This window comes from Pipistrellus kuhlii, unplaced genomic scaffold (assembly GCF_014108245.1).
Source record: "Pipistrellus kuhlii isolate mPipKuh1 unplaced genomic scaffold, mPipKuh1.p scaffold_m20_p_1, whole genome shotgun sequence".
Lineage (NCBI taxonomy): Eukaryota > Metazoa > Chordata > Mammalia > Chiroptera > Vespertilionidae > Pipistrellus > Pipistrellus kuhlii.
In genome coordinates, this window is record NW_023425404.1 from 19,451,769 (window position 1) to 20,028,484 (window position 576,716).

At 42.8% G+C, this 576,716-nt stretch overlaps 8 protein-coding genes, 2 long non-coding RNA genes, 3 other non-coding genes and 2 pseudogenes across 16 annotated transcripts in view; 8 read left to right on the forward strand and 7 right to left on the reverse strand.

Moving 5' to 3' along the window:
* Positions 1-855: 855 nt before the first annotated feature.
* Positions 856-3,276, reverse strand: LOC123652110. Its single transcript, XR_006741215.1, has 2 exons — positions 3,109-3,276; positions 856-2,860 (listed from the first exon to the last, which is right to left on the reverse strand). It is a non-coding gene; the product is annotated as an uncharacterized LOC123652110 (long non-coding RNA).
* Positions 3,277-4,017: 741 nt separating this feature from the next.
* On the reverse strand, positions 4,018-11,976 carry AKAP5 (A-kinase anchoring protein 5). Its single transcript, XM_036434431.2, has 2 exons — positions 11,833-11,976; positions 4,018-7,323 (listed from the first exon to the last, which is right to left on the reverse strand). The coding sequence occupies exon 2, from the start codon at positions 7,067-7,069 to the stop codon at positions 5,798-5,800; it is 1,272 nt and encodes a 423-aa protein (XP_036290324.1). The 5' UTR covers positions 7,070-7,323; positions 11,833-11,976; the 3' UTR covers positions 4,018-5,797.
* LOC118716955 lies at positions 7,987-8,650 on the forward strand (annotated as a pseudogene).
* Positions 11,977-17,225: 5,249 nt separating the features above from the next.
* On the reverse strand, positions 17,226-68,708 carry MTHFD1 (methylenetetrahydrofolate dehydrogenase, cyclohydrolase and formyltetrahydrofolate synthetase 1). Its single transcript, XM_036434297.2, has 28 exons — positions 68,581-68,708; positions 59,846-59,930; positions 52,316-52,375; positions 51,786-51,839; positions 50,558-50,694; positions 50,337-50,437; positions 48,531-48,667; positions 46,948-47,059; positions 41,926-42,053; positions 41,370-41,467; positions 41,025-41,198; positions 40,272-40,408; positions 38,689-38,735; positions 37,968-38,075; positions 37,754-37,828; positions 36,106-36,208; positions 34,068-34,144; positions 33,343-33,483; positions 31,570-31,638; positions 31,202-31,313; positions 30,943-31,082; positions 28,307-28,348; positions 25,919-26,019; positions 24,922-25,099; positions 22,409-22,516; positions 21,687-21,839; positions 18,739-18,832; positions 17,226-17,508 (listed from the first exon to the last, which is right to left on the reverse strand). The coding sequence occupies exons 1-27, from the start codon at positions 68,619-68,621 to the stop codon at positions 18,743-18,745; spliced, it is 2,808 nt and encodes a 935-aa protein (XP_036290190.1). The 5' UTR covers positions 68,622-68,708; the 3' UTR covers positions 17,226-17,508; positions 18,739-18,742.
* On the forward strand, positions 68,574-97,581 carry LOC118716910 (coiled-coil domain-containing protein 170). 2 transcript variants are annotated; one of them, XM_036434422.2, is made up of 8 exons: positions 68,574-68,707; positions 74,587-74,715; positions 80,420-80,676; positions 86,069-86,204; positions 89,346-89,534; positions 93,501-93,728; positions 94,956-95,174; positions 97,310-97,581. In XM_036434422.2, exons 2-8 carry the CDS (start codon positions 74,623-74,625, stop codon positions 97,469-97,471), a joined length of 1,284 nt encoding a protein of 427 aa, XP_036290315.1. In that variant the 5' UTR covers positions 68,574-68,707; positions 74,587-74,622; the 3' UTR covers positions 97,472-97,581. The 2 variants fall into 2 exon arrangements, with proteins under 2 accessions (XP_036290315.1, XP_045435832.1); XM_045579876.1 differs by lacking the exon at positions 93,501-93,728.
* Positions 97,582-117,721: 20,140 nt separating this feature from the next.
* On the forward strand, positions 117,722-139,995 carry ESR2 (estrogen receptor 2). Its single transcript, XM_036434368.2, has 8 exons — positions 117,722-118,191; positions 118,634-118,806; positions 121,726-121,842; positions 124,598-124,894; positions 127,918-128,056; positions 131,205-131,338; positions 137,035-137,215; positions 138,592-139,995. Exons 1-8 carry the CDS (start codon positions 117,773-117,775, stop codon positions 138,773-138,775), a joined length of 1,644 nt encoding a protein of 547 aa, XP_036290261.1. The 5' UTR covers positions 117,722-117,772; the 3' UTR covers positions 138,776-139,995.
* A 2,411-nt stretch (positions 139,996-142,406) lies between these two features.
* Positions 142,407-143,995, reverse strand: LOC123652115. Its single transcript, XR_006741217.1, has 2 exons — positions 143,214-143,995; positions 142,407-142,741 (listed from the first exon to the last, which is right to left on the reverse strand). It is a non-coding gene; the product is annotated as an uncharacterized LOC123652115 (long non-coding RNA).
* A 2,182-nt stretch (positions 143,996-146,177) lies between these two features.
* Positions 146,178-450,777, reverse strand: SYNE2 (spectrin repeat containing nuclear envelope protein 2). 2 transcript variants are annotated; one of them, XM_045579886.1, is made up of 116 exons: positions 450,578-450,777; positions 402,864-402,993; positions 377,334-377,395; positions 375,389-375,484; positions 375,224-375,301; positions 375,043-375,135; positions 372,542-372,723; positions 368,061-368,257; positions 364,289-364,389; positions 360,438-360,539; positions 356,804-356,941; positions 351,881-352,045; positions 351,153-351,265; positions 349,964-350,126; positions 348,097-348,175; positions 347,138-347,325; positions 343,022-343,186; positions 341,825-341,974; positions 340,302-340,475; positions 338,366-338,524; positions 337,634-337,807; positions 336,617-336,751; positions 334,138-334,296; positions 331,173-331,384; positions 330,903-331,011; positions 329,817-329,914; positions 329,468-329,594; positions 327,450-327,607; positions 326,501-326,651; positions 325,258-325,868; positions 322,044-322,223; positions 320,408-320,558; positions 314,822-314,980; positions 313,672-313,833; positions 313,002-313,103; positions 311,408-311,608; positions 310,885-311,056; positions 310,560-310,672; positions 308,787-308,989; positions 308,211-308,330; positions 307,831-308,113; positions 305,742-305,893; positions 304,525-304,834; positions 302,613-302,777; positions 300,986-301,327; positions 293,232-293,387; positions 292,125-292,390; positions 288,696-290,805; positions 285,027-285,349; positions 283,019-283,163; positions 282,025-282,243; positions 280,244-280,515; positions 277,976-278,144; positions 274,322-274,477; positions 271,759-271,899; positions 269,379-269,561; positions 268,366-268,503; positions 261,317-261,502; positions 259,219-259,341; positions 257,834-258,016; positions 254,770-254,895; positions 253,041-253,244; positions 252,163-252,237; positions 250,667-250,774; positions 248,154-248,270; positions 244,013-244,243; positions 240,539-240,721; positions 238,855-238,983; positions 237,419-237,540; positions 237,137-237,278; positions 234,187-234,318; positions 230,461-230,628; positions 230,131-230,340; positions 228,917-229,018; positions 227,644-227,763; positions 227,278-227,478; positions 225,290-225,463; positions 223,935-224,066; positions 220,287-220,483; positions 219,230-219,362; positions 217,393-217,575; positions 216,822-216,968; positions 214,547-214,723; positions 213,019-213,174; positions 210,884-211,036; positions 209,007-209,177; positions 206,017-206,147; positions 204,566-204,770; positions 203,094-203,273; positions 202,004-202,132; positions 200,263-200,417; positions 200,003-200,147; positions 198,706-198,800; positions 197,267-197,501; positions 195,158-195,352; positions 192,015-192,140; positions 186,666-186,821; positions 184,460-184,618; positions 183,260-183,426; positions 169,302-169,464; positions 165,793-165,980; positions 164,814-164,964; positions 163,863-164,045; positions 159,779-159,916; positions 158,516-158,710; positions 157,148-157,430; positions 156,519-156,587; positions 155,513-155,652; positions 153,282-153,390; positions 152,374-152,576; positions 151,279-151,461; positions 150,005-150,133; positions 148,752-148,943; positions 147,916-148,002; positions 147,422-147,471; positions 146,178-147,178 (listed from the first exon to the last, which is right to left on the reverse strand). In XM_045579886.1, the coding sequence occupies exons 2-116, from the start codon at positions 402,940-402,942 to the stop codon at positions 146,956-146,958; spliced, it is 20,760 nt and encodes a 6,919-aa protein (XP_045435842.1). In that variant the 5' UTR covers positions 402,943-402,993; positions 450,578-450,777; the 3' UTR covers positions 146,178-146,955. The 2 variants fall into 2 exon arrangements, with proteins under 2 accessions (XP_045435842.1, XP_045435844.1); XM_045579888.1 differs by lacking the exons at positions 248,154-248,270; positions 250,667-250,774; positions 252,163-252,237; ... (60 more) ...; positions 402,864-402,993; positions 450,578-450,777 and adding an exon at positions 244,419-244,540 and having other exon boundaries at positions 153,282-153,392; positions 155,509-155,652.
* On the forward strand, positions 443,537-444,066 carry LOC118716968 (NHP2-like protein 1). The gene has a single exon (XM_036434494.2). The coding sequence runs from the start codon at positions 443,604-443,606 to the stop codon at positions 443,988-443,990; it is 387 nt and encodes a 128-aa protein (XP_036290387.1). The 5' UTR covers positions 443,537-443,603; the 3' UTR covers positions 443,991-444,066.
* Positions 450,778-479,289: 28,512 nt separating the features above from the next.
* Positions 479,290-479,429, forward strand: LOC118710750. The gene has a single exon (XR_004985514.1). It is a non-coding gene; the product is annotated as a small nucleolar RNA SNORA12 (small nucleolar RNA).
* Positions 479,430-486,841: 7,412 nt separating this feature from the next.
* Positions 486,842-487,889, reverse strand: LOC118731144 (annotated as a pseudogene).
* An 11,758-nt stretch (positions 487,890-499,647) lies between these two features.
* On the forward strand, positions 499,648-499,756 carry LOC118709973. The gene has a single exon (XR_004985223.1). It is a non-coding gene; the product is annotated as a U6 spliceosomal RNA (small nuclear RNA).
* Positions 499,757-515,189: 15,433 nt separating this feature from the next.
* Positions 515,190-549,181, forward strand: SGPP1 (sphingosine-1-phosphate phosphatase 1). The gene is made up of 3 exons (XM_036434523.2): positions 515,190-516,038; positions 536,586-536,675; positions 546,783-549,181. The coding sequence occupies exons 1-3, from the start codon at positions 515,325-515,327 to the stop codon at positions 547,332-547,334; spliced, it is 1,356 nt and encodes a 451-aa protein (XP_036290416.1). The 5' UTR covers positions 515,190-515,324; the 3' UTR covers positions 547,335-549,181.
* A 560-nt stretch (positions 549,182-549,741) lies between these two features.
* On the reverse strand, positions 549,742-549,867 carry LOC118710431. The gene has a single exon (XR_004985412.1). It is a non-coding gene; the product is annotated as a small nucleolar RNA SNORA24 (small nucleolar RNA).
* Positions 549,868-573,172: 23,305 nt separating this feature from the next.
* WDR89 (WD repeat domain 89) overlaps positions 573,173-576,716 on the forward strand; it is a 30,354-nt gene continuing 26,810 nt past the window's right edge. The window contains exons 1-2 of one of the 2 annotated variants that reach the window (XR_004987317.2): positions 573,173-573,498; positions 574,412-574,514. The gene's annotated coding sequence lies outside the window, so the exon portion shown is untranslated. Of the gene's footprint in view, positions 573,499-574,411; positions 574,515-576,716 lie in introns of those variants that run through there. The other variant, XM_036434588.1, reaches the window with a different exon arrangement.

Genomic DNA, 576,716 nt, shown 5'->3' on the forward strand with positions numbered 1-576,716 from the left:
TTCTACAAAATGTGAAATGTTAAATACCCAATGTACAGTATTTGTACATTAATGAAATATTTTGCTTTGGTGCAAGATTTAGTTTTAGGACTTTTAAGACACGATCAACTTTAAATTGGTCCAGAGATTGGAAATACTCTATCTCATAGAGTCCAATTATTACTATTGGGTTGTGTTTAAGAAAAAACAGGATTGTCAACATGAGGGGAATAAAATCAGTGTCTTAATAAACTCTTGAAACACTCAGAACTTTTATTTTGTTTTTTTATTAATCCTTACCCAAGGATATTTTTCTCATTGATTTTTAGAGAGGGTGGGAAAGAGGGAAAGGGAGGAAGGGTGGGGGGGAGGAGAGAGAGAGAGAGAGAGAGAGAGAGGAAGAAAGGAAGAGAGGAAGAGAGGAAGAGAGAGAGAGAGAGAGAGAGAGAGAGAGAGAGAGAGAGAGAGAGAGAGAGAGAGATCAATTGCCTCTTGCACGAACCCAGGGATCAAACCTGCAACCTACATACATTACCTTGACCTGGAATGAAGCTGAGGCCAGGGCAACACTCAGAACTTTTTAAACACTCCGCCTTAGCAGGCATCATCTGAATAATTGAAGCATGTTCGTGTCAAGATTGCTTAGCTATTTAGAAAGCCATAAAGATTATTAACAACTTGTAGTTTAAAATAAAGCAGGAACAATGAATATAGCAAGAGGTGATGAAAACAAGTACACCTCTGTCAAATTCGTAGGAGACACCAGTCAGAATCGCCCTTTCCATGGAATCGGGTCAATGAAACTGAATGCAAGGTTTGCTGGCGGTGGGCTCTTCTTAGGCATGTCTGTCCCACACCCAGTCAGCAGAGAACTCGTTGTAGTGTAAACTCAGTATTTTCATCAGTGTGATTGATCCTCACAGTTTCAGGAAATGAAAGTCAGATACCATGCTTCTCTTCAAAGATTTGAATAAGTAAAATAAACATGAGCCATTATGACATTTATTCTATATTAACAGTCAGTTCACGTATTAATTCAGGTCGAAACCTTTTTACTAGAGGATTATTTCTTGAATATTAGCATCTGATCCACAGTAATAATAGTACTAATTTTAATGAGAAATACAATATGGAACTTTTTATAACAGCTCACCCACTTAACATTTTACAGACAAAGAACTACTATAAATATGTAACATTATGCAGGCATTTTTCTGCACCTGCTCACAAACCAGAAGGAATATACCGTTTAACTAGTTAGAAACGGAATGCTTTCAAGCTGCCCCTGTATTTCTATGGCCACTTCCCACACCAGATAAAATTGTTTTTCTCTTTGTTCTCCCCTCCAAGGCCCTGGTAATGCAGCCTTCATTGCCTGGGGCTCTCTGCCTTCACTCCTGTCCCGGGGCTGTATGGACTGCTCCCTTGGTTGACAATGCTCTTGGAGGGCAGGCAGCCTGTCCCCTTTATCAAAGTGTTTGGTGTATGTTATACCCAACTCAGGTTGCATCAAGTTGAATTTAATTGGGACATCTAAATTTGATGTCGTTTCCTTCTGTTACATTTTTATAACTAAATAGAGATCACTACAAAAATTCTTTTAAGAAATGTACCATAAAGTCTATGCATTGAAATTGTGAATTCTGTAAAATAAGAAACGTCATGTCATACAATAAAACACAGGAATTTGTAAAGAATTCTCTAAATCTTAAATGATCGGCAGGAAAGTCAACTGATGTATTAAGTGTCAGATAAAATTAGAAAGACTTTTACAAGGTTGAGTAAAGTTGACATTTAAAGGATCTTTTCAATGGGATTCTAAAGTTTAACAATTTTTTTTTTAAAAAAAAATTCTGCTATTAACCCTGAAAAACATATTTCTTAACTGCAAAAAATAAGGCAACTTGAAGTTAGAAATTGATGAAATTAACTCAGAGTTGCATGCCCTGTTATGACCCCTATCGTTAAAAGTCTTTAGCGGGAAAGCTATTCACACATAATGATGAAAAAAAGTCTCTCAGAAATAAATCCGTTTCTAAGACTCTACTAAATAGAAGGCCAATTAAGATCATCACAGACTCCGAGCTGTCAAATAGTTTACCTTGGAAGAAAATGATGCAGTTTTTCTGAAGAACTCCATGTGTGCCACGTGTTTGTTATTCTTTGAAGTGGAGGAGGTGGCAAGGAACATAATTTCTGTTTGGAAGTTCTTTTGTTTTCTGCTACCTTTACCTAAGTGCTACCAGATGCTATTTTTATGTCCTATAAAGTTCTGTAAGGAAATATTAAGTGAAAAATGCTACATAAACTAGAGGAGAGTTTCATATTCTCTGGGTTGAAAAGCAAATTGAATAAACACTTGATTCTTAAAAGGGGGGAAGATGATGCTGAAAACTTAACAAGCATCCAGTAAGCCAACCAGCTTGAAAACTTCTGAGTTCAAAGAGAAACTGAATCCCACTAATTAATAAATGTTCACTAAAGACAACACTTCAACCACAGCAAATTTAAATGAAAATGTGCTATAAATTGCCTTTTAAATGATCATGTTACTGTTGTTAAAGGATTGTGAATGAATAAGAACCTATTTATATTCATTTAATGCCATACATATACAGTCCAATTGCTTAAAATACCATTATAATAAAAAGTTTTGAGAGATTTCTAAGTCATCTGATTCCAAATTATTTCTATAACAACAAAACAATTTGGATCACCTTAGAATTCACTGTAGTAGGATTTTGCACGTCAAAGATATAATCAGGTTGAAACCAACTAATATCTTGATTTCTTTTTCAAACTGGAATCCTACTTATTAATTCACCAGATATTTTCAGTAGCAAAGATTGAGGAGAAACCACTTAAGAATGAGTGCAAGTAGCTCTCGCTGGTTTGGCTCAGTGGATAGAGCGTCAGCCTTAGGACTGAAGGGTCCCAGGTTCGATTCCAGCCAAGGGCACATGCCAGGTTGCAGGCTTGATCCCCAGTAGGGGGCGTTCAGGAGGCAGGCAATCAATGATTCTCTCTCATCATTGATGTTTCTATCTACCTCTCCCTCTCCTTTCCTCTCTAAAATCAATAAAAATAGATTGAAGAAAAAAAAAAAAAGAATGAGTGCAGGTAGAGTACACTTGTCATAAAAACAATCTATTATAATATTCTAATAAAATATATATATCAAACTATTGATACAATGTGGGGTGGGGGCGGGGGCAGAAACACAGCACTAGATAAAAGGTTAATTTCTTAACAAAAAGTTCATTACACATATTTACCTAGTATCCAGTTTTAAAACTCCTAAATAGCCGAAACCAGTTTGGCTCAGTGGTAGAGCGTCGGTCTGCGGACTGAAAGGTCCAGGGTTCGATTCCGGTCAAGGGCATGTACCTTGGTTGCGGGCACATCCATTGTAGGGGTTGTGCAAGAGGCAACTGGTCGATGTTTCTCTCTCATCGACGTTTCTAGCTCTTTAGCTCTCTCCCTTCCTCTCTGTAAAAAAAAAATCAATAAAATATATTTTAAAAAATAATAAAACTCCCAAATAAATACACCTAAACCTTTCAAATATTTTCAAACTATTTCAATAAGTGGTGTACTTTTTGCTCAATTATGAGAGATTAAAAACTTACAATGCAAGGTATTGGCTTGAGGCATCTTGCAGTAAATGAAGGCAGGATTCTTCAAAACACTGTAAAATGTACCAACCTCAGTCAGGTTTTCTAAATTGTTCACTTTTAACTATATGGATATTTGCTGGGAGCTGTCCACATCCATTAGCACCACAGATAGTAAACTAAAAAGAAATACGTTTAGGGAGGATGACTCAGCCATCTTTTAAAATAGGGGTGTCGAACTCAATCAGAGAAGGGGCCAAAATCTAAAATCCAGCCTAAATCGCGGGCCGAATGGTTTACTGAACAGTCATTGTGATGGAAACGCAGCGGAGTGCAGTGATGACAGCGCGGTGTGGGCCACATTGCAAGGCCTGGTGGGACGGATTTGGCCCGCGGGCCTTGTGTTTGACACGTGTTTTAAAAGAATGTTTAAAAGTTAAACAAGTAAAAGAAACTGGTGTTCTGGGTCATGTGTTTTGGAAGATCCACTTTTCGTCTTGTTGGCAGAAGGATTTGGGTGGGTTGCCCCGAAGTTTACAAGCATGAAGGCAGGAAAATCTTCATGCTTCTCAGCAAAGAATCTCACTGATAATAGTTCAGTTCCAAAGGCAGATTAGGTTCCTCTGCCAGAGGTCTCAACACGTACTTACAGGAGGGAAGAAAGAGGATTATACAGGACAAATTAGCACATACTTCCTATATGCAATCCATAAATAATTCACGAAGTCACAAGATCATTTAAAATCATCTCCTGTACATCCTTCCCCCCCCCCCCCAGGAATGTACAAATGCTCTTTGGCAAACACTGTACAACTCCAGTGAAAGCTCTTCCTTACCTACTTTTAGAATAACACTGTCACTCAACCTGAACAGTGGGGGACTGTACAGTCGGAAGCCCAACCTGAGAGGTAAGGAAGTACATTATAGTAGTATGGCCACAAGAAAAGATTAAAATAAAACCCCTTTTTCAAAAAGGATGGCAATCACTGATTAGATGGATGAGTTCAGTAACTGAATAAAATGCAAATAAGCCCTTCTCATTGTTATAAGTTCATTTTTTTTGTAAGGAATTAGCTGTACTGTAAAAAAATGATGAAGAATGTAATTTCCAATGTCCATGTGAAATGTTTTTTCCTAGTGTCTCAACACACAGGCACAATGAAAGAATACGGATGTTTAAAATATACTGTGCTTTAGCAATGTTTTACTTTCTATTCAATCTTGTACTTGGCTCATTCTTGATCAGGAGTAATATTTTTACTGATTATGACTTTCTGAGGAGAGTTGAGGACTGAGGTCTCGGGAGCAGTCAGCCTGCAAAGGAATCCTTGTTCTGTGGTGACTTGGTACCTGGGAAGTTTTTCTCTCTCGGATGGAAAGGAACATTCCACTCTTTTCCTGTTTGCTCTTGCTGTTGTTTAGTTTTTGATTGTTTGTTTTGTTTTGAACCTTCTCAGCGGAGGATCCCCTGCAGACATGGATTTATACAAGTCTGTTTGGGGCAGAAGGAAGTTGGCGAGGGAGAATGCTCTCCGTGTTGTGTTCCCACATCGTGGCACTTGGTAATGATTTGCCTGTTGGATACATTCGTGAATGGCTTTTGTGAGGGACTTGAGCAAGACTAGAGACCATCCACGTTTCAAGTTTGACTATGCATATTCTGCACATTCCGCTGAAATTGGGAAAATGCAATGTTTTTGAAGGTAAGACTACTGCCTAGAGTCTAACAATATAAATAACACATTCACACCAAAAAAAGAGCTCACCTTACTCACCATTTTAAACAAGATAAATGTGCACTGTAACAAAAAGGTTCTGAAAACGGAATGTCATGTTAACCTGTACACAGAGTTGAACTATCAGAAGGAAACCAGGCTCTGTGACATGAGAGGACCAAAAAGAGATGATGCCATCTTATAAGTGCTCAGTGAATACATCTTCACCTGCCATCTCAGCAACTCCTTTTATGCCACTTGGCTATTGTGGTCTGCACTGACATCCTCCATCCAGAAGTAGCTAGCTGCGTTTTAGTGGTAGGCGGAGTTTCATAGACTGGATTCATTCTTCAACACTTCTGGGCTGACGTTGTGCCTTTAGAGTCCCCAGATGAAAATCTCTCATTGGTTAACGAAGAAGAAATGCCACGATTACGTAAAATAACTCATTGTGAAATGTTTCCCCCCTCCCATGATCTGGGAATGGAGTCACTGTAGAAGACTGTTGATTGTGTTATCCCCAGAGGCCATTTCATTAACCAGCTGTTCTATGGACAACTGGATAGCGTGCTTGACAAGAGAGGAGGCTGTTTCCATTAAGAGTGACTCATATTGTTCTGAAGTTCTCCCCTCAAAACCCCCTACTTCCTCATTTTCAATCGAAATTAAGAATTGCTTGGGGACATTTTTCGATTTCTTCACATCAAATTCACTAATCTCAGTGTCTGTAATAATAATAGCAATGGGCTCCATTCTTTTGTTTTCTTCCGGCTTGGGTTTCTCTGCACTGACCTCGGTTTCTTTAACATCGGGTTCCTGGCTCAACGCATCATCTTTTGGCTTCATCTCCTCAGCTACAATCTCTCCACTTTCCTGGTCTTTCCCGTTTGGCTCACTTTCCAGGACACGGTTTCTGGCTTCTTCCGCGATTTGCTGATCTGGGGATGCAGGTGAGAGGGGAGCATCAGAAACCACCGGTGGCTGATGTTCTGTTTCTGAAGTTTCCGGTGGGCTTGTCTGCTGGGGCTGGATACTCGGCTTTTCCTCCGTTGTTTCAATGTCTTGTTCAAGGATTAGAGTTCCTGTGTGAATAGCAGAATGCCCCTTTTCTAACCCAAGTTCTACCGAAATCACATTCTCTCCAGGAGAAGTTCCGCTGTTGCTCACATTTGACTCGCAGACCTCATCACCCCCGACCTGTGAGACCGCTCCACTCACTTCCTGGGTCAGCTGGGTCTTTGTTGCCTGGTCTTCATCCGATTGGGTTGGGGTTTTTGTATCCATCCTTTCTGCCTCTACCTGAACTTGGACGCTGCAGTCTGCATCTTCTATGATTTCGGAATGATGTCTTTTCTCCCCCTTGGAGAATTTTATGCAGGGAATCCTCAGTCTGGATTTTGCCTTTTTCTTAGGAAGATCAGCATCCTCGGCGCTGACTTCAGGTTGCACGTTGGCCTCGGAGGGCTTCTGCAGCTTGGAAGAGCCTGACCTTTTCCTGCGCGTCACTAGACGTTTTATTGAGGCCCAGGCCCCCGCCGGGGGCTGTGGCTGCTCAGAAGCTCCAGCTCCTGAACCGTACTCCCTGGCCGCGTCCACGGCTCCAGGGCCGGCTTTGGGCTTCGTGGCTTTGGCAGATTTCTTTCTTCTCTTGAAGCAAAGCATCGATGCCTTTTCCTCCTGCCTCTCATCCCGAGCTCTCACTTCTGCTGATCCCGTCTCATCCTTGCTCTCTACTTGAATGTCAGAAACTGGGGTCTCCATTTTTACAACACACTCTCTCGAAAAGGATAGTCTCTCTTCCTTAGCAGCCGATTACGACAAGAAGCTGGGCAAAAGGGTCACACTCAGCAGAATTTCTCCCAGGTGTGTTCACTCCTTTCTTCCAATTCCACACAGTTGTTTGAGGTGGTTTCTCCAGTAGGCAAATGCTTAGTTTCTCTAGTTCTTGTAATTTCTCTTTCATTTCTTCGTGAAAGCCCTTTACTTGACAGACTTGGTTTTAGTTAAAGATTAACCTGGTGAGAGAAAAGAAGATATTTTATTTCACCATCAGCCTGTTGTTTTCTATAGACAATTTCCATGGAATGTGTATGATTCTACCAGGCATGTTTCCCATATTATAACTTACTGAAAATGACTGGAGAATAAAAATCGGTGTTAACTTTTTAAATTGATTTTAGAGAGAGAGATAAAATCCATAGGTTGCCTCCTACTCACCTATACTCACCCCAACTGGAGATCGAACCTGCAACCCAGGTATGTACCCTGACTAGGAATCAAATCTGGGACACTTTGGTGCATGGGACAGTGCTCCAACCAACTGAACTATATCAGCCAGGTCTGGGGCTTAACTTTTACCTTGTAAAAAAAAAATGCAGTGTAAATACATTTTGCTCTAGTTTCTGTTAACACTTCATTTTTGGATTGTTTCTACAAATCTGATGTTATTATTTAAAAAAAATATTTTTATTGATTTTAGAGAGAGAGGAAGGGGGAGAGAGATCAATGAGAAACATCCAGGAGAGAGACATGAACTGGCTGCCTTCTGTATGTACCCTGTCCGGGGTTCAAACCTGCAACCTGGGTATGTGTCCTGACCAAGGAATTAAACTGGTGACCTTGGAGAGAAACAGAGGAGGAGAGACACAGAGAAACGTCGAACTATCTCACACCCATATCCGGCGTGCACCGTGATGCAACCGCAGAAAAATACGGCTCAGGAGACTAACCAGACCCCAGGGCCCATGCTTGCAGTACAGGATGTGGCTTTTATGGGAATCCTAGGACAAATGGAATGTGTTCTGTTTGCTACAAAGAGCATCTTCAGAGGCACAGAATAGTGGCAGAATGAGCCCAATGGGGGCAGCTAGTGGTTCCAACAGCCCTACCTCAGATTCTGCATCTGTGCAAAGAGCAGACGCTGGTTTAAACAACTGTGAAGGTGCTGCTGGCAGCATATCTGAAAAACCAAGAAATGTGCCTGTGGCTGCCTTGCCTGTAACTCAGCAAAGGACAGAAATGAGCGTTTCAAGAGAGGACAAAATGACTACCCCGAAGACAGAGGTGTCAGAGCCGGTTGTCACTCAGCCCAGTTCATCAGTTTCTCAACCCTGTACTTTTCAAAGCGAAGAAAAAACTCCCGAGTTATCCAAACCGAAGAAGAATAGATGTTTCATGTGCAGAAAGAAAGCTGGCCTTACTGGGTTTGACTGCCGATGTGGAAATTAGTTTTGTGGACTTCACCGTTACTTTGACAAGCACAACTGTCCATCTGATTACAAAGCAGAAGCTGCAGCAAAAATCAGAAAAGAGAATCCAGAGAATATAAATTTCTACTTGTGAAGAGACTGAAACTTTGTTTTTATTTTAATATATGGTAGGAAACATTATGCATGGCCATTTTCCAAAAGTAAATAAATAAATAAACTGGTGACCTTTTGATGCGTGAGTGGATGCTCAACCGACTGAGCTACGCAGGCCAGGGCTAGTTGTGCTGTCTTTATGGCTCTGAATTGCAAGTTAAACAGACAAAGAATGATGGTGATAAGGAAGCTAGTGTAATTTTTATTGCATGCAATCAGAAATTCGGAAGCTGAAAAGGATTTTAGAGATTATTTGAGATTAATCAAGTCCAGTCTGATGAAGAAATTGAGCATCGTAATGGACAGTTAGCCTGGAAAGCCATATAGTTGGGCAAGGTCATGACCATAGTTAGCACTGAAGACTCTGACTCTCCAATGCTCTTTCTGTTATACCATAAGGTTTCTGTTCTAAAAATGTAAGTTCCGCCAAGGAAGTGCTGCTTTTCATACATACTCTGGGGAAACGTAACATCGCTATGACTCGCCACCCTTAAATTTAGTTGTATACATTTTTTCTAAGTATTTGCTGTTCAAACATTTTCCATAATGAGCTCATAGTTGAAGGTCAGTAAGAGCAAACGATAGTAATCGCTGACACTTACTGAGGAACTTCTGTGTCTTAGGAAGTGCTAAGCACTTTTGTATACATATCTAATCCTCCCATTACAAAGTGAGTAGGTGGTGGTATCGCCGTCTACAAAGAAACAGGCTTAGAGGGGTTATGCAACGTGGCCGAGATTACACAGCTAGGAGGTATCAGAGCTCAGATTCCACCCCAGATTTTTTCTGAAACCCATGCTCTGAAATTGGGCTTTAAGTTTCATCAGAAAAATGAATTGTTTAGCCGAAACCGGTTTGGCTCAGTGGTAGAGCGTTGGTCTGCGGACTGAAAGGTCCCAGGTTCGATTCCAGTCAGGGGCATGTACATTGGTTGCAGGCACATCCCCGGTAGGGGGTGTGCAAGAGGCAGCTGGTTGGTGTTTCTCTCTCATCAACGTTTCTAGCTCTCTATCTCTCTCCCTTCCTTTCTGTAAAAAATCAATAAAAATATATTTAAAAAAAAGAAAAATGGAATTGTTTAAAGATGCTAATCTGTACTACATTCATTAGTCAAAAAAATTTAAAAATGTTTAATGGTTATTTAACCACTAGAGGCCTGGTGCACGAATTCGTGCACCGGTGGGGTCCCTCAGCCTGGCCTGCGAGGATTGGGCCAAAACTGGCTCTCCAACATCCTCCGAGGGGTCCCAAATTGCGAGAGGGTGCAGGCCAGGCTGAGGGACCCCACCAGTGCACAATCGGGGCCAGGGAGGGGAGGGAGAGGGCTCCAGAGTGTGTCTGGCCCATCTTGCCCAGTCCTGATCAGCCCAACCCCAGCAGCAAGCTAACCTACTGGTCAGAGCACCTGCCTCCTGGTGGTCAGAGTGCGGCATAGCTACCGGTTGAACAGTTGCTTAGGCTTTTATATATATAGACTATGTAGCCCATCAACTCATAATTGAATCAAGATTAGACTGAGTTCTTGCTATTTTAAAAATTAAGCTTTTGAAATTCTTAGATTTTATTTTCTTGGTTCTGGAACTATCATAATTCGAAAGCCAAATGTAAATAATAAACTTTACAACTGGCAAACTGGTTAGTTAGATTTAAATATAAAGATATATTTAAAAATTAACCCACAGAATGGTATGATGGTACCAACAAACAGAGGTCCGGGGTGACCATCTAACAAAAACTCCATGAATTCCAGTTGATGGATGTCCTGAAATAAGCAAAGGGACTCATCCCTTGGGCTGTTTTCATGCAAATCTTTCACTGTTGAAGGTTCCCTTGGGTAGTTCTTGCTTCTGTGAGCCACATAAGGAACTGGAACTCTGAAAATCAGTTTATGATCTAAGTGTTTCCTAAAGTTGGGTGTTACATACTACATGCTTCTGACAGCAAGACAGTCCTCTAGATAGCAAAAATGGAGCTTAAATAGGAACATGTAAAAGTGTCCCTCCTCATTGAATGCTTCTATCGGTACTAGAACCACAGCTGATTGGAGCTTTCTTTAAGTGGTCTCATCTCTTGTAAGTTCTTGGCTCCTGAAAACTTCTATTAACCAGAGGATGTATAACTAACAGAAATATTGAAATGAGAGCCGAAACAGGTTTGGCTCAGTGGTAGAGCATCGGTCTGCGGACTGAAAGGTCCCAGGTTTGATTCCGGTCAAGGACATGTACGTTGGTTGCGGGCACATTCCCGGTAGGGGCTGTGCAAGAGGCAGCTGATTGATGTTTCTCTCTCATCTACGTTTCTAGCTCTCTATCTCCCTTCCTCTCTGTAAAAAATCAATGAAATATATTTTAAAAAAATAAAAAAAAGAAATATTGAAATGAGAGGTCACGTCTGGGAATGTATCATTTGAACCTAACAGGGACAGCTGCTCGAGAAGCTCATGTGAATGACTCCCTCTCACTGTAGAAACAAGACAAATACCCAAACAAAAACCTAACTGCAATGGGGGACACGCAGTCTGTAGACATTAAAACTTTGCAGAATGTTAGGCTGCAAGCGATTCCTCCTTCAGCTTAAAGTTACCGGTTATTATCGTTTCCGCATAGAATCGAAAGAGTAAAGCCCCAGGGAACACCCCTGCCCCCTTCCCCTGGAAGCGGAGCAGCGCGGAGGGAAGAGCGAGCGCTCCCCGGGAAAGCGGTGACTCCCCGGCGGCAGCTGCGGGCCGCGGAGCTCCCTCGGAGGAAGGCGCCTCGTTCAGCGGGGGGAGCCTTTTGGCAGGAGCTCCGCTCGGGATAAACTCAAAAAGGAAAGTGCCGGGGGCGTGCGACGGATAACCCAGCTTCCAGCTCTCTGCACAACCAGGAACCCCAGTCCCTTCCCCTCCGACATAGGGCGAAGGAGGAAAAATCCACCGCAACCCCTGCGTCCAGGGCGAGCTGTCAGGCAGCGGGCAGGCTGCGCACAGCCCGGGAGGGTCGCGCTGGCTGGAGATCCGTGCGGACCAGTGACCTCCCCGCCTCTCACCCCGGCCGTCTCCGGAGGCGCAGATCCGGGGTGCGGGGGCTCCTCCCGCCCACCTCGCCGCCCGCAGGGTCAGCGGGGACCGGACACCGGCCCGCACCTTCTCCTCCCGCCACCTCCTCGCCCTCCTCCACTTACCGATGGCGCCGGGTCCGAGACCAGGGGTCCCCGCCGCTCCGTGCGGGGGAGAGGGCGGGCGCCGGCGGGCCGGCCACCCAGGCAGCGGGGGAGCCGCGGGCGCACCGGAGCAGCAGCCGCCGCAGAGGGACCGCAGCCCGCGGCGCCCCCTCCCCAGGGCGCGGACTGACAGCGGCGGCGCCAATGCGCGCGGAGCGGCGGCGCGGGGCGGGGCCAGGGCTGGGGGCTGCGGCGGGCGGGGGGCGGAGGAGGGCAGGGAGGAAGGGGGCAGAGGGGAGGGCGGGGATCCGCGGGGCCACCTGCGGGAGGTCTACCCGGGTGGGAGCAGACCTCCAGGCAAGGGCAGGGGGACCGTGGAGAGAGCCGAGGATCGGGAGGGGACCCGGGTAGGGAGCCCCATATTTTCTGAGATGCAAAGTATCAAAATCTGGTTTTCAGTGATAGGCATTTCTCCTTAGAAGCCCCACACCATCCCAAACCGAATGTTTAAAGACACGGCAGATGCAGCATTGTAAAAGCAGGCTTTAAAAGTGCAGCGCGGGCTCTGGCCTTGTGGCTTAGTTGGTTGGGCATCGAGTCGTGCACCGAAAGGTGGCCGGTTTGATTCCCGGCCAGGGCACATGCCCAGGCGGCGGGCTCAATGCTCCATAGGGGCATGCAGGAGGCAGCTGACCCATGTTTCACATCCATGGTTCTTGCTCCCTTTCTCTTCTTCTCTCTCTAAAATTCAATTTTAAAAATGTATATATTTTTAAAGTGCCTGGTGGGCTCTGGCCGGCAGCTCAGTTGGTTAGAGCGTCGTCCCAATGTGGCCAGGGTACAGGTTCAGTCCCAGATGAGGGCACAGACAGGAAGCAACCAATGAATGCATAACGAAGTGAAACAATACATGGATGGTTCTCTCTCCTCTCAAATCGGTAAGTAAAAACAAAAACCTGTGCTGCGTGTTTGGATCTCGTTCGTTTGGAGAGAAAATCACATAAACGAACTGAAACAATAACAACAAAACTCTTTCCTAGGAGTGGGTTTGGGTGTAATGACGTTATTGTGGCTCATGGCCAAACGGGCTGTCAGAGGCCAAAGCCCAGGCCCGGGGGAGAGAGGACCGCTCTATGTGCACAAGGTGAGAAGCGCACAGGAACCCAGCCCCGCCCGACTTTTATGCCTTGAATATTTATTTCCAAGAATAAGTTGAGGTAGCTTACACCCATATTTCCCTTCAGGGCATTCCTATCAGCTGGTTTAACCTTGTCCCTCTCAGCTGAGCCGAGTGGGGGTGGGGCAGGTGGAGAGGCTTTCCTTACAGTTCCAGTCCCTTCAGAGCCCAGGGCTCTGCCTGGCTGGCTAGGTTGTGTATTTTCATGCATTTTTCTGAATCTTAAATAAGTATTTTAGGGAGAGAGAGTTAGAGGAAGAAATATAGAGGATGCCCCCTCTCCCGGCCCCCAGAATCCAGCCTGTAACCCAGGCATGTGCCCTGACCAGGTACAGAACCAGTAACCTTTGGTGCTTGGGAGGACACCCTACCAACTGGCCCACACCGGCCAGGGCCGTTTTCTGAATCCTTAAACAAGCTGCTGGCCACAGTGAAAAGCACCACAAGCCTGTATCTGTACACAGAACACACCGTTTTCACGAACACCTAGGAGAGGTGTTGCTAGGGGAGCTCAGGGTGACTTGCTCTGGGTGTAATATTGCCTACAAGGGCACTCCTGGGAGCTCCTGCTGTGATCCCGCAGGATGCTCACTTCCTGCCTCCTCCTCCAGCCCCTCCCAAGGGCACCATCCAGAGGAAGAACCTGTTACTGTGGAGGGAAAACTACTGAACCGCAGCTGTCCTCACACCCTTTCTTCAATAGGATCATGATTAAGGAAAGAACTATGAGGACACAATAGCAAAGCTGCATCCAAGTTGTCAAGATCTTAAATCCATAGAAGAGACAACAATTGTAAGACAAGAAAACCCAGATGCATCTAGTTTAGTTGTGATTAAGAATTCAATTTATCTGTTCACTCAGGGAACCGCAGTCTGTGGATATGACCTTTACAGCCTCAGGGGGCTGCTAACCCTGCTCACTGCGTTTTGAACTTTAGCCCCACGAAACCCATACCCGCATGACCAATTGAGTTGCTATTACCCACTGAGATCAAGTTTTCTCAAATCCAGATCTGGGAGTTCGCAACACTCCAGGCAAAAATAAGATGAGCTTATTTATTGAAGACAAGGTAGCATAGCTGTGTTATTAGGAAATAGTTGAAAGTAAAATAAGGGACAGGTTAAAACAATAAAGTCCACCTTAATAACTTGTAGATCTTATTCCACTTGCTTTTCTTTTTTTAAAAATTATCTTTATAGATGATCCAGTTTCCCCAATTACCCACCCCACTGTCCCCCGCTCCCCCCGCCAACACACACACACCACAGCCCCACTTGCGTTTCTTTCTTTTTTAAATCCTCAACTGAGGACATATTTTTTTAATTATTATTATTATTTTTTTAGAGAAAGAGTGGAGGGGAGGGAGGTGTGGGAGTGAAGAAAGATCAATGTGAGAGAGACACATCAATTAGTTGCCTCCCCCATGCACCCTAACTAGGGCTGGGATTGAGCCCGCAACTGAGGTACAAAATATTGATGGGGCCTAAACCGGTTTGGCTCAGTGGTGGAGCGTCGGTCTGTGGACTGGGGGGTCCCGGGTTCGATTCCAGTCAAGGGCATGTACACTGGTTGCGGGCACATCCCCGGTGGAGGGTGTGCAGGAGGCCAGCTGGTCGATGTTTCTCTCTCGACATTTCTGGCTCTCTGACCCTCTCTCCTCCTCTCTGTAAAAAAATCAATAAAATATATTTAAAAAAAAATATTGATGGGAAGTCGAACCCTTTGGTCCATGGGCTGATGCTCTAACCACTGAGCTTCCAACCAGGGCCCATTTGCTTTTCTTAAAAGAAAAAGAGATTAGTGAAAGGGAACTGAAGGGTGGCTTGAGGTAAGAGATGAATTGATTTTGTATTTTAGAGGGCAGATTTCTTTAAGGTCTATTACACATAATTCATCCCTGATCTCTACCACACACACACACACACACACACACACACACTGACAGCTATACTATAAATAAAATACTGCACTGTGGTTTTTCTTTGCGATGTAAGAATTCAATGCCATACTTTAGTTTTTTAAAAAATGCACCCAGTATCTCACGCACGAAAGAAATCTGTCATCCCTGAACTCACTTAAGTGACAGGAAGCTGTTCCCCTTATCATTGTCAGCTATTCCCCCAGTAGCTTTTCATTATATAATGAGAAACAGGCTATAAATATATCTATCCCCTCTGATGAGAAATTATCCTACCTACAGATTATCTTGTTAGCATCACCAGATCCAGTGCGCCAATAAAACAGAGCTTACATATTTATCTGATCTCTACTCACCATACCATTTCTCCCATCCTCGTTCCTATCCACCCACAGCCTGGGCCTGACACTACCAAAAATGGTCTATAACTCTTTGGTAACACTTCCTACATTTCAGAGATCTGGGAATAAGCCTCCACCCCTTCTTTCCCGGCACCCCACTAAGTGAACCGGTGACTCCAGCTCTCTGCTGGTTGGATCTGTGCCGAGGCACCATGAGGGCTGCACCAGCCAACACAAGCTCAACAGCGATTCTGTTGTCGTCTGCCTCACTTGACAGCACATACACGCTGTCTCTCTTTGGAATGAAGAGTGTATATACATCTCCAGTGCATAGCAACAGCCTCTGAGGTACAGATCAGAGAAGCTGCAATCTGTCAGTGATATTACGAGTACAGGGAGGGAAGGCATTCCTAGGAGCCCAGAGGATAGAAATGGGGAAGGGAGGCCAGTGATCTGGAAGGACTCGGCCCCAAAGTAAATGCTCTGGACTGTCTCTGGCAACAATTCTCCTGTCGGTTTTGAATCCAGGTCTCCAATTAGCCAGCAGTGTTTTTGTTCTGTGTGCCTCCTCTTTATTATACCTCTACTCTTATCAGATTAAAGAATCAATTCCATAAAACCCAAGGCATCAATAATTGCTTGACAGCCTTCTTAACCTCTTTATTTCTTCCACCTTGTATTGTCCCTTCCTTCTGAACAGATGTGAAAGGGGCACAGCTTTCCACCTGCCACAAGTGGGACGTCCATTTCTGGGCAACCTGGCAGGAGGAGCTCTGAACGGCAGAATGATGGTAAAGAGCAGAGGCTTTGGAGTCACATGACCTTAGCAAGTTCATCTGGTGGGCAGCAGCAGTGCAATTCAAAGTGCTGATGAAGTAAGAGCTCTAAGATTTATCACCAATTGAAAAAAGCAATTTGTAACATTTGAATTTAACCAGACCCTCAAGGATATGAAAAAGGACCAACTACAATAGAAATTAAACATACACTGACTGAAATAAAAAATATTATACAGAGACCCAACAGCATACTAGAGGAACGCAAGATTAAAGTCAAATATTCGAAATACAAAGAAGCAAAAGACACTCAACTGGAAAAGCAAAAAGAAAAAAAAAAATCCAAATATATGAAGACAGTATAAGGAGCCTCTGGGACAACCTCAAACATACCAATATCCGAATTATGGGGGTGCCAGAAGAAGTGAGAGAGCAAGATACTGAAAACATATTTGAAGAAATAATGTCTGAAAACTTCCCCCACCTGGTGAAAGAAATAGACTTACTTACAAGTCCAGGAAGTGCAGAGAACCCCAAACAAAAGGAATCCAAAGAGGACCACTTCAAGACATAATCTTTTAAAAACATCATAATTAAAATGCCAAGAGCAAAAGACAAAGAGAAAAAAAGCAGTAAGAGAATAACAATAAGCTACAAGGAAGCACCCAAATGACTGTCAGCTGATTTCTCAACAGAAACTATGCAAGACAGATAGGACTGGCAAGAAATATTCAAAGTGATGAATAGCAAGAACCTACAATCAAGATTACTCTACCCAGCAAAGCTATCATTCAGAATTGAAGGTCAGATAAAAAGCTTCACAGACAAGGAAAAGCTAAAGGAGTTCACCACCGCCAAACCAGTATTATATGAAATGGTTTTTTAAGAAGAGGAAGAAGAAAAAGCTAAAGATAAAAATTATGAACAACAAATACATATCTATCAACAAGTGAATCTAAAAATCAAGTGAATAAAGAAAATCTGATGAACAGAATAAACTGGGGAGTATAACAGAATCAGGGGCATAGAAAAGGAGTGGACTGACAATTCTCGGAGGAAAAGGGGTGTGGGGAGTGCGGGAAGAGATTGGACTAAAATCGCACACCTATGGATGAGGACAGTGGGGGGAGGTAAGGGCAGAGGGTGGGGTGGGAACCGGGTAGAGGGGAGCTATGGGGGGGAAAAAGATGAACAATTGTAATAATCTGAACAATAAAGATTTATTTAAATTAAAAAAGATAACAAAATCATTTTCTTTTATTCTGTGAAATTTCAGTAAATAGAAATGTGCATCCTTTATGGTAATTTAGACATGATGATAGGAATTAAGACCAAAGAAGGGCTTCGGGGGAAACTCCCACTATTTCTCTTAGAAGATCTTCGAGGCAGGAGCTGACGTCTCTCAGCTTCCCCACACTCCTGCCTGTAGGCCTGAATACACACACTGGCCTAACTTGCAAAGTAGCTTCTTGAAGATGGACAATCTGGAAGAAAAACAAACGAACAAAAAAAACAGGAATATTTTCTCCAACTGCTGAAATGTTTCCTCTTCCATTCCACACTACACCATCACCCTCTCGCCATCACCTAAGCTGTTATCAGGAACATCTTCACCCACAGCTCCTGGAGGGCCAGCCCAAAGGCCTGAAAACAATGCACGGCATTTCCATTACGGCTACGTGAGCAGTGCCGGGCCAGACCAGGCAGGAGCCCGGATGACCTTTCCACATCACCCCTGCCTCCTGAGGAATGTGTCCCCGGCCTCAAGCACTGCCCCTCCTCTATGGCAGCAGCTGTTCGGAAAGGAACCATCCGTAGGGCTGCTCAGGTGAGGACTATGGTTCGCATGAGCCCTTGATACCTTGTCTTTTCTAGCTCTTCCTAGTCTTTCTCAGGCCTCTCTCATCCTGCTTCACATTAGACTTGTAACTCAAGGTCACTTGCATTTCATTACTGTCTAGATCAGGATTCAGTTTCCTGAGAGCCAAGTCTTCTTTTTTCTTGGTTTATTCCTCATTTTGCTGGAGTACAAGGTTAAATCCCTTCCTAAGAGGACATTCAGGTGGGGAACTTGTATGTGTGTGAAATATCTGGATAGATTTGGTAGGGTGTCTTTCCGTGTGAACTTGGACAGTATTCCTCCACTGCCCAACAGCCTCTTACTGCTGCTAAGACAGACTGGTTCAGTCTAATTCTCGCTTTTTCATAGGCAAGCCTTTCTCTGGAGGATTATCATCATTGATGTTTTTCACATTAAATTGGATGTGTCTAGGGATGGCTCATGGGTCCTTTCACATGGTTATTTCCTTCTCTTTTCTACTCAAGTGATGAGTACTTGGGCCCTTTCACGTAAGACAAAAGAACCACATGGTTATTTCCTTCTCTTTTCTACTTCCGAGGACATTTACTCAACGCTTAGCTGCTCTATTCAGAGTACAGACCTCAGCTGCTCCTGTCCCATCCACACGGAGCCCAGAGGGGGCCCAACTGCAGTCCCTCCTTAGTTCAAGAGGCGGCGGCTTTCCCCCTCACTGCCAACCTGATATCCATGCTCTTCCTCCAAAAATGTGTTGAAATATAAATGCTTCACTCATTGGTTACTGCCCCCTCTCCCTTCAGCAATGTCTGAAGTGACATCACTTTAGCTGGAGTCCTATAATTCATATGTATGCCTCGTAAAGAAAATGGCAACACTCTCACCAGAAACGACTTACCTGTTTAGAAAAGCCCGTTCACCTGCTCGGTTTCAGGGTCCAAATCAATGTCATAGAAACAGGGCCGGGTAGGGAGTCCAGGCATGGTGCTCATCTAGGAGTGAAACAGCATTCCAAATATACTTGGTGATTCCCCCCCGTGTTTCCCTCGGATAGAAAACCCAAGGCACAAAGATAGAATATGATTTTGTAGTTGTCAACAAAGTGGTACTCCTCTTGTTAGCACATTAAAAATAAAGACACTGCTCCTGTGTAACCTCAGAGAGAAACCCTCAGATCCTTCAGCAAACCAAATGTCAGGCCTCCCTCTCCTCCCCACACTGACAGTTGCAATGAGAAGTAGCAGGTGCTGCGGAGGCTAAGGACTCAGTTACTCACCTCCTCCGTCCTCAATTCACAAGACCAAAAGGGGTACAGGCTTGTCCACTTTTACATTTTTGTTTTAATTAAATTTGCATAGATACCCATATTAATTTTGCTACCGCAACACATCACTAGACATTAGTATCCTTTAACTTGGGCCAAGACATTTTTCTACATAATGTACATGGTTTTAAAACTACTATTCTAAAAAAAAAAAAAAGAAAGAAAGAAAAGGAGAGGAATGGAGAGAGAGAGAAATAGAAGCATCAATGAGGAGAGAAAATTATGGATCTGCCTACTGCACGCCTCCCACTGGGGATTGAGCCCGCAATCCAGGCATAAGCCCCACCTGGGAATCGAACCATGACCTCCTGGTTCATAGGTTGATGCTCAACTGCTGAGCCACACCAGCTGGGCTACAACCACTATTCTTACTTGTTCAAATCGGCCTTTTAAGACTGAACCTGTAATGCTTATGGCTTATATTTGTACTGGCTTCTTTTCTAAAGATGTGGCTTTGACAAACAAATGCTTATATGCAAATTCATAAGGCTTATAAGTGAAAACTCAATATATTTTATCTATAACAATGTTCTATATAATGAATACACACAGGTTCCAAATAAGATCCAGACAGGAAATAGGTTAAGTTGAACTTCTATGACTTAACTATAAAAATGTCACAGAATAGGATGAGTCACCTTCTGTGACACAGAACATCTGCACGGTAGAAAACTTAATTCTGGCATGCGAATGCCAATCAATGCTCCCCAGGACAGCGGTCACCAACTGGTGGTCCGTGAGGTCTGTAAGGTAGGTGACTGCTGCCCTCGAATATACTATAGGGATCTGGTGTCAGTCTCTATTCTCAAATTCTGTAAGAGGTAAGCCACGGCTGGGTGTGGGGGAAGAAGAGGAAGGGAGGGATGGGTCCTGAGACCTGGAAGAAAAGCCTGAAGATGGCATTATAAAGAGAAAGGATTTGTGCCATTGATGCAGACATAGATGAGCAGAAGATGCTAAAGATGGTCTCCAAACAGTGATAAAGATCCTCAGTATTTTTACTCTTATCCAAAGAAGATTTTGGCCCCCTACACACTGGTCATATGGAAAATAAGAAAATTTAAAAAAAATTATATGAACTTAGACATAAAATTCTGAAAAGAAACCACTACACCTTGAATTAAAACATAGCTTACTCAAATTATGAGTCCTGTTTAGGCTGCAACAGCAATTGGGAGGCATTAAGAATAGTGCTCATCTAGGTTATAACCTATCTAGGTTATGCCACTTAGGTTATGTGCAGAAATGTCTTGGTCCAAGCTGGCTTTTAATGCGAGAGCTTGTTCTAGGTGACAGAGTCTTGAGCTGGGCAGGATGTGTTTCTCTCTGAAACTCACTGGCCTGACCACTTCCAGTGCTGCTTTCCCGGTTCGTCACCCATTGCTCGCACACATCATCGTGACAATACAGACTGCAGTTACTGCTCTCTCAGCCGGCGGCTGCTGACAATTTCTCTGGAAAGGACATGTTTCTGCAATATTCAAGGTGCTGGGCAAACAAGTTACCATTCCTATGAAAAAGGAATTTCTACAAACCCCAAGGATCGATGAAGATGAACATCAGGACACAGCCAAGCCTCCTGCTCTCTGCGAGACTGAGGGAGCACTGGGGTGCAGGCACTTGCCCGACCCACACTGAGAGCGGAGAGGAGCAGGGTCACATTTTTAATAACAAGCCCACAGCCAAAACCAGCAGAGCTCAAAACAGAATTCGGCTTTAATGTTACATACTTTCGACTCTATAATGCCACCTCCTAACACTTTCTCACTGTATGAAAAAAATAATATAGTTACAGAGGAGTCTACTGATTTCCTTTTCATTGTGTACAAAGTGAGTTTAATATTTTAATCCTGTGTGCAGGTAAGCACGATCTGCTGATACAGGATCTAAGGGGGAAACCTGGGCACTGGATCAGTGCTAACCCTGGGACAAAGTTAGTTCAAGCTGTGACTATGCCCTTAAGCATGTTTCCTCCTTTAATATGCATAAAACCCACAGGAAGGCATCTGATAATTCATCTTGAAGTGTAAATAAGTGACCTCACCTTTCACATCTACAGGGTGCATTCACATTTTAAGGAGGAAATTCTTTACTTAAAAACTATGAACTGCCCAAATTTCAGGCATAAGATCGAGGCCTGTCAAGAAGACCCAGCAGGTGCAGAGCCTCTGTTCCTGCCTCAGAGCTGTTGGGAGCACCCAGTTAACCTGTGAAAGGTTAAACTCCCAATGAGTGTCAGTTGTGCTTATAAACAAGCTCTATCACAGCCCATCCACGAGGCCCATCCTGGATTCAGTCAAGGTCACACTGCCACTGGGAAACAGAATTGTTATTCAGCACAAGTACCCATGCGCCATCCTTGAACTGACACCAGAGAGTCCACAGCAAAAGGATTAATCCTTAACAGGCCCAGCTCCGACTATCTCCTCAGCAACGAACTCTGCTCCTCTGGCATCTGCCTGATGGCTTCACACCTGGTTTAAGACGAGAAGCACCCCTCTCTGCCTGCAGCACTCACTCACCGTTCCGACCAGGGGGTACAGAAAGCCAGCCCCGACGCTGGCACGGATGTCACGGATGGGCAGGACGAAGCCGGTAGGCACACCTTTTTGCTCTGGGTTATGAGACAAGGACAGGTGTGTTTTGGCCATGCAGATAGGCAGATGCCCAAAGCCCTGCGGAGACAAGGGGACAGAAGCGGGGCAAATGAAAAGCTGACACCGCGAGACAGAGCATTTGGGCGTGCTGGTGTGGATGCTTCAATTTATTTGGAACATTTCATTTCAACTCGCCTTAAATCCATCTCCACCTCACTGCCCTCTAGTTTAGTAAAAAAAAAAAAAAAAAAAAAAGTTGCTGGGGGGCGGGGGAGGGCGGTGGGGAGAGAGAGAGAGAAAATGTGTTGGGTGAGGGGAGCAAGTACTCAAAATACTCCAAAAGTGAGTATTTTATTTTCATCTATATAGCCAATACAACTCAAGGCCAGCTTCCAATATTTTAGTGAGACATTCCACAATGCCTCATGGCTCCACCACACACTTATGTACCGCCTGTGGTAATAAAGAACTCGGGGCTGGCTCCCCTAATGTAAACTCACTATTTCAGAGGGGCAAAGGCTGCTGCCATGCCCAGAGGAAGGAAAGCAGTGGGTGCCTGGCGGGCTGGGAGGACTCTGGGATTCATTCTTGACTGCAAGGCCTGCTTTATAAACAGTTAAAAGAACAAAACAATTGGGCATCTCTACCTGCTTCGTGTAGACCTGTGCCTTGTGCTGAGCCTCAGGGAGCAATTCAATGTCATCTGCCCCGTAGATCTTCTGTGCGATGATCCTGATTTTATCCGCAATGGGGAGCTAATAGACAGAACAGAGGGGGAGAGCATCCCTGGAACCCGGAACCATTCCAGGTCAGAGTTCCCACCAGGGCCAGGTGTTTTCATACATACAGATACAGATAGGCAAGTAGTTTGACGTTTATTGGGTTGAAACATTTTCTTTTAATGCCAAGCCCCAGATTTTATAAGTGGAAAATGTCCCACAGAGGTAGTTTCTCTCTCTTTAGGATCTCACTAAGTACGTCACAAATATTGATGAGGACCCAAGAATAATGACTTCTTCGTAAGTGAAAAATAATGTTCTGTGACTGGAAAGCAGTCTCCTGTCAAAGCTGACCTGGGATACTGTTTATGAAATAAAACAACCGATATCCATCCATATAACTCCCCGTTTGCATATGTGAAGTAGATGCTATTCTTCATATAACATATTGACTGATAATTGCTGGTACTTAGAAATAGTTTAAAAAACCAATCTGGTGACTTCTAGGATGAATATCAAGTGGGAACAGTGTGGAAGGCTATGCCCGCGGTGGCACCAAGCAGAGGGCAGTGGTCAGAGGCCAGGGGTCTGACCAGTGAGGGCCTGGCCCGCTGGTTACCCACAACAGGGCGCCTGGCTCCTCACACGCTGCCCAGTGGAGGAATCACAGCAAACAGCACAGGAACTGGGAAGGAAAGCTACTCAGAGGTAACTTGGATGAGCAAATTACTAAAATTAGCCAATTTATCTGACTCTACTCCCTAGCAACTGAAGCTAAAAGAATGCATTGGGTGAATTTTGTTTTTTTTTAAAGGAATAATAATCTATAAAAAAAAAAGTTCCCTATTGAACTAAACAGTGATAATTTATGAAGGGCTTTACATAATGGATAGGAATAAAGTAATTCATTTATGGCTTATAAAGATACAACAGTGCCCTAATCAGTTTGGCTAAGGGGATAGAGTATTGGCCTGTGGACTGAAGGATCCCAGGTTCGATTCTGATCAAGGGCATGTACCTTGGGTGTGGGCACATCCCCAGTAGGGGGTGTGCAGGAGGCAGCTGATGGATGTTTCTCTCTCATCAATGTTTCTAACTCTCTATCCCTCTCCCTTCCTTTCTGTTTAAAAAAAAAAAAATCAATAGAAAATATATTATTTTAAAAATAAAAACATTAAGATGCAACAGAGATTAATTTCATGTGTGTCTTATGATTGGGCTCTATGTGCCAAGGCAAATTCAGAACTTCTGAAGCAAGGGTGATTTAAGACCCGCAGATGCGGGATAAGACAAAAAGTGGCAGCCTCAGGTTCTTCAGAGCCAAGTTCCAAGCAGAAATGGGTTATAAGGAAGGAGGTCTCCTGCTCACCTTCAAGGCCTGGGGTTCCTAACAGCAGGCACTGCGGATGAGGCTTAGAGAGGACGCCTAGAAAGGCTTTGCATGTGTGTTCATTGGTTGAATAGATTTTTCAACCTGTCTGTGAAACTAAAGCTCCATAGGAAAATGTCTGCATCCAAAGGGCATTGTTAATTAACTGCCAGTGTATTATTATCTATGCAAGAGGCACAGAGAAACAAAAGAATGTTAAAATTCAAGAGTAATAGGGCTTCTTCCTTCTACCTTTGGAAATAACCTTTTATGGCTTTTTTTTAATGTCAATTTTTGAAAGTCTATGATTATCTTTTAAAAACCAAGCCAAGAACATGCTTAAGAGAATTTGCTACCACACCCATCCCAAGTTCCTAATGAAGTTCCTAGTTGTGGGCATACCACTTACTGTCCAATCACAACCTGAAATACATGGACAAAGAAAGGAAAATACAAACTCTCTAACATAAACCACCTTTCTCTGAACTAGCTTTACACTTTATTGGACACAGAATAAGCAGTGCTTCTGCTTGGGCCAGACACCGTATAGTTTACTCATTGATGGGAAAAAATGCTAAAGCCTTCTGGGGTGCGTGGTTTTGCACCTGAGGGCTTCTCTGAACTCGAGGCAGCTCTGTACCAGGAAGTGAGCTTAGCAACATGCGGCTTGCCCCAATTACTGGGAAGCGGTTGGCAAACTTATCTGAGCCCGGCCGTAGCCCCGTGTCAACTTGCCCTCATGTGGGTGGTGCCTTGGGTTAAAGGCTGTTGTGAATTACGCTCTTATACAGGACCCTTCCTCCTGCAGGAGAGAATCTGCGCTGTAAGCCTCTCCAAAAGCTAGGACGTTAGCCAACCTCCCCGGTCTTCTCGCCTGGACCCTGACTCGGTGTGTGTGCAGCAATATGGTCGGTAAGAAAGCTGTCTAGAGTTGAGGGTCCAGGCTGTGTAACTCATCTACATGGGAATCAGACCCACAGAGCTGAAGCTGTTAAACACAGGCTCTGACAGAGGCAGCCACACAGAAACCTCATTGTGCTTTTTGGTTTTTTGCACAGAGCAAGTAACCCACCTCGAGGTCATACAGGAGCCGGAAGTTGCTGGGTGCCTGAGCTGCTTTCTGGACGGCCTGAGCCAGGGCTAGGGCACCCTTGCCCCCTTGTGCCCAGTGGGTACACTTCACGGCGTCGAAAGCCCCGTGTTCTTTGGCGAGGCGGCTGACGAGGTCCAGCTCGGTCTCTGTATCTGTCCTGAAAAGGCAGCGCTTCATGTTAGAGAATTGACAATATCCAAGGAGGACAGAATCTCTCCTGTTTTTGCCACTAAAACCCAAGTGAATTACCTGCTGATAAAGTGACATTAATCAAGTAACGTTGCTTAGGTCTGAATCCCAGCTTCCACGATTTACTAGGTGACTTCCGGCCAGCCACTTAGCTTTATGTGCCTGGATCCCACGTGGGTAAAGTGGGAATGATCACAGCACTTATTTCATTTGGGATGTCATGAGGTTGAGCTGTCGGAGTACCCAGGCCACTCCAGGTGTATCATAGGAATTGATATGTACATGCTTTAAAAATACTTTGCTTCCCATTCTGCTGTGATTAGGCCGTTATAATAAGACCAAAAGCAGCATTACGATATTTACACAGCCCACGCGAGTCCTCTCTCACAGGAACACTTCCAGCTCAATACGTTCGACTCTTTGTCATTACAACATCCCGCCGGGCTCAGAGAAATAATGCAGCTCTGCGGGGCCGTGACCTCCTGCTGGCTCACAAGGCCTATGGACACCAAACGGAACATTTAACGGCAGGCCTACGTGTTACCCGCTTCACCTGGTGGGAAGGAGGGGACACCCGGGAGCCAAATCTGAGCCTGAACCCTCAGTGGGCGAGGTGACGGGTTCACAGTGCTGCGTGCGGGCCCGCCAGAGCGCAGGCTCCTTTAAGGGCCCCTGAAGCACAGCGGTAACAACCAAGAGGAGTAACCGAATCAAAAGAGAGCTGAAAGCGCCAGGAGACCTTTTCTGACCAGTTTCCGCCGTCCCCGGGCCCTGCCACCGCACTTACTTGAATGCATTCACAGCCACCACTACGGGGACGCCAAACATCCTGGCATTTTCAATTTGTTTCTTCAAGTTACTGAAGCCCTTTTCAAGCAGCTCCAGGTTCTGTAAGAACAACAGTGAAGGTGTTGGTCCGTCCGTGAGGCCAGAGAGAGCACAGCTGAAGATGGCTCCAGGCTTTTCTTAAAGGGGGACCTGTCTCCTCAAGCCGGAGCCACTCACTGTGGGGACAAGCTGGGGGCGCAGGTCAGCTGACGCACCTCCCACCACGGCGAGTGCGCGCTGAGGAGCCGCCAACGTTAGCATGGAGTGGGGTGGTGCCTGTGCCCTGGCTGTCCTGGCAACACGAGAGCTGCTCTGTCTGCCCTCATCACACCGCATCCCAACAGCACACGTGCTGTTTGAAGGGGGTCAGATGCCCTTAAAGAAATCATGTTTCTAACCCCTGTTTCTAGATTTCATGTACTCCTATGAAATAATGGCACTAACTCTACCCAGGGTTGCACAGACCCTTCCGTCACAAGACAGGGCCTAGCTCAGTGCCTGGCATTTATTGTACAGCTGCTTTGAGTACTGCAGGTAATCAGGGATGCTATCACAGAGATCTTAATGAATTTAACCATGAAACTTTACTGGGGGCAACAGAAAATAAGAACCAAATAACATGTAATTTAAAGGAAAGAAACTAAGGAAACATATGTTTAAATATGTTTCCTGCAGCACTGAAAAACTGCAAGTAACACAAACTTTTTTCATAGGGGATTTATAATATACACACTCAATAAATGTTTATCATGGAGAAGCTAAGAGAAATGAGATAATCTATATTACACGGAACCTGTCAAAAGTGTATTTAGTTGCAAAAAAATGTACTAAGTTGCAAAGCAATGGAGAACTTAATTCCATTTTTGTACAAATATAAAAATTTATGTATATATCATGAAGTTTGTTGTAATGTTGAGAATTATACAGAAAACCGTTAAAAAGATTCAAGTTACATGTTATATTCTTATACTGTTTAATTTTTAGACAAAGGGTATGATACTAACATAAGCTTAAAAATACATTAAATATTTTAAAAATATATAATAGTCATATATAAAGCAATATACACTGGATCATGAGCAAAACCAGCAGTAATAGCTCTGGGTTTGGGGATTCCATGAAACAGCAGGAAAAAAAATAAGTAAGGTAAAAGTATAAAACATCTGAGATCCTTATAATCATGGTTGGTGTTTTTCTTTTAATAAATAAAAACCAAGATTAGGATTACTTGATATTCTAAAAAGCACTGTTAATTCTTTACCTCCAGTCACATGAAAACCAATTAAAAATGTAAGGCTGATTGAGAACAGTTTTAAATAAGAGGAATTTCTTAAATGAAGATACCAGCTGGGCCAGTTAGGGGCAGTCGTCCTAATCAGACACAGGGAAGGCGGTGGGGTGGCAGTAGGGCCAGAACCGCGAATTGCACTCCCACGCGTGAGTCAGACAAATGACCATAAAAGGCAAATCACAGCTCAGAAGACAGGCAGACTCAAGGCACTGACAAATCTTTTCTAGCTGCTTCTGAAATACTTCATTTGGAGCCTAAACAGTGACCTGTATTGCTTGATAATTTAAGTTTCCAAAAAAGACAGAAAATTTGAATTAGTGACAGTGGCTGACCTTACCATCTTGTTAGAGGGCCTCTCTCAAACACCCCACACAGGCTCTGGAGATTTTTTTTTATGGCAAATGACACAAATATGAAAAAGTTCAAGCTCACAATTGTTTGAGCTCCTGCTGGATGCTACAAACCAGAGCAGCTTATGGAAATTTTGCCTAGAAAAATAACCAGGACGCCGCAGGAGAAAAGACATCCCGGAAAAGGTCCCTGTGTTTGCTTCTGATTGGAATGGCATTTGGGAATCCACCTGCCAGTCCAGGGAAGACAAAGAAACTTCCATTAGTCTAGAGCAGGATTTCTCAACCTCAGCACTTAACATTTTGGGCCAAATCATTCTTTGTAGTTGGGGCTGCCCCGTGCATCCCTGAAGGATGTTTCACAGCATCCCTGGCCTCTACCCACTGAATTTCAGTAGCACTCCCCACAAGTTATAATAAAAAATGTCTCTCAACATTGTCAAACATCCCTGGAAATAAAACTCCCAGTTTGAGAACCACCGCTAATCAAGGGCAGTGGTTTTACTGGTATCCTCTGTGGGACAATTCTGTCTTATGAGGCACTTCTTCCCTACTTCATTTAACCCAATTCTTGGGCACCCTGCAGGCTGAGAGCATTCCTGGGTCAGAGGGATACCTCCACTCGACTCCAAATGAGCCGGTTGAGATATGCTGATTCAGCCTGTGGTGCGTTCTAGGTCAAATAATTAGAAATGATTGGAGTTACCTCCTCTATGTAAGCCTTGGGAAGTGGCACTCCGGCAGTAACCTGGAAGGAAAGGAAGCAAAGTCAGAGGCATTTTCTATTTACAGTTAAATATCAGCTTAAACTGGTGTGTGCCATGTGTTAAGGCCAGGAGCTGCTGTTTGGGGCTATAGGACAGTTTAAGGTTGTTTCCTGGCCTAAGGATTTAGGACACACAACCAATCCTACAGCACAGAACAAAGATGGCTGCTTTGAGAAGAGTGGACCTTGGTGGAGAGAAAGGATGCATCTATGGGGGTGAGCGGGGAAGGAGGATGTAGTCTAGTCAGGGGCAATAACATCTGAGGGACACCCACAGCAGAGGGGTGGAAGTGAAGGTTAGTACAGGGAAAAAGGCAGCTGTCAGTCCGCCAAAGGCCACCTTGACATGCCACCAAGGGAGTCTGTGTAAGCCCTGTGCTGGGGCCATGAGCGGGTCTGCAGAGCCAAGCCACGCCCTTGGGGATCTGAACTGGGATGCAGGAGCAATACCAACGGCAGGGAAACCACACACACGGGTTCTCTTCCTTGATCACAGCGTACTTAACGGTCTCAGGATGCGTAAGCCGTAAGTCAGTCCACTGTTAGAGAGGCATCTGGTGGCCTGGCCCTGCTGCACCCACAGGGATGAGCATGGGGGTGAAGGTGCTGACCCAGGAACCCCACTGGGGCCAGGGACAGTGATTAAGAAGCCTTCGGTTTTTCAGCTTGGTCTGCTCCCATTCCTCCAACTCCACCAGGGGCCACGGAGAGGTGGGGCTGGAAGCAGGGACCCGAGTTACCTCGTTTAGCCCCACAAGGTAATGTGAGCAGGTCTGGCTCCTTAGCAGAGGAGTGTGTGTAAAACCCTCCTCAGTGCTGCCCAGGTTAAGGGCCGGCATATGTTTTAGACCAGGAGATCAGGAGAAAGGAAATGAAGGTGCAAAGTTGTGAGGATGAGTGAAGGGGTGCAAGAGAGAAATGTTGGTTATACTTAAGAAGGAAAGAGAGTGAGGCCATCTGCACTGCTAGCAGAAAGGGGCATCCTGGGTTAGGGGTGCTTTGTACCTCAGAGACAAGCAAAACTGGAGGTGGGGGCTGTGTTATGGCAGCGGTTCTCACAGCGAGGCCTGAGACCGAATCCTTCCATAGGGTCCACAAGGTCAAGACTATTTCCACAATAATTCTAAGATATTATAACTCTTTTCTCTCATTCTCTCTCTCATTATATAATGGACTTTTCCAAAGACTATGGGACATGGGATATCACAAAAGATCAAATGCAGAAGAGAATCCAGTGGCCTTCAACAAAACCAGATACTGAAGAGATCTGAAAAATGTACAATGCCTGAATTTTGTTTTGGAAAATACATTAACTTTTCATTAAAAAAAAAAATTATGTTAATATTAACTCAGCTTTAATTCCCCATATAGTAAGTATCAATAGATATAACCCCCTAAATAAAAGTTCCTTCAGGCCCTCATTAATTTTTAGGGGTAGAAATAAGTTCTGAGACCAAAGGGCTTGAGAACTGCTGGAGTGGCCGCTACACTAAGAAACACTGCTTTTGTTCTGCGGGGGAGGGAGGTCTTCTTTCCCAAGTCAGAGGACCAGCTCCTAGGACAGGAACTGAATTCTTCAAGGACTTTCTGAACACCAGCACCCCGTCTTCACATGCAGGCGCTGAGGAAAGGTGCTACAGTATCGGAATGTAAAGTGAAATTTCCAGCCAACAGGGACTCGAGAAAACTCCAAGTTCAGGTTGGAGTTGAAATAACCCAGTCCTAACCTGTTTGTATTACCCATGGGCAGTCCCGAGCGAGCAAGCATCTCTCCCCTTCTCCCTCTCCCCCGCCCACTCAGGACGCTGGCGGTCCCGTCCAGCATGCACCTCTCTCCAGAAGGGTGGACCTTTCCGCTAAATCGTTTTGTTGGTTGGCTGCCAGTGTCACTCTTTGGAGGAAAAATGGGACCTAGGTTTTAAAAGAACAGTCTGACCATACAGGAATTTTTTGAAGGAATAGCAAGCACATGTCCTTGGAGGCATTTAGATATGATCAGACGTTTTCCTCAGAAAGGTAGGCCATGATGCTATTTCAGCCCTCGGAAAATGCCGCGAGCTGGTGGTGTCTACAAGTGATAAGAGGCTAGCACAAGAGCTGCCTGAACATCCCTTGCTTTTGACACCCTATTAGTCATGAGAATAAGAGCTGCTTAATGAAGAAACAGGCAGAGCCATGCAGCTTCCCTTCAGCCTTCAGATTATTCCTGACAATCAGACTCTTCCTACTATTTTTTTTGGTTATTCCTCACTCAAGGATATTTTTTCCATTGACTTTCAGAGAGAGTGGAAGAGAGGAAGGGAGGGGATTGGGAGAGGCAAAGAGAGACAGAAAGAGAGAGAGAGAGAGAGAGAGAGAGAGAGAGAGAGAGAGAGAGAGAGAGAGAGAGAGAGAGAGAGATATTGGTTGCCTGGTTGCCTCCCACACGAGTTTCAACTGGGGCCAGGGATCAAACCTGCAGCTCAGGTATGTGCCCTTGACTGGGAACTGAACTCGAGACTCTTCAGTTTGCAGGCTGATGCTCTAACCACTGAGAAAACCGACCAGGGTGGACTCTTCCTACTCATGGTCCTCACCGTGGGGCCACCTCCGTGCATTTTAAGAGCCCTGACAGTGGCAACAAGCACCACCACGTGAGGGCGGAGACCGGAATACCGGCATTTGATGTTAAAAAACTTTTCCATTCCAATGTCTGCTCCAAATCCTGCTTCCGTCACTGTAAGTAAGGAGAAAAGCAACAGTAAAAATGCTATCCCAACTCCCTTGATGCTAAAAAAACCCCAAAAAACAAAAACAAAAAAAATATCTATTCACTGACTATGCAAAAATACTCACCTACAAATCCTTCAGGACCCACAAGCTTGAGTGCAATGCGGTCTGCAATGATAGAGGAATTCCCGTGTGCGATGTTGGCAAACGGTCCAGCATGAACAAACACCGGAGTGCCCTGTGGAAACCACGACAATGAATCTGCCAATCCTGCTTCAAAACGGATCCCGTAGCGAAAAGGAAAGTTAGCTGGAATCCCAAAGAAAGAGACATCCCAAAAAGTTAAGATGAAGCTGCCTCTTTTATGACAGCAATGTCCCAACTGCAACCTCGAGGAAGAATGGAGAGAGATGAGCAGGCAGGAAAGTCTTGACTCCCCTATGGAAGCGCGGACACAGAAAACCGATTCCAAAAGGCTGAGCCGCTCTGCTCACCTCCAGTGTCTGCATGAGGTTGGGTTTGATGGCGTCCTTCATGAGCACGGCCAGCGCTCCACTCACCCCCTGGAAAACAAAGGTACAGTGTGTCGACTCCGACCAGCAAAATACCAGTCTTCTCCAGTGTTTCCCAAACTTTTGACACATGTGTACCCCTTCTATAATTTTCGTAATGCTGAGTACCCCTCGTACTCATGAGAACATAGAATTAGGCGCAGCTAAGCACGGTGCAGTTGCACCAAACTCTGGTGCAATGCGTACCCCCACCAATCTCTTCCGGTACCCCCACCAATCTCTTCCTGTACCTCTGGGGGTACGCGTACCACACTTTGGGAAACACTGTTAAAACCAAAACTCAGCACTCGTAGGTCTTCCTTTTTTAGCTGTCTTAGACCAATTAGTAGTTCTATCTGAACTAGACCATTCATTTATTCAGTTATTTAATTTTTTCTGGATATACTCTGAATTTGCCAGTTATTTTAAGCAGAGAGAACAGCTAGAATAAAAATGACATTCACGTGTAATTCTTGGAAAAAGCGTCACTCTGGAAACAGCATGTCAATCAAGTTCTGCTGCTGATGGACGAGGGGAATCCATTTTAGACTAGTTTACACAAGCAGATGCTAGTCCTTTGGGTACTGAATTATTTGTAACTTTGGTGTCTGGGGAGAAGTGGCCACAAGCCAAAGCAAAAACTAAGAATTTACCCAGGAATTCAACACCAACTCTTAAACTCCAGGCCACTCTTCTAGGCCCTCCATCCACAGCTGAAAAACTGGAGACAAAGTAAAATAAAACTATAAACCCCATTTATATTTAGTTTTATGAGTTTCTGCTTTGGATGTAAAAAATTTAAATAATTTTTTTTTTTACACATATTAACTGTAAAAAGAGGATGTTAATGTCCTCTCCCCCACTCCCTCCCCAAGGATCTGGTTCATTGGAATGAGTTCATCTGACATACTGCTTGCTTAATGATAGGCCATCCATACTTGGGGCGTGTCAAACAAACGGACCTTTAAAGAGTTAATCCAGCCCTGGCCCGTGTGGCTCAGTTTGTTGGAGCACTGTGCCATGCCCTGAAGGGTCCCTGTTTGGATTCCTGATCAGGGCATATGCCTGGGTTATAGGTTTGGTCCCTGGTTGGGACATTTACAACAGGCAACCAATTGATGTTTCTCTCTTACGTTGATGTTTTTCTCTCTCCATCCTCTCTCTAAAGTCAAGTTAAGAAATTTAATCTGTAAAATCATCTCATTTCAAACCTCATATATTATCTTGTTGACAGTTCAGAAATAAATCTGTAAAGAACCAACCTTGTAGGATCATCAGATAACTGGGTAATAAATTATTCCCAGTGTGTTTATCAGCATGGATACAGTGATGGCCAACAGACTCATGACAAGTGGCCTCTGCATAGGGAGGCGTCATGGGGAGAGGCCAGGGTATGATCCCAAGCTCAGCAACTAAGGGCCTCACTCGGACTCTGGTGCCCTCTGCAAACTGAAGCCATATAGCCACTTCTGTGAATACTCTCAGGCTCAACATGTTGCTCAAACCATCTGAAACCTGTGGTATGTAACTGGAGCATACTACTGGAGTATTTACTCACCATGAAGTACATTTTATAAATTTCCTAATGACCTTGTCAGCAACAAAATTATCTTAAATGTATTGGTTAATTGCAGCATAATTTTTGTTACTTAGAACCGCCATGACCCTGGGACAAAGGACACAGGTGCATCACTGGCCCAAAGGTGGGGTACACACCAGATCCTCAGTGCTGATGGGCTCCCCTTTCTTGCTGGATGCCACCACCATTTTGCCCAGTCTCTCTCTCATGTCTTCCAGGGAACTGGTGAGGGCCAGGACAGCCATGATTTCACTGGCCACAGAGATATCAAACTGGGTCTGTTGGAAGGAAAGAGACACAATAGGGAAAACTACGTTAAACCACAACAGTGAATTGCAAAAGTAATCCTTGTTTGCATCCACAGCTTAAACAAAAGCTTAAATGAGTAGAATAACAGTTAACACAGAAAGAACTTAATGAAACCAGTTCTGCTCAACAGAAAAAACTTGCAATTATTCCAAGACTTTGATTAGTCAAATCTTCAAAATAAATATTCTAGTAGGACAATCCTGTGAAAGCAGCTCGTAGTATGATTTCCCTAAAACACAACACAGAAGCTCTTACACCAAGGAGATATACTGCAAAGAGGCCACAATTTTAATCAACTTGTGTGCACTGACATTCACTTGGGTCTCCACCTCCAGGAAATAATGCCGGGGGGAGAACACACAGGTGACACATGGATTTACTGCAAAAGCTGTCAGGAGTGCTCAATCCCACACGCCTATTCACTTCCATTTTACAAGGAACAGGCAGAAAAGCACCCGGCAGTACCAGTCGGTGGGAGCGGATGGAGGAGGAGGAAAGAGACAAGGATATGGCTCACTGGAACTAATTTACTGAGAAAGGAACAAATAGTTACCGTCCGTGTGTAACCCTTCTCCGTTGGAGCCTGTCCAACTGTGATCTTCCTCAGGAATCTATCATTGGTATCCAGCACTACATTGGAAAGGGAAGACACAGGACAGTGTTAGGAAAAGGACCATAAAGTTAAAGGAATCAGCCAATTGTAGAGCAACAAGTCCAACTTAATGCCTGTCTATTAACATTTTATTTTAAAACCAATAGCAAAGCTAGAATACGGGTTCAAATTAAGACATGATGTACATATATATTACGTGTACAGGAGTTATTTTTAAAGAAAAAACAATGTGAACTGGCTTGGTTTTATTCTGTCTAGATAACTCAATCTGGAACCTGTTTTAAAGCATATTTGAGCTTACAAGAAAACCAGCAGGCCCACTGTTTTTCAAAAGGCAAAGGTCTATGCTGTGCTGCCAGATGACTCACTGACCTTACACCAATCCCGAGAAACACGCAGGGCCATACACGCAGGGCCAGGCAAATGCCTTTGGAAGCATGCTAGATAACATACCTGCTCTTCCCTTCAGCTTGCTGAGGAGAAGAATCTCCATTCAGATGACAGAGTATCTATCCAAACATGACAAGGATCAACCAGCTAACTAGTCTTACTTCCATCTCCCAGGACAAATTACTGGTAACATTTTAGTGTGTTTCCAATTTCGTGGGGTTTTTTTTTGTATGATGTGTCAAACAATAACAAAACACAAAACAGAGACCTGACTTGGAGTGGTGAACATACAATACAGTGTACAGATGATGTGTTGTGGAACCGTGTACCTGAAACCCGTATAATTTTGTTAACCAGTGTCACCCCAATAAATTCAATAAAAAGAAAAGAAAAGAACAACAATGCGCTAATTATACTCTGAGTCAAAGAGGAGAGGCATTTTTAAGACACTTGATAACATGCCACATTATTTTCTATAAAAACTGTAAACATCCAGAGCAGTTTTGTACAGTATGCAGAGGGACACACACTCAAACACACCCCCAACACACTTGATAAATGAAGATATAATGTGTTGTTAAAGCATATCCTTATTCTAAAAAATATATATAGTGTCAAGTTCTTTGTGTCTAATTTCTCTGTATAAAATAATAACCAGTAAATAGGTACAATCCATTTCCTCCCCCTGGTCTGCTTTTGAAATAAATTGACATTAAAGTAAAGGAAAAGTGAATGAGATACTAATTTTCAAAGAGAACTTTAGCTTATTCCTCATAAAATGTTATACTATTTGTCTAAAGCTGTTGAAGCAAAAAACTGAAACATCAGTGTGTTTTTATATGATGAGAGTCATCTTAAAAATGCCATTAGCTAGCAACAGTTACTGAGCCAGTGAAAATCACAAAACAGTCAATAAATTGGCTGTCAGTTGCATTCCGCATGATGATGAAAATTCCTTCCCAGCAGGGATACAGGATAGATGGATGCCCTCTTGGTACAAAATAAAACTCGAAGCTGGGCTAGTTGTATATAGAGAAAAGTAACATATGGCAGTGATGCCAGGCAGCTCACTCACTAAATTGCATGCCTGAACCTTGAAGGCTACCTACTTTGTTAGAACAGAGTCTACTAAAATGAGGTGAAACTGAGCAGGCAAGCTAGAGAGCTACAAGGAAAATCAAGTCGCTTATGCCAGACAAGGGTTCTGAGAATAAAGAGCAACTTGATTCAAGAAGTGACGGAACGTAATTTTTCTACTTCATGACACTAAAATTTTTTTCATAAAATAAAACTTGCAAAATGTTATTTTTGGTTTATGCATGAACTTCTTTGAAACTACCCTTACCCCAGTCAACAATGAATAGCCAGCAAACGTCCAACTTATCCAAGAAAAGGAGGTTTGAATACAGCTAATAAGGAGAGGGATGGAAGTGGGCAGAGAAATGAGTAAGTCACCATCTTGGTCATGTCTTAACCATAAAAATATCAATACACAAGCTTCCAGACTTCACATTTTAACAACCCTTACAAAGGGTGTGGCATGTGCAGTGAAACCAAAGCAGATGGGGTGTGTATATGGCTCTTGTACCTCTTTGCCAAGTTATGGTTTCCGGATCAATATCCAATCTTGCAAATCTGCTTATCTCTTCATCTGTCAGTGTGGTAGGGTCGGTCTTTTCAATGCCTAGTCTCTGAAGAGGCAGTAAAATGAAAACATAACGTAAGACAAACAAAACAAAAGCATAATAAATTTAAAAAAATTTTTAATTCCCCCTCTAGGAAACAGAAACCAACTAAATTCAGAAGGGAAAACTATGATCCCTTTTGCTAAGCCTTGATTTATTAGTCACATGTGCACAAAATATTATTAAAATGTTTGGCCCTGGCTGGTTTGGCAGAGCATCAGCCCTCGGACTGAAGGGTCTCAGGTTAAAGTCCATTCAAGGGCATGTACCTCTATTGCAGACAAGATCACGGTCGGAGGACCTGTGGGAGGCAACCAATCAATGTCTCCCTCTCTCACACCGATGTCTCTCTGGCTCACACCCTTCCCATTCTCTCTAAAAATCAATGGAAAAATATCCTGCTTCCATGGGGAGCTTCATGGGTTATTCTTACAGCATCAAAATATCAAGTTGTAAAAATTAAAAATAAAGTGAGAATATAAATACTGTTGATAACACATACAAGGAATTTAATGGTTCATTCCCTTTTACTGTAAGACTAGAGGCTAGGTGCACAGGTGGGGTTCGTTGGCCTGCACGGTTATCAGGGCCCAATCGGGCCATCAGGGCCAATCAGCCAGCTGCGGGGGAGGAACCACCAGAGGTTGGCTGTGGGAGCACACTGACCACCAGGGGGCAGCTCCTGCATTGAGCGACTGCCCCCTGGTGGTCTGTGTGCACCATAGCTACTGGTCGGTCATCTAGTTGTAATGGTCACTTAGGCTTTTATACTGTATGTATATATATTAGAGGCCCAGTGCAAGAATTAATGGATGGGTGAAGTCTGGCCAGCTTGGCCAAGGGAAGGGGACATGGGCAGTTGGCCGACCTGCCTGTAGAACTCCTGGTCAAGGGGACTATTTGCATATTAGCCTTTTATTATATAGGATATACACTGAGTGGCCAGATTATTATTATGTTCAGAGATCATAATAATCTGGCCACTCAGTGTATATATAGCTGTGCCAGTTTGTTTATCCAATCACCCACTGAAGGACCTTTGGGCTGTTTTTTCAATTTTGGAGATTTTTTTTTAATAGAGCTACTAAAAACATTCATGTTTTTGTATGAACACAAGTTTTATTTCTCTTGGATAAATATCTAGGAGTGAGATTTCTGGCTATGTGGTTGGTATAGTGAATATTTAATGACTACTTATTTTTCATAGAAACTCAAGATAAATAGAGAAATAACCATCCATGCTTAAAGTCCCGATACTGGGAAAAACAGAGATTCAAATTTCAGAAGCGCTATGCTGCCATGCTGTAAAGGAGGTGTCAGTCTTTGTAGCTGAGGGCAGGTGGTCAGTGCTTTATTTATTTCATGATAACCAATTATAACTTCTAGGTAAATGAGAAATAACATCTACTGCCAAGCTTTGTATGTTGATTATGATCTTGACTATGGTTATGGAGGTAACTTTACCCAAAATAGGCCACTCCAAGGAGATTTCTACCTCTTACCATTTACCCAGTGTCATACAAATATCAAAAATGAAAAGGGAAAGCTTACCCGTAACCTTCGGATTTGGATATCAGAAAACTTTCTCACTCCATTTACTGATGGTACCAAACGATTATAGAGAGCCTGGAAGAGGAGGAGGAAAAGGGCTTTTAAATGAAAGGAACCTCACTGCAGTGCTTCCTGTATCACTAGTACCAAAGGGACCAACATTAATTCAGGTGCTTGAACCCTTTCAAAAGTGCCCAGGGGCCTCTGTGCCCACCTTGTCCGTCTGAGTCTGTTCATGGAACATCCGGGCATCGATGGCCGCGGCAACGAGGTTATTAGCTGCAGTGATGGCGTGGATGTCACCAGTGAGGTGCAGATTAAACTGTGAAAGAGCAGAAGCCACATTAGTCTTCTAACCTCCCAACATCCATTCTATTCCAATCAAATCAATCCCCATGTCAAAGCCAATGGACAGATGATGCCAGCACAGCTAGTGGACAAACCCCCTATACGGGCAGATCTTGAATACATAAATTACTGTCTTCAGAAGAAACTGTGGTTTTCCCTAAGAGACATGTCCAGAAACAACAAACACATTCCACCAAAATCAACAGCAACACTGAGTTACTGAAGACACTATCGTGTCCTTTAAACAGTAAGCAAGGAGTACAGTGGAGCAACCCAACTCTCTGCCTATACACTGTTCCTGTTTCTGCAATTATTGCTCTGAATTTACTCCATGTTGGTTCTTGTCAATATCATGCTTCATTTGATCCCTTGCTTAAAATTATTAATTCCCCTTGAAAGCCAGACTTTGAAGTCCTTGTGAAAAAAACGAAGCTGCCTCACAACTTTGCAAATTAAGATTTTTTCCCCTTGTCATTCTGCTGAGAAATAAGTCATTTGTCCACTAAGACCTAAACAATAAAGCTTAATTTCTAGAAGGAAAAACCATAATAAAGGGTCTGAGGCAACCAAATCCCAGAACACTTTACCTCTTCCATAGGAATGACCTGAGAGTAGCCACCTCCTGCAGCGCCACCTAGAGGATAGGTCAAGGGTGAAGCTCAAGTTAGGCATGTTTCTCCACAGAGGAAATGAAATCGGTTTTGCAACTGCTACACATATTATTTATTTACTTTCTACAATTTGGACAGATTTGACCAGTGTCTTTAATTTTTTTTCTACAAGCTGAAACACTCGGGTCTTTCTTGTGCTGAACAGCCTCTCAACTGAAATCCGAGTCTAACAAAAATATGAACACATACATACCGACTTACCATCTTTAGAAACAGGTTCCCCGTGATTCCTAACATCTGTTAAAAGCCCCAGCCTACAGTTACATAAAGGCAAACCTGTTTAATTTTCCACTTTCATAAACATTATTCTGGCATTTTAAAAAGAGGAATATTTAAAATACATACTAAACCCAGAGACTGCAATTCTTCCTAAGTAGGATACACATTAGGAAACAGGTTAACTGCTAGATTTTTGTTGGCATCTCTGAAATAATAATCAAAGGCCAGTCAAAAAAATATCCAGGTTTCAAGTTATCAGTGAGATAAATGTCAGCTTGAGATGGATTTTTAAATTTTATTTCTTTGGTGTGGCAGAGACCATGCCATAAAAAGTGGGCAATTTGTGATATGAGGAAAAGGAGGATATCGGGTTCAGTAAGTAGAACAAAGAAAAAGGCTCATTCATATGTAAGAGAGTTAAGACAATCTCAAAAGCAGAGCTAAGTCAGCACATTTATGAAACAGAACAAACCAACAGGCAAAGGAGCAAAGATGGTACCCCGAATTAACATTAGTGAAAGCATTAGAACAAGCAAATGTGTGATGCCCTATCTCCAAGCAAATAGGGTTGTATTTAATTATAATTGATAAAAATAACTTTAATTAAAAGAACATGTCTACAGCACTGCAGCTATAAAAAACTGAAGGTGAAGTATGATTACTGACATCGTGTTTTCATGCAATCAGATGAAAAAAACATTGTGGATAGTGTTGCTTTAGAGCTCGAAATAGACATGGGGGCCTACTCTAGTACTTAAGAATTGTGCCTTTGACCCAGTTGCCTCTGAAGTCCCAGTTACTGCTATTGCAAAATGGAGATAATACTATCTTATATTAGAAAATAAAATAATACGCATAAACTGCTTAGCACAAAAGGTAGTATTATATAAAGCACATACTCAACTAGGGTAGGCTTTTCTTATCCCCACAGGGTGAAACATCTGTAGGGTTTGTCTATGTCTCTAGAAAGTCAGCATGGTGACTGATTACCTTGACTGTTACCATGACAATTGACTATTAGTCATACAAAAGCACCTCTGCCTACATAGTACTCATGCTAGGAATCCCTGTGCAGTGTCATATAGCGACAGCAGGAGCAGGAGCTGGGGTGATCTGATGAAAGCCTTCAGCAAAAGCAGCACGACAGGTGGGCGTGAGGAAGACATTGCTAACGTCTAAAAAGCTGAGGACTCCTGAGCATTCATGGGTCAAGGGGGCCAGAGAAGACCGAGGGAGCGGCAGGTGTCCTCTGGCCATCCACAGTCTCGTCCCACTGATACCTTTTATCCCAAAGGTGGGGCCCTGGGAGGGCTGCCGCACACACGCGAAGACGTTCTGGTGGAGGTGGGCGCCGAGGGCTTGCACCAGCCCAATTGTGGTCGTGCTCTTCCCTTCTCCCAGGGGCGTTGGAGTTATTCTTCAAGAGGAAAGCAAAAGAGGAAAATTACATTGAGGGAGATTAAATTGATGTGAATCACTAAAGCCAGATCTAACAGATTCTAGGGAACGATTCTTAACCTGAATAATAAGACGAAAGATCTGAAAACGGTCTTAGGAGTCTTGGTTGTACCTTCCCCCTAATTTTAAATTAAAAAAACACTGCTGTGCTTTAGCTGTTCTCACTGTAAGGAGAAATACACGTTACCTTGTAGAAAGACACTACTCTGATTTAAATTCCTCAACCTAAGTTTCAAAAATTAGCTTTTATATGCAACTCAGCCAAGCAATAAAAATGAATGCTCAACAGAGCTAACAAATTAATGAATTTGGGGATAAGAAAAAGCAATTCCATATAAAGACCGGGTTTGAAGATCCAATTCTTTTAACAAAACTTTCTCATCTCTGAAGGTTATAATCTACTCTGACCTCACAGGGTAGCTGTAAGGATCCAAGTTAGATAAAAACTCCCGTGAAAATGCTAAGACCAAAGTAAAGGAACTTCCACACATACATGCTAAGTGCAAACACAACCCCTGGTAATAATAATCAGGATTAACATTAAAATTTGATTGGCAAATGAATAAAAGTCGCACCCAGTCACCACCACGTATTTGCCATCGGGCTGATGCCTCAGGCGGTCCAGCACCGACAGCAGGACTTTGGCCTTGGTTTCACCGTACAATTCCACCTCCTGGGAGAACAGACCAACCTCTCGAGCCAGCTTACTGATGAGCTTTGGCTTGCAGGATCGGGATATGTCAATGTCACTTAAAAGAAATATAGGAAGTCAATCCATCTTTATTCATGGAAGGAATTAACCCCAGCCTACTAATGACCCACCCCAACCACGGATGGCACTTTCAGAAGGGAGATACGCATAGCCATGGCTACAAATCAACAACCCACAAAGTTTTAAAACTGTAAAATTTCATTTTTACCTTGGAACAGGTGTCTTGAGGTTAAGCGTGTTATGCTCAATCAGCCACTTTCCTGACTTAGATTTCTCCAGAAAACGCTTTGCACTCTCTACTGTGCTCTTAAAAAAAAAACACACACACAAAAAAACCCAAAATATAAATGGAACCTAAGAGAGGTGATTTCCACCTCTTAATTCTGGATAACTCAAGTGCAATCAAAATGAACACCTTCATGGTCAGTCTATTCACATTCTGGGCTGCTTGCCTCTTTCCAAATCCGCTGGTGTGTGTTAAAAAGGGCGAGAAAGCCAAACCCTACTTAGCAAAGTCAGTGTTTGCACTTTCTTTTTCTTAAGTTATCCCACAGTAAAGAACTGTGCCTTCCCTACGTTCCTCTACTCAGAAGACCGATTCTATTGCTCTGTTCTTCCATTCCCCCCTTTTTTTTCTTCCACAGATTCATATCCTTCCTTAGCTTCGGAGCAGGTTTTATGATATTTCTACTTGGAAAGAAGAGTGGTAACTTGAATGCTACCCGTGTCCTAGAACTATTACAGAAACCTTTGTCCAAACGCACCTGCATTAGCATTGCCACTGTCATGGGCCCGACGCCGCCAGGAACAGGAGTGATGAAACTTGCCCTCTCCTTGGCCTCACTGAATGCCACATCGCCCACAAGTTTTCTCCCACTCTGCTTTGTATTATCTGGTCATGGGGGGGAGGAGAAACATCCAGGCAAAGTGTCACCATCGTAATCCTTAATTTCTTTTTTTTTTTTTAATATATTTTATTGATTTTTTTTGTACAGAGTGGAAGGGAGAGAGATAGAGTTCGAAACATCAATGAGAGAGAGTCATCGATCATCCGCCCCCTGCACACCCCCTACTGGGGATATGCCCACAACCAAGGTACATGCCCTTGACCGGAATCGAGCCCGGGACCCTTCAGTCCCCAAGCCGACACTCCATCCATTGAGCCAAACCGGTCCCGGCCGTAATCCTTAATTTCTAAATTAAGTGATCAACAAGGACCGCTTGTTTCAAAAACAAAGTAAAGTTTAGGGTGTGTAGTCCCATCTTTACCTAAAAGCTATGGGATGGCAGGGTGTTTGCTATTTCCTAGGGAAAAAACTTACTTTATCTGCAAAAATTCACAGGATACATAAATGGTTTTTCAGAACCAAGAGAATCCTTTTGTAGTCTGTCAGGTGACAAATAAAACACCAACTGTTTTTTACTCTTAGAGCCAACTATCCAATTTATAATGAGCTCTTTCCTTTTAAAATGTTAATTTGCCAAGGCCTACAGAGGAATCTTTTGGGTGCACAAACCTCCAACTATGCCACAGCTGCCAGATACCGTTTCTACAGCAACTGTCAGCATTTTGTAAGCTCCATGCAAGAGATGGAGGAACAATTCAACATCCAATTCCAAAGATGAGCAGCTACTTAAATGTATGCAAGAGGCAAATATAATTACACTTCCCTTAAAAGGATACAAGAATAACTACAATTCTTACCAGCAAAGAATAGCTAGCTATTCAAGGGAATAAAGCCCAGTGATACATCATTGTTCGCATACAGAAAGCACCCCAACTTGGCTGCAGTGACTTGGGGAGGGGCTGGCGGACAGGGCCGGGCCCCCCAGCGCTGAGGCTCCCAGGCAAGTTCTGGTAGGAGCGTAGTCCTTTCACGACCCCTTTTTGATCAGATCACCACAATGAGCAAGGATGTTTCAGAGAACAGCAGGTCCTCAAATAATGTCATTTCATTCAACGTCAATGAGGAAAGGACTTGCCCCACTGAGCGAGGGTGAGGTGCCCAGCGATGGGAGGGGTCCTGTCCAGGGCTGGTTCTCTCCGTGCACCCTGAGCTGTATGGCTTAGGCTCCAGCCACCCGTGACCCTGAACTGGAAGAAGTGGGCTGGAAAAAAATGATCTTTCTTGTTTTCATTCGTCTTTCTTAAATGTATGCATAGCTCACATTTATCTCGATGTTTAATATTAGAAGTGTTTCAGTCTTTATTTAGAAGTTAGGTGGGCCAAAAATCCGCAACAGAAACTTAACTCTTATTTGTATCCATTAGCCTATGGTAAAACTGGTTTCGTTACACAGTGCTTCACTTAAAATCACAGTTCCCAAGAACCTACAGACCATACTATTGGAGGGCTTACCTGTACAGCCAAAAGGCCAGAATCCCGAGACCTAGGCTGTGGGATCGGCTCTTCCACTAACTGCTAGTCCTCAACCCTGTGGGCTCCTTACTGATCAGAAGTCCAAAGATGCAAGGAAGGATAATGCTACATACTTCACAAGCTTGCTGAGAATCAAGTGAAAAATGTGCATAGTCTTGAAATTAAAAAAGCATTCCGCAAACCTAAGAGTTTCTCTTCCCATCTTAGCCACATAAGAGATTTCCATATGTACTATAAGGAGCTGATAAATAAAAACTCTTCAGACAGTTTCTAGAAGACTATAAAGCAGCAGCTCTGGCAGAACATTTCCTCTCATAACCACTAATGTGGTTTCAAAAGGCCAACCAAATATTGTCAAGGTTGTGTCCTTTGTGCAGGCTTCAATAGCCTAATGCTGACGTTAGCTTCAAACCCCAACAACTCTTTCTATTAATTATTATTAATTATTATCAATGTGAGTCACTTTCTTCATGTTTCTCAATATATAGAAGACATATCATGTACTGCACTACCAAATGCTGTACTGGAAGAGCTCAGTTTTGCTACATAGTTATCCAAACAGGGTTAACTTGAGTACTCTTTGATGTCTGTATAGTATTTCGTGGATAGTCTGATGTGGTCGGTGGAAAAAGCAACCACTTCTCAATCTAAGTGAGTGAATGTATTTAGTAACCAAGGTTAATTAAATACCCCGGAGCCTAGACCTTCTCTTTCATTGGGAATTATAGATGCAAAATTCAACTGAAGATCCAGCTGAGACTTGACTCCTTCACATTTAATTTGGGGACCTCCAATCATAGAGTCCAGTATAGAAGCCACTGTGCTGGGTGAGTTCAGATTGGACTGGGTCAGGGTGGGGAATCTGTTCCCTCTTTTTATAATTCCTCCAAATAAAACCTATGATTAATCTAGTCCTTCTCAAATTATCTTTACTAAGCCAAGAAGGAAGAACACTTTGATGTGTTTCTCTGGCCAATTCTTTCTGCTCTGCACTTTAAACTTTAAAAATATTCCTCTTTTTTGGAGGGTAGGGGGAACACACACCTTAATTCATTCTTTTTTTATTTTATTTTATTTTATTTATTTACTTATTTACAGAGAGGAAGGGAGAGGGATAGAGAGTTAGAAACATCGATCAGCTGACTTTTAAACACCCCCTACATAACCACATGCCCTTGACTGGAATCGAACCTGGGACCCTTCAGTCCGCAGGTTGGCGCTCTATCCACTGACCCAAACTGGTCAGGGCCTTAATTCATTCTTATTTGGCAAGTGACTTATAATGTTATCCACATAAATGATTTAAATAATCAAAATATGAACCAAGAAGTGGCCCGGCTATGCTTTTAAAATGAAGACCCATGGTCTGCAACTCCATTATTCTGCCAGCTTGTGGGAACATTAAAATCCCGCCTTACTGATATTTATTCACCTATAGGATCAGTAAAGACAGTGCATTGATTTTATTCACATTTTACCATCTACGTGAGGAATAAAGGTGAGCAGGAAGTTAAGTTTCATGTTTAAATCACGTTTCATACTTACCTGCAAATTTCTTACTTATCTACAAGACTTAAGATCCCCACCCAGAGGTTTCTTCATATCCCTCAAATCCAGTCTCCCCCACGCCTCCCTCCCCCCCACCCCCCAAAAAAATGCCCAACGCAGAAATATGACACAGAAGATGCAAGGTTTTTAAGAGAATGAGTGTGAATGTCGTGTCGCAAATGCTCAACGTGAGGAGTTGCAGGTAAGTACTTTCTAGATCACTCATTAGATAATTATGCTACAAGAAAATTAGTGCTCAGTTATGAGCTACTGTCTTAAAAGCATGGTAGGGAGAGTGGGAGGCAGGTTAAAAACAGCGAAGGCTTGACAGTGACTAATATTCCTGGCAGCTTAGTGTCTGTATTTCAAACTTGAGATGGCAAGGGAGAGAAATGATTATCCTTGCTATAACTCCCTTCAACAATTCAACAGACACAATAGTGTACAAGCAGTTAGAAGGCATACGCTGGACAGGGCACCGCAGAGACCCCTGCCCCGGAGAAGCTGACTGACTTGTGGAGGAGCCCACAGGGCACCACGTATGAGACACATATGATAAAAGAAGCACAAGTCTTATGAGGAGGAAGGGAATGCAGGACGGGAGGAAGGACAGAGAGGATTGTCAAAAGAGGACACCATCCCTTGTTGAAGGGAAATCAGGCAAGGCTTGGAAGGAAGAAGGGGCATTTCAGACAGAGACGAGGTGGGGAGGAAGTTGGTTGAAAGTGAAGATCACAGCTGTTTTGTGTAGCCCAAGGCCTGAGGTGGTGCCTGCTGCAGAGAAACAGTCTCTCGATTAAAGATTGTTCCTTCTTGAATCTATGAGGTATGTATGCAGGTACACACGGTATTGCACTTTCAAATTTTATGTCTGAAGACTCCATGAAGAAAGAACAGCCTGCTCCACTGCAGATGCTGTAAAGGACAAGGCATGTGCGGACGGGCATGCGGTCCGTTTACAACAACGTAAGGCAGGTTTCCACAAAGCGATGTGAGAGGAGGCCGCAGAGGCGGCTGCGACTAGTACGGGTCAAGGAGTCTGACAGGCGACATGGACAGGAGGCTCATGGGCCCGTGTCAAGGTGAATATGGCAAAAGCACAGATGGGTCTGAATGGGCATCAGGCCAGCAAGAAATTCCAGCAGTCCACCCAAGTTGAGAGGGTTACCCTCAACGGTGACTCTGAGGACAGAGGGGAGAAGGGGAAAATCTAATATTTAAAAATAAATCCAATAAGGGGAATAATTGGGAGGGAAACGAAAAGGCTCCAGACCCATGGGAAGGAAGAATGGTGACAACATAAACGAAAACAGGGGTGAGGCATGAATTAGGGAGAAGGATGCCAAGTACAGCTGTGGGGGTGGCTATAAGGGTTTACCCTCTCTTCCTAGAAAAAGGAGGTCAAACGCCTTTTTCATGGAAAGCTCGCTAGAGGACTCCTGGCAGAAGGAGCCCCTCTCCTGAAGTCTCACAGCACTTTGCAAAGATGACACTGAATTTTAAATCCATCCACCCATTGCTGCAAGAGTAACCTGTATATAGAGTGAGACCTCCCCTCTTGTCCCTCTCCAGTTCTCTCCCTGGACAAAGTCATCTCGGGAGCTGCACAGCAGTGGCTAAAATCATGGGTTGTGCCGTCGAGCTGGCTGCCTGCCTGCCAATAGCGAAGTCCCATCTACCGATGGATGGCAAGCACCCACGGGCAGGTCAATCACACTGAACCTCAGCACTTCAGCCTAAAACAGGATCCGGGATTCTCACTCAGGCTTCATCTCACTCAGGCTTCACCTGATGGCCCAGACATCTTCCTCAGCCCAGCCATTCCCTGGGCCCACTTCCTCCCCCAGCAACACTCACCGGGGATGTAGTTGATTCCACAGTCGATGACTACTGCCCCGGGCTTGATCCACTCCCCTTTCACCATTTCAGGCTGACCCACGGCAACCACCAGGATGTCACCTTTATTTACCTAAGGAAAGACGATTCTGACTTCAGAAACTAAACGCGAAATATAAAAAAATTAAGACATTCCTTTCATCCCTGCAGGAGATTTTCACCATCATCCACTATTTTCTGCAGGCCACTCACTGACAGCGCTCTGGATGCTTTACTCATTCCTATACATGCCAAAAGCTCCCCTTTCACAAGGTATTTTACCAAGTGGGGAAATTGATAAGAACCCAAAGGAGCCACAGGCCTCGGATGATGTCCTGAATGAAAAACATCCAAAAGACTGCTCCCTGTGAAATGCGGGAACTTCCACCTCCCGCAGGATGCTGCGTGGCGACAATTATAAAAGCACGTGCTGGGCCTCTCTCCTGCTCTCTCAGCATTTAAGAGACTGCACTGTGAAAAATAAAAAAATTAAAAAAAAGAGACTGCACTGTGAACAGGATGTGTACATATGAGAATCCCTGGGCTCAGAAATCTGAAGCAGGAGTCAAGAACAAGCTGTGACAGATGTCATAGAACCTCTGTCCACACATTTCCCCCCAAAGCACCTTTATCTCCGAGGCCATCCTTCTTATCACTTTGGGAGTCCATCCCACTTCTTATTCTGCCAATCCCCATCTACCATAGAGGAGACTGGTACAGAAAGAATACAGTCAGAACAAAACCTGTGTAACCTTGGGCAAGTGCTCCATGTGAATTCGTTTTGTTTTTTTTTAATATATTTTATTGACTTTGTACAGAGAGGAAGGGAGAGAGATAGAGAGTTAGAAACATCAATGAGAGAGAGTCATCGATCAGCTGCCTCTTGCACACCCCCTACTGGGGATATGCCCGCAACCAAGGTACCGTATTTTTCGGACCATAAGACGCACTTTTTTCCCCCCAGAAGTGGGGGGAAAAAGTCCCTGCGTCTTATGGTCCAAATATAGCCTACACATATACTTTTAAAAAAAAGTTTTTTTACTTGCCCGGCTCTGTGTGGTCTCTGTGTGCTTGCCCGGCTCTAAAATGGTTCTAAATGCTGCTGTTTACTTTACAGGGTTGATTACATGTGTTTATGACTGTGATGTTGGGTTTTAATGCACATAAAATATTTTAGGACACTATTTGTTTCAGAATCTTTTTTTCTTCATTTCCCTTCTCTAAAAACTGGTGCGTCTTATGGTCCGGAGCGTCTTATGGTCCGAAAAATACGGTACATGCCCTTGACCGGAATCAAACCCGGGTCCCTTCAGTCCCCAAGCCGACGCTCTATCCATTGAGCCAAACCGGTTTTGGCGTGAATTCGTTTTTTTCATCTTACAAAATGAAACAAGAATCATAGAATTGTTATAGAAGAATCACAGACTTGTTAGGATAAATGAGATAACGAATTAAAGTACACAACAGTTTCTGGCACTTAAATGTTATTCCCATTAAGTGATAACATGCCCCCTCACCACCCCCCACCCCCCCCGCCACCTCCCACTCCATGCTGGACCTCCTACCTCCTTGTCTAGATTGGCAGTCTTGGAGTGGCAGGTGGTCACTGTGGCGTGGTTCCACAGAAGCAAGTCATGCATGGGGGCACCGACTATTTTGCTGCGCCCGATCACCACAGCGTGCCTTCCGGCAATCTGCATCCCTGCAAGAAAAGCGAGCGTGCATCAGAGAACTGGGGGGGGGGGGGCTGCCCTCCTTCGTGTGTCGCCTGTGTGGGAAAATTCAGAACAAGTGCACAAAAACAGACTGAGAGCGCCAACAAGGAATCTTCCAAAAACACACTTTCTTAGGAAATAATATTCTCAACTCTAGGGTTTTAGCTACAAATTGATTCTGTACATGTGTCTTTCTTGCTGTGGGTTTTTGACAGCAGCTTAAGCCAAGATACATTCATTCAGTCACTGGAGAGTGGGAAGAAAACCTACACTTAAAGAAAAAATAAAAGGAAACCATGACATTCAGCTAATAAACAGCCATATGGAAGAAGACATCAGACTCAATTCCATGGAAAAAATAGGGATGACAAATAGGGTGGGGGGAAGTGAGGGAAATTAGATTAATACTTATTGGTGATTCTTTCCACCTTGGGTAAGCTTATTTATGCAGTTCCTCGTCGAGCTTTCTTTTGGCTTAGGGCCTGATCCATAGGGTTATTTGCTGGAAAGTGAAAAGCGGCAATTTAACTGTGGTAGAAAGCTTTCCTTTTGCCTATTCAGCATCCATTCTTCTGGCACTGTACCAAGGTCCTTTTCTCAACTGACATACTCTACCTAATAGAAATGTGGTCTGGGCGAGCACCCAACAGGGGCAAGTGACTGTATTTCATCCCCCAGCCAATGAGATCCAATCCCATGACTGTTAGGCACAAGGATGGAACAAGGCTGGAGCTACTTGGGGCCACCAAACGGAGTCTGAGAATGAGCTAGAAAAAGAGCAGAAATAAAGTATCGAAGACTACCTGAGCTCCCCTACCTAAGCTGTGGCTGAAGTGGTTAAGGCAGTTGGTGCTTAAATCGTGCTTCTTGCAAAACATTAATTTTATCCAAAAAAGTAAGCTTCTACATAACACCACAAACATCTAGAAGTAAAGCCCTCAAAGTCTGAAGTGTTTGAATTAATGGCAGCTTCACTAGCCATTAGATGAAGTGGACACCTGTAGCTGCTGTGGCTCATGGAATTTGTTTTTATCAAGTTGCAACAAACTGCTAAACAGGCTGTTAATATAAACTTAGTTGTGGGACTGAACAGTGATAGCTGTCACAAGGCTTAGAGTCTTTTCTCACTGACCACAGAAAATTTTCTTGTACATAGGTCAACATTTTCCACTTCAAACTTCTGATCCACTTCCTCTACACAGGACACACTTCCTTCTAAAAAATAAGCTCTGCTAAAGGATTTGTGATAAAATAAAAATACTGAGATGCTGATTAGGTGATGAGGTAATACAGCCAATTGTTCAGAGATGGGTTTCCAGACATCTGTCTAGGTGCCCACTGGGGAGGTGGGGACTTTTTACATTGCACCCCTACATACTATCTTAATTCTAACTACCATATAGGCTTAATTGCTTTGAACTTGGATCTGCTGCCTCTTGGACAAATTACTCAATCTTTCCGAGCCTGTTTTCTCAGCTTTTGAATGACAGCACCTATTTCATAGGCTTGTTGAGAACTTAGGTAAAGGCCCTAGTAGATACAATAGGTCCTCGTGCCAATCAAGTCCATTTATGTAGGGCCCACAATGAACCTCCTCTGTACCTGTGCATGTCAGGACCAAGCTCTAAGACATGGGGCTTTGCTTTTGGTTTTTACCTGTTTCTTTGATGAGTTCCAAGCATCCTTTAGGTGTACAAGGGATGAAGCAGTCATTTAGGTCACCTCTAGCAAGCTTTCCAGCGCTGATGTTAGTCAATCTAAAACAATGTAAGCAATGAAGGGGAGATAAAGGAATTTAGGTGTTTTTACTCTTTAGATGCAAATAATTTTATATTTGGGCTCCTACAATGTGATGTAGAGAGTTAAGCCACACTCACCCATCTACATCCTTTTCAGGAACAATAGCATTGACCACTGCTTCAGTGTTAATGGGATTCTCTGAATCTAAAGGCAGCTGCACTATGAACCCATGTATGGTGCGGTCTTCATTCAAAGATGTAATGTACTTTAATACCTAAAAATAATACCACACACAATTGGTATGTCACATAGAAATGCAGGGTGGAGAAATACTTTCCAAGTCAAAAGGAAGGTTGTCCCCTAAGAGTTTAACTGTAATCATCTCAAAATGCACCTCCTCTTGAATCGTAAGAGAATTCTACTTTACCTCAGAATATAATCACCAGGGGTCTGGTAAGAATTCCATCAACGAACTACAAACTTCAACAATAATACCCAGTCACCATGGTCTACATCAAGTTTTCAGGGATAATAGAAATGTTCTATATTTTACAATTTACAATACAATAGTGGTTACGGAATACTTGAAATGTGGCTCATACAACTGAAAGAACTGAATTTTTAAATTTTCTTTCATTTTAATTAAATGGCCACATGGGGCTGGTGGCTACCCTATTGGACACTGCAGAGGCAGAACATTTCCATGACTTCAGAGAGTTCTCTCCTGCCCCTTCAGTTAACCCACTATCTATTGATACAAGCAACCACATTTCTGATTTTACCGTAATCATTTATTTATTCTATTCTTTAAAAATAAAAATACTTTTATTGATTTCAGGGAGGGAGAGGAAGAGAGAAATAGAAACATCAATGATGAGAATCATTGATCGGTTGCCTCCTGCATGTCCCCCACTGGGGATCAAGCCAGGAACCCAGGCATGTGCCCTTACCAGGGAATTAAACCATGACTTCCTGGTTCATAGGTCAATGCTCAACCACTGATCCACACCGGCTGGGGTATTCTGCCTAATCTTGAGCATCATATAAATGAAATAAATACACATTTGGTTTTTAAGATGCATATAACTACAGGCAAGGGGTCATTTTTTAATCAACACGGCAGGTATGATTTGGAAACAAATGTTGCTGCAATCATACTCTGAGTATCAAACATTCACACCCTATCACTGCACCATTTACTCCATAGGTATTTTCAAAGATCTCCTGGAGGCAGGGTCTGTGAAGAAAGAATTACCTGGAGGTCTTCTGTATGCTGAATATATCAGTCCCTAAAGTCCTATTAAACCAAAACCAGAGATGAAAGCCTTCAGCTGCCCTCTTAACACTCAGGTCCTAAAAGCTCACCTCAGCTTCTGTGGCCGATCTTGGTAACTTAATGTGAGTGGCTTTGATCCCAATCTGCGAAAACGAACATTTAAAACAGGTGTTCAGCGAGAGAACTGAGACAGGGGCCCGTTTCTTTTACAGATGTGACTAAAACAAACCATGCGGTGTTTTAATCACTTCAGGGTGAAGTCTCCCGTTTTGACCCGCTCATCATTAATTTAATTGTCATCACTGCACATAAGCAATTTCGTGCCCACTGTTCCTGCTCGTTGGGAAGCCCACTGTTCCTGCTCGTTGGGAAGCCCACTGTTCCTGCTCGTTGGGAAGCCCACTGTTCCTGCTCGTTGGGAAGTAGGCAGATCATTGATTAGAAAACATTCCATGGCTGAACCAGAGGCTGTAGCTCTAAATCACCCATTTCTGACTTACAACATAGATAAACGGAAGTCCACTGTGGGTGAAAAACATTTTTATGGGGAGTGGAATAGAGGGCAAGGGTGGCGGGCAGGGGTGGGGTGGGGATGACAACACTGCTGTTCTCGCTTTACCTCTTCTGCAGCCTTCAGCTTCACGTTTATATAAAGATTGGAATCATCTCTGTTGCCAACCTGGAATAATAAATACAGGCAAATCAGATGATCTGGAAAGTCAAGGTGTACAGAAAAGCTTCCTTGACTCTTGTTGCAGAGAACTTCAATAGGAGAATCAGGAGAGTGTCAGGGTGGGATGGAGATGTGAACACAGGTGGGATGAGGGACCCCTCCCCTAACAAGGCTCACCTGATTCCCACTGAAAGAGGAAAAGAAAAAGCAGGGGTGCCTGGATCTACCTTGGAAATTAGGCCAGGTGCTGCAGGCCTGCCGAAAACGAGGAATTTCTGCTGACATTGAGAGAGATGGGGCTGGGGGACTGTCATCAGGAGGAGAAACAACACAGCTGACACAGGAACACCCAGAGGGCACACCTGCTTCCTCTCCCTCACCACCAGGGGCAGTGGAGAGCTCCCATGCCCACACCAAAGAAAAACTAGCTAGGGTGGACTCAGAGCAGACACCTGAGCGAGAGGTAAAGGGCAGGCTGCTGGCCCCAAGACAAAGAAGCCAAGTCCTTTGAACCACTGTGCGAGGTCTCAGTATGTTCCTTCTATTTACTTTATCACCATCATATTTATAGTTTTTCACTGTAACCACTTATCTGTAAAATTTTGTTTTACAAATATTTTTACATGTTCCAGTGGTTGACAGTTGTCCTTTTCAAGGTTGAAATAGACTCTCTGGGTGAAATGCTATGAATTTGGCTTCTGTCAAAATTGTAGAGGGAAAAATGGTAGGTCCATCAATATCAGCGCTGAGAAGGATAACCCCTATTTTGTAAAACTACTGTTTGGAATTCTCTATTTTTTTAGACAGCCTCTTATTCTAAAAAAATAATAACTTTGCTTTCTAGCCTGCTTGAATAATGAGGAAGATAAACTTAGCTGTCTGACCTTGTAGGCCAGAGACTAGATATGCCCATACTCTCAATGCCATGCCAGGTGCATTTTTTAATTGGATAGAACTGTGTTGTTTTAAAGGCCAGCAGCAAGATAACCACTAAGCACACATAGGGCTGGCTCCTTAATAAAAGGGGAAATTCTACTTGTAGCTTTGCTTAGAATTTGAATTCATTTTCTCTAAGCCCATCGTGGTAAATAAAGTGTGACTCCAAGCTCTCTGAGCACTGCCTGGTTCACTCCGGCTCTCGGTAACAACACAAGGCTCCTTTTAACAGGACGACCGCAGAGAAAGAAGCTGGCCTTAGTAACAGTGTATTTCCAGTCCCTGTCATGTTGATGCTACTGTGGGAAGCTCCCCCAGGCCCACAGATCATTGCCCCACTCTTAGCTTGTGCTGTCCTTTGCACATATCTGTTTGCCAATGCCACTTTGAATTTCTTCTCTTAAAAGGTAAGTCTGTTGCGGAAATGTGATTTTTTTTTTTTAGTGGCTCATTTGAATGTAAGCTGCTTCCTGTGGGGGCTTCCCTAGAATTTTAGTGCCTCATATATTTTTTCTTTGGCTATTTTCTATACATTCTTTACCCCTCGCATTCAACCTTCATTGATTGAGTTATCAGATTTAATGCACTGACTTTTAGATCAAAGTAGGAAAGATCTTTCTAAATACAGAGTATTTTTAAAATTTTCATTAATATTTATAACTACAATTCATTATTTAGACTTACCTCTGAGTTTAAATGGTTTTATCACCCTCTGCCCGTCCTTTAAAAATTATAATTTCTCTCTACTGCAATTTACTTTCACTTATCTCCCAGGTAGCTGACATGCAACTGTAAGTCACTTCTCCATAAAAGGTATGTAGGCATTTCTCCGAGTCTCTCTGTATCTGAAAATACCTTTTGATATCTTTGCACTTGAAGGATCCACTTGGCTGAATTTGCTGTCACATCATTTTCCTTCAGAGACGTAGTGACTTTTGCTGTTGTTCCTTTATAGGAACTCATTTCTGTCTGAACATCTCAGAAAGAATTTTTCTAAACCTCCATTTTATTTTATTTTTAAAATTTTATTTTTACTGATTTCAGAGAGAAAGGGAGAGGGAGACCGAGGAACCTCACTGATGAGAGAGAATTATTGATGGGCTGCCTCCTGCACACCCCTACTGGGGATCAAGCCTGTAACCCAGATGTATGCCCTTAACTGGAATCAAACCCACGATCCTTCAGTCCACAGGCTGACGCTCTACCCACTGAGCCAACCAAGCTAGTGCAAAACTGCCACTCATTTAAAAAAGAAAGCTTACAGTTATGAGCATATGTCAAAGTTTCATTATAATCCCAATGCAAACCAAAAGACCTCTTAGCAGCCAATTCAAAGACTCACTCTCAGGACAGGCATTCTACAGAGGAAAATGGCTGTACAATCATCCTAGTCTTGATGCAAAAAGAAGGTTTATGAAGAACAGTAGATTCGTGACTGTCAATCAAGTGGGTGGGTGGAAGACTGGTTCCCCAGAACAAATCTTAAATCTATTAGTTTATCAAGAAAATCACAGAATGCTAATTTCTTTCCAAAAGGAGGTGAACTACATTATTGAAAAAAAAATCCTTGTACAGAAAAAGTTAGGAACATTTTTTTTTAAACAACAGGAGTCTGCAAACTGTTTCTATAAGAAGCCAGACGGTATATATTTTGGGGTTTTCAGGCCATATATTGTCACACATTTTGCTTCTTTTTTTTTAACACTTTACACCTGAACAGCATTTGGACTTGGGCTCCTATTTTATAACATAAAATAACTTGGGTACCAGTCTGCTCACTAATTTTTCTTTCTGCTTCAAGAGATATTCAGGTCAGGTGAGTTTATTAATTTTATTGTTTTGTCCGTATCCTTTGTGAGGACTGAATAAGTTGCCATGAGCAAAGCACCCTGAATAGTCCTGGTAAGAAGCAAGTGTCCATTTTTATAGTATTAATGACTAGAGGCCCGACGCAAGAAATTCGTGCAAGGGGCTCAGCCCTTCAGCCCAGGCTTTTCCCGGAAAGTCGTTTGGCCTTCCGGTCTAATTAGCATATTATGCTTTTATTATTATAGATTAGAGTATTTTATATGCTAAGGGAATGGAAATACAGCCTCCTTTGTATCTCTGAGAATGAAAAGTCAAGTCTTAATTCCTTTTAAATATTCAGTTATTTGGGAAGTTAACAGTCCATTATGTTTTTTTAAAATTTCAACTTTTAGGTATATATACCCCAGCCAGATCATGACTATTCTTGACTGCAATGCTGAGAAATTAGAAAAGCAAAGGGGGAAAGCAAATTGCTTTTGGAGATCTGGGTTCACATCCCAAACTCGGTCCCTTGCAGACCGTGGCTTCAGAAAAACTTCCCAAGATCCCTGGCATCAGTTACTGTGACGATAAGGAGGCAGTGCCCAACCTGCAGGGCTAGTGCCAGAATACACAAATCACTGAATGTCAGCAGACACTATAAAAGCAGTACTGTCTCTCCTTCTGGAGGGATGGGAGTGGGTGTGGATGGATGGGTAGTGATCAGGTTTGCATTTTGACAAGGGCAGCAAAGGACTGGAACCATCCAGATCAGACGCTTAAAACCTGTAAGCGCCAGACTGCAGTGGCCCCAGGGGGTGGAGAGGCACAAATCAAAACGAGGAACAGCTTCCAAGAGCTTAGGAGAGGCAGGCTCAATAGCACCATAATCCTAAAGGGAATGTGTGGAGAGTGAGAGAGACCTATAGGTGATCTCAGGTTTCTGGTTTGCAGGTGTGGGAAGATGGTGGTGCCAGGTCACCAGGATGGGGGGAAAAATGAGAGGTCAAGATGTGATTATGTAAAAATAAACAGAAACCTCACTGAAAGTGGAGGCTGGAAGAGAGAACGCTCACACGCATCACTTAAAGCACACAACTGACCCCAGCAGGAAGAGATGGACCTTCCACTTCTCATGGGAAGTGATACCACTTGACCACCTCAGCAGGAAGAAAGGTTTCCGCCTTAACAGCTCAGCCAATGGGAGACTGCCGCAGCTCAGCCAGTGAAAAGTCACAGGCCCCAGTCTCCTCCAGTGGATTCTCCCTTTACAGCAGCCCCTCCCAAGTCCCCAAAAGAGCTTCTGCTCTCCTTTGTTTTTCTGGACTTGTACCTTTAGACCACATTTCCTGAATTACAACTGTTTGTTGTTCTGAATAAACCCATTTTGCTAGAGAAATATTGGCTATTTAAGGTTAACAATTACAACATAGTTTGTGTAAGCCTTGCATCATGGAAAGATGCTGACTCTGGTGCTAAAGTGCAAGATTAAAATACTCTACCACTGTTTTACTGGTGAGGACATAGAAGACAAAGCTGTAGAAAACTATTCGTGTAAACAAAAACACTTGCAATCAATAAATTTAAAGTATGAGTTTATAAACCAATCTTTAAAACAGGAGGGGAAAAACCAATATTGCTAAAGGAAAGGGGTAAAGAAACAGATTTCTAGTTTGACATTTACTCTTTCTAAAACAAACAACTCACAAGCATGAGCCAAGAAATAATCTGATCCCCCACGTGTACCGAGTGTACACCCACAACATATACCTTTAATTCTTAGTAATTTGAAAAAAAAAAAAAAATCCACCACAGGAGAGAACACACCAGGCAGAACAGGCCTTCTGTTTTTCTTCTCAGCTAAGGCCTCTTAAGACAATTAACAGAAATGGGGGAAATATTTAAGTACTATTCACTCTGAAATTCTTGATGAACATTGGACAGAAACTTAGCAAGGGATTAAGTAATGTAAGTGGAGACATACATACAGAAAGAAATGTGAAGTGATGAAGCAGGTTTTTCAAAAAAATATTTTTATTTTATTTTATAAAATATATTTTTATTTCAGAGAGGAAGGAAGATGGAGAGGAAGATAGAAACATCAAAGATGAGAGAGAATCACAGATCGGCTGCCTCCTGTATGCCCCACACTGGGGTCGAGCCTGCAACTCAGGAATGTGCCTTGACCAAGAATCCAACTGTGATCTCCTCGTTCAGAGGTCAATGCTCAACCACTGAGCCACGCTGGCTGGGCTTAATTGATATTTTTGAGAGAGAGAGAGAGAGAGAGAGAGAGAGAGAGAGAGAGAGAGAGAGAGAGAGAGAGAGAGGAGAGAGAGAGATCAATTCGTTGTTCCATTTATTTAAGCATTCATTGATTGATTCTTGTTATGTGCCCTGACTGGGGATCAAACCCTCAACCTTGGCATATCAGAACGATGCTCTAACCAACTGAGTTACCTGGAAGCAGCTATTTCTGAAGGGAATTTCAAATGAAAGCTATCAGTTTCCTGTCACCTAAATCAACCCTTCAAAACATTCTTTGTACATTTGTCTATGTAACAAATATGTATTAAAGGCCTCCTACTGGGTGAATCTGGAGCTGAGGGAAGAAAATGTGGACAGAGGCCTAAATTAGGATGTACTCTCCCATGTAACCGTGAGACTGAGTGAGCTCCCTCAGAGAAAGAACAAGATGAAAACGTGGTTGAGGGCTATGCCTTGAGGTATTCAAATGTTCTAGATGAGATGAGGAAGAAACAGATCTCAATTCCTCAGAGAGATGAGAAACAAGCAAAAAAGATGAGAAGGAAGGGAAATAAGGGATGTCCCAGACAGCCAGAGTCCAGCACTCAGAAGAGATCCAGGGTGTGTAAGTTACTGGCCCTCAGCTGATATTCAACCTGTGTCGCAGTTAATTTTTAAAACATGCAATTCCTGACTATTTAGTCAAAGGCACTGACCTCCTTTCTCTTAGATTGCCCAAAACCAACAAAAACCAACAGCCAACACAACAATAGCTGTCTGGTGTGAATGAGTTAAAGTTATATCTTTTTTCTTTTTTTGTCAGGTCAACAAAAAATACAATTTTTGGCGTGCCACAGGATTTTAGTGATTACTTTGTTTGCCATGGGGTGCAAAAGGTTTGGAAAGCGCTGGCCTGGGGCAATGGTCCACACATTCCTGTGACAATCCCAAGGCCCTTTCAGAAGACCTGGTGAGTGCCAAGTTATTTTCATAACGACACTACACTGTCACTTGCTTTTCCCCCCAAACTGTATTGACATTTACAGTGAGGCTGCACAAGTAGTGGCAAATGAGTAAGATGGCTGCTGACATCATGACAATGGTACCAAACTATACTCTCCATGAGGGTACCCTTCACTGCCATACATGCTCAGGAAAAACAGATGCCAGTTCCACTTACAGGTGCCCGGGTGAAGCAATTATATTAAACCTGGACCCCTGAGAACGGACCTTTTTAATACTCTGTGTAGGGAACTGGAAACACTCATCGCACGCTTCGCTGCATACCAAAGTACACTGGCTGACGGCAGGAAAGGCACTGAAGCTGAGCCAGCTGCATTTTTAAATGGAACACCATCTTAACTGGAAGAGGAACTGACAGACAGTATTATTCAGCTTTGAATATTTGGCAATATTTTCTCAACAGTGGACAAAGTTAGCCTGCTACTTCAAGGAAAATAACAAACTGTATTTGTTGGCCAATGATAAAATTTGAGTTTTCAAGCAAAAATCGAAATTTTTTTATCCACTCCTGTGAGCTTGACGACTTCTCAATACTTAAAAGTCCTTTCTGATGAGTTTGTTGGTGATATTTATGATCATGATTTTTTTATACCAGATCATGAAATGTGTTGTTAACATTTGGAAGATCTGATAAGCTGGTGAACTATTGTTTTCCAAATGAGGAATGAAGGACATAACAAAACTATGCATGGGGTACATTTTCTTTCAAACTGCAACACAGATCTCAATGCAACCAAGTATGAAAGTTCAAAGATAAGTTTCAGATTACACATTGTAACTAACCTTTAAAAACTTTGCTTATTCAGTCCCTGGTGAATTCACAATTATCTGGAAAGACTATTTTCAAAAGCCTTCCCTTTCATGACTGTATAAGGCCAGCTTTTCTTTTCATACATTTCAATCACACTAGCATATAGCAAGAGACTGAATGCAGATGCGATGGGAATTCCACTGTCTTCCATTAGGCCAGACTGTAAAAGGCTTTGCAAAAATGTAAAATACTGCCCCTCTTCTCACTAAATTTTGTTTTCTGCAAGTTTTCTCATTAAAATGTTACTTATGCTAACATATAATGATCTTCCTATGGGGCATTTTTACATGTGTAAATATTTTCTAAGCCTCTCATTTTTAATTTCTAATACAGTAAATATCAATGGATAAATCAATATAAAAGAAAAGCTCCTTTAAAAAAAAGTTCCTAAAGGTCTTCAATTTTTCAAAACATAAAGGGATCCTAAGGACACTGAACTAGGGGAAGAGTGCCCACAGAGAAAAGCAGAGGGCCGGGGTATGCCAACATTTAGAAGTTGAGCTGAAGAGGAACCTGCAAGGAAAACTGCAAAGGTCTAAGGTTTCACAGAAGCCACTCCCCCCTCCCCCCAAATAAATAAAAAATGGGGAGAGACTGAAGTTCTTGTTGGCTTAAGTGCTCCTGAGAGCCTGAGTAAGGAGGGTATTAGTAGACATGCACTACCATAATACCTGCAGTATCGCCAGGCCTGGTGTGAAACCAGGGACTTGCTCCTTCATCCGAGTGACCTGCTTCTTCAGTTGCTCCCTTATTTGCCTAGAGAAAAAGGAAAGGTTGGAGTTAACGCAATGTTTCAAGCACAAAAAATTATGTGGACAATTATATGTATTTCTCTTTTAAATTAAAACAGAACAGTCATTATCTGGTATAATGTGTACTATATATTGCCCATCCATTTTCCAGGCTTCAAATAGACATGGGTCTTTTCTTCTTTTTTTGTTAGCCCTCAACTGAGGATATTTTTTCCCATTGATTTTTAGAGAGTGGAAGAGATGGAAAGAGACAGAGAGAAACATGGATGTGAGAGACACACCAGTTGGTTGCTTCCTGCATAGGCCCGACCAGGGCCAGGAATTGAGCCTGAAGCCAATGTATGTGAACTTGACTGCAGTCGAATCCAGACCCTTCAGTCTGCTTGCTGACACTCTAACCACTGAGCAACCAGCTAGGGTGACATGGATCTTTTCTAACTCCAGGTACTGATACTAACTGGGCCATGTAGTATGGGGACAGTTTAAAACATAATAGTTGATGACATTCAAGATCACACAGTGAACAAATGAAAACTTGGCCCAACACTTCTGGAAGGCTGCTAATCCTCATATTTCTTCATTGTTTCTAGTCATCAATGATATATGAAAAAATTTTGCAGGAAGAAACTTGGGCTCACACCTGCTCAACCTACCATAGTACAATAATCACAGGGTATCCACATAACGCTGACTTTACAAATTATATTCTAGCATTGGCTGGGTAGCTCAGTTGGTTAGAGCATCATCCCAATACGCCAAGGGCACATGCAAGGTTCAACCAATGCATGCATAAATAAGTGGAACAACAAATCAATGTTCCTCTCTATCAATAAAAAATTTTAAAAATTCTACTCTTATTCACAAAAGAATTTTCCTTACAAAAGAATTTAACACAAGGTTGAAAGTATAACCTGTTCTGAAACAATGATAAATTAGCTTATACAACTTCTCAACAATACAACAAAGAGGAGATCAAGTACACTCAATTACATCCATAAATAGTCTAAATAGTCCTTGCCCAGTTAGGACACAGTCATGAACATGAAACAAGATCTGTCTCTGTTGAAGGGTTAGTTTTTCACTTGCTTTCCTTCATTTTAACCATATTTGACCCACTGTGTGCAAATACTGTAAATACATGGACATTTGCAAGCATCACTTCCCTCATTCTCACTTGGTCACTCCTCCTTCTCCAATTCTCCACACTTTACTAACAACTGGCATGAAAGGGCATAGGGATCACAAGAAATAGATTATTTGTATTAGCTGGGTAAATATTAACATTGGATGATACAAGAAGTCATATCTAAGACTTCAAAATTTTATTTCTGATAAGTGACTTTTTTTCAAGTCAACATCCTATATTGTAATAGAGTTCAAAAGAAGATTTATGTAATAGACCCCAGGATTTTCTTTTTCTGGGATTTGACCAAAATTCTGCTGTGACACACAAAAAGGAAATAGTGGAGCTGCCAGGTTTCCCCCAGGCTGCCACTGAACCTCCTGCAATCCCAGCCTCAGCTGCTTCCCCTGCATGGCAATCAGACCTGGCACCAGGGTAGCTGCAGAAGGCCCCTCCCAGGCACCAAGTTTCCAGACTCCACTCTCTTTTCCCTCCAACCATTATACATTAATACAAAGCGCCTGGCAACCATTTCTACTGGTTCTCCTTAACCCTTCCCTGACCCAAATAAACCCGTTGGGGAGGAGGAGAATCCCTAGCACCATGTAAACAGTAACAAGAACCAACAGTGAAAACAGATGAACATATCTGAGGCTCTCAATAACCTTGTGAGATGGGCAAGGGAAGAGAAACTTTCTTATTCTCCTTCTCAAGTATAGACAGAGGCTCTAAGCAGTTAATGAGCTTTCCTTGGGTCTTGAGTGGCATAATGAAGTCCAAGGGGAAGAAGCAGTAACCAGATGAGGCAGACTATTTTTAAAATATATATATATTTTACTAGGCACCTGTTGCAGGAATATTCCTGCAAGACTTCCAGCGGGCTTCCCTCCCCCCACCTCCACCACTGTCTCTGCACTTACATTTAAAAAAAGGCTTATTCTAGCTGATGAATAATTATTCTGCAGACGTTAGGGAGAAAGGTGAGAATCAGGGACACCAGCAAGATGATGTTATTGCAATTACAAAAATCCAGGCCTGGCTTGGAATATGGTATCAATGTTAGGCTGGGAAGAAGTGGTTGGATTTTAGACATATTAATATGAAGCACAGAGAAAAGACCAGAGCTATAGATGACTCTGAGGTTTTGGGGTTGTGAAATGATCTGGAAAGACCGACAATCACAAACATTTTAAGGCACAGAGCAGATTTCATACCGATACGGTGCATTTATTTACCAAATCTCATAAGGATTCTAGAATAAGTGAGCACTGAGATCTGAAAAAGGAAGTCTAGAGAAAACTAAAAATAATACTTTTCCCAGCAGGAGCAAGCAATGGGAATCCAGTTCTACAAGGTGGTATAAGTGGGAAATGTGTCAGCCCAGAATGTTAAGAACAAAGAACAAAATGTTCTGTATTTTCTATTCTACCATTTAAGTGGGTCTCAGTTTGCAATTTTTTTCCCCCTAAAAAATATTATGGCTTCAGATCAGTTACAATGACTTCCTGAAACTTCCTAAGAAGCAGAACTGTTGCTCTAGCTGGTTTGGCTCAGTGGATAGAGCCCGGATTCAATTCCGGTCAAGGGCACATGCTTGGGTTGCGGGCTCAGTCCCCAACGGAGGGTATACAGGAGTCAGTTGATCATTGGTTCCTTCTCATCACTGACGTTTCTACCCTGTTTCCCTGAAAATAAGACAGTGTCTTATATTAATTTTTTCTCCCAAAGTTGCGCTAGGTCTTATTTTCAGGGGATGTCTTAGCTTTCCATGCGCTAGGTCTTATTTTCGGGGAAACATGGTATCTCTCTGTCCCTTTCCCTTCCTATCTGAAGTCAATAAAAATATATGTTTTTTTTAAAAAGCAGGATTGTTTTTGAAATTGTATTAGCAGGGATATTCTCCCCACTAGAAAGATTTATTTAAAAGCTAACATTTAGGCCTTGTTATGAAACATGATCAGAAAAGCAATAAGAGACATTTTAAAAATACACATAAACCACAACCAGCAATAAGTGAATAGCTCCAAACACTAAAGCAACAAGTAGAAAGTTTTCAGCTCTGGTGAGGAAAAAGACAAAAAAAGACAGTAGCAATTGGGTCTCCATAAGTCCCTTAAAAATATTTTCCCTGCTTTAATTTTCTGGGTAGGCCACTAACTGAAGAACCCTGAAATGAAAAGTGAAATAAAGAAAGCCAAGTGCCAAGTATGGCTGAAATTAAGAAACGAAAAAAGAGGACTCTGGAGAGGGAAGTCAACACTCCTTCTCCCTGTGTCTTTACTTTAGGGTCCCAGAGTGGTGATGAATTCAATGGTGGAAAGTGCCTTAATTTTTATAGCTCATTACTTCCAGGAACTTTAAATGGTATCCACTGAAACCTAAGTTAACAGAAACTTCCTTGAGTTGCCGATGCCCATTTTTACCATGGCCATGAGCTACAAGGTCTGGGGACAAAGTGAAGCAGAAATAGGCATTTGGAGAAATATCCCTGATCCCCAAATAGAACGACTCATGCCAAAGTTACACCATCCTCCTCCATCAACAGCTTCTAAAATCTAAGGGAAGAAATATCTCAGTCTTGATGTTGGAGAAAATACCCGAGCGTCGAGCGTCAACGTCAACGAATGTAGTAAGACAAAGTAGCAGTAAACGATTAAAATTTCTCAAGCCATGACAATAGATACTAGTAAAATAGTCATCACAGCCAATTAGTCTGAACAGACACCGATGAAGCTTTAACAAAGTTACTACTGGCATCTAGTGGGTAGATGCCAGGGATGCAACTAGATACCTTACATGGTACAGGAGATCCCCCCCTGCAACAAAGAATTTTCTAGCTCAAATGTTAATAGCGCCCAAGGGTGAGAGGCCCTGCTACTGGACCATAAAACACAATTTGGGCGTTATCTTTCCTTTCTAAGGGGCAAACATCAAAGTGGGAATCATTTATCTCAACCTGTTAATATGTGTTTGAATCTGTAAGGACAAGAGTCTGTTACTGTCAGTTTCCTCCAAGTTAACATTTCCCAAACAGTTACAAAAGAGCCTAGATAATAGAAGTCAAAGATGCACATCTGTAAGGAATCATATTACCTCCTTAGAATCCTAGTCAGAGGACCCCTAACACTCCTAAACAGTCACCCTGTTATCTTTTGCCCAAAGTCTTGTACAATTGTTCCTGAAAAAGTCCATTACAAATCCAATTCATTCTGTTTAAGATGATGGCTCATTTTCTAATTTTAGAACTTTAGGACTGAGAAAAAAGTATTCCTAAAATATGACCTAACATAAAGACATCTCAACAGAAGCTACAGGTAGACAAAGAAGGCAGTAAAGGATATTTAGCTACATGGAGAAGACAGCTACATGAAAATGAAGCTGCCTGAGTCAACAAACACTGAAGCTTAGAGTTATCCTCAAGTGATTCTTTTTTAAAAAATATATATATTTTATTGATTTTTTACAGAGAGAAAGAGAGAGGGATAGAGAGTCAGAAACATTGATGAGAGAGAATCACCAATCAGCTGCCTCTTGCACACCCCCCACCAGGGATGTGCCCGCAACCAAGTTCATGCCCTTGACTGGAATCGAACCCGGGATCTTTCAATCCGCAGGCCGACGCTCTATCCACTGAGCCAAACCGGTTTCGGCAAGAACCACATTCTTGCTCAGGTTTCCCCAAGGGTCAGCTTCAGCACAAGGCGCTGGGACTGCACCACTGGGGAGCCAGGCAGGCTGCCCCTCCTTGCAGAGCTCACCCTCTGTGAGCAACTGTGAGCACTACCAGCTCCTAGAGTCAAACTCTCCATGAAAGTCGAGGTGCCAACGTGTGGCAGTGTCTGTCTGAAAGCCATTTTAAAAGTGTGTGAGAGGAAAATCTGCAAGCACAAAGAGGCCTTAGTCTCAATGATCCTTTGTGAACAGTGTTAGCAGGAACTAACTGATTGCTCAACCCTGGGCACTGTACAGGTTAGCTATGTTAACTCTGAGCATGCTGGGGAAGAGCCTTTCAATACCCAAAACAGTCTTCTCCAGAAAAAACACTTTCAATCCTTGTGGCCACATTACTGCCATACTGTTCTTCAATGACGAGCACTGGACTTAAGGCTGTTAAGTGTTTCTCAACCTTCAAGGTGCAGGAGATTTTAAAAGATTGTTTGAATACTGAGTCCAATAGCTTACTGATAGCAATTCCAATTAGGTCAGTCTGGTGTGAGTACCAAACATTGATACTTTTTTCAAAAGCTCCTTATAAGCGTAAGTTAGTAAAACCACACTGAAAAAGATTGGCAATTTCTACTAAAGCTGATCACACTTTATATGTCCTATTACTCTGCCATTCTACTCTTAGATAAATAACCTTCAGAAATGTATTTTATGTTCCACCAAAAGACACAGAAAAGAATGCTCATAGCAGCACTATTCGTTCATATCTGCCAAAAACCAGGAGCCCAAATGTCCATGGATAAATAAAATAGTGGCATACTCATACTCATATAGTAGAATACAATAGAGTAAGTGAACTACAACTACATGCAATGTAGAATCATCTCATTGATCAGAAGAAGCCGCACAGAAGACTTTATCCTGTATGATATCATTTATATCAAGTTCAAAAGCAGGTGACACTAAAAGTCAGTGTTAGAGGACAGGATGGTGTTTCTCTCAGGCACTGAGAGATGACCTTTGTGGGGTGGTGACTGGATGAGAATGAGAGGAATATCAATGATACTTCTCATCTGGGTGCTAGTTACTCAGGTAAATTCAGTTGTGAAAAATTCATGGAGCTGCACACTTATGATAGGTGCACTTATAATACATATTCACATTTAAATAAAAAGAATTAACAAAAAAATAGCTCCCTGCGATTTTAATGTGTAGCTAATGTTGAGAGCCATTGAAATAGATCTTAAGGCAGTTGTCTAAAAGATAATGAGCCCTGGCCGGCTTGGCTCAGTGGATAGAGCGTCAGCCTATGGACTGAAGGGTCGATTTCGGCCAAGGGCACATGCCTGGGTTTCAGGCTCCATCCCCAGTAGGGGGCGTGCAGGAGGCAGCTGATCAATGATTTCCTCTCATCATTGATTTTACTCTCTATTCTTCTCTGAAATCAATAAAGAAATATATTTAAAAGATAATGAATCAGTCATCCGTGTATACTTGAACCACAAGGATTTGGAGCACTGCCCCACACTGTCAAAAATCTGAGTATAATTTTTTATTCCCCCAAAACTTAATACTGACAGTAGTCTCTCAGTATCTGGGGGGAATGGGTTCTAGGACCCCTTCCTCCCCAGGAGGCTTTCAAAATCTGAGGATGCTCAAGTCCCTTATATAAAATAGCCTAGAAGAATGCATAGTATTGGCCCTCCGAATCTGCGATTTCCAACTGCAGATTGAAAATACTGTTTTCAATCTGTGGTTGATTGAATTCAGGGATGTGAAACCCAGGGAATATGGATAGCTGACTATATCTTTATTTTAAAAAAAATCTGTATGAAAATGGACCTGCACAGTTCAAGTCCGTGTTCCAAGGTCAAAAGTAATTACTAATTATTAACACTGCTCATGTGTACTGAACACTTACTTTGTGCAATTCTAAATGGTCTTTAGTTAATAACTTGTTTAATTCTCCAAACACCTCAGTGTCCTTGATACTATGTTTACTTTACATTTGAGGAAATTTTGGCACGGTGAGGTAAGCTAATTTGCTTAAAGCCACAAAACTAGTTTGTTCTAAATGAAGGTTCATAGGTGTTTATAGATATAGACATAAACAAAACAATGCATGTGTTTGCCTTTATGGAGCTTACAAACATACTTAATTTGCTCTTCACTCAAAACATATCCAGTGAGCACCTATTCTCAGCCTGCCAGGAAGCAAACCTAAATTACCTCCACAAACCAGTCTTTCTAGCTTTCATCACGAAAAAGTCACAGGTAAAGGGAGTAGATTCAAATATAAACAAACAACAAATGAAGGTCAAACAGAAACAATGCAATTCAACAAACCACATGATGAAAAGCAATCTGATAAAAGTATTGTGATTTCTAGTCTAAAAGCCTGGGGTTTCTCATCATCAGGGGGAGTCGCCACAATTTAATTTACACTTCACTTTCTTTCTCCAGGAAACAATCACTTTGCTTCAAGGTGGGTTTCACCACCAACGACTCTGTAATTCACTCAAAAATCTCTACTCACAAAGTTAGGAGTTCATAGGTGTTACTGTTGCCAACTACAGCAGTTACAAAATAACTGGTGAGGTTCAAGGTCTCAAGACCAACCTGCTGCCCTAACCAGTTTGGCTGAAGGGTCCCAAATTCAGTTCTGGTCAAGGGCATGCACCAGTAGGGGGTGTGCAGGAGGCAGCTGATGGTTGTTTCTCTCTCATCGATGTTTCTAACTCTCTATCCCTCTCTCTTCCCCTCTGTAAAAAAAAAAATCAAAAAAAAATCAACAATATATATATATTTTTTAAAAAGTGCAACCTGCAAGAGAATGTGGCAAAAATAGGTTTACAGTTGTGACTACGTCAAACTGGTTATTCTTGCATTACTATTGTATTATTTTCCATTGGAACTACTGTAAACCTATTTTTGCAACACCCTGTATGTCTTTCTCTCTTCTAGTCTCATCTTTCCCCACTAGTCACCTCCTAAACAAAAAGTAGAGGGGTATTACTTCCTGGGAGTAAGTCTGGCAATCATATCCACTAGGTATTCCAGTAGGGGTAACACAGGAAGAAGTCAAATGGAATATGGAATATTGTCAAAATTCAAGAGCCAAACTAGAATATAACTCAAGGACCAGGACACGGAGATGGCTGACAGTGGTGCATTAAATTGAAGGGGAAATTAAGCCCCTGCCCGGCAGGCATGCATGGCTCAGTTGCTCGACCTATGAACCAGGAGGTCAAGGTTAAATTCCCCCTCAGGGTACACGCCTGGGTTGTGGGCTCGATCCTCAGGGTGCAGGAGGCAGCCGATCAATGATTCTCTCTCATCATTGATGTTTCTCTCTTTCTCCCCCTTCCTCTCTGAAATTAATTTTTTAAAAATATTTTTAAAAATTGAGCCCCTCAGCAAATGATGACTCTGGTGTAGTGGGTAAAGAGACCCTATGTTACCTCCAAATTATAGGAGAAGGAGGTAAACTGGATATCTGAGTTCTGACTGTGGTGCTGCGGGAAGTACGGTAAAGTTGCCAGCAGCTGCACCTTTGGGCGCGGGGCTGGCCAGGTAAGAGAGCTCGTCCCAGATGCACCGTAGCCGCGGGCACAGCCACAGGCAGCCAATCTGCACACGCAGGCTGTGCCCGGAGCTGAGCGCCTTTCCTCAGCCACAAGAGACCAGTCTTCCGACGTGAAGAGCTCAGGACAACGTCCTTCCTCCCCACCGGGCTGGTCTGATTTTGCGCTCCAGGACTCCCTCCCGCAAAGAATATTAAAAAAATGGGTCCATTGCTGCTGACCTGCCCACCCTGCTCAGAACCCTTGCCTGCAGCCCCACGCGCCCTCCTCACGATGCTTACGAGGAGACCGCGCTCCCGTTCAAGATTTCCGCCGGTGCCATGACCTTTAACAGCCCGCTGCCCACGACGAACACCGCCAAAGCGAGGACCGACTCGCCTCTCCGCTGCGGACAGCACAGCCCACGTGGTGAGCGGCCGCCGGGGAGGAGTTTGCTTCTGCGCCTGCGCCCCCCGCTCCCGGGCTTAGGGGCGTGCCTGCGCCTGCGCACTCCGGAAGCGCGCGGATGGGGAGCGGGAGGGCCTGGAAGGCGGCGGGAGTTTCAACTCCGTGATGCCCCCTCCGGCTGGTGGAAGGAGTCTTTGCAGACGGCGCCTTCGTGTGGGGCGGGAGCCGCGGAGGCGGGGTGGGGTCTCTATCGGGTGCGGAGGCGGAGGGGCGGTCTCCCGGGACGTCGGTTTCGCGGGCGCGGGAGCCGCAGGGTCTCCCAGACCCGCCCGGAGGCCGGGCCCACGTCCCCGGGGTCCGAAGCGCCGGGCGGGCCTCTGGCGCGGATTCTGCGGCGGCGTATCCGCCCCACCACGTTATCAAACTGGTGCCCCCACCCCCATGCCGGTCGGAGGGCCTGGGAGGTGCGCATAATTATTATCTTTACAAAAATCGGGACTTTTGCCGAGACCGGTTTGGCTCAGTGGATAGAGCTTCGGTCTGCGGACTGAAGGGTCCCAGGTTCGATTCCGGTCAAGGGCATGTACCTTGGTTGCGGGCACATCCCCAGTAGGGGTGTGCAGGAGGCAGCTGATCGATGTTTCTCTCCCATTGATGTTTCTAACTATCCCTCTCCCTTCCTCTCTGTAAAAAATCAATAAAAAATTTTTTTCAAACAAAAAATCGGGACTTTTTTTAAAATGCCGCGGGACAAATTGTTAAAAATCGGAATTGTCCCGTCTGGTCACCTTACCATAATAAGGTCTCAGGTGACTGAGGCTCGGCCAAGGCGAAGCTCTGCGAGCTGCAGCGCCTCTGCCTGAGCTGGTCGTCAGCTTTGCCAGCGGGGCTCCACTGTGTCAGGTCCCCGTGCAGATCTGGGGGTAGAGGGTTGGAGGCCTAAGGTAAACTAGATCCCTAGTGAGCAACCAGGGCGGGCTGGGCCTCCCTGTAGGCGTTCACGCTGGGGCATAGAGGTGTGGACGAAAGGAGCCACATGCTAACCTGACAAGCTCATGGGAGGCCTGCGCGGCAGTCTTGCAAACTCAGAGACCTTAAAATAACAACAGATGGTTTGAAAATTAAATGTTTAAACTACAAACACGCCTAAGCCGGTGTGGGTCAGTGAATAGAGCGTCAGCCTGCAACTGAAAGGTGAGAGATGTGCAGGAAGCAGCTGATTGATGGTTCTCTCTTATCGATGTTTCTCTCTGTCCCTATCACTTTCTCTATAAAAAAATAAATAAGATATATAAAAATAAATAAAATAAATAAAATGTTTTAAAAAAAATAAACTACAAACAGTTTATAGTGGGTAGTCATGTCCAAGGCCGATATTTTTCCCTGACAAAGATCAACTTAGATCTTCTTTACTGAGCCCATTTGCCTTTTTTTCCCCTCTAAGATAACCAATCTGTGAGATGTCTGGGTAACTTGTAACTTCCCTTTTTCTGGAGCCCCTGAGGCACACCAGGACTGATGCCTCAAATTCCTTCTTTATCATGTTAATTGTTCCTGCATTCACCGAAGTACACGTCCATCATTTTACTTTTTATCCAATGCTAGGGGTTTTCCATCACTTTGCTTTAGCCCACCTCTTTAATCTGTCACCAATAAATTTCATGCAACCCACCTATGTCCCTCCTTTGATTGCAGCGTATAAATAGAAATGTAACCCGCCATTCTTCGGAGCATTATCTCAATTTATTGAGGTTCTGCTTCCCGGCATATGGCGACAGTTTGGCTCAAATAAATTCACTAAAATTATTTACAGGTTTCAATGGTTTTTTGTTTTTGTTTTTGTCGTTAACAGGGGAGATTAGGGAGAAGAACTGGAGGACCCCAGGCAGCTTGGTTATTGGTGAGGACTGGTTTTGCAAAGTCCTGAGTCCTATGAATTAGGTTACAGTCATCCAACACAGTTCAGAGATAAATAGTTCCAATCTCCTAAGTCCCTCCCTTCCCCTGCCCCCCCCCCCGCCTTTTTGAGGTAGTATGGACATGAATGTAAGTTTAAGGTGTACACCGTGATGGTTTTAATACACGTATTTATTACAAAATTCTTACCACAATTAGGTAGCTAAGATTTCCATCCCCTCACATAATTATCTTTTTTGTGTGCATGGTGATGATATTTAAAATTTACTCTCTTAAAAAATTTTTAAAAATAGATTCTATAGAAGAAAGGAGAGGGAGAGAGAGCTAAACATCAATGAGGAGAGAATCATCATCCATCTGCACCTCCCGGGTTTGATTCCGGTCAAGGGCATGTACGTTGGTTGCAGGCACATCCCTGGTGAGGGGTGTGCAGGAGGCGACTGGTCGATGTTTCTCATCGATGTTTCTGGCTCTCTATCTCTCTCCCTTCCTCTCTGTAAAAAATCAATAAAAATATATTTAAAATAAAATAAAATAAAAAATAAACTGGCCAGGGTTTTATTTTTATTTTTAATTGATTTTAGAGAGAAAGGGAGAGGTACAGAGAATTAGAAACATCAATGATGAGAGAGAATCATTGATCAGCTGCCTCTTGCAAGCCCCACACTGGGGATTGAGCCCTAACCAAATCGAAACACAACCTCCTGTTTCATAGGTTGACACTCAACCAGAGAGCCACACCAGCTGGGCTTATTTATTTCTTAATCCTTACCCAAGAAGATGTTTTCGCAATCTAGGTATGTGCCCTGATTGGGAATCAAACCTGTAGCCTTTTGGTACGCAGAACGATGCTTCAACCAACTGAGCTACCTGGCTTAGTTGCTTTTATAAACCATTTCTTAGGGTGGCATGTTTCAAGTAATGGCAGAACTCATCTATGGAACTTGTTTCTTTTTTGAAATTTCTGGGCTTTTGTTGAAAGATAGTTTTTTCCTTATTCCTATATTCTGAAGATATTTTACAGTTGCCCTGTATATGGAATTAGAGACTCTTTTTGTTTGTTTGTTTTGTTTTATAAATAGTGTTATTGAGGTACAATTTACATACTATAAAATTCAACCTGATTTTAAGTGTGATTTTTAGTATATTAGTGCAATGTCTGTCTCTCTCTGTCTCTTTCTCTTTCTACCCCTCCCTCCCTTTCTTTCACTCCCTCTAAAAAGCAATGGAAAAAATGTCCTCAAGTGAGAATTAACAAACAAAAAAGTATTCTTTGCGCAGAAACTCTATTTTTACAAGCTTTTTGAGGGTAATTTGATAATATCTTGCAAAATCTTGAATTGTAATTGACCTTGTTATTTCACTTCTAGGAATTAATTCTAGAGTAATATTTACACATATATACAAAGATAAGTGCATGAAAGTGTTTCTCACAGCCTTGATATCAATAGTAAAAAAAACACAAATTTCCATCGGGATGGTTGCAGTTGTTAAAGGAACAATAGATACATATCTATAGATATACTGTAAGATAGCTTTCAAACATTGCTAAATGATAAAGGCAGGTTATTCAATAAAGTCTATGATTTAATTTTTATTAATATACTAGAGGCCTGATGCACAAATTTCATGCAGTGGGGGAGGGTTCCCTCAGCCTGGCCTGCACCCTCTCCTATCTGGGACCCCTCGGGCGATGTCCTACTACGGGATTGGGCCTAAACCAGCAGTCAGATATCCCTCTCGTAATTCGGGACTGCTGGCTCCTAAGTGCTTCCCTGTCTGCCTGCCTGATTGCCCCTAACCACCTCTGCCTGCCTGATCGCCCTAACTGCTTCCCTGCCTGCCTGATCATCCTAACCACCTCTGCCTGCCACCCTGATGGCCCCTAACTGCCCTCCCCTGCTGGCCTGATCACCCCTTATTGCACTCCCTTGCCAACCTGATCGCCCCTATCCACTCTGCCTCTGCCCCCACCACTGTGGCTTTATCTGGAAGATGTATGGCCTAATTAGCATATTACCCTTTTATTAATATAGATTCCAAACTGGCCCTCTGATTACATCATCAGAAGTTGCCTCCTCATTATTGTCACATTAGTCTATTTTATTCACAGCAGTTATTACTATGTAAAATGTTTATATTTATTTATATGGGTTTTTTTGCTGTTTTCTCATTTTTTCACCACAATGTAAGCTATATAAGAAATTTCCTGTTTTGTTTATGCTTACATTTCTTCTGCTTGTGGGTGCAATTTTAAAAGCTAGTTTGAGAGGGAAAAATATTTATTTTCCTGGTTTAATTAGTAAACATTACTTTCATTCCCATGAAACTCAATTTCTCCCTGCTTCGTTTTAATCATATATAAATGAATGTAATGGAACCGACATTCTCAACCCTAAAGTCACATTAGAATTATATGTGTAGCCTTAAAAAATATTTATGCTCTTAGGCTCCATTGTAGTCCAGTTAAGTCAGAACATGTGATAGGGTCATGTTATCAGTATATATTGAGGTGTATTGTTTGTTTTTTGTTTTTTTTAAATATATTTTATTGATTTTTTACAGAGAGGAAGAGAGAAGGATAGAGAGTTAGAAACATTGATGAGAGAGAATCATTGATCAGCTTGCCTCTTGCACACCCCCCACTGGGGATGTGCCCGCAACCAAGGTACATGCCCTTGACTGGATTCAAACCTGGGACCTCTCAGTCCGCAGACTGACGCTCTATCCACAGAGCCAAACCGGTTTTGGCAGAGGTGTTTTCTTTTGTGGGTTTTTTGTTTTTTTTTTTTTTAATCTGGGTGTACGGGCAAAGTTAAGAACTCTTAGATGATATTTGAAATATAATCCTAGTGATTCTAATATCAAGAATATATAATAGAGATATACTTCCTCTGGCATAAAAGTACATCCCTGGAATAAGATATCAGCATTTCAGACAAATCATCTTTTTAAGAATAGTAGATGGAATCATCATTTTTCTCTTCTCAAAGCACTTCTCCCTTGATGAGGTGTAGGTATTGGAATATAAAATTTGACTTATTCTAAGAATTTCTCAAAAGAAAGACCCAAAATGTGAGTTTCACATTTGCCAGAACGGTTACTTTCAGTGGGGTCACTTTCTTAAGATTTCTGAAGTTCACTAATGCTTGATGAAACCACTTTGTGTTTTCACTTCATTAACTAGGGAAATAAAGACCCACGGGTCTTACTAGTAGTACCACTTTTAGAGATCCCCCTTTCCCTCCCTGGACCTCTGTGATGCATTCCCCTAGCAACAGCTTCTTTGACATGCAGACATTCTACTGGTAGATTCTGCAGGGAACCACTCATATTGGGCAATTCATGTTTCTTCTAAAAACCAATCTTGGAGTTGGAATTTTCTCTGTGCCTGATATGGTCAAAATTTATGGCTTTTACTTTCTACTATTTGAAGCATAGATGACTATTCTAATTTGAAGTATTGATAAATCCTATGAGTGCATAAAAATAGTCATGTACAACCTAAAGTCATAGAGTAATTATGCCATATTTCTATGTTTATTTTGCTTTAGTCTCCTTATACATTTAAAAAAATACTTTTATAAAATTAATTTGGGAGAAAAGTTCTATCATCTATATAAGTTAACTTTCTATTTAGAGTTTCTGTCCTGTTGGGTTCTTTATTCAATCTGTAGTTTTGGCACCTAGTATGGGATGATAGTGATACATCAGAAATATATCCTTCTCTTAGGTACCTTTAATGTAGTAGGAGAGATAAGATTTTTACATAGTGAATGAGATAATAATCAAAATAAAAGTATAGGTCATGTTACTTTTTTTTTTTTTCTGAGACATATTGTCATTGTTAGGGTGACACCTTAAAATGAATGTTTTAAAGTTGTATTCTATTTAGAGCTACTTATTTGAATTTGTGTAGGCTAGAAAATTGTGAGTTGACCTACAGAGAACATGTATAGTTAATTTGCTATTTCTCTGTGTAGGCTTGTTTTGATCCACCTCTTAAAGAAGTTTCCACCATGAACCAAATCATATACAACAAAACGACTGCTGACCCAAACCATCCTGACCTTGTTGGTTTGTTGGTGAAAAACAAGAATCTTTTAGCTGAGGTATATGGATGATCTGAAAATAAAACTCTGTGGGAAAGTACATCCTCTGTAAAAGTAGGTGGCAAGCCGAGACCAGTTTGGCTCAATGGATAGAGTGTCGACTTGGGGACTGAAGGGTCCTGAGTTCGATTCTGGTCGAGGCCATGTACCTTGGTTGCGGGCATATCCCCAGTAGGGGTGTGCAAGAGGCAGCTGATCAATGACTCTCTCTCATTGATGTTTCTAACTCTCTTATCTCTCTCCCTCCCTCTCTGTACAAAATCAATAAAATATGTTAAAAAAATAATAATGAAATAAAAATAATTCCTTTAAAAAAAAAGTAGGTGGCAAAACACATTCTGATAAAGGGCTCAAAGTATTATCTCAATTCAGTTTTGCTTTTTTCTCAATATTCTCTCATCATGGAGGAGCATTAATTTAGATATTAATTTGTCTCTTGCCAGAGAAATCCCTTTGAAAATGGTACATAATTAAGTGCTTTTAAGTTGACTGCCAAGTGCTAGGATATTAGAAATTTGCTTATAAATTGCCACACTTAAGATTTGTCTAATAAGTTATGTATATTAAGCATTTTTATTTATTTTTTGTTTTTTAATATTCTTATTGGTTTTTAGAGAGAGGGGAAGGGAGAGGGGGAGAGAGAGAAACACCTATGTGAGAGCAGAACATTGATCAGCTGTCTCCTGCACAACATCACTAATATCCTTCCTATTGCCATTTTCTATCCTTCCCTCACCCTCAAACCCTGGCAACCATTAATCTCTCCTCCATTCCTAAAATGTTATCATTCAGATGTTTTACATTCTAAAAGCTAAATATAGTGTTACCATGTGAGCCAGCAATCTCACTCATAGGTAGATACTTAAGAGAATTGAAATACATATTCACATAGAACTTGTAAATAAATGTTCATAGTAGCATTATTCATACTAGACATAATTCAAATGTCCACCAACTAAAGAGTGGCTAAACAAATGTATATTCATACAATAGCATTTTATTCAAGCATAAAAAGGAACGAAGTATTGATTCATGCTGTAACATGGATGAACATATTTGGGTCGGCAACTAAGTAATTGCGGATTTTTTAAAGAAAATCAAAGACAATTTTTTCATGGAACTAAATAACTTTATTCTGTAATGTATTGCCCATTTTGATCAATGACCTTTTGCCTTCTTTCAGGCAGCATCATAATCCCACGTTCAAAAAACTTCTGGTTTTTATTAGCAAAAAACTGAATCAGGTACGATTTGACATCATCATCATTATTGAAATTTTTACCATTCAAGGAGTTTTGTAAAGATCGAAACAAAAAGTAATCAGATGGTGCAAGGTCAGGACTATATGGTGGATGTGGCAAAACATCCCAACCAAGCTCCATTAATTTTTGCCGAGTGACCAAAGATGTGTGTGGCCTTGCATTGTCATGATGGAATACAACACCTTTTCGATTTGTCAATTCGGGCCGCTCTTCTTCAACTGCATTGTTTAATTTCGTTAGTTGTTCAATGTAGACATCAGAATTGATCGTTCGGTTGGGTGGTAAGAGTTCAAAGTAGACAATTCCTTTGTAATCCCACCAAACTGATAACAAAACCTTCTTTTGATGAATATCAGCTTTTGATGTTGTTTGAGTTGGTTCACCTGGCCTGCTCCACGATCTTTTCCGCTTGATATTGTAGTAAACAACCCATTTTTCATCGCCAGTTATCAGTCGTTTTAAAAATGGATCATTTTCATTACGTTTCTTTAGCAAATCGCAGCTGCTAATGCGTTGCATTAACTGTGATTCTTTCAGTTCGTGAGGAACCCATGTATCGAGTTTTTGAACATAGCCAAGTTGTTTTAAGTGATTTTCAATGCATGTATGTGATACATGAAGCTTCTCTGCAATCTCACGTGTTGTACTGTGACAGTCCGAATTGATTATTGCTTTGATTAGGGCGTCATCAACTTCAACTGGACGACCAGAGCGTTTTTCATCTTTGAGTGAAAAATCACCAGAACGAAATTTGGCAAACCAATTTTGACACTGCCGTTCTTTTAAGGCTTCGTCACCATAAACAGCACATAACTTTTTATGAGCTTGCGATGCATTTTTCCCTTTGCGGAAATAAAAAAGCAAAATATGACGAAAATGTTCCTTTTGATTTTCCATTTTTCAACGAACGCCAAACGAAAACTACAAAACAGATCAAAAAACTTTTTTTACTGATTAACAGCTGAATAGCCAACTATCAAATAACAAAATGTGTTTTACATTTGTACTACGTCTGCAAACCTAAAAATTCAACTGAAGCCATATATGTGTGAAACCCGCAATTACGTAGTTGCCTACTCCGTAAAAATCAATTACAAGAAGCTACATATTGTATAATTTCATTCACATGAAATGTCTAAAATTAGGTCGAGGCCGGTTTGGCTCAATGGATAGAGCATCGGCTTGGGGACTGAAAGGTCCCGGGTTCGATTCCGGTCAAGGGCATGTACCTTGGTTGCGGGCATATCCCCAGTAGGGGGTGTACAAGAGGCAGCTGATCGATGACTCTCTCTCATCGATGTTTCTGACTATCTCTCTCCCTTCCTCTCTGTACAAAATCAATAAAATATATATTAAAAAAAAAGAAATGTCTAAAATTAGAAAATTCTCAGAGAGAGAGAGAGAGTAGATGAGTGGTTGCCAGAGGCTGAGAGGGAAAAGAATAATAGGGAGTAATGGGTCTAGGGTTTCTTTAGAGCAGTGTTCTAAGATAGAGTTCTTCATACAAAAAAAAAAAAAATTCTAGACAGAGCACTAAGTTAAGTATACAGTTTTACCTATATGTTCCCCAAAATTCTAGTTTAGCACTTCTTAGTTGGGATTCAGGAATCTGTAGTTTAACAACTCCACCAGGTGATTCTCATCATGAGAGAAGTTTGGGAAACACTGCTTTAGAGGGTAATGAAAATGTTCTGGAATTAGATCTTGGCAATGGTTGTGAATATAGTAAAAACTATCGACTTTTATGCTTTAAAGCACATGTGTCAAACACAAGGCCCGCGGGCCAAATCCGTCCCGCCAGGCCTTGCAATGTGGCCCGCACCACGCTGTCATCACTGCACTCCGCTGCGTTTCCATCACAATGACAGTTTATGACTGTTCAGTAAACCATTCGGCCCGCGATTTAGGCTGGATTTTAGATTTTGGCCCCTTCTCTGATTGAGTTCGACACCCCTACTAAAGGGTCAATTTTTATGGTATGTGAATCATATCTCAATTTTTTTAAAATGAAAAAACAGTTCAATATGGCTGCACAATTATGAATATAATAAAAACCTTGCAACTATATAGTTTAAATGGGTGAATTTATAAATTATATCTCAATAAAACTGTTGTTAAAATGTTATATAAATAGAATCATATATGTAATCCTTTGGGATTGGCTTTTTCCCCTCAGCATAATTTCCTGGAGATTTATTCAAGTTGTTGCATGTATCAGTAATTTGGTCCTTTGTATTGCTGAGTCCATGGCATTTATGCACCAGTTTGTTTTACAATTTATTTGTTGACAACTATTGGGTTACTTCCAGTTTTTTGTTTTTTGTTTTTACTATTATAGATAAAGTTTCTAAGGATCTTCATATATAGGTTTTTGTGTGAACATAACTTTTATTTCTCTGGAATAAATCCCTAAAAGTGCAATAGCTGGGTTTTATAAGAAACTACCAAAATATTTTCCATAGTATGATACCATTTTACATTCTTATCAGAAATGTATGAGTGATCCAGTTTCTTCTCATCCTTTCCAGAATTTGGTATTGTCACTATTTTGTAGCTTAGATATTCCAATACACATGTAGGGATATCTCATTGTAGCTGTAATTTGGGTATCCTTAATGACTGATGATATTGTATATGTTTTTATGGGTTTACTAGTGGCCTAGTGCACGGATTCATGCATAAGGAAAGGAAATTAATTAGAAAGTGGCTGGCAGGGTAGGACTGGGTGAGATGAGTCGGACATACCCTGGAGCCTACCTGCCATGGTCCTCCTTGGCTGGCTGCATCTGGAGTGGAGCCATGGCTCAAAGGGCATCTGTGGAGTGAGTGAGATCCCTCTGGCAGTTTGGGTACATTGGTCTGGCCTTCAGGGCCTGCAGGAATTAGGCTGAAACCAGCTCTCCAACATCCCCCCAAGAGGTCCCAGAGTGCGAGAGTTGCTGTCCCTGGGCGGCTCCTGTGTTGAGCATCTGCCCCCTGGTGGTCAGCGCACATCATATCTACCGGCCAGTCAGCTAGTTGCTTAGCCTTTTATATTAATATATATAGATTTGCCATCTATATATTCTTTCTGATAAAAATTTTTTTCAAGTCTTTACCCATTTTCTAATTGGATTGTTTTCTGAGAAATTAGAATTCTTTTCTATAGATATGAGTACTTTGTTGATAATTCTATCAACAGGCTATATCTCAATTTTGGTGATACATACATTTAGCTTTGTTGATAATTCTATCAACAGGCTATATCTCAATTTTGGTGATACATACATTTAGCTAAGTCCTGAACATATTTCAATTCATTATGTTCAAATCCAATCAAACAATTCAAAATTTGTGGGTTTTCTTGACATAAAAAATAATGCAGCCGTGTTTTAAAATCTTAGATTTTGCAAATCACTGTTCCTATGGAGGAAGTGAAAGAAAGAAAGAAAGAAAGAAAGAAAGAAAGAAAGAAAGAAAGAGGAAGGAACCGGCAAGTGCTCTGGAAAATTAATTGACAGCTTGGTCATTAGAACAAAATTAAACTAGACCTAGAAATCAGTATTGTGTGAGTCTGAGACTCATATTGCCTTATTTTTCACAAAACATATCTTAACAGTATCCTAACAATAGCATAACTGAAAATTAGATCTTAAAACACAGTTCTTATATCATAGTACAAGGAAATGGGATCACTACATTGCACAGTTCCAGGGGATATTCATTATTTTTACAGTATCTTAGGAGAATGGTAACCACTGAAGTGCAGAGAACCCCTCACTTAACTGGTTAAAATAATAAAGGTAATGCTACAGGATTTTAACAATTATTGTGATTACCAGAAGTTGGGATATATTCAATAGAAATAGAGTTACAATTCAACATTTGTTGAGATCTGGCATGTGAAGAGTTCTAAAAATAACTCAATTTTTTTTTCATCTAGTGAACTTCCTTCACTTACCAGATAGAAGAGCAGAGATTTTTAAAATGTTACCCAAAGATAATAAAATCACTTACCTCATTCTTCAAATCGTTTTTATTTTTTCTTCCAATAGCAGCCTGTGGTGGCTCTCTTGTTTTGCTTCCCCTTTAATTTTGATGAGAATAAATTCACTTATTCAAATCATATGTGTCAATTTGATATAATTTTTAAAATGTATTTAATATTGGAATAGATTGTTAGATTTGAAAGCTTGTATTTTGTTATATTACTAGAGGCCTGATGCATGAAATTTGTGCAAGGGGCTCAGCCCTCGCAGCCCCAGCTTCGTCTGGAAGGTCATCCAGAAGGACATCCAGAAGGTTGTTCAGAAGGTTGTTCAGCTGTCCAGTCTAATTAGCATATTACACTTTTATTGTTATAGATAGCATATAATTTAAATACCCATATTGATTGAAAATCATGAATTTTCTAAAACCAAAATTATAAATGATTTTAAATAATGCTTTTCCCTTCTCATTAGCTAAGAAATCTTCAAAACAAACTTCTCATAAAAGAAAGTTCGTTGCAAGATATGAAGAATGAGCTAGAAAGTTACAAAGAAGATAACTCGAAACAGTCGTTCCAGATAATCTCCCTGAAAAGTGATATCAAGGAGTTGGAGGATCTTATTGCTTCTCTAACTAGAGATAAATCTTTGAAAAGCATCAATAATCAGACTCTTAAAAGAGGCAACTTGGATCTAAATGAAAGAATTATTGAGCTAGAAAACCGTCTAAGGTAGGGAATTATCTCCCCCTGCAACATTACTTTGTTTTTAATTTGCAATGTCTGTAAGTCATAAAGATCTTTTTAAAGACCTAAAATAAAAATGTGAAAATTTAAAATAAAAATGTGAAAATTAAAAAAAAGTAAGGTCTGCAAAAATCACTTTTCAGTTACATTTTAATAAATCATTAATTATAAAAAAAAGACCTAAAATAACGCATTTAAAAATATTTTTATTGATTTCAGAGAGAAAGGAAGAGGGAGAAAGAGAGAGAAACATAAATGATGAGAGAGAATTATTCATTTACTGCCTCCTGCATGCCCCACTCACTCCCTACCAGGGACAAGCCCACAACCCAGGCATGTGCCCTTGACTGGAATTGAATCCGGGACCCTTCAGTCCCCAGGCAGATGTTCTATCCACTGAGTCAAACTGGTTAGGGCTAAAACAAAGTATTTTTAAAGTACAACCAGAACTATAGAGTAGAGGAAAATAATAAGACAAAGATAAAATCTGCTTTATAACACATTAATCTTTTCAAACAAGTTTGCCAAGAAACAGCTCCCATGTCTAATGTTAAAAATTAAACAATCTTCTCATTTAGAAAAAGAAAGATATCATTTTATTAACAAAACCTATTCTTCCCCCCAATTTTACATTGGCTTATCTTTATTTAGAAACTAGGGGCCCGGTGAATGAAATTTGTGCACTCAGGGGGCAGGGGAGTGTCCCTCAGCCCGACATGCAATCTGGGAGCCTTCAAGGGATGTATGACTAAGGGGCCTAAGTTGTCAGTTGGACGTCCTTAGCACTGCTGCGGAGGCAGGAGAGGCTCCCACCACCGCCCCTGCTTGCCAACTGTGAGCCCAGCTCAGGGTTTCTGGCTGAGTGGCACTCCCCCTGTGGGAGTGCATTGACCAGCAGGAGGCAGCTTCTGCATTGAGTGTCTGCCTCCTTGTGGTCAGTTTGCATCATAGTGAACAGTCGTTCTGCAGTTCAGTTGATTTGCATATTGGCCTTTTATTATATACTTGAGTCCTGGTGCACAAAATCCCTGTACTGGAGGGGAGGGGGGAGGATCCCTCAGCCCAGATTGTGAAAGGGCACAGGCCAGGCCTAGAGACCCCACTACTGGGGATGCAGTAGGTTGGCCACTTGGGGAGGGACTATGAGAGGGCTCCAGAGCATGTCTGGCCCATCTCGTTCAGTCCTATTTGGCCAGACCCCAGCAGCAAGCTAACCTACCAGTTGGAGCATCTGTCCCCTGGTGATCAGTACACATCATAGCATATCATCACCATATTATGCTTTGATTGGTTGAAAGGCCAATCAGACGACTGGACACTTAGCATATTAGGCTTTTGTTATATAGAAGGATTGTAAATTTGTGAAAAAAGAACAAATTGTGTTATCATGTAAAAAAAAATCTTAGGAACAACAAATTACAAATATAAATTTTTTAATAAATGTTTTCCTTTCAAAATGTAAATATCCAGTAAATAAAACACCTACAATATTTCAGGCATAGAAACAATAGTAATTTGTTTATGATGGAGCTGCATTTTGGTATATTTGGTGGTAAGATTTTTATTTTTCTTAAGTTCAAACCATTTCAAACAAACCTGGCCATTATTATTTAAAAGTCTACTCCTTTACCCAGTTTCCTTAGTTGAGTAGAAACTCTACAATTTTTATAGAATTTTGGATATAGGACCAGGCCATAGGAAAGGTGTGAAATATCTAAAATTTATTTGGTTAGAAGAAAAATCTTTTCTTGAGACTTGGAGGTAGTCATTCATCACTCTTGGCCTGAAGGTGGTCCTCAGCAAACTTCTTTGCTACAAGCTTCAGAGTAAAGCACAGGATCTGGCCTCCCCAAAGGTGTTGCTTCCCAATAGGCAACTGACTGGTAGGGCATGCTTGCATGTTTTCTGCATGCAGCACTGTTGATCATCTCCACGATGCACTACAGGGCATTCACGTTTGCCCCAGAAGACTTGGCAGAGGCACTGGGCTCTGAGGGCCAGGAATTTTCTAGTTTGTTTTCACAAGTTGTTTGTCATAAGCTTGCAAATAGTAGAAATTTGTGCATGAGGGGGATGTCCCTTAACCCAGCCTGCACCCTCTCCAATCTGGGACATCCCTTTCACAATCTGGACTGCTGGCTCCTATATGCTTGCCTGCCTACCTGCCTGATTGTCCCTAACTACTTCTGCCTGCTAGCCTGATTGTTCCCTAACTGCTCCTCTGCTGGCCTGATTGATGCCTAACTGCTCCCCTGCCAGCTCAGTCACCCCCAACAGTCCTCTCCTGCCAGCCCAGTCACCCCAGCTGACCTCCCCTGCAGGACTGGTTGCCCCCAGCTGTCTTCTCCTTCCAACCTTATCTTACTCCCAACTGCCCTCCCCTGCCAGCATGATGGCTCCCAGCTACCCTCTCCTGCCAGCCTGGTTGCTCCAACAGCCCTCCTCTGCCGGCCTGGTCACCCCCAACTGCCCTCCCCTGCCATCCTGGTCACCCCCAACTGCCTTCCCTTGCAGGCCATCTTATGGCACCCAACTTGTTGGCATCCATCTTGTGGCAGCCATCTGGTGGAGGCCTTCTTGTGACGGCATGGGATAACCATCATGTGACAACATGGGGGTGGCCATCTTGAGAGGATGTCAGGAGGTTGTGTGAGGGCACAAGGGCCACCAAAGCTTTTATTAGTATAGATATGTTTCATTTCACTTAGGTATATGCCTTAGAACAGTGTTTCCCAAACTTTTGACATATATGTACTCCTTCTATAATTTTCGTAATGCTGAGTACCCCTCATACTCATGAGAACGTAGAATTAAGCGCAGCTAAGCACAGTGCAGTGCATATCCCCACCAAACTCCCGTGCAACGCGTACCCCCACCAAACTCTTCCCGTACCCCTCGGGGTACGCGTACCACACTTTGGGAAACACTGCCTTAGAACAGTTGCTGGATCATAAAGTAACTCTGTGTTTAACTTTTTAAACTTACTTTAAAGGAACTCCCAGGCTCTTTTCCAAGGCAGCCATATAATTTTAAATTACTATCTGCAATATATGAAGATTCCAATTTTTCAACAGTATAGCCATTCTGGTAGATATGAAGTTGAATCTCATTGTAATTTTAATTTACGTGTACTGTATATAACGACTAAAGACTTTGAACATCTTTTCATGTGCTTACTGGCCATCTGTATATCTTCTTTATAGAAATATCTATTCAGATCCTTTGCCTATTTTTTTTCCTTTGCCTATTTTTATTTATTTTTATTTTTAATTTTTTAATTTTTATTTTTAATATATATTTTATTGATTTTTTACAGAGAGGAAGAGAGAGGGATAGAGAGTTAGAAACATCGACGAGAATCATCGATCAGCTGCCTCTTGCACACCTCACTGGGGATGTGCCTGCAACCAATGTACATGCCCCTGACCAGAATCAAACCTGGGACCTTTCAGTCCGCAGGCCGACGCTCTATCCACTGAACCAAACTGGTTTCGGCTTTTTTCACTTCTTAACATTTCCATTTGAAGAGATTTTTTAAAAAATTGGATTTATTGGGGTGATGACACTGATCAATAAAACCATACAGGCTTAGCCCTGGCTGGTTTGGCTCAGTGGGTAGTGTTGGCCTGTGAAATGAAGGGTCCTGATATTATTTTTTAAATACATTTTATTGATTTTTTACAAAGAAGAAGGGAGAGGGATAGAGAGTTAGAAACATTGATGAGAGAGAAACATTGATCAGCTGCTTCTTGCATGCCCCCTACTGGAGATGTGCCCACAACCAAGGTAATTGTCCTTGACTGGAATAGAACCTGGGACCCTTCAGTTCGCAGGCCAACACTCTATCCACTGAGCCAAACTGGTTAGAAATATTCTTTTCTACAGTTCTCTGCACACTAGGGATCATTTTTGTTCATCCTGAGAAATTGCCTGTAGCTTTTTTATAATGCAGTTCTTCTGACAATTTTTCCATTTTTTCTTCTGAAATTACATTTATTTCGTCTTTATTTCTTTTAAAGAGTGGTGTTTTCTTTCTTTTTTTATTTTTATTGTGTATAGAATTCTGGGATTTCATTATTTTTACTTTCAGCCCTCTAAGATGTCTTTTGGTTATCTTCTGACTTCTATAGCTTCTGTTGGAAACTCAGTCATCAATCTTATTGTTGTACTTTTGAGGTAATATGTGCTTTTTCTCTGCTTTTAATTGATAACAATTTGACTATATGTCTTAGCAAAGCTTAGGATTTGCAGAACTTATTGAATCTATAAGTTGATGTCTTTCACCAGGTTTGGAAAATTCTTGGAAATTATTTTTTCCAATATTGTTTCTATCCCATTCTGTCTATACTCTCATTGTAGAGCTATAATATGTTAGACCTACAGGTATATTAGACTTGTTGAGTGTGTCCTACCTATCTCTAACATAATTTTTGAATTAAACTTTTTTTTTATAGATTATTCAGATAATATCTGTTTACCTAACTCAAATTCATTAATTCTGTAGGATGCAATTCTTAGAAAAAGACATAAAAATCATGGAGGATGAATCAAAACTTTAACCTAAGTACAGGATAGAAAATATTACCAATACCTTGCAAATAGTAATCAAATAAGAAACAAATAATTAGCTGTTTGCATATTTGATAATAAAATTTTAGATATGCTGTTCTCTATTGCTGTATCATTATTTCTAGTTCCTTTCCCCTCATCAAATCCCTGTAAAAGAGCCATTCAGGTGTTATTAAAATAAGAGTATTTGTATTCATGTGGAACCTCCTGATCATCACACTATTACCAGTAGTGGCAAGCAAATATTCATACTCAAATTTCTCCTTGAAAAGGATGGTTTCAAAATTGATCTCCCCTAGGGTAACTACTACAGGATTTAACACTGGATTGTATTTCTCTCCATTTCTCGTCTCTCATTAGAAATAGTTACATTTTTACTTAATACACATACTTACTATATTTTAAATGGGGAATATTTGTTTTCATTGTTAGTATCATTTTAACCTGTATCCAAGGAGTGAGGACATTTTTTCCCATACAGGCTTAGCCCTAGCTGGCTTGGTTCAGTGGATAGTGTTGGCCTGCAAAATGAAAGGTCTCGGTTTGATTCCAATCAAAGGCATATGGAGAGAGAGTGAAAGGTAGAGGGGTAGAGAGGGAAACATTGATGTGAGAGAGAGATATTGATTGGTTGTCTCCCACACATGCCTCAACAGGGGCTGGAGATCAAACCTGTAACCCAGGTACTTGTCCTTGGTGCCCAGGCTGACACTCTAAGCACCAAGCCACACCAGCCAGGGCTTATTTCATTATTTTTAATTGAAGTTTGAATATTGACCTGGTTTCATGACATTGTTACCTTACACAGAGTACATCTGGTTGAAAGAGAAAGGGCAGAGCAAAAAGCAGACCTTTTGGAGAAAAAATTAGCAGGTGCTAATGGATTCACTCCTTACATGAATGTGAAAGGACAAGAAGATACCTTGGGTAGTTTCATGATAAAGGTAAGAATAAATTTTGATTGATCTTTTAACTTTTTTCAGTTACATTTGATTACAATATTATATTAATTTCAGGTGTATACCCCAGGGATTAAACATTATAAAACTTAGTTAGTGATCGTTCCGAAAAATCTCATACCCATCTGACACCATACATAGTTATTAGAATATTATTGACTATATTCCCTATGCTGTACTTTACACCCTCATGACCACACTATAACTACTGATTTGTACTTCTAAATCCCTTCACCTCTTTACTCATCCCTCCATACCCTCTCCCATCAGGCAACCATTGAAATGTTCCCTGTATCTATGAGTCTGTTCTGTTTCTGTTCTGCTTGTTCATTTATTTTTATTTTTTAGATTCAGTTGTTGATACATATGTATTTATTGCCATTTTATTTATATTTTTAATCTTTCCTCTTTTCTAAGAAGACCCTTTAACATTTCATGTAATACAGGTGGTTCTGAATGATCATTGTTCTATATTTTAGTTGTAAATTTTGATGTGGTTGCAGGAGGCAGTGAGTATCACATTTACCTATACCGCTATCTGATCAGAAGAAGCCCCAGAAAATCTTTTTTAAAAAATATATTTTTATTGATTTCAGAGAGGAAGGAAGGGAGAGAGAGAAACGTCAATGATGAGAGAGAATCATTGCTTGGCTGCCTCCTGCACACCCCCTATGGGGTATTGAGCCCCAGCATGTGCCCTGACTGGGAATAGAACCATGACCTCCCAGTTCATAGATGGATGCTCAACCCTGAGCCAGACTAGCCAGGCCCCAGAAAAATCCTGATGGATCTTTGAGGAAACAGGATTTTTTATTACTTTGTGTTACTCTGGGAGATAAATGGCAATGTTGAGCACTTTGTTGGTCCTTTTCTTATGGAGGATAAAAGAAATCAGTACAGCATGGCTGACTGGAAGGCTTTCTGAAGTATGGAGAGAAAGTGCAAGGAGAAGTTGAAGATTTCCGGGATTTTGAAGAAAAGCTTAGAGGGTATAGATAAAGTTTATAGAGAGCTGGGAGAAAGTGTCTACTAGATATTAAAATATTGAAGTTTTAAAATTCTATTGTGTTTTACTTTTTGGTGCTGATAAGTCCGGGTTTTTAGATCTGGGTTTAAGGATTGAAGAGAGGTATAGGTGAAAGTTATTGAAACAGAAGCAATGAACTTTAAAGCTAAATTAGTTGGATTATCTACATTGAACATTGGAGTCAGAAGTTATGGCATGAATTCATTTTAGAAGGAAGAAATGAATCTGGTCGTTCATAGATGGCAACAGGATTGGTAGAAGATCTTATAGAAGAATGCTGGAGAATGATAGGAGACAGACACTGGTCAAAGAACTGGTGAAAGTTTATTTTGAAATTCTTAGACTACAACAGTTTTATTATATAATCTGAATATAAAACAAGGCCCATAATCCAATTAAAGTGAGGTATTCCATTAAAAAATTTCAGAAATGCCCGGCTGGCATGGATCAGTGGTTGATCGTTGACCTGTGAACCAGGAGATCATGGTTCAATTCCTGGTCAGGGCATATGCTCAGGTTGCAGGCTCAATCCCCAGTAGGGGGTGTGCAGGAGGCAGCCAATCAATGATTCTCTTCAGTGATGTTTGTATCTCGCTCTCCCTCTCTTTTCCTCTCTGAAATCAATAAAACTTTATTTTGAAAAATTAGAACTGCTTTCAAAGTATTTTAAAGTAATATTATTTTTTTGTCTTTTAAAAATATGTGTTTTTTATTGATTTCATAGTGGAAGGGAGAGGGAGATAAAAACATCAATAATGTGGTAGTATAGTGAGCTCCTATATGAATCGCAGCTCTACCATTGCCAACTCTGCTATTAGGCAAGTTACTTATCCACTCTTTGCCTTAGTTTCATTTGTAAAATTTGGTGGGAGTGGGGGCTGGTGAAAAGGGATTGGGGAGGGGGGCATAGTTCCAATCTCAGAGTGGTTGCAAGGATTAAATGGGTAAATATAATGTAAGCCCAATAAATGCTAGCTTAAAAATAGTGGTATGATGTAGATAATGTTTCCATCGTGAGCACAAAGTTCAGTCAGCGCAGTAAAATAAATAGTTAAATCAGTTATTTGACTTTATTGGTCAAGTCTATCAAGAGATTGAACCTGCAGGTTTAAATGAAATTTCCCTGTTGTGTTCAATCACTTTGCAAAATTTCATGCCTCTTCACCCTACAATTCAAAGGAAGATGGGTGTTGCTTTAATTCAATGTGTTAGTAAAACCTGCTACACAGTAGCCTGTTTATTATAGAGTTCCAAATGTCTTTACACTGTCCTCTTAAATTCATCATACAAGTTTATTATTGAGTACTAACTATAAAACAAGCATGTCAAACTCCTGGCCCGTGGGCCACATGCAGCCCACAACAAATATTATTGCAGCCCAGCCAATATAACAGTATGTAAGAAATGTTTTAATAAAAATTTTGTAACTTAATTTTTACAATATCCTGTTGCATGTAATTATTAATAACAAACTACAGCGTTCGCTAATAACTGGTTACTATAATTGGGTTGCATTCATTTCCCTTATACGCCTTATGCGCAGGCACACCATTCCTCTCCACTAATACTAGCAGTGAATATTTTAGCAGCCAATTGCCGTGTCATTAGTCTTGGACTGACTTGTTCAGTGTGTGCAACAGAAAATATTTTGCTTTCAGAGAATAAGAAAAATAGGTTTATTTGTGTTACCCTTATTAATTTATGCAGTTACTCTGGTAAGTTAATGTTCAAGAAAAAAATATTAATTTTTATTAAAATATTCTATTTTATGTTAACGATGACTCATTTATCTCAGCCCTTTGAATTCAGTATGTCTCTATTGAAATAAGCCTACATTTCTGTGAAAATTAAAGCTTTTGTGTGTGTTTTTTTTGTGACCCACATAAACTTAAACCTTGTCTATTTGGCCCGTGTTAGTCTTTGAGTTTGACATGCTTGAACTAAAATGTTAAACCTTCCTATTTTTGAAACCAGCATCTATTTACTAGTAGTAACTTAATGTTGCTACAATATCAGTACAGTAGAACTTGCACAGTATTGAAATGAAATAGAAATCATGGACCATCAGGAAGTTTAATTAATTTATTTTTTCTTTACAGGGAGCAGAAGGCTGTAAGCAGGAAATTCAGTTGCTCACCAAGCGACTGGAACAGCTGCAATATCACCAGGAAGAATTATCCCAAACTGAAAAAAAGTGTAGAGAACAAAAAAAAACCTTGAAACGTCTGGAGGGAAAAATTGCTGTTAATGACTGTTTTCAATCGAGATTAGACTTGGGCAGAAATAAAGTAAGAATTTTGTGATGTATAAGGCATTTCGTTGACAGTGAAAATTATATTTTGTTATATTATCTAATGTTTAAAGCTGTTAATACTACTTATACTTTTTAAATATTTTAATTTAATAGCCTGCTACAAACCCTTCTGATTTTATAAAAAAAAAAAATGCTCCTCACTTCAGACATTCCCTTTCTCATTTTATACATATTTGATATTTATTGTGAGAGCTTTTATTAATGTATTTCTTTTTAAAAAATATATTTTTATTGATTTCAGAGAGGAAGGAAAAGGGAGAGAGAAATAGAAACAGCAATGATGAGAGAGAATCATTGACCGTCTGCCTCCTGCATGTGCCCTGATTGGGAATCTAACTGGAACTTCCTAGTTGACACTCAACCACTTAGCCACACCAGCAGGGCTGAACTTTTTAATCTAAGTCTTTCATCTGCCAATTTAATCATTTATTTCAACATTTTACACCCTCTATTTTTTTTCTTTTTATTTATTTATTTTTAACTCTTCTATATTCTCTCCTTCTGTGACTAGTATCTGAAGGTTGGATCCTAAAATTTTTTTATTGTGATGAAAATTATATACAACTTTCCATCTTTTTTTTCAATTATAGTTTACATTCAGCATTATTCTGTATTAGTTTCAGGTGTACAGCATAGTGGTTAGACAATCATATACTTTACAGAGCAGTCTTCCTGATATTTAAGTACACCCCCTTCCCCTCCCTGGCCTGTACATAGCTATTACAATAATATTTTCCCCCACTGTCCTCTCCCCAGCCACTCCCATCCCCCAGTACATGCCCGCACCACTTAGTGTCTGTGTCCATTGGTAATGCTTGTATGCATGCATACAAGTCCTTTGGTTGATCTCTTACCTGCCCATCTCTGCATTCCCTCTGAGTTTTGACAGTCAGTTGGATGCTTCTCTGTCTCTGGATCTATTTTTTGTTCATCAGTGTATGTTGTTCGCTATATCCCATAAATTAGTGAGATCATGTGGTATCTATCTTCCTCCAGCTGGCTTATTTTGCTTAGCATAATGCTCTCCAAGTCCATCCATGCTGTTGCAAATTGTAAGAGTTTCTTATTTTTTATAGCAGCCTAGTATTCCATTAGGTGGCTGTACCACGGTTTTTAATCCATTCATCTGCTGATGGGCACTTAGGCTGTTTCCAAATCTTAGCTATGGTAAATTGTGCTGCTATGAACATAGGGGTGCATATATCTTTTCTGGTTGATGTTTCTGGTTCCTTGGGATATATTCCTAGAAGTGGGATTACTGGGTCAAATGGGAGTTCCATTTTTATTTTTTGAGAAAATTCTATATTGTTTTCTACAGTGGTTGCACCAGTCTGCATTCCCACCAGCAGTGCATGAGGGTTCATTTTTCTTCACATCTCACCAGCACTTGTCCTTTCTTGATAATAGCCATTCTGATAGGTGTGAGATGGTACTTCATTATCATTTTGATTTGCATCTGTCAGATATTAGTGACTTTGAACATGTTTTCATATGTCTCTTGGCCTTCTGTACGTCCTCTTTCAAAAAGTGTCTATTTAGGCCCTTTACCTATTTTTTAATTGGATTTTTTTTACCTTTGTTTTGTTAAGTTGTATGGGTTCCCTATAAACTTTGGAGATTAAACCCGTATCGGAGATAATATTGGCATATATGTTCTCCCATGCAATGGGTTTTCTTGTTATTTTGTTGATAGTTTCTTTTGCTGTGCAAAGCTTTTTATTATGATACTAGTGGTCCAGTGCATGAAATTCATGCACATTAAAAAGGGATTAATTAGAAGAAATATTTTAATATTGCTCTATAATAGAAGTGTTAGAGATGAAAGAAAATTAGTAAAATGTATATGAAAATCCTCCTGTCAGAGTCTGGGGTGCACCACGGGACCCAGAGTTAAGTTCCCGCCTACCCTCGTGTGCCTCAAAATTGTGCAAGACCCAGACCAGGCTACCCCCCTCCCCCTTCCCCGCCATCCCTCCCTTCCCAATTGGGCTAGATCCAGACCCAGCCAGTCACACCCTTGTAAGCCCTATTGGGCAGGAAGTGCAGCCTGAGGTCACCCAGCTTGGTCCGTGGCAGAGGGCGTGACTTGAGGTCCCCCATCAAGCCCCACCCCAGGTGAGGGATATGGCCTAAGATCCGGTCAAGCCCCACTGAGCAGGGGGTATGGTCTGATGTCCCCCAGCCTGGGGCGAGGGGAGCAGCCTGAGGTACCAGCACTGGGGTAGGAGCTAGAAACATCAATAATCATCGATCAGCTGCCTCTTGCACACCCCCTACTGGGGATGTGCCTGCAACCAAGGTATGTGCCCTTGACCGGAATTGAACCCAGGACCCTTCAGTCCACAGGCTGACGCTCTATCCACTGAACCAAACCAGTTTTGGCTGATAATTTTTGATAATTTGGTACATGACCTCTTTCCCTTTAGTAGATCTTATTTTCTCTATTCCAATAGGATTTTATAATGTTCTTCATATAATTCCTGTAAGTCCCTCATATGTCTTTGTGAAATTTGTTCTTTTATAGATTTTTCTGCTCATTGTGAACAGCATATTATCCCATTTCTAGTTGAAATTCTTATTACTAATATAGATTTAAAAAATCTTCAATATATTTATATTTTTTGTTTATTTTATTTTTTAAAATAAATATTGTTCAGATTATTACAATTGTTCCTCTTCTCCTGCCCCCCCCCCCCCCAATAGCTCCCCATCCACCTGGTTCCCACCCCATCCTCTGCCCTTTCACCCCCCCCCCACTGTCCTCATCCATAGGTGTATGATTTTTGTCCAGTCTCTTCCCATACTCCCCACACCCCTTTCCTTTTCTATGTCCCTGATTCTATTATATTTAGCAGTTTATTCTGTTTATGATTTTTTATTCACTTGATTTTTAGATTCACTTGTTGATAGATATGTATTTGTTGTTCATAATTTTTATCTTTACCTTTTTCTTCTTCCTGTTCTTTTTAAAAAAATATATTTTATTGATATTTTACAGAGAGGTAGAGAGAGAGATAGAAAGCTAGAAACATCAATCAGCTGCCTCTTGCACACCCCCTACAGGGGATGTGCCCGCAACCAAGGTACATGCCCTTGCCCAGAATCGAACCCGGGACCTCTCAATCTCCAGAGAGATGCTCTTCCACTGAGCCAAACTGGTTTCGGCTTCTTCCTGTTCTTAAAGAATACCTTTCAGCATTTCATATAATACTGGTTTGGCGGTGATAAACTCCTTTAGCTTTTTCTTATCTGTGAAGCTCTTTAACTGCTCTTCAATTCTTTTTTTTCTTTAAAAAAATATATATATTTTATTGATTTCTTTAACAGAGAGGAAGGGAGAGGGAGAGAGAGTTAGAAACATTGATGAGAAAGAAACATTGAACAGCTGCCTCCTGCACACCCCCCAATGGGGATGTGCCCGCAACCAAGGTACATGCCCTTGACAGGAATTGAACCTGGGGACCTTTCAGTCTGCAGGCCAACACTCTATCCACTGAGCCAAACCTGTTTTGGCTGCTCTTCAATTCTGAATGATAGCTTTGCTGGTAGAGTAATCTAGGTTGTAGGTTCTTGCTATTCATCACTTTTGTTTTTCATGTTATGAATAATATTGTAAATAATATCTTGGTGCATGAATTGTTATATAAATATTGGGTTTTTCCTATAATACATCCCTAGAAAAGTTGAGGTACTCTGCTACCACCTGATGTTAATAAAATTGTCTACTAATTGTACCCTTGATAGCACTGAGCCATCACTTTTATTGTCATATTTTACTTTCTGGATTATTTTAATAATGCATATTTATGGTGAAAAAATATTTACTTACGTAAATAGTTTAGTCTCCAGGTTATCAGTGTAGAGTAGATCTGGTTTGCTAGTGTAGAACAGCATCATAAAGCACAACTTCTTTATTTCAATATTATTGATTTCTTCAAAGGAAAACTCCAGGACTAAAAACTCCAGAATAGATGAGAACAGCAAGAGGTTTAAACAGCCAGAGAAAGACAACAAACAAAAAACATTACTGAGTATTAAGCAGAATTTGCAGATTGCAACAACTCAAAGATTAGAGGACGAAATTCAGCAACTTCAGAAAAAGCTCAGTGAGTTGAAATTGTTAAATAAAAATATGAAAGCCCAACTGACAAGAGTAACTGTCCTTAAAGTAAGTAATGGAAGTAAGGCTTTCAAAAATATATTTAAGCTTTGATTGTTACTATTTTAGCTGCATATTTCTCATCAAACTTTTAGAAATTAATGTTAAAATTATTTTACATGCATACAAAATATATAACATTAAAACATATTAATAATAAAAGTTGATGCCTACAAATCTACTAATCTTAAAAAAAAAAGACTAATATCAATCCCATGAAAGCCATTAAGCATTCCTCTCCCTTCTCCTCAAAAGTAACTTCTAGATCCCTTGCTTTTTTGTTTTAGTCTTACTTTTGTCTTTTTTATTGAGGTAATAAACGTTTTCGTCATTTAGGGCTCCTCTTCAGACCTTCTCTATTTCAAGCTTCAGTTGTAGTATTTCAAATATTATATATATATATATATATATATATATATATATATATATATATATATTTTTTTTTTTTTTTAAATTGATTTTTTACAGAGAGGAAGGGAGAGAGATAGAGAGTTTGAAACATCATGAGAGAGAGTCATCGATCAGCTGCCTCTTGCACACCCCCTACTGGGGATGTGCCCACAACCAAGGTACATGCCCTTGAAGGGAATCAAACCCTGGATCTTTCAGTTTGCAGGCCGACGCTCTATCCACTGAGCCAAACCGGTTTCGGCTCAAATATCACTTTAAAAATATATATATTTTATTGATTTTGTACAGAGAGGAAGGGAGAGAGATAGAGAGTTAGAATCATCGATGAGAGAGAGTCATCGATCAGCTGCCTCTTGCACATCCCCTACTGAGGATATGCCCGCAACCAAGGCACTAAATACTTACTGATCAACTTTTTTATCAGCATTATTTCTCTTACTACAGAGCCACTTATTGTCTCTATTTCTGTATTTAATTAGCACAGGCTGCACTATAAGACTTTTGAGGACCTGGAACACTTGTTCACCCTCTTTAAACCCAAGTACCTAGTTTACAAAAGTGTTCAGTGATTGTTGGTTATTGATGAGTATGATGGTGGAGAAATGTCCTCTTAATTCACAAGTTGTGGGATTTTCTTTCTTTTCCATGTATCTACCTCTCTCTCTCTCTCTCTCTCTCTCTCTCTCTCTCTCTCTCTCTCTCTCTCTCTCTTTTTAAGAAAGAATATAAACATGAGTTATCATTCATCATGCCTACCTATTATTTAAAAGAGATCTAATCACAGTCGTCTTCCTTTCCCCCAACCTTAACTTTATTCCCTCACAGGACAAAACAATTCAGAAGCTCAGGCAATCTTCAATAAAAGTTGAAGCAATAAAAGGGAAGGCAGCTATGAAAACAAATAACTTGAAAACTACATTAGACCCTACCAAGCAAGAGGCAAGATGGGACAAAGATGGGACCCATCACATGTTACATGCTGTCACTCCTGAGCTCTGCACAGCAAAGAGCACGCTTGAAGAAGTATCAGGACGACCACAAGAGGTTTTTGTTTTTTTTAAATTATCATTACTATATTAAGATTTTTTAAGTTGAAGTGATAAACACTCACCTCAACTTAGACTCTGCCTAACTTAGACAAAAGGGAATTTATTGGCTTATGGAATCAAAAGGAGTTAAACAACCAGAGCTGGGGGCGGGGAAGGGGGCAGAGATGCACCTGGGCCCTAGGATGAGCACCTGGAGACTTGTAAGGCCTTCCTCAGCATCTCTTCTTGGCAGCTCTGTGTGTCAGCTTGTCTATCTGACTGAAAACCACAGCGTTTTATAGTTGAAGAGTTTCTGGGACAATCTCAAGAAAGGGTCTTTATAAGCCGGGCTCAGATCAAATGCCTATCCTTGGTGAATTTACAGTGGTGATGGTGGGATAGATGATTATCTTAGCTTAAGTTTGTGCACACATCCTTGGACTAACCAAAGACAGGGAGGGCAGAGATGATGGAATAGAAATTCAGGGGAGCCCTAACTCATTTGGCTCAGAGGATAGAGTGTCGGCCACGGACTGAAGGGTCCCCTGTTCGATTCCTGTCAAGGGCATGTACCTTGGTTGCGGGCACATCCCCAGTAGGGAGTGTGCAAGAGACAGCTGTTGATGTTTCTCTTTTATTGATGTTTCTAACTCTTTATCCCTCTCCGTTCCTCTCTGTAAAAAATTAAATATATATATATATATGAAGTTCAGGAGAAACCATGTTTGGGGCTGGGTCACTTTCTAGGACAAGAGGGCAGTGCTTCTAACCTTGCCTAGATTTCCATTGTTTTTATAAAACAGGTATTTTAAGAATTCTTAAAAACCTGATAATTTTAGGCTATTGTGGGATTATATGTCATACCTTCATATATTAGTTGCTTAAGAAATATGCAACTTTAATTTTAAGAGTCTTAAAAAATCAAGGGATGATATTATTTTCTTTTTCTCTTTTTTAACTTGTGCCTCTTCACATCCTTGATTGTTTTTATTCTTTTTAGTGTTCCTTGTTATATTTTCAGTCAATCTCTTCTCCTTTGGGCATTCTGTAGTTTAGTCTTCATTTCTGAGAAGATTTTTGTCTTATTCTTGTTTGAATTCCATTAACACTTCTTTATCCACAGAGTATCTTACACATAGTATATTGTTTCTATTCTGAAATAATACGTTTAGAAAGGTGTTTTTATCCCATGTCTGCAAATCCTTATCCAATATTTAATTCATATCAGGCATTTTGAGGAGAGTATTTTCATCACCTGAACAGTCTGAGTGATATTGCCTTTTTTCTTTTTTTCCAGCTCCCTTTCTTGCCCTTCCCCACTTACCAGGGTTCTGATCCACCAGATCTCAGACTTTTTTTTATTTTAATTTTATTGATTTTTACACAGAGATTGAGAGGAATGGAGAGTTAGAAATGTCGATGAGAGAGAATCATCGACCAGCTGCCTCTTGCACACCCCCCACTGGGGATGTGCCTGCAACCAAGGTACATGCCCTTGACTGGAATTGAACCTGGGACCTTTCAGTCCGCAGACTGACGCTTTATCCACTGAGCCAAACCGGTTTCAGCTCAGACTTGTTCTTAATATTAGTATTTCCTCATTTATGCATTCTCCTGTTTCTGGGTCACCAGTAGAAACTAGATGCCTCCTCCAGCGTGGACTCTGGAGCTACCTCTGCTGGTTTAGGGTATTTATTCCCTCTCTTACACGCAAACTGAAGTCTGTGGTATTCTCTAGTTGTTTTAGGCATGACTTATGGATGTTATCTGCTTTCCTTGTTGATCATTATGGTTTTAGAAGGATGGGTGGAGAGATATGTATTTAGAGATATGTATTTGCTGCTCTTACCCTATAGCAAAACAGAAGTTCAAAAAGAAGTTACCTTACGGATGAAACATAAGCAGCAATAAAATTAAGTTTAGTCTATAAAGTGTAAAAATAAGAAAAAATATTAAAAGAAAATTTTATATAAAGGTTACTTGTAACAGAGGAGACCATTTTTCTAGGTTGAAAATATTTGAATATAGAATGTTATATTTCACAAAGAAATGTTAAATAAGACTAAATTTCTCATACCAATTTCATCATATACAGTAAGTAGGTGACCAAAACTAATGACATGTCTCAAATTTTGTGGTGGTTCTTTGAAGGAAGTCAACTTTCGAGAAACTATCATGAAGATGTTGGGATTTAACATGAAAACAGCAGACAAGGAAATCATTACTCACCTAAGACTTATTATCCAAACTTATGAAGCATCTAACAAATCAAAGATTGCTTCTGATGGTGAGATTGGACAGAAAAAGGCATAAAAAAGTTCTGCCTTCTCATTGCTGCCAACAAGAACCTGGCAGATACAGACATTTCCTTCAACATCTTGAGTGTGGCTACATGATGAATTAAAGGCTTCGGAAATTGTTTACTTCAGTCTGTTCTCTCCTTTGATGTTTGGCATTCAACTTTTGTCATAATCATAAGTGTTCTATACATTTATTTATGGTCTAGTCTGGATTGTTACTTGTACTATGGTAATATCCAGTTATCTTTATTATTAACTGTATTTTAAGCAGGATATCAATCAGAATTTTTGTTTAGAATATTTATATCTATAGCTAACAGTCTGTTTCTAGAATGAAAAATTGGTTGGTTATGTCCACTTATGAATCCAGGTATAGTTGTATTTTGTAATTTGAATCTATTTTATCTCTTTGGTAATTGTGAAAATCAGTATGAAATACTGCAGGGTAGGAAAAGTCACCAAGAATTCTTGTAAGTGTTCAATCGACTGTATTAGGTTTTTTATTTTCTTAGCATTTAATATTGTCTAGTAGTGTTTGCCTAATAGTAGGCCAATTTCTAAATTAATGGGCTACTTTCTAAATAGTATCATTTCTAATTTATTTTATTTAAAATAGTTAATTGCTCCTCTTCCAAGGGAATTTTAAATTTATCTAAGTTGTCCTCTGTAGGAATGTCAGAATCTAGACAAGCCTGTGGAGACTCAGTGCCTGCTGTGGTCATTTAAAAGAATCTCCTGTGGGCTTCGTTTTAGGGGGTCTTCAGGGTGGAAGGAGTCAGGTTACATTGGACCTTACTGTAGTAGCACTTTGGAAGAAATGATCATCTTGAATACTCATTCTAAGAAAAAATGAGAATCGCTCTTTTTCAAAAATAATTTTTATTGATTTCAGGGAAAGGAAGGAAGAGGGATATAAAAACAATGATATGAGAGAATTATTAATTGGATGCCTCCTGCACACTCCCTACTGGGGATGGAGCATTCAACCTGGGCATGTTGTCCTCACCAGGAATCTAACCAGTGACCTCCTGGTCCATGGGTTAGCACTCAATCACTGAGCCACAAAGGCTGGGTGAGAATCACTCATTTTTAAACCCTCATAGCCATGGCGCTCAAACTGAATGCCAAGGCACTCTCGTGCACTGCAGGGATCAGCATGCCAGGGAGTATTTTAAATTTTAAAGGCAAACAGAGATATCTGACATTTGTCAGGAAAATATTCCAAGTATTAGCCCCAAGTAGTTTACAGTTTCAACACTGGATTGCTCTTCATTCATTTTGATGACATAGTTTTGTGATGGAAACTGCACAGGGCTTCTCAGGACTTTTAAATTGGTCATCAAGTAGAGGCCCAGCAGTTGGTGGTATCACTACTAAGGAATCCCAAGATCCTTGGCTGCAAGTAAGAAGCTCACTTACCTTTCAAGAATATCCTTGGGTTAGCATGAGGGGACCCTGCCCAGAACCTCCACCTGTAGCCCAACTTGCTCAACTACTTTCTTGTTCAGGACTCCCCAAGGGTCAGCTGCCTGCTGCAGCCTCAGCACAAGGATTGCAAAGTCTGCACGATCCCATGAGCCAGGCAGACTGTCGCCCACGTTCCAGAGCTGCTCTTCTCTGAGGAACCAGGAGTCCTGCCAGCTCCTAGGAGCAAGATCTCCATGAAGGTCAAGAAGCCAAGATGTGGCAGTTTCTGAAAGCCATTTTAGTAGCATATTAAAGAAAAATATTCTATAAATAGAGAGAGGCTTCAGCCTTAATGGTTCTTTGTGAACTGTGTTAGTATAAACTGATTCTTCAATCACAGCAGAATAAAAGGTTGGTTATGTTAGCTCTGAACAGAGGAGGGAGAGGGACCCTTCCGGTACCTGGAACAATCTTTACCAGAACTGCTTTCAGTGCTGTGGCCAAATCACGGCCACACTGTTCTTCCATGATGGGATCTGGATCTAGATTTACTAGTGGGCAAGGTGGTTCTCAGCCTCCAGGATGTGTCAGACTCACCTAATGAACTCCTTTTTCTGAGCCTATCCAGAGGTTACAGTTCAGTTAGTGTGGTGTGAGGCTGAAGTCTGCATACTTTTTTCAAAGCTCCATTTGTGTGTATATTGGTAAATTTACTTTGGAAAACAGACAATGTATTCGTTTCCTGCTCCTTCGGTAACGAAGTATCACAAACTTTGTGGCTGACAAAATAAATATTCCTACATTTATGGAGGTGTCCACTTCGGCGAGGGAGGGGCCATTCGAGCATGACAGGTGCAGGTGCTTCCTGTGCCCGACTCCCACTCGGGATTTCACAGTCAACGCAGCCCAACTGTAGACGCGACTCCTCCCACAGCAGCGAGTCAGCCCGTCCCACATCCCTCGCTTACCCGGTCCGGGGAGGGAAGTCCGCGCTCCTGCGCATGCGCGTTCCTGACCTAGCTGCGCCTGCGCGGACGGGGCCAGCGCGGCTCCGGCCTGGGGGCGTGGCCGGGCGGCTCCAGAGGCGGAAGTGGGCGAAGACGACGCCGAGTAGCGCTCCATGACTGGCTGGCGGCGATGACTGGCTGGTGGGAGGAGTCGTTTCAGGTCGGGTCTCCGTGCGGGGCGGGAACCCGCTGAGGAGGAGGTCGGGCCTCCATTCTAGCCTATCGGGGGCGGGAGCGAAGCCGAAGAGGTGGTCTCACCGGGAAACAACGGAAAGTGAGGCGGGCGCAGGGTTTCTTGGGAGAGCGTGGCGCGGCGCCGGGCTTGCCCTCGAGGTTAAGCCTGTGGAGTGGGGTCGGCTTCCGGCGTCCTCGCTCCTCGGCCCGGCAAACGGGTTGGGGCCCCCACCCCAAGGCGGAGTCGGAGGGTCTGGGTGGCGCCCGCAACTTTAAGGTCTCAGGGGACTGAGGCTGGACCAAGGCGAAGCCCCACCCGCTGTTTTAGGTCCCTGCAGCGTCCCTGCCTCTGTGTCCGGGCAGCCGCGGGGTCGGCCGGCCTGGAAGGAGGGCCGTCAGCTTTGCCAGCGGGGCTCCACGGTGTCAGGTCCCCCCGCAGATCTGGGGAGGAGAGGGGGGTGAGAATGGACGCGAAGGGGTGCTAGGCCTCCCGTAGGCGTCCGCTCTGGAGAACGCGGGAGATTGGGGAGCAGGACTCGGAGGACCCCAGGTAGCTGGGCTATTGGTGAAGATAGTCCAAATTTCCCAGCGAATGAATTTGCTTTCTCTGGTGGAGAAACCTGACGAGTTTCTTACTCCGCTCAGAATACAAGCGGCCATCCCACTGTAGTTCTTAAGATATTCAGGATCATTTGAACTTGACCAGATATCTAGATTTCTTTTATAAACTGTTCCTTAGGGGGTCCAATTGATGGCCATCATTCAGAATTGAAGGGCAGATGAAGAGCTTCACAGATAAGAAAAAGCTAAAGGAGCCAAGACCGGTTTGGCTCAATGGATAGAGCGTGGGCTTGGGGACTTAAGGGACTGAAGGGTCTCAGGTTCGATTCCGGTCAAGGGCATGTGCATTGGTTGTGGGCACATCCCCAGCAGGGGGTGTGCAGGAGGCAGCTGGTCGATGTTTCTCTCTCATCGATGTTTCTAGCTCTCTATCTCTCTCCCTTCCTCTCTGTAAAAAAATCAATAAAATATATTAAAAAAAATAAAAGTTTTAAAAAGGGACGCTATTGTGCTTAATCCCTTATTGTGGTGCTGTTCTCAGAATATCCACAAGGGGCACTATCACAAGTCCCTGCAAGGGTGAGAACCCTCAATGATTGTAACTTGGGTTTTATATTCAGACTGCTAGAAATTTCTAGGGCGCTATTCTCAAAATGCTCACAAGAGGGCGCTATTGCAGGGCGATAGAACTGTCAATTGAGGTTTCTTTCCAGACTCCTAGAATTTATTCCTGGGTGCTGTTTTCAGAATGTCCACAAGATGGCTGCATTGTACCTAAACCCTTATGAGGATACTGTTCTCTATTTCTAGAGCACATGTGTCAAACACAAGGCCCGCGGGCCAAATCCGTCCCGCCAGGCCTTGCAATGTGGCCCGCACCGTGCTGTCATCACTGCACTCCGCTGCGTTTCCATCACAATGACAGTTTATGACTTCAGTAAACCATTCGGCCCGCGATTTAGGCTGGATTTTAGATTTTGGCCCCTTCTCTGATTGAGTTCGACACCCCTATTCTAGAGAGAGAGAAACAATGTGAGAGAGAAAAGTCAATCGGTTGCCTCTCATACAAACCCCAATCAAGATATGTGCCCTGAGCAGGATTTGAACCCACAACCTTTTGTGGAAATGGGAAGATGCTCCAACCAACTGAGGCACTTGACCAGGCAGCACTTTGAACACTTAAAGCAATATTTCCCAAACTTCCCTGATCATGAAATCACCCAGTGTCTTGTGGAAAACGTACATTTTTTGGACCTACCCCAGAGCTCCTGGCTCAGAGCCTGCTAAGGAGGAGAATCCTTTTAATCTGTATTTTAAACAGTGACCAAGGTGATTCTTATTATCCAGGGATGTGGGGAAACACTGCTCTAAATTAGTCTTATAATTGGACCATGTGTCAGTGGGTCTTTCTCTAACTCCCAGTTGGGTCTGCCTGAAGAGATGTATACAGAGTTCTAGGACTAACTCGAGGTAGGCCTAATTTCCCTACTACCTCCTCCACCCTCGGAGGAAACCCCAAACATCCTATATAATAAAAAGCTAATATGCAAATCAGCTGAATGGCAGAACGACTGGTTGCTATGATGTGCACTGACCACCAGGGGGCAGATGCTCAACTTAAGAGCTGCCTCCTGGTGGTCAGTGTGCTCCCACAGGGGGAGTGCCGCTCAGCTTGAAGCCCTGAGCCAGAAGCCCTCCGTGGCAGCGCTAAGGACATCTGACTCCCATCAGTAGGACACCCCTGAGGTCTCCTGGACTGTGAGAGGGTGCAGGCTGGGCTGAGAGACCCCTCTCCTCAGTCTCTCCACCCCCGCCCCCACAGTGCACAAATTTTGTGCACCGGGCCTCTAGGTTTTAAATAAGAAATCTGCTCCTTGCCCTCCTAGGCCAAGTCCTCCTTGCATTTGTGAAGACTTTTGTTCCAAGGACTTCTGGGTTGTTGTTTTTTTTTTTAAATATATATTTTTATTGATTTTAGCAAGGAAGGGAGAGGGAGAGAGAGATAGAAATCAATGGTGAGAGAGAATCATTGATTGGCTGCCTCCTGCACGTTCCCCACTGGGAATTGAGCCTATAACCCGGGCATGTGCCCTCCATCAGAATCAAATCCAGGACCTTTCAGTTTGCAGGCTGATGCTCCATACACTGAGCCAAACTGGCCAGAGCTTCTGGATTGTTTTAAAGCTACTTTATTGAGAATTTACCAGGTGTCAGGCATTTTACAACTCATCCTTTCTTTTCATTCTCACAATCATCATATAAATTAGATTTTTATGTTCTTCCTGTTCTACAGAGGAAGATCAAAGAGGCTAGGAAAGTGTTCAAGGATACAAAGCTGGTAAGTAACTGGGCTCCATTGACTCCAAGCCTTGGCTCCATTCTGCCGTGGGTGCTTCTGGCCTCCTTACCCTGGTGCATTCCTGTTCTCTGTCCCATCTGTAGAAGTCCAGTGCCCTGAATGCAGCTTCCAGAGGCCAGAGTGGAAGAATGAGGGACTCTGGGGGAAGGATGCAAGGCAGGCCTGGGCACTATCGGATTCAGAGGAGACCCCAGGGGAGATCAGCACCCTCCTGTCTGAAGTGCGGTCAGCTCAGGTAAGGAGCTCTGGGTTAATGTAAGTCGCTAAAAGGAATCCAAACCAGTAGGGAAGCGACTTCTCTTCCTCTGAATGTCCACAAACCTCCCCATCTCCACCGTTCATTTCTCACTTATCATTTGTGGCAGGTATTTAGGTCATTTCTCTTTTTAAAAAGTTTTTATTTACTGACTTTTAGAAAAAGAGATAAAGGGAGAGGGAGGTGAGAGAGAGACTTGTTGCTCCACTTATTGATGCATCCATTGGTTGCTTCTTATATGTGCCCTGACAGAGATTGAACCCACTACCTTTGTAGATAATTTCTTAGGTGTTTGTCTTTTCTCCTCAACTAGAGTATAAAGCCTTAGGGAGATCAGCAGTTCAGAGAGAATGGCCTTAGGGTGAAACAGGTCTGGTTTGAACCTTTTGCTACGTACTAGCTATGTGATGTTGAGCAACTAGTTGTGTGATGAGGACATAAATAGTACCTACCCCGAGAGATTCTTTTGAGGATGAAATGAAACATTGCAGAGAAAGGATTTATAAGCAATTGCTGAGTAAGTGTGGCTACCTCCCCCCCCCTCGCCCCCCACCCCCACCCCCGTCATCACCTGAGAGTGAGTGCCTTCCTATTCTCTTGTCTCAGGTAGGGATGTAAAGCAGTAAGGTGGCACCCTCAAGAAGAGATAAATGCACGAGGGCAAGAATTGTTGTCAAAGAAGAGTTTTCTATGGAAGAACTAATGTGATGTCACGTGAAAATTATTTGTGTGTGTGTGTATGTGTGTGTGAGAGAATAATTTTAGGGTAAAAAAAACTAAAGTGCTGTCAATAATTTGCTTCCTTGAATGGTATTTTAAACCAAGACAGGGTGAGAAAGGCAGAGGGAGGGATGGAGTCAAACCTACAGATACTAGCAGTAGCAATATGGCAGGCAATTAGAGACCCCAGTGCTCCCTAGAAGCACAGGGAAGGAATCTTTCTCAGGAGGTACGTATGTATCTACATGAATCAGGTGACCGGACCTGGGTTCCTCTCAGTGTACATCTGAAGCACTCACTCACGTTTCCTTACCTGTAAAACAGGGATAAAATGGTCACAGAGCGGGTATGGAAATGAATCATGACCTAGCCATGTAAGTGCTTTGTTAACTATAAACCAATGTCCTCCTAGGGTGGCAGTCCTCTTTGTAAGGCACTATGGAGAGATCAGTGAGCAAAACTGCCTGGACAGAGATGTAAAGAGAAAAAAAGGGGAGGGTGCAGGGAGCCTGTGTATTGGACAACATTGGCAATCCCTCAGAAGCGGTCTGAACTACTTGCAGTTTATTTTCTGGCTGTAATTCCCAATAAAGGAGGGGATTCAATAATGGAGAATACCATTCCTTTCTTTGGTTAAGCTCATCAGGTTAAGTGAAAATATATGTGAAAGAAGCGCCTTCTCTTTGTACACAAAAGCTAGGGTCTGTATTTTCCCAAGAACCATTAAATGCAATCAATACGCATTATAACATGTTAGTTGATTTGGGTCTAAAGTAGGGGTGTCGAACTCAATCAGAGAAGGGGCCAAAATCTAAAATCCAGCCTAAATCGCAGGCCGAATGGTTTACTGAACAGTCATAAACTGTCATTGTGATGGAAACGCAGCGGAGTGCAGTGATGACAGCGCGGTGCGGGCCACATTGCAAGGCCTGGCGGGACGGATTTGGCCCGAGGGCCTTGTGTTTGACACATGTGGTCTAAAGAGACATTTCTAGTAACCTTCCATGATAGGAACAAAGAAGCTGAAAATGTTAAATATATTTATAAGAAGTAGAAAAAGTTTAGTCAGTTTTAAGTTCTAAACTCCATGGAATCAGACGATATGATTAGAATCTGTGGCCTCATAAGCCATGTCTGTCTATATGCTATTTTCTTTTGATCTAATTTCTGGGAATGTTACACTGCCTGATCTGTTATTAATATTATCTTATTCTGTGCCAGAACAGTAAGGATGCTGCATTTCCAGTATTGCATTTGAGTTATTTGTGAAATTGCATGTTACAATTTGCGACCATTTCTAACAGTTTTTAAAAACATTTTCTTTCTCAACTGGTGTTCACATTCATGCCAGTGCCCTCCAGGGGCTATTTTCTTTTCTAGCTTAAGAGAGAATTGCTTCTGTTAGAGTTGGATAAAGCCAACTGAAGACAGGAACTTATATTCTTCATGTTGTTTGGTTTAAAATAGATAGAAAATTAGAAACTCAAAGGTGTGAAGAGATCCGGGTAGAATTTTAGTAACTTCAGGGAGCACTAGGAAGGACTAAGCGTTTACATGAATGCTTGCAAATGTCAGAGACCAAGGACTGAGACAAAGGAGGGGACTTACAAGGAGTTGGCTGCCCACTCTGGCTGCCAGGTGGTTCATTTCAGCTGCAGGTCAGAGTAACCTTGTCCTGTGGTCTGGGTGCCCAGGTATCAGGTTAGGTCTACCTTGTTGCTTATGCCCTTGGTCACCTTACTAAGGGCTCCAATCAAACATATGTCAATGAAGAATAAAGTTATGTAAATATGCTCACAGGTGGTCATGGCTAGGCAAGGGTTTCCCACAATTTCATTCAGCAAGACCAGGGCCCTTCAGGACAAACATGCTCAGTTTAACACAACAAATAACAAAAGCATCACAGGGTAACAGTGGAGAAAGCAAGAACTCTTTTAGAATTTTCACTTTGCCACATCCATAACGGTGACCTTACAAAATAAATGTCATCATTATGAGCCTCAGTTTCCCTATCTATAAAGCAGGGACAGCCATATAGGGAAGTTATGAGGATTAAATGAAATAAAAATGAACCAACCTGTGCAAGCCCGCCTACTGTGATGCTTGGGCTGTAAAGATGCATAAATATTAGGTCCATTTTTAATTCCACAAAACACATGATCCTGAAGAGCCCTACCCAAATTCAACTTTCAAATGTCAAATTCTATTTTATGAACCCTAATTTATGAGCAGCTAGGATAACCTGACATATCACATTAGTAATCTCACCTTTCTCATTCATCGTCACAAAATAAAGATGATGTTATTGAAGGTTCAACAAGTCTTTCCCTTCTCTTTTATTAATTCCATAAATTTAGGGTTTCATCTCTAGATTTTATTTAAAACAGACTAATTTATAGCCACATCATATGAAGAACGAGCCTGGTGCTGCTATACTCTAGAGTGGGTAAGAGCACCCCAGGACCTAGATCTTCTCAGTAATCCTCAGAAGAGAGAGCGTGCCAACCCAAAGCCATTCTATAGCATTGCATTCCTCTAGTCGTTTGTTGCAGGGCTGTTGTTTTTTAATCCTCACCAATACTGTGTGTGTGTGTGTGTGTGTGTGTGTGTGTTTAAATAGATTTTTCTTTTTTTTTAGAGGGAGAGGGAGAAAGACCTTTTAAACAATTATTTAAGATTTTTCTCCTTAAGGTGGAAAGAAGGAAGGAGCATATGGGTACCGGGTACCTGGAGAGACACCCAGGAGAGGGAGCAGGGAGGCTGAGACTGGCAAAGGTAAGCATCTTGTCATCTACAGTTCTTCCCAGCGTGGATCTGGTTGGCTAACTCTACTTCATGTCCAAACTAATTCATCTGCCTCACGGATCAGGAAACTCTGCCTTACAACTTGAGAGTCCAGGAGTCCTGGCTTTAATGAAAATCGGAGTTGGGCGAAGTAGAGACTTTTGTTACCTTGTTTATAAAGTGGGTGGCTTGCCTCAGTGGATAGAGCATCAGGCTGTGGAGTGAAAGGTCCCGGTTCGAATCTGGTATCTGATCAATGTTTCTCTCTTATCGATGTTTGTAACTCTCTATCCCTCACCCTTCCTCTCTGTAAAAAGTCAATAAAAATGTATTTTGAAAAAAAAATAAAGTGGGTGGCTCTCCACATTTGGAGCCTGTTTCCACCACCTGTGGACTACTCCTGGAAACTGAAAGCTCACTAGAGGTGGCCTATGGGACATCTGCTACTTTCCTCTTCATTTTTGCCATCAACAGCTGTGCTCAAGCCAGTTGCTTCTCGGTAGCGATAGCGCAGTCCTCGCCTACACACTGCGGACGGATGGAGGGACAACTGGCCAGCAGAAGAGGAGCGTCTGGGAACCGCGCAGTTGGGGGAACTGGAGCTGCCACCAGGGGACGCTCGCCTGGAAGTGAGCTTGACAGAGGCGCAGCCAGAGAAGAGGGGCGTCGTCGCAGAGCGGGCACAGATTATTCGCGGGCGCTTCCTTACAGGAGGTGAGTTTGAGGATGTTCCTGGGATCTTTGATCTAAGGCAAAAGGCCCCTCAGTCCCTGAGAGCTGAGAACCCATACACCCCCCCCCCCCCCGCCACACACACACACACACACACACACACACACACACACACACGTCCCCTCCCGACCGTGGCCGAGCGGCTTTGCCTCTCAGGGGCACGCGGCGGCTCGTGCTGCTGGGGGCTGGGCTAGCCCAAAGCCTCTCAGGGTCAACCAGACTAGATCCTTAGTCAGACTTCCGTAGTTAATGAGATCGGAGCATCCTATCTCCCAGGCCACGTGGGTCAGGGTCTAGATCCTCCAAGTGTGGTCCCCAGACCCGCAGCATCAGTTTCAGCATCACCCGGGACCTGGTTAGAAATGCACTTTTCCAGGCCCCGCCTCAGACTCCCTAAATGCGAGACAGGGCGAGGGCCGCCATCTGGGCGTTGCTACCCCTGCAGGTGACCCCGAGCCTTCTCCCGCCCCCCACCCCCCACCCCCCAAGTCGCCCAGGTGCGCGTGGGTCCTGAGCCGGGGAGTCCGGGTCCTCCGGAGATCTCCCGGCCACCCGCTTGGCGGTCACGTGGGCTCCTGGAGTCCCCTCCGCCCACCTCTCCGTGGTCTTTAAAAGGAGGAGGCGGCTCCGGTTAGGTTGTTCGTGTTCCTAGCAGCGTCTCCGGCTGCTGGACCCTTTGATACCCGACCCCCGCTCCTGCCGCGGGAGCCGCCTACGGAAACTTGCTGGGCGGAGTGGAGGCGGCGGGAGCAGGACCCCCTGGGCTGTGACCGGCTTCCCAAGGTTCGGGGTCTGCACTGCGCGAGGTGTGCTCACTCTGCAGCTGGCGGCTGCCTGCCAGGTGCGGGGACAAGAACTCGCGGAAAGCAGGTGTCCGCATTTTAGAGATGGCTAGGCCGGTAAGGTAGGTGCCCCTTCGCTGAAGGTGTGATTTAAATGTCTGATTTTCTGCTTGAAATCCTGCAGTGGGAAACCTGTACTATTGAGATTAGAAGATACCTTCCCTTCCCATTCCAACTATCTTGAAAACTGGGAACAGAAATTTCATGCTCTGGCTAAATATTTCTTCCAGACGTCGGCGAGTTAACTTATTTAATTAGCTTGTGCCTGTAAGCTCTGGGTTGATTGTGCAGATAATACATGTCTTTTTAAAAAAGAAAACATTCGTCTTTTCTCGTGGATTTCCCGCGAGTGGTGAACTGTTGGCGCCAGGAAAGTTGAACGGGGCCCTTCAGCTGGAGTTTTGTGGGCCTGGGAAGATTACGTGCATCGGTCAGGTGACCGGTGTTGTAAATGCACTAACTGGCATTCCTTTTGTCTTATGGGAAAGTAGATTTGATTTCTGGGCTGACTGAGGGAGGTTAAATTCTGGGATGTTTTATCTGCTGAAGAACCCAACCGTTGCTTCTTAATCTTTTGTGTTACTATTCGTGCCTAATTCATATTGGAAGTATAAAAGTAAGTCAAGGGACTATTAATTTTATGGAAGACAGAATTTTGGATTTGAGAGGGTTTTTACTTCGGAAAATAAATTTGATTAAGTTTTATCTGCTTTGTGACATACAACCTTTGGAAGAAGGGTTTTGTCTTATTTTGTTAGATTTCTAATATTTATATGGGCATTCCATTAGGAATTTTCACTTTTGTTATAAGTTTCTAGACTCACTGGCTATATTCCTTTGTGTGTGTGTAGGGATGTTTGTTTAAATAGTGAACATGTGAAGAGAAATGCTTGTGCTAAGAGCATTTGTAGAAAGTAAATATACTATGATTATGAAAATAATATTGCACACATTCTTTGACTTGTGTTTTCCTGCAGAAAATCAGTATGTTTCTGCATACATTCTAGGAGAGGGAAAATGTAAGAATCTGTTTATTAATGGGTGGTAAAGCAGAAACTTCAGGATTCCATTTTATGTTAAAGCATTTTTATTGGTGAATTACTGTAAATGCGTGCTTTAAAAGCAGCCAGCTTTACTGTAATATTTAAGATACATAGTCTCTGCAACCAATTAAAAACGTATTTAGGACAAATATAATGGTTTTTAGGAGCTTCAATGAATCTAATCACCTTTTACACTTCTCAAAATTTATATACAATATGGAAAAAGTAAAATTTAGAGTAAATTTAACCCTTAAAATATAATTAGCATTTAATAGATATTGATATGTCTGTCCATTTTAAAGAACAAGACTGCAATTTTCTATAAATGTGTATCCAACAGGTAATGATTCAAAATACATATTGTGATAATTTTAGTTCATGTTCTAAGTCATTTTATGTATCTATAAATAGATAATAAAATAATTGTATAGAATACTGAAGGCTGAAAATGAGTCATTTACTGGTAACTTTTGGTAATTACATTTAGAAGCCTTAGGAATATGTATGCATTTGAATATTAGACTTCATAATTCAGTGCCTAGCACATTGTTTTAGACATAATAACATTTTTAAAAGGCAGGTTCATTGCAGTATAATTTACATACAGTAAAATCTAGCCTCTCTAGCTATCCCATTCTGTGAATTCTGACAGTTGCATGCAGTCATATAATCACTTCTTTCATCCAGACAGAGAACAGTTCCATCACCCCCGTCCTCCAAAAGTTGCCTCTGAGTCTTTGTAACCAACCCTTGCCACCCACCCTTAGCCCCCCGGAACTCACTGATGTTCGCTGATTTTATAGTTTTGCACTTCAATATGTTTTCACTTAGAAGTAATAGTCTTCCTCCCTCCCCCCTTTTTTTGTGTGTGTGGGGGGGCAGGAGGGATGAGTCAGATTGCGGTATTTTGTTTTACTCCTGTGTAAATTGAGGCAAAGACAAAACCTTTATAAATAGGAAACTGGAGTCTTGGACTAAGTGTTAGCTTCATATTGAGCTAATAGATTGAATTCTTTTAAAAATATTTTTATTGATTTCAGAGAGGAAGGAAGAGAGAGAGATAGAAACATCAATGATGTGGGAGAATCTGATTGGCTGTCTCCTGTATGTACCCCACGGGGAACCGAGCCCACAGCCTGGGCTGTACCCTTGACCAGGATTGAACCTGGGGCCTTTCAGCCCACTGAGCCAAACTGGCTAGGGCTACATTGAATTCTTAACAAGTTTAGATTCCATTGTGGTTAAAGTCTTTGATTATGGTGTATATCATTAGTTATTCCAAACTAAAATACAAACCATTTAACATTTACTTATTATTTATGTAATATTAATGTAATATATTGTTCCTTTATAGTTGTGGCATCTAAGAGATGCTTTTATTATACTTGAGACTAAATGTTACCTGAAATTAGATATTATCAAATAGTGAAGAACAACAAAGTTATTGAAAAATGAAAATTTGTAGACATTTAAAATAAAAGGTAGAGTGATTGTGCCTGCTTAAATTAAAATACTCTCCTTTACAGGAGCTATTGTCTGTGTCCAATTTACTTGTAGATGTCAGGATTTCTTCATTTCTGTGTTCATGCTTTGAAATCTATATTTTTCTGCAGGACATAGATGCAAAATCTTTTTCAGACTAATATTTTTTACCGTTTAATACATTATTCAGTTCAGTAAACAGGAGCCCACTATTGCTAGTAACTCCCTATAAAGATTTGTTAGATGATGTCTTTTTTTTTTCTTTTTCCCTTTATGCTATGAAAAACAAGAGCTGCATTTAAAATACCTTTCAGAGAACTACAGAGGCAGTAACGAGGATATGCAGAGAGGCAAGTTTATGAGACACCAGCAAACTGGATAGCTGCGATTTGTAACTGGAACTGTTACAGCTCTTGATCATTAAGAGCCTTTAGAGTAGGGAATCTTTGTGTGGGTGTGCTTTTCAATGGACAGGAGAGTGAGGGTCACCTGGGAAAGACAGATTACTGGATTATCTGTGTTTTCTGAAAGCAGGACTATAACCTTTTGTTGGTGAATGTTTTTCGTTCTGTCTCACCGGGATGGGAGGGGAGTTGGATGTTTTCAGATTAGCTTCTGCTTTGGTTATGTCCTCTGAATTTCTTCACCCACAGCTCTTTCCCATCCTGCTTCAAGTGAATATTTGAATAAGGTTTAGTTTTCTCAGAGTAGAGCATTTTCTGTGACTATAAGTATCAGGAAGACTCGCTGAAGAGAGAAGATTGATGGGCTCTTTCTCAATACTCCTGTCGTAGCATGTGATAACCCTGAGGCAGAGCTCTTCCCCTGTGCAAAGTCTGTTTCCCATCCCACTAGGGGAGGGCCAGTGAGCTACTAAGGGAATTATATTTTTCTCATTTTGGAAGATATATGTTCTTAAGAGTTGCATGTGAATCAGTTATTAACAATCAGTTCTATGGGATTTTGGAGTGTTGTTTTTTCCTAATTAATATTAAATTGATTGAGAGCATTAATATTGTATTTTGCTTTGGGAAAGAGATACTTCCAGCATGGTTGGCAGACAAGCCCATAATATACAAATCAAGGATGCTTGACAAGAAATATTTTGTATCTTTTCCATGAAACTCTTTCTAGTGTCTGCTTTGTTGAGTGTGAATTTATGACTTCTGTGGGATGCACAGATATGGGGTGTTTGAACTGAATGCTTGGGCAGGTGTGATAGATGGGCTTGAGAATATAGCATAAGCAGAATGTGGCATTTGATGCTCCACACAGTGCTGACAGGCTGCCACTGGCCCAGCTTTTTGGACTGGTGGTGATGGATTGTAAAGTAGAAGTTAAGAAAAATAGGAGGCAAAAATGTTCAAGGTGGCCATAAAGGCATTTTAACCTAAATTATCTAGACATTCTGCCTAAGACTCAGGCCTATCCAGTGGTATGGCAGTAGATTGACTTCATCCTCTTGGATATGTAACGATACCTTATACCTTATGGAATGCATTCACATCCATCACTTCATTTCCTCTGCAAGCACTGTGGCAAGGTGCAGCCCCGAGTTGGTCCCGTTGCTGCTGAGGAAGACAAGGGAATGGAAGTTCAGGAGTTTCCATGATTCGTCTGAGATCACCTGGCTTTCAGGCAGAGCTGGGACCCCACATATTGCTCTGTCCATTGAGCCAAAAAACAGGCCTGGTGGTGATTGCCTCTTTAGTCTTTAACTAGATTTGATAGGTACTTTGACAAAACCACTCTAGTCTTTCTGACTAAAGGCCTGAGTTTTTCTTCAAGGAATCACTGTCAGTAGTTGGAATTTTAAAAGATTTCATTTAAAGAGCTATAATGTGTTTCCCAGTCAGTATATTAATAGAACACTATATATATAATCCCATGTATACAAAAAAATTTGCCACTGAATGCAGCTATGACCCAAGGGGGTTCAACACAGGTGTGTGTGCTGGGCCAGTGGAGAGGGAATTCTGGACAGAAGACAGGTCACAAAGGATATGGGCCAACTATTTTAGGCTATGATGACTAATTTAAGAAAACTGATATGCAAAGAAATGGCTAATTCATAGAATTGGGATGTTCTGGTTCTTGTTCCTTTGTTGCCCAGGAGAAATTCCATGCCTGCCAGGCCCAACAGTGAAACTGTTTCGAGACTATTTCCCCTGTTGTACCAGGTATTGTAGTCCCCGAGGCAATGCTTGGATGTTCAAACAAGTGGGAGGGGGGGAAATCCTGTCCTATAATGTTGAAGAAATTTGATTTTTTGGCAGTTTTTTTCTTCAGGCAGTCTATATCTCTGTTTTAGATTAGGACTACTTACTCATAAATGACTACACAGGTTTTAAAAAAATTCACTTTCACTTGTATAGACCTTCAGTGGGGAAGATTTCTCTTTTGCTATCCTCCTGTCTCCCAAGTCTACTGCACTGATTTCAGTTCATCACCCCTTACTGAGTCTTTGTTTAAGAAGAAAATCTTTTTTTCACTGGCTACCAAGTTACTAATTACCCAAGATTCCACTGAATTGTCACATAAATCTGGGTACATCTAAAATATGTCCAACTAAAAAACAGCATACAGTTTTTTAATTACTGTCCAGCAAACAGTTCTCTCAGATTAATTATCATGGAACAGGGCTGTGTGGAAATTCTAGAGAGGTTGATTGGAGTACTTATATAAAATCCAAATTTTCTAAGCAATGTCACTGTGGCACGTAATTGATTGCGTGGATGAATCTTGGCATTTACCATTTGGTGGTGTGTGTCTCACAGGTCATTTCAGCATTTCTGGGCCGAGAATGAAAATTTCACTAATAGGTGAAAATGAGTGATGAGATTGATTCTCTGCTTCTGAGAGAGATGTCATATTCATTTTAAATTGTGTGATCATTTTCCAGCTAGGTAAAGGGAGGTGTTATTTCAAGTTCGTGAATTTCCATGCTACTATTTATCACTTTGTGTCAGTAGAAGCTTAATGTTTTAAGTGGCCTCATGAAAGGAAAATATAGAAGTTGTTTGTAGTCTTTGTCTTTGCTGAAATACTTATGCTAAAATGATCCATATGTTTCTTTGGGCAATGTAAAGTTGAGACAACATCAAATTCAGTAATACCATCATTGACCAAATTCTGTTTTGTTTAATCTGTTTAATTTATTTTTCATTAATTATTAATTTCTTTAATTCTCACCTGAGGATATGTTAATTGATTTGAGAGAGTGAGAAATAGAGAGAGAGAGAGATTGATTGATTGATTAGTTGCCTCTTATATGCCCTGACTGGGGATTGAACCTGCAACCTAGATATGTGCTATTAGGGGCTCTGACTGGGAATTGAAACCCCAACTTTTTGGTGAATAGGACAATGCTCCAACCAACTGAGCCACAGTCCAGGGCTAATTGAGTATTAATTTGAAGTCTCCTGTTGAAATTGTTATTCTAAAATTCACTGCTTTCCTGCTTCATAATTTCCTGAATATAATTTAGTCTTAAAAAAAAATCTCTCTCTATATATATCTATATCTATATCTATATCTATATCTATCTATCTATATATTTTTTTTACAGAGAGGAAGGGAGAGGGATAGAGAGCTAGAAACATCAATGAGAGAGAAACATTGATCAGCTGCCTCTTACACACCTCCTACTGGGGATGGGCCCAAAACCAAGGTACATGCCCTTGACCGGAATCAAACCTGGGATCTTTTAGTCCATAGGCCGTTGCTCTATCCACTGAGCCAAATCAATTAGGGCTATAATTTAGTCTTCATTTGATTATTGAGAGTGTTGACTTTATTCATATATAAGTTTACCCTGAGTAGTAGTTTGTATAAGAAAGTTAGTATACTCAAAATTATGATCACACTAACTTTTGGATATACTTTTTATTTATGTAATTGGGTATGCCAGTCTGTTTAATATACCTTTTAAAAAATAGTTTAAGAAATACAAATTTTAAATATTACCTTCATTTTATTATCCATAGATAAAATTTGCTACACCTGTTACTTTAAATATATTGCTTTCAACTGTTAAAATTGTATATGGTTTAAATTGTGCTGTTAATGTGCTTTAAATGCTTTTTGGTGAAATATTTGCTTATATAAGATATGCTGAGATCATGTAGCAAAAACAATGCACTAAAATGAAGTTGTCAAGATACAATATTGAAAACATAAGTACAGTGAGCAGATGTATGTGTAGGTGGATTGAAATAAGAGAAGTTTTTGTAGTGCTGTCAGTCCTGGATCTGCCATCTATAAGGTTACCAATGACCTTGGTTTTTCCTGTGTCAACCCATAGAAAAGGTCACTATAACCTAGGTCATTTCTATGCATCTATTAAAAACCTTTCATTGATAAACAAAATGTAGTGCATAAATACAAAGGAATTTAGCCATAAAAAGGAAGGAAATTCTGACACATGCAACAGCATGGGTGAACCTTGCGGACATTATGCTAAGTGAAGGAAGTCAGTCACAAAAGAGCAAATACTGTATTATCTCATTTATATGTCAAATCCAGAGAGACAGAAAGTAAGGGGGTTGCTGGGCTGGGGGAGGGAGGAATGGGGAAGCTGTTGTTAACAGGTGTAGAGTTTTAATTTTACAAGATGAAAAGAGTTCTAGAGATTAGTTGCATAACAGTATGAGTGTACTTAACACTACTGAATTGAACACTTAGAAATGGTTAAGATGGTAAATTTTATGTTATATGTTTTTACCACAATTAAAAAAAAAAGGTTTGTAAACTTTTGGCAGTAGTTTTATCCTGCATATTTTCTATTAGGAATCAGGGATTGTATATTTTGATTGGGAATCTAAGTAATTGAAACATGAAATTACTCCTGATTAATAAAATGCACATAGATTTAAAAAACAAAATAGACTTCCTCCATCCTACATTCTCCAGCTATCATTCTCTTTCCTGTCCCTTGTGGTCAATCAATGTTAATTAGAAATGGTAACACCTTTTGTATTAATTCATTATCACTTACCTGGTCCATCCTGCCTCCTTTACCTGGTACAGGGTTCCCTGAAGGCAGGGTGCTTGTTTTGGGACTCCTTCAAATCCCCTCTCTCAGCACAGTACCAAACTTGCCCATCTTCAATTAATACCCTTTCTTGGTGAAATCTTATATTTTTAACACATTTCCTCATTCTTTCCTTATCTATACTAATAAAAGGGTAATATGCTAATTAGACTGGTTCAACTGGCCATTTTTCAGATATCCTACTTTTTTCCAGACAAAGCCATGGTGGTGGGGTCTGAGGCAGAGCCAATTAGGGTCGATCAGGCTGGCAGGGGAGAGCAGTTAGAGGCAAGGTCAGCCTGGCAGAGGGTTAGGGGCAAGATCAGGCTGGTAGGGGGGTTTAGGGGCGATCAGGCTGGCAGGGGAGAGCATTTTGGGACAACCATGCCTGCAGGGGAGGGCAGTTGGGGGCACAACCAGGCCAGCAGTGGAGGGCAGTTGGGGGCATTAGGAAGGCAGGCAGGTGAGTGGTTAGGAGCCAGTGGTCCTAGATTGCAAGAGGGATGTCAGACTGCCAGTTTAGGACTGATCCCACATCTCCCGAGGGGGTTCCTAGATTGGAGAGGGTGCAGGCTAGGCTGAAGGACCCTCCTGCCCCTGTGCATGAATTTCATGCACTGGGCCTCTAGCAACACATAATTATTGAGTTGTGGTGGAAGATGAATAAAATATAGTGAGTGCCTTCAAGGAGTTTAAAAATCTGATTGTAATTCCACCCCACCTCTACCACTTTCAAGAAGGATTCTATATAGTTGTAATCTGATAAAAAGGGTTAAATTTGTATATTAACTATAGGAGTGTCAAGAATGAAAAAAACTGTTAAGGCACACAATGCCAACCACTTCACAATGGACTTTGCATATTTCTTATGGACATGGCAGGTTTCCTGTATGAAAATAGCAGATCAGAGAGGAATAATAGGATGGAACAATAGTGGAAGGCTTTGAATGTTAGAAGACTGTGACTTACTACAGGGGCTGGTGGGAAGCAGAGGGGGTTAGGGGTGATCAGAGCTGGGTATGAAGAATGTTAATCTGGCTGCTCTTTGGATGAGGAGTAAGGATCCTACTGCAGATGCTCAGATAAGAGAGCTTGCTCAGATGGTGGCAAAAGACAGCATGGGAAAAGGCACGGTGGAGGAAATAACCAGTGTGTCTTGGTGATTAAAGGGAATTGGATGAAGGGGACAATTAAAGATAATTGGAATGGGCTTTGTCATGAACACAAATAGGAAATAAGGAGTGGGCCAGAAATCACAGCACCCTCTTCCTCCTGCGGTGTCCCTGCAGTGCCCTCGGCCAAGGAAGTTTAGCAGAGGGTCATTTTAAATGCTATGGGAACTCGATTGTTGTCATGGAGCATGTATAGAAGTTGAATAAACTGATAACTGACAGTTACATTGGTCTGGTGATTCCTTGTTTTTTATTATTAGCCCTGCTCATTAATGTGCTCATTCTGGGGTTCCCTGATTTTTCTTGATTAATTTTCTGTAACAACTTTATCTTGTTCCAGATTAAAACACACACACACACACACACACACACACACACACACACAAACACACACACACACACACACAGTAATTTTTATATAATTTAAATTTTTATTTTTTTAAAGTTAAAAAAATTAATTTTTACCATTCCCATGGTAAAAATTCTTCTGGTTATCAATAAGAATAATAAAGAAGTGAGTGAAGTGGAAAATGAGAGTCCCTTGCTTCACATTTCCATCCTTTTGAGATTAATATTTTTATGTTTATCTTTCAGGATGTATTTCTAAACTCATACCAGTGTGTGTGTGTGTGTTTAATAAAAATGCTTAAAGATTTTAAATAGTTATGCCTGTATCTCTGACAAAGAAATGTCTTTTGTTTCTCTTTACAGCCAGTATACCTGCCCACGAGACTGAGACCATTATGTCCCTATGTGGCTCTTCTCACAAGGAATTTTCTCAGATGTTACCTATTCAAGACATGGATATCAAAAACTCCCCATCTAGCCTTAACTCTCCTGCCTCCTACAACTGCAGTCAATCCATCCTTCCCCTGGAGCACAGCCCCATATACATACCTTCCTCCTATGTAGAAAGCCACCATGAATACTCAGCCATGACATTCTACAGCCCAGCTGTGATGAATTACAGTATTCCCAGCAGTGTCAATAACTTGGAGGGCAGTCTGGGTCGACAGACCACAAGCCCAAACATGTTGTGGCCAACTCCTGGACACCTCTCTCCTTTAGCCATCCACTGCCAGTCTTCAGTTCTGTACGCAGAACCTCAAAAGAGTCCTTGGTGTGAAGCAAGATCACTAGAACACACCTTACCTTTAAACAGGTAAATCTAGTCTTTACTGTAGTTAATGGGCATTATTCAAATTGCTTTATGATGTTGTGAGAAGAAAGATATACATTATATGAGGTTTTTATTAGTCACATTGATTACTTAGAGCATCTAGAACATGATATTCTAGAATATCCATTTTAATATTTGAGTTCTCATTAAAAGTTGAGTTTGTAGATCTGTGTTGTGGAGAGAACTCACAATCATGACCATTTACATCACTTTTCTTCAGATGAAGTGATTTGTGTTTGAAAAAGAAATTTTTACTTAACTTTCAATTTGGATCCTCCTTATCTTGTAAGTGAAATCACAGTTTAGTGTTTATGAACTCCGGAGAGCAAGAAGATAAATGCTGCATGCTATATTTTTGTGTTTTCTTACAAAGTCTCTCTTTTCCCTTTAAGACTTTTTACAAGAATATTTTCTTTGCCTCCAGAGAGACATTGAAAAGGAAGGTTAGTGGGAGCAGTTGTGCCAGCCCTGTTACGAGTCCAAGTTCAAAGAGGGATGCCCATGTCTGTGCTGTCTGCAGTGACTACGCATCAGGATATCACTATGGAGTCTGGTCATGTGAAGGATGTAAGGCCTTTTTTAAAAGAAGCATTCAAGGTACAAGAGTATTGTTAGTTGTTTTTTGAGTTTTCCACTTTTGCTTTTAGTTTGGCAGATGACCTGGTAAAAATTTCACCACTGGCCTCTTGTACACAAAGTACTTGATGATCGGTTTAGAGGCTCATGTGTGTTTGGGGGTGGTGTGGATTGTTTCAACTTTAAAGCCCTTAATAAGTTGTGTATCTCCACCTCAGAACCCCAGAACTCAAATGGGTTTTGCCTTACAATTATCCATCACCATCTTCTTGGGAGAAGACATCTAGTTGCAACTCTTATCAAGCTAAAGGTTGGGAAAAAACGGTGTTCATTAGGAATTGCAATGCAATTAGGAAATGCAAAGATTGTTTCTTCCTTTGACTTATGTTAAATATCTAGCATGAGTAACAGACATGATCATGGGCTGGCTCCGGAGGAAGAGAGAATAAATACATCTATGGAAATGGTCAGAAATCAGGAATTCAACTTCAGTGGGCTTTGAGAATTGATCTAGAGGCCTGTCTTGTTCTGAACGAGTGGAGCCTCCATCCATAATCCTCTTGTTTTCTTTGTCTTGGTTTATACCATTTTCCTACAGCCTCTTAAATTTCTGTTGGGCTGAGTAGTTTTTTTTTAAATCACCTTTTAAAAATCCATTTCAAATTATGCATACCTGCTTTCTAGGCCAGTTGGGCCATCACCTCACCTGTCCTTGCCATGCTGTTCCTCCCTGGCCAGCCCAAATTTTGCTGAAGTCGCTTTCTTTTTTTATTGAATTAAATTTATTGGGGTGACATTGGTTAATATATTTTATAAATTTTAAGTATACAATTCTATGATACATTATCTTTATATTGCATTGTGTACTCACCACCCAAAGTCTAGTCTCTTTCCATCACCATATAGTTAGACCCCCTTTACTCTCTTTATTCCTCCTACCCCTGGTAACCACATTGCTGTTGTCTGTGTCTATGAGCTTGTTTGCTTTACTTTGTGTGTGTGTGTGTGTGTGTGTGTGTGTGTGTGTGTGTGTGAGTGATGTACCCATAATTCTTGGGCACTTAAAAAAAATCTTTATTGTTGAAAGTATTACAAATATCCCCCATCTTACCCTCATTAACTCTTGGGCCCTTCTTTACTTCCCAGCACAACAAGCTGTTTCAGGTTCATCTTGAACTATCTCTGCCCCAGTCCTGAAATAAACTTTCTCCAAAGAGCCCCATTTCTTCTTAAAAGAGAATGATATTTACATACCAAGATCTTGGTGCTGGTTTGCTCATTGTTCTTGGATGTCCCTACTTCCAGGCTCTCTCAGAGGATAGAGTTAAGGAATGTATTTATTCCAGGATTTATTTATAGCCTGTGTAAAGAATACAAACTCCTGTGTAACTAGTGCTCAGGTCATGAAATACCAGTAGGATATCTTCAGAGTCCTCTGGGCGGTCCTTCTAGTTACAGCTTCTTCCCTTCCTACAGAGGTAAGATAGTGCTAACTTCTGCCTTCCTTGCCTTGCTTGGATTTACCACCTACGCATACATCCCTAAACAATGCAGTTTCGTTTTCTCTATTTTTGAACTTTACAAAATGGAATCTTCTCCTTTATTTTTTGCTTGTGATTTGTTTCTTTTATGACTTGCCCATTTAATTTATTATTGAGACTCATCCATTTCCCATGTTGAAATTCTGGCCCATTGTAGCTTGAATGTAAGAAGTTCAGGCCATATTGTTTATTAGAAAGACACAATTAAGAAATAGCCCATTGAAGCTTGAATATAAGAAGTTCAGGCCATATTGTTTATTAGAAAAACACAATTAAGAAATAAGGTACCAAAGTATCCTATGCACTTTTATTTTACATCTTTTTAATTATAATTCTATTCTCTCCTATTACATTCCCTAAATCTCTCAGATTCCGTTAGCTCTCTTCATTCTCTGTACCATTATGCAGTCTAGGCAGCCTCATCTCTGGTTTGCACAGCTATAGCTGTGCCTCCATCAGTTTGCTGCCTCTAATCCATCCTCCATGTTGCATCTGAAACAATTTCTGAAATGGAATTTTTCTTCTCTCTTTCTTAAAAGAATTAAAAGAAGTATCATTGTCTTTAGTCAGAGATTGCCATATAACTAGCATCTTACCACAATGAGCATTACTTTTCTTAGTTGTAGGTCTGTGGCTCTCTTCATAAAGCTTGGATTGAGTGCACATCTGCTCCATTTCTCTCCATATTGTCCTTGGGCTAGTGGCTACCCAAGGCATTTTCTCATGAGGACTTGAGGCTAAGCCATCTTGTTGGAATAGCACATCTAGAAACATGCCATTGGCTAAAGCAAGTCCCATGGCCAAGCCCATCATCAGTTGGTGAAGAAGTATGTTCTGCTCACTCTAGCACACTACAAGGTCACAAGGCTGAGGGAAGGAGGGAGGGAAAAATTGAGAATAATAATCTAATCTTCCACCATTGTTTATAGTAGTTCTTTTTGTTCTTATTAAGTTTGCAAATTTCTCTATTCCCTTATTGACTAGTTTAGTTCTTTTATTTATTTCCATAAAACTATCATGTTAAATCTCAAAGGGGGATATATGTTAAAGAATATAAGCAGTTGAATTTGTGACCTGGTATTTGAGGAGCTCTGAGATTTGGAGCAAGTCATTTACAGGTCACTGTGCCACTTTCCTTGTCCAAAGGAGAATATTTCTAAATGTATCTCTTGAGAATTCTAAGTACATGCAGAGAATAACCTATTAGTCAATAAAGTAGGGTATTAAAATATTCCTAGGTTTCCTTTACTAACAAGGCATGGACGAGGGCGAACTTGGCCTTTGTACCTGTGCCTGTCATCAAGAAGATGTTCCTTATCTCTCAGCTGGGTAGCATAACCAGTGTTGTTGACCAGGAACATATTGTAACAATAACCTTCATCGTTTTGCTTTGCTGTAGGACATAATGATTATATTTGTCCAGCTACAAATCAGTGCACAATAGATAAGAATCGGCGCAAAAGCTGCCAAGCCTGCCGACTTCGGAAGTGCTATGAAGTCGGGATGGTGAAGTGTGGTGAGTGTTTATTTCCCTTTTTATTGTAAGTGGGACATGCAGAGAGCTAAAAGGACCTGTGGTCCGGGTGAGAGGAGATTTAGGATTTGTTAGTTATCTTCAAGTATTTGTATGCTGTCACATTGGAGGGGGTGTTGACATATTCCTTGTTCCTGCAGAATACAGAGCTGGAGTGAGTGGGAGCAAGATACAGGAGGCAGATTTTGGCCCAATATAGGGAAGAACTTTCTGTGATTCAAGTGGTCTAACAGCAGAATAGGCTGCCACATGAATTAGGGAACTCGAGCCACTGAAGTGCTCACACAGGGGCTAGATGACCATCTGCCTGAAGCCTTGAAAAGTCTAAGGTTGAAGGTCTGGCAAATGCTCATGTTAAAGCTGACAAGAAAGTAGCATATTTTGTGTTACTTGGGTGGCATAGATAGGTTCACGAGTATTTCTCTGATAGCTTCCTAGAACTGGAGAAGAAATGCATAGGAATCAGAAATATAATAGAACTATGGAAAGCACATAGAGCATAGATTTTGTGCTATGACAATATGTATATGTGCATATACCTGTGTAAATATATATATATATATATATATATATATATATATATATATATATATGTGTGTGTGTGTGTGTGTGTGTGTATCTTCATACACACACACACACACATACACATACATGAAAATTTCTTTATTCCCTAATTAACTAGTGAAAAAACACACAAAGGAAAATGAGCACATTAGTATAACAACTGGAAGTAATGCCTACATTCTGTTCTTTCCACCAGGCTAACTTTTGACTCACTTGTCTGTACACACTTGCTTATTTCTATATACTCATACAACTCTGCTTGTACTTTCTTACTCTTCCGCTAGCCAAAATTTTGCCTGTGGTTGTGTGTAATTTCTTTCTTTGTAACTATTTAAAAGTTTTAAAACAAATCTCTCTTTTTCTTATATGAAAATCTTTTTTTAAAATTTTATTTTTATTGATTTCAGAGAGTAAGGGAAAAGGTGAGGGAGAGAGAGAAACATCAATGATGAGAATCATTGATTGGATGCCTCCCCCCCTGCTGGGGATTGAGCCAACAACCCTGGCATGTGCCCTTGACCAGAATCGAACCCAGAACCCTTGAATCTACAGACTGACGGTCTATCCACTGAGCCAAACTGGCTAGGGCTGAAAATCTTTTAGTAACTTTGTCTCTATCCACAGAGCAAAACCGGTTAGGGAGGAAAGGTACTTTCTTAAACCAAACACTTTGTTCCATTTTACTTGGGGGCAATACTTTATCTTAACTGTCTGTAGCACTCTATCTGATTACTAATAAAATGAATGTTTTAGGCTTTTAATAATTCTTTTAGTAATAAGTTTGATTCAAATATCTCTGAATGGATGGAGTCCTTCCTTCTACTACAACTAGCCAAGGATAAGGGGAAAATCATATAAATTTTCTTGGGAGCAAATAATTAAAATATTTTTATACTTGCTAATGAACATATTTTTAAAAATGGACAATTGAATTTAGTGAACAAATATAATGGTAATATAGAAACGACATTTTGCAGATTTGAATTTTTAGATTTTTTTCTTTTAGGGAAAATTCATATAAAATTATACCTATGCTAATGACATCCTGACTTATATCTTTCTTTATTTTAATTCACATAGGTCTGTAATCAATGTATCTTTATAAATACTTTTGTGTTCAAATTTATAGGCATTTGGAATTTGTTGATTTCTATTTTTGTTATATTTTAGAGAATATGCTCTATATGAGAACATTTTTAATTAAGATTTTATTCATGACATAGTATGTGATAATTTATGCAAATGTTCATGGGGTTTTATAGATGAACTTTGTTCACTGAGCTGATTTATGAACATTTTCTCCTATATATCAGTGCTGAGAGAGATATTAAAATATTTCATTATAATAGTGTATTTGTCAATTTCTATTTTTTCTTTCAGTCCCTTTTTGGTGTTATATTTGTAGACTAAGTTTTGTTGCTGCTGTTTTGACATATATATATATATATATATATATATATATGTTTGAATTATTTATCTTTTATTATAAAAAGCAGGTTATAAAATAGGATATACATTATGATTTTCATAGTATATACATTATGGTTATAATTTTATATATTAAAATATGGAAAAGTAAAAAAGCATTAAAAGAACATGCCAAAATTTGTGTTCCTCTATATTTTCCAAATTTTTTTCAATTAATTGAAATATACTTTTTTTGTGTGCCTAAAAAGAATATATACACATACATATAGATACACAACACATGCATGTAAATATTTTAAGAATGTATTATAAAAGTGTACTGTTTGATAATTGTTTGGAAATATCAGTGTTCATTTTCTAACTTTCTCCCATCTTTTGCTTGAAGAAAATTCCTAATTTCATGGTTTGGAAACTGAGATATGTCATCACTCCTTAAAAGAGAAACGGATTTAGTATCCATAGATAACCTTGAAATGGAGACCTTAAGATCATCTGGGCTATTGTCTGTAGAAATTCATGTTACTGATTTTGAAAATACAGTTACAAATATAAAAATCTTTGGTACATGCCCTGCAGGCTCCAGAAAAATAAGTCGGGTTTCTGTTTATGACACATTCTGAGAATAGACTCAGGTCTTACAATGATGTTACTGACTCATTTTTACCTTGATTACTCGGGGAACTTGAATGCCGGGTTGGGGGAGGGGCAGGGGAAAGCAAGCACTGTTATCTGCTCTCTACTTTAGGCTCCCGGAGGGAAAGGTGTGGGTACCGCCTAGTGCGGAGGCAGAAGAGTTCCGATGAGCAGCTGCACTGTCTGAACAAAGCCAAGAAGAATGGACAGGTGAGCCGAGTGAAGGAGCTACTGTTGAGCGCCCTGAGCCCGGAACAGCTGGTGCTCACGCTCCTGGAGGCGGAGCCGCCCAAAGTGCTGGTGAGCCGCCCCAGCGCGCCCTTCACCGAGGCTTCCATGATGATGTCCCTGACCAAGCTGGCCGACAAGGAACTGGTGCACATGATCGGCTGGGCCAAGAAAATTCCGGGTAGGGCTCTCTGGGTCTTGGCTTTCTGTGTGTTTGTAGAAAGGCCTGCCCCTAACATTTCCGGGGCGAGAGTACAAAGTGGAGGTCCACAAAAGAGGCCTCTGTATTTAACAGTTTGACAGCTTGATTTATAACCTGTAAATGAAAGAGGTTCTTTCTTCCTAGCTTGACATTTACACCTTCAACATGGCCTAGGTGACAGGTTCCAGTTTAGAATTCTTGGGCTCCTCTGGGTTCTGTACCAGACATGGCAGAGCAGGAAGGCTTGCATAGAGAGGGCCTATTCTGTTCTATTCTATTCTATTCTATTCTATTCTATTCTATTCTATTCTATTCTATTCTATTCTATTCTCAGCTCTTTTTTACTCATCCCCAGCTGCATCCCACCTAGCCATGCGCACACCCAACCCTGCATGTCCACCTGTCCTATGAACACTAGCCTTTGGTCACCTCTCATGCCTTGTCTGGGAGAATAGACCAAGGCAGAGACCAGTCAGACTCTGGAAATTGGCTTGGGGCCATTTGGGCAGGAAACTTGAGGGCTTTGGGACCTGGCACATGGTCTAAAAGGGAGGGATCTGGGCCCCACACTGGGCTCCTGGCTGTGGACTCCTCACATTGAGAGGACGGTGTAGGCAGGTGAGGTGGAGTGGGTGCAGTATAACCAGTATGCAAGTAAAAGGTTTGCCAGATGCTAAGTAGGGATGTGTAAGCTATTGTTCCAGTAGAGAATTAGTAGTATGTACATGAATAAATATATATGGACAAAGAGAGTAAATTTGCAGCTGAAATAACGTGAATCGTCAGTAAACCTGAAATACCATCAAGTTAAAAATGGGTTTGATGATTCACTACTGGTCATTTAGAGCCTGTATTTTCCAACTTGAAATGTGATTTCTTCCCCGGGCCTTTGGTACTACATACCTGCAGTACTGCATTGTACTAAACTACCATCTAATTAGTACTTGAATGAATGAATCTAGACCGGCAGCAACCCATCACCCTCTGAAAGGGCTTCTCCTTATACATCTTTACAGACATCTAAAAATGAGATCTCTCCAAGTTCTAAGCAACTAGGGACAATTCCCATGGTCTTGGGGGCAGCAACCACATTGGGTGAATTGGAAAGATCGGAAGTGTTAAGAAGCTGGGTGAAGAGCATTTGGGGGTAAAGAGCTGTGGGACCCAGGCCTCGGGTAACAGTATCTCTTGGGATCATTTGTTGGCATTTGAGTTCCCTGAGGATTTCCTAGTTTCCAGTTCTGTTTGATAGTTTAGCATCACCTTTGCCAGAATTATATTATTTTCTCTTCTCTTTCCCATAGGAGACAATGCTGATGCACTTTCCTCTAGCTTTTGCTCTATATGTTTTCCAAACACTATTTCTCAGAACCCCAAGTAGAGAGCAGTGGTGAAATTAATTATTACTGAGACTCGTGCAGCTTCTTGGTGCCATAACACAACTTAACTTTAATGCTGCATCAGACCCTCTTCAAGCCTTTTGAAAAGTTTTATAGGCATAGTCTGAAGATGTGATCCCTCTCTCTCCCGGCCTCTCAGCTAATATAGTCATTGTCCAAACAAAAAATAAAAAAATTAAAAAATAAATTAAAATATCACCTAGCCTTGATCTTGTTGAATATCTACAAGTATAAAAAGCTTGGTCTCCCTTGGTAGGCTTATTGTCTATAACTGTCGGTGAGATCAGAATGTGTACACATCAGAGGAACCTAAATTGTGACTTTGGAAAGGATATATCCATCTTTCCACTTAGATTTGCTTTATAATTGTCAAAGATTTGAACCATAGGGGCTCCCTATGCCATAGCTTCCTCATCTGTAAAGTGAGGATAATGAGATTGTACCTGTAGGAAATTCTCAGAGACAGGCATTGCTACCTTTGATGGGTTTATAAGAAAACAAAGACTTAAAAGGAGATTAAGTAATTATTTAGGGAGAAGCTGAGGTGGGATTTTTAACTGGAGCCCATTGCACTCCAAGGCAATTTGGGACTGTATTTATATTACACCATCAGCTCCTTTTATTTTTATTTTAAAATATATTTTATTGATTTTTTACAGAAAGGAAGGGAGAGACATAGAGAGTTAGAAACATCAATGAGAGAGAAACATCGATCAGCCGCCTCCTGCTCCCATCCCACTGGAGACGTGCCTGCCCTTGACCGGAATCGAACCCGGGATCCTTCAGTCCACAGGCTGCCACTCTATCCACTGAGCCAAACCAGTTTTGGCACCATTGGCTCCTTTTATCATGGCTAGTGGAGAAGGCAGCAGTGACCTCTGCTTTACTTTTGAAGTGCTCAGCTCCCTAGAGATACCTGTTTACTTTCTAGGTCTTTGACTAAAGCATGCTATCAGGCTATCAGGCTGTTAGGACCTGCTTTAGTTGTTATATTTACTCTTCAGGAGAGAATAGCCTAGAGTCAGTGTTCCTACGCAGAGAAGAGTGATTCTAACACTGGAAGGGAAATCTTAAGCACTCGGAAAAATTCTTTCAGTTGAAGCCTTAACTTTCTACAGGGTTGGGCCTGCTCTCTTTGCATGCCCCTCACACCCCCAGCCCCAGCCCCAATCATGGGCTGGGCCAGACAGGCAGCCCTTCTGGCTGGTAGCCCGAGTTATCTTTGTCAGCAGTGCAGGGCAGTTATTGGGATATAACCAACAAAGATTGGTCCCAGCTTTCTGGGTTTTTTTTTTTTTTTTTTTTTTTTTTTTTTTACTAGCATCTGTCTGGGGAGCTGTATACACCCAGCTAACAGTCCATTATAAATTCTAAATGAAGTATATGTATCCCTAGAAGGGGTTCTGGACTGAAAATTGTGAGTTGCACACCTTAAGTTCAAAACTTTTTTCTTAGGTCAGCATTTAACCACATCTTTAAAATATAGATTGTTTCCTTATATTGGTGTTTTCAAAGCTTTTGAAAAGCTGCTCTTCTGTTCTTAGAGAAATAGGGAGCCATGGAGGAGGGCAGGTGTGTCTCACGGCTTCTCGCTTTCCCCAGGCTTTGTGGAGCTCAGCCTGTACGACCAAGTGCGGCTCTTGGAGAACTGCTGGATGGAGGTGCTAATGGTGGGGCTGATGTGGCGCTCCATCGACCACCCTGGCAAGCTCATCTTTGCTCCAGACCTTGTCCTAGACAGGTGAGAAAAAATGCATTGTTTCTTTTCTGCCTTGAGTGAAGCATTGAGTCCTGGGGCTGCAATTAAAATCTTTCACCTGAAGGGCAGTTAAGAGGATTATAATGTCATGAGCTCCTTCACTGGGTCAAGAACCAGAAAAGGAGAGAATGGGTACAAAGATTCGGTGTCCTATAACTCATTCTTAGTGTGGCAGCCATAATAGGGGCCTATGTTCTACAGGGTATGTGGCCACCAAATGTATATAAATCAATTTAGATTTTTCTGCTTAAAAGTTCCATTTTCAGGTAATAATTTTAAGTTGTCCTGCTGTTCTTTCTACCTGTCAGGGCCAATTACATTGCCAGCTGTCTGGACAGGTGATAAAATTCTTACAATTTGCCAGGATCATTGTAACATTATTTAACTCATTATAATTGCTTATACTATACTAGGGGCCTGGTGCACGGAATTGGTGCATCAGGCCCCTAGTATATTGGGAGCGGACCTAAGCCGCAGTCTGGCTTCCCTCTGTGGGAGGTGACCAGGCTGATCAGGGGAAGGCGCCAGCCCCATCACCCCACTGCTCTAGCAGCCACTGCCAGTCACCACAGCCACCAAGGTGTTTTCATCAACTCAGACTCCAGTCCCTTCACCATGAAAAAAATGGGTCCCCTTGGGGGATGTCCGACTGCTGGTTTAGGGCCAATCCCAGGGGCCTAAACCGGCAGTCGGACATCCCTCTTACAATTCTGGACTGCTGGTTCCTAATTGCTCACCTGCCTGCCTACCTGGTTGCCCCTAACTGTCCCCCCCCTGCCAGCCTGATCACCCCTCACTGTCTTTGCTTGCTGATCTGATCACCCCTAACTGACCTCCTGCTGGCCTGGTCACCCCTAACTGTCCCCCACTGCCAGCCAAGTCGCCACCAACTGTCCCCTCCCTGCTAGCCTAGTTGCTCCTAATTGTCCCCCCTCCGCCAGCCTGGTCACTCCTTATTGCCCCCCTACTGGCCTGGTCACCCCCAACTGCCCCTGTCTGCCAGCCTGGTCACCCCTAACTGTCCCCTCCCCCCCCCTCCCCCGCTGGCATGGTCACCTCCAGTTGCCCCCTCCCAGCCTAGTTGCCCCTCAGTGACCCCCCTGCTAGCCTAATTGCCTCCAACTGCCCTCCCTGACAGCCTGGTCACCCCCAATTGCACCCCCCTGCCGACCTGGTCTCCCCTCCCTGCCCCCCTGCTGGCCTGGTCGTTCCACACAGCCTGCTGTTAAGTCGTTTGGTTGGCCCTCACTAATTCTCTTGCCAGCCTGGTTGACCCACACAGCCTGCTTGTTCAGTTGTTTGGTTGTCCCTCACTAACCCCCCTGATGGCCTGGTTGTAGGCAGCCATCTTGTGAGGGTGTGATGGTCAATTTGCATATTACTTCTTTATTATATAGGATGAGTGCACTTTCAGGAAGTCTCAGCTGGTTGCAGAAGTTGCCATTTTTGCTTGCCAAAGTGAGCAGTTTGCATGCTTGTAGCTTTGTGTAGGTGAGTCTGGGGGTAAGAGGTTTCGAATGCTGTGGATTGCAGGGTCCTGGTGAGCTGCTGTCCTAGCATAGCACTGTCCAGGAAGGGCTTCCCCAGGTTTGGCAGTATCCACTGGTGTCTGATTACTTGAATTCTACAGAGGCCCTTCCTCAACTACCACCATCCCTGAAAATGGCCTAGCTTGGGGTTGGGGGGAAGAAAGGGGGGAATAGCCAGTTCTTTGAAGATCTCAAATCTCCCCAGGGCTGCCTCAGAGACTGAAAATGAAACTCAAAGAAACCATGGCCATCCTCTACTGTTTACCACAGGTTTTTAGAAGCAAATGAAACTTTTGTAGCACAATCATCTAACTTAGGGGTGTCGAACTCAATCAGAGAAGGGGCCAAAATCTAAAATCCAGCCTAAATCGCGGGCCGAATGGTTTACTGAACAGTCATAAACTGTCATTGTGATGGAAACGCAGCGGAGTGCAGTGATGACAGCGTGGTGCGGGCCACATTGCAAGGCCTGGCGGGACGGATTTGGCCCGCGGGTCTTGTGTTTGACACATGTGATCTAACTGCTTGTCAAGGACTTCCAATAACTCTTACGACAAATAATGATAGAAATTTTTTGGGAGCAGTGAGGCAGAATAATATGTGTCTGGCTGGAGTTAATTGAAGCTGGTATTTTCTGGATACAGTTGAAGTAATTTACTTCAAATATATACTTAAAGAATCATTTCTTTAAGGAGTGCTCAAAAGAATTTTGATTATATGTTTCCAAGTTTGTCTAAAACTGTTGCTTAAAAATCATCTTTGGCAAGTCAGACATTTCCATGTCTCCCTCTCTGCCTTTTCTAATTGTGATTTCTTTGTATGTCATGCTAGCTTTTCTTGAATTACATTTACACGTCTCTTAGTTGCCCCTCTAGTTTCCAAATAACCAACAGAAAATGAGAGTTAATCCCTACATATGAAGGGTCATTTCTTCTTGGGATATTAGCTTCTGTAATGGTCAGTCTTCCTCATGAACATGTTAGAGCCATCTCATGGGCCATGAAATGTCTCACTTCATTAATGTGTCATATCACACAGACTGGTTGGCTGAAATGGTTTAGATTACCAACAAAAATGTTATTCCTAAGATAACATTTATGAACAGGTAGAAGAAAAATGTAGTTCCAATGCAGGTTTTTGCCTAAATAGTATTTATTCAAGTGTTTAATTTAGGGATTTATAGGAAATGCCCAGTTCTCTTTATAAGAAGATGATTCTGATAATTTTATATCACTGGGTTTGGTCTCATCGCCACCATGTTATAGTTAAAGCATGTACAAAATGAAATTTAAAAAAATATATATTTTATTGAGTTTTTACAGAGAGGAAGGGAGAGGGATAGAGAGTTACAAACATCGATGAGAGAGAAACATTGATTAGCTGCCTCCTGCACCCCCCGCACTGGGGATGTGCCCGCAACCAAGGTACATGCCTTTGACCGGAATCGAACCCGGGCCCCTTCAGTCTGCAGGCTGACACTCTATCCTCTGAGCCAAACCGGTTTCAGCAACAAAATGAAATTTAAGATTAAAAAGAAAATACTTCTTATTGCCTTTGTTGGTCGCTGTGATTTTCTTAAATTTCCAAATGAACTATTGTAGGGATGAAGGGAAATGCGTGGAAGGAATTCTGGAAATCTTTGACATGCTCCTGGCAACGACTTCAAGGTTCCGTGAGTTAAAACTCCAACACAATGAGTATCTCTGTGTCAAGGCCATGATCCTCCTGAACTCCAGTGAGTAACCTACAGCTGGGCTGTGTTTTATTGGGAAGGGGAATTGGGGGTGGGAGGGGTGGTGGTGGTGAAGAATGCTATTTTTAGACGAGTATTGAACTTCTTTTTTTATTTTATTTTTTTATTCATTTTTTCTTTCTTTTTTTTCCCTTTTCTTTTTTCCCCCTGAACTTATTTTATTTTATTTATTTATTTTTAAATATTTTTATTGATTTTTTTACAGAGAGGAAAGGAGAGAGATAGAGAGCTAGAAACGTCGATGAGAGAGAAACATTGACCAGCTGCCTCTTGCACACCCCCTACCAGGGATGTGCCCGCAACCAAGGTACATGCCCTTGACCAGAATCGAACCCGGGACCTTTCAGTCCGCAGACCAATGCTCTACCACTGAGCCAAACAGTTTTCGGCTGAACTTCTTATTTTATTTAAAAAGGGGGAAATGGCTTTCTCTCTGACTTCTCTGTTTTATTTGATAGGGATTTAAACTGTAATTAACTTGAATATAAATTGTTCATTGGGCAAATTACCAATATTAATTTAAAAACTCGCTCAAGCCACTTAGCTGGAAAAGATAAAAATGAACTTTAAAATGTTTGCCACTCAGCCTTTTTCAATATTTATGCAGACACTATAAATTGTTGACATGCATTTGTATTTTCTGTTTTGAGTTCTGCTTTTACAGATTCATTTGTTCATTCATTGGTTCACTTAGTAAAGATGTTATAAACATAGTCCTGCCTTCAGGTAGCTCATGATGGAGCGAGAGAGTGCTATAATAAAGTGTGTACAGAGCACTACAGGAAAACGAGAGATGCTGGAGTGCCTGTAGAAGGGGCTGCGGTTTGCATGAGTCTTTAGGGATGGGCAGGTGGAAGAAATAGGTGTGGAGGAATGAAAGGACCTGGGCGAGCCAGCAGCTGCAGGTCACTCAGTGGCAGAGCAGAGGGAGGTGGACAGGGCTGAAGACTAACTGCCTGCCTTGGGCTGGGAACTGCTGCCTGGGGCATCGAGCAGCTCTGGAAGAGGTTCGGACGGAAGTATCATGGACAGGGCCTTCTTGAAAGGTTACCCTGGCTTCCACGTGGAGGACTGACTAGAGACTGAGGCATGGTGCTCAGTCAGAGTGGAGAGGGACAACGATAGACTTTTTCTACCCCAACACCAAGTAATTAATCTTAACCATAGGGTTGACTTTGTACTTTCTCCCATTTTTAAATAATAATTTAAAGTAATACTTCACAGCCTTGGCTGGTGTGGCTCAGTCCAGGGCTGTGAGTATTATTCACAGTCAGGGCACATACACAGGTTGAGGGTTTGATACTCAGCTGGGGTGTGTAGAGGAGGCAACTGATTGATGTTTCTCTGGTTCTCTCCCCCGCATTTCCTCCCTCTCTAGAATCAATGAAAAAAAAACATCCTTGGGTGAGGATTAAAAATAAAAATAAATAAAATAATACCTCACTTCTTACATATACAAAGGTAGACTTTTTATTTAAAAAAATTATGAAACTATATAAAATAGTTCTCTGTGTCTTGCTTTTTTACTTGTCAAAATGCTATGAAATCCCTTCATGTCAACTAAGAGAGAGCTAAGTTAATCTTTCCAGTGAGGGCTTTGTCTAAATTAGCAGTCGCCAGCCTTTTGGACCTCACAGACCACCAGAGGTCCGTGGACCACTGGTTGGCAACCGCTGGTCTAAATTGTTCAATCACTTCTCTGGTGACAAACCTTTACTTAATATACAGTTCCTTTTTTTCACTCTATTATAAATACTGCTCCAATAGAGATATGTTATTTTGCCACTTTTCTAAGTTCGCATATCATTTTCATACTGTTCAGTTTACTGCCTGCCTGATATTTACTTGGTCCACCTGCTATACCAGGTATGGATTGCTTTGCTTAGCTATTTATTCTTATTGGGCCTTTTGTTATTATTTCTTCTTTCTCAAATGATATATATGTCCAAGTTTTAATCATCAACTAAGGACTTAAGGATCCTTTCCTTTGGGGTTTTATTACCTAGATTTTATCCAAGCTTAGTGTTTGATGTTTGAAATAAAGGAATTTGTGAGATCATATTATGCCACTTTATTTTTATGTTCAATGGTCCATGCATTCATTGTATGTATATATGTATGAATGTATGTATTTAATTGATTTTATTGGAGTGAATTGGTTTACAAAACCATACAGGTTTCAAGTGTACAACTCAACAAACATCATCTACACAGGGCATCATGCGCCCATGGTCCAAAGCAAAGTCTCTTTCATCCCCATTTATCCCCATTTTTTCCACCCCTACCCCCCTTTCCCTCTGGCTGTCACCACACTGTTACCTGTGCCTATGTGTTATGTATATGTGTCTTTTGGCTAAACCCTTCCTCTTCTTTTATCTAGTCCCACAACCCTCCCTTTTGACAGCTGTCAGTCTGTTCCATGTAACCATGCCTGTTTCTATTTTGTTCATTGGAACCAATGCAGCAGTACCTGAAGGCAAAACTGAACGAGATGCTGTTGAGATTACTGGACAGGGATGGGTGGGTTAGGTCTTGAAGAAGAGAAAAGACAAGAGTAGAGAAGGAATCTGAAAGTCATGTGAGGCTCAGAGGCCCTGAAGACAACTATTGGGTGTTTTCTCCTTGGGTAAACCTGGTCTTACCTGCCTGACAGAACATGCCCCTTGAACCTGGTACACTTCCTACCTCAGTTCTAGAAAGCAAGCAGTTTGTGAGTAGAAATGATAAATTATTGGACAAATGAAAACTGTAGAGAAAGTCAAGAAGACTCCTAAATGCTTTGGCTTCTGGCTCCTTCTTGACATTTATTGTCATCATTCACCTTTTATAAAACAATACAAAGACCCAGCTTACACCAGGAATTAAGTTGATGTGCCTATAGGAAATGTCCAGATGGGACATTTAGAATTAATCCTGGGAAAAAAACCACACTTTTTCTGGTCTCTGTCAACCCACCTATAGATACCACTTGACTGTGCTGCCACTTCTGTCTTTGTTAAAGGGAAGATTTGCTTGAGAAGTATGGTCCCACGTTGGCACAGGAGGAACAGCCACTGCCACATTCTGGGGCTTCTCTTATCTACAGGAATTGTTTAGAACTCATTTCTGCTCAGCAAAGTGCTCCTCAGAAAGCAGTTTCCTTGTTGTTACACTACTTTGCAGTATTTGAAAGCCTTCTGTTTGGCAAAGCTCCTTTCGGTCCTTCTAGCCTGTGGAACATCATATTGTGTTGTTGTGAAAGCTAAAAGCATCATCTGTGCAAATGGGAGACTAAGGCTACGGCATCCCTGCAGCATCTGACAGACTGTCACATTTGAGAGAACTACAGAGGGTGAGGCAGGCATGTGATGTAATTACCACTCGTGGCAGTAAATGACTAGCATTTGTTTATGGTAAATCCAAGTTTAAGAAATCTTCCATTAGGAAAGTTCCTTCCTTGTTTGGTAGTAGTCATAACAGTTGTCAAGATGAATTTAATCTGTTCAGCCCTTAGAAAGTGGGATTCTGTTCCTACTGGAAAGTTTCCACTGTTAGGAGAGGTGGGTCTTTCCTATGCTAGGGTTTAGACATCTGGAGGTAGAGGCTTTTTTCCTCTGGATTATTTGTAACAAATTAAAAGCATAAGCAAGGACAGAGTCTACTTTCTCTCCTTATATTTTAGAAACTCAGAATGTATGAAATAGACATTGAAGCTGGCGTCAGTTTTAAAACTATAGTTTCCATATTTTCATTTGATTACTAATTTTCTATGGCATACCTAAAATGTGCATTAGCATGCATATTTATCATGTCAATTATTATGGTGTGATCGGCTAAAAATTGCAAAAATTTGAACCTATGGGATTCATTCTAATTCTTGCATTTATGAGCATTTCTTTCACACCAGTCATTGCACTAGGTGATGGGTTTGTGCTCTTGAAGCGCTTATGTCCAATTTCTTTAAGGGTGGGGCATATATGAAGACATCCAGCTTTCAGATCAGGGGAAGCTTCCAGAAGGAAGTTCAAGCAAGCTGGTATCTGAAGGAGGAATGACTATAGAATAAGAGAAGGGAGAGAAGAGGATGGTAAGAGAGCTCCTAAGTAGAAAGTGCAGCATGTTCAGGGCATCACCTGTTCCAGGAAATGGAATTAATTTTCAAGGTGAGGTGTGGCGGGAGCTGAGGATGAGAAGAGAGGGAGAGTCTTGTGCCTTGCAGAACTGTCCCAGTTGGCCTCAACCCTGAGGGCAGATCTGATTTTGGCCATTCAAAGGGGCACGTTGGGTTGAGGTTGGGGCTTGTTTCCTCTGCAGTGGAAGGGCAGGTTATGTGCTGTGGGGCACAGTGGGAGGACTCATTCCCTGAGGAGAAGGCGGTGGGTGAGCAGGTGGTTAGAGAAGCAGTTCCAGGCAGTTTAAAAAATGGATATTTTAAATCTGCATCAGGAGACATTATGGAGGGATATGCTACAGGGATGTGGTGAAGCACTACACTTGCATAATTGTGGTTCATTATGTCCCTTGCCTTAATTGAACTAAGTTGCCTTAATTAGACTGAAAATGTCAATAAAAATAGAGAACAAAAATTGCCAAAACAGATTTGGTGGGTGATGGAATACCAACCATCCTTCATTCTCATTACAGTCAAAAGTTGGCATTTCCCCTTTTGGTTTCATCTGTTTGAAATTGAAAATCTGGAAGAAAAGCTAGTTATTTTCCTGCTTCCAGGAATTAGGGAGTCAGAGGTTGGGGATGGGGTGGAGTGGAGGGAAGGAGATCTACCTGAGTTGCTATTTTGCAACCTTTGGGAGGCCACAGTATCTCAGATCCTAACGCCAGAGGGGAATTAAACATAGAGCATCTGATGGGAAGGTTGTGGAGACCTCAGCAGACATGTGTCTGCAAGCTTTGCTCACTGAGGAGGTGAGGTTGGAGGAGTTGGGAAACTGGTTTGGGGTCAGAGCTACAGACAACAGACATAAAGTAGGTCTGTTGACTCCAGACTGGTGGTCTTCCTGTCCCCAGCAAGGTGCCACCAGAGGTTGGATGCTGATGGCTTGCACAGAGCCAGATGGTGGCAAGCTTACTGGGACTGTCTGCACATGGCACACATAGAGGGGCTGGGTGGGAGAAGCTATGTAGCAATGGTTAGCAGTCTATTTTTATTAAACTCCCCTTAATGAAGAGCTCTCCAGGGGCTAGGAGTATACTTACTCTCACTTTCTGACCATCTTTATATGTATAGTAGAGGCCCAGTGCACAAAATTTGTGCACTGGTAGGGTCCATAGCCGCTGCAGTCTGGGTAGTCCCTCCCTTCCCCCCCCCCCCCGCCCGCCCCCCCCCCCCCCCCCCCCAGCCCTGCCCCCTGGTCAAATTCCCATACGAACTCCTGGGTGAGGGGGCAATTTGCATACTATGCTTTTATTATATAGGATTTGTTCATGCAAATGACAAGACCATATAATGGTTTGATACATTTTCAAGGCAAGGCCACAATGCTGGGCCAAATTCAGCCAGGTTTACTCTTTCCATTCAGCCATGGGGCTGGCTCGTAGGACACCACTATCCATGCAGATGTCAGAACCCATTTGAGCATTGTCCTTCTTTCAGGAGAATGTTGGCATGCCTAATGCCTGAGCACACAACTTCTGTTTCCTTTTCGCAGAGCAATGAGTCATGGCCTTGATTCTTTGTCTAGGTATGTACCCTTTAGCTGCAGCAACTCAGGAGGCTGAGAGCAGCCGAAAGCTGACTCACTTGCTGAATGCTGTGACCGATGCTCTGGTCTGGGTGATCGCCAAGAGCGGCATCCCTTCCCAGCAGCAGTCCGTCCGCCTGGCTAACCTCCTGATGCTCCTCTCTCACGTCAGGCACGCCAGGTATCATCCGTAAGGGGCCCTTCCCCCTGGGTTTATGGCGGGAAGGGGGCACATGTTCAGAGGGTGAAGAGCTTTGGGTTTTCAAGTTTGAGGTGGATAAGGTAGAATTGTGGCCTTTAAAGGAAGATGAAGCCGTGAAAGGGAATGGGGGTTCTTCATCAGGGCACATCCCTGTAACCAAAGGTCAGCACGTAGTGGGCACCGAATGACTGTCACGTGGCTCCTTACAGGATCTTTATGGTATCCTGTGGTGGCTCATCTAATACTTAGTTGCTGGGGATTTTAGCTTGTTTAGGGAGTTCTAAAAGGGGCAGGTTCTTCCTTAAAGTGAACTGCCACCCATCCCTGCACCACCTAGGGCTGGAGTCCCCAGGTCATTTCCTTAAAGAGGTTAAACCCAGCTTTCCTAGAGCGACTCTTGAGATCTGTGATCTGGGGAAGTGTACAAAGCCCTCCCTGAGAGCTGTTCTTTCCTTGCGATGGCACCAGGACATAAGGATGAGGCCTAAGAGAAGTGGTGAGTCCACAGTTCTTTGCAAGGTGGTAATGCTGTGTGATGTCCCATGGTGGCTTGCCCTGGGGCTGGAAGAGGGAAGATAAGGAGGAAAGTCTAGGGGCCGTGGGGAGGAACACATGCCCCTCAAGGATGTTAACAAAGGTTAGGAAATGAGAACAGCCTCTGCTTCTGTTGAATGATCATTCTGTTCACAACCATTTGCAGAACAGATAGAGTCTATCGTAATCCCAGTTTCTATATTTGCAAATTTGCCCACTTGCTAAACTTTATTTGTAACCTCCCAAATTGATTACTCATGGCACTTGCGTGATCATTTGGGGACAGTCACAGAATGGCAAAACATTTGAGTTGCCTGTGCTTCTATTCCCAGCTGAGGTCAACCAAGGTTATGCTCTGCCTTCTTCACACTGCAGCAAGTGTTCCTCACGTGGCCTATTTAGTGCCATGTGTTTGCATTTTTGTGGTTGGAGATTTCATTGTCCACAAATGGCCTCCATGCATAATACCAAAGTGCCGTGTAGTGTTCCTTAGGCTCTCAGGACCCTAATCCTGCTTTTCCCTCAGGAGCAATGGTTCGGCATCCCGCCAACCCAATGTCTAGTGACTATAGAGTGTAACTACCATGAATAACGAGCATCGATTGCATGCTGTACCAGGCACTGCCAGGCCATTGTGGGTGGGTGGTGGGACACAGAGGTCACAGGACATTGTCCTCGCCCTTGAGTGTAGATTATTGAAGGAGCCAGATGCAAGAGCCATAGAACAGAGGGCTCAGAGTGTCTGAATGTATGTGAGATTTACGTTGAGTTCCTGGGGCTGAATCACAGAACAGAATCTCAATACCTTCTTGTCCCCATAGCAACAAGGGCATGGAACACCTGCTCAGCATGAAATGCAAAAACGTGGTGCCAGTGTATGACCTGCTGCTGGAGATGCTGAATGCCCACACGCTTCATGGATGCAAGCCCTTGGTCATGGGGTCTGAGTGCAGCCCAGTAGAGAAGAGTAAGAGCAAAGAGGGCTCTCAGAACCTGTCTCAGTGAAGCCCAGCCCTGAGGTGAACAGGCTGCAGAGGTAGCGGCTGAAGCGTGAGCTCTCGTGCGATTGTAAGCCCCATCGGGATGGGCTTCGTCTTTCTGTGTGCTCCCTCCTCGGTCACGGTGGGTTCGGTCTGTACCATCCTCTCCCGACCTCCCTACTTCCCAGGAGTTGGGTGGGAAAGCCAGTTTTCCTTGTTACCTGGGGCGCGTTGGGATGCATTTTGTCTTGCTGGGCCTCATAGGATATCAGCATGGTCCCTGTTTTACTTTCCATCTTTTCCCCACCCCTTTGGGAAGAACATCTTGGCGCTTTTGCAGTGCATGGTGGGAATCTGGCCTGGAAGGGTTGAGAGATCGTGGCATTTGTAGGAAGTAGACTAACCTTTATTGTGTGAACTAAGCTGCCTTTCAGGATAGACCTTTGTAAGCTCTCTCAGGACTACCTGATTGTAGGGCTGAAAACCACCTGCCTCCCAGGCCTGGGAGGACTGATGTCAGCGCTGCTCTGCTGAAGGACAGAGGGACTGTGACTAGGGAGCCAGTGCTCCAGCTAGGATGGGAGCCAGGTTCTTCCCCAGACCTTGCTTCCCTCTTTAGTCCCTCCTGATGTGCATTCAGAGAGCCTGCTCCTTATGTGTGCATGTGTGCGTGTGTATGTGAGATCACATTCATGGAGGACTGTGGAGATTTAAATCTCTATGCCCCTGGAGTTGCCCTTCCATAGAAGGTGCTGTTTGCAGGAATAGGGTTCTATCCTGTGGGTATTGGTGGCAGCCACAGCCACCCAGAGGCAGGGCTGCGTGTGTGCCAGGCAGCCTGTCCCAGGGAAGGGTGAACAACCAGTGTGTCAGGTTCAGGGTCAAACTGTGCCGACTTGAACAAGACCTGGTTTGTGAACTCAAAGGAGAGAATAATTGCTTAATTATAGCAAGAAGGAATTCTTTACACCCTAGGGCTCTTTTAAAATATTTTCTTATCAGAATATTTATACAGTGGACTGGGTGAAATAGAAATATCAGAGTATTTATATGGTAGACTGGGCGAAATGGAAACTTAGTAAAATATTAGTTTTTATTCCAAGCACAACATAAATAGGACATGATGATAAGGCACCTCAAATTACAATTTTAACTTACTTTTTAATAATGGAAATTTTCATACCAATTTTCAGGAACAGAGTGAATACATAAAATGAGTTACATCTATGTTTTGAAAATGAGCAATTAAATAATCATGTGTGATTTTTGTGGTTTCAAAAAATTACCTTGTGATATGAGATTAAACACATTTTCTTTTTGAAAATAGGTTTACTGTGGCTAGCATGCTCTGTGTTTACTAAGTCATTAGAATAATTCAGTGATATAAAGATTGGTTTCTGCTGGTGAGACCTTGAATACATCTTAATTTTGATATTGGTGCATCTTTTCTAAAAGTTGAGAACTGTTTCAGAAACACTGGGGCATATATCTAGAGAATACACCATTGTCTGTATTCTGAGGTGATCTGAAATTATTCTTAATGACTCAATGTTACAGCCTCAGTGAGATCCAATACAGAAAATAAGCTTGATTGTTTAGGGACAGAGAGCCAGTGTTGTCCAGGTCAATTTTACTTCTGAGTAGCTAGCTTAGAAGCCCCATGACCAATAGAGGGGGATGGGAGGCAAAGAAGATAGCCTGGCCTTGAACAATTCTTTGCCGATGAAATTCTCTTAATTATATTTATAAAAGAGATAACAGGTTAAAAGCAAAACAAAACAACAAAAAACAGAATGAGGTAATGGAATGAAGGCCTTTAGGTTGATTATTGATGCCTAAGGAAGGCCCCAGGCTGGACTCGTGTCTAATGAAGCACCTTTCAGTGCCATGCCTGTGCTGATCCAGACTCACCAGTGCCCACGGCTCCCTGTTCACAGATACTCCTGCATGCTTCTTGAGGCTGCCCCTCCCACTGCATTGGGACTCGGCGCCTCAGGGGGATGTGCCATCTTGGTAACTTCTTGGCTCAGGCCTCACTTGCGTGTGCTGGGGACACAGGTTATTTAGTCCAACCTGAGAGGCCTGCGTGGTGCTGGGTCTGGGCCAGGTAGGCTATTGAGATAACATGGTCTATAGTTTAAAGTTTTTTGTTTGTTTTAATATTCAAGGGCATTTCCCCACTTTCAAATGAAGTGTTTTGAGTCTCTATGCCATCTGCTCCAAAAATATCCTTCCGTCATTTCTAAGAAGAACCAGTGTGCAAGATCAGGATGCCATTTTTACATGTTTTGGGTAAACTCCTCAATGTCCATTTTATTTTATTTTAAAATATATTTTTATTGATTTTTTTACAGAGAGGAAGAGAGAGGGATAGTTAGAAACATCGATGAGAGAATCATCGATCAGCTGCCTCTTGCACAGCAACCAAGGTACATGCCCCTCACCAGAATCGAACCTGGGACCTTTCAGTACGCAGGCCAATGCTATGTCCACTGAGCCAAACCGGTTTTGGCTCAATGTCCATTTTATTTTTTTATTTTTTTAAAATATATTTTATTGATTTTGTACAGAGAGGAAGGGAGAGAGATAGAGAGTTAGAAACATCGATGAGAGAGAGTCATCAATCAGCTGCCTCCTGCACACCCCCTACTGGGGATATGCCCGCAACCAAGGTACATGCCCTTGACCGGAATCGAACCCGGGACCCTTCAGTCCCCAAGCCGACGCTCTATCCATTGAGCCAAACTGGTCCCGGCTCAATGTCCATTTTAAAGATTTCATTTTAATAGCACTTTCTTTTTAAATGTCTTTTTCAGGATATCCATCCCCCAAAATGGTCCATGGACAGCTTAAAATTCTCCCATAGCTATGCAAGGGTTTCAGTGTTTTCAAGTTCAGTCTTTAAAAGGAATTAACTAGGGCAGGGGTGGGGAATGTCTGGCTTGAGAGCCATATAAGACCCGTGAAATCGTTTGGTCTGGCCTTACCAAGGCATTGGGCGTGAGTTAATTAAATGTTGGGCCAAATATAGTTGGCTAATTTTTAAGCTGATAATTTTGTATGGCCCACAAATGATGTTATAAATATCCAAAATGGCCCAGAAAAAAGGTTTCCTATCTGTGAGCTAGCGAAAGTGGGAGCTGACAACTATCAACAGGAATTGAGTATTAAAAAACAAAAACCCACCCAACTACACTTAAAAAAAAAATCTTCACCTGAGAATATTTGATTTCTAGAGAGAGTGGCAAGGGAAGAAGGAGGGATAGAAACATCCACATGAGAGAGACACATCAGTTGGTTGCTTCCCACATGTCCTTTGGTTCTCGAGTTGATGCTCTAACCAGTGAGCAAAACCAGCTATGGGCCCAACTACACCTTAATGTGTGATGGAACAGTGATCCACTGTTTTGATATTTAAGTCTTTTAATACGAGAAACCAATTTTGTGGGAATGAGTGAGATTTGGGCTTATTTCCAAACATGAATGTCTAATATGGAGTCATATAGACAATTTTCAATTATGTAATTTCTATGGACTACTCTCAATACAGAGCACATTAGGACAGTGTTCACTCAGGTTCCTCGGAGAGAAGTGGCAGTGCCTGAGGGGGACTGTGTGGGCACCCAGGGGCTGCACTGTGAGTTTTCACACATTGCTCTAACTGCACTCCCTCCCAACTCATCATACCACCTCGGTCTGGCCTGTCACATGCTTGTTGTCCATCAGAACTCCCTACAAAGGATTCAACCCTAAAATAATTTTAAAGAGTTTTTTCCTGAAACATTGAAGTGGGAACAGAGGATTATCATTTGTCAGCCTAATAAGAACAGGTCTGGAGGCTAACTGTTAAAAAACAAAACTCAAAATCAAAAGCTCTGCAGTGAGATCACTTCTATTTGAATTACTTCCCTGCTTGCTCAGCTGGAAGGACAATTATTTTAGATGTCAGTAAAAAACAATCAGTTTCCAAGTCTTGGCAGAGCTATCCTATCTAATAAAGAGGTAATAATGCAAATTGACCATCACTCCAACACAAGATGGCCGTCCCCATGTGGTCAAAGATGGCTGCCACAAGATGGCTGGCAGGGGAGGGCACTTGTGGGAGATCAGGCCTGCAGGGGAGGGCAGTTAGGCGACCAGACTGGCAAGGGAGAGCAGTTGGGGCAACCAGACTGGCAAGGGAGGGCAGTTAGGAGTGACCAGGCCAACAGGGGAAGGCAGTAGGGGGCAACCAGGCCTGCAGGGGAGGGCAGTTAGGGGCAATTGGGCCAGCAGGGAACTTGTTAGGGGGTGATCAGGCTGGCAGGCAGAAGCGGGTAGGGGCAATTAGGCAGGTGAGTGGTTGGGTGCCAGCAGTCCTGGATTGGGAGAGGGATATCCCAGATTGGAAAGGATGCAGGCTGGGCTTCGGGACAGCGCCCACCCCAATGTATGAATTTTGTGCACTGGGCCTCTAGTATTACCTATTCATAGATATAAGCCATTTTCTAGCATGTGAGTTTGGTTGTATTTAAATTTGTTAAGGGACTTGCATATGTTGACACCTTTTCAAGGTAAACCTTGCATTTCTAGGTCTGTTTTGAAACAAAACATTTTTAAAAATAATATTTGATGCATTTCTCTAAGCACTAAAAATCTTTTAAAAACATAGTAAAGATTATGTGAAGGAAATTGTAAAGATACATCATTTAGTACCTTAAAATATTTGAGCAACACTTACTGGGTGCCAGACATAGTTCTCAGTGCCTCATCCATCCAGTTAATCCTCATAGCAATTACCATTGTCCTCTCTTTTTGGCCGTGGAAGCCAGAGAGAATAAGCAAACTTGCTCAATGTCATGCAGGTAATAAATGACAGAACTGAATGCAGGCTGTGTAATTTAACTAGTTAAAAGGAAAACTAAGGAAGAATATATTTAGACTGCAGAATCCACTCATTAAAAGCGATCTGACAGTCATGGCCTCTCTGGTTTGGGTGGGGCCTGCTTGTGACGAGGTGGCCCCAATTTCTGGAACACCCTTATAGATACCAAGTTCCGCCCCGTCTTTTATACATGTGTAAATTAAAGCCCAGAGGGGTAAACTGACCTGCTCAAGGTCAATAAACCTACATCTGGCAAAGCTTAGGTCAGATTTCATCTTCTGGTTAGCATGGTCCCTGCTACAGGACTTGATTCTGAAGTCTCGGTGTGTAAGGGAGACACGGCTAAGTTACAATTGCCTTTAGATTCTACGAACTTTTACAGAAGAGCACTTTTTTTTAAAAAATTTATTTCAGAGAGAAAAGGGGAGGGAGAGATAAAAACATCAATGATAACTATTGACCAGTTGTTTCCTGCACACCCCCTACTGGGGATCGAGCTCACAATTCAGGCATGTGCCCTGACTGGGAATCAAACCTGAGACCCTTCAATCTGCAGGCCGATACTCTGTCCACTGAGTCAAATTGGCTAGGGCCAGAATGACAGGTGGAAAAAATAAGATGCATTTTGTTATTCTGTTCCTCCCATCCGGGGCTCATCAGCTAGTAGGTAGTACTGCCCTCACCTCCTTTTATCTGTTACTGCTTTCCCAGGTGCAGTTTCTTGGAAATTTACCAGTTTACGCATGTAAAATTCTCACATCTTCTAGGCACTGATGCTTCCCTGTGGAGTTTGGGTTCCTGTAGTGTGCAACACATGCTTCTTCTGGAATTTGGGCTGTAGTGACAGCTCTAAAGTACGTGTTCTTTGTGATATGTGACCTTAGAACCCTTTTTCTTGCTTTGAGTGGAGGCTCCCATTCATTTGTGGGCCAGGCACTGCTGTGTGATGTGGGTTTCCTTGATGGCTTGCGATGCCGGCACAATACAGCGCCTCTGCACCTGCAGGTGTTCCTCTGTGCAGGGTCTGCTGCTGCGGCTCAGTCCTGTCACCTCCCTTAGGGGCCCTGTGTACCTGAGACTGTTGGCTGTCATTTGTCATTTTTTTCAGGTGAATGCTTTGTACCATTAGCGGGCTTTTAAATTTGGGCCTTTTTACAAATGTTTGCTGTTGTGTGAAAGAAGATTTTGAGATCTGCTTTCTGCTCCTCCAGGTACTGCTTTTTCTTTGCCGTGTCCCTTGACTGTCTATGGCACTGTTGCATAAAGAAGTTTAATGTCACATAAGCTAAATAAAATGTTTTTTTCATAATTTTGGCTTTAAAACTGTATTTGCTGGGAGTTGAGCATAAGGATTTTCAGGGATTAGGCTAAGCAGCATTCCCATTCTCTTCTGAATTCTATTTTAGGTTTGCAGAGCCTTTAAAGAATTTCATGAAAACCATTTATACTCTTCCTAGAAAAGGTACACAAACAGATGCTTGTGTACAATTTCAGGAGTTAAGAATCTTTGACTTATGCTGTTGAACGTTTTTTAGACGGTAGCAATTTAATGGTTAGCTAATCTCACACATGATTTATGACCACAGGTGCTGTGTGCTCAAGTCAAATGCAGCCCACAAATATATAAATTTGGATAGATTTTTCCGTAATTATCTCATCTGAGTCACTTAGAATTAAACCCCACTTTAGGGATAGGGAAAAAAGAATTCATTCATGCTGAAGTTATCTTAATGAAACGTCGCTTTGGGTGGGGAATGCTAAACCTTAGGACAGCGTAAAGCAGATGAGGTTTAACAAGCCTTTGGGGCTCCAATGAGTTACACACAGAAAGGCTTCCCTGGGTGAGGGTTTATCCTGAGACTTGGTGTGCATAATTAGGCTTTAAAATGCAAGCAACACTTCCTTTTCCACTTGGACTCACCAGAGTCCCTCCTTAGGGGCAGCAAAGGTCTCCAGAGTGGTTACCTCCTTTGGTCAGAGAGGTGAGTTAAAGAATTAAAAGACCCTGAAGTTACTTCCCCTCCATGCCCTCGGACGATGCCTTTCTGTAAGCTGCCACATCCTGGGGGTGTCTGATCCACAGAAGTGGGCCTCCGCGGCTTCCGGGAGGTTTGTGTTCTGGGAGGAGAGAGCGGACTGAGGTTGCTGCTGAGTCAGCGGTGTCTCCCAAGGAGCAGGTTAGGAGTGGCTAAAAGGAACTGGCTCAGAAACTTCTAACCACCCTCTTTTTATTTAGGTGGAAAATAGCAGTAGCAGGTGGCTTTGCCTATATCGTTTGCTAAACACTATTCGCTTTGGAGAGAGCTGGGAATAGAAAATCTGGGTGAGATTATGCTTCCCTACAGCTCTACAGGGTCACACACTGAGCAGCTGCCTCATATAAAGGGGTAGGTCTCTATAGATCTCATATTATTCTGTACAAAGTTAAATAATTAGAATATAAAGCATATCTCAGAACTAAAACCAACAAATCCCTCTAAATAGTTTAAAAATAATTTTTGTTCTCTGGGGAGATTACACATACTATTTAGCTGCTTTGTAACATAATCCAGCACAACAAGCGTATGGCTATTTTTTGTTTTTATGAGAAACATTGTACATACGACAAACAGCTTCAGGTATCTGTACCAACCCCCCTGTAGCCAAACAGTCAAAACCTGAAGCAGCGCTTTGAATGTGAAAAGTCTTATAAAATTAACTTATAAAAATGCCCCTATCAAGTATGTATTTTGGCATTTACTGTACATTAGTCCAAAGCTAAAATCTGATTTTCTTAAAAAAATCAAAGTTTACATTCATACAGATGCAGCATTGTTAAAAAATATGCACAACACATCCATGCAATATAATTTCTTTAAAAAATTTAAAGCAATATAAAAGAGGCAGACCTAAGCGCTGAACAGAACATTTTGGTTTATAACCTGTAGCTCAGAATTGTTAGCTGATTGGAGTAAAATTCTAAACATTTTAAAACGGGATAGTTTTGTTCCGTCAGCCAAGGGTGAAATTGAGTTTCCGAAACCATTTCTAAGGCAGAATCTGCTTGCTTGTTTTCTAGAACATACGCTACGTGATGAACACGACTGTTCATCTGACCATATCAGCTACATTTTAATAATGTTTACAAATAAGTCAGAATTCACAAAGTGCTTGGCTCCTCGGGAAACTGCGGTTCCCAGAGATCCCCAAACCAGTCCTCTCTGGCCGAGCCGGCAGGGAGGTGTCCGCAGCAGGTCCCTGGGCGGGCGGTGCCGCCGCTCAGTCATCACAGGTCGGTGTGGGGCCACGAGCTGGGCTCCCGAGGACACAGGCTGGTGGTGGCGCCGCCGCAGGCTGAGCCTCTATGTGGGGGGTGGCCCGTTGGTGTACCTCAGCATGGGGTAAAAGGACCTGGCGAAGTTGTTGGCCTGCGTGCAGCTGTAGTCCTCCTTGGAGGAGGGCAGCCGGCAGGCCAGGAGCAGCAGCAGGAGCAGCAGCAGCTGCAGGGGCAGCGCCGCCCGGAACACCCGGCACAGGAAGGAGCGCTGTGGCAGCGAGCGGCCCGGGCCGGCGGGGCCCGGCACCCTGGCAACAGAGAAGGCGGAGAGCTCAGCAGGAGGCTCGGAGGCAAAAACCCACTCTCGGTTCCTGACCCCCTGCTCATGTAAGTAAGACCCCCAGGACCTGAGGTTAAAATGGGACCAAAGGCTGGGCTTCAGGTTTGGAAGGGAAGCCGCGCCCTTTCCAGGTGAAAGAACACCGGTTTTTACAAAGACCCTGTGGCCTTGGTGAGCCTGGCGGGGGAACAGGGGCATTCAGGGCCGTTACCTGTTGTCTGTCCTGTTCTTGCCTTTGGTAGTTCTCTTTGCTCCGGTCTCCTGGATGAAAACAATCCAGTTAGTGACTTGAACATTTTTAGTTTTGTCGACAAGGAAACATCCTTCCTTAGGTGGGCTTCCTGATAAGCTTTGGCGACTAGAGAATTTGTTTGATACGAAGCTCTACAAGGTAAGTACCCTGTTTCCCCGAAAATAAGACAGTGTCTGAATATTAATTTTTTATCTCAAAGTTGCGCTAGGTCTTATTTTCGGAGGATGTCTTATTTTCAGGGAAACACGGTAGTAATTGGGTTTGTAGAGGCTCCCCTCTTTCACAACCTGGCACCGTCCCAGAGGAACCAGAGAGGCCCTTCCCCCCGAGCAGCAGGCCGGAGCAGTCTATGGCGCCATGTGTGCTCTAGGGGGGCCACGGAGTCCCCCTTTCCTGTCCTCTCAGTGGCTTTGGGAACTAACAGTGTGGTTCTCACAGTGGAAGGCTCTCACCTTTGCTGGGGAAGCTGGCACGTACACGGCTGGAGTCTTTTCTCCAGCATCCACCTCATCTGGGCCGGGCAGAGACGGGTCTGGGATCTGCAATCCATACCCCACGAGTCCATTCAATTCAGGGAAACAGGTTCTGAATAGTCTCCACAGCACAAAAACGTGCTTCATGCAGTCTTCATCACGCCACCCCCCTCACCCCTCCCAGCTCAGATCTTCCCGGAAGAGGGGCTTTTTCAAACAAAAGGGAATGTATGTAAACAAGGCCAACTTCTTGCATTAAAAACCACAGCACATGTGGGGGGAGGCTGAGGTCAGCAGGAGCAAGAGGGACAGAAGAGGAGCTGACAGTGAGTGTACGCAAGTGCTGCCGGGACCATGTGCCAGCGAGACCACATGGTCCTGCTGCATGGGAGGAAATGTGAACTCTGGAATGGAGGGGCCGCGGTTTGGGTGTTCATTTGTTCTGAGCTGGAACACATTTTAAAGGCCAGGAAGCAGACAAATGAGAACGTGGTCAGAGGAGAGTGAGCAGGATGGAGTGTGGTATGTGAGAAAAGTGAAGGCTCATGTCTTCAACATGAAGGCAAGGCAGAAATGGTGGAAGCACTGGAATTGTGTTGATTAGCCCAGCCCTGCTGATAGGAAGACACTCTTGTTATGGTATATCCCTCCTACGCTACAAACGATAAAACAGCTTCCAGAGCTTATGTAATGTTTTCCGGCCACACGGCTAGAGAGGGTCATGACTCGAGATGGCAGACCCACGGTGAGCTAGTGGCCTTCCCGCTTGCATTTGCTATGACATCTTTTTATTTGAAAGCCTCCCGGGGACTCACCTGGCTTCCCTGCAAGGACATTAGGTCATGGGACACTTGCTCCAGTAACCCTCTGAGCTTCTTCTCAACGACGTGCACCTTCTCTTTGGCCTCAATGTAGTCTTCTCCGGGCCCCTTAATGAGAAGGCTGTCTGAAATCTCTTGCAGGGAGTTCACTTGGGGTTGACGTTCCTTTAGCTCCTTTTCCAGTTGCTAAGGACAGACAAGTGTGAAACAGGGTTTATGCAAAGGGGAGCTGGTGCGGCGGGATCAGGCGCTCGTTCGTCAGCGATGAGCGCTGGCTGGTGCTCCACTCCAGAACCTCCCGCTCCTCCCCATGTCCACAAGCCCAGGGTCCCTTGGAGAGCAAGCTGGCCGCACCCTGCCCCTTTTTATTCCTTCTCGTTCTGGAGTCAACTGTGTTGCTGCAGGAGTCAGAGGGAGAAGTGAGGAAAGACAGGGCCCCTATCCACTAATGGCAGAGGGCAAAGGAAAATCCATTGAATTGAGAAAAGGCAGCGTAAGCGTACTATTTAGAAATACAGACGCAGCCGGCAAATTCGCTTATATTGTTGAGGGTGGTTATGTGGCTCTCTCGCTGTCCGATACAGTAGCCACTGGACAACACGTGGCTGTTGTTTAAATTAGTTAAAATGAAAAGTTCATTTCCAGTCCCACCACCACCTTTCAGGGGCTCAGTAGCTGCCACACTGGGTAGAGAGCAGACAGAACATTCCATCACCACAGGAAGTCAAACATTACATAAGCTCTGGCTTTACAGAGGTTTTAAACAATGACCAGCATTGTGATTAAATGTTAAATATTTAAAACTAAACTACATATAAGTATGTGGATGAAAACGTCAACTTGAGTGCAAATGAGGTCTCATGTTAACACGTTCATGAGATAAATACATGGAAACACAAGTGACCTCCACGAAGTAAGACCTTGCTATAGCGGATAAAGGCAACTCGTACATGTGGACCATGTGCATCCGACTTCCCCCCAAATGAGCCGTATTCACACGGGAGAAAAATGCTTCAAGTGGCCTTACGTGTCTCAGGATATTGCTAACACCCTTGTCCCCAACAACTTAGCCTTGAAGACTTCCTGCTCTGGGCCCTGCTCTTCATCCCTGCAGGTCATCCTGCTTCAGAATTCAGGGATGCACGGCCACCCACCGGCACTGCCGTTCCCAGAAACTCTAGGTGAGGCTTCCCAGAGAGGAGTCCTGACTGGCCAGCAGGTGCAGAGCCGCCCAGGGGAAGACTTACCAGGAGTTCCGCCCGGCGCCCCAGGAGAGCCTGGGGGTCTGCCTTTGGGTCAGTGACATGAGCCTGCTGCCTCCGGCTCTCGGCACTCTCCAACCACAGGAGCAGACTCTGACTCAGCTGGTGGAAGTCCTTAAAGAACAACACATCCAGCATTGGCCATTCATAAAACAAAGTCTAGTCCATCAGAGTCATCTGCTCTTCCTGTCCTATCCAGTGGATAAAAGGCCCAAAACAAGGAAAAGGGAGGAGGGGAGAGAAAACAGTGGCCACAGCTCCAGGAGGCAGGAGGGAATCTGCCAGTGAAAAGGGCTGACGCAACGGCGGGGCTTCAGAATGCCCCACCTGCTGCGCCAGAGGAAGACCCCACAGATGTGCTGGGTTCAGTGGCTCAAGTACACTTAGTTACACAGAAGCGCTATTCCTTAGGATGAATGTCACCCCTGATGTATAATAACCCAAGGACAGGGCTGCATGTGGGCTCAGTGATGGCTCAGGCTCCCTATGATAAGGTTAGAGGTAACATGGTCTGAGCATTTAATGTGTTGGGTGCTGGGCTAAGACTACAAGCGTACCGTCCTAGGAAGCATCGTGTGAGGGAGGCACTAACATTATTCCCATCTCTCTATAATAGTGTCCCCTCGGGAGTTCGACTGGGAGTTTGATTGCTCACTATGATGTGTGCTGGCCACTAGGGGCGGTGTGGAACGAAGGGAGGCCCTGGCCAGCAGCCAGCAGCTGGGAAAGGGCCCCAGCCAGCAGCCAGAAGGCGCTGATTGGACTTGACTGCCGGCCAGGTCTAGAGACCCTACTTGTGCATGAGTTTTGTGCACCGGGCCTCAAGTTTTTCAGATGAGAAAACTGAGGTCCAGAAGTTTCAGTGATCTGCTCAGCGTTACACAACTCCTAAGGCTGTGGAGCAGGTTAAACTGCTCCTTGTTCCAGGGCCAGGAGCCTTCATCACACTGCTATCGAGTCTTCCTGGCAAAAGGATAGAGATGGGCAATGTTGGAGTGGCATTTCTGACTCCTGGGATGCTTGCTGAAACCCTCACATGATGAGTGGCCTGGGCAGCAGAGCAGGAGACCCAGGGCAAGCGTCAGGCTGTGAGACAGCAGGTGGGCCTCTTCAGAAACAAATGGTAAAGCACATGTTTCCTAACACAAGACATTTGGCTGGGCCACAGCAGCCTGACGATAAAAATATCCGCCCCTCCCGCCCACGTGGGCCTGGCTGTGCCCGGGACTGGGCCTTGGGCTCCAGCTGTGGTGGCGTACCTGGCACTGCATGAGCGACTGCCGCAAGCCCTCTCTCCAGCTCTCCACCGTAGCCCACGCCGCGTCCCAGTGCAGCCGCAGCTGGCCCAGGCGCTCATGGAGCTCCTTGGACACGCCGCTCCCCGTCTGAGGGAACTCCTTGCTGTTCTTGTCCTTGTAGGTGTCCAAGGCGTTGAGTATCACCTACCGCAGAGGGAAAGGCTGGGTGAGACACTCTGAAGAGAGCGGTGTGGGGTTCGCCTAGAACCTCCGTGGGAGCAGATCTTCCAAACGCTCCCCCAAGCCGAGGCCACACAAACAGGGCGACCTCGCCCGTGACTGGCTGGGAAGCGTCAGGTGAAGAAGCTGCCTTACAAGGTCAGCGCACTTGGCCGCTGGGCAGACGGCAGAGGCCTGTCTCCTAGCCGGCCAACTCAACCAGAGGCCAGCTGAGCCGGGCCCGCTGAGCTCTGGCTGGCTTACCCCTGCTGGATCAGATTTAAAAAGTCTCCCAGATACAGTACACTTGGTGACACAGAAGTGCTCTTCCTGAGGTCGAAAGCTCACGCCTGACACATCAATGCACAATGAAACAACGGTACAAACACGAAGGCCGCCTGCCCTCTGCCCTGGGTCCTCTTAGGAGCAAGGGCTCATGCCCCTCCCTGGTCCCTGGCCAGCCTTCCAGTTGGGGGAAGACTGAGTGTGTGGCTGACAAATCCTAACTGTGGAGTAGAGTAACCAGGTCAGGCCGCCGAATTCAGCAGCAGATGGGCTGGTCCTCCCCCGGCCCAGCGCTCCACTACCAGCCTGGACCGCACACAGGCTGGATGGGTGTTTTTAAGCTGCCTCAGTGGCCACTAGCATCTCTGCAAGAGCCGGCAGGTGCCTCTGAAGTCGGACTTCCCAGCCCTGGGCATCTGAGCAACACCTGCCCTGGGCTTTGGGTCCATCTGTAGATGCTCTTCTGAATGAAGACAAAGATCTGCATCTACATCCCTGCCAGCTACAAATGGAAGAGAGGACGGCCAGCACCCCCCCGACAGACTTGGTCTGTTCGGCCAGCACAGCCAGCACTGGCAGGCACACTCTGCATCCTGCTTCCCTCCGCCTCACCTTCAGCCTCTTCACCCTGAGCCCCAGTTCCTGGACGTCAGAGGGAGGCTTGGCCATCTTTAGTGTTTCCAGCTCCGCTTCGGTGTTTTTCAGCCTGGTGATGGTGTCGTTGACATCAGCATTCAGCTGCTGCAAGTCTTGTTTCATTAAGAGTTTCTTCTGAAGTTCCTGTGCTTGAATCGGCTCCCATCTGTCAAAGGCACCTGGAATAAAAAGCAGCAACTAGGCAAACAGGATTCTCTGCCTCCAGCTAACTCAGGGCCAGAGGGGTAAGACCTGTAGGGGATGCTCTGTGGAGGCTCAGCACTGGGAGTCCTTCGCCCCGGAGTGGGGAAGGGCACGGTTCCCTGGCTCGGGCACGAGGCCACGGCCGCCACACTCCCACCGAGGTTGGGGAGGCAGCGCGCTGGGCAGGAGACCCCGCGTGTGGCCAGTATGTGGTCTGGCCCCAAGTTCAGCCTTTCAGTTCGTGCTGTTGTTAGGCCCTTTCTCCTTTGGTCTGTGATGACTGGGTCAAGGCTATCAGCTTGACTTTAGCCTCGGTTGAGTAATTATTTTTATAATCATTGAACTGGTCTCGTGAGGAGACACCTGACAGAACTCTTTGAAAATAACCTTCCAGTGTCTGCTCTTCACGTACAACTGAAGCCACTAAAACACACACTTCATCATGGAGGCTCATTTTGTCCATATTTACAGAATAGTTTTGGATAGTCAAGGAATGTGTTCATAAATGCAAGTCCGCTGATTCTGAAATAGCTTGGCAGGTGTGGGGGAGGGTAGCAGTTCTGCTGAGTTACGTAGCTGGGCAGCTCCTAATTAATACTCTGTGGAGCCATGACTGAAATCTCTGGTTAACCCCCAATGCAGACTCGAACCCTCTTCGCCACCACCCGCTTTAACGGTACCTGGCTGCTGCCCGCTGAGGGGAGCCAGCCCCTCGTCCTCCTGCCGGGGGCTGCCATTCAGGACGCTCGGGTCTTCCCTGCCACCATCGGTTTCCGGAGACACCAGCAGCTTTGCGTAGAGGGAGCAAACTTTATGTTATCATCTGCCCATGTAAGGCTGAGAGTACCTTGGTTCATGTTAACAGGTATAAGGTGAGGATATGGGAGCCTTTTCCTTCCAAAAGGAACCTCCTGGAAATCCAAGAGCTTCGGGGTGTGGGTAGCACTGATGAGCAAGCCCAGCTGATGGCCCGGGGAGGGGGACGCAGTGGGGGCTCCACACTGGGAACAAGGGACCGACCTCGCGTGAGGCTTCTTCACACTCTGCCCAAGGGAGCCGTGCGAAGAGTTAAAACCACCATCGAGCTCAGCACCTGTTCATCTGTGCAGTGTTTTACAAACTTCTAGTTCTCCCTCCCGGTCACTCTGCAGAGGGTAGCGTGCCTGTCTCCAGAAATAGGACCTGCGGCCTGGGAAGTTCATTTCCAAGCGTTTACTCTTCGCTGCTCTTCTGTCCTCATAGAGCTGACGGGCCTATTATCTCAGGCCTTTCAAAAAATGAATGCAGCCTTTTTTAGAAAAGCCACGGACTTTGGATTGAGTCCATATGGCCTGTTTGTGTGGAGCGGAAGTATAAAAAACCTTCAGATTTCTGGTTTCAGACACCAAAAAAAAGGGCGAGCTGTTGAAACTGGCCAGGTGAGGGACACACGAGCATAGTCACTGGGACTATGGGTGTAAAGCAAAGGTAAGGTGCTGGGGTCTCTCCCCTAGACTGTGAGCTCTGATTCTGCAGAGAGACAGGCTACAATGACCAACTGCTTGCCGAGCCAGAGTTTCTGAATTGGGCCTGGGCAGCCACTGTCGAATGACTCCGGTCTGACCACGGGCAGCCAAAAATCTAATTATCGAGCTCTCTTCACTCCTAGACACCGAAGCAAGCTGAGGACTTGTCCTGTGAGGCTGACACTGCTTCTGGTTTTTCTGAGAGACAACACTGAACATGCACCTCACTCATTGCTAATTCTCTGCACTGAGGATGAGCTGGGGCCAACGTTAAATCTTAGGCTGGCTGTCCCCCAACAGCCGCGTAGCCAGTGGGGTGCCAAGACTCATGTTCCCAGAGGGAAATGTAAGAAGGAGCAGCACTGTTATAAATAACAATAATGACGCATATACGCAGTAGTGTATAGCAGGAATATTAATAATGATGATGACCACTCCTGTGGGCCGCCTTCTTCACCCAATCCTGACAACAATTGTATAAGGTATGTGAAGGCTCACAGAGGCAAGTCGAGGGCTTATGGATACAGAGCAATTTATTGGCAGAGCTAGGAATCAAGCCCACGTCCACCACAGTACAAGGCCAAATTGTATGGATGTGAAGTTATAACTTTTGAACAGGGTGTGCCGTGTGGTCAAAAAGGAACCATAACAAAGGTCTGGGAGCTCAGGAAACTCTGCCCTTTGCTTCTCCATTATTTGCATGGATGACAGAGTCAATAGTAATAATCACTGTTACATCACGTCCACACACACACACACACACACACACACACACACACACAGGTAAATCCATTTCTGAGGGCTACTCAGGGCACGTCCCTGCCAGTCCTTCCTGAATCGGCCAGAAACCTATTTTTAACTCAGGTCAGTTTTGCCAGGGTCTAATGAAGCGTGGACAGCTTGGCAGAGATACTGTCACCGTGGGAAAACCAACTCAAAATGTTCCTGGGGCGTGAGCACACACAGAGTAGGCACTGAAGTCCCTCTCTTGAAAAAAATTTTAACTATTTACTCCTGCACCTGGGTGAAATAAGCCAGTCAGAAATAGACAAGTCCCATATGATTTCACTTACATGTAGACTCTAATGACCAAAGTAAACTAACAAACAACACAGAAGCAGGCCCACAGATTCAGAGACCAGACTGACAGCTGTCAGAAGGGACGGGGCTGGGGGTCGGGGTGAAAAAGGTAAAGGGATTAAGCAAAACCTGTGGGAAAGGAGGCGGGGGAAGGAAGAAGAGAATAAAGGGGGATAGATGGTGATGGAAGGAGACTTGACTTGGGCTGGTGAATGCACAATACAATGCACAGATGATGTATTAGAGAATTGAACGCCTGAGACATAATGTTATTAACTGATGTCCTCCAATGAATTCAATAAAAACAAAAACAAAAAACGACTTACGTAAGCTGGTTTATAAGGGGTGCTGGAATCGGAGGGGATGGGCTGTCCATTCCTATCGCCTCCCATTTGTTTGTAGCGATGCTTGGGGCTGGAAGGACTGTCAGGAACGTGCCATGCGTGGTCCTCAGAAATGGATTTGCCTGAAACAAAAAACAGCAAGTGACAGTCCATTCTCTGTTTTGTTACACAAAGGGTTCACGTTTAGTTACACAGAAAGGTCACGGCAACATGGCATCAGGTTACGGTGGAACATGAGTTCTGCAGCTCTCCTTGCAAAGCATGCACGTTTGCAAAATGTCAGTATGTCCCCGAAGGGAATGAAATGAGTCATGCAGCTGAGCAACACCGGGCCTTCACTAGATGGGTTCACCATGGAGCACAACGAACACATGATCTGCTGCGGGATGAGAGGTGTTTCGGAGCTGGGTCTCGTGGTGGGGACACTGGCAGCGAGCTGGGTCTGGGGCCATGAGGACTAGAGGCCTTTCCGGAGGGAGGGGGGACCGACGGGACCAGAGGGCCCCTGGTGGCCATGCCCAGTACTGCAGGCGGGGCGGGGCAGGGAATGAAGATTAGAGCTACAAGTTGAGGAAAGGAAGGTTTTTTTCTGCAACAGCACCTCCACCCTCACCTGCACTCACCCACCCTCTTCCCAGGAAGTCACCGGAAGCAGGGAAATAGTTCCAAACCAAGCCACCATGAAGAAAGCTTGGCTCATGCCAAGGGACTGGAGTTAGACGGCAGGAAGGTAAAAACTTAAGAAGGCACCACGAAGAATTCCCTTCTGCGCAGGCCTGGGGGGAGAGGGATGGCGGGGACTGCTCCGGCCTGGCGGGGGGTGTGGGAGGAGCGGGGACGTGTGAGTAAGGCAGCGTGAATACACCATGGCGCCAGGCCATGGTGTCCACGAAGACAGAGGCCAGACACGACGTGGGAGCGAGGTTTAGGATGCGGTGTGCGCCGAGGGTGCTGCCATGTTGAGACACATGCACGGGCAGGGGCCTACCAGAAGACGCTTTCAAAGTTTTTGTGGTCATTTTAAGATATGCCTCAGGATTTTCAGGGATTTCTACATCTGAAAAAGAACAATGTCATTTTCCTCACTGCAGGAATGCCCCCGTATCAGAATAAAACAGCAGAAACATTGTGAGCTGGAAGGAGGAAGGTAACTACCCCTTTCCTGTTTTATTAGAAAAGCTTTCAAAAAACCCAGAAGGATTTTTTTCAGCCAACTCCCAACAGTGGTGGGGGAAGGGCGGTGCAGAGAAAGAATGAAAACTCTCTGTGGGCACTCTGAGAAACTGGCCAAAAGAAAAAAACAAAACAAAACACACACACACACACACACAAAAAAAAACTGGCCAGAAAAGTTCACTGAGGAGCCAGGGCCATCCGCGAATAGCCTTAGTGGCCCCACGAGAATTCCCGTGTTTTTTCCCCCCCTCTGATCCCCTCTACCATAGGAGTGAGCCAACTCTCAGGCGAGTCGGAAGTGGGCAGGCAGAACGCAGGAAGCCACAGGAAGTCTGGGTCAGCCGTAGCTGGACTCCTGGTCATTCAGAGTCGGCTGTGTTGTGAGGAGTTAAAAAAAACCATGTGATCAATTTGAAGGTCCCTGACACCCAGGCCGCTTACCTGACAGGGCACTGTAGAACGGGCCCTCCTCGTCGTCCTCGTGCGAGGAGGAGCCCCCCACGTCCCCTGTGTGGTCCCACTCCAGGGGGATGGAGTCCACGCTGACGGGGGTCTCGCAGCCAGACCGCTCGGGCCCCGGGCCCGGGGGCACCAGATGGCAAAGGGCCTGAGGGGATGAGGGCTCCTCCATCTCCCTCCTCTTACGCCAAGAGTCAGCCTGGATCTCCCTGGGGTCTTCCATGTCTGTCTCATTCTCAGAGGCTTCCTTTTCATCTTCCAAGCCCTAAGATGGGAGGATCCGGTTTTAAGAATTAACCAAGTCACAAGGCGACTACGGTTCTGAGGAGTGTTGAGAGTGGGCCTGGCCAGCAGTTCCTGAAAATGGCCATCAGCTCCCAGGCCCTGGTCATTCCAATTTAGACTCTACATCTGGTGCAATTGTTATTTGCCAAAACTACCATTTTCTTTCCTGGGAAAAATCTTAAATTTGATAATCTACTCTCAACAACTTTATCTAAAAAAGAAAGGGAGGCCAAAGTTTCATTATAAGGCAGGTTCCTACAAAAGTCAGAAAATTAAAAAGTAAAAAATTTTTTAAGGCAATTCGTGTTCTGAATAAGATTCACATGTTCAAGGACCACACGTATGAGGGTCTTTCTTTTTATCCCCAATCTTACTGTCCAGAATACAGAATCGTATTCTCCCTGTGTTATCATGACTCTAAGGAAAATGACTATCAATTGCTACCTTTAAAAATGAGAGTGATGAAACAATTTGTATAATGCTCCAAATACCCTACATACTTAGGCAATAAAAATCTGTCCTGAAAAGAAGAAGAAGAAAAAAGAATAACGTAGGTTATTTTTGAGGCTGCATGTGATGAAGAAATTATGTTTGAAGTTGGGCAGTCGACAAAAAAAGAAAAGATAGCGAGTTGTGTTGGTTGAAGGTCATCACCAAAGCTTCAGGCACACAAAGGCAGTGAACTCTGGGGAATGGCCCGACGCCAACCTGAATTTCCCCAAAGACCCCTCTGTCAAGGGAATCATCACAGTTGCTTCCAAAAGCTGGTGATTTCGGCACTTCAACGGTGAGAACGAAGCACCAGAAAGGTACAAATATTAAGAGCTCCCAGACATTAGCACAGAGGAAAAGGCCACTAAAACCCCACGTTCGCACTGTAAGCAAAAGCAGAGCAGTTATAAAAATATCCTAGGAGCACGTGGGAGTGCGTCGAAGGGGCAGGGCTTGGCAGAAGGGATCTCCTATCCTTGGGGAGATGGGAGCCTCTCTATTAACAAGAGTGGAAATGAGATTTTCCCACGACCAGTCTGGTCGAACCCCACGCCCCCGAGGGCGCCCCCGTACCGGGCCGCGAGAGGTCAGCCGCTGGTGGAAGCGGGCCACCCGGCCGAACACCTCCTGGCAGTAGCGGTGCAGCTCCTCCAGCTCGTCCTCGATCAGCACGGCGTCCAGCGGCTCGCTCTTCTGGATCAGCTGCTCCCCGAAGACGATGAGCTGGTCGATCTTGTTGGTGTTCAATGTAATTTCCCGTTGGAAACCCTGTGAGGAACACGAGACGGGATTTCAGAGAAAGGGATTTCTCCGATGATTCCGACAATGTCTGTTTCTTATCACAAGCCACCGAAAAGGCATCGAAATGCCATGATTGTTTTGTGCCTCCACCTAGTACTCTAGCTTCATCTCTCTCTGTGTGTTTTTCTTAACGTCATCAGTTTTTAACAAGGTGACCAAGATTTAATAATTTAAAACAACTAAGTATTTCCCCCCACTCCTCTAGGCACTGACCTTTCCAATGAAAAGGATTCTAAAAGTCCGACACGGATGGCCGGCCATGCACTGTTATTGACTGTGACACTCGGCGGAAAAAGAAATTTCCCACAGTAAGCGACAAACGGGCATTTGCTTCAGCAGACACAATAAGAATGACCATTAGCCGAAACCGGTTTGGCTCAGTGGATAGAGCGTCAGTCTGAGGACTGAAAGGTCCTGGGTTCGATTCCGGTCAAGGGCATGTAGGGGGCGTGCAAGAGGCAGCTGATTGATGATTCTCTGTCATCGATGTTTCTATCCCTCTCTCTTCCTCTCCGTAAAAAAATCAATAAAATATATTAAACAAAACAAAACAAAAAAAGATCATTAGTGCCCTTCTACCAGGGATGAGAGGTTCCATTCTCAACTTCTTGTGAAACCCAGCCCAGGAGGGAGTGATGTGAGGTTCAAGTGTGATACAGAATATTGGTAACAGTGGGAGAGGAGATGGCATCTCTTCTCAGCCCCTCCCCAATACAGCTGTTCCCGTTACACTGCACATCTGGAGAAACAGCATCTCGCGCCTCCTGTTTGGATCTAAAGAGTGTTCTCTCCCTGGATGATTATAAAAGACAGAGAAAAAAAGGGGCCTCACTCGGCCGATCCCCGGGCTGCAGGGAACAGTGTCGTTGCAGGTGAGCGCCCCGAGTGCAGGCAGAGGGTGCAGGCGGGGGCAGCCGGCAGCTCTGCCAGCTCTGGAGTCCGCCGCCAGGGTATCAGGGGAAGCCTGCACTTGGCCGCTGGCCTCTGCGCAGGCAGCAGCGTTCCTCTGAGAGGCGCCGAGGGCGGAAGGCTTACGTTGAGCTGACGCATCTTGTCGTCGGCGTCGCTCTCGGAGAAGTGCTCCACGTTGGTCAGCTGCAGGTCCATCTCGGTCAGCCACACCAGGATGCTCTCCCTTGTGCCCTCGAACTCCTCCCTCTGGTTGGTGAAATGCTGCAAAAGGGGAAGACAATCACGTGTGTGCCGATGGCACCCGAGAACGGAGGCCCACAGCAGGGTTCTAGCTGAAGGGAGAGGGTGCCTGGACTCAGCAGCCCGTCTCCAGGGCCTGGGCCCACAGGGCACTCGGGCCAGTGATACGTCAACCAAGCCCCCCAATGTCTCCAAGTCTTCCCTGGCAAGCGAGGTCTGGGGATGCTGGCTGTGGTCTCGAGGTCCTCTCAGCATTTAAAACTCTCTGGCTCTCGAGTCTAGGTCGGGATTTTTCCAACCTGTCCTCTGAGCAACCCCCTCAAAATCCATGCCCGGCACCACTTTTACCCATCAGCCGACTGTGGAAGCTTTTGCTTGACAGAGGAGTTAGTAGCTTACGATGGAAAATTACTGCTCTCAGGGTTGAGCTGAGACCAGCCCCGTGTGCCTTCCCTGATGTAATTCTGGATGCGCTCCCATCACCTCCAATGAGGGGTGCCTCTCAGGTTACCATGTTCCTAGACAGAGTCCCAGACCAGCATTGCATTCAGCGCCAAATGAGGTTTAGATGGTCACAGTCAAGTCAGCAGGAGATAAATTAACGCAAGTGGGTTCTCTGAAAAGCTAGCCTGAGAGGGTTAAAAGAAAACCGGAAGCCCAAAGGTTCATTTCTGCAGAATGGCTTCCAGAGAACTCCGCCCTGAAAAAGAGGCATTTAAAACGCCTGCCTGCAGGTGCGGCACACACGGGTCCTGCCAGTTTACACCCGATGCACAAAGGCTGACTGACAGCATGTTTTCTAAATTATAGAAATCTAAGGTGCATGTTTACATTAAAAAAAAAAAAAAAAATCAAACACAACGTCCGAGGTTGGGCAGCGTGCCCTGGAATTCAGAGAATCGCTGTCCCAGCCTGTAAAGTGCAGAGGGGACTGCCATGTCCCTCACGGTGCCAGGACACAAAGGCGGGCAGAAGGGCAGCTCGGCCAAATCCAGGCTGAGGTCCAGCCCCAGTGACAGCAGTGCCTGCACTGCACAGCCTGCGAGGTAGTGTGACCGTCATGGGTCACAGACAGCAAAGAGAGAGAAGTGTGCCACACAGATCACATAAACAAGCTCTGCCCAAGAAGCCAGTCCTTAAAAAAAAAAAAGCTGGCAGGTAAGGGGAAAAGGAAGATGGCAGCATAGGTAAACTCCTGTACTCTCTGCCTCCCACAACCACATCAAAATTACAACTAAAACACAGAGCCACCATTATCCAGAACCACTGCAAAGCTGAATGGAGTCCTACAACTAGAGAAGAAGAAAGCACACCGAGACGGGTAGGAGGCGCAGAACGGGCTGGTCTGCCTTTTTAATGGGGAGGGAGATTGTCTCTGGGGAGGCCACCAAGAGGAGCGCCCCTCCCAGTGTCCCAGAGCTGGGAAAAGAAGTCCCTATGTCCTGTAAAAACCAGTGCAGATTGGGGCTCAGTGACACAGAGGCTGCAAGAGACCCAGTTGTTCCTCTTAAAAGGTTGGCATCACAAACTGAACTTACGAGGTCCTGCTTCCTCAGCTCCAGCACCAGGGTGAGGCTTTGGGGAGGACAGACACATTATCAGGAGGAACTGGATTGTCTGGCATCAGGGCAGGGACTCGGGGGGCAGATTTCTCCCAGATGGATTCCTATGCTGGGATCTCCCCTGCTGCATGGTGGACTGGCAGCCATTTCTGTTTGCTCTGCCCTGGTGATTCTCTGAGACCCTGCCTCATCCAATTATAAACCCACCCAAGCTGTGTGCGGCAGCTTTTGCATATGAATGGCCTGTCCTTGCTCAGGTTAAAATCTCTCAAATAAGCTGCAGCTGGGTCAGGGAGCCCCACATCTATCAAGACCCGACACCAGCACCAGCCTGCCTTGCTACATATTGGATAGATGGGCCTCGCCTGGGCACTTCTAAACCCAATACAAAGAGGAGGAATCTGCAGATCTCTCTATAGCTCCTGCTGGGTGGCCCCAGGCAGTGGCTGACTTTCCACCTCTCTGGGGAGCCAAGAGCTGGTGTACCCAGTGGTCAGTGTCAGATCATACCAGATTTCAACTCTACACACCCATAAGCAACACACTCAGGGGGCAGACCCAGTGAGCACCAAAGCCCCAATGAAGCAAGTCCTATTTCATAGATACGTCTCCTGCACAGCAGCTCTCCCACTGTAGTCACAGCTGGTCCTCACAGCCAATTTGTCTGGAGGTCAATTCCTCCCAGTGATGCTAACAGGAATCAAGTCTCAACTATAACAAGACTGTGATCACAGCCCACAAAGGGGTGCACATCTGGATAAACACCTAAGCTCCCAGCTTAGGTGACTGGGGAGGCTGAGCTACTGGGTCATATAGGACATGTACTACACAATACCACTCTACCAACTCGAGGAGACATATCAGCTCTACTCAATACATAGAAACAAACACATGGAAGCAGCCAAAATGCAGAGACAAAGAAACATGTCACAAATAAAAGAAATGGAAGAAAGAAAACCTACTGGATATAGAGTTCAAAACCATTGTTCTAAGATTCAAGAATCTTCTAGAAACCTCCCCCAAAATGGAAAAGGACCAGTTAGAAATTAAGCATACAAAGATTGAAATAAATAATATATAGGGATTCAACAGTGAAGGATTATGAGAATCAAATCAATGATTGGAAATATGAGGAAGCAAAAAACACCCAACCAGAAGAGAAAAAAAAAATAATCCAAAACTATAAAGATAGTGTAAGGAGCCTCTGGGACAATTTCAAGCATACCAACATTCACAATGGGGGTGCTAGAAGCAAAGGAGAGCAAGATATTGAAAACCTATTTGAAGAAATAATGACAAAAAATGTTCCCTAGCTGGTGAAAGAAATAGACTTACAAGAACAGGAAGCACAGAGAGTCCCAAACAAGAGGAACCCAAAGAGGACCACATCAAGACAAATCATAATTAAAATGACAAGAGCAAAAGACAAAGAGAATATTAAAAGCAAGAAAAAGGCAGTTACCTACAAGGGAATGCCCATACAACTGTCAGTTGATTTCTCAACAGAAACTATGCAGGCCAGAAGGGAGTGGCAAGTAATATTCAAAGTGATGAATAGCAAGGACCTACAACCAAGATTACTTTACTCAGCAAAGCTATCATTCAGAATTGAAGGTCAAATAAAGAGCTTCACAGACAAGAAAAAGCTAAAGGAGTTCATCACCACCAAACCAGTATTATATGAAATGTTGAAGGGTATTTGTTAAGAAGAAAAAGAAGAAGAAAAAGAGAAAGATAAAATATATGAACAACAAAATGGCAACAAATACATACCTATCAACAACTGAATTTAATAATCAAAATAAACGAATAAGAAATCCAATGAACAGAATAAACTGGTGAATAAAATAGAATCAGGGGCATGGAAATGGAACAGACTGATGATTTTCAGAGGGAAGGGAGGTGGGGAGGCAGGAAGAGATTAACCAAAGATCTTCTACCTGTGTTTCCCCGAAAATAAGACCTAGCGCATGGAAAGATAAGACATCCCCTGAAAATAAGACCTAGCGCAACTTTGGGAGAAAAAATTAATATAAGACACTGTCTTATTTTTGGGGAAACAGGGTATGCATATATGCACTACCTATGGACACAGACAATTGGGTGGCGAAGGCCTGGGGTGGGGTAGGAACAGATGGAGGGGAGGCAAAGGGGAGGAAAAAAACAGACATCTGTGATAATCTCAACAATAAAGATTAAGAAAAAGAGAGAGAGGGAAAAAAGAAAATAGAAGGAAACACAATACTTGATATGAAAAATAAAGAGGCAAAATTATTTTTATATAGATTAAAAAAAAAGCCGGCAGGTTTGGCTTGAAGCAAAGGGAAGAAGGTCAGACAGCCGAGGCCCGTGGCAAGCCCGCTGTCGCGCGCCACCCCGCCCGGCACCCCGGGCTGAGGAGGTACCCGGAGCCTCCGCAGGATGGCCGTGACCCGCCGCTGGAGCCCGTCCCAGCGCTGGTTGCCCTCGTGGACCATCTGCTTCAGCCGGCTGGCCGTGTCGGTGCGGTTCTCGCGGGCCAGCCGCCGGTACTGCTTGTTGACCAGCTCCAGCTGCGTGAGCCTCTCGTGCACCTGCCGCTGGAAGGCCTGCAGCACACAGAGCGGCGTCAGGGCGGGCCCCCGCCACCCCCAACCTCCTGCTGCAGGCGGGTCACCCCACACTAAGATGGCATGGGGGGGGGGCACCGTGCCTGCTCCCCTGCCCCTAGCCAGACCTCCTGCTGCAGGCGGGTCACCCCCACATTAAAATGGCATGGGGGGGGCACCCTGCCTACTCCCCTGCCCCTAGCCAGACCTCCTGCTGCAGGCGGGTCACCCCACACTAAGATGGCATGGGGGGGGGCCTCGCCCTGCCTGCTCCCCTGCCCCTAGCCAGACCTCCTGCTGCAGGCAGGTCACCCCACACTAAGATGGCACGGGGGGGGCACCCTGCCTGCTCCCCTGCCCCTAGCCAGACCTCCTGCTGCAGGCGGGTCACCCCCACACTAAGATGGCATGGGGGGGGCCTCGCCCTGCCTGCTCCCCTGCCCCTAGCCAGACCTCCTGCTGCAGGCGGGTCACCCCACACTAAGATGGCATTGGGGGGGGGCACCATGCCTGCTCCCCTGCCCCTAGCCAGACCTCCTGCTGCAGGCGGGTCACCCCACACTAAGATGGCATGGGGGGGGCGCCCTGCCTGCTCCCCTGCCCCTAGCCAGACCTCCTGCTGCAGGCGGGTCACCCCACACTAAGATGGCATGGGGGGGGCGCCCTGCCTGCTCCCCTGCCCCTAGCTGAAGGACAGGCGCTGGGCAGCGGTGGGGGCCCGAGCCATCCGCCAGCGTGTCCCCAGGACAGGGCTGGAGAGGGCCTCACCTCGAACCGCTTCAGCTCCTCCTTGGCGGCCGTGTAGAGCACCTCGGAGGAGTTCGGGGAGGCCGCCGTCCTCTCGGCGGACGTGAGCCAGTCCTCAAAGCGCGAGTAATCGTCTAGAAACCTCTGCCACAGGCGCCAGGTCTCCTCGATCCTGGCGGCAAGGAGGCCCTCAGTGCGAGCCGCCCATTTCCACCAGAGCTCGCACGCTCTCTCCTGACTGGTGCCCCCTCCCCCTGCACCGGCTCTCCTCGGTGCAGAGACCCCGTGCACCTTCCAGGAGGTACCCAGGCCCGTCGCTCCGGGTCAGGACATCTCCCTCCCGGCCGTGTCAGCCCAGAGCCCCTGCCTGAGCTGACAACGGGACAGGGCTGCACGCGGGGGACGGCGGGCCACACACACCCACGGCGCCGAGAGCTGGAGAGGCGGGACCCCGTCGTGTTTCCCCGGAATGCCTTCTCCGAAAGCACCCACACTGCCCAAACCGGTTTGGCTCAGCTGCAGAGCGTCGGTCTGCGGACTGAAGGGTCCCGGGTTCGATTCCGGTCAAGGGCATGTACCTTGGTTGCAGGCACATCCCCAGTAGGGGGTGTGCAGGAGGCAGCTGGTCAATGTTTCTCTCCCATCGACGTTTCTAGCTCTCTATCCCTCTCCCTTCCTCTCTGTAAAAAATCAATAAAATATATTAAAAAAAATAAAAAATAAAAAATAAAAAATAAAAGCACATACACTAAGGTGACCAGACGTCCCACTTTTTAACAATTTGTCCCACAGGGTTTTAAAAAAGTCCTGATTTGTCCCGCTAAAAGAGGGACATCTGGTCACCTTAACCTACACCTCCTGAGCCTTCTCTGCCAACAGCCCCGGAAGGGAATGGAACACAGTTGCTTATTTAGGTCAGGAGGGTGCACTGACTTCGGCTGAACCCCTCCCCTGCACCACCCCCCTCCCCATTTTTTTTCAGGGGCAGCTCCGCGCTCACTTCATGCGCCGCTCCATGGACATGGCGCATATGTTCCTCCAGCGCCGGTCCAGGCTGCGGGTGGTCTGCTGGATGGAGTCGCACTCCGTCTCGTTGGCGCAGGCGTCCGAGTCGTGCAGCAGGACATCGCAGATGCTGAACACAGACTCCACGCCCGCGCTGTGCTGCTCGATGTCCCGCTGCAGGTCCTGCGGTCACAGGAGAGCGAGAGGCACCCTGAGAGGGTGGCGGCGGGAGGGTCGGCACCCAAGGGTCCCCCGTGCTCCCCACCTCCCGGCCCCGGGGGCACAGCCCTGGGTGCATCTGCACCTCGGAGGCAGCAGCAGCCCAGGTGGGTCTCTCGTCTCTGCGCACCCCCCATGCCACAGCCCCTGACAGGAGACCCATCACTGGCCACACTGGGGTGGACCCGTTGGATGGACCACGTGAGGGGCGGAGAGCGGGGAGCCTGCCCTGAGGGCCCGCCACCCCACAGCCTTGGGGAGGTGTGGGGTCCACTCCAAGCCACCGACTCCAAGGGCCTCCAACGCAGACCTGACTTTGGGAGGCCATTCATAGAAAACCGAGTCTTTCCAGCAGGACCCAACACACCAGCCACACCAACGCCTCACCTTTTCTGTTCAGAGATCTTAAATCTAAGACCTCTGTCACCTTCTCACACAGCAGGCTGTGCAGGCAGCGCCCGGTGCACAGCCGCCCGGAGCCCAGCCTGGGGCGCCCCAGCCCCAGGGGAGGACTCGGGGGTACAGAGCGGCCCCACCCACTGATGGGGTCCAGCCCAGCTCGGGGAGGGGACAGGGTCTGTGAGTCTTGTCCTGTGATGGCGATAGCGACGCATTTCCCTAATTTGGGAGGAACGTTCATGAAAGAGAAAATGCATGATTGTAGGAAAAAAGAGAAACCCTGTTTAAGAATAAACATGGCCCAGGCCGGCTGGCTCAGTCATATACACCAAAAGGTTGCAGGTCCAATTCCCGGTCAGGGCACATACCCGGGTTGTGGGTTCAAGCCCCAGTCAGGGTGTATGTGGGAGGCAACTGATCTATGTTTCTCTCCTCCTCCTCTCCCCCTTCCTTCCTCTCTAAAGTAAAAAACAACCACCACCAATATCTATATAAAAAAAATGAGCATGGTATTTTCAGGTGGTACTCAGAATATTTCCCTCTGCACAGCATGGGGGGAAGGGAGGAGAGGGGAGGTGAAGGAGCTATTGATTTTGCAATTCTGGACGAGTTAGGCTTCTGAGATCCAGGTTCTGTGATGGGTGACGTGAGACACACACTACCCTTAGCATTCCAACCACACTGCCAATCAGCAGAGACAAGGCTAAATACGCCGCCGCTGCTACGGGTGCGAAAGTTCCCTGGACTCCACCAAGCTCAGCTTCCAGGAAGGATTATTCATAAACAGTGCCGGCCCGTCTGCGGGGCCGCCGAGGGGAGTTCACGCCAGGTGACCTCCATGTGTGTAACTGTGGAGTTACTACTGCTGTGTTCCTAGGCAGGACTGAAGTTTTCTTAATTTTCTTCTAATAAATGCTCACTGTGGGTCATTCTATGTTCAAGTGGATAGGAAAGAATAAGATGGTAACTCAAATACATTTTAAATCAAGCGGGTTTAATCAGTCCTGATTAAAAATGAGCGCCTCAAAGTGTATTCAGAGAGTGTTGTGGGGCAGCCAGCCTGCGTGTCGCAGAGGGGCCGGGCAGCTGAGCGGTGGGAGTCCCCGGGGTCGGTGTGAGAGGGTGACACAGTCTCACTGGTTCTCAGCATTGCCACAGCGTTTACCCACACGGAGAAAAACCCCTTTCACTGTGGTGAGATAATAAATAAGGAATCCTAACCCTGGTGCCGAATGAGAAACACTGACAATAATCCTACCACGGCCAAACCGGTTTGGCTCAGTGGATAGAGCGTCGGCCTGCGGACTGAAAGGTCCCAGGTTCGATTCCGGTCAAGGGCATGTACCGTGGTTGCGGGCACATCCCCAGTAGAGGGTGTGCAGGAGGCAGCTGATCGATGTTTCTCTCTCATCAATGTTTCTAGCTCTCTATCTCTCTCCCTCCTCTCTATAAAAAAATCAAGAAAAGAATATATATTAAAAAAAAAATAATCCTGCCACAGGTATCCACTCGGGCAGTTTGCACAATGAGACTTAGGAAACTGTTCCAAGGTAATCCGAAGAGCTGGACCTAAGAAACGGCACCAAACAACGCGGAAGACTCTGCCAACAGGTCTGGAAAGGGCTCCTGCCGGGTTCGTGTTTCTGCTCCAGAGCAGGAGACAGAGCACTGAGGCGGGGAGGGGGGCAGGGCGGGGAGATGGGGGCCATGGAACTAGAGCCGGGCAAGGCAGCCAGGAAGAGCGTGCACAAAAGGGACTGAACAGTAAGATACGGGGGCGAGAAGAAAGCCGGGCAGAGCAGCCAGAAAACCCCAAGGGAGGGCCCTGAGGTGGTCTCAGAAGGTCTCCCCGGGGGGAGTGGGGGTGGTGGGCAAGTCCGTCCATCAGGGTGGTCTGGGGAGTGGTTTAGGGGGTGGCAGGAAGCTGGGCTGGCCATGGGGGAGGAAGCTGTTGGTAATTACAGAGTGGACGACCAACAATTCCCTGACCAACAATTCCCGCAAGCCACCATCTGGCACCCCATGGGAATCATCGAACAACAAAGAAAGGGGAGGGATCCTGAAGGCCCAATACAAGTGATTCTCACTTAAAGGTGTCAAAGGTCGCACCTTCAATACAACACAACCCCCGTCACCTAAAGTAATTCTACCCACAAGAGGGGAAACAGAAGGGACTCAGAAGTTCTGATCCCGGCCACACCAGAGCCCAAGGGCATCCAGTGAGAATGCACGGACACCATGTCCCGGAACCCCTGTGGGCTGAGGGCTTGGTCCCGAGTGTTCAGGCTTTACTTCTGGAGGCAATCAAGCAATTTATTACACTTAATTAGTGGCAGAAACCTAAGGAAGGTTTTTAGAAATGGCCCACGCATAATTTTTGTGTGTGACACGTTTGTAGTGTTTTTGATGGAGCACTGAAGGCCTGGTCTTAGAAGAATAAACATACGGTAAATTAAAAACACACAGGACATGTGTGGTAGACGGACTATCCTCCCGCCTCCATCCCCCCAGATGCCCATGCCCTTATGCCCAGAAACCTGTGACTATGTTACTGTCCGTGGCAATGGAGAATTCAGGTTGCTATTCAACTGACATTACCGTAGGAAGATGATCCTAAATTATCTGGGGGGGGCCCCACAGTCCTTAAAAGTGGGAGAGGGAGGTAGAGTCAGAGGGAGCAGTGACTATGAAGAAAGGCAAGAAGACAGAGGGAGGGGCCGTGAGCCACGAGATGTGGGAGAGCCCTGGGAGCTGGAAAGGGCAAGGGTAACATAAAGAAAGCAGTTTCCAGCCCTGACCGGTTTGGCTCAGTGGACAGAGCTCAGTCGGCCTGCAGACAGAAAGGCCCGCCTGCCCCCTGGCCAGAGCCTGCCCCTCCCGGCCCACCTGCTGCTCGGCCAGCCTCTTCTGTATCTCCTGGTCGTCACAGACAGCGTACACCACGGGCTTCGAGAGCTCAGACTCGATGCGCGCCAGCCAGGTGCGCAGGTTGCTCATGTTCTTGTCCAACTGCTGGATGAAAGCAAGCGTCTCCTTCAGCTTCTTCACCCTAAACGTGCGGGCGGGAAGGAGAGGAAAGAGGTGGAACATGGAGTGCAGCGTGCGGCGGTGAGAACGCTCCCATAGGGGGTGGGGGGTGGGGGTGGAACAGACGGACGAACGGCGGGGGTGGTGGGAGGAGGGGTCCGTGGGGGGAGAAAGGGAGACATCTGTGATACCTTAAACAGCAAAGAGAAATGGGGGGAAAGGCAACCTACACGGGTCACTGACTTTACAGCGAGAACGACTCTCACCAGAGGGTTTTCACAGGGCAGGTGACACTTGACGGAACTGCTGTTGCTGTTGATTTTCAAGTGGACTCGGAGTTAATCCTCCCAAGCAAAGACGAAGTCCCATCATCCCCAGAGCGGGGTTCCTGGGACCCAGCCTGTCTTTCTCTCTAGGTTACACGGCCTCACCTGACCTCTCCCCACTCTGTCTTGGGTACCCTGAGACTGCAGCAGCCAGTGAATAAAAGCACCCTGACGGGCTGAAGAGCCACACGCCTGGTTCACTCGGTGGCACCTGGCCCATGGTGCCCCCCTGGGACTCCCCTCTTGAGCAAGCAAAGAACATGTACCAAACCTCTCCCTCCCCCCATGTCTAGTCTGAGGGGTGGGGTGTGTACACAGAACCAGCCTTTATGGGGCAACTGTGCCAGCTACAGTGGGGCAGGGGGGTGAGGGTTGGGGGGAAAGAATGGTTTCTGAGCACAGCTCTAATCTCATCCACCTCCCCAATCCGCCTGACTCAGGGGAAATGACAGCTGCTGAGGGAAAACAGTCTCCACACAGATCCTGAAATAAAATGTTTCCACTGACCACTCTCACGAAGTCCTAAAGGAGGGAGGGAGGGCTTTTTCTGGAGACCTGAGGGATTTGTAGTGAAATCCAGGGACTTGAAGTAATGGCTGCAATGGGAACATCCCACTCATCAACACTGTTGCTCGAGGTGCTGTCAGAACCCCACCCCGTGGCACCAGGAACAGGAGTTGGGGCACCGGCCCTCACTCACAGCCAGCACCACCGTCACCTCTTCCTTGCCTGCCTGCGAGCAGCTTCCTCCCGCCCCCCTCGCCTTCCTCCCCACCTTCGGTCCTGCAGCCGAAGTATGTATACATACATACATACATACATACATACATACGTTAGAGACGGCCAGTTTGATCCCCGCCCAAACCCCGTCAGTCCTTGCCCTGACAACCAGGTTAACCTCCCGACTCTTCAGGTCCTCCAGTGGCCAGCGGCCTCTGCCTCCCACCCCACACTCGGCAAAGTGGCCCTCTCCCCTTCTCCCGGAGCTTCTGCTACTGCCCTTTGCCCAAGTGCTTGGGAGCACCAGGGCCCTCCTGCCTTGTGCTGTGCCTGCACCCTCGTCACTGCGCACCACCACACAGCTGCCTCTGCACACTCAGCACCTCCCAAACGCCTGGGGGGCAGGAGGTGTCACCAAGCCCTTGTTGAATGAATGAACGTGTACAAGACTTCCACCACAAGCTATTTAAGTAGACCACAGAGTGGTGTGTGTGTGTGTGTGTGTGTGTGTGTGTGTGTGTGCGCGCGTGCACGCGCGCGTGTGCGTGTGTATTTATTTTTTTCATCCTACAACTGACGCACTCAACCATAAGACTTCTTGCTCCAGCTCTTTTACCTGTTAGTTTTATGATTTAGGGAAAATCCTTTCACCTCAAGCCCCCTGATTTCTAGTAGGCCTCTGGGGCCCCTCAAGCTTCAGGGAGGTGGTAACAAGCTTCAGGGAGATTATGGCCAGAATTCTGGAGGTGGCCAGACTCTGTTCTCTAAGTCCCACTATATCACCCATGAACTGAGCACCCCTGCAAGGCACCCAACTTTCCTGACTCCTGGATTCCTGTTAACTGCAAAGTCATCCACCTTGCAGGTGGTGGGACAAGCGAGGATGCATGGAAAGCCTTTGGTATAGAGTAAGTGCTCACCAGGATACCAGCTCTTCTCATTGCTAACTGGGATTATAAAATGCTGCGATGATGCCTCATTTATACAGCATTGGACCTCACAAAGCCCATCCATAAATATTTCATTCTCATCACTGCTATGAGGTAGGCAGGCTTAGAAGCAGGCTGTGGAGTCTGGTGGTAAAGAGCACAGACTGTGATCGGGGTCTGAGTTTGAACCCTGGCTCTGTTTAACCTCATCTACAGGACAGTGTCAGCCGGAGTCAGCACCTCCCTTCCCTGGTGGCCGAGGAGGCTGAATGAGATATAAATACACGAAAGGCATTTGACACAGTGCCAGAGAGACACATTCCCAGAAGCTATGGTCATAATGGCTTTCAAGGGGTTATGCTTTCCAAATTACATTCTAATTGGAAACACCAGGAGGAGGTCCCTTCGAAGCCACAGGTGATATTTATTAAAAAGGAAGTAACGGAATGCAGGGCCAGGCCTGGATGCAGGTGTAACCTAGACCCCTCCTTTGTTCTTGTGGCTTCAGAGGTACACCCTCCTCATCCCAATGCCTTGTCACCCCGAGGGCCCAGGGTCCAGAAAGAACATCTCATACAATGCCGAGCTGCCGGACTCCCGGGCCCATAGGACAAGGAGTCTCCCACACAGTGTGCAGGGGTCGTGACCTCCTTGGAAGGCTCTGTCTTCAAACTACGGCCCGCGGGCCACATGCGGCCCGCAGAGGAGTCTGATCCGGCCCGCCAGGTTTTTTGGGCAGTGAGCGCAGCCGAGGTGTTACAGTAGGAATTAGTAGTTCATATAGTCCGGCCCTCCAGCTCTCTGAGGGACCGTGATCTGGCCCCCACTTTAAAAAGTTTGAGGACCCCTGGTCTGGAGGAGCAGCCCAGCCCCGAGAGCTTTCCCCCAGAGAGGAGCTCAGGCCCAGCAGCCTTTGCACAGCTCTCCTGCCCCTCCTCCCAGAGCAGCAGCCCCACGGCTGCGTTCCTAAGCACCTTCCTCGAGGCCCCGTGGATAAACCTGCGTGTGCTCGTGTGCACGTGCTGGGGGTACGGGATGGTTTTGGGTCCTGTTGGCGAACATGATGAGTCTAGACTCCTGGCTCCAGGATGAAGTGGGGAAGGAGAGGGGAAGGCAGTCCACCGAGCGCTGAATGTTGGGTCCCCGTGTAAGATTCTCCATGGTTTCCTTTCAACAAACACTTAACCGCTCGCTTTGCCTTGGGGTCGTGTGCAGATCCAGAGGCTGCACAGATCACCGAAAACACGTCTTCGTCTCTAAGGGCTCATGATCGAAGGGAGCCATCCTCATACAAGACAGGAGATGCTCAATCCCTCTCTCCTGGAGGAGTAAACCACGTTCACTCCTACCTTCAAATATGTCTTATTTTCCCGCCGAAACCAGTTTGGCTCAGTGGATAGAGCATCAGCCTGCGGACTGAAAGGTCCCAGGTTTGATTCCGGTCAAGGGCATGTACCTTGGTTGCGAACACATCCCCAGTAGGGGGTGTGCAAGAGGCAGCTGACTGATGATTCTCTCTCATTGATGTTTCTAACTCTATCCCTCTCTCTTCCTCTCTGTAAAAAATCAATAAAATATATTAAAAAAAATTCTTTTTTTCGTAAGCCAGGTGGCCATGTTGTAGATGCACCTCCGAGCAAATCGGGCCACAAAACAATTTGCAGCCACACCGGGTGTCACACGCGCCCCTAAACCTTGGCTCCATTTTGGGCAGGCCAAGGGCAGAAGAGACAGGCACCCGGACCACATGCATCCTTAGGGCAGGAAGGGAAGGTGGGAGGGAAAGGAAAGAAGGTCACCAAGAAGCTACAAAACGGTCAGGACCGAACACATTTCTGTGTCCAAAGACACGTGACAGAGATAAACGTTGCTCCTAAGATACGAAGTCGCCACTTGCTCCAGGAGCCGGCACAGGTGCTGCTGAGATCGTATCCTTCCCTCTGCAGACACGGAGATCTAATTATCACCTTTCCCAGGCCAGGAAGCCGGTCCTTCGGCACCCCAGGCCCCCGACTTCCCCGTCAGGCCTCGTGATTATTGCTCTTGAATAAATTTAACTCGAATTAATACTGAGCCACAAGGAAAGCCATTCAGAAACCAGACGGTGGGCACAGGGAAGCCACCCTCAAAACTGCATTTCATCAGCCACCGAGGCCACCCAGGTAGCTCGCACCTGCGCACCTGCCATGGTTCACCCAGGTGCGCTAGGCTAACGCTGCTCACGTCTATATTTCATCAAATTTTATTTCTCCAGAAAAAAAGTAGGCATGGCTTCCTGAGCTGAATTCCAGTTCAGTGGATAAAAAAGCCAAGTGCTCCACCTATGTGGCCTGATGCAAGACATGAATAAAGATTCTTATAGGAAACCAAACAAGGTAAGAATTTTGCCTTAGCCGCTGCACATAAGCAGCTCTGCAGGGATGGTGGGTAGAAAGGCAGAAAGTCATCAAGGTGAGCAGTTTTCCTTTTATCTCAACTAGCCATGGATCAGAATATAATCCTTAAGTACCCTGCCCTCCCTCCAACACAAACAAAACCAGGCCAGGTTAGCACCATGCTATGTATCCAGCCCGCGTCTTACGATGCGATGATGGAGGATGTAAACCTTAAATTCATGTACAAGAAATCATTCACACTTTGGTCCTATTCTCTTACATGCTAAAGGGTCTACCGTTAAGTTATAAGCCCCCAGAGCAGTGTCAGTTAAAAACAATTCCATTGCCAGTGTGGGCAGCTTCCCTTAAAATATATACTAAGGAAACAGACTTAAAATACAACACAGGAAAACTGAGATGGCTGAAGGCGCTGGCGGGGTCTAGAAATAAACAGACTCTCAGGACGGTGGGCAGCTGTCCGCTGCTCAGAACCCTGCGCTAATTCTGAACAACTGCATCGTTTCCAGTGACGAAGCGTCTTCCTTGCAAGACAATCAGTTGTTCCCGGGTCCCGAAGCCCGGCCAGGGGCTCGGACACGGCCAGGCGTTTGAGCTAATTGCCTCTTTGAAGCGCCGGTCGCTGGAGGACTTCCATTTTGCACACCGCGCAGTCCCATCCCTCCCCCGCCTGTCAGAGGCTGGCTGCCGGCACACACGCATGCTGACACAGGGAAAGCACCCATCCCCCGATGGCTGGCACACACACACCCCGCTCGGCGGCCACCATCTCCTCGGTAATTTCCATTGTCATCAAAACGAGGCAGCAGCCTCCCCTCGGCCACAGGCAGAACGGATGACTGAAACGGCACTTACTGTGGATGAGAAAAAAAAGCATTCCCAATGCTTAGCGAGGGCTCCGCGCTCCTGGCTGCACCTCCACCTCTCGGCGCACGGCAGCCCCTCCCCTGGCCCGGCCCCAGGCCTCCCCATTCACTGGTTCAGCATCCTCCACCGGCCGCCCGCCCCTCACTGCCTCAAAGCTGTGCCCTCAGGAAAGGATGAGACCGGCTTCTCGGCTCACTGCAATGTTTCATCTCAGCTTTCTCCCTTCCCTTACAGTGTAAGGCTTACACGAATATCTGCGGCCTTTACACACACACACACACACACACACACACACACTCAGTCTTTGTGCTGATGCTGCAGGGTGCCCAGGCCCGGGAAGAGAGAGTCGCACTGTTATCTTGGCGATGGGTTATTTGGGAAGTGCTATACACAGAGAGAAGAAACATTTTAGATTGGAGCGCGGGCAGGAGGGTTTCTGCTCTCGTCAAATTCGATCTCTCTGTTTCAGGATGACAAGAAACGGTGAAAGCGGAAGTCCCTGACTATAACAGGGACATCTTCCTCCCTCCTCTTAAGGAAGAAATTTCCCTGGGGACAGGGGTGCTTCTGCCCTTTAAAAATAATTTGTATTTATTTCAGAGAGGAAGGGAGAGGAAGAGAGAGAGAGAGAGAAAGAGAGAAAGAAAGAAAGAGAGAGAGAGAGAGAGGGAGAGAGAGAGAAACATCAATGAGAGAGAACCATTGATGGGCTGCCTCCTGTACACCCTACCTTGGGGATCAAACCTGCAACCCGGGCACGTGCCCTGATCAGGAATCAAAGTGGTCGATCCTCAACCGCTGAGCCACACCAACCGGGCTGCCCTGCTTTTTTTACGTTCTGGACATCCTGGCTTAGGAGGGGCAGAGCCATGTAGTCCATTTCTCTGCGTTTTGCAGAAAAAGTGATTTCTTGTAGCACAAGTGGAGTTGAGGAGTTTGCAGAGGAAGAAATCCTGCCATTCCCCCTGCTAGCTCCTCTGAGGGTTTCTAAAAGCTCCTCCTCCAACGGTGGTTCTCTATGCACCGGAGGGCTCTGCGTACAGGGGCACCCGGGTTTGGGTCCAGCCCCTTTTAGGCTCAGTCCCAGCCTTCTTTTGAGACTCAACTACATCATCATTTCTCCTGAAGCCCGGCATTTGGTCGTTACTACATGCTAGGTTGGTGACATGAGAGTGTGCAGATTTGAAAACAAATGAAGCATCTCGCGGACATGTGCCCGCATGCGTGGCTGCCTCTGGGGCCTGCTGAGCATGACCCCGCACAGCTCAGGCCCTGGGCCTGCCTGATGCTGGACACAGGCCACTGTCTGGCCACTGACCCAGGGGATGGCCGCAGGAAGCTCCCCAACCCGCAGGAGGCGTTTCTGCAGAGACTGGGACAGCCGCCCACTGCTCCAGAGGTGGAAGGAGGGGGCGGCGGGGAGGAAAGGGACAGGCAGGAGGCTGACCTCGCATCTAGCTCTGCCGGTGCTGAAATCTCTCAACCCACGCTCCCACCCCTGGTCACGCACCCAGCGAGGGCCAGAGCAGGCCACGGGGATGACTAGCAGCATTGTTTGGTCTTCCAGAGTAGCCTTGAGAAAACACAGAGAGAGAGAACAACAAAAATCTTCATCAGTGTAAAAGGGCACACACCTCCCTGCCCATTTTGCAAGAAATGAAAAAGCAATCTTCACACACAGTTGCCATGGCAATCACTGCTGGCTTTAAATGACGTTTTAATTGCTGCTCCTGCAAAATAGGTGGGCTGCTCACACTGGCAGGTCAGATGCGAAAACGATGCTTTGCTAAAAAGTTTTTTCACAGGCGTTTTGGTAGCGAGAGAGCTACCGAGTCTAAACAGGAAGGAGCCATATGGTACCACGCGTAAGCCCTGCCATCCTATCTTGGCTCCAGAATGCCAAGTCTCTCTCTCTCTCTCTCTCTCTCTTTTTAAAATTATTATTATTTTAAAAAATATATTTTATTGATTTTTTTTACAGAGAGGAAGAGAGAGGTATAGAGAGTTAGAAACATCGATGAGAGAGAATCATCAATCAGCTGCCTCTTGCACACCCTGTATTGGGGATGTGCCCACAACCAAGGTACGTGCCCTTGACTGGAATCGAACCCGGGACCTTTCAGTCCGCAGGCTGACGCTCTATCCACTGAGCCAAACCGGTTTCTGCCGGATGCCAAGTCTCTTACGGACACTGCCAACAAGGAGAAATTAGGAAAAAGGTAAGAACACTTACAACATTTTTTTTTTTTAAAGGAAAGAAAAAGGTCCCAAGTCCCTTTCCCCATAACGAACATTTAGGAAATTGAGATCTGCAAAAAGAAAATTAAAATCACCCGTGATGCCAACGCCGACAGGTAACCAATGCGCACACCCTGGTTCCGTCTGCGCCTGGCTGACTCGTCTGCTCTCGGCACCGAAGCTTTGACTGGCTCATCCTGAGGCCGCTGGGAAGTCCTTACAAACAGCCCCCCGCCACCCCTAACCCCCATGTCAGAAGAGGCTCCACCAAGAACCAGCAGCACCGGCCTCCGAACGCACGGCACCCTGCCTCACAGGACGGCGAAGGGACTGGCGAGGCGGTTCTGGGAAGCGGAAGTATAATAGATGGGTTTCTAAGGCGTCCAGCTCCTGGGAGGCTGACATCCAGGCAGACAACGGTGAGGTGCGTGCGGACTGAGTCTTCCTCTGGCATCGGCCCCACGGCAGGGACAATGGACAATGGCCGGGGCCCCGTCTTCGGCGCTTTGGACTGTGGGCTGACTCTGGCCAACTTCATGTCGTTCTGTCCGCCATCCAGCTCCCTGTGCCTAACCTGTTCCATTTCCAGGTAAGCTGGCTTCCTCCACGGCGGGGGACGGCGCGTCCTGCTGGCTCCGGAAAGCGGCCTCTGTGCGGTCACCGTCTCTCCTGACCGAGGGTTAGCTGGGCCGCTTCTCAAAGACGTCACCGAAGGGGACGCGGAGAAGGGGAGGCGCTAATTCCGCTACAGTTTAAAGAAGTGTAACTCTTCCTGGAACCCGTCCCAGCAGCAGGGTGGTATATCACTGACATTTCATGTCATCCAGTCAGTCTCAGCCCTAACCGGCTCGGCTCTGTGGATAGAGCGTCCGCCTGCGGACTGAAAGGTCCCACGTTCGATTCCGGTCAAGGGCATGCACCTTGGTTGTGGGCACAAACCCAGTAGACGTACAAGAGGCAGCTGATGGATGTTTCCCTTTCATCGATGTTTCTAATTCTCTAACCCTCTCCCTCCCTCTCTGTAAAAATAAAATAAAATACATTAAAAAAAAAAAATCAGTTTCAGCTTCAGAAGAATCACACCATGCACCAAAGTGTATCTGGTGCCTCACGTGGCCTTCCTGAGGGCGAGACTAATAGGGTGATTCATGGGAGGTCAGATGTCCCCGATGTTCGGCGCTGCCCACGGGGTGGAGGGTCTCCGTGCTCCTGCAGCGGCTGAGACGGAGCCGCTCTGAGCTTTAACGCCCGCACACAACCCACGCTGCCTCAGCGGGGCCCTCGGCCTCAGCGCAGGCTCCCTCCGCCCCTCGGTGACTGGCCATTTCAGGAGACGCGTCCTCCAGCTTCTTGGCCTTAGGGTTCCACAGAAGCCGAAGAACCCTCTCTAAGCAGAGGAACAGCAGTTGTTTGGATCTAAGCCTCCTCGCCTGCCTTTATCTATATGGGGGCGGGGGCAGGGAGAGTAGGCTTACGGTACTGAGCACAGGAAACAGAGTTTATTCCTTATTTTTACTTATCGATTACTGCAGCATTTCCCCTACGAACAGCTGTGAACCGCCTTGTGCCCTGCCCTGTGCTGCCACACGGACCTTGCCAGAGGCTCCAGCACCCGCATGGGGCGACCCATGGTTGTCCTGGGACTTTTTCTTTCTTTCTTTTTTAAAAAAAATATTTTATTGATTTTTTACAGAGAGGAAGGGAGAGGGAGAGAGAGTTAGAAACACCGATCAGCTGCCTCCTGCACATTCTCTACTGGGGATGTGCCCGCAACCAAGGTACATGCCCTTGACTGGAATCGAACCTGGGACCCTTCAGTCCACAGGTTGATGTTCTATCCACTGAGCCAAACTGGTTAGGGCCCTTTTTATGAGTCTGCAGGCTGACACTCTATCCACTGAGCCAGACCGGTTAGGGCTGTCCTGGTGCTTTCTTAACCAGGATCTTGCATGTGGCTTATCAACAGGGAAACCGAGGCACACAGGCTGTTGTTAACAGACTTGCTGACGGGGGGGGGGCGGGCCCAGGATTCTGACTTGGTGCAGCCCTGCGCCCGTCCCTGCTGCTCGCTCTGTGTTCCCCGGACCAGCACCACTGGCAGCCCCCGGGGGAACCAGTTAGAACCGCAGAGTCTCAGCCCCCCTAGGACCTACAGGGTCAGAGGCTCTGGGGGTGGGGCACAGCGCCCCATGTTTGCGTGAGCCTCCAGGGATGCCAATGCACCTTTACGTTTGAGAGCCCCTGCTCTGCCATGAACGGTCAATTCTGCATTGAGCTCTCAGCTTTAGAAAAATCCTGAGAAGCGACCTTTAAGCCCTGAGGTCTCAAGGAGCCAGGTGCCCTCCGGTGCCGGGTGCAGCGGGACGGACGGTGCCCTGGCTGCCCCCGCCCCGTGCCCTGCACAGCACTGACGGGCCCGGCCAGGGACATCCTCCCTGGGCCGCAGCGCCCCCTGGGACAGCGGAGGCACTGACCGCGCAGGGCTGCTGCCAGAACGAGGTGAAATAACACATGTACGAGGAGCCTGGCGCTTCACAGTAAGCAACACCGGTTTCTCCTCCTGCTCACCCCGAAGTCTGAAAGGACCACAAGTGCGGTGTGCGTGTGAGTGACCCTGTAATTCACCTCCTCTGTGCTGAGAACGAACCGGAAGGAACAGGTTGTTTTTTCCCCCCTTTTTCCCTCTTCAGTGAAGGAGGCCTGACTTCCGGAGGCCTCGGACTTGTGAATGCCGTTTGTAACTTGGACGTTAACGACTTGTAGCTAAAGTCCTGAAGTCACGGGGCTGGGCACTGGTATAGGGTCTCCCTCCAACTCTTACTATTTGAGAGAATGTTTTAATTGATTTCAGAGAGGAAAGGAGAGGGAGAAACATCAATGATGATAGAGAATTATTAACCAGCTGCCTCCTGCTCACCCCCTACTAGGCATCAAGCCCATAACCCCGGCATGTGCCCTTGACTGGAATGGGACCCGGGACCCGCAGACCGATGCTCTATCCGCTGAGCCAAACGATCAGGGCCAACTCTTACCACCACCCCCCGCCCAGCCAAATTTTAAAATATATTTTATTGATTTATTTTTATTTTTTTTTTTTTTACAGAGAGGAAGGGAGAGGGAGAGAGTTAGAATCATCAATCAGCTGCCTCTTGCACATCCCTTACTGGTGATGTGCCTGCAACCAATGTACATGTCCTTGATTGGAATCGAACCTGGGACCCTTGAGGCTGCAGGCTGACGCTCTAGCCACTGAGCCAAACCAGTGAGGGCCAACTCTTACCATTTTTAACGAGCAGTGTTGTCCCTGCCACAGGAGAGAATCCACAGAGCACCGTGAGCAGGACCGAACGGGTAAAGTGTCCGGAATTCTCTGCCAAATGAGTGCTTCCTGCAGGATGGCCGGTCCGGTTGGCCCTGTTCAAATCTAAATTCTGCAGCCGGTGCTCCCCCACCTCCCCAGCTCCCACGTCCCCGTGACGACAGGATCAGCGTCAGAGACCAGACAGGGAGCTGACTCTGCGTGAGGCCGAATGAAGGCAGGTCCGAGCTTGCTGCCTCAATCCAGACTCACCTGGAGGGCGAGCTCAACCAAGGGTTTCCCAGCCTCTCAGCCTGGCCTTGGCTTTAGGGAACGTGAGTTCCTTAATCCTGAAGGGACTGGGTTCCTTTCTTTCTTTCTTTCTTTCTTTCTTTCTTTCTTTCTTTCTTTCTTTTTTTAAAAAATATATTTTATTGATTTTTTACAGAGAGAAAGAGAGGGACAGAGAGCCAGAAACATCGATGAGAGAGAGTCATCGATCAGCTGCCTCTTGCACACCCCCTACTGGGGATGTGCCCGCAAACAAGGTACATGCCCTTGACCGGAATCGCACCCGGGACCCTTCAGTCCGCAGGCCAACGCTTTATCCTCTGAGCCAAACCGGTTTCGGCAGGGACTGGGTTCCTTTCAGTGTCACACACCAGAAGGGTCTGGGGTAACAGGAAGACAACATAACTGTGGGCAAGTTTAACTTCAGTGCCTGTGTTGTCATCTGTAAAATTGGGGAATGGCAGCTACCTTTCAGAATTACCATGAAAATTAAGTGAAATCATGCACAAAAAGCACACTGTTAAGAACCCAGCTGGCAGGCAATATATTTGCCATTGTTTCAGCTCCTTATTTTGCCAATTGCTCCTTCCACTGAAATTCCACCTGCTGTTTTTTTTTTTTTTCTTGTTCACCAAGGAACTGGCTGCAGACAGGCAGCCAGAGCAGAGAGGAAAACAAAAACAGAAACAAAAACAAATGGCCTATTACACTCTGGAGTGACATAACCAAAACATGAATGACGGAGAGTGGACTGTCTCTCTGGTCTTTAGGGAGCACAGGCCGTGACCAGGTGCGATGCCACCATACCCTCCCCTGGTGCCAGGCGCCCAGGACGACTTAGGATATAGAGGCACTGCACACAGTTTACCCGACAGAAATGGTCTTACTCTTATGCCCTGAAATGCTCATTCTGAACAAATACCAGAAGCGCTGCTCTAAGTGCTGGAAATGAGAGTCCAAGGCGCTGGCCTCCTGGAGGACAGGCCTCTCCCTCTCCCGATGAGGCATCACGGCGGGAGCCCTCTTCTGCTCCACAAACACGCTCCGCAGTCTGTCTCCTCAGGGAGAAGCACTCACTGAACGCCGGCTCCCGGCTGGCCCCGTGCCAGACACAGGACGCATCCCTGTGCTCACGGTGGTCTCGGATGTGAGCAGTGCTGTCAGGCACGTGACGCAGATTTGGAAACCGAGGCTTGGGAAGATTAGCTCACCTAAGTGACGAAGTCAGCAGGGGCTCAAAACCTGTGCTCTTCATCCCTACCTGGTCACCGCCATGGATTTCCATAGTCTTTTTTTTTTTTTTTTTTTTTTTCCCCACTGGCAATCCAGAGAAGTTGGATTCGGCCCAGCGTAGGCTGCCAGCTAAGTCACCCCAATACTTGCCTTCGGCAGACCCTCCATTGCTAAGAGTCCATGAATGACTCACCACGTCTGAAGTTGAGATGTAAGGTCTTCCCGGACTCGGCCCCGACCTAGCTTTGTAGCGTCATCTCCCACGCCCACAGAGCCCCTAGACGCTTCCTGAGGGACCTGCACTCTCTCCACCCAGTACCTTTGTGCTCACAACACCCGTCTGTGGGTGGGCTCTGCCATCAGTAACACTCAGGGACCCCAAGCTCCGGGAACGCCACTCCTCTGTGAGGCTTCCGAACCCGGCCCTGTCGGGGAAGATGAGATTGGAGCCCTCAAACCACTTGGCTGTCCAGCCACTCAGATGTCGCTCCCATCAGCGTAACTGACTCATCTCGCTTCCTGCCTGTAGTCCTCCAGGCACGCAGCCTGGTGCCTTTGTTGCAGGTTTATAGCAAACGTCGAGGCGAAGGAAATGCTAAATTATCAAGAGGATCTTGTTTTCCTCACTCACACCCCAGTACTCCCATCACCCTGCAGGTTCTCCGGTATATCACACACACGTGTTCAAAACACAACAGACCGGCGACACACCAAGTCGCACACTTGGGCCCGAAGCCAAGGCACTGGTTTTGGTGGTCAGGTTGCAATTAACAAAACAAAACAAAACAAAACAAAAACAAAACAAAAGCATTTTAATTGGGGCCTGTCTTTGGAAAGAGAATCTGAAAACAGAAAGGTCTAATTGCTTTGAGCCACGCTATCCCCATCAGCACCCCTGTGCAAGGAGATGAGATGATCAGTCTTGTTTCTGATAAGGTTGCTCCGGAGACCAGAGCTTTGATCTGCAGCCAGGCTGAGCCTCCCACGTCCCCACCTCAGCACCAGATGCCCACCGGCACCTGGCACACCCAGCACTCTGCCTGGAGCGTGCCAAGCCCCTGCAGCGGGGGGAGCTGGGGAAACCCAGTCCAGCACCCAGAAACCAGGCCTGCGCCCGGACCCACTCTCCTGCACCCGGACCCACTCTCCTGCGCCACCCGCAGGCGGGAACCGGCGGGCGATCTCACCTGGGGACTCCAGGTCCTGAAGCAGAGTTACAATCTCTAAACAATACCTCCCCGAGGATCTCTTTTCAAAGGAAGTCTTTCTAACTCTCCTTTAAACCTAACGAATTCATGTGGCATTTCAAAGGTAAAGAAAAAAAAACAAACCACACGATTAGAGTAAGATATACCAGAATCTCTCTCTACATTGTGGAAATGAATTCCTTTCATTCTTACCCACCGCTGCCTCTGTCTGAGCATCTGTAAGCCGCCGGGTTACCTGGGGAGGGCGGGCTCGCTGCTTCGGTCGCCGAGCAGCCACGGCGCTGGGCGAGCAGGAATCATCCGGAGCTCCTTACCTGGACCCGATGACGTCGAACAGGTGCTGCCAGCGGTCGTTGACTTTACTGAGCTTGTCATCCACCTCGGCCGCTCTGGCCTGGCTGCTGGCCTTGATCAGCTGGTCACCCATGTGCTTCAGCTGTAGCTTGTTCTCGCTGAACAGGTTTATTTCCTCCATGCAGTCCTGGCAACAGCCCCAAAGCAAAGCGTCAACGACTGCCCCAACCCACTTCTTGGCCAGGCGATGCACACACAATCGCCTCTTAAAAGAAACTTTTTAATTAAGGAATTTCTCAGGCTGAAACCGGTTTGGCTCAGTGGATAGAGTGTCGGTCTGCGGACTGAGGGGTCTCAGGTTCGATTCCAATCAAGGGCATGTACATTGCTTGTGGGCACATCCCCAGTAGGGGGTGTGCAGGAGGCAGCTGGTCGATGATTCTCTCTCATCGATGTTTCTAGCTCTCTATCCCTCTCCCTTCCTCTGTGTGTGTGTGTGTGTGTGTGTGTGTGTGTGTGTGTATATATATATAAAAGAAATTTCTCAGACCTGTTAATACAACTCTTCAAGGAGCAGCCAGGGAGCCAAGCGGTGCCCACTCAGCACATGTGTGATACGTAAGGCCGTGGTTACTTTCTTAATTCCACAGCCCTGGTTCCCCCTCCAGAGTTCTCCTAATCGCACCTTCTCGGGAGCGAGAACACCTGAGTCTAAGTAAGTTAGCCTAACAGAGTAGGCGTTCTCCTGAGTGGCAAGAATGTTTCTACCTTTGTCTGTGGGTCTGAGTCATCTTCAAAATTATGAGCCCCATTACTGGCCTCTCCCCTTTGGCAGGAGGGGCGCTCTGTAATAATAACTAGAAAAGCCTTAACTCACTTGGAGTGTAAACAGATGCTTAAGGAGATGCGGGCAGGCCGGGGGTTGGGGGGGAGGGGAAAGAAGGGGGAAGAAAAGCCCTTTCCTGGCCGGACTTCCTTCCGGAGAGAGGGGAACTCCCCTCAATCCACAGCACCCTGGAGGGGTCCCACACTTCCCATCTCTCTGGAATCCCCACTTACTGCTCTTCTCTGGGAAGGAACAGAAAGAGTGAGAAGTTCCTTCACATTTCTAAAATGCTACTGGAAACAAGCCAATAGCACAGCTCTGTGAGCCGGGGGCGGGAGCCGGGACGAGGGCCCTGGGGAGGGGTCATGGCACCCACCTGGGCCCTGCTGCTCACCTTCTGTAGCTTCTCGATCATTTCCTCGATACTAACGTCCGCTGTCTGCAGGACCCTGTTCTCCATCTGCACCAGCCAGGCACACAGCTCTTTGTTTTTCTCATTGAACACAACCCACGAGTTGAGTCTGTCTTCGATCTCCTGTTTGCGAACAGCCACCTGGAAAGGAAAATGCAGTTGGCAGCTGAGCACAGGCAGGAAGGAAAGTGCTCCCCTTCCGTCCCCCCGTCCCAAGGACGATGAATTCCATTCATTTCCATCAGGACGCTATCGACTTCAATTACTGTGTTTCTGCCTCCTAAGCTCCGAGGGCTTAACAACAGCATTTGCTTACTCCTTTGATAAACTTCATAAAAAAAAGCAATGATGATTGTACCTGATCAAAAGGGTTCAATTTTATCCAATATTTCATTCAGGTTATATTAAAAATTAGAAACAGGAAAGGTTAAGGGAACAACTTAAGCAATACCTACATTTCTTCTGTTCCTGTTCTTCCTAATATACGTTCGCTGAATGCTTGCTACACGCTAACTTATAACTTTAGGACCCAAATCCTTTCCTTAAAAAAAAAAAAAAAAATTGTCTTTTTTACCTACTTAAGAACAATGTCCTGCCTATTTACTTAAGAAAGCATAATACAGCTTCAATGATAAATCTAACATTTGTAAATGCAAATGGGCCGTGAAAATTCAAGTCATTTAAACATTCTAGCGTATTTCAAAACAAAGCAAAATAAGATGAAAAAACAACAATGCACACCACTCATTGAATTCACCTTCCCACAATGCCCTACCACTCTGGATAGGAACCATGGGAATGGGATGGAATACTGATCCAAGCACCCAGGCTGCCCCCGGAAGCCCAGTACTGCCTGAGGCCCAGGCCCCTGGGCTACCACCAGCAAAGGGTCTTCCTCCTCCCAGCGTTCGAATATATGACTTCAATCAATGTGAGTCCAAAGAACGAAACGTGCCTTTCTCTAGGTAAAAAAAATCCTCTCAAGTATTACAGATCTTTTTAAGCGTAGAGTTAAAAGGGGCAATCGCTGAAGAGTTCTTCTGGGAAAGTTTTAACACCCCACTCTGCAGATGGGGAAACGAAGGCGGAACTCCCAGAGTTTCTTGCTATGCAGAGAACACCTCTGCTCTTTCCAGACTGGAGGCCAAAGTGCCTAATATTTGCACCCCCACCCCCCCCAACCAAATGTGTTAAAAAGGCCCAAAGAACTATCCCCCCAAAACCAAGTTCTGTGTTCCTGCTCCTCGGGGCATCTATTGATCTTAGTCTGAAAAGGCCCTGGTCTTTGTCACAGCGTCCCGTTGGCAGCTTCATAACGAGGAACATCTGGACCCCTGTCTCTGCTGCTTCACTTGCAGGATGCTTTCCATATTTCCTAAATATTTTCTCTTCTGTAACATTTGAATGAAAATTCTAAAAGGGCATTTAAAAATAGGATACCCATTGTGAATATTAAGCACTACAATCAAGAGAGAAAAATGCTTTTAACTTTATGAACATGCATTCAAGAGTGTCTGAATTTCAACTCTTAAAGATATATCTCCTAATTCACAAACATGAGATCTGGGAGTTTACTTTTCTTAGAATGACACGTCTGTAAAGCAAAGATCTGCTGGAACCCTTTAATGCCGTCTGGATCCCGTCACACACGCTGTCGGATACCCTGCCACAATCCCATTCTTAATGGGAGGTGAACCCCTAGTGAGCCACTGAGGAACTAGGGGCAGCAGCAGGTCGTTTCTTTCAGAGTTTTAAAAACTTGACAGAAACACCGACTGCTCGTGAATGCGGGGTTCAGGGTAAGGGGTGGCCCCTGTGGGGCTCTAAGTGGCCTCAGCCCAGGAGAGATGCTGCAGCCTCTGCTCTGGGTCCTGACGCGAACCCACGGATCAGCCTCCTCATCTGCACACGACAGAGCACACGCACAACTGCAACCCCTCCCGCGCCTCCCCTGGGTTTCCAGGAGGCTCCTTACGAACGTGCCCAGTCCCGCACAGAGCTCAGCGCCGGGAAACAAAGGGGCAGGGGCTGGTCTGCTACACCGAGCCACTGCCCGCGAAGGGAACAGCGGCCTGGGCTCCGGCTGGAAGGGCCTCCGGTCAATGAAACGAGGCTCCTCTCCACCCTGGCCCTCGGAGACGTTCCAGGCACCGGCAGAACAGCCGTGCCCTGCCGTGACCCGACTTACTCTGAGGCAGAGGTCCTCCCACTGTCTGTGCAAAAGCTCTATCTGCTCCTGCAGCACCATCGCGTCCTCCACGAGCATGTGCTGGCTCAGGTCGGTTCTCATAGTCTGAAGTTCTTTCAAGTTCTGAGCCCAGTTAGCCAAAGACTTCTCCAGCTCCTGCGGGAGACACAAGGACGGGGAGAGAGAAACAACAACAAACCTTCAACTCCAACTGCTGTTGTTTCCAAACCTGCAGCTAATCCTTTGATTGGGCTCTGGGGGAGGGGACACCCGGAAGGGGGCGGGACCTCCCGAACGAGAAACAGCCCAGGGCCAGCTTCTGCAGGGGTGGCTGGCCAGCTCTTATCCACTTTTCTCTCAAAAGAAAACTCTTTTCTATCCCTATTTTCATATTCGCAGGTAGTTCAGGTTTTTATAGAGTTAATTCTACTTTAAAGTCATGTCGGTTTTTACCTTTATTTAGAGGAAAGCAACAATCTCTCTCTCTCTCTCTCTCACACACACACACACACACACACACACTTCTAATTCTGAAACTATACCACAGAAATTAGCAAGTTGATTTCCTATTCTTAAAAACACCTAAGCAATGCACTGTTGCCACCTTGGCAATCATATAATAACAGCTTCTGTTCAAAGGGAATTATTTTGTTTAACTTTCAAAAAGAAAGTTAAATATAATGAAAGAAAAAAATAAATTGTTACTAAGTAATTGGCAGAGATTGGTGTTAGCAGAAAATTTCCTGTGGCCCTGTAAACATTTATTTTTTTCAAATAAATTGGTCAAATTTAAACCTTTTGAATTCTAGGACATAATCAACACAATTACTTTCACAACAGGGGAGATAAAAGGAAACAGCTAGAACATTTATGTGTCTTTTTGAAAAAAATACATTTTTATTGATTTTAGATAGAAACATCAATGATGAGAGAGAATCATTGATAGGCTGCCTCCTGCACACCCCACACTGGGGACCTAGCCCAGTAACAGGCTCTTGACTGGAATCAAACCTGGGACTCTTCAGTCCGCCCGCAGGCTGACACTGTATCCACTGAACCAAAGCAGCTAGGGCATGTGTCTTTTAAAAAAAAAATAGCATAGCCTGTTACTGTTTTGTGAGCACTTCCAAGTAACTCTGTAAGAGCTGTAGCACAATGAGAAGATCACTAATTCCAGAGCCATTTTAACTGTGCTTACAAATGCTTCTTACTTCGGCACAAAAGTGAAAGAGCGACTATAGACAGGTCGCTGAGAATGGCAACAGTAAAAATGTGTGAATTCTGACTAATTTCCAGGGCTCTAATTTCTACACTGGTATGATCTCACAAGTTGTTGCCAATAATTTACGTTTAATAAAATGGTCTGGAGAATTCTTTTTTAAAGGTTGCATGGGGACTAGGAAATACCATCTTTATTAGAAATTATTATATAAAATTTTTGTTACCTACTTTTAGCCTCACAATTCCAGTAAAGTGGGTGAGAGCAGACACGGTAGCGGAACAGTTTTCATGAGCTACATAATATAAAATGTTACGTGGAGGTACATCACCTACTGACCTAACTACAGGAACCCCAAAGACCACTGAGCTTCATGCAGGGTCTCCCTGCTCAGAGGTGCTGACTCAGATGCCTGTGTATCAGGGAGGCAAACTCATTAGGACAGTGGTCGGCAAACTTATTAGTCCATCGAGCCAAATATTAACAGTACAATGATTGAAATTTCTTCTGGGAGCCAAATTTTTTAAACTTTAACTTCTTCTAACGCCACTTCTTCAAAACAGACTCGCCCAGGCCATGGAATTTTGTGGAAGAGTCACACTCAAGGGTCCAAAGAGCCGCATGTGGCTTGTGAGCCACAGTTTGCCGACCACGGTACTAGGAGGAAGTACAGCCCAGACTGGTCCAGGGGCTGATGTATCTCCCCAGGTGATTCAGCATGGTACACACTGCCCTAGTCAGGCTTCAGGTTACATAGGATCCTTTGGAATATGGGCATGGATTGGCTGAAATGCATGCTCTTGGCCTCTCTCCTGGATTCTTTCCCCGGAGAGAGAGGATGTGGAAGCTGTGGAAGCTGAAAGGATCTGGTGGAAACTGAGAAGAATGATACTTGGGAAAGTCATGTCCTCTTATGCGTTTACAGTTTGCATTCTGCACTGGAAATTCTGTATATCAACTCAAGAGTGACTCCACACCCTCTCATTAGGCCTGAAGTGTAGATCTAAACCTAAAGAGGATAAAAACTTGAAAATTAGGAAAAGGTAGGAACCTTCAGAACCTAACACACCACCAGCAAACATCAGGGTTAAGGGTGAAATGTCAGAATAATTCTTTTAAAAATATCAGGATTAACAGGAAGGAGACAGCCATTAATATTTCCACTCAGCATAGTTCTGGAAGCAGTGACCAGTGTAGAAAGGACAGAAAAAAATTATAATGAAAAGGAAGAAACAAAAAGGGGTCATTTTCCCACAAATGGTGATTATTGACATAGCCATCCAAAAGAATATATAGATAAATTACTAGAATTAGCAAAAAAGAGTTTAGCAAGATGGCTGAATATAATATCAATATATAAAGTTAGTCACATTTCTAGGCATCAGTGATAAACAGAAAATATAACCAGAAAAAGGCAGAAAAGATCCAAGATGGCGGTGTAGGTAAACATCTAAACTGCTGCCATGCACAACAATTTCAAAACTACAACTAAAAGACAAAACGTCTATCACCCAGAACCACAGGAAAGCTGGCTGAGTGGAAGTTCTACAACTAGACAAAAAGAGAAAAGAGCACTCAAAACACAAGCATTGAAAAATTGAGGTATGGAGTGATATGGGCTGGTGGTGGATCCCAGCTGGCAACAGGTGTGGCTTTCTTCAACCCAAAGATAGACAAACTCCTGATCTCTCTGAAATCCAGTTTCTGGGGAGAAGTTGAACTGTCTGTTGGAAAGTGAGGGTGGCTTGCTTGCAGAGCTGTGCGCAAGAATAATTGTTTGTTGTGTTGAAGCGTGAGATGTGGGGACGCGGTCAGAGAGGCAGAGCTGGCTGAATGGCAGCCATCACTGTTTGCCATGCCCTAGCTTAGTGATGCCCGGAGACTCTGCCCTGCACAATCTACAAACACACTCAAGTTCCAAGCAGCGGCTTTTGCATATGAATGGCCTTCTTTATTGCAGTTTAACCTAGAAAACTTGCAACCCAGTGTGGACAGCTCCAAAGCCTCCAAGCTCCAAGCAGGGAGGAGAGGACTGTGGCTCTCACTGTAGCTCCTGCAGGGTGGCCTCAGACAGTAGCTGAACTGTACCCCCTTGGAGATCCAGAAGCCAGTGTACCTAGTGGTCAGTGTGAGACCCCAGATTTCAACTCCTCACATCCATGAGTGACATGATCGGGAGGCGGACTCAGTGAGCACCAAAGCCCCACTGAAACAAGGCCTGCACCATAAGTGTGTCTCCAGCGCAGCAGTTCTTCCATTATAGACACAGCGGGTCCTCACAGCCAATTGGCCTGGAGGTCAATTCCTCCCAGTGTACCAACAGTAATCAAGGCTTAACTATACAAAGATTTTGAACTCAGCCCACAAAGGGGTGTACAAGGGGCGACCACCTTGGGTGATTGGGGAAGCTGAGCTACTGGCCCCTGTAGGTCACCTACTACACAAAGCCACTCCATCAACACAGGGAGGCAGCCAAAATTTGGAGACACAGAAGCACATCACGAATGGGAGAGATGAGGAAAGTAAACTACTGGACAACACAGAGTTCAGAACCACATTTATAAAGTTACTCAAGAATATTCTAAAAAGCGCTGAGAAACTTGATGAGACCTCCAAGAAGCTTAGTGAGACCTTCAAGGACCTTAATGACAAAAAATACCCCGCCCTCCCCCGCCCAGCCAGTGACCCCAAGAAAAAGTAGAAAAAGAAGTTCTTGGATGGGAGAAGACATTTGCAATGTCTATACTCAACAGACATGGCAAATGTCTAATCAACAGAGGAGAATTATCTAAAATAAGTAGCTACTTCAAATCAATAAGAAAATAGCCCAACAGAAAAATGAGTCAAGGATATAAACAGGCAATTCATAGAAGGCAAATTTGAAAAGGTGATAAACATGAAAGAAATGTTGACCTTACTAATAATTAAACTACAAAGAGATACCATCTCACCCCTATCAGACTATCAAAAGTTTTTAAAAAAAATTGATAATATCAAGTGATGGGAGAGAGAATAAATTGTTTTCTATTGATATAATGCATCAACACAGCAGTGAGAATGAATGAGTTGTGGGTATCAACACTGAGGACTCAAAATCATAATGAGGGGAAAAGGTTACACTATATGTGTTATATAATATGGTACTGTTCATGTAAAGTTTAAAAACAAAAGTAATACTTCTATATTTCATTGAGAACTATGGACACACGGTAAAATGATAAAGAAGTGCATAACCATGACAAAAGAACAAATTCAGGGTTGTAAACACTTCTGGGGAGGGAACGTACTTTGACAATCATCCTGAACACTACAACTGTATTTGTGGTGTTTTACTTTTCAGCTGAGTGATGGTTTCCTGGCAGTTTGTCATATCATTTGTTAAGTTAAAAATATTTTGCATGTCAGATATATTAAAATGAAGGGAGGAGAAAAAAAAACCCTGATTTCTAGCACAGCTGACATATAAGACTACTCATTTCTTCCTAATTATTTCAATTTGATTGAAGTCACTGAAGAAAACAAACAAACAATAAAAACAAGACAAATTGCATTCCAAAAGGCTTTTGATCTCTTTCAAACATCCAACCTGCAAAGAGGGAAGAGATCAGGAAATTCCTGACCTGGAAATTTTACGGATGCAAATTCCTGTCTGCGAAGGCCTAAAATATGCAGAGATTTTTCTAGTGTGATATTAATTAGGCAGAATACTGTTTGGGAGGTTTTACAAAAATGTTGTAACTGAGCAAAACACTCAACCCACTGGCTTTTTTAAAAAAATGAATTCTTTAGTCATAGTTTATTCTTATTTCAAAGACAAGGCCATTTGATAAGGGAACAGCTTTCCAGTCACCTCTGAGGCCACATCTTACATCTCAGTGAGCCAGCCAACAAGAGGGTCTGAGTGAAACCCCGAGGACCCCCAAGGCTCTCATTTTCACATCTGGGTCTCAAAAACCAAGGGTTCTAACTCCTTCCGAGACCAGGATGCTTTGTTGGCTAAAAGATAGGAAAAATGTTTTCCAACTCAACATGGAAACTTGGTTCCCACACAGGAACGAAAAGGCAAACAACACTGCAATTCCGAGGAAACAGCTGAGAGCCATCGCGCACACGACCTCGGCTTCCAGTACCTTCATCAGTTCTTTCTCTTTCTGGAGGTCCTCGTGAGGTTCTGGAAGAGGATCTTGACTTTGTGCCTTTAAAACGTGCAGCCGGCTTTTCAGCTCCTTGATTTTCTTTTCACACTGGTCCCAGGTCTATTTGAAAACAGTGTTAAAACTGGTCAGTACTTTGCTATTTAAGAATAAGTTACAGAACCAGAACAATTCACTTAATCCACAGAAGTGCTCTGCCTAACGCGTTTTCGTAAATCACACAGAAACCCAGTTCCTTTCTTGAACAAACCGTGGTCTAATAGAGCTGATCAACGGGACACCACTCTGGTTCAACGCCTCTTTGCAGCTTCACGTGTGGCTCATTTAACCATTGGGTTGGTTGGTTTTTGCTTCAAAATATAGCAGACCCTTGAATGATTTGGGGTGGGGAGATGGTTAGGAGATCCCCTCTAGAGGAATTAAAAATCCCAATGTGACTTAAGTTGACACTTGGTATCCACAGATTCCCAACTGAAGATCAGAAATAGTTTTCAATCTGCAGTTGGTTGAATCCAAAGATGCAAAACCCAAGGACTCCAAGGCCTTCTACATTTATTGAAAAAAAAAAAAAAAAAAAAAAAAAAGAATGAAAAAAGGATCTGAGCAGTTCAAACCCATGTTGCTAACTTTATTTCTTCCTCCCTCCCCATAACCCTGGTATATGTGATATTATTTCTATTTTGATATTGGAACAGTCCACATTTAAAAGGATGCTGTAAGAACTAATCTTGAGTATCTACAGACTTGGGCATGCATTACAATAGCATTGTAAAACCAAAAGCACTCGACCACTTTTGTCTTTTTTTTTTTTTTTTTAATATATATTTTATTGATTTTGTACAGAGAGGAAGGGAGAGAGAGAGTTAGAAACATCGATGAGAGAGAGTCATCGATCAGCTGCCTCTTGCACACCCCCTACTGGGGATATGCCTGCAACCAAGGTACATGCCCTTGACTGGAATCGAACCCGGGACCCTTCAGTCCCCAAGCCGACGCTCTATCCATTGAGCCAAACCGGTCTCGGCACTTTTCTTGTCTTCTTTCCTAACACCACCTCTCTGCTCTCTCTTTTCTAGAAGTAGTTTGGCTTGGGTGGCCCTTTCACAGTCAAGCTTCACTCGCTCTCCATCTCTCACCCGTGCACCGACAGCCACCTGCTGCTTAAAGCACTTCACCGTTTCTAAAGTAATTTCAAATTCACTGTCTTACTGTAATTGTAATAACCTTAGGAGACAGCACAAGTATTAGTATTAGCACATTTAAAATGTGAAAACTGCCCTAGCCAGTTTGGCTCAGTGGATAGAGCTTTGGCCTGAGGACGGAAGGGTCCCGATTTGATTCTGATCAGAGGCATGCAACTAGACTGCAGGCTCGATCCCCGATCCAGGCTGGGGCATGCAGAGGAGGCTATCAATTGATGAGTCTCTCTAATATCAATGTTCCTCTCTCTGTGTCTCTTCCTCTCCCTCCACTCTCTCTAAAAACCAATGGGAAAATATCCTCAGATGAAGATTAATTGGGGGGGGGGGGTAAATTTGTGAAAATGGAGGCTCAGAGAAAACTGACTGGCCAAGGCGATGAGGGTAGAAGCAGCTTAGTCAAGAGGTGCCCTAAGGCTGCAGATGCCCCCCACACCCGGTGCCATTCCCTCGCACCATCTCCCTTTCTTTTAACCTTACGTTACCGAGCAAATAGTTGCCTGCATTTTCAAGTTCAGGGTGCTTACAAGTGATTCATTGGGGTAAATTTCTACTGCTAAGGTTACTAACGGCAGACAAACATAAACTCAAACACTATGTTAATCCTCAGTACAATTGCCACCCAAACATACTTGGGTTGGCCCCATTCTATGGCGACCATACACGTAAGGGGTGGCCACTGGTCCAGCGACTTCAAGTCTCTGGAACACAACCAAGAGAGCAAAGCAAGAAACGAAACTCTTCTTCCCCACCAACCCAGTAACTGCAAAGGCCACATACTTTACAAACATGGCCAGAGCCCAGCACGTTTCTAGTTAATGAATTTTGCAGTCCGTATACAAAAGAAAAGGCAGACACTTTGTTCACAGGAGAGATACTCAGGCCCCAGCTCGGGACATATTTGCTCTTCCTTCAGGAAAACCATCTCTGATAAGCTTGGTTATCTGGTTTGGACACACACACACAATATAAAAGTTGCTCAGCAACTTTTCCTCAGCTTCCAAGTTTACTTCATAGGTGGTTTGCCATCTTTCAAAATGTATTTCTTTATTCTAAAATAGTGTAAAGAGGAGAGTGGGCTTATAAGGAGTAGGTACGCTCAGAGAAACAAAAAGTAAAAAACAGATAGCTTCATATTGTATGTAGCGAGAGGAAAACCATAAAAACCACACAAGACCTCAAAGAGCACAGCTCTGTAGGGCCTAGGTTCAAAGCAGCTCAGAGTCCTTGAGAAAAACTTGGTATTTTAGCACAACAAAATGGTTTTCCTAATAATGACAAAGGAACCTTTCAGTTCTTAAAGATATAATCTTAAATTATCTGTGAAATTTGCTTATATATAAAAATGCATTTCTGGTTATAACAGAAAGATGAAGTATCACTGTGTTTATTTTCACACACTATACCCAAGGACAGACCATATGTGGAACATTAACTTTGTATGTGGAACTTCCACTGAATATTAATAAGTTCTCTGTTTTGTCTTGGCCGGGTGGCTCAGTTGGTTGGCGTGTCATCCCGTACACCAAAAGGCTGTGGGTCTGATTCCTGGTTGGGCATATACCCAGGTTGTGTGTATGGGAGGCAACTGACCGATGTTTTTCTCTCACATGAATGTTTCTTTTTCTCCCTTCCTCTCTAAAATTAATAACATATCCTTGGGTGAGGATTAAAAAAAGTTCTCTGTTTCATAAAAGTAAATATAAAATAGAACCTCAAGTATTTACGTATTTAATATTGAGTTTTTAAAAATGCCAATATTATTACTCGACATTAAGTAACTGGCATGATTCACGGACTAGTAGGACCTTTGGAAAACTCACAATATCATCTCATAAGCATTCCCACTGTCACACAGCCAACAAACATTCTAGGTTCTGCATTTGGGGGTCACGAGTGGGAAAGTAAGTGGGAGTTTACCTCTATGATGCCCTGGAAGTGTTTAATCATCTCTCCCACTTGGGTCTTTGTGTCCTTCCAGTTCTCCTGAAGTTGACCGATTCTCTTGTTAACAGACTCCTTACTTTCCAGGTTAGTTGTGCTCAGCAACTTCTCCCCAGCTTCCAATGTTAGTTCATAGGTGGTTTGCCATCTTTCAAAATGAATTTCTTTATTCTAAAAAAAGAAAAGTGACTTGCCTAAGCCATCTCAAATTTAACTAATCAAAAGACCTGCTCCTCCTCCAGCCTTCCCGACTATTCACCATGATGCTCACACCAGGAACCTAGAGTCAGCTGGGTTTAGATTTTTATTTATGTGTCACATCTGAACCATTAGTCTTGTAAATGCTACCCACAAACATTCTTTTTTATCTTCACGGTGATCACTCTTGTCTGATTCACCCTAACAACTCTCGGAGACTACTGAAATAGCCTATCTGGATCTGGCAGAATATTTTATACAAAAAGGCCACAGCAATATTCTCTGCCCCGCGTGCTCTTCCAGAACCTGTCACTGCCCATCAAGTGACCATGCCTCTGTCCCCTCCTCTGGACCCCGTGTGGGCATGTGTGATGGCTAAAGAAGATGGTGGATGTGACACATGTGACTTCCAAGGCAAAGTCTAAAAGGCACAGAGCTTCTCCCTGGATTTCTCTTTCTTGGTACATGTGCCTTTGCAGCCATGAGCTGCCATGTAGGAAGTCTGGCTGCCAGCGCTTCCATGTGGAGTGACCACAGGGAATGATGCCCTGGAGCCCCGCAGTCCCAGTTCCTAGCTGTCTGAGTCTTTACAGCTTCAGTGCCAGACACGAGAGCGAGCGAGTCGCCAGGTGAGTCCAGCCTGAGCCATCATCTGACCGAAACTGCCTGAGACCCTACGTAAGAATCACCACGCTGAGCCCTGCCAGCCCCCGGAACTGTGGGAGATAAGCATCAGTGATGGTTGCTATGCAGCAAGAGACAGAAAATATACCGTGTTCCTGCTTCTCCTCTGGCTGCTCCACAATGCATTCTCCTCAGAGCGGCCAGAGGATCTTTAAAAGATACAAACAGAATCACGCTGCCCTCTCTTCCAACGGACACTCTTCAGCGGTCTCCTCTTACACCGTGCCCACGAACCAGCAAGACATTCCTCCCTGCCTGCGCCTCGAACTCATCTCCTGCCTCGCAGCCCCGCGGGCTGGGCTCTCGTCACACCACCTTCTTTCTGTTCCTCTGCTGCCATGAGCTTGTTCCCAGTGTGGGGACTAGGACAGCCATCCCGTCTGTCTGAAAGGCTCATTCCCCAGACTCTGCCCGGCTGGCTCCTTCTCATCACTCAGGCTCCGGAGATGTCGCATTCCCAGAGATCACCCCCTCTGAAGGAGCCACCCGGCCCCGCCATCACTGGCTCCGGCTGAATGAAGTACCCACGCCTCATTGCAATCCGATATTTCCTCATCTGTTCATGTGTCGGACCGCCCCCGCGAGCATGGGGTCCTCCCTCGTGCCCGCCATACTTCAGCACTCAGCGGTGACGGGCACGGGGGAGGCGCTCAACAGCTGACCACGGGGAGGGAAGAGGGAAGCGCAGGGCTTCGGGAGGCTGGCACTTCGCTCAGCTGCATCCCGAGGGAGTGGTTCTCGAGCTCTAGGGCACGTGCCTGGCAACGGCCAACGCGTTACTCCAGCCTTCTGCTCGTCAAGCCCCTTTCCGATGGAAGACTTCGTAGCCTGCGTGGATTAGCCCTTCACCAGTGAGCAGGAGTCCCACTGCCAACGGCCACACGGGTGGCCAGTTTATATCGCATTAGCACCTTAAAGGCTTGGGTGGGGTGCATCTGTCGCCCCAACTTCTCCCACCCGACCCACCCATCTCCACGCCTCCCCTACCCCCACAGCCCAGGAGGGCCTCACTGCTTCCGGGTGAATGGAGGAGACTGGGTTTCTGACCCCGCAAGGCTAGGGACGGTAGGGCTCTGGCCTCCCATTGCAGAGGGCACACCTGCACCATGACCTCGTCGAAAACCTATAACCTGGAGGGATGCATGTCTGCCGCGGAACGGCCCCCCCCCCCCCCGGTCCCCACACTGCTGCGGCCCGGAGTACCTTCAGCTCATGGATCAGACTTCTGGTCTGGAAGAGACCGTGGCCGTCCTGGCTCCGGAGTGCAGACAGCAGCTGGCCGGTGGCGGCGAGGAAGCGGAGCAGGTCCCCCTCGGGCGTGGAGAAACCCCGCCACTGCCTCACCCGCGCGGCCACCGCGCGCTTCCTCTCCCGCACGCCCTGCGCCGCGCGCTGCCACCGGGCTCTCAGCGCCGTGAACTTGGACACAAACGCCGGTCTGGGGAGCACAGGGGGCAGGAGGTCCAGGCGTGAACAGGTAGAAAAATGACTCTCACAGCATCCTAGAAACTCAGATCTGCTATTGATAGGTGCAATATACACACAGATAACAAGCTTCTTAAGAACTGAGCGCCACTCCACTCAAACGTGGTGGGGAACGTGGAGCAGGGGCAGCACGTGGTTGGCAGCGGTTTTTAGCGGGAGGTATTTGCACAGGACCCGGGTACGTTACACACACACACCAACCATTCCTTAAACGGGGGCTGTTTTAACCGCCATTAGGCCAAGGGCTGCACGGAAATCTGCCCACTGGATCGGTGGGAAAGAGACGAGCAGCTGGGTATCTGGTAATGATATCTGTCACCTGAGGGGTATACTTTATGCAATTTCAGCAATAAATAAAAAAAAAAATGCTTCCTGTAGCTACTCGATCAGTTCCTTTCCAGACAAGCGACACCCTTCACGTGAAAAACGAGGTCTTTTATTTGTTATGTGGAAAGTCAGGCTTTGCTGTACTGATCAAACCCAAACCAGCTGATGATCCTGGAACAGGCTTCATTACTTCCGAGCGGGGAAGAAATGGGCTATAATTCCTTAGTTCTGCTGAACGATGGGGAGGGAAAACCATCGCTACCAGGACACTGGAGAGGTATGCAACAGGCCAGGGAGCCTCTGGGCTGTGTGCCATGGGTGCCTGCTGTGCGGCAGGTTCAGCTGTTGTCGCCAAGATGGCCTAAGGGGCTCTGCTCAGCCTGAGTGGCACTGCCCAGCGGCCCCAACCCATGAACACAGCACAGAGAGAACTCCGTCTCTCACAGCTGTGACAACATACTTGCTAGGAACAGCACTTTCAGAATTATTCTTTAAATAGCAAAACATCACGAGGCTGAAGGTAGAGAGGAAAACATTCTGCAGAGAATCTTTTGAGGTAAAAACGTCAGTAAACTGTACTTGGCGAGGGGGTCTGTTCTGCTAACCCCACTCACCTACCGCAGGGGAGAGTGCCACCACGGTTTTATGGCCACAGCAAGACCCTATCGTAACACTGTCCCAAGACTGCCCCACGGTGGCCCCTCAAGTGACATGGCCACAGGGTGCGGATGGGGTCAAGATTCACGTGGTGGAAGGCCTGCTCTGACTGCACTGCCTCTCTCTCTCTCACACACCCTCACATATACACACACCCACCCCAGACAACTCACCTCTCCTCTATTTCCGTTGTGCCTAAGAGTTGTAAGGACTGGGTGACATAGCAATCAGCAATTGTCTGGTTTACAGAAACTTCAGCTTCCAACACCTGCATGTGAATTAAAATACAAAATATCAGCTTGTAGAATTCATTTCATGAACCTGGACCTAATATTTCCTATTAAAATCTAAGCTCACGGAGGACACCTGAGGTGATCAGTTTTCTAATTATTTGAGTCTAACTGCAAAAAAAAAAAAAAAAAAAAAAAAAAAATATGCCCAACCATCACATCAACAGCACCTACAAATGTAATCTTAGAAGGAAAAGATGCAACAATCACTATGGCTAATGCCCGTTTACTGGGCAGACTTCTATTTGCTAGATACTGTGTAAAACATGCATTGCCTCACTTATTCCTCAAACTTCGGATTTATGTACGATTGTAATGTCCATCGAAGAGGGGGAAGCTAAGGCATGAAGTTCAGTAATTTATTCAAGGCCACTCAGCTTTTGGGCTGGAAGGACTTCATTTTCATTGGATGACAATGTGACAATGCAGCCAAATCGGTTATGTTAGAAATTTGCGGTGAACTAATCATGCCCACTGTAAAGGGTGGGATCAACTGATAACCACCAATAATATTTCCAAAGAAACATCAGCACAAGCGTGGGAAAGCTCCCCTGTGAAATTATTAATGAGGCAATTGCAATTATGTCAAGTTCTTCCCTATTTTAGAGAATTACTCGTTGAGACTGCAGAGATGAGTTGAAGCGTTTCAACAGGCTCTTGGTAAAGTGGCATTATGTTTGCATTCTGTGGAAGCAAAGTGGTGCTAGAAGATTCCACTTACAGTAGAAAACCTAGGTGTTCTGTCGTTAATAAAACAGAGTAATAAAACAAAACGCTGAAAATATGAAATGTGTAGGACTTTTGCACGTGATCAACTGACAACTGGATTGGCTTCGACACACACTGACAGGTACTCTGTATTTCACCTAAACTCATCTTTCCCTGCCCTAGCCCGTTTGGCTCAGTGAATAGAGCACTGGCTCACGGACTGAAGGGTCCTGGTTCAATTCCGGTCAAGGACATGCATCTTGGCTGCAGGCTTGATCTCTGTGTGTGGGAGGCAACTAGTCTATCTCATATCCATGTTTCTTTCTTTCTGTTTCTCCCCCTCCCTGCTCCTCTCTCTAAAACATTTAATGGGAAAATATCCTTGGATATTTTTGTTAATGAGGATTAACAAAAAAATAAATAAATCCATCTTTCCCTGCCCCCCTGCCCTGGGGTGAGGGGCACAGGTTACCTCATATGCCTTCTGCTGCTCCAGGAGGGCGGGAAGGCTGTCAGCAATGCTCATCTTGAGCGTCTCTTCTATCCTCTCCAAGAGGCGGACCCACTTTTCACAGCAGGAGAGAAACTGTTGGTGCAATCCGATTCCCTGAAGCTTACTATAGATAGGTTTAAAAAACAAATACAACTGAGCCATGTGACAAGGACATCGCTGAGCTCAAGCTGTTCGTTTCACCAGAGCGGGAAGGGAGCGGAGGAGTGGGCTGTTCTGACCTGTAGCGCTCCAGCGCCGTGGCTGTGGCCTGATTCCACTGCCGGTTCATGTTCTTCAGCGTCTTGTCAGCCACGTCGCTGAGCGGGAGCCTGAGGCTCACTTCATTCAGGTGCTCCGCGTCAGGCGAGTGGGCTGCCAGGGCGAGCACGTGATTCTGTTAAAGAAGAACACCAATTCCAGATGTGCAGGCAATGAGGCCGCAGAGACGCTGTGGACCCTCCTTATCGAAAGAGGAGGGAAAACTGGGGCCTCCGTGGGTCATTGCCTCGCCCACAGTCAAGTGGTGTTAGGACAAGCCCTGAACCCAGGCCTCTCAATCCCGTGGCTTTTCTAGAACAACCCGCTGCACACACAGCCGGAATGTGAACAGCCCAGGAAAGAGAAAGTGGGCTCCGAATTTGTTTTTGAGGAAGATGAAAGTAAGCTTTTTCATTTTTGTTTTATTTAAAAGGAGCCCATTCTGGACCTTCAAACCCCATTTGGTCTGCCAACGACTTGACCTTCCACAGATCATGCAGTTTACCTACAAGTCACATGAAAACGTAATCCTTAAAATAACCCTAGTAAAGCATGGCACTTACACATCTGCATTTTGGTAGAATGTGAAATAAGAATTCAAACTCAAATTTTATTTTTAAAATGATATCCTAGGGACAGCCTCTAGGTGGAATGCAGGGAGCGGCTATAAGGTTAAGCCTCAGACTGACCTGCTGGCAAAGCCACAAACAAGTCCCAGCTAGAGGGCACAGCCCTCTTAGCAAAATTAAGCTTGACCTTATGAGTCTCCCTAGATCCTATCTAGGCAGCTAATAGGCCGTGGGAGGTGCAGGAAGTGCTGCCAAACCAAGTGAAACTCACAAGCACACTGTAACTATGGCGACCACTACCTTGTTTACCTCTGGCTATAAAAGAAAGGCTGGGCTTGCTGTCTGAATCTTTCTCGGTGGCTTTAGCCAGGCATAAGAGATCCACCTAGACCCAGCTTATTCTCTTAGTCTGTCTTTTCTACATCCTTCACCAGCCTCCATCAGGCTCGCCAAACCCCTGGCTGTGCTGGCACGGCACAGTAGAAATATATAAAACAAACGTCCTTTACAACAGCCACGCTATCACTACAGAACTCAGCTGTGACAGTCCAGGTCAGCGGCAGCCAGCTTCCTCTGTGCACGGCTAGATCATAAACACTGTAGCCTTTATGGGTGTATTCACCTCTGTCCCACAGCATGAAAACGCCAATGAGCAATACACAAACGGAAGGGAATGAGCGTGTGCCATGGGTTCCTGACTCCCGATCCAGGTTATTGGATTGGCACTGAGGAGTACACAGGATCCAGTATTCTTTAAATCTCCCATTCATTTATGTTAACTAAGCTAATAAATTAAAAAAAAAACAAAAAACAACCATTAACTTAACAGGGTATTTTACTTTTGATCTTTAACTAATGGGAAAAATTTAATCACCATAGCCAATTCATAGATTATTTTAGTTAACTAAAGCTCATCAGTAAAGACATCAAAAGTTAAAAATCTACTAAAATTTCTGTGGCATATTACTAATACAGATCCGTATGCTGTAGTACTATCCTAGAAGTTAGGGACAATAGGGCAAGAATGAATGACATGTAGATGGCCGTGCGTAAGAGTTAGGATACAAACAGATTTTATGGTGTGACCGTAATTAGCTTATGTTTTATCCGATGCTGAGTCTAAGCACTTAGAAATGATAAATATTGGCAATACCAGGAATGAGTCGGGATTTTCTTCTTTTTCCTCTTGGTAGAGTTTATCCAAATTCTCTTCTTCATGTGTAATACGGCCTTTCAAAGATTCCAACCGGTCCTCAAAATCCTTAAACTGTGATAGAACAAACTAGGACAAGAAAAATTTTCATTAGAGACAACTGCATATAGAACAGAACTAAGCACAGCCTTGGGAGCTGATGAAAGTTCAAATTGTTTTCAGCCCCTCCCTCACACCCCCCCCCCCTCACCCCGCCCCGCCCCACCTGAATTGCATTCTGTCTTGAATATTCAGAAGGCTCCTGACTTCCCCTTGGTGCCTTTGGCAAAGCACTGAGCCTCCAGGAATGGGTGGCTCACCTGCTTGAGGGACCATGCAGAGGAAGATCAGAGTGTACTCTGCTCCTTCAGTCCTGCTAGTTTAATATTTTTTCTCCCTGCTGCTATTGAGATGTGACACTGGAATTCCATGGCCTTCTGTGCAGCTTTTTAACAGTGCGAGCACAAAAAGTTCTTCAAAAAGTGAATGCAGCCCTAGCCAGTTTGGCTCAGTGGATAGAGCATTGGCCTGCAGACCGGAAGGTCCTTGGTAGGTTCCGGGTTTGATTCTGGTCAAGGGCACATACCTTACTTCCAAGATCTTCCCCGGCCTGGGCCCTGGTGCAGGAGGCAACCAATCAATGTGTTTCTCTCACATGGATATTTCTCTCTGTCTTTCCCTCTCTCTAAAAAAAAAATCAATGGAAAAATATTCTTGGGTGAGGATTAAAAAAAAATGTGGATACGGAATCCAACAAATGGCCTATGGCTCCATTACCCCACTTGGAGGTCCAAAGTGTGTGAAATATATGACTTCTTAAACTAACACAATTCAACAAAGAAGAAATGGGTGCTTAAGATCTGCCCACTCGCATGTGATGGAAAAATCACCTACTTGAACAATCATGTCAAATGGCAGGTACTTTCCGGGGCAGCTTTACTCTGTAGTTGCCCTAATGAGCATGGATTATTCTCTCTTCATAGGACACAAGGAATTAAGGGCAACGGGCACAGGCCCACGATTACAACTTGAATGACAAAAGAAGAGGCACCTCAAACTCATTTTCTTTCACAAGCAGCATCCTTTCCAAGGAGGAAGCCCTCTGGAGGGAGTGCCGTTGGCCAGAGAGGAGCAGGCGGGTGTCGCACTCCGCAGGCGGTGGGAGGCGGTCCAGGAGAGCGGAATTGTGGACAAAGGCTTCTTTCGTCTTCTGCACATCACGTTTCAGTTCCTGGAGGAGAAACGGGATCCTCAAACATCTCCTCCTCCTTTCGCGGCAAGAATCCCCCACTCCCTCTGCCTCCACCAACATCTGGGAGACTTGCTGCCCTGACACTGTGGGCCTGGCTTTGTCCTGTTTACCTGAAAGAGCTGAAAAGGCTAAGCTGTGCTTACATGATGCACGTCACTGGTGCTGCTCTGAAATCGGCGGGTTCGGGGAGAAAACTGACCACTGACCAATAGGGCTGGGGCTTCTTGTGTTTAGGAACTGGAGATCCTCTGGGTGAGTCCTGTGTGCTCCGTTGTTAATCGTCGGAACATTTTAGGAATCTGCTGTGATGGCATTTTAAGGATCAATGCAATCCTGACCTCTGAGACTTTGTGACATAAATGCATTTATTTGCAGAGACTGTAGAGTCTCATTAACCACGCTGATTTTAAGGTTCCTCTGGAAATACTGTGTGTGTGTATGTGTCTTTTGGTGCTTTTTTTCTTAAAGAACAGGTCAGGTAGACGCTGATCAGAAATACAGATCACATCTGTTGGATTCCTGTCATTCATTAAGTTGGTTAATACTTTTTGATTAGGAGATACAGAAGGCAGCTGGTCACCCAGTTTAAAGCTTGAAAGTCATCACTTTCTGGGCCTTTATCAACACAACAGGATAAACCACAGAAGACATTATAGAGCTCTTACACATAGTCTACATGTCACTAACTACAGAAAAGCCATAGCAACATGGAGGCCAGTCCATAATTATCGTTTTTTCCCCACGATTATTTTTAAAGCAAGAGATTGGACATCTATTATTCTTAGACAATCCTATTCAGTTGAGATACTTTTGCTTTATTTGAGACTTTGCGTGAGGCGTTGGCTTTAGAGATTTATCTGCTTAGAGTAGGGGTGTCGAACTCAATCAGAGAAGGGGCCAAAATCTAAAATCCAGCCTAAATCGCGGGCCGAATGGTTTACTGAACAGTCATAAACTGTCATTGTGATGGAAATGCAGCGGAGTGCAGTGATGACAGCGCGGTGCGGGCCACATTGCAAGGCATGGCGGGACGGATTTGGTCCGCGGGCCTTGTGTTTGACACATGTGTGCTAGAGTGACAGGGGAGACTTGGAATGAGGTGGTGTCAGGTGCCCCGACCCAGCTCCCTGCTGCCTGCTGCCCCCGAGCCCCACACACTCCACCCAGCCTCACTGTGTCCCACACCGCCTGCTCATGCACTCCTCTGTCTTTGTGCTCGGTCCAGCCCCTGGGTCTCCCTCCTTGGCTCCCCCAATGGGCTTTGCACCCACCTTTATGTCCCGCAGGGCCGGGGTCAGGATCTCTGTCAGGTTGTTTCCAGACATGTTGATGTTTGCAAGCTGGTGGTACTTGGCCTCCTGCTGGGCCAGCCTCGTCGCAGCCTCGGCGTGAGCACTGGTGTAGGCCTCCCAGAGCTGCAGCAGGCCCTGGGCCGCCTGCAACTGCTCCGTGATGTCGTGGTTCACCTGGGCCCACCTGCCAGGGCAACAGGAACAGGTCCCGGATCCCATCCTTTCCCTCGCAGCAGCAGCTCAGCGCATACCCTCTCCCGGGTCGTTAAGACCACACTGTTAAATGCCTTTTTTTTTTTTTTAAATTAATTGCACCATCAATATATAAACAGAAGTCCAAACTGGAATATTTTACTGACTTTATAATTCTTAACAAAAATGACAAAATTTGCCGAAACCGGTTTGGCTCAGTGGATAGAGCGTCGGCTTGAGGACTGAAGGGTCCCGGGTTCGATTCCAGTCAAGGGCATGTACCTTGGTTGCAGGCATATCCCCAGTGGGGGGTGTGCAGGAGGCAGCTGATCGATGACCCTCTCTCATCGATGTTTCTAGTTCTCTATCTCTCTCCCTTCCTCTCTGTGAAAAATCAATAAAATATATTAAAAAAAAAAAAAAAAGACAAAATTTGTGATTGGCAAGGACTACCTATCGTAGTATGGGTGTCCCTTAGGCAGATGTGGAGAGAGTACTGACTCTGCGCCTGCTGAAACCGCTTCAGGTAGGAGGGACTCCTATTTATAGAGTTGGGTCTTTAAGAAAGCCTGTTTAAACTGTGTTTATGACAAATTTATTCTCCAATTACAAAAGCCACACACATCCCTACCATAACAGCTGGAGTAAAGGAAACTGCTCTCATTCTCTATGCAGAATGTTGCAGCTTACCTTTTTCTCCCATCACTAAAGCAGCTTTAGCCAGCTTCCATACCGCATTCAATAAAACAGAAGACTTGCAATAACGAGGGCCACACCTCTTAAGGAGCTTCCTGCTCCACAGGCTTCATCAAGAATCCGTTCTGAGCCCATAAATCATTCCCTGAAGGTATTCTAACATCCCCTTTCTTCCATCATCTAATGTTTCCTGTGGCAAAGACCTCCCATCTGGCCCATCTCTTCTGCCTGGGTCGTTGGTGTTTCTGAGGATTACACTGGGCATGTATTCTGGCAAATAACAGCCTTCTACTCTGGGGCTGTCATCATGGTAGTTATAAATTGATTATACCAAACTTTTGAACAGGGTGGGTAATAGCCTTCGAGACATGGGAAATCAGACATGAATTAGATCCCTCAAAACAGTAGAGGCCAGAAGAATATGAAACCAATCATCGCAGATAACTAAGATTAGACTGTCCAATGCCCTCGACACTTCACTCAACACAGGTCATTACGATAACTGATCCATTATTCAGGTTGTATCTTAATGCAGTAAGTACCTGGTGTGAGTATGTTGGCGTTTCTCTTCGAGTATTTCAGCAACTGAAGGGCAGTGACCTTTGAGTTTTCCAATAACTTCCTGGAGTTTTTGCCAACATTCTTCACTGCTCTCAGCTTCGTCCTGAAGAGACTAAGAGAACAGAGCACGAGTGTCAGGTTCTGAGTGACCTCGCCAATTCCATAGAAGGCAGCAGCTTTTAACACCTTCTCTGTGTCACAGAAATAAGAACACAAACCTTGATAGGACTGGGGCAAATTATTAAAACTGTGCGTAAGAAAACAACCGAGAACATATCCTTTTATTTGAGACAAAAACTTTTAAAGTGTACTTAAAAAGGAAACCCACCCAGGCCCAAAACCTTTACGTTGCGAAATAACATGAACATTAAAAATGAAGAAAGATTCGGGATCCAAGATGGCTGCGCCCAGGTGAACACCTAGCCGCAGCCGCACACAACAATTTCAATAAAATACAACTAAAATATAAAACGGACATTGCCCAGAACTACAGGAAGGTTGACTGACTGGAAATTCTACAGCGAGAAGCAAGGAGAAAACCAGAAGGAGGTGCGGAGGAGCTGGAAAAGCCCAAGGTACGGAGACGCGGCGCGCGGAGAGGACGGAGCCGGAGAGGAGGGAGGCCGAGTGCCTGGCGGGCGTTCCCGAGCGGAAAGGAGACAAAACTCCGACTGTGCTGGGCCCCCGACTGCTCTGAACCCCAGTTTTAAGCCAGACCCCAGGGACTCAGGCTCAGCCATAGGGAGCCGGGCTGTAAGGCGGAACCCCGGGGAAGTGGCGAAAGGAGGTCCCAGCGGTGCGCACACTGCGCACAGAGAAGGGACGGTCGGCTGTGCCGCGGGATTGCCCTGACGGGAAGGAGACTGGGGCTCCAGACTGCTCTGAACGCCACCTCCAACTCCACTTCCAACTGAACTGAACCCCAATACCGTGCTCATTGGGGGAGAGCATAGACTGTTTGGCAGCAGGCGAAAATCGAGGGCACCTTTCTCTCAGAGGCGCCGGCAGCAAGCTCTGACGGACCCGCATAGGGCGGGGCTGATGGAAGCCAAAGCTGCAGGCTCCATCCTGAAACCCCGTCCCATCTGTACCTGCGAAATGCGACAACAAAATAGATCACAAACGAAAGAAATGGAGGACAAAAAGCGTCTGGATATAGAGTTCAAATCTACGCTTATAAGGTTTTTCAAGAATTTCCTAGAAAAGATGGATAAGGCCTATGAGGATATGAAAAGAGATCAACTAGAATTAATAAGGGATCAACAAGACATAAAGAATACATTGTCTGAAATAAAAAATATTTTACAGAGTCCTAAAAACAGAAGGGAAGATCACAAGAATCAAGTCAAAGATTTGGAACATAAAGAGCCAGAAGACACTCCTCCACAGAAGCTAGAAGGCAAGAGAATCCAGAAAATTGAAGATAATGTAAGAAACCTCTGGGACAACTTTAAGCGAACCAACATCAGAATTATTGGGGTCCCAGAAGATGAGAGAGAGCAAGATATCGAAAACATACTGAAAGAAATAGTGACAGAAAACTTCCCCCACCTGGGGAAAGAATTAGACTTACAAGTCCAGGAAGCGCATAGAACTCCAAACAAAAGGAATCCAAAGAGGACCACACCAAGACACATCATTATTAAAATTCCAAGAGCAAAAGACAAAGAGAGAATATTAAAAGAAGCAAGAGCAAAGAAGGTAGTAATCTATAAAGGAGCACCTATACGATTGTCAGCTGACTTCTCAACAGAAACCATGCAGGCCAGAAGGGAATGGCAAGAAATATTCAAGGTGATGAATAGTAAGAACCTACAGCCAAAAATAATCTACCCAGCAAAGCTATCACTCAGAATCGAAGGCCAGATAAAGAGCTTCACTAATAAAAAAAAGCTAAAGGAGTTCATCACCGCCAAACCAGATTTATATGAATTGCTGAAGGGGGTTCTTTCAGAAGAGAAAGTAAACAAAGATAAAAATTATGAACAACAAATACGTAACTATCAACAAGTGAATCTAAAAACCAAGGAAATTAAAAAAATCTGATGAACAATATTAACTGTTGAATATAATAGAATCAGAGGTATGGAAGGGGAGTGAACTGACAATTCTTGGGGAAAAGGGGAGAGGGGGGCGTGGGAAGAGACTGAACAAACTGTGCACATATGGATGAGGACAATGGGGAGAGGGGAAAGGGCAGAGGGTGGGGTGGGAACCTGGTGGAGGAGAGCAATGGTGGGGGGGGGGGGGGGAAAGGAACATTTGTAATAATATGAACAATAAAAACTTATAAAAAATAAAAAAAATAAAATAAATAAAAAAAAAAAATAAAATAAAATAAAATAAAATAAAATAGTACACCTATGGATGAGGACAGTGGGGTGGGGAGGTAAGGGCAGAGGGGGGAGCAGGAACCGGGTGAAAGGAAGCTAAGGGGGAGGGGGGAGAAACAATTGTAATAAACTGAGCAATAAAGATTTATTTAAAAAAATAAAACTAAAAAGTACCAACTTTCAGCTATAAGATAATTAAGGTCTGAGGATCTAATGCACTGTAGTCAGTAACACTGTATTGTATACTTGAAATTAGCTAAGAGATTAGACTTTAAGTATTCTTACTCCCAAAAAAAGTGCAGTGAAGGATATACATATATCAAATCACTACGATGTACACTTTAAATATCTTGTAATATTGTATGTATGTCAATTATACCTCAATAAAGCAGAATTAAATCAAAAAAAAAAAAAAAAAAAAATGAAGAAAGATTCGATGTGAACGTCGACAAAGTTTCACTCCTTTGGCTCACGTGATTCATTCTGGAATTTCAAGCTATACTTCTGATGCTGGTGCTTAAAGTACTGTTTTGTGTCCCTCTGTTGAGAGCACAAACGCAATTGTGTCCATGACTGTGCTGGCTTCCACTGGAGATTACTTGCCAATAAAGGGCTGTGCCAAGGCCTGGTGAGCTTACCTGGAGGTTCTGCACCTGGCACTTCAGGGCTTCCAACGACAGGACCACAGGCTTGCTGTGCTCCATGCAGTACCCGAATCGCACAGTCATTGTATTCACGTGATCAGAGAGTTTATTGTAGATCTTCCACTCCTGTAGGATGGGCTGCAAGGAGGTCTTGAGCTCATTGACCTACATGAAACGGGGAAGCATATCTAGCAATTCATTGGGAAGAGGCTCTACCATCATTTTTTTCCTTCTTCTTCCTAAGTACTCTACCAACCACGTAGGCATTTCAATCTGAAAGTATTGGAGGAGCTTTGGTGACTAACTGGAGGTGGGAAGGGTAGATCAGTGAACAAAAACTATCAGAGATGGCTACGTTTTAGAACAGGTGAATGGAAAAGACCAGAAGGATCAGCACGGAGAGCGTTCAGCTGAAGGAGGGACAGCCCCGGGAAAGAACACAGGGAGGAATCAGAATCTCTGAGAGTACTGGCTTCCACATAAAAAGTTGGCGTAATTTCTGGTGCTCTTGAGGGTAACCCCTTAGAATTATAATGATAGCTTCACAGAGCAGAAATGCCACATGTGGTCTGAGGGAGAGGGTAAGAAAACCACTGAGCAAAATCATTACACTGAAGCACGAAGTGGAACAGCCAGCAGAACAGCACTCACTGAGTGCTGCAAAGGCGTCCCTACGAAGGCAAAAAAAAGATCGTCCCCATTTTATAGACTAGAAAACTGACGCTTAGAGAGGATACGTGCCTGCTCGAGGTCACTAGGAGAGATAATGGTGCGGCTAAGATCTTTATTCGGACAGAGAATGCAAAGCTCTTGCTCTTCAACACTAGGCTATACTGACTCTGGAGAGCTTCTAGAGGGATGATTTAGGTCTTTGAACTTTGTATTATTTAAAAACAATGGCTTTAGCTCTAGCTGATTTGGCTCAGTGAATGGAGCATGGGCCTGAGGACTGAAGAGTCCCGGAATGATTTTTGTAAAGTGCACATGCCAGAGTTGTGGGCTCAGTTCCCAGGAGGGGGCATGCAGGAGGCGGCCGATCAATGATTCTCTCCCCTCCCCTCCCTTCAGTCCTCAGGCCTATGCTCTATTCACACAGGTTATTCCCAACTCCCTCTTGGGACAAATGGTTAAATGCAGACTTTAATAATTGATAGATAATCCGCTTGGACTATCTGGGAAATATGGACACCTTGTAACAGGTTAGTATTTACACTCTTCTCCTCCATTTGTGGGGGAACGTCAAGGTGGCAAGGTCTAGAGGTGCCTGTCCTTTCTCTTTTGGTGCTCTCCTCTGGGAAGGGGTAAATGCAGACTCTGACATGCCTTTCGTAGAATGACTGGATGTCTCACTGTTCCTCCCTTCTCTCTCTGCCCCACATGCCTGTGTCTCCCCACCTGTGGCTCTCCCTGTGCTGACCGTGCTTCTAGCTTAAGGGAGAATGCTCCGGACAGGACCGGTCTCTCCCTGCGGCACCTCCCTGGCTGCGGGGGATCTGAGCTGCGGCTTCGCAGCTGCTCCCCTGCCTCTGGCAGGACACACTGCCAGATGCTCTGTGTGGTTTGGGGGATGAAGACGTTTTTGTCTGCGAGCACATGAGACAAAACAAAGATAACCAAGTAGACTTCTAGATTGCCCTGATGTTGGAATTGGTGGTTTTGCCTCTAATTATCCAGTGCAAAGAGAAAAAAAAAGGGGGGTGGGTGGGTGGGTGGATCTGCAATACTTTTCTTTACTTCATTTCAGTAATTTTTTTTCTCAGCAAGTTTTCAGCTTTTGGTCTGGAGCAAGTCTCCACAATTCAATAACAACAACAAAGGATAAAAGACAGATATGTGAAGAGAAATAGCGCCCTTCAAATTAATTCTAGTACCTGGCTGATCACACTGCTCCTCTTTTGAAATAACGTGTTGATTCTGGCTGTCATGTCTTCTAACAGGGGCACTGTCCCACTCTCCGAAGTCAGGCAGCTTTGCCTCAACTCATCCAGTGCTTTGGATTTCATTGCAAGTTGGTTTTCTATATCCTGGAGGGCAAAAGGAAACCGTTTCCATATGTACACTAGCACAGAACAATAGGTGCAAGAGACCCGAGTTTGTTTTCACAAGTAAAAATGACGTGAGCGTATATAATTAATTAATACTACACCCACGACATTCACCATAACACTCTTCAGTTTTCATAATGAAGAATTACAATATAAATTTACGTGATTACAATATGAACTTTTTAAAAAATATATATTTTATTGATTTTGTACAGAGAGGAAGGGAGAGAGAGAGTTAGAAACATCGATGAGAGAGAGTCATCGATCAGCTGCCTCTTGCACACCCCCTACTGGGGATATGCCCGCAACCAAGGTACATGCCCTTGACCGGAATCGAACCCGGGACCCTTCAGTCCCCAAGCCGACGTTCTATCCATTGAACCAAAACAGTTTCGGCACAATATGAACTTTTACAATAATTCCAGTTATTAGAGGGATCTAGATTTGAGAGGAGTCCAGGCAACAAGTACATTACAATGTCCACCCTGTCCTGGCTGCCGGACCAGGCGTTTAAGTCATCAAACTCCCAGGTTGGCACTTTCCCGCAGGAAAACAGGGATGCTGTCCCCTGTTGTACGTAGCTTAGAACCCGAGTGAAGCCAGGTGGCCTCTGGGGAGTGGGGGGGAGTGGCACTGAGCTGTGAACTGGAGGCTTCCAGCCAGGAGGTATGTGGGGTCTGAGGTGGCTGCAAAAACTCTAACGTGGAAGTAGGTCATTAGAAAGGAGGGTTTGAAAAGCTCTCACATTTTGCTCTGTAACCTCCTAAGCAGACCTGGGGCCGGGCGAGCAGTGGTTGGGTTGCTGGCAGCAGGGGCAGGCGTGAGCAGCCACAGGGACAGCTGAGCGTCCTCCAGGAGGGGCACCGTCGGGCAGTGCGTACGGAGGATTAATCTACACCGGGGTGAGGGCACCTCCAAGATGAAGTGATCTGGCACATGGCAACTCAACAAACAAGGGCACCACCTCATCCCAAATGGGATTTGTGCAGCGGTTCCCAGGGACAAGCAGCCCTTTTAGAACACGTTGCACAGCAGGTAAAAGAGAGTCCTTTCCTCCGAAGAAACAGGATAAAATACTCAAAGTCGGTGAAACGTCAGTCATTCTGGGAATATTTGGTGCATTTTTAAAAAGACATAACAAATGGAAAACATCACATTCAAAATTGTCTTTGAACATTTTTTCCTTAAAAGTAATATTCAAACCTCTTAAGAATAACAATAACTACGTATTGTTATCAACCAAAGAACTTGTATGAATATATATGCCTAACCCATGGATACAGATAATAGTGTAGTGAAGGCCTGGGAAGGGGGGAGGGGGGGCTAGATAGGGCCAATGGGACGAAAAAAGGGGACATATGTAATACTTTCAACAATAAGGATTTTTTAAAAAATGTGTCCCCTTTCCCAACGAATAACAGTAACTAGGTAAATACTTGGTTCTGTTTACCATTAAAAAACCCCACCACTACCCTTTCTGGTTTGGCTCAGTGGACAGAGTGTCTGCTGTGAACTGAAGGGTCCTGGGTTCGATTCTGGTCAAGGGCACATACCTCAGCTGCAGGCTCAACCTCTGGCCCACTCGGGTCAAGGTGCATATGTGAGGCAACCAATGTGTCTCTCACATTGATGTCTCTCTCTCTCTCTCTCTCTCCCTCTCCCCCTACTCCTCCCCCTCCCCCTCTCCCTCTCCCTCTTCCTCTCTCTTAAGAAAAAAAATCTCAATGAAAAATATCCTCAAGTAAGGATTAACAACACAAAACTTTCTATCTCTCCCACCCTCTCTTAAAAAATTCAATAAAAATATATATTAAAAAAACCCCAGCACACCCTGGATAATTATCTCTTTGACATAAAAAAGTAAACACAGGGAGTTGGAGGAGAGTCCGGAGAAACCATGGCTGGCCCTACTTGTGGACCAGAGACCTGGCCCGTGCCGACAGGTGCCGTGTGGCCCTCACCTGGCAATCCAGGAGCGTCTTCTGTACCGAGACCACACTTTCCGGTTTCTGCAAGGTTTTCAGTCGCTCCTCTTGCACCTCCATCCAGTTGTTCAAATTCTGTATTTTGTTTTCATTCTCACTAATACTTTCCAAAAGCTGTTCTAAATGTTGTATCTACAAGTTAGGAATGAAAGAATTTCATATCTTAAAACATACGCTCTAAAAAATAAATGTCATGGTATGTTTTAAATAGGGTGATATATTTTCTTCTAAGATTTCTAGTAAGTACAAGATTTCCCAATAACTTTTTAAATAATAATCTGTAAATCAGGAAATAGAATTAAAATCCCCTTAAAAAAAATTCTAACATTTGAAATAAAACCTAACATGCTAAGAAAGTTGGCTGTTTTGGAGTTCCAGAATATCTAAACAAAATAAAATCATGTTGCTGACATTCAATATTATATATGTACATATACAGTATTATATATTTACATATGTGTATTTATATGGAAAATTTTGTATTCGCTTTACAATATTTCATGGGCACTTGCTTGTCATGACATATGCCTTTATTAATTTAAAAGGCTGCCCAATATTTCATTGAATGGACACAGTATAATTTGACTAATTATTCCTCTGTAGTTGGAAAATTAAGGCATTCTACTTTCACCAGTAATAATAATTGTGAATTTAATACTTTGTGAGCTTATCTTTTCCTTTTTGAAGGACTATTTACTTAAGATAAACATGTAAGAAGTGGATTGCTGGGTAAAGCAATAAGATAGATGATTATTATGATTCTTGAAATTTTCTGATTTCATTCCAAAAGGGATTTAAGCCATTATCTGAAATGTATGAAAGCGATAAAGAGAAAAGCCCAAAGCTTAATTTTTCTTAACTTAATAAGTGTATCATGTTATACTAATGTTTATTTTAAATGTGTAACTGAAGTTGTAATATTTACATATTCATTTGCTAACTATAGTTTTATCTTTTGTGAATTGCCTGTTCATGTTCTTTGTTCACTCACATACTTGAATTTTAATTGTATAAATCCATTTGTGTGCATTCCTCCACAATAAAGAAATCAATACTGACCCTATTAATTACATACAGGTTAAATATTTTCCAGGAATAAGTTCTCTTCATTTTTTCAGAGTCATAGAATAAAAATCTACAAAAATGTCACACACATTTTTCTTCTGTTTTATAATCTTTTCCAAACAAATACTTTGCCACTTTTGAACATCTCCTTTCACAGAAAATTTCAAAATCTCAGACCAGTTAGTAGCCTCACAGAATACTAGACATTTTCTTCAATAAAATTCACTTGCCTAACTGAATTTCCCACTAAGAAATCTCAAAAGAAACCTAAGAGCTATTTCATACTTTCCTACGAAGAATGCTAACACACAGGGTTATTAAGGGTTATCAATGATCAGGCTACACTGTAAATTAACTATATGAACATCTTTTAAAATCTTTCCGGTATAATATTTTGCAGAGGCCAAATCCCACATCAGACTGTGACACGTGAGCACACCTTTCTGTTCAGTGTCCCATGTACCCGCTGCCACTGGCGGTTCATCTCTCCCAGGTGCTCTGCAAATTCCGTTCTCTCGTAGCGCTTACTTTCCACGTCACAGGTGCTTAGCTGAAGTAATGACTGGTTAACGAAGTCAACTATCCATTGCTTATGGTCCATTTCCATTCGAAACTCCTACAACAAAAGGAGCAAACAAAATTAAGCCACCAAAGCCTGAAAAAGAGTAGGTTAGATGAACTGGAGTTCCCCGCCGCTGCATTCTAGGGGGCGCCAAGCTCTCGTCCATCAATCAAGGGGCACCTGTCAGGAGCTATGGTCTACCTTCTCCTACCCCACCCACGGCCAGCTTTATTTGAGTGGACAGTCCTTTTTGGGAAATTCCACATTCCTGGAACAGACTGACTGACCTCCTTCAAACAGACTGACATGTCACCGGCAGCATCAGGCATGGTGGCCACATCATCTGAACCAACACCAGGACCCAGGGATTGGCGAAGGGTGCCTGAGAGACTACCTGAGCGTTGCCCTGGAATTCAGAGCCAATCTGCCGGCTCGCGGAAGCGACAGGAGGGGAAGTCCGAAGGTAAGACTCCCAGGCCACCCAGGAACCTTAGGAATGTAGGCAGCTTCTTTTTCTCCGGGGACAGCTCAGCCACCCAGTGTACGACAAGCCCAACCCCACATAGGGCCAATCCCATTTCTGTCAAGCCTTTAACTTGTTGGGTTTATTCTGGAGACATCCTGAGGGGAGAATCAGGTGGTCCATGCCAGGTTACTAATGTTTGAGAGAATACACCCACGGCGACCCTCTAAAGATTCCACCTCTCACTCAAGTCGCATTTGTGATAGAATATGAAAATAAAACGCTTGCTAACATCCTGCTTTGTGATTAAGCCATTCGTCTTCCGCCTGTGAAGTGTTTGAAAGCAGTGACCAAGGCCGTCATCCCTGAGCTTCCAGGGGCGAATACGATGCCTGGCACACAGGAAATGTCTGTGTGGGGCTTGTTCAATATTACTGAAACCAAAGATCACTGCCGAAACCAGTTTGCCTCAGTGGATAGAGCGTCAGTCTGCAGACTGAAGGGTCCCGGGTTCGATTCCAGTCAAGGGCATGTACCTTGGTTGCAGGCACATCCCCAGTAGGAGATATGCAAGGAGGCAGCTGATCGATGTTTCTCTCTCATCAATGTTTCTAACTATCTATCCCTCTCCCTTCCTCTCTGCAAAAAATAAATAAATAAATAAATAAATAAATAAATAAAAATAAATCAATAAAATACGTTAAAAAAAAAAAGATCACAGAGAAAGCCATGTTCAAGCCTATTTGTAGGATATCAACTTTTCCTTATGTTGATGTTCCTATATCAACTTACTTTTTTATTCAAAGAACATGTACTCAAAACCAACCGGCTGCCAGGGGCGGGGCTAGGTGTGCTATTTCAGGGAGCTGAAGGACAGCTTCTGCTCTCAAACGCTAAGTCAAGGCAACCAAGCTCATAACTAATACTGCATGGCAGGAACTATTGATGGCGCCATAGAGGCAGGGGTAGATTTCCAAATGAGAAGATTCTTGAGCTGCCCCTCGAAGGATGACCAGGAGGGGTTCTCCAGGTAAGTGTGGGGCACTGGGATTCCTGGCGGAAAGTCCAAAAGCATGGGAGAGAGCTCACCAGGACAGTTGAGGGAGCACAAATCATGGGGTCCAGGCAGAGTCCAGGGTTTTCGTGGGAGAATGAAAAGAGGAGGCTGGAGAGGTGACAAGCGACCAGAATCCGTTAAAAGGTTGGTTACTGTTGCCCTGACACTTCTCAGAGGTTGGAGTGTCAGCCGAGCACCAAAGGGTCTCGTGTTTGATTCTCAGTCAAGGACACGTGCCTGGGTTACGGGTTTGATTCCCGACCCCCATCAGGGTGCATACAGAAGGCAACCAATCAGTGGGTCTCTCACATCGATGTTTCTTTCTCTCTCTCTCTCTCTCTCTCTCTCCCCCCCCCCCTTTCCCTCCCGTTCACTCTTCCTAAAAAAATCAAAGGAAAAAATATCCTCAGATGAGTATTAAAAAGAAAAAGCTGTGGTGAGAGCCACTGCAGGAATTTAAGCAGAATAAGAACAAGTTCTCTCTCTTGAGAATCACCCAGCACCCCCCCGCCCACCCACAGCATTAGTTCTTCTCCCTTCTACCCCACACGTGTCTTTTTTTCAGTATTTCCTCCTCGACGGCCTCGCCTTCCTGTTCAGCGGGAAGGCCCCTGCTCTTTCTGCATCATTACCTTGTACTTCTGAAGACGGCTTCTAACTTGAGACGCGGAACTCAGCGAAGGCCGCGCATCCCTGCCCGCCGTTTGCTGTTCCACGTCGTTCATCCAGCTGATCATCTCGGTGATGGCTTCCCGCGAAGGCAGCTTCTCCATCTGAAGCTGCAAGGACAAAACGACTTCCATGTAATTACCCACTGTGTGAACAAAAACGCATCAGGGCATCGCTGGGGATGATCCCGGGCTCCATAAAAGGTCCTGCTACCTCATTACGGAGGTTCCTCACAAAAACAAACCCCACGCCCACGCTCAGAATAAATGACCCCCGCCTCCCCGCACAATGCCGGCGACCTTCGCATACACCACCGCAGCGGTGCCGATAAAGGGGAGAAATAAAGTAATTAAGCCTGATTTCTCTTTCCGGAAAGATCCCAGTGGGGGGGAGTCCAGTCATTAAGACCTCTATTCAGCGGTGCCAGAGAAAAACAGGGAGTGTCAATGACAATTATCGAGTCCAAGGAATCATTTCAAAACAGCTGCGAGCTGACAAGCGGGCGCCGGTTGGAAGGCGGCGTGAGCTGCGTACCTGGTGCAGCTTCTCCTGCACGCCCGGCAGCTGCGTGATGAGCGCCGTCCACCGCTGCTCGCACTGCGCCAGGGCGGCCCGCAGCGCCGCCGTGTCCGCCTCCTTCAGGTGCAGGAGCTGGTTCCCCGTGCTGATCACCGCCGCCTTCAGGGAGGACTTCTCGCCCAGCTCCTTCGAAAACGCCTAGGAGACCGTTTGAAAACGGAGGAACTTTAAGCATGCTCCCGAGAGGACAGAACAGCTAAGAGCCGGAATAACTGGTGAGAGACCAAAACCACATAGCTGAATTCAATGCAGAGAGTGAATACTTGTATGTGGATGTGATGGGTATGTATGTGCATAGGCGCACGCTCACACACGGGTATGTCACAAACAAACACACTTTTCCTACTGAGAGTCAGACACTGTTCCAGGCGTTAGCTATATGGAGGGGAGCAAAAAAAAAAAAAAAAAAAAAAAAAAAGTGAATTCTTGCCCCTTGAGTGGCTTACAATCTAGGGGATTCACATTTTAAAAGACAGACAAATCATTATTTCAATGTTAAAAAAAGGAAGTGTGCACTTGGCTGGTGTGGCTCAGTGGTTGAGCATTGACCTATGAACCCGGTCATGGTTCATTTTCCCGTCAGGGCATATGCCTGGGTTGTGGGCTCGATCCTCAGTGTGGGGCAGGCAGGAGGCAGCTGATCATTGATTCTCTCCCATCACTGATGTTTCTATCTCTCTCTCCCTCTCCCTTCCTCTCTGAAATCAATAAAATATTTTAAAGAAAAAAAAGTGTGGAACACAACACAAATTTCATATAAACATAAACTAAATGGGACAAATTTTTAATATATTTGAAAATTTTCTGTGCACTTATAAGTTTATTAAAAATATCTACATTTTGTCCTGACTGGTTTGGCTCAGTGAATGGAGCATTGGTCTGCGGACTGAAGGGTCCCAGGTTCAATTACGGTCAAGGGCATGTACCTTGGTTGCGGGCACAACCCCAGTAGGAGGTATGCAAGAGGCAACTGGTCGATGAGTCTCTCTCATTGATGCTTCTAACTCTCTATCCGTCTCCCTTCCTCTCTGTAAAAAAATAAATAAAATATATATTTTAAAAAAATCTATGTTTCAATACCAAAGTAAACAATCATAACTACAAAATATGAAAAATGGAAAGAGAAAAAATTAAAAGGTTTCAAAAATGTAATTTATATTGCAAAAGTAATATTTTCCTTTAAGAAAAATCTCGAAACAATAACATTTAAAAAACTTTGTTGATTTGAGAGAGTGAGGAAAGGAGGGGGACAGAGGAGAGGAGGGAGAGAGAGAGAAAGGGGGTGGGAGGGAGGAAAACACTGGTTTGTTGTCCCACTTATTTATGTATTCATTGGCTGACTCTTATATGTTCCCTGACCAGGGACTGAACCCGAAACCTTTGGTGCAGCAGGCTGATGCTCTACCCAACTGAGCTACCCGCCCAGGGCTAGAAAAATAACATTTTAGAAGCAGCATCAGTTCTATATGATTAAAAACCATGTGTTTATTAACTTTAATAGTCATGACTTCCTAACCTTGTGAGGTTTTTGCAGGAGTGGGGTCAGGAGAGTTATTTTCTGCATTGGTAAAACGTGCCCCATGTCAGAGCAAGTTTTAAATGTGTATATATTTCATAGGGCCCATTAAAGAAATACTAAGTGCACCAATAAACAGTATAAACTATCAGTTCTCAGTCTGGAGAATGCAGCTGCTCTCAGCCCGTCTGATGCCTCCCCCACAGGTGATGGACAAGTGCCCCGGATATTGATTTCTGACCGTTTACCACCCAGGCACGTTCTATGACAACTTACAAAGAAACTGGCTATGTTGTTTCTGATCGTGTCCAGGTCCTGAGACACGTTGAGGGACTGCTCCTTCCAGTAGTTCAGAGTTTGCTGAGAAGATTCCAACCACTTGGCTAGCTGGTCCGCGTCTCTGTTGTAGCTAACAAGAGCCAAGTGACAGGGCATTAGAAACGCCTTCTGTGGGGACGTGCACCCCCCGCACAGTCCCTTCTTACTTTACTGTGCGTGTTCCTATGTGCATCAGCCCCACTGTTCAGAACACCATTGCGTTTATAAGGAATATATCCTGTTTTATCCCAAATCCGATGCTCCTGGCGTGACTATGACTCTCTCCATTATGACTCATCAAGAAGAAGAGGCATTTTAAAGCCTTAAATATTCTACCTTAAATTTCTTATCACAGCTACACAAAAATAAACCCCTTGGATAAGGACGAAGATTATTTTTATTCATCAAATGTCCTCTAACAGACGTGTTCATAATAAAAATACAACCGGCATTTGTATAAGTTATGCAACAATCAGCAAAGTGCGGCTGGCCAGCTGCCAACACAGTTAGCTGCTGTGATGCAAACACCCAAGCAAAATGCTGCCCTTCTTGTAACTTCTCATCTTCATGTTAAGACAGTTCCCCGAGAGGCAGGGGTGAGAATGAGGCTGAAAGGTTCTATGTTTTCTACTTTCCTCACCGGGTCCAAGATGATTTCGACTGAGGGGAAAAAAAGTCTCTGAAGAACTCCAAACACTTCCCCAAATTATCCTGTTAGCTATAATTATTACTTTACAAAACTTTTGGAAGAGGAAAGCTCAATCTCATGGCTCAGAGGTAGCATGCATTATCTTATGAATCCGATCTTCCTCAGGACTGATCATACATAATCCTGAGTCTAGCAAACCAGTACCAGAGACTCTAGACCCCACACAGCCCAGCAGCGGGACCTGCTGCCTCAGACTGTGAAGAGAAACCACGTGGGGGACCGCGAGTGAACACCGGGGACTGCGGGAGCCCCGGGGCCTTCCGGCACTGCAAACCTTGATGCCGATGGAGCTCTGAGAAAAGGTACCTGAGCAGATGCTTGAGGAGCGTTTGCAGTCTGAGGAGTTCATGGTCGATCTTTTTGTTCAGGGACAGCCACTGCTCCTCTAGCTTAGCGATCTGGCCCTCCACCTCAGGACAGCTCACGGAGGCCACCAGCTGCTTGCCGTCATTCAGAGTCTGGTAGAGCCGGGCATGCTTCTCATCGATGTTTCTCTTTATTTGCTAGTAAAAGTTAAGTCACAGAAATGGATGACTTCGGAATGAAGCCGACCAACCTGTTCCCAAACACTCCATAAAAGGCCTGCAGGAGAGTCTACGGAAGAAACCTTTCCTAACCCCCCCGACTCCTGCAGTCTAGTCTGGCTGGACAAACAGGACGGATGGCTTATTGATCATTTTTCCCAACACTAGTTTTTAATAATGTATTTCTACTGCACAGATTAAATCCATAGACTTAGAAGTGTGAACAGAAAACAAAAATCCACACATCCACCTAAAAACAAAAATGCTGCCCTGACCAGTGTGGCTCAGTGGACAGAGCGTCAGCCTGTGGACTGAAGGGTCCCAGGTTCGATTCCAATCAAGGGCATGTACCTTGGTTGTGGGCACATCCCCAGTAGGGGATGTGCAGGAGACAGCTAATTGATGTTTCTCTCTGATGGATGTTTCTAACACTCTATCCCTCTCCCTTCCTCTCTGTAAAAAAATCAATAAAAGATATTTAAAAATAAAACCCAAAAAGCTGGCAGCCTCGGGGGCACACGCAGCTTGCAGACAGGAGTGTGTGACCCAAAGATTATTTAAAAAATCAGGAAATTTTACAGAGAATGAGGATTTCCTGGGACTCTGGGCAAACTGGAAGATTTAGGTCCTTGGGTCTGCATTCTCGTGGGGCAAGGATGGGCTGAAACCCAGCAGTCAGCCTCTGTCGAAAAGCCTGCTCCCTCTGCTTCCCTTACCCAGTTCCTGCCGCCCCCCTCTCCTCCTTCCCACGCACTCAGCATGCCTTCTTTCTGCATGCCTGGCCCCACAAGCATTTTATATGGCAACCTAGATACGAAGGGGCTCAAGAAGAAAACATTTCTTTATTATCCTCTAGCCCTGAATAGCAGGACAAAATTCATTTCCAGAGTCTTCTCAATGTAAGGACTCAGTAGAGAGAAAGGATAAGGAATTCAGCAGAATAAATTAAAGCAGACGGCACATCATCAGTAAAACTTCACGAAAAGGAAGATAAAATTCTTCAAAATGGCGAACACAGTGACGCCCTGAAGAACTCTTGTGTGAGGCAATTCTCCTCCATGGTTTGGTTCAACTCCCGGCACTAACTCTGGATATTTAAGTTTCATCTTTAGAAATAAATTACGATCAAAATAGAACTTTGGCCACTTTCCAATTACCGTAAGCCTCTTTAAAAGCCAAAAATTCTACTCCCAGTGTCCTTTGCATCACGGCCATTTGTGTGCTACTCTAGCCTGTGGGCTAGAACAAACTGTCCAACATTAGTTTTTTTTTTTTAAAAAAAGGTTCTCATTTTCCAAGCCTTCCGTGTGAGACACTCACTATTTAGAGCATCTCTGAGAAGCTTTTTGTTGTTGTTGTTGCTAATCCTCACGCAAGGTTTTTTGTTTTTGTTTTCACCGTGAGAGACACACACAGATTGGTTGCCTTCCCACACGCCACTCAACAGGGGGCGGGGCGTGAACTACAACCCAGGTACCTGCCCTTGCCCCTGCAGTGCATAGGCTGCCGCTCTAACCACGTAGCAACACAGGCCACGGTTTGGAGAAGTTTTCATTTCCCCATTTCACACATGGAGTCAGACTGCCCTGGCCACTCGGTCCATGAGGCTCCGAGCCAGCAGCTGAACACAGGTTTGTTTTGACTCCGGAGGCCATGCAACTGACCTACATCCCGCGTCCTACGGATGATTGTATCAATCAGGACACAAACCTCTCCATGATGCGCGAGACGGAGGCCCTCAGAAATCTAGGAGAGAGGTGGTTTTACAGGATATCTGACTTCTGTTAGCTGGCGAATCCACTTAAATGTCTGAGGACTTCATTTTTAGTAGAATCCCAGGTGATGTGTGACGGGATAGAGTCCCTTTTGGGGAAACGATCAGGCTTATGCTAGTTTGGCTAAAATGAACTGTTTCTAATATAACGAGGTTTAGCATGCTGTTTTCAGCTTCATTCTCTTAGCTGTTCAGAAGGTACCTTTAATATCTAGCAAAGCATTCAAACAGCATTTTCTAACCCAGAGGACTGAGAATGGCCTTAGAGTCAGGCTCTGTAAAGTAAGACGGCAGAGAGGGTGACTGCATCTTCCTGGGTATCTAGACCAGGGGTTGGCAAACTGCAGCTTGTGAGCCACATGTGGCTCTTTGGCCCCTTCAGTTTTTAGCAAAGGCCAGCTTAGGAGTACCCTAATTAAGCTAATAGCAATGTACCTACGTATATAGCTTAAGCTTAAAAAATTGGGCTCTCAAAAGAAATTTCAATTGTTGTACTGTTGATATTTGGCTCTGTTGACTAATGAGTTTGCAGACCACTGGCCTAGACATCATGGCCACAGCGTTCCCAACCTCTGGAAAACGTTGCCTGTGGGAGCCGGAGTGCCTCTGAGGAATGGCCGGGGGTTCCAGGCTCTCACTCTGCATCCAGCCTATTCAGGCAATGAGCCTGCTTTTGAAGTTTTAAAGTTGACATGGGACAACTCCCTCTGGCTGCACACCTCAGCTTCTCATCACTCATATTCTGAAGTTAAAACGTGAGGAGATTTTATCTCGTTGGCCATATTCTCAGTGGCACTCGGAAGTCACTCTAAGGCTTTATCCTTCCTGTGGCATCGAAATCCGAGACACACAGGCTTTGATAATAGCACTAAACGTTACACGAGAAAGTGTTTACAGTGTGAAGTCCTTTAATGGTGCTTGTGGCAGATGGCAGGTTGTTGTCTGGATCACAAGCAAGGTCCTCTCAGAGCTTCCCTGTAGTAATGAAACTAAATATATGTTGCCGAAACCAGTTTGGCTCAGTGGATAGAGCGTCGGCCTGCGGACTGAAAGGTCCCAGGATCCATTCCAGTCAAGAGCATGTACCTTGGTTGTGGGCACATCCCCAGTTGTAGGGGGTGTGCATGAGGCAGCTGATCGATATTTCTCTCTCATCAATGTTTCTAACTCTCTATCTCTCTCTCTTCCTCTCTGTAAAAAATCAATAAAAAATATATATATTTTTAAAAACCTAAATATATATTTAGAGGCTCCTGGTTTACAAAGTTCTTCCCATATGTCAGTTGCGTTCCATAACCACTAACATCCGCCTCTCTGGACAGGTAGAACCAGCAGGATTGTCTGTTCTACAGATAAAGGAACTGAGGCTGGGACGGGGGAAGTGACAACAGGGAACGGGAGAGCCAGGACGCAGACCGAGCTCCTGGACCCCAAGCCAAACACGCGGTGATGCTGAGGGGCTCTCGATCCAATCTACAGTTTCCCCGAATGTGTCTGACGGGGCTTTGTGTGATGAACAGCCTGTCATTCCAATTCAATTCATTCACCCGCAAAAATCAAGCCATTTAGCACAATAAAATTTAAAAAAACCCACTCTCCCACACATACAAAGTGCTATCGGCCATGCCTCTGACAGCTTCAACGGCAGCAGCATACCTGGTACAATGCGATCCTTTCCCCTAATCGGTCCTCAGTCTCCTCCACCAAGCTCACGGAGGGCAACGAGGATGCCAGGATTTCCAGGTCCTTCTCAAGAGAGGCATAGTTCTCATCAAATTCTTCCCACTTCTAGAGAATCAAGAACATCCAACCAACAGGAGCATGTTTACTGGATCCCAGACAATGACAAAATGAATCATGAAAAAATAAAAACGGACAAAGTGAGAGCACGGATTCTAGGGGTTTCTGAGGGAACCCCCTCGGGCGGAAGCCCGGTGTCCGATGGGAAGGAACGCCCTTGCCTGTGCGGGGAAGGCTGTAACATCCGGTTGGCATTACGCTGGTCTCATCAAATGGAGCGGGACCGGAAATGGCTGCGTCCCAGCTGTCTCAGCATGTGGAGGCCTTGTGAGAGCTGCTCTCTCATGTGCAAAGGCGAAGAGCTATCTTTCCAAGCTTCTGCGCAGAAGCTCCTGTTGGGCTGCTTCCTTCCGGGGCCAAGGCCTGACTTCACTGAGGTGTGGGCTGACCCTGCATCAGGGGAATAGTCTCACCTTCGCCTACATCTTGCCTTGTCCTGGCTCCGTTTCCACAGGAGCCCACTTCTAAGGTCCCCATACGCTACAGAGCCCACGTATGCACACTTTATAGTATCACTAACTAGTGTCTGTTGGAAAAAGAACCACCTTGCTAATTTTCATATCTATTAAGATAGGGGTCACCTGGCTAGGAGGGGCACCCCTATGAAGTCTTCAATTCGATGAAAGATTACTATAAATATCCATTGGACACACTCATTAGAAAATCTTACTTATCAATATCTAGATGTAATGCCATATCCCACCACATTGATTTCAGTGGAATAATTCCTTGCTTTTTGTTCATTTTCTTCAGGTGCTGACATTTTAAATCCACGGCATTTAAAAAGTGACAGGGCAAAATTTTAAAACTGAGAGAACGCTTTATACAAGCTTTTTTTCTTTCTTTCTCGGAACTGGGACAAGATTGTCAGGAGTCCACTTCAGCGACAGAAGGAACATCTGGTTCAGGAAGTACAGTTTCTGAACTAGTGACTATTTCATCCAAATGGTCTCCTTCAAGATCTCAACGTGCTCTCAGTTTTGTTTATTTCCTCTACACAAACCCAGACGGCCGACAGATGCCGAGCTGTCCCCGATTTACACCTAAGAAGCTTCAGCTAATATTGCAACCAGGGAGTCGTCGCCAGAACTAACTCCTCATTATTAATTCCCATTTAATTACTGCCTAATGACATTTGCTTCACTGGAGGCGGTGGCTGACAATGCGGAATTCCCAGCTTTTCAAGTACAAAATGTATGTAACCCAAATACCTGCAGCAGACTCTGCTGCTTTATCCCACACTGGCGTGCCTTTTCTTCTAGCAATTTAACTTCTTTTACTTGTTCTGCCCAAGATGCCTCTTTCTTTTGCAGTAAAGAAGGAAGCATTTTGTTGGAGTATGTTTGGATTAACAGCATGTCAGCAACAAGCTTCTGGAAAAAAAGCTGTAAAATGAAGAAGGTTTTAATATTTATTTCTGCAACGTGAAAGCTTACAGAGCAAGTTACTTTAACTTTTTTGTTGCTATTGTTAATCCTCACCCAAAGATATTTTTTCCATTGATTTTTCTTTAGAGAGAGTGGAAGGGAAGGGGAGGGGAGGAGGGAGAGAGGAGAGAGAGACATCTTTGTGAGAGAGACGCATCAATTACCACATGCATCCCGACCAGGGCCAGGGATTCAACCTGCAACCCAGGTACATTCCCTTGACCAGGAATTGAACCCTCAAACCCAAAAGTTTGCTGGCTGATGCTCTCACCACTGATCCACATCGGCCAGAGCTAATTTAACGTCATAGATACTGTTACATTTGCTTTTTTAACCCACAATCCCAGGTCAGCCATGTAGACTAAAACGCACAAGAAAACAAAAAGGAAACTGACTATGTATCCCTTAGTTTTTGAACATTAATGTCACTTTAACAAATCATAAGGAAAAAAATCACCCTAGTAATGTTTTCCACAAAACAGTCCATGTTAACGGCCAAACATTATCAATTAGTTAATTCCAATTTCCAGCCAGATTTTCCTAAATCAGTTATCCTAAGGTTTAAGAAACTTTACAAGAAGGTAGGTGATAATGTGGCTGATTCATTTCAAGACAGTTAAGTTGTATGGATAGCTGTGTTAGCTCAGGGAGCCCACACAGTCAACAGTTGGGGTTCCTAAACTTGACTCTTCACTTCTACTCAGTAAGATGGCAAGAAAAGGGAGTTTGTTGACGGGGTCTTTGGGGCTCCTGGTACCCAACAGCTCCCAGGATGGCACTTTAAGAGCCTTTAAAGGGGAAGCTTCCCTTCACGTGGTCCCTCTCCAGCTGCATCGGCTGTCCTCTATGTGAACTCCTCCTCCCATTCCTTGGGAAGGATACAGGGGGCGTTCATAAAGCAGCTGGCACAGGGCCCAGCAACTGACACTCTTTTCTCCTTCCCTTCCGTCCTTCATACCTTTGACTTTCTTAGACTAAGATCTATTTATCAAAGGCCTTGACTTAAGCTTGTTGAAGGTAGGAACTACATCTTACATAGTTTTTATTACCAATATTTAAGTCACTGCATGTTTTTGGTTGGTGAGGTTTTGTTTAATGAAATGAATGGAAAACAAATGTGTGCATTGCAGCGATTTTCAACTCATTGCACATATAAACTATTGCTAAAGTTCTGCAGCACACCAAAATATGTTTTTTGCCAGTCTGACAAAAAAAAAAAAAAAAGATATAATTTTGATTCTTTCACACCAGACAGCTATTGTGTTGGCTGTTGTCATTTGTTATTTGACAATCACAGTCCAAGGGAAAAGAGGTCAGTGCCCCGGACTAAACAGTCACCTACTGCATGTCTCACGACTGCCTGAAAATCACTGGTTTGCTGTAATATTACGCTAGATATACATTTATATATTAAATAAGGTTTACTTAGATTTCAGTTCCCAGGAAGCCTTGCCTAATCTCCTGAGTTAAATTTCCTCTATTAAATGCTCTCAACGTGTGGATTCCAATTGTAACTTTAAATCTGTCTGAATGGCTCTTCAATGTTTTCTCCATCCCCGGAAAGCTCCACCAACGCCAGGAGCTGCACCTGCTTCATTCACATTGGGTGCTGCGAGGTCAGCGGGGCCCCTGGGACACAACGAGCATTCCGAGGGGCGCTCATCAAAGGAGCGAAGGAATGATACGCATTTCCCCAAGGAAGAAAGGGGTGCTCTGGGTTCCCACCCAGAAAAGCCGCGCCTGTGGAACGGTGCTCCGACTGTGAGCCTTACCTTGTGATCCTGTATCTGAGCCTGCAGGGCACCTTTACTTCTGGTTTGCCGTAAGTGGTCACGGGCAAGCTTTTCCTTCCCGATGGTCACCAGCTCCTCCAAGCCTCGCAGCAGAGCGGCCTGCTGGCTCTCTGTGACGCGAGGGCTGCCGAGTTCCGAGTACCTGGCTCTCAGCATCGCCCACATGCTGTCGAGCACGTCCTAAAAGGGAAGAGCAGGGGTGCCCATCGTTTTCATCCAACCAAGAAAATAACCAAAGGAGGGACACACCTGAACTCCCTTGGTGGGAGGGGAAAAAACCGTATAAACAATCCCTATAAATAACCCTAGTAATTCACCGCGTGGATGCTTTCTGCTCGCACACACCTCTAGTTTGTACACGTCCTGGAGGAGAGCATGGGGGAGAGGAAGCCTCTCTCCCTCGGCCCTCAGTTTTGCTACTCGGCTCTCAGAGTTCCGCAGCTCCGCTGTGTGGGCATCTGCTTTCTAGAGAGAGAAGGCAAAAAAAGAGAAAACATTTAGAATCAGTTAGAGAGGCGCACGCATTTATTTAAAAATTCAACGGTAAGGAGTGGCAGTCCCACTTTCCCTCCCTCCCCTCTCGCTCCCCCTGAAGATCCGCAGCTCAGTGTGTTTCTAACGCACGCACGGGGTGTGTGTGTGTGTGTGTGTGTGTGTGTGTGTGTGTGTGTGTCCACGTGCCCGTCCTGAAGCGCACCCAGTTGCACACGTCATCCTGTCCTGCCGTTTGCACAGCTCCCTTCCCAGATCCTCAGCATGTCCCCAGATCAGTACAAACGTGTCTGGCTCCTTTCAAAGAGGCACGTGTGCTTTTTTGCCTTTGTAAGGCTGCAGGGTCTGCTCTCAATGGACTCGCGGGCTACGTAGAGGTTTGGACTCAGGCAGTGCTGCTTGGCCCGTCCTTGCGTAGTTACACACATTGACCTTTACCCACTTATTTCCTTCAGATAGACACATCCCGGCACCCGGAGCGGTGCCTGCACACGGGAGGCCCTCGGTGAACACTGGCTGAGTAAATGAGTGGGACGGAACTGCTTCTGGTGGAAGGGCATTTACACTGAAAATTCCAATGGAGACCAGCCAACTGGTCCCCAGTCAGCACTCCTACCAGCGGGGGAGGGCGCATTCCCCAATACTGCACACACTTAACATTTGGCCCAGCTGACAGGTGACCATGGTCTGTTTTGATTTACACTCTCTAAAGCAGTGGTCGGCAAACCACGGCTCGCAAGCCACACGCGGCTCTTTGGCCCCTCGAGTGTGGCTCAGTGTTAGAACCATTTCTTCAAAGTAGACTTGCCCGGGCCGAAAACCGACTTCTGCGCATGGGCCACGAAGTTTCAATCACACCGTACATGTGTGCGCCCACACGTGGTATTTTGTGGAAGAGCCACACTCGAGGGGCCAAAGAGCCGCATGTGGTTCGTGAGCTGCCGTTTGCCTACCACCGGGCTAAAGGACTATTACGAGATGCTTCCAAAGGTATGCATAAGGATTTTCGTTTTTATTTACACAAGCCTGGCCACGGCTCACAGAGGGAAGTGGCTCAGAGCACAGCTCAGACACCAGACCCTCTGGACCGATGTGGGGTCCGTCGGAATGATTTTGCCTTGATTACCTGAAGCTGTTCATCAATACTCTGGCCGCTACTTTCATTCAAGGACTGCTGCAAAGATGTTTTATTCTTAATCAGTTGATCATATAGTCGCTTTATTTCATTCTGTACAAAAAGATAAGTGCAAGAAACAGTGAGAATTTCACTCAGGCCTTTCAATACCTTTAAAAAAAAAATGTAGCTGTCCTTTGAGTTTTGTGCCATCAGAAATTTCAAACATATACCAAAATAGAGAGCTCCCTGCATCATCATGGTCCCATGTCAACAACTGGCTGGTCCTCTCTCCTCTGTGTCTACCTCTCTGGTGCTCTCTTGACTCCACCTAACCCCTCTCCTCGGGCTATTGTGAAGCAAATCCCAGATATCGTAGTATTTTACCAGATGTGCCAGTAGGTACCTCTAAAAGAGAAAGGTTCCTCCCTTTAAAAATCCCACAAATCAATAATAATAATACTTCCTTAGTGTTATTAACAGTCTAGACAGGGTTCACACTTCTCTAACTGCCTATCACTTCTGTTTCGTGTTTCTGAATTGGGACCTAAATGAGGCCCAATAGGCTGCGATGGACTACAGGTGTCTCAAGAGTGCTGTGATTGGCAGACTCTCCCTCCTGTGTCTTGGGTTTCATTTTTCTGTGCAGCTTCCCAATGTTTGGACTTGGCCTACTGCACTCACGGTGACATGTTCTTCTTCCCTTGTGTCTTTTACTTAAATTCTAGAGGTTTTATCAGATTCCGGGTTGATTTTATGGTGGTGGTGTTTTTTTTTTGTGTGTGTGTATGCGTTTTTTTTCATTAGACAAATTCAGTAACTTCCTAACCAGGTGACCTGCCTCAAATCTCTCCTCCAATCCACATTAGACAACTGCCAGGTGAGTCTACCTGAAACATACATGAACTGTCATTTCTTTACTCAGAAATCTTCTTGGCTCCCTCTCACTGAGGAGTCCTTCCACACGACCCTCACTGAAAGTGGCCGAGTGCAATACAGGAAAGAAACAGCACGTTAGCTCAACACAAAGTCATACCCAAGACTCTGGAAAGTCCTGGCTTTTGAACGGTCTCCAACCATGAGCAGCAGAACTAAAAGACCTTCATAGTAAGACAGCCATGCCTCTTTCCTGAGCAATTCCTATTCACAACCGCCACCGGGACTAGGAATTAACCGAGTGAGGGGTCCATGCTGGAACCTAACACAGTGCCGACGCGGACCCGTACCTGGTAACTGCGATTATAGTCGAGGCCGGCTTTCAGGGACTTGCTCCTGGACGCAGCGGCAGCCTGCGTATGCTCCAGGTAAACCTGCAGCTTTTCAAAACAGTCAGGGAACAAGTTGGTGGTCCTGCCGGGCCAAGTCATAGCTTTCAAAAGATCCTTCTTCTTGTCACTCAGAGCGAAGTACAGTTTTTTCAGCTCGAGAGCCAGTGTCTGCAAAGTGGAGAGGAGGAAGGCACAGGGAGTGAGCTCAGAGCGAGGGGCTGCAGCTCTGGCTTACCTCTGGGCTGACGGCGGCAACGGCCGGCACCCGGGCTTCTGGAGGCGTCCTACCTCGAACACCTGCGGGGCACCAGCGTCCTCTCTGCAGAGCCCAGGAGTCTGCAGCAGCCCAGGAGTCTGCAGCAGCTGCTCCACGCTGCCCAGGCACTGACTGAGGGCCAGAAAGAGTTCGAATAGCTGCTTATCCAAATGTATGAAGGTTTCTTCTGTCACATTTTCCTGAATCAAGAGGAGAAAAGAAAAAATAAAATAACTCAGGAGGGTTCTTGCCTTCCTCTGCCTACTTTCCCCCTGGTTCCTGTTATAGCTTACGGTTTATGTGAATGAGGTAATAGGAAAAAAAAAAAAAAATATATATATATATATATATATACATATATATATATATATATGCCTAAGGGAACATTATTGGGTATAGTAATAATTAATGTTGTTTTTAAACATTCGTTTAAAATCTTGCTTGGCGTTGACTTGTATTGACATAACCTTCAAACACGTGGTATCTACAGAACGTGTGAAGTGCAATTAACAAGTTTTGCTTGAAAAAGTTTGTGTTTGGTTTGGTTTTTGTTGCAAAACTAGGGCTAAGAAGATGGCGGATGAAGAGCATATTCGGCACTGCATGTTTTACGAGTTCCAATTAGGAAGAAAAGCAAGTGAGGCTGCAGAAAACATCTGTAGTGCTCTTGGTCAAGATGCAGTTAGCGCCAGAAAATGCCAGCGTTGGTTTGAGAAATTTCGCGAGGGAAATTTTTCGTTAGATGACAAGAGTGGTCCAGGCTGTGTGTCCAATTTTGATCAAGAAGCTCTTCAAGCTCTTTTGGTGCAAAATCCTCAAATTACCCAACAAGAGCTTGCGACAACTTTAAATTGTTCACAAAAATCAATTTCCAATCAATTGCGTGCACTTGGCAAAGTCCAAAAGTTTGGAAATTGGGTTCCTCATGAGTTGACTGACAACAACCGTAATCAAAGAGTCACAATTTGCAGTTCGCTCCTCTCTCGTCAAAACCGTTTGCCATTTTTAGAGCAAATTGTTACCAGAGATGAAGAATGGGTGCTGTATGTTAATTTGAAAAGGCAGCCTCAATGGTTGGACAAAAATGAGGCTCTGCAGCCCACGCCAAAACCTGACTTGCATGTGAAAAAAGTGATGTGTGTTTGGAGGAATTTTAAAGGAATTCTTCATTATGAACTTTTACCATCTAACCAAACCATTACAAGTGCAGTGTATAGTGCCCAATTGGAAAGGTTAGCCCAAGCTTTAAGAGAAAAAGAACCCACGCTGATTAATCGGAAGGGCGTAATTCTTCACCACGATAACGCACGACCGCATACTGCAACAATCACTGCTGAAAAACTGCGCCAGTTGGAATGGGAAGTTCTCCCTCAACCTGCATATTCTCCTGATATTGCCCCTTCCGATTACCATTTGTTTTGTTCTTTGCAAAACTTTCTTCTTGGAAAAAAATTTAATAATGAAGAATGCCTCAAAAATGCATTGACCGAATTTTTTGCATCAAAATCACAAGAATTTTACAACAGAGGGATTAAAATGCTTCCTGAGCGTTGGGCACAAGTAGTAGAAAACAACGGCAACTATATTGTTGATTACATTTTGTTGTATTGTTTAAATAAATTCGATTTAAAAAAAGTATTAGAAAACGACATTAATTATTACTAGACCTAATACAACTGAATGACAGGTCAACCAGTCACTATGACTCACACTGACCACCAGGGGGAAGATGCTCAATGCACTGACCTTATGGTCAGTGCACTCCTACAGCCAACCTCCTGTGGCAGGCTGGCCCGACCTCCCAAGGTCCCTTTCCTCACCCAGCTGGCCAGCCTCAATTGGCCCCTACCCCACCCCCTGGCCAGCCAACCTTCCCCCCACTGGCCAACCTCCAATTGGTCCCTCCCCAAGCAGCCGGCCAGCCCCGATCGATCGGTCTGATAGAGACTGGGTGAGATGGCCCTGATTGCCAGCCAGTCTGAGGAACCCCACCCGCGCATGAATTTGTGCACTAGTAAATAAATAAAATTAAGATGTTAACTCTGAGAGAACCAAGGTTAAGAAATTAAATGTTAGGCAGGCAGTTGACTATTGAATGGAATTAAAAGGTCAATCACAAGATGAAGGACTTGGTCCCAGAGAAATCATATTACCCTTTTCCCCCTGCTCCCACCCCCCACATTTTAATGTAGGAGAAAGCAGGTAAGAGAAATCAAATATGGCATGGGGAAGGAAAAGAAGTCAGGAAAGTTAAAGGGGCTGATTAGAAAGAGGTATGGTATCTTAAAGATAAGGGTGGTACAGCATGGTGACTGCAAACAATGTTGTATTACATATTTGCAAGTTACTAAGAAGTAGATCTTAAAAGTTCTCATCACAAGGAAAAAATGTGTAAAAAATGTGTGTTGGTGGATGCTGATTAGACTTATTGTGGTCAGCATTTTGAAATATATACAAATAGTGAATCCTTATATTGTACACCTGAAACTAATGTAACATTATATGTCAACTAGAGGGCCGGTGCATGAAAATTTGTGCACTTGGCGGGGAGGAGGAGGGGTCCTTCAGCCTGGTCTGCACCCTTGCACAGTCTGGGAGCCCTCGAGGGATGTCTGACTGACGGCTTACGCCCGCTCCCTGGGGGACTGGGCCTAAGCTGTCAATTGGACATCCTTAGTGCTGCCAAGAAGGGAGAGGCTCCTACCACTGCCACTGAGCTCGCTGCTGTGAGCCAGGCTTGTGGCTGAGTGGAGCTCCCTCTGTGGGAGTGCACTGATCACCAGGGGGCAACTCCTGCATTGAGCGTCTGCCCCCTAGTGGTCAGTGCATGTCATAGCGACTGGTTGTTCCCGGTCATTCTGACATTAGGGTCAATTTGCATATTATCCTTTTATTATATAGGATTATATTTCAACTAAAAAAAAAGAAATGGCTCAGCTGGTGTGGCTCAGTGGTTGAGCATCAACCTATGAAGCAGGTGGTAACGGTTCGATTCCCAGTCAGGGCACAGGCCCAGGTTCTGGGTTCAATCCCTAGTAGGGGGTGTGTAGAAAGCAGCCGATTGATGATTCACTCTCATCATTGATGTTTCTCTCTCTCTCTCTCCTCCCTTCCTCTCTGAAATCAAGAAAAATATATTTTTTAAAAAGAGAGACAGATGGTCTGTGAAACAGGGGAGTTAGGAATGTCATTTATGGGCTGACTATAAGAATTAAGGCCACCGTTAGATGTACAATTCCCGGGAGGGGGCCCTCTAACGTTGTGCAATCATGCCCTCGTGAGTTTAAGGGCCATAGGTCTGTTTCAGCACAAGCTGCTGCCACCACCTCTTTTTCTCTGCCGAAGATCACCTTGAGTTTTTGACCACTGCAAGTGATTTAGAAGCACGCTGAAGCTAGTAACCACCCCGATCTGGGCTCTGTTTCCTATCATCTTCTCTGGTGGATATCTACATTACCCAGCATTAAGCTTCCTCAAGGCTGGAAACCTTGCGAGTCCTCCCTCTCCCCCTCCTCACTCAGAGCCCCACACAGACAGTACGAATCAATCAGAATCCTGGGACCTGCTGATGCCCGGCTCAGGTTCGGAAGCCTCTGCACTTGGTGTGCTCTAGGCAGCCACCACTAAATTTACCCAAGTGGGCAGGAGAGACAAATTCTCTCTGCAATTCCAACACCCCTTCCATTATGTGTCCCGCTATTTGTTTACATGGGAAATAGGACCGGTTTACAATATCACTTGTAACACGCAGCTCCTACCTGTGTCTGAAGGCTGTTTGCTTCCTGACGCAGGTCTTCAAGCTGGGTGGTATAGGCCTTCAGTTCCTCAGCTGTCGGGTATCGAAAGGTGTACACACTCACACTGAGTAGAATACTCATGTCTGTGGAAACCTATTTTTCAAAGGGGAAATGCCATTAGAGACCATTTGAGATCTTGCTGATATTCAGGTAAAACAGCAAAAATGCCTTAGCATTAGCATGCTATCTTCCAAGTTACCTTCTTGGTTTGTAAGAAAAAAAATAATTAAATTTTAAATATTTTGGGGTAGTTGTGAAAAGTCATGACAGGCTTTACTTAAGACACTTGAGAATCCATTTAGACAGGAAAACAAACCACAATTTGAAAAATAGAGTAAAACTCCCAATCTTTCAATTTATTAGCAATGCTACCTATGTTACCAGGGTAGTTGCTTCTCTTCCCATTTATCAGTAAACTCCTGGAATACAGACAACTCTTAGAATAAAATAGTCACCTCTGGGACAGATCCACATCTTGATTTTGTTATTGAAAAGCTAGATAAGCCGGAACCAGTTTGGCTCAGTGGACAGAGTGTCGGTCTGCAGGCTGAAAAGTCCCAAATTCGATTCTGGTCAAGGGCATGTACATTGGGTTGTGGGCACATCCCCAGTAGGGGGTGTGCAGGAGGCAGCTGGTCTATGATTCTCCCTCATCAATGTTTTTAACTCTCTATCCCTCTCCTTTCCTCTCTGTAAATAATCAACAAAATATATTTTTTAAAGAAGAAAAGCTAGATAAGTAATGAAAATGAGCTGTGTCGCCAGGACCGGTTTGGCTCAGTGGATAGAGTGTCGGCCTGCGGACTTAAAGGTGCCGGGTTCCATTCCGGTCGGGGGCATGTACCTTGGTTGCGGGCACATCCCCAGTTGGGGGTGTGCAAGAGGCAGCTGGTCGGTGTTTCTCTCTCATCGACGTTTCTGACTCTCTGTCCTCTCAATTCCTCTCTGTGTAAAATCAATAAAATATATTTAAAAAAAAAAGAAAAAAAGAAAAGAAAATGAGCTTTGACTTCAAAAGGGTGAGTGATTCAGAGTCAATGTCCTTCTCAAATGGGAGAACTGGCCTAAGAAGAAACAGGGTGGGTGACAGGGCTCTGCTTGAGGCAAGGCTGCCCATGGAGTTCTGGTCTCGGGAAGAGAGATATTCCTGTCCCCCTGTGTCTCACAGGAGAAAACACAACGAAAGCCCACCCATCAGCTGGATTCAACTTCAGTTGGTCAAATGAGGTTCTCTGCAGAAGAGAACTGCCAGCGCCCAGCAGGTGGGGAACTGGGAAGTCACGGTGACCGTGGCCCAGGCAGTGGAGTGCGATGCAGAAGGCAGAAGCTTGCCTCCTGTGAGCACCAGTTCCGATCCTGCTCATGGGAACCCCATTGGAGAGAAACCCAGCAGCAGTTGGCACAGGAGGAATAAAACCAGTAATGGCAAAGGTGTGTTGGAGGCAATACCAACTGACAGGTATCGTTGGCACCGGCGCCAGCACACTGCAGAGTCCAGATAATCTTTTGATGAATGAATGATACTCATTCATTTTTTAAAAGAAATGAATGTATCTTCTCTTAAAAAAAAAAAAAGTATTTCCTACATATATTATTCACTCCTTTTGTAGATACAAGAAACCTGCAGAAAAATTTATGAGTTTATTTGAGCCAAACCAACAATTATTGGGAGGCCAAATCTCACTAGATTGAGAAAATGCTCCAGAGAACTGCAGTTTCACAGCTTATGAGGAGATGTAAGGGGTGGGATATGTGAAATTCACTGGTGTAGCTGAGGGAAGCCAGAGATAGCAAATGGGGACATCGCTGAGCCTGCATAAAGAGTACAACAGGGAGCACACCTTTCTTTTGCCTTGCTGGGCAAAGGAGAGCTAACAGGGAACACGTCCAGCACGTGGAGATGGAATGGGGGCAACGAGACAACAGCGAGGGCTCTGGGGTCTGGTGCCCTAGGGGAAGGCTGTGCTCTGCAGGGTCTGGAAAAGGAGACTGAGGTCCCAAAGGTATGTTATCTTAGATGCAAAAAGAAATGAACAGCTCACTTCAGGTAAAGATGGACTTTTGTCAAGGAAGCTACAGGCCTAGGACACGACTGCCCGCCATGATCTGCTGTGAGTTAGGAATTTGTATGCTCATCTTAAATAGTTACTTTTGATCTCTGAGTTTGTAGGGCCCTCCGTGCTGGCCTCCCCGGAGTTTGTCAGGGTTAGGATGTGGGCCCTTTTTGTACACACTTTATCCTTTCAATATAAACTGAGTGGTCAGTTTAGGATGATCTCTGAACGGATAATAATCTGGCCACTCAGTGTACTTATGAATAAGGGAAAGCTTGCAAATCTTGATATGTCGAGGCACCAGGAGATTGTGGCCCCCAGCCTCTGGCTAGTAAGTCCTCTGCTTCTTTCTAACTACCCACAATGCAGTTCTTATACATGGAAAAACCTTATTTTAAAATCCCAACGCTGTGGTCAGTCCACACTGAGTGGCCAGATGATTATGCGTTCATAGATCATAATAATCTGGCCGCTCAGTGAATAGACCTAGATGTTGTGATGTTCCAGGTTTGCTGGCCAGGCATTCAGATGTGAGCCAGCCGACACGGAGTGTCTTCTCCCACCATCTAATGGGGAACACTGACAATGAACAGGCCCCGGAACAGTGAGACCTGTCATCAGGGAAGCCCAGGGGCTACAGAAGCACCAAGGGCAGGGAGAGGGGGGGATGTGAGGGACACTTAAGGCCGATTCCCAGGAGGGTGGGAAGGGGTCAGCCAAGGGAAACACCCACTTGGCATCCTTGCTCCCTGAAAGGAAGCTGCAACATGACGCAGAACATGTCTGTGCGCGCACTGAGTGCCTGGTGGACGCTCTCAGACAGCATGCGTACTCGCTGTGCGCAGAAACACACTGACCTGAGGCTCCACGAGCGAGGGCACAGGCGGCCGTAGTTTTGACGAGAGCTCCTGATGCAGATATCGCCACTTAGCCCCATTTCGGTCCTGGGGTGACAAGACCGAGCCAGGAGCATCCTTTTCAGGGCTAGACGCCTCACCGCTTTCAAGAAAAACAAAAGGGGCAAAGAACAATCACCCTACAGAAGTTTTATTACCTTCAAACAACGTTTTATAAGAATAAAACCCGTCATTCTCCCAACCACCCAACTACTGGATCCCCAACTCGTAAAAACGTTTTACCTCACAGGTGGTTTCTGAGTTGTATCTTTATCACGCTGGCAATCCTCCGGCCACGTTTTCTTAGCATTCAATTCTATGAATTTGACCAAATCTTTCTGTTCCACTGGTTTCAACTCCAGTACCTATAATTGAACGAGATTCAAATGGTCCAATCAATCAGGGTTGTCAATGACTAGACACGGGTTTCTTCTGCTCAGCTCATCTGATTTTGAGCCACTTCCTAAACCATTGTTTACGATTTTTCTTTTTTGCTTGCTTATGCTCATCAACGTTCTTGTTTCAAAACGCCTACAAAGATAGTTTGCACGACAACCAAGCGTTGTTTACATAGGTAGCACATACGGAACATCACCAAAAATACCCTGACATATTTTAAAACCGGGAAAGCAGTGTTGCAGGGACAGGTAAGTTCATCCTGAAGATACACACTTACTTGGATATAAGATACAAGTTAATAAAGTACCCACACTAGAGTGTCCCCCGCTGCGGAGGATGAAAGCACAGCTGATGCCACAGTACAGCTCAAAACCCTGAGTTGCTGCCTGGCCGGAGAGCTCAGTTGCTTATAGCATCGTCCTGATGTGGCCAGGGTTGCAGGTTGGATCCCCGGTCAGGGCACATACAAGAAGCAACCAACATATGAATGCATAAGTAAGTGTGCTACCCTGTTTCCCCGAAAATAAGACAGTGTCTTATATTAATTTTTTCTCCCAAAGTTGCGCTAGGTCTTATTTTCAGGGGATGTCTTATCTTTCCATGCGCTAGATCTTATTTTCGAAGGATGTCTTATTTTCGGGGAAACACGGTAGGAGCTAATTCATGCAAGTCATAATACATGCAAGAAGTTCTCAAAAGGTTGATGGTCTTCTATATGCAGCAGGGTTGAATCTTATTATTGCCTGCTGGAATGGCTGAAAGCATTGCCCCAAACCTAAAGATTTGCATATATTACTGCCTGCTACTGGAACAGCCGAAGGCAGTTCCTCTAACCTGACAATGCGTACTGTATACCAAACCTTGCCTTTGATATGTATATCTGTTTTGCCTTAGGGCAATTTGTGTTAATAAAAAGCTAGGGGTCCAAAGACTAGGGAAACTTAGCAACTATAGATAGCTAAGTCTCCTATGTCTCCCCCATGAATTCCAAATTTATATTTCCAGTCTCTTTATTAATTTACATGCAGCCCCTTCTCCAGATTCTTGAACCCTTCTAGATGCCGAGAAATATCCCGGCATAAGTGGAACAAATCCAGTGCTTCTCTCTCTCCCCCTTTCTCTCTCTCTCAAAAGTAAAACATGTTAAAAAGAACAACTCAGAGTTGCTGCACACACAGGAGCACCACACATCACACATTCCACTCAGTCAACCAGGAAAATGCTCCACAGGCAGTTCAGGATATAGTTCAAGGGGAAATTCCATATAATATTCTTATTACCTCCTGCTGCTGGAAATCTTTTTGTCTGGTGAATTGCGGCCTTTCCATGACAACAGATTCAAGTTCAGAAAGATTATCTGGTTGGAGAACTTTTTGATGCTCTGAAGGTTTCTCTAGAATGGTGGAAGGCTGCAAAAGATTTCATAATGGCAGACTACTTAAAAAGAGGACCCACTTAATTTCAATTCAGATAATGAGACTACATAGTAGAAACATCTTATATGAAGTCAATGACTGCATTCTGTTATTTACTATAATTATATTCTAGGACTTAATGAGACTGACGTGCTGCCTACTGCGCTAAGAGGGCACCCTTATTCTAGGACTTAATGTACGTATTTCCTAACAACCTCAAAAACCACTACAATGGATGGAGAGGCCATCTTATCATTTCTTCAACTTCCTTCATCCAATTAATTACTAAAAGCCAGGACACAAATAGATCCAGAGACATAGACACACTGAACAGAGCGTCAAGCCTCTGAGGGAAGGCAGGGGAGGATATGGGGATGGGGGTGGAGGTAAGCGATCAACCAAAGAACTTGTAGGCATAGAAGCATAACCAATGGACACAGGCAACAGGGGGTGAAGGCCTGGGCTGGGGGTGGGCTGAGAGAGGACAATGAGGGGAAAAGGGGGACATATTCTTCAACAATAAAGAATTAATAAATAAAATAAAATAATAAATAAAATAAAAGTTAGATCTATTTTTTTCCTTAAAAAAGAAGTAAAATAAAGAAATCAAAAAGAGAAATAGTATTATGTTTATAAATAAAAATGTCCCTAAGTCTATAACAAAAATAGATTATTCATTTATTTTTTAAATATATTTTATTGATTTCAGAGAGGAAGGGAGAGGGAGAGAAAAATAGAAACAACAATGATGAGAGAGAATCACTGATTGGCTGCCTCTTGCATGCCCCAACTAGGGACCAAGCCCAAACCCAGGCAAGTGCCCTTGACAGGAACTGAACCTGGGACCCTTCAGTCCACAGTCTGATGCTGTCTATCCACTGAGCCAAACCAGCTAGGGCATTTTTTTTTTTTTTAAAGGAATATATTAGGATGAAAGGGGAACCATATGCTTTGTCTACCCGCAGCTCATCTTATTTCTGTCAATAAAAGTCCTCCAAGTAAGAACCATCTCATAAGTACAGATGCAAATCTTATATAATAAGATCCTATCCTATGTTGTATATTTGCATTTATAAATACAGAACACTCTTAAGTCACAAGAACACTCTATTATGATACTATGATCAGTACATGTGAATATTTGTAAATGAATAACAAAAGTACCCTAGAAACGAGTTAGTGTTTCTGATGTCAAATTTTAACTTTATCTGTAAAAATGTTGTTTTCCAGTCCATTGGAGTCACAAAATTTCTTTGAAATGTGTCCTTCTTTTATGAAGAAGGCTTACACCAGACCTCATTGCCAGCTAGATCAACCCAATCAAACCAACCCAAAGCCATCACTAACCACCTCGATAGGAAAGCTGCACAGCAAAATGAAACCAATAACAACAGGCAGTGCCACTGTCCTTAAAGTGTGAAGAGGCGCAATCCTTTCTTCCTTGGGGCGATGTCTCTGTGGTTCCTTCAGCATCTCCATCGAGTTCCTTCCTGATGGGTCTACCGTAACCACACATCCGCACACCTGTCTATGCACAGCCACATCTTACCTGGTCCTTGCTGTATTTCTCCTGAAGCATCAGCTGGACTTTTTCCAAATTGCACTTCACAGTCTTCAGTTTCAAGGCCAGTGCCTCGGCCTCCTGGTGAACGGCTCCGCTGTCTGCCAAGCCCTGGTCTCTGCAGAGGTCCAACAGAGAGGCCACCTTGTGCTCAATCTCTGTGAGCATCGTCTGGGAAAGAAAACCATCGATGAATCACAGTTTTGGTCTTGAATCGGTGTTACATCCCAATATAAGTTTGATTCACGCTCTCTCCTTAAATGTATATAAGAAGTGCCAGAAACACAGGTTGGAAGGGACCTTGGGTGTGTGTGGGGGGGGGGGGGGGGGGGAGAGACAGACTTGCACATAATGCCAGTGTTTTTCAAAGAGATGCAACCAAACCAATCCAAATGGCAGCTGTCCTTCTCTAAAGTGACTCTATAATCACTTTAGAAAACACAGCCGAATGTATCCAGCATAGCACAGTGGTTAAGAACACAGACACTGGAACTAGACTACCTGGGTTCATATCCCAGCCCTGCCACTTGGTAGCTGGGTAAACTCAAGGCGCTTCACTTTGCATGCGTGTGCCTCTACTCATCTGTAAAGTGGGATTATTAACAGAACTTTCCTCCTGGGGTCACTCTGATGAATTAAGAGTTAAATCCATGCACTCTGGCCAGTGCTGGATACACAGTCTGTGAGGACTACTATTTTCTCCCACCTTTCTAAGCTTTTTCTGTTGCAATGCAAGTGTTAAGTAGTAATAAAAAATAAAAATAAAAAGAATTCCAAGAAAGTCTTTGAAAATTCTTGCCCTTGCTCCTTTTCCTTTTCTTTCTCAAGCCAAATAAGTTTCCAAAATACCAGAAGAAGGCCACGAGGAAACCTAAAACACTAAGTCATTGATAGAACTGGCCAACTTACACATGGGCCTAAAAATAACTCCATTGGATGAAGCAAGTCTCCCAGTGACCCCGTCACTGTGTTCCTCTTGGACAGATCCAGGCTGCCCTGCTCTGGGCTCAGGAGCCCAAACAACCATGCCAACTGGCTGGGCACACAGGCAGCAGGCGCATTCGGACCCACCGCCCAGCCCTGTGACCGCCTGTTCGAAAACTCAGTGCGTGACTAAGAATGAGGTCAGATCTTTGAGAGAAACATAAGGAAAAACCAGCCAAAAAAAAATAAAAAAATTTCCCCCCCCCCCCCAAATAGTACGCCTTGTAACTCCTCCATGCAAGCTAACTCCTTGTAGCCTGCGGAGACTCTTCTAAGCTGAGATAATAGGAACTCATAGATGTTCGAGTGGCTGTAAACAAAGTGTACTAGAATTTCGTGCTTTGTTTTCCCACTTAGCTACTGGATATATACTTTTTAATATGTTCACTTACCAACGGGAATACTGATAAGCTTTTTAGCTAGATCCAGTTTCTTCACTTTCGTAATTAATATTGTCAGAAACATTTTTATCCTGTTTTGGGGGGTTATTGTCAGAGGATAAACACAAAGTCATGGCCAAAAAATACTAGGTCAAAGAGGATGAGCATTATTTATGCTGACAGCTGACCCTCCCCAAACACTGAACCAACAGACAAAATTATCAGACGTCAGCGGAGCCCTTTCTCCGGGGTTTTCTGGGATGATATAATTTTTGCTAAAGTAGTGTGGGAACAAGACCGTAGCTGTTTTTGATTCACATGTTTTAAATAATCAAGGCTGAACATTTCTTCTCAAATTACCGAATATAATTTTCCACCCGACTGATCGGTTTGCACCTGTCCTACGGACATTTTCCCATGGAGAACTCAGCGTTTTCACAGACCACTGAGAGGCTTTTTATGCTGCAATATTAAACCATATGGGCCATGGTATGTAGATGAGCCAAAGGTGGCCCCTAGGTTTCATTATTCACAGCAGGCCAGGACCCTTCGCTCAAATCCCGCTGGCCCCAAACTCAAAACTGGAGCCCACACCGGCTAGCCATGGTTAAGATAAACTCGGGAGCCCTGCTGCTCCTCAGGGTTCACAGACATTACCTAGACACAGAGGACTCCTCTGGGTTCCCCATCCACCGGGAGTTTCCTGGTCCTCTTCCCCTTCCGGGTGGTGGCCCCACCCCACCCCATGCCTCTAGGCCTCCTGCCTTGGGGGACTTCCAGTCCACTAAGATCCTGCCCAAATAAAGCTCCTGTGTACTAGCGCCACCTGGTGGTGGTGTCTTTTCCTTGAGCAGCCCCCAAATCCTTGAACCCACCAGTGGTCCAAGCAGGGAATTGGGTGATGATCAAGGGATCGGGGTGGGCTCCACCCAGGCAGCAGGACAATCAATTGGCAAATTGGCCCTGGATGGCCTCCAGGGGCTGGTACTCAGCATTTGAAAGGTCACAGTTCAGCTCAGCACAGCGCTGTTCTGGGCAGCAGCACTATCTTTTCCAGACTCCGGGGCTCCATGGCTTCTGGACTTTTGGCTGAGATCAAGTCAGACTTCCCTGCCTCATCAGCCAGGCAGGGAAGAATCTGAGTGAGCCCACCCCTCAGAGCTGACTTTTAGGGTCAGAGGTGCTTAGCTGTCCAGGGAAGGGGGTCAGTCTGCCTGACGGGGGGGCGGGGAGTGGGGGGCCCGCTAGGCAGGCACTGGATATTGTACGACTGTGGGTCTGAATGAAAGAAGGAGAGGCGTGTCCGACTTGGACCTGGGGTGGGCTTCCCCGATCTAGCTCCCTGGGATCGGGCAGGTGATACGGGGGTCCTCTGAGAGGATACAAATGAGCCAATCAGACGGAGATGTGGGTCCAAGGCTGGTCTCAGCACCACAGGGGGAGGCGCACACTCAGTTATGCTGCTGCGAAACCATCACTGTAGTCCCTCCCGGGAGGGTTACAGTCAGGGATCCCCCACGTGCAGGCTGAGCCTGCACAGGTTACTCAAGCGGCTCCAGGCAAGCATGTGTATGAGCCCGCCCCTCGCAGGGAGCCGCAGGAGGGGTCACCACGAAGGGCAGCAAAGCCCTTGGATGCTGGGTCTGCAACCTTGAGAATCAGGGTTTTCAGTTTCGTTTCCGATGAATGAAATTTCAAAGAACTTTACTAATCCGAATAAAAAAATGATGGCATTTATGAAACACTCCTTTATCTCCTTGACGCTCCAGAGGCTGGATTTTACATCTGATCTCACTGAATCCTGGCAACGTCCTAAGAAGATAACCTGCTTAGGAAGAAAACGAGGTGACACGTTCACTTCCTCAAAAAAACGTGGACTCTAGATCCTGCGCTCTCCTCTGCTACCACCGTTTCCCCAAACGCGCTCTTTATGTGAATCGTTTCAAACGATGACCCCCGAGAACAGAAAGCTGAGGCCAAGAGAAATGCAGTGGTCGGAGTCACAGGAAGAAACACGCCGTCGCTTTAAGAGAAACTGGCAAAGACACTAGGTGACTGGTGAGGAGGCAAGCCCTGAACTCCAACCCATCAGCCTTACCTGGCACCCTACCAGCTGCTGCTCCACCACCTGCTGCACGTCTGCGTTTAAGGTTTCCGGCTCGAACGCCACGCTGGCTTGGTGCAGCCATAGCTCCAGCTCGGCCACCTGGGTCTTGCAGGCATGGAGGACTTCCGCGGGCTCGGGTCTAAGGTTCTCCGCCAGGGAGTGAAAAGCGCCTTGCTCGACAGAAAAGCCCAGGGCTGCAGCCTTGATCGGAGGTGTGGCACCCTAAGATAAAGCCACAGATAATCCAGCAGTGAAAAGCCAGGAGTCCAAAGTTTTCAGACTTGGGCTTGCAAAGACCTGTCGACTCACAGCATTTCCCCAGTTGAGAGGAAACACACACACACACACACACACGCACACGCACACACACACAAGAGCAGAAGAAAGAAAACTGCACCTCCACACTCATAGCAACTATCATGTGACCTGGCGCCCAGGTCTCCAAGCAACCAATCGGCAGGTACACAGGTACAGCGTTCCCGGACACAGAGGACGCAAACAGGCTCCCAGGGCATGCGACATGGGCCCCGGGAGACAGGTGAGTGTCGTGAGAGAGCGTGCGTGTGGGTGTGTGCTGAAACAAGCTGGCCGGTGTTTACAGACGCGTGGCACACAGTGATTGAGCAACGCTTGCATTGCTGTACGCTCTGTTCAAACAACAAGGAGATCTGTACACACTGGTGGGGAACAGGGAAACATACACACACACACACACACATACATACACACACACACACACACTCTTAACATCTCCTCAGATAGTTCACTAGTTCACTAGATTATACAGGATGTTAGCTTTCCCTTTCCCCCGACATACATGCCGTTACTCATCTATACTTGTAGCTTGCGTCTAGTCATGAGCTCCAGTGAGGTAATCTGGAAACTTTCCCCCTGCTCTCCAGAGAGAATTCCTAACACTAACTTTCACCTTCCGGATGCTCCAATAGTATGGAGTTAAGGACCACATGATGAGAGTAGAGCATAAAAAAAGTGTGATGTGTTTTTCTCATATGGAAACAACAAGGTTGCTTAATGATCCAGTAGGAAAATTTCTAGATAACAGATGAAAATATTCTAATAATTCTACCACAGATATTTTCCATTTGGAGGTAAGAGATGATCTGATACATTGCTTCCCACATCCCTTTTCCAGAATAGTCAAAGAGTATATTAACCCTTCTAGAAAAATTTCTGTAGGACTAAGGGTTTGTGTTTTGTTCCACAAAATTATGGATCAATACATATCTTATTATGTATAGGATGAAATACAAAGTTTTGGGGTTTTTTTCCTTAATCCTCACCCGAAGGTATTTTTTCCCATTGATTTTTAGAGAGAGTTGAAGGGAGGGATGTGGGAGAGAGAGAGAGAGAGAGAGAGGGAAAAGAGAGGCATTGATGTGAGAGACGCACATTAATTTGTTGCCTCTCACATAGCCCCAATAGGGGCCAGGGAGCAAACCTACAACTCAAGTATATGCCCTTGGCCAGGAATCGAACCTGCGACCCTTCAGTGTGCGGGCTGATGCTCTAACCACTTAACACAACAGTGGCCAGAGCAAGAATCACCTTCTTAATTTAGAAGTGCTCCTTTGTCTTCTCTGCAGTTTATATACAGTCAGTTCCATTCATGGCTTGGCTGGTTTAAATTTCTTTTTAAATTCTCATTTTTTTAAAAAAAAGCAACTGTAGTGTGATTTTACTGCCAGACATCCATTTCTAGTCATCTTCTAGTTTTCTAGCATTTAGATATTGCTTTTGTCTTATTGGCAAAGATTTTGGGACCTTTTTTTGTTACCTGAGATAACAATCTGCTAATATTAACATTCTATTAATATTGTGTAACAAATGGGCCTTCCTTATTTATTTAAAAATATTATTTGAGCACCCATCATATGCCACACACATTTTTAAAAAGACAAGATTTGGTTTCTTTGCTTTCTCACTAATTCACTGAATTCATGAGGAAACAGGAAGCTCGATAACTAATCTGGGCTTTATTTGCTAGTTACTTGAACCTGAAAAAAAGAAATATAAAGGTAAATGGAAGAGAAAAAGATCATTTGCAGCCACAGAACTTCAACAGCCGACGGTGCCCTGGGGGACCTGCCAGCACTCAGCTCATAAACCTCTTTTTATTTATTTTTATTTTTAAATTATGTATGAGACCAAGCGTTCCTGGCTGCTACAGTAGTCTAGCAGACAGGTATAGTTAAGAAACAACTTTATTTTGAGCAGGGGGCATCCACCGCTTTTTAAAGTCAAAGAAGCGCAAGTGCATTTAACGTGTAGTCAGTTCACACACCTCCTACTTCAGCACGCTGCTTCTGAGCAGCTCAGGCCCAGAGGTGAGGTGCTTGCCCAAGGTCACACAGCTCTGTGATCTTTTTTAAAAACATATTTTATTGTCTTTTTACAGAGAGGAAGGGAAAAGGATAGAGAGCTAGAAACATTGATGAGAGAGAAACATCGACCAGCTGCCTCCTGCACACCTCCTACCGGGGATGTGCCTGCAACCAAGGTACATGCCCTTGACCGGAATCAAATCTGGGACTCTTCAGTCCGCAGACCGACGCTCTATCCACTGAGGCAAACAGGTTTCGGCTGATCTTTTAAGTCTGATCCCACAGTTAGTTCCCACAATAGCACTCCTGCTCCACATCAGCAGCACCCCTGAGAAAGGATAGCCTCAAACACTGAAAGCAGAGATTTAAATGAATGCTTTATGATTATACATCTTGGGGGGACTAAAAAGTACTATCACAAGCATTTCCTGTGATAGAGCCACATCATCTCTGTAGCATAGCTGTGGATGAATTAATATCGGATCCTTCATTGGCTTATGATGAGCCAGGCGGCTGTGCTCCGTGTGATGCAGAGACCGCCTCAGCATGGCGCACCACAAGCCCATTATGACTCCCAACGTACAGAGGAGGAAACTGAGGCCTCGAGGGGTCACAGAATGGCCGACGGTCACCCCGCTGGTAAGTGGAACCAGGATTCAGTCCCTGCTTTCATTATGCCTTGGAGGCCACTCGGCCACATTCCTGACATAATTTAGCCCACCCTGTGGTATCCAAGTCAGCCTCTCAGGGAAGGTCATACCGCTTGATTTCTGCGTCAACACATCACTAATCTAAGCAATAGCATTTGGTTAAAATATAAGCTCGTTTTTTTTGGCTGCAGCTATGCATATTTCATGCCCAAGTGCCAACCCTTTAAATTTCTACTTCTATTTTACAGTCAACTCTAAAAAAACATATGCTTGTCTCTCCATTACACACACACACACACACACACACACACTTAAAAAATGCAAAATTGCCTGGCTAAAGTGCAATACCTGCACTTGCACAGACACTGGACACGCTGCTGGGGCAGGGAGGTGGCGTTTTATTTGATGAGGCCAACCTTACCTTGGTTTCACGTCTGTCAGTCCTAAATATTTAAATTAGGAAAGCCAATTGGAATATTCCGGGTTTGATTCCTTATTCCCCACCTCCCAGACGTACTTTTTTTTAATTTTTAAATTTTTTTATTTTATTGATTTTTTACAGAGAGGAAGAGAGAGAGATAGAGAACTAGAAACGTCGATGAGAGAGAAACATCGACCAGCTGCCTCCTGCACACCCCCCACTGGGGATGTGTCTGCAATCAATGTACATACCCTTGACCGGAATCGAACCTGGGACCTTTCAGTCTGCAGACCGACGCTCTACCACTGAGTCAAACCGGTTTTGGCCAGACGTACTTTTAATCCCTGAATTTTGATTTCCTCATATGTAAACTTATGGTAGATATTAATCTACCTTTTAATCTGAGGATTAATCAGCAAATATAAATGCCTCTCATGTAATGGCTGTTGTTAATCAATAATAGCTTTCGTCCACATTCAGGGCCCCCATAAGGAGCGTCTACAGCAGAAAGACGTGGTTGTTGGTGGAGACGCGAGTTCACCCTGACAAAGGGCTAGCCAGGGTCATGCTCACTTCCCATGTGAACACCTGATGGCAAACCTTCCAGTTCTCTGGCGTGACCACACACACAGAGAGTAACGCCAAACACAGGAAGCCTGTCACCTCTGGGTGCGTGGCTACCTGAGCAGTTAGTTGGCTTGTGACCAACAGGGACTTACCCCTTCCGTGTGGTCAGGGCCCGGGGAAAACGCTGGGCCTAGCTCAGGGTTGAGTGAGCCTGCTGCAAGAACGGGTGCTGTGGAACTGTCACACGTGCTGATTTTCCCAGCTGCCTCCTGTGGAGAGAAGCATCAGAGGTCCGGAGAAGGTCCTGTTCCGTGGCCACGCAAGCCACTCTTCCTGCACCTGCTCATTTGACAAATCGCCCGCTTGCAGAACTGTCCGGAGAAGTCAGGTGCATTCAGGAGAAAAGCTTGTTCATTAGGAAAACAATCACCTTCCTCTAGTCTGTCTTTATTGGAAAGATCTCAATTCTGCAAAGCTCTCTGGTTTATGAGGAGCACATATGGAATCCGGAGAATCATGCACTTCAGTGGATTATTATGAGCATTGAAATGAAAGGAGGCTGTATGATAAAGGCCACATTTTAAACTTGGGAAGAACTACCCAGGCATTTCATAAAAATATCAACTAGACCCTGTCTCACCCTGAACAATGAATTCTACTATTTAATGTAAATGTTACACCATAAATTTTTTTGAAGAAAATATGAGTGATGTAAGAGTAGGGAAGGACTTTTAAAACATGACAATAAAGGAAAAGGTTAGTATTAACAAAATAGTATGAACTACAGTCTATAATATATGAAGATAAATAACAGATTGGGTAACAACTTATAACATGTTAATATCCTTAACATGTTAATAACTCTGATAAATCAATAATGAAAACATCAGCCCCTCCATAGAAAACCAGTCAAGTGCCATGAATAAACCATTCACAAAATAACACAAAAGCCCATGAGCACCTAAAGAGATATTCAAATGCTCCTAAAATATAGATTTAATTTTAACTACTAGCTAAGTTTGGCTAAGATTAAAAGTATTCAATATCGCCCTAGCTAGTTTGGCTCAGTGGATACAGTATTGGCCCAAGGACTGAAGGGTCCCAGATACATTCTGGACAAGAGCACATACTTTGGTTGCAGGCTCAATTTCTGGCCCTGGTTGGGGCACATATGGGAGACAACCAATCAGTGTGTTATCTCCCTTCCCCTCTCTCTAAAAAGTCAATGGAAAAATATCCTTGAGTGAGGATTAAAAAAAAAAAAAAATCATTATCAGCCTGGGAGCAGGAAATAGGCACTTCTGAGCACTCTGGGTAGGAATAAAATTGATATAGTCCTTCTAAAAAGAAGTTTGATAATGTGTATCACATTTTAAACGAATCCAGCACTTTCACTTATTAGGTTAACGAAGGTTGAAAAGTGGGAAAATGTCACCTACACAAATAACTAACATAATGTGGTGGAAAGAGTATGGGTATTGTCATCAACCAATCTTGGTGGCCCTACTTATAAGTTGTATGATCTTGGACAAGTTAACCTGGGCATGGAGTCTCATTTACTTCATTTTAAAAATGGGAATATAGTCTACCTCACTGATGCTTGTGAGGATTAAACAATAACACATTGTATAAAGCATCCAACAAAAACGTCACTTTTCAGTTCCTTGTACTAAAAGCAGCCACTGCCATTAAAAAGATATGAGCCAAGAGCTACAGGTAAAGCTTGGCGTCGCTGGCTTTGGTTTAACTTTTAACTAAAGGTAAAATTTGAAAGGTATGCCGAGATCGTGAAAAGTCTGGAGTGCCAGGCTAAGGAGTTTGCATTTTATTCAGGAGATAATCAGAGTCCTCACAGTTTACTGCAGGTGGTTAATGGCTTTATGAAAAGCCATCAGTACTGTATGGGACGTATTAGGAAAAATGACAAGGCTGTCGCCCAAGGAGAAGGCTACTCCCAAAGTCTACAGAGGAAGAAATAACTGCCTGGAATATGATGGCGGCAAAAATAAAGGCAGAGACTGGAGACGCAGGTACAAGTAGAGCCCGGGGCCAATGGAATGAAAGGACTGGCTGGACTTGGGGGGGTCAGCCCTGGGCAGGAGGCAGGGGTGGGCAGGTGTATGGATCCTACGGATGAAGGCACATTTCAGGAACAAGGGAAAAGCACCGTGCCTATGTCAGCTTGTGATTTTCTAAAGGGAGGGCATTCACCTTCTGTTTTGAGAGATTGGAGAAGATTTGGAAGGTCATTAGGAACAAAAATACTCACTTTATTCATTTATCTCATACACCACTTTGTTCAAGGATTAGGCAGAGACACCCTCCCCTATCTACTCCCCCAAGAGAGGGGGAACTCTGAAACACTAGAGTGAACTTCTTAGGTGCTCCTTTGAGATTTCTGTTTTGCCAGTTTGGATTGTCACATACTGAGTTTTCCTCAGAAAAATACTCTTCTTTCATCACTGAGGTTAAAGTAGAAATGCGATGATAAGCAAGGACTTGGTGGCCTTTGCATTTGTGCAGAGGTGATGGTGACAGGCTTTCGATTTCCAGCCCAAGCAGGCTCCCCCCTGAGCATCCTTCCAAACAAGCAGCTCTTTCCCTAGACTTCCTCCCCTTCCCAGCCCTGCCCCCTCTCCCCATCGTGTGCCATGCCCGCCATTACCTGAATGATCGTGCCAGCGGACGAGGATGCTGCATCTTCCTCCCTCTCCTTGTCATGCTTCCAGAGGAGAGACCAAGACCCAGAAGATGGCTTCGCGTTATCTCCGCTCTAACACAGTCATCAACTCATCAGCAGAGGAAAGTGATTTCCTAACCGTTACAACCAGCATCCTCCTCATCTCCTCCCTTTTACACAAAACATCGCTGGCCAGGCAGTGTAACTGCAGCCTTAGGTCCCCCTCTCCCCCTAGTTTTCATCTCTTTTTTTGGCACACTAAATCACATATGACTCCAAACGGGGTGGCTCTTCCTGAAGCCTAAAAAATACTTTAAGGAATTGGGAGTCAGTCCTGATAGGGTGGGCTCAGTTGGATGGAGTGTCGTCCTGTGAACCAAAAGGTTGTGGGTTCAATTCCTGGCCAGGGCACTGATCTAGATTGCGAATTCAATCCCTGGTCTTAGTGTATGTGGGAGGCAACGGACCGATGTTTCTCTTGCAGATCAATGTTTCTCTGTCTCTCCCCCTTCCTCTCTAAAAACATCAATAAAAACATATCCTTCGGTGAGGATTAAAAAAAGAAAAAAAGTTGCTTTAGAAATTTAATTCACTTTGTTAAATGTAACCTTAAAGGCTAATTTCAATACAGCAGCCTGATGAACGAGAATTTTCGCTGCTGTCGTCAGACACAAAAGGTAAAAGTAATAAACGTATTTGCTCAAAGCAAACACAGGTCGCAAATGAGAGTCACATGACGTGCACGCTTTTCTTGGCCCCTGTACCCCCTTTATTCTGAGACTGTCTGATGGTCCGAGCAGAGTACACCTGCCTTCAGCTCCACCGAGTCCTAACGGTGCTACAGGACAACAGGGTATTCTGTGTGACAACGGAGCTATTTCACCATCTATAAAATGAGCAGTGAAACGACTGTTCGTTACAAGTGAGACAAAAAATGTAATTTTTTTTCTCTTTTGGCACAAGATCCATTATAACTTCAGTTTTTAAGGTATGACATAAAAATCGGAATCAGGAAAGACAATTGTAACGGTCTCATCTAATCAGTTCAAATGCAACCATAAGGGTTATTATCAGTTGCTAACACATCTCTTCCTGTCCTTGGCGGTGCTGTTTCAGACGACAAAAGGAATTCAAGTGTGAAAAACTAAAGTTCTGAAAAGCACAGCGGGAGTAGCAACCAAACAGCACCCTCTCCACACGTCAGAGCAAGTGCCCAGCAGTCAGAATACGACAAAGAACTTCATCTCCCTTCTGCCACCAAGAGCGTCTGAATTGCATGTATCCCCCGCTGGCAGGAAGCAGGTGTAAGAGGCACTTAAACAACGTTAATAATGGAAGAGAATGACTTCAACCCCCCTTCTAAAATACGGGCATTAGTTTAAAAAATCTTTGTGTCCCTTTCATTTCCAGATCTTCCCACTGACCTTCTGCTAGAAGATCTCGGTTCTCACAAAACTTGAGGATAGAATCACCGTCCTTACCTCACTCTTCAGGGAGCTCTCTTCCGCCTCTTCCTTGACGGCTGGCAGGAACGGCAGGGAGGCCCTCCGGTTCAGCTGAAAGGCAGGAAGGGCACCAACACTTGTGGCCAAGCTCCTTCAACCCCGCCGGGACCCCGCTGACTGCATGTCTACCGAGCTCCATTCGCTTTATCCAACATGCCCACCTACAACTCCAGACCCACACCCTGCCTCGGTCAAATCTCATCTCCTTCTCATTGGCCTCGTCCTCATTGGCTCCTCACCAAACAATTCAAAAATGTGCTTCCCTGCCAAAACCGGTTTGGCTCAGTGGATCGAGCGTCGGCCTAAGGACTGAAAGGTCCCAGGTTCGATGCTGGTCAGGGGCTCGTATATTGGTTGCGGGCTTATTCCCGGTGGGGGGAGTGCAGGAGGTGGCTGGTTGATGTTTCTCTCTCATCGATGTTTCTAGCTCTCTCTCTCTCTCCCTTCCTCTAATCAATAAAATTTATATATATATATTTTAAAAATCTGCTTCCCTGGCGTGGACTCAGGGTGGGCTGGGAGAGGTGCTGGCCTTCGTTTTGGAGTCTGCAATGGGCTGTTTAGTAAGAAGATTTTCGAAGTGTGGCTCCCACCCACTGCCTGTGGAACTCCAGCAGCAGCTCAGTAAGGAACTCGGGCATAAGCATTCTGTGGAGCCCAGAACAGACGCCCCCTGAAGACAGATTCACTGGGGAACAACCTCAGGGCAGTAGCTTTCTCCAGTTTCTCCACTTTCTCCAATTCCTTTCCTATTGGCCACAGACCCAGACGCCACAGGTGTTCCCGGTGAAAACGACTGCCCACGTGACGCTCTTAGGGAACGCGGGCCCCGCATCGATGACAGTCACACCCACCTTCCGCTCAGACAAGTCCCTCTCGGCCGCGCCGTCATCTTCCGATGCTCCTGCGGACGGCGTTTCCTTGTCTTTCTCTAATTCCTGCTGTTCCTGCTGTAAGTGCCGGTGAAGGTTCAGTACGGAGGCCTTTAAGTCCACCAGCAGGTCTTCTTTTTTCTGGCTCAGACTCAGGATCTGCTTTTCAATGCCTTCGACTTCTCCCTGTGCAGAGAGAGGGCACTGCCTGAGGATGTCGGAGGCCTGGGCGTGCCGCAGGAGCGGGCTTCCCAGGGGAGAGGGATGGAGATTTGCCTGGGCCGCTGGTTTGCAGAGCCAGGAGCTGCTCTCCGGGACAGTCTAGTGCTGCATCCTGGCTGCGCTTCCCAACGGCCTGGGAAGGCTTATAGAATGCCCTAGCCCCTTGGTCAGCAAACTGCGGCTTGCGAGCCACATGCGGCTCTTTGGCCCCTTGAGTGTGGCTCTTCCACAAAATACCATGGCCTGAGTATTTTGAAGAAGTGGCGTTGAAGAAGTTTGAGTTTAAAAAATTTGGCTCTCAAAAGAAATTTCAACTGTTGTACTGTTGATATTTGGCTCTGCTGACTAATGAGTTTGCCGACCACTGGACTAGCCTCACCTTAGACCTTGTCCGTCGGTCTCTGGAGGCTCAGAGATGTGTGACAAGCTCCATGGGTGACTGTGATGTGTGCCCATGGTTGAAAGCCAGGGCTCAGTGGCCATAGGACTGACTGGCCACAATCCACAGGGTCAGGGCCCGGGAGCCTGCCCTGTCCCAAGCACTCAGGAGATCCGTGAGCAGACTAACGTTTGGCAACCACAGAGAGAAAACAAGGTTAGGAATCTCACACTTCTCCTATGGCTTTTGAAGCCTTCTTTAGTGTTCCTGAATCCACTTCCTTTTTCCTCACGGCCAAAGCTTCCTACCAAATGGGAATAAATAAATAAAGGTACCACGAAGTACAATGCACTATGGGAATGATAGGTGATTCTCTCTCCTTTTTTTTTGGGGGGGGGTGCGGGAAATGTGACATTTTTATAATATGGAGTCTTTGTTACATTGGGTCTGCCTTATTGAGTTCATTATTTAACAGCTGTGTCACCTTGGATTCCTCTGGTCCAGCTGTGAGGTTAAGGACCGTGACCTAGGTCTCATGGCTAGCAAGTGGTGCAACCTGGCTTTGGATATGACAGCAATTGCCTGGACTTGATGGCAGGAAAAAAGCAGCTCTCTACAATCCTTGCCATACAATCAGGCTTTTTTTTCTTTATAGAAGTTCTGATTCGAAAAACTAAAACGGAAAAACCCTTATCGTAGAGGGTCACCACGCAAACCCCCGTCACTGGGTCCCCCTGACACTGGCAGTTACGGCATAAGGAAATGCTGCTTAGGATATAGAGCTCTTCATTACAGCAGCGACCTGGTCTTGACCTCTAAAGGTCAGCCCAGACCACGTGACCCCTACCCTAGAAAGCTAGCCAGAAAGTCGGGTTGTCCAAACATCCTGTGTTACATGAGCTTCTTCGGTATCCGAGCGAATTCAGGTCACTTTGCAGCGAGCTGAGGACTGGGACACTGGATAATGATTTTCACCTATTTTATAAAATAGGAATGGAAAGCAAACACACTCCTAAAACACCTTCAATCGGAAGAGAATCGTAGGAAAAAAAACTGTACTGTCACAAAGGCTTCTAGGCACCAACGGCTTAGCAAATGGAAGAAACATACCTGTACCTGTGGCACAGTCTGGTCTGGTGACATATCTTCAGGGGAGAGCTCAGCTGAATAATCATTTAAGATCTCCTTCAAGTGGTCCATCTCCTCATCACATTCATTAGTCTGTTTTATGGCTATCTATAAAAATAAATCCCAAAAAGAAGAACCTTTGTCACATCTAAGGAGCAGATCAATGGTCCGCTTCCAATGTCCAGTCCCATCACAAGTTCCAACCAATTACAGCAAACATGCACCCAGACAGGTTTCAACAGGAAATGGTGGCCTTGCCCAGCGGTGTGGCTCAGTGACTGAACCAGGAGGTCATGGTTCGATTCCTGGTCAGGGTACATGCCCGGGGTGGTGAGCTCAATCCCCAGTGTGGGGCGTGCAGAAAGCAGCCGATCAGTGATCCTCTCTCGTTACTGATGTGTCTATCCCTCTTTCTCTTCCTTTATGAAATCAATAACAACATCTTTTTAAAAAGGAAAGAAATGGTAGCCTAAATATAGAGGACAACATTGGCGAAGCTAGCACATGACCTTCATGCTCTACAGTTGTGGGCACCTGGGCACTGCTTGGCGTACAGACCTAAGAAGACACAGCCTTGCTCTTAAGTATTGATATTTCCGGTCCGCTGGGATTATTCTGGAAAGCATTTTATGGCAGGCTAATAGAAATTTGCTGCGCTTTACAAAATCACTGATAGTTGCATATGCCATTTAAATCCGCTTTTCATGTGAGGCTTTCACACAAATCTACTGAGTCAGAGCAGAAAGGGCATGTAATGCGAGACATGAAAAAGTTTCCCATTCCAGCCACGCCCTTACCCGGTATCCACTGCGATCAGTAAGGCACATTCTATGAGCAAAAGGTTGAGGGTTCGAGAGCCGTCTGCGAGTTGGCAGAATAAAGCAAAACTAACCAGAACAATAGTTGGAATCTGGTGTTAAGGGGGCAGCAGAGCCTGAAGCTGATCATAAATAATGTGATCAAAGTATGATGAAGGGAAGAAATGGACTTCAAAAGCAAGTCCAGGATTTCCTCGGCAAGTTTCACAATGAAGCAACACGTCTTTTAAACTACAAAGTTTCGGGCCCACACAGAATTCTTCCTTGTATTTTCTTTAATATTTAACCATACGTGTAGCTGCCGGCTGGAAATGAATAACTATGCTCGCTGCACACACCTGTTCCCCAGCCCTCTCTAACGAGCAACATCCCATTACTCGCCCCGAAAGCGATTTGTCTCGTTTTCCACAACGAGGGCACTTCCAAATATCTAAAGCAGGAATTAAAATAAATGGACCGTATTCTAATGCTTTTCAGTCTCACAGGCTTACTGAGCTTTGAATCATGAGATGACATCTGATTTCCACCAACACAGGAAGGTGGGAAATTTTAGCAGCACAGTCTGATCCCTAATTTGACACAAAAAAATAATGTTGTCTTCTATCTCCCTCTCTTTCACCTTTTGAAGAAGCCACTTTTGAGCCTAGCGAGGACCATTATTTTCTTTTACTGACCAGGAAGCACATAAAATTGAAAGGAATAGATCAAATTTTATATATCTCCTGTCCGGGTGGCTATGTTGGTTAGAGTGACGTCCCGATACACCACGGCTGCAGGTTCAATCCCCGGTAAGGGCACATACAAGAAGCAATAAACGAATGTATAAAGAAGTGGAATAACACACTGATGTTTCTGCCTCTCTCTCAAAAGCAATAAATAAAAACATTTAAAAATCTTCTATGCTGTTCTGGTTTCTTCTATTTATATTCCTGGCCACGAGTCTTGGTTGATGGGAGCGTTTGTCCCAAGGTTGTGGGTTTGATTCACATTTAGGGCATATCCCTAGATTGCAGATTCTATCCTCCCAGCCAGGGAGCATAGAGGAGGCAACTGATCAATGTTTCTCTCTCTCATTGCCGTTTTTTTGTTTGCTTGTTTGTTTTTTCCCTCTCTCTCAAACCAGTAAGCATATCCTCAGGGAGGATTAAAAAAAAAAAAATAGTACACTGACTGCCAGAGCTTCTTCTCCCTGGGGGTTGTAGGAAATAAGGTCAGCAGATCAGTGGCCAGGCCAGAGAGACTAGAGGAGTTAAGCCTCCGTCTAGAAATGACAATTCCTTAGGGGAACACAGAGGGGCCACCTAAATGTGAATGAAAGTGAAGAGGGAGGCAGAACACAGCAGGTTTCTTCTTACAATTAGGCGGTAGTTGGGGGAAAGGGAAAATAAACCTCTCCTCCTGCCCCTGACTCATCCACAATCAGGAAACGCAGGAGAAGGCCATCCTACCAAGGGGACTGAAAAACGTGTGTGGAATTTAAGTCTCTTTAGCAACTTTCTGTTCTTGTGAGAGTGGCTGTTGAATAGAAATGCAATTTCTATCTAATGATGATGCCTGATGAGACTGGAACGCAAAACAAATGTAAGGGGGCGGGGGAGAAGGAACTTCTGGGGCGAGACTGGAAGAGGTCATCCCTTAGAAGGAAGAGACTGGAATCTAGAAACTCAAATGCTTGTCCCCATTTGTGCACAAACGAATCCCAACACAAACGAACTCGGTGTTCTTTGAGCAAGTCGTCTACCTTCTGACACTACTCTCCTTCCAGATGAACATAAGATGCATCGAATACTTGAGAATAAAACAGGCAATGAATAGGAAAGTGACTATGATGAGAGGAGATTATTATGGGGATGACTCCCGCATGTGTCTGTCGGCCTCATGAGATTGCAAGCGCTCTGCTCAAGTTGGAATGTCTTCCCACGGCATTTTATCCACGTAGGCCTTCAATAACTGGAGGATGGAATTAAATAGACCGTAACTATGCTTTAATGTCTTCAACCAGAATAAGAGTAAGAACTGAGAAAATGACCTTGGCCCCATATGAGCAAGAAGATACACACGCGTACATCAAATGGGTAATAGCATAGGAGGAGGCCCAAGAGAATTAACCCAGGCAGCACCTTCCTGTCATGGGAATTTGACCTCCCCAACCACTAAAACTGAACACAAAACCAGTTTCTGCTGAATATGCTCGTCCGATAAGCTGGCTGTCCTCAAAAACTACTCACCTTTAATAGCTCATTTTGCTCCTGAGTCACATTTTCCAACAGCTTTATGTCTTGTAAAAGCTGATTTGTTCGCTGAAATACAGGCAGGGGTTTCATTCTCGTCTGGGGCAGCCTCAGTTTCACTTGGTAAGACATTATTTCAGCAATGGTTTTCTTCATAGGGTGTATATTTTCAAGTATGACCTTAGTGATATCAGACAACATGGTTCACAAGTGAAAACGAGGCCACCGCAAAGTCTAATTACTCAAAATTATAATAGTGTATAATTTATTCTCTATAGGTCTGATTTTTAAAACATTTCCTTAGCTCACATTCAAAAGGGTTACAATACCACTTATGAACTAGTAGTTAAAGTTCTTAGGAAAGAATGCCTGAGGCAAGAGTCACCTCCTGGTTCTGAATTATGCACATGGACTACCCTTTCCTTCCTTCTCTCCCTCCTCCCCAGACACCCCCTGTAGAACTGTTGTTGTGCTCTGTGATTTGTCACCGGGCGGTGAGCTGTGTAGCAGCAGGTACTGCACGCACGCGCTGTCACAGGAGCCGCACCTAGCACGGGCCTCCCCACAGAGTGAGTTCCCCAAAAATGCTTATGAATGAGCAGCACTGTCCTGTCAAAAGTGATACATCCCAAAGGTGTCATTACTTTGCTTTAATGACACCGGACCCACAGAAACGTGGATATACTAATCAATTCATGAGAGGAGATTGTTCACTTTGCAAAGTACTGCCTAGGCATCCTTTCATTGGGTCCTCACATCTGCCCTGGGAGGCAGGTATCAGACCTGCCATTTCACAGGTGAAGAATCTGGGTCACAGAAGTTGGAAGACTGGAGCTGCGGTCAGATTGCCAAGAGCAGGGCTGGGATGAGAACCCAGTCCGCCTGACCTCAGGCACATGCTCCTAACCACTGGGCGAATCACCATCTGTGGGCTGGTTAGTGCTCGGGGCTCTATGTACATTGGAACTGCCCAATGCAATAGCTGCAATGCCAGAGTGCAGATATGAAAGACAATCCAAGAAATGCTAACTCACAGCTCGGAGTCACAGAGCCAGAAAGGAGCATAGTTGGGGCTGGAAATCAGCTCTCCAGACTTAGAGTCTCAAGCTACTTGGACTATTAAACAAGAGTTTACTTCAAAATTTCCAAACCTTGAAGTTTTTAGAAGCAATGAAATGAAAAAAATAACCTATAGGAAAAGTATCTTCATATAGGTAGTACTATATGATTTAAGATACGACTTTTATAGTCATTCATAGTATCTCTTGCAAAGTTACTGTGCTATTACTGTAGCAAGACTACATACTTTTTATTACATACTATCTAAAAATAAACATTGTAAGTGGTATGAGAAAATACTTTAAATAAGGATCCATGCTTACCTCCCCATGCTTGAGATGTTCTTCTGGTGAAAAATCAAATATTTCTTTTGATAACAGAATAGCTTTGATTTTTGAAACTCTTTTCTCCATTGATTTTAACTCAGTTTCAATAGCAACCACATCCTAGAGTTTCAGAAACAAAAACACTCATGCAGTATATGCTGTAGGTTAATAATCTATACGACACAATTTATTGCCATTCATTTTCTTCTGATATTTAACCAAAATATGTTTGCCACTTAAATAGCTCTTAAAAACTAAACAGGTGCTACTCAAATAATGTTGATTGTTTTCAATAAAAAAATGTTACTCTACTAACAGCATACTACACTACAAAGCATTGCTTACCGATTGTTGAACTCATAAAGCCAGTTTTCAATTACTTATACTGTGGGAACAAAAGTGCAGATGCTTCCTGATTTATGATGAGGTTATGCTCTGATAAACCCATTGTAAATTGAAAATGTGGTTAAGTCGAAGATGCATTTAATAAACCTAACCTACTAAACGTCAGAGCCGACTGAGCCTTAAACATGCTCAGCATACCTACATGAGCCTACAGTTGGGCAAAATATCTAACACTGTAAGAAAACTAACTGGGAGGGGCAGTCACTACCACTGCTCAGCATCACAAGAGAGTATCTTACTGCATGTTGCTAGCCGGGAAAAGATCAAAATTCAAAACCTTAAGTATGGTTTCTGTTGAATGTGTATCCCTTTCACACCATCACAAAGTCAAAAAAAATCTCACATGAAACGATTGTAAATTGGGGACCGTCTGTAGTGTACATTTGAATTAAGTTTTAAGCAAATCCTCCATGATCTATAATCTCTTTAGGTTTATCTTTGGAATGTGTTTAAACACTTGAATACAAGTGGGCCTAGCATTTTATACATTCCCACCACTTAACGTAAAACGATAAAGTCACCCTTGGGAACGGAACACACAAGGAGCTGGAAAAGGGACAGGGCTTTCCTGCAAATCCCCGAATGAGCCGTTGCCAGTCAGAGAGTCCCTAACTACTTTAAAACTTACTCCCATTAATTTAAACAATAGGTCATTTGTCCGGGGGTTATTCTCTTATCAATGTCGACCTCTAGAACTTGGCCAAGCATTTTAAAGTGAAAATGCTGAGATTTGTGCTATAAGATAAAGCCCACATTTTGAAGTCCACTCCCAGTAAGAGGGCCTTCAGATCTTTCCGCCAGATCTCAAGGCTGATACACCGCAGCAATTAAAAAGTTAAGCTAATAGTGAAGGGGACAGAAACAGCTACACAGAAATAGACAAAATATAGCAGTTTGGAGCCATTCAGTATAGGACAAAACACAACTATAAATGAGTAAAGCAGTAAGTATAGTAACTTTATAGTAATATATCCAAATTATAAGGAAAAGTTAAATCATATTGAAATTGTTATCTGCACCTTATATTGAAAAAGGTATGTAAAAGTATAGAATGCATTTTAGAATAATTCCCATAAAAAATTGTAGAAGCATTTAAAACCTTTGGAATATGCATCTCTAAGAATATTTAATGTTATTATTCCATGAGGTTACCTAAGTGTCGTGTAGGGAATGTAATTGAGAAACAAAAGATAAATAATTAAGACTGACTGTTCCTGCTTTTGCTATGGTAATTAATCCTTAAGTAAACACCGCATTATGTTTCAAGCTAAAATAAATAAAGTTATTTAAAAATCCTGGGGCTGGCATATAGCAGTCCCTCAATAAATATTTGCTATTGGTGAAGATTTGTGAGGTTATCGGTTTTAATTACCTCTTTGCTAATCTTTTACCTCAACCATATCTCCTCTTAGATAAAGAGAAAACCCTGGGCTTATTTGATCAGGATTCTTCCCTTTAAGCAGTCCGCTTCTGGACTCAGAAGGTGGATATGATTTTTTGTTGTAGTTGCATTAGAGGTTGCAAAGTCAAATGAAATATAATTTAAGAAATAAGAACACACATGAAAGATAAACAGTACCAGATCAACGTGCCTCCCTATAATTAGTGGTTGATTAGCAGAGTAACTCTAATTTACTCAATGAAACATACATTAAAAATAAGAAACCACATCTCCAGAGTGCCAACTCACATAGGCCATTCGCTGGATCTGGGGCAGGCTCTCCATGATGTTTTGCTGTAAAGCTGCCACCTGACGGCTTAACTCTTGCATGGACTGTGCTAAGTCATCAGTTTCAAAAATCACTGACAGGTCTTCTAGATCCGTGAAAATGGAATGCAAAAGATTGTGCTTCTGTTCTGAATCTTCCAAAGCCATCTACATAATGAGAAACAAACGGGGGTGGGGGAAACATTAAGACACTATTGTTGTTCATTATTTCCTCTAGATGTGTGAGATCATGTGATCCAAGAAACACCCTTGTAAGAACCAAAACTGAGTCAAGCTAGAGAAAGAGAAGCAGCGATCAGACTCTCAAACCTCAGAGGGAAGATTGGGGGGTGGGGGAGAGGGGTAATGGAGAGAGATCAACCAAAGGACTTGTGTGCATGCATAAATGCCTAACCAGTGGCCATGGACAACAGGGGGTTGTGGGCATATATTGGGAGGGGTTTGGAATGGGAATAGGGGGATGAGGACAATTATGTGATACCAATTATGTGATAATAATAACAAAAAAGACACTGAAAGTTGATTACAATTTAAATCCGAGATCTAAGGCTCATTTGCTTCCACATTAGAAACTCCTGGTCATTTCCAGTTTCGCAGTAAGACACTGAACACTACTGCTGACGGCCTTTTGAGAGTCTGCCGACCAGGCTGACCAGGCTGACAGCGGAGGCCACTTTGCACCACATAACCCTTCTCTCCAGCCGTCCTTCACCATGAGGACCAGGAAAACGCCCTGTAGGCCATCTCTCTGGAATGTGGAACTGGGGCTAATAAAGCCTTTCAGGCTCTTCCCAATGGGTGGGACTGCTAATTCTGGGAAGGTGGGTTTGAGAGGAATAGCCGAGTGGGGTGAGGGCCTGCCAGCCCTGCCCAGTGCCAGTGACCTCAGGCCTCACCACAGGTGCCGCGGCTCCCTCAGGCATCCCCAGAGCATGTGCTGACCTGAACAACTTGATGCTAAGAGACCTTTGTGCGATATAATCAAACAGGAGTGAAAAAACACCCATTTATAGAACTTCTTTGACATTCCTCCTTATAATGTTCTGTCTTTTAATGATTATTAAGGCTCAACTTTCAAACTTAAGGATTTCAAAATATCTCAGCCACCTACTGGAAATGTTCAATCTGCTAACGTAGTCTTTAGGTAATTCCATTAAAAAACAACTGATATGGGAAAGAACATTTACTTATACTAGAATTCCAATTATAAGCCTCTAAATGTAATCAACTTACGCAGAATGCTTTATTGGCCTTATTTAAAATCCTAGGAGGAGAACATTAAAAAAACACACAACAAGACTGAAAACCCCAGTGCTTTATACCAATAATACTATTTAGAAAAGCATCAAAAAGCATAAACTAGCCCTAGCCCATTTGGCTTGGTGGATAGAGCGTTGGCCTGTGTACTGAAGGGTCCCAGGTTTCTCTCTCATCGATGTTTCTAACTCTATCTATCTCCCCTCCTCTTTGTAAAAAAATCAATAAGATATATTTAAAAAAATAAACAAATAAAAAAAAAACCCATAAACTACTTAGGGATAAATTTAACAATTTATAAGCAAGACCTGTACATGAAGACTACCAAATACCACTGAGAGAAATTTTAAAGAGATAAAAGTAAATAAAAAGATATTTTATGTTCCTGGATTAGCACAGTCAATATCATTAAGAGGTCAATTCTAGCCAAATTGATTTACAGAATAAATGCAATCACACTAGAAATTGCAACAGACCTTGTAGATATTAACAAGCTGATTCGAAGATTTAAATAAAAATGCAAAAGACCAAAAACAAATTTGAAAAATAACTAAGTTGTAGAATGTACTCTACCTGATTTCAAGACTTACTGTAAAGCTATAGCAATCAAAACTATCTCCTTGGTGAAAGAATAGACACATAGATCAATAAAATATGAGAGCCCAGAAATAAACCCACATACATGAGGTCAACTGATTTTCAACAGGCATCAAAGTAATTAAATGGTGCTCTCTTCAACAAATGGTGCTAGAATAACTGGATATCAGACTAGAAAAAAAATGAACATAAATTCTTGCCTTATACAAACATTAACTTGATCGTGGATCTAAAGTATGTTAAACCATTAAATCTCTAGAAGATAGAAAGAAATCCTTGTGACCTTGGGTGAGATTTCTTAAACATAACACAAAAGAATAATCCATAAAGAAAAATACTGACAAATTGGATTTCATCAAATTAATAACATTTGTTATCTGAAAGACTATATGGAGAGAATGAAAAGAAAAGCCACCACCTGGGAGAAAATATTTTAAAATCACTTATCTATTAAAGGACTGGTTTCTAGAATATTTTATAAATAAGTCTAACAACTCAATAGTAAAATGACAGAAAAAATTTTAAAATGGGCAATAAAAAAATTGAAATAACACTTCAAAAAGAAGTGTAAAAATGTTAAAAAAAAACAAAACAAAAAACAAACACACACATGGAGAAACTCTCAAATACATAAATCATTAGTCATTAGAGAAATGCCATTTAAACTACAATGAGATACCACTATGTCACCAGAAAGGCTAGAATTTAAAAGACAGATACTATCAAATGCAAACCAGAATATGGAGCAATTAGAACTCACATTGCCAGTGGGAATGAAAGATGCTACAGCCATTTTGGAAAACCATTAGGCAGTTTCTTATCGAGTTAGATATTTACCACAAAAACCAGCAATTATACTCCTTGGTATTTATCAAATGAAATGACACAAAAGCATATGTCCACACAAAGATTTAAATATGAACGTTCACAGCATCTGTGCGCAGAAAGGCCTGAGGTAGGAAGCTTCTAAGTTGGCCCACAGTGATCACTTCCTGGTATTCATGCTCTTATCAACACTGGGCTCAGTGATTCTTTTCATTCTCTCCATATTGTCTTTCAGATAACTTCCTCTCTGAAATCAATAAATTTTTTTCTTTATTGATTTCAGAGAGGAAGAGAGAAGGAGAGAGATAAAACATCAATGACGAGAGAGAATCATTTGATAGGTTGCCTCCTGCATGCCCCTTACTGGGGATTGAGCCCACAACCACGACATGTGCCCTTGGCTGGAATCAAACCTGGGACCCTTCAGTCCGCAGGCTGATGCTCTATCCACTGAGCCAAGTCGGCTAGGGCGTTGATTTACTTCTAATAAAACACAGCAGAAGCAAGGAGATGGTGTTGTTTCCAAGATTAGAGTCTAGAAAGGCTGTTTGTCTTAGGAGATCCCTCTCACTCTCTTTAAGGTTGCTAAGCCAGCTGCCATGAGGTGAGGCAGCCTTGTGGGGAGGCCCGCACGGCTGTGCATGGAAGTGGGTCTGAGGAGGCCTATGCATGAACTTGGATGTGAGCCTTCCGACCAGCCCACAGCCATGGCCGACACCTGGGCTGCTTCTCCTGAGAGACGTTGAGTCAGGGGCACTCGGGGAAGCCATGCCTGGATTCCTGACCCACATTAACTGTGAGATACTGAGTGCTTGTTGTTTTAAGCTGCTAACTTCTGGAGTAATGTGCTACACGTCAACAGATATCGAACACATGCACCAAGACATGAAACAACTCAAACGTCCATTACCTGGTGAAGGGATAAAGACATGGCCTATTTCTCCATTACTGGAATACTGTTCAGCAATCAAAAGAATAAAGGACCACTCTAGCCAGTTGGCACAGTGGATAAAGCATCAACCTGCAGACTGAAGGGTCCCAGGTTCGATACCCATCAAGAGCACATGAATCTCCAGTGTGGAGCGTGCAGAAGGCAGCCAATCAATGATTATCACTCATCATTGATTGATGTTTCTCTCTCTCTCCCTTCCTCTCTGAAATCAATAAAAATAGGTAAACAAAAAATTAAAAAAAAAGAATAAACGACCTATAAACCTAACAAACTGCATGAGCCTCAAAAACATTATGCTAAGTCAAAGAAGTCAGGTACAAAATTCTACATACTATATGATTCTATTTACAGGATGTTGTACAAAAGGCAAAACTACAGTAGCAGGAGGCAACGAGTAAGGGGTGACACACGCTGAAGGTGGGGGAAGGGACCGCCTGCGGGGGTGCGTGAGGAAACTCCTTGGGGTGACGGGGAGGTGCTGGCATTGGTGGTAGTGGTGGTTACATAACTGCATGCCTTTATCAAAACGCATCTAAAAAATTCATCTAGCTGTGAATTAAAACAGGTGTATCTTACTAAATCTAAATTATACCTTAACTTAGTTGATTTAAAAAAAATAAGTTGTTTTCCCATTTTTACAATGAAATTTATGTTCCTCTGATTCTTCATTACAACAGCAGTCTTTGGCTATATACAGTATCTTTAGGTTATAAAAACCCATCTTAACAAATACACCCCGCCTAGAAAGTTACAGTGCAATAGAAACAGACTTTTAAAGCTTAGTTGAGAGTTTTGATACCGTTAAGAGTCATTTTAAAAATTATTCCTGGTAATGCTAGAAAAATGTAAAAGTGTACCCAAAAAGAAGAACAACTATTTTCAAAACAGGGATAACATGGGGTATTCACACCTGAGTAGTTATTTGCGACTTATTTTCCGCTGGGGGATTAATTCGGGTACATTCTTGGGAAATCAGTCTGCATCTCCCCTTCTCCCTACTTCTAAGCTCATAAACTAGAGTTCTCTCAGCTAGCTCACAAAGGCCAGCAAATGAGAGATGCTTGCACACTTTCACATTTGTGTCAGCAGGAAGCAGCAAAGCCCAAATGCTTTGGCCTGAGTTCACTTTTGTACAGTGTTTTGTTTTATTTTTAAACTTACAATAAACATTTGAGGGAAAAGGCATCATTTCTCTCTTTTGTCTTTGCAACCTCCTTAATACGTTGAAAAACACAGGTGATTTAAAATAAAGGGGTATGTGGAGGCAGAATCACAGGCAAGGGGAAGAAAAGAAGCACATGGGTGAAAATGTAGCATCTCTGTAGTTATTCCCTTAGGAGTACTTAGTGGTAAAACATGCCAACATATCTGAAACACCAGGGAGGTCTGAAGGCAGTTGTTCACTTAGGAACACAAGGTGCTATCTATCCTACAGGAGTTGGATCAACTTTGAGGTCTGATTACTCTAAAAGTTATAGAATAAACTTTTTCCTGAGAGAGTCTTACTCATGGCTAATTAGTATGAGAGAAGTGAAATATCTATCTTTATATATAAAAGGCCAATATGCAGAGTGCTCCCCTCAGTTCAACCGGGAGACCAGGAGTTTGATCACTCACTATGATGTGTGTTGACCACCAGGGGGATGGTGCAGAATGAAGAAAGGACCCTCTGGAAGCTGGCAGCTGGAAGGCCCCGATCAGCCCTAATCACTGGCCAGTTATAGGGACCTCATCTGTGCATGAAGTTCGTGAACTGGGCCTCTAGTCTACATATATATATATATATATATATATATATATATATATATATATATATATATATATATATATAACCTAAGTGACCGAACAACTGGTCGCTATGATGCGCACTGACCACCAGGCGGCAAATGCTTAATGCAGGAGCCACGCCCTGGTAATCAGTGAGCTCCTACAGCCAACCTCCCACGGTCTCGATGGGCCCTGATCACCGGCCAGGGGGAAGGACCCCACCCATGCACAAATTCGTGCACTGGGCCTCTAGTGTGTGTGTGTGTGTGTGTGTGTGTGTGTGTGTGTGTGTGCATGTGTGTGTGTGTATGGCTAATATGCAAAGTGTTCCCTCTGGGGTTCCACCAAGACACTGAGAGTTTGATCACTCGCCATGATGGGCACTGACCACCAGGGTGCGGCCCAGAATGAAAGAAGGCCCTGGCTGGCAGCTGAAAGGAAGGCCCCTGCCAGCAGCTAGAAGGCCCTGATTGGTCCTGATCACTGGCTAGGTCTAGGGACCCCACCCATGCACGAATTTCGTGCACCAAGCCACTAGTGCCTTCATAATCAAACTGAAGTCAATACTTGGCAGCTGGAAGATCTCACAGCCATTGCCCCGAATAGAAAAATACTTCCACTTGTGTTGTCTCTGTAAGCCAGCAAGGAGACAGGGCCCCTGCATAGCACCCGGACAGGAAATCTGGAACCACAGCATGCTAAAATTAGTGGGAATAAGGGACACGTTGGTTAATGCTGTGTAACTAATTACCACACACTCAGCAGCCTCAAAATTAAACAAATTTATCATCTTGCAGGTTCCATGGCTCAAGAGTCCAGAACCAGATTGGGTGGGTGTTCTGCTCAGGAGGTTACAAGGCTGCAATGGAGGTGCCATCTGGAGCACGTGTTTCTCCTTCAAGTTCATCCAGGCTGCAGGCAGAACTCTGGAGTAAAACTGAGATCCCAATTATCTTGCTGGCTGTTGACCAGGGGTCACTCTCTAAGCTGCTAGAGGCTGCTCTGGAATCCTAAGCCACGGCCCTCATCAGAAGGCAGCTTACTTCCTCAAGCCAGCAGGAGAATCTCTCTCCATTCCATTAGACCAGGGAGTCTAATGGCCATATAACCATGATTAATCATGTACACGTGAGAGTGAGTGTCCCATTACCTTAGTAATATGATAATGTAACCTATTCGAGGGAGAGGCCACCTCATCACATACTCATATTCCTGCCCACACTCAAGAGGCAGGTTTTATACGGGTCATGTCCACCAGGAGACAAGACTATCGGGAGCCATGGCAGGATTCTGCCAACCAAAACCATCATCGTGCAGAACAACAGTCTTCACAGTCGGAGGAAGCAAGGCCCATGGAGGAGACGATAAATTACCCACAAAGTCACGTGGTAATTACCAGGACAGAAAGAACAAGACCCTGGTCTCCAAAAGCCTTGTCTAGGGCCTGCCAGTCTTCCAAACTCCCTTCTGCCCTCTGGTGTGGATGAAGAGAAGGTGGTTTTTCGGGGGAAAGGCGGGTGGGGGCAGTGGGGGCAGAAGCAGCATGTAGGTTAGTGGAGCCGCTGATCCTTCTGGACGTTCTATGCACCCAGGAGACACGGAGGAACATTACCTGAAGGGTGCTGGCGTGGTGACTCAGGGTCTTTGAAGAGTCATAGTCAGCAGGGTTAGCCAGCAAACGACGATTGTTTTCTATCCAGGCCTCGGTGCTTTTCAAAAGGTCATGATATTCCTCCATCTTCATGGTGGCCTGTGAAAGAGAGGTGGTGCCAAGCTTAGTCTGACTGATGCTCTCTACCTGAGTTGAATGATTCTTTTCTTTTAATGTTGTTTTGTTTTTTTAATTGACTTCAGAGAGAGGAAGGGAGAGGAAGAAAGAGATAGAAACATCAAGGATGAGAGAGATTTATTGATGGGCTGCCACATGCACACCCCCTACTGGGGATCGAGTCCGCAGACCCTGGCATGTGCCTTGACCAGGAATTAAACTGTGACCTCCTGGTTCATAGGTCGACACTCAACCACTGAGCCACATGGGCTGGCCTGATTCTTGAATGAAGAATTTGTGGCTTTTAGTTGCAGGCCCAACCCCTCCAGTTCTGACCCTTCCAACTTTTAAGACGGATCCTGACCGTAGCTGGAAAGGACTTACGTTCTACCCCAAAGCTCCGAACCTCAGCAAGGGTTTTCCATTAGCCTTAGTCTGGTCCCCACAGTTAGTTCAGTCTGGAAATCAGACTTATATTTTGCCCTCTTGTCCTGGGCCTTGTCCTATAATAGCCCGGTACCTATGAGACTAGGACCATGCATCATACTTGTTAGATCACAGGTACTGGTCGCCTATCCACGACCCTGCTTAGAGGGGAAAGAGAAGGGTTCTGTTCTGAATGACGTTTTTTCTTGTTGCTGGCTCCTCCGATAGCATCCAGAAATGCTGGGATCCAACTTCTGGATACTTCCTCTGCCTGCCCAGTTAGACGTCCCGCCTGTGCCAGCAGTGAAACCTGTGCCCCAGTGCCCACCTGAACCTGTCGTGTGGCTGTGAGGGAAGCTGACTTTCGTTTTGTCTTACAACCATCGCGACACCACCACCTGCTCTGTGCCGCCAGCCCGTTCCCGCCGCACCTTGTTCAGCTGCGAGGTTCTGGCCTCCGCTCTCTGGGACACCTGCTGGTACTGCTGGAAAGGCACCACCAGGCGGTCCATCCACTCCTGAGCCTGCCCCGGGTCCTGCTCCACAATGTCGTGCACTTCCGAGTCCAGCTCATTGAGCTCGGAACGCCAGAGGTCTAGCTCATCCCACATTTCCTGCGGAAGGAAAGCACGAGGCCATCTGAATGCAGGCATCAAGGCTCACTGGGTTCCCACACTGCTGACACTTATAAATGCCACCAGAACAATCCCGCGGGCACGGTTACTCACGTACGCCCGGCCATCACGCATGACCTAAACTGAAAAACAAAACAAAACGCTCTTCCTGAGCTGCCTGAGTCCCAATAGCATTCACTTCAGGACAATGAGCGGTGAGGGAGCGGGAAGACCGGGGGACTCGTCCGGAGATGAATGACACCAAACAAGGTCAACACAACCCTCATCTTTCAAGAGGGAAGAGTTAACATTATGTTTGTAAAGGGCTTCAGTCAAGATTTAAACCTCTTTAGACCTGGACACACATGTTCTTCCTAGAAGACGATTTGTATTAAGTACAAAAAATAAAACTACTAGAAAGAAAGTGCCGGTTTGAACTCAGAATGAATGCAGTCTCTGCAAATCCTACCTTCAGGGATGGGCAGCAACCACGTTGGGCTCAAGAAACGGATAGGTTCCATTCCAACCTGGACCTGTCTGGCCAGAGGATGTCTCAAAGGTACTATATTTAATTCTCACTTAATGTTTGCTTTAGAACACAATTTCTAGAAATGAGGAAATCGAATTGCTTCAATGAGATTCCTCTATTTACTATGAGTCCAAGATTTTGTCCAATGGCGAGCCATATTCGGACCTATTTTTAAAAGTCTCCATTTATATTAGAAAGTTTCCTTAAAATGTAAATTGGAATAAGAATGCTCTCTATATGCAGGTTTGCTTGCGAGTTTAGAGGGGATCTATGATGTTACTGTACAGTTTTATCTAAGACTTTGTTTCTTAAGACTATTTACAGGGAAAATAAAATTGGAATTTCTATTTTCTTGTTTCCCCTTGCAGTCTAAAGAAAAGCTGCTAAAACTATTCAAATCCGACTGAAATATTTTTATGGTTATTGCATTATTATTTGCCTACCAAATAAGTGTCATAAATGTTCCATATTTTACCCTCCAGTAATATTTCACTTTAAAAAACCAAAAACCTTAAGAAATGCTCCAACATGGAAACACGTTAGCCTTTGCTTTATATATTTATGTATTTACTAGAGGCCCGGTGCACGAAGTTCGTGCACGGGAGGTGTGTCCCTCAGCCCAGCCTGAACCCTCTCCAATCTAGGACACCTCGAGGGATGTCCAACTACCCATTTAGGGCCAATCCCAGTAGAATCATCCTCTCATAATCCAGGACTGATGGCTCCCAACTGCTTGCCTGCCTGCCTTCCTGGTCGCCCTTAACTGCTTCTGCCTTCCAGCCTGATCACCCCCTAGCCACTCCCCTGCCAGCCTGATTGATGCCTAACTACTCCCCTGCCAGCCTGTTTGCCCCTAACTGCCTTTCCCTGTAGGCTTGATCGCCCCCTACTGCCCTCCCCTGCTGGCCATCTTGTGGTGACCATCTTGTGTCCACATGGGGCAGCCATCTTGTGGGTTGGAATGACGGTCAATCTGCATATTACTTTCATTAGATAGGATAGAGGCCTGGTGCACAGGTGGGGGCCCACTGGGTTTCCCTGAAGGGTGTCCCAGATCAGGATGGGGGTTCCCTTGGGGCCGTGGGGCAGCCTGGGCGAGGGGCCTATGATGGTTTGCAGGCCAGCCACGCCCCATGGCGACCCAAACAGAGGCCCTGGTATATGAGATTTATCTTTTATAATTGAAACTTTGTAGCCTTGAGTGGACGCCTGGGCCTGCCAGGGTGTGTGGATAGCTTGGCTTCCTCCATTGCTGGGGAAACCCAAGCCATTCACTTGCTCCATGGCTGCAGCCATCTTGGTTGGGTTAATTTGCATACTCACTCCTGATTGGCTGGTGGGCATGACTTGTGGGTGTAACGGAGTGATGGTTAATTTGCGTATTATTCTTTTATTAGATAGGATAAGATTTTTATATCAGTCTAACCAAGATAAGATCCTTTACTTGTGTAAAGGCCAGTTCGCAATCACAGGCTCTCAGGGGGTTAAGTACGTTCCCACCATGAAAAAACTGATAACAATTCTTCCCCACCACGCTTTTCTCAGGATGAGGGCACCCTTTGGATCTGGGTTAGGATCTCTGTAGGTCAGATTAATCCCAAAAGCACACCCCGTGTTGATGAACAGAGGGAACACCAAATACTGGAGGAAGTTAAAGGAGAATGTTACCTTTTGAATTTCTTGAGCTTTCTCAATACTTTTGCTTTTCTGCTGCAACATCTTTTCAACCTTGTGAAGCCCCTCGTTAATTTCATCTATTTTTCTACTCATTGCGTATGACGGTGAACTTTTCAAGACTTCGTTGCTAATCTGTGACGGTGGGAGACAGGCACATTTGGTTTAGTTAAAAACTGTTTTCTGTACTCTATTCCCAGGTTCAAATGATAAAAGGGTTAATCACACTGTTATATGCTTTTGCTTATAAAAAAAATCTTTTAACAGTTCCAGGGAAAATGCCAAACCATACTGGCTAATGTGTTAATGAGAGGGTTCATTAGCAGATGAGGAAATGGCAGCTGTGCCCACCCGATCTGTTAAATCCAACCAAAAAAAGAGAGAGAGAGAGAGAGAGAGAGAGAGAGAGAGAGAGAGAGAGAGAGAGAGAGAGAGAGAGAGAGAGAGAGAGGTACCACAAATACAAATTTGTTGAATGTAATCCACAGAATAACTTACAGCTATGTGTGATGTTGGCCAAAACTACTGAGTGGACTGTTTGACACATACCCCAGTGGAGCAAATGATAATGAAAGAATTCCTCAGAGATAAATCATTTATTACACAGTCTCCCTCCATTTTATGAGAAAATCCTCTGCCCAGAACTGTTTTCCATAAAATCAAACTTATTCTCAAGCTGACTTTCAAAATGTAATTCCCGCCTTCACAGTCTTGAGGGTAAAACCACCTTGAGGATGCACAAAGCTTATATCCTCTGTGTGAGCGTTTCCAGACTGTTTCCACGGGACTCAGAACTCTAGCTGAACGGTGTAATTTTCCACCTGCATGGTTTTCTTAAGAATGTTACTTGGACTAGGAAAGGTAATAAATGAATGCTGAATGTGTCATTTTTTCAAAAACCTGATTAGTTCATGTGCCTGCTTAATTTTTAGGCTATGGTGATAAGGTTTTCTTCCAGCAGCCACTCAATAAGTAAGTAATAATTTATGCTTGTACGCAGTCCTTTAACTCTTTTAAACACCGCTGTATCTGCACCACCACCGAGACTAGAACATCCCGGTAAAAATAGTATACAGACGCAGGAGCTACACTCAGGCTGGGTGACTTGTTTAAATTAAGTTCAGATATCAAAGGAGAGGCCGAACTTGTCCCTAGACGCCTCGAATTGCCAGACTCTGTAGTCCAGGCTCTTTGCACAACATCAAGCTGTTGCTTCTTTGGTAAGATAACTTATTTCACGGACCATACAGCCCAGTCAGGAATTTTAGAGGGGAGAAAATGAATCCTGCGCTGGTTTTTTCATCACTGTGTAACTTTTTATTGTTATGGGACGAATGCCCACACCATGGAGTTTTCTGATATGGCGGGCAGTTATTCCCTGGACAGTAATGGCCATCCTTTAGGAGCATTAGGAGAGACGGTGATTTAGGAAAAGGACGCTGCCATCAGAACATCACAGAATGGCCCGGCGTCTGCAGCCTGGATCCTTCAGCCACATCACACCATAAAAACCTGCTGTGTTTGCTACACACACACAGGCTACCGTGGGAATGTTCCACGTTAAAAATCAAGACAGATTTGGTTCATCCCTTCCCTTGGTTAGGGATATTTCGCAGGAGGTAGTCACAAGAACCAATCTAGTGTTCTCTCAAAACATCCTGTATTCTCTTAAGATAAAACCAATAGCACACGATTCTTGGGAAAGTACCTCATAACAGACACTATTGCATGTGAAGGCAACAAGATTTCTTGTACCTATACATTAGGAGTTTACATGATTTTTACAGAGGTCGGATTTCCCCAAGAAATCTGTGTTAGAAGTTAACTAAGTTTGAAATCTTATTTTGTGTGCCCTTAAGGTCTATTTAATTAACTAAGTTAGAAGTGTTCTTGGCTCTAAAAAGCAATACAAAAATCCTTCTGTGGATGCCAAATAGAACAGAATTTAGTTCTGCAGGATTCGACCTGCCTTTTTAGGATTCTATAACATGGCCTTGCTGGATTCCTATGCCTGGACTATGAAACAGTACCCATTCCTTCACTCTCAGGTGGAAAGAGGCGCCCAGGTACAATGTATGAGGACTGTGTGAGCACCATCGTTAGGAAGACACTGTGCGAAGTGCTATGCCTAGTGTCTTGTGAAATGTGTATCCTTACTGCCCTTGGTTGCTTATTTAAAAATATACAGGGAATATGTTTTAAAACAACGTATTTCTCATGTCTGTAATTTTAAACTGATTGTCCAGGTGTTGTTTTTTTTAAAAGACAAGTGAAAGATAACCCATACCTATTTTTAAATACAAGAGAAGAAAAACGAAGCATCTTGACAGCTACACATCAACAGATTACCTAATTCTGTGTGTGTGTTTTTATGTCACTTCTTTAGAGCGATTTCATCTTAGTAGTATTCGATACACAAAACTGTCACTTAACCAAACTCTGTAACAACAAGTATAGCTGAAATCAAGGCAAAGGAAAATATAATACTAAGTGACATCTCTTCTTCCTATTCACTCAACACCATAAACAACAACATTGGTACAAACGGTATTATTACCTTCTCCTCCAGGTCCTCCAGCGCTTTTCTGCATTCTTCCACCTGCGCGCCAACCTCTGCGGGAACTATGGTGTACATGTCGGAATACTTGATTCGGAGCTTTTCCATAATATTCTCCAAGGCTAGCTTCCCTTTCTCAAAGGTGCTCTGGAGCTCCTAAAAACATTGTGAGAAAGTTTCAATACTCACAGGCCTGGGGAGGCGTTTGCCTCTCAAAATAAAAGCGGCTTTGCAGAGCATCCCTATGATTCAATGAGAGAATTTTGCATGACAAAAACCTCGCTATGGGTACAAGCCGATTAAGCCTGGGAGATACTCCTGTTGGTCAGATGATGCTTTCTAATTTGTAAGCATTAAACTTGATATCGCGTCGCAGTGTCAAACCATTGTCCCGAGGAGACATTACAACATCTCCCGAGTCTAAAGCACCTCTCGGATTTAACGGATCGCAGTGGCAGCCTTGATCTAAAAGCTGCAAGTAGCAAAAAGTTTCAAAGAAGTTTCTCTCTCTCTCTTTTTTTTTGGTTGTTTTGCTAATAACTTGTTGCCATTTCTGCTTCTTCCTACATTATCATCACAATGACTCAAGGCCACTAAAAGCCCAAGAAGTGTCTGCTTTCATGTAATGAGACAAGCCCCGCGGAGCTCCGCTTCTTTCAGAGAGGAGGGTTCTAGTTCCACGCGAAGAATGCGGGTTTCAGGAGATAAAAAGAAACCTGAACAAACGGCCCATTGGCTGTGGCCTAGAAACAAAATCTGATCTGCGTCCTCCTGCACTAATTATAAAGGAGAAACGCATTTGTTTGGGAGAGTTTCCCAAAGATCAAGTGGAAAAACACTCCCTTACTCCTCTTTTGGGGGCGGGCTTTGTTTGGAGAGGGAGCCCTTTAGCAGCGTTATTTGTGCTAATGGACGGAGTCGCTGCACGGAAGAGTGAGTCCGATTTTGAGTGACTCCGCCATGCGTCACTGTTTTCCTTCTCTCAGTCCTCAGCGGAGAATGCATCTAGAGAGGGAAGGCTAGAGGGCAAGTCCAGGCAGGCAGAGGCGGGGATGGAGGTACAGTGGCCCCCTGTTTTAGCTCGGCCTAGTAGCACAGGTTTGCATGCAGCGCTGCCCATCGGTGAGAGAAAGCTTCCCTTCACAACACTGATAACCAACTCCGATTAACAACAGTGGGCGATTTTTGAATAAACTCCTGAATATCATTTTTGCCTGTTATCACTGGACTGGAATAAGAGATCATCAGAATTGAGTCCCTAAATGACTCCGAGGTGTATACAATATATACATTTGGTTTTCATCACTGGCTTCTTAAAATTTCCTAAATGTGGTGAGAGGAGCATCTGTTGTTATTTATGTTTCTTTCTCTTTTTTTCTTTTTTTAAATATATTTCATTGATTTTACATAGAGAGGAATTGAGAGTGTTAGAGAGTTAGAAATGTCGATGAGAGAGAAACATCGACCAGCTGCCTCTTGCACACCCCCTATTGGGGATGTGCCCGCAACCAAGGTATATGCCCTTGCCCAGAATCGAACCTGGGACCTTTCAGTCCGCAGGCCGATGCTCTATCCACTGAGCCAAACCGGTTTTGGCTGTTGTTATTTATATTTCAACCCACACCTGAGTTTATGCAAATGAGATGCCTCCTTTGGTGCCTCTAGATACTAGCAGCTACAGGACAGGGGCTAGTTGTCAGAGGAACCAACACTTGTGGCCCCACAGAAACTTCATTTCTTTCATGTGACCGCTTCTCCTTCTTCTCTTCTGGTTCAGACTGGGCTCACGCAGGCCCCTCTCCCTTGCGCCTTAATCATTAAGCCCTCAGGACACCGAGGTTCTGGTGGGCATCAAGTCATCTTAGGGACAAAGGCCCGGGTCTGTTGGCCACAGAGGCAGCACTTCAGTCAAACTGCAGACAGCAGACGGGCCTCAGTGGTGTTTCAGTTCTAGACCTAGAAAAGCCGAATGACTCCACCCACCATCCCCTCACAACACCAGACAGAGCAATGCCATGGCTGACGTCAGGACCGGATGCCACCATCGACTTCTCCCTGCCCTTGTTGACCAATCAACAAAACCAGGACCTAAACAGGACCCCAGTTCCCTGCACCACCACGATGAATGGTCTTCCCTACACAGCCCATCCCTGGAAGCCCTCAGGGAGCCAGGCCCAGCGCAATGCTCACCTGGGACCCCGGGTTTGGCTCCATTTCCTTCACTAATGAACCTTTACTTGCTTTGCTACACGCTCCTGTTGGCATTTGGGTGGCTTTGGTGCAGGCAGGAGAACGCACCCCTGTAGTTGGTAACAGCTGGAATGAAATTTCTGCTTCCCTTCCCATCCACTGGGAAAGGGGAGGGGTCAGAGGTTGAGCTAGTCACCAACATTCAATGATTGAACCAATCATGCCTACGTAACGGACCCTCCATACGGACCCCTAGACGCCCACTGGAGCTGATGACCACATCGAGGTGCTCAGACAGAGGCACACCCAGCTAGGGCGTGGGGGCTCCACACCCCTCCCCCCATACCTGGCCCTCTGCACCTCTTCCCTTTGGCTGTTCCCGAGTTGTGTCCTTCACAATAAATCAGTAATAGTAAGTAAAGTGTTTCCCTGACTTTTTAAAAAATATATATTTTCATTGATTTCAGAGAAAAAAGGAGAAGGAGAGAGAGACAGAAACATCATTGATTGGCTGCTATCTGGCACACCCCCTATTGGGGATCAAGCATATAACTTGGGCATGTGCCCTTAACCGGAATCGAACCCGGGACCTTTCAGTCTGCAGGCCAACCCTTTATCCACTGAGCCAAACCGTCGAGGGCAGTGATCTGCAAACTGCAGCTCGAGAGCCACATGCGGCTCACGAGCTGCGGTTTGCTGCTCTGTTGACGAATGAGTTTGCCAACCACCGACCTAGACTCTCGATTCCAATAATTACAGGCTGTTGTTCCTTGTGATTAAGCCCCTATCACAGTGGTCGGCAAACTCATTCGTCAACAGAGCGGCAAACCACTGCTCGTGGGCCGCAATTTGCCAATCACTGGGCTAGGGCAATGTTTCCCTGACTTCTGTGAGATATTCTAACAAGTTACTGAACCTGAGGAAGGGATATACAGCCTGCCAATCAGAGACCTGGGACTTGCCATTCAGGGTGTGAACTAACCTGTGCTGACTCCTGGCAGTTAGCGTCAGAACTGACTGAATATTAGGACACCCGGCTGGTGTGTAGGGAGTTGCAGAATAGGCTGGGGTGGGAAGGGGCCGGGGAACCGCACATGTACTGTCAGAAGCGTTGTAAATAAAAACAATTCCACCCTATCAGATGCTATTACCTCCTACAAATGAGAGTTGTCCAGCATGCTACTCAGGAGTGGTCAGAGGTGCTTGTTCAACACACACACTTAAAAAATGGTTGAAAAAGGGCTGCTTGGTCCAAACTGGCCTACTTCCCAACCTGGTCTTAACCCTCTGCTCTCCAAGCACACTGACTCTGCCCACAGCGTGCCACGGGGCCTTTGCATGTGCTTTCCTCTCTCCTGGACTGCTCCCTCCACTCTAGTCACTGAGTTACCTCTGTCCCAAGGACTCTGGATTCAAGACTGCAGACCTGTACCCACCACACTGACAAGTTCATTGCTGACTTACCTCAAACTGCTCTGTCCTTTCTGGGTGGTCTTGTAATCCCAGATTTTCCAGAGAAGATGTGGTCTGTTGAAATAAATTCTTCAACGTAATTAATTCTTTGGTGAAGGAATGTCTCTCTTGGATTTCGTTCTGCACCAATTCCTTATTCTTTTGAGCTTTCTGGAAAAGCCTAAAATATAGCATCAAAATAAAAATGTACTTCTATCCTGTTCATCTGTGAAATAGTTTTATTTCAACAATTAACACGATATCTGCATAGCTCACAAAATATATATATATTTTTTTTTTTTTGAGAGAAAAAGTGCTAGTTTCCACGATTTATATACTACTAGAGGCCCGACGCATGAAGATTTGTGCAAGAATCGGCCTTCCTTCCCCTGGCTGCCGGCACCGCCTTTGTTCTGGCCGCAGCAGCCTTTCTGCCTTCCCACCTGCGCAGAGGCCCAGAGTGGCTGGGGCGGTGGGGAGCAACTGTGTCCCTCCCCGCCCCCGGCCGCTCAGTACCTGCATAAGCAAATTAACCAGCCATCTTTGTTGGGTTCATTTGTGTACTCACTCCTGACTGGCTGGTGGGCCTCGCCAAGGTAAGGTCAATTAGCATGTTACTCTTTTATTAGGTAGATATACACAAACATATATCAAATTCTGATTCATGTATCCATCAATCAAAACCCGCTCCAAAACTTTAATCCCAAAATACCTTCTTTTCAACCTGACATAACACTTGCCATCACTAGCTTGTTTTTCTCCATGACTCAGAGGTGAGAATGGAGACATGGGTAGGTTCTGCGGGACAGACAATCCCACTGGCCTTTTTATCTCAGCTGCCCCACTAGCTGTGAATGTAACCAGAATAGCAGTAGAGGCGCTGAGGTGGGTAAAATCTTTCCTGAGAGCTATTTGGCAAGTGTCTCCAGCTGTAAATGTACTGTATCTCTCACTCACTGACTCTGCTTCTCAGCATCTTCCTTAATGAATGAATTACAGATGTAGACAGAGATTGTGGCATAAAAATATTCACCACAGAGGTTTTATGAGAGTAAAATAAATTGCATATAATTTAAAGTTTCTCTATTAGGGGGCTTGTTAAATAAATTATGGCATATCCACATGATGAAAGATTTTAGAACTATGTTTTAGACAGCATTAATGGCATACTCAAATAAACATGGTATGCTGATAAATGATTCTGCAGGATATAAAACAGTATAGTAATACATTTGCAATTTGTTTGAAAGCATAATCATAGTTTTAAAAAACGATGAGAAAGAAGTAATTGGCAGTGGTTGTTGCTGAGTGGTAAAATTAAAGGTGAGGTTTACATTAATCTTTATAATGCCCCACATTCTCTAATCTTTCTATAATAAATACATAGACTACTAACTTAGATAAACAGCAAACTGAAAAACAAAACAAAGTGTTATTTGACCTCAGTCCAAGATGAAGAACACGTGCTTGTTTTATCCTTATGATCTTTTCTATCCCTTCCTACACTTATCTGTGTTGTCTCAATTCTATCATATCACTTGTCATTATCCTATCATCTATCTATATGTATAAAAACCTAAGCGACTGTTAGACCAGTTGCTATGACATACACTGACCATCAGGGGGCAGATGCTCAATGCACAGGCATGGAAACATGGAACAGACTGATGAAGCTCAAAGGGAAAGGGGTAGAGGGGAAGGTGGGAAGAGATTAACCAAAGATCTTATATTCATACTAGTGGCCAGGTGCACAAAATTTGTGCACAGATGGTAGGGAGTCCCTCAGCCCCACCTGCACTCTTTCCAATCTGGGACCCCTGGCTCCTAACCGCTCACTTGCCTGACTGCCTGTTGGCCCCTAACCATGCTGCCTGCCAGCCTGCTTGCCACCTATTGCCCCTCCCACCAGCCTGGCCTGCTCACCCCCAACTGACCCCCCCCCCCTTGGCCTGATCACTCCCAACTGCCTCTACCGGCCTAATCACCCTCAACTGCCCTCCCCTCCTGGCCTGACCACCCCTAACCACCTCTGCCTGGAAGGTCTCCAGTCTAATTAACATATTATTAGTAGTAGTAGTATAGACTAGAGGCCTGTGGGAGGATCAGGCTGAAACCAGCAGTCTGACATCCCACGAGGGGTCCCAGATTGCAAGCAGGCAAAGGTTAGGCCGAGGGACCCCACCGGGCCTCTTGTAGTTTGTATTTTTGAACGTCAGTGTTTTCTAAACGTTAAACCTGAGCTGTCACACATGTCTCCGTAACACTGGTTCATAAACTCACTTATTGCATCGCTCCTGCATGGCGGCGATCTCCCGGCCAGCGGGGGCGGGCTCCGCGGCGCCCGCGCTCCGGGCGGCGGGGGCGCGCTGGGCGCTGCGGCAGCGCTGGAGCAGTAGCAGCAGCAGCAGCTGCTGCTTCTCTGCGGTCTCCTCGTACTGGCACAGGCCCTCCAGCAGCTCGGAGAGCTCCGCCGTGGAGGCTGCCTCTTTCGTTCTGGAGATTTCAGGGAGTTCTTCCTGAAGATTATCTAAAATAATTGCTTCGCGTTCAACCTGATTCCACAAACAAAAAGAGAGGACTAACATTAGTAAAATACAGTCTTACCACGGCAGGACTGGAAACAGAACATAGGTTCTCAGAGGGCTCCTAATGCCGTATCCTGCTTCAAAGTACCATTTGTCTGTTTGCAGGGAATATTGTCCCTGCACTGCCAGAACCCCACAGTTCCCAGCTACTGATCCTGAAGATGTGCGATGAAAGTGAAGCGCTGCCGTTCGGAGCTGAAGGAGACGCTGTTGAGTATTCTCCTAAATAATTTCTCCTGCAGATTAAAGTGGCAGAAAGCCATGGTTTCTCCTTAGACGCCCATGAGGTGGTTAGAAGGAGCTCTACCAAACTGCACCCACTAAGTCAGAAGCTGGGCAACAACCGGTTACAAATCAAAATATTAAATGAAAGTTCTTCTCTCTTATTCGTGTCAAAATTCCTGCTGAACTTACTTAGGAGAGAAATATACCAATCAGTACTTCATTAGAGGTAGAACACATGCAGACATGCTAGCCTCATTCCCATTCGGAATGACACTGTTTATTGAAGTACTCCAGTAGGCTGTGTGCAATGCTGAGAAGGCAGTTCACACATGATGTCACCGAATCCTTGCATTGCACTCAGGACTGATTCCCATTTTATTGACAGAGAAACTGAGGCACTGAAAGATTTTAAGTTGTCACAAGACCTTCCAGTGATTGATTTGTACCTTATTTATACTTGGTCCTTGGGAAAAATTAAAAGAATTAAAGAGTACCCTAAGATATTATACTATTTTAAAATTTCTTTCTAAATATATGTAATGTGTAATTCCTGAACCATAGTTAAATTAACATGTGTGACTGACAGATATTAAGGAAGTTTCTTTGAGATGGTTTTCAGAATGAATATCAGACATTTTAGGCCCATACTTAGTCAACAATTGTAGTTAATTCCCAAAGTAGTTGGTTATTATGAATAATACCTAACTCTAACCTTTAGTGCCAGGTTGAGACAGTTACTTTTAAGAGGGCTTAATTCATCTTCACATTAAAGATCTTAAAGCTCGAATGGACAAGTAGTCACTTATTTCTAAGAACCGTCCGATAACAACTACACTCCACTATTATAAAAAAATTTTGAATCATTTCTTGGAGATTATTTTAGTAGGATGCGACCTTTATAAACATTTATGTGTTAGTTACACATATGTGATAAAAACAAATGACAGAGGTTGAGGACCTATTGTATATAAAAACAAAATGAAAATAATAAAGCAATTTAAAGATGCTAGTAAGGAATACTGTATGGTTTGACTATTAAAAATGAAGCATTGCCCTGGCCAGCGATGCTCAATGGTTAATGCCTCGGCCACAACACAAAGGGTCTCGGGTTCCATTCCCGGTCAAAGGCACATACCTTGGTGGCCAGTCGGGGCACATGCGGAGGCAACCAATCGATGTCTCTCTCTCACAAATCAATGAAAAAAAATGCCTCAGGTAAGGATTAACAAAAAGAGAAAATGAAGCACTCACTTCTTCATTGACAAATTTCCACTCCTGCTTCAGTTCTTCACACCACATCTCCCATTCTTTAGCAACTTCCAGCAAACGCAGCCATTTCTCCCACAGAGCCAGCACGATTCTGAGCAAACCTATGCCATCATCGTCTGTGAGTGTGGGTCTCAGGTGTCTGAGGATCTGTCGTAGTTTCATAAACTCTTCTTTAATTGATATGAGATTTGACACCAAGGCCTTAGGAAAGAAAAGGGGTAAGAATATAACATCTATTGATCTTTCTGAACATCACGAACTTTAAAACATCTTGAATAGGAAATGACTTTACATCATCCACAAGTATTCTGTGATCAATTTTTTAATCCTTTTGAAAGCCAATTTGAGACAGATGAGAATTACCTCCGTATTACGCACAAGTAAGATATACGTTTAAAGGTTAAAGATCCTAAAAGTTCCCTCTGTTATTTTACTGTAAGTCTCTTACTAGGAAGTTAATGTGCACAGTACACTGTATCAACTACCAAGGCTTTAGTTCAGTGTTTTGTTTTTGTGTTTTGTTTTGGGATGGATAGTAAGTACAGACTCTTCAGAATGTTCTCAACCAAATCCTAATAACATAATACCAAAGACTCTAACAGATGACAGTAAGCAAAAACGGAAACTGCTGAGGATAGCATATAAGAAGTAACCGGAAGTTAGCACTTAGGACAACTGCATTAAATCTTATGTCATCCGTCCAGCGAGGCCCTACAAAACATTACGAAGGGTCAAGCGTTATAAAAGGTGAGCAGTAAGGACTCAGGAGAGGACTGTCCTGGGAACCCAACTACGGATTCAGAACCGGTGCTTCATTTCCCCCCTTGGCTTTTGGTTGGAAGAATTTTCTCGTGTTTGGAACAAGTCAGGCTGAAGCTTGCTGTGAGGCGTAATAGAGCCACGTTCCCTGCTGCCCCACCAGCTTCCTGCCGCTCTTTTGTGCCCCGTCTTCCTGGAGATTTGCAAACCCCGTTACCTTGCTCTGTTCCAAGCGCTCTAAAGCTTCTTTGTAGGACACCGGCAGCGGGGCCATGGACTGCGCAAGAGCTGTTTCCATTCGGCTGAGGTCAGCGCCAATCTTCTCTTTAAGGTTCCCGTAGCGTTTGTAATTCTCAAGACACCTAGGGGGTTAGGGGGGCGAAGTGATATCACATTTTATCTAGTGCCATATATTCTGAACATCCCAGGGTAAATGGGAACACGTAATAAATAAGCAGAATGTAATTCTCTTTTTTGTTATTCAGGAGATTTCAACAGATTTTCATCGACTACCTTCTCCTCAAGGGGACTTGTGTAAGACTTTTAAAACTGGAAACTTTAACAGGCAGGTAAAGCTGATCTTAAAACACACATGTTGGAAAACTGTATTTTTCAGCACTGCTAATGAAGTGTAACTTGAAAACCTTATAGAAAAACCATTTAGTCTTTAAAATGTTCATATCTTTTGACCATTAATTTTACTTTTGCAATTTATTTTAAGGAATTAATCCCAATACAGTATAAGAAATGTGTCCTGAACTTACTTTTTGCACAGTAAAATATTTTTACTTATCAGACTATTTATCAATACTAAAATGGCAAAATTGAAACACACGCTATGTGTAACAAAAGATAAAGCTGAGTAAATGACAACAATCTATTTTATAAAATATTATGTAGAAATTCTAATTACTTTTATAGAGCTTTTGTTACAATAAGAAAAAGAGCTCATGTTATAAAGTAAAAGGCAGCATATTTTTTATACAGCATAATGCTGTGATATATTAAAAAAAAACACTGTGAATAAGGTTATGTATACAAAATAGATACAGCCTACATTCCCCATGGAAGACAATTAAAAATTCAAGTATCAGGTATTGTTTTTTAATTCTTAAAACACAATAATAAACTGGCAAGGAATTAAGAAATATTTAGAGGCTCCTCACTAAGTATAAGTGGAAATATAGAGAAATAAAGCTAATCTGTAGGGCTGTTTTCATTTGGAGGGTATTTGCTGCAGGTTAGTTTTACTGACCTTCTCCTGAGGACAGAGGACAAAGCCTATAAAGACATTTGTAATACATACCACCATCAAAGCCCAACCTCCAAACTACAGAATAAATCCCTATAAATCAATAAGAAGATGGACAACCTTATAAAAATTGGGTGAAGGCTTGAATTAAATATTTCTCAGAAGAGGAAACATAAGTAGCCAAGAAATATTTTTTTTAAAAAGAGGCTCAAATTAGCAATACTAGAGATGCAAACTAACACCACAATAAAATATCACTTCTCACCCATCAGAATGGCAAAATTTAAATCCTACAACCTCAAGTGTTGGCAAGGATATGGGACAATTGTAACACAGGTATGCTAGTAGATAAACTAAGCAAAAAGAATTAAATCATATGGAATTAAAATGTAAAATGTGCAACCCGGCAATCACAACCCACAGGGAGATCTTGCATTTAAAAATGTTCCTGGTAGAAGTTTTGTGATTGAAAAAAATAGAAACAACCCGAATGTTTATCACAGCTGGATGACCAAATTTTACTACAGACAAGAATGTGAATAAACTTTAGGATAATACTGATGATTTTGAAGTCACAGAAGAATACACATGCATGAAAATGGAATACAAACACATAGTAAAAACATTTTAAAGGGCAAAGAAATGATAAGATATTTAGGATAAAGATTACTTCTGTTACTTCTGAGAGGAGAGGGAAGGAGCACGCAAGATAATTACAAACTCATGATGATAATCTTTGAACCTCTGGGTACGAGGCTGTTTGCTTTATCAATTATTCTTTATACCATATTCACTTTTATAAACATTCCGTTGTATGTACTCAATATTAAATATAAAATAGAGTAAAATATTTGATTTTCTTTACATAGTATTTTTTTAACTTCTCCATATTTTCCAAATTATTTCTGCGTACATGTTAATTGTAAAGAAATCTACACTTTATGTTCTTAAAGCATTGCAAAGAAGTACCCACCTTTCTATTTCCGCTTCCTTTACTTTGACTGCCTCCCTCAGGGCTGAGTTCTTAGAAACCAATTCCTGCAAAGTGCACTGAAGTTGTCCTTGGGCGTCAGGGCTGGAGATGGCCCCCAGTTTCTCACTGAGGCTCTGGATGTCTGTTATTGTGGATTCCAGTTCCTCCTGCTTCCCACGAGGCATCTCCAGCGATTCTTCTGGATGATCCAGGTCTACTCTATGGGTTGCAACAAAGGCTTCAAGGGCAGCAACCACCCCCATCGCCCTGGAGACTGCCTCGTTGTAGCGGGTCATGTTTTCATGAGCATCATTTAAGACATCCTGGTGAAAAGGAGATTAAATGCTATGACAAAACTGCCAGACATCTGGGACCTTTGTCATTGACTTTCTGTGGTGCATTCATAATATGTACCCTTAGGTCTTATAAGAGTTAGCATCTCAAACTTTTAGTTTGACAAGTATTTAAAAATCCTATATAATAAAAGTCTAATATGCAAATTGGCTGAACGGTGGAACAACTGGTCACTATGATGTGTGCTGACCACCAGGGGGCAGATGCTCACTGCAGGAGCTGTCCCCTGGTGGTCAGTGCGTTCTCACAGGGGCAGTGCCACTCAGCCGGAAGCCCGCCTCTGTGGCAGTCAGACATTCCCTGAGAGCTCTTAGACTGCGAGAGGGCACAGGCCAGGCTGAGGGATGTCCTCCCTCCCCCCTGCCACTGCTCTGTGCACAAATTTTGTGCATTGGGCCTCTAGTGTTTATAACACTGTTTCCAGTTTGCTAAGAAAACCGAATCTAAATTCAAAAATAAATCTCATGAATCGTCTAATAATATATGTTCCTGCTCTTACATTAGGCATGAGTTAACCAATGGAATATACTTATAATGTATTGAATCTTAACCAATACTTGTGAAAAAAATAGATGAAAAGAAAGTAAACAAAGAACCCCAGACCTCTTGTGTTTTTAAATTAATAGTTATGCCACTAACTTTAGTTTTTAGAATCTCACTCAGTGTCTTCTCATTAAAACAAAAAATAGTTGAAATAAATAACTTTAAAGGTCTCTTCGTGTCCAGCACTAATTTTATGATTTGGGGAATTCATGTACCTTGTTTCTGGAAAATGTTTTAAATCAAGTGGAGAAGGATACAGAGAACAGACTTGTGGTGGTCAGAGGCGTGGGGGTTGAAATGAGTGAAGCAGGGGTCAAAAGCTATAAACTTCCAGTTATAAGTTGTGGGATGTAATGTATAGCATAGCCACTCTAGTTATGTTGCATATTTGAAATTGCTGAGAGTAGAACTTATAAATTCTCATCACAAGAAAAAAATGTAACTGTGGTGATAGCTGTTAACTAGACTGTTAACAATACGTATGTACAAATACAGAATATGTTGTACACACAAAACTAATACATGTCAATTATACCTCAATAAAAACATTAAGTAGAAAAATACTCTCAATTTGCTCTACATTTGTTAAGTGCCAATTTAAAGGACATATTTGGGATCATAATATGACTTTTCATTTCTAAAGAACTTATATTTATCAAAGTAGTGCCAATATATTACCTAATAACTATTTGAATTAAAAAAGTAAATTAAGTTCCATATTCTATAAATTTAATGTGATAATTCTGAAAACACAGTAAAAGGTATTATATTAAGCACAATTCGTTCCAATGATGCCTAAGCCATCTACACTATTAATGCAGAAAAGGAGGGGGTATGGTGGAGTCACTCTGCAACAGAGGTCAGCAAACTTTTCATGCAAAGGGTTGGACTAAATATATGAAGCTTTGCCAGCCAGCTACACTAATAAAAGAGTAAAATACAAATTGACCAGACCTTCATGACGCCCACCAACCAATTAGGAGTAAATATACAAATTAACCCAACCAAGATGGTGGGTTAATTTGCATACACAGGTGCTGAGCGGCCGGGGGCATTCCACACCACCCCAGCCACTCCTGGCCTCTAGGCAGCGTGGGAAGGGGTAAAGGTGGCTCCGGGCCTGAGCGAAAAGGCAGTGCCGGCAGCCAGGGGAAGACAGGCCCATTCTTGCACAAATCTATATAATAAAGAGCTAATATGCAAATGGTCATCACACCCTCATGTCAGTCATGTCCTCATGCCATCACGCTGTACTGCTCAGTCACTCAATACTGGGGAGAGAGGAAGGGGGCCCACCAGGCACAAATGAGCTCGCGAGAGAGGAATGGGACCAGCCAGGCACAAATGAGCTCTCAAGAGAGGAATGGGGATCAGCCAGGCTTCAGCCTTGGAGAGAGGTAAAATGCCTACCCTGCAGTCCCAGGAGCCAGCGGCTGTGCTTGCACCTGCACCCCAGGATATGGACAAGCCACACACCCCATGGTCCCTATGGTCCCAGGCATCAGCACCTGCAGCTGCGGCCCAGGAGAGGGACAAGCCAGTGCCCCACAATCCCAGGCGCCTGCAGCTGCAGCCTAAGCAAAGCCACCTGCCCATGGTCTCTTGAGGCTGTGGCGAGCCTGAGCAAAGCCAGCCTGGGTCCTGGGTGCCTGCAGCTGGCCAGAGGGAGGGAAGCCTAGGTGCATGCAACCAGCCAGAGGAGGGAATCCTGGGTCTTAGGTGTGGGGCGAGGCAGAGGTGGTTAGGGATGATCAGGCCAGCAGGGGAGCAGTTAGGGGTGATCAGGCAGGCAGGCGAGCAGTTCGGAGCTAGCAGTCCTGGATTGCAAGAGGCAGTCGGACATCCCCCGAGGGGTCCTGGATTGGAGGGGGTGCAGGCTAGGCTGGAGGACTCCCCCTCCCTCCCCACCCCCGCCTCCAAGCAGGAATTTCATATACTGGGCCTCTAGTCTATAATAAGAAGAGTGTAATATGCTAATTAGACCAGATGACCTTCCTCATAAGCTGGGACTAGGAGGGAAGCCTGGGTCCTGGGTGCCAGAGGGAAGCCAGTGCCAGCAGTTGGGGGAAGGAAGGCCTACTCTTGCACGAATTCCATGCATCAGGCTTCTAGTCTGGACTATACAGCTACTCAGTCCTTTGGTTGTAGCACAGAATTAGCCACAGACAATCCATAAAGAAATGGGGCAGCGCTATGTTTCAATGAAACTTGATTTATAAATTCAGACATTGTGGGCAGATTAGGCACGTAAGCCTTAAACCCAGACAGATCTCACGTTGATTCCTGGTTCTGTTCTAAGGCCCTGAGAAAAGTCCTGATGTTTCTGAAGTTCAGTCTCCTGATTTTAAAATGGGGTCAATAATAGGGCCCACTTCACAGAGTTGCTGTGATGATTAAAGGTAAATGTTCAGTACATTGCACGTTCTAAGTAAATGTTATTATTTGTGTTTTTTTCCTCCACACCATATTTCTCCCACCCAGCCCTATCAGTTCCAGAACACAAACAAAAAACTTTGTTCTGAGCAACACAGGTTGTTAGGGCTGTAGAAATAAGGTGTCAAACTTGACTTTTCCAAATGATAAGGCATTGAATTTAGATGTAGGAGGAGTCGGGGTTACAAACTGGCTCTTAGCAAATGGCCCTTCTCCTGTGGAGAACTTGCCTGTACAATTTCTAACTTCTTGAGAAGTGCAGATATCAACTAAAGAGCAAAACATCAAATCATGAAATAAAGATGGATGCATTAACTACCCAATTTTAAAGAAACTTACCATGCGCATATCAATGCTCGTATTAAGCTGACCGCGCAGCTCCTCAATGTCACGTAATTTTGTCTCCACATCGCAAGCTTCAGAAGGTGTTTCCTCTCTTTCCTTCTCAGTGACAGTTACACCTTGAATGCCACACATTTCTGCCTGAACTTGTTCTCGAAACGCTTCGCAATTATCCATTTCCTTTTGAATATGTTCCATTTTCAAATTTACAAGTAAAGGGTGCTGCAACTGCGATTTTATCTGGTTTAAAACATGGAGGGAATTTTCTAGTTTCTCCTGAAAACTCTCTTCATCCATTTCTTTTGGGTGGGACTCTAGGATTATACTTTGGAGAGCCTTAAGCAACGTAGCATTTTCCTCTAAATACAGCTTTGTGTGGAGTAGCTCTTTCTCTTTGAAGGAGTCATCAAAGGCCTTATTTTCCCTTAACTCCTTTGCCATCTCATGATACAAGCAGATGGCGATCCCGATTCTCTGACTCAGCATCCGAGCACCAGCACTGACCAGACAGCGTTCTGGAGAAGCAGGAGGGGTTGTTAGTAACGCTTCGGCCCTTTTCTTATTCTGCAAATCCATCGCCCTCAATTTACTTAGCGATGCTTGATATTTGCCACGTTCTGCAATAAATGTGTCCAACTGCCTCATCTTTCCTTCGAGTTCTCTCTCCTTTTCAAACACTTGGGATCGCAGCGTGTCAAGCTGGGAGCCATCCCAGTGGAGCCCCAGGGAGTCAAACGCTTCTCTGAGTCTCAGTGCTTGTCGGAGGCCGGACCGAACGCCCCGGAGGTGCCCCTGGAGTCCCCGGAGCTCCCCTTCCACACCCCCATCCCCTACCTGACTCAGGAGCAGCTCATGGTGTTGTATGCTATCAAGCTCCTTCTGAAGCGCAGATGTCTGCTCGTGGAATTCTCTGGAAAACCGTATCTTGTGCTCAACCTCATTGCATTTATGCTGAACGAATCTCTGTGTCCTGCTGGCTCTGGTCTCCAGGCTTTTCAACTGGTCGTCCAGAAACAGTCTTTCGAACACACTGAGGTCCTTACAGAGGCCCGGGAGCTCCTGAAGATGCGCGGAGAGTCCACCCGCGATTTCTTGCAGTTCCTCCCGAGACGCAGTCAGCACCGCTCGCTGGTCCTGCAGTTCGGCTTCTGTGGAGGCTGTTCCCACCGGGGGAACGATCCGTGCTTCGTTTCCTTGAAGCGAGAGCTGAACTTTCCCTATTTCTGCAACAAACGTGCTTCTTCCTTCCAGTTTAAGTTCCAACAGCTGCGACCTTTGGGTGGATTTCAAAACGAGCGCTTGACACTGACCTTGCAGGTCCTGGAGGAGGTGATGCAGGTCCTCGCGCTCGGGCGCGGGCAGGTCAGGGATGCTCTCCTCCGCTTCCTCAGCCAGCGCCTCCAGCGCCCGCTGCCGACCCAGGATGCCGTCGTGCCTCACTTTGCACTTTCGGATCTGGGAAAGGATGCCGTCCGGAAGGAGGGAAATGGGGACATCGAGCTCTCCTAACTGGTTCTTCACCCACAAGGTGGTCTCTTTCACCTTGCTCCTTAGCTCACTCTTCTGGATCTCGCTGTCCACCTCCATGTGTAATGGCTCCGATGCTTCCAATTGCGTCTGCAAATTATTGATCGCATCTTCCAGAACCTTCTTTTCTTTCCCCCCCCAAATCCTCTTCATCTGAAGTTCAGCTCTCGCCTTGAGAACAGAAAACCTATGCTTGACAGCCTGGAGGTCAGTAGCCAAGGCAACCGTGCAGGTGCCCCTTCCTTCCTGTCCTTCCGGGGAGCCCAGCCTCAACCGGAGGCGCTGGTGCTGCTGCTGCAGAGAGAGGCCCAACTCTCGGATCTCACTCATGAGAGATGCCAGCTCCTCCTGCTCCAGCGCGTGCTGAGAATACTTCCTGTGGACCAGCTGTTCTGCTTGTTTCCACCCCTGTTCAAGCTGCCTGACCTGGCTTTCCAACAGCTTCTTGTCCATGTCGCTCAGCAAGTCTGATATAGTTTCCCATTCAATTTTCAACTTGCTTAAGGAATCTTTCTCTTTTTCTATTGATGCCAGCAATCTCTGAATTTTGGCCACATAGGTTGCACTGTCCTGTGATCCCCTAGAGAAAAAAAAAGAAAAATGGAGCTTGTTAACATTTCTTATAAATCAACCTGAGGTTAGATGTCATCTAAAGAAATCAGTTCTGTTTTGAACTCAGGAGAAAAGATTAGGTTGTCTAGAAGAGCACTCTGTCTTTAGAGTAAAATCAGAAACTTAGCTTTCAATTAGTCCGTGAGGGCTCGTTTACAAAATGAGCATCCTAAAGTTGTAGAACCACAGGAGAAGAGTGAAGAGTGAAGGGAACAATGCATATAAAAGTACTCTGTAAAGTCCTTGCAGAGAGTACGTTTTAATAATGAAAAAACTGTTTACACATTAAGACTAGATCTAGTACCATTTACCATCATTTTCAAAGCCAAAAGGAATGCATTTTGTTTTAAAAGAAACCAGTACAATACATATATATTAAATATGTTCCAAACAATTTACACCAATTACGCTGATACTAAATAATTAACACATTGTTTTCACCTCCACAGATTAGAATAAATTCTTGACCAAAAGAATACTGAGCCGACCAGCATGGCTCAGCAGTTGAGCATCAACCTACGTACCAGGAGGTCACGCTTCAATTCCCAGTCAGGGCACATGCCTTGCTGGCTTGATCACTAGTCGGGGGTGTGCAGGAGGCAGCCAATTAATGATTCTCTCTCATCATCGATGTTTCCATCTCTCCATGTACCTTCCTCTCTAAAATCAATTAAAAAATTTTTTTTTAAATACTGAATTCCACAGAACTTTAAACATATTTTGCAGGTATTTTCAGTGTGAATTCCATGTTAAACAAATTAAGTTATAAAGTTAATATAATTTAATTAAAAAATTAATATCCTTAATATACTTTTGTTTTGCATGAAACCAACAAAGTTTTCTTCAACAGCTTCCATGTGGAATGAATTTCCATGCGTAGTATTAAAATCATATTCTTTACAGTATAAAGTCTTAAAACCTTGGGCCGGCCCTGACTGGCGTGGGTCAGTGGTTGGTGCATCAGCCCATGTACCAAAGGGTCATGGGTTCAAGTCTCAGTTAAGGACACGCACGTTGGCCGCAGGTTCAATCCCGCATCCCAATAGGGATATAAAGGAGGCAACCAATCGGTGTGTCTCTCTCACATCAATGTTTGTCTCTCCTTCCCCTCTCCCTGCTCTCCACTTCTTTCCATTCTCTCTAAAAAAGCAACGGAAAAAATATATCCTGTGAGGATATGTTAACAAAAAATTAAAAACAAGCAAAGAAACAAAAACCACCTGGGGGCCTGTTCAGAGTAACAGAACCTGTGTTTGAATAAAATGAACTCAAGTCTTAAATTCTTACACTTTTAGACTTTCCTTCTCTGTCAACAAGACTTTCAGTGAGGATTCGATTGCGGCAAGGTGTTCCTGAAAATCTTTAAGAAGACAACATTGGCGTTCTTTGTTTTTCTTCAGAGCAGTAAGTGCCTGAAGCAGACTGTCCAAGTGCTGCGCTGAGTTCCTTGGACTGTGGAGAGCCAAGGCACTGGTCTCTGTTGTGCTGAGATATTCCGTTTGTTCCGGGGGTTCAATGGCTGCTTTCTTTGCTTCCAATTGGGCATAGAATTCCTAAAAAACAAGTCAAGGAAATCAGTAAGTACACACTTGCCTATTCACTCATTCATTTTCTTTTCTATCCTCTTTCCTTCCAATAACGCACTCTATCCCAAAATGTCCTAAAGGTTTCATTTGTACATAGAGAAAGTTAAGTCCTGATGTTTAAAAGGGCTTTTTCTCTTGAATTACGCTAAAATCTAGACTCAAATTCACCATGGGTCTAGCATTTAATAGCAATTAGATCACCCCATTGTGTTAAAAGGTTCTGCAGTGTTGAAATGCAGATTCATCTTATTATTTACATGCATTATCCCTTCTCTTGTCTTAGATACATGTTTTCTATTATAGAAACTTGGTTAAAATTGTAGGGGTCGTTTTTTAAAAACATGGCTATGTATTTCCCTATTAGATTATTTTATGTAGCTATTAGTACATAAATACATATAAAAAATTTTGTAAACAGAGCTGTAAAAACAAAGAAGCAGTACCCCATAATGTTGATAATTAGAAAAATAAAAGGAATTTACCAAAATCTGAAGAATACATAGGAATAAGAAAAGGAATGATAGCAAGTCAGAATCTCTGCATTTTGTTACTGCATTAAGTAAGTTTTTAGGAACTTTGTGAAATAGAATGAACACGAATGTTCATTAAACTCTCCCACTTTTTAAATGAGAAGATTTATAAAACTTACTGATTAGTACATAATTATAGAGTTACCAAATTGATCATCAGGCAAAGGTTAAATAAGACTTTTCACTCCGTGCAAGCAAGTTTTTAGTAATTACAATATATTGTATTGCACTGGATAAATAATGCAATCATGTTGTCAGTGTTTTTCTTGTTCCCGTACCTCTATCTCTTTTAATTGTTCATTTCTTAACACGACATCTAATTCTAAAGGTTGATTTTGCAGCTCATTGACTTTCTGCTCATCTTCAGTGTTTTTCATGCTTTCTTGAACATCGAGAGAAAGTTGTTTTGACAAAAGCATCTCCATAGCTGAATTCTGAAAACATAAAAAGATTAATTGCTGAGCAGTCTACCTTCCAAATAAATAACTTTTCTTTTTCTTGATGAAAGCATGGCAGTTTCTTCCGTTAACTCAAAGAGTTTTTACTCCTTTTTGTTTTAACTCAAAGACTTTTTACAAAAGTATACTTGAGTACTATCCAAGATAATTTTTTCATGCAATATTTAATGCTGATATCAGTATCCTGAGAAAAATTAAACTTTTTTGACAAAACAGTATGGGATTTAGCAATGCTCCATTGTTTACAGAGGTATACATACTCTAGATAGTAGTCAAAGAAAGAAGACAGATATAGAAAAAGGAAAAAATGTTCCAAAGTTTATACTTAGTATTCAAAAGGATGTGGAGGGTGGGGCAAATAATAGGCATTCAATGTTACCTATTTTTTTTAAAATATATTTTATTGATTTTTGTACAGAGAGGAAGGGAGAGAGATAGAGAGTTAGAAACATCGACGAGAGAGAGTCATCGATCAGCCGCCTCTTGCACACACCCTACTGGGGATATGCCCGCAATCAAGGTACATGCCCTTGACTGGAATTGAACCCGGGACCCTTCAGTCCCCAAGCCGATGCTCTATCCATTAAGCCAAACCGTTTTCGGCTCAATGTTACCTATTGATAGTTTAAAGTAATAACTGAATAAACAGAGGAAACACCAAGACTTCATGATATTAAGAATGAATGAATTATGCCTTATATCAATCAGAAGAATTTCACAGCCCACATAAGGCAGAACAGGACACACACACACACACACACACACACACACACTATATATGTAGTAATTTAATCTTTTCTGAAATCTCTAAGAACTTAAGATTCTCAATAGGGTAAAGGGACATCTGCATTCATTTATTCATTCTTCCAACAAATATTTGTTGAGCACTTACATGTAGTAGGCACCATATGACAGTAATTTTAAAGATTTCCAACATTTTGCTAAGGTGTTAGTTGTTATTTTCAGGTTACTTGATAAATGAAATACCACTTAATTCTGCTATATACTTTCATGTCAGTAAAATACTTGAGGTTTCAAGTCTATCAAACAAAGCCGAATGTGTTGTCTCAGAAACACTACCTACGTAGCAGTAGAAGATGTTAACACCTGGGAACTTTCTGTACTATCTTTGCAACTTTCCTGTCAATGTGAAAACTATTCTAAAATGCAAAGTTTGTTTAAATAAAACAGATACCGTCTGGAGTGTCACCAATACTAACTGGTTAAAAAAGAAAAAAATTCCCCTGACCAGTGTTACTTGTTTTGAAGTACTTAGTTACCACTTAGCACAAGTCACTTCTTTAGAGCAGCTTCAAATGATAAAAATGACCTTGGCAATTTCCTCCAGTTCAACCATTCCTTGTGGCCTATCTCAGGGGGAAAGACCTGGGAAGCTGTGGGAGGAAAGGGGAGTCGCCTCCCGCCAAGCTTAATTGGCCAATGGGGCTCTTTGCCACAAGCCACAGTCTAGGAGGTGGACAGACGCTTGCCTCTTTCTCACCTGATGGCTACTAGAAAGAGTATCCCCACACTCCACAGGTGAACAAGAGCTAAAGGCGTAGCCCTGGACTCAGGAAACTTGACTTCTAAGGATCTACTGAGAATTAACAGCCCTTGGTCTCTCTTACCTGGTGGACGAGTGATGAGAACTAGTAACACTTGTAACATGTCATGGGTAATCTGTCCTTAGTGGTCAGAGAGAGCATTCTGAAAAACCGGAAGTTACTCCAAAACAAGAATTTGTTTACCAAGCCCCAAAGCCTTGTTTCCACTTGGAAACCAACAGAGTCCCTCAAAGGATCATTTCAAACGTAAAAGGTAACATTCCTTTGCTGTGCCAGAGAGGCTGGAACACGAAGTTAAGGTGGTGATTGGCTCCTGGAAAGGTTCTTTCAAACCAGTTACCTTGGCTCATCACCCTCGGCGAGGTTCTCTTTTGGTTTTACGGGCTTACTTGAAATATATTTCACTGCGAGTTATAAGCTATTTCAAACATACTTAAAAGAACTAAATGTAACAGGTATGCATTACCCACAACACAAATATGTGATATAATTTCCCGTATTAAAAATATAACTTCAAGCCCAATCTACATTCTTGGTTCATCTCTTCTCCCCCAGAACTACTAAAGTCCACACATTTAAAAAAAAATCTTGATTGTTGAGAGTATTATAGATGTCCCCCCCACCCCATCACCACCTCCACACCTTGCCTCTCTCCACACTATTGTCTGTCCATGGGTATGCATACAAATTCTTGAGTCAATCTCTTCCCACTCCCTTCTCCTCTCTCCCTCTGAGATGTGTCCATCTGTTCCATATTTCTATGCCCCTGGTTCTATTTTATTTTTATTTTGTTCCTTAGCTTCTACATATACATAAGATCATGTGATATTTATCTCTCTCTGATTAGCTTATTTCGCTTAGCCTAAGTTTTTATACTTTCAATACATATATTAGTATTTATACAATATTGTTTTATGTATCTTTAATTCTTATAAAAGTGGAATCATGTATGGACCATTTTATGGTGTTTAATTTCCCACTCAGAAATATGTTTTGAGGTTTATCTAAATTGACATATATAAACCTAGTACAGTCATTTTAGCCTTGTGTACTATTCTGCTGTTTACATGAACGTGATTTATTCATCAGTCAGTATTTAAGCGATAGTAAGTATTTATGTGAAAATATAAGTATTTTACTCACTCTACAATGAGGGCTCAGCTGGATGTCAAAGTGTCAACTGATAACTATTTTTCTTCCAGCCACACAAAAATGCTATTACATTGTCTTCAGCTTTCAGTGTTGAGAAAACTATTGTCAACATATTATAACTGGGTTCCCTCCCCACCTGGTTGCCTCTCAGATGCTACTTCTAAGGTTTGGTGGTTTACTATTTAGCTACAATAATTTATTTTTATTTAGCCTGTTCAAGTCTCTAATTCCTGAATCTGAGGATTCATATTTCCCCTCAATTCTGAAAAATTTCCCAGCCTTGCTCTGGCTCCATTTTCTCCTCCTACAACTCATATCAGAATTGTGTTAAACCATCTCAGTTCAGACTCTGGGTCTCTTAAAATCTCTTTCCTATTCTCCATCTCTTTAAACTCCATGTTAGATTATGGGTAATTTCTCCATCACATATTCTAGCTTCAAGATATGTCAAGTTTGCTGTTAACCTGGCCATAATAATATGAATTTCAATGGCTTTTTAAAATTTATTGAAATTTCATATGGTTCTTTTTCAAATCTTCCTTTTTTTCTCAAAGTATTTTATTCTTTCCTTATGATTTCAAATCCTTCTTTTATATCACTTATCTTTCAAAGCATATTATTGCATAATATCTTCTAGACTGCTACATTATCTCATTTTCTTAAGGTTTTATTTCCTCTCCTTTGTAGTGATGCGGACTCTTCTCTGTAGTAGCAATTTGTGTTATGAATTGATTGACTGATACTAATGAATATTTATCAGAATTTTTTTTTTACTCTACTGTGGGAATCCTTTTGGCCTGATTGGTAAAAGTGACCCCTTAGTGTGGATTTGTGTTTGCTTCTTCCAAGTACCCTGTAGAGGAATGGAGATAGTTAGATACATAGATAGATAGGAAGATAGATAGATACAGGCAGTCCTCAGGTTACATCAGACTCATGCATGTTGTTTCTTGGTTACGTCACCACCTCCCATTTATTTAAAAAAAAAAAAAAGTTCTGTCATTTCAATGTATGTACATATGTGCTTTATGTTTTTATTATTTATTCACCACAAGGTCAGGAATTGTTAACTTTCTTTTAAGTTTTTTTACTGTTTCACTTCATTACTGCTGTGTGTGTGCTCCATGTGAGTGACTTAGGCGCTTATGTAGGTGGGTTCTGACTTACGGCAAAGATCGTGTTACATCGCACTGTAGGAATGGGTCTCTGACATAACCCGAGGGCCTACTGCAGATAGACAGATAGACAGACTGACTAATTTTCATTTTATTTCTTGACTTGAACTGCTCCACAATGTAAGTATCATAGATTTGGATTCTAAACCCATTTGAGATACGCATTTAGTTTGGATTTCTCATGAGAGACCCTTTCCTCCCATCTGCAGCCAGGATAAGCCAGTCCTAGCCCTTTCTCTCGCCCACCTTTCTCTAATCTCTGGTTAGAGATTTTCTAGTCCACCTTTCTCCCAGGGGGAAAAGTTCTCAAAAGGGGCCCCGTGGAGGATCCATTCCTGAGAGTGGCCGCTCATGAGCCCTCATGAACTCGGAGTCCCGGGCCGCTGATTCTTTCCCTTCCCAATGCTCCTGGAATATTTCTTTTTTAAACAGAACTACGATTAACATACACTTAAGATAAAATCTAACTTTTAAATTATGCAATAAGTATACATATTGATCCAATGATCGTAAACGGAATTTTCAAAGTTAATAATAAACGTAGAGTGGAAAATTACCATTCAAGCAAAAGACTGGTTGAGTTATATACCCAACTATGTTTAAATTTTTCATCCACCTAGCTTTCCTTAGAGTTTGGGAAAGAAAAGGATATTTGGTGAGACGAATATCATCAACTCTCCTTAAGGACAGGACCATGACATTTCATCTTTATATCCATTAAGTCACAAAGGAAACGTTTTTACTTTAACAGGTAAAATACTGAGTTTTAAACAATTGAGCACTGTCTCTGGCTTAGCAAATGTATCAGCTTCCAAAAGAGCTAAGTCCAAACAGCTTTACTCTCCCTTTTCCCATTCGGAGCAGTGGTCCCAGGACTATACTAACTCTGTGACAGTGATAAGCCCAAAGCTATCACTTGTAGCCTGCCAGCCAACAGTGGGACAGTGTCATACAAGCTCTCCAGGATGTATTTCTTCATTCTTTAGCACATGTGTCAAACACAAGGCCCGCGGGCCAAATCCGTCCCGCCAGGCCTTGCAATGTGGCCCGCACCGCGCTGTCATCACTGCACTCCACTGCGTTTCCATCACAATGACAGTTTATGACTGTTCAGTAAACCATTCGGCCCGCGATTTAGGCTGGATTTTAGATTTTGGCCCCTTCTCTGATTGAGTTCGACACCCCTACTTTACAGCATTTCAACAGAAAGCAGCGAAAACCAATTCTAAGCACAAGCATGCATCATCACCATTAGAGACAACACCTAAAGGCCGATCACCACAGTCTCAGAGGCTGCCTCTTTATCTCAGCATAATCACAATGTCTAAAATGTCCATGTGGCCGAAACCGGTTTGGCTCAGTGGTAGAGCTTCGGTCTGCGGACTGAAAGGTCCCAGGTTCGATTCCGGTCAGGGGCATGTACGTTGGTTGCAGGCACATCCCCGGTAGGGGGTGTGCAAGAGGCAGCTGGTCGGTGTTTCTCTCATCGACGTTTCTAGCTCTCTATCTCTCTCCCTTCCTCTCTGTAAAAAATCAATAAAAATATATTTTAAAAAAATAAAAAATGAATAAAATGTTCATGTGCCCTGTAAGGCACTTAGGACTCAGCCAGCCTTGCTTACTCTCCGGCCTCAAGCAGCCCTCCACCTTCCATGCAGTGGCCTTCCTTCTGTTTCTGGCTGCTCACGCTCTCTCCCACAAAAAGAGCAAATTCTACCTTTTCTGTCATGAATGGCCCACGCCCAGCCCTGAGCTCGGTTAACTCGGGCCTCAGTTCAAACGCTGTTTCCTTAGAGAAAACTCTCTCTAACAGCAGTTCAGGTCTGACTCGTTTACTAGAGACGGTCATGGAACCGTGCTCCTTCTTTAGTTCCTGTAATTAGCCTCTCATTAGTTAATTAGTTGACTAATGTATGTCTCCTCCTCTAGGCCAGAAGCCCTCTGAGAATAAAGGACATGTCTACTTTGGCTCGCCACAGAACTCTCACTGACGGCTCAATTTTAACTTAAATGATGTATAGATGGAGTCATATTAATGAAAAAATAAAAACATAGCCAAAACCGGTTTGGCTCAATGGATAGAGCGTCGGCTTGGGGACTGAAAGGTCCCAGGTTCGATTCTGGTCAAGGGCATGTACCTTGGTTGTGGGCATATCCCCAGTAGGGGGTGTGCAAGAGGCAGCTGATCGATGACTCTCTCTCATCAATGTTTCTAACTCTCTATCTCTCTCCTTTCCTCTGTGTACAAAATCAATAAAATATATTTAAAAAAAGAAAAAAGAAAAAAAAGAGATAATTTCAGCCAGTCTTTGACTGTCAAGATTAACAATCTGTGGGCTGTAAAGAAGAGTGGGAAGAAACTGAGGATCTGTCACTCTATCTGTCATTGACCAGGCATCTGCCAGGAATGCTGGGAACAGGGTTTGGTTGCGTTAAAAGAGAACAGAGGAGGTTTAAATAAAAATATATTTTAAAAAATAAAAACCATTGTTGGATTATGACCTTTATTTAGGTTTCAGTATATCCTATTGAATTTTTGGAGTGCAGAGCCCAAATGGGCCTAAGAAGCTAATTTTAAGGTTATTAAACAACTCCCTTTAGCAACATCATGTACTTGGATAGAAAGTCCTCAGTATTTTTTTATTTATTTATTTTTTTTTACTTAATTACTGCTGTTTAAATTCTGCTAAGAGTTCCTTTTACAGATACAACATCAAGAGTCTCACCTACAGGGCCCTGAATCCTTGAAGACATAATTCCTTAGCACTAACATTGGCATTTGAAAGTCTTCCGGTGGCCAAAGAGACGTTCTGTTGCCATTTAACCTTGCTGTAGACATTTCTAAAAAAACCCTCTCGGTTCCTCTAACCCGCCAGGCACCTCTGTCCTAGCGGGGGCCACAGGAGTGCGCGTTCTGTCTGGTCCTGGTGCCGAGCGCTCACAAGCGATCACACCTGAACGCTAACCTCTGCGTGTCCCCCTGGACCCGGACCGCGACATCCGCCTCCCGGGGAGACTCTTTCACACAGGTTCCTAGGCGGCTATTTGGGCCTTTTCCATTTTAATCTTTTAACTGATGAGAAAGCACTTTAAGAGCCACAGGAAAAGGTACCCATTTGTTGTTGTTTTTTTAGAACGAAAACAAAACAACATTCTTCTTTTTTCTCCCCGGGGAAAATTAGGAGCTGGATGTTGCCACGCTCACGCCCACGCCGAATGATCTGACAACATTTAAAAACGCATTTGCAGGAAAGGGTTAACGTAAGAAGAAAAAGAAAGGGATCCAGCTTTTCAAACAGTCTCTGATTTCACTAGAAAATCAACCAAAAAAGGAAAAAAATAGGACTCTTTTTCCCCCCCTAAGAAAACGGGTAAAGCACATTTTCTTTTCATTTGCCTTTTCTAATTTGCCTTTGTGCTCTTGACCCCGAGGAACCATATCTGATTACACACCAGAGAGAATAATAAACCTAAATTGATGACTAACATTTTAACGGACTGCAACAGTCATATTTCGCCACTGAAACCTTGGACAGCTTCCCAAGGGCTCTCGTTACGAGTGGGCAGCACGTGGAGGGCTTAATTACGAAATCAGAAGGCTTGATGCAGGACCTTCTTTTCAAATCCCACACCTCTTCATCCTCAGACGCGATGGCACGGAGATGCAATCACAAGCACTTACCTTGTTTGTTTCCAAGTCTTCCTCCAACTTCTCCACTGCAGCTGAGCCCTGAGTGGACTCGTGCGCGTCAGACGTGACCTGCTTCTCTCTGCCTGGCTGAGGAAACTTCTCTTTCTTTCCCGCGGAGCATTTTGATTTGAGGACGCTGTTGAGATAATTTTCCATCTCCTGCTTAGCAGACTCAAGCCTGCATTCCAAATCTTTTTGTTTACACTTAAGTGATTTTATGTCCTCTTTAATAATCTTCTGTCCCGCTGAAGATGTATTTTGCTCGATGGATTTTGCTAAGCCTAAAATCTTCTCTAATGGGCCATCTTGTAAATGGAGTCTATTCTCTAGTTCCTGTGAGTGGAGAAGAGATTGTCACAAGAAGTGTCTGCTCAATTGTCACAAGAGTTCATTGACTTTTTGTAAATCACAGCGTATTCTGTTTCACTAGTGGGAAGTATAAAAAACCCAACTCATGTCACAAAGAAGAAACTTTGGGTATAGTTTAAACCAAGGTAGCATCCTAGATCAAATTCCCTAACACATTTTATATGTAACTAAAATTGAGTAAGACATAACAAATTTTCGCAACACAGTCCCTGGAATATCAGAGGCAGTCAATACATAGTTGTTGAGCATATACTTAGTTCAAGATACAGCCCTTTGACATGATCAAAACACTAAATAATAACTGTCTACTATTTGCAAAACATTGAAAAAATCATTTAGAAGGTCTCCACGTGTATCGAGTGTTAATATTTAACATTCAGAGCAAAGCTTATTAAATCAACCTTCCTAGTACAACAACTTAGACATAGCAGGAGCTCAATCAACATTTAGTAAATGTATGCATGAGTGAAGGGGGCTAGTTTGAGAACACTAGACTCAAAAGTCATTTGAGGTTCTATATCTGGTATTGATGTTCCATTGAAACAGAATAAGGCATAAGTTCCTAGGTGAACAACGTAGGATTTATTAGTCACTACTTAATAGATCAACCAAAAAAACGTTCATTCATTCAACTAACAGCAAGTATATGGTAGGCTCTGAAGTTACATGGATGAGTAAAATCCAGTCCCTTCATGTTCCTAAAGTCCCGTCAGAGAGACACAGATGTAAATAGACAATTGTAATGGAATGCGAAAAGATCTACGTTAACAAATATGTACAGGCCACTGAGACATTCTAACATTCTAAGGAGGAGTTCCAGATTTGCATTTTAGAGAAATCCGAGAAGGTACCTTCGAGAGGGTACCATGCGGGCAGGGAGCCCATTCAGATGTTTAAGGAAGAGACCTGTGAGATGAGGACCTGTAGTAAAGCAGCAAGAATGGGGGCCACAGGGGAGCGGCAAAGTGTAGCGATAGCCCAGAGATAAAATTCTCCATAAGCTACAGACTGGTCACGGGTGGAATCATCCCCAAGGGTCCCCAGCAGGGACCGTTAGTAACACAGATTGTAAGTGGATTTATTTACCACATAAGAACATTCCCATTGGCTGGGAATAATGGCTGGTCAGAACTATACTTCATAGTCATCTGAATAGCACTTGAATTTCAAACCAAAGACATTGATTAGTAAAGTTGTCATTCAAATTGAGTTTTTTAAGTATCTATCATGTCTGGACATTGTTTAATACCTGCAGTTCCCGCAGTTTTTCCTCAGCTTCTCTTGGCTCCACAGGCTTGTCAGAAAAGCTAACACATTCTTTGGACATGTTGTCCAATTCGGTATTCAGGTCTGTTATGCAAACCTGATATGTGTGGTGTTCCTGAACGTGACCTTCCAATTTTTGCACAGAATCCTAAAAACAAAACCATTGACAATTTATGAGTTATTTCTGAGTTCTCACTCAGATAATAAAAAAATTGCTCACAGATACTTGTTTTATAAGATTTCAACTTGAAACAGGAAGATGGCCATAATTGCCCAGAGTTCTTTTAGAGTTTAGTGTTTGAGAAATTTCACTGTAAAACCTCCCTTCTTCCCCCAAAGTGACCCTTTCTGAAACCACTTTTCCCCCCATGCTTCTTTGCCTTCGTTTTATTCCTGAAGACAACTAATTTGTCAAGAGGTTCACAAAATGAAATGCCTACAAATTATATCATCAAATCACAAACATCCATAATAAAGCAGCTCCCTTAATTATCCTTCTTATCAAAACCAAGCACCCACACTTGCAAATGAGACTATCTGAGATCATCCTAACCCTTGGTTCCCTTTATAAGATTCAAACTCCAGAACTGTTAGAAAAAAGTAATCATAACTCAAATGCAAAACCATCTCCAGGTTCTCCTCCTGGAATAAGAAAATAAAGTGACCACAACTAATCAGAAAAGTAGCAACCATTAAGCTAAACCACTTACAGTCAAGCAGGTATATCTTCAACCCCTGCACAACTCCTCTAGTTGTATAAACAGGATTTCTTTGCCAGGTAATTCCCACATGGAAGCTGGCTTTCAATGTGCAAAGAATTATAAAGCACTAGAGGCCCGGTGCATGAAATTGTGCATGGGTAGAGTCCCTAGACCTGGCCAGCAATCAGAGCTGATCTGTGGGGTGACAGGCAGGGCAATCAGGGGGCCTTGCTGGCACCGGCCTTAGCCGGCTTGGCACCGCCTACTTGCCAGCCCTGTCCAGTGTCATCCCCGCCCCCGCCTCCCCCCCCCCAGCCTCACCTACTACCACTGCTGCACCTCCCTCTGCAGGACAGCCAGCGGTATGATGGGAGGCGGGGGGGAGGGAGCCCCTGCTGGCACCCGCCTTGGCTGGCCTGGGGCCTGTGGACAGCTCCTGCATAGAGCATCTGCCCCCTGGTGGTCAGTGCACATCACAGTGGCCTGGTGGTTCCAGCATTTGATCAATTTGCATATTAGGCTTTTATTTATAGGATTCTCTTAAAAGAATACACTCCCTCATGGCAAGCTGACATTTCACCTCTTAACTGCAGATCATGTAGAAAACGAAAAACACGAGGGAGGGACACTGATAAAATGGTTTATATAGAATAATAAACACAAGCTATTATGATAAGTGATGGATGGATGGATGACATGTGAATAACTGACACAACTACCTTCATAGTGATGCCTAAAAAATCTTAACTCTTCCTATTCCTGAAGAGAATTTCAATGAGAGAAATAACATCATCATCAATGAACACATGATGGATTCTTCTAGCAAAACGGACTGGTTTGATTCCTTCATCCTTGAGGAATTAACATTTTTATCTAAAAGTGACAAATTAAATTTCAAAAGCTTTCGGAGGCCTGGCCGGGTGGCTCCGTTGCTTAAAACATCATTCTGATATGCCAAGGTTGCAGATTTGATCTCTGGTCAACCAATGCATGCACAAATAAATGGAATAGCAAATCCATGTTCCCCCCCCTCTCTCTCAGAGTCTCTCTCTCTCTCTCTTTCCCTAAAATCTATTTTTTTTTTAAGATTTTTGGCTTTCCAAAAGAACAACAACAACAACAAAAAACAAGGTTCTGTATACAAATCTTACATAATTACAACAGTCCTTTAAAATTTCATTTCCCCCGCTTCACCTGTAGTTGTTGAAGAAGACTTTCGTGTAGATGCTTTATTTCCAGCCAAGACTCTTCACTGAAGTTGGGATTTTTAGTGCATTCTAAGAGGTAGTTTCCTTGAGATTTTAGCTCCTTCAGCAAGGATGTCAAATCTTGTGCTTTCTGGAGGAATTTCTTGTAATTTTTTAGCTGAGCTTTCTTCTCCTGCAAACCGTGCTGCAGAGCTAAGCCCGCTTCCTGTTTCTTCTTCAGTTCTGTGAGCACTAATCTCAGGTCCTCCTTGCTTTCCAAATACTTCTCTCCTTCCAGCAGAAGCTTTTCTTGATGGCTACATTTTTAAAAGTGTTTTACAAAGGAAATGACACTTAGCAAATGCAATGGCATTTTGCATATTATAATGCAATACACATTATAATGAAGACATTAAAATAACACTAACATGCATTATTCCTACAGACTTTTTTTTGTCAGTGTAACTATGTAAATAGCACTAAAGTTAGCTCAGGAATTACTTGCAGTATTAATGAAAAACTGTTTTTTGTTACATAACTTGAGAACAAACACTTCAGAATTTGGATTTCAAACTATTTCTTTTTATTATGTTGAAATATAACTCTATTACCCTATGGTTTTCTTTTTCATATTGGTAAAACAAAATAAGCATCCAGTATATTGGCCAACAACTAGTTTATTCTTTCTATATACTGAATTTAGCTTTGATCTGATTGTCTCTTTGAAAAATACAAAATTCACATTTCCATGAAACATTATCATTTAAGATGTGGTCTGAATTAAGAGTTTCCACCGGAATTACTAGAATGTCCAATGACTTCAGACCTTTACCAATATCTGCACATGTAAGAATCTCTCCGAAGACATGTTTAAAAGCATTGATTTTTCTACCGTAACACCATACAGACACTGAGGTTGTCTGGCGAGAGGGAATTTCAGGGCAGAAGTGGATTTAAAAGTACAATGACCGGTAATGATCATTTGTTGCCAAGAACCCCAGCAGCTGAAGCAAACACTGCCGCAGCGCTGTGACAGTGTGCTTCCTGTCTGATCCACAGAACCACTGCTCTTCGTTTCCGCCTCTCACACTGTGGCTGCCCCTGACCTACTGACTCTCTCTCCAATAGATACCACATCCAAATCCAGGAGGCAGTCAAAACATACTTGTTATGGCTTCGCTGTGCAACCAAACACCACGGGAGGGGTGAAGGCCTGTCCTTTACCTTAGATACGTGTTGGCTAGCTGGAGGGTGCTGACCCACTGGCTGTCGATATCAGCCACGGTCTCTGCATCCAGCGGAGCCTGGCTGTTGGCAGCCTGACTCCTGACCCTCTGTATTTTGGCGTCCCCTTCAGGCTTCAGCAAAATGATTTCCTGAATTAAATTAAAAAGATTTTATATTCCCATTCGCATTACTTAAGGACAGTATAGAGGATATCTTTTTCTTTATAAAAATTACATTGAAATTATATTCTAACTGCAGGTTAGATTTCAAAATTAGCCTTTCATTTCTATATATGCCCAAAAGACAAAGAACTCCTTCATGTAAAAAAGGACTAGCTCTCCATAGACATCGGTCAGGTTGATCTGATTGCAATCCCAACTTCCTCTTGATTTTCAATTGCCTTTAAATAAGTTATATGCAAAAAGACAAAACAAAAATCCAAACCCTGAAAATCCACCTTCCTGTTTGCTCCATTACTTATAGGTGGAGAGGTAGGTAACACCTGAATGAGACATTTTTAAAAATATAGATATTTTATTGTGGGTTTTTTTTTTTTTTTGGTTTTGTTTTTTTTTTTACAGAGAGGAAGGGAGAGGGATAGAGAGTTAAAAACATCGATGAGAGAGAAACATCGATCAGCTGCTCCTGCACACTTCCTACTGGGGATGTGCCCGCAACCAATGTATATGCCCTTGACCGGAATCGAACCTGGGACCTTTCAGTCTGCAGACCGACGCTCTATCCACTGAGCCAAACCAGTTTCGGCTGAATGAGACATTTTTATACACCCTGGATGAGACATGGCTTCCCACAGGACAATGCAGTGTCCCTCCTGTCTCTCCATTGCATAACTCATTCCCATTCCCTGCTCTTCTCTTTCCCTACTTTGCTCAGAGCTATGAAGTTCCTCCGTTGAAACTACTCCAGATTCATGTTCTCTGGAAAACTTTTTAGATATAATCCCAAAAGATTCCAATTACTTCATTAAGTCTCGCCAACCCTTACAGCTATTGTTAACCACTCCTTCCTCTAACCTTGCTCCGCTTAACATGATTTCAATTCTCCAGAGTTTCTTTTAAGCACACATCCTTCTGTCTCCTGCATTTTAAACTAGCAATACTTACTGAATCTCCCTTAGATAAAAAGGGAACTGGCCCAGCAGGCGTGGCTCAATGGTTGAGCATCAACCTATGAACCAGGAGGTCACGGTTCAACTTCAATTCCCAGTCAGGGCACATGCGCAGGTTTCAAGCTCAATCCCGAGGAGGGAGGCGTGCAGGGGGCAGCCAATCAATGATTCTCTCTTATCCCTGATGTTTCTATCTCTTTTTCCCTCTCCCTTCCTCTTCGAAATAAACAAAATATTTTTTTTAAATAAAAAGTGAGCTGAAGGGAGAGTGAGATTTCTTGCCCTCCACAACCTGCCCAGGATCTAATAACCTTTAAGACCTATACACATCAACTCTGAAGGAGTTCCTCTCCAGCCCTGTCCTGGAGATTGCTGGCACCCCTGCTGTACTGACGTGTCCATTTACAGCCGGCAAACTCCCACCTGCCACAGCTCCAGCCACTGTCTCCACGTCAACTCCTCTGCACAGTGAAGATGGACAAGACTTGGGCACTGCCCTCCCAAAGAGAAACTCACTTTCTCTCTTCCCTCTGCATTCAAATAATTTCAGGCCCACCACAGCCCTTCTCTGTTGTAAGGTCCGTCACCTGACTGTCTTCAACCTCCACAGCAATTCTATTTTCCATTAAGACACAAATCTTGGCCCTGGCAGGTTTGGCTCAGTGGGTGGATCATCGGCCTGCGGGCTCAAGGGTTCCGGGTTCGATTCCAGTCAAGGGCATGTACCCTGGTTTTGGGCACATCCCCAATAGGTGGTGTGCAGGAGGCAGCTGATTGGTGTTTCTTCTTCATCGATGTTTCTAGCTCTCTTTCCCTCTCCCTTCCTCTCTGTAAAAACCCAGTGAAATACATTTTAAAAAGAAAAGAAAAAAGAAACAAATCTTGGCCATTTGCCTCTAAATCTTTTCAAAATCAGAGTTCACTCTGCCCCCTGAAATTTAGTTTCCACGGGTATACCTTTATTTTTTGGATTGTTTCCTCAAGTGGCATTTGGCCTTCAGATGAATTCAAAACCATAAGGGACTCTTTAATCCCTGTTATCCAATGAATTACATCTTGTGCAAGATCATTAAAGCTCTGGTCCTCGGCAGGAGGTAGCTTATCCTCTTCCTCGATTTGTCTCAATAATGCCTGGTATCTATCAATCAAATGTGTTGATTCCAGTATTATTTCTTCTTCTTCAGTAAGCCCACATTCCTTCAGAGAGTTGCTCAGCTGGGCCACAGTTTCAAATTGTTCTCTGTAAATTCCAAATGTTACTGAAAGTTTATAGGAGCCACACACCATGTAAGAAACCATATCCCCAGGAAATATATTTTATGTAAGATCAGTTATACCTCTTTCTAGCTAGAGCTTGGCAAAACAATTCCGTTTTCTCTCCTGATTGCTCCATTTCTTTCCATTTCTCTTCTTGATTAGTTAACCAGTTACTCAGGTCTCTGTGGTCTTCCTGGAGTCTAAATGAACATGACATGTGTTAGAAATAAAATAAGCAAACCAATGCTTCTCTGAAGAGAAGGTTGACACGAATCTTGGGATCCAACCAGGTTTTAGTATATGTTTTGTTATTCTTTGGAGAAGATTTAATCTGTAACATTAAAATCTGAATAGTAACAGCCTGTATTACAATGAGATTCTATAAGGCAGTGAGCCACACAAATGTATCCTAAAGAACAGGAAACAAACAGAAAAGATTTTCAGACTCTCCCCTAAACTTTTGCCATATTAAATAACTTGAAGAATTCTCTAAACTTCCATTTTCCTAGAGCCAAACTTAGATTTGAAAGCACGCATTTTGTTTGTGAAATCTGTGTGTATTGTATTGTATATCCCAATGCAAGCTGTTCGGAGGCAGAGTACATACACAGGTGCCATAGAGAACATGCTGTTTAGGTGTCACCTCTATTTCCTACCTCAGCAGCTGCTGCAAGCAGTCATCGAGCTCCTTTGCTCGCACCTGGCATACGGACTCCATTTTTTCTAAGTCGATTTCTTGGTGTATAATCCAACTGTTGAGCTCCTTAACTCGTGCGTTGGGCAGATGCTTCCTCACACGATTCACTACCGTTTCCACCTGCTGTACTTGACTGCTTCGTCCTTCAAGAGTCAAGAAATCCTATTTAAAAAAAAGACAAAAGTCAATTATGTCCTGCTGGCAAGCCTAAGGATGGTCTCTGCCATCCCCACGACCCTTTCCAAGCCAGGACATGCACAGCCACCTTCTTGACATCCTATCCAAAGGAAGACCTGTGGAGAAACAACGAATGTCAATGGCAAATGACCGAAAGACGACTTCTATGAGTCCTACGACGTGTGTATACAGCTGACTTCCTGGTGATGGAGTCAAGCAGAACAACGAGGTGCCGCTGTGAAGGTCAGTAGGAGTTGAGACGGGAAAGGCTGCATTTTTCTTGTCTCCTAAATACTCATCCCTTTCTGGTAACCAATATGTAAAACCACACAGACTTTTTTTTTCTATTTAACTTTGTCCGAATGAGAATTTTATTTCAATGTTTGTGCTAAAAAGTTTGCTAAGGCTCACACAATGGGTGAAGTTAAAAGCAAAAGAAAAGTCAGAACTTTAAACTAAAAAAAAAATAGAAAGGAAAAAAGTATCATTGAAGAATGGTACCAAATCAATAGGTCAGAGAACATGAAATGCCATCAATAAGATGAGAGGACGGCTTATTCTCTTTTCGTTTGTTTTCTACATTTTTTACTGATTTCAGAGAGGAAGGGAGAGGGGGAGAGAGTTAGAAACATCAATGATGCGAGAGAATCATTGATCAACCACCTCCTGCAAGCCCCACGTTGGGGATAGTGCCCAAAGCCCAGGCATGTGCCCTGACCAGGAACTGAACCGTGACTTCCTGGTTCATAGGCTGACACTCAACCACTGAGCAACACTGGCTGGGCTATTCTCAAAACTAAAGCACTAGATGATTTCCCGAGGTGGTCAGAGTTAAGGGTGCCACCAGCATTTCAAATGTGCAGGCACTCTGCCATTCATTTCAGGCCACCCTCCACTATACCCTTCCCAGCAATGTATTAAAGTTCAACTGCAATTTTTAAAAGAAATATATGTTGCCGAAACCGGTTTGGCTCAGTGGTAGAACGTCGGTCTGCGGACTGAAAGGTCTCAGGTTCGATTCCGGTCAAGGGCATGTCCCTTGGTTGTGGGCACATCCCTGGTAGGGGGTGTGCAAGAGGCAGCTGGTCGATGTTTCTCTCTCATCGACGTTTCTAGCTCTCTATCCCTCTCTCCTCCTCTCTGTAAAAAAATCAATAAAATATATTTTTTTTTTAAAAGAAAGAAATATATGTTTAGAAAGACTTTAAAAAATGAAGAAATATCTTTCAGGAAAGTAAAGGAATGTCAAAATCCAAATGAGATACATTTTTTACTTTTTATCAAATATGACTTTAACACAACTGAGTTCACCAGCAAACTCTTAGATACACAGCTTCTTAGAATAGATGTGAAAACAGAACTTGTTCCAACCACTTGCACCATTACCCAGTAAACAGTTTCAAAATATTTGGGGAAAGCCAGGTTATTTGGAAATATTATCTCTATTAAGCAAATTAATAAATCAAAGTAATTATTATCCTATCTACTTAAATACAGTTCTATGCCTCTAGTATTTTACTTTTAATGAGTTTTGATTGAAATGTATATGACTTACAGAAAGCTTTTGTCGCTTTTGTTCCATACTCTTTTTTGTGTCTGATGATTCAAAACACTCTTCAAGATTCATTTTAATGTTGCTGAACCAGTCATTAAAATTCTTGCACTGATCTGCAGGGGGGAAATATTGGCACTTGAAAGAAATGAATGTTATTTATGACATGCATAGATTAATGAGTGCTTCCCCAAAAAAGATTTAACTTTTCTTTAAATATAATCTGTGCAACCATCGCTAAGGGAAGCTTAGATTAATCTTTGTGTTCACAGTACTTGTTCACACTTCAAGATTCTCAGAAACACAGTAGAGGAAACATTGCACTCACCATTCAATAACTTAGAGAAGTGATCTTGCAAAACACTTTTTTTGGTATTAAATAAGTCACTGACACTTTCATATTGCTTTTTTAATTCCGAGAGTTCAGGAGTCAGGCAACCTATTTGATTCTCAAGTGATACCATGCTTTGCTTTTGCTGCAGAATTTGCTGTTGTATCTCCTACGTACACAAACAAACAAACAACCCTTAAGTCTTAAAATGGCCTTAGTCACAACGCATGTTAAATCTCCATTTGTTTTTATAGAAATAGGTAATTTTCTATTGGGTGGATCTGCTTTCTCTTAGCCCATAAATGTATAAAAGCACTGCAATTTAATATAAAATAATTACTGTCCACAGAGCAAGTCAAAAGTGAAACTGCCAAATATACACAAATTGTTTTTCTGAGATTTTCCCCCGAGCTTGCATTTTTTATTAACTATTTTTATTAACCTCGAGAGGCCAGACTGTCAGAAAAAAGTGTGAAGGTAAATCTGAGCCGCGGAAGGGAAGCAGCTGGGAAGGAGGTACCTCCAGTTTCGTAAAGATCTCCAAGCTGTCAGATGGAGACAGGGCTTTCAAGAGGGACTCAGTCATCCCGATCTGGGTCTTGGCCTGGTCGAGGTCCTCCCTTAGCTCAGCTGTGTTCCCACTGAGGGCAGAGCAGCTGGATTCTCCTGCTAAGAGCATTTTCACATGTTCTATCTTGTTCAAAATAGAAGACTCCATGACCTGAAATCATGAAACACAGGAAGTATGGTTACAGATTTTAACTGAACTAGATTTTAAGACAAAGCACACTGCTAGGAAGCGAGTTGAGATTGCTTCATTTCGCTGTGGAATAAACACTTCTCTCCTTATAATTCTCCCTTGTCCTCCATCACTGATATGACCATTCGAATGGCGCCCTTAGAGCAGGAGTGGGGACATCCGGCCTGTGGGCCTTTTAAAGCCAGGAAATCATTTGGTCCGGCCCTGCCAAGGCAACCGCGGGCGTGACTCGAAATTCAATAAACCTAGTTTTCTTCAAAGCAATACAAATTTATATACGTGGATTATATTATATTAAGTGAATGATGTTACAAATACCCAAATGGCCCTTGGCAGAGAGAGGTTCCCCACCCCTGTTATAAAGAAAAGATTATTATGAGAACTGAACTTGAATTTCTGACTTTTTATGAGACTAGTGTGAATCCTTCCCCCAAAACCAGTTTTATCTAGCCTATCAACAGAGGGATTATTTCTTTTGAAAAACATGTAAAAACATATAGTAAAAATTACATAGCCAGCATCTGTTGAGTATTCATTGTGTACACAGCATCGTGGTAAACACGAAACGCACGCACGCACGCACAAAAATACAGGCGTGAGAAGGCAAAGTAGGTTGGTTGCTCAAGATCTGACGGCTAATGAGTGGTGGCACCTGGACCTCACCCAGAAAGTGTGACTCATGCTCAGCCATGTGAGTATTCCCACTCCGCCACCGTGCACCTCGATCTACAGAAAACTGTAACAAGTCTCTTTGCACAACAGAATTCACACTTGAGGCAAAACCCCTGATTCTCCTTCTAGAAACTTAGTCACTGGAGCCTATTTTCCTTCCTGCATCCATGACAACTCCTGAGGAAACCCATGTTACTTGACAGAGACACGCCATGATACCTCTCCCTCTACACAAGAGGCCTGTGAAATAAGGATAAGAGAACCAGCGATCAGACTCTCAAACCTCAAAGGGAAAGTAAGGGTGGATGGGGGTAAGGGGAAGAGATCAACCAAAGGACTTGTGTGCATACATATGGGCCTAGCCAATGGCCATGGACAATGGGGGTTGGGAAGGGGGCATATCTAGGGAGGGGTTTGGGATGGGAATGGAGGAATAAGGACAATTATGTGAGATCATAATCAATAAAAAATAAAAAATAAAGAATGCAACCTACAATATTATTCATAGAACAAAGGTAAACTAGGCTGACCATTAAAAATTTGGTTCGATTTAATAGAGGAATCAAATAAAGGTGAATTAAATAATGACCCTAACTTTATTTTAGGTTTAAGATTAGAACTCTGGTGTGTGAACATCGCTTTAGAGTACCCTCATTGCGACTTTTAAATAAAAATCCCTTACCTGCAATTCCAGAGGTATTTCACTGCTTTGAAGCAGAAACTGTATTTTAGCCACTCTTTTAGAAAATTCTGAAGGTTTCTGTTCGTGAACTTGTAACTCTGCCTAAAACACATAATTGCAATAAAAATATTTTTATTGTACACCTTATTTTCTGGCGCCCATGACTGCTCTTGTTAATATACAGAAAATGTACTGGATTGCCCCTAGTCACTTGGTTTTTGACAGAGTCCTGGGAGTTACAAACCCAAGTGCCTTCATGGATGAGATAATGGGAGATAATTAAAATATGTATGATTTTGTTAATAACAATGTCACATGCAAGTTCATCCTACTATGTTCTGACTATACTTACAATTGGAACAAATATTACATTTTTAGTTAGACACTCATGAAAATAAATGAATGTTTCCCATGTAAGGTCAATTTCTCCCACATAAGTTCATTTGATCCAGGAATCTGTGAACCCCAGATTAATATTATTTGCTAACATCTTCCCAGATATCATAAAGGAAACAACACAGTTCAGGTCCGACTCAAGAAATAATTAAAGAAATAAAAGATTTCTTCATGACTTTTCTACCCAGCTTAAAGAAAGCAAACTCATTATTAAAATGTCAACAGTGTAAAAAAAAAAAAAAAGAGCAGCCGTGTTCTTTCTCTGTTCAATTACCGTCAGCATATCTCTTTCCACTTCAGTGAGTTGATGTAATTCCATTTTCCGAAGAACCTTTTCAGTCCACTCATCAATGACATCTTTTAAGCTAAAAAGTTTGTCCCATAAAGCAAGAGCTCGACCCAGATTTTCATAGTAGTCTTCTGTCTTCTCATTTATCTACATTAATTATTAACGTATAGAAATAACACATTTAGTAGGAAAAAGTATGAAAACCATTGTTTCAGTCAAACACTACTTTTAAATAAAAATTTAGTTTACCTTTACTGGCTATTTTGCTTTATTAGCCAACAAAAAAAAATTAGCTTTAACATATCATGTACTTCTCTTTTCTACAAAAAAATCTCTTAGTTGATGTGCTGCAGGTTATACGCAACGAAAGCAATATTCTTCCCAATTTCTAAACCATAATAAATAAAAGTTGCTTTTAAAAACCCAGATAAAAATATAACACAAATTCTTAATTTGTAATTCGTAAAAGATATCATTAGTTCTCAACTAAAAATGTGTTAAATAAATACATAGTTGAACATCAATATCTTTCATGAACGAGGAACATAATTACTAGTTTATTTTAAATATGTTGAGCTTGGATTTTTATACTAGGTCCTCGGGATACGTCAGATATCCGTTCCTACGGTGCTAACGCAATTTTCGCCATAAGTCGGAACCCACCTACATAAGCACCTACGTCACTCACGTGGAGCACAGACACAGCAGTAATCAAGTGAAACAGTAAAAAAAAAAAAAACTTAAACGAAAGGTAAAAATTTCTAACCTTTATTTGTGGTAAATAAATAATTAAAAACATAAGGCACATATGTACATATGTCAAAATGACGGACACTTTTTTTTTTTTAAATAAATAAATGGGAGATGGCAATGTAACCACAAAACGACATTTGTCGAGTCCAACATAACCCGAGGACCACCTGTAGACAGTAACTTATAGACCCATTTGTTAGCACTGCCAAAAACTCTGGATGTTAAGATAATTCCTAAGTCACAAACTTTATATTATTTGGACATTTTTACCATGAGTATTTTTGAATTTTGTTATCAGATCAAACACAGTAAAAGATACAACAGAAAACGTCAATATAATTGCTACAGAACAGAATTTCTAGTCAATTAAATTATCACTTACATCAAGCCACCTGTCCACAATAACGTTAGCCTCTTTTTCAAAAGGAGGCTCTTCAAAGGTTCTCATTTTATTTAGATGAAATTGTAGATTTTTGCAGATCTGGTTAATCTTGTCAACAACTTCTGAATGTTCATTAAATTCTTCTTTGACAATTTCAATCTGTAAAAAATTTATAAAACATGTTTTGATCTATTGACATAGATGAACTGGTAAGAAACGTGATTTCATTATTAGTTTTTATTGTCCCACTTTTTCAATGAAAAGTGTTTACAATCCTAACCATCTGATTTAACAATAATTTTACACCCAACTTTCTTCCTACTCTGCATGATGGAATATGATCTAAAATCATATGTGTGTGTTTTTTTATCTATGAGAAATATTATTATACCAAAAAAGAAGCATATCCATGCAATGGTAAAGAAAACTGGGTATAGATTCCATCAATAGAAATCATCTTTATATGGTTGAAGAAAAAATGTTCTCATCTGAATAAAATACACAGAACTCTAAAAGATCTTTAATATAACTTCCAGTTTAATCTTTTATGATTCTAACTCCAACTTCATTTCTAACACAGAAGCTGAGACACTTTTTTATGAAAAGGTGATGATCTTTAAAATGAAATTTGAGTGTTGATTAATGTATTCTTACTGTTTCACTCAATTTACGAATCTTACACCAACATTTTTAATAACTAGATAAAATTGAGAAATAGATTTCTCATGAACAAAAATCTAAAAAGTACACACCCTATAAAGACTTCCATTTCTGGGAATATGGAGTAGACATACTTTTCCCTATTCTTCCCACTAAGTACAATTAAAACCCCTGCACATCATACACAAAACTAATTTAAGGAGACTGGGAAGTGGTGAGTTTAAGAAGGAAGGGTGGCTGTGGACATCAGCTCCTAAGGAACAACCTGGTGGCACACTCCCTGCCTTAACTGAAGGTTTGTTCAGTTAAATAAAAAAAACATACACACACACACACACACACACACACTGGCCAATGTGGCTCAGTTGGTTCAGCATCATCCCATAAATCAAAAGGTCGCCAGTTCAATTCCTGGTCAGGGCGCATGCCCAGGTTGTGTGTGGGTTTGATGCCTGGTGGTGGTGCATATCAGAGGCAACAATCAATGTGTCTCTTCCTCATGTTGATGTTTCTCTCTCTCTTTCCCCCCTCTCTCTTCCTCTCTCTTTCAAAACGTCAATAAAAACACATGTAAAGTATTAAATTAGGATGGATGTACTCATCCTAATTTTCATCACATTCAGAGAACTTTGTTGTTAAATTGACACAGGCAGGTAAAGAGAAGAGACAGCAGGAGAGGGTACTTTTGCACTGACAGGAACTGCAGGTTTTGTTCTGTGATGAATGGGAGGGGGAGAGAAAGAAAGCTAGGTCCCCTCTGACATTTCCCAAACTTTAATAGTCCCCTGACAGTTTAGCTTGCTAGTCTTACTCTCACACTCTTTCATTAAAGAGAGTAGAAACTTGGTACCACGTCCTAGATAAACATCCAGGTTTCTATAGCTTTGGAGGACAAAAGTTCTCAGTGGTATCATTTTCAGCCACTGAGCATCATGACAATGCATGCCACAGAAATGGACTGTTTCTGAAGACAGTACCCAGGTCATCACAAAACTGACCGAAAGTTGTGTTAACGATCAGTAGCACTACAATTTGCTTTTATCCGGTCATTTGAAAACGTGTCTGAGAACAAAACTAAACACCAGTGTACCAGAACTTCTATGTCTTCCATGCTAAATAATACGTTATTTCAGCAAATATACAAATTACATCTAGACACCATGTTAGATGTAAGATTCTCAGCATAACAAATTTTTTTAATGCCTGGACTTTGATATTTAAAAATTAGTTATTTTATTAATTTTATTTTTTTAAATATATTTTATTGATTTTGTACAGAGAGGAAGGGAGAGAGATAGAGAGTTAGAAACATCGATGAGAGAGAGTCATCGATCAGCTGCCTCTTGCACACCCCCTACTGGAGATGTGCCCGCAACCAAGGTACATGCCCTTGACCTGAATCGAACCCGTGACCTTTCAGTCCCCAAGCCGACGCTCTATCCATTGAGCCAAACCGGTTTTGGCTTATTTTATTAATTTTAAAACAACCTTTTGTTGAGAAGGGGTACAGATGAAGCAAAGTTAACCAATTTTTACTTCTGTCATACACATACTTCAAGTATGTTTTCGAGAAAGACACTATTGGGATGATTGAAACACGTCTTTGCAGTCAAACAGATGTGGACTTAAGTAATAATTCTACCGTTCATTAATTAGCCATATAGTTTTTATGTTATTTAATAAGAAGCTCTAAAAAGCTCTTATCCTAATCCCCAATGTAATAGTCTTAGGAGATGAAGCCTTTGGAAGTAATTAGGCCATGAGGGTGGCGTTCTCACGAAGAGGATTAGTGCCCTAATAAAAGAGACTCCAGAGAGTTATCCTGGCCACCGTGTGAAGGAAAGACAGCCACAGTGTGTGACCTCAGGCCAGGGGCGCTGAAGGTGTAGGATCCTAGCCCAGGAGAGCTGCAGAGGCTCCTGTGGAGAGCCGGTGGGAAAGGGAGGGCCGTCCGGGGGCTGATGTGGCCATCCAGTGGGCTTGGAGGCAGAGCAGCAGGCCCAAGAGGATTTCTCTGAAGCCTTTCGGTTTAATGTTGTTTGCCTTGTTAGGTTTTGGTCTTACTTCTTTCTTCTTTCCCATGTCTCCCTTTTGGAATGGATATATCTACCTGTCCCACCACTGCATTTTGAAAGTATATAATCTGTTTGGTTCATGGGTTAGCTGCTAGAGAAAAAATTTCCCTCAGGATGAAACGTGGTTAGCTGCTAGAGAAAAAATTTCCCTCAGGATGAAACGTGCCTTGAGTCTCACCCACATCTGATTTAGATGATATGCAGATGAGACTTTGGACTTAGATTTTAGAGTTGATGCTGGAGCAAATTAAGACTATGTGGGCTGATGGGATGAAATGAATATACTTTGCATGTAAGAACACAGATTTGGGGAAGGGGGTCAACAGCAAAATGTCATAAATTGTGAGAACTGTCTCCAAAACTGTAAGAAATAAATTTCCATTGTCTCTAAGCCACCCCAACTGTGGTATTTTTGTGACAGCAGCCCAAACAGACCGAGATAACAGCCATAGAGGCACTAAGGATGGCAGAAGGGCCCATACCTGGACTTAGATTCCCACTGAGCGTCATTCAGGAGAGGGGCCACCTGCCTGAAGGTGACGGAAGGAATTTTTCCTGGTGGAAATTACAGGGTTGGTTACACAGTTATGGGTTCGGGAAGAATGTTCACACAACTGAGAAACGAGAACATTTAGAGCTGCAGATAGGCCAAAGGCCAAGTTACCCCAAAATGTGCCTCTGTGGCCCATAGATTATTTGAGCTAAAGTCAACTTCAGCAGAGAGACTCAAGAAAAATTCCTGTCCATCCAATAACTGCCTATATGAACTTGAATTAAAGAGATGATCAGAGACAACCTCTTTTGACCTAGATATCTATAGGGCAGGGTAAACTTCTGGTTACTGAACATCTGCTCTGTGTATCACCCTTTGAGGCCCCCAAGGCACCTCACCCCACCCCTAGCTATGAATGTCCTATACACCCAGTTCCCTTCTTGTCTCTGAACCTCTGGTGCATATGGGGTCGCTGACTCTCTCATGTAGGCCGGGTTCCCAAACAGATGTATTACATTTGTTCTTTTCTCTTGCTCATGTGTCTCATGTCGGTTCGACTATTAGACCAGCCGAAAAAGAAACTTGAGGAGAGAAAAGAGTTTTTTTCTTCCCCCACAACCACAGACACAGTGGCATCATGACTGATGCCATTAAGAGGTTCAGTCCCAGGCATGCTGCTAGGTACTCTACTGATGCTATCATATCTCACCAAATAGGACAGACAGAGCTTTTTTGCAGGTAACAGGATCCAACGTAACAGGACAAAGGTAGGATGCGAGGACTGAGGAGGATTAGCACAAACCAAGAACAGCTGCAAGCAAGAGGGGCTAGATACGTCTGGTCAGTATACAAGACAGGGACTTAGGGGACAAGACAGTGACTAAGGCTGAGACCTTGAGTCTAAAATAAGAGCGCCCAACAGGAAACTGTTGTCAGGGGCACATAGAAGAGTCGTTACGTGAACTGGGACACACGGGTGAGGGGACCTTGCACGGCTGATTGTGCCGGATTCTCTGAGAACCGAGGAAACCACAGCAGCCTTGGGGGATAAGGACGGGAGCCTCCTAGACTCCGAGACCACCACACCCAGAAGCTGCTCTGCTGGACAGGTTGCTAGAGAGAAACTCCAACTAACTATCCACACATGGTGTTGGAGGCCTCCCTCATGGAAAACCAGTCACACCGTCACCATTGGACAACTGGTTTCCATCTAAACAAGACCCTTTCTGACTGGTCAGCCTCAAGAAACTGAGTCTGAGAAAATGGGTCCCTGACAGGGGCTACTCCTCGGGCCTGGCCCTGGCCATGTGCCTGCACCCCGAGAGCCACCGCAGCTTCAGGGACAGGGGTTCCAGATAAAGAATAAATCGTCCATGTAAGCTTCTACTGAGGTTGCTCTCAGCAAGGGGGGAAGTTTAACAGCACTGCTTTCTAACACCCAGCTGGACCGAGCAGCACGTGCTTTGGACTCTCTGATCTCACGTTAGCATCGTGCTCAAAAGCCAGCAGGAAAAGCAACGTGCTGGTGAATAAGCAAACGGGATAGTGTAATCGCCGCCTCCCTTTCTGCCACTCTGATGGATAACCACATAAAATCATAGAAGAGAATGACACCTAGTGTCCAAAAATGTTCATTCTCCTTAGAATAAGAAGTTGTGCTTGGAGAGGCTATGAACACAGGCACAACAACCGCACCTTTGTTGAAAGCAAGTAAGTAAAAAGGTAATTTTCCCCTCTGACCATTAACCTCAGGGGATTGGCCCACTGTCGTCATTCTCTCAAAACGGCAATGAAGTGTCAGGTTGCTTGAGACAGAAGGTCAGTGCTTACTCGGACTGTTACCACCCCCCAGACTCCAACACAGCCACACCGCCAGCGCCAAACCCAGACAGAGGCGGCCCAGCCTCAACCTGGGGGTGATTTTTTTTTTTAACTCTGCTGACATACTCAATAAATTCTTAGCTATTTGGTAAAAAAAAAAAAACACACCACAAAAAACAACCGAAAAAAAACAGTCACTAGGTCTAACTGGTTTGGCTCAGTGGATAGAACATCGGCCTGGACTAAAGGGTCCCAGGTTCAATTCCAATCAAGGGCATGTACCTTGGTTGTGGGCACATCCCCAGTAGGGGGTGTGCAGGAGGCAGCTGATCGATGTTTCTCTCTCATCAATGTTTCTAACTCTCTATCCCTTTCCCTTCCTCTCTGTAAAAAAATCAATAAAATATAAATTAAAAAAACAGTCACTAGTAACTTCTTTAAAACCAAGTTTTGAAAAAGACTCTGTTTATCACTGTCCTCTTTATCGCCAGGCTGGTGAGCAAGGCCTCGGGTTTTTCATTAGGCGCTTGGACTCACCTCTGCTATCCTTTTCCGCAGGTTGTCCTTCCCCATGTACGAAGCCTGGAGGGAGATGACATTCTCTTCTTTTTGAATCAAAGTTGTCAGGACGCTTTTAAAATTCTGATATTGTTTTAAGAGCTCCAAGACGCGTTCACACTGGTCCAGGCTATCAAAAAGGGAAAATGTAAAACAGCTGAGCGTCTGACCGTTCTTTCTCTCTCTCACTATCCTTATAATGACCAATAAGTTACAGAAGGATTTTTTTCTTTTTCTTTTTTTTTAGGATTTTTCTTCTTGACATGGTTTATAATAGCTTTAACAATTGAACCAAAAATGACGGCACATACGTGCCATACCAAGAGGATGGTAAAAACAGCCAGGGACTCGTATTTCCACCCGATCGATATGAAGAAGTCCCTAGATGTAAATTTAGGTTACTTCAGGAAGAAACCTAAATTCCTTGAGGAATTGGCATCTCAATTTCATCCTTAAAGAAAAATCATCTTGAGAAACTGTGCCTCCCTAGAATTATTCTTGGAGATTTCAATACTGATTCAGCAAGGCACAGGTTGTTTATGTCTACGTAACTCGTTCCAGATTTAGCCCATTTAAAAAAGTGTGGTACAGACAATGTGGCAGTTAGGACACCTGGTTTCTCGTTATGCTGGGAACTAATTAGATGTATGACCTTAGGTAAGTTACTTTAGATCTCAGAACCTCAATTCCTTCCTCTGTAAAACTGAAGGATAGACGAGATCCAGTACCACGGAGAGGCTTCATCTTGACTACTACACACTCAGTCCCGGAAGGAAAGCACAGAAAGTGCACTCGACTGGTGTCCGGTGGTGAAAGGACCACTGAGAGCAGAGTTAAGAGGAGTCAGCAGAGAGCCGAGCCACCCAGGGACTGACAGCAGCAATACCTATTTTTTTCCATTCTCATCCAAGGATATCTTTTCCATTGAGACGAGGGAGGGCCGAGGAGAGGGAGAAGAAGAGAGAGAGATACCGAGATTAGAAGATGCCAAGCTGCTGGCTTTAAAGATGGAAATAAGGATTATAGGAGGAAGCCTCCAAAAGACATAATAATAATAATAATAATAATATTTTAAAAATAAAATATAATGACCATATTAGTCATTATAAGGATTCACTCCTGAAGTTTCCAAAAGAAACAAAGCTTGATTTGGAGATTTCTGACCTTCAGAATGTAATAAAAGCTCATGACATGTTTCAGCCACTAAATCCAATATAACCGGTTACAGCAGCAACAGAAAACAAACTCAGGGGAGGGGAGGGTAATGAATAGACTGTGTGTTTGTTAGCCTTCCTTAGATAGCCTGCTCAATTCATTCAAGCCACAACCTGTGATTCCAGGGCTGCCCAGACATTGGCCCAGTGAGCGTCCAGCGCGGAACGCCTGTGTGCCCTCCGCCTTTGTGCCCTGCGCCTGTGTGCCCTGCGCCTGTGTACCCTCCGCCTGTGTGCCCTCCACTGTGTGCCCTCCACTGTGTGCCCTCCGCCTGTGTGCCCTGCGCCTGTGTGCCCTCCACTGTGTGCCCTCCGCCTGTGTGCCCTGCGCTGGGCGCTGGGAACGTGTTGTAACGGTGCCACAGAGCACCCGGCAGAGGCGGGAGGGACGCTGTCCTTACCTCTCGGTGATGGAGCCTTTGGTGCTCTCCCACAGAAGCGCTGTGTTCCGGCACTGCTGGTTCAGAGCTTTTTCTCTGCCGTCTTTGAATTGTGGGAGAGAACTCGCCATTTCCTGCAAGTGTTTCTTCTCTTTTTCATAGTCATCTAGGACCTTATCCAGTCTGATTAACGCCTTTTTTCTTGATTATGAAAGAGAAGAGATTGATAGCCAATCATCAGCCCATTTGACAGGATACAAATGAGGGTAATAGGGGGAGCACACCACCTTTGATTTATCCTCCAGAGGTTTATGAAGACAAAAATGACACATTAAAAATTGCTATTGCAGAGTTCAGAAGGCTCTCTGCATTCCCACTATGCTAATATGGGGTTTTATTAAAATAAATATAGAAAACCAAAAACAGTAACATTTTTCTGTGATGAACACACAAAGGGTGTGTATATGCATGTGAGGAAAAAGAGAAAGAGTAGATGTGCAAAATGAATGGGAAAGAGAGCCTGGTGAAGAGAGAAGCGATAAAAAGTAAAGCACTACAAGGCTGCTAAGGAAGGGGGTGGAGGGTTCGAGGAGGAAGGGAAAACTTGTATGTCCACCCTGTGTACAACAAGCTCTCCCCTATCAAGAAAAAAGAGTCATTTGAGCTAAGAGTATTAAGCTGCAAGCTGATCCTGGAGCAATTAATGCCACTCACCAGGGTCTAAATGGTTTTTATCAGATAGTCACTGTCTCTACTTGCTCTTTTCCAGTTTCTCTCGCGTCCACTCCCATAAGGCTTTCATTCCCCCCAGCTCCTCCCAAAACAGCACGACGAGACCCCCAGGATCCACCTGAACTCATGCTCCCCTCAAGTCCCCACCGGCCCTCACTCGTCAGCAGCATCTGGCACAGGTGCTTACATCCTCGTCCCTGAAAGTCCTCACGTGGCTCCCAGGCCTCTCTTGATTTTTCCTTCCACTCCCCGGACCACGCCTCAGCATCTCTGCCTTGTTCCTCCTCACCGCCCACGGTCCCCTCCCCCAATGTACAACACTGACCTCTCCTCTTGTCTATTTAAATCAAGGGTGGGAAGTGTCCAGCTCGCAGGCCATCGAAGGCCCTCGATATCACTTGGTCTGGCCCTGCCAAGGCATCAGGGGTGAGTTCATTAAATGCTTGAACAAATATAACTTAATTTTTAAGTTGATAAATTTGTATGGCCCACAAATGATGTTATAAATATCCAAACGGCCCTTGGCAGAAAAAAGGTTTCCCACCCCTAACAACTCACTCTGCTACTCATGGCTTTAAAAATAGCATTCCAAAATGCTAGTCACTCTCAACTGCATACCTGTAACCCTGACCTCTCTCCCAACTCCTGATGCCATCTATTTTCAAGAGTCTTACTGATATCCATACGTGAAAGTCAAACAAGTATTTTGAACCTATCATGTCTAAAACTGAGCACACCTGATCTTTCATTCACTACCTGACAATTTCAATCTTGGTCACTTCAGTTAATGGTACCCTCAATCTTTCTTTTACACCCCATGTTCAACAAACTGTGTAGATTCTACCTTCAAGGAATATCCAGAAATCTTAAAACTTTTCATCATTTCACCACTGGTCCACATCACCATCATCCCTCACCTGGATGGATTACTGAACCAAATCAAACTGGACTTCCTGTGTCTTCCCTTAACTTCTAGTTTATACTAAACACACCAGCCAGAGAGAATCAGTTACAACAACACCAATTCATTTCCCTCTGCTCAGCACCCTCCAATGACTCCTCAGTGCCACTCAAAGATAAAGCCAAGCCGGGCTGGTATGGTTCAGTGATTGAGTAGGAGGTCACGGTTGCTCCTGGTCAGGGTACATGCCTGGGTTGTGGACTCGATCCTCAGTAGGAGGCAGCCAATCAATTATTTTCTCATGCCATTGATGTTTCTCTTTCTCTCTCTCCCTTACCTCTTTCTGAAATCAACACACACACACACACACACACACACACACACACACAGAAGACTTTAAAAGAAAAAGGCAAAGTAATCACAGTCCTTTCATGAGGTAAGCCCCATCCCATCAAGTATCTCCCTGACACCCTTTCAAATCTCTGCACTGCACTGCTGACCTCAACTCCGAGCCTCTCCACAGACATGCCAGGCCTACTCTCATATCTGGACTTTGTACCCACTGCTCCCTCCCTCTAGAAGGTTCTTCCCTCAGGTCACTTAGCTAGCTCTCATCCCATGTTACTTACTCAAAGGTCACTTTCTAGTAAAACATCATTAATGACCTTAGTTGAATTGCAACCCTCTTGTCCTTCTTTGCTTAATTTTTCTCCACAGCTTATCTCAGCATCAATATACTGATATCTCACTCCTCCTTCTAGATAATAAGCTCTATGAGCACCCTGGACAGTGTGGCTCAGTGGATCTCGGTTTGGTTCCCAGTCAGGGCACATACCCAGGTTGAGAGTTTGATTCCCAGTCAGATATGCAGGATGCAACCAATCGATGTTTCTCTCTCTCTCTCTCATCAGCTTGCTTCCTATTTCCCTAAAATCAATAAAGGCATGTCTTAGGGCAAGGATTAAAAAATAAAATAGATAAATGAGCTCTATAGGGACAAGGTGTGGCATGTGCATCGGCTACTACTTCTTTCTTTTTCTTAATTTATTTTATTGATGTTTTACAGAGAGGAAAGGAGAGAGACAGAGCGTCAGAAACATCGATGGGAGAGAAACATCGATCAGCCGCCGCTGGCACACTCCCCACTGGGTATGTGCCTGCAACCAAGGTACATGCCCTCGACCAGAATTGAACCTGGGTCCCTTGAATCCGCAGGCCAACACTCTATCCACTGAGCCAAACTGGTCAGGGCAACTTCTTCTTTCTTTATGACCAAATGTGTAGAGTTCCAGTCTTCCCCCATCGAGAGAACACAGTGAATACACTGCACTAGAGCGACTCTGCAGCAACATGTGTACTTTATCCACTCCTTTGTCCGTGAGAATGAAAACTTCACAAAGAAAAGAATTACAGAACACTTTGTAAAGACACAATGTCAACAGGAAGAAAGTTTGCCTGGAAAGGTCTACAGAAAAGAAGGCTGAGCGCTGCCTAGAGTGGGACGGGACATAAATAGACGGGGAGTATTCGTTTCACCTAATAGTTATTTGAAAATATAGGAAAGTGTCACCTTGGGGAGAAACTGATGGCAACAACACTTACCGTTGTTTGACAGCTGGTACCGTCGGATCCTTAAGACCAATTTTACTGATTTGATTCTGCACCTCAAGAATACTTCTCAGGAGTTCGTTATTTTTGAAAATACAAGTGTCTAGTAACTTGTTTTCTTCTGTGAGTTCCTCCTGTCCGTCAGAGCCACAGGTCTCAAATAAGGGTATGGCCAGAGCACTGAGCAGTTTCTCACAGGATGTGTCTTCCCCCCGTTCAGCATCTTTAAAGCTTATATCAAGCATCTTCAAACGTTTATCCAAATGCTTGGCCTTCTCTTTTATCAGATAAATGTCTCCCTCTTTATTTTTTACTGTCAAAGTACCTTCTGGTGCTGCCTGTGCACCTGAGGCTGAAGGGTCTGTGGCCAGCCCACCGGGGAGCGCAGCTGTTTTCAGAGAAGCCAAAAAGTCCTCCAGGGCCCTGAGGGCGTCTCTGCTCCTCTGGATCCTGTGGCTCGTCTCCTCAAGCTGCGATCTGTGTTTCAGGATAATGGTCTGTGTTGCACGTAAGTCAAGCGGGTGTAAGTCCTTTAATGCAGAGTTGCCCAGCTGCTCCAAATTATTACAAATGTCTATCTGTTTTGCTATGGAATCTTGGATATCCTAGAATTAAGGTAAGAAGAGGTGAAAAGGCTGAGGTAGAAAAAAGAACGGCTGCAGGGCAGAAACCGACCTCAAATTACGTAACTAGGTTTGATCTAGAAAACTGCTTCTCAGTTTAACCATGGCTGACAGTTTCAACGTTTTTTACAAATGACCAAACGGCCCAGAGGCTTTACCATCTGATACCCTTCCTGATGTTTCTATCCCCAAAAGCAATATATATATTGCTTCAATGAAAATAATCACAGGTTAAAACTGTTGAGACATCTGTTTATATCTGAAGTCAAAACCTCTCTATTTTGTATTGATGATGGGATCTGGAATAAGTAAACTGTGGGATATGCTGATATATGCATATGAGTCTAGCATGATACTTAAGGTTTTAGTAACTGGAGAGGGCATTCATAAGGAATCCTTCATTTTGAATTCAAAGAAAATATCTTGTTACTCCATAGTACTTCCAAATTTGAAAGGAATTAAAGAGTTGAAAAATAAATAACAAGTATAAGTTATTAAAGATTTTTCTGTCATAGCTTATATTCTAAATACATATCATTGATGCATAAACATGCATAAGCAAATCTCCGAGGAACCGATTATTCTATGACTATCCTGTGAGAACCGGTGTGTACCTTCAGGTTTTGATAAATGCCATCGGCATCGGTGAAGTGAAAGTCTGCAACGGCCACATCATGCAGGAGGAGCAGGTCTGAGCCACAGAGAAGGAGTGATGCCTTCTCCACGGGCACCACGAGCTGCAGCGCAGTCTCCAGAGACTCCATTCTGGGTGCAAAAGAAACCAGGTGTGAGGGGGAGACAGAGACGAAAGATACCATATGAAATACACTGATGCCTCTGATGTCTTAACCAAGAACAGGAAGTAACTGTCCAATAACAATACATGCCATGATAGGCACAGATCATCACATCAAAACACAAACCCAGCGATCCAAAAGTGCCAAAGAATGAGTCGTTTCCTATACAAGTATTCTTACCAGCTAAAGGACACACCACACTAAACGAAAAACTGTAAAATACAAATTACTGAATGCCATTTAACGCTGCCTTGATGACAAAGAAACCTCATTATGAATAATAATTATGTTATTCATGAAAACATGCTATAGTTCCAAGAACAGGCTCTACTAATAATAAACTGGGTAGTTAACGTAGATTCTTGGTCTCAGTTTCCTCCAAGGTAAAACAGGGATATGTACTGGGGAAACACATCCTATGTGTAAGGCTAATGGTGGCACTCTCGTTTTGGAAATAAGGAAATCAAGGCAAAGAGGTTATGCAGCATGGCCAAACTCATGCACAGGGCGGGGAGTGGGAGGAGCATGATTTTAGAACTCAACAGACTTTAAATTCCACCGGAGGCTCTGGCCAGCAGAGTGGGTTGGTTAGGCTATTTAACCTCCCTATCAGTTTGCTCATCAGTAACATGGCAATCACAATGGCAGCCTCTCTTAGGGTGTTGTGACAGCTAAGTAAAAGAACAAACTAGTGCAGTACTAGCCTAGCTTAAAATGGCATTTACAAGTTTACTAAGTTCATTAGTATTAGACCTCAGAATCATACCTGGTAGTAAGAGTCATCTGGAACTCGCTTTCTTTCTTCTTTAATTTGTCTCTTGTTTTAATTATAAAAGGCTTCTTTGTGTCACTCTCAAGCTCTTCTAACTGCAATGACGTGATTTCAAACTCTTTCCAGCAAGCATCAGTTGCATTTTTTAAGAACTGGATGAAACACATAAATTTATTTATCAGCTTATGGGTTAACAGGCACAATTATTCTGTTCTTATAAAATGAGACAGCCACAAACTGTGGGCACAAAGTTTCCCATGAAAATACATTAAAACAATATTTTCTGCGCTGGCCAGTTTTCTCAGTGTTTAGGGCACCGACTCACGGACCAAAGGGTCGAGGGTTTGATTCCTGGCCAAGGGCATGTATCTTCGTCGCAGGTTCAATCCCTGGCCCCAGTCAGACAGAACAAATGCCAGAGGCAACCTATAGATGTGTCTCTGTCACATGGATTTCTCTCTCTCCCTCCTCCTGCCCTTCCACTCTCTCTAAAAATCAGTGGAAAAAAATATCCTCGGGTGAGGATTAAGAAAATATATTTTTTCCAACCATCTACAAGTAAAGGATCTGTTGGGGAACAATATTAACTATGCTATCAGAGGGCCCTTTGAATGAAGTCAAGGGAGTCAACAATATGGCTTTCACCCAGATCCAAACCCTCTTCCCCTAAGTTGGATACACAGAAAACAATTCAGAAAGACAGAGTTGTAAGAACAGACTTTCTATTTCCTCTAGAGAATGAATCTCTTTCTCCCTAAACTATAAGAAAATATGAGTGAACCAAAACTATTTATAGCAAATGAGAAGTGAATAAAGAAATTAATTTGATTTATAATTAAAAACCTAAAAATTCTATACCCTTTCAGTGCCTTCCATTGATTCTTTAAAAAAAAAAAAAAAGGCATTACTACAAAATTTTACTGCTTACTCACCAGTATAATTTGCTCTTCACTTTCCCCAAGAATTAGTATAGCTATTCTAACCAACTCATTATTCAGTCCCTTGAGTAAGGTCTCAAGACAGTTCCTTAATTGCGTTGAAAACATGCTAAATCCATCATGTGAACAAGTGAGATTTTACCATATGAATTTTGCTTATTCAGATGGAAAATAGAAAGGGGCCAGTCGGAGGAAGAAATGAGAAAATATGGCACCACACATGGCCCTTTCTCTACCTGATGGGTTTTCTGTAAGGGTTCACTCTAATGCATTTCCAAGTTTACAAGTGTCGCATTGCCATGCACAGATCATCTTCAAATTAAGGAAGATATTTATTGATAGAGCTTACGATTGATGTGCCTACCACCAGCTGCTTCTGGAGCTGTGGAATCAAATGTTCTACCCTCTTTCCCCGAAAATAAGACAGTGTCTTATATTAATTTTTTCTCCCAAAGTTGCGCTAGGTCTTATTTTCAGGGGATGTCTTATCTTTCCATGAGCTAGGTCTTATTTTCGGAGGATGTCTTATTTTCAGGGAAACACGGTACTTCCTCTGATGGTCTCCAGGAAGACCACCCAGCACTTAGGAGTGAAAACTCTCTCCACTGCCTGCCCCTTCCTTACTGTCCAACATCAGAAAGACATTGTGACAGCTTGGGTAAGACAATGAACAACTGAGAAGTATTTAGAGTCACTGGTTTTCCATGTATTGTTCATTTTAGAGCAACCTAGAAGCAATCAGTGCTGGTTAAAATTGCCTCCGACTACACTGTTTTGACCAATTTATCTGAAGCCTTCATTCCCATCCCAAGCACAACAAAAGACTCTGCAAGCCACAATATCGAGAGTACCAATAAATGAGGGCGATAAATTAGGACCCTGAGCCAAAGTCTTTCCTGGGTTTGATACTTGGATGCCAATCACTTTCTGGAATCTGATGACATTAGACATGCAATCCAAGCAAGTTCTTGGAAATAACTGGCATATGGAATCTCCACAAAAATGGTGACATCTATATTCATGGTGGCATTATTTTCTAACAAAAGATAAATTCATAATATTTTCAATAATCACCTGTAGATCTTCCAGTTTATCCTGCAGACAAGCACTGCTCCATTCCCTATCACTAGGGAAATCAGAAGTAATCCTAACTTTGTTGTTTTGCAGGTGTAGTTCAAGGGTTCCTGTGTCTGTATCATACCTGGGGAAAATTAAAGGTGACATAACTTAATTTAAAAAATAAGACAAAAAAGTTTTTCAATTACTATCAATTATGCATGAGGAAATCCCAGGAATTTCTGTTGAAGTTACTGGACCACATGCAAAAATTCTGACCCAAGCATAATAAGGACTTATTAAAATATACTATGTTTGCATTGATGAAATACTTTTGGTGGACTTTCCAGTTGTTTAAAGAGTTTACCTGTCTCGTAAGCTACTTATAGACGCATTGTGATCCTTTTCTTCCTGTTCAGCCTTCAACTCTGATGCCAGGCTCAAATTCTTCATCGATCCCACTGCCTACATAAATATGCAAAAGAGTCAACATATTCAAGATACTTAATTGTCTAGAAGAGAGAAACACTTTTTGATACAAAGGCATATTATTGACTCTATATACAGCATATCAGAAGATACTACAGTTTACCTGAGTTTTCTCAGCTCAGAGAACGGCCCTCCCATGGGATAGAGGAGATTTATTGCACCGAGTCTCACATTCTACTTGGTCTGAAGGAGCTCTCCTGGCCCCCACATGCTCTGGCTGACTGTGACCACATAGGGATGGTCAGCTGCAGACGCAAGCCTCGCATACAGGAGCTGACCTCTGAAAACTAACACACTTTGCTCTGTCCCACACCACTCACTGGCCTTCGGGGCTGTGAGATACAGTGCATGCCCATTTACTTAGGATTCTAAATGAAAATTCAGTTCCCAAGGGAAGTAAAAGACATTATGAGAAAAAGACAAATGAGAAATGAACTAGCTCATCTTAATGAGGCCGAGACATCTGTACAGATTAACCTCTTCTACCCTCCCTGATCATGTGCACAGTCAATAATGGTCAAAATGGTCTCTTTCTGCCCTGACCGGTTTGGCTCAGTGGATGGAGCATCAGCCTGTGGACTGAAGGGTCCCAGGTTTGATTCCGGTCAAGGGAATGTACTCTGGTTGCGGGCACATCTCCAGTGGGAGGTTTGCAGGAGGCAGCTGATCGATGTTTCTCTCTCATCAATGTTTCTAACTTTATCCTTCTCCCTTCCTCTCTGTAAAAAAAATCAATAAAAAAAATATAGTATATTTTTTAAAAGTCTCTTTTTAAAAAACTGTTTGTTCCCTCAACGGAGAATTAAGCCCATTCTAATTCTCTGAAAAGCAATCTTCCTTGCATGACTTCAGTGGGGCTTCTCAGCTGAAGGGGACTCTCAGGTCATTAAAACCTATCACTTCATTAACAAGAAGTGGAGTATTATGCACTTGGCCGTCTTCATTGAGTTTACTTGTAAAAGACATTATCCACATGTAACACCTTCTCGGTTGATGGCTGAGTGTCTGAGTTTGCAGATGGCGCCTCACTGTGGTCATTCCTTCCTCCGTTCTCAGATGTGTTCTCGGTCCCCCTGGGAAGGAATCAAAATGGCATATTGAAATAGAGGGAGAGTCATGAAGCCTGAAAAGAGGACTAAACTTAACCTCTTAATCATATTCAATGCCAGACCATTCTGCAAGAGGCTTTCTCTCGTTTCCCCCACTTCACACGTAGCTATTGTGAAGCACTAACTTGTTTTTCGATGTGCCTCCCACGGGGGGCTGCAGGGTTGCGTGTATCTCCGAAGCACACTTCCGAAGTTTCTCTATCTTCTGTTCATACTCTTGGAGCGCCCTCCTCAGGTCCTGTTGACCCCTCTGGGAAGTCAGCTCCTCACACAGCTCCCGCAGGACCTGCATGTGGCGATCAAGCTGGTGCAGGCTGCCTTCCTCGGAAAAGCAGGCCTAACGGAGGGAATGAAGCAGGAAATGCGTTTCAGATGAGTTTACATAATTAGCCCGTGAGGATTAGACACTAACAGATGTGTGTGACTTCAATAACAGCAATCTTTTGTCAGCCTGTCCGCCATGTGCCTGGGGTGGTGACGGGCACGGAGAAACACCGATGAGGCAGTCGGCCTTACAGGGACCTGCCGCAGCCCAGTAATGTGGAAACCATAATATGTCACTCCCAAATATGCCCCTTTGACATGAAAATGAAGAAGCAGTAAGCAGCCCTGGCTGGTATGGCTCAGTTGGTTGAGCATGGTCCCGTGCACTGAGAAAGGTCACTGGTTCAATTCCCGGTCAGGGCACATGTCCAGATTGAGTGTCTGATCCCCTGTTGGGTGCATACGAGAGGCAACTGATAGGTCTTTCTCTCTGTCTCCCTCTTCCTTCCCCTTTATTGACTTTACTTAAAAATCAATAAAAACATATTTAAAAACAAAAAAGAAGCCGTAAACACAGGAAAAGCTCCCTGTTTTCTGCCTAAAGATAGGAAATAGTCTCCTTTTACTGGAGATAAACACTTCTCAGCCCGGACCTGCACCAGAGGAGCCTGCAAACAAACCTTGTTAAATGAACCTTGATCCTCCCTCCCTGTGTTACCTCTTTGCCATGGACCACCCCAGCCCACACGCTTTTGCCTTGTCAATTCTTCACAAATGGGTTGCTTTGTTATCTTAACTTCCTGCTCTGCTCACTTTTACGGAGTCTTCAACCTCTTGTCAAAGGCTCCCACGTGCATGTAAAAAAATCAATAAAATGTGTGCCCCTTTCTCTTGTGAATCTTTGTCAGTGTGATTTTCAGACCCAGCCAGGGACCCCCAGGGGGCTGAGGGAAACGTGTGCCTCCCCTGTAGCAGTCACACAAATAATGAGCCTATAATGTGACGAGTGACAGCACAGACCCACCGCCTGCCTTAGGAGTCACGTGAGGGAACCACCCAAGCTTCATGTAGAAAGACTGAGGAGACCAGCAGGTCAAGGGGGAGAGGGGGCGTGCCCAGCAGCAGCAGCAGCCAAGGGAGAGAGGCTCCAGATGTTCTGAAAGGACAGCAGTCCAGTGTGTGGAGGGCACAGCACAGGAAAAGAGAGGCTGAGGCGTGTCCTGGGGTCAGACGGTGAAGGACTTGAACGGCCGCCTAGGGAGGCTGGAGAGGTCCTGGGAGTGATGGTGAGTCGGTGACCCAAGACCTGTGGTTCCCAGGGGTCACTGGGTGATGGGCATGGAAGATGATGCATCCCGCACCAGGCTGAGGAAAAAAGCCAGGCAACGCCGACGGGAAGGATGGAAACGCAGCTGTTTTGCAGAGAAACAGATGGGCCCTGGCAGCTGACGCCACCACGGCTGCGTGGGCAGGAAGGGGAAGGAGAGGGAGGAGACTCTGAGACAGCAAAGCCCTCCCAAACCAGGGTCCATCGAGTCAGAAACGTCTACGAGGAGCTGTCACTGGTTCATGCTGGTCGTGCTGACGGTGAGGGCTCTGACGAACACTGGTGATGTCTCAGTGAGAAACAGAACCCGGAGCTCGGGAAAGGACTCGGAGGGAGATAACGATCCAGGCGCCATCACTGTAGAGGGGCACCTGAAACCCCCTGTGCATGAAATTGCCCAGAGCAGGGTGGGGAACCTTTTTTCTGCCAAGGGCCGTTTGGATATTTATGGCATCAGTCACAGGCCACACACAATTATCAACATAAAAACTGGCCTGCGCCGAAACCGGTTTGGCTCAGTGGTAGAGCGTCGGTCTGCGGACTGAAAGGTCCCGGGTTTGATTCCTGTCAGGGGCATGTACGTTGGTTGCGGGCACATCCCCGGTGGGGGGTGTGCAAGAGGCAGCAGGTCGATGTTTCTCTCTCATCGACGTTTCTAGCTCTCTATCTCTCTCCCTTCCTCTCTGTAAAAAATCAATAAAATATATTTAAAAAAAACAAAAACTGGCCTGCTATATTGAGTCAAACATTTAATTAACTCACCCCTAATGCCTTGGCAGGGTCAGGCCAAATGATTTCAAGGGCCTTATACGACCCAAGGGCCAGATGCTCTTTACCTCTGGCCTAGAGCAATCATGTGAAATTTGCCAAAAGCAGAGACTCTCAAAGCATGAAGACGGCACAATAAAAAAGGGAAATGTGTGAAGTATACTAAAAAGAAGCCCTCCCACAGGAAAAAAAAAAAAAAAAAAAAGAAAGAAAAGAAAAGAAAAGAAGAAAAGTCAAGAGGAATTGCCGTTAAGAGAGCCACAGCAGGAGAAAGTTTTTTAAAAAGTGAAAAGAGGGGCCAGTACTGTCAAATACATGGACGCAGCCACACAGGATGGGGACCAAAGGGAGACCATGAGATTTGCCCCAGTTGGTTTACATCCTGATTTCAGATCTTTCTCTAAAGCTGCACTTTGAGGATACCGTGTCCCCACAAAAGCAACTGTGGGTACATCAGCAACAGTTTATAACCAGATTCTCAAGGACAGGGCCCCCTGAAACATGCAAGGGAAGTCAGGAACAATTACTCAACACTGAATTGTTCTCACTTCGAAAAAGCAAGAACCACCGGCTCCAGTGAGAGCTTGAACTGCATAAGGGATGATCCCCAGGGAGCGAAACAGATGAAGTCATGCTGAGAGGTGATTTAATCCCAGGCCAACGACGTCCACAGCCCTTTAAGGAAAACCTCAAAAGGAGGGCGAAATGGAAATGGAAAGCAGGTGGTTTACCTCATGCTCCTTCATGAGCCCCTTGGTCCTTCCTCGGCGAATCAGTTTCTTTTCTTTATTTACTTGCTTTTCAAGTCTGGAAATAGTGTCACTAATTTTTCCTTTTTCAAGCTCTATTTTTAGTTGTTGAATATACAAGGACAGTTCATGATGAAGAGACTGAAAACAAACACACACATATTAACCATGGGAGCCAAATCTATTGAAAAGGTTTTTATAAAAAAAACAAAAAAAAAACTTTTATTAACAAACGACAGAAAAAGAGCTTATGAAACTCTCATTCGGCCTTGTGTCTTGGAGGAGGATCCATAAACATATTCTTCTTCCTTTCTAAGAACTAAAACTGTGTTTTATTTGGGAAAGACACTGTTGAGAGAATTAAAAAGACAAGCTGCTGACTGGGAGAAAATATTCATGAAACATACATCAGAGCCTATGCAGAAACAACAAGGTACTATCATGTGCATCCTGAATGCGATTCTGGAACAGACTAAAAAGCACATTAGGGAAAACTGTGGAAATAAAATTAAAATGCAAACTTAGTTATAATAAGGTACCAATATTAGCCCATTAATTGTGACAACGGTACTCTATTAATGCAAGGTGTGAATAACAGCGAAAACTGTGCCTGGGGTATACTGAAACTCTTTATATTATCTTTGCAATAATTCTGTAAATATGAAATTGTTCTAAAATAAGGCTTACTTTAACGTGTTTTAAGAGGATCTTTAACAGTAGACATTCAATTATATTACTTGATTCTCTCCCTCTCTCCATATATTCATGCATACATGCACACATACACAAAAACCATATTCGACACTAAGGATCATTTACTGAACACAATCTCTGTGGTAGGTACATCCCATAAATCCTCACAACAATCACGCCAAGCGGGAGGAGCTGCTCCCGTTTTATCAGTGCCTCTCCTAGAAGTTGAGCAACTTCCCGGGATCATAGCTGCTGGTCCAAGACTGTCGGCCACCAAAGAATACTGGCACACATACCTGTTTCACTGAAACTCTGGGTATGTGTGTCAAGATGCTGTCTCAGCCAGGATCCAACCAGGAAACCAGAAAACACTAAATATTAAACTCAGAGGAAATTACCGTATTTTTCGGACCATAAGACGCTCCGGACCATAAGACGCACCAGTTTTTAGAGAAGGGAAATGAAGAAAAAAAGATTCTGAAACAAATAGTGTCCTAAAATATTTTATGTGCATTAAAACCCAACGTCACAGTCATAAACACATGTAATCAACCCTGTAAAGTAAACAGCAGCATTTACAACCATTTTAGAGCCGGGCAAGCACACAGAGACCACACAGAGCCGGGCAAGTAAAAAAACTTTTTTTTAAAGTATATGTGTAGGCTATATTTGGACCATAAGACGCAGGGACTTTTTCCCCCCACTTTTGGGGGGAAAAAAGTGCGTCTTATGGTCCGAAAAATACGGTACATGCTCGGGATTGATTACACAAGAGATGAAAGCCGAAGAGGGGACAGGAAAGCAGTCCAGAGATTAGCAGCAGCAGAAGGCTGCCACCACCACCCGGCTGGAAGCCTGAGGTCCCCAAGCAGAGGCCAGCACCATGGAACCTACGGCCAGGGGGTGACACGGCGAGAAACACTGGCAAGAGAGAGAGGACATGAAGGCCTTTGGACTCTGCTGCTTCCCCTCTCCAATCTCCTTTTTTTTTTTTCAGGATCCTTTTCTTTTATTCTGAGGATACATACCATAGATGTTCTTTTTTTTAAAAAAATTTTTATTGATTAAGGTATTACATGTGTCCATATCTCCCCATTGCCCCCCCCCCCCACTCCTACATATGCCCTCACCCCCTAGTGTCTTGTGTCCATAGGTTATGCTTATATGCATGCAGACAAGTCCTTCGGTTGATCCCATACCTCCCTCCCCTCTCCCTAGCCTTCCCGCTGTAATCTGACAGTCTGTTCTATGCTCCGCTGCCTCTGTATCATCAGGTTATAACGTTCTTTATCTCAGTGCTATCATTGGCTGAACTCAGAGGAGTTAGCTGCTACACGACCTGAGACTGCAGCCTGAGGGATCAGCCCTCTGTGATTTCGGGTAAACGGGGGAAATAATCAAGAATGACTCTGAGCCTGGCCAGCAGAGTTCAGGGGTTGAGTGTCGACCTTTGAACCTAGAGGTCATGGTTCGGTTCTTAGTCAGGGCACATGCCTAGGCTGCAGGTTTCATCCCGTGTGTGTGGCGTGCAGGAGGCAGTCAATGAATGATTCTCTCTCATTGATGTTTCTCTCTCTCTCCCCCTCTCTGAAATCTCTGTCTACACACACACACACACACACACACACACACACACACATACATATACATATACATATACATATACATATACATATACATATACATATATGAAGAATGACTCTGATGACAGACAGGTCCATGGCCAGATGCATTAGTATAAGCCCTGGATACATAAACATGTTCTTACCTCCCACTTGGCACAGACATCGCTACTCTTTTCTTCCAAAGACAGCTTTACATCCTCAGTGACATTATTTTTCAGTTCTTCAACAGCTTTCAAATACTTGGCCAGACTTTTAGTATTGAAAATTAATAGTGCTTCCTATTAAAAAAAAAAAAAAGATGCAAGTAAGAACATGAAAGCCTCATCCCATTGCCAAGTCCTCAAAGCTAATTTTGATAGATCTTTCACAGGTGGAGCTAAGAAAAGCACTTTATGAATACTATTTAAAGACTTTAAAGGAGACTTCTCTTAGTAATTTGAGGCTTGATAGCCCTTTTGCATCTCTTGAATTCTTTTGAAATAAATTGCAAAATATTTCTTATTTAAATGTAATTAGAGCCTGGCTGGTGTGGCTCAGTTGGTTGGAGTGCCCTCCCACACACCTAGAAGTCACCGGTTAGATTCCCAGTCAGGCACAAGCCCAGACTGCAGACTGGATTCCCATTAAGGGACATGCAGGAGGCAACCAATCTATCTTTTCTTCGCTTCCCCTCTCTCCCTCCTCTCTCTCTCTCTCTCTCTCTCTCTCTCTCTCTCTCTCTTAATAAAAAGATTTCAGAGGGGAAGGGGCAGGAAGAGAGAGATAAAAACATCAATGATGAGAGAGAATCATAGATCGGCTGCTGCCTGCATGCCCCCCACAATGGATTGAGCCCACAACCTGGGCATGTGCCCTTAACCAGAATCGAACCTGGGACCCTTCAGTCCCCAGGCTGACATTTTATCCACTGAGCCAAATCAGCTAAGGCTATAAAAACATACTTTAAATAAATAGATAAAGTAATTAGATATTTGACAGGTCTACAATAGTATATTGAATTTTTAAAAATCTTCATTTAAATTTTTAAGAGTCTCTAGAGAATTATTATATAAAACTTGAAAAAATTTTGTGTATAATCATATGATGGAACCATCTTGATTTCAAATGAGATAGTTGGTTAATAATAGATTCCAGACATTTGATAGTTGAAAGGGTCCCACCTTGTATTTTGAAATCAGTCCACTCCGGCTCTCTCTTTGGCCAAGTAACTGCTCAGCCCTTGTAATGTATGATTCCAGTTCCTTCAGGGATTCTTCCACCTTCATCCTGGCACTCAGGTCTGGTGAGGCATCAGCTGAGTTCTTCAACATCGCACCTAATTTTACCATGTTGATCTGTGAAGACAAAAAATTCTCAACACTTAGCCTGGCTTCTTAGAAAAATAACAAATAAATAAGTAATTTCTTTGTGCAGCCACTCCTATTTTCCTGTTAGACATAAGAGTATCTAATTTATTATATAATATTTTCTAATATGCTCTAAATTACAAAGAAATGATAGTTTGTTCAGTGGATAGACTGAAGGGTCCCAGGTTCAATTCTTGGTCATGGGCCCATATCTTGGTTACAGGCTCGATCTTGGCCCTGGTCAGGGCATGGTCAGGAGGCAATCAATCAATGTGTCTCTCTCACATCGATGTTTCTCTGTCTCTTCCCTTCACTTCCACTCTCTCTAAAAATCAATGGAAAAATATGCTCGGGTGAGGATTAACCTAAATAAATAAATAAATAAATAAATAAATAAATAAATAAGTAAGTAAGTAAAAGCAAAAGTTATATTTTACAAAACATTTCCAAACTACAGGGCAATCCCCGCCCCCCACTTCCCCATCCTCCCACTGACCACTTGGTTTTAAAGACTAAATTCATGAATAAGGAACTTTAAAGAGAGACCTGGACTTTCTCCTTAGCTTCTTGAATCTTTGCCTGAAGTCCAGCAGTGAGAACATGTTCGAGGGACTCCTGGCTTGAAACACTTTGCACATCCATTTGTAAAGTGTCTTCCATTCTAGACACAAGCTCCTCATACATAGAGCCTTTGGCAATAAGATGCTATTAAAACAAATTAAAGTGAGATCACAATAAACATTCTGATTACATATTAAACATTACATTAAATCTCATCAGAAATCATAAAAGGTTAATTATTAATGCAAAATGAGACAAACTTATATCTAAAGGATGTTATTTTAAATTTTAAGTTTTATATTTATACAGTCAAATTCTGAGCAACATAGTCTTTTATAGAGTCTTAAAATATACTAAGCACTTCAAGTAATATAATGTCAGTAAAGAGAAAAATAAGTTGAGAGAGTAGTAATAAACCTTAAAATTAAGTTGCTCGAAGCCAAATCAGTCACAAGGGAATCCAATAAATGTTACTGGAGAAAGTGACTATTAGAAAATAATCTTTTTAGAACCATGCTTTATACAACACTAGAGGGCCAATGCACATAATTTGTGCATGGGGAGGGATCCCCTCAGCCCAGCCTGCACCCTCTCCAATCTGGGACCCCTCAGGGGATGTCCGACTGCAGGATCAGGCCTAAACCAGCAGTCGGACATCCCTCTCACAATCCAGGACCACTGGCTCATAACTACTCACCTGCCTACCTGCCTGATTGTCCCTAACTGACCCCCTTGCTGGCCTGGTCACCCCTATCTGCTCCCCACCGCCAGCCTAGTCACCCCCAATTGGCCCCCCGGCAGCCTGGTTGCCCCTAAATACTACCTCCCCACTGACCTCACTGCCCCTTACTACCCCCCCTGCTGACCCACACAGCCTGCTGCTCAGTCGTTTGGTCACCTCTCACTGACCCCCTGTGGTTGTGATGGTCATTTAGGCTTTTATTATTATAGATATCAAAACTACTTTACAATATATCTTGATCCAATAACTATCTACTTAATTCCTTCTTAGAGAATTATATTCTAGCATGTTTGTATGTTCACTGTTATTTTTTTTAAATATTTTAAAATATTGAATTTCTTATTTCTCACTCATTTCTTTTACTTAAATTCCAGATGAAGCAAATAAATATGTTAAAAAAAAAAAAAAAGTAGAAAGCACTGGCAGATGGCACAAGTAACTTTAAATAATATTTTCAAAGCAATAAAAAGTACCATTCTTATACACAACGGAAACACAAAATGCTATCTATACACCATTTCAGAAATGTAGATTTGAAAGAATCACATAAGTATTCCTTTATTCCAGGAACTTTCCATCTTGTTGCAATTTATGACATGCTCCATAGATTTTTATAGCTGAGCTTGGAACTCAGTAAAAACCACAATTGTAACTTCATTCCCAAGAGAACTGAGTGGTATTAAAACGCAATCTTGCCTCATTGCTTTTCAATGAGTCGACTGCCTGAGAATGAAGACAGAACGAAGTTTTAACAACATCCGTCACCCTCCCTGTGTCAAGAAGGGTAAGTGGCTTATTCGATGAATGAGCTTTCAAAGCACAGACTGTCATAATCTCTTATGTTCACGCTGCACTGAGCTATGTGAGACTGAACTCACTTATCTTCTTCATCGCCCTCTCATAGAAGAACATATTTTAATCTCCATCATGTAGCTGGGAAAATTAACTCAAGAACTTAGACTCACATAAGGTATTATTAATGGCCTTCCAGTCTATCCTCTGTCTTCAAGCAAAATCACAGCAAATGATTCAGGAATGAGAATCCATGCTATTTAAAAAACTCCCAACTAAGAAAATTCAAATAGTCATATTACTCTTTACTCTCAAACTTGTTATCTTAATACAATACTTCAGTATACAACCATGAAAGCTGTCCTTTTAATGCTTTTACCCTCATACCTGCAAAGATTCTTCCATTGAAGTATCTACATCATCTTTATGTCTCAGAAGATCCGAAACAGACTTGGTTTTCGCCTCCCAGATTTCTACTTCTCCGATGAGTTTTTCAACCTCTTCAGTCACTTTTAGTTGCCCTGTGAATTCTTCATTTTCTTTTTCATGTTCTTCCCCAGCCTACAACATTCAAAATTATCACACAAAAAAATGACAACGTTTACATCATAAAATAATTTTCAATTTTAAAAGTTATCTCTTTTTTCTTCCCCCAAAGGGTGCTAATTCAGCATATTTATTAGTTTTGGACAATAATAACATTTTATGATAATATATATCACTTTAAATATTTAAAGGTTTACTCAGATATATTTTCTTTTTAAAATTTTTTCCTTACTGATTTGAGAGAGAGAGGAGAGAGAAACTTAAATTTGTTATTTCACTTATTTATGCATCCATTGGTTGATTATTGTAAGTGCCCTGACTGGAGATTGAACCCACAACCTTTGCATATCAGAATGATGCTCTGAGCAACAGATCTACCTAGTCAGGGCAACATATATTTTCCTAATGATAATATAATTCCTATCACCTAACTACTACAGTCTTCGTTTTACATATAAGATAAAAATCTTAGAAAATTAGGGTACTGATTCTATAAAAACATTTCTAAACCTCGTATACAATTTAATTAAATACGGTTGTTAGCAACAGTAGTTTCAAAACACCCTCAAGAAGAGGCAGAATCAAATTTCAACAAAATTAAGCTTTTTCCATGAATAATCTCTCAATATCCTATGGGTTGATGTTACTAGTTTTATATGACATATTCAATCTTAAAGTTGTTATTTTTACCAGATCATATTTTAAATGTATTAGAAGAATATACTATTTTATATTCTTCTAGTCTAAAAGCATCTTGCACAAATTCAGATCTTTCAAGATTTTATCTGATTAGTCTTATAAGCAGTCCATCATGGCCACCGGCCAAAGCCAGTTCATTATTACATTCTTAAGTAAAACTGTGTAAGTCATTCTGCAGAAGGCACATTTCCAAAACCACAGGTATGACACCTGTGTATGATTTTTACTTTTTGTTCCTTTATAGATAAGATATTCTTATCTATAAGCATCCTCTTAATTACCCAACAAAGCTACAAACAAAGACTACAGCTCTCCCCATTTTACGGAAAGGAAGCAAACACAGGCTGGAGGCTGGCCTAAAGCTGGACAATGTCTCAGCACCAGTCAGAAGGAAAGGGAGGAAATACCAGTTCCCTCTCCGCACTCAGCAGTCTGGCTGCTGGCGTGTCTGGGAAGCTCCTCTTCCTCAGGGAGAGACACAGCACTGACTCCGGAGAACACTTCATGAAAGGAACCACATAAGCATTTTACCGGAACATGATTACATTTTAAATATTATCGCATAATCATACCACTGTTCCAACAATATGGGTTTTTCCAAAGAAAAACGGTGCAGAAACAAAATTATTTCTGTATTAAAATGTTATCAAGTGTGACTGCTTCACCTTTAAATTCTGATCGTGACTTTCAGGACGTCCTAATGGAGTATCGGTTGAAGAGTCAACAGTTGGTTTTTCTTCTTTAGATGGCAGCATATTTTCAGAATTACCAAGAACGGGCTGTTCCTGCTTTTTTATAAGTGGCAGTTTCATTTCCTAGGAAAAATTAATGTCATAACACTTGATGCTTATATTTTTGTGCTAAGGTATATTATTACCAATAATAAATGGACATAATATATTCAATACATTTTAAAATAGGAGCATTTCCCATAAAACACCTCAATCTCAAATTGTTAATAAGAAAAAGAATAATTTAATAATTTAAACTCGAAAATTAGGTAAGGTTTGCTTCTATTAAGCGCTATACCAAATACAAAGATAAAGAAAGCCCAGTGTATGTTCCAGGAGCTTGAAATCTAGCAGGCAAAAAACATCATTCTTTAATGGTGAAAGAAACTCACTAGAGAGTTGTATGTTATATATTCACACAAAAACGTGTACATGAATGCTCACAGCAACATTATTCATAATAGTCAAAAGGGTGGAAAGGAGCCAAATCAACCAACCAATGAATAAATAAAATGTGATCTAGCCATACCATAGACCAGTGTTTCCCAAAGTGTGTTACGCATACCCCCAGGGGTACGGGAAGAATTTGGTGGGGGTAAGCATTGCACCGGAGTTTGGTGGGGATATGCACTGCACCGTGCTTAGCTGCGCCTAATTCTACGTTCTCATGAGTACGAGGGCTACTCAGCGTTACGAAAATTATAGAAGGGGTACACATATGTCAAAAGTGTGGAAAACACTGCATAGACTATTATTATTTGTCAATAAAAAGGAATAAAGAACTAATATATGCTACAACATGGATGAACCTTGAAAAAATTACACTAAAAAAGAAAAGAAACAAAGGACTATATATTATATGATCCCACTTAATGTGAAATATCCAAAATAGGCTAATCCATGCAGACATAAAGTGATTTCTCCCTTGCCTAAGGCTGAGGGTGGGAGAAAGCGGAGTGACTGCTAATGGGTACAGAGTTCCTTCATGAGGTGATGAAATTGTTCTGATTCTGCTGATGGCTGCACAGCTCTGACCATACTAAAAACCACGATTATGCACAGGAATGGGTTGTATGGTATGTGACGTTTATCTCAAGGAAGCTGTTACCAAAAAAATCCCCAAAAACTTACGAGCTGAGTTTTTGAAACAAACTTTCTCCATCTCTTATTCAGCCTTCTCAGTTCTTTAGAAACAGATGATCCAAATTCATCATTGCTGACTTGAATTAAGAAATTCCCCACTTCGTTTAACGTGGTGTGTTCAAGATTCCACTGGGATAGTGTCTCAGAAGGAACCTATGTAAACATAAGCAACATGATATTTTAACGGCAAAGTATTAGTCTTTCTATGATCTGTAAACGGGTCTTTATCCAGGTTGACAACAAGCAAACGTGAGGCTTTTGCAGAGATTCGGACCCTCCCTTTAGCGGATACTCCTGTCCGTGCTGATCTAGCTCCTCATCCCTGAGCGCTGACCAGCAGGCGGCAGCTGTCTGACACCACTCCTGGCCCTGGACTCTCAGGAAGCATCTGACCTCCCACCTTTCTAAGTGGCTGATGAGCTCAGAGCAAAGGTTCTCAAACTTTTTCAGTTGTGGCACTGTAATGTCTCAGTAACATTTCCATGGACTCAAAAAATAATCTAAAAGCTCTCATTTTTAAGTAGTCAGGTTCAAAAAGCTTAGTAGTAATTTGCATTGTGTAACAGACAAGTCTTTGTATCTCCTTCAAAATTTAAATTACCTTTAAATTTTAAAAATTTCCCTTTAATTTAATGAGATCTCTTTGGCAGCTCAGGGCACCTTAGTACAGAGTTTGGGTACTGCAAGACTTAGTGTTATTTTTCTAATTTTAATAAAAGAACTTTAAAAACACAACTGTTGAAAGGCAAAGATATGCTTTTCTAATCTCAATAGAGGTGGCAAGGAGAAGTAATGCCTCACTAACCCCCTCAAATACTCTTTTTGTGCTCACACACACACACACACACACGCACACATTTTCCTTCATGTAACAGCCTCTTTTCTCTTGAGTAATTTTAGTTTCTACCTAAAAATGTTTAGTCTGAGAGGTTCGCTATATCCATTTGCAACAGAGGAAAACAAATACTACTTCAGAGAAGAATCATAAAACTAATTACTACATCAATAGCAAATGAAACAATAATCAATTACACTGAAAGGTCTTCCACACCTCTCCACAGAATCTAAGGTACTTTGGTTTCCCTCCTCTAGAAACTCAGAAAGGGTTTAGAGCTCACAAGAGTTGAATGGAGGGGCTAAAGGAATTGATCGAAAAAAGAAAAAGGAAAAGAATTAATGGACATGGACAACAGAGAGGTGATTGCTAGGGGGAAGGGGAGGAGGATGTCGGGGGGTGAATGGTGATGAACAGAGACTTGACTTGGGGTAAACACACAGTACAGTGCACAGATGATGTGCTGTGGACTTGTGCACCTGAAATCTGTTTAATTTGGAGAACCAGTGACACCCCAATACATTTAATAAAAAGAAAATAAAAGTATTGAATTGAAAAATCATTAAGCAAATATTTATTGTGCCTTCTATTTGCCAAACCCTGTACTACATGTGTATTTGAATAGTACCGGTATGTTCTTATTTTTCGTGTGTTTTATTTGCACACTATTTTGTTTCAAGTGAAAATTTAAACTTTTTGGAGATCCAAGATGGCTGCGCCCAGGTGAACACCTAGCCGCAGCCGCACACAACAATTTCAATAAAATACAACTAAAATATAAAATGGACATTGCCCAGAACTACAGGAAGGTTGACTGACTGGAAATTCTACAGCGAGAAGCAAGGAGAAAACCAGAAGGAGGCGCGGAGGAGCTGGAAAAGCCCAAGGTACGGAGTCGCGGCGCGCGGAGAGGACGGAGCCAGAGAGGAGGGAGGCCGAGTGCCTGGCGGGCGTTCCCTAGCGGAAAGGAGATAAAACTCTGACTGTGCTGGGCCCCCAACTGCTCTGAACCCCAGTTCTAGGCCAGACCCCGGGGACTCAGGCTCAGCCATAGGGAGCTGGGCTGTAAGGCGGAACCCCGGGGAGAGGCGAAAGGAGGTCCCAGAGGCACGCACACTGCGCGCAGAGAAGGGACGGTCGGCTGTGCCGCGGGATTGCCCTGACGGGAAGGAGACTGGGGCTCCAGACTGCTCTGAACGCCACCTCCAACTCCACTTCCAACTGAACTGAACCCCAATACCGGGCTCATTGGGGGAGAGCATAGACTGTTTGGCAGCAGGTGAAAATCGAGGGCACCTTTCTCTCAGAGGCGCTGGCAGCGAGCACTGAAGGACCCGCATAGGGCGGGGCTGACGGAAGCCAAAGCTGCAGGCTCCACCCTGAAACCCCGTCCCATCTGTAACTGCGAAATGCAACAACAAAATAGATCACAAAGGAAAGAAATGGAGGACAAAAAGCGTCTGGATATAGAGTTCAAATCTACGCTTATAAGGTTTTTCAAGAATTTCCTAGAAAAGATAGATAAGGCCTATGAGGATATGAAAAGAGATCAACTAGAATTAATAAGGAGTCATCGAGAAATGATAAGGGATCAACAAGAAATAAAGAATACATTGTCTGAAATAAAAAATATTTTACAGAGTCCTAAAAACAGAAGGGAAGATCGCAAGAATCAAGTCAAAGATTTGGAACATAAAGAGCCAGAAGACACTCCTCCACATAAGCTAGAAAGCAAGAGAATCCAGAAAATTGAAGATAATGTAAGAAACCTCTGGGACAACTTCAAGCGAACCAACATCAGAATTATGGGGGTCCCAGAAGATGAGAGAGAGCAAGATATCGAAAACATACTGAAAGAAATAGTGACAGAAAACTTCCCCCACCTGGTGAAAGAATTAGACTTACAAGTCCAGGAAGCGCACAGAACTCCAAACAAAAGGAATCCAAAGAGGACCACACCGAGACACATCATTATTAAAATTCCAAGAGCAAAAGACAAAGAGAGAATATTAAAAGAAGCAAGAGCAAAGAAGGTAGTTACCTATAAAGGAGCACCTATACGATTGTCAGCTGACTTCTCAACAGAAACCATGCAGGCCAGAAGGGAATGGCAAGAAATATTCAAGGTGACGAATAGTAAGAACCTACAGCCAAAAATAATCTACCCAGCAAAGCTATCACTCAGAATCGAAGGCCAGATAAAGAGCTTCACTAATAAAAAAAAGCTAAAGGAGTTCATCACCGCCAAACCAGAATTATATGAATTGCTGAAGGGGGTTCTTTCAGAAGAGAAAGTAAACAAAGATAAAAAATTATGAACAACAAATACATAACTATCAACAAGTGACTCTAAAAACCAAGGAAATTAAAAAAATCTGATGAACAATATTAACTGTTGAATATAATAGAATCAGAGGTATGGAAGGGGAGTGAACTGACGATTCTTGGGGAAAAGGGGAGACGGGGGCGTGGGAAGAGACTGAACATAAACTGTGCACCTATGGATGAGGACAATGGGGAGAGGGGAAAGGGCAGAGGGTGGGGTGGGAACCTGGTGGAGGAGAGCAATCGTTGGGGGGAAAAAAGGAACATTTGTAATAATATGAACAATAAAAACTTATTAAAAAAAAAAAAAAAAAAAAAAGAAAATTTAAACTTTTTAAAGCATCAATTTATTTTAAATATGTCTATATGCTATCCACTACTCTAAGTCTTTTATTTTCTTTAAAAAGAAAGGGGGGGGGAGGGGAGCCCTAACTGGTTTGGCTCAGTGGATAGAGTGTCAGCCTGTGGACTGAAAGGTCTCAAGTTTGATTCCAGTCAACAGCATGTACCTTGGTTGTGGGCACATCCCCAGTGGGGTGTGTGCAGGAGGCAGCTGATGTTTCTCTTTTATCGATGTTTCTAACATTCTATTCCTCTCCCTTCCTCTGTGTGAAAAATCAGTAAAATATATTTTTTTAAAAATAAAAGAAAAAAAGTAGTAACCAATCTTTTTAAAACTATACTGTGTATGTAACTTATACCTCAATAAAACTCTGGGTGCGTGTGTGTGTGTGTGTGTGTGTGTGTGTGTGTGTAAAACCTATAATGAGGAGAAAACGTCTTTGGCAGTTTCATTAGGAAGAAACTGAACTCTTTTCGAACCTTGGAGAATTTTCCAATAGTTGTGCTTATTCTTCCTTGGCATCTAGTTTTTGGACTGAAAAGGAGGGTCTCCAAACAAAACAAAAAAGTACAATTGAGCAGATGCCATAGACTGCAAATACCTCTGTAATTTGCTCCTTCTTTGTCTCCTCAAAACAAGCCTTTAGGAAGCAGAGCTTTTCCGTGTAAGTAGTCCAGCATGCAAGAACTTTCTGCAGAGTGGACTTCACATTATCTATACTTTTTTGACACACAGAAATATTATGTTCCATCATTGTATATTGTTCACTAACATTCTGATATTCTCCACCTATAATATTAACCAAACAAAGAGTTATTTTAGAGAGCAGTTTTTTATTAAGAAAACACTGTGAAGAAAAATATTTGCCTATTTACAGTGGCAAAATAAATATGTACTCTGACAATATTAAAAGTAAATGCCAGAATTTTCCAAAGAAAACATGCATGTAAAACATTAAGATAGCCCTGGCCAGGTGACTCGGTTGGAGTGTCATTCCTTACACCAAAAGGTTTCAGGTTTGATTCCCAGTCAGGACACATACCCAGGTTGTGAGTTCGTTCCTAGGTCAGGGGCATGCACAAGAGGCAACTGATCAATGTTTCTCACATAGGTGTTTCTCTCTCTCCCTTCCTCTCTATCTAAAAATCAATTAATAAAAAAATGAAAATCTACACATATAAAAGCCTAAGCGACCAGCCGATTGGCCAACAGTTCGACCGGCCAGCCAGTAGCTATGACACGCACTGACCACCAGGGGGCAGACGCTCAATGCAGAAGCTGCCGAGCTTGGCAGCTGTGGTTCTTGGGTGATACAGGAACCAGCGGAGGAGGAACCCAATCCCGGCGTGTGTCATCCAACAATAACCCTCTCGCAATCTGGGACCCCCTCGGGGATGTCAAAGAGCCAGTTTCACTGATCCCCATAGGCCAGGCCGAGGGACCCCACCAATGTACAAATCAGTGCACCGAACCTCTAGGTAATGTATAAAGAAAGTTAAAGAGCTTAAAAATGCTATTTTAAAGTGACTATTCCATCAAAAAGTAACTGTATAACTTTACCCAAATTCTTATGAATTTCTTCACATTTCTGAAAAGAAGATTCAAGTTGAGCTAGGAAGCCTCTTTCTTCAATGAATTTCTAGGAGAAGAAAGATGGGGGAAAAAACATATCGATAGTTTACACTTTTTTAAATGTGCAAAGAAATCCAGACATAAACATATAAACATTGATGAAACACTAGGCACCAAAATTTCTTTAAGGCTTTAAACTACATATTTGGGTAGGAAAGAAGAAGAGCAGTTCATAAAGAGAGAAAACTATGGTCTAGAAACTATGAGTATGAACATTATGTAGGTATGAAACCTAAAAAAGTTTATCTCAATGTGATGCTATGGTTCCACAATGGTCTCCTTTGGTGGGAAAAGGCATGTGAAGTATTTACAGCAATCTCAAAGCCTCCTACCCGACATATTTACTAATATTGCATAACCTGTATCAGTTTCTCTTATTTCTTGTATTTTTTAATATTGAGTAATTTTATTAGATAAATTTACAGTATGTTATAAAAAGATACCGTCCATCGTGCAGAAACATTTGAGAAATTACAATTAACTAAATTATTGTGTCCTATACAAGCAAAGTATGCTAAGGAAAATTGCAATCAATCAATAATTGCTACCTTTGTACACTTACCATATATTGATTATATGATTACTTAAATGGGAAAATAATGAAAGAAATAAAATATTCAAAGTCTAGTCTAATTTAGAATGCTACTTTCTATTTGAGAATGTACAGTGTTTAAATCATACATATATATATATATATTTTTTTTTTCTTCTTCATGTTCTTCAGTTTTTGTAATTAAAATTTACAATCTTGGATTATTCTTTTGCCCCTCATTCCAAAAAGAGAGAAACAGCAAGTATGATGACAAGGAATAACTCAGTGGTTCTCAACCTTTCTAATGCCGAGACCCTTTAATACAGATCCTCATGTTGTGGTGACCCCCAACCATAAAATTACTTTCATTGCTACTTCATAACTGTAATTTTGCTCCTGTTATGAATCATAATGTAAATCTCTGTGTTTTCCGATGGTCTTAGGCTCTACAACAGCAGTTCTCAGGTTGAGAACCGCTAGCAGAGTCACCTAAGACCATCGGAAAAAAAGATATATACATTATGATTCATAACAGGAGCAAAATTATAGTTATAAAGTAGCAAGGAAAATAATTTTATGGTTGGGGGTCACCACAACATGAAGAACTGTATTAAAGGGTCACGGCATTAGAAAGGTTGAGAACCACTGAACTAACTGTAGAAATGACATTCCTAGGATGCTTTAGTTGTAATTTCCTAATGACCACACTTAATATTTAAGTTCTTTGCTATACTTTTTCCTATCAATTTCAAGATCTAAGCCCTCTCCCCACAAAAAGCCTCAGTGCAAAATGTGCTGTTTTTCCCATCCTTAAAACCAAAAGGCTAACTTGAGCAAAACAGAAAAATAAAAAATAAAAAACTAAAAACAAACAAACAAAATACATGACAAGCTAAGATTAAAATGTTCTAAGAAAAAATTTAATTTTTGGACAAAACCATTTATCTGGGTGGGAAAAAAGATGTCCAGTAAGTGAAAATAGAGTTTTTTAATGGAAATAACATTGAAACTTTCTCTGTTATGTTAACAGGTTAACTCAATCTCCCGTTATAGTAAACAATACTGTTTTTTCTTTCTCTTTCCTGATATCTGTTATTGAACTACCTGCAATTCTTTTCTCCAGGCAACATGTAAGCTAATGGAAGTTACCAAAAAACCCATCTGGAAACCTGAAAAGATGAAGGAAAATTGTGCCAAAGAAAAATGCAAACCCAGCACCCAGATACGGAGAACAGTTTCTAAGACATGAAACGAACGGCTCACCTGCCAGTCTTCCAGCAGCAATTCCACCGACTCTCTGCTCCCATACTTGATGTTCCAAGCCTTCAATTTTGATTTCACTTCATCCAGCAAACCGAGGACTGAGCACTTATAGTAATGAAATTCTAGAAGTGGAATGAATTTTTTCCCCGAAATATTGTTGATTCTGAAAAACAGTGCCGGTTTTAGAATTCAACTTAATATTATGGGCCAAATGTGAGATATGTGGCATTTTAAAAACAGTGGGGCTCTCCTTTTTTTCTTTTAAACACATGGTACTCAGATGTATCCTCAAAGCTTTTTTAAGCAAAGGAAAACAAACATTGTGGCTAGATATATGGTAATTATTTCTAAGGTGAAAACATGTAACAGAACATTTTCTCAAGAAATTGTAACCCTGCTGAGAAATTCTATAATAAAACATCAATATCCAGAGTATTTTACTAATTTTGAAAACTTCTGCATAACATAATGCAACTACTATGATTTCAACACTGACATATGAGAAACAGCTTTCATTAGTAAGGCAAATACCTTCTTATTATCATTCTAATAGGTTGCTTATAAATAATGAGAAAAGAGCCCAGCCCATGGCTCAGTGGCTGGGCATGGACCTAGGAACCAGGGGGTCCCGGTTCAATTTCAATTCCCAGTCAGGGCTCATGCCTGGGGTGCGGGCAGCCAATCAATGATTTTCTTTCATCATTGATGTTTATCTCTCTCTCTCTCTTCCTCTCTGAAAGCAATTTTAAAAATTAATAAATTAAAATAAATAATAATGAGAAAAGAGAAGGTGATGTGGAGCACCATCAGTTAAATAATCTTTATATTTGTAGTACCCGATAGACCTCCTCTTATTTCACACCTTGTGAGGCAGGAACATGGTGCCCATAGCCTATATTTACAAATGCGCATGCGTACTCAGAAAGACAGAGCAACTTGGCCAAAACGAAGATACACAGCTGTTTCTGACTGCAAGCCCAGAACTTTTCTACCACCACATCCTGCCATCCGATAGAAAGAGAATGTTTGTGAGCCTGATAGTGTGTTACTATTACATCAAACAGCAAGGTACTGTTATCAAGACTTAAAGAATACTTGTCAGGAATTTATCTACACATCTTTTCGGGTCCCTATTACACAATCTAGTGCTCAGACATGGATGGTTTAGCAGCTCAGAGGTGTCACAGACCGTCTTTTCATTTCCTCTAATGTGTAAGCTGGCACCAACGGCAACTGCTTCTCGTCTCTATTTTCAAATGCCAGGAGAGTGTTGGAGTGACCGTCGCATTTATCCATCAGACTCTGCAAAGACATTAGCATGAGAGAACTAGGTTTATTGTCAGACATTATAATTGAGGGCTCACTCATCTCATTTGCTCTCCCCATGAATTTCATCTTTTTTTTTTTTAACTTACAAGTGCTTTCTTTTTTTTATACTAAGATTTTCTGAATACATATTTTCAGAAAATGTCTTAAACTAGATGAGTTTTACAAGAGAGGCAGACTGTAGTTTCTTTGGCCAAAAGCATTATTAAAATCTTCTGTTTTCGGGTGTATTTTCCATCCCTCGCTGCAATGCTATTAATTTCATCTACCAAAGTCTTCATGACTTCTTTGTGAGAACCCAACCTCCCACATTTTAAACCAGCTTCCCCTCCTTTTCTGTCGGACGTGCGGAAGGTTTAGAACTCACTGGTTCTATTGTCATTGTTTCCACCTTAAACTAGCACAACGTTCACGAAGGACACGAAGGAACCTTTCAGGCCCCGTCTCTCCCAGAGGGACTAATTCTAAGCTACCCACACATACCCACTGCATTCCCTTCCCTTCTCGCCAGGACAAAGTCTCCCTCAAGAGCAGTCTTAACAAAGTATAGATGTTTCAATGCTTTTTTTTTTTGCTTTTTTCTTTTCCAACCTTGAATAGAGCCATTTTCTCTTCCATTAGCGCGATGGCTTCATAGTAATCGTGGGAGGTGGGCAGCTCAGCCTCTGTGAGCCCCTCTACCTCGCGGAGCCAGGCTTCGATTTGGTGGAGGGGAGAAGGCAGGTCGTCATTCAGCTTTGTTTTCCACGCGTTAATCTGAAAGGAAAAAAAAATGTTCAGCGGACATTCTTCTATTTATTTCTTCACACATATTAGGTTTAATCCTTTAACGTTTCTCCGTTAGTTAAGGAAATATTTATCAACAGATACTTCCTAGTTCTAAGATCACTGCTGATCAAGGAGATAATTTAACAGCTGCAGGAGAAGAGGGCACAAGAATAAAAACAAATGTCTTGATAAATCCATAATCAGTTGTGAGAGGGAAATTAGCAACATTTAAAGCACCTCTCAAGCATGGGTAGATTCAAATGCTGTATGCCCTGTGTTCTCTGACATTACAACTACACCTCGCCAACAGATTTATAGATTACATTTTCCGCATGTGCCCTAGTTGTATATTCACTCCAAATATCTCCGTACACCTCCTGAATATCCGTCCTTCACCGAAACCCCCACAATACAGGCGACCTTCTTCCTCGGCCTTCCCACCAGTATCTACGTGCACACAAGACACACAGCTGCCAACTACGGATTTCCCCAAACACTGACTGCACTCGCAGCTCTCGCTGTTTCTTGCTGCCCCTTCCCCCTACTAAGTACCTTGGAAACTCACATCCTCACTCATTCACACATTCACTCATTTACTCATTCATTCATTCATTCATTCACTGAACAAACAGGAATAATCTATTGTGTAAGCATTGGGGCTAAAGATACAGAAGTCTTCTGAAGTGGACAGGGGACATGTGATCACACACCAAAGAGTACGGGCAGCAGCTAGACAAAACTATCAGACTTTATAGCTGAAAGTTTGTACTTTTTTACCAGCCTCTCCCTATTCCCCCGTCCCCGTCCCTGGCAATCACTTTTCTCCTCTGTTTCTGAGGTTGACATTGTTTTTAGATACCACGTATAAGTAATACCAGGCAGTACTTTGTTTTGCTTTAATTATCTTGCAAGTTTATTTTCTTAAAGGGCGTATGGCAAAAGACAAGTCCATAATCTTAAATCACTAATGGTATATCACTAAGCCTCCGGTTAGAAAAACAATGAAAATAAGTTCCATTGTGACAAGTTCTTAATATAAACAAATTAGATGTATTTTTATTATATCTGAATTTTTTGTACATTAGCCAAAAAAATAAAGTAGAAAACTGATATATGACTGAGTTAAAGAGAGGCTATGATAATACCTCTAAGCCAGCTGTTATTCTTTTCACAATGAAAAGAGGGCTGCAGCCAGAACCGGTTTGGCTCAATGGATAGAGCATCGGCTTGGGAGCTGAAAGGCCCCGGGTTCGATTCCGGTCAAGGGCATGTACCTTGGTTGCGGGCATATTCCCAGTAGGGGGTGTGCAAGAGGCAGCTGATGGATGACTCTCTCTCATCGATGTTTCTAACTCTCTATCTCTCTCTCTTCCTCTCTGTACAAAAAAAAAAAGAAAGAAAAAGAAAAGAGGGCTGCATGTTTTGGAATAAAACCCCATGTGTGCTTTCTGACTCAGGGCTGCTCTACATGAAGTAGTCAGGAGAGGAAAGATGTTTGCCTTTCAACCCACTCCTTTCTCACTTGACATAGATAACATGGCTCCGCCCTTTCTTTCTCCCAGTTGGGAATTTTGCATTTGGCTGAAAATTTCTATAAGATCTTGGGTCAGGTCTAAATAACATAGCGTTGCTATTCTTCACAGCGGGCGTAAAATGAAACCATTTACTAGGAAGCTTTAAGATATCTGTGTTCTCAAACAGCTGAACCAGAAACTAGATGGTATTTTCTTCCATACACCTGGCAACATTAAAATTAATACGCCTCATTTTCCCACACCAAGAAAATGAGCTTCATTCTACCAAAGGGATGAATTTTCTACATACCATTAATTCGCAGCACCCAACCTTGCAAAATAGTTCTATGTTGTTTTTTTCTCATTACTTTGGGCAATTTTTCCAAATCAAATTCAGAAAACCAGGCTGGGTCTCTGTGGCCTGGGGCAGCCTGAACTGGACGGACAATGTCTGTTTTGCGAGGATTTGGAACAGGGAGCCCCTGCCCTTCACAGGACTCACCGTCAGAGCCAGGGGCCAAGCACAGCCGCTGGGGGGAAGATTTCAGGAGCTCGGACAAGGTGGCTTTTTCAAGCCGCTAGAACACTATCTGACACTCTTCATAAATGGTGTGAACAACGCACTCTAAAACAGGCTGCCACTGCTGATGGCCAAGAGCCCTGAGAGGGATCCGTAAACTTTTCCCGGGCTCAAGAGCGTTTGGACTTGCAGGTCATGCTATCTGTGTTACAACTCTGTAGATTCACTAAAAATCATTTAATTCTCTATTTAAACTGAGTGAGTTCTATGGTACATTGATTATACTGTAATAAAGATATCAAAAAAAAAAAAGAGAGAGAAAATGAAGGCCACATAAAGATATTTAGACATCAAAGAAAAGTAAGAGCAATGTCGCCCACAGGCCTGCATTATAAGTTAAAGGAAGTTTTTCAGGCTGAAAGAAAATAAGTTCAGTTGGAAACCCAAATCTCTAGGAAGAAATGAAGAAATATAGACAAATAGTAAATATCTAGATAAATATAAAAGACTAATTTTATGTCTCACTTTCTTTAACATATGACGTTTTGAACAAAAATATATAACATGGTCTTGGGGACTTTAAAACTCATGTCTGTATCATGTATACATATTTATATACAAAGCAACTATAGCATAAAATATGAAAGATAAATGAATCAATTTAATTGCAAGTTGCTACGTTTTTGTTTTTCGGTGTGCTTTTTTTTAAAATATATTTTATTGATTTTATACAGAGAGGAAGGGAGAGAGATAGAGAGTTAGAAACATCGATGAGAGAGAGTCATCGATCAGCTGTCTCTTGCACACCCCCTACTGGGGATATGCCTGCAACCAAGGTACATGCCCTTGACCGGAATCAAACCTGGGACCCTTCAGTCCCCAAGCCGACACTCTATCCATTGAGCCAAACCGGTCCCGGCTGCAAGTTGATACGTTTTAAAAAGTTATACAATAACTTATAAGTTATTTAAATAGACGGTAAAATTTTTGAATGCATATTGTAATGCCACTAAAAATATAATAGAAAGATAAAGAGCCAAAAAGCCAACAAATAAATTAAAATGGAATTCTAAAAATATTAACAATCTAAAATGAGACAGCAATCTAAAATGAGACAGGAAGAAAAAGAATAGAAATACAAATAAGAGAGGAAATAAACACACAAAAAAGGAGTAAAATGGTTTACATACATTGGACCATATCAATAATTACATGACTAAACATTTCAATTAAAAGGCAGCGATTGTCAGAGTGAATAGAAAGCAAGATCCGGCTATATGTTGCCTATATGAGATGCAATCTATATAAATAAAAGCCACACGACTGGAGCAACCGAATCACTGGAATGACTGGTCGCTATGACACTGCAGTGGCCAATTGGCCAATGTGGGCCCTGATCACCCACCCAACTTCCTGTGACTCCTTCCCCTGGCCGGCCTGGCCCCCAATCGCACCCACCCCTGTCCTCATGAGGGGTGGGGCTGGCCAGCCAACCTCCCGCAGCCCGTCCCCACCCCCCACCAGCCCAGCCCCGATCAGCCCCCATTGGGGTGGGCCCACTAGATCCAACCCATGCATGAATTCATGCACCAGGCCTCTAGTTTGAATATAAAGACTCAAATAGGTTGAAAATCAATGAAGCAATCAGCAAGAGAAGACTGGAATGATTGTACTGATATTAGATTAAGTAGTCAATAAGAAAAACAATACTGCCAGAGATAAAAAGGAATATCTCATAATGGTAAAAATGTCAATTCATCAGGAAGATATAATAATTATAAATGTATACACCTGATGACAAAGTGTAAAATATATGAAGCAAAATTTAACAGAATTAAAGAATTCAGCTGATAGAACTGACAAAATGTCACTCAAGACACAGATAATCTAAACTCTATCAACCACCTTAATTTATATTTATTGAACACTATATCTAATCACTCACAAAATGCATGACCATTTCTAGTGCAAATAATATGTGCACTAATATACGCCATATCCTGGGCCATAATACAGATTGAAATCACACAGAAATATTCAGCCACCCATGCACACATTCATCCTTACACATTCTCTCTGGGTTTGTCCCAACCCCTTCTGAGCTCCTATCGATAGTGACACATGACACTGGTCCATGGTAGAGAGGAAGCTGCAAGTGATTCAGAATATGAATAATCTATCTTGGCAAGCCAACAATTGATGGCAAACATAAGAACTTGATAAGCATGCAATTTTTTTCTAAGTAGAATATTATAAATTCCTATTTAAATATCACCTCTACCCAAATGAGACCATGGAGAAAACATTAAGAGCACTTTCCCAACTTTCTGCTGAAGTATCTATCCTGTATTTAATAGAATTCCTCATGGAAATCTGAAGCTCTCTTCCAAAAAAGTTTCCCAATGAAAATGTTCTTCTATAATAATTGACATAACATTAGAGGCCCAATTGCACAAATTCGTGCACCAGTGGCCTGCCCCAATCTGGGCCCATCAGGCTGGCCCCGGGAGAGGGGTCATGAACAGTTGGCCAGCCGCCCTGCACCTGATCAGGGATGGGAGCCTAAAGGGGGTGGGACTGACGGGGGGAGGCGGCTGTGGGCGGTTAGCAGACCGGCCCAACCCCTGGTCACACTCTCAGTTGAACTCCTGGTTGAACTCCTGGTCAATAGAACAATTTGCTTATTAGCCTTTTATTATAAAGGATAGCAACCTGGTAGTTGAGGCCATCCCAGGCTTTTCTCAACTGTTTATGATCTTCATTCAGCTCATCCAGATTCCCCTTCATCGACAGGATGTCCAAAATGGGTTTTTTTCCTTCACTGAAGGACTCCAAAAAGGACAGCAGACTCTACAATTAGAAGAATATTTTAAAGACTGAAATGTTTAAGTCAGTTTACGAAACATCAACTGCAATTGAAAGGGCCATCGCTATAAGTTATATTTAAGTTTTTACTTAGATAAGGTAAAATTCCCTCCATTCAGGGTCCTCTCGCTGGTCCAGTGTCTTTCCTCAGTACCCCCGGATAAGGCAGGTGCCGCCAGAGTGACCTAGGCCCCAGACTGGTCTCACGTCAGTGCTGTTGGATTTGTACTAGAACGGAGAAGCAAGGACCCTCAGTTCTAGAGGACAAGTCAGGCTGGCACATGGGAAATGTGAGTTTGTTTGTCCTTCCCAAATATGTGTTCACAACAAAGTAACAATGAGAGAAAGTGAGAATTATAAGACAGCAGTCACCATGTAAAAATGGCTTTTGAGCCCTGGTTGGTGTAGCTCAGTTGGGTGAGCATCATCCCATGCACCAGGCGGTCCCTGGTTCCACTCCTGGTCAGGACACATGCCTAGATTACAGGCTCAGTCCCCAGTCGGGGACATGCAAGAAGCAGCCAATCGATGTTTCTCTCTCATCAATGTTTTCCTCTCTCTCTCTCTCTCCCTCTCCCTTTCTTTCTCTCTCTCTCAAATCAATAAGAACATATCTTTAAATGGTTTTTGAGGAGTCTTTGATTAACTAAGCTTGAGTCAATTTTTCTCAAGTCATTTTATACAGACCTTAGAAAATATGTTGTCTCTAATCTCAAAATGTTAGTAAATAACATTTTTCTTGATTCATATTTGTATGAAATACTGGTGTGCAAGAGTCATCAATTCCATAGAATTTCATTTAAAACATTATCCATCATTATTGGTAGTGTTTTTAATGAAATTTTACAAGCAAACTGACGGATAACTATTTTAATTCTTTCTGATAATTATTAACTTTATAAAGTCTTTTAGTTAAAAAAAAAAAACAAACAAACAAACACCTGAATTGGTGGCACATTACTAAATCAAAAACATATGTAAGAGCAAAGCACTTCGATGGGCGCTGAGCATCTGGTCAATGAAAAACGGAGCAGGCCAGAGGAAGAGGCACAAGAAGTCTACACAGTTGAGATGGAAGGAAAGTGAGAATATCTGATCCCTTCCCTCCCCGATGGCTCCAAACCAGAGAGGATGGTGTGGTGGGCAAGCCATACAATCCACTGAATGTTACTGTGGGAAAGGCTGGGTTCATCCAACTTCCTCACTGACAGACAGGGAAATGGAGGCCAGGGCTGCCAGGCGCGGTGTAGGGACATGAGAGCATCTCCACCTCATTCGGGATGGGGAAACAGGGAGGACAGTTACACGGACAGTGGATTCTAAGAAACAGGACTGCGGACCTTTGACTTTGGCTCCAGTTAGTAATTCTGGGATGGCCCCATTCCAAATTTCCTGATTTTTCATTCATTTGATACTCACTCTGAAATTATGGTCTACTCTGGGCCAGGAATCATAAAACTTTTACTGTGGGCTTTATGGACTGATGGTCTCAGAAGCTACTATTCTACTCGGGTTGTAGTGTGAAAGCAGCGACAGACAATCCTTCAGTGGGGCACGGCGATATTCCAAAAACACTGTATTTGCAGAAACTGGGATCCGCAGACCTCAAGTTTGCCCATCTTTGCTCTAAAGCAAGCATGTCAAATCAAAGGTTGACATGGGCCAAATAAAGTTTAAGTTTATGTGGGCCTCAAAAGAACAAAAGCTTCAATTTTCATAAAAATGTAGATTTATATTTCAATAGACATGCTGAATACAAAGGGATGAAATAAATGAGTAATCGTTAATATAAAATAATAGAATGTTTTAATGAAGATTAATATATTTTCTTGAACATTAACTTACCAGACACTGAATAACTGCACAAATTAATAAGCGTAACGCAAATAAACCTATTTTTTTCCATTTTTTTAATTGATTATGGTATCACATAATTGTCCTCATCCCCCCCAATCCCATCCCAAACCCCTCCCCATGTATGCCCTCACCACCACCACCCCACCCCCCCACCCCGTTATCCATGGCCACTGGCCAGGCCCATATGCATACACACAAAAGCGAAATATTTCCTGTTGCCCACACCTAACAAGTCAGTCCAAGACTAATGACGTGGCAATCGGCCGCTGAAATACTTGCTGTTGGTATTAGCGGAGAGAAATGGTGCGCCTGTGCGTAAGGTGCTTAGGGGAAATGAATGCAACTTGATTATAGTAATCAGCCTTTTGCGACTGCTATAGTGCATTATTAATAGCCAGTGTCACATTGAAAGGGAATTAATTAGAAGAAATATTTTAATAACACTATTCGTGTCTTGCTAATGAAAAAAAAAATAGGGTTCTACTGAGTCTCCTATCTACCTACTCCAGGACTTCTGTGAGAATCAAATGGGATGAGACAGGGGAAAACACCTCATAAACATTTGGTTAAACTGGAAAATGTCTGCATCTGGTTATAAAGCAAGTTGGGTTCCTGGACTGAAGAAGCTCCAAGGAGGCTAGTTGCTAGGGAGAGGAAGCTGGGTGTAGCTACACGATGTCATTACCCGGTTCTCATAGCCATAGCCACCATTTCGGGATTGGGCTGGGCTGTGGGCCTCATTTTGCACCTTAGGGTCTTGACAGCATTGGCTGTGATTTGGTGGGGTGTTGCACTGTGGTGGTGGTGGGGCTTGGGGGAAGCGAGGATTCGTTTGTCGGCACCAGGTCCATGTTGCCATTTATTGTTAAATGACCAGTGCTCATCAGGGCAGCTCCTGCGTTGAGCGTCTGCCCCCTGGTGGTCAGTGTGTGTTATAGCTACCAGTCGGACAGCCATATATATATTTCATAACTTAATTTTTACAACATCTTGTTATACATGCCATATATATATATATGTATAACAAGATATTGTAAAAATTAAGTTATAAAATTTTTACTAAAGTATTTCTTACATAGCATTATATTGGCTGGGCCACAAAAATATTCATTGTGGGCCACATGTGGCCCTCAGGCAGTGAGTTTGACATGCTTGCTCTAAAACCCTGCTACTCAAAAGATAGAACCACCAACAGCAGCAGCAGCAGCTGGACCTGGGAGCTCCTTGGAAATGCAAATCTCAGGCCTGGTCCAAGATCTACTAAATTTGAATCTGCATTTTAACAAGATCCCTCAGGTGATTAATATGCACGTTAAAATTTGCAAGTCTTAAAATTCAGTCTTAAAAGTTGTTAACTTACAGAGAAGGTCAATGGGGGGAAAAGGAGATATATGTACTACAATACGTAATACTTTAAGCAATAAAAAAATTTTTTTAAGTTATTAACTTAGTATTTAAATAATTAATTCTAAAAGGCTTTTTCTGAAAACATTCCACTCTTCCATCAGTGTAAACTGCAGATCAACTACCCTTTAAAGTCATGCTTGGCATTAGTCATAGTCCTACTTTCTGATGAAAATGAAATGAATTAATCAAATTTTTTTTTTAAAGAAGTCATACTTACTTCATACTTTTTACAGTATGTCTCCTTTTCTGAGTCCTTTAGCATCTTCTGTAGTTTTTTCTCTTGTTGAGTTAACCAGGCCATAACATCTTCCACAGTCCCCTGAAATTCACACATGCATGCATGTAAAACTCTATCCTAAATACACTTGATTTTTCTAACAATAAAATTAACAACTTCAAATATTAGTGGAACAATGTAGTCATGACACACCAGTGTCTCATTGTGCCAAAGAGCAGTGTTGCTTGTTAACGTAACACCTTACATTTTAAAAGGGACTGAAACTAGCATCTGAAGACAATATGCTAAACACACACACACACACACACACACACACACACACACACAACACAGGGCAAGCTGGCCCACTTTTTTTTTTTTTTGCATACACACTTCTATTGTTCTTTGAGTTTAGAGAACAGAATTCTAAGTTACTTACTTAAAGCAGGCATTTCAGAATACTGGCTTCCAATTGAAGGAAACCACAGTTTTCCCACTCAAAACTGTGCCTTATGGCATAATGACTTTAAGCTGGTTATTAGGGAACAAGATTCAGAAAAAACCTTCGACTGTCCCCTTACTTGCCTAAAGGAATACAGATAGAGAAAAAATAATTGAAGGAAGGAAGCACCACCTTCATGTTGAAAGGAGGAGAGCGAAGACCAGACAGACACCTGCCAGTGAGGTCTCAGTGCCTGTCAGTCACACCTGAAAGTGACGGCGGCCAGAACAGCCATTGCCACTGCCAGGACGTGAAACCGAAATATTTAAACTTTGAAACAAAGGAGCACTCTCTCTCTCACGCCCTGGGCTCCTGACCGGTGTTGCCCAGAAACGTGCTCTCCTGCGCCCACAGGAGACACTCCACTAATGGGCTAAGGGGCTGTAATTAGCGTGAATGGTGAGCCATGCATGGCCGCGCCACGGAGTGGACACTCCGCACACTGGCCGTGCTCTTGGCTTTACGGGAACCCCAGCTGCACTGGCCTAAAGGGCGTGGGACTTTGGAAGCCAAGAAATGTAACTGCAAACAAATAAAGCCTTTTCCCACATCTCATCTCCCGTGTGAATCTCAGAAAACTTGTCTTCTAAAGCCATCACAAGCACCTCGCTCCTACCAACAACAGGGAGGAGGGGGTCGATTCTCTGGTAACAATAATATAATGCCGCCACCGACAGGAAAAATCTAGCAGAGCCTGTTTGCTAGACTCCGTCCACTCTGGATCCCATTGCTCCTGGGTGGCCCAGCAAGAATTTGTTTACCACATGTTTGCTCTTTTACATCAACCCATAAGTGGCCTTCAGAATCCCAGAGCCCTGCCTCCCTCTCCTTTGTCCAGAATGACAAATAAACCTCAGCTGTCCAGGGCAGCTTTGGGCCTCATATTCTTATGGCGCCGCCACATGCACATCGGCAGTACACGTTGGACATTTTCTCCTGTTAATCTGCCGCAGGCTATGTGAGCAGGAGCCCAGCCAGAAGAAATTAGAAGGTGGGAGGAAAAGTATTTTTTGTGCCCCGACACAATACATCTAAATATGGGTTAATTCCAGAGATGCCCACCTCCATCAAACACACGGACATCAAAAATGCCTTGACTATGTTAAAGATCCTAAAAATAACACTGCTAAAGGACTTGGATTTGCTGTCCTAAGGAAGTGAGAAACAATTATTTTTCCTCAGATTCTTGTTTAGCTGGTAAACTTGTCTACTTTGGAAGCAAATTTTACTATAAGAAGGATAAAGCAAAAGAAGGACTTGTATGCATGCATATAAGCAAAACCAATGGACGAAAAACTCTGGGGAGGGAGGGCGTGTATGGGAGTGGGGGAGTGGGCAATGGTAACATATGTACACATATAATACCTTAATAAAAAAAAAAAGAGGTTACATCTTATTTCCATTCTCTCCTTTAACCTTCATTTGCTTGTGTTTCCTATTAAGAGTATTTTCTATATGAAGTTAAAAAAAAAAAAAGAGAGAGAGTACTTTCTATATATTTTTGCATCAAATTTCATGGGTGATTGAAGTTCTAATTTTATTTTTTAATATGAAAGTTAATTAGAAAAGGATAGCTTCTCAGCAGGCCAGAAATAAGTGAACTGTATTATAAACCCGAGTCTCAGCTTGAGTCTCTCTCCCAGAATCAGCAACAAGCCGGCTTGGTGCCTCAACATAAGAGTTGGAAAAACATAGGCCTAAATTTGTCAAATAAAAAGCAATAATGTGACTACTTGTAAACGACTTGTAAACTACTGAGAAAGTAGTTGTTGTTTTTTTTTAAATAGCATAATATTCAAACATTTACTAAATTCAGAACACTTGTTTATCTTCACAGACGCAGAATAAGAATATATTTTCAGTTCAGTGATTTTTATGAAATCTCACCCACAACATTTTGTTTAAAAAAAGTCAAAGGAAAAAAGTGAATAACTGAATGGCAATCTAGCTGTAATTCAACACTATCTCAACAAGCAAGGATTAAGAGTAGAATGCAATGCTTCCATTTTTATGAATTATATAATTCCATTTTTATGAAAATAAAAAACAGGTACAATAGAAATATGGCCCTGCTCAGTCCTTAAAATGTTGGCCCACAGACCGAAGGGTCGCGGGTTCTATCCCAGTCAAGGGCATGTACCTCGGTTACAGGTTCCCAAGCCTTAGTAGGGACGTATGTGGGAGGCAACCAATTAATGTGTCTCTCTCATGTTGATGTTTCTCTCCCTCCCCTTCCCCTTTCCTCTCTCGAGAAATCAATGGAAAAAATATCCTTAGGTAAGGATTAAAAAAGAAAAAAAAATATTGTAAAATTAGACTATGGTGAGGGTTGTACAACTATGTCAATAAACTAAAAATCACTGAATTATAAACTTTACATGGTTTAATTTTATGATATGTAAATTGTATCTCAATAAAACTTAAAAATTACAATAGACAAAAATTTGATAGTGCTAGAATTTTTTAAAAGCCTGCTAACTTTAGATCTAAAGCTATTTTAGGCAATTCATCACCATTTAATAAATTACTACTTTTAACTAAAAAAAAAAAGGTAAGAGCATTTGAGAACTTACTTCCTGATATATGTCGTTAGTCTGGTTCAAATAAACTCTTTTATTTTATCACCATTTATCCCCTCTATGTCCTCTTCCACCCCCACCCACACCCTCCTCCCCCAAAATCACCACACTGTTGTCCATGTCCATGAGTTCTCTCTTTTTTTTTTTTTTTAAATATATTTTATTGATTTTTTTAGAGAGAGGAAGGAAGGGAGATAGAGAGCCAGAAACATCAATGAGAGAAACATCGATCAGCTGCCTCTTGCACAACTCCCATTGGGGATGTGCCAGCAACCAAAGTACATGCCCTTGACCAGAATCGAACCTGGGACCTCTCAGTCCGCAGGCAGACGCTCTATCCACTGAGCCAAACTGGTTTCGGCGAGTTCTCTCTTTTTTGCTCAATCCCTCTACCCGACCCTACCTCAGATCTGTCTTCATGCTCTGTCTGAGTCTGTCTCTACATAGCTTATTGTACAATTTGTTCATTCAATTCCATATATGAGTGGGGGGGGGGGGGAACTGGCAAAAATCATCTACCGTGAAAGAAATTGGAATACTGGCTGCCTGGGGTGTGGACTACAGACAGGAAAGAGACACAATGGAGCATGCTGGGTAGCAGAAATGTGTTACATTATGGTTGGAGTATGGTTTACGTAGTTATATAGATTTGTCAAAACTCAAATCTGCACATTTAAGTTCTATGTGCAAACTTTACCTCAATTTTAAAAATTAAACCATTAATAGGGAATGACAAAAAATGAGCTTGATTTGTACTTATAAGGACATACCTGAGCTTTCTCTGCAGTCCCAGGTGCATCCTTTGAATACTGGAGAAATTGCGCCACATAGGTCATGATTGACTTTTCATCCGGATCGACAACATCCACATCTGCAAGATACACCGTTTATCCTTATTAATACTCAGGAACAGGCTATGCCATCAACAGCCTTGAAATGGACCAACGTAGTCAACCAGCCATGTCAGTTCTCGTCCTTGCTCCAAGACAGCAGTGGCTACGGACTTAGTCTAGAGCCAAACAGAGCTCAGCTGACTCCTGGCAGTAGTACACACATCGCCTCAATTACTACAATGCATGTTGAATGGATGAGAGCATAAGTAGTGAGGGAGGGTGGGAAGGAGAAAAGAGAGCCTTCCACTTCCCAGAGACACAATACAGAAACTCCACCGGGAGTGTGGAAACATAAAGCAACTGGAATCCTTTCCTGACACACTAGTCTCAACACGTATTTCCCAAAAGTACATGTTTATGAAAGACGTGTTGAAAACATCCACAAGGGCCTGGCTGGTGCGGCTCACTGAGCATTGACCCGTGAATCAGGAGCTTGCAGTTCAATTCCCGGTCAGGGCACATGCCCGGGTTGCAGGCTCAATCCCCAATAAGGAATGTGAAGGATGCAGCTGATCAATGATTCTCTCTAATAATTGATGCTTCTATCCCTCACTCCCTCTCCCTTCCACTCTCTATAATCAATAAAGACATATTTTTAAAAAAGATATCCACAAGTTATTATTCATTCATTCACAGAATTAATATATTCACTGAGAGCCTTCTATGGCCAAGTTTTGTGCTTCATTGACAAAGTTCATGATTAAATAAATTTAATTTAGAAAATGCTGAATTAAACAAAGTTTATAAAAAATACTATAAATTCCTTAACTGTAGAAGTTTTCCAGACATATAATAAATTAGGTAGATCACAAAATCACAAAAAAAAGGGATTACAATATGTCAAACAAAATATTGTAATTTTGGGATGTACCCAAAACAACCAATGAAAATTATGGAAAAGGAAATCTTCTGTTTATTAATGCAGTTAAACTTAATTCAAAAAGTATTTACAGATATCCAACAAATGCCAAGTCACAAAGAGGAACTACTGTTCAGCTTAGGGACCTCATGTTTCATCCCTTTAATCATCCATCAAGCAGATGATAGACAGCTGAGTAGCTCGAGATGCCTTAAGAAAGCTTCCCCTCAAGGAGCTATGGTTGGGAGTACTGCACACTGTGCATGGACCCAACCAGTGCTTTAAGCCAGTAAAGCAGAAAGCAAATCTAATTTATACACAAATAATAAAATTCAAGGCAGTAGGCACATAAAGGTATCAATAACACTGTGGGTGGGGTTTAATAAAAGGAAGAATCCCTACGAGTTAAGCTATTCTATCTTTTAATGAAAAAAAAAAATGTAAATATAATAAAGAGATACATAAAATAATGATACTGGCTTAACTAGGATTTTTTTTTAAAAAAACTTCTCATTGGAAGAAGCTAAGCATAATGATGAAACACTTTAAAAAATTATGTCAAGAGATAATTCCCTTATACAAATATGACTATGGTATTTGGTTTGCATAAATAATCATGATGTATTTCACATTTGTGATCTGTTATTTAAGACACTTAAAATGAATTATGGGCAATCATTCATAGAGTGGAAATTTGCTTTTATTATATAATCTATTCCATTGGTTGTCTAGTTATTTTAACAACAAAGTATTTTATACTTAATAATATATATCTGGAGAATCAAAGTACATGACTTTGGGTATTGAACATGCAATACAATATACAGATGATGTATTATAGAATTGTATACCTGAAACCAACATTATTTTATTAGCCAACTAGAGGCCTGGTGTACAGTGGGGTCCCTTGGCATAGCCTATGGATTGCGAGAGGGTACAGGCCAGGCTGAGGGACTCCACCAATGCACGATCAGGGCCGGGGAGGAGCTATGGGAGGACTCCAGGGTGTGTCCAGCCCATCTGGCCCAGTCCTGATGGGTCAGACCCCAGGATCAAGCTAACTTACCAGTTGGAGCGTCTGCTCCCTGGTGGTCAGTGTGCATCATAGTGACTGGTCGAATGAATGGTCAGACACTTAGCATATTAGGCTTTTATTATATAGTATGTCACCCCAGGAAATTCAATAAAAAAATTTAAATATGCAAGAAAGCATTAAAAAAATACAGTAATAAAGCAACAAGCAGATTGTCAAATTACAGCGGGGAGGGGAGGAGGATCTGGGGGAGATAACAGATCAACCGAAGGACTTGTATACATGCATATAAGTACAACCAATGGACATAAAACTATGGGGAGGGAGGGGATATGGGGGAGGGAGGGAGGGGGCAAAAAAAATCATTAAAATATGTAAAAATAAATAAATAAATAAATTAAAAAAAAAAAAAAAAAAAAATACAGTAATAGCCGGAACCGGTTTGGCTCAGTGGTAGAGCGTTGGTCTACGGACTGAGGGGTTCCGGGTTCGATTCCGGTCAAGGGCATGTACGTTTGTTGCGGGCACATCCCCGGTGTGGGGTGTGCAGGAGGCGACTGGTTGATGTTTCTCTCTCATTGACGTTTCTGGCTCTCTATCTCTCTCCCTCCCTCTCTGTAAAAAATCAATAAAATATATTTTTTTTAAATACAGTAATAAGAAATAGGGCATAGAACAAAGTATGGAAAAATTTAAAGGATAATGAAAAGCCAAAAAGAAAAGAGAAAAGACAAAGAAAGGGGGGAAAAGGAAGCAAAGAAAAGAATTGAGAAGAAAAGTTAACATAAAAAGAATTAATAACAACAATATGGGACCAGACTAATGACAAACCTGATAAAAAGAAGAATGGAATCATTGTCGCCTAATTCAACTCCTGAAAACAAATTCAGTCCAAACAGGCTAAGTGCCCATAACAATGAGCACATATGGCACCATTCTCCAGTAAAAGGAACCGGGCTCACTGGAGAAATGGCCCCAGGACTTTGTCAAAAAGTGAGAACGTGCTCCGGAACAAACAAACAAATGACACGTTAATGGAGATTTGTCAAAAGAGTACAGCAGCCAACTGAAAGAGCTCTCACTGGCCAAAACTTTGAACTTTATAAAAAAAAAAAAAAAAAATTAATTTGACCAATAAAGTGGTATACAACCCCAAAATATCCATGAGTCCACACTGACATAAATAAAGGGTTGTTTAAGTAAACAAATGGAGACGAGACACACCTCCTGTGCAGGAGAATTCCAAATAACTCAAGTAGGTAACCTGTCCTCAGGGAAGGTGAACATAACTGTCCTAAGCGTGAGCTGCACACGGAGGCTTCCCTGTAAGGAGTGCCGGACAGCCAAAACTGGTTTGGCTCAGTGGATAGAGCATCGGCCTGCAGACTGAAGGGTCCCGGGTTCGATTCCGGTCAGGGGCATGTACCTTAGTTGCAGGCACATCCCCGGTGGGGGGTGTGCAAGAGGCAGCTGATCGATGATTCTCTCTCATTGATGTTTCTAACTCTCTATCCCTCTTTCTCTCTCTCTGTGGAAAGTCAATAAAATATATTAATAATTTAAAAAAAAAGAGTACTGTACAGAAAGAGAGGAAGCAAAGAGTAACTGAGGTTAACTAACTGGTAGAAATTTTTAGTTTCATGGAATTTAATGAAGAGTTTAAGATAATGCTGTTCTGTTTGCTTATATACAGGTATTAGCACTTTCAAATCAACGTCACACTGGACATGGTTTTAAAAAGAAAGGAGCGTCTTTACCTTCTGGTTCCAATAACTGGGGGATTTTTAATTCTCGTTCTGCAATTCTGAAGGCCTCTCTCAGATTGTCCTTGTTGGATCTCTGCTTCACACTCGTCATGTCAATGAGGTCTGGTCGCAAGGCATGAATGACGGCCAAAAACGCCATCCCGTTTCTCCAGCTTGACTTAAAGTCCGTCACACTGACAGACTCAGACCTACCACAGAAGGACAAGAAACATGACATATACTATTGAAAAGAATATGTCAAAGCACCCCTCTCTCTTCAACAGTAATTAAAAACAAATTTGAGTGACTCAAATTAATCATAAATCATCCTGGGAAAAATATTTTATTTGAATCTTGTGGTCAAATTAACATAAAATGCCAAGTGTGATGAGGCTCATGACTACAGATCATTGGTTCTTGAAGTGTGGCCCCTGGACCACCAGCAGCAGCAGCAGCACCCAGGCTGCCAGTGCTAGAAATGCTAATTCTCAGGCCCCGCCCCAGACCTCAGAACCAGCTCTGGGTGGGCCTGAAATGTGTGTCTCCCAAAGCCTTCACGCGACAATGAAACTCACTCAGTTAAATGTTCCTCATTCAACAATCTGCTGGCTCGAGACTGACTCAGAATCTCTGCATACAGTTAAGTTCCTTTCACTAGGGGAAAATTGTGTCTCTCATTGGAACAAAGTAAACAAAATACTGTGCCAGACCAATACTAGCCAGCAGCTCATCGGACACAGAGACCTTGTCACTCCTCTACGTCAAACTGGCCATCACGGGTGAAGAAGGGCTGAGCAACATGTGGAGTCTACGTGCAATGGGATGTTATTCAGCCCTAAAAAGGAAGGACTTTCTGACGCGTGCTACAGCATGAACGAACTTTGGAAGTGCTTTGCTGAGTGAAATAAGCCAGTCACAAAAGGACAAACACTCTGTGATTCTATTCATTTAAGGCATCTAGAATAGTGACATTCATGGATTAGGAAAGTAAGACCACTGGCTGCCGGTGGTTGTGGGGAGGGGAAAATGGGGAAGTTGTTCACAGACCACAGAGCTTTAGTCTAGCAAGAGGAAAGAAGTTTGGAGCTGGATAGTGGTCTTAGTTGCACAACAATATGAATGAACTTAATGCCATTAAACTAAGTCCTTAAAATGGTAAAGACTATATTATATACACTTTATCACAATAACACATTTTTTGGGGGGGGAAAACAACTTTGTAGCTTGTTAGTATATTTAAAATAACATTTCTCACTCTGGCCCACAAAGACAAGATTTTGCCCCTGCTTAATTCTCTCCGCTTTATCTCTCCTCCCTTGCAATAAAGCAGTTACACTGGCCTCATCCTGCTTCTCTATAGTCACATTCTTCTACTTTTTTAGAGGAGGGGGGGGGGGGTGACACCTGATAAATATTTATTTAAAAAAATTTTTCCTCAATTACAGTTTACATTCAATATTATGTTATATTACTTTCATGTGCACAGAACAGTGCTTAGACCATCGGATACTTCACAAAGTGTTCCCCTCTATGTTTCCAGTACCCACCTGGCACCATACACAGGTCTTACCGTGTTACTGACTATACTTCCTAGGCTGTGCTTTCCATCGCCACAATCATGTCTTTTTTTAGTCCTGCTGCTGGGCAGCCTTCTCCTGCAAGCCCGGGTCAAAGGTCTCCTCCTCAGAAAAGCTCTACACCCACCTAAGATACATGCGACCCTCTTCCTACCCGTGACCCTTCCAGTCATCATAAGTCCTTCCCAACCTTATAGCCAACGGTAATTATATTTATTCACCTGATCCCCCCACTAGGGTACAAGCCCCTTGAGAGCAAGAGCTTATCTTTTATGTCCATCATGATAGAGTCACCCCACAAACAGTAGCTGGTACAGAAAGATACTTTATATATATTTCAAATCACTCTATCAGTCACTAATGTGTATCTGACAAGGAAACCGTTATTCAGTATTTGACAAGAGATGAAGACATTATAAAGGCGTATAGTTGCCTACAAAGTATAGAGAAAATTCCAAGAATAACTATAGTTTCCTTTAATATCCTATAAAAAGACACAAGGAAATTCAATGGACTAACTTAAGGTATAAATCAAATTGTAAAAGCTACTCAAGAAACAGTCAGATGACCTGGGCTTTCCTTAAGAAACAAAGCCTAACTTATGAACATGAAACTACATACCTTGTTTCCCTGAAAATAAGACAGTGTCTTATATTAATTTTTTTTCCCAAAGTTGCGCTAGGTCTTATTTTCAGGAGATGTCTTATCTTTCCATGCGCTAGGTCTTATTTTCGGAGGATGTCTTATTTTCGGGGAAACACGGTAGTAGTAGTGATTTTTTTTCTTATTTAACAAATGCCTATGTGGTCCCCGCTGTGTCCAGAAATTGTTCCAGATGCTTTTTTAAAAAAGAATTATTATAATACACTTAATAACCCTATGAAGTGAGTTAGTATTGCCCGCATTTTATGAGGGAGGAAACTCAAACACAAAGTGTCTCAGGCCACCAGTCAGAAGTGCTGGGAGCCATCACTCAAACCCAGGTATTCGGCTTCAGAGTGTGTGCTTAGGGACTGAACTGAATTAACAGCTAAAGAGACAGGAGCCGGGCTGAGGACAGGGCCAGACCACCTTCAGGGAGCTGAGGGGCCAGAACCAGCTCTGTGCTGCCCGGCAGGCACTGTGCTTAATAAAGCACCAGGCTACGGGGTAAGCTCTGCACGGAGGAGCAGAAGCCAATGCCACAAAGAACACATTGCTGCCAGGTCTTAGCGAGGGCAGGGATCAGGCTCCACGGTGACGGACATGATTGGGTTCATTTAGAAGTCCCCAATGGGGGCCCGAGTGATCTTCGGAAGTAGGCAGATACATGTTTCTTACAGCACAGTCATACATGCAAGTCCTACAGAATCCCAGAACACTGAAATAAACGTTAGCTAATAATACCACTAGGGATGGCCAAAAGTAGGATAAACTCCTGATGAATTACTTAAGAATTAATTACCACATCTTAATAACTTTAGCATGAATTCTATAGTTGAAAAATAAGGGAGGGCACGGGGAAAGATAAACTGCGGTAAAATTCATGAACTCTGAAAGGGCTTAAAGCTTATTTATCCATAAATGAAACAAAGCTGAGTATAATGCAGTAATGCTTTCTTTCCTCACGTACTATATCTTGTATTTAAAAATTTTTAGAAAATGGAAGTAAATTGGTCTCTAGGAGGTTCAAGAAGAAGTTTGATTAATATTTATGACCCATAAGATATGCATGCTTGGGCCCCTCACAGAACAGAGGTAAAGCTGAAGGCAGAAATTAACATCTTCGTCTGCAGTAGGAAGGAGTGACTCAGAAGCCCGCATTCTCTGGAAGGGCTTATTGGCAACACACCCATGCCTCTCTTTATGCAGACAATGCTACGATGTGACAAGGAACACCTTTGAACTCCCCAGCTCTTCTCCTGGTGAGTTCTGCATCCTAATTCCTCATTTCTCTCTGACTCCATCCCAGCAGCTGGTTAAAATGAAAAAGCAAATGTCTCCCAGGAGCAAAAAACAATTTTCTTCGGCCAAGGCCGGTTTGGCTCAGTGGAAGAGCGTCGGCCTGGGGACTGAAGGGTCCCGGGTTCGATTCCAGTCAAGGGCATGTACATTGGTTGTGGGCACATCCCCAGTGGGGGGTGTGCAGGAGGCAGCTGGTCGATGTTTCTCTCTCATCGACATTTCTCTCTCTCTATCCGTCTCAATTCCTCTCTGTGTAAAATCAATAAAATATATTTTTAAAAAACAACAACAATTTTCTTCGTATGTAAACACAACAACAACAAAATTATTATGAGCACTAACTTCCCTTCATTATCCCTACTTTTTAAAAACATACACGCCAGGGACATGGTGGAGAAGCATCTTCCTCAGTGGCCCTGTCCCGTTAAGAGACCCTCCAAATGGAGGTGGCCATCTTGTGTGTTGGAGTGATGGTCAATTTGCATATTACCTCTTTATTAGATAGGATTTGTTCGTTCATCCACTCAGTGCACATTTATGGAGCATTACCATGTACTCACATTATGTGAAGTTCTAAGGAAGCACAATCAATGAAGACATAGTCTTGACTTTTAAAGAGCTCCTACTGCGGCAAAACTTTTTGAGTTTTAAGCTCACCTTCCCAATGCACAGGGGGATTTTGTGCCCAAAGACAAGGATACTGCACAACCAGGCCACCTGTGTGTGTGGATGGGAGTGAGGTAAGTTACCCAGACGATACCACCTTCTGGTCTTCAAATCCAGGCTGGCTGGGCTCCCGGACTCTCACATTTGGAACAGACACAATGAGAGGAAAGGGGTGGTGTTGTGAGAGGGAAGCGTGCGGTGGTGCTACACCCAGTTGGCCTGAATTTCAAACCTACAGGTCAGCAACTCTGTGTTGGTGGGTACAGCTGTCCTGTCTGGCTCCTCAGGCCATAGCAAACTACTTACGTGGCACACTGCTCCTGAGCCCACAAGAGAAGGGCTTTCTTTGCAGACATCTGCCACCTTTTTTGGGCTTTGGAACATTTCTTCGCAGGAGAACTTGAGGTAGGAGATGGCTCAGCCACACTCACATCGTCCAGGGAAGGTTGATTGGGATTGCAAGAAAGAGTCTGGGCAAGTTCTGCAATCTAAGGAAGACATCATGATAGTTAACAGACGCAGGAGCATAAGCTAGCAGCACTGAGGCAAACCTTCAGCCATGCCCAGCTGGTGTGGCTCAGTGGTTGAGTGTAGACCTAGGAACCAGGAGGTCATGATTCAATTCCCAGTCAGGGCACATGTCTGGGTTTGTGGGCTCGATCCCCAGTTTCTGTCTCTTATCATTGAACTCACATGTTTCTGTCTCTCCCTCTCCCTTCCTCTCTGAAATCAATAAAAATATATATTTTTTAAAAACAACAATCACAAAAAAAAAAAAGAAAAAAGAAAGAAAAAATGTTGATAAATTTGAACTACATTGAAATTATGAATGTTCATTGAAAGATTAAAAAGGCAAGTCACAGAGTCATAGATTTGCAGCTTATATATACACAACAAGGATTTGTATCCAGGATATATTTTAACACTCTCTAAATCATTACACACAACACCATAGATAAAATAAAAATTTAATCCCAAGTATTAGGATTATGGTGACTGTATAAATGAGAAGAAGTTTGAAAAAACGATTTGGCAGCACCTACTAAAGCTAAATGGGTCCAGGGCTCCATTCCTGGAATAGCATATGCAACAGAAACGAGGGCCTGTACCACTAAAGGGCATATGCAAGAATGTCCCTACAGCTTCATTCATAACAGCTAAAAACTGGCAACAAAAGATATGTCCATCAACAGTACATGCTTCAAAAGCATGAATCTCACGGCCAAGATGTCAAGTGAAAGAAGTCGCACACAAAAGAGGATCTAGTGTATGCAAGAGGAATGTTACACTTCCCTTTATATGAACTTAAAGCTGCTTTCGTTTTGCAAACCTGATTGCCCAGCAATTCCGCTTCTAGGGATTTGGCCCATGGAAATCATTAATTAAGATTGTATGCAAAAGTTTTATCGTAAGGGTTGTCTTTTTGGAATTGCTTACCACCACACACAAAAACAGGAGCATTCTGACTGCCCATTAATGAAATGCAGTACTTTAAAATAGAATACAATGCTTCCATTAAGAAATATGTAAGTTCAGAAGGATGTTAATTAGAACAGGTTGGAAAATATGAAGAGTGTGATCCTATTTTTTAAAGATTTGTTGGGTTTCCCAAAAAATGTATACACACACTTTGAGTAATTATAAAGGCAGTGTTTTTTAAAATAGACTTCATTTTCAAAATTGAGCTATCAGCTGTTAAAGTATATATACATTATTGGCATACCCTATACATATATGAATGTATATTAATTATTGCTGCATATATCATGAAGACTGTACAATAAATTACTTAGAGAGGTTATTTATGAGTAGTAGAATTAAAGATACTTTATTTCCTTTTTATTACCTATACTGGCATTTAAAATTATATTTCAAGTACGGTGGAAAGTATGAAAAATAATGTAATTGTCTGTGAATTATCAAATTTTAACATTTTATCATATTTGTCTCACATTTTTTTAAGAAATACAACACAGCTACACTTTAAGCCTTTTGACTTTCCCTCTCCACTTTCATTTCCAAGAGGGAGAAAACTACAATCCTAAATTTACTTTTCAGCATCCTCATGCATATTATTCTATAACTACAAAAGTAGGTATCCAGAAATGCTAGTCTCATTTTACATGATTTAAATGTTATAGAACTCATGTTATCTTATAAAATAAGTATTTGTTGCCCACAACAAAAATGTTAAGTTATTGTTAAAGTAATCATGGAACTTTCTAGATAGCTGCAGAAAACCTGCACTAATTCAGAGCCCCAAACCTAAAAAAGGAAGTGTCAGAAAGCCAAGCCTCTCACTGTCTTATTCACTGTTATTTTCTTGGTGTTTCCACACAAAAACTAGCACATAGTTGGTCCTCAAAAATATCATACTAGCATTTGTAGAATGAAACAAATGGATGAGTTAGGATGTTGCAGGATTATTAGTCTGGACAAGAGTCTTCAAAATCAGGGAGATTTTACAAAGGTTAGTGGGTTCATTTTCAAGCATTTGCTCCAGGAGCTTTCTACTCTCTTTCCCACGAAAGGAAATAAAGGATAATGAGCAATAATTTACCCCGACAAGTTCTATTCAGACTGGTGCTGATCTCATCGATAACGCAGCTTTCAATTTTCCACTGAGAAAGAACATAAATGGCAACAGGGCTGCTATCTGTTTCCCACCTGGCAGGGTTTCCAGGGTGTCCTAGTTCTGGAGGAAGCTCAGGACTGAACCTGGCATCAGACGACACTCATTGCATTACACTGATTTCATACCGTGTTGATTAGAACAGGAATAATTTTTGTACCGTCGAACTACTTACATGAAAGTGCAGTATTATTATCCAAATCAGACCAAGAATAATGGATGGGTTTCCCTCTATGATATCGGCAACGTGAATATTGATGAGCTTAATCTGGAAAAGAAAAAAGGCAGATGGAAAGGAGAAAATGTTCCACAGCATTAACCTCTCCAATGATTCTCCAAGTGAAATTCATACTCACCGATCGGCTTTTTAGGAATTTCAAGGCATGTTCTATGTTGAGTCTACACTGGAATGTATTAGATCCTTTATCTCGAGGCTATGAAATTCAAGCAAAATATATTACTCAGGAATGGTTTATCTTAAAAGTCAACAAAAGTTACTTAATGTCACTTTAAGAACTTACCAACTGCTCTCCTGAGAGTACTTCTAAGAGGTCCAGGAGAACATGCCCCCTTTGGATATCTGTGAATAGGTCTGATATAACGGAGGGAGGACTGTGCTGCAAAAGGTAATAAGAAAAATCATCTCACACATTGGTCCAAAAGCACAGTACCTGTAAGAATCTCATAAATAGCCGGGACCAGTTTGGCTCCATGGATAGAGCGTCGGCTTGGGGACTGAAGGTCCCGGGTTCGATTCCGGTCAACGGCATGTACCTTGGTTGCAGGCATATCCCCAGTAGGGGGTGTGCAAGAGGCAGCTGATCGATGTTTCTCTCTCATCGATGTTTCTAACTCTCTATCTCCCTTCCTCTCTGTATAAAATCAATAAAATATATATTTTTTTTAAAAAAAATCTTATAAATATGCACCGTGTCTTTGCAAACATTAGGGATGGGTAGTGATATTCTTCCTAATCCACAGAATGGCAGGGAAGTTCCCTATCAAAACATGATGAGAAGAGCAGGGAACTCGAGTTTATCTCGTGACACATTTCCAGTCACAAACACTCTTTCAGCTTTCACCAAGTGCTTAACACCTGTGTGTAGAGGTGGCATTCAAGACATTTAGTGTAGGCCAATGGTGACCCACTTACTTCGGAATCAGATTACATTTCCAGAGTAACCTGTGTATGAATTCACCCTTTTTAGAATGAGGAACATTGTGTGGGGACGGGCAGCCTGTGAGAAGAGACTCATTCATTTCTGTTTGTAGGCTATTCTAGGTGCTTAGCATCTCTGAGAGACAGAATAGCCCAGCGCTTAAGATCAAGGCCTCTGGCCCACTCTGCCTGACATCTGTATTCCCAGCACAATCACTTGAAGCTCTGGGACCTTCGTTCTCTGTACCATCGTTTCCTGGCTCTGCAAACTGGAATAACACTATCTCCTGGGGATGTTGCAAAAAATCACTGAAATGTGATGAGTAGTCAGTACAGATAGTCCCCAACTTACAATGGTTCGAGTTCGATTTTCGACTTTACAGTGCTGCAAAAGTGAGACACGTCCAGTAGAAACCACATGTCACATTTAGAATTTTTATCTTTTCCCAACTAGCCGTATGCCGGGTGAAATTCTCTCAGGATGCTGGACAGCGGCAGAGAGCCATAGCTCCCAGCCAGCTATGCGATCAGGAAGGTAAACAACTGACACTCCACAGTGCATTCCTTGTGTTAGGTGATCTGCCCAACTGAAGGTGGATGTAAGTATTCTAAGCACATTTAAAGTGGGCTAGGCGCCGTGGCCAGTGTGGCTCAGTTGCTTGGAGCATCATCCGTAACTTGAAAGGTGGCGGGTTCAATTCCCAGTCAAGGCAATTACCAAGGTTGTGAGTTTGATTACTGGCCGGGTCATGTAAGGGAGATAATCAACCAGTATTTCTCTCTCACATCAATGTTCCCTTCTCCCTCCCCCCGACTTCCTGTCTCTAAAATCAATATCTTCATGTGAGAAATAAATAAATAGATAATAAAGTGGGCTAGGCAGGCTATGATCTTTGGTAGGGTAGGTGTGTATTAATTTTTGACACAATATTTTCAAATGATAATGGGTTTGTTGGGACCGAACGCCCTAAGTCAAGGAGCACCAGTACATTTGAATAACGTAGGACAGTGTCTAACACATAACACTCAACTTATATGCATCACAATTATTCTCATTTCATTTGATAACAGATTGGTTGTTGCTTTAAATATTTTTATAGCACCTTCTCCCATGTCCTTAACGAAAGTGGCCCCTTTTTGGGTGTTAGGAAAGGATAACACATATGTGAAAACAAGACCAAGGTGACATTCAACACCGTCTTTCAGCCTTTTACATGCCACCAATGCCATTTTTGGGACCCAAACTGACGGAGTAGGGGAAGGAACTTACATAAACATACAGCTGAATTTGCTCTTTTTTCCCTCACCTTTGCCAACTGCGAGTTTATCCAGCAGGTGAAGGTCCTCTTCTGAGTGTCTTCCTGCTCAGCTGTTTCAAAAAAACAACAGCAGTTATCCAACAAGAAGCCCAGAAACCATGTGAACATGTCAGAGCTTCATTTTCCCTTACAGCTCTCCATCTAACACCAACACGGTAATCACAGACTGAGATCGTTGGTAGGAAGCTAATTGGAATTCTCAACCTTTTTTTAATCTGATGAGACTTCAGGTTGAGGACAGAAGAGAACCTGAGTAAAATGGAATGGTAGGGTGTCTGCAGTTGTTTAATAAGCATAGTGACTGATTAGACCTTAAACTGTACTTTGCCTTATCGGATCTCTTTTTTTTCTTTCTAAACCCATTTCATTGTTTCTATATTACCAGTTAGATTAGTTACAGCCCAATGACTTACACATTGTAGGCTGCTCAATACTGGTTAGCTGGACTGAAGTCAGTACTGACAAGCCCAACTGGATAAGTTTAGGCTTTTCAGAGTTATTTCTGTTCTATATAAAATTCACTTAACAAAAAGAATTACAAATACCACAATTTTGTCCTATAATTCAAAATGTTAGCGCTAGCTGGTTTGGCTCAGGGTATAGTGTCAGCCTGTGGACTGAAGGGTCCCGGGTTCAATTCCACTCAAGGGCACATGCCCAGGTTATGGGCTTGATCCCCAGTGCGGGGCGTGCAGGAGATAGCTGATCAATGATTTTCTCTCATCACTGATGTTTCTATCTTTCTCTCCCTCTCCCGTCCTCTCTGAAATCAATACAAACATTTTTTAAATAATAAATAAAAAATTTTCCAATGGAAATTTAAGTTGTTCCTGCCCTAATTTGATTAAAATCTAATAGAAACAAGGGGGGAAAACACTAAGCGGATCTGCACCCAGTACTTTCCAGTCAGCAAAGGAAAGAGAGCACTAAGGAAACCTTCAGGAAAGGATTTAGAAAGGAAACCTGGGGCTTTTAACTAACTCATTGTCCAAACTTAACACCTCGTCATCCTGGAAATGAGAACCCTTCCAATGCAACAAGGGCCCTTTGCGAATGGCAAACAAAGATGTCCCGGGTACAATTAAACACCTTTGTAGCAGCTCAATTAAATGGCCCCGAATGTGCCACTTCATTTACCCCTTGACACACTTCTCTCGTTCTCATACTAGCTTATCCCCGAAAAGCAGCATTAATCCAGCAAGAACCACAGCCAAATAGCTCGCCCTATGGCATGATAAGTAACCTTTTGTTCTTTTTCAAAGTCTGATCCATTGGGGGGGGGGGGGGGGGGGAATAGTTGAGAGCCACAGACTTTAAAGCATCTTAATTTAAATGAGAGGGTTGGATTTTATTTTTTAATTTCCAGGGTTACTTTCTAATAAAATAATAAAACTCTTCTCAAAATGGTGTGGAAAGTATAGAACCTTTTAGTCAGCAAATGTTAGGGGCAGAAAAAGGAAGGAAGGAAGGGATGGAGGAAGGGCGGGAGGGAGGCAGGAGGGGAAGGAAGGAAATCTATTATAAGGATGAGTCTCTTAAAATGCCAAGAAATAGAGAGTGAGATATTCTATATTCTCACTTTTAGACAAATGTAAAATACATATAATATAGGGAAATATACTCAATAAATTTTACTTGGGCCCATCTAAGAATCCTTTATAATCATTCTTAGAAAATAGCTGGCTGAATTTGAGAAATGAGGCGTGGAAGGCAAAGATTTTCTCTATGTGCCATTACCATAAAAATAGTTAATCCCTGACTGTTCTTATTCAATCTGCCTTTTGTGAGCTGGCAACTCCTAGTGTTCGCTGTAAGGGAACTTAAGTGAAAACTTGGAGTTAAGTGTCATTAAAGAGTATGAATTTTAAATTCATTAGGAAGCTCATTATAAAACTACCATGGTTACTGGGTCTCAGAAAGGCCCAGGTTCACAGCAGCACCTCTGAAATGTTGACGCCAGTCATCCTCCCTGGCAGCAAGCGTTCATAGGCAGTTCCCCAGGCATGAAACTCACTAGTTTACGTTGGCACTTAAACACGGAACCATGTGTTACTATGATGCGGCTTCTCCAAGAATGTTCTCTGCTGCATAGGGTCCCCGAAGAAGCTTTCCAGCCTCCTTCCACCCAGGCGTTTCTCTTCTTCCCTTCCCACTTTTGGGTTATTGATAACAGGTGCACTGCACCTGGCCCAAGTTTATGCCTTTGACCTTTCCCTCTCATTAAAGTCTGTGATCACTTCCTAATTCTTAGTGAGTAAGTTATTACTTCTTAGCCTCACATTCTAGGTCATTCGTAATTTGACTCCAACCTACTTTTTTATGACTCCTCTCCCATGACTTCTCTACCCCTATCAATATCATATTTCTCTAGCCAAACTAGAATGCCTCCTGAGGCAGCACAGGGACCTGGGCCCAGGGCCCCAAGGACGCGAGATAAACATAGCAACACTGGGCCACAGAAATGTCACCACCCCTCTGCTCGAAACGCAGAGGTGGCTGAGTCTATCTCCCTTCTAACTGCCTTCTTAAGCTGCTGACCTTCCCAGGGTGAGGTCTGCCATCTTCTCTCCCGCCCCTCCTTCTCCCCTCCCAGCCAGGCATGAACATAGTCTCCAGGCCACGCAGCTGGGAAAGAAATGCCAACTTAAGAAACATTCTAACCTGTGAAGAATTTTTGTCAGTTTATTTGAGCCACCCGTCAACAACCACTGGGAAGCAAAATCTCAGCAGATTGAGATAATGCTCCGGGAATGGCAGTTTTGCACCTTACTTTAACACTGCAACCAAAAGAGGAGATGTAAATGGGATTTATGAAATCCAATGGTGACAGATTAGGGAGGCAGGAGAAAGTGGAAACCTCTGGGGTAGAATAAAAAAGTAAAATGACAGACATACATACTTCTTTTATATAAGTCAACATCTATAGTAATAAAAGGGTAATACTCTAATTAGACCGATAGACTGGATGTCTTCCAGACAAAGCCACGGTGGTGGGGCCCAGGCAGAGGCAGTTAGGGGAAATCAGACAAGCATGAAGAGCAGTTAGGGGGGATCAGGCCAGCAAAGGAGAGTGGTTAAGGGCAATCAGGCAGGCAGGCAGAGTGGTTAGGGGCCATCAGTCAGGCAGTCAGGTGAGCAGATAGGAGCCAGTGGTCACAGATTATAAGAGGGATGTCTGACTGCCGGTTTAGACTCAATCCGAGGGAGTTGGTCATCCCCTGAGAGGTCCCGGATTGGAGAGGGTGCAGGCTGGGCTGAGGGATACCTCCTTCCCCCCATGCATGAATTTTGTATACCAGGCTTCTAAATATAATACTTGAGGGTTTGTGGTCTCTGTAGAGTGGTGCCTATGCTTTGAGGGGCCAGTAAAAAGAATATTACTTTGACATTCCAAAGATATGTTAACGTAGATATAAAAAGGCAATAGACAGGCCCAGTTAAGATAAAGATAAAGATTGATCTTTGTCAGAGAAGATACCGGCCTAGGACATGACTATCCACCATAAACGGCTTTTATCGAATAGTTTAAAAGCATTAATTTCGGACTCTCCTTTGTGGTTATTTTAGGTCTCTGGGTTTGTAAGGCCACCACATAGGTCTCCCTGAGCTTGTCAGGCTGGGTATGTGGTCCCTTTTCGTCCTCAGGAAGTCACCCAGACCCTAAAGTTGGAAAATCTTGCAAGCCCACCTTTTAATAAACTGGCCTTTTCACGGAAGCCTGCTTTGTCTCCAACTTATAAAAGCAGTCAAGCAGAGCCTTCCCCGAGCCAGTTCAGGACCTTCCTTTCCTCTGTGCTGCCTCCCTAGTGCTCCAGCATGAACTTAATAAAATCTGGAAATGTCTCTGGGGTTTCTTCTTGATTTTTATTTTTGGGGAATCCAAGAACCTTACCATCAGTAACACTACAATGCCCCAAGTAAGCTTCCCTTTTTTCTGCATTGCCATGTTACGAAGCCTCTGGAATGGCCAATCCTCCTATTTCCCTCTGCATCCACATAAACCCCAGCAGAGTGCACTTGATGGGCAATCAATTTTGTCAAAATAAGACATATCCTGTTCAAATGGCCCCTTTCAAGTGAAGTAGAAATAATCTCTTCTGGCTCTGACTTCCCACAATACTTTGCTGGATTTTTATCTATTACCCAGAGGCCCACAGGTGAGGTCCCGTGACCTGGCTGGCGATAGGGCCGACTGGGGCCAATCAGGGCCGACCAGCCAGGGGAAGGGACCATGGGAGGTTGGCTGAGGGAGAGCACTGACCAGCAGAGGGCAGCTCCTGCATTGAGCATCTGCCCTATGGTGGTTAGTGAGTCGTCAGAGCAACCGGTCCTAACAGTCACTAAGGCTTTTATATTATATATATAGACTAGTGGGCCGGTGTATAAAATTAGTGCACATTAAAAGGGAATTAGAGAAAATATTTTAATATTGCTATTTGCCCTTTCTCTATAATAGAAGTGTCAGAGATGAAAGAAAATTAGTAAAATGTATATAAAAATCTTCCTCCTGTCAGAGTCTGGGGCACACCACAGAACCCAGGGTCAAGTCCCAGCCCACCCGCATGCGCCTCAAAATCGTGCAAGAGCCAGCCCCGGCCAGCCCCATCCCCTGTAAAGCCCCTCTGGGCGGGGGCACAGCCTCAGGTCCCCTGGCCTGGTGTCAGGGTGGGGGCGTGGCCTGAGGTCCCCAGGCTGGCCCCAGGGTGGGGGGTGCAGCCTCAAGTTCCCCGTCACGACCAACTGGGCACAGGACACAGCCTCAGGTCCCCAGCCCCAGCCTGGCGCCACGCAGCCTCAGGTCCCTGCTGATCGCTCATTATGGCTTGTTACGGGAACCCCGCCTCCGCTGTGGGTGCAGCCATCTTGTGATGGCATGACGGAGTGAGGGTCAATTTTCATATTGCCTCTTTATTATATAGGATTATTATTATTAGAAAATAATACATAATGCTTATAAAACATTCTTTCAAACAGTAAGAGAAATTAAAAGTTAATCTTAACAGCCATCCCAAAGAAGCTAAAGAAGAAAGGGAACTAAAGTAAAAAGGTCACCTCTTTTATTGTTTCTCATGGAGATGATAAGAAATAAATGGAAAAAAAAAATAAGGGAATAAAATCATGCACACACGCACACACATACACATACACACACACATGCCTAAAATATTTGAAGAATAAACAGGAAAATGCCTGTTATTTAACTACAGGAGACTATTAACTAACTGAGAAAGTAGGGGGGACAATTTATGATACAACTTTTTGCAACCAACCCTGAGCAAACAAGCAAGAAAGAAAAATAAATACTGTTATACCAAGACTGAGATCCAGTTTACTGAACCAGAAAAGTGATTTTAGAAGGTAACTCCTAGCTAAAATAATTTGAAAAACTCAGTACGTAACCTCTAAATCCTTTTATTTTACATATTTCCCCCAGAGAATCCATATTGCCAAACTCAGCATTCCAGGGCTAAAATCAAACTTCACTTCCCTACCACTCCCTACCATCCTCTCTCATGGTTCCATCTCAAGGATTCCACACCACCACCAGTTTGGCTCAGTGGATAGAGCGTTGGCCTGTGGGTTCGATTCCAGTCAAGCACATGTATCTTGGTTGTGGGCACATCTCCAGTAGGGAGTGTGCAGGAGGCAGCTGATCGATATTTCTAACTCTATCCCTCTCCCTTCCTCTCGGTAAAAAATCAATAAAATATATTTTAAGTAAATAAATACAATAAAAAATAAAGTGCATGAGCTTTCTTTAGGGGGTGATAAAAATGACCCATAATTAAGTGTGATGGTTGCACAACTCTATAAATATACTAAAAACTACTGAATTCTACACTTCAAATGGATGAATTGTATGATTTATAAATTACATCTCAAATTGTATCAACAAAGCACTTACCCCCCCACCCCACCCCAAAAAAAATTAACTATTATCTGTGAGATTCTCTGCTTAACCTGTTTCCCCATTAGCAAGAGGCTCCATGAGAACAAGAGCCAAGTCTGATGTTGTTCCTCATATTGCCTGCAGCACCTACCACTGTGCATTTCGTGTTGTGCACATTCAGACAGTATCTGTTGAATGAATGGTTAAACGTCCGGGAGGGGAGGGTGTGGGACTTGGTTGCTATTTTCCCCTAATCAATGTAGAGCTTTGAGTGCTTGGTTTGTTAGGAAAATACATAACATACACCAACTGATTTCCACTCTGGGCCTTAGCCGGTGACTCCAGCCTCTTCGTGTTGCCACACGAGTGCACCACACCCTCGTGCGAACACCTGAGATTTTCACACTGAGGCTTTTGTTTCCACCACTGGCCGGCATATCTCCTGGCTCTCTGAGTAAGCAGATCTTGTATTTCTAGCGCATGAAAATGAGCTCACAAGACAGATAAAATGCCTGGAATATGGGGTGCTATGTGTCTCTCCGTTTTCTCACCTTCTTCTGACTCATCGGAGTTGCTCAATAAGTAGCTGTGGAATGCGTAAACTAAAACAACTACATTTCTTTTAACACATACATCAGCCCGATAACTTTAAAGAGGTATTTCTCAAACTAAACTTTGTGAACTCCCGAATCAGAATCTCTGGGAGTTGGGACCCAGAACACCGCACTGAATGTCCCTGAGTACTTTGCTGGCGTGCAGAGTAAGAGTCCTAGACTTGTAATCACAGCCCAATCACTTCTTCTTGAGACAACATAAGGAAGGGCCTGACAAAAATAGTAATGAAATAATGAACTCAAATATTCATATAATGTAACTCAATATATATCTATTACATGTGGGTATCCTAAGACACACTTAGAGGGGCTCAGAAGCTTATTGAAACAAGACTAGTCCGGGAATAAATGGGAACTCAGGGGTAAAAAAATAATAATGATTCTATTTCATTAATGCCTTTCAATCAAGTAGTCAGGTGAGCATTTTATAAATGACAAAGTTGTAGCTCCCTGAGGATGAATGAGTTTTGTTGACTCTCTCAATAAACATTTATTGAAAGCCTACTACTATGTCGCAACCACTGTACTCCAGATCTCCCATCTGGCAGAGGAGAAATTCAAATCCATATGTGCCTAATATCAAAATCTATGTTGTTCTTATTTCAATTAAAAAAAACAAAACAAAACAAAAAAACAGCTGAGCTGCTTTGGCTCAGTGGATAGAGCACCAGTCTGCAGATTGAAGGGTCCCAGGTTCGATTCCAGTGAAGGGTACAAGCCTGGTTGCGGGCTCAATCCCCAGTAGGGGGCGTGCAGGAAGCCGCTAATCAAAGATTCTCTCTCATAACGGATGTTTCTATTTCTCCCTCCCACTCCCTTCCTCTCTGAAATATTAAAAACAACAATAACAACAGCTGAAATGTCAGATCCATGGCCTCTCCAGCGGGCACCCTATCTCTCTCCTCCCCTTCAAACCCAAACTTCTTGAAACAATTGTCTACACTGGCTGTCCTTACTTCCTTACCTACCACTCACTTCTCAACCCACTAAAAGCTTGACTTCCACCCAAGCTGCTCTACTTAGTAATTAATCACCCAGGTGACCTACAATACTCCCCATAGTAAACCCCATGGGTACTTCTCAGGACTCACTGGGTATCTTTTTTTTTTTTTTTTTAAGTTTTGTTTTGTGTTTTGTTTTTTTTTAATATATTTTATTGATTTTTGTACAGAGAGGAAGGGAGAGAGATAGAGTTAGAAACATCGATGAAAGAGAGTCATCGATCAGCTGGCTCTTGCACACCCCCCACTGGGGATATGCCCGCAACCAAGGTACATGCCCTTGACCGAATCGAACCCGGGACCTTTCAGTCCCCAAGCCGATGCTCTATCCATTGAGCCAAACCGGTTTCGGCCTCACTGGGTATCTTAAGCCTTCTAAGACTGCTCACCGCGCTTTCCTTCTTCGGATTCCACGACACCACACTCCCCTGGCCTTTTCCTATCTGTCTGCACACTCCTCCTCAGGCTCTGCTCTGACCTGTTTTTTCGTTTTTTCTGTCTCTCCAGCGTTCTATCAAGGCTCTTCTTCTCTTTTTCCAGGTATTTTCATCTACTCTAAGGGAATAAATTACCATTTATATTTTAATGAATTCCATTTATATTTTAAATCTTTACCTTCAGCCCAGGTGACAGTTTCTCCTGGGCTTCATGTCCATATATCCCAATATCTTCAGGGTATCTCCACTTAGCTATTCCACACACACTTCACGTTCAACATTTCCAGAACTGAGTCATCATCCCTAACCAGCTCTTTCCCAACCAAAGTTGTTCTCTTACATTTGCATTTATTTTCAGTGAATGGTCCCACCATCCACGCATTTGCTCAAGGGCAAACCTGAGTGAGTCACCCTGGATGCTTCCCTCTCCCTCACTATGCCAAGCCCAGTTGGTCAAACAGCCCTGATAACTACCTCAATAAAGCTGGAAATAAACTAAAACAATAATTGTTTGAAGTCCTGAGAATTGTATCTTTTAGATATGTCTCAATACCCGTTTCTCTCCATTCCCACTGACACCATTATCTCTCAGATGAACCACTGTAACACACTTTAGTCTTTCTGTCTTCACTCTCACTCCCATAAGGCCACACCTCACACAGCAGCCTGCGGGACTTCTAAAACCAGTTCTGAACAGGGCTCTTCAGAATCCTTCCGTTGCTTCTCCTCGGCCTTAGGAAAAATTTCAAGCCCCCATATGCAGGTGTGGGCAAAAGGAGATTTACAGGTATAATACAAATACATAATTCAATACTTAATAAATAGTAATACAAGAATAAACTGATTCCCTATCACTAGTATAAACCTATTTTAGCCTACTGTTGTATTTGCATGAGCCTTTACAGCCTCATCTCTTAACATTTTTCAAACTCTAATCCTCAGTCCCAATGGCCATCCACTTCATTGACTATGCAATGTTCAACTTGCTCGGCTTCGTCTGAACTATTCTATTACCTCTACCCAGAGCACTCTTCCAGCCTCAACCAGCTCATCTGCTAACAAACTTTAGGTCTTAGCTTAGAAATCACTTCCTCTGGGAAGCCTTCCCTGACCTCCAAGTCTGGGTGAGGTACCCCTAACTCTGATCTTCTATAGTGCCATGTCTCCTCTCTCCTGAAGCACACATCGTATGATATTGTATTAGTCTGTATGTTTCTTAAAAGCGTGATTGAGCCAGTGCCTCCACTTCCTCACCTCCATCCTCTCCTCAACCCATCCACATAGGCCACTATCTCTACTACGGAAGTCTGGCTAACGGTATCAGGGCCACCAACTAACTCTATGAGCCAATCCATGGAGCACTTCTCCCTATTCAACACAGTTGACCATACCACCTTCTTCAAACACTTTCATCAAGAGGTTCCCATGCCATCCTGCTCATCTGGTTTTCCTTCTTTGTCCCTGGCTACTCTTCAGTGTCCTCTGCTTGCTCCTCATTTTTATGCTTGACCTCTAAACACAGAAAGACCCCAAAAGTGCACACTCTATAGGTGATCTCATCCAGCCCATGGCCTTAAATTTAAACATACCAGCCATATGCTGATGGATCCCCAATCTATACCTCTTCCTAGAACTCTGGATCCTGACATCCAACTGTATACCTCACATCTCCATTTGGATTAACAAATAAGCATTTTACCTCAATCATGGCAATATAAACTCCTGATTTTTCCCAAACTTTTTTTATCTATCAGACTTCTTTGCTCAACTACTCAGTTACTCAAGGCAAAATTTAGAAATTATTCTTGATTTATGAACATCCCCAGTGTTCACAAATATTTTTTTTAATCCATAGCTCTTATCCCATAGCTACCATAATGGTCCAAATCACCATGAGATATCAAACCTAGACTATAATAAATGCATTCTACCTGGCTTTCTGACTTCACTCTTGCTCCCAGATAATTCCCTCACCACCCAGCAACCAAAGTGATCTTTGGAAAACATAAATCAAATCATGTTATTCCTCTGATTGATATCTGCCAGTGGTTCCCATCCACACGCCTTAGCTTCGAGCTAACGAATTCCTGCCTGATCCAGCCCTGCCTTGCCTTGCCCAGATCATGCCCTGCCCCCGCCCCCCCCTTGCCCACTGCAATCCAGCCACCAGGCTTCTTTTGCTTTATGAATTCACCAAGTTTGTTTCTATCTTTGAGCTCTGCCTTGAGCTATGACCTCAGACTGGAATGCTCTTTCTTGGTCTTTGCAAGGCAGCTCCTTTGCAAAGGTTCCTTAAATGTTGCTCCTCAGAGAGGCCATCTCTGACCAGCCAATCTACAGACACCACCACATCAATCCATTTTTAAACCTCTATATAGTTTACCATGCGCTGATTTTTTTATATATATAATTTATTCTTTGTCTCTTTAACTTAAATGCAAGCACCATGGGCCGAAACTGGTTTGGTTCAGTGGTAGAGCGTCGGTCTGAGGACTGAAAGGTCCCAGGTTCGACTCCGGTTAAGGGCATGTACATTGGTTGTGGGCACATCCCTGGTAGGGAGTGTGCAGGAGGCGGCTGGTCGATGTTTGTCTCTCATCAACGTTTCTAGCTCTCTCTCTCTCTCCCTTCCTCTCTGTAAAAAATCAATAAAATATATTTTTTAAAAAGTGCAAGCACCATGGATATAAGCAGCTTACTGGAGTTGCTAGCTTCAGTATCTCTTAATCTAAAATAATGCTCGATACAGGGAAGGGCCTCAGAAACACATGTTGCCTGCATGAATCCATGACCTGTACTCACGCAAACCAAACTCTGTGATGAAGCAGTATGAATTAGAAATGTTTTGTTTCGAAGATATCAGACCCCTCGGAAGTTGTACCAAGAACATTCAGACAGAGACACACAGAACTGGTTCCCACTTAACTGAAGACAAAGCCAACCATGTCAATGTTCTGGAAAGATCCTAAACGTTTCTCGTACTGGAGGAGGGCTTTCTGTTCTGTGTTTGAGCCAGGTACCCTTCCTCTCGTAACCTTTTGCTGCGGCTGTCATTGGTGGCCCCTCTGCAGTGAGGACTGAGAAGACCCAGGCGTGACCAGGGAGTGCAGCTCTACCCACGAGAACTGTGTGTTGCTCCTCTCCTGCCGTTTGCTGCCTGTGCTCAGTCACCATGCATCCCTGCACAGACCCTCAGTGACAGGAGAGATCACCGCCCAGAATGCCAGGTCTCTCCAACAATGATACACACATCTAGAGCTTGGAACATTTCATCTCCGATAAATCATTCATGTTCTTTTACGCACCACTTCTAAGTGACTTTAAAATACCGGGTGATGATAAACTCCAGTTCTCATATTAAGAACAACAAGTGCAGTTTATCTTTTACTAAAATTTCCCTGAATGCTTTAGAAAACCGAAGCCATTCAGAGAAATTGTAATCCCCTAATGTTGAAATCAGATGAGGAAAGTAATCTCTGGAAGAAGCATTTAGAATGACCTCCAATATTTAGAATGTACTAGTAAATCACACACTAAGCCCACCAAATGTGTATAAGTTAATCTATTATACTGACTTTTTTCCCCCTTTTAAGGGGAAGTTATTTTGAGTTTTATTTTTCCTAATATACTACTTCAAGCTTTGAACAATTACATCCCCTCTCAACACGCATGCATACACAAAAGCTGAGAAAAATCTCGTATCTCCCAAGGGGCTAATTAAAAAGGATTCTGATTTCTATAAGGAATGAATGAGATCTTTGTTAACCTACTTTACCAGGACTCTACATGACCCTGGGTTTATCTTGCCCTAGTTTTCAAAATGTAACTGACCCAGAATAAACTAAGCTTATCCCCACTGCTTGGGGGAAAAAAGAAGAAAAAAAAAATACACCAGTGAGAATTCCCATGAAGCTAAAGCTGCATGTACAACCTAAGAAGAAGAAAAAAAATTCCCTGAAAAAACTATACAGTGCACACACCACTGTTCAAAGAGCTCTGATTTTATTTTTCAATCAATCAAGCTCTGATTTTATTTGTGACATTATAAAGCTTCACGATATCAAGGCAAATAATCTTCCAAGAAAACACAAGCGAATACATTAATTGCTACTGTGGTATCAGGAACTTTCTAAAAGCTTTTGTGTTGGTACAGGACAGCATTGGTAGCCAGTGAAGGACTACAACTTTTTTTCTCTGGGTGAAATAATCTTCTAATTAGCCAAAAAGAAAAGAAGGGAAAAAAGAAAAAAAAGAAAGAAAAAAAAAACACCAGAGATGATTTGCTGTTATTCATAACTAGAGGCCCGATGCACGAAATCTGTGCACGGGGCTCAGCCCCTGTCACTGCTACTTCATCAGGCAGGTCATCTAGTCTAATTAGCATATTATGCTTTTATTATTATAGATAACTAAGCAATCTAAATTGGTTAGGGAAACCAAAATACTGCCTGCTAAAACAAGTCCTTTCCTTACTCTTCATTCATCATTTCCGTCAAAATTCCAAACTAGGAATTGGCTGCAAAAGGGTAGAAATTCTGCCCAGAAGCCTTTTATTAATCCTGATCCTCTTTCTCAGACTTTACATGGTTTTGCTCACTCACTGTCATACAGTAATGCTGGGGGGTGTTTCTCGGCATCTGGAAGGGTTCAGGAATCTGGAGAAGGTGCTGTGGCATAAATTAATAAACTAGAAATACAATATAAATTTGTAATCCATGGGGGAGCCAGAGGAGCTTAGCTATAGGAACCAAGTTCTCTGAATCTCTGGACTTCTTGCTCTTTATTAACACAAATTGTCCTAAGGCAAAGCTGATATACATATCAAAGGTTAAGGTTTAGTATACAGTAGGCATTGTTTTTTGGGGAACTGCCTTCTGCTGTTCAGGTGTTTGGCCAGCAGGAGGCAATAACATGTAGATTAAAATGCCCTCAGCTGTCTGGCAACAGGCAATAATATGTACAAACCTTTAAGTGTGGGAAAATGCCCTTAGCCATTCCAGCAGCAGGTAATATGTATTCAGCCCTGCTGAATCCCCAAATTCCAGCTAATTCCAGCATGTCATAAATGCAAGAAATTTCATCAAAAGGTTGATGGAACTTCTTGCGTTTATGACATGCTGGAATCAGCTTCTGGCAATAAGGCAAACAGAATTTCCTCAGGAACATGATACTAATGCACTACTGAGCTCCCAAACATCACATGCACACCTCACTGGCCTAAGTTGAAAGAAATCTGTTTCCATTCTGACTAATTTTCCTGAACATCGAACAGTTCTTCGCATTTGGGCACTTTCCATATCTTTTAAAATTGGAATGGCCACTGATTTATTCATTATACAGGTGTTTATTGAAAGCCTAACATCTGTCTGAAAGTTCAATGGCAATAAAGAAGTGCCCTGCTCAGGGACACCGGGAGGAACGCAGAGTGCCCGTTAAAGCAGATGATGTCCAAACAAGAGCAAAAACTCAAGGTTAAGGAACAATTACAGGGAGTTCAGCAAGAAGAAGAACTCCAGAAAGTTCTTACCAAATGTTTGGGTTTTTTACGTTGAAAAGAATATATAACTCGCCTTGCAAATAATGTGTTATACAGATACATTCTTATCCTTCATCCCCCTCAAATTGGAATATAAAAATACATTTCAGTCATATTTTTATTTGAACATTAGATACCAAAAATAAGGAATATGACCCTGAATAGTTAAAAAACATCAATGTGTTTCACAAGAATTATTACATTTGCATCCCAGGTCATTTTCTTGCTTTCACACAACATCCAAAGTACAGCCAGACTACGTGTTTCTTTTTGTTGTTGTTGTTACTCCTCACCCAAATATATATTTTTTTCACTGATTTTTAGAGAGAGTGGAAGGGAGGGATAGAGAGAAATATCGATGTGAGAGAGAGATATATCAATCAGTTGCCTCCCACGTGCACCCCGACCAGAGGCAGGCATCGAGGCTGCAACCGAGGTACGTGCCCTTAATCGGAATTGAACCCAGGACCCCTCAGTCCACAGTCCGAGGCTCTATCCATTGAGCCAAACCAGTTTCAGCTGGACTACAGGCTTCTTGAAGGTGCTCAACCTATTCCTTGTTGTGCCTTTAACATCCAGCTCACAGCACATACTGAAAAACCGAATAAAATTAAACACGGCATTGCGTTATGATGTTTGTAATCTAACCCACTGAACACAAACAATTGCTAATGTAACTAAAAATAGTATATAAATTGAAAGCCTCTTTTCAGAGGGGTGGCCATGAATAATGAATAAATTTAAATAGTGTAATAACCTAACCACAGAGACTCGCATTTCACTACAGAGCCCTTCTCAGTAATGACATCCACCCAGGAGACATAGGAGGGTTTTTTAATCTTTTAAAATATGTCATCTAGATGACAACAGCACTAAATAAAACATACGAGCATTGTTTGAGATGACACAGGGACTGGGCGGAGCACAGCTCCATGCAGGTCTGTGCAGGCAGGTGCCCATTCGCCAGCCTCCTGGCAGGGCTGCGTGAAAGTGGACCCCACATGTGGAGGCAAAGGTAACAGGATCCACGCTCCTTCCTCGGCTGTGCCTACCGAATGGTAACATTCAATACTTAGACGCTGTTTTTCTGAAGCACTGGCCTACCTCAGTTTTTAAAACAAACTGACTTGCCCCTGCTGTGTGAATTTATTGTGTCCTTTAGTTGCCAACAAATTTATAGCCAATGTTTACTGTGAAAAAGAAATAACTTAAATCTGAAATATATAAAATGTCCAAAAAAGTTCAAAATGTCCGTTGCACTCATTTAAAATATCACAAGATGAGCCGAAACCGGTTTGGCTCAATGGGTAGAGCGTCGGCTTGGGGACTGAAGGGTCCCGGGTTCGATTCCGGTCAGGGGCATGTACCTTGGTTGAGGGCATATCCCCAGTAGAGGGTGTGCAAGAGGCAGCTGATCAATGACTCTCTCTCATTGATGTTTCTAATTCTGTATCTCTCTCCCTTCCTCTCTGTACAAAAATCAATAAAATATATTTTTTTAAATAAAATAAAATATCACAAGATGAGCCAACCAATCAGTGAATATAACTTATTATGATGATCAATTATTATGAATGTGACTTTCACGTGGGCCCTCCACCTGTATCATGCCTTTATTCTTTCCATGACGTAGGACATTCTTACGACTTTCTTGGTAAATAGTATCTTTTATCTACAACAATTTATCTTAAGCACATCGATGTAAACTAATATTTAATGGCATTATTCTTTTTTATTTCAAGAAACCTTTATACACTTAAAATTTATTGAGGCACATGAAGAACTTTTGTTTATATGGGTTATATCTGTAGATATTTACTGCATTGGAAATTAAAACCAAGGAATTAAAAATATGGACTTATTCTCATTTATAAAATGAGAATAATCTCATTTCATGTTAACATGTATAATATTTTTATGAAAGACAATTTTAAAAATAACTTAATGAGGAGAGTGACATTATTGTACAATCTCTTTAATGTCTGGTTTAATAAAAGGTAACCAGATTCCCACATCTGCTGCTGCATTCAATCCATTGTGTTATGACATGTGATATAGCTTATGAGCAGCTCCATTGTGCAGCAAAAAAAGGATGTTTTAGCAGAAACCAGTTTGGCTCAGTGGTAGAGCGTCGGTCTGCGGACTGAAGGGTCCCAGGTTTGATTCTGGTCAGGGGCATGTACGTTGGTTGCGGGCACATCTTCGGTAGGAGGCAGCTGGTCGGTGTTTCTCTCTCATCAACGTTTCTAGCTCTCTATCTCTCTCCCTTCCTCTCTGTAAAAAATCAATAAAAATATATTTTTTAAAACAAGGATGTTTTAATTAGGATAGCTATTGGAGGCCTTTATGAGAGGGTGACATTTAAGTACCGACATGAAGGAGAAGAGGGAGCTAATCATATGATTAGCTGAGGCAAGAACACTCTCAAAGCAAGTGCCAATGACTGTGGCACAAGCAAGCAGCAAGCTTTAGTCAAAGGCTGTTTTAGTAATTGTAGTTATCAAGGTGAGAGAAGATGAGGATACCGCCGAAACTGGTTTGGCTCAGTGGTAGAGCGTCGGTCTGCGGACTGAAAGGTCCAGGTTCGATTCAGGTCAAGGGCATGTACATTGGTTGCGGGCACATCCCCAGTAGAGGGTGTGCAAGAGGCAGCTGGTTGATGTTTCTCTCTCATCAACGTTTCTAACTCTCTCTCCCTCTCCTTACCTCTCTGTAAAAAATCAATAAAATATATTTAAAAAAAATTAAAAAGATGATACCATCAGAGGTCTTCCAGTCTACCTTGCCTAAAACATTATGTCATTCTCTTAACTCAACAATTGATTTATTTCCTTTTTATCACAGTTAGTAATTATTTTATTTATTTGCTTGCTTACTCATCTCCCAGGAAGCTTCTGAAGGAGTCTCTGTCTGCTTATGCACTGACGCATACCCATTTCCTAGCAATTAGTAGGCACTCAGTAAAAATCACATTACATCTTGGTATTCATGGCACCAGTAATTGTATCTGATTCATAGAAAGCGTTGAATGCATTTTTGTTAAATAAAATCCTATTCCTATGGCAAGCCATTATAACAAATAGGATGTGGGCTTAAACCATTAGAACAAAGTAAGACCTACTGACAAAGAAAGCTGGAACTATACTTGTATATTCATCTGTAACTTTGAGTCTAAAAAAACTGTTGAGTCTAAGTCTGGTAAACTATTCAAGGAGAATGCAGTCCTTTTTAAAAAAAAAATATTTTTATCGATTTCAGAGAGGAAGGGAGGAGAGAGAGAGAAACATCAATGATGAGAGAGAATCATTAGTTGGCTGCCTTCTACATGCTCCACACTGAAATCGAGCCCGCAACCCAGGCATGTGCCATTGACCAGAATCAAACCCTTGGGTCTGCAGGCTGACGCTCCATCCACTGAGTCAAACAGGCCAGGGCAGTAGTTGGCTAACTCTTTAGTCAACAGAGCAGCAACCTGCGGCTCGGCTAGCAAGGTGCATGTGGCTCGCGAGCTGCGGTTTGTCGACCACTGGGCTAGGCCAAGGAGAGTGCACTCCTTTTTGGAAGGTCACCAGCTATAACAAGGGAACTAGGAGCCTTCAGCAACAAGCCTAAGATCAGAGTGGAGCAAACTATTCCACTTCCAAGACATATCAGTAAAGGTCAATGAGCAAGAATAGGGCCTGGCTCTTCTTTTTTTTTTTAAATCCTCATCCAAGGACATTCTTTTATTGATTTCAGAGAAAGAGGAAGGGAGAGAAAGAGAGAGAGAAACATCCGTGTGAGAGAGGGCCTGGCTCTTTGTCACTCCTGAGAGATGTTTAAGGGCTGGTCTACAAAGGCAGCTGTGGCCCTATGCATTGCACTGAGAGCTGTGGGTGTTCCGTCTGGATTGTTGGCCAAGTTTAATTGGCATTATTCTTTGATGCTAGTAAAAAGCTAAGTGAAAACACACTTAATAAAAAGGAAGCTAATGCCGAGACCGGTTTGGCTCAATGGATAGAGCGTCAGCTTGGGGACTGAAGGGTCCTGGGTTCGATTCCGGTCAAGGGCATGTCCCCAGTGGGGGGTGTGCAAAAGGCAGCTGATCGATGACTCTCTCTCATCGATGTTTCTAACTCTCTATCTCTCTCCCTTCCTCTCTGTACAAAATCAATAAAATATATTTTAAAAAAAACAGCTAATAATTTGGACATTATATATGCTACCACTAGTATCCTAAGCACTTTGACTACTAAACCTTAGAGCTGCTCTACCCCAGTGGTTGGCAAACTCATTAGTCAACAGAGCCAAATATCAACAGTACAATGATTGAAATTTCTTTTGAGAGCCAAATTTTTAAACTTCAACTTCTTCTAACACCACTTTTTTCAAAATAGACTCACCCAGGCCGTGGTGTTTTGTGGAAGAGCCACACTCAAGGGGCCAAAGAGCTGAATGCGGCTCGCAAGCCGCAGTTTGTCGACCACGGCTCTATCCTATTACCATATTCAGTAGTTGCAAAGTCCTATTGAGTCTTACATCTTAAGGTTTTCTTATCTGTCCCATACTTTTCATTCTCATTGCTCTAACTCTAATCCAGAATAATATGGTCCCACATACAGATATCTGCAAAGCTTTCATACTAGTTTCTCCAAATCCGTTATCTTAGCCTTTTCAAGTCTTCCTTTAAGGTAAATCTTACCTTAAAACTGGATTAATCTCCTTAACGCACAACCCCGACCTCTAACCATGCATTATACTCTCATCTTCAAGACCCAATAGCTACCTACTACCTAAAAGCAAAATCCCCTAACTTTATGGGTTTGATTTCAATTCCCTTAAGGATTTTAATCTGAAAAATAGTTCTGAAGGATTCCTATACTGGTCTCCCATTAAACTGGTGACAAAGAAAGTCCCTTTCAAATTGAAAATTCTGTGATACTTATCCATCTTGTCCCCTTACTATTTTCATAATCATATCAACCCAGTATTTCAAAGGACTGTTCCCTGAACATACCTTCCCCACCTGAAGACCTTAAGAGAAATGTTATTTCAGATAAAATATGCATTTACTATTTTTCTTAGGATAAAGGAGAAGGAAGCACCTATTATTATGCCAGGTAAGAAATTCAATGGAAAGATTTTTTTTTAATTCTATAATAGATATCTTGGTAAAGCAAATAACTTTTAAAGATAGCCAATCATTTTAATAGCTTGAACTTTCATATATCAAATTTATTGAAAATATGGACCATCCAGCCCAGCTGGTGTAGCTCAGTGGTTAAGCATCCACCCATGAACCAGAAGGTCACAGTTCAATTCCTGGTCAGTGCACATGCCCAGGTGGTGGGCTCAATCCCCAGGAGGGGGTTTGCAGGAGGCCGCTAATCAATGATTCTCTGGCATCATTGATGTGTCTATCCCTCTCTTTCTCTCCCTCCCTCTCTCTAAAGTCAATTAAAAAAAACACACCATATATTTTAGAAAAATAAAAGATGGACCATCCACAGTAGTACAAAATATACTAAATTCTATTTTTCATTATCTACTCAAATTCACAAATGCCATTTCTTTCTTTTCTCAACAACCTAACCATTTCAAGGCTGTTCTCACAAAACTGAGAGAACACAAATATCTTCCTACAAAATGGGCCCTCATAAGTCCCTTCACGAAGACATTCTCCCAAGATCACACAAAAGATGAGCAAAAAGAAAGGTGAAGTCACTTGTTTATTGTCTCGCTCTATGAATTTCAGCAAAGCACTTCCTGATTCCTTAGGCCTGATTCTGCGTAGGCCCAGCACTGTGGGATGTGTTTTCACAGCATATCAGCAATGAATCACCACATTTCAATGCAATCATGTTAATCTTTTCTTGAGCATGTTATTCCGAGTCAGGGTATGGCCATAATTATCTCACCTTGGATAAGTTTTGGCTAAAATAAAGTAGGCATTATAAATTAAATAGGCCTGTATTTGCCTCTAAAAATATATTCTAAAATGAGGGGGAAAGCAAACCTTTCTTATGAGCAATGATCCTTGGCCTCTCATATTACCTAAAATCTCTATTCTCATATTACTCCAAGGATCATTAAGCATAGGCGAGTTTTGTTGAATGCAACTCTGATTACACAGTAAACAAAGCCAAATGCTTTTTATTTCTCCTTTAAAATCGAATTTATTGGGGTGACATTGGTTAATAAGATTATATAAGTTTCAGGTGCACAATTCTATGATATATTAGGTCTAGTAATAATTAATGTCGTTTTCTAATACTTTTAAATCCAATTTATTTAAACAATACAACAAAATGTAATCAACAATATAGTTGCCGTTATTTTCTACTACTTGTGCCCAACGCTCAGGAAGCATTTTAATCCCTCTGTTGTAAAATTCTTGTGATTTGATGCAAAAAATTCGGTCAATGCATTTTTTAGGCATTCTTCATTATTAAATTTTTTTCCAAGAAGAAAGTTTTGCAAAGAACGAAACAAATGGTAATCGGAAGGGGCAATATCAGGAGAATATGAGGGAGAACTTCCCATTCCAACTGGTGCAGTTTTTCAGCAGTGATTCTTGCAGTATGCGGTCATGCGTTGTCGTGGTGAAGAATTACGCCCTTCCGATTAATCAGCGCGGGTTCTTTTTCTCTTAAAGCTTGGGCTAACCTTTCCAATTGGGCACTATACACTGCACTTGTAATGGTTTGGTTAGATGGTAAAAGTTCATAATGAAGAATTCCTTTAAAATTCCACCAAACACACACATCACTTTTTTCGCATGCAAGTCAGGTTTTGGCGTGGGCTGCGGAGCCTCATTTTTGTCCAACCATTGAGGCCGCCTTTTCAAATTAACATACAGCACCCATTCTTCATCTCCGGTAACAATTTGCTCTAAAAATGGCAAACGGTTTTGACGAGAGAGGAGCGAACTGCAAATTGTGACTCTTTGATTACGGTTGTTGTCGGTCAACTCATGAGGAACCCATTTTCCAAACTTTTGGACTTTGCCAAGTGCACGCAATTGATTGGAAATTGTTTTTTGTGAACAATTTAAAGTTGTCGCAAGGTCTTGTTGGGTAATTTGAGGATTTTGCACCAAAAGAGCTTGAAGAGCTTCTTGATCAAAATTGGACACACGGCCTAGACCACTCTTGTCATCTAACGAAAAATTTCCCTCGCGAAATTTCTCAAACCAACGCTGGCATTTTCTGGCGCTAACTGCATCTTGACCAAGAGCACTACAGATGTTTTTTGCAGCCTCACTTGCTTTTCTTCCTAACTGGAACTCGTAAAGCATGCAGTGCCGAATATGTTCTTCATCCGCCATCTTCTTAGCCCTAGTTTTGCAACAAAAACCAAACCAAACACAAACTTTTTCAAGCAAAACTTGTTAATTGCACTTCACACGTTCTGTAGATACCACGTGTTTGAAGGTTATGTCAATACAAGTCAACGCCAAGCAAGATTTTAAACGAATGTTTTAAAACTACATTAATTATTACTAGACCCTACCATTTGTATATTATATCATATGTTCACCACCCCAAGCCAAGTCTACTTCCATCATTATTTATCTCCCCTTTACCCTCTTCTGGCTCCCCCTCACCTCTCCTCTCTGGTAATCACCATGCTATTGTCTGAGTCTATGAGTAGAAGATGTGGTTTTCTTTTTTTGCTTAATCCCTTCACCTTTTTCACCTACAACCCCAACCCCCCTCTCTTTTAACAGCTGTCTGTCCTCTGTATTTATCAGTGTGTTCCTATTTTATTTGTTTGTTATTTTTTTATATATTTTATTGATTTTTTTACAGAGAAGAAGAGAGAAGGATAGAGAGTCAGAAACATCGATGAGAGAGAATCATCGATCAGCTGCTTCCTGCACCCCCCCCCACTGGGGATGTGCCCGCAACCAAGGCACATGCCCTTGACCGGAATCGAACCTGGGACCCTTCAGTACGCAGACCGACGCTCTATCCACTGAGCCAAACCGGTTTCAGCTTGTTTGTTATTTTTGTTCATTATTAGATTTCACATATGAGTGAAATCATACAGCCTTACAGGATCTATCTTTCTCTGTCTTATTTCACTTAGCATTATACTCCCCAAGTCCATCCATGCTGTCAAAAAGATTTCCTTCTTTTTGGGGGGTTGAAAAGAATCATTATAAATCTGCTGATAATAATATAGAACTTAAGGAAATCTATTTGTCTCTCAGTTAAGCTTTCATTGTATAGTCATGAGAACTTCTTGATTGATATCCCAAAGGGTACCTGCCAGTGTCAACTTCACCACGTCATAGCATTAGCTCTCCACCTCTCCTCACAGAGCAATGCACCCAGCACCACGGTCCTTGAAATAAATACAACATGAAGGAAAACCCTTCCCATTGGCAGTGAATGTACATCACCTTTCCATTGCAAACATCCCAAACTCATCTCCTCTTGCAAAGCAGACTGTATAACTTTGTGTAATTCAAAACACAGTATGAGAAACTCCTCATTCCTTAGCAGTTTGCTAATTATTTTGAACTACTTGAACCTGAGATCATTAATATTTCTTGAAAATGACCATCTATACTTTGACTATGAAAATTTGCTATGAATTAACTGGAGTAAGGCTATTGGAGTGAATTTTCCAGAGAAAGTTGTTAGGGAAAATCCCTCTTTCAAATTGTTCTTTGAAATGTGTCAGAGGGGGTGTGGTGCAGTGGAAAGAAAACCCAGCTCTGTTTCTCTCTAACTGTGACTCTGGGAAAGTAATTCCAATCTTCCTGAGTGACGGCTTCTTTCACTGTGCCTTAAAGATTAAAAAAAATCCATCTTCTGCTCTGGCCAGTGTGGTTAAGTTGGTTGTGCACTGTCCAGTGTATCAAAAGAACGCCAGTTCAATTCCCAGTCAAGCACCCATGCAGGCTCAATCCCCAGTGGGAAGTGTGCAGGAAGCAGTCGATAGATGTTGTGTTCTCATTGAGGTTTCTCTTTCTCTTTCCCCCTCTGCCTTCTTCCCTCTTTAAACATCAATTTATAAGCTATATATATAAAAACCTAAGTAACTGTCTGACCATTCAACCATTCAACCAGTAGCTATGACCACCAGGGGGCAGACGCTCAATGCACAGGCATGGAAACATGGAACAGACTGGTGAATCTCAGAGGGAAGGGGGAGGGAGGAGAGGGGAAGGGCGGGAAGAGATTAACCAAAGATCTTACATGCATACTAGAGGCCCAGTGCACACGGGTGGGGTCCCTCTGCCTGGCCTGCAGGGATTGGGCCTAAACTGGCAGTCGAACATCCCTCGAGGGGTCCCAGATTGCAAGAGGGCACCAGGCCTCTAGTTTTTTTTAAAATACCCACCTCATAATGTGACTGTGAGGATGAAATGAGATACTGTATGTAAGGGTGCTGGAGTGTGTATACAGCAGTCTAAGAAGAAACACTAAATATAACAACACTGTACGTGCTATGGGAGAAGAGAGGAGGCGGCGCAGAGCTCAGCAGAAGGGAGCCTAAGGCCCAGGAGGAGCTGAGTCTGGCTGACTGTGGGATTGGTAAGGGGCAGAGGAGGAACAGAAGAGCTGCACTTTGTCCAGTGGGAAGCGGAGGCAGAGGAGCTGCAGGGGGACAACCTGAACCAAGCACACGGGCAGGGGGAGTCTGGCCCCTTAGGGAGCTGCAGGGCTGGAGCAGTGATGAGGGGTGAGGAGGAGATGAGGGCAGAGAGAAAGGCAAGCACCTTCCCCACCAGAGAGTCTGGGAGCCACACCAGGAAGTCTAGACTTTACCCCCCATGTGATGGGAAGCCACTGAATAGAAATATCGAAACAAAACAAAACAGTAAATAACAGATGTATCTGCCCTGGCGGGTTTGGCTCAGAGGACAGAGCTTCTGCCTGTGGACTGAAGAGTCCCGGGTTTGATTCCGGTCAAGGGCACATGCCCTGGTGTGGGCTCGATCCCTAATGGGGGGTGTGCGCGAGGTAGCCAATCGACGATTCTCAATTGATGTTTCCATCTCTATCTCACTCTCCCCTCCTCTCTGAAATCAATAAAAATATATATTTTTTTAAAAAACAGATTTCTCTTTTATAACTTTTTCCTCTCAACCAAGCATTTCTACTCTAGGTTATGTGCTCCTGGATAAGAAATCCTTAGAGGCAAAGATTTTGACTGTAAATATATATTTAAATAATTATAACACAGGAAGTCCTAAAATAGGGGCTATGGGAGAGCAGAGGAGGCAGTGAAAATCTCAGCGGTGTATTGAGCTCCTACTCTGTGCCAGGCACTGCTCAGGCCCTTCGCATGCATTACTGTTCATCTTCAAAACACAGCTGCCCTATAGCCGTTATCACCCACATTTCAAGAATGAGGAAACTGAGTCAAGACAGATAAAATCGCTTATGCAAGTTCACAGAACTAGAAAGTGGCAGAGCCAGCATTAGAAATTAGATGTACCTATTTACTGTTGCATTGCCTTTCTGGTACAGTTTAGGTTCATGACTTACTACTTGCATGCTACTTAAAACTTCAGAGAAAAACAAGAACATTGATTTTTTTTCTCGTTAAATGAAAATTTGATTACAGCTGCTTATAAATATTATGACACTATAATAAATGGACTTACTTAGAATTTTTAAAATTCTTACCTTTCACAAATACTTTTCTTAGTCTATACAAATGACATAATTATTTTTTAAAGTCTGATACAAATATAGTCTATTGTAATAGCTATTGACCCCAAAGTCAAGAATATAATCATTCAAACACCTGTAATTAAAAATAAAATATCAGAAAGTCATTTTGGGATCTTATCATAAATGTCTCAAATAAATGTAATGTACAGCATGGGAACTGTAGTTAACAATACTATATTGCATATTTGAAAGTTGCTATAAAAGAATAGATCTTAAAAGTTCTCATCACATAAAAAAAAATTCTGCAACTATGTGTGGCAGTGTATATTAACTAGACTTACTCTAGTGATCATTTCATAATATATTCAAATATCAAATCACTATATTATACACCTGAAACTAATACAACATTGTATGTCAATTATGCCTCAATTAAAAATTAATAAATAAATACCAGTAAGAAATAAATCAGAATGGCTTCTAAATAACATGCCAAGAGTGCTGCATAACACTAGCCATAACCTAAAATTTGTGTTAAAAGATATTGCTACATAAATATTTGCAAAAACTTGCCGAAGCCTTATTTCTTCTACACTAGCTAACTACTCAGCTCCAAGATTTGCTTTATCATCTAAGGTGGAAAGTCTAGCGGCTAATGAATTTTCAAAATACAAAACAAATATTGCCGAACTCCAGGAGAAGCACTTACGTATAAGGTTCACCTGATTAAAACATCATCATTCATTTATATTACCACTATTCCTTTCTGTTGGTGCAAAATAGGATGTACATTTAAAAGAGGCTATGCACAGAGGGGTTGGGGGGACTGGGTGAAAACGGTGAAGGGACTGAGAGCTACAGATAGGGGATATAAAGTACAGCATAGGGAAGATGGTCAATAATATTGTAATAATTATGTGTGGTGTCAGGTGGGTACTGAAAATAGTGGGGGAACACTTTGCAAAGTATATGGTTGTCTAACTGCTATGCTGTACACCTGAAACTAATATAATAACAGCAAATGTAAACTATAATTGAAAAAAAATGTTTTAAATAATGAGTGAATAAATAGACAAATAAACAACAGAGGCTGTGTGCAAAGATGCAAAAACAAGTGTAAACAACGCCAAGCAAACTGTGGCAACCATTTAATTTTACTGCAAAGACAACAGAAAAACGGAAAGAAAGAATATTCATACACCCAGAGTGAAGAACTAAGATACCAAATTCCTTCCGAGTATTCCTTACTTCCTAGTGAGCTGAGCGAGCAGTAAACCATTTAGGCAGCCTACGGAAAGGTCCTACAATGGGAAAAGTGTGTAAGAGAGGCAGAAAGCGATGTGATCTGTGGAGAGATGGTGAGGGCATGGTTTCCACAGCTGGCGGGACACACACACACACACACACACACACACAATCTTAATTACCTTGCAGTGAGATGTGGAGATCATCGATGCCCCAGGAAACCTGCTCATCCTCGGCGGGAGGCACAGGACCGGATGCCATCCTTCGACCCGGCGGAGATTAGACCATGTCCATCTCAGGGAAAGACGAGAACTAAAAGTACAAGGGGTGCGTGCTCATTAGCAGCTGCAGCTCCGCATTTCCCATAAACACACACCACCAGAGAACAACAGAAACCAAAAACTGCCTCCCAAAGAGGCCGCCTTCTGGCAACCGTTTCCTCAGCTCACGCGGGGCACAGCGGAGACGCCTTCTTTTCTGAATCATAATCAAGATTTTGCCCTGTGACCTATTCATGCTTTTCTGGAGCTGCTGGCAGAACTCCAGGAGAGCCAAGCCAGCATTGTGGATTCAGAACTCGTGGTGGAAAGAAAAGCCATGCAGCTCAACCCCATATCTGGTCTAGAGGAGGCCAAGCTGGACACACGCTGGTGTCTGGGGAGTTTTTGTTGTACTTTATTGTCAGCCTTCGCCCTGCAAGAATGTTCGTGAAAACTTTAATTTCTTCTCTTCTCCATAAATGTTGCCATTTACTGGAAACAGTGAGAGCTGACCCTGCATAGCTTACAAAGTGAAACTAAAAAAAAAGGCTGTATCAAAAAGAATGTTTTGGTTAGGTTACCTATTAGATTGAATTATTTTCCCACCTACACATGTCTTCTTTCTTTATCCCCACTTTGACTCTTAAAGAATCCTTCCAGTAAGAGTGATTCTTACTCTGGGACCCTTTAATAGTATTGCTTCATATATCTTTTTGCCACTACGAGTGTCCTGGGGTCTAGGAATAAAATGTTGACTTCTCCCATCCAGACTTTCCTACCAAAACAAAGCTAACCAAACATATAAAAGCATAAAATGTGTTAGAGAATGAAGGGATGGATAAATGTACAGATATGTGGTCAAGCAAATAGAGCAAAACATTAATGGTAGAATCCACATGTTGAGTATATAGGTGCTCATTGTAAATTTTTTTTACTTTGTTATATATTGGAAATTCTTCATAATAAAATGTTGAGATGGGGGGAGACTAGAAATATTTTAAGCTGAGGCCAACAGCTAGATACAATCATGTTAAATATCCAATAGGCCACTTTTTAAAAATGCAAAGAATAAAAATCATTTAACAGTTAGTTAATGGTACCCTGACCTGAAAAATCTTTTCAATTCTGTCTTTCCTACTGTTTATTATCATTCCAAACCTTTTTATTATCTCTCTCACAGATCACTCTTGTTAAAGATTTTTACCTACCAAACGAACTGTTTTTTAATTAATAATTAATTGTTTTAGCCCCTGGATTAAAAGGAGTCAGGGCCCGCCTGAGGTAACAGCGTTACGATGCTGCGTTGATAAGATTCTATCCAAAATAAAAGCTGCTTGTTCGTTCCAGTGAGCCTGTGTGCCGCCTGAAGACTGATAAAGGCACAAATGTCCTTAACTGCTGATGTACCGAGGCCCTCCGCTCCCCCTTCCCACACCACGGGCTTCCGAACACAAAGTGAGACAAAGCATGTCTTCATCAGGCCGGCAGAAAAACTGAATTCCAGCGTGAACTTCCTGTGGGCACCCCCTACTCCACACCGGCGCTAATCACCAATGAACAAAAAAGGATGATAGTCACCAATGAACAGAAAAGGATGATAATCACCAAGAACAAAACAGCAGCAAACTTTCATAGCACTTACTGTGTACAGTCACTGTTCTAAGTACTTTGCAAACAGAATCTCATGTAATCTTTATAATAACTCTACGAGTTAAGGACTGTAATTATTCCCATGTATGAAAACTAAGGTGGCCAGATGTCCCGCTTTTGGCGGGACAGTCCCGATTTTCAACAATTTGTCCCGTGGCGTTTTTAAAAAGTCCAGATTTTAAAAATCAGGACTGTCCCGCCAAAAGCGGGACGTCTGGTCACCTTAATGAAAACACAAAAAGGAGCCGAGACCGGTTTGGCTCAATGGATAGAGCGTCGGCTTGGGGACTGAAGGGCCCGGGTTCGATTCCGGTCAAGGGCATGTACCTTGGTTGCGGGCATATCCCCGGTGGGGGGTGTGCAAGAGGCAGCTGATCGATGACTCTCTCTCATCGGTGTTTCTAACTCTCTATCTCTCTCCCTTCCTCTCTGTACAAAATCAATAAAATATATATATATTTAAAAAAAAAAAAAAAAAAAAAAAAAAAAAAAAAGAAAACACAAAAAGGAGAGGCACAAATGTCACACTCAGTTGTCTGAGGACACAGAGCTAATCAGTGATGAGCTAAATATTGGAACCCAGGCGGTTTTGGTTCAAGACTTCATGCTCTTGACCAATATAGTTTGGTACCTCCTAAAGCCAGCTACAACTCTGTCAGATTTCATTTACTCATTTGTTCTTCACTTACTCAACAAGCATTTTACATGTGCTAGACACTGCTTTCAAGGAATTCAATCGTCTGCGAATGACAAATGAATGAAGAGTGAAATCATCTCAGAAATGTGCATAGAAGTTACTATAGAAGCAAAGGAGGAGTACCCATCACTTGATGCTGGAAATAGATGTGACTGTCAGGAGTGCATTTATTATAAATCAGCATTTCACCCCAAAGAGTCCCATTAGCATTATTCAGATATCTTTAATCTAATAAGCATATCCCTAAAAGCCACTCACTGCCATTCGGTATTCATCAAAGACAAGGCAACAAATGTATTTCTATTAAAAACAGAACAATAAACAATAAATTGATAACCAGAAAATCAAGATATATTCCTGTGCAAGAATGGTATGTGAGATTCACTATCTTACCTAATAATAGACAAACATGTAAATTGACCACACCTCCGCTATGTCCACAGCCAATCAGAGTGAGTAGGCAAATTAGGCCAAAGATGCTGGCCACCCAGCTGCTCCAGGCTGTGTGGCCAGGCTGAATAGGGCACCTACTATGAGAGGGAGGGAAGGGGGAGAAAGGGATCTACTGGAGCAGAGGTGCAGAGGTGCTGCAGCAAAGATAAGACTGCAGATTCCAGAGTTTGCAATGAAGACAAAGATGGCAGGCTCCAGCTGGAGTCTGCAGCAAAGATGAAGAAGGCAGACTCTGGCCAGAGGGAAGGCCTGGGTCCCAGGTGCTGGAGGAAAACCAGTGCGGAAAACCAAGGGAAGGGAGGCCTATTGCATGAATCTCTTTATGCAACGGGCCTCTAGTATTATATATTAAAGCAGGGGAAAAAAGTTTAGACTTTAAAACTATTTGAGAGTTTTCTGTCTTTAACAATGAAAATTTATTAGCAAACAAGTCAACAAATACAATAACTTTTTATTTACTAAAGAATATCCTAGCCGAAACTGGTTTGGCTCAGTGGATAGAGCGTCAGTCTGCGGACTGAAGGGTCCCAGGTTTGATTCCGGTCAAGGGCATGTACATTGGTTGCGGGCACATCTCCAGTGGGGGGGTGTGCAGGAGGCAGCTGATCAATGTTTCTCTCTCATTGACATTTCTAGCTCTCTATCCCTCTCCCTTTCTCTCCGTGGAAAATCAATTTAAAAAAATATATATATATATATACACATATATATACATATATATACATACATATATGTATATATGTATATATGTATATAATATATATATGAATATCCTAGGGATTCTAAAAAAATATCCACCAAATGTCCTTCAAATCGAACTTTGAAGACTGAATGAACAATTGGAAGTGTTAGATTACTGACCCAAATACTTTCTTGGTACAATTATTTATCAAAACACACTACAGAAGGCAACTTATGGCGACACTTCCAACACAACTGTTTTGGGGGAGTAATCTCTAGAGAGGAATTTACTTACCAAGTAGGGCCCATGAAAAATTAAAACAGAGTAGAGAAGAAAAAGGTTTGAGAGATTTGCCCAGGATCTGAATTGAGAAGCTAGAAAGAGTATGAAAACAGAAGGCAGAAAGAGGGTGTGGTCAAAACCAAAAGGTTTATCAACCAAAATCTCTGAGGTCATCCTACCATTGGTATCCCGAGCACAAAAGCTGCTTTCTCGGGTGGAATCACAGCACAGAAGAGCCCTACATCCAGCTTTATTCTTCCTTTTCAAATGAAAGGTACACACAATTATGTAACAAAAGATATTTATTTTTAGAACGGAAATAAGTGAGACTATGCTTAAAGTTGAATAAAAGACCATCTTCAGGCATATAACCAAAGACTGGGTAAAGAGTGAATGAAGCAGCATTAAAGATTCTAAGACCTGACAAAACCGGTTTGGCTCAGTGGCTAAAGCGTCGGCCTGTGGACTGAAGGATCCCAGGTTCGATTCTGGTCAAGGGCATGTACCTTGGTTGTGGGCACATCCCCAATAGGGGGTGTGCCAGAGGTAGCTGGTTGATGTTTCTCTCTCATCGATGTTTCTAACTCTCTATCCCTCTCCCTTCCTCTCAGTAAAAAGTCAATAAAATATATTATAAAAAAAAAAAAAAAAGATTCTAAGATCAAGTGAAATCTGGGGAATTACATTTTTCCAAATCCCTGGGAACTAACATACACATATTTACAAATGGCATAAGCTATTTTGAAAGAACAGTGGTTTGCTTATGCAATACATCTTAATATGCCTCTGGTATCTCTAAAACTTCAAAACATTACAGAATTTCCCCTTTTTTAGAGAAATCTTGCCATTTACTTTGAATTATTATTATTAGAATTTTTTAACTCAAAATGAGATTACCTCTAGAGAATGGAATTATGGGTCGTTTTCATTTTCATGATTTTGCTTATCTACATTTAAAATTTTTTCAGATGGATGCATATTTCTGCTGTAATAAGAAAAATGTTTTTGCCTTTATCTAATATAGTGACAACAAAATGGGGACTAAGGTATTATTTGGGTTCAAGGTCAGTTCTCTAACCAATATGTTATGGAACCCATTCTATCTGTATCTTCATCAGAAGAAAAATTCTCTCTTGACCAAATAAAATATTAGAAAAATTCCGAAGTTGTCAAAAATTTCTGGTAAAGACTCCTAGAAGTCATTGGTAGCACATCAAGTCTCTTATTTTTTCTCATTATTGAACAGTTTACTAGTGAGCCCTACCAGTCCAATAACACAGAAAAAAATCAACAGAGAGAAAGGGCCACCTGTCCTATCTTCAAAGGCTGGTCAGAAGGTGTAGCACAGCGGGATACAGTGAGTACAGGCAGGTTATTCTTGAACAGAGTAATTTCAATGGTAGCTTTTCCTCTGGGGGCCTCCCTCATTCTTTTTCCCCCCTACAGTTCTGCTGCACCGTGTTATTTATGATCCTCCCAGGAAATCTGAAGGACCCCCCTTCTGCCAGTTGAGTTATAGAGCTATTCCAAGCAATGGACGATTATTAACACTGATCTGCTCACAAGCTCACAGAAGCAAGTCGGTGCCACGTTCACAGTAAGTTTCTTTATCTTTTTCCCATTAACTTTTCCTAACTCCGTTACTACTCCTTTTTCATCATCATTTAACCAGAAGCAATTGGTACAAATTCCCAGACCCGGTGGCTTTTAAAGTCTACTCCATTGTCTCCTTTCAGGCGTTTTATTTCTCTAAGGACCACCACCACCAAATGCCAGAACCATCAATCCTATCTACTCCCTGCACTTTGGAAAACAAACATGTAGCAATTCTCTGAATACAGACGCGCTGTGCTTGCTCCCTCACAACGAAGCAGTGTCACTCACCAGCCAATGCCAACAGTGCCGCTAAGCTAAGCCGCCCACTCCGACCTTGATAAAGGCTTTCTGAGTGAATGTAGCCACTTCCCTAAAAGAGCCTTCTGTTGGCCTTGACCAAGTCCCAAACGTTCTGAGCTGCAGTGTCCACTGCAGTAGAATGGGAATGATAATACTTACAGGGTGATGGTTGGAATTCAACAAAAAAGCGCATGAAGCGGGAGGTGGGTGAGTGGAGAGAGATTAACCAAAGATTTTATATGCAAATATGCATAACCCATGGACACAGACAATTGTATGGAAAGGCCTAGGGTGGGGGAAGACAGGCAAGGAAGTGATCAATGGAGACAAAAGGGGGTCATCTTTAATATTTTCAACAACAAATATATATATTTTTTTAAAGCACATGAAACTAAAACACTGTGGTAACAACTAACATGTGCTGAGTACTTTCTTGGAGAGATGTGTTACAGTACATAAATAGCATTTATTATCATCTAGGAAATAACTTGTCAGGATTATTTATTCTATTTCTTCATCAGCAGTAAAACTGAAAGCTCACCAAAATTCTAAAATGAAGAGTAAAAAAACTTAAAGATGAACATTTCCAATGCTACAAAATTGGGTGTTAAATCCGTGTAGGTCTATAAAGCTTATATTTTTTAATTTACATCAGCACATTTTAACCTAGAAATTCTGCCTTTGCTCCGCACTCAAATATTCTACAGTTCACAATTCTCCCAGCAAAAGTCCCCTGCCCTTGATACCACCATGTCACCAGTCTCCTAAAAAGCTTAACGACACCTTTACGTTATAAGTTTATGAACAATGGTTTGGGGATTTCCCCCCATATATAGCTCTTTATTTCTTTTGTTATCACCTCTCCCCCTGACTCCATTACTTTGTTCCTAAATTGCTACCAAAGATTTCAATTAACTACAGCTTCCCCACTCCTTCCTTTGAAGAAACCCTGAGATACTTGGGACATGAAAGCAGGAGATACTGCAGAAGCAGAGGATGAGACATGGGTTCAAAAACAAATGGAACAGAGTGTGCTGAAGATAAGCGCTGAGAGCAAGATTTTAGACAAGTCTCCGCAGGAACAATAGTAGGACCCCAGCCCTCACCTACTCCACCTACTCCAAGAGCCTGGCAACCAGACCTACTCTCCTACCCCAGCTCCGCCCACAGGCCAGATTTCAAAGGATCAGTTGTTTTTTCCTTGGGGGGGGGGGGGGGGGGGGAAGCAGACGACATCCCAGAAAAGACCTCCAAATACTGATATCTAGGTTCCTCAATAGCAAGGCTAGTTCCCTATTATACTAACCTACTGTGAAATTCCACTAAGGCTTTTCCATTCCTCACTCTTAAATATGAGTGGACAGCCAAAGATTGTTAGACATTATGGAGAGCCTCCAAAGATGAAAGAAAGAACTCAAAACAAACACAAAAGAGAAACCTTGACAAACTGTCAAATGTAGGAAGCAAAAGAAAAATTAATAACAACTGATTTTTTTAGAAGTGACACCATAAAATGACCTTGATTTTAAACCCATAAAGTGTTTCACAGTATCAGTTACATACAGAATCAACAGTTCTTCTGCTTATACCTTCAATGACAATGTATAATGAGAGTAGTTTTATAGAGATATTAGAAGCCCAGTGCATAGATTCGTGCACAGGGAGGGGGTGGGGGGGAATCCCTCAGCCTGGCCTACGTACTCTCACAATTCAGAACGCCTCAGGACCCCAAGGATTGGGCCTAAACCAGCAGTTGAACATCCCCCGAGGTATGTATAATAGCAGCGCACAAAGCAGCAGACGACCAGAGAGGAGCCCGAGCCAGCACCACTCACACGCATCCTGGCCAGCTGTGCATGCCACCACCTCTCAGTAACACTGCTATGGAGTCGGGAGAGGCTCCCACTCACCAGCCATGAGCCCAGCTTGTGGCTGAGCAGCACTCCCCCTGTGGGAGTGCAATGACCACCAGAGGGCAGCTCCTGTGTTGAGCGTCTGCTGCCTGGTGGTCAGTGTGCATCATAGCAACTGGTCGACTGGTCATTTCGCTCGGTCGTAACAGTCACTTAGACTTTTATATATATAGATATTTTAAAGTTTTTGTTCTGCATGCTACTAACATACTTCACTAGCTTTTCCTTTACTCATTTGATTTTTAATAATATCAAAGCAAAAACTCATATTCTAGTGGACAGAATTAATTTTAGAAAGCCATCATGAAATCAGACTTAGTGTCATTTATAAATACCCATGGTCATACACAAGCTCAAATGGAGAGCAAAATGCAAGGAACTACCTCAGCAGGAACAAATGCTTCAAGATTTTAGCCACAGACCTCCTAAGCAAGCAGTACAGTTTATTTCCTCCAAAAGACAAGTCAGATTCATCCCCATTGATGCAAACAACATATCACTACACGGAAACTCGGTGTGAATTCACAATTCCACAGGAATCCGAACATTACCAAGGCAATTTTCCCTTTTAGGGTCATAAAGACTACAGACTTAGTAGAAGTGAAACAAGTAGACCTATCCGAGTTTTCAGGGAAGGGAGATATAATTTGACTTATGTTTCAAAAATGATCACCCTCAAAATAGGTGTTGAGAACAAAGAATGGATGGGACAAGGACTGAAGCAAGGAGACTAGTTAGGAGGTAATTACAGAATAATGGACATGGGGCTGGATAATCAATAAATGAGAAAGCAAGTACGGTAAAATATTAAAGCTGGAATCTAGGTGTTAAGAATATGAGTAACCAGTTTGGCTCAGTGGATAGAGCGTCGACCTGTGGACTGAAGGGTCCCAGGGTCCATACCGATCAAGGGCATGTACCTTGGTTGTGAGCACATACCCAGTAGGGAGTATGCAGAAGGCAGCTGATTGATGTTTCTCTCTCATCGATATTTCTAACTCTCTCTCCTTCTCCCTTCCTCCCTATAAAAAAATAAATAAAATATATTTAAAAAATAAAAGAATATGAGTACTTGTGTAACGTTATTTCAACTCTGTTGGATAATTGAGAATTTTCATAGTAAAACGCTGGGAGGAAGAAGTTCTTACAGAAATCCAGATGATGATGACAGGGACTAGGGCTGTATAAGCAGAAGTAGTGAACACTGGTCAGATTCTGAAAATATTCTAAAGATGGTGCCAACAGGTTTCCTGACTGATTTGATACAGCAAGCTGTACCTTTAAAAATGGTTAAATTGGTAAATTTTGGTATGTATATTTTACTGTTTTTTTTTAATTAGATATAAAATTATTTTCAACCTGTCATCTATACCTATTAGCTAAAGTAAATAACCAAGTGTTAGGGTAGAATAAAAGTCATTTCCTGACATACAAGGCTTCAAAAGAGTTATGTCCCATGCACTCGCTCTCAGGAAGCTACTGGAAGAGTTACCCCAATAAAATAAGGAAGTAAAATGAGGAAGAGGGAAGAAAACAGAAAACTAGCCCAGCCATTGTGGCTCGGTGGTTGAGTGCTGACCTATGAACCAGGAGGTCACAGTTCAATTCCTAATCAGGGCACACGCCTGAGTTGCGGGCTCAACCCCAGGTGTGGCGCATGCAGGAGGCAGTCGATTAATGATTCCCTCTCCTCACTGATGTTTGTATCTCTCTCTCCTTCCTCCTTCCTCTCTGAAATCAATAAATATATTTTTTTTAAAGAAAAAAAATAGGAAGCTAAATTAAATATGAAAAAAACAAACAAACCAGAGACTGGATATTGAACCCAGGAGAAAGTGTTTAAAAATTCCCGGGTTGGCCGCCATGCAGCAGATCAGAGCAGGGAAAAACTGGGCTGTGGGAGAGACGTCTGGAGTGGGAGCTGGAGACGGGATGAAGAGGGAAGAGAGGCTGTGAAGACAGGAAGGGGTGAAGACACAGAAGAAGGGCACACACAGACTGACGTCTCGGTGAGCCGTTACAACGCCCAGCTGGCACGGCTCAGTGGCTGAGCATCGACCTATGAACCCAGGAGGTCACGGTTCAATTCCCAGTCAGGGCACATGCCTGGGTTGCAGGCCCAATCCCCAGGGTGGGGCATGCAGGAGGCAGCCTATCCGTGATTCTCTCTCATCACTGATGTTTCCCTTCCTCTCTGAAGTCAATAAAAATACTTAAAAAAAACACACAGCAGGACAACGAGAATAGGAATTAAGCTAGAAGAAGGGTTTTTCCATCAGTGATTTTGAAGATGCTGCAGCGCCCGATAACGCAGTTCCACATGGGGCCTGAAAAACTTGAAAAATGTATACCTCCATTCATTCCATAGAGAATCTGTGGTCTGCAAAACACAGTTCTTCTGAGTGGGAAATGCTGAGGAGTTTGGGAGAGAGAATTTAGGGAGGTCTCATTAGATAATCTCATTTTTCTCAGGAAAATAAAAGGTGAGGTCATCTCTTGGGAGCAGGGGGAGCCAGGATATGATAGGACCCTGAAGAAATTAACAGTACTTTGAACGGTAAGAACCTGAACCAACTAACTAGAAAGACATAGGCATGGGGGAGGGGGGCCAGTAAAGGCATACCGAGGCCCTGCAGAACTAGCTACAAAGGGGCCCAGTCAGCATTCTGGGTGCAGAGTTCTCCCAGGAGGCCTCGGCATCTGAAGGATACTCAGAGAGGATCAGCAACTGTTGGTGAGTTGATAAAATTCTGCCAATTAAAAAAAAAATGCCCTAAAATTGCACATGAACACAAGGCGACATGTTTAAGAATGTTCACACCAGTACTGTTTATAACAGAAAAAAAGAAGTGGAAATATTCTAATCCCTTTGGCAGAAGAAAGGATAAACTGTGGGTGGTTGATGCAAACAAGGAAAGCCTATTCCATTGCTAAAATGAATGAATAACTAGTACCAGCAAGGTTATATATCAGAACTATAAGGTGGGGGTGAGAGGTAGTGCAAAAGTACTGCTATACTACGACATTATGTATGTGCTTTATGATAATTTTAAACTCAAACATGCCTATGTTGTAAACAGACATACACACACATACACACACACACACCAGAAATGCACTCAGGAATGGAACCCACCAAGTCCAGAGGGAATGAGACTTCAGCTCAGTAATGAATGTTTTCTTTCTTCTAAGAATTTAACATCTAAGTAGGAAGTACATTATGGATGTTTAAAATATTCGTTTTTCACACTTTAAAACTGCAACAGAATTCTACTTCAATTAGAGGAAAAGAGATGAAATGGCTCAGTCAGAAGAACTGGCTTTGGTCCCAGCTCCACCGCTGACTGACCCCCAACCCCCCACCCCCACCTCCGGCCTTGGATAATCATCAGCTTGGCCAAGGTCTTATTTCTTCATCTATGAAACGGGGATAATGATTTCCTCTCAGCCAACTAATAGCCGTTCAGGTTCCTGGCAAAGCATCTACCTCTTCTACACACTTAGAGACACTGGATCACAAGGAATGATATTCACAGAGAAACACCTGAGAGACTGAGTCCACCGGTTCCTGGATGTTGTCTTTGGGACCTGTCCAGCCGTCGGGGAGCTGTAACCCTGCACTGCACTGCGTTATGCCCTCAGCAATGGCTCTTATTCAAATGCATCCTGGTATAATCCCGTGGGCCTCACCGAGCAGGTTATTCTAGGAAGCGGTCTCCCAGGTACTTCTTCCAGGGAGCTCGGGAGCACAGAGCACAAGCCACAGTGCTCCTCTGAAGAGCACACACTGTGGACAATTCTGTCTCATGACCAAGAAACACTGTGACCTGAGCTTTCTCCTTTTCATCTAATGACCGCGTTACTTTTATAAACCAACTTTCCCTCTCCTTTTTTTGGCTTTAGACCTGCTCTAGCAACTACATATGACTTTATGGGAAACAAGTTGCTTTCCTAGTGGGTGTATTCATCGAGCCTTATTTTTCCTTCACTGCAATGTCCTTGTCTGGTTTTTTTGTTTTGTTTTGTTTTATGTTTTTATTGATTTTTAGAGAGAGAGGAAGGGAGGGGGGTAGAGAGACAGAAACTTCTATGAGAGAGGAATATCATGGATTGGATGCATCCTGCAAGCCCCTTGCTAGGGACCAAGCCAACAACCAGGGCATGTGCCCTGACTGGGAATTGAACCAGGATTTCTTGGTTCGTGGGTCAACACTCAACTACTGAGCAACACTGGCTGGGCCTCATCTATTTTTTTATTTCATTAAATTTTATGTTTCTCTGTAAACTACTTCAAACTTTCTCTGGAATATGAAAAAAGTGCAAATAAGTGACTTAAATTAACTCGGACTTTCTGAATGAACAAGATGAGATAACATTGTAACATGTTGAAAATTGCAAAATAAGATGCAAATGAAAATTGCTCATTGGTGAGAAAGAAAAACTTACTATTGGAAAATGAAAGTTGATGTACTTTCAGTAAATGAGATTTTTAAAAATAGTTCTCAATGCCACGTCACCTGAAGACATCTAGATTCCAGTTCTAAGCTCCAGGAAGAGACGTAATTTGTACACGGCAAGAGGAGGCTCCCCTAAAACATGAAGAATAAGTTTAGTACTAGCTGGTTTGGATCAATGGATAGAGCGTCGGCCTGCAGACTGAAGGGTTCCTGGTTCGATTCCAGCCAAGGGCACATGCCCAGATTGTGGGTTCCATTCCCAGTAGGGGGCGTGCAGGAGACAGCAGGTCAATGATTCTCTCATCATTGATGTTTCTATCTCACCCTCTCCCTTCCTTTCTGAAATCAATAAAAATAGGTATTTTTTAAAAAGTTATTTTTAAAAAAGCGTAACTTTACAACCAACTCTATCACTTCTGCCAGCTTCTGTTTGCCCTTGTCCCATCTTCTGATACTAAGTGCATGTCACCTGCAGCCTAATTCCCAGGGGGACCTTGCATCCGTGGAGTCTTGCCATGAAGCAGTGGATTAGCAATGCTTCTAGTGGAGTGTGGAACAGTGAGAGAGAGAGTGAGGAGGTACCGACAAGCATAATAAATTTCCTAATTATTATTCATAAGAAAAACAGATTCCTGCCCGGCCAGCATGGCTCAGTGATTGAGCATGGGCCTATGAACCAGGAGGTTGTGGTTAGATTCCCCGTCAGGGCACATGCCCAGGCTGCAGGCTGGATCCACAGTGTGGGATGTGCAGGAGACAATCAATCAATGATTCTCTCTCATCACTGATGTTTCTCTCTCCCTCTCCCTTCTTCTCTGAAATCAATAAAAATATACATATATTTGCCCTCGCCAGTTTGGCTCAGTAGAGAAAGCATCGGCCTATGGACCAAAGGGTCCCAGGTTCAATTCTGGTCAAGGGCATGTACCTCGGTTGCAGGCTCCTCCCCAGCCCAGGCCCTGGTCAGGGCTTGTGCAGGAGGCAACCAATCGATGTGTTTCTATCGCATTGATATTTCCCTCTCACTTCCACTCTCTGTAAAACCAATGAGAAAATATCCTTGAGTTAGGATTTTAAAAAAGAAAATACATTCCTAAGGACTCTTCGCACTCAAGAATATTAATTTGGAGGGGGAGGGGCAGGGGCTAGAAGGAGTCAATGGGAGATAGGAGGCTATCTGGAATACTTTCAAAAATAAAGATTTAAGAATGAAAAATTAAGAAGATTATACATTTTAATGATTACTCAACTCATGGATATATTCTGCCTCTGCCTCTTCCTGTGTCCCTACCCCTCGCCCCTCAAACTCCTCTCTTGTAGATTCACAGTCCAGGCTCTGCGGGTGTTTTTCTCTCTCTCTGCCCAGCCTCCCTCCCATTACAGCAAGGCAACTACAAATTGAATAGTCCATAAAATGCCAGCACACTAGAGCGAAAAGAAGCCACCCTAAAATCACACACATCTTCCAACAGCTGTTATAATCCTTGTATCTTAGACAAAGTGCTAAACTTTCCCAGAAATAAATAGAAATAACTAAGTCAGCTTGCCATTCAGCAAATTGGCTTTAGGGGAATTGGCCTTCTTCCCCAAAGAAGCAGCCATGTGACTAACCAATCCCTTACCTCTGGCCCCCACTCCAGGAATAACCTGAGCCCCGTGCCCCAGCCAAGGTGACGAGGGGCCCTGACTCCCCTCCCCCAGGATCCTGTCAGCTCCTTCCTGAAAGTTCACACTGGAATACACGGAATACATCCTGGAATCCATTTAGAGGCTGTAGGTCCTGAATGCCAACTTGAAATGCCAGCAAATATGGAGAAAGCCATCCTTTAGAACCCCCCTCCATTCCCCACAAAGCCCACCTGCCCCTTTGGAGCGGACCCCTTGGCTCTGGATCTTCAGATTCCAGATAGCAAACTGACTGTCTTGTTCGCTGTTGTATCCTTATCATCAGCAGAGTGTATGGCACATGGTTAGTACATACTAAATGCTTGAGGAAAGGTGAAAAGAGTGAATAAATAAATGAAAAAACAAGCAATGTTGTTGAGGACACATTCTACAACTCTCAGCTCCCCTCTTGAGGGTAGCTCCCTGGTTATTTTGTTATTTTATTTTTTTAGAATTTAGTGCTAGGAAATAGTTCATTTCCTTGGAAAAACGGAACGGGTTTTTGTTGTTGTTTTCTTTCTGTAAGTAAGAGCCACATAATTAATTTTCATCTTTCGCTCTGCCTGTGTAGAAATACAGAGCTAACTTTGAGGTCAAATTGTAGCAGTTATTTAGGTCCTCGTTAGGTTTGTTTTTCCTGGCTTTTGTCTTTTTTTTTTTTTTTTTACTTCTTATACTATCTAATAAAAGGATGATTTGCAAATTAACCATCACTCCGTCACAAAGATGGCGGCGCTTACAGCCACAAGATGGTGGTGCCAGTCCTCCTGCCCCACCAAAACCCCCAGTCCCTGGGGGGCGGTCGCTGGGAGTGGGAAGCGTGAGCAGCCTGGCATCCACAATGGGCCTCTGGGCCGCGGAGAGCCTCTGGGCAGCAGGCAGGGGCAGCCAGGCCCCGCAGAGAGCTACTGGCGCAGATTGGTGCGCAGGGCTACTAGGTGACATATAATATCTGGCCTTATACATATTTGTTGTGGTCATATTAAATCTTTTGTGAATAATGTAGGATATGAATAAGTTTAAACACCTAAATGAATAAATAAGCAAGCAAGCCAAAACTCAGAAAGTATACTTTGTAAGGACCTTTTTATATACACACACAAATAAAAACAATTTTGAAATTCAGGCCTTCTCAAGCACAGGATTTTTTTTTTTTTTTTTAAGTGGGCATCTTCATTATATATCTCCACTTGAATTGTTCCCTTTTCTCCCATTTTTTATAAGATTTTCTTCCTCTCCAATGGCCAGTATTCTTGGCTATGGGAGACTAAACTGGCCTCAAATTGTCTTCCTGTATATATTTACGATTTTAAAAAGAAAATGCCTGTTTTTAAAATAAAAATGCCTGTTTCTACTTGTACTGCTTTTTTTTCTTGGGTTTTCAAGGTCTCAGAGGAACTTTAGTCCTAGACTATTCTGGGGGGTGAGCAGGAACGGGACTGAAGAGATGGAGAAATTCTGTTAAATTTACAAAGCTGAACATACTAAGCTGTGGTCATGAACATGGGCAACATTCTTAGAATGAAAATGACTGAAATGTTTGGAAAATATTTGCAGAATCTTGCTGTGATTATAACAGCTATTCTGTCAAGTGTTTCAAGTAACATAACGGTGCAAGCATTTCTACACATGTTTCTTGTTGGGTAGCATTTCCCCATTGATGGAGGATTAGTTAAAATTCCAAACACTGGTCTCTCCAAGATATTTAAAAAGAAATATTTCTGTATTTTGAAATGTCTGCCAACAAATACAACAGCCAAAAAAAACATGTTGGCTGTTAAGATAAGAACTTTATTTCTGAAATGTGCTATTCCTTTGGAATAATATTTGCCAATTTCAATGGCAGCTGCAGAAATGCTTTCACACTCAACTTAATTTACCATTAAAAATGGGCAAAGGCAGCGTGATCTGCTTTTTCGTTTGGCCTGCACTCCTATAATCGGCCAAATTACACATGCCTTTATCAACGGAGGCACCAGCTACTGCTTGGCCAGGCACCCTTTCTCTTTAACTGTGCTCACGTACAGAGGAAAGCAGCAAAAGCAACCTTTTCCAGATAAGAGTCCATTTTGTCCTATAATGACCATAGTCCTCAATCACATGTACATGATTGCTAAGTTTCTTGCTTAATTATGAAGCTTTCTGCCCCAGTTTTATTCGAATATTCAGTCTTAAATGTAAAACAGGAACCAAATTCAAAGAGAGTTGAGAGTCCTAGATGACACCATATTCATTCATTCACTTAACAAATAATGGCTGAGTGCTTACTACTTGCCAGGCAATGTACCAGCACTGGGGATATGCAAAGTGTCCCCTCAGGAGTTCGACCGGGAGGCCAGAAGTTCGATCACTCACTATGACATGCACTGACCACCAGGGGGCAGCATGAAACATGGTGGGCGACCAGCAGCTGTGGTGGGGCACTGTAAGGAGCAAGGGAAGGAAGAGGCAGGGAGGCAGGGAGGCAGGGAGCCTGATCGGCCCTGAGTGCTGGCCAGGCCTAGGGACCCTAACTGTGCACGAATTTTGTGCACCAGGCCTCTAGTGATGAGTAAGTAGGAAAGGCTTTCCAGAGGCAGAAGAGTGCTTGGGAAGCTTAAACAACAACACTAAAATCTAGCAAACATAAACTGATGAATGAGAAGGCTTCCCAGGACATGTAGATCTTGTCAAACGTTAAACCATGAATAAATGCAAAAATAAGTTTGTTCCTCCAAGCCACCACCACATCAGACCTCCACCCATAACAGATCTAGGTATTTTTAAAGGGTGAAAAAAAATCCTTTAAATCAAAATTCCCTTTCTGTAAAGATAAAAGACTGAACTATAGTTCAAATGTATTTTTCTATAGAAGGAATATACAATACATTTCACTTACTTTTAAGAGGCTTTTGTACTTTAAAATAATGTTTATTAAAGTAATTTTTAATGTTACAGAAATCTTAAAAAATTAATAAAAGCTACCCAATGGCCCACCATCCAAATATCATCATTCCTAATATTACCACTATGGTGAATTTTTAGACTATTGTTTATCTCTAACATAGATTTTTTATTTTATTTGTAGAGTTGTAATTATGCCACAGATAATTTTTTATTCTGATAAATATTAAGCATCAGCATTTCCTTGTTATTAGTCTCCATAAACTACATTTTAATATCTGTACTATAGGTTGATAATCATAAAAATTTGAATTGGTCTCTCCCAAAATTTGTCCAAAAAGAAAAGAAACCCCTCAAAAACAGGGGGGGAAGGTGTCCTGTTATTGCTTAGCCTTCGTTCATGTATCATTAGTCAGTAATTTATCCAAAGAATATTCTTGTACATACAGCTTGTCTACTTCAGGGGCCATGCAGGGTGGTCAGCAAGATAATCAATCCTGGAAATAATGGTCTCCAAAACAAGAAGGAGACATAGTAGTAGTCCCTCACTTTATTTTATTGATGGCCATTGTTACCTCTGTGCTTCAGGTCTGTTCTGTGTAGATTAAATCAAATAATTAAGTTATATGAGACTAATTTCTCATATAACTGAATGAACAGCAGTAACAAGAAACCAGACTTGCCTGGCTGATATGGCTCAGTGGTTGAGCGTTAATCTATGAATCAGAAAATCATGGTTCAATTCCCGGTCAGGGCACATGCCTGGGTTGTGGGCTCCATCCCCAATGTGGAGCATGCAGGAGGCAGCTAATCAATGTCTCTCTCATCATTCATGTTTCTATCTCTTTCTCTCCCTTTCTCTCTGAAATCTATAAAAATATTTTTTTATATAAAAAAAGAATCCAGCCCTAGCCAGTCTTGGCTCAGAGGATAGAGCATCGGCCTATGGACTAAAAAGTCCTGGGTTCAATTTTGGTCAAGGGCATATGCCCGGGTTGTGGGCTCGTACCCCAGTAGGGGGCATGCAGGAGGCAGCCAATCAATGATTTGCTCTCATCACTGATGTTTCCATCTCTCTCCCTTCCTCTCTTCAAAATCAATAAAAATAAATAAATTTTAAAAAGAAAAAACAAAACAAAACTCATCTGAGCTGGAACATAACCGAATCTCACCTCAACATCCCTGCCCACGGTGAGGGAAGCAAGGACCAGCACACGTCAGCTGCTCACTGGCTATCAAGCACCGCCAGTGCCTCCCACGCAGGCCTGGGTTACCCAAGCCACACTAAGTCTAGTCTGGGAAGCTGAATGGCCTTTTGAGGAGGCAATGTCATGTCACAGATCACTCCTGGACTAGTGGTTTAGTAGATCTGAGTTCCTGTCTTTGTTCAGGTCCAAGCAAAGAGAATGCATTTCACGTATCTAAACCCTAACATAAGGGTGGAGCTAGACGTTCTCTAAGAGTGCTTCTGGCCAAATAAATCTGTGGTTTTATGTTGCTATCAAAAACAGGGCTCACAGTCCACAAAAATACCAAACCCAACCCTCGTAGGACTTCCTAAGCATTATTTCAAACACCAGGAATGAAGAAAAAACAGGTCCTTGCTGTTCTAGAAGTTATGTATATCCCAGGCCAGTTACTGAGCTATTCTGAGTTATGATCAATCTCCAGGCTGGCTGGGAGTTGAGCTCAGAACCCTCCAGAAGGACAATCAGCTGTGTCCTCTTCCATGGAGGTTATCTGGCCAGATCGAATCTGCCTTCTAACAGAAAAGCTCAAAGTATGGCTTTAAATGTCTGTAGGTCACACTCTTGTTATACAACATTCTCTGACAATATGGAAACTAGAGGATAAAGTATCTTTATTATTGAAACATTATTTTCATTTTTTTTTCTAAATGATTATTTCCGTGCAGTCAGGATTTTCTTTGTAAATTCTTTAATAATGAGACTAGCCCATACCATTTAAAAAACACAACACACAAACTACCTCAATAAGTACAAGATATTCTGTCAAACAATTTAGATACCTACTGACAAAATGTAAAATTGATATACACTCAATAGGGAAACTATGCACTTAATAATTGACTTCACATCTAATAATCATACAACGTATTATTTTTTTTTACTAATTTTTATTATAGTTTACATTCAATACTATTTTGGATTAGTTCCAGGTGTACAGCATAGTATAATAGTTAGACAGCCACATACTTTACAAAGTGTTCCCCACCCCTTATTCCCAGTACCCATCTGGCCCCATATGTCACAACGCACTGGGTATTCTTAAAATCACCTCTATCCTATCTACCTCCTGAAATCAAAGTCTATGACTTTCTTTTTTATAAAAGGAAGAGAGCATGCATTCCACACTGCCTTACAGAATTAATCTTATGAAAATAAAAAATAAATCCTTATCTGAAGATCATGAAGCCAAAGTACATACACACACACACATACACACACACACACACACACACACACACCACCAGCTCTCAATTACCCAAGCACACACATTCCTTCTGTGTGTTAGTCATAGCCCCTCCCTCAGCCAAGGGCATTAGACAGAGGTGATGAGTTCGTGTGTCTGCCTGTTCACATGCCTTTGAGTGCGGTGAGCCCAGCAGTGCATTTGGAGTCCTGTTCGAGATAGAGGCAGTGGGAGTGTTAAGGCTACTTTTGTCCTGTGAAACATGTCCACGCTAGCACAACGCAGGTGGCTGTGGGGCTCCACCATTTAACCATAAACCAACAGGGATCCATGTGGGCACAGAAGTGAGGGATGGTCAGGACATAACTAGGAAAATTAGCATCCATTCAACTTGCTTATTCTGGGAACTCATCCCTCAGCTTCCATTAAGTGTTCAAACTATGTACCGTATTTTCCGGCGTATAAGACGAATTTTGAAACGAAAAAAAGCCTGCTCAGATTGGCCAGAGTCAGAGAGACGATCTATTAAAAAAAGAACTGGTGTTGCTTCGGAAGTGGGGGGGTGGGGGGTGGTAGTCTTATACAGCGAATATAGGCCTAAACCTATTTTTAACTGTAAAATTAGGGGGTCGTCTTATACGCCGGAAAATACGGTAAGCTGACTATCTCAAATGGACACATAGCTGACTGCATAACACACAGCTCTACCTCAACACCCCATAGCGCACGGGTTCAAAACAGAAAGGTGGCTTCACTTCAGGACAAGAGGAGTTACTGGGTCTGGAGCTTCTCCCGCCTCCATGGCAGAGCTAAGGATCCCTCAGGGGATGTCTGGCTGCCAGCTTAGGCCTAAGCCTAGGGGTTCTAGGCTGTGAGAGGATGCAATCCTGGCTGAGGGACCCCCACACTCCAGTGCACAAATGTCATGCACTGGGTCCCTAGTATATAATAAAAGACTAATATGCTAAGTGTCTGGTAGGCCCGTCATTCAATTGTCCGGTTGGTCATTCAATCAATCAAAGCGTAATATGCTAATGATATGCAACTGCTTGGTATGACATGCACTGACCACCAGGGGGCAGAGAGTCAACCAGTCAACCAGTCACTATGACAAGCAATGATCACCAGGGGGCAGACGCTCCAAATGGTAGGTTAGCCGAAACCAGTTTGGCTCAGTGGTAGAGCGTTGGTCTGCGGACTGAAGGGTCTCAGGTTCGATTCTGGTCAAGGGCATGTACATTGGTTGTGGGCACATCCCCGGTGGTGGGGATGCAAGAGGCAGCTGGTCGATGTTTCTCTCTCATCGACGTTTCTAGCTCTCTATCTCTCTCTCCCTCCTCCTCTCTGTAAAAATATCAATTTAAAAAAAATGTGTGTGTATATATATATATATATATATATATATATATATACACATACATACATACATACATATACATATACATACACACATTTTTTTTTTAAATGGTAGGTTAGCTTGCTGCTAGAGTCCAGCCCATTGGGACTGAGTGAGATGGGCTACACCATGGAACCCTCCTGCAGTCCCTCTCTGACTGGCCAACCTCCCACATAACTCCTCAGCCCCAATTGTGCACTGGTGAGGTCCCTCAGCCTGGCCTGCACTCTCTCACAATTGGGGAACCCTGGGGGGATGTCGGAGAGCTGGTTTTGGCCCAATCCCGCAGGCCAGGCTGAAGGACCCCACTGGTGCACAAATTCGTGCACTGGGCCTCAAGTAAGTAAATAAAGAAAAACTGAAGCATATTTACCAATAAATAACACCTAACTCAGGACAAAATAGAGTGCTTACTATGCACTAAGCACTTTGCATACATATGCATTCTCTGCCTCAGAAAACATCTCTGACAGGAACACTACTCTCACCAGATTACAGATGAAACCAAGGCTGGGGCGGGGTAAGGAGAGCACTGTATGCAAGCAGTTCAGCCCGGGAGCTGGGTCTCAGAGCTGCATCCATCTCATGCCTTCATCCACAGTCTCAACCCCCATTTCATATAATCCCCAAATAAAACAGTAAACTTTTCAAGGAATGCTATAATTTACTCTTTTAATAGCATCAACCTTTGTTTTTAATCAGGAGTGGTGGAAACACGCTGACCCACAAAACACCTTGATTTGTGTTCTTTGGTGACTGAAAGTCATCCTTTTTAATATTAATTATGTACTCCTCTCTAATTAAGACCGTGTATAAAACTTCATCTAGCGCCTCACTCGGTTCATCCGAAGGAGTACATCATTCAGGTTGACGCTGCTCGGGATGCTCAAAGAAACGCCTCTGGCCTTGGCTCTGCCACGGTCATCCCAGGAGCACGAGCAGGCCCTGCCACTCCCTGAGCTCCACTTCCCTGCTCCCCCTGCTCACAGCGCTTGCCAAAGCCTCAAATGAAATAATCAATACAAACATGATCAGGGAACTATAAACTATCAACTGCAACCGGACAGCAGGCTTTATCATGTGCCTCCAATGAAATGCTTACACTTTAATCTCTTCTTCTCACGTATTATCTTAAAGAAAAGTAAAATTCACATATGGCTAAATGGTCTCCACAATTCAATAGTAATTTGTCTGGCGGGCAGGTTAGAAGTCTGCTACAGTTTCCAGTGGCATCATCTTTGTACCAAATGAAAATTGTGTATTCACATGAGTACAGTACTTAAAATAAACTTTTAAAAGGAAGAAACTGGTATACCTCCTAGGGGTGTCGAACTCAATCAGAGAAGGGGCCAAAATCTAAAATCCAGCCTAAATAGCGGGCCGAATGGTTTACTGAACAGTCATAAACTGTCATTGTGATGGAAACGCAGCGGAGTGCAGTGATGACAGCGCGGTGCGGGCCACATTGCAAGGCCTGGCGGGACAGATTTGGCTCTCGGGCCTTGTGTTTGACACATGTGCTACACTATCTAGACAATCACCATTTTGGAAACAGTATGGTGATATGTAACTTGTTTTATAAAAATGCACATATAATTTGCTTCGGTAATCTCCCTCCGGGGAATTTATCCCAAAAAGTAATTTGCTAGAAACAAAAAGGTATACAGGGTGTCCCCCCAAAAATGTATACACACACTCTGAGTAATTATTAAGGCAGTGCTTATTAAAATACATTTCATTTTCAAAGTTGAGCTATCAACTGTTAAAGTGAGTATACATTTTGCATATACTGGAATGCTTTGCAAAATCTGGTACAACAGTGTAAAAAAAAAGTTTTTAATCAAAACAAAACCAATCATCATAAAGTTTATGGAAAATTTTAAATAAGAAAATACTAAAATAAACAGAATACAAATGTTTATGTTGAATAGGAATATAACCACATCAATACATACACATACGCACAAAGATTCAAGGGTAAAGTGCAAAAATAAAATTATGTTAGAGCAGCAATTTTCAACCTTTTTCATCTCATGACACACATCAACTAATTACTGCGGCATGCAAAAAAAATATGTTTTTGCTGATCTGATGAAGAAAATATATAATTTTGATTCACTCATACCAGACAGCTATTGGTGTGTTGACTGTCATTTTTTTTTTAATAATCTAAGGCAGTGTTTCCCAAACTTCTCTCATATTTACCAGAGCACTAGTTAAGTATACAATTTTATATGTTCCCAAAAATTCTAGTTTAGCACTTCTTAGTTGGGATTCAGGAATCTATAGTTTAACAACTCCACCAGGTGATTCTCATCATGAGAGAAGTTTGGGACACTGATCAAAGGGAAAAGAGGTCAGAGTTCCTGACTAAATAGTCAGATGCGGCATGTTTTCAAAATTTTTGTGGCACCCCAGCTGAAAACCGCTGTGTTAGAGTGGTGTAACTTAAGGAATTTTCATTCAAAACCTTTAAGGATTATCGCTACCGAATCTTCTAAATTAGGGGTGTCGAACTCAATCAGAGAAGGGGCCAAAATCTAAAATCCAGCCTAAATTGCGGGCCGAATGGTTTACTGAACAGTCATAAACTGTCATTGTGATGGAAACGCAGCGGAGTGCAGTGATGACAGCGCGGTGCGGACCACATTGCAAGGCCTGGCGGGACGGATTTGGCCCGCAGGCCTTGTGTTTGACACATGTGTTCTAAATAAACAATATGTAAACCACACTATTTTTTAAAAACCACTTAGTGTCAACCTTTGCCACCTTCCTTCCACCAATTGAAATAAAATACATACACTGTAGAAACTGTTACCTAAAAATATAATAACCAGAAAAGAAAATACTCCCTTAAGAATGTGATTTGTAATTAATAAAAATACCAGTAACAAACCTAAGTCTTTCCAATGCCGCAGGATGTCATCCACTGATTGGTACTCCCGACCCTAAGAATTCTCACAACCTCCTCACCTAGCCTGTCGAATTCCCCTGCGCTCTTTATGCACAATAAACTTCATCTTACAATACCTGCAAAACGTGTTATCTGTGGAGTCCTAAAGGGACAACACAGAAACATTGTGGTCTTCTGTTGTTCATTTATCTGAATACATTTAGCTTTCCTCCTGTCTCAGACCTTGGGAGGTGAACTTTGGACGCCCTCGTTGCTTAGTCGGGTTACATATTATCACTCTCCCTTTTCTCTCTGCGCACAACCAACCATCTATGTCAGATTGGCTTTTCCACCTTCCCCGCTTCCTGTCTAGAACACACCAGCCCCCCTGGGGAGTCTTTCCGGGAAGAAAGGAAAGCCCACAGGCTCTGGGATTCCGGGGGTGGAGGCCCCTCTGCAGGCTCCTCACCCAGATGTGTGGCCTGGATCTCTGGGGCTCTGAAGTGTCGGGTCTCCTTTCCCTGCCCAACAGGGGAGACGCAGTTGCAACAAAAGACGTTTAAATTAATCTTCTGATAAAACCGGAATGAAGGGAGGCTTCTCCGTATCTTTTGTTATTGGGACAAATTAATCTAACTCAGTTTTTCCGAGTAGAATCTTGATTTATGAGGCTTACACTCCTTAGCACCGTTTCGGTACAGAACAGGCTTCTCCTACATACGTTCCTTCCCCTGGTGGAAAGCAGGTCATTGTTTCTCTCATTTCCCTGCTTCTCTGTGAGCACAAGGCACAGAGGTTCTGGGGAAGGCTCTCTAGCTCTCTGGTCTGAAATCGGGGACGGCCATTCCTCCTGATGCAACAGAATCCTCCGTGCCCCACAACCCGAGCTACAGACCAGAGGCCTTTTCCCCCTTGGGTTTATTATCCCCAAAATGCAGGGGCTCCTTTACCACCTGCCATTGCGATTCTCACATCCCTCGGTTCCTCTGTCCCTAACGTAAAAGGAGGCTCCTCCAGGATTTGGGGTCCTTCACATGGGAAAAGAACCAAGTGAGAAAAGGAAGCCAACTGCGTTTTTCAACGGGTTGGGTCAGATACTTAAGGGCTGTGCCTACATTTTCTTCTTTAAAAAAAAAAAAAAATTATATATATATATATATATATATATATATATATATATATATATATATATATATTATTGATTTTTTTACAGAGAAGAAGGGAGAGAGCTAGAGAGCTAGATGAAAGAGAATCATCAATCAGCTGCCTCCTGCACACCCCCTACTTGGGATGTGCCCACAATCAATGCACATGCCCTTGACCAGAATTGAACCTGGGACCTTTCAGTCCGCAGGCCGATGCTCTATCCACTGAGCCAAACTGGTTTCGGCCGCACATTTTCTTGATTGCTGCTTTAAGAAGGGTCTTCCACAGCGGAAACAGAAAGGCCAAAAACCCAGGAGGAATCAGTGTCAGCCAATCACTATCTTGTTTCCAGTGTAGCTCTAAACATGGTGATGTTAACAGACTCGTCTAGACGACCAGCCAATCTTCCCACCCCTTACCTCCCACTCTCACCACACGGCTGTGCACTGCCCCACGGCAGAGCTGTTCCTGGGTTGTAGGCCCTCGGGTAGTGTGGGGGTGCACCAGGTACAGACCAGTGAGCTCTAGACATGCAGGCCCCACAGGGTAGAGTCACATTCATGTTCCCACATGTGCCATTTCAAATTCACCCACCACTCCTCCTCCAAGGAAGACCGTGGGTGCCAACTCCATGGCCCATCCCGTACAGCGCTGAATGCCACGCCTCGAGACAGTCACCAAGTGGCATGGCTGGGGAAACTCGGGGAAAGAGGCGGACACAGAGGCTAAAAAAGCAAAGGAACACACACAAAGGAAAACACAGGCACACTCATTATGAAACATAAAACATGCCTCTTTGCCTTTGCCGGTTTGGCTCAGTGGATAAGAGTGTCGGCCTGCAGACTGAAAGGTCCTGGGTTCGATCCCCATCAAGGGCACATGCCTGGGTTGCAGGACTGATCCCCAGTAAGGGGTGTGCAAGAGGCAGCCGATCCGTGATTCTCTCTCATCGTTGATGTTTCTATCTCTCTCTCCCTCTTCCCTTCTCCTCTGAAATCAATAAAAATATATTTTTAAAAATAAAAATAAGCCTAGCCAAGTGGCTTACTAGTTGAGCATCAACCTATGAACCAGAAGGCCATGGTCTGATTCCCGATCAGGGCACATGGCTGGGTTGCAGGCTTGATCTCCCGTTTGGGGCATGTAGGAGGCAGCTGATCCATGATTCTCTCTCATCATTGATGTTTCTATTTCTCTCTCCCTCTCCCTCCCTCTCTGAAATCAATAAGAATATTTTTTAATATATTTTATTGATTTTTTTTTTTTACAGAGAGGAAGGAAGAGGGAGAGTTAGAAACATCGATGAGAGAGAAACATCGATCAGCAGCCTCTTGCACATCTCCTATTGGGGATGTGCCTGCAATAGGGGACGGCCATATACCAAGGTATATGCCCTTGACCAGAATCGAACCTGGGGCCTTTCAGTCCAAAGGCTGGCGCTCTACCCATTGAATCAAACTAGTTTCAGCAATAAAAATATTTTTTAAATAATAATAATAAAATAAAATAAATAATAAAATAAAAATAATACTTACCAATGATGTTTAATCCCAAACATCATTGGTAAGGATCAAACTCCAATCACTGGCTGTTAATAATAATACCATGATTAGCCCAGAAAATCAGAGCTGTGAGTTTATACCAGTGTAGATCTTCCGAAGCATTCTGTAATTCTACTCCGATCACAACAGCGAAATGCAGAGCGAGTTCTTCCTAATTCCATGGTTTCCTTAATCTCTATTAAGGCAAAGTACGAAGGTGGGTAACCAAACCAACCAGAAAAAAAAAAAAAAAGGGAACGCTCAGAAACCCACTTGTCCAAATCCTTCCCCAAAATCCTACTGCCAAACTTCTGACCTACTGGCTTACCAATCCTTGGCTGTGAATGGCAACAAAAGTCCATAGTTCTGTCATGAATCATAGTCCCTATTTTGACTAAAGTTCTAAACCTTCCATGTTTCTCTTCAAGTTGCTTGGGGCCTCTGCTTTTATACTATATCGAAACAGCCACCGGGCACCTTTTCTCTCTCCCCGAGGGCTTCCCATAATCTATTTATAGGACTGGACGTTTTCCAAACTCAGACATAATTTACCGAGCTGTTTCCGTGGCTGACGGTTTTGGTTTTGTTTTCTCTTCCCCTGAGGGAAAATCAATCGCCCAGCAAATTAATGTGGCCTTCATCCTCTCCTCCTGAGAGACCAACGATCAAAACCGATTTAGGTCTCCACTGGTCTATTTCTGGCTCTGAGTGGAGTTAATCCTCGGTAACAGGTTTACTGGGCTGAGTAACAGACTGGGCACCCAGGGGCAGTGGGTCTGATCCCCTTTGCTTTCACGGCCTCCCTGGGAGGCCTTCAACAGGCCGCTCACCATGTTATCTACGTTCCTCTGCCCACCAGAGATCGTTATTACCAAAGCAATCAAAGGGATATATGTTGTGGGTTTCTTAAATTAGGAAATAATGAACATATAATGGTATCCACTACTGCGGTTATATAAGCTGTCAGCGGTCAGCTCCATCCACGGCCACCCAGTCCACACCTGTAGCTTCATGAAGCACAGCCCAGCGCACGCTGGACAGGAACCAAGAAAACAGCAGGCTGCGGTGGCGCTCACAAGGAGACGCAGCTTCCTGGCGCCCTGGAATCAGTACACAAGCCCGGGCTGCTGCGCCACTGGGCACCTGCAGCAGCACAGGATGGAGGGGGCGGCGGGGGGACTCTCATTGGACGGTGCCCCACAGGAGCATCAGGGTCTGCGGGCCCCCTGTGGACTCCAGCCCATCAAGGAAACACTGGAAACACCCCCGAGATTTGAGTGAGATCAGGCCTTACCGGCTCAGGAGCTACCCAAGAGGCATCCACACTGGGAATATTTAGAGAATCCAGGCCCCTACATGTGAGCCCCCTTATGAAATCCTATTTGAGAGAAGGAAGACGGAACACTCAAAAAAATGAGGCGTTTTCGATGTCTAAGGTCAACCCCAAAGCAAATTTGTGGAACTGGCTTAGGGGCGGGGGAAAGGTAAGACCCTCAAGTCCACCGTCGTTTAGGGAATTGCTAGGATCCTCCTGGTGCACAGGCGAGTCCAGCAGAGGAGTCCCCTGAAATACACTTTCCCAGCCGGCCCTCTGGCCTCGCCCTGAGGTCTTGGGTCCTGGAGAGGGCCATATGCCTGCACTTCTACCTCAGCAGCCAAGCATCACCCCGGTAACACACTGGTAGTGCCTCAAATGCACCTGCTTAAAGATTGGTGCCAAAAAGCAAACAAACAGCCGAGACTGGTTTGGCTCAAATGGATAGAGCATCGGCTTGGGGACTGAATGGTCCCGGGTTCGATTCCGGTCAAGGGCATGTATCTTGGTTGCAGGCATATCCCCAGTAGGGGGTGTGCAAGAGGCAGCTGATTGATGACTCTCTCATTGATGTTTCTAACTCTCTATCCCTCTCCCTTCCTCTCTGTACAAAATCAATAAAATATATATATATATTTTTAAAAGCAAACAAACCAACCAACTAACGGGGGGGGGGGGGGGGGGGGAAGGGAGAGGGCATTTCTTGTGCAGAGAAACATTTTGACAGTTTTACTCGTTATTCAGATATGAGGGTTTTCCCCATGCTCTGGGTGCTGTGTGTATTTCCTAACCCCATTTTCTTTCTATTCCGTTTATCTAAATCAGAGGACTTTCACTTCACCAACCCCATTGTGCCACGTCCCTCAGGGTCTGCGACTCCACAAAAGCAGGCGGCAGCTTGAGCGGCTGGGCCAGTGACATCACTGCTCCTCCCCCGCCCCGCGCTCCGCTCCCCAGCAGCAGGAGGAAGGCCGGGGCTGGAAGGCCGCCCTCCGTGGCTGTTGTGGTTCCTGCGGGCCTTCAAATAGACTTCTGCATCTAGGGAGGGCGTGGGGTCCTGCTCACAAAGAGCCTGTGGGATGGTCAGTGTCGCTGGCCCTTGTCTGATAGTTAGCTGCGTCCTCATAAAGGGAAAACTCTACCCCCAAAAAATGAAATGAGGATTTTTTTCAAAACCAAAAACTTTAAAGGATTCCTTTTTTCTTCCTACTGAATTTATTGAGATAACACAGATTAACCAAATTATATAGGTTTCAGGCCCACAGTTCTATTATACGGTATGTCACCTGTACTATTCATTGTGTGTTCACCACCCCGATTGAAAAGATTCTCTTCATTCGTGTGACTATGAAGATCAAAGACAGTTTGGGTGAGCCCTGACTATGCTCAGTGGGTTGAGCAGTGGTCAGCAAACTTATCAGTCAACAGAGCCAAATACCAACAGAACAACTATTGAAATTTATTTTGAGAGCCAAATTTTTTAAACTTAAGCTTCTTTTAATGCCACTTTTTCAAAACAAACTTGCCCAGGCCATGGTATTTTGTGGAAGAGCCGTACTTCAGGGGCCAAAGAGCTGCATGTGGCTCACAAGCCGCGGTTTGCTGACCACTGGGTTAGAGTTGTCCTGATACACCAAGGTTGCTGGTTGGATCCCTGGTCGGGGCCCATGCAAGAATCAACCAATGGGGGAAAAAAAAAAAAAAAAGAATCAACCAATGAAGGCATAAATCAACCAAAGAACCACAAATAGTTGTTGCCCCTCTCTCACCCCTCACCCCCCCCTCCTTGATCTCCCTAAACTCAATCAATAAAGAAGTAATTTCATTTGGATGAGCTATCTCTAAGGACTGTCTGCTAGCGTGTTAACTCATGCCCTTTGCACTGACAAAATTTCTTTAGACACTTTTCCCCTTTGGCATTTTTTATCTCCTATGTCACTAAATCAATTTCCCACGCCAAGACGTGCAAGGAAAAGGAGAATTTCAGAACCACTGTGGTAATGTGAATTGTGACTCAGCAAATACAGAAAGCCAAAATAAAAATCAGCTTGTTTCCAAAACGCTAACATGTTGCTAATTCTTCCAGGAAGATGTTTGTTTTCGCTTTGAGATTAAAGTCCGGTCGTTTTTGTTTCTTAAAAAAGAAAAAGCAGTTATGGCAGGCGGGCTCAAAATATTTTCTGCCTCTAAAAATAAACATCTTTCCTTTTTGGACAACAATCTTAACTTAAAAGTTCTAATTATTCCCAAGACAGAACAGACTAGGTAAACAGCAATTTGCAAGAGAGGAGAGCTCAGACAGGTTACAAACATTCTGCCAGGAGCTCCCTGGCCTGGCCTCCACCCACAACATCCAGCCAATTACAGTACTTTGTTCACTAACAACAGCAAAAGGGCCTACCGCGCGGGGAGGTTCGGGGTGAGGCCTGGAAGGGTGGAGGGCAGGGTTGGGGGGTGATCTACCCGCCATTGTGGGATCAGTTCTACTCATGGGGGGGATGAGAGGGGGAGTTGAAAGAGACGCTCAGGAAAAGGCCATCCCTAGAGCTAAAGCATTTTTACAACAACAAAAGGGGTTTAAACAACTACACGGAACAAAACGCTGGATGCTCTGAAGGATGGCTAGCCAATAGGTGCAAGCGATCTGTAAGTAAAAAGAAGCAAGGCCGGCAGGGAAGGAAGTAAACCAGGAAAGCAGAATGAATAGGAAGATTACATTTTCCCAGCCCAGGAAAGATTTAACTGTCCTAATCCTGGTGCTTAAGGCCCCTGAAACAATAACCTGCCAGAAAGAGATACAAGTAGCCAACAAAGGAACAAAGAGCCCAGCACTATCTCTGTCAGGTCACTGCTCACTGGAGGAAAAGGGGGGAGAGCGCCAAAACCGTGCACACACAGATACAGATAGTTTAATAAATAAAGTTCTGGAAAGGGACTTCCTGAGCCAGGGCCTGAGTCCTCCCCTTCACTGTGCCATTTCTGTGACATCCCGTGGCCCAATGGCTCCCTGAGGAAGCCAGGGGCTGCCCATCGTCCAGCTTTATTAGTGACGGGGGATGAGGGGGGGAAGAAAGAGAATGTTATGATTGCTCGTACAGGCTTTCCTCCCACATCTTAGAGCACAATGAAGTCAATCCCCCTTCACCTGCGTAATCATGGAAATACAAGAAAATTAAACCCATCTTTATAATGGAGAATGGAAAGACCCATATGCATCTTAAATCCATCCATATCTACAGTGACAGGCCTATTAACACTCAGACAATCCCACTGGTGTGCTTCACACCCATCTGATTACAGGATGTTGAAATTCTCTTTTCAAATATGAATAGATGGAGGTAGCTCCAATAACATTGGAAAGGTCAAGCTATGATAGGTTTTTTTAAAAAAGATATATATATGTATATATATTTTATTGATTTCAGCAAGAAAGGAAGAGGGAGGGAGAGAGAAAGGGAAATATCAATGATGAGAGAAAATCATTGATCAGCTGCCTCCTACACACTCCCTTTTGGGGATTGAGCCTGAAACCCGGGCATGTACCTTAACTATAATAGAAATCAAACTGTGACCTCCTGGTTTATAGGTCAGTGCCCAACCACTGAACCACACTGATTGGGCTACAATAGGTTTTATGTGACTTCTTAAGTGCAAATATTAATATTTGTTTATTAAACAACCAGAGACCCGGTGCATGAAATTCATGTGGGGGAGGGGGGTCCCCTCAGTCCAGCCTGTACCCTCTCCAATCTGGGATCCCTCTCACAATCCAGGACTGCTGGCTCCCAACTGCTAGCCTGCCTGCCTTCCTGATTGCCCCTAACCACTTCTGCCTGCCAGCCTAGGTAAACCTCCTAACCATTCCTCTGCCAGCCTGACTGATGTCTAACTGCTCCCCTGCCAGCCTCTTTGACCTTAACTACCTTCCCCTGCAGGCCTGTTCCCCCACAACTGCCCTCCCCTGCAGTCCCAGTCACCCCCAACTTCCCTCCTCTGCCACCCTGGTCATCCCTAACTGCCCTCCCCTGCAGGCTTGATCACCCCCAACTGCCCTCCCTTGCAGGCCTGGTCCCTCCCAAATGCCCTCCCCTACTGGTCATCTTGTGATAGCAATCTTGTGTCCACATGGGGGCAGGATCTTTGACCACATGGAGGCAGCCATGTTGTGTGTTGGAGTGATGGTCAATTTCCATATTACTATTTTATTAGATAGGATAGTTTCTAAGAAAATACAGAAATAATATATGTAAAAGTCAATAAAGAAAAGACTAACATCCTGATAGGGGAAAAAGAAATGAACAGGCAAGTCCTAGAAGAGGACATAAAAAATAACTAAATATCCACCCTAGCTGGTTTGGCTCAGTGGATAGAGCATTGGCCTGCAGACTGTAGGGTCCTCAAATTGACTCCAGTCAAGGGCACAAGCCCAGGTTGCGGGCTCAATAGCCTGTAGGGGGCGTGCAGGAGGCAGCCAATCAATGATTCTCATCACTGATGTGTCTGTCTCTCTCCCTCTCCCTTCCTCTATGCAATCAATAAAAATATGTATTTAAAAAAAAACTAAAACTAAATATCCAAAAATAAGTGAATGGATAAACTGTGGCATAGTCACACAATAGAATATTAAACAAAGCAAATAAATAATCAGTGTTATATGTAACCGATATGGACGCATCTCACAAATAAAAGTTGAAGGGAGTAGCAGCTTGCAGAAGAATGCATACTGAATGATATGAATTATACACAATCTTAAAAATATTGCTTAGGGACCCCAATGGGCCTGATACCCCGCCAGCGCACCATGGCCTGGCTGGATGCATTGGTCATGGTCAGCATCCATTCTGTGTGGCAGTACCCAGGCACTATCTGTTGTTCAAGACTCTGAAAACCGACCTTAACCAATTCAGACTCCACAAAATTGTAAAGAAATGCCTGAGAACAATAAACACCGGATTGAACTACCTCTGAGGCAGAAGAGAGGGTCACACCTTGCTATAAATATTCTGTTTCTTAAGCAAGATGCTAAACACATAAATGCTTACTGTATGATGACATAGTTTCCCACAGGTCTGAGATAACTCGCAACCATTTACATATCTCGCTCACACACAGCACCAAGAGTGCTGAGCCAGCAATCTGGAGATGGCAGTTTTACTCCCGGTTCTGCCAGTTAGCTGTGGGACCTAGCCAGCCCTGGATCCTGATTCCTCTTCTGTGAAGGAAGAGGAATGGGCATCCTTCAGTCCTATAATTCTGAACTGAACTCAACAGGATGGGTGCTGAACTCTGGACTCGAATAGCAACCCGTCGCTACTGTCACTGTCACTGTCCAAGGTATAAAGCATCCATGGGCCCAGGCTTACCGACTCACTATGGAGAGCACAGACACAACTCAAAAGTGATTCTGTGCTGTCCTCGCCTTTGCTGTCCTTGGTGAGGATGGCAGACCTGTGAGAGTGGGCTGGCTAGGTTTAAGAGGAAAACCAATGGATACCAGTAAAAGGGGGGCAGTTTAACTGACCCAAGACAACGCATACTTGTATGCAGTTGTGCTTATAAGTTAGTTCATCTAATCACGATACTCCTACAGTGTGGAAACTGAGACCATGAACATTAGTGATTTATTCAAGAGCATAAAACCACCTGGGATACATCCAGAATTAGAGTTTATAACGGGTATCTTACCAATGATACTATACTTATTCCATTTTTTATCCCTCCTGTGAATGACCATTATTGATTACACCCTCAAGAACTCACCTTAAAATGTGCTGTTCCAGCCTGGCCAGTGGGCCTCAGTGACTGAGCGTCCACCCACGAACCAAGAGGTTACGCCTGGGCTGGGGGCTCGATCCTTAGTAGGGGCGTGCAGAAGGCAGCCAATAAATCCCTCTCCCTTCCTCACTCTCTAAAAATAAAAAATAAACAAAAAATAAATAAATAAAATTTTCTAAAAAAAGTGTGTTGCTCTATTTCCTACAATCCAACTTCATTTAATTATTGACCAAGACTTACTTGCACAGAGCACAAAGCAAACAAACAAAAAAAACATTAGATCACTCGCTAAGTCATGGTAGACTTTAATCCATAGAGGTCTAAACAAATTTAGTTTTTAAAAGTGCAGTGATTTAAAATAAAAAATAACATTGCAATAACTATGTATGGTGTCAGATGGGTGCTACAAGCATGGTGATCACCTGATAAGGTATATAAATGTCTAATTTCTATGTTGTACACCTAAAGCTAATGCTAATATAGGTAATACTGTATTTGAAAACTAAGTTTTAAAAATTAAAACAAAAGCACAAATTAAAGTAAAATAAAAAATAAATGACACTTCCTCTAATCACTTCTGATTATTATTTTCATAGTAGAAATTTTAAGGGATTTGTTCTAAAAGAATTCTTTAAAAATTCAAATCTTCCCAGATTACAGTGCTTTTCTGTCCTTTCTGAGTTTGTGTTTCTCTTTCACTCTTGACTTCCAAAGAGCCATCCACCCGTGTACAGCTGTACTGATAAATGGGGAGTTCTAACTAAATGCTTGACGCCCAATCTTACCTAATCATTCAGTCTTAGCGTGCTGGCTGGTGAGTGGGAAAGCAGATGAGAGGGAAAGAAAGTAACTGTGATGCAATGAGGAAGCTGTTTTTTTCTTTTTTAGGGAACCAGCCCTCTGACTCCAGCAGGCACTCGGCTGTTCAAAGGCTGCCGAGTCAGGCTGTGGAAAGAGCGGTGTCTCTGAAACACAGATTTGATTTCTGAAACCAGGGCTTTGTGAAACCAGCCCCTCCCCTGGGCTTCCCTTGTGGCTTGCTAGAGAGCTTGCAGAGCAGCTCCCATTACCTTCCTAAACGCGGCAGACATTCCTCACCTGAAGAGAGACAACCAGAATGATTGGTTTCTGAGTTCTCCCTAAAGATACATATTTGCCATTTCCATGAGCAGCATTTTAAGGTCTGACACGAGATAACATCATCCCAGGGAAAGAACAGAATGCACGTCTGTGTATACTCAGCTATCTCTGCTGTTGCAACATGTACAGTGACTCCATTCGAAATCTGTCTGGGGTTTTCGTTTTTTTTTAAACTATTTTTATCGACTTATGAAATTACTTTTGCCTTAATGTATCTTCTAGTTCATTAACATGCTTAGAAATTATGTACCTTCCTGTAAAGATAAACTTCCCAAAACACAGATAATCCTTCCGACCCACAACCTCCAGTAACTCGGGATACAAAATTCTCCAGTTTTCTTTCCATGGGATTTCAGACTACAGCTTTGAGATTTCTAAGAAATATTTTTTGCTTCTCTCAAAGCCCTTCCCCCCGGAAATATCCCAGTCCCCAAAACACATGAACATAAAACCCTCAAAAAAGAAACACCACCTAAACTGATTTCTCCCCATTCGTGAACATTCAACATTCCCCAAGGAACATCTCCCGGAGGCCACAACATTTTCCCCAGGAGAAGCAAAACCAGAACCACGGACGGGTCTCAAGAAGCAGGACCACTGAGGCAAACAAAATCTCTGTGTAATCCTTTCGCTGAAGGGCCTCCAAATTACTTAGTGACGAAGCCAACTGACTCGGTCCAGTGCTGAGATTTGTATCTGATTAGAGAGCGTTATCTCAATATTTGCACATTCCTTCAGTGCAATAAAAGTGAAATATCCCTGACATATCCTCCGTTAGCTTGGCAGTAAGAACAGGTAAATTCTCCTTCCATAGGTGACTAAATCTGTTGGTTCTCTGTTTGATAACAATGATAAAACAGGAACAAGAAGAGTTAATGTTTGTTGAGTACCTCATTTGTGCCAGGCATTTTGCATGCACCATCTCTTTCATCCTCACAAGTCCACAAGATGGACACTCGCTACCCCATGTAGGGAAACAGAGAAGGTAAGTAACATGCCCAAGGCCAAACTGTAAGTTACTGGCAAGAAGTGCTTGAACAGCCCTGACCAGTGTGGCTCAGTGGACAGAGCATCAGCCTGTGGACTGAAGGGTCCCAGATTCGATTCCGGTCAAGGGCATGTACCTTTGTTGCGAGCACATCTCCAGTAGGGGGTGTGCAGGAGGCAGCTGATCGATGTTTCTAACTCTCTATCCATCTCCCTTCCTCTCTGTAAAAAAATCAATAACATATATATTTTTTTTAAATAAAAGAACTGCTTGAACAGAAGCATGTGGGCTCCATATCCCACATCCTTAAAAGAAACTTCCTAACAGGCAAGATCGATCTAATTTCCTCACACAGCCCAGGACTCTAGAGAAATTTTACATTATCACATGATCAGTCCACACAGGAAGTGGTTAAAAGATTAATATTCTGACCAAACCAAAATGTGCCTATGTTAACGTAAACGCTCCTCAGAACATCAGATGAAACGTGCTTCCTGCCCAGTGTTGCAGGGGCAGTTAACTGGCAAACCTGTGTAATAAATTAACCACCAGAACTGGTTCAGCAACAGGCAAGCAGCTCAGGTATCCAAACGCTAACCCCAGCTATGTCACTGATTGGAAAGGCGATCCAGAGCACGGAACTCAAATCCCACTTCATGTGGACGGGACTCGGGATACAGGCTAAAAGAAGAACCATATTTAGGAAACCTCAATAACGTACCCTAATACCGAATGTCCGGGTAAAAAGGAAAAAGCACAAATGGTAACTACAGTTGTGTAATGACTGCTTTGTCAGGGTTCCGAGTGTTCAAACAGGATAAACATACCGCCCTCCATAAAGATGATCTCTAGGGACAGGCAGAGCCTGCAGAAATGGAAAGTGAAAATAATACGAAGAAGGCTTTTGCTTTTGAAATGTGTGTGCTGTTGGATCTGTGTAATAATAAAAATAAACTTGTAAAAAAAAAAAAGGCTGAAAGTCTAGCCACATTTAATTTTTTTTAATATATTTTATTGATTTTGTACAGAGAGGAAGGGAGAGAGATAGAAAGCTAGAAACATCAATGAGAGAGTCATCGATCAGCTGCCTCTTGCACACCCCCTACTGGGGATGTGCCCGCAACCAAGGTACATGCCCCTTGACCGGAATCGAACCCGGGTCCTTTCAGTCCCCAAGCCGACGCTCTATCCATTGAGCCAAACCGGTCTCGGCCACATTTAATTTTTAATCTGCATCCGTGAGCTTGACCTCAGATCCCACATCCCATCGTCTAGTGAAGGGGTAACAGTGAGGAGAAAAGCTTTATCCACTCTGCCTCCCTCATCCCCTCCAGTTCGACTAAAAAAAGGCTCGTCTTAGAAAGGTTTAATCCACTCCCACCCAAATGTTTCCATTTCATCAGAAGCAAAAGGGGGAAAAAATCTTGAAGGATTTGACTTTTCAAGTATTTTAAAAGGAAAGTAACCTTGGAACTTGAGAATTAACAGTGAGACACTCCCTGGCATTCCTCAGGTAACAGATTCACACGGGCCAGTGCCAGGGTTATTCTCTCTCCTCCTGAGGGTGGCACCTGATGGGAAAGGCCGGAGAGCGGCCTCGGCCTTCAGGGCTCACTCACTCTTCCTAGCCTGGCTCTCCTCTGGCTCCAAAGAGCTTGAAGAGAAAGATAAAAGGGAGAGGTGCCCTGAGATTAAGGTAGATGTTTAAATAATATCGGGCCCCTGCTGAGCCTCTATTTCTCCATCGGTAAAAATACTATTTGCACCCAACCGGAGTGTGTCAGTGGTTGAGAGCGGGCCCATGACAGGAGGAGGTCACGGTTCGATTCCCGGTCAGGGCACATGCAGGGCTCAATCCCCAGTAGGGAGTGTGCAGGAGGCAGCCGATGAATGATTCTCTCACTCCCTCTCCCTTCCTCTCTGAAATCAATAAAAATCTTTTTTAAAAGAAAAAAAAATAAGCTATATTCTTTTTTCTTCTTTTTTTTTTAATATATTTTATTGATTTTTTACAGAGAGAAAGGGAGAGAGATAGAGAGTTAGAAACATCGATGAGAGAGAGTCATCAATCAGCTGCCTCTTGCACACCCCCTACCAGGGATGTGCCCGCAACCAAGGTACATGCCCTTGACCGGAATCGAACCCGGGACCTTCAGTCCGCAGGATGACGCCCTATCCACCGAGCCAAACCGGTTTCAGTAGAAGCTATATTCTTAACCATTCCACAACACACACACATTTCCAAAATTCACGTGTTCCTTTAATAGTGATACACACAGGAGTATTACTCAAGACCAAGGCCCTAGTAAATTATACTTATCCCATCAGCCAGAGAGGCCAAGTGGTTCTGCTCTGGGCCAGGGGCATAAACCAGCAAGTTCACAGTCTCCCGGACTCACTTCTGTTTCTCCTTACCCCACCCGCAGCCCACTGAGACACAGATCAGAAGAAAAACTATTTGCAATTAAATCTTCCCTTTTTGTGGGACACACGACATTCACAGTAAACTTACAGGGTTTCACAGGCACATATAACCTGAAAGAATAGGTGGGATCGTTTTTAAAACACACTCTCCCAGCTCAAACCTCAAATCAGCGGCGGTTGCTAAGCAAACACATGGCCAACTGCAAGGCAACAGGATGACTCACACAGGAGCGTATGCACCTTCCGGGGCTCAGAAACCATCACCGACACAGGCTTGTAATCAAATCATCAGCCTGTGGTTACAAGCGTTTGGGAGTTTCCTTTCGTTGGGCTCAGGAGGATATAAAGCCAGGTATGGACTAAACACTATTTATAAAAGTAATCATTACCCAACTGAGTTGCAGCTTGTTATAACGAAAAAGTTACAAAGACTACAAAGGTAACAGACTTTCTTTTAAACACAAGTCCATTAACAGAGAAAAAATTCTTACTCGGTGTCATCAAATGAGCAACCCACAAAGGCTATTCAAGCAAGAGAATGCTAGTAATCTCTTTCTGCTAACACACAAGTGTGAACACACCCTTAACTCTTTTATAAACAGAATTTATGATAGTCGTTCCTTTTTGAAAAAATTTTATTCTGAATAGCTAGCTCCAATTTTAGAACTAAAAGCTCTAGCATGCATTATCCTATCAAACAATCTCATCATGTACTATCACAGTACTAAGAGCTTAGATGCATTTGAGCTGTGGGTTGTTTAATTATTTCTTTTGGAGGCATGTGGAACAGTCTTGAACAGCTTTATTTATTTTTAATTTTCAACTACAGCTGAGATGCAATATTATATTAGTTTCAGGTATACAGCACAGTGGTTAGACATTTAGATAAATCATGAAGTGGCGTGCCCCTCCCCCCTAAGTCTAGTACCCACCTGGCACCATACATGGTTATTACAGTATTACTGACTATAGTCCCTACGCTGTACTTCACATCCCCGGGCCTGTTTTAGTAACTGCCAATTTGTACTTCTTAATCCCATCACCTTTTCACCCAGCCTCCCTCCGCCTCCCATCTGGCCACCATCAGTTTGTTAGCTCCAACTATGAGTGTCTTCTACTTTGTTTATTTTGGTTTTTAGATTCCACATATAAGTGAAATTATAGGGTATTTATCTTTCTCTGTCTAACTTATTTCACTTTACTTCTTTTTTAAAATATTTATTAACGCCAAAACTGGTTTGGCTCAGTGGATAGAGCGTCGGCCTGCGGACTGAAAGGTCCCAGGTTCGATTCCGGTCAAGGGCATGTACCTTGGTTGCAGGCACATCCCCAGTGGGGGGTGTGCAAGAGGCAGCTGATTGATGATTCTCTCTCACTGATGTCTCTAACTCTCTATCCCTCTCTCTTCCTCTCCGTAAAAAAAAAAACACAAAAATATAGTTTAAAAAATATTTGTTAACATTTGAAGCTTCGTGTACACCTATTTTTCTTAGAGAGAGAGTGAGGAGGAGAGAAGGAAAGAGGGAGGAAGGGGGAGAGAAACATCAATGTGAGAGAGAAACATCAAGTTTGCTCCCTTACGCTCCCTGACTGGTGAGCAAAACCTGGCTATGTGCCTTGACCAGGAATTGAACCTATGACCTTTTGGTATACTGGACAACTCTCCAAACAGTTGGGCCAAGCCAGTCAGGGTTCAGCTTTACTTCTCTTGTTGCAATTTACACTTAAGGTAAAAATTACTTCTAAGTAATCAGCATTTTTAAAATGGAAATTATCTAACACCTGTGGTATGACCTATTAATGGGTCAGACAGTCACAGCCGAAAGTGAACATTTTAGTCGTAACACCACCAGTTTTTCTCAGGCTCTCCTAACGTGTACTCCAAAGACAGCATGGGTGAAGACATGTCTGTGTAAATTAACTCTGCCCCTTCCTCCAAACATGATGAACTCTCGGACAGCCGGAGTCCTAACAAAACAGGCCATCCCTAATCTTGATGAAAAGTCTGTGCAGAATGCTGAGATTTTTTTTAAAGATGTATTGTTCCTCCCTACATGTTAAATACCTTTCCTTTCCAAATGAGGCAACATAACTGCTGAAATGAATGAGAATTGGTAATGTATTATTATAATGTACATTTTTAATGCATTAAAATTTGCCCAGAAACTGCAAAAACTTCTTATAACATCTCCCTTCCCAAAAACTTGCCTTTCTAATTTAAGTTTCTCCTTCCGGCATAGTATTCCAATTTTGGCAGTGTATGGGTGTATATTCTTTCTTTCTAGCCTAGAATATTATCTATAAGTATAATGTCTATTGCTATCGTGATGATGGTACATAAAATGTTTTGATAAAATGTTTTCACTGTTATAACCAGTATATTTATTTTTAATGAATTTTACTGTTTTGTTTCACTCATCTTTTGTGTAAATAAACTCCAGCTAAGCTTTATAATTTGTTATGAGCAATAAAAAAAGCTATGTGATTCAGTTTCAAATTCATCTTTAGCACCTTAATAGATCAATTTAAAATCTAATTATTGATTAATGAAATTATATGATGTATGAAATTTGCTTCAGAATAATCCAGCATGCAGCCCTAGCTGGTTTGGCTAAATGGATACAGCGTAGGCCTGCAGAATGAAGGGTCCCGGGTTCGATTCCAGTCAAGGGTGCATGCCCAGGTTGCAGGCTCGATCCCCAGTGGGGGGTATGCAGGAAGCAGCCAATCAATGATTCTCTCCCATCACTGATGTTTCTAGCTCTCTCTGCCTCTCTGAAATCAATAAAAATATTTTTAATTAAAAAAATAATAATAATCCAGCATGCAGGGATAGGTGAGGGTTTAGGTAAAACCAAATCAGCAGGATTTGATCATTATTAATACTAGGTAATGTTTACACAGAAGTTCATTTCACTATTCTATCTGCCTTTGAATATATTAACATTTTTCATAATAAAAGAATTATAGCGCCCCCTCTCTGACGCACGTCGGCCGCGCGTCTTAGGAAGAGGGGAGCGCCGGCCCGCAGCCATGACCCAGGCTGATGCAAATCCGAAGGCCTACCCTCTCGCCGATGCCCACCTCACCAAAAAGCTATTGGACCTCGTCCAGCAGTCCTGTAACTACAAGCAGCTTCGGAAAGGAGCCAACGAGGCCACCAAAACCCTGAGCAGAGGCATCTCGGAGTTCACTGTGATGGCGGCGGACGCAGAGCCCCTGGAGATCATCTTGCACCTCCCGCTGCTGTGCGAGGACAAGAACGTGCCCTACGTGTTTGTGCGCTCCAAGCAGGCTCTGGGCCGGGCCTGCGGGGTCTCCAGGCCTGTCATCGCCTGCTCCGGCACCATCAAAGAGGGCTCCCAGCTGAAGCAGCAGATCCAGTCCATTCAGCAGTCCATTGAAAGGCTCCTAGTCTAACCCACAGCCTCTGCCACCCTCTCTTGCTCCTCCCCTCAGGTTGTGTGTCCTATCGTCTGTGTGCCATGTAGGTGTCCAGCTATCTTCTATTGTTTAAAATATTATTGCAGTAAATCTTTTTATATTTTTTTTTTGGGGGGGGGGGGAAGAATTATAAATCTAACTTACTATTTCTCCAGGGTCAAGTGTAACTTCACCCATGTCTGTTTTACCCACATAGTAATTCATGTTTTACATGACACTGCATTAGTGCCAACACTGCTCTTAAAGCACGGCGGGATGGAGTAAATGGAGTCACTATAGTCAAGTTGCTAAATTATTAAAATCAGGTAGGTGGAGGTGTGAGGAAAGCATTCTATTCTTGCTTTAACTAGCCTGGGAACTTGAACTTTTGAACTCTCCAGTCCTGCCTCAGTACCTGGATATATAATATACCAAACCTCCAGATAACTCTCTGACTCCCCCCCTGAAAGACTCAGGAAAGTGTCCAGGTATCCAGACCCGCTGGCATCACTCTCCACACCTGTGATGATCTGAGCTATCGTCCTGGACCAATCCGGAGCCTGAGAACACAGAGCTGATTCTTCTCACAGATGTCTTTCTTACTGTGAGGACGCTTAGCTTCTCTTTCTTCTTGAGAATACATCGGGGGTTTTGCCTAGTTGTGTTCCTAGGGTTTGCAAACCCTAAGGCCCTTGAATAAATGGTTATCATTTATTTCTAGCCAAAGCCTCCAGACTCTTTCTGAATTTGTTCCACAGCACGACAGAGCACATTTCCTGCCGATACTCATAGCATTTAGGAGCTGGGGATGACCTAATCCTCCGTGCTGGTGGTTTCACAGCTTGAGTGAGCATCAGCATCACTCGGGAAGCGTGTTAAACACGGGCTGCTGGGCCCCACCCTCCAGGTTCCGGTGTGATGCTGCCGGCCTCGGCGGGCACTTTTTGAGAACCCCCACGCTAAGCTTTCTCCCCGCCCTATTCCTGTCTCCATTGTGGTGATCACCAATTACCATACAGAGTGCCCTTTCCTCTGCTTGTGGGCTTTCTCTTTCCAGACAGCTAGCTTTCTAGAGGCAAGGGACGTACATTTTCCATGTGCGAGTGCCCAGGTTCCATAAACATCTATAAAGTAAATTAACTTGTGGAGTGCACTGAGTTTTTCTACTTGTTTACAGTTGAATATTGGTCCATGTTCTGTGTTAACATTCAGGATAGAGGCACATTTACACACCCAGACGCAGAGTAGCTACTCACTGATGACCAACAGCAAGCCCTGGCAGTACCTAGAGCACATGTGTCAAACACAAGGCCCGCGGGCCAAATCCGTCCCGCCAGGCCTTGCAATGTGGCCCGCACCGCGCTGTCATCACTGCACTCCGCTGCGTTTCCATCACAATGACTGTTTATGACTATTCAGTAAACCATTCGGCCCGTGATTTAGGCTGGATTTTAGATTTTGGCCCCTTCTCTGATTGAGTTCGACACCCCTAACCTAGAGGAAGATGAAGCGTCAGCAGGAACCAGAGTAACAAGGAGAAGGCAGATTCTAGAGAGACAAGAGCCGCATCGCAGACCACAACTTTCAGTCAATGAACAGGGACGAGCAGAAGCCTGTGGCTCACTCTTCTCAAATGTGTTACTTGGACCTGCAGAGCCATCACGGAGTGATTTTTTTTTAATATATTTTATTGATTTTTTACAGAGAGGAAGAGAGAGGGATAGAGTTAGAAACATCGATGAGAGAGAATCATCGATCAGCTACCTCTTGCACAGCCCCTACTGGGGATGTGCCCGCAACCCAGGTACATGCCCTTGACCGGAATCAAACCCGGGACCTTTCAGTCCGCACGCTGACGCTCTATCCACTGAGCCAAACCGGTTTTGGCAAGTGATTTTCATCTCAGACACTATCAAAAGGAAAGAAATGCTTTCAAAGTCATCTTTCAAAGTTTCTCAGGGCCTGGAAATTGTCAGCACGGGCAGAGGATTCCTTCTCTCCCTCCCCCTCCCCCTCCTAGCGCTGCTGAGAGGGAGGACAGGAAGCAGCAGTGCCTGCCCGGGGCTCCCCACGCCCAGGTGCCTGAGTGCTGCCGAGCCCCCCAGGATCCTGGGACATCTTCCTGACACAGCAATGAGCTCCTCAGGGACAGCGCCGTGGATTTCATTTAAGATGAATGAGGCTCTGGTTTCTGAATTTCACTTTTCTTTAGAATGTATTCTAACTTGTGACATATGAATCCAATTACCTCAGCATGTGATTATTTGTTCTTTTTATTTAACAACAGTAAAACTAAATTACAACCTGTATAACTGCATGGGTAAAAACATATGGCTCTATTATATTATTTAGATTCCCCTTAAAAAATGATTGCTCAAACAAAAACAGTAATGTAGCGTGGGGTTTGTAACAGACAAAAAAAAATGTATAACAATAGCACAAAAGTCAGAGGAAGAGAAATGAAAATATACTATTGCAAGGTTTTCATACTGTACATGAAATAACATACTTGAAGGTAAACTATGATGTATGCTAAAAACCCTAATGCAACCACTAAATAACAAAATAAAGGATACCTAATTAGCCAAAAAGAGATAAAACAGAATAATCAAAATTATCCCATATATCCAAATGAAGAAAGAAAAATATGAGCAAAAGAAACTGAGAACAGTGAGAAAGACAGAATACAAATAGCAGGATTTATACCTGACTATATAAATAATCATTATAGCCTGGCCAGCATGGCTCAGTGGTTGAGCATCGACCCACGGACTTAAGGGACCCGGGTTCGATTCCTGGTCAGGGCACATGTCCTGGATGCAGGCTTGATCCCCAGGAGGGGGTGTGCAGGAGGCAGCCTATCCATGATTCTCTCTCATGGATATTTCTCTCACTCTTTCCCTCTCCCTTCCTCTCTCTTGGATGAAAAAGCAACACCCTTCAAGGGGATGGAGCATAATTCTCCACTCCTTTCAGTGTGAGCTGCATGGTGACTTCTTTCCCAAAACTGTTTGTTACATAGCAGTTAGCCTACGCTACCTAATACATGCAGACATTTAAGTTATCTGTCAGAGAATAGATGGTCATTTTCATCATGGGGGGAGGGAGAGAATATAACCTGCAATTTATGAAGGATTACAGGCTTTAAGCATTCGTGATTCTATACCATCCCAGACACAATCCTTTATTTGCTAAAAGGAGGAAAAGGGGCATATGACACAGGTATGAAATCAAGCAAGGGGGTAAAAATGAACACAGGGAAGTCTTGAAGACTAGGCATTTAACATTAACAAGACTTCTTAATGAAAATGCAGCCAATCTGAAGTATCTCATAGTAACAATTATTAATATCATTTTGTTTTTCCAACTTGGCCTGTCCCATTCCCAGGTGGAATTAGATGCTTCCCACATACCATAACTCCCCCACCCGCTGCCCCAGAATACATCTATCTAGCGTGCCTCGATGGCTTAGCTTCCTTCCCACTAGAATACTAGATGAACAGCCCCATCAGAATGGGGGCTAAGTCTGCTGATGTTACAGAATGTGGCCAAATGTAAGTGCTTTGAAGTCTGAGAGCCTAGCTTAAGCTGTTTCTATTCACCTACTGTGTAACCTCAGAAAGTTACTTAATCACCTTGATGTCCAGCTTTGTAAACTACAACATAGCTGTTAATAGGGTCTGTATGAGGACTCAACGTGATTTCATCCGAACCCTAGCCTACGAGACGCTGCATCTTTCACCTGATTACCCCTCTGCCTTCATCCTGCCTTCATTGTGTCCTCTCCTTCCAGCTGTCACATTCAGCCACAAGGACCATTCCTTGGTTCCAAGAAAGCCACACACCTCCACAGAGTAGCCTTCTTACCACTAACTTAGGGACCTCTGGTTACTCTGCCAGAAATTGCCCCTTTCTTTCCACCAAACAAAATTCATTCAACCAACAGTTCTTCAGGACCTGTACACCAGGCCCTGTTCCAGAATGAGGATACAGCAGGGATACTACCACTGAGCTGGAGTAGGCACTCTAGTGGGGTACACAGGCCACAAACAAAGGAGTAAATTACGGAGTGCATTAGTGAGATTGTCATAAATGCTGAGGAGGAAAAAAAAAAAAAAAAAACAAACCTTGTGAAACAGGGGATGGGAGTTGCAAAAGTGTGGGGGGAGGGGTGATTTTAAATCCTGGGTTTAGTGAAGTCTCACTGAGAATAAAATTTGAGTGAAGAAGTGAAGGGGGTCAGAGAGAACTATACAGATACGAGGACTTGCAGGGGGTACTGCAGGCAGGGGAAACAGCCAGTCCAAAGGTCCCCAAACAGCAAAGAAGCCAGTTTGGCTGTGGAAGTACGAGTAAGAAGAGCAGCAGATGAGATTAAAAAGGTGTCAGGATGGGGGACTGAGGAGGACCAGATGGGGTAAACACTGGGGCCACTTTCACTCAGGAAGCCATTGAGATCTGATTTACATTCCAAAACCTGTGACTAGCCTGGTAATGCTTTTGAATGTCCTGCCCGGCTACCCACTAGAGAAGCACAGGAAGCACAGCCCTCTGTGCCTGCTAACTCCAGCAGCTAGCACATTGCAGGCACTCAACAAATATTTATTAGATGAATGTAACGTGTGTACTGGTACAAAATGAGCATTCCATAAATGGTATTATTATTATTTGGCACTCCAGAGTCCAGCACAGTGGAAGGCCTATGGTAAAAGCTTGTTTGAGTAAATGAACAAATAATGTGGTGAAGTTATTGAAAATCTGTCTTTAAAACATGTAATGACAAGTGAATCAATTGCTTCCACCCTGTCCCTTACTTATTAAGACACAACGGACTCCACTTCTGAGCTCTGCATTAAACTTTCACCCCATGCCACTGAAAACTTGTAACTCAGTTCTCTCAACAGACTGCAATATCCTCCGAACACAATTAATACAAATGCAGTGACGCGCTTGTAAAATGTTTAACTGGGTAAACTTATCCACCTGGCTTTTTAATAAAACTATCTTAACTGTACAAGACCAAGTGGACTCAAAAGTGGTTTGATTTTGACTTCTGTTGAATCCCAACAAGGGTCCTTAATTCAAACATGTGGATAAAGAACGAAGGATTTCCTTTTTCTTCTTTCTTTTTCTTTTTTAACTTATTTTGGCTTATCCAGTCTTCACTATGAGGGGAAAAAAAATAATCAAGATTAGTTACACCTTTCCCTTCACCGTAGGTGTGACTGGGTGGGCGGGTGGGACTAAGGCCCTTGGGAGTCTCAGCAGAGTTTTCCAGAAAGAAAACTCAAGGAGTTATGCATTCAAGTTTAAAAAAAAAAAAAATCACATCGAATGTTCCATCTCATCCACGTGGACTCGATCTCCCCTGATGTTTCCACCGACTCAAAGGCAGCGACCCCGGAGGGAACCAAAAGGAATCCCCGCCCCTGAAGGCTGTCCAGTCTGCCTTTCCCGGCACAACCACTGAGCATCTGCAAGGGAGGCTCCGGAGCTCAGGAAACGCTTAGAAAGGCGTGTGAAAGCTGCCTGCAATCAAACAAACTTTTTTTAAAAAGAAAAGAATGACGCAAACGTGTTGAGCGGCCAGAAGGAACCTGCTCGGTGTGGCCGGGACCTGCCGGAGCCTGTGCACCGCCGAGCCCGCCGGCAGCGCGCTCCCCGCCGCTAGGGGAGGGGCGGGCCACAACTTTGGGAAATAACAGGCGCGCACAAAGGCAGATGCTACCCCGGACCCCGCACCCGCCATCCAACGAGGGGGCTGCTGTGGTTTGGAGCAGTCCTGCCCGCTTTTTTCTTTTCTTTTTTTTCCCCAAGATTAGAAAAATAACCCAAGGAGGAGAAGGTGCTGCCGTCAGACTCTCCAGGCAATTTCAGACAACAAAGACCCCGAGCCATCAAAACGGAATTAGCACCGGAGCCGCCCCGGCCGTCCGTCCGAGCGCTCGGCAGCCGCGGGTCCCCGCGCCCCCGCGCCCCCGCGCCCTCTCCAGCCGCGCGCCCCGCCCGCCGCTCCCCGGGTCCCCGGGGCGCGCCTCCCGCCGCCCACGATTTGGCAAAAAATCTGCGCCTCGGCTCTCGGCTCCCTCTCACGCGCCGTTCAAAATCTTTCCCGCCCGAGCGTGACGCGAGGGACGGAGACAATCGGCGGACTCCGAGCGCGGGGGCCTGGGCCCGGCGGGAGCGGCGGGGAGACCCGGGGGCCAGCCCCCGGCGCAGCCCCCCTGCGCCGCCCCCTGCACCCCCTTCCCAAGCCCCCGCACCGGCGGGCCGGGGCCGGGAGGGGACACACAAAGAAGCCCGGGAGACCGCCGGCGCCCGCTCCGCTCCCGGGGCGCCCCGCCCGCGGGCAAGTTTGCGGCGCCCTCCGCGCACCCCGCTCTCCCCGCACCCGCGCAAAGTTTCCCGCGGCCGGGCTCGGACCCCGGCATCCGCCCCCGCCCCCGGCTCGGGGACCTTCCTTCCCTCGCCCCCGCCCCTTCCCCTCCCTCCCTCCCTCGGGCGGCGGTTCCTCCCTCCCTCCCCGCCGCAGCCCGCTCCCTCCCGGGCGCCACGGGGTGCAGGGGCCCCGCGGCCGCGCTCACCGCTGCTGCCCTGCGTGGGCGCGGGGCTGGGGCCGGCCCGGGTTGGCGCCCCGCCGGCCTGGCTCCCTCGGTCGCCGCTTTTGCTCGGTCTCCGGCTCGCTTTTCGGGTCCGGCCGCGGGCTCGGGGCGCAGCAAGCACAGCGCGCTCCGCTCCTCGGCGCCTGGAAGCCGCAGACCACGCCCCGCGCCCGCCCCGCCCGCCGAGTCCCGCGCCCGCCGCGCGGCGGCCAGTGCCGAGCCCGCCCGCCAGCGCCGGGGCGGAGCAGCCCGGGCTGGCAACTTTCTTCCCATGTTTTGGAAACATCATGGATGGTGAGAAGCTAACTCACAGTGCAGGTTTAGGACCCGGGGAGACTCGGGTGGGGTGGTGTGGGGAGATGGGTGGAATGCCACAATCGCACTGTAATAAGCTTTATTCTGGTTCACTTCAACGAGAACCTTTGCTAACATTTCTGAGTTTCCTTGTCTTGGGTGGAGGGTGGAAGGTGGTGGGTGGAGGACGGAGGGGGGCGGTAAGAGCAGTTCTTCAGATTAGCCACCAGACCCCCTAATCAAGACATTGACCTTTGGGGAGCTTTCTGTAAAATGAGGAGTTTGGATTGGATGGTTGGAAAGATCTGGTCCAGACTTCGGGGTCACCTGGAGGGGAGGGGCGGCGCTTGTTAGCGACGTAGGTGATTGGGTCGCTTGCCTCCCGCTGGACGCTGAGGAGTAAGAAGAGCCTCAGTCTTAGGAAACGGTCTACGAATTCCAGGTCTCAAGTTCAGTGGAAACTGGATCCTTGGGAATATATCCTGCAGGGACATAGTTGGGTTTTCCAGCAAATTACTCAGTGCCTTTGGGCTCAGGATGGCATTATGGGCCCCCACTCGCCTGTTGTGCTATCACAGTATTACTAAGGCAGGAGAGGTCCTAAATGAAAGATATGGTATCAACTCACGACTATTACATAAAGAAGCGGTGACTTCGAAATATTTCTCACCTGAGTGTGTACCACCGTCAGATTCTTACAAGTCCAAATTCAGATAGGTTGTATGGGTACAGAATCTTGCTTGAATTACCTAATTAAACTTGGTGCTTAGTACTCAAACTAAATTGTAGGAGACAAGAGCTTTGATAATGAACTCAGTTAATACACACAAATGGGGGAAAATACTTGTAAATTGTACCCACAACGTAGGGCAATTATTTCAAAAACATGTACCTCTGTGGGGAAACACAGAGGAAGGACTCGGGTAAATTATTTCAAATGCACATTTTATTGATCAATAGCTCAACTTTTATCAGAGCAGCACACTACCAGCCTGCATGCCATCCTTTGTATTCTAAGATAATATCACTCTGATAATATCACTTCTCTTCTTGACCTGCCTACATCTGCATTATTTATTATTAATGGCCTGGGTCACAGCAAAGGAATAAAGCAGGAAGATCCTTCTGGTCCTGGAATGTTTTTTCATAGGAAAGTCCTCTTTGCCTGATGTAATGCATGCAAATAAAAAAACCAGTTATGAGGTGAAATTGGGCTCCAGTTGGAGCTGTCTACAAAGCATTGTCTGCTGTTTTCCTCTCTGTTCTATTCATTCTGTTCATTTACATTTTACATCAGTTGCTTTCCTTAATGCAAAATCATCATGGCAACAATGGAGAAAATGTTAATAATTTCTTAATTATTGTTCCCTTCTAGGTATCTGTATTACAAACCCTCAAAGCGAAAGGACTGTTGCTCCATTTTGAATCTAGTGCACTTAAGAGAATCCAGAATAAACTGTCTCAAAATATTTTTAGATGCCCCCATGGGGGGGTCAACTAGTTTAAATATTAAATTAACATCTACTTCTAAGTCAGTAAATTAGACTAATGGCTGTAGTACTGAAACAGATCTGCCACACTTTGAAATGAAAATAAAATGTAATGCTAAGCCAGACAAAGACACACCTGCTTCTTTTGAAACACAACCCTGAGCACATGAATGGATGGCTCATGTGCTTACACACCTGGCTGGCAGAGTAAGGGTTCCCATGAACCCAGCCATGGCCACATTCTCCCATGCACCAAAACACAGGCATGGAACAGTAACATAGTGTGATGTCATGCTCTGCCTCTTTGCTATTATTGACATCAGGCCTCTGTGTTTACAGCGAAAGATGGATAGGCTACCTGAGACACTTTGCCAGATCCATTTGCGGTACACACAAATTTTGCAAACTGATAAGAGGGAAAGCAGATCTGGGACTTGGTATACAAGCGTGCTGTGGCCTATGTGATGGTGACTGAAGCATGAATGCAGACTGCCACGTGGTACCGCATAGGACAAAAAATGTGATCTGAGGCACTCAGGCACGTTGGACACCCTCATGCCATGAACTAAATGCATCACTCTTCAAGCTAGGAGCAACTCCTCTGTCACAGCACGGTTTCTCCGGAGCTGTCTGTTCCATTTCTGACCCCACACTAGAATGTGAGTTCCTCGTCTTTGTCTCCGGAGAGCCTAAATAAGACGGGCAATGGATTTCATCCTGGGAGCAAATTCTACTCTTGTGCTTGGATGCCATGTGGAGAAGGATTGTGGGGTTGCATCAAGGTTTAGCAAGAAAGAATACAAGATGATTGATAATTGAGTCTCCTTGTATGCATATATGCATAACCCACTGACACAGACAATAAGGATGCTGAAGGCCTGGGGCAGGGGGGTGTGCAGGCTAGAGAGGGTGAATGGGGGGGAAAAGAGGCATGTGTAATACTTTCAATAACAAAGAATTATTTTGAAAAAAATTTTAATAAATATACTGAAGCCAATTGGAAGAGTGTCCAACTGGCAAAATCCAGGAAAAATTTGAACATCAAATTAATTAATTATAGATTTAAGTAAACCACTTAATTAAAGAGGAAATTATGAATTCATACCGATATCAAGCTATTATTCTATCAAAAAATGTGATAATGAGTAAAAATAATAACAACTGAATCTCTGCCATAGGCACACAAGGGTGGTATCAATACTACTATCAAGTTCTTATCAACCCTGATGGTAATAGGAGACAATAATAATAAATGATTGGCTGGATGAATAAGTGAAGGTAAGACCAACACAAAGTGACTTTATCCAAAGAGGCAGATATATTATTAATCTGAAAAAGGGGGAGACTAGTCTTACTACTTGCCTCTATTTCATTAGCGATGTTATTGCTAAAGACAGAAGGAGATTCGCTTAAAGCTAAACACTCCTTGTCAGCATGCTAATTCTGAGGGCCTCAAGGAACAAAAACTTTTGTTACAATATTTTTTTTACCACATTAGCAGCCCTTGTGTAAGCCAGGGATGAAAATAGCTGGCCAGGAAAACAGCAGCTCTGTTCCTTTGTCCAACAGTCCAGTCACGCCCTGCAAAGGCCTGAGCTCCTTATCTCTTTCTGGTCTTGTTTCCTGCCCAACCTGAAAACCAACACAAATAAATGGCTAATTGCTCCCTTGACCAATGTGATCTTTCTGACCATTGTCCTGATTCAAGTAGAAAGTTGTGTCCCATTTGTGCACTGCCAATGTAGGCAGTAGACTGTCTCCTAAAATACTGAACTAACGGAACAAGTTTCTGCCAATTGAGTCAGAGTCCCACATGCTAGAGTTTGAAGAAAAGTTAAAAGTCATGATTCAATGTAAAGTGGTAAGCATGGAGCATAGTGGACAATAAGGACTCAACAGATTTTTTTATCTGTTGAGTAATAATTTTCAAAAGCACTTTTATTGCAATGGTGAATTAAAGTACTGTAGTCTTAAAAATTCTGTAACTCACATCATTTTACACAGAAGAAGATTGAGGTCTTAGGGTAAAAATATATACCTAATGGCATAAAACTAGTGCTGATGAAGAGAGAAAGAGATAGATACTGGGTATTTTTTATCTGAGGTATTTTTTATCTCCTCTCTAAAGGGGCGGGATATATAAACAGTGAGTAGCCAGATTATTATGATCTCTGAACACATAATAATCTGGCCACTCAGTGTATATCCTATATCAGTGTTTTTCAACCTTTTTTGGGCAAAGGCACACTTGTTTCATGAAAAAAATCACGAGGCACACCACCATTAGAAAATGTTAAAAAATTTAACTCTGTGCCTATATTGACTATATATAAAGTAATTCTCTTGAATAGGAATCAAATAAACACAAAGAAAGTATTTTATAATTACTTTATTATGAAATGTTAAGTAAACAAAATAGTGAAAAATTATAAAATTCTTGTCTTGTCTGCACCTACGGCACACCAGGCAACATCTCGCGGCACACTAGTGTGCCGCGGAACAGCGGTTGAAAAATGCTGTCCTATATAATAAAAGGCTGATATGCAAATTGTCCCCTCCACCAGGAGTTCAACCAGCAGGCAGGCCAGCCAACTGCCATGTCCCCTCCCCCTGACCAGGCTGGCCGGACCTCACTCACGTACCGGGCCTCTAATGTATATACAATATATTATACATATATGCACTGAGTGACCAGATTATTATGATCTCTGAACACATAATAATCTGGCCACTCAGAGTGTGTCTGTGTGCGTGTGTCTGTGTGCGTGTGTGTGTGTGTGTGTGTGTGTGTGTGTATGTATGTGTATGTGTATGTGTTTCAGAGAGAAAGGGAGAGGGAGAAAGAGATAGAAACATCAATGATGAGAGAGAATCATTTATTGGCTGCCTCCTTGCATGCCCCCCAATGGGGATTGAGCCCACAACCTGGGCATGTGCCCTTGACCTGAATCGAACCCAGACGCTCCAATCCACAGGCCGACACTCTATCCAATGAGCCGGTCCCGGCCTTTGCTCAAGGGGCTCCAGTCTAATTAGCATATTACCCTACAGGGGCAGATCTTAAGGGAGGACCTTAAGGGGCAGATCTTAAGGGAGGACCTTAGGGGAGGTCCCAGGGGAGGACCTTAGGGGAGGTCCCAGGGGAGGACCTTAGGGGAGGTCCCAGGGGAGGGTCTCAATAGAATAGTCACCAGCTTTCAGGGTCCCTTCAGGGTCGTGGTCTCCACTGATTGCTCTGCGCCAGGGCAGGGGCTCATTAGTCACCAAGGCTGGTCCCGCTGTCACCCTGCCTGGCCTTCCTGCTCTTCTGGGCCTGGAGCTGAAACACAACTGAGGCCTAGGTGTTACCTCTTCTTGGACCCAAACTGTCACTGTGATCAACAGACCCAAGACTCTGCTTCTAAGATCATTTGATGTGGGTCAGAACCTCATCGTCCTGAGTGCTTCATGCTTATGGGAGTAGTGGTGCTGGAATGGTTTCTTAAAGAAGAAAGGCACCAAAAGCATTAACCATAAAGGGGAGGAAACACATTTAAATTAAGATTCTCTGTTCATCAAGAGATACCATCAGAGTGGGTCAGTTGGTTGAGCTTTTTCCTGTGCACCGGAAGGTTGCTGGTTCAATTCCCCCCAAGGGAACATGCCCGGGTTGCATGCTTGATTCCCAGTCAGGATATGTGCGTGTTTGGGAGGCAACTGATCAATGTTTCTCTCTCTACCCCTCCCTTCCTCTCTCTCTAAAAATCAATTAAAAATGTATTTTTAAAAGGCACCATTAAAAGAGTGAAAAGAATGCAAATCAAAATGACAATGCAGTACCATCTCACACCAGTCAGAATGGCTATCATCAACAAATGACAAGTGCTGGAGAGGTTGTGGAGAAAAAGGAACCCTCGTGCACTGCTGGTGGGAATACAGACTGGTGCAGCCACCATAGAGAACATTATGGGGTTTCCTCAAAAAACTGAAAATGGAACTCCCATTTGACCCAGTTAACCCACTTCTAGGAATATATCCCAAGAAACTAGAAACGCCAATCAGAAAGGATATATGCACCCCTAGGTTCATAGCAACACAATTCACCATAGCTAAGATTTGGAGCAGCCTAAGTGCCCATCAGTAGGTAAGTGGATTAAAATACTGTGGTATTTTATATATAGAGATAGACTACTGATTAATTCATGCATGGGGGGGGGGGGCAGTCTCAGTCCAGCCTACACCGTCCCACAATCCTAGACCACTGGCTCCTAAGCACACACCTGCCTGCCTGCCTGGTCAACCGTTACTGCCCCCCTGCTTTCACTGTCACCCCCAACTACCCCCCCATGCCAATGTGCTCACCCCTACCTTCCCTCCCCACTGGCCTGCTTGTCCCCAACTGCCCCCCTGCTGGCCTGCTCACTCCAAACTGCCCCCCTCGCTATCCTGATCACCTCCAACTGGTCCCCCTGCTGGTCTGCTTACCCCCAATTGGCCCCGCCCCCCCACCAGCCTGATCACTCAAAACTGCCGTCCCATCCTGGCCTGATCACCCACAACTGCCCTCCCCTCTTGGCCTCTAACCACCTCTACCTCAGCCCCACCACCATGGCTTTGTCCAGAAGAACGTCCGGAAGGTCTCCTGGAAGGTCTCCCAGTCTAATTAGCATATTACCCTTTTAATAGTATAGATGGAGGCCTGGTGCACTGGTGGGGGCCAGCTGATTTGCCCTGAAGGGTGTCCCAGATCAGGGTGGGGGTTCTCTTGGGGTGTGGGGCAGCAAAGCAGCAACGGTGAGAGGCTGAGGACCATTTTCAGGCTGGTCAAACCCCCCAGTGGGGACCCTCATCCCATGGGAGTATGGCCAGCCTGGGTGAGGAGCTGAGGGCTGTTTTCAGGCTGGCCATGCATCGATGAGAGATAGACATTGATCAGCTGCCTCTTGCACACCCCCTACTGGGGATATGCCCACAACCAAGGTACATGCCCTTTGACCGGAATTGAACCCGGGACCTCTCAGTCCCCAAGCCGACGCTCTATCCATTGAGCCAAACCGGTCTTGGCTCAGCCCCTCCTTTTTTGCTTTTTTCCCCCCAGCGCCTCCTTGAGCAGAAGCCAGGGCCAGCTGGAAGCAGGTATCTGGGATTTATTTATCTTCTGTAATTGAAACTTTGTAGCCTTGAGCAAAGGCCAGGACCCGCCAGGGCAGGTGGGAAGCTTGGTTTCTTCCATAGCCAGGAGAAACCCAAGCCTCCTGCTCACTACAGCTTTGTGGTCATCCACCATCTTGGTTGGGTTAATTTGCATACTCACTCCTGATTGGCTGGTGGGTGTGGCTTGTGGGCATAGCAGAGGAGGTACAGTCAACTTTCATGTTTCTCTTTTATTAGATAGGATAAATTACTGATTAAATTCCTTAAGCTACAGTTTTACATTCCCTTGACTATTTTGTAACTATCATTTGTAATTAATCCCTTCGCCTTTTTCATCCAGCCCTCATCAATTTCTGTTGTTGTTTCTTAAATGTTTTTACTGATTTTAAAAAAATACATCTCTTTACTGATATCAGAGAGAAAGGGAGGAAGAGATAGAGAGAAAAACATCAATGAGAGAGAATCATTGAACCCTGCCTCCTGCCTCAATCCCCACACCAGGGATTGAGCCCGCAACCTAGGTATATGCCCGGACCAGGAATTGAACCTCAACCTTCTATATAGTTCATAGATCTACGCTTAACCACTGAGCCAAGTCAGCTGGACTTTACTGATTTTTTTATAGACAGAGGAAGGGAGAGGGAGAGAGGGATAGGAAACATCAGTGAGAAAGAAATGCCAATATTGCTGCTCGGCTGCCTCCTGCATTCATCCCCTGGTGATCAAGCCCAATGATTCTCTCTCTGTCTCTTCCCCGGGACCCTTCAGTCCCCAGGCCGACGCTCTTCCACTGAGCCAAACCGGCTTGAGCTACAATAGAATTCTATTTCTTTTAAACACTTTGAATTCCAATAGCAATGGGTTTTATTTCCTATATTTTTCCTGGGCATCCCCTTTCCTTTTGTTCAATTAGGAGTCTATGTATGCATTATTACTAACCGATAATATTTTTGGTATATTTTTTAAGTAAATTGCTAAGCTCTAATTTATTATGACTTTTTTCTGGCCATTTCTCTTCTATGACTATAGTTGAACACTGTAAAATAGACTTGGTAAATTTATTGAACTTAACCCTCTTCCTGTGATACTTATGATCTGGACACCTGATTAATTTGAAAATCATAATGGCAGCTTTATTTTTTTTAACCCATTTTGCTTATTTGGAACAATTATGCATAAATCTTTTTGCTGTTCATACACTATTACAAATCAAAATAATGAAATTCATTGTGAGGTACAAGAATAATAAAAAATATGAACATGGTTCCCATGAAAATTTTGTTTCTTAAATATTGAAATTTTCTCAAAAAAACTATTTTCTAGTTAATTTTAAAATAATGTATAATATTTCAATGACTTTAATAGTCATTAAGATTCTTTTTTAAAATGAGTATTATATTCTAACATTCTATACTTCCAGAAGTCAATGGGAAGTATGTGTTACGAAAAAAAGTTAATGAAAATAGACAAATACTTCAAGGTATGCTGGAGAAAATCGTAAAGAATATTGATTTGTAGTTTTTTTTTGTTTTGTTTTTTTTCTTGCTTTATTGCACTGGCTAGAACCTCAGTGCAATATTGGAAGAAAAAAAAAATGGTGATAGTAGATATCCTTGCCTTGTTCCTGTACTTGGGAAAAAACATTCAACCATTCACCATGAAGTATATTAGCTGTATATTTTATGTAGATGCTCTTTATCTGGTTAAGAAGTATTCCTTTTATTCCTAATTTCTGAGAGTTCTGTTTTAATCTGAAATGGATGCTGGATTTTTGTTGTTGTTGTTTTTTACATATGGAGGGATTATCACACAACTTTAGTTTCTTAATCTGTTAACATGATGAATCACACTGGCTTATTACACTGATTCCAACTTAAATGATATCCCAATTATACTTCAGATGTATCCAGCTGTAGCTTCATTTCACGTGCTCATCATCGCCATGTGGGTGTGGCCCCTGTACTGGGCAGGGCCGCTCTCTATGTTCTCAGCTACTTTGCTACAATCCTTTCCATAGCAAGCATGTCAAAGCCAAAGGCTGACACGGACCAAATAAACAAGGTTTAAGTTTATGTGGGCCGCAAAAAAACCCAAAAGCTTCAATTTTCATAGAAACTTAGGTTTATTTTGATAGAGACATGCTGAATACAAGGGGCTGAAATAAATAAGTAATTATTAACATAAAATAATAGAATATTTTAATAAAAATTAGTATTTTTTCTTGAACATTAACTTACCAGACAGTGAATTACTATACAGTTAAGCTAAATAACTACACAAACTATAAGCGTAATGCAAATAAACCTATTTTTCTTGTTCTCAGAAAGCAAACTATTTCCTGTTGCGCACACCAAACAAGTCAGTCTAAGACTAATGACATGGCAATCAGCTGCTAAAATATTCGCTGCTGGTACTGTATTAGTGGAGAGGAATGGTGCCCCTGCATGAGGCGTGTGAGGGAAATGAATGCAACACGATTATAATAATCAGCCATTAGTGAAAGTTGTAGTTCACTATTAATTATGTATAACAGGATATTGTAAAAGTTAAGTTACAAAATTTTTATTTAAACGTTTCTTACATACCGTTATGTTGGCTGGGTAGTAAAAATATTCGTTGTGGGCTGTGAGTTTGGCATGCTTGTTCTACAACAATCACCCAAAAAGCACGATAGCCAAATTCCCTCCACTCAGAGAACAGGAAACACACAATTTAAATGTTAACATCGGTGTGAATTAGATATTACTTTTTTCTCTAAGTGACTGATTATAAAACTGAGATCCAAAAAGTTCCGTGTCGTACACACACCTGTGAAGGAAAAGAGAAAGACAACCCAGAGTACAAATGTTCTTTTCATTTCATAATCTACCATTTAATAGTTTTAGGAGGAAAACAAAAAATAGCTTACTATAGACCAAGACCTGGGGAGACAGTAAATGACCTAGCACCGTGGTCGGCAAACTGCGGCTCTCGAGCCACATGCGGCTCTTTGGCCCCTTGAGTGTGGCTCTTCTGCAAAATACCACGGCCTGGGCGAGTCTATTTTGAAGAAGTGGGGTTAGAAGAGGTTTAACTTTAAAAAATTTGGCTCTCAAAAGAAATTTCAATCGTTGTACTGTTGATATTTGTCTCTGTTGACTGATAAGTTTGCCGACTACTGACCTAGCAAGATGCAGAAACTCTTTTAAAAGGAAAAGTTAAGTAGAATTGAAATTCCCAAAATTCTTTCTTAGACAAAAACTGGGTTTGAAGCTTTAGACTGGGTTAAGGTTTTGTGAGATGCGGTTAGAAGTAGGGGTAGGGGTGGCGACCTGCATTTTATGGGTGTGGAAATAATCAGGATCCAAGGCCTAGGAAACACAAGTAGTCTGGAACTGTCAAATCCAAGGGCAGAAAGAAAGAATGAGTCTGGAATGATCATCAAAAGTAGTTAAGCAAATAGCTTATGATCTGGATACAGACTGGAAAGTATACAAAGGGTAACAGCCTTTCGCAAGGATCCTGCCTCCCTGCATGGACATTCATTATGATCACCGAGATGCATGAAGCTCCTAGACTTCACTACATGTCCACTGAAATTACTAAAAAGGAAACAGAAAAGGTTTCTGAAACTCCCTACATGTACCATAAGCTGTGGTTCTTCCCATTTGACTTTAACGTCATTGTATGGGGAGAGCTAATTTACCCCCCATGGAAAACCTCGTCCCACCCCAGGGCCAGTGCCCAATCTTTTTTGTTACAAGAGTTGACGGAACTCTCATTCAGTAGCTCGAGTGTTCGCGTAGCTGCTAGCCTGGCTTTGCTCTGTTCTCCCAGGATTTGGGTTGTTCGGCTGAATTCTTACTATGAAGATAACCCCAAAGTTCAAAAGACTGAAACCCTATGCCCTGTTATCAGACCGGCCTTACTTTGACTGCCTGCCTGTCTAAACATCTGTCTCAACAGCACCTTCACCTGCATCCTTATCTCTGAGCAGCATGGGAAGAGTGCTAGCGTTTGAATTTTGGTTTTTCTTACATATTTAAGACTGTTCATATTATATTTTAAATTCTTTTTGTGTCAGTTTAGTTTTTAATTTGTTATTTTGATCTAACATCACATTTTATTGACATGCAATTATTCCTAATGTTTTATTGTCTTTTTCATGTCTATAAAATGTGACAATGTGATTTATAGCAATACCCACTTTTTGCTATTGGTAATTTTTGCCTTTTTCATTTGGGTTTATTGGTCTTGCTAGGAATTTGTCAATTTTATTTAGCTTTACATAGAATCATCATTTGGTTATGTTAATTTTTTCAATTTTGTGTCATTTTCCAATTCATTGGCTTCTGCTCTTAACTTTTTTTACTTTTCTTTTACATTTTTGGGTTCAATTTGCTGTTTTCTAAATAAAATAGTGATATGGAGACTTGAATAATTGACTTTCAACCTTTTTTATTTTAACATTCCACTTGAAGCTTCTTTCTCTTAAAGCACTGTTTTAGCTGTAACCCACAAATTTTGTTATATTTTTGTTATATTCAATTCAAAATATTTTCAGATTTCCACTATGTTTTATTCTTTCATCTGTGATTTTTTTTAAAGTATTTTGCTCAATTTCCAAAACCTTGGGAATTTAAAAATCATCTTTCTGTTATTGTTGGCTTAATTTCATTATAACCAGAAAAATATTTTGGATTACAAAGTCAATACTTTACAATTTGTGAATACTTGTGTTATGGCCCTGCATCTAGTCTTTTTTTTTTTTTTTTTTAATAAATGTTCTATGTGCTTGAGAAGAATCTGAATTCTGCAGTAGTTGGGGATGGTGCTCTATATAGGATGAATAGGCTAAGTTGATGTACAAATCTTCTAGACAGTAATTTTTTTTGTCCTTTTATTTTATTTGTTACTGTGGGATGTGGGTTGAAATTTTCAATTATCTTAATAGATTTATCTGTATCTCTTTATAATTCTTCTGTCAGCTCTTGCTTCATGTATTTTTTGAAGCTGTGTTAAATAATGTGCCTAAGATAACACAGCTAGTCAGTGATGAAACTGAGACTTAGCTCAAGTCTGACCATAAAGTATTCAAGTATAGTGCTTTGTGGTACTCATCTAAGAATACTGACTTTAAGTTATATTATTTAATTAAAACTATGTAAAAATTAAAGAACTAGTAAAAAACAAAAACTTATTTCAATAATGCTGACTTAGCCCAGCCTGTGTTGCTCAGTGGTTAAGCACTAACCCATAAACCAGGAGGTCACGGTTCGATTCCTGGTCAGGGCACATGTCTGGGTTGCGGGTTTGATCCCAAATAGGGGGTATGCAGGAGGCAGCTGATCAATGTTTCATCTCTCTCATCATTCATGATTCTATCTGTCTACTCCTTTATTTTCTGAAAACAATAAATACATATTTGAAAATTCTAACTTAATTCATTCATTTTAATCACTCTTAGGGTAGAAAGATATTGGCAAATGAAAGAGCAGTTATGGAGAACCTCTGTAGACTTTTTCTTACTTCCTGAAAGTAATGTTGATAGAAGTTCTAAAGTTGCTTTCCCTTTTTTCTTCATTTACACTGAAAACCTCAGGTGGGCAGTAGAGGCATCCTTAAACTAAAGGAGTGTTAAAGTGACATAGAGTGGCTTCTTGTCCAAGATCTTAACTTTCTCCTCAAAACAGTTTAATGAGCCGATTGGTGTCAACACATATCAAGAATTGTCACTACTCCCATAGCTGGCTTGGGTCCATGGATAGAGTGTTGGCTTGTGGATTGAAGGGTCCCAGGTTTGATTTTGGTCAAGGGCATGTACATTGATCAGAGGCTAATCCCAGACCCTGATCCAGGCGTGTGGGAGACAATTAATCAATGCATCTCTCTCACACAGATGTTTCTCTCTGTGTGTCTCTCCCCCCTACACACACACACTTTCCACTCTCTCTAAAAACCAATGGAAAAAATATCCTCAGGTGAGGATTAAGAACAACAACAAAAAAAATTGTCTCTATTTCCTTCTTTCCTTCTTTCCTTCCTTCCTCTCTCCCTTCCTTTCTCTCATTTGTTTGGAAAGCACTATTAAGCCTTTTGACGGTTCTCTCTGTGTAACATATGTGTCATATCCTACTGTGTTTCCATCTGCTCTATTTCAATATAACTTCAAGGATAGGGAAACATTCAAGGGCTCAAAAGCAATATACTGATGGGATTTTTGTTTTTATTCTGTTAATAAACACAACAAGAAAAGAGAAACAAAGACAAACTTCCACACAAAAAAAAAAAGAAAGAAAAAATTCCAACTTTCAGTTGCAATTCCTTGAATAGAGAAATGTGTAGTGTTATAATTTTTAAAAATATGTTTTATTGATTTTTTACAGAGAGGAAGGGAGAGGGAGAGAGAATTAGAAACATCAATGAGAGAGAAACATTAATCAGCTGCCTCCTGCACACTCCCTACTGGGGGTGTGCTCGCAACCAAGGTACATGCCCTTTGCCTGAAATTGAACCCGGGACCCTTGAGTTCGAAGGTGAACCCTCTATCCGCTGAGCCAAACCAGTTAGGGCTAGTGTTATAATTTTTATTTTTTATTAAAACATTTTTATTGATTTCAGAGAGGAAGGGACAGGGAGAGAGAGAGAGAGAGAGAGAGAGAGAGAGAGAGAGAGAGAGAGAGAGAGAGAGAGAGAGAGACATCAATTATGAGAGAATCATTGATTGGCTGCCTCCTGCACACCCCTCAACCGGGGTTCAAGCCCGCAACCCAGGCATGTGCCCTTGACCAGAATCGAACCTGGGACCCATCAGTCCACGGGCTGACGCTTTATCCACTGAGCCAAATCAGCTAGGGCTAGTGTTATAATTTTTAAATTAAAATAATGATTATACTTTATGTTTTGAGGATGTGGGTCACAAAAGGGGTTGAAATGTGAGGACACACTGCCGGCGGTTTGGCTCAGTGGATAGAGCACCGGCCTGCAGACTGAAAGGTCCCAGGTTCGATTCCAGTCAAGGGCATGTACCTTGGTTGAGGGCACATCCCCAGTAGGGGGCGTGCAAGAGGCAGCTGATCGATGATTATTGATGTTTCTAGCTCCCTATCCCTCTCTCTTCCTCTCTTTAATAAATTATATATTTTTAAAAAGAAAGAAATGTGAGGACACAGGCTGCAAAGAGTTCAAGAACTTGCCAGAAGTTCCTCCTGTCCCCAAATGAACAGGCTAACAGAACAATGAAAAATCCTCTGCTAGACTGGGCTTTCAAAGGTCTCACTCCTCAGCAGGCTTTGGATGCCTCCAGATCTTCTGGCCAAGTCCTGAATTCTGTTCACAGATCCCTTCTGCCCTTTGAAAGAATTTACCTTGAGATAAGATTATCTTGAGGCTAGACATATGACGATGTTTTCTGTTGGAGGGAGAGAAAGAAATATGCCATTCCAAGACTAAAGAATTTAACCTTCTCAAAAGTGCAAGACTACGTTTATTTTCCAAGTGCAACAGTGCCACCCAGTGGACAAAATACTTCAGCAATTTACCAAACAGATGACTGAACATTTTCTATTTGTCATTGACAAAATAGATGCTATGAAAAATTTGCCCCTAAATGCAGGTCAGTGGTGTTTCCCACACTTACACTGAAAAGGCTCCCGGTGACTTGTGTGACAGGATCGTGGGTCCCGCAGAGGGTTGTTCAGCAGGATGCTAGTTAATACCCGGCACCCACAGAACCCGGCTGGGCAAGGGGACAGACCTGTTCCCAGCCACCTCTCTTCCCTCCTCTGGAACTCTAATGAGGTGTTCTTGCAGCAGCTATGCTTTGGGGGAGGCGCTGGTCAGACTCCTTACAGTTACTTGGAGATAATCTATCTATATAGAAACCTAAGTGATCATCACAACTTAAACAACTGAATGGACAACTGAACAGACTGCATAGGGCAACCAGGCTGGCAAGGGGGTTAGTGGGGGGTAAAGGGGCAGCTGGGGGCAGCCAGGATGGCTGGTGGGGGACGCAGTTGGGGGCGATCAGGCTGCAGGCAGGTGAACGGCTAGAAGCCAGCGGTCCAGGATTGTGACAGGGATGTCTGACTACTGGTTTAGGCCTAATCCTGTGGGGCCTAACCCAGCAGTCGAACATCCCCCAAGGGGTCCCGGATTGGAGAGGGTGCAGGCTGGGCTGAGGGGATCCTCCTCCCCCTGCACAAATTTTGTGCACCGGGCCTCTAATAGTGAGATAATCTCTTGGAGGCCAGGGTTGGAGTCTGGTAAGAGTCCATAATGGGAGAAAAGGATTAGAGTAAGATTTCTAGGTAAGATATGTAAAAGAGGAAGAGGAGTTTCTTAATCCTATGTTTAATATACTAACCTAGAGCAGTGGTCAGCAAACTCATTAGTCAACAGAGCCAAATATCAACAGTACGATTGAGAGCTAAATTTTTTAAAGTTAAACTTCTTCTAACACCACTTCTTCAAAATAGACTCTCCCAGACCATGGTATTTTGTGGACGAGCCACACTCAAGGGGCCAAAGAGCCACATGTGGCTCAAGAGCCGCAGTTTGCCGACCACTGTTCTAATAATGGCTCCTGGCTAGAATGGCTCAGTGGTTGAGGGCTGACTTATGAACCAGGAGTTCATAGTTTGATTCCTGGTCAGAACACACGCGTGGGTTTTGGACTCGATCCCCATTGTGGGACATGCAGGAGGCAGCTGATCAATGATTCTCTCTCATCATTGGTATTTCTATATCTCTCTCCCTCCCTCTCCCTTTCTTTCTGAAATAAAAAAAATATGTTTAAAAAAAATAATGGTTATGACTTTCTAAGGATTTACAATGTCTCTGGCATTATTCTAAGAGATTTACATGAATTAACTCATTTTAGCCCCAAATAGAATTTTAGACCCATGACCTCATTTCACTATTATCCTCATTTCACAGGAAGGGTTGAATAAATCTGTCGAAGGGCAGACAACTAGAAAGTGGCAGATTTGAATCCATGGAGTCTGATCTCAGAGCTGAGATTCTGACTGCACAGAGGCTTGTGGAGTGATGGTGGTGGTGGTGGTGGGGGGAATATATCACAGGGGGAGCAAAGCCTGGCTGGGATGAGATAACTTACATGAGACTAATAGCTACATGTATTGCACGTGTGCCATGTGTCAGGCACTGGACTAAAAATTGTACATGTATTAAAGGAGATTATTAAAAAAAAAAAAAAAAAGGAGATTATCCAGTGAAGCACGGCAGACTGTTGAGTACATTGTAAATACTCCTACCTTACTGTCAAATCAAGTATAAGAAGGGAATACAGATATTTTCAGACATGCAAAGACTCAAAAACAGAACCCAAACAAAACTCCTTTGCCTGCTTCTTAGGATCTTACTGAAACATGTGGTCTGCTAAAACAAAAGAATAACCAAATATGAAAACGACTTGCAGCATGAGAAACAGGAGAGGAAAGGATGCTGGTGAAGGGAGAGTCCAGGATGACAGCTGTCACCGGGCACAAGGACAACCAGCTCAGACAGGGACCGAGAGAGCCTTTTCCGAAAAATGATGGAATATTTAATGCATCAGAATGACTTGAAAGGAGATTCAGACTACTGTCAGAGAGTTTCGGGCTGAGTTAGTGAGAACCAATGAAAAAACAAACCACTTGAAAATTATTAACTTCAGGGAAAATGAAGACATGTTCAGGATTAAAAAAGAAAATCATGGTATACTACTTGTCTCAGGGGTGTATAGTGTTTACAGAGTCATATTATGTAAACCCTTCATATTGGTCAGATGAAAAATTTGATAGGACAATTTTTGGAAGATGGGGGTCAGAGGAGGAGGGCAGGAAGGGAAGGGTGAATACCTGTGCGGTGAGTGAAGGAAGAACAAAGAGAGGTAGTTCCCCATCTGGCTTACAAAACAAAAACAAAAATCATGAAATAACAATTAAGCATATTGTTTAGAGACATGACAGTAAACCTCAAAATGATCAGCTATAAAAAATGAAAGTGGTTGTCTCTGAAGAGCGGGTAAAGAGGTCTGGGCTTTGCTTTTTCTTAACAAAACTTGTTGAATTTCTTGATTCTTTAGGCTAGATGCATGTATGATGTTGATAATGGTAAAAACAAAAATGCTTCAGATTTATTCGGTTTTATAAAGCATTTCCACCTATTAAATCTTGCAGATTTTTGTAGACAGATTTTTCACACCAGACACACATTGTCCTTTTTTGGATTACATGAATTCCTTAGTAGCATGGCCGACAGAGATAAAATTGCTGTGTGAACAGTTGAAGTTATGGCTAGGCAGAGTTAATCCTGAGTAGATCCTGGACACGAGGCTTGCTTGTTTTAATGAAGGGTGGAAATAAAGTAGAGTATCTTTTCCCAACTTCTCAGTATTTCCCAAACAAAACAGCAACCATATTTGAAGAATAGAGAATGTTGGGGATTATCAAAATAGAAGGTTTGTTCTTAAGAATAAAGATCATGCCCTAGTCAGTTTAGCTCAGTGGATACAGCCTGGGCTTTCAGAATGAAGGGTCCCAGGTTTGATCCTGGTCAAGGTTGCAGGCTCCATACACAGCAGGGGGAATGCAGGAGGCAGCCAATCAATGATTCTCTATCATCATGATGATTCTATATTTCCCTCTTCCTTCTTCTCTGAAATAATAAAAAAAATATTTAAAAAAGTAAAATCTTTTTTAAAATATATTTAAAATATATATATATTTTATTGATTTTTTTTGCATGTATATTCAGGGTGTCTCAAAAAAATGTATACACACTTTAACAGCTATAGCTCAAGTGATCAAGCCGCAACCAAGGTACATGCCCTTGACCAGACTTGAACCCGGGACCCTTCAGTCTGAAGGCCAATATTCTATCCACTTAGCCAAACTGGTCAGGGCTGTAAATAAAATTTTAAACTATCTATATCTATCTATATCTATCTATCTATCTATCTATCTATCTATCTATCTATCTATCTATCTATCTATCATCTAAAAGCCTAAGAGACCAGATGACGGGATGACCAGACGATAGGATGACCGGCTGGTAGCTATGATGCTCACTGACCACCAGGGGGCAGACTCTCAATGCAGAAGCTGCCCCCTGGTGGTCAGTGCACTCCCACAGTGGGAAAGCTGCTCAGCTGACAGTGGGGAGCCAGAGGCCCCCTCTCCTGCAGATACTCCCTCTGCAGGCCCAGCGGCAGCAGATGGGATGAGCGGGAGCAGCACCCAGCCCAAGGCTTGGACTCCTCCCTGGCCACCTGCCTCTTTGTGCTGTGCACGATTGATGCAGAGCGCGCTGGGGGCCGACAAGCTGGTGGGTAAGACTGGGCAAGGCTGGGCTGCAGCAATGGGGAGGTCCACTGATCCCTGCAGGCCAAGCCTCTAGTTTTCATATAAATAACAAACTTACAAAAAAGTTGCAAGAGTAGTCCAAGGAACTCCCATATATCCACCAGACTCACAAATTATTTATATTTTGTGTTGGAAGCCAATCATTGTTTTAATAATAGAGAGCTGTGGACAGGGAATTCAAAGGGCTGGTCAACCTTAATTGCTCTAAGCAGGGGTCTTCAAACTACGGCCCGCAGGCCACATGCGGCCCGCAGAGGAGTCTGATCCAGCCCGCCAGGATTTTTGGGCAGTGAGCGCAGCCGAGGTGTTACAGTAGGAATTAGTAGTTCATATAGTCCGGCCCTCCAGCTCTCTGAGGGACCGTGATCTGGCCCCCACTTTAAAAAGTTTGAGGACGCCTGCAAGGGTCAGAGCTAATTACTAGATATTGGTAGTTGAAGCAGCCCCCACCTGTTAGTCCTAAATTCACCGATTGGCTTTTATTGGAGTTACCTGCCTAGAGATATGGGTGTATCCTATAATTTTAATCTAAAAGGGACAAAAAAGCCAGAGCGAGTAGTAGTTCTCCCACTAGAGTTGGACTACCGCCTGGCCCCCATTTCCCAAATTAAATCTTTTCAAAGCCTCTTTTTCATTTGTGTACGGCCTTCTCCAGGACCCAAACCTTGAATCGGAACCCTGAATCATGTGAGACGTGAAAGGGGCTTCCACAATTTTGCACCAAAAAGAGCTTCCACAATTTTGCTCCATTTTTCTTTATCATTCTCTTTCTCTCTGACACATATTTATTTGTTTGTTTGTATGAATGTATGCATGCATGTATATTCAGGGTGTCCCAAAAAATGTATACACACTTTAACAGCTGTAGCTCAAGTTTGAAAATGAAATGTATTTTAATAAACACTGCCTTTGTAATTATGCAAAGTGTGTGTATACATTTTTTGGGGGACACTATATATGTATGCATTTTCTTTTTTTTAATATATATTTTTTCTTGATTTCATAGAGAAAGGGGGAGGGAGAGAGAGATAGAAACATCAATGATGATTAAGCCTGCAACCTGGGCATATGCCCTGATCTGGAATCGAACTGGTGACCTCTTGATTCCTGAGTCGATGCTCAACCACTGAGCCACACCCAGCTGGGCTGTATTTTCTATCTGAACCATTTAAAATTAAGCTGTTAGCAGGTATAGAGAGGGCAATTGTGCCCTTTACCCCAAACACTTCTGTGTGTATTTCCTAAGAACAAGGACATTCTCTTACATAACCGTCACAGTGGTCTAAATCAGAAAGTTTAACATTGAAATTATACTGTTATATAATTTGAAGTTCGTATTCAAATTTCAATTGCCCCCAAAATTTTCTTCATACCTGTTTCTCTTTTCTTGTGTAGGGCTCATTCCAGGGTTTCCTATTGTATTTAGTTGTGATGACTCATTGATCTCTTGTAATCTGTAACAGCTCCTCAGTGTTGAGAATACAGGTCAGATATTGTGTAAATTATTGTTTAATTTGGATTTGTCTGATGTTTCATCATAATTACATTCAAATCATTCACTTTTGGCAGGAATAACAGAAATTATATCATATCCTTTTTAGAGGATTGATTTAGGAGACACAATATCAAACTGTTTTGAAATTGCTAATGTTAGTTAAATTGAATAACTAGGTGAAGGCAGTGGCCACCAGATTTCTTCATTGTAAAGTTAATATTTTTCCCCTATGTAAATATTAAGTAATTGACAGGGAAGTACTTTGCTACATTAAAAAATTCTGTCCTATATTCACCCACTAGTTTAACATCCACTATGGTATCTAACTTCAGCATTTCTTCTACATTTTTTAGTTAATATTCAATTGTAAAGTTTTTCCTTCATTCTCATTCATTCATTCATACAACCAATCATTCATATCAATGTGGAATCCTATTTTATTCAATGGATTATATTCCATTTCTACCATTTATTTTGGCGCTCAAATTGTCCTAAATGTGGGTAGTGAGAGAACCTTCAAGTTAGATCCTTTGTACCTTTGACACATCCTAAGTCATTCTTTAAGCACTTCTCTAATTTTTTTGTTCTTTCCTTACTTCAAGAGGAAAATAAAGGAAGCAAATCAGGGTACTAGGTGTATGTACTGCTAGCAGTATGTCATTGTTCCTAGGTCCTTTCACTAGACAAAGCTAGGAAAATGTAACCATACATTAATATACATAAAATATATAGAAAATTGTTTATCTCTATTTCTTAAAAATGGTAAATCACATTGATACCTCTAATCCCACATCAATACCTCCAGGGTTCATGCTAGCTCTCCCCCTTACCATATTTGTAACTTCCTTCTCCAATAGTGAGAAAACTGGATTCCATTAGCCTAAAAATATTGATTTATTTACACAAGCCGAGAATACAAAAGATGTACTTTTATTTGTTATTTTTAAAATAAATCTTTATTGTTCAGATTATTACAGTTGTTCCTCTTTTTTCTCCCCATAGCTCTCTTCCACCCGGTTCCCACCCCACCCTATGCCCTTACTCCTCCCCCATTGTCCTCATCTATAGGTGTTCGATTTTTGTCCAGTCTCTCCTCACAGCCCACACTCCCTTCCCCCTGAGAATTGTAAGTCCACTCCCTTTCTATGCCCCTGATTCTATTATATTCACCAGTTTATTGTGTTCATCATATTTTTCCCCTCAATTTTTAGATTCACTTGTTGAAGATATGTATTTGTTGTCACTTCATTGTTCATAATTTTTATCTTTACCTTTTTCTTCCTTTTTTATTTATTTTTTATTATTATTTTAAAAAAATATATATTTTATTGATTTTTTACAGAGAGGAAGAGAGAGAGAGAGAGAGTTAGAAACATTGATGTGAGAGAAACATTTATCAGCTGCCTCCTGCACACCCCCTACTGGGGATGTGCCTGCAACCAAGGTACATGCCCTTGACTAGAACCGAATCCAGGACCCTTGAGTCTGCAGGCTGACACTCTATCCACTGAGCTAAACCGGTCTTGGCTTTCTTCCTCTTTTTAGAGCACATGTGTCAAACACAAGGCCCGCGGGCCAAATCCGTCCTGCTAGGCCTTGCAATGTGGCCCGCACCGCGCTGTCATCACTGCACTCCGCTGCGTTTCCATCACAATGACAGTTTATGACTGTTCAGTAAACCATTCGGCCCGCAATTTAGGCTGGATTTTAGATTTTGGCCCCTTCTCTAATTGAGTTCGACACCCCTATTTTAGAGAATACCCTTCAGCATTTCATATAATACTGGTTTGGTGGTAATGAACTCCTTTAGTTGTTTCTTGTCTGTGAAGTTCTTTATCTGACCTTCAATTCTGAATGATAGCTTTGCTGGGTAGAGTAATCTTGGTTGTTGGTTCTTGCTCTTCATTATTTTGTATATTTCTTGCCACTTCCTTCTGGCCTGCATATTTTTTGTTGAGAAATCAGTTGATAGTCGTATGGGTGCTCCCTTGTAGGTAACTGTTTTTCTCTTGCTGCTTTTAAGATTCTCTCTTTGTCTTTTGCGCTTGGCATTTTAATTATGATGTGTCTTGGAGTGGTCCTCTTTGGCTTCTTTTGTTTAATTATGATGTGTAAGTCTATTACTTTCACCAGGTAGGGGAAGTTTTCTGTCATTATTTCTTCAAATAGGTTTTCAGTATTTTGCTCTCTCTCTTCTGGCACCCCATAATTTGGATGTTGGCATGTTTGAAGTTGTCCCAGAGCCTCCTTACACTATCTTCGTATTTTTGGATTCTTTTTCTTTTTGCTTGTCCAGTTGGGCGTTTTTTTGCATCCTCGCATTTCAAATCTTTGACTTGATTCTTGGGATCCTGTAGTCTACTGTTGGATCTCTGTATATTATTCTTTATTTCAGTCAGTGTATGTTTAATTTATAGTTGGTCCTTTTTCATATCCTTGAGGGTCTCACTAAATTTCTCAGAGGTTTCTAGAAGATTCTTGAATAATCTTATAACCATGGTTTTGAACTCAATATCCAGTAGTTTGCTTTCCTCCATTTCTTTCATTTGTGATGTTTCTTTGTCTCCACATTTTGGCTGCTTCCCTGTGTTGATAGAGTGGCTTTGTGTGCTAGGTTTCCTATAGGGCCCAGTGGCTCAGCCTCCCTAATTACCTGAGGTGGACACTCATGGTGCACCCCTTTGTGGGCTGTGTGCACAGTCGCACAGTCTTATTGTAGTTAAGCTTTTTTTTTTTTTTAAACATATTTTATTGATTTTTTACAGAGAGAAAGGGAGATAGATAGAGAGCTAGAAACGTCGATGAGAGAGAAACATTGACCAGCTGCCTCTTGTACACCCCCTACCGGGGATGTACCCGCAACCAATGTACATGCCCTTGACTGGAATCGAATCTGGGACCTTTCCAGTCTGCAGACCGACGATCTACCACTGAGCCAAACCGGTTTCGGCCTGTAGTTAAGCTTTGATTGTTGTTAGTATCACTGGGAGGAATTGACCTCCAGGTCAATTAGCTGTGAAGATTAGTTGTGTTTAAGATGTGAGAACTTCTGTGCTGGAGACATCCTTATGGGGCAAGACTTGCTTCAGTGGGGCTTTGGCACTCCCTGAGTCTGCCCCCTGAGTGTGTCCCATAGGGATCTGAAGAGTTGTAATCCGGATGGTCTCACTCTGACCACTGGGTACACTGGCTCCTGGATCTCCAAGGAGATGCAATGTCAGCCACTGCCTGAGGTCACCCAAAAGGAACTACGGAGAGATCTGCAGATTCCTCCTCTTTGTGTGGGGTTTGGAGGTGCCCAGATGAGGCCCAGCTGGGAGGCAATGCAAGCTGCTGTACAGCCTTGGGTCTTCTTTTTTTGGAGGCTCTGGGGCCTTCTGACCCAGCTACCATAGTTAGTTTCAGATTGCAAAGGGCCAAGCCATTCATATGCAAAAGCCTCTGTGCACAGCTTAGGTGGGGTTGTAAATTGAGTGGAGCGGGGTCTCAGGGACTCACCAGGGCGGAGTAAACAGCAATGGCTGACTGTCAGCCCTGCCTGAAAGAGGTCCCATGTCTCTGTGTCCCGTGGCACTGTGCAGGAACAGTGATCGCTGCAAGCTCCTCTGAAAGAAAGCCGCCCTCGCCGAAACCGGTTTGGCACAATGGATAGAGCATCAGTCTGCGAACTGAATGGTCCCAGGTTCGATTCCGGTCAAGGGCATGTACATTGGTTGTGGGCACATCCCCAGTAGGGGGTGTGCAGGAGGCAGCTGGTCAATGTTTCTCTCTCATTGATGTTTCTAGCTCTCCATCCCTCCCCTTCCTCTCTGTAAAAAAAAAAAAAAAAAAAAAAAAAAAAAAAAAAAAAAAAAAAAAAAAAAATCAATAAAATATAAAAAAAAAGATAAAAGGAAAGAAAGCCACCTTAGTGTTCTGGCCCGATGCCAGATAGTCTAGTTTCTCCCCATATGGGTCAGGTTCCCAAGAGTCTCACCCAGAAGAGGAATTCAGAGCAGTCATGAGCTTGTATCTCCCTCCTGATTGAAAAAGACAACCGAGTACTCAGTTGCCAGCCCACAGAGTGTCTCCATACCTCCACACTTCACTTCTGCACCTCTGCACTCCCTCCAAGTCTTAGTGTGCTTTCCTATTTCCTTCTAATTGTATAATTTCCACTCAGCCAGTCTTTTTGTAGTTCTGTTTGATATCCCTTTTGCCTTTTAGTTGTAGTTTTGAAGTTGTTGTGTGAGGCAGCAAGTTCAGGTGTTTACTTATGCTGCCATCTTGGTCTATCTCTTTTACTTTCTTTTTGTTAGCTTCTTAGGTCATTATCTAGAACTTTCTTCAAATAAAAATATTTAAAGTTATAAATTTCTCTCTAAACACTGCTTTAGCTGTCTCTATAATTTTTGTATTATATTTTAACATCATTTGATTAAAATCTTTTCTAATTTCTCTGGCAATTTCTTTTTAATTTTTATTTATTGACTTTTAAAGAGAAACATTGATTTGTTGTTCCATTTACTTATGCACTCATTGGTTGCTTCTTTTATGTGCTCTGACAAGGGATGGAACCCCTAACTTCAGCATTTTTAATGCTCTAACCAACTGAACTACCTGTCCAAGGCTTGTCTTTTTGGTAATAGCCATTTTGTCAGGTGAGAGGTGATAGCTCACTATGGTTCTGATCTGCATGCCCCTGGTGATTAATGATGCTGAGCATTTTTCCATGTCCCTATTGGCCACCTGTATGTCTTCTTGGCACAAGTGTCCATTCAGATTTTTAATCACACTGGGTATTTTTTTTTTTTTTTTTGGTTTTGCTATTGAGTTGTATGAGTTCTTTATACATCCTGTAGATCATTCCTTTATCAGATCCATGATTTGTGAATATTTTCTCCCATTCAGTAGGTTATCTTTTCATTTTGTTGGTTTCCCTTGCTGTGCAGAAGCTCCTTAGTATGATGCTAAGGATGCAGTCCTTATGTATGTCCTTAATTTAGTTTTGCTTTTGTTGCTTCTACTTTTGTTGTCAGACTAAAAAAATCATCTTTGAGACCTTTACCAAGGAGCTTGCCACATGTTTTCTTCTAGAAGTTTTACAATTTCAGTCTTATGTTCAGAGCCATTTTAATATAAAAATGTGATACACATACCTGCAGCTCAATGACTTAGCTTTTCTCCCAGACTAGATGGGAGAGTCTGAGTTCTTAGAAGAGACCGCTTGCAGACAGGAACATCACCGATATCTCCATCCTGTCCTTTTCCTCCTCCTGCTCTATTTCTAACAAAACTTGTCTAGTCATCATTTGCATGGCTCCCCTCAAAGGTAGCTCTGAACTTGGGGACTCGTGTTCCAGAACACAGGGCTCTCCTGGGCCTGGCACCCCGATGGGTGGGGACGAAGGCTGCCATAGACACAAAGCTAGCACCAACGGTTACCACACACCACGGAGCATGCCCAGTGCCAAATGAAGTCAGCTCTATGTTCTTTTTCTGCTAAGGATCGACTTTCCTCTAGTTTCTAGCAGCTTTTGGTCACTTTCCAGTGCCTTCAGGTAAAAATAGTTATTATGTTATCCAGGGTTTTAAATTGTTATCTGGGAGCTTTGGTTCAATGAGGACTACTCCACCAATACAAGAACAGTGATAGGGATAATTAAAAACTATAATTATTTTCTTTGAGCCTTTCAAACTTGAGGTCCTGAGGCGATGTATACCAATTGGTGTGCGTAATATAAGAAGAAAATAATAACCATACTTGGACATGTTTCCATCAGTGATAATTTACTTTCTGGGGAAGTTAATATGAATTATTCCCCACAATTCTAGTACAGAATTGCAAGACTGCCCTTTATTTTGACAAAATACTCCTTCAACAGTCAAGTGCAAATTGTTCCAGCTATGAATCATCCTTCTCATCAAAAGCCTCATTACTCATTCTATCCATTTATAAGATGGAAAATTTCCCAGTCCCTTCCACAAAAGCTCTATCTTATTAGTTTTCTGTGTTGGGCTACTGCACATGATTTTGTTTAAAGGAAGTATACTACTGAAAAAAAAAAAAAAAAAGTTGGGGCACACTTCCTCCTGGGAGCCCGCCCCTGCATTTTCCATTCCTCCCCTCCCCTCACTTCCCCTTCCCTTCTGTTCTCTCTCTTCCTCTTCCTTTCTATCCCCTCCCTTCTCTTCTCCTTCTCTCCCCTTCCCTCCCCTCCCCTTCCTTTTCCTTCTCTTCCTTTTTCTTCTCTTCCCTTTCCTTTCATCCCTTCCCCTTCCCTCCGATTCCCTTCCTTTCCCTTTTCTCTCACTCTTCCTCTTCTCTTCCCCTCCCTCTCCTTCTCCCCCTCCCAGCCCCTTGCACAGTAACCATTAGCTTCCTCCCTCCCAAACTCCAAGGACCCTTCCTTTACCTTTTTAACTTGTTTCCTAAGCCCATTTCTTCTAGGAATTACTTCTTCCTCATCTATGATCAGAAAGGTGGAATTTTTTACTTTAATTGTGATATGGAATTCATTAATAATTTGTTATCATCTTACTCAAGAGGAATCAATATTGTAATAAACACTCACTTAAAGCCTCCAGTGAACTAAGATACTATTTATGAAAAACAATGCCCTGATATAGGTCAGAATGTTTCCTCCTCCTTGGGTGTGCTCACTCATTCACTGAATGCTCTCTGAAGGCTTTTAATGGCAAAGGAAAAGTACTAGGTGCCCTTGTTGGTGTGTTAACTGAGAGCACGATGTCTAGTCTTTGGTCCCCATGCAAACGCTATTATAGTACCTGACTTAACAATATTGTAGCTTCCCCTTTCTACCTTGTAAGTTTCTTGGAAGCACTGTATAATCACATCATCTGTGAGAGCAGGGATTATCCCCTGGCTCTTGGTCTCTGCTTTATTTCATTATGAGACCAGCCTTCCAAACATGGCTTACATAACAGCCAGATATCTGCTCACACAGCAACAAGACTTCCTGTTCACCTCAGCATGAAGTACAATTGCTCCTAGTTATAAAGGATTCTAGGCCTTCCCCATTGATCATTTTGTCAGTGCTGAGCATGTTGTTTTGTATTTTGACAAGCTGTTCAGCGATTGATTGTTGAGAAAATCCATCTTTAATTAGTAAGTTTTTCCATAAGTCAAGTCATTCAAGTAACAGGAAAAACTCAGGACTTCATAGTCTTCCATGTTCAGGAGATTATTATTGTTGCCAGTTTTATTTCTACTACAGATGCAATAATTTAAACTTACCTACCAATGGTGCAATTTTATAAAATGAGGGAGACATTTTCTAACAGGATTTGATAATCAACTGAATGGCTGTGTTGCCCACAGTGTGTCATGCAAATACAAAGCACTAATACTCTTACTACAGTTGTAAGATCCTCATGAGTGGTCAGGGTCTCTAATTCTATAATCATATTGCAAAAACAAGATGCACTCAGATCAAACAAAAGATTCTTCTGTCAGAAGTATAACCACAGATAATCACAGGCAATGTGTTGTTGTCTGCCCTTTCCATCTAAAACTGATGTCTGTAACTTTAAGTATGAATCTTGCTCTCTACTACATATTAAAAATAGATGCTTATTAAAATGCAAAATAGCTATTGCCGATAGGTATCTTGATGGAGATAAAAAGAAGTTTTCAGAATTGAAACTACTTTAGTACAATGGCAGAAACAAAGACCAAGAAGTGAGAAAACTCAGAGTGTGTGTTGATATTAGTGTGGCGATAGCAGATGCTGAGGGTAGAACACGAGACAAGAAAGGGGAACTGGGGTCAGACTGGGGAGGGCCTAGAATCCTCTATAACCTGGAGCAATTGTATTTCATGCTGAGGTGAACAGGAAGTCTTGATGCTGTGTGAGCAGATATCTGGCTGTTATGTAAGCCATGTTTGGAAGGCTGGTCTCATAATGAAATAAAGCAGAGTCCAAGAGCAAGGGGATAATCCCTGCTCTCACAGAGTACAGATTTTTAAAAAACAAATAAACACCAAAAAAAAAAGCCCACTAGTTTTGTCCTAAAGTAGTGGTAGTTTTTAAAATATATATTTTTATTGATTTTCAGAGAGGAAGAAAGAGGGAGAGAGAGATAGAAACATCAATGATGAGAGAGAATCATTGATTAGCTATCTCCTGCACGATCCCTACTGGGGATCTATCTGAAACCTGATCACATGCCCTTGACAGGAATTGAACCCAGGACCCTTCAGTCTGGAGGCCGAATCCACTTAACCAAACCAACTAGTGCCAGAGTATAGATTTTAATGATCTCTTTCTACTTTATTAATGTGGAAATATATAATAAATGCAAGAGTAAATACAGCCCTAGCTGGTTTGGCTCGGTGGATAGAGCATTGGCTTGCGGACTGAAGGGTCCCGGGTTCGATTCCGGTCAAGGGCATGAACCTTGGTTGTGGGCACATCCCCAGTGGGGGGTGTGCAGGAGGCAGCTGATCAAGGTTTCTAACTCTCTAGCCCTCTCCCTTCCTCTCTGTAAAAAAGTCAATAAAATATATTAAAAAAGAGTAAAATACAGTAAGTATATACAGTTTTAAGGAATAATAAGCTTTTTAGCTTTTTATATATTTTGGCTACCTATGCATATATTTCTGATTTATTTTAATTGTCTGTGCTTGACCTTTTTATAATGGAATCAGACTCTAAGCATTTTTCTATGATAGTATTTTCTCCCAAACAGCATTTGTGAGATTCTTATCCATATTCATGCCTAGTTCATAGCTGTAGTTTTCCTTTTTTGCCACTGTTTAGTAGTCTACTGTTTGAATATACCACAATTTTATCCTTTGATGATGTTTCCAGGTGTTTGTTTTTTGTTGTTTTGTTTTTGTTTTTGTTTTATATTATGAACAGTGCAGTGAAGAAACTCCTACATATGCCTACTGGTATATGCACCAGTGTCTCTCAAGAGTAAATACTATCAAAGAGCGGAATTGCTAGATCATTAGAAATAGCATTTTCATGGACCTGACTCTGCCACATATATTATATAGGAGCTGGGAAAGGCTTGATGATAAGATCTCTCTCTAACCTTTCCTGCATCAGAGATTGGCTCCCACATGTGGAAAAAAAAAAAAAGAAAGAAAAAAGAAAAGAAATAGCATTTTCAACTTTTAAGGCAATACTAAACTGTTATCCAAAGTCATTATCAAATTTGCAGTGCCATCAAGAGTGTATGAGGCACCCTAGCTGGTTTTGCTCAGTAATTGTACCCTCCGCCTGTGGAGATTTTGATTTCGGTCAAGCAGGCTCAGTTGCAGGCTCAATCCCTGGCCCCAGTTAGGGTGCATGTGGGAGTCAACCAATTGATGTGTCTCTCTCACATCAATGTTTCTCTCTGTCCCCCTCCCTTCCACTAAAAAAAAAATTTTTTTTTTAAGTGTATGAGAGGGTAGGGGGTTGGTGGAGGCAGAAGAGGGGATAAATGGTGATGGAAAAAAGCAAACAAATAAAATGTACATGAGAGTTTTCTATAAAGTAAGCAACTCCACTTTCTCACCAAACATAAAAAAATCGATCAAATCTTAAGTTTCGGCCAGTCTAGTAGGTATAAAATGGTAACTCACTGGTTTTAACTTGTATTTCTCTGATCACTACTGAAGTTAGGAATATTTCCATATGTTTATTGGCCATAATGCTCCCCCGTCTGTATAATACCTAACCAAATCATTTGCCCACTTTCTGGTTGGTTTGCATTTCTCCTTCCTTAAAAAAAAAAAAAAAAAAAAAAAAAAAAAAAGGCAGCAGTGGCAGCGGTGGCGGAGGAGGGAGGAAGGCAGGCGGGCGGCAGAGGGGCCACGGAGAGGCGAGCGCGGGCAGCCGCGGCGGAGGATCGCAGCCGCAGTGGGGCTGGGCCGGGCCAGGTGCATACCAGTGGCGGCGGCAGCAGCAGCATCTCGCTCGTGGAGCCAGCGCAGGAGAAGAAACACCACATAACCAGACATTCTGAAAAGAGAGGCCATGGGGAGACAAAGAAATAGCCCGCACATGAAAGAAAAGCAGGCATCACCAGAAAAGGAAGTAAAGGAGTCAGAGGCAAGCAGCCTACCAGAGCAAGAATTCAGAATAATGATCATAGGATGGCTAAAAAGAATGGAAGAGAAATTTGACAATAACCAAGAAGAAATGAGGAAGAACCATGAGGAACTGAAGAAGAACCAAGAGGAATTGAAGAAGAACCAAGAGGAACTGAAGAAGAACCACGAAGAAATGAAAAATGACGTCACTACCATGAAGAACTCAATAGAAGGCATCAAGAGTAGACTAGATGAAGCAGAGGACCGCATCAGTGAGCTAGAAGACAAGATGGAAAAAAATACCCAATTAGAGCAGCTTCTAGAAAAAAAGATTAAAAAGCAGGAGGAGAGCCTACGGGAGCTTTGGGACAATACAAAACAAAATAATATTTGAATAATAGGGGTTCCAGAAGGAAAGGAAACTGAGGTAGACATGAAAAAAGTATTTCAAGAAATAATGACAGAAAACTTTCCTGAGATAGAGAAGAAAAAACCCACACAAATCCAAGATGCTCGCAGAGTCCCAAGCAAAATAAATCCCAGAAGACAGACGCCAAGGCACATTATAATTAAATTGGCAAACAACAACGACAAAGTAAGAATCTTAAAAGCAGCCAGAGAGAGACAGAAAGTGACATACAAAGGAACCCCCATCAGACTAGCAACTGATTTCTCAACAGAAACATATCAGGCCAGAAGGGAATGGGATGAAATATACAAAGTCATGCAAAGGAAGGGTCTGAATCCAAGAATACTGTACCCAGCAAAGCTATCAATCAAAATTGAAGGAGAAATCAGGAGCTTCAAAGACAAAAAAAGACTGAAGGAATTTATATCCACCAAACCAGCAATGCAAGAAATGCTAAAGGGTCTACTGTAAAAATAAAGAAATAGGAAGTGAAGAAGGAACACAGGTATAGAATAAAAATGGCGTCAAATGAGTACCTATCAATAATAACCTTAAATGTAAATGGATTAAATGCTCCAATCAAAAGACATAGGGTGTCAGAGTGGATAAGAAAACAAGACCCATACATCTGTTGTCTACAAGAAACCCACCTCGGAAAAAAAGATGCACACAGACTGAGGGTGAAGGGATGGAAAAAAGTTTTCCAGGCAAATGGAAATGAAAAAAAAGCTGGGGTAGCAATACTTATATCTGACAAATTAGATCTCAGAGTGAAGGGCATAACAAGAGATAATGAAGGCCACTTCATAATACTAAAGGGAACAATCCAACAAGAAGAAATAACCCTGGTAAATATATATGCACCCAATACAGGAGCACCCAAATACATAAAAACACACACACAAAAAAAAAAACACAAACAAACAAAAAAATAAACTGCTGGAGGACATTAAGGGAGAGATTAATAGCAATACAATCATAATAGGAGATTTTAATACCCCACTGTCACCCTTCGACAAATCATCAAAACAAAAAATCAGTAAAGAAATATCAATCCTAAATGACTCACTAGACCAGATGGAATTAATTGACATCTTCAGAACATTCCACCCCAAAGCCACAGAATATACATTCTTCTCAAGTGCACATGGGACATTCTCAAAGATAGATCACATTTTGGGACATAGGCAAAGTCTCTTCAAATTCAAGAAGATAGAAATCATATCAAAAAAAAAAAAAAAAAAAAAAAAAGAAATCATATCAAGCATCTTCTCAGATCATAATGCCATAAAACTGGAAATTAACTACAATAAAAATAATCAAAAAAATCAAACACATGGAGACTAAACAGCATGCTATTAAACAAGGACTGGGTTACCAAAGAAATCAAGGAAGAAATTAAAAACATCCTGGAAACAAATGACAATGAAAACACAACAATCCAAAATCTATGGAACACAGCAAAAGCAGTTTTGAGAAAGAAGTTCATATCCTTACAAGCCTATTGCAAAAAACTAGAAAAAAGGCTAACAAGTGATCTAACTCTACAACTCAAAGAGTTAGAAAAAGAGCAACAAGAAAAGCCCAGTGTAAGCAGAAGGAAGGAAATAACAAAAGTCAGAGCACAGATAAATGACATAGAGACAAAAGATACAATACATAAGATCAACAAAACCAAGAGCTGGTTCTTTGAAAGGATAAACAGGATAGATGGACCTCTAGCCAGGCTAACCAAGAAACAAAGAGAGAGGACCCAAATAAACAAAATCAGAAATTAAAGAGGTGAAATAACAACATACCCCACTGAAATACAACGGATTGTTACAAAATACTACGAACAACTCTATTCCAACAAACTGAACAACCTGGAGGAAATGGACATATTCCTAGAAAAATACAAACTTCCAAAACTCAATCAGGAAGAATCTAAAAATCTCAATAAACCAGTGACTTGGGAAGAAATTGAAACAGTCATCAAAAAGCTTCCAGCAAACAAAAGCCCAGGGCCAGATGGCTTCACAGGAGAGTTTTACCAAACATTCAAGGAAGAACTAAAACCTATCCTCCTCAGACTATTCCAAAAAATACAGGAGGAAGGAACACTTCCAAACTCCTTCTATGAAGCCAGCATCACCCTAATACCAAAACCAGATAAAGACAACTCAATGAAAGAGAATTACAGGCCAGTATCCCTCATGAACATAGATGCCAAAATCCTCAACAAAATTCTAGCAAATCGACTCCAGAAGAACATCACAAAGATCATACACCATGACCAAGTAGGATTTATTCCAGGAATGCAAGGATGGTACAATATCCGCAAATCAATAAACGTGATACATCACATAAATTGAAAGATAAAAATCATATAGTCATATCAATTGATGCAGAAAAAGCATTTGATAAAATCCAACACCCTTTCCTGATAAAAACTCTTAACAAGGTGGGAGTACAAGGATCATACCTCAACATAATAAAAGCTATATATGATAAACCCACAGCCAACATTATACTCAATGGGCAAAAACTAAAACCATTCCCTCTACAAACAGGAACAAGACAGGGATGCCCACTCTCGCCACTCCTGTTTGACATAGTACTGGAAGTACTAGCCATTGCAATTAGACAAGAGGAGGAAATAAAAGGCATCCAAATTGGAAAAGAAGAAGTAAAGTTATCCTTATTTGCAGATGACATGATATTGTACATAAAAAAACCAAAAGACTCCATTAAAAAACTAATTGACTTAATAAATGAATTTGGCAATGTAACAAGATACAAAATTAATGCCAAGAAATCCATGGCATTCCTATTCACCAACAGTGAAACTACCGAAACAGAGGCTAAAAAAGCAATTCCATTTACCATCGCACCAAAAAAATTAAGATACTTAGGAATAAATTTAACTAAGGAAGTAAAGGACCTATTTGTGGAAAACTACACGACATTGAAAAAAGAGATAGAGGAAAATGTAAGGAGATAGAAGAACATACCATGTTCATGGATTGGTAGAATCAACATCATCAAAATGTCCATACTTCCTAAAGCAATCTATAGGTTCAATGCACTCCTCATTAAAATACCAATGGCATATTTCACTGACCTAGAAAGAACTCTCCAAAAGTTTATTTGGAACAATAAAAGATCTCAAATAGCCACAGCAATCCCGAGAAAGAAGAGTAAAGTAGGAGGGATCTCAATACCAGACTTCAAACTATATTACAAAGCCACTGTTCTCAAAACAGCCTGGTACTGGCACAAGAACAGACATATAGATCAATGGAATAGAATCGAGAACCCAGATATCAACCCAAATCAATATGCTCAATTAATATTTGACAAAGGAGGCACAAATATACAATGGAGTAAAGACAGTTTCTTCAATAAATGGTGTTGGGAAATTTGGACAGACACATGCAAAAGAATGAAACTAGATCACCAACTTACACCATTCACAAAAATAAACTCAAAATGGATACAGGACTTAAACAGCAGACGGGAAACCATAAAAATACTAGAAGCATCCACAGGCAGCAAAATCTCAGACGTATGCCAAAAGAACTTCTTCACTGATACTGCCCCTAGGGCAATGGAATCTAAAGAGAAAAGAAACAAATGGGACTACATCAAAATAAAAAGCTTTTTTACAGCAAAAGAAACCATCAACAAAACAACAAGAAAGCCCACGGTGTGGGAGAACATATTTGCGAATAATACCACTGATAAAGGTTTAATCTCCAACATTTACAGACAGCTTATACAACTAAATAAAAGGAAGATGAATGATCCAATTAAAAAATGGGCAATGGACCTAAATAGAATATTTTCAAAAGAAGACAGAAGGAAGGCCAAAAGGCACATGAGAACATGCTCAAAGTCACTAATTGTCCGAGAGGTGCAAATCAAAACAACAATGCGGTACCATCTTACTCCTGTCAGAATGGCCAACATCAACAAATCAACAAACGACAAGTGTTGGCGAGGTTGCAGAGAAAAAGGAACTCTCGTGCACTGCTGGTGGGAATGCAGACTGGTGCAACCACTGTGGAGAACAGTGTGGAGTTTCCTCAAAAAACTGAAAATGGAACTCCCATTTGACCCAGTAATCCCACTTCTAGGAATATATCCCAAGAAACTAGAAACACCAATCAGAAAGGATATATGCACCCCTATGTTCATAGCAGCACAATCTACAATAACCAGAATTTGTAAACAGCCTAGGTGCCCGTCAGCAGATGATTGGATCCAAAAACCATGGTACATCTACACAATGGAATACTATGCTGCCATAAAAAAGAAGGAATTCTCATCATTTGTAGCAACCTGGATGGAATTGGAGAACATCATGCTGAGTGAAATAAGCCAATCAATGAAAGAGAAACACCACATTACCTCACTCATTTGTGGATGATAAAAACATTATAAATTGATGAACCAAGAGACAGATATAGAGACAGTAAAGCAACAGGCAGACTGTCAAATTACAGTGGGGAGGGGAGGAAGATCTGGGGGAGATAATAGATCAACCGAAGGACTTGTGTACATGCATATAAGTACAACCAATGGACACAAAACTCTGGGGAGGGAGGGGAAGTGTGGGAGGGAGGGGGGCAAAAAAAATCAATAAAAAAAATATATTAAAAAAAAAAGAAGTAACCTCTGTTTAGAGCAATGCTCTCCCATCTAGCCCATTTTTAATAAGATTGCACATTGCAAATGAATGTAATAAAATTTATCTTCAAGAAGTAAAAAAAAAAAAAGTACAACCAATGGACATAAAACTCTGGGGAGGGAGGGTATGTATGGGAGGGAGGGAGGGGGGCAAAAACAATCAATAAAATGTATTTTAAAAAAATTATAGACACACACACACACACACACACACAGAGATTGATTTCAGAAAGAGGGAAAGAGAGGGAGAGATAGAAACATCAATGATGAGAGAGAATCCCTGATCAGCTGTCTCCTGCATGCCCCCTCCTGGGGACTGAGCTCACGACCCAGGCATGTGCCCTGACCAGGAATCGATCGGGGATCTTATGATTCATGGGCCAATGCTCAACCACTGAGCCATATCGGTAGTTTGTATTTCTTTATTGATTTCCCAGGCCATATATCAGATTTCCTATTTCTATGAATCTATTTTTAGCGGGGGGGTTTTTGTTTTTTGTTAATTCGTTGTATTTTATTATTTAAAATGGATCAGCTAAGAATCCATTTTCATTGAAAGCTTCAGTGAAGGAATATATAAGAACTTCTTGAAAACAGTCAGTAATCACTGAGGATTCCGTGCCACCAGAGGGAGCCGAGGGGGTCCACGAAGGTGCAGCACACACAGAAGCAGGCGAAGGGGCAGGGGAGCCTAGCTGTACCCAGCACTTTATGAGCATTTTCCACTGTTACCCACATCAACATCTCAGGGTTTTAAAGCACTTTTGCAGTATGTCTCATCTTTCTCTACTTTTATTTCATTTTCCCACATTACCATGGCACAGTAAGACACATCATGAAATAACTATTGCCCACAGGATTTTTTTTTTTTGGGGGGGGGAGAAAATCATGTTATCCTAATTGATTCATAAACAATAACATCACAAAAGCTGGTTTAAGGAGGCCATACAAACTTTTGCCCTGCCTCAAACACAATACCATCTCAATGAACTTCCATACAGTAAAAATACCCTCTTCCATTGCAATCCTGAGGCAAAAACTATTAATGATAGGAGAAAGGTTAATTGCTACTTTTATACTTTCACTATGATATATATATATTTAAATATATTTTATTGATCTTTTTACAGAGAGGAAGAGGGAAAGAGAGAGAGTCAGAAACATCAATGAGAGATATACATCGATCAGCTGCCTCCTGCACAACCCCCACTGGGGATGCACCCGCAACCAAGGCACATACCCCTGGACCGGAAATCAAACCCAGGACTCTTCAGTCTGCAGGCCGACGCTCTATTCACTGAGCCAAACTGGTTTCAGCTACCAATTATATTTTTACACTAAATTAACTTGGTCATGAGAGATGATTTTTTCTTTCTTATATATCCTTTTTTTTATTCAAATTCCATTCTGGTCACTCATGGTCCAAGAACACCCAAATAATAAACAAACAAAACGAAGCCAACCCAAACAGATGTGAAAGATTGGTCTTCAAATGTTACAGCCAGTGAGTCCACACTTGTCTATGATCTCGCTGACCTAAAACCACATCCACAACCCTGTAGCCACAAAACGATTCAGCAGAACTTCCTTAACGGTAAGCTGTTTGAAGCTACCAGTTTGAGTATTACTGACTTTTTGTTTTTAAGCTCTGAATAGCTGTAGAGATATAAACGGGGTCCGAAGAACCAGCTCAACTGTGGCCTAGTGCCAAAATGCGGCTAGTCAAGGCTCTGACTACGCCACAGCCGTGTTTACCAGCACGGGGACCTTCTCTGCGAGCGTACAGACAAATCAGGCCTTGGTTTTAGGATGGACAGTCTGCAGCCTCCCACCACGAGATGATTTTCCATGTCTTAGGTCAGGCTAATCCACGGGCAAACCTGACCTGTTTCAGCACCTCGCTGACACCCTCACCAAGTTTAAGGTCACCCTGGTCCTGGGCACACTCTCAAACCGCTTCATGTCACAGTGACACCGGTCAGACTGCTGATGCCGCTGGGTTCTCTCATGCTCCTGATACGTGATGTCAGGCCTTGAGGGCTTCCCAGTACTTCCTCCACTGAAGCCCCAGAGATGGCGTGATCTCGGGTGTGGCTGACAGCAGAGCCCACAGCCACACCAGCTGGGCCGTCAGACCTGTTGCCAGGATGCAGCAGCAGGTGAGGGTGCAGCAGCAGGTGAAGCAGCAGCGGGTGGTGGAGCTGCTGAGGATATCTGAGTGGCTGGTGCTGGCCAGGGCGCAGCTCTCATCTGGGGTGCCTGGCAGGCCAGCGGGGCCATGCGGAAGGTACAGCTTCGAGTTCCAGAAGGCATCACCACAGGGTGGCAGTTTGGCATCTACCAGTGTGAGGGGCAGAAATAGAAAGGTGGAGACTAACTGTAATGATAAGAAATATTAACCGTGCTCCCGTTCACCGTGATTGTTCTGTTCTGGTTAGAAAAGCACATTCTTTTTTTTAAAATAAATTTTTATTGTTCATATTATTACAAATGTTCCTCCCCCCCCCCCCATTGCTCTCCTCCTCCAGGTTCCCACCCCACCCTCTGCCCTTTCCCCACCCCCCATTGTCCTCATCCATAGGAGCACAGTTTATGTTCAGTCTCTCCCACATCCCCCTCTCCCCTTTTCCCCAAGAATCATCAGTTTACTCCCCTTCCATACCTCTGATTCTATTATATTCAACAGTTAATATTATTCATCAGATTTTTTTTTTAATTTCCTTGGTTTTTAGATTCACTTGTTGATATTACATATTTGTTGTTCATACTTTTTATCTTTGTTTACTTTCTCTTCTGAAAGAACCCCCTTCAGCAATTCATATAATTCTGGTTTGGTGGTGATGAACTCCTTTAGCTTTTTTTTTTATTAGTGAAGCTCTTTATCTGGCCTTCGATTCTGAGTGATAGCTTTGCTGGATAGATTATCTTTGGCTGTAGGTTCTTGCTATTCATCACTTTGAATATTTCTTGCCATTCTCGTCTGGCCTGCATGGTTTCTGTTGAGAAATCAGCTGACAATCGTATGGGTGCTCCTTTATAGGTAACTACCTGCTTTGCTCTTGCTGCTTTTAATATTCTCTCTTTGTCTTTTGCTCTTGGAATTTTAATTATGATGTGTCTTGGTGTGGTCTTCTTTGGATTCCTTTTGTTTGGAGTTCTGTGTGCTTCCTGGACTTGTAAGACTAATTCTTTCACCAGGTGGGAGAAGTTTTCTGTCACTATTTCTTTCAGTATGTTTTCAATATCTTGCTCTCTCTCATCTTCTGGGACCCCCATAATTCTGATGTTGGTTCTCTTGAAGTTGTGCCAGAGGTTTCTTACATTATCTTCAATTTTCTGGATTCTCTTGCCTTCTAGCTTCTGTGGAGGAGTGTCTTCTGGCTCTTTATGTTCCAACTCTTTTACTTGATTCTTGAGATCTTCCATTCTGTTTTTAGGACTCTGTATAATATTTTTTATTTCAGACAATGTATTCTTTATTTCTTGTTGATCCCTTATCATTTCTTGTTGATTCCTTATTAATTCTAGTTGATCTCTTTTCATATCCTCATAGGTCTTATCAATCTTTTCTAGGAAATTCTTGAAAAACCTTATAAGCATAGATTTAAACTCTATATCCAATCGCTTTTTGTCCCCCATTTCTTTTGTTTGTGATCTATTTCGTTGTCGCATTTCGCAGCTACAGATGGGGCGGGGTTTCAGGGTGAAGCCTACAGCCTTGACTTCCTTCAGCCCCACCCTATGCGGCTCCTGGGTCTCAGGGTCCTTCAGTACTCTCTGCCAGCGCCTCTGAGAGAAAGGTGCCCTTGATTTTCGCCTGCTACCAAACAGTAGGCTCTCCCCCAATGAGCCCGGAACTGGGGTTCAGTCCAGTTGGAAGTGGAGTTGGATGTGGCGTTCAGAGCAGTCTGGAGCCCCTATCTCCTTCCCACCAGGGCAATCCCGCGGCACAGCCAACCGTCCCTTCTCTGCACAGAATGTGCGTGCCGCCGGGACCTCCTTTAGCGGCTCCCCCGGGGGTTCCGCCTTACAGCCCAGCTCCCTCTGGATGAGCCTGAGTCCCCGGGGTCTGGCCTAGAACTGGGGTTCAGAGCAGTTGGAACTGGGGCCCAACACAGACGGAGCCTTTATCTCCTTCCCGCTAGGGAACGCCTGCCAGGCACTCAGTCGCCCTCCTCTCCGGCTCCGTCCTCTCCGCGCGCCACGTGGCTCCATACCTTTGGCTTTTACAGCTCCTCCGCTCTTCTTTCTGGCCTTCTCCTTGCTTCTCGTTGTAGAATTTCCAGTCAGTCGACTTTCCTGTAGTTCTGTAGTGTCCATTTTATATTTTAGTTGTATTTTATTGAAATTGTATGCGGCTGCGGCTAGGTATTTACCTGGGCAGCCATCTTGGATTCTCTCCAGAAAAAGCACATTCTAACCTGGCTGAGCGTTGTATGCCTCAGGACATGGGGGTTAACATTGGAATGTAGTCCATCCTCCTTTTCCAAGAACTGCTTATCATCACGGAAAGTTTAACAACCTTGTAGCTGAAACAGTCTTGTCCCAGAAGCACCCACCTTTGCTATACATACCCCTAGCCTGCCAGCCTGCCCTACATACCCAGCAGCCATACCCCATTGCATCTTGCCTACTTCCCCATGTCTGTAATTCCTACTTTCCCACGTAATCTTTGTCCTTTTACCCACTATAAACAGCTGACTTATGGGGAATGGTAGAACAGATTTTTGTGATGACCTGCTGCTCTCCCATTCTATCGGCATTATTGCAATAAACACTCATATATAACTCAACCCTGCATCTGCTTAATGGGCTTAAGAAGTGACAGACAGCCCTGACTCACTGATGGTCTGATTTCATAAGCTTAAAACTCAGAGAAGATTGCCCAATAGGATTTAAAAAAATATATATTTTATTGATTTTTTTACAGAGAGGAAAGGAGAGAGATAGAAAGCTAGAAACATGGATGAGAGATCAGCTGCCTCTGGGGATGTGCCCACAACCAAGGTACATGCCCTTGACCAGAGTCGAACCTGGGACCCTTCAGTCTGCAGGGGGACGTTCTATCCACTGAGCCAATCTGGTTTCAGCCCTCCTGAATCTACTCCAGCAATTTTCAACAGATCAACAGCTGTCTGGTGTGAATGTCCTCTCTGAATCATAAATCCACTTTGAAATAGGTCATATAATAGAGGGGCATCTTATTGGTCACTTTGTATAATAAGGTTACATCTGATTGGTTAATTCTTTTTAAAAATATATTTTTATTGATTTGGGAGAGGGAGAGGGAGAGGGAGAGGGGGAGGGGGAGGGGAGAGGGAGGGAGAGAGGGAGAGGGAGAGGGAGAAGGAGAGGGAGAGGGAGACATCAATGATGAGAGAGAATCTTTTATCGGCTGCCTCCTGCATGCCCCCTACTGGCGATCCATCACAACACAGGCATGTGCCCTGATCAGGAATCAAACCGTGACCTCCAGGTTCATGGGTTGAGGCTCAACCACTGAGCTATGCTGGCCTGGCTGATTGGTTAATTCTTGGTACCAGAAATCCTTATATACAAGTCTAGGCACCAAAATTTTTTTTAAGTCACTTTGGAGCAAAAAGGGTAGATAATTACTACTACTGTTATTATTGTTTATAACTCAATCAAATTTATTCCTATTCTTTGTCAGATCAGAAAATAAAATAATACATTTTTTTTGAGGTGCCACAGAATTTTAGTAATTAGTTTGTGTGCCACGAAATGAAAAATGTTGAAAGTTGCTGCTCCATTCCTAGAGTGTTCTCCAGCCATCAAAGTCTTGCTCTTCCCTAGACTGCGGGGCTAATTCTGAAGGTGGGAAGTTCAGTGCATTAGCCTGGTCACTTCCTACAAATTAAGTGTGTCCTGTTCTCATCTTGTTGGCCTGGACTAGTAAGGAGATTCTGCTGCCTCCTAAGCCCTCATTGCAAGTAACGAGATATGTGTTTTGTTTTTCCTCAACCAGGTACCCATCTGAACACCAGCACTTCCATGACTGTGTTCCTGAAGAGGTCGGTCCTGTGCTGAAACCGAGGGCAGGGGCATGAACTCTGGACTCTCCCCCGCAGGCACTGACAACTAGGAACGCAGAGAAGCCTAATGAAGGTACAGTGTCTGCTTGTTTGTTTTCCCACAGGGAAAATCCTGGAATATGCACAGGCCACAAGCCAAGTTGGTTGGCTGCTTCTCCCTCAGTCCTGGTTGCTAGGAATCTGAAACATTATTTTAGGTTTGATGACTACAGCTTTGCTTAAATATTTCTTGACATATTTTCATCAATTTATCAAATCAGTGGGTCTTTTTGCTATCCGCTTTGGAATACAGCAATATAAAAGATGGACTGAATCCCTGCGATTAAGAGCTTGAGGTCTAGCAGGAGTACAAGGCATCAAGCAAGTTGTAACTAGGTAAGTGCTGTAAGGACTGAAAGTAAGCTTACCACATGAGGAATTAACCCAACTAGTTAACATTTATTACTAGGTATTTGTCTTTTACTCTAGTTTTTTAAATTGTTTTGGCTTTACAGTCTAATTTTATTTCAAGTCAATGCAGATTCACTTATAGAATTTGCTTAGTTGTAGGCAAAGGTGCATTTGTGTGTGTAATCACCAATTACTTTCAAATATCCCTTCTTTCACAAAGAATTTGAGGTGATGTACCATGGGAATGTGTACTAGAATTTCTGAGCTGGGGTTTCACTGATGCAACTACTGACTTAACAAGAAAACTCCAAGTGATACAGAAGCTGATTCAACAGGAAAGGAGAGAATATGGGGGTAAGAGCCAGTGCAAATCCTTAGGCAGTCTCCAATGAGAGAAGAAAGAAGAGGCCAGGCAAGTGGCATCCATGGCTCTGGCTGGAGCATCTGAACTTGGTAAAGCTGGACGTAGAGACCTGGGAAGGGCCTGCTCCAGCAAAAGGTTGCCATGCAGGAACGATGGCCCAGGGTGGCCAGAGCATCCCAATTAATAAGCTAGAATTTGGATTTCTTTAATGAAATGCTCCATGTTTAATGTCAACTTAAATTTTTTAAAAACAGTTGTACAAGCTGAGTAGAATGTCTCTGCCTTTTTTCGATCTGTAAATTAGACTTTGCATTTCATTATGACTTTCTTTTTTAAGTCAAGTTATTTTTATTATTTTTACTTTTAAAATATTTATTTATTAAATTGATTGGGGTAACATTGGTCAACATGAACATACAGGTTTCAGGTGTGGGTCTCTATGTTACAAGATCTGTATGCTGCACCATGTGCCCACCACCCAAAGTCCAATCTTCTCCTGACACCTTATATTAGGACCCCTTTCATTCCTCTCATTCCCCCTTACCATGCTGCTGTTTGAGTTCATGCGTTTCAGTTTTATATCCTACAGATGAATGATAAGCTCTTTTAATTATTCTCTTCTAGATGTACTATTCTCTAGAAAGGAAAGACATTGGAAGGACAACGTTCTTTAAGCTTTTTAGTCTGTAAAACCTTTTCCTCTGTAAAGAAAACTTCTCTGGGAAGACAGGGACAATGCCCTTTGATCTACTTCCTTTCTCAGCCAGGTCATGTTGAGGTATTAGAAGGAAGTGAGTGAGGATGGGGTTGACGGTTGGCTGTAGTGAGGGAGGGGGGAGTCCTTCCTCTGCAGATCACAGTGGGAGAGAAACTGTGACACAGCCATCAGGGCAGGAAACACCGAGCCTGAGCTTGAGTCTCCTCAATAAATCTTTAAAAGGGGAACTACGTTAATGCAGCCAAGTGGATGATCAACAAATGTGGGATTTAGTAAGATCTTGCTTATTTCATTACATACCAGTGGACAGACAGATTAAAAAGTTAACGCAGCTTATTTTATTTCTTCTAAATAATTTTGACTAAAAGTCTAAAAAATGAAGTGCAGTTGATTATTCATTTAACCTAGAGTTAAAGATAATCTGTGGACCATCCAAACCTATAGAGAATGTTTATAAGAGCTTATTTTAGCCAAACTGATGACAATGCCAGGGAGCAAGACCTCAAATACTCCAGAGGAAAACAGTTTTGCAGCTTATTTTGTGCATTTGAAATGAAGGAGGAAATTTAAGAAAGATTACAGGGTAAAAAAAAATCAGTGGAGGGAGAAACCAAGATGGCGGCATAGGTAAACACCTGAACTGGCTGCCTTACACAACCACTTCAAAACTAAAACTAAAAGACATCATCCAAAACCACAGGAAGGCTGGTTGAGTGGAAGTACCCATCGACTGTCAACTGATTTCTCAACAAAAACTATGCAGACCAGAAGCAAGTGGCAAAAAATATTCAAAGTGATGAATAGCAAGAACCAACAACCAAGATTACTTTACCCAGCAAAGCTTTCATTCAGAATTAAAGGTCAGATAAAGAGCTTCACAGATAAGAAAAAGCTAAAGGAGTTCATCACTGCCAAACCAGTATTATATGAAATGCTGAAAGGTATTCTTTAAGAAGAGGAAGAAGAAAAATGTAAAGGTAAAAATTATGAACAACAAATACATATCTATCAAGTGAATAAAAAAATCTGATGAACAGAATAAACTGGTGAATATAACAGAATCAGGAGCATAGAAAGGGAGTGGACTGCCGAAACCAGTTTGGCTCAGTGGTAGAGCGTTGGTCTGCGGACTGAAAGGTCCCAGGTTCGGTTCCGGTCAAGGGCATGTACATTGGTTGCGGGCACATCCCCAGTAGGGGTGTGTAAGAGGCAGCTGGTCGATGTTTCTCTCGCAGTGATGTTTCTAGCTCTCTATCTCTCTCCCTTCCTCTCTGTAAAAAATCAATAAAATATATTTTTTTAAAAAAGAAAGAAAGAAAGGGAGTGGATTGAAAATTCTCAGGGAGAGAAGGGTGTGGAGGTTCAGGAAGAGACTAGACAAAAACTGTACACCTGTGGATGAGGACATTGGGGGGCAGGTAAGGGCAGAGGGTGGGGTGGGATCCAGGCAGAGAGGCCCGATTGGGGGCGGGGGGAGAAAGAGAAACAATTATAATAATCTGAACAATAAAGATTTGTTAAAAAAAATAAAAATGACCCTAACCGGTTTGGCTCAGTGGATAGAGCAGACTGAAAGTTCTCAGGTTCGATTCCGGTCAAGGGCATGTACCTTGGTTGCGGGCACATCCCCAGTAGGAGGTGTGCAGGAGGCAGCTGATCGATGTTTCTCTCTCATTGATGTTTCTAACTCTCTATCCTTCTCCCTTCCTCTCTGTAAAAAAAAAAATCAATAAAATATATATATATATAAAAGTAATGTTCATTTCTTTAAAAAGAAAAAGAAAGACAGATTACAGAGAAATGGGAGGCACACAGCAGGGACTGGATTACAGGACAGTTAAGATGATGTGCTCTCTTGAGGGTGGTTATGGCAAAGGTGTGTTAACCTAGATGCACAGAAAAAATGAACAGGGCTTGCTTAAGGCAAAGATAAAGCTTTTGCTAAAGAAGTTGTATGCCTGAGGCATGACTGCCCACATGATCTGCTCAGTTAGGAATTTATGATCAGATCACCTCCTGAGGTTACTTTCAAACAACCCCCTTTTTCTGTCCACAAATCTATTCATGTATTCACACTGCAAAGTGGGCTAAACAGTTTCAAAATGAAAATCAGAATATGACTGTGTGTTTCTTTCAGTTTATTACTTTCCTGGTACTTTCTATTTAGCACACTGATCTAACATTGATTGGCGTATTAAATATAAATTTAATAGTTCATAAGCCTTACTACTTAATATTTTCTTGTATCAGTGAACAAGGTTCCTTTTCTTCAGGGACATTAGATTTTTCTCCCAGTACATGCCTCAATATTAATTTCCCATCCTCTTTCTGTATGCCTTCCCTAAAATGGAGACTACAGAGATTGGAAATATTTTTTCGAGATCCTGCTGGAATGCTTTGAACTATTTGCTTATTTCTTAGAAATAGTGTCTAGAATTCTACAATAAGCAGCCCAAAATTTCTAATTCAAGCTTGTAGTGCTTGTCTTTGTATAATGACATCTCTAGGTTCTGTGCTAAAGTGAGTCTTAGACATGGCGATCCTTGTTCTGCCCACTTTAGTTTGTGGGCTGTGCTTGACAGTTTCATCTATACTTCTAGCTTTTCTTATAAAATTCAATGAAACATAAGGTTAAGCAGCAAAAATAAATAATATGCAAATTTTGAACCTGAATTATAAACTCAATCCTCAAAAAATGAATGCAAATATCTAGCATTAAATGCATACGAAATTTTAATCTCATTTTATTCTTACTATTTACAATTAAATTTAAAAAATTTTAAATAATGGAGAGGGCTGGCCAGGTAGCTCAGTTGGTTAGAGCATCGTTCTGATACACCAAGGTTGCAGGTTCAATTCCCAGTTTGGGCACATATAAGTATCAATGAGTGAATAAATAAGTGAAACAGCAAATCAGTGTTTGTTTTTCTCTCTCAAATCAATCAATTAAAAAAAATTTTTTTAACAATGGAGAGTAACAAAACATGTAAATAAATGTAATACCCCAAGTTATGTGACTTTTTAGTTTTCTAAGGCAATGGTCTCCAATATCTGGTGTTTGTCCTTCAGGACTATGCAAGACAACTTCTTCCCAGTGGGGCATGGGAGGAAGAAGAAGAAGAAGAAGGAGAAGGAGAAGGAGAAGGAGAAGGAGAAGGAGAAGGAGAAGGAGAAGGAGAAGGAGAAGGAGAAGGAGGAGAAGGAAAAAAAGAAGAAGGGGAGGAGGAGGAGGAGGAAGAGGAAGAGTAAGGGGAGGAGGAGGAGGAGGAAGAAGAATAAGAGGAGGAGGAGGAGGAGGAGGAGGAGGAGGAGGAGGAGGAGGGGAAGAAGAAGAAGAAGAAGAGGAAACAGAGAAAGAGAAAGCAGGAAACCAGGACTGGGCAATGCACCTGCACCCAAAAGTTCCCTACCAGGTGGAGATTCTGCTCCCCATTCACAGATGGGAAAATGAGGCTCAGAAGGGCTGGGATTGGCCCAAAGTTACGCAAACAAGAAGAGCAAGGCTGGGAGCTGAACCAGAGAAATTGCTACTGCTTCTGGGTGTGTGCCTGTTTTGGGGTGTATCGGCAGATAAAGTGTTCGAGGTGTGTGGGCAAGGTGATAGAACTGGCATGGAGGGACCTAGAGAGGCCCATTGGGAACAGTAAAATGACTGTTTACAGACAAAACAAAAACAAAGATTCCACACAAATGCACATTATTAATTCTTTAGAGTGGCAATTAAATAGTTCAAATGTTCATTTCTTTTATTTTCATAATATCCCTTTCTTCCCCTTTTCTTTTTCATAAAAATGTTATGACACACACAGCAACAATGACAAAGAAATCCAACCTATGCTTCCTCTGAACTGTAAGTTTCCAAAATTTCACAATTATGGTTGATTATGTATTTTACTAACTAGTTGTCTCTTTAGATTTCGTGTACCCCATAACTGCCAGTTTTAAATACCAATTCTAAACAAAGGTGACTTGACAAATTCATTTTACTCTCAAGGCCAGTTTTTCTTCAAGTTAGGTGCTGAATTATTTTAGGATCTTTCATTGTCTAAATAAATTTTATTGCAGTGACCAAAAAAAGATAGGAAATCTTAGAATAAGGAATGCAAAAAAGTAAGAAAACTTAAAAGTTACAATGAATACTTCAAAGATAATAAAAAAGAGAAATAGCTGCTGAAACCGATTTGGCCTAATGGTAGAGTGTTGATCTGCAGCCTAAAAGGTCCCAGGTTCGATTCCGGTCAGGGGCATGCACGTTGGTTGTGGGCACATCCCCAGAAGGGGGTGTGCAAGAGGCAGCTGGTCGATGTTTCTCTCTCATCGACATTTCTAGCTCTCTATCTCTTTCCCTTCCTCTCTGTAAAAAATCAATAAAAATATATTTAAAAAAAGAAATAGCAATTTTAGCTTGTTGAAAACAGAAGATCAACAATGATAACTACAATTTATTAAATGTTTCCTATGTGGCAGGCATTGTGTTAAACTTTTTACATAAACAACCTCATTTTATTCTTCACAAAAATCCATCTGATGTAAAAAGCAATATTTCCTATTCCAGGATCACTCAGCCAACAAGTCACAGTGCTAGGAACAGAATCTACATATTCCTACTTGTCTCTAAAGCTTATCTCCTGACCACCATACATACTCCCTTCTATGCAGCATGTATTGGAGACAAGTTTGGTAATGTAATTGCTCTGACTGACATGGAAGGTAGTGAATAAGAGCTTACCACTTTACAAATAAAAATGTAAACAAGAGCCCTAACCAGTTTGGCTCAGTGGATAGAGCGTGAGCCTGCGGACTAAAAGGTCCCGGGTTCAATTCCGGTCAAGGGCATTTACTTGGTTGCGGGCACATCCCCAGTAGGAGGTGTGCAGGAGGCAGCTGATCCACGTTTCTCTCCCATCAATGTTTCTAACTCTCTATTCCACTCCCTTCCTCTCTGTAAAAAAATCAATAATATATATATATATATATATATATATATATATATATATATATATATATATAAATGTAAACAGGGAAGAAAATTGGGGAGGTAATGGACAAAAGTCTCTACACGAGTTCCCAAATCTAGCATTTGTCTGGCATCTTGGGCAACAATATCTGCTTCAAAGTAAAATAATGAGTCTGTGAGGAGGCGATAAAGCCATGAAAACAAGCTATTGGTGCACCCCTATGTTCATAGCAGCACAATTTGCAATAGCTAGGATTTGGAAACAGCCTAGGTGCCCATCAGCAGATGATTGGATAAAAAAACTATGGTATATCTATACAATGAAATACTATGCTGCCATAAAAAAGAAGGAATTCTCATCATTTGCAGCAACCTGGATGGAATTGGAGAACATCATCCTGAGTGAAATAAGCCAGTCAATGACCTCACACATTTATGGATAATAAAGAACATTATAAACTGATGAATCAAAAGATAGATATAGAGACAGTAAAGCAACAAGCAGACTGTCAAATTACAACGGAGAGGGGAGGGAGATCTGGGGAAGATAAGAGATCAACCGAAGGACTTGTATACATGCATATAAAGTACAACCAATGGACACAAAACTCTGGGGAGGGAGGGCATGGATGGGAGGGGGGGCAATGGTAAAATATATACACAGATAATAATTTAATAATAATAAAAAAAGCTGTTGGTGCTGTTGTGCAGCCATTGGTCAGGAAAATGTATGAATCATTTGCATAAGTCATAAAAGTCACATTATGTATTGTTGCAATACCTGACTTTCTTGATAAATTCTAATAATAGGGCTGATCTTTGAACTCTAATATTGCTGAGTAACTTTCTATAGCCATGTCTTAGGGATGATTTCAAAGTTTAAGAATTTGAAAACATGAGTGCATACAGAGTATCTGAAATGTTTGGGTGTGTGAGCAACAAATGGAACACACTGGACATGCCAGGCCACTTTAGTATTGGGAGGGCACTGTCCTAGTTACCATCTTCTTTTCTACCCAGGTGGCATTTCTTCCCTGTTTTCTTGCGAGCACTCCATTTACTGTGGTTCCGATGGGGCTAATTCCATACTTCCTCTCCACCATACATACACTTCCACATATACCACCACCATCACCTTGGGAGTAAACGGATGGTGGCAGAGTATCTAGCTAGGTCTCTGCCACCATTTGAAGAAAGTCTGTGAGACAATAAAGCCAACAACAGGGAGAAGAAAATGCTGAGTGGGCATGTGGCAGCATTCCAGTGACCTCATGTGAAACTGAGTCTCTGCTGTAGGTGAAGCTGAAACAGTCTTGCATTTCCCAGTCACACCGCCAACAGAAGCCCTTTGTGTTTAAGCTAGTTTAAGCTGGGCTTCTCCCACTTGCAAACAAAAGAAAGCCTTGACTGTAGATCCACTATCAATGTGTACTGTGAATACGGTAATACCAAGATATCACTAACATCGCAGGTCTTTGCACATTGGGAGTCTGTAAGCTCTGGCAAATGTGTCACAGCCTTTGTGTAGGTACAATGAAGCACAACCCTGTCACAATGGCCCTAGTTTTTAAATTGTTGCTTTCGTTTCTACTATTTTGAAATGTATCATGCATGCAAAAGGCTATGAAATGCATCTGCACAACCTAGAGAACTGGAACATCCAGATATCAGCCCCCACTTAGAAACAGAAGGTTGTAGTGTGCTGGCTTTGGCAGCCCATATACTAAAACTGAAACGATATAAAGAAGATTTTCCCAAGCATGGTCCCTGGGCAAAGATGACACACAAATTCGTGAAGTGTTCCATATTTTAAAAAGTTAGAAAAAAAAATCATAGGTTCTTTGGAAGCCCACTTTGTGCTCTTTCCACATGACCTGAGAGGTAACCACTACATAGTCTTTGGGTAACCACTACTCACAGGGTGGAGAAAAGGTCGGTTTGCATTCACATAAGGTGGGGCAAAGTTGCTAGCATTTTTAATGCATTGTTGGATTTTTTTATTTTTCTCTTGCACTGTATTTTTTTTTATTTTATTTTATTATTATTTTTTTCTTAGTTTTCTCTTGCATTGTTGGATTTGATTTACTAATGTTTCAGTTAGAATATCCATGTCTCATTTCATGAATGAAAGTAGCCAGTAATTTTCCTTTTCTGTACTTTCCTTTTCTGGTTTTGGTTCTCAAGGTCACATTCGTCTGATTAAATATTACTCTATGGAATGTTACATCTAGAAACTATATCAGCTCTTGAGTCACCCAAATAATAGAATAGGAAATTAAGTTATACTACATTGCTCCAAGCATGCATTCAATCCACTTCCATTGATATACTTAAAAACTGTGCAGGCTGTCATTTATCTACAGAAGAGGAATACATAAGTTTGTAGATAAAAATGTTATTCCTCTGTAAATGGGCATTTCTGAATTATCTCATAAGTAAACAAGTTAAAGAGGCAGATATTTTCAAAGTAAATGCTTTGACGTACACTATCATTCTTATCGGCCCGGTGCACAAAATTCGTGCACAGAGGAGGGGGGGTTCCCTCAGCTAAGTCTGCACCCTCTCCAATCGGGGATCTCTTGGGGGATGTCTGACTGCCAGTTTAGGCCTGATCCCACAGTCGGACATCCTCTTGCAATCTGGGACCAATGGCTCCTAACTGCTCACCTGCCTGCCTGCCTGATCACCCCTAACTGCCCTCCCCTGCCAACCTGATCTTGCCCCCAATGGCACTCCCCTGCTGGCCTGATCTCGCCCCCAACTGCCCTCTTCTGCAAGCCAATTTGGTTCTGATTGGTCAGTTTCTATGCCAGTGTCAAAAGCTCTGCCTCCTAGAAAAACATTGGCTCCCCACAGCACCCAAATTTGGATCTGATTGGTCGGTTCCTATGCCAGTCAGCATCTATGGGCCTATCTCTGGGCCTGATTAAAGAGGCGGGGTTGAACAGCAGTTCCAGCTGAGACCGGGAGAGAGAAAAAAAGCCCAGCTGCTGGTCAAGCTCAGAAAGAAACAGGGAGAGAGAGAGAGAGAGAGGTAAGTACTAATCAACAGCTGCCACTGAGGCTGCGGATCAGACCCTGCCTCTCTCTCTGAGTCTCAACCATCTGGGCAGTCAGTGCTGGGTTGGTCAGTTTTTGGTTGTGATTTGTCATTACAGCCCTGGCCTTTTATATATTAGAATATTTTATTTATTAATTATATTAATCTTCTTGCACTCCTACATAGAACATTTTTTTCTGGCTGTGTACTGGACAGAACAGTGTAGTAAAAGGAAAACAGTAGTCCACCACTACCCAGCAGACTTAATTCTCATTCCAGCTCTGCTACTTTCTAAGTTGCCTCAACTATAAAATGGACATAATATTCATTACAGTTCTTTTATTAAGGATAAAATGATGCATATAAAAGTCAATTTATATAAATGTACTACTTGAACTATGATGTATCATTGTTCTTTTTATACTCTGGTATTCTTGATAACTCAAAATATAAGAATATGTACCGTATTTTTCGGACCATAAGACACACTTTTTTCCCCCCAGAAGTGGGGGGAAAAAGTCCCTGCGTCTTATGGTCCAAATATAGCCTACACATATACTTTTTAAAAAAAGTTTTTTTATTTGCCCGGCTCTGTGTGGTCTCTGTGTGCTTGCCCGGCTCTAAAATGGTTCTAAATGCTGCTGTTTACTTTACAGGGCTGATTACATGTGTTTATGACTGTGATGTTGGGTTTTAATGCACATAAAATATTTTAGGACACTATTTGTTTCAGAATCTTTTTTTCTTCATTTCCCTTCTCTAAAAACTGGTGCGTCTTATGGTCTGGAGCGTCTTATGGTCCGAAAAATACGGTAATTTAACTTCTTTTTCTATTAAATATATTTTTGGATGAAAATGTACCTACTTTTGAAAATCTAGAGTGGCTAAAATTAGTTGTAGAGTTAATGTAAAAAGATAGAAAAGTGGAATTTTTGCAGCCAAAAGATTGTTTGTTCTCCTCAGACAGTAAGTGAAAATGGTAAGGATTTATAGCACTCATAATTTAGACATTAAACTAAATAATCTTGTTTACCAAGCAATCAAAACCATATGAAAAACAAGGTGGGGGGGGCAATACAGACCTGCTTTTGAAGTGATATCCCATTTCTGATCTACACACAAACTTGGTTGTGATGTCAAAAAATTTTCAGCCTCATTGGTGGGGCTCAGTGGTTGAGCATCAACCTATGAACCAGGAGATTGAGAATCTATTCCTGTCAGGGCACATGCCCCAGTTGTGGACTTGATCCCCACTGGGGGTTGGGGGGAGGGGGATTCCGAAAGGAGGGTATGCAGGAAGCAGCTGATGTTTCTGTCTCATCTTTGATGTTTCTTTCTCTCTCTCTTCCTCTCTCTGAAACCAATACAAACATATTTTAAAAACAATTTTTAAAAATATGGTAAGGAATATTTTATTCAAGAGGAACTACTTAGATGGATGTTTTGCTGTAGGAGTGAGAATATGAATACAACAAGGAGGAGTGGGGATTTATAGCCAAGTTGGAGAGCAGAGGTCAGTGAATGGAAAAATTACTTAGAGAAATTCTTGCTAATTCAACAAGCCAAGGATGGGTACAGTTTTTTTGTTTGTTTGTTTTTGTTTTGCTTACTTATTGTTATATAATGTCTGGTCATCAGAATGTACAACTGTAACAAATATAATGACAATGTTATGTCAACTATAATTGAAAAATTTTAAATGATTAAAAAAATATATCAAGGATGCAGGATGATGAATTTGATCTATGGAAGATGATCGGATATCAAGACTCAGCAGGATTCTAGCTAAAACTGGACTAAGCAGTAGAGGACAGACCCCAAACATGGGACCTAGTGGAGAAGGGGGTTCAAGGAGTCCGACTCGGGTTTGGTCAAGGAGAAAGTCTGTCTGAGGCTGTAATTTCTGTCTATTGACTTGATGGTTTAAACATCAGCTTCTCCTGTAGAAGATTTTTATGGGTTTACTCGAGCCAAACTGACAATTACCAGGAAGCAAAATCTCAAACAGATTGAGAAAATGCTCCAGAGAATGGCAGTTTTACAGTTTATTTTATACATTACAATCAAAGGAGGAGATGTGTGGAGAGGGGGAGAGGGGAGGTGGGCATAAAATTCATTGGAGGTAGGTTAGGGAGGCTAGGAAGCAAAGGAAGAATGTATCTCCGAGTTTGAAAAAAGCAAGCATGTCAAACTCGCTGCCCTCTGCCCACATGCAGCCCACAATGAATATTTTTGCGGCCATGTCAGTATAACAGTCTGTAAGAAATGTTTTTTTGTTTGTTTTTTGAAATTTTTAAAAATATTTTTTATTGATATTTTTTTTTTTTTTTTTTTTTACATAGAGGAAGAGAGAGGGATAGAGAGTTAGAAACATCGATGAGAATCATCGGTCAGCTGCCTCTTGCACACCCCCTGCTGGGGATGTGCCCGCAACCAAGGTACATGCCCTTGACAGGAATCGAACCTGGGACCTTTCAGTTCGCAGGCCGATGCTCTATCCACTGAGCCAAACCGGTTTCGGCTGTAAGAAATGTTTTAATAAAAATTTCGTAACTTAATTTTTACAATATCCTGCTATACATAATTATTAATAACGAATTACAACGTTGGCTAATTACTGATTACTATAATCGTGTTGCATTCATTTCCCTTATGCACCTTACGTGCAGGCGCACCATTTCTCTCCACTAATACCAGCAGCGAATATTTTATTTTAGTTTATTTTTTTATTTTTTTAATATATATTTTATTGATTTTTCACAGAGAGGAAGAGAGAGTGATAGAAAGCTAGAAACATCAGTGAGAGAGAATCATTGATCAGCTGCCTCTTGCACACCCCCCACTGGGGATGTGCCCACAACCAAGGTACATACCCTTGACCAGAATCGAACCTGGGACCTTTCAATCCACAGGCTGACGCTCTATCCACTGAGCCAAACCGGTCCGGCAGCAGCGAATATTTTAGCAGCCAATGGCCGTGTCATTAATCTTGTACTGACTTGTTTGGTGTGAGCAACAGGAAATATTTCACTTTTGGAGAAAAATAGGTTTATTTGCATTATGCTTATTAATTTGTGCAGTTATTCGGTGTCTGGTAAGTTAATGTTCAAGAAAAAATGATTTTTATTAAAATGTCTATTATTTTATGTTAACGATTATTCATTTATCTCAGCCCTTTGTATTCAGCATGTCTCTATGGAAATAAACCTACGTTTCTATGAAAATTGAAACTTTTGTTTTTTTGTGCCAACATAAACTTAAACCTTGTTTATTTGGCCCGTGTTAGCCTTTGAGTTTGGACATGTTTGGAATAAAGAGTAAAATGCAGAGACGCGTGCTTCTTCTACATTGGTGGTATAGGGTAATCAACAATGAACATTTTCAGAACATAGAAACGGTACACAGGCAACGAGATAACAGTGAAGGGCTTGACCTCTGAGTCTAGTGCTCTATGAGGAGGTGGTGCCCTGAGGTGTCTGGAAAAGGAGACTACTCTGGCATTCCAAAGGTATGTTATCTTCAATGCAAAAATACATAGACAGGATCAATTTAGGTAAAGATTAACCTTTGTCACGGAAGATAGTGGCCTAGAGTCTGACTACCCGCCAGGACTCGCTTTTAGTTAGAAGTTTTAAGTTCAGACCATCCCAAGTGGTTGCTTTAGGTCTCTTTCTATAAGGCTGCCATGCAGGCCTCCCCTGAGCTTGTCAAGTTTAGTATGTCGCCCCTTTTTTGGTTTATACCAGCCTCACATTGAGAAAAATCCAAAGTTGCTTCGTGTCAACGCTCCTTATTACCCTTGTTGCTGTTCACCATTAAGCAACAGTTTTAGTATCTGGTAACCACTCCTATTCTTAGTGACTATGTAAGGGCATTAATAGATAAGGACACTTCTGAAAACAATAAGTGGCTATGTTTCAAATAAATGTTTAAATACTGGAATCTGTCCTGTATATACTGCATGTGGGTATGTCAGAGTTAGTAACTCTGTCTAGGTGTTGAAATGAAACTCAGGTTTGGGCTTGACATTCAAAGAATACCAAACCCTTTCACTCCTCAGTAGGAATCTCAATGTCAAGTAATGCCTCCTTATTTGACAATCTTGAACTTTACCTGAAGGTTAATAAGTCCACATTTCATTTGTGAAAACAGCTTACTGCAAGGAACCACTCTTTCCTATAGAAGTTAGATAAGACTCTTGGCTAGTTTCCCTATGACTAAGCCAGACACAGACGCTCCAAATTCCCATTCTTTATCTCATAAACGACTGGCTGAATCATTTTGTCCCCACAGATGGATAGAAACAAAATTATATTAATCAAGCTTTAGTTAAGCCTCTTTCCTCCGAGTGACCCGATCTCGGCATAACATGAGCCAGCACAGACACTCCTGTAAGGGCAGTTCCCTGGCCTCGGAGTAAAAATTACCTTATCTACCTTCTTATCACACCACCCTTTCCTCCCAAGTCCCCAACCTGGTCCTTCTGGTTTTGTTTACTCTTCCCTATAGAAGAATATCCTTTTTGCCCTAGCTGGGTTGGCTCACTGGATAGAGCATCAGTTCTTAGACGAAAGGGTCCTGGGTTCCATTCCAGTCCAGGGCATGTACCTCAGTAGCAAACTCGACCCCAGGCCCTGGTCAGGACATAGGAATCAATGTGACACATTGGGGTTTCTTTGTCTCTCCCCTTCCCTTCAGCTCTCTTAAAAATATCCTTGAATGAGGATTAACAACAAAAAAAGATTAAAAAATATCTTTTTTTGTCCAACTCTTGATGCTCACACATCTTATGTTCCCAGGGTTCTCCCTATTGCCACAGTTTCCCCTGCCTTCACCTGGATAATCCTCTCAGATTTGTTTTTTTATTTGACATAGTCTATCTTTGAATGTGACATTTCTTTCTTTAAAAATATGTTTTTATTTATTTCAGAGAGGAAGAGAGAGATAACATCAATGATGAGAACTATTGATTGGCTGCTTCCTGCACATTTCCCACCCAGAGATTGAGCCCAAAACCCAGACATGTGCCCTGACTGGGAATCGAACTGTGACCTCTTGGTTCATAGGTCAAACACTGAGCCACACCATCTGGGTGAATATGACATTTCTTAAACTGATTTCACATTACTTCGTTCTAACTGGATATCTTACACCTGCCACCTTCTTTCCATTGCCACTGCTTTCATTCAGGCCCTCATTAAACTCACCCTTGCCCATTATAAACTAGTCTCCTCAGCCTCCAATTTCATTTAACTTTTCACATTGCTAGCAAACGAATCTTCCTAAATATTATTATTCCCGGTTTGGCATTCTTTTGCACTCTTATTGCTCCTTTTTTTTTTTTTTTTTTTTTTTTTTTTTCTCAGAGACGAAAGTCCAAATTCCCTAACATAGATTTTGTCTCTTCATTAAGGTATAACCATATCTCTTCTCCTCACAGAAACCGTTTCATCTGTTTCTTAAACAAAAGTTTTCCTTTTTCAAGTCTCATCATGTTTATTTGTGAGAAATGCTCACCTGTCTGAATTCATATAATGGATTTCGCAATATGAAGTATGGTGAAAACGAGACCTTCAATGTGGTCTTTCAAGACCAGGTGTCTGGTTGAGCAGGTACACCTGGAGCGGGCATCACAGGCAATTTATCCCGAGTGTGCAAGAGTCCCTATCCTGGTTCTTCATTGGGTGAGTACTATGGGGTTAACAGTTTTCCCCGAAGGTGGCTTACGTTTTATTGTCTCCTAATTGGGTTATTTTTTAAAAATGGGCTGAGGCCTTTTCTTGTTGTCTCCACTTCCCTTTGTCTAGTTGTGGCGGGAGGATCTTCATAGAAAATGTGCTGCTGGTCACATACACAGTTCTCTATTCTTATGGCCTTTCTCCTCCTCCTTATATCCTGTTTGCCCTGGGAAGATTCAGTAACCAACTGGCAACATGCTGTCAGTATTCTCCACTAAAAGTTGACTCTGTTGAAGAAGGATCACAGAGGCCTAGTTCCTACACACATACCCATTTTCTTTTCTTGGGCATCAAATGTTTTTCTTCCAAAACTCCTTACTCTGAATGTCTATCCAACACAAATGTTATTCCTTCCCTGCTTGGGAATTGATCTCTTCCATTATTCCTTGTGGACATTGTGTTTGTACCTCCATTAAAACGTTTAAGGCAGTTGTCTTTTATTACAGGGATCTTGAGTACATTTTTTTTTTTAACCTTTCATTGCAGATTATAAGCTTCTTCAGGGCAAGACAGTATCTTATTCCTCTGGGTATCTCTTCTCTAGCCCTAAGCCTAATGCCTTACTTTTGGAAAGGTATTGAGATTTATTTTTTTAATTAAAGTGAACTGAAAACTATTCCATTTCCTTTGTGGTTCCACGTAACATTTTGTGTAATGTATGTTTATTATACCTTTTGTTGTTGTTGTTCTTCACCCAAGAATATGTTTCCATTGTTTTGTTGTGTGTGTTTTTGTTTTGTTTTTTTTAATATATCTGTATTGAGTTTAAAGAAGAAGGCAGAGGGAGAGAGATAGAAACATCAATGATATGTTAATTTTCCCAAGTCCAGGGTTTCACTGGAATCTGCTTGTAGGCACTGCTTCTCAGTTGGACAAACCCTCTCCAGGGCCCAGACAACCTTTGCTCATGGCCACGCCTTTGCTCCTCAGATGCTCACAGGCGGTGATCTCACCCCAGCTCGCAGGGCTTTGGCCCTTCATTGTGGCCACCCTAGACCAGGCCAGCAGTCTTCCCACATTGTCCTACCTACTCCGTTCCATCCTGTGCTTCACAGCCCTTCACCAGGGGCCACACATGCTTTCACGGCCTTAAATGATCTCACCTTGACAGTTCCTAATCTCACTTCTAATGTTCGCATATCTGAACCAATTCCCTATTGTTTCCCCTTCAGGAGACCTTCAATAAAACACTGGAATGGAAGTTTTAAGTTTTGTTATGTTGCCATTTATTTACTGAAAATTTACCCAAGAAAAAAAAAATTTCCCCCACACAGAGCTAACCTAAAGCAGCTAATATTACCTTCCCATCTCTACGGCTGGAAACCTGATCCCGGGATATCGCAAGCCAACGACCTGTCCTTCACATCCTGAAACTGCAAGTAGACAAAACAGAAAATGAGATAAGGCCACACATTATGTTCCCTGAAATATTACTCGCAATCCTTTAAAAAAAAATAAAAACTTCCTTCTAATTAAAAAATAAAAAGAAATATCAATGATAAAAGAGAATCCTTGATTGGTTGCCTCCTCCATGCCCCCAATGGGGATTGAGCCCACAACAGGGGCATGTGCCCCTGACTGGAATCAATCAAACCATAGGCCCCTCAGTCCGCAGGGGACTCTCTATCCACTGAACCAAACAGCCAGGACTTTTATTTATTATTGTTGTGTGTTTTTTTTGAGAGAGAGAGAGAGGGGGGGGGGGAAAGAAAGAAGAGAGGGAGAAAGACAGAGAGAGAGAGAGAGGGAGAGAAATGTGAACATGAGAGAGACATGGTTGCCTCCCACAAAAGCCCCATCCAAGGCTGGGGATGGAGCCTATGCGCTCTTGACCCTTTAGTCTGCAGGACTGTGTTCTACTCACGGAGCCAAACTGGCAAAGGCTGTTTATTATATCTTAACTACAGGCTCAGTGCACAGATTCGTGCATCAGTGGGTTCCCTCAGCCTGGCTTGCTCCCTCTTGTAATCCAGGGCCCCTTGGGGGATGTCAGATTGCTGGTTTTGGCTCTATCCCCAGCAGACCAGGCCAAGAGACCCCACCAGTGCACCAGTCTGTGCACTGGGCCTCTGGTACACATATAAGATCTTCGGTTAATCTCTTCCTGACCTTTCCCCTTCCCCCTTCCCTCTGAGATTCATCAGTCTGTTCCATGTTTCCATGCTAGTGCACTGAGCATCTGTTCCCTAGTGGTCAGTGCCCATCATAGCTATTGGTTTAATGGTCACTTAGGTATATATATATATATATATATATATATATATATATACACACACACACACACACACACACACACACACACACACAGAGACTAAAAGCCCAGTGCATTAAATTCAGCCCAGCCTGCACCCTCTCCAATCTGGGACCCCTTGAGGGATCAAGCCTCAATGGGTAGTTGGATATCTCCTTCACAATCCAGGACAGCTGGCTCCCAACTGCTCGCCTGCCTGCCTTCCTGATTGCCCCTAACCGCTTCTGCCTGCCAGTCTGATCACCCCCTAACCACTCCCTTGACAGCCTGATTGATGCCTAACTGCTCTGGTCAACCCCACCCCCCACAACTGCTCTCCCCTGCAGGTTGGGTCCCTCCCAACTTCTCTTCCCTGTTGGCCTGATCACCCACAACTGCCCTCCCTTGCAGGCCTGGCCCCTCCTAACTGCCCTCCCCTGCTGGCCATCTTATGGTGGCCATCTTGTCCACATAGGGACAGGATCTTTGACCACATGGGAGCAGCCATTTTGTGTGTTGGAGTGATGATCAATCTGTATATTACTCTTTCATTAAAGAGGATAGAGGCCTGGTGCATGGGTGGAGGCCAACTGGTTTGCCCTGAAGGATGTCCAGGATCAGGGTGGGGGTTACCTTGGGGCATGTGGCGGCCTGGGTGAGGGGCCTGTGGTGGTTTGCAGGCCAGCCATGCCCCCTTGTGACCCAAGTAGAGGCCCTGGTATCTCAGGTTTATTTATCTTCTACAATTGAAACTTTGTAGCCTGGAGCAGAGGCAAGTCTTCTGCTTGCTCCATGGCAGCAGCCATTTCTGTTGGGATTTATGTATCTTTTTTTTTTTAAAATATATTTTATTGATTTTGTACAGAGAGGAAAGGAGAGAGATAGAGAGCCAGAAACATCGATGAGAGAGAGTCATCGATCAGCTGCCTCTTGCACACCCCCTACTGGGGATATGCCCACAACCAAGGTACATGCCCTTGACCGGAATCAAACCGGGGATCCTTCAGTCCCCAAGCCGACGCTCTATCCATTGAGCCAACCCAGTCCAGCAAGGGATTTATGTATCTTCTATAATCGAAACTTTGTAGCCTTAAGCGGAAGCCTGGCCAGCCAGGGTGTGTGGAAAGCTTGGCTTCCTCCATTGCCTGGGGCAACCCTACCCTCCTGCTCTTTCCAGCTCCATGGCTGCTGCCATTTCTGTTTGGATTTATGTATCTGTTATCATTGAAACTTTGTAGCCTTGAGTGGAGGCCTAGGCCCACAAGGGCAGGCAGAAAGCTTGGCTTCTTCCATTGCCGGGGAAACCCAAGCCTCCCTCCTGCTCTCTGTGGCCATAGCCATCTTGGTTGGGTTTATTTGCATATTTGCTCCTGATTGGCTTGTGGGCGTGGCTTGTGGGAATGGCTTATGGGTATAGTAGAGTGATGGTTAATTTGTATATTATTATTTTATTAGATAGGATGATCTACTTAATATAGTGCAAGAGTTCTAAACTCAGAGAAGGCAACTAAATGTTGTTACTGTAAGACAGAAATGGAATTTCCTAAATAATGATGATGATAAGAGAATAGCAAAGTTTGAACCAGAGGTTTTATGAGTTCTTGGGAGGCAATGAAACATAATGTATTAAGAGTGTAGGCTCTGTTTTTAGATATCTAAAACCAGCTTTACTACTTACTAGCTCTGTAAGCTTGAGCATATTTATTTAATGTTTCTGTGCCTCAATTTTTCATATGTAGGATGAAGATAGGAAGAACATATACTTTACAGGATTGTGAAGATTAAATTAATTACTATTTGAAAAGCACATCGAGTAGTGCATTAGTAATAAATTACCTTTATTATCAAAATCCGCTACCCAAAAAGGAAAAGTTTCTCTTGTTGCTTCTTAGTGATAATTTAAGTCAAATATTTCTAAAGAATGCATTACCAAGTAGCTGTAAGAGGCAGAAATAGAATATTGGAGACCAGCTACAGCTATAAGAAATATTAATCACGCTCTGTTAACCATGATAGTTTTGTTCTGGTTAAAGAAAGCACATTCTAACCTTGCTGGGAGTTATACACCCATGGGATGTGGGAGTCAACCTTGGACCTGGGAACCAACCTTGGAATGAGGCCCATTCCCATCCTATTATCACGGAAAGATTAACAAACAGCCTTGTTACCCAAACAATGGAGTTCTGCTTACATTGTCTTAACCTGTAATCTTTATGCTTACTCTTGTTCCTTTTGCCAACTTCCCCTGTGTCCTATCCAATGTAAGCAGCTGGTTTATTTTGGGGGGAGAGGGGTGCAGAGCATATTTTCATATAACCTGCTGCACCGCAAACTGTCTGCATTATTGGAATAAATGCTCATATCTGCTGTAACCCCTGTCTCTGCTTAATTGGCTCAAGTTGTGACAGGCAGCCAAGACGCATTGGTTGTCCGGTTTCATAACTACTGGAATCACTGGTTTGATTAAAACCTGTGGCATTTTGAGAATCATCAGGTTTCCTGAAAAACTTGCATAAGGACCAGATAAGGAAATGACTAATATAACCCAATGCATGCTGGGAATGAGCCAATACCAAATAATCAAATATATATATATATATTGTGTGTGTGTGTGTATATATATATATATATATATATATATATATATATATGTTTTTGCTCAAAATTTATTTATTCTAATTTTTACTTTTTTATTTATTTTTATTTATTTTTAGAAATTAACTCTTTTAAAAAAATATATTTTATTGATTTTTCACAGAGAGGAAGGGAGAGGAATAGAGAGTTAGAAACATCGATGAGAGAGAAACATCGACCAGCTGCCTCCTGTACAGCCCCCACTGGGAATGTGCCTGCAACCAAGATACATGCCTATTGACTGGAATAGAACCTGGGACCCTTGAATCCACAGGGGATGCCCTATCCACTGAGCCAAACCGGTCTCGGCAATATCCCTTTTTTAAAAGGGGTATTTGTTGGCTTATGAAGTCCAAAGAAGGGATGAACAGCCAAGTGTCAAGAACGGCAGGGCTGCAGAGGAGGCCCTGAGGAACAACTGGAAAGAAGGGCTCAAACTCTGATAGGCGTCTTCAAAGCATTTGGTTTCTGTTGCTGTCTATACGACAGTTTCACTTTCACTACTAATCAGTTTTCTCTAAAGGAAGAACTGCATCCACAATGTTTCTGAGTGTATGTTAAAGCTTTAGCCATTGGAGAGAGATCACCCCAATCTATCACTTGCCTGAAGCTCAAAAAATCTCAGGGAACCTGCTCTCTTGGCCCAGCAGAAGGTAAGTGCCCAATTTGTGGTGGCCAGAGCAGTCAGTTCCACAGTGTGCTAGCAATATTATCCCAGGTGCTCATTTTCTTGGGTACTTTATGAAAGACATGAACCTTGGACACAGGGCATGATATAGTAAGGTAGAAGGAAAGAAAGCCAGTATCTGAGGTAGGCGGAGGAGGCTTTGAATTAGTGATGTAGGTGGTCTGTGAATGAAAGACAAGCCTGATCGGAATGGAGGCTACATCCTTGTTCCCTCTGGCAATAACATTGGATAGCTAAGGAAGAAACTGGTTATGATGGAACTAAAAGGTACAACAAGATTTGTTCAAGTTGAAGCAGCCATTACAGGTTTCTTGTACAGACTGTGTCTCTGAAACCCGTTTATAACACAAATAAATCCTCAACCACTTCTTAGAAAGCTCCTTCTTTGTCAACAAAACTCGGTTTAGGGTTGTGGCCGTGGGTCTAAAGAAGAATGGTTGAGCCCTGGCTAGCGGTTCAGTGGTTAGAGCGTCGGCCTGTGCAGTGAAGGGTTTTGGGTGTGATTCTCAGTCAAGGGCACGTACCTGGGTTGCAGCTTCAATCTCCAGCCCTGATCAGGGCTCGTGCAGAAGGCAACCAATCGATGTCTTTTCCTCTCTCTCCCACTCTCTCTAAAAATCAATGGGAAAATATCCTCGGGTCAGGTTTTAAAAAACGAGGATGAAGAATGGGTGAGAGAATTCAGAGAAAGGAAACTCAAAAGACAACACCCACTCATCTAATCTAGGAGCCTAGAAGGATGATAGCATTTAATAGTAATCTCGGTGACAATCTGAAGATGAGCATCTTGAAAGCAGATGTCTTAATAACAATGCATCTCCAGGAATCTAGCACAATCGGTGCTTAATTTATAAACTAAATGATTCTCGTAAAACTAGTAAATAAAATGGCTTCTCAACCCCTTCTAGCTCTACAATTCTATGTCCATTTCTAAATCATGACCGTTAGTCTTCAAAGTCCTCAAATAACCACACACACACACACACACACACACACAAAGATGGTTTTTTTTTTGAAGGTTAAGATGGTGAATTTCATGCTATGTATTTTTGACAATAAAAACTGGCCTCTAAAAGGATAGGTTGTGCCAAAGCCGGTTTGGCTCAGTGGTAGAGTGTCGGTCTGTGGACTGAAGGGTCCCGGGTTTGATTCCGATCAAGGGCATGTAGCTTGGTTGCCAGCACATCCCCAGTGGGAGATGTGTAGGAAGCGGCTGGTCGATGTTGCTCTCTCATCGACATTTCTGTCTCTCTGTCTCTCTCCCTTCCTCTCTATAAAAAACTAATAAAATATATTTTTTAAAAAAAATAAAAGGATAGGTTGTTTAAAAATATACATTTGAAAATGTCCAAAGACATTTTATAAATCTGGCCTTTGGTGTCAGAAGTTGTGTTTGACACATGTGAGTTAGAGCGTCGGCCTGTGCAGTGAAGGGTTTTGGGTGTGATTCTCAGTTATCTTAGATTTTCTTCCCAGTTACCTTTTTAAAGCCGTTTTGATGTTGTCTCTCCTTTGCTTAAAAGCCTTGCATTACTCCTGACTGCCTACAAAATATAATTCCCAGCTCAGCATGTAAGGCCTTTACAATTTGATCTTATCTTCCCTTTCTAACTTCGTTCCAACCACCTTCCCGCCCTGTAGTCTGTGAGCTGCTGTTTACTAAACACATCTTGACTCATTTCCACCGCCTCTTTATCCCTTTTTCTCTCTTCCTAGAGTAGGCTTCTCCATCTATTGGTACTTGCTTTGTAATGACAATCCATCTGAACAGCATCACCTCTTCACACCTTTCCTGCCGTCCTGGTGCACTTTTTCTTCTCCCCAGAGCATGTGCTACTGTCTCTATTTTAGACTTTTCTCTGTTCTCTAGAGTGGGCCCGACTCTGTCTCCCATTTATATTGTGAGCATCTTGAGGGCAGGGATAAGTCACAGCTTAACAATTGCAGTGAGAGGAGAACTCTACCTGGGAAAGCAGAAAACGTTTCCAATGACATAACCGCGGGGGAATTCTCCAGCCTGTTTCTTGGAAGAGGTCCAAATTCTTTCATTATAGGCATTCACCTTACCAAAAATAACTTCCTGAAGTTCTGAGACTTTCTAATAAAAACTGTTCTTTCTAGAGGTCAGATCTGTAACTTGTGAGACAGACACCTAATCAAACAAACAATAAAAATCTACACACTGCATTCAGCCATCAATTTCTGTGCCAGCCCCGCAGCTATTAGAGTTTTTAAAATATATTTTATTGATTTTTTTTTACAGAGAGGAATAGAGTCAGAAACATCCATCAGCTGCCTCCCGCACCCCCCACCCCACTGGGGATGTGCCCGCAACCAAGGTACATGCCCTTGACCGGAATCGAACCTGGGACCCTTCAGTCCTCAGGCAAACCGGTTTCGGCAGCTATTAGAATTTATGAAAAAGAATTCCTACTCGTCAGTCAAAAAACACCTGAGGTCTCGGTGCTTCTACTACCACATTTGGTCAGCGGCACAGCCTGGTCCCGGGAGCCACACCCAGCCCTGTCCCCGCGGGTCCGCTGGCGCGGGGCTCGCAGGGCAGCCACCCCGGAGCCGCCGCTCTGTCATCGCTGGTGATGACTGAGCCCAACGACTCGGGGCGCGTGGCGGTTCCTTCGCCTTCATTCACCGTTTGGTTCCGCGCCAGCGGGATATCCGGGTGCTCGGCCGGCCGCGGGCACCGCCGGAGCGAGCCCGGGACCGGGACCGCGGCGAGGAAGCGGGGCTGGAGTTGGGGAGGGAGGGCGCGGCGGAGCGGGATCAGCTCCCAGGCGCCGCCGGCGCGCCCGGCGGCCGGGCTCCCTCCCGGGCCGCGGTCGGCGGGCGGGGGCGGGGGTGGGGCGGGGCGGGCGGGGCGGGCGAGGGGGCGGGGCCCGGCGCGCGCCGGCGCGTGGAGGCCGCGGGCGGTGGCGGAGCGCGCGGCGGCTGCGGCCTGTGGTGCCGTCACCCTAGCAGAACCCGGCGCGCGGGAACGACTCGGGGCCGTCGTCCTCGGGTTCGTTCGCGGACCGCGCGCGGGTCCCGTTACCATGTCGCTGGGGCAGCGCCTGGCGCGGCTGGCGGCGCGCCTGCAGGACCCGCACAAAGTGGCGCGTTTCCAGCGGCTGTGCGGGGTGGGAGCGCCGCCGAGCCGCCCCGCCGCCGCCGCCCCGAGGGAGGGCGAGAAGGCGGAGGCGCCGCGCTCCGGGGACGCCCGGGGCCGAGAGCGCCGGCCCGGGGCGTGCGGGGGCCCCCAGCCCCCCGGCGGCGGCGACCGCAATCAGTGCCCGGCCAAGCCGGGCGGCGGCGGGAGCGGCGGCCTCGGCGGCGGCGCCCCCAACGGCGTGCGGAACGGGCTGGCCGCCGAGCTGGGCCCGGCCTCGGCGCGCCCGGCGGGCGCCCTGCGGCGGAACTCGCTGACGGGCGAGGAGGGCGAGCTGGCCCACGTGAGCAACTGGCCGCTCTACTACCTCTTCTGCCTGGGCACCGAGCTGGGCAACGAGCTCTTCTACATCCTCTTCTTCCCCTTCTGGATCTGGAACCTGGACGCGCTGGTGGGCCGGCGGCTGGTGGTCATCTGGGTGCTGGTCATGTACCTGGGCCAGTGCACCAAGGACATCGTCCGCTGGCCGCGGCCCGCCTCGCCGCCCGTGGTCAAGCTGGAGGTCTTCTACAACTCCGAGTACAGCATGCCCTCCACCCACGCCATGTCCGGCACCGCCATCCCCATCTCCATCGTGCTCCTCACCTACGGCCGCTGGCAGGTAAGGCTCCTTCCCTCGCCGCCTCGCCCCGGGGGCGCAGCCTCCGGGCGGTGCAGGAACACGGTGTTCTCTCTGCCGGCCACGGTCATTGTCACTGGGCGGCTCGCGCCCCTCCCTCCCAAACTGGTCTTTTCTGCAAGGGTTTCCCGGCGCCCACGCGCAGGCCCGTTCCTACTAGGTTTTGAAAGAGTATAAGTGATCGGGGAAACCTGAAAGACTTGGCCATCAAGCCGTATTTTCATAGGGAACGCCTTTCTTAGCACCCAAAGGATACGCGGTGTTTGAAGGGTTACCATGATCATTGGGCTTTGATCGAGTTTTGTTTTGTTTTTTTTTAAGCGGGTTGAAGCCTTGTGATGCACAGAATATAGTTGTGATGAAGGATAGTGTCCTTAACATGAGTTGTCAGGTAACCAAGATTACGTTTCACCGTAGTATGTGGTGTCGTCTCCCCCGCCCCAAACTGACAGTTTCAGGCGTAGGCAAAGTTGTGTGCCTGACTCTGAGACAGTGTTTAACGTAGTGTCATTCCAAAGCCAGCATGGTCAGAACAGGCAGTGGCTTTTAAACGAAAGAGCTACTACCCGTTAAGGAAGTTCGTGGAGAGCAAGCCCGAGTTCTCTTTTTTAAGGGGTGTGGCTGCAAAGTTGCTGGTGTGGCACATTTTATCTTCTGGATCACTAATCTGTAGTATCAGTTGTTGAGCTGCCTTAGGCTCGTGGCATTTGTTTGTGTGTGTGTGTGTGTGTGTGTGTGTGTGTGTGTGTGTGTTTAAGTGTGGTTTTATTCTTAAAACGAGAGTTCTTGATCAGATGAGTGGGTTTGTAGAAATGGGAAGCAGAGTAAGTCTGACAATTTGAGAAGAGTATTTACTTGGTAAACTCTTTATAGTTTGCCCACTTCTTTTGCCTGGTCCGTAAGGTAAGCTTAAAAACTCTTTCTTAAAGATGCAAAAGTTATTCTTAGGCTGCTGTCTTGTTTATATAGTGTTTTAAATTGTAAGACCAGTCCCTTAGTTTAAGAATAAAGTTAATATTTATGGGGGAATCTAAGGAGTCAGACTTTCTCCAGGTTTTTTCCATTACAGCATAAAATCATCTTACATTGAGAAATACACACTCTGTGTAACACTCCTTTATGATAAGCTTACTTCTTCCAGATTTAGTTTCATTATAAATAACATCTTGTTCCCAGGGACACTTCTGCCAGTGCCTCTCTCTTACCGCACATGGAAAATACGCAATGTGCACCCTAAGAATGACACAACTCCGAGGGAGGGGTACCGAGGACAGGCTTTCTTTCTTTTTTTTAAGAAAAGGAGATTTACAGTAATGTTCAGCTGATAAAGTGGTGCCCCCTTGTCTTGTGTACAGATAAATATCTCAAATTTTATTTAATCTAAATATTTCACAAGTTAAGGTACTGTATTCAGTTATGTTTGGCATGATGTTCTGTTTAGCTAATGTTTTTCATATATTCATGAGGCTTTCAGGAATCTATAATTATGTAACTCCTCCTCAATGAGTAGTTATGTTGCATGCTATTAATATTAGCAGAGAAAATAGTTATTTATTATTCATCATTCATTCAGAACATGCTATAGCAGGAAGTTTGAACAAACCTAGTATATTTAATTCAAAGTTTGAGGACTTTGTATACAAATTTTAGAATTGGAGCTATACAGGATTTTAGAAATTTCCTAGTTGCAAACTATCATTTTACTCATGTGGAAACACTAATTAAACTTATATAATTAATTTAAATTCATTATTTTACATTTTTTATTATAAATTTGAAATATACATCTAAATTTGAATAATTGTTTATCTTTTGGTTAGTTGTTTTGAAAGATAGGCTCCCTTTTATGAAAGTTTTATGTTTACAATTGTTTGTAATAATTCAGTAAAAAAATAAAAAATGGTATTTTTTATTGATTTTTAGAAAGGAAGGGGTGGGAGAAAGAGAGAGAGATTTGTTGTTCCACCGACTTAAGCATTCATTGGTTGTGCCCTGGCCAGGGATCAAACCTGCAACCTTGGTGTATCAGGATGACACTCCAACCAACTGAGCTACCCAGCCAGGGTGACCTTTTTTTTAAAATTGGAAAAAATAAAAGTTTAATATGTGTGCCTGGGGGATTCACAAAGTCATGGGAAATCCCTGAAAATTATCAAAGATAGTGAGCCAACACTGGGTTTATAAAACTATTTAAACGAAAGAAAAAGGGGAAGGCAGGGAAAGGGATATTTTAGAAGTGAGAATGGGCCAGGTGAAAAAGGGCAGAACTCACTGGTCAGGACTGTCCCCTAAGGCCCCTCATAAACAATAGGACACAGTGGGTATCCAGACAATGGCAGGTGCCTGAAGTCCTCTTATTTACCATATTTAACTCAAATTAGGGCAAGGCAGCATCCTATAATACCCTTCCTGGAGCATGTTTTTCTCTATCTGTATCTTTTAGGCAGGAAAGGAGGGGGAGGGCATAGTCTAAGGTTCTGAGTTTTTTGTTTCTTAATAAGTGGCTTAAAGTCAATATCCAAAAAAGCAGCTTCAGGTTGGCATAATTTTTGTCCCTTTAGTCTTGCCTTTGAAAATCCTACATAATAAAAGGCTAATATGCAAATGACCGAACCATGGCATGATGGGTCACTGTGATGCATGCTGACCACCAGAGCAGACACTCAACGCAGGAGCTGCCCCCTGGTGGTCAGTGTGCTCCCACAGGGGAAGCACAGCTCAGCCAGAAGCTGGGCTCACTGTTGGCTGGTGAGCCCAGTGGCGGTGATGGGAGCCTCTCCTGCCTCCTAGGCAATGCCAAGGATATGCCTGATTGATGGCTTAGGCCCGCTAAGCTGTCAGTTGGACATCCTCCCAGGGCTGCTAGAGGGCACAGTCCAGGCTGAGGGATACCCACCAAGTGCACAAATTTCGTGCACCAGGCCTCTAGTTTTAAATGATAAACTTTCTACATTCTAGAAGCAACCAGTAAGTTGCTAGCTTCCTCCGTATTTTATTGGTTCAGTCATGCAGTTTCGAGAATAATTCAGTTCAGTTAAATGTGTTGAGTTTCTTTTCAGGAGGCTGTGATGCACATAGGTTCCCAGAGTGAGGCCTATACTGTGTAAGCAAGCAGTCAGGTATTTAACAAGGAGTATGTCTATGAATGCAAAAGAAAAAAAGGGTAAAGATCAGAGCCAATTATAAACCAGTTCCTGAGTCTGTAAGGCTGTCAGTCAAGACAGTTTCTGAATGTAAGTCTCAAAGTTTCTTTTGCTGGAATGAAAGTAGGCAGTGACTGTCTGATCTTACTTGTCTGCCTTGTTTAATGTCTCTGACAGTGCCATCCGATGCTCTGGTGAATTCTGCATGGCTTACAGAGCGTCAGTCACTGAGACTGTTTAAGTATGAGCTGTTGTGGCGATTTTTCTGAAGTCTATATTATGTGCTTTAGCTGCCATTTGGAATTGCAAGACTCAGAAAAATTTTAGTTTTTAGTAATTCCATGTCAAAGGACAGTAGAAAAATGAAAAGTTTGGAGGGTTATAGCCAAATATTTAAGAAAATTAGAAAAATTCAAGAGCCAGTCCAGTATATAGATGAAAATTAAACCTTAAATACAATTAACTGAACTAGAGTCTAATATTCATAACTGTATTATGCAGGGTGTGGCAAAAGTAGGAGTATGGGGCCGAAACCAGTTTGGCTCAGTGGTAGAGCGTCGGTCTGCGGCCTGAAAAGTCCCGGGTTCGATTCTGGTCAAGGGCATGTACCTTGGTTGTGGGCACATCCCCGGTGAGCGGTGTGCAGGAGGCAGCTGGTCGATGTTTCTCTCTCATCAATGTTTCTAGCTCTCTATCTCTCTCCCTTCCTCCCTGTAAAAAAATCAATAAAATATATTTTTTTAAAAAGTAGTAGGAGTATGGGAAACAGAGTTTATCATGTATTATTACTTATTAATTATTGTATTATTTTCCATATGAACAACTTAAATCTACATTTGCCCAACTCTGTAGATTCTATGGAAACACAATTTCTCTCCCTAAAATCACCCTCATTTTTCTCAAAGATGGTCACTTACTGCCTAAGTCTAGTTTCAATAAATTTGGCTTGATTATTTGCAAAAATTCAACAAGAATAGTAATTGACCCCATAGACTCTCTTAAATCTGAGACTCACAAGGAATCTCCAGATTGAACTTTCAGTAGCCTCTCTGGTGAAGAAGCCACGCCACATAGTTGCCATCTGACTTTCCCATAGATTTGGGTGAATTCCTCAAGTTCTTGAGGTACCCCAAAATGCCGAGAGGTTCTTTCTTTGCCATCTCCCAGGAAAGCCACCTTCATTCGTCACCTGGAAAGACCACTCTAAACCAGGTAAATAAGCAGGGCACCAAACAGTTTTTTCAAGGGGCTTTTATCAGCTTCCAAAGTCAATCTTTTTTTTTTTTTTTTTAATTAGAGAGACAGGAAGAGAGAGATAAAAACATTGATTTGTTGTTCCACGGATTTAGGCATGACTCTTGTATGTGCCCTGAGAGGGGGTTGAGCCTGCAACCTTGGTGTATTGGGACAATACTCTAACCAGCTGGGTTACCTGTCCAGGACCAAAGTCAATCTTAATTCCTTAAAGCTTTCTGGTGACATCCAGAGTCTATGCAGGTATCTCTTAAAAATGACATTCACTCAAGATCTTGTTTAATAAAGCCAGTTTCCACCTGGTAGTGTGGCTTAGTGGGAATGTTGACCCAAGAACCAAGAGATCAAGGTTTGATTTTTTAAAATAGATAGCATTGTTCTTTTTTTTTTTTTTTTTAATATATTTTATTGATTTTTGTACAGAGTGGAAGGGAGAGAGATAGAGAGTTTGAAACATCAATGAGAGAGAGTCATCGATCAGCTGCTTCTTGCACACCTCCTACTGGGGATATGCCCGCAACCAAGGTACATGCCCTTGACCGGAATCGAACCCGGGGGCCCTTCAGTCCCCAAGCCGACGCCCTATCCATTGAGCCAAACCGGTCCCGGCGATAGCATTGTTCTTAAAACATAAAAATAAGCTATATATCCTTGAGAAGATAATGTGTATGCACACATATATGCAATATCCATAAATACTTGTGTTCTAAACAAAATGACCTTTACTGAGATCCAATGCAGATTTGATCACCCTTTTCCTTTATATTCCTGACATAAATAAATGAATTTAATTGACATAAGAGCTTTGGAAAAGAAAAGTACACAAGAAGATATTCTATCAAAGTGGAGTTTATTATAGATAGTAAAGGGTGACATCTGTGAAATCATGAAAAGATAAAAGGAAGGAAGGCGAGAAGTAAGATGTACAAAAGTTGGTCACAAAAGACAAAGACCAGAAATTGCTTCAGGAGTCGAGGGAAGCTGATCACTGTGGTAATACAGTTTAAGGGAAATAAAATTGGTTTGCTACTTTTTTTTTTAACCTGGCATTTAAAATACACATTTTCATGATTTTTAAAAATGCTTATTGTTAATTATTGATTTAAAATTAATTTTACTGATTTGAATGGGAAAATTCAACATTTACATAAAAATACAAAGAGAAGAGTACATTTCTCTTTTCTGTTTCAAAGATAGCAGGATCTCTTTTCCAGAAGGATTTATTGTTTTATATTTCTTTTCTTTTTTTTAATATATTTTATTGATTTTTTTTTACAGAGAGGAAGGGAGAGGGATAGAGAGTTAGAAACATCTATGAGAGAGGAACATCAATCAGTTGCCCCCTGCATGCTGGGGATGTGCCCGCAACCAAGGTACATGCCCTTTTCCAGAATTGAACCCAGGACCCTTGAGTCCACAGGCCGACGCTCTATCCATTGAGCCAAACCGGTTTCGGCTATTTTTTATATTTCTTGTTTAGCCTTCTAGAGATAAGTCTTTACTTTTATGGACATATATTTATATAGCTTATATTTTACACAGTATTTTACACAGGTGGTACATTCCATACTGTTCTGGACCTTGTTTTTTCATGTAGAAATGTACTGTGGAGATTTTCCTTTTCTTAACTCAGAAATTAATAAATACTAATATTATGCTTGGTATTGTTTTCAATGCCTTAAATCACTTAACTTTTCTAATTGCCCTAAAACCCTATGAGAATTTCCACTTGTTTATAGAAGAAACTGAGGCAGAAGGAAGTTAAGCAACTTGTGCAAGATGACTCAGCAAGTACATAACAGAGCCAGGATTCAAACCTAGGAAGTTTGGCTGCAAAATTACACTATGCTGCTGTTATACCGCCTGTCCATAGCAGTATCCTCTGTATTACAGTCATGTACCAAATAATGACATTTCCATCAAGGAAGGACACATTTATAAAGTTGGTCCCATAAAATAATAATGGAGCTGGAAAACTATTGCCTAGTGATATGGTAGCTGCTCTCATGTATCGATAGTAGTGCAAAGTATTACACAAGTACTTCTGTTGTGTCACAATTGCCTTCTGTATTCAGTACAGTAACATGCTGTACAGGATTATAGTGGACCTAGGAGCTGTAGGGAAAGTTATGTCACCCCAAAATACATCTTTTTGACAGAAAGCTATTTTGCGCTGGTTAATTTTAAGAAATCGCCCAGCTGGCATGGCTCAGTGGTTGATAGTTGACCTATGAACCAGGAGGTCATGGTTCGATTCCCAGTCAGGAAACATGCCTGGGCTGCTGGCTCAATCCCCAAAGTAAAGCATGTAGGAGGCAGCAGGTCAATGATTTTCTCTCATCATTGATGTTTCTATCTCTTCCTCTCTGGAATCAATAAAAATATTTTAAAAATAAATGGCACACATGGGAGAAACTCGTAAAATCAAGTAGAATTTGCCCTTTGTGTGTGGAACTGGGTGCTGACCTATCTTCTCAATGCAGATGAAAAGACATAAATCTGCATATTAACCTTACCCTTATTTACTGTTTGTTTGTTTTTTTTGGTAACCTCTCTTCACTGAATCCTTCCACTTGAAACATCTTCTATCGTCTACTGAAGATGGTATTTTAAGGTGGTGGTCTCAGCCATTTGGTGAGATAAATAAGTTTTCCTGCATCTCTCCCTTATATACTCAGTGCTCAGATTATTATGATCTCTGAACTGAATGCATAATAATCTGGCCACCCGTGTGTGTGTGTGTGTGTGTGTGTGTGTGTGTGTGTGTGTGTATGTGTATTAGAGGCCCAGTGCATGAATTCGTGTATGGGTAGGGTCCAGCCAGCCTGGCCAGGGGGAGGGGACATGGGCGCTTGGCCTGCCTGCCTGCTGGTCGAACTCCTGGTCTAGGGGACAATTTGCATATTAGCCTTTTATTATATAGGATATACATTGAGTGGCCAAATTATTATGATCTCTGAATGCATAATAATCTTGCCACTCAGTGTGTGTGTGTATACATATATATTTGTGTATATGAATACACACACATCTATATGTATATGTATATGTATATGTATATGTATATGTATATGTATATGTATATGTATATGTATGTATATATTAGAGGCCCAGTGCATGAATTTGTGTATGGGTAGGGTCTGGCCAGCCTGACCTGGGGGAGGGGAATTGGGCAGTTGGCCTGCCTGCTTGCTAATTGAACTCTTGGTTGAGGGGACAATTTGATATTAGCCTTTTATTATATAGGATATACACTGAGTGGCCAGATTATTATGCGTTCAGAGATCGCATCCAGTGTATACAGGAGGTGTTACTAAACTTCTGTTTTTCTCCTGTTATGTCTTTTATTCCTGTGGTGTCTCAGCCAAGAACCCAGGAGAATAGAGGGGAAATTATTCCTCCTCAGAAAGCTAGGTGTGTAGTAGCTGTACCATTTACATTTGTGTAGGTGTACTCTGATGTTTGCACAACTGGAAGTCACCTAAAGACACATTATGGCCTTACTTGGCTTGGCTCAGTGGATAGAGTGTTAGTTTGTGAATCGAAGGGTCCCAGGTTCGATTCCGGTCAAAGGCACATGCTCAGGTTGTGGGCTTGCTCCCCTGTAGGGGCCATGCTGGAGGCAGGCAATCAATGATTCCCTCTTATCATTGACTAGAGGCCTGGTGCACAAAATACGTGCACGGTTGCCATCCCTAGGCCTGGCTGGCAATTGAAGCTCGAGCATCTGGCATGGAGGGGCCACCCACCCCCAGCCTAGGGACCAACCCCCAATAGGGCAATCAGGGCCTGCAGGTTGCTGTCTGTGGGTGATGGATTGTGTGTGTGTGGGAGGGGGGAAGGGAGAGAGGGAAGAAGGGAGGAAGGGAGGAAGAAAGGAAAGGGGATTCCCAACTTCCTCAGTGCCTGGGAGCTGGGCGACGGCCCCACCCTTGCCGCCGCTGCTGATCTGTGAGATAATCAGCAGGGCTCAATCAGGCCCCTGCTCGCACCCCCCCTTGGGGAACTGGAATAAGCAGGTTGGAAAGGAATTATCTTACTTTTAAAATTAATCTTTCTTAAATGTATATGTAGCTCACATTTATTTCAATGTTTAATACTAGAAGTTTTTGAGTCTTTTATATATATCAGTTATTTAAAGAGATGAAAGGAAAGGGAGAAATAGAAACATCAATGATGAGAGAGAATCGTCAGTCGACTGCCTCCTGGATTCTGAGGTTTGAGCTTGCCACCCAGGCTTGTGCCCTGACCTGGAATTGAACCATCTCCTCTTGGTTCATGGGTCGACACGTAACCATTGAGCAACACTGGCTGGGCTTGAGTCTTTATTTAGAAGTTTGGTGATGTTTTTGTGACCAGAAATATACTGTAGAAACCTAATTCTTGTTATCAATTAGCCTATGGTAAAGTTGCTTTTGTTATGTCTCATTTTACTTAAAGTTGCACTTTCTAAGAATTTATCTACAGTATTAACTGAGGACTTAATATATAACATATACTGCAACAGTAAACTTTCATTTTTCCCTCTCCCCTTCCTAGAATTAATCATCAGATGTTTTACATCTACATATGTTATACAACTTACATTAATTTTGTATAATGTTCAAGCATTATTTTTAGAAATACTTTTTATCCTCTTTTCCCCAACCCCCTCCCCTCCTGGAACTTTAATTTCAAGTATGTTAGACTGTTTAACACTAGTAACTTACAGATCACTGATGCTCTGATTATGATGATGATGATGATGATAATTATGGCAGTGTTTTTACTCTGATTAATTTTTATAGATTCTATTCCTATGACTTCTAAGTTTACTCATCTTCTGCAATGTCTAATTTTCTGGTAAACTCATCAATCAAGTAGGATGGGATATAATTTCAGATACTTTTTATTTTATTTTATTTTAATATATTTTTTATTGATTTTTTACAGAGAGGAAGGGAGAGAGATAGAGAGCTAGAAACGTCGATGAGAGAGAAACATCCACCAGTCACCTCCTGCACACCCCCTACTGGGGATGTGCCCGCAACCAATGTACATGCCCTTGACCGGAATCGAACCTGGGACCCTTCAGTCCGCAGACCGACGCTCTACCACTGAGCCAAACCGGCTTCGGCTCAGATACTTTTTAAACCTCCCATTTCTCCATTATGTTCCTGTTTTCCTTTATTTCCTAAGTATGTTTGTAAGAGTTTTAATGCCCTTATCCACTAATCTCATCATCTCTGTCATCATTATGTGATTCTACTATTTCTCCTGGCTATGGATCACATTCTCCTGCTTCTTTGCTGGTAATTTTCATAAAGTTTTAGATATTGTTGTATTCCTTTCAATAGTGTTGGATTTTGTGCTGGTGTATAATTAAATGGCTTGTCAGAGTGGGTCCTGACTAACCATAGTCTAGACTTTAGAGCTACTTTAACTTACTAATAAGATGGTATTCTAAAGACCCAGTTTCCTCAGCTCTCTGCCTGATGGGAAAACAATTCCAGAGCTATGTGAGCTTTGAGAATTGTTTGGGCCACTGCTTTCTAGTGTCGTTTCCCAGCCTTGTGGATTTTTACCCCATCATGCACAGATTAGTACTCACCTAACATTTTTCAGAGACCTTTCTACAGGGCTCATTCTCTGTGTAGATTCCTCTCTCCCTCTCTCCAGTACTCTGACCTGCAAAATATGGCTGCTTTGGGCTCGGGGAACTCCAGTCTTTCTCCTAATTCAGTGAGACTGCTGAACTTTGTTATGGTTCCTCTTCCCTTGCTACAGCCTGGAAACTGCTTATAGCAGCATGCTCGGGCAATCATAGGGCTTATCTCATATGTTTCCCTTTTCTCATTCATCACAGTCCTTTGCTGCTGTTTTCCCAATATTTGAAAATAGTTGTTTCATATAATTTGGCTACTTTTCTTATTTACAGTGGAGCAGTTGTTCTTATAACAGTTAATCTTTTATGGTCAAAAACAGATCTTGTCACCTCTACTTACTGTGTGTTTTTTGTTTGTTTGTTTTGTGTGTGTGTGTGTGTGGTGTGTGTATGTGTGTGTGTTTTAATATATAAAGCTTAGCATGATACCACTCCCAGGAGCCTACCCACCCATTCCCTTCTTCCATTTCATCTCCTAAACTCTAAGGGATCACAGAAGACTTGCAACTAGGGGAGCAATGGGCAGTAGCAGCTTGTCCAAGGTTAACCCCTTTGAACCTGTCTCGGAGGCCCCTTAAATAAAAGTCAAATAAGACTTCTTCGTGAGCCACAGCAGCCCTGCCTAGACTCATCTCTTTCCTAGAACATTCCTAGAGACAAAGCAGCCCTGCCTAGGTGGTCTCCTGCTGCTGCTTCTTTCCTAAGCCCTTTCTTGTTTCACTGTCCCCAGTTTTGATAAATGTACTCTCAAATTTTTTTTTAAAAAATAATAGCTTTTTGAAATACTAGAGGCCCAGCGCATAAAATTCATGCATGAGGGGAGGGGGGAACAAGGTATGTCCAGCCCAGCCTGCACCCTCTACAATCTGGGATCCCTCTCACAATTCAGGACTGCTGGCTCCCAACTGCTCGTTTGCCTGCCAGCCTGATCACCCCCTAACCACTCCCCTGCCAGCCTGATTGATGCCTAACTGCTCGTGGGATGATGAAAATGTTCTAAAGTTGATTGTGGTGATAGAGTCCGACTGCCCATTTAGGCCTGATCCCACCAGCCACGCCCATCAGCCCTGTTGGCAAAAGCAGTTGTTTTTAAAAAATAATACAGTTTTATTGATTTCAAAGAGGGAGGGAGAAGGAGAGAGAGAGAGAAACGTTAGTAAGAGAGAATCATTGATCTGCTGCCTCCTGCACACCCCCTTTTGGGGATTGAACCCGCAACCTGGTCATGTACTCTGACCAGGAATGGAACCATGACTTCCTGGTTTATGGGTTGATGCTCAACTACTGAGCCACACTAGTGGGCAAAAGCAGTTGCTTATGACAGCTGTTTCATTGAATCCAGCCTAGCCTGTGGTTTTCTCATTCTTTAATGTTTAAAAAAAATGTTTATTGGTGAAAGTATTGCATATGTCTCCTTATTTTCACCATTGACTCCTTCTAGCCTGCACCTCCTCTCTCATTCTTTAATTTTGAAAAATAATGTACAATATTATTTAAAAATAATTTCATTGCTGATGTGAGAGCAAAACATCATCAAACAGCTGCCTCCTGCATAACCCCCACCATGAATGGAGCCTGCAACCCAGGCGTGTTCCTGGGCTAAGAAGAATCGAACCAGAATTGAAATGGCAACTTCGAGGTGCATGGGACAATGCCAAATGAGTAACACTGACCAGGGCTCATTCTTTAATATTTTTAACCATCTGATGTCAGGTTGTCCAATGCAGTTAGTTCTCCTTGGTTTGCAATTGCTTTATGGGTGCTTTGAGTTACCTGTCAGCTCTACACCAGCCACATGGATTTGCTCTGTCTTTAGTCATCTGCTTAGATTCCTGCCTGGTAATCAGCTTTTTGCAGTCTGGAATCTCCAGGTGTTTGCCCTTTTGCTGAATTTGGTATCTCCATAATGAATCTCAAAGCAACCTGGTGTCTTGCTCTCCAGAAAGTGCTGCTAGATGTGCTGTAGTTGTTTATAGCAATTATTTCTCTCTCCTCCATGAAAAGTCACTTGCCTGTGATTGAAATTTCTTCCTTTCTTCATTCTTGCCTGCCTTCCTTCCTTCCTTCCTTCCTCCCCCTTCTTTCTTTCTTTCTCCCTTTCCTTTCTTCTTTCTTTTTTATAAGAGAAAGTTTATAAAGTCACAGAGGTAGAAGAAATGAGCTGTAGAAGAAATGGGCTCAGAAAATAAGTTACAGCTGAAACCGGTTTGGCTCAATGGATAGAGCGTCGGCTTGGGGACTGAGAGGTCCCGGGTTCGATTCCGGTCAAGGGCATGTACCTTGGTTGCGGGCATATCCTGGGTAGGGGGTGTGCAAGAGGCAGCTGATCGATGACTCTCTCATCGATGTTTCTAGCTCTCTATCTCTTTTCCTTTTTCTCTGTACAAAATCAATAAAAATAAAAATATATTAAAAAAAAGAAAAAGAAAATAAGTTACAAAGGCAAAAGCAAGGTCCTTGGAGCTTAAGGAAAAGAGGGAGAGAGATGTGCCTTGAGAGATGAAAGAGGGAGGAGAGGTGCAGGTCTGCTCCAGAAGGGAGAGAGAGATCACCCTCTGGGCATGCTCCATAGAGAGAGAGAGCTGCCTGCAGTTTTAAAAACTATCAATTGCTCTAGCAGCAACAGTTTTAATTTGAGTTCTTCAATTCCTTTCTGTACTTCTGTGCGTCTTAATTTAGCTTTCTGTATTAGCATCATCTGCTTCTTCCTTGGTCAACGTTCTAACCTTCTAGACTTCAGGGAGCCTGGTCAAATATTCTCTCCATTTTAGATTTCCTGGTTCCAGAGGTGGCTGGTGAAGTGCCGCACCTGCCACCCGCCCACCATGGCCCCATGGTCCACTTTTATTTTAGAAGCTGTATTTTAGGCCGTGGCCAGGTAGTTCAGTTGGTTTGGACATCCTCCTGATATGCCAATTCCTTATAATAAATCTCTATCTCTATATAAAAGCCTAAGCAACTGGTCACTATGATGTGCACTGACCACCGGGGGGCAGACGGCTCAATGCAGGAGCTGCCTCCTGGCGGTCAGTGCACTCCCACAGCAGGAGCGCCCTTTAGTTGACCAAAGCCAGGCACAGGGCTCTCTCCCGCTTCTGTGCATAGCTACTGAGCAGTGGCAGCAGCAGGCGCGGTGGGGACAGGGTGAGCCAGAGTGGCAGGGTGCCTGGATGGGGCTCGGGCTCCTCCCCCGGCCGCTTGGCACTTCACGCACTGCTATTGCCTGGCCTGTGGGGATTGGGCTGAAACCGACAGTCGAACATCCCCTGGGGAGTCCTGGATTAAGAGAGGGCACAGGCCAAGCTGAGGGATCCCACCGGTGCATGAATCCATGCACCAGGCCTCGTGTGTGTGTGTGTGTGTGTGTGTGTGTGTGTGTGTGTACATACATCCTATTGAAGTTAGGCAAGTTAATTGCAAATCACTTTTTTGACTTTTACTAACTTCAATGGTTCTATTTCTCTGGAGAAATTCTAACATATGTCACAAATTTTCCAATCAGCAAAAATTTCTAGAAACATTCTTAAGAATAAAATTTTTTATATTCCTACAAAATAGTTTTTACACCTCTGGGTGTCCGTATAAAGATGAGGAAATTATGATGCCACGAGATTGTGAACCTGCCCATTTCCCACACCTGAAGAAATAGGCACAGTTTGGGGAGTCTGCCTCACTGCCAGCCTCTGTAAGCTCCCTCACCTCGAGGGCAGCCAATACGTTCTGTATATAATCTTGTCCGCCAAGATTTGAGTATAGATACTGAGTTTGGGCAGTGTTCCTCAGTGAAGAAGTACATTCAGAAGCCTTCATCTACCATGTGGACTGAAGAGCAGAGAAGCTAGTCTGCAGAAAAAGAATGAAGCAAATATATCTAAAGAAGAGATGGTCCTACGACTGTCCTGTTTATAGTTCCGGTTTCTTCTTAAAGCTTAGCCTCATTTTGCCTAGGGTTCTGTGAGATACTCTCTATCCTTATATCTTTTTCCCCCCCTCAAGATTTCTGTTAATTAGATTCCCAATAAATGCATTAGTAAATGGCTAGAGCTAGGTTTGTGGAGTTCCAAAAACCCACATTTTAAACTATGACATAATCAGTAAATGTTGGTGTATTCATTGTTTCGTGGTATGCCGTATTTTTCGGACCATAAGACGCACTTTTTTCCCCCCAGAAGTGGGGGGAAAAAGTCCCTGCGTCTTATGGTCCAAATATAGCCTACACATATACTTTAAAAAAAAAGTTTTTTTACTTGCCCGGCTCTGTGTGGTCTCTGTGTGCTTGTCCGGCTCTAAAATGGTTCTAAATGCTGCTGTTTACTTTACAGGGTTGATTACATGTGTTTATGACTGTGATGTTGGGTTTTAATGCACATAAAATATTTTAGGACACTATTTGTTTCAGAATCTTTTTTTCTTCATTTCCCTTCTCTAAAAACTGGTGCATCTTATGGTCCGGAGCGTCTTATGGTCCGAAAAATACGGTATATAGTTTTATGATAAACATTATAATGTATGGATCCTTGCCCATATTTCTGTATATAGAACTAGTATACAATTCTAGGAGAGATTACTGGGTCATTGTATATACATTTAGACCATTTAGAGCTCTTTTATGTATAGACAGAAAAAGGCTTTCCAGAAAGATTGCATCTATTTTCATTAACATAACAATGTTTGAGAACCAGGCAGGTATATCATTAACGTGTTATTGTCAAATGTGCCGAAACCGGTTTGGCTCAGTAGTAGAGCGTTGGCCTAGCGTTAGCCTGCGGACTGAAAGGTCCCAGGTTCGAATCCGGTCAAGGGCATGTACCTTGGTGCTCATCCCCGGTGTGGGGGGTGAAAGAGGCAGCTGGTCCATGTTTCTCTCTCATCAACGTTTCTAGCTCTCTATCTCTCTCCTTTCCTCTCTGTAAAAAATCAATAAAATTTGCCGGGACCAGTTTGGCTCAATGGATAGAGCTTGGGGACTGAAGGGTCCCCGGTTCGGTTCCTGTCAAGGGCATATACCTTGGTTCGGGGCATATCCCCGGTAGGGGGTGTGCAGGAGGCAGCTGATCGATGACTCTTTCTCATTGATATTTCTAACTCTCTCTCTCTCTCCTTTCCCCTCTGTACAAAATCAGTAAAATATATTTTAAAAAATTAATAAAAATTTTTAAAAAGTTATTTACATATGCATTAGCCATTCCTCAAATTCAAAATATAATTTTTTCTGGTTTGTCTATATTTTAATTAATCTAAAAAATTTTAATTCTATTATAGTTTTTATAATTGCTTTAATTGCAAGTAATTTTATTGACTTCTTTTACTAACTTCCATGAATGTAAGTGGAAAATGCCATAACATAAAAAATAATTCTGATAAATAGTTAAGGGAAGCATATCAGTAAGAATACAACTGTTCAGTAGAATAACTGAAGGAAATGTTTAGATAAGTGTTCCTGTAGTAGGATGTGCAATGAAAAGATTAGAAAGTTTGTAATTAAAAGCTTAGGGAGGCCCTATTTTGGTTTTGGTAAATTTTTATTAATTTGAAAATAATGTGAGGACTTGTACATTTTTTTCATCTTTTTTTTAACCTAAAGATTGAGTTTAAGTAAAAACCTTATTTGAGGAGATACATAAATTCAGCTGATAAAGGTCAACATTCTCCAAGAAAAAGATAATAGAAACTAGGAACTGCTGCCAAACTTAAATTATTATCTATTGTATTTGTGTGTGATAAAATGTAGAAAATAACAAGCATAATAAATTGTAAAAGGCATCAGAATAGGCCACTAGAATACACTATTACATGTTATTTAGCGTGTTCTGGGTCTATTTCTTCATCTGTAAAGCAAGGAGAGTGAAACTAATACCTTTAGCATCTCTTATACCTCTAAGTGAAATTTTTACCTAGCTCCATTATAAGAAAAATATAATTAAAAATAATTGAGTGATGCCCTAGCCAGTTTTGCTCAGTGGTTAGAATGTTGGCCTGGGGACTGAAGGGTCCAAGGTTTGATTCTAGCCCAAGGCACTTAGCTCAGTTGCAGGCTCGATCCCTGACCTTGGTCTGGAAGCATGTGTGTGAGAGGCAACCAATCTATGTGTCTCTCAGTCTCTCCCCCTCCTTTCCACACTTTCTAAAAATCAATGGAGAAATATCCTCAAATAAGAATTAAGAAAAAAAAATTCTTAACATTTCAGTAAAGAACAAATCCACATTCATTTCTTTTAACATCTGCCTACAATTGAACTTTGGATTAAAAAAAAAAATCCAGCCTGTTTATTTATCAGAAATAAAGGGTTGAATTAGGTACGAATAGAAGTACAATAGAAAGTGAGAGTGGCCTGGCCAGTGTGTCTCAGTGGCTGAGCATTGACCTATGAACCAGGAGGTCACAGTTTGATTCCTGGTCAGGGCACATGCCTGAGTTTCAGGCTTGATCCCCAGTAGGGGGCATGCAGGAGGCAGCTGATCAATGATTCATCATTGAGGTTTCTATCTCTCTCCCTCCCCCTTCCTCTCTGAAATCCTATCTAATAAAAAAGTAATATGCAATTGACCATCATTCCAACACACAAGATGGCCACCTCCATGTGGTCAGATATGGCCGCCCCCATGTGGACACAATATGGCCGCCACAAGATGGCCTGCAGGGGAGGGCAGTTGGGGGGGGGACCCAGGCCTGCAGGGAGGACAGTTGGGGAGGGACCCAGGCATGCAGGGTAGGGCAGTTGGGAGGGACCAGGCCTGCAGGGTAGGGCAGTTGCGGGGGAAACAGGCCTGCAGGGGAGGGCAGTTGGGAGAAACCAGGTCTGCAGGGGAGGGCTGTTGGGGGGAAACAGGCCTGCAGTGGAGGACAGTTTGGGGGGTGACCAGGCCTGCAGGGGAGGGCAGTTGAGGGCGATCAGGCCTGTGGGAGAAGGCTGTTGGGGGTGACCAGGCCTGCAGGGAAGAGAACTTGGAGGGAACAGGCCTGCAGGGGAGGGCAGTTGGGGGGAACCAGGCCTGGGGGAGAGCAGTTGGGGGGACCAGGCCGGCAGGGGAACAGTCAGGGGAGTGGTTATGGGGTGATCAGGCTGGCAGACAGAAGAAGTTAGGGGCAAGCAAGTGGTTGGGAGCCAGCAGTCCTGGATTGTGAGAGGGATGTCCGACTGCCCATTTAGGTGGGATCAGGCCTAAACGGGCAGTTGGACTTCCCTTGAGGGGTCCCCCCATGCATGAATTTTGTGCACCGAGCCTCTAATCAATATTTTAAAAAAGAAAGTGAGAATGGAAGACTGGATTTACTATTTCTTTTATATCTACACTTGGTTTTGCAGAGGCAGTCAGGAATTTCTTCATCTTAATTAACTATCTGGGAAACTGTGGTCTTTCTTGCAGCTCTAAAATGACATGAGCTATAACACATAGCCTTTCTCTTCTTTCCTCACAAATCCCTTCCCTATTATAGGAATTGAGAAATGGATCCTATTTTGTTAACATAAGGCTATATTAACTAGTATGGTAACAATTAGTACTTTCCTTATTATGGTTTGTAATATATAATATTTATGATCATAATTAATATTTATGTGATTAATTCTATTGTTAAACTGATACTTTGTGATTTGAGTTCAAAAGAGAAACAGTAACTAAAATGACATCAGATATGAATAGATCAAAACAATAGATTGAACTGAAAATGTTTCAGTTCACATTTTTTTAAATCCTCACCTGAGGATGTGTGTGTTAATCCTCACCCAAGGATATTTTTCCCATTAAATTTTTTTAGAGGGGGGTGGGGTGGAGAGAGAAGGAGAAAGAGACAGAAACAGAAACATCACCCGTGAGGTAGACACATCCATTGGTTGCTTGCATTTACTGTCTTTGCTTTTTTTTTTTTTTTTCTTTTCTTTTTTATTGACTTCAGAGAGGAAGGGAAGGGGAGAGAGAGAGGGAAGCATCAATGATGAGAGAGACTCATTGGCTGCCTTCTGCATGCCCCACTGGGGATTGAGCCTGCAATCCGGGCATGTGCCCTGACAGTGAATTGAACCATGACCGCTTGGTTCATAGGTCTATGCTCAACCACTGAGCCACACATAGTAGTCTTTCATTTACTACTTTAACCTGCCCGACACATACTCCTAAATATCATCCTTTTTCTATTACCGTTTTAATTATGATAGGCTTGATTATGCTCTGAGTTGATTTACACCCCCCACACACACAATCTTAGCTCTTCTCATTTTTGCTACATATTCATTATGGGCTAGCTTTGTTCTACTTAGGTTTCCCATCTTGTGATGCATCTCCTCATTCCTTGTTGTGATGCATGTGGCTTCCAGGGTCATATCTGTAGAGAAGAAAGTTCATAGACTGATTGAAAGTGGCATAAGTCACATTTTCCCAGCTCACTGGCCAAAACTAGTCACTTGGTCCCCAATCTAGCTGCAGGTAAACCTGAAAATGTAGGAGGAACACAAAGAATATTTGATGAATGTTTAATGTTTCTTCAATACCTGTTCTCTAGTACTTACCACATTTGTAAAATTTGTTTTCATATATTACTCATATATTTATATAGTACATATTTTATGTTTACTATGTAGTGCCTCTCTCCAGGAAGAATGTAAGCTTATTCTGCTAGACACTACCTAATGCCTTGTACACAGCCTTTGCTCATGGTTTGTAAGGCCCTCCACTTCTTTTGTCCTGTATTCACTCCTTTCTCTCTAAAGACTAAATCTTAATTACCTTTCAGGATAACTTGAATCTTAGTTAATCTGGAAGTCTTTGTTAACATCTTTAAACCAAGTTAAATGCCCATTCTGTAGACTCCCTCTGGGCTTTTAGTGTACTCCCATTATAGCACTTATCTCATTATATGGTTACATTCTTTTTGCTCATTAATCATGTTCTTCATGCATATGGGGAAATGGCTGGAAAAAATAGAGCTTGGAAAAGAAACTATGAGGATCTAAACAAGAGCAGTGTAAGTAGAATGGAGAAGAGATAACAGAATCAAGAAATATTTAGAAGGTAAAGTCAGCAAGACTTGGTTATGGGTTGCAATGGAAGGATAAGGAAGAAGTAAAAGATAATTCATATTCATCATTTAAAATATGCGTATTAAATGTTTCCAAATGAAATAGCGAATATGAAAGTAGGAACAAGTTTGGCTGGCAGGATGATGATTTTGGTTTGAGGTATTGTTGGGTTTAGCTCCATTGAAATCTCAAGGTAGAGTATGTGCAGGAGGTGGCTGTCTGATTTTTAAACCCAGGTAAATGGATAGGTCTTCAGCATTACAAGTAGAAGTTAAAAAATAAAAGGTGAAGCTGCAAAAAACTAGTAAGGGCTGAATTCTTTTTTTGTATTTTTATTGATTTTTTTACAGAGAGGAAGGGAGAGAGATAGAGAGCTAGAAACGTCAATGAGAGAGAAACATCGACCAGCTGCCTCCTGCACACCCCTTACCGGGGATATTAATGTACATGCCCTTGACCGGAATCGAACCTGGGACCTTTCATTCTGCAGACGGATGCTCTACCACTGAGCCAAATCGGTTTCGGCAGGGCTGAATTCTTAGTAGTACTTATACCAATGTTTAAGGAACAAGAAGATGTGCTCTTGTGTGGGAAACAAACAAAATAAAAAGAAAATAGATGGTTAAAAGGGAACCAGGATAGTATGATGCTGTATAAAGAAAGTGGTGGGCCATAAAGAACTATGTACTAAATCTTTACCATTTTTCTTACAACCCTCCTTAACTCGCTTATTTTAAACACCACTTCTCATTGAACCACCTTGGCTTCAAATTCTTGACAATTAGAAACTTACCCCATTCCCCTTTTCTTTCTCCCTAGCTCTAATGCCAGGAGAGTCAAAGCCAACTCATAAACGGGCCACTGATACCAAGACTTGTCTACATTTTGTTTGTTCCTTTTTATAGCCTACTGCTCCCAGTAGCCCATCAAACTTTTTTTCAATAAAGTTACCACTTGAAATTTTAGTGGTGGGGCTGAAGTGGAAAACATATTACAAGGTGTTGAATATTGAATACAAAACGGGGAAATGTCAATAGAAATTGCAGATGGCAGTCACTAATGGGAGTGAGAGGGAGATAATGCTTAGTCTTCGTCCCCAGAGCCTGACATGGGCCAGATTCAGGTATATTCCAGAGGTGCTTTTCTTTGTAGTCATATTAGAAGTATGTCCCCTACCTGTTTTTCTTCTTCTGTAGCATGCTGGTGATTGAATCTTTACTGTAAAAGCAAAAATGAGTCAGTTCCCACAGTGAAGAGTAAGGAAACATAAGATTTTATCACTTGTTCATTTCATGCGAAAATTCTTCTTGAGTGTCTGCTGTGTGTCATGTTAAGGGTTAGTGCTGGGAGTACATTGGGCAATAAAAACACATCGTTCTTGTTTTCATGGAACTTATAATATAGTGATTGTTTTTTATTTGCTTGTTTATATTTAGCCTAATTTATTTCATTTTACTTTTCCCCCCTTTAGTATCCTCTTATATATGGACTGATTCTTATTGCCTGCTGGTGTTCCCTAGTTTGCCTAAGTAGAATTTACATGGGAATGCACTCCATTCTGGTAAGAAAAATGTTGTATTTATAGTGCTTTATTTTTTCTGAAATTGACAGGCAATTTAATAATTTTTGATCATTTGTAAACTTATGTGAAACCTAAATGAGAAAATGTTGTTATTGAAAATCTGTTTTTTTGCAAAAATATCAGCATGATTTTGAGAAGTTTTAATGTAGTAATCATGTACTTCATAAAAACAATTCCCAGCACCCACAATAACCAGGTGTTATACTCAGGATAACATTTGTCCATTCTTCCCATCTCAGTTTTATATATTTATTTTTCTCGTTCTTTTCTATGCCTCTCCTGACTCTGAGCCAAAACCAACAGAAACCAAGGAGAGCTCTACTTGTTAGTGACTAAAAACTTAAATGCTCTTAAACTATTGTGGTGCAACTTGTATTTACATATTAAACTCTAGTGTCTTCTCTTTTCTAGCAGTACTTCAGGGCTCACTGCAGATATTTTATTGTGAAAATGCAATTCAGTTTCAAAGGCAGCAACACAGAAGCCATGTACTCCTTTTAGTCACATGTGCTCACTTCCTCCCTGTCCCTATTGACATTCCCTTAGTCATCTCTCAACCAAATTACTGCAACAGCTTCTTAATTAGTTCTCTTTCAGGTCTGACAGGGTTCCCTGCAGTGCTCAGTCTCTTGTAGTGTGCCTCCCAAAACAGAAATATGAGGCCTTACTGAATGACTTTACATTTCCTCAAATGCAAAGGGTGTTTCTTACCTCCATACTTACAGGATTGCTATAGCCTATGTGAAATGCCCTTTATCTTTCTTAGACTAGCCTAGCTAATCTACCTGTTGTTCAAAATGCACAAAATGCTCTTATCTCCTAAGGCCTCATACCTTTCCCAACTTTCCTTTCTTAAGACCCTTCCTTCTCTCAGGGCCTTTTGAATATAATTCTGGCATTGCACTTACCCTAAACTGCAAGTGCTTTTTTCTTTATCTGTAACCCCCCATCAGACCAGAAGCAACAGGAAAAAGTAAACTGTTTTCTCTCTCTATCCTTGCATGTAGTGTGGTGTCTCTTAGGACATTCTATGAACCTGTTATATATTATACCATAATGAAAGATCAGAAGAAAAGGTGGAGATATATTAACTAATTCACAGAATCAAGAAACTTCTAGTGAATATATTTAATTTTTCTTGTCCTTAACAACATTTACTTTTAGAATTTTCCTATTTGACTTTTTATAATTATAGTAATACAAATAGTGAATTTATATAAAATCCTATCTACAATATCAATTTTATAATGAGACTAAGTATCACAGTCTTATATCAGCCATAATATTTGTCAAAAGAAGGTATTATCTATATCTGTGCCTTGTTAGTTATTTCCTTCTACTACCAAAATTTAGCAATATCATTCCTTAAAAACTTTGAAATGGTTATGCATCTTTGAGTGAAAAAATGAATCCTTGAGATTTCCTGAAGGAAATTATCCTATATAATAAAAGGGTAATAGACAAATTGACCCTAAGGCAGAACAACTGGTCGCTATGATGCACACTGACCACCAAAGAGCTCCACAGGGGGCGCTCCACTCTGCCACAAGCCAGGTTGACAGCTGAGTGCAGCAGCAGTGGGCTGGAGCCTTTCCCACCTCCTCGGCAGTGCGAAGGATGTCTCACTGCTGGCTTAGGCCTGCTCCCGCGTGGCAGCTCCTGGGCTGCCAGAGGGATGTCTAACTGCCAGTTTAGGCCCAATCTCCCAGGGAGCAGGCCTAAGCCAGCAGGTGTACATCCCTTCAGGGGTCCCAAACTGTGAGAGGGTGCAGACGGGGCTGAGGAACTCCCCCCCGCACAGTGCATGAATTTTTGTGCACCGGGCCTCCAGTTAGATAATACTATCTATACTTAGGTTCATTATTATCATACAATGAGTAATATGAATCTGATTATATTGAATGTATAATTTCAAACATGCTGCTATTTTAAAAATATATATTTTTTATTGATTTCAGAAAGAAAGGGAGAGGGAGGTGGAGTTAGAAACATCAATGATGAGAATCATTGACCAGCTGCCTCCTGCATGCCCACTACCTGGGCATGTGCCCTGACTGGGAATTAAACTGTGACCTCCTCGTTCATAGGTCAGTGCTTAACCACTGAGCAACCCTGGCCAGGGCTAGTTCATTTTTTATATGCCAGATAATGTCTATTCATGAACAGCTGAAATAAAGACAATACTGATGTATTATTTTTCAGATGACTCCTATAATCTTAGTACTTTTAAGTATTTAAGAATTATCTTATGTATATTACAAGTTTTTGCTTTTCCTTTAAAAGTAAAATCACAAAACTTGTAAATATTGTAAGTTATGATTATAACCACAATTATTTCTTTTTTTTTTCTTTTTTTAATCAATCTTTATTGTTCATATTATTACAAAGGTTCCTCATTTCTTTCCCCCTCTAACAGGTTTCCACCCCACCCTCTGCCCCCTCCCCATCCCCCGTTGTCCTCATCCATAGGTGCACAGTTTATGTTCAGTGTCTTCCTCCCTCCCTTTCCCCGATAGTAAATCCCTTTTCAGATAGTAAATCAGTTACTTAGCATTTTCTCATATCAATAATACCTCCACATGTCCAAAGATACACTTCACACAAAAGACATTTCCAAATAGGTCAACCAGCCTCATCCAGGCCCCACCCAAGGCACTCACAGATCAACACCCCAGCGCTATACTAACTCAACACATCCAGATCTAAGCCTTCATCACTTGATTCAGCAGACTCTCAAGTTCCCGCAAAAGTTTCCAGCCATGTCTGATAGGCAGCCTTGGGGCGTGGGCAGGCGAGGAGCGAGCTGTTCCAGGCCTGGAGCCTGGCCTCTGTTGCTCTGGTTCGTTCCACAACCAGCTGCTCCGGGTCTGGCCACTGCCACTCCCGACCTAGTTTCTCTGGACTTGGCTGCTGCTGCTCCGCACCCGACCCGGCTGCTCCGGGCCCGGCCGCTCCGGACCTGGCCGCTCCCAGCCTGGCAGCTGCTGCTCTGGGCCTGGCCGCACCCGACCCGGCTGCTCCGGGCCCGGCCGCTCCGGACCTGGCCGCTCCCAGCCTGGCAGCTGCTGCTCCGGGCCTGATAACCACAATTATTTCATTTGATAATTGGTAATGAACTCTTTTTCTTTTAACATTTGGGCCTAATTTTCCCCACAATTTTTGTTTTTGTTTTTTGTGTTTTTTTGTATATTTTAATAGGGCCCACAGCAGATATTTTAATAGGGCTCAATTTGATAATTACCTGCATTTTGAACTATTTTTTTTTTTTAAATCCGCACCTGAGAATATTTTTTCATTGATTTTTTTTAGAGAGAGTGGAAGAGAGAGGGAAAAGCAGAGAAATATTGATGTGAGAGAAATACATGGATTGGTTGCCTCCGGGATTGAACCCAGGACCCTTCGGTCCCCAGGCCGATGCTCTATCTATTGAGCTAAACCAGCTAGGGCTGAACTATTTTTTTTATTTATATATCTTATTAATTTTTCACAGAGAGGAAGAGAGAGGGATAGAGAGCTAGAAACATCAATGAGAGAGAATCATCGATTAGCTGCCTCCTGCACGCCCCCTATTGGGGATGTGCCCGCAACCAAGGTACATGCCCTTGACTGGAATCGAACCCGCGACCCTTCAGTCCGCAGGCTGACGCTCTATCCACTGAGCCAAACCGGTTGTTCATAGGTGCTTAGATACCATACTATCTAAGCTGATATCTTCATAACATTAAGAGGAGAGTTCAGATGTGTTCTAAATAATTTATAATGAAAACTTCATTCATTCAGTATTTCCTATATGCTTTGTTATTGTTATAATACAAAGAACAACAGCTTCATTTATTTTTAATATCCACCTACTTCCCTAAATTGATTTTCGTTATCCCCATCTTTTCTTTATTTGTTACCAAATCTAGCTCTCAAATTTAATTTCTTAAAACACAAGCCATTTTCAAGTTACTAGACTGAGTACTTTTCAAATTACTTTTGTTATAGAGAAAGATCTGAAACAGTAAACACTAAGCGTTCTTATAGTGATGTGTTTTAATAGTAGTTCCTGGATAATAACTATTTTTTTTATTTTGTTGATTGGTTCTGGTTTTTGTTTTTTGTTAATCCTCACTCGAGGTTATTTTTTTCCATTGATTTTTTTAGAGTGGAAGGGAAGGAGGGGTGGAGAAGGAGAGAGAGAGACATTAAAGTCAGAGACACTTCCACATTAGCATATAACAACTTTCAGGGCATAGAAATTATAATTAATATCTAAATTATTCACTAAGTTTCTTTTTGGAAAATTTGCTACTTTGAGTTCTTTATGTTACATTTAACATTAACTTTCTTTTTCTTTTTTTAATATATTTTATTGATTTTTTACAGAGAGGAAGGGAGAGAGATAGATAGCTAGAAACATCAATGAGAGAGAAACATCGACCAGCTGCCTCCTGAACACCCCCTACCAGGGATGTGCCCGCAACCAACGTACATGCCCTTGACCGGAATCGAACCCGGGACTCCTCAGTCCGCAGACTGACGCTCTACCACTGAGCCAAACCGGTTTCGGCAACATTAACTTTCTTTATTGCGTACTTTATAATGTAGTACTTAAAAGCACTTATTTATACATTTTAATGTTATACATTAAATATCCTATTGATAGCCATCGAGTTTATGTCCTAAACTCTATCATGCATTACTTCTGGTTTTGTTGCATGGAATTTCAGCACGCCCTTACTATCCAGAGTAATATCATGAACAATTAGTAAACAAACTGAAAAGGAAGCAGCCCTAGCCAATTTGGCTCAGTGGATAGAATGCCGGCCTGTGGCCTGAAGGGTCCCAGGTTTGATTCCAGTCAAGGGCACATGCCAGGGTTGTGGGCTTGATTCCCAATAGCAGGTTACCAGGAGGCAGCCAATCAATGGTTCTCTCTCAACATTGATGTTTCTATCTTTCTCTTCCTCCCCGAAATCAATAAAAATATATTTGAAAGAAAGATTTGCGTAGTCTTGTAGCAATCTAAGTTTAATATTCATGGAGATACACAATCAACACTTAAAGCATCTATTTCTATATGAAAATTATAAAGCTCAGAACACGTACCTCAGTTGCATATAACTTAAAATTTTGAATCAGTTATGAATTTAAATAAAAATAAGCAACAGCTTCCACCCTAGTAGTGAAAATCCTGTGGTGGTTCCCTGAGACCTGTGCCGTTAATTTCAAGTAGGGAAGGAAGGGTAAGATAGCAAAGGAACATAACCTCATAAAGTGAAATTATTTGTCAATTGGGGCCTGAAATGTAAGGGATAGAGTTTGACAGCCATATGATTTGAGATCTGCATATTCTAAAGTATGGTCAGAGGTAGGGTTATTTGCAGAATTTTTGAGTGATTGTAATAAAATTCAGTTAACCAGAATTCTTAATTATTTTAGTGTATATCAATGCATTTTTATAAAAGACTTTATATTTTAAAGGATGTTGAAATTTTAGTTTCTCTTACTCTTAATATTTAATTCCTAATACATTTTTTTTTTAACTTTCAATCTAGGAGATTAAATAACTAGCTATGTGGCCTTAGTCTATTTTTCTTTCTTTCAAAACTGGTTATTTACATAAATTTTCACCAAATTTGGACACTTTTGAAAGGGAAGTACTTTTAACATTTATTTTGGGGGAACAAAGCAATATGTGATTGTCCCAGTCAAGTTATATTAGAATGGTTGTGAGAATTAAATATAAAATATTACAATAAATGTTTTTAGTACACAAAGAATTATTATTCCCTGAAAATGTCTAGCCTAATTTTAAGAAATTATGTTTCATCTATTTCTCCTATAGAGTTCTTGTCAGGCAAAATGTGATGACTCTAAGGAGTTACTTTAACTGTCTTAACTTAGCTCACCAAGTATTTATTACCTGCTTATTGTGTGCTAGACACTGGATATCCATATATATAAAAAGCCAGGGACGGTGATGACCAAAACGACCAAATGACCTGTCAGCATGAAATGGCATTGACTGGTGAGCAGGCTGAGCTGCTAACCTCTGGTCCCTCCCCCCAGCTCCCATGGGCACAGGCCACTCCCAGCCGCCTCCAGCAAACTCTCCAATCGGGGTGGGGCCGGCCAACCAGCCAACCTCCCATCCTGATCAAGAGCGGGGCTACACAGAGCCTGAACCCTTCCTTTCTGGCAGCCCTGCATCCCTGTGGCTGAGAACTCTGATGGCCCTGCTCAAAGAGTAGAGGCTCCTGACCAGCAGGGACAGGGACTACAGGCCTCCAGGGAGCACCACAGAGCTGGCAAGGAGAGGAGAGGGCCTTCGGGGGGGGGGGGGGGGGGGAGGTGAAACGAGTGGACATCAGCCCAGAATCCAGCCCTTCCCCTAGGAAAGGCAGCGGGCCTTCAACCCAGAACCCAGCCCAAATCGGAAGAGCCTGAAGCTCTACGCTGCACGTTGAGAACGAGACTTTGTGAGGCCCTGACAGAGACCATGCTGTGGCTGTCACAGCTCAAGGTGGAGCTGGAGTGCGCCATTCAGAGGCAGGAATGGGAGCGGGAGAGATTTGAGCTCAGGGCCCTGGAGCACAAGGCCGCTGAGCTGGAAGAGGAGCTGAAGGGCCTAACCTCTGGGCTGACAACTAGTGCCTTAAGGACAAGAAACCACCCTGATCCACATCATCAGCAAACTGTCCAAGTGACCCCAGAGGACTTGCCCCTGCACCCACATTTATACTGCTTCTGCCACATGCACCCTTCCCCTGTGTGAACACGAGTGACAGGGCTGCTGTGGAGTCTCTGAGAAGCCATAACCTCCCCTTGGGACCTCCAGGCTGGGAGGAGAGGACAGAACCCCCAGGAGCCAAGGGGGCCGTCTGTGGCCAGGATTGATCCAGGCAGAGGGACCAGGGCTGCAGGAAGGATCAGGAAGGAAAAGAGGACCAGGAAGTGCCAGGACCAATAGCCAGGACCAGAGTGGCCACCCGGACATCCTCTCTCACGTGTGCTGCCACCAGTCACCCCTCCTGCCCCTGAGCAGGGATCCAAGAATGTGCCAAGCATCCCACCAGTCTGCGCCGGGTGGGCCAGTATATAGGGTCTGTGTTCAGTAGGGTGGGATGTCTTCTGTTTTTTGCTGCCCCCTCCCTGATGCAGTTGGGGACAATCAGGCCGGCAGGGGAGGGCAGTTGGGGACAATCAGGCTGGCAGGGGAGGGCAGTTGAGGGTGATCAGCCTGGCAGGGAGCAGTTAGGTGTCCATCAGGCCTGTAGGGGAGTGGTTAGGGGACGATCAGGCTGGCAGGCAAGTGGTTAGGAGCCAGCGGTCCCGGATTGTGGGAGGGATGTCCCAGATTGGAGAGGGTGCAGGCCCAGCTGAGGGACACCCCCCCCTCGGACTCCCTTGGACTCTTCCGAATGTCATGCACCGGGCCTCTGGTATATGTATAATAAGGGAAAGTCTTTGCCTTTGAGAAATCACAGTCTGAATACTAATGTGTAATATAAATAGATAATGCAGCAATTTTCAACTGAAAATGACATAGTAGAACCCCTAGGAAGCTTTAAAAAAAATTCTGATGCTTCACTCCCACTTCAATTCAGTTAAATCAGAATCCCTGAGAACTGGCACAGGCACCAATATTTTTAAGTTCTCTGAGTGATTTTAATGGGCAGGCAAGAGTTGTAAGCCTTTGGTTTTTTGGGAGAAGTAAACAAGCAAAGAAATGGAGAACACCCAGCCAGCATGGCTCAGTGTTTGATTGTCAACCTAGGAACCAGGAGGTCACAGTTCAATTCCCAGTCAGGGCACTTGACTGCGTTGTGGGCTTGATTCCCAGTGGGGGAAATTCAGAAGGCGGCCAATCAATGATTCTCTCTCATCATTGATGTTTCTATCTATCTCTACCTCTCCCTTCCTCTCTGAAATCAATAAAATATTTTTTAAAAAGAAAGAAATGGAGAACAGTGTGGTAACTGCTGTAAGAGGTATGTAGAAAAAGCTTAGGAGGCAGAGAGAAGAAAGTTATTCCTGTTACGGGGTAGGAGGAGGAAGTTTATGGAGGAGATATATGCCTGGGCAGAATTGCAAAGGATGTGTAATAGTTTGTCTAAAATATACATGGTAAAGGTAATCCCAAAATGAGAGGAAATAGTGCCTATAAATTCATTATAGGATCTGACATTGAAGCTTAATGATAGGTAGAAACTAGATATAAAATGCTTTTTATGTCCTTCTAAGAACTTTAAATACACCAATGGTATTTACCGCCATAGTTGATACTTTTAAAAACATTTTGTTAATTGATTTTATCTTTCCTGGAGCAACTATAAAAGGAGCCACTTATAGAGAAATAAAAAATTTAAGTCTCACCTCATACTGTAGAATAGGAAAATATCAGTGAAAACTTGTTTTATATAGAAATACTTTAATAATGCATAAATGTAGTAATTTTTGAAAAGCAGTAAAGATATTCATTTATAAGTAATTTAGTATATTTTGCTAAAATAGATAAAATAAATTCCTATAAAGTATTCATTCATTCATTTATCCACTCAACAAATATTTGAGTTTCTACAGTATGCTAAACTACTTGGTAGGTGGTGGTGGACAAAATAAAATCTATTTCCTAAAAACATGATAATTGAATATTCAATTCTTAGTCTGTTTAGTAATTATCTGTATCTTCTGTAGCTGTTCTTTTTTTAAATATATATATATTTTATTGATTTTTTTACAGAGAGGAAGAGAGAGGGATTGAGAGTTAGAAACATCAATGAGAGAGAATCATTGATCAGCTGCCTCTTGCACACCCCTTACAACCAAGGTACATGCCCTTGACCGGAATCGAACCCGGGACCTTTCAGTCCGCAGGCTGATGCTCTATCACTGAGTCAAACCAGTCAGACAAAATAAGCAACTCTTGATAAAATTTTTAGTGATAGAGGGTAGATCCTAGAAATTTAAGGAAGAGGTTTCAAAATAGTTTTGTTCATGTCAAGAATGATTCAGAAACACAAGTCCTTTTAATAGTAGCTTCATTTCCTCTTTCACCTATTCAGATTGTTCAGACCTAAAACTAGGAGTCATCTTTCAGCCCTTTCTCTTTTTCTTCTTTCCCACATTCAATCTATAACTAAGTTGGAGTTGTCGGCTCTAATGCTAAAAGAGTTTACTAAGCCCATCAGTGTACTTCTCCTCATGTAGCTATGAACCATGTCTAGAGTGAACCACTGCAGTAGCCTCCCACCAGGGTCTCCAGTGGTCTCCTGTCCATTCCATACTGTTCCTCTATGATTCATTCTCTGCACAGCAGTTCAATTGTTGCACTCCTACTTTGGAATCTTTCAATGGCTCCCTATCACTTTTGAAATAAAAATTAAACTTCTTACCAAAGTGCACTACATGATTTGGCCTCCACTTATCTCTTTGACTTCATACCACATCTCTCTTTCCTTTCTCACTATTTGAATCACATTGGATTTTATATTTAAATGCATGAAAATGAAAATGGTATCTTTGAAAAATAGGTATATTCTTCTAGAAATCAAAACTACATAATTTAATCATATAAATTGTTCAGGATTTGAGTATGAATTTCTGTGTAGTATATATGTGTTTACTTAAATTTATAAACACTTACATACATATGCTTTTAAAATATATATTATTATTGATTTCAAAGAGGGAGAGGGAGCTGGACAGAGATAGAAAGAAACGTCAGTGATGAGAGAATTATGCCTCCTGCATATCCTACACTGGGGATCCAACCCACAACCTAGTCATGTGCTTGATTGGGAATCAAACCATGACCTCCTGGTTCATAGGTCAACACTCAACCACTAAGCCATGCTGGCCAGGCTATATATACTTTTAACTTACATTGTAAATTAATTTATGGATGGGTAGAACTATGAAAACATAATTCTGTTAATATGTCTTTTTTAGTATCCATTATATGCAGATAGTAAAGTTTACTTTGTCAAAGACATATTTTTTAAAATGTGTATTTATTAATATTTGAAATATGAAAATATCTATCTTTTTAATGTCAAATTTAGTATTATACTAAACAACTCTACTTTTCTTTTTCCCCAGGATATTATTGCTGGATTCCTATATACCATTTTAATCTTAGCTATCTTCTATCCATTTGTGGACCTGATCGACAACTTCAACCAAACTCACAAATATGCTCCATTAATCATCATTGGGCTTCATTTAGCCTTGGGGATCTTTTCTTTCACTCTTGACACCTGGAGTACATCCCGAGGAGACACAGCTGAGATTCTAGGAAGTGGTGCTGGAATTGCATGTGGCTGTCATGTTACCTATAACATGGGTCTAATGTTAGACCCTCCTCTGGATACGTTACCTTTAGTTAGGCCCCCCATTACTGTGACTCTCTTTGGAAAAGCCATGTTGCGTATCCTTGTAGGGATGGTATTTGTACTACTAGCCAGAATAATAATGAAAAAGCTCACCATTCCCTTAGCCTGTAAAATCTTCAATATACCATGTGATGATGTTCGAAAAGCAAGACAGCACATGGAAGTTGAACTCCCTTATCGGTACATTACCTATGGAATGGTTGGTTTCTCTATCTCATTTGTGGCTCCTTACATATTTTCCTTTATTGGTATCTCTTGATGGAGAAATATTGTTTACGATAAGAAAGTATGTCAGTTACTGGTATCTAAAAATATATTCCAGTTAAAAGCCAAATCAGAGTTGGGCTTTTGCAGGAATTTAACTTAAATAATTCAGTAAATTCATGAGTTTGTGCATTTTACCATTGCACATCCAAATATTGTTTAGGTGAGCTGAGCTATTTCAACACTGAAAAAATGATTAGTATTCATTTAGACTGTTCATGTAATATTTGGAGAGTTTGTGTTGTTATAGATTCAAGATATAATATATATTAAGATGCATAATATACTATTATGCATCTAATATATATTATATCTAAAGTTATATAGCTACATTTTTAAACTGGGTGGTGTATTATAAAGTCAATAATAATATGCAAACAGTTGTGCCTGTGTATTTGTACTTAATCCAGGCATGTTCTTATTACAGATATATTTAATGTTTACTTACTATGGGAGCCATTTCCTAATTAATATGTAATTACTAGACCAGAATTCATATGTTTCCACATATTGATTTATGCCTCATTTTATACTGCCATCATGTTACCCATGATGTTGAACATGGGAGGCATTTTTATTGGACCAAATTTTCAGAAAAATTCATTTTTGGATTCATTTTCCCCCCCCCCCCACAGTTCTGTACTGTCTTGAATGTACTTTATTTGCAATTGTCCTGAACATCAGTTTAATAATTCAGGTACTGAATTTTATTGCTTGCTAATTGTGCCTTTCTGTTTGCCGTATAAGAAATGCCATGTTTACTGTGATATAAACATAAGATGCTAACTTAATCTTAACTTACATGTAATCAGGCAAATATTTTTAAAATATGTCAAGCTAACAGGGCTAGAAGTAAAACACCCTCAATTCTTTAGCCTTTGTTTAGAAAGAAATGTGGAAGGGGCTAAATCTTCTCACTAATTTATTGGGAAACTAAATGGACAAATATTTCCATTTTTGTAAGTATTTTTTTGTGCACTGTAAGTTATAGAAAGATATATTTTTTTGTACATTGTCTTGATTGTTTATACTACAGGTAGATGTTTCCAGTTAATGGAAAGGTAATTGAAATTTATAGATGGGACAATGCACAAGCTTCAGATATAAACAAACCATTTTTCTAAATTATTTGGAGAGGATTGGGTATAGCAGTTACCTTTTAATACTGACTTATTAGTTACTTAAGATAAATTATAAAATCAAAAAGTATCAGTATTTAGATCCTTTTTCCCCCCAAATTTTCAGAGGAAAATTTGGTATAGTATTAAACTATTCTTTATTCTGTCTGTGCCTTTATATTTTTGAAGTGTAATTATAATTAGGTTAACATTATGTTTATTTGTTGTAAGTTTTTCATAAAAAAGAGAATTAACTTTCCATAAATGAGCATCAGGTATGGAATTACTTTAGTGCAATATCTGTCTGATTATCCAGAAGTATCCTTTAAGATGTTTCTATTTTGGGCTGCTTAACTATTAAAGCTCATATTTTTATAATTCTGATTGAGAATTTAGAGACATGGTAATTTTTACCAATACTGAATCTGATCATTTTAAATAAAGCAACCAAATTGGGGACCTTTATCTATTAATAGGAAACCAATGCACTTGGGAACATATTGGTATGATGGAAAATATGCAAAGAATTTTCTTTCAAAATGTGTTTAATGAATCAAATTTTAGGGACTATTTCCTATAATTTGGGCCCATGCTATCTTATTAATTTTTATATCTAGCTTTAAAGGTATTTGAAAATATTCCATTTCTTTGTGTTTTATTATTTTATGTTCTTGCTAGTTCCATGCTAAATATATTTAAAAATAAAAGCCAAATTCAGGTTGCAGGGTGTTTTGTTTTATTTGCTTTCTATGCAGTTGTCTTGGTATTATCTGGTAGAAATTTATAAATTTTTAGAGTTTTCAATTCTAGTAGGCTCTCCCGCTGAAGCATTTTATTTAAAATCAGCATACTATTTTCAGTAATACAAGACTTTGAAGTAATTCTTTAAAGTTGAAGTTGACTTTGGGCTCCATTTATGATCATTTTGACATTGAACTTTTATTTTTTTAATTTTTTTAATTTTTATTTTTTTGCAGATGAACCAAGCACTTTCTTTAATTATAACAAGTATACACTCATTCGCTGCTTAAAACATTCAGGTCTTTGCCAAAAATGCTTCCTTTGTGGCTTCCAGAACATTTTTTTTTATCACATTTCCCACTCTACCCTAGAGCTGCTGACTTGGAAATCCTGTGCACTGCAGGAAGCTCCAGGAGACTTCACCCGTCATGGGTTTCTTGATCCCTTGTTTCCATCACCATTGAAACAATTAGTTCAACTTAGCAGAAACATTGAGAAACATCTTTATGAAAACCCAGCACCCTCCAGGGTTTTAGAAGTGAAGAATGTTACTTGTGCAAGAATCTGATACCAATTAAATGGTAACAGCTTTGCCAATAAATAAGAAAATGCTCTTCCATGACTAGGAAAGGAGACTGCCACAGTGATGACATTGAACTTTTAATAAAAAGTTTCATAATATTTCTTTGAAAAACTTACGTATAAATCATGTTTCAGTTAAATCTGTGGCTAACAGTATTATACCTTATTTCCCCCAAAATAAGACAGTGTCTTATATTAATTTTTGCTCCCAAAGATGCGCTAGGTCTTATTTTCAGGGGATGTCTTATTTTTCCATGAAGAAGAATACGGTACACATTTATTGTTAAATGAAAATAAAGGAAATTTATTAGCCTGTATACGGTACAGTAGTACAGTAGTTATCAACACAAACCAGACAAACTGTGAATCCTACAGTATCAAGAATTTATTCATTTATTCAATGACAATCATGTCATAATCTTCTGGAACATCATCATAACAATTCAATTCTGGTGAATTTCTTGTGACTCTATTTCTTTCAGAATCAGTGAACCAAATCTCTCATGTTTAGCCTAGGGGGGCCTTATTTTCAGGGGATGCCTTATATTTCACTCAGAAGGAAACCTGTAAGTAGGTCTTATTTTCGGAGGATGTCTTATTTTCGGGGAAACACGGTAGTTATTTGACTGTTAATTCATTAATTCAGTAATTAATCATACTAGGTACAACTACTTTTTCAAGCAGAATAAACATATGGATAGCCCCCTTTTTTTTATCCACCCACCACAACTCATGGATATTTCATTTTGTCATTTAAAAATGCCATTATGTGTGAATTGCAAAAACTAGGTCTTCCAGAAACTAATATAAAGCAATGCTATCACAGACTTATAAAATTACTTACTAGTTTTCTTTACAAGTAATTTTTAATAACATTTCTTTCAAAGACAGTGTAAAAATGAATTCAATGATCTGAATATAATTTAAAGGCAAATTTTCTAAGAAATTTGATAAAGATAAATATATAAATACTAAAATGCTTTTATTTTCAATATAATCACAATTTATACAGCAAAGATTTTTTTTTTTATTGCCAAAGCAATTTCATTCTTTTTAACAAAGAATGTTTAGCTTTAAAAACAAAACTATTTATTCAGGATATCAATAGGTCCAATTTTTAAAATTGGGCTTTATAGTTGAATTCGTTTTTCTGAAGAGAGCTCTTGTCTGCTGAGGAGATATTTTGAGAAAGGGAAGAGAGAACAGTTTGAGAAACAGTAATGAAAAAGCCATGGCCTGTGTGGCTCCATTACTTGGGTGGGTTGGAGCCTCATCCCATACACCTTCTGTAGACCAAAAGGTGGGTGGTTTGACTCCCCTGACTGACTGATTTCCCCTAACCATCACCTGCCTGCCTGATCACCCCTAACTGTTCTGCCTGCCTGCCTGATCGCCCCTAACCACCTCTGCCTTGGCTCCCGCTGGGGGGCTTTGTCCGGAATGACATCCAGAAGATCATTTGGCTGTCCAGTCTAATTAGCATATTATGCTTATATAATTATAGATTCCTCTTTAGATCTGAGGTTTACCCTCTGTCCAAAATTAGAAGTTCTCAAAACCAAGATCCGCCCAAACCGGTTTGGCTCAGTGGATAGAGCGTCAGCCTGCAGACTGAGGGGTCCCAGGTTCAATTACGGTCGGGGGCATATACCTCGGTTGCGGGCGCATCCCGAGTGGGGGTGTGCAGGAGACAGCCGATTGATGTTTCTCTCTCATTGTTGTCTCTGACTCTCTGTTCCTCTCCCTTCCTCCCTGTAAAGAAATCAATAAAATATATGGGAAAAAATCCATTATAGCATATATTATCACCTGTCATTGTCTTAATGTATTTTTAAAATTTTTGTCTTCATTTCTATAGTGTAAGCTCCAGGAGGAAAAATAGCTTGTGCCTCTATTCTGGACCCCTGGGAGAGAGTAGGCATTCAACTAATATATGTAGAATGAATACTCATGGTACCCAGACTAGTGGTCGGCAAACTGCAGCTCGCAAGCCACATGCAGCTCTTTGGCCCCCTGAGTGTGGCCCTTCCACAAAATACCATGCAGGTGCGCAAGTACAGTGCAATTGAAACTTCGTGGCCCATGCACAGAAGTTGGTTTTTGGCTCTCAAAAGAAATTTCAACCGTTGTACTGTTGATATTTGGCTGTGTTGACTAATGAGTTTGCCGACCACTGACCTAGACAGGCTTCAGCATGTGCAGCTTTCTGGGGAAAATTCTACACCACTCAGAGGCTCAAAGATAGTGATCTAAAAAAATAAAGTTATGCAATAGTCTTCCTCTTCTTGTTTTAAAAGTTATCTGGTAAGAATTTTGCCACTTTTTATGCAAATATTTAAAGGATAATAATTTAGATTCTTGAAATGTTTTTGCATGTAATTACAACTCCCTCTTGTATAGAATGTGATTTTTATCCAAATTAGTTTTAAAATAATTTCTTTAGAATTAAAACAAAATCTGAAAAGAAAATATTCCATGTATATATAGGGATATAACTTGTTTTTAATAATAAGCTATATAAATGTGTTCAGGAGAATATTACTTTGTACAATTTATAACCTGTGATTTTTATATTTAAAATGTTGTTAATAATTAAAATGTAGACAAGATATATTAAGGTTTTAAGGATCAATTTTTTTACTTAACATTTAAAGGCTCCCTTGAGGTCTCCAGGCCTACAGTTGTTTTAATTGAGACATATTGACATATAACTTTATATTCATTTTAGATTTCAACTTGATTTGATATTTGTATATATTGTTATATGATCACTCCAATAAGTCTAGTTAACATCTGTCCCCATAATCTGAAACTATCCCCAGTATATGGAGGGCAGGGAGAGACCAAAGAAGGGCAGGCCACCCCAGATTTGGAGGCAGCCGAGGGCTGAGTACATCGATGTACCTGTCTCCAAATCTTAGACATTTATATCGAGGCCCCTAACTGAGGTGGTTATGTATACCATCCACAGGGTTTCAGTGGTACCTTATTCTCTCAAGGTTGAAGGTATCTTGGGGCAGCTGCTGGGAACAGGGAAGATAAGAAGAATACACATTCTAAAAAAAGGAGGAGGTAGGGAGCCTCCAACGGCCTAGGTCCAGCTTTTTGGTCATAGAGCGGTTATGTCTTAAGACATCCAACACCACCTTCCAAAACCTCTCTAGAGCATTGTACAGCATTCTGATGACATACCCAGAAATGTGCTAGCACACCGTGAGGAAATGTGTCTTAAGGATAAGACTAGCTACAGGGAGCCTTTGTGTTCTACACAGAGGACTGCCTCCCAGAGGACTTGGTGATTTCCAGGCATGCTCTAGGGATACTGTTGGTGTTCTTCAACTTAATATTTATCCCACCATACTTGAGACAATGAGACTTTATCTGTGGATGGGACATAAGAGCCTTCACATATCTGACTAAACCCAACTGCTTGGAACATGAAGATTGTAGGATGAGTGTAGGAAGAGTGTTTGCTAGTAAAATCACAGAGACACCATCAATATATTCCATATGTGTGAGGTAATCTACAATACACCAATGACCACCTAAATTTTTCTGGTTCAACATTATTGTTCCAGAAGGGTCTTTGCTTCCTTATTCGACGTGTGTGTGTGTGTGTGTGTGTGTGTGTGTGTGTGTGTGTGTGTCTATTATCTATTTAAAAGAGATAATGACCATATTGTCTTAAATTTATAATTAATTACCAGCTCTCAAACATATTACTAGCCATTGCAGATCTGCAACTATAGTCATTCCATTCACCTGCAACTTGCATTTCTAAGACATCTCTGGTGATTTTTCATGGAACAGTTTCATAAGTCTTTGGGAACTTGAATGTGATCCATTGCCATAAGTTACATATTACCTTTGCCCTTGAAAGTCTATAAGAACCTGGTTAAGATGTTGGGCTTACAAGCCATGGTTTCTCTGAAATCCTGACCCTGCTGCTTGTTATTTCTCTTGAAAATTTTTGTGTATGAATTCCATTCTGTGTGAAGATGGCGGTGCCAAACTGGCATTGACTTTCATATTCCCATTCTGTCTGTTTTCTCCAAGAAATTCAATGACAAAACAGGTATGTTGGATAAAAGAAATAGTCTCAAGTAAGTATGTTAAGGATGAAGAAGTCTGAAGATCAGGATTTTTGTTTTGACTTTGCAATTTGCTGGATTTTATTTTAAATGAACAAACATTTTTATTGATTTTAGAGGAAGGGAGGGGGAAAGATAGGAACATCAATGAGAGAGAATCGCTGATTGGCCGCCTCCTGCACAACCCACACTGGGGACAAGCACACAACCTGGCATGTGCCCTGACCAGGAATTGAACCCTGACCTCCTAGTTCATAGTTGACACTCAGCCATGGAGCCACACTGGCCAGGCTCATTTGCTGGACTTCTGGCACTAGCTCCATCTTCTTTGAGACAGGTTCCTCATATATAAAATGGAGAGGTTTGAGTTGATATTCTCTAAAATTTAATGAACTGTACTAGATCAAGTGTGCAAAAACGAAGGGAATATTTCTATTGTAATTAGGAAACTAAAATTTATCAAAAAAGGAAATTTTAATCCACTTGTATTGAGGGAGCATTTCTTGCTCTGTCTGTGAAAATTTAGTATGCACCCCTCTAAGAAAGTTACAGTTATTTCTGAAGAGAAGCAGAGTTCATTGCTTTAGAAGAGTCATAACAGGAGGTTACAAGGCTTTGTCATAACTTTTGTTTGAATTACAAGGTTTAAAGTCACCACGAGGTGTTAACTAATCCAACCTATTAAAATCACCCTACACAGATAGTACTTTGTTTAAAAACAAACAGAAGAATAAGGAAAATATAAAAGACTTCAGTAATGTTATAATTCATTCAACAAATCATGCTAGCAATGGAAATGGATATATAAATGAGAAAAAAATCTTAGGGAATTTCATTCGAAACTAAGAGACAAAAAAAAAATGCTGAGTATAAAACAGTTTCTCTCCCTCTCTGAAATCAATAAAAGTATATTTTTATATAAAGATGGACAATAAAAGTGTTAGTATATAGAGAAATTGGAACTCATAAGTTGTGGGTGGGAATGTAAAATGGTGCAATTATTTTGGAAAACTGTTGGCAGTTCTTCAGAATATAAACCGAGTTATCCTACAACCCACAATTTCACTCCTACATATTTAACCAATAAATTAAAAACATGACCACACAAAAACTTATACATAAGTCTTTATAGTAGCATCATTTATAATAGCCAAAAAAGTGCAAATAACCCAAATGCCCATCAATTGATGAATGGATAAATAAAATGTGGGATGTCCAAAATGTTAGACGGAATATTATTCAATCATAAAAATAAATTAATCACTGATATATGCTACAAAATGGATGACCTTGAAAATATGCTAAGTTTAAGTCAGATATAAAAGACTACATACTGTATGATTTCATTATATGGAATGTTCAGATAAGGCAGATCTGTAGAGACAGAAAGTAGATGGATTATGCTGGGGTGGTGGGACAGATTGGGGAAGAGCTGCTAATTGGCATGGGGTTTCTTGTACACGGTGATAATGTTCTAGAATTAGATAGTGGTGATGCTCACACAACTGTGTGAGTAAACCCCATAAAATTGTACATTTTTAAAAAAATAAAAGCTAAAAATAAAAGGTTCTATAAATACTTTGTGCCAGTTTCCCTGTGGAATTATGCACGGGTTTTTCTTGCGTACATATCCAAAGAGGAATTATTGGGTAATGAGTCATCACATTTATAATTTTAGTAAATATCACCAAATTGCTCTCCAAAAGAGGTGTACACTTACACTCCCAATAATAGTGCTTTTTGCTTCCTATCATAATCAACACATTCTATTTTTGACAATCTTATCACTAAAATATGAAATCTTATCTCTACTTCTTATCACAACTGAACACTTTTCCTACTCTTAGCTATTTGAGTTTCCTTTTGTGGCTTACCTACTCATGTATTTTGCCCATTTTGCTATTAAATTCTTTTAAAAATCAATTTCAGGAGTCCTTTATTCTTTTTTGTTCGTTTTTTAGTTAATACTCTTCCAAGGATATTGTTTCCACTGATTTTTAATTTTTAAAAATATATATTTTATTGATTTTTCACAGAGAGGAAAGGAGAAGGATAGAGAGTTAGAAACATCAATGAGAAAAAAACATCTATCAGCTGCCTCCTGCACACCTCCCACTGGGATTGTGCCCACAACCAAGGTGCATGCTCTTGACCAGAATGAAACCTGAGACCCCTCAGTTTGCAGGCCAACACTCTATCTACTGAGCCAAATCAGTTAGGACTCCACTGATTTTTAGAGAGAGTGGAAGCACGGGATAGAGACAGAGAGAGAGAAACATTGATGTGAGAGAGACACATGGAATGGTTGCCTTCCACATGGACAGGACTGAGGATGAATCAGCAATCAAGGTACATATCATATCCTTGACCGGAATTGAACCCTCCATCCTCAGTCTGCAGGTCAAATCTCTAACCACTAAGCAAACCGGCTGGGACAGGAGTCCTTTACTCTTTATCAATATAAACGGCAAGTATCTTCTGCCATTTCTGTCATTTGCCTTTAACCTTGTTTGTCATATCTTTTGCAGTATGAACTTTTTCCCAATATAGTAAACTTATCTTTTGCTTTATAGCTTCTGCTTTTAAGGTTTTATATATGAAAGCCTTCCCTGCCTTGTATTCATAAAAATGTGTCCCCATATCTTCTTCTAATATTTATAGAATTTAGGTTGTTTTTTCTCCCATCTGTATAGAGTTATTCTATCTGAATTTTGTGTGTGCAATGTGGGACCTATTTTTTTATTTTTTATTCTTTATTGATTAAAGTATTATATGGCTCCTTTTTTCCCACTGATGGGATCTACTTTTTGTCTTAATACCATTTTTACTCAATTATCTTAATATTGAAGAATCACTTACTTGTGATATTACTTACACCACAGTCTAAGTTCCTGTATTTGCATGGATCAATTTTTAGGCACTCTATTTTGTTTCATTGATATCTTTGTCTCTCTACTCTTTTTTTTTTTTTTTAATATATATTTTATTGATTTTACACAGAGAGGAATTGAGAGGGACAGAGAGTTAGAAACATCGATGAGAGAGAATCATCGATCAGCTGCCTCTTGCACACCCCCTACTGGGGATGTGCCCGCAACCAAGGTACATGCCCTTGACAGGAATCGAACCTGGGACCTTTCAGTCCGCAGGCCGACGCTCTATCCACTGAGCCAAACCAGTCCCGGCTGTCTCTCTACTCTTAAACATTAATACACCACACTTTTTTTTTTCATTAATATATTACAATACTATACTCTTTACTTCATTTAATTCTTGATATTTAATAAATTTTCTCCACTATTCTTCAAAAAAATTGTCTTAGACATTTCAGTTTTATTTTCTCATACGAATTTCAGAATCTAGTTATTAGTTTCTTACACTACACTGTTGTTATATTAATATCTAAAATAATTTGGGAGGAATCACAGCTTTAAAAGATTGCATTCTCTTATCTATGTGCATAGTATCTATTTAATCAGCTCTTCTTTATGTCCTCAATACAGTTACTTTTTCCGAAGACCATAAGCCATTTTTATCATGTTTATTCTTAGTTTTTTTAAATATATTTTATTAATTTTTTACAGAGAGGAAGGGAGAGGAATAGAGAGTTTGAAACATCGATGAGAGAGAAACATTGATCTGCTGCCTCCTGCACACCCACTTCTGAGGATGTGCCTGCAACCAAGGTATATGCCCTTGACCGGAATCAACCTGGGACCCTTCAGTCTGCAGGCCGATGCTCTATCCACTGAGCCAAACCAGTCAGAGCATATTATTAGGTGTTGTTTTTTTTATAGTTTTTTTTTTATATGTCAGTGCTATCTTAAAAAAATTTTTCCATTGGCTATTTATGGTGTAAAATAAAGCCACAAACTTTTATATATTGACTTAATCTTCACCACTTTTTCATAGTAATACTGCCATACTACTTTCTTAGTAGTACTGATCATTTTTTTTTCTATGTAAATGATATCAACTGTAAATAATGGCCATTTAACTCTTTTATTTTTTAATATATTTAATTGATTTTAGAGAGGGAGAGACAAAAACATTCACGATGAGAGAGAATCATCATACCTCCTGCATGTCCCGCACTGGGAATCGAGCCTGCACTCTGGGCATGTACCCTGACCAGGGATCAAACTGGTGACCTCCTCCTTCCTGTGTTGACGCTTGACTCAGGTGGACTTGACTTTTTCTTTTAAAACTATGTGCCTCTTATTTCTTTCTCTTGTCTTTGTGTTTTGACTAGAGCCTCTGGTAGAAGTTACAATGGTAACAGTGATAGTGGGCTCTAGGTGTAGTTATTTCTATTATTTTTGCCTAATAGAGTTGATTTCTACTTTGTTTCTCTTGGTACTGATCAGTATTTTCAGAAGTTTTTATATTTTAGTAGTTTTTTCAAAGAATAATTTATCAGTTTTTTAAAATGTGTTTTATTTTCTATTTCATAAATTTCTTCTCTATTATTTTCTTGGGGTTTATATATTTTAAAATTTAATTTCTAGCTAATTTGCTTTGAATCATTTTTGTTTTCTAATAAAATTCATTTAAGGTTATACTTTTTTCTCAAAGGAACTTTTTGCTTCACTCCTAAACTTCAGTATCAGTGCTTTTTATTTGCATTAATTCTAAATATTTCATATTTTCTACTATAATTTTCTATTTATACAATGTATTATGTGCAAGTATTATTTTTGTTTTCAAATTTATAGGGAGTTTTCAAGGTGTTTGTGCTGTTGACTTCTGCTTTTATTAACGTGTAAACAGAATATTTGACCTCTACATTACCTTTGGATTTCATTGTCATTTCTCTTGTAACTTAATATGTGGCCAGTTTAAAAAAATATTACATGTGTTGTTGAAAGAAAATCTTTGGGTAAAAAGGTCTCTATATAGTTATTTGATTAAGCTTGTTTTCAAATCAGTCCAGCTAAGTAGTCTATTTTGGTGATTTTTGATCTATTAATTTCTTAGATAAGTTTCTTAACTTCTACCATCGTGATTATGAAAATATCTATTTTCTTTGTAACTTGGTCAGTTTTTCCTTCACATAATTCAAAAATATGGTGTCGGGTGCATGTATATATTATATGCATGAATGTTATATTATCTTGATGGATAATTCCTTTTATCAACATGACATATTCTTTTTTTTCCTCTTAAATTTTCTGTGTGGTCTTATTTAAGACTAGAGGCTGGGTGCATGAAATTCATGCACAGGGGGGGAGGGGTGTCCCTCAGCCCGGCCTGGGCCTTCTCACAATCCAGGACCCCTCGGGCAGGGTCCCTAGGCTTGGCCAGCAATCAAGGGCCTATTGGGGCTTTCCTTCCCCTGCTGCTGCCATTGCTTGCCATCTGTGTGGCGCTGCCCTCTCCCCCCCGCCACCCGTCACCTCCCTCTGCAGGTGACAGGCATGGGATACAATCACTTGGCTGGCCTGGGCCTCCCTCTGCGGGGCAATTGTGGGGTGATGGAGGGGCCCCCAACCAATTGCATCTCACCCGCCTTGGCTGGCCTGGTGCCAATGTGTGTGATAGCCTGGTCATCTAGAAGGTCATCTGGATGGTCATTCTGCTTTTCAGTCATTTGGTCCATTTGCATATTATGCTTTTATTATTATAGATATCTCTCTTAAAGGACATACACTCAGATTTAGTGTTTTAAATAAAATCTGAAAGTTTTGGTATCTCCCTTCATCTGTGAATCTGATTTATTTACATTTATTAGAGTTACTGGTACATTGGGCTTTTTCTGCCTTCTTGTTTTCTGTTTGTGATACTTTCTTCTGTCCTCTTCTTTTACTTTCTCTTCAACTCATTCTGATCTGACCTCCATCCTCACCACTTCATTGAAATTTTCTTATCCAGGTAATCAACCACCTCCATGTTATAAAATCCACTGTCATCTTCTGTGTTATCTTCCTGGATTCTCAGCAGCATTCCTCACAGTCCACACCCTTTTCATCTTGAAACATTTTCTTTTATCTTCTTTTATATCACTTTCTTCCCAGTTTCCTCTGCCAACTCCTTGATGTTGAAATGCCTAAAAGTTCATTCCTGAACTATTTTACCCTTTTTATCTATATTCTCTCCCTAGATACTTTCAACCAGTTCCTGGACAACTCCACTTCAATCTTCTCCCTATCCATGCTTCAGGTTCATATATCCCAATGTCTGTTTGACCTTTCCACTTGGATTTCCACTTTGAATTTAACGTGTACAAAGCAGGACTCTTGATTTTCTCCACTAAATGTGTTCCTAACCTAGACCTACTCATCTCAGTAAGTGGTACTATCACCCCTCAATTTTTCTATCTAAAAATCTAATTGTCATTCTTCCACCTTTCTTACCTTTTACAAAGTAATCCATTTACCTTCAAAGAATAATTCGAACACCTCCACCACTTCATTCCACCCAGCCCCAAAGCAGCAGCAGCAGCAGCAGTATCAATTTTTGTCTAGCCCACCCTCCTATAGCATACTGATCTTGCTTCCACACTGACTTCCTTATCCATCCAATGATTCATTCTCCACACATGGACATTTAAAAATGTAAATCAGATTATGCCACTCACTCTTTAAAAACCCCTAGCCTAGTGTATTCCCATTGTAATTGAAATTAAATCCAAACACCATTACAATGTCATCAAGAGCTTCTGTAAACTGGCCTCTAGCTACTTCTGTGCCTTTAAAATCCATTCCGGTCATAATGGCCTATTTCCCTAATTCAAGCATCAAAGCCTTTGCCAACTTCCTTGCCTGGAACACTTCTCTCTTTAGGGGTGTCGAACTCAATCAGAGAAGGGGCCAAAATCTAAAATCCAGCCTAAATCGCGGGCCGAATGGTTTACTGAACAGTCATAAACTGTCATTGTGATGGGAACGCAGCGGAGTGCAGTGATGACAGCCCTGTGCGGGCCACGTTGCAAGGCCTGGCGGGACGGATTTGGCCCGCGGGCCTTGTGTTTGACACATGTGCTAGCTCTTCCTCTGGATGGCTTACCCTCATTATTCAGATCTCAATGAAGCTTTCTTTAGTTATCTTATCTAATGGGACCCCTATTGCCTATATGTTTTTCTCCATCAGATTATCCTGTTGTGTTTTGTTCACAGCATTGAAATTTTCTGGTTTATTTGTTTGCTTATATATTCTTTCCCCACTAGCATGGAAGCTCCGTGAGAGCATGGACTATATTTATCATGTTCTCTGCTTACCCCTAGCACCTAGAATTAGTAAGGACTCGATAAATATGTCCTATGAATGATTGAATGGATCTATCTTATCCTTTTATTGTGCTGCATGGTACAATACAGTTTACTTAACCATGACCCTATCAATGAACTTGCAGATTGCTGCTAACTTTTTGCTATAACAATGCTACTATGAAGATTCTTGTGTCTTTTTTTGTAATTGCTGTGATTGCAAAGGGCAGGGAAGCTAACAAGAGATAAATAAATAAGACTATATCCTGTTTTCTTCCCTGACGTCATTTTTATTTCCTTTCCCACAGATATTTAAAGAGCCCTTATATACAAACTAATTTTTAAACATAAAATAAGTTTGTTGTTTTTGATAGTTCAGATTGAAAGAGGAAGTTGTTACTTTATCATCCAGAATGTATTCTCTGCCCCAGTCTAGTTATATTTAAAATTCTCTTATATTTCAGAAATCACCATGGAATTATAAGAAGCTAGAATAGAATCCTTAAAATTATCTCTGCAAATAATTTTTCATTCAATCTTTCATTTAATCATCTTACTCATCTCTGTTGGCTTCTTGCCTATGTTAAATAGTCCCATACTGAACTATCATTTTCTAACTATCGTTTTAAATGGGTATTTATTGCTATTCATATTATTATACTTAAAATAAAATGTTGGTATATTGAAATAAAGAAAATGTATAATTTTAAGAAAATTAGTAGCAACTGTTAAAAGAGCAGATCTGCTAATATCCTTTTTTATTGAATTTATTGGGGTGACATTGGTTAATAAAATTGTATAGGTTTCAGATATACAATTCTATAATGCATCTTGTGTATATTTTCCTGTTTACCATCCTAATTCAAGTCTCCTTCCATCACCATTTATCCCCCTTCTTCTACCTCACCCCGTCTCTCCCCACTCTTGCAATCACCATACTGTTGTCTGTGTTCATGAGTTAATAATTTCTTGTGTTCCTTACTCTTTCCCTTTATAGCTGTTCCTCTAAGTTTTTTTCTAAAACAAGACAATGTCTTATTCTTTGTGAGTACTATATACTATATCTAACTAAGTTAATTCAATTGCAGAATATGTTCCTCTGGATATTACAGATTTTTTAAATCCAGAATATGTAATATTGATAAAACTGTATAACTAAATCTCAAATATGTAGTATTCCAATAAATTGTCAATGTTTTATCAGTTCAAACCCAAGAATATCTTACAAAGTAACAACTGGCAAATGAATTACAAATGAGGTATAAGAACTAATTAACATATTTTAGGCAGGTAGTCTTTAGTTTATTATTACTAATTCCCCAAATAAAACATGTAAGCAGCAACCTCCATGTATTCAAACAAATACATTAACACAATATAGAACTTGAAGTGCATGAGAACATTAGTCAAAATGTTTTTTAAAAGCAAAAAGAATGAATTCCCTCATTTGACGGAGTGTCCAGCAGTAGTAGGCTTCAGACCAGGCTTGATCCAATGAAATCGAAAGCCATGGAAATAGTTATGATTGCTTCTGGAGAGTTTAGTCTTTACAGCAAATGTCTCATCACCTATCAACTAAGTATGTTTTCCCGAAGGACTACATTGTGAAGAATCATTCAAATTCTGTTGATAGAAGTGCTACAATCAAATAATGGTGTCTGTCCAAGGACAAAGGGGAGAGGAGCGGGAAGATAAGAAGCCAATGGAAGGGACACTAAGTTTCCAGAAGAACAAAGAGTTCAACAGTGTGAAATGTTAGTGGAAGGATTCAGGATGAGGGTAGAGAAAAGCCATGGGTTTCATATGCTAACCTTTAAAAGAGCAATTTCAATAATATGTATAGTAGGGGCAGCAGTCAGGGAACAATGAGTTTAGGCAGAAAAAGAAATTGGGGAAGGAAGCAGTAAGTACATTCCTGAGGTTTATAGATTTGTGAAATTGTGAGATATTACATGTTAGAACTTATTTTATTATGTACAGTTTTTAAAAATCTAGTTAAATCTAGCATGAGGCTGCATCTGAATCAGGAAGAGTATAAAACCTAAAGTCAACAGTGTCCATCAAATGACGATAGCACCCGATCTTAGCAATAACTTTCAGTACCCTTAATCTGGCCATGTGGTACCACTTAGCTCCCATCTGTCAAACAAAGTGAAAACACTAGGGAACCACATCAAGGGGATTACAAACTACCCGGAGCAGTGATTCTCTATATGAAGTTCCTTGACCAGTAGCATCAGCATCGCCTGAGAAAGTGTTAGAAATGCAAACCCCCTCGAACCCTGTCTCAGACTTACTGAATCAAAAACTTGAGGGTGGGGCTCCAGCAATTTGTTGGACAAGCTCACCAAGTGATTTGGATGCATCCTCGAGTTATCGTAGTATAACTCAATAATAATAATAACTATGTGTAAAGAAGCCACATAGTTATTAAATTACTAGTCTACTTGGTCTGCATGACTTAGACCACTTAGATTCTGTACCCTCAAACTAGCTCAAGGAGTTAGAGCTAACTAAGTCCTGTAAGTGTCCTGTGGACTATTGGTCAGCTGTGTCTGTTAAGAAAGCTCTGAGCTGGAGGTAAGATGATTACTCATTTGGAACCAGCAAGCCCTGCAGTGAGATAATCTTTCTCAAACTCCCCATGGCTTGCACTCAGAAGGCTCAGGCAACCAGAACCAACTCCTAAGACGTCAAAACTGCATACAGTAATTTTTGGCATACTTGTGACGACTTTTTTTTCTGTTGTTGAATTTTTGGCTCACTACCCATTTGTAACATGTATCCTGCAAAACCCACCCCTCCATTTCCCTCCAACAAGTTTATTTATACATCTGTTACAATGCCGTTACATACATATTATACTGCATTTCAAAATAACCAGGTCCCTTAAAAAGATCCCTTCATCTAGAAAGCATGCTTGTCTCGTCGAGTTCTGCCTTTCAGCCTGCCATTATTTAAGGTCTTCATTTCAGTGTATTTAATAAACTATTTCTTCCAGAGTAAGTCGAACAAATTGAAATTTGACTTCCACCTAAATTTATCCAGATTTTTAAATTAGCATTTTATTTTCTGCTATGCGGCATTCCTTAAAATCTTGAACTTGATGTACTTCACTTTGAAGACAATCCTATTGTGGAGGGTTCCCACAAGTTAATACATAATTACAAAGGTATAAAACAGCTAGAAGACTAAAAGAATGTCACCTGCTTAAGGACTGAGCAGAGTGAGGAATGTTTTACTAGGTCTGAAATAAATCAATAATAAAAGGATGAAGACTTACCAACTGTTAATAATTAACTACCAGTTAAAACTTTAAAGGGCTAAAATGTATTATAACCAGATTGGAAATGAATCTTTGTGGCCAAATTTAACACACAGCTGCCTCTGCTGTGTTCAAAAGAGAGCATGACTAATGTTTTATTGGTAATTTCCAATATTATATATTTACCGATGTGTCATTAGTAATACTGGTAGGACCTTAACCTACTTATGCTACCTTTTTCTTTTTTTTCTTTTTTATTTATTTTATTTTTTATTAAATTATTATCTGTGTACATATTTTACAATTCCCCCCCCTCCCATACATACCCACCCTCCCCAGAGTTTTGTGTCCATTGGTTGTACTTATATGCATGTATACAAGTCCTTCGGTTGATCTCTTATCTTCCCCAGATCTCTCCAACCTCCCCTCTGTAATTTGACAGTCTGCTTGTTGCTTTACTGTCTCTATATCTATCTTTTGATTCATCAGTTTATAATGTTCTTTATTATCCATAAATGAGTGAGGTCAGTGGTGTTTCTCTTTCATTGACTGGCTTATTTTACTCAGCATGATGTTCTCCAATTCCATCCAGGTTGCTGCAAATGATGAGAATTCCTTCTTTTTTATGGCAGCATAGTATTCCATTGTGTAGATATACCATAGTTTTTTGATCCATTCATCTGCTGACGGGCACCTAGGCTGTTTCCAGATTCTAGCTATTGTAGATTGTGCTGCTATGAACATAGGGGTGCATATATCCTTTCTGATTGGTGTTTCTAGTTTCTTGGGATATATTCCTAGGATTGGGATTACTGGGTCAAATGGGAGTTCCATTTTCAGTTTTTTGAGGAAACTCCACACTGTTCTCCACAGTGGTTGCACCAGTCTGCATTCCCACCAGCAGTGCACAAGAGTTCCTTTTTCTCCGCAACCGCGCCAACACTTCTCGTTTGTTGATTTGTTGATGTTGGCCATTCTGACAGTTGTGAGATGGTACCGCATTGTTGTTTTGATTTGCATCTCTCATATGCTACCTTTTTCAAGATTTTCAATATTAGCCGAAACCGGTTTTGCTCAGTGGTAGAGCGTCAGTCTGTGGACTGAAGGGTCCCGGGTTCGATTCCGGTCAGGGGCATGTGCCTTGGTTGCGGGCACATCCCCGGTGGGGGGTGTGCAGGAGGTGGCTGGTCGATGTTTCTCTCTCATCAACATTTCTAGCTCTCTATCTCTCTCCCTTCCTCTCTGTAAAAAAATCAATAAAATATATTTTTAAAAAAGATTTTCAATATTAATCTTTCAAATAAGTGTTCAGTATAAATTCTGGTGATACCAAGTTGACATTTCTTAAAAAGATTCTGTCCTGCTGAAGCCGGTTTTGCTCAGTGGATAGAGTGTCGGCCTGCAGACTGAGAGGTCCCAGGTTTGTTCAGGTCAAGGGCATGTACCTTGGTTGTGGGCACATCCCCGGTGGGGGGTATGCAGGAGGCAGCTGATCGATGTCTCTCTCATTGATATTTCTGGCTCTGTCTCTCTCCCTTCCTCTCTGTAAAAAATCAATAAAATATATATATATTTTAAAAGATTCTGTCCTATTTCTGCATATAAGTATTTCTAGAATTATAATATCAATATTTTTATCTAATGAAGAATGCTCTTAGTAGAATAAAAATTACATTTATATTTCCAAATTGAGCAATATGTGTAACCATAGAAATGTGGAACAGTAGTTGTTTGTTTTTTGTTTTTTCAGAAAAAGCACTTCTCTATTTCTTTGCAGTTATTCAACAATATGTTGGAGTTTTGCAAACTCAGGAAATAACATTAACCACTTCCTTTCACTCTCCTTTATAGAGAAGTCCTAAAACTAATCAGCAGTAAGTTGTAAATTAAAAAATAAAATCAACTTTATTGATGTCTTTTATGTACAATAAACTGGGGATAAGTGAGTTAACTTGTAAATTTTAATATTATCTATACTTTAAAGTGTATTGATTTATAGCTAAATCAGTTAATAAAAATTAACCAGAATACTCTGAGATTAATTATTTTATTAACTTTTTAAATTTATTTATTTATTTATTTTTAATATATTTTATTGATTTTTTACAGAGAGGAAGATAGAGGGAGAGAGAGTTAGAAACATATATGAGAGAGAATCATCAATCAGCTGCCTCTTGTACACTCCCTACTGGGAATGTGCCTGTAACCAAGGTACATGCCCTTGACCGGAATCAAACCTGTGACCCTTCAGTCCACAGGCCGATGCTCTATCCATTGAGCCAAACTGGTTAGGGCTACATTTCATTTTTTATTTAAAAATGTATATGAGTCCTGGTCAGTGTGACTCACTGGTTGGAGCATCAGCCCAAGAAACAAAGGGTCTCAGGTTCAGTTCCCGGTCAAGGGCAAGTCCTGGGTTGCAGGTTTAATCCCAAGCCCTGTCAGGGCTCCTGAGGATGGCAGCCAATCAATTGCCTCTGCACTCTCTCACATAAATGTTTCTCTCTCCCTCTCTCCCTTCCACTTTCTCTAAAAATCAATGAAAAGAAATAAACTCGGCAAAGAATTAACAAAAGTGTATAAAAGATCTATCTAATTTTAATGCCTGAATATTATTATATTCTTGTAGTATCATTTAACTAGATTTCTATTTTATGACTAAGATACATTGCTAGGTTTTAAAAAATTACAATGATATAATGACCATTCTTGTATATGTATTTGTATGCAGTTATGTGAAGTAGATGATTCAAAGCTTTGTGGTCTTGCCTTGGCCAGGTGGCTCATTTTTTTAGAGAGTCCTCCCATATACCAAAAAGGTTACGGGTTCAATCCCTGGTCAGGGCTCATAGAGGAGGTAGCTGATCAATGTTTCTCTCTCTCTTAAAAAAAAAAAAAATCAAATAAGCCCTAGCTGATTTTGCTCAGTGGTTATAGCATTGGCCTACGAACTGAAGGGTCCTGGGTTCGATTCTAGCCAAAGGCACATGCCCAGGTTGCAGGCTAGATCCCCAGTGTGGGCATGTAGGAGGCAGCTGGTCAATTCTCTCATCTCTCTTCCCCTCTCACTTCCTCTCTGACATTAAAAAAAGATCCTATATAATAAAACTCTAATATGCTGTCTGGTCATCCAGTTAGCCATTCAACCAATCAAAGTGTAATCCTACCTAATAAAAGAGTAATATGCAAATTAACCATCACTCTGTTACACCCACAAGCCATGTCCACCAGCCAATCAGAGCGAGTATGCAAATAAACCCAACCATCTGGCTACAGCCATAGAGAGCAGGAGGGAGTCTTGGGTTTCCCAGGCAACAGAGAAAGCCAAGCTTTCCGCCTGCCCTCGCAAGCCTAAGCCTCCACTCAAGGCTACAAAGTTTCAATTATAGAAGGTAAACAAATCCAGCCGGACCGGTTTGGCTCAATGGATAGAGCATTGGCTTGGGGACTGAAGGGTCCCGGGCATGTACCTTGGTTGCGGGCATATCCCCAGTGGGGGGTGTGCAAGAGGCAGCTGATTGATGAATCTCTCTCATCGATATTTCTAGCACTCTCTCTCTCTCCCTTCCTCTCTGTACAAAATCAATAAAATATATTTAAAAAAAAAAAAGAAAGAAAGAAAGTACCAGAAGAAACCAAAAAAAAAAAAAAAGGTAAACAAATCCAAACAGAAATGGCTGCCGACCACGGAGCAAGCAGGAGGCTTGGCTCTGCTCCAGGCTACAAAGTTTCAACTGAAGGTAAATAAATTCCAGATACCAGGGCCTCTGCTTGGGTCACCAGAGGGCGTGGCTAGCCTGAAAACCACTACAGGCTCCTTACTCAGGCTGTCCCATACCCCAAAGGACACCCTTCAGGGCAAACCAACTGGCCCCCACCCATGCATTAGGCCTCTATCCTATCTAATAAAAGAGTAATATGCAGATTGACCATCACTTCAACACACAAGATGGCTGCCCCCATGTGGATACAAGATGGTTGCCATAAGATGGCCAGCAGGGGAGGGCAGTTGGAATGAACCAGGCCTGCAAGGGAGGGCAGTTGAGAGGGACCAGGCCTGCAAGGGAGAGCAGTTGGAGGCAATCAACCCTGCAGGGGAGGGCAGTTAGGAGTGACCAGGCCTGCAGAGGAGGGAAGTTTGGGACAACAGGCTGGCAGGGGAGCAGTTAGACATCAATCAGGCTGGCATGGGAATGGTTAGGGGGTGATCAGGCTGGCAGGCAGAAGCGGTTAGGGGCAATCAAGAAGGCACACAGGCGAGCAGTTGGGAGCCAGCAGTCCTGGATTTTGAGAGGGATGTCTGACTGCCCGTTTAGGCCCTACTGGGATTGGGCCTAAACAAGCAGTCGAAAATCCCTCGAGGGGTCCCAGATTGGAGAAGGTGCAGGCTGAGCTGAGGGACACCCCCAAACCCACTCCCATATGTGAATTTGGTGCACCAGGCCTCTAGTAAGCTAATGATATGATAAGGCAGCTCAACTGATTGCTATGATGTGCACTGACCACTAGGGGACAGTCAACTGGTAGGTTAGCTTGTTGCTGAGGTCTGGCCCATCTGGACTGAGCAAGACAGGCTAGACATGCTCGGAAATCCTCCTGCATCCCTCCCTGGCCGAGTGTGCACTGTGGGGTCCCTTGGCCTTGCCTATACCCTCTTGCTATCCAGGACCCATCAGAGGATGTCAGAGGGCCAGTTTTGCCTTATACCACAGGCCAGGCTAAGGCCCCCACTTGTGCACAAATTTGTGCACTGGGTCTCTCTCTCTATATATATATATATTTAAATCAAATAAGCCCAGCTGGTGTTGCTCAGTGACTGAGAGTTGACTCATGAACCAGGAGGTCAAGGGTTCAATTATTGGTCAGGGCACATGCCCTTTCCCCAACTCCAGGTTGTGGGGTCCACCCCCAGTTGGGGGCATGTAGGAGGCGGCCTATTAATGATTTTCTCTTATCACTGATATTTCTATTTATCTCTTCCTTTCCCTTCCTGAGATCAATAAAAATATATTTTTTAAAAAATAGAGCAATTCTTCTTACCATTTATTTTTGTTGGTTTTGGAAATCACATTTTTCACATTTTTCTGTTAACATGTAATGGGCTTAATATTGTTACTTAAAATACTTTAAAATTTTGTTTTAACTTCAAGCAGGTAAGAATAGACAGACATAATGCACATAAACAAAAGCTCTTTGGGGTCCTCAATAATTTTTAAGAGTGAAAAGAGGTACTAAGACCCAAAAGTTTTAAAACCACAGTTCTAAAATGCTCTCTCCTTCATTTTCTCTCTCCCAGCATTATCATGTTTCTTCATGTACATGGATATATATATATATATACTGTATTATTTCCTCTAAAATAGAGGGGGCTCTCTGTATTTATCACAGTTTAATTCTAAATCTGCTCGTATTTTCCAATTTATCCTTGCTTGATTCTTCTGCTCTTTAGAAGTAGCCACTGACTCATCTCTTGTTTTCCTTTCACTGCTAAAACTTCTCAGATGCATGCTCTTCGCTTAGCTCCATCCCAAGTGTGGTGACTCACTGGGTGTGTAGAGTGTAGGAAGGAAATAGGCCAGGAATTCAGTCTTGCATCCTGCTAACTTATTAATCTTCCTCAAGTATTGGTATTTTCAGAGTATTCTTGTTCAAGAACCCACAGAGCCCTTGCTTATCACCTCAGAAATAAACATCTCTGCCTGTGTTCATTCTTACAATGTTATCCCACATGTACCAACCTTATCTCCCATTAACCCAGCACAGGCCCACCTATAAAAGGCTGACTGCCTCACATGCTCTTTCCCAATGATACACTTTTTAAAAAATATATATATTTTATTGAGTTTTTACAGAGAGGAAGAGAGAGGGATAGAAAGTTAGAAACATTGATGAGAGAGAATCATCAATCAGCTGCCTCTTGCACACCCCTACTGGTGATGTGCCCGCAACCAAGGTACATGCCCTTGACCGGAATCGAACCCGAGGCCTTTCAGTCTGCAGGCTGACACTCTATCCACTGAGCCAAACCAGTTTCGGCCCAATGATACACTTTTTGTACTGACCACTCCTATGACCTGGCTAGATGCTATCCAGCCTTTAACCCCAGTTCAGGTCCCATAGTCACCGTTAAGGTTCCAGAGTCTCTTTCTTTCTTCCTTCCTCAACATAGCAAACATGTACTTGGTAGGTGTCAAGCTTTGGGCCAAACATTTGTGACAGAAAGTCAAAAGGTCAAATCAGCCCACTGGTGTCAGGAGGTTACGGTTCAATTCCTGATCAGAGCACATGCCCGGGTTGCAGGTTCGATTCCCAGTAGGGAGTGTAGGAGGCAGCCAATCAATGATTCTCTGTCCTCATTAATGTTTCTATCCCTCTCCCATTCCTCTTTGAAATCAATAAAAAAAATTATATTTTAAAGAGATAGAATCAAACACACTCCCAGTCCAGCTCAGGAATGTTATCCAATGGGGAGAATGACATGACCCTAATGATATTATGTTCCAAGCATTTTAAATACTTTATTTCACATAATCCGCTGAAACTGGTTTTGCTCAGTGGTAGAGCGTCGGTCTGCGGACTGAAAGGTCCCAGGTTCGATTCCGGTCAAGGGCATGTACATTGGTTGTGGGCACATCCCCAGTAGGGGGTGTGCAAGAGGCAGCTGGTCGATGTTTCTCTCTCATCGACGTTTCTAGCTCTCTATTTCTCTCCCTTCCTCTCTGTAAAAAATCAATAAAATATATTTTTAAATACTTTATTTCACATAATACTCAAACAAACCCTGTTATACCAGTAGTCCTAATGTCCATATCAGAAATGAAGCAACTGGATGTTAAGCAGATACGTAGCCTGCTCTGTCACATATGTAGCAAGTGCCAGTGTCCTCTTGACTCCAGAGCTGGAATTGTTTTTTTAAAATTGATTTTAGAGAGGAAGAGATAGAAGCATCACTAATGAAAATCATTAATCAGCTGCCTCCTGCACACCTCACACAGGGATCAAGCCTGCAACTTGGGCATGTACCCTGACCAGGAATTAAACTGTGACCTCCTGGTTCATAGGTAAATGCTTAACCACTGAGCCATGTTGCTGGACATTTTTGTATTATTTCTTTGATAAATGCCTCTCCTCCATTTTCTCTCTCCTCATTCCAGACTTGTATCGACTGAACCTTCTAAATTAATTCTTTTTATAAAATGTTTTTTCTTTTATTTTCCATTTCTTTGCTTTTTATTCTACTTTCTGTGATTTTTTTTTGCATTTCCAAAGAGCTTTCTTAATATAGAATCTGTATATCAAGCTCTTCCTTGTTAACTAACATATGTTACACATGTAATTAGTATATATGTTAATGAGAAAGCTTGTTATATAAATACTAGAGGCCCATTGCAAGAAGATTCGTACAATAGGCCTTCCTTCCCCTGGCTGCTGGCACCAGTTTTCCTCAGGCACCTGGGACCCAGGCCTTCACTCTGGCCACCGCCTTCCATCTTTGCTCTGGCCGGAGCCTCAGTCTTTTCCGCTCTGGCTGGAGCACCACTCCTGTACCACTCCTCTACCCTCTGACCTTCCCCTCATAGCAGGAATCCTGCCCCGCCTGGCTACTCAGCGCCTGCCTATGCAAATTAACCCGTCAATCTTGTTAGGTTAATTTGAATACCTACTTCTGATTTGTCTGGTGTCACGGAGGTATGGTCAATTTGCATATTTCTCTCTTATTAGTATATATGTTAAATATAATACACACAAATACCTATTCTTTGTGCAAATTCTTCTCTGTGAGTATAATAAAAATTAGTTTTCTCTACTTCAACCCTATTTTCTCCAGGTCCTTCTTGCTTTATGTTGGAGGTTTTCTCCAATGTCTGGTACTTGGCTGTCTGTTCATTTTCAAAGCTGAGAGTGTGTGGGATAGGAGTCTATAGCCAGACTTTTGGTCCCATATCTAAAATAGCTGCCTCTGGTGCCTATAAGTACTGAGCCTCTGAGGTGTCTTCAGAACTCATTAACTTGTTTTCATTAACATTTCTGACTTTTGTTCCTTAAATTTTTATTTCCTCCATCCTGCTAAATCAATTAACACTATTCCATTCAATTTTCATCTTCTTATAAATCTATTAAAATCTCATTTTTCCTTTCTTATTTGCTTGGTTCTTCTGGGTTAACTTTTCCCATTCCTTTATAATTTTAGAAAATGGGAAGAAGCAGAGAGAAACCATGTGTTACTCTACCTTTAAAAAAAAAAAATTTAAAATTCCACCAAAGTTCTAAGTAGGAGAGTTGAGGAGTTCTTATCTTTTTAAAGATAAAATATTGGTGACTTTATAGAGAAAAGGCTGAAGAAAGGAGAAAATTGAGGCAAACAAAGTTGGTTTAAAGCTATTGTATAAACTTGTAGGGGTGTCGAACTCAATCAGAGAAGGGGCCAAAATCTAAAATCCAGCCTAAATCGCGGGCCGAATGGTTTACTGAACAGTCATAAACTGTCATTGTGATGGAAACGCAGCGGAGTGCAGTGATGACAGCGCGGTGCGGGCCACATTGCAAGGCCTGGCAGGACGGATTTGGCCCGCGGGCCTTGTGTTTGACACATGTGGAAGCAACAGGCAGACTGTCAAATTACAGTGGGGAGGGGAGGAAGATTTGGGGGAGATAATAGATCAACCGAAGGACTTGTGTACATGCATATAAGTACAACCAATGGACATAAAACTCTGGGGAGGGAGGGTATGTATGGGAGGGAGGGAGGGGAGCAAAAAAAAATCAATAAAATATATTAAAAAATAATAATAATAAATAAATAAATAAATAAATAAATAAATAAATAAAGCTATTGTAAAGTCCAAGTAAATAATGAGTGGCTGAGTTAGGGTGTTTGTAGAGGGGAAAACAAGGGTACATGAAAATGTGTTTATCAACACGGGACTTAATGAAGAGGGTCAAATTACGTCAAGGCTTTCAGTGTGGTTGACTGCAATAGTGAAGACACTCAGGAGCACAAAAGGTAGAGACAATTTTTTTGTAGAGATCTGGAAGCATTTACATTCAGAAGGAGCAAAGGGACTGGAAGAAGACTGGGATAAAAGAGAACCAAAGGACAGTGGTGTTCGGTTTCAAGATGGGGAAGGGGAGGCAGAGTCAATGTTTTCCAATGCAGGTAGGTCCTGTCAGACAAAAATAGAGAAAGCCTTTGCATTTGGCAATTAAAAGTTGATTTGTGACCTTTGAGAAAAAGGTTTTATGGAAGCCTAGAGACTAAAGCTACGTTCTAGCATATTGAAGAATGAAGGTAATGATGAAAAAGAGGCTGAATGTAAGGTATTATAGAAAATGGAATAAATCAATGTGTAGTCAGGGTCACAGGAACGTTCTTTTTAGAGTAGAAGAGACGTATATTTGTAGGATGAAGGAAAAGATAGCACTGAGGACGAAATTAAAAATAAAGTGAGGATGCAATTGATGATTCAGTATCTCAGAGGACATATGATCAAGTTCATAGTCAGAGACTGACGTCAGAAAGAAGGGCACTCCTGAGATTTTTAGGATCTCCTTCTCATAAACTCTACTCCCCTTAAAATATACAACAAACACTCATGCAGAAGGTTTTTGTCTTGTATTAGGATATTTCTCTCTCTCTCTCTCTCTCTCTCTCTCTCACACACACACACACACCTCTCACACACACACACACACACACACACACACACACACACACACACACACACATACCAGTTCAATTTATGGAAAACAATAACTCATTGTAGCATATGTCCTAAGATATTAGTTATTCAGTCCACCACAACACAATGGATGCCTTATCAAAAGAGTCTAAAGTTGGCTTTGTCATTTCTATTTCTTGTCCTCTTGTCCCCACCAAAGTCTCTCCGTCAGTGTGGAGTAAACAGAAGATCTTTGGTCATCCAAGAGATAAGTGTTGTATAAAATATCTATATGCATGTGTGCACACATACATACACAGGCACACACATACAAACACATACTTCTCAGAAAGAATATAAAGTTATTCTATCATTCTCCACTCTCTTAGCCAGCTTTATTTTTCTTCACAGCACTAGAACCAATTTTCAGTCTATGAATTTTAGCATGGCTACATCAATTGCTATAATATTGAAATACCCTACTTCTATGCTGGTAAGTAACTGCTGTCCCAGATCCTGAGTCCATTCCCTGCTCTTGTTACCCCAGCATCTCTAAGACCTTACCATGATTCAATAACTAAAGGCATAACACCAGTCGCAACAAAGCTAAGAGTGGCCTATTTTTTTACTTTTAATTTTTATTTTTTTAAATATGTTTTATTGATTTTTGTACAGAGAGGGAGGGAGAGAGATAGAGAGCCAGAAACATCAATGAGAGAGAGTCATCGATCAGCTGCCTCTTGCACACCCCCCACTGGGGATATGCCCACAACCAAGGCACATGCCCTTGACCGGAATCGAACCCGGGGCCTCTTTTAATATTGGCCTCTACTCTACTTTGTCTAACTTTAATATACTTGACTTAAACTTCCTTGATTTCATTTCCTGGCTATTGTAAATTCATTATTTCCCCCCTTTTTTCCCCAAGGATCATTTTCAACAATTAAAATGCTCAGCAAACATCTTTTTTTTTTTTTTTTTAAATAGAACACAAAACATACTCGGGAGCCAGGCAGCAAGGCAAATATCTTTACTTCTACCTAAAAGGGTGTGCACACATGGTCTGGAAGCACATGCACACTGAGCAGGCAGTCTGCTCGGCTTTAAAATCCATGTCACATGTGACCTGTCCCTCACTCTTGATTGGAGCTCTGGTGCACAGTCTTTTGCGATTGGCTAATTTAAAGGGAGGGGTTGGCCTTTGCTGTTTCAAGATGGCAGCCCCCAGGGGAGCTGTAAGCCATGCAGCCAACATGGTGGCTGCCAAGTTACGCAGTCCAAGATGGAGCTGTCTAAACTGCTTTTTGACAGAAAAGATTTATTTGTTTCTTCTCACACATCCTTCCTATAATCTCTCAGAGCAAGGTGCATTAGTTGATCAAAGGTTAGAACTTGAATAGCCGAAACCGGTTTGGCTCAGTGGTAGAGCGTCAGTCTGTGGACTGAAAGGTCCCGGGTTCGATTCTGGTCAGGGGCATGTACGTTGGCTGCGGGCACATCCCCAGTAGGGGGTGTGCAAGAGGCAGCTGGTCAATGTTTCTCTCTCATTGATGTTTCTAGCTCTCTATCTCTTCCTCTATGTAAAAAATCAATAAAAATATATTTAAAAAAAAAAAGAACTTGAAGTAATAATTCCTAAATGCCTACAATGTGGCAAGCCCTGTGCTAGGTATTTTATTTACAGTTAATTTTCAAAAAATCCCTGAAAGTAGATAGTCACCTGATAAGCAATATGAGGATTATAGAGATTAAATAATTTGCTCAAAACCACACTCCTAATTTTGAGTAACAGTCCTTATTAAAAAGTCTGCCTATTATGATTATTTCTTTGGAGAAAAAGTCCTATCATTTAGAGATACACAGAATAGTATATTTACAAATGAAATGACATCTGTAATTTGCTTATAAATAATCAATTAAGAGATAGTGGGTGCAAGTATAGATATAAGGTTAGCAATCAGTTGAAGTTGGTTGATAGGGTCATAGTCCATGATACAGTTTTTTCTATATTTGTGTCTGAGGGAACTTTTCCATACTGAAAAGTTTTTAAAAGTATGTACAATCTGAGAGGTAGAATCAAGATGAAATTGGTGCAAATATTGAGGAGGAAAAAAAATGGTGGAAATTTATAGTAGTATTTGCCTTAGCAATTCAATAACATATAGCTTGTCCATTTAGAGCCAATTTTTTTTAGCATATCCCCTAAATCAACTTCACATGTATTTACAAACAGACACTTTCACATCTTATTTTAAAAAAGAAGTGAAATTTTTTTCACAGTAATTATCAAGATCTCAAGCTTCTTCTTTTGGTTCTAAACATACTTCTCTGTTTAAATAAAAGACCCAGAGACTAGTTTACCAAACACTCAGGCCTTTTTCTCTTCTCTTAATTCCATTTAAAGTAGCTATATTACTGTTTGCTCATTCTGTTTAAATTCAAAGTGGCAGGAAGAGAACACACAGCTTAAACTAGTCAAATTGCCAGCCACATTTGATCAGCTCTGTGAAGAGGTTTTCTGGAGATAGTTGGTGTGATTTTGTTTTTTTTAACATCACTATCAGTTTCAGTTCTAGTTCTGCCTATTCCCTAACTTTCATGTGCTAAACTAAAAGGGGTAATAATAAAGCCCATCTTAAAATGGAAGGAGTTAAAATATCACCACTATATTGAAAACACACACACACACACACACACACACACACACCACAATTTG

Coding starts and splice junctions, on each gene's coding strand:
- AKAP5 (XM_036434431.2), bottom strand. CDS start 7,069: ATGGAGACCCCAGTTTCTGACATTCAAGTAGAGAGCAAGGATGAGACG.
- MTHFD1 (XM_036434297.2), bottom strand. CDS start 68,621: ATGGCACCGGCGGAAATCTTGAACGGGAGCGCGGTCTCCTC. Junction 25,100..25,918: donor GTGGCTGTGAATGCATTCAA/GTAAGTGCGGTG, acceptor CTGCCTTTTCAG/GACAGATACAGAGACCGAGC. Junction 18,833..21,686: donor TGTACCCCCTGGTCGGAACG/GTGAGTGAGTGC, acceptor TTTCACTCCTAG/ATGAGCACCATGCCTGGACT.
- LOC118716910 (XM_036434422.2), top strand. CDS start 74,623: ATGAACCAAATCATATACAACAAAACGACTGCTGACCCAAACCATCCT. Junction 74,716..80,419: donor ACAAGAATCTTTTAGCTGAG/GTATATGGATGA, acceptor CCTTCTCATTAG/CTAAGAAATCTTCAAAACAA. Junction 95,175..97,309: donor TATCAGGACGACCACAAGAG/GTTTTTGTTTTT, acceptor GGTTCTTTGAAG/GAAGTCAACTTTCGAGAAAC.
- ESR2 (XM_036434368.2), top strand. CDS start 117,773: ATGTCCCTATGTGGCTCTTCTCACAAGGAATTTTCTCAGATGTTACCT. Junction 128,057..131,204: donor CCAGACCTTGTCCTAGACAG/GTGAGAAAAAAT, acceptor GAACTATTGTAG/GGATGAAGGGAAATGCGTGG. Junction 131,339..137,034: donor CATGATCCTCCTGAACTCCA/GTGAGTAACCTA, acceptor TTCTTTGTCTAG/GTATGTACCCTTTAGCTGCA.
- SYNE2 (XM_045579886.1), bottom strand. CDS start 402,942: ATGGCATCCGGTCCTGTGCCTCCCGCCGAGGATGAGCAGGTTTCCTGG. Junction 338,525..340,301: donor CAATGGAAGAATCTTTGCAG/GTATGAGGGTAA, acceptor TTGTTTTAATAG/CATCTTATTGCCAAAGGCTC. Junction 164,046..164,813: donor AGGAGCTGAAGCGGTTCGAG/GTGAGGCCCTCT, acceptor TGTGTGCTGCAG/GCCTTCCAGCGGCAGGTGCA.
- LOC118716968 (XM_036434494.2), top strand. CDS start 443,604: ATGACCCAGGCTGATGCAAATCCGAAGGCCTACCCTCTCGCCGATGCC.
- SGPP1 (XM_036434523.2), top strand. CDS start 515,325: ATGTCGCTGGGGCAGCGCCTGGCGCGGCTGGCGGCGCGCCTGCAGGAC. Junction 516,039..536,585: donor TCACCTACGGCCGCTGGCAG/GTAAGGCTCCTT, acceptor TCCCCCCTTTAG/TATCCTCTTATATATGGACT. Junction 536,676..546,782: donor TGGGAATGCACTCCATTCTG/GTAAGAAAAATG, acceptor CTTTTTCCCCAG/GATATTATTGCTGGATTCCT.